General features: G+C 38.0%; 4 protein-coding genes across 8 annotated transcripts; 1 reads left to right on the plus strand and 3 right to left on the minus strand.

Moving 5' to 3' along the window:
* Nucleotides 1-11,308: 11,308 nt before the first annotated feature.
* On the minus strand, nucleotides 11,309-17,404 carry G6pc2 (glucose-6-phosphatase catalytic subunit 2). Of its 2 annotated transcripts, XM_076866608.1 has the most exons (5): nucleotides 17,187-17,404; nucleotides 16,508-16,617; nucleotides 14,643-14,754; nucleotides 12,616-12,731; nucleotides 11,309-11,820 (listed from the first exon to the last, which is right to left on the minus strand). In XM_076866608.1, the coding sequence occupies exons 1-5, from the start codon at nucleotides 17,402-17,404 to the stop codon at nucleotides 11,309-11,311; spliced, it is 1,068 nt and encodes a 355-aa protein (XP_076722723.1). The 2 variants fall into 2 exon arrangements, with proteins under 2 accessions (XP_076722723.1, XP_076722724.1); XM_076866609.1 differs by lacking the exon at nucleotides 12,616-12,731 and having other exon boundaries at nucleotides 11,796-11,820.
* A 10,591-nt stretch (nucleotides 17,405-27,995) lies between these two features.
* On the plus strand, nucleotides 27,996-50,805 carry Spc25 (SPC25 component of NDC80 kinetochore complex). The gene is made up of 6 exons (XM_076866562.2): nucleotides 27,996-28,134; nucleotides 28,231-28,296; nucleotides 36,044-36,190; nucleotides 37,391-37,495; nucleotides 48,596-48,694; nucleotides 50,681-50,805. The coding sequence occupies exons 1-6, from the start codon at nucleotides 27,996-27,998 to the stop codon at nucleotides 50,803-50,805; spliced, it is 681 nt and encodes a 226-aa protein (XP_076722677.2).
* A 9,030-nt stretch (nucleotides 50,806-59,835) lies between these two features.
* On the minus strand, nucleotides 59,836-117,292 carry Nostrin (nitric oxide synthase trafficking). Of its 4 annotated transcripts, XM_076865989.2 has the most exons (16): nucleotides 117,156-117,292; nucleotides 107,785-107,870; nucleotides 95,127-95,210; nucleotides 92,311-92,373; nucleotides 92,022-92,103; nucleotides 89,340-89,402; nucleotides 86,774-86,872; nucleotides 80,627-80,752; nucleotides 72,328-72,426; nucleotides 72,101-72,226; nucleotides 68,250-68,358; nucleotides 67,256-67,344; nucleotides 64,568-64,693; nucleotides 63,515-63,626; nucleotides 62,299-62,388; nucleotides 59,836-60,049 (listed from the first exon to the last, which is right to left on the minus strand). In XM_076865989.2, exons 1-16 carry the CDS (start codon nucleotides 117,180-117,182, stop codon nucleotides 59,913-59,915), a joined length of 1,518 nt encoding a protein of 505 aa, XP_076722104.1. In that variant the 5' UTR covers nucleotides 117,183-117,292; the 3' UTR covers nucleotides 59,836-59,912. The 4 variants fall into 4 exon arrangements, with proteins under 4 accessions (XP_076722104.1, XP_076722105.1, XP_076722106.1 ...); XM_076865990.2 differs by lacking the exon at nucleotides 107,785-107,870 and having other exon boundaries at nucleotides 117,156-117,287; XM_076865991.2 differs by lacking the exons at nucleotides 107,785-107,870; nucleotides 117,156-117,292 and adding an exon at nucleotides 96,251-96,346.
* A 19,080-nt stretch (nucleotides 117,293-136,372) lies between these two features.
* Nucleotides 136,373-417,771, minus strand: Cers6 (ceramide synthase 6). The gene is made up of 10 exons (XM_076866208.2): nucleotides 417,473-417,771; nucleotides 333,457-333,562; nucleotides 320,867-320,997; nucleotides 259,575-259,632; nucleotides 216,168-216,218; nucleotides 212,158-212,250; nucleotides 186,053-186,181; nucleotides 182,831-182,937; nucleotides 145,411-145,567; nucleotides 136,373-142,332 (listed from the first exon to the last, which is right to left on the minus strand). Exons 1-10 carry the CDS (start codon nucleotides 417,640-417,642, stop codon nucleotides 142,180-142,182), a joined length of 1,155 nt encoding a protein of 384 aa, XP_076722323.1. The 5' UTR covers nucleotides 417,643-417,771; the 3' UTR covers nucleotides 136,373-142,179.
* Between the last annotated feature and the right edge of the window lie 158,945 nt (nucleotides 417,772-576,716).

Here is a 576,716-nt window from a genome sequence, read left to right on the forward strand (position 1 = left end):
AAGATACTTGAAAGTTTTTGTTGAAATAAAAAAGGTTGACTTGAGAGGATGTGAAATGATTTGGAAAACAGTTGCTTTTTGAGGCTTAGTGACAAAGGAGATTACAACTTCAAAAATGAAACAAATAAAGTTGTATTTTACTTTGCAACACCAGGGGGTGTCAGTGTCTCCATTTCTATTCTGTATCACTGACAAAGATTTGACTCCGCAATTTTAATAATTGTTGTTTCTCAGCTGACCCAGGGGTTGGCTTAATCTGTTCTGTCTGATACTTATCGCAAGTCTTTCTTCAATTTAATGTTTTCATGATATGTTTGTGCTGAGATCAAACTCTCCTCTAACCCCAGTTAATAAAAGTTTATAGAAGAAAAAAACAATAGAAGGATTAGAAGATAAAGTTGGGAAAAACTTTTTTTTGAAAGCAGAATGAAAAGATATTAAAAAATAAGGGGAAAAAATTAGACAATTCAGGAGATGCAGTAATTTGCCAATAGCAATTCCAGAGACCTCAGAGAAAGCTATGGGGAAGAATTTTGTAAAGAAATAGTCCAAGAATGTTTCCTATAATTGAAGAATATGAATTCCACAATGAAAGGGTTCACCAAGTATCAGATATAATGAATAAAAGTGCTACCTTGGCACATTGTTATGAAATTTTAGAAAACTGGGGTAAAGGAGAAGCTATTAAACTTTTCCAGGAGAGAGAGGAGATGTATTACATATTATAGGGAAAGAATCAGGGTGACATACCGCCTCTTGACAATGAAACTCAAAGTTAGAGGAGATAAAGATTTGTCTTCGGAATTCTGAGGAGAAATTATTCTATACAGACAAATGTTCTCAAGAACAAGAGTCTTAAGAATTTCTCGGTCACTTAGGTCTCAAAACTTTTATCTCCTGTACATCTCTTCTCAGGAAGCCACAGAAGGAGATCTCCTTAAAATAGAAGAGCAAAGAAAGAAAGAGGAAAGAGGTGGGATGTAGGAACAAGTGATCTAACTCAAGACCAAGGTGATGGAAATGTCCAGGAGTCATCTAGGAAAACAGGCTGGCTATACCCATGGGGCACAGCCAGCCCAGACAAAGCAGGACAATGAGTTCTGAAAGGCATGTCTCCCAGAAAAAAACACCTGCTATTCTACCTGGTGGGCTTGAATGCTGAGAGACATAACTTCCTGTTGGAGTCTTGCATGTCAGTAGAGGGTACTGGAATACTGGGCAATGGGGGATGGGGGAGGAAGAGACAATTAACTATTAACTCCAAGGGAAAAGAAAAATTACACATAAAGGAAATGCATTTATGTTACAGTGCATGACTCACCGGAGAATGCTATTTACAAAGTCATATTAATTGTGGGTGGCATAGGATGTCTATATAAAAGAACTAGATCCTCATTTTATGATGGAAACAAAATAGTTCAAAAAGGTAAACAAATAGAATGAGAACACATCATTTAAAATGTATTTTATATATTTTATTTAACCTAATCTATCCAAAAATACTATCATCACAACACTTAATTAATATAAAAATTACTACCAAGATATCTCACATTAGTTTTTCTCACTAAATATTCAAAACCTTCATGCATTTAGACTTTCAGCACATCTAAGTCCAGACAAGACACATGTCAAGCTCTGTTATAAATATTCACCTGTTTGAGTTGACAAGAGGGGAAAAGTAAGATTGTTTGGGGTAACAAAATAAAACTTTTAATGCTTCCATATTGTCTAAGCTCCTGAGGATTTTTTTTTCCAAAACTATTTTTGTTATAATTAATTTTAAAGATTATTTATGATTGCTTTCTATAAATAATTTTATGAAAAATTGGAGCAACACATTTTCTAATTTCTTTTGGACAGATCTTCAGTCATTTGATTCATCTCAGAATTGTATGGAAGCAAGTGCCCATAAACTAGAAATCCTACTATTTGGTAGAAAAAAATGGGGAAAATACGGCCTCTAGATTCTTCTGTTTAAAGCTCTTTTGCCTATAGTTATACTAGGTCTACTTTGCTCTGAGGAAATTATTTCAATGAAAAGACATCTCAAGGTGTCTTAATGCTGCACTCATGCATGTAATTTGGGGCAATTATATATTCATTTTAAAATGTAGAGCCTGAAATATTTTGATATTGTGTTCTAATAGAGGAAAATACATAGGACCCTAATTAGGTATGTTTTGCCACATATTTATGCAAGAATTAAAAGTAAGTTTCCTCTCCTAAGTAATTACCAGAATATTCTCATCATGTTGGGTTTAGGATCCCACCTCATGTTTACAACTAAGGGCTTGATTTATTAAATATCTCTCATGCATGCAAAAGCTCTCTGTAATCAGGTCATGTAAGTAGAGAAAAAAGATTGAAAATTAGCTTGCTGTTTTCAAGCACATTTTAGGATAAATTTACACATGCATATGTGTCATTGTAAAATAAGTATTATGTCCATTTGCATTTTCTCCAAATTTCTAGATCAAGTGAATATTTCACCTGCATATGAGATGGCAGGTGAAAGCAACTGCAACAAACCCAATTCCAGCTTCTTTCACACTGTGTTCAATTAAATGCCCAGTTAATTTAAATGGATAGACTGTAAACAAAGCTATGCCCATGATTATCATCTAATTAGCACTGGCCAACATTATAATGTGCTCATTAGTGAGTTGTATGGTGTTCTAAGGCTCATAATGAGTAATCAGGGTACACATGATTGGCATGTAGCTGCCTAGATGCAACTACTCAACCCAATAAATCAGAGCTAGGACAAAATGTGCTATAAAAAAAGAAAGAAGACTATATAGCCAGCTGGTGAATTGACAGTTTCCTCTTTTCTATAATTCAGGTAAAACTCTGACTCTCAGACACAAAGAAATAAATTCAAGAACAACAGAATACTGGTGATGGGAAAGGAAATGTTCACGCAGGTAACACAGAACAAGTGCCTCCAATTATCATAAATGAGTACAGAAAAGAAGAAAAAATCTTTGTGCTGTCATATTGGTTCAGAATACAGGTTGCTGATATATCAAGTTTAGGCTCATTTAGAGGCGAGCAATGTCTAAATAAAATTTCTTGAAAGTTGAAAATTCAAATAATCATTTCAGTGTAACTATAAAACATTTTATAGTTTCGAAAGTGTTTTGCCTTCATAATTTTAATGTATTATTATGAATCAGCAGGCTGCAGGGGAGGGATGGAGCTTTAAATTGCATTATATATAATGCAATTTAAATTGCATTATATATATATTTTTTATATATATATTATTTTATATATATATATATATATATATATATATATATATATATATATATAAAATGAAGTCACTGTAGCAAGTGTTGTTTGGTTCACTTGACACCCAATCCTAGACCCTTTTTCTTTGCTTTCCTCTGTTGCAGAGGCTGGGAGGTATAATTTACCCTCCCAAACTCCCTTGCAGTTAGAGGAGGTCAGGTGACTGTGTCTGGGTCATTAAACATAGGCAGAGGCTCTATCCAGGCTGTTGATTCCAAAATACAGCCTGAGAATTAAAAAAAAAAAAAATCCCTGTTCCTTTTGCCCTTTTTTCTTTCCTGGATGCATAGCAAAACCACCACCATAATGGCAAGGCAGGAAGACAGACTGAGCCTGATTCCTGGACATCCCTCAACTATACTGCCTAGCAAAGCTACCTATCTTCAACCATCTTGTTACAGGAGAAAAAGACACCTCTCACTGTGTTAGCCACTGAAGTAGTTGTAGTTATTAATTAGGTATTAGCACCATCTTAAGAGACACCAACATTACTTTCATCCACCATATATAAACATAGTGTAACTCCACATCATGTATAACCACAAGAATGGGAATTTATACTCCATGTATGGATAATGTCAAGATATACTCTACTATCATGTATAACTAAAAAGAGCAACTGAATTTTTTTAAAGTCACCAACAATCAAAAAAAAAAAACAACAGATTTTTATTCAAAAAATACTGAAGTATATAGAAAATAATGCAATGTTAAAGTATTGATGTGTGCTTAAATGACCTTCAGGTATGACTTTTGTTCCTAGAGATATTTATGCAAAAAGGAATTAATTCACTTTTCTCCCAAACATCACTGCTATAGAAAGGAGTGGTAGAAGTCCTTGTAGTTCATTCTAGTGGCTTCCCAGGAATATTTCATGTACCTGCTTTCTATAAAGGAAGGGTACTTAGTGTGTTATCATTATGATAATTATGCTTTCTTCTCACATGATAAGTTGGGATTAGACTGCAAATAATGTGGATTCCATTGGCAGAATATAGACAGAATTGAAAAAAAGTGGTTCAAGAAGAAGACAAATTTTAAAAAGATGGGTTAGGAAAGATGAAGAACCATGTTCTTAGTTAATTTATAGCCAGGTATAGTCTCAATTCTTTCAAGTTCCCTGACCAGAGATAGCCCTGGAGTTTGCCAAGAGTTACAGGTGCTGAGCCCGGAACCAAAGGAGAACCTTCCTGGGGAAGTCTGTGAACTCATCCTTGCCTCTCAGGCACCTCAACATGCTTGTTATATGCCAGATGGGAGTTAGAAAAGAAAAGCCCTTTGTGTACCTGAGAAGATAGTAGAAGGGGATTTCTAATTTTTATATATCATGGTCATCCTAAAAACAAACAAACAAACAAAAAAAACTGGGGATCCTATGATTTGTTGGAAAGATGGTGCTGCATTCAAGAAGCACATTTTGACAGCTGTAAAGAATTCAAGCCTCAACTTTACTTTTTCATCGTCAAGAGATCCATAATGAGTCCACAACAAACTTACTGAAGAACTACTTCAAACATGTAGGTACTTTCCAACAGCATAGTTGTTTCAACATCTCTAACCCTCCTGCCCTTGAAGCAAAGTTTCCTTCTCACTCAGCCTATTATTATCTAAATCTTCTCAGGATCTTGTCTAGCAAGAATTTCCACTTTAGGGTGTTGAGGAAGGGGAAATGGAATTGGCAATTTAATCATAGAGTTACTTTTACACAATGGGTAAGCAGGAAATCTATGAATGTTCTCATATTAATAATTATGTCCCATTACATCAGCTGAATTACTACGCATCTCCACGTACTTCTTTTCATAGCCATAAAATTTGAATTCTAATTGGAATATAATATTTTAAAGACTGAAATTATCATAAAGGTCCAAAATTGTTTAATAGAGTAGCAAATTTCAAAATGGAGCACAGTCCTTTTTAGAATTTATCACCTTGTTTATTTCACATCAGTAAATTAAAACAGTATCTATGGAATACAGTTGTATCACCTGTTTTACTCAGTTTCAAAGAAAAACTAACAATAACCTAGGAGCCTTCCACAAAGACAGTGCTTCATAAAAAACAAGCGAAAGAGTAGACTTGGAGGAAGAGCCAGAGCATACTGAATTTCATTGATCAAGACCCTAAGAGTAGCAGAATGTCACAGCTGGGATGAATTTTCCAGTCATAGCCTTTACTAGGCCCCTCAGTTAAGAATTTAGTGAACTGAGGCCACCGATGTTAAACAGTCCCCTGGAAGTCACAGTACAGAGCCACACTGGAATGGAGGACTGCTGACTCTAGTCCAGGGTGCTGCTAAATTCCAAAACGTCCTTTGTACATCCGTCTTTGAATTTACTGACACCTGCCCCATCCCCATCCCCACTTTCTGACGCTCTTTGAGATCCACAAGTCTCAGAGCTTCTTGATGGGGCAGGGCAAGCCGGACATTGACATTCCAAAGTTAAGAAATGCACGGTAAACACCTCAAAACTCAGACGGAAACATTTGCTCAGCCTTTGTTAAATCCATGCAGCCTTCATACAGAAAGACAGCAAGGGCTCTGCCATTTCTTTTGTTAAAAAAATTTGTAGGAAGGCAGAATTTGGAATGATGATGATAAAAAGAAGACCTTGAGGATCAGATGCTTTAGACTCAGATTTTTTAAAAAATATTTATTTGTTTGTTTCTTTATTTATTTATGGGACTAGGGATAAACCCAGAACACTCTACCACAGAGCTACATCACAGCACTTTGTTTTTTTTTTTTTTTTTTATTTTGGCCTGGAACCAGTGATCCAGTCTCTGAGATCACAAGTGTGCACCACCACACTAGCTTTGATGCAGAATGATGGCTGGAGGGCAAGGGCAGTGATGGGTGAAAGGCCTTGTGTGATGGGTGCAAGTGATTTCCACCTTTACGGAAATGCCTTCCACTAAAGACGGGATGTGTGTGCTTGGAGGACAGCCTGACCAACACTATTCATAAGACAAAGTCTGAATCCTGAAAAAAGTCAATTTTTTGAGCAAGAGTTATACTGTGATTGGCTCAATGATGCAGAAGGATAGGTGAGAGCCAGAGGAGGAAAGAAAGCTCTTCTTTTGTAGGGTCTGGGCTTCTTTCTCAGGCACACACAGGGCCTGCTCTTTCTTCTGGGTATTCACACAGTCATTCTCCCCAGGGAAGGGGTCAGCCCCCATTTGCGCCAACAGGGAAAATGGGCTGATGTGCTGCCTCCTGGCAGTCCTCATATGTGCCACAAACCCAACTCAGCAGGACCCCAGCTGCTGCCATTACTCATTCCCCCTTCTCTGGGAGTTCCTCCAGAGCACACTGTCCTTTGGGGAAACATCATCACAGCTAGATTCTCTTCAGAAAGTGCAGGGCAAATAGAGGAAAAGAAAAAATTCCAAGAAATTTAAAATTCAAAACAGAAGGCTATTAATTGGTTTTACGCTAGCCTTTATAGCCTTAATCTTCGAATTTTCTCCCTCCTTTAAGAACAATCACTTCTGGGCTGATTTCTTCAAATGAGATATGATTTCCTCCAAGTCATTACTGTCATCTCCATTCAAAGACAGTAAAGAAAGTAATTAGTACTCCACACCAAACCAACCTCAAATTTGACAGAAACTGCACTTGTCCTTTGCAAAGCGGAAAATGAAGCACCTTGTAATTCTTAGAATTTTCTCATGAGTTGTTGTCACTGGGCAGAAATTTCTGGAGTTGTTTGCTTCTTACAGACTTTCTCTTCTACTAACTTTCTTTTTAAAAAAAAAAATAAAGACTTAAAAGAATTAACAAGTGGTTCCACTTTACCTTTGGAGCAAAAACTACATATGAAGCATTAACAATAGGGGAGGGGGAAAAGTTTAGGAAGATACCTTAGTAACACTGGGATCCAGAATTGTTTAATAGAGTAGCAAATTTCAAATTGGGATGCTTCATCCAGGGAGCTCTTTGCAGTTTCCAAGGTGACCAAGAGATTGTCAAAGAGGAAGAATCCTTGGAGCATCTGTACACCAGTGTCCTTCTGTGAACAGTTTCTGAACATGCACAGAAGTATTAGTGTCAGGCATACATGTATGTTAAAGCCAGAGAAACCGGAAAGGTTTTCAGGTTTTCCTGAAAAGGTCAGAAAAGTCATCCAGCCATCCAGAATGTCATCATGAATATTAGTAAAACCACCTAGTTTTGTGGCCCTTATGCTTGCAGGACAGGACCTGGTTCAGGGAGGGTGAACTTAGACTCTCTGATTTGAGGCAATAAAACAAGATCCAGGCAAACCAAGGTGGCTAGAACTCCCAGGACAGAGGTAGAGAGAACGGAGCTGCACAGAGAGAAAATCCCAGATCTGCCGAGGTCCCTTTGGGAAATGCAGTAGAATCTACCATTGACTTCTTATAGCAGGGAGTATGGATTCATGTTATCTTGCAGGAATGGGTGATAACATGAAAATTATTTTTGTTTTGTTTTGTCATCAAGGAAAAACACTGTGGGACTTGACTTGTAACATCCAATTCAGTAGCCACTAGATACATTTGACTATTTAAATTTAGATTAATTAAAAGTATTTCGAGTTTAATAACTCAGTTCCTCAGATGCATTAGCTGCATTTCAGGATCCCAGTAGCAGCAGGTGCTAGTGGTCCCACACAGGACAGCACAGATGCGGATCATCTCCATCATTGTGAAAAGTTCCACCTGTAAACTACTAGAAACTACAACTTTAATATACTGAAGAAAGTAATCATAGTTTTAAACTCACCTATTTAAAAAAAAAAAAAAAAAAGGAAAAAAAAAAACAACCCTTTCTCTTTTGCCAAGAGTTTTTTGTTGTTGTTGGGGGTTTTTTGGAGGGAGGTGGGGGTATGTGTATGTTCCAATTTGATTTCAATTTTATTTACAAATTCATGTTATATAATATTGATATTGCTTTGGATTTTAAGAACACAATAGAATTTTATTTTAAATTACCATTCTGTTACAGCGAAATAGGTATAGAGAAGGCACCAACTTAACCTTCTGAAGCAGATGTCCAGTCAATAGGCTGTTAAAAGAAAGGGATTCAAAACTCATCTTGATAACTAGTTTCAGCAATAATAAATTCCTTTGCATCTCTTGTCAAATGTATGTTTGATTGGACAAATTTCCAAAGTCAGTTGTCTAGATTGTCTCATCCCCAACGCTCATGATATTGACATTTTTCTCTTGAATATGTAGATACGCAGACCTTTTGAATATATGGATATGGTAATAGTAGTCAGATGAACTCGGTTCTGCTTCCTTCTGACAAATAGGTTGCAAGCAGAAGAATGTTTTCCATCCTTATTAAAGGCTGGCATTTTCTCCACGCTGTGAGAAACTGCTTCTCTTGCTGCCTAAGCAGTTTCAATTGCAAAAGCAATTTGCCACCATACGGATTCCTCCAGGAGACAACTGGAGTAGAAAAGAAAAATCTCCTCACATGGGGATTCTGAGGGTTTTGGCAGATAAACGTAGAATTTGGGAGGATTGATTATAGAAAATGAGCCCTTACTCCTCTTGCTGCCCCCTAAGAATCACAGGTCACCCAAAGAGCAGCATGGGGTAACTTAAGAGAGCTTCTCCGTGGCACCAAGAGGGGATTCAGGGTGGAGTCCAACATTGCTGCAGAATCCTTGGCTCTTAATGCCCCCGTGTTCTCAGGCCTTGGTTAGAGCAGGCTGAGACCACACCAGAATGGAGAACACTTCAAGATGAACATTGCCAACCTCATAGGGAACTTTGATAAAAGGTTCTGAGAGGGGAGTTAGAACTCTGACCCAGCAGTATGAGCTGGGGGTGAGGCAAATGAATCATAACATATGAAGTGACCTTGGAAAGTTAAAATGAGGAGGGGCATAGACGAAGTGAACCAGAATCTTTCTTTTCTGCTGCTTTTGCCCTAATTATCCCATTAGCATAAGACAAATTTAACCTTAAAGTAAACTTTCTTCATCCCTTAGTCTTTTGCTTAATAACCAATTACCTTTTAAAAAGAAAGCTACTAAATGCATTTCATAAAAGCAACAGCACATGCTCTATAAATACACTTGGGAAAGAGCCAATAATTGCTTTGGTTTTTAGAAGTTTCATTCTCCGCTAGAGACTGAAATGGAGACAGTTATGTTCCACACATGTATGATTATGTCAAAATGAATCCCACTATTATATATAATAATAATTCACTAATAAAAACTTTATAAAAGAGAAAAAAAAAAAGAAGTTTCATTCTCCAAAACTAATCTCTTGTCAACTAGCACTTCCTTGAACTGTTATGTTTTTGTAAACATTTATGGGTTCTTTCACATATTATCATCTAAAATTATTCACATACTGATATTTTTGAGAAAGGTTAAATAAAACATTGTGGTGGATCACAGGTCACTAATGTGTGTAGCAAAACACACTCAGAATCCTTGTGTCTGCTTGGAGTGATGATACATGCCTGTAATCCCAGAAGCCTGGGAGGCCAAGGCAGAAAGAATACAAGTTGGAGGCCAGCCTGGACAACTAAGCAAGATCCAGTGTCAAAATAAAATTGATAAAAGGGTTGGGGATATAGCTCCATAGCAGAGTACTCCTGGGTTCAATCCCTAGTGTAGCAAAACAACAGCAAAACAAAAACAAAAACAAAAAAAAACCCTCTTGGGCTTGATTGAAATGATAGTCATCAACTAAAAGTCCAGAATTATTAGACTCAATGAGGGAAAAACAACCCTTACTGAGAAGTTATTAGTACAATATTAATAGTATATAATGAGTAATTTTCTAAAGTAAAGCTATAACTTTTCATCACAGTTCAGTATAGATTGAGATTAATCCAGCTAATAGATACAGGGTTGGAGCATGACTTTGAAGAAGGCACTTGATTTTCCCGGTTTTGAAAGATTGTCTCCTAAAAAATAGAATAAGGGAATGTCATAGTGAAGAGATAAGACTTTTTTGGCTAAATCACATTCTAACAGAATATCTTCACCAGAATTTATTGAAATATTGATAAGCACTACTCTGAAACAGAGACCAGGAGTTAAGAAGAGGTTCAAGTTTATCTTGAGGAGCCTGACCTGATCATTTCTGCTGAATGTGTCTATGTATCCATATTTGCAGCCATTTCTGGTCCCATCAAGATCCTGTATGTAGGTCATAAGTCAAAGTGGATGTGGCATTTCAGTATAATTTCTGAAAAAAATAGCTATCTTGGGCTGGGGTTGTAGCTCAGTGGTAGAGTGCTCACCTCACATGGATGAAGCACTGGGTTCGATCCTCAGCACCACATATAAATAAAATAAAGGTATTATGTCCATCTACAACTAAAAAAATTTTTTTAAAAATAGCCATCTCACATGGCAATCATCATAGAGTATAAATAGAAGCATTTATTATTACTGATTTTTATCTCTTAAAAATGAAGAAACAAAACAGTATAATGGAAATATGTATCAGAAGATTTGGATTCTAACTCCTGTTCTAGCATGGCATAACTACAGGCAAGTTTATTTGACTTGCATATTCCTTATCTGAAAACTGAGGAGACAAAATTTGACTGAGATTACCGTTAAAATGCCCACAGGAACCAGAAGCATCCAGGCCTTAAGATGAGAAAGAAATGTGCTAGTCAGGCTTCTGATGAGGTGCTCAAGACTGGGATAAAATGAAGAGTCATTCCTATCTATGGGGACAGTGTTCAGTCCCAGTCAATTATCTGTAGGTAGGAGAATTCAGGCCCTGTGCTGCCATATTGTTAGATTTTCAAGAAAATACAGATTTTTTTTTTTTGCAAATATTCAGTTTTTTAAATGCTGACAACTAAAAAAAAAACAAAAACAAACAAACAAACAAAAAACAAATAAACAAAAAACACTGTGAAGGCCAAACTAAATCTATGTGAGGCTGATAGTTATTATGTCTGATGAGACATTATCATAGTCTCTCCCTTCTCTATGGTTCTACTAGTGGATGGGGGAGAAGGGATCCTGGGACTACAGAGCTTTAACTCTCTGCATACCTTCTATTTCATCTTCTTTTCACTTGGTTTCATTAACATATGTATACAATAGGGAATCAGAGCCACCACAGTCAGTGGGATGGATGCACTTTTACAGAAAGACAACATGTAAAATAAATGCTCTGTGTGAGTCGGGATCTTGATGAAGTGGTAGAGCTGCAGTGTGGTCAAAGAGGTTATGGCACAGAGCAACCGGAAGCTCGGCTTGTAGCCATTTTCCCCTCGGCAACTCATAAGGAACATCTCTGAGTTGATTGCAAAGCCCAAGCCAAAGAGAACCCCAAGGTTTCTCACAAGTCCAGCAAAAGGCGTGGTGTCAATGTGGATCCAGTCTGGGTTGGCACACCACTTTTTGGCTATGGGCACAGACCATAGCAGGTCAATGTCCAAGAGTCTGAGAAGCAGGTAAAAGCCAAGTGCAAACAGGAAGAGGAAGAGGTTGGTCTTCAGGTACATGCTCAGGCTGGCTGTCTGGATGCCTGGAGTGTGTTCAAAGGCCTCTGCCACCAGCATGCCTGGGGATTGGAAAGAGACACTGATGATGACTGTGCCCTTGAGCTCCTGAATGCTCATCCCTATCTACAGTAAGAAATTTTGCCTTAGCTTTCAATGACAAAAAGGTCTTAGACACTTAGGTTCTATGGATTTTCTAAACCCTTTTAAAGGCATTAAATGAAAACAAACATTTGCCCCATAGTCTTTTAACTATCCACATTAACCCCAGAAGGATTACTCTATAGTCAATGGCACTGAGTGACAACACATTTTATAGGCAGAGCACCAGAAACTAGGTGCTTATAATTAATATTTCAATTGCCCTGGCCAGCCAGTTTAAAGAGCCTTTGAAAGATATGTGGCACTGAACATCAGAAACTCAATCACGGTGAATGTGGCCTCAGGGATTTGAAGTAGCAAGTCCAGTCCTGCAACCATCACTCCAGATGATTTGGAGAGTGTGTCTTGATTGCAGGTTACAGGGTCATTATTAAATCTTCCAAACCAAGACAAAAGCACAGTCTTTGAGTGAAGCTTTGGGAAATGGACTTAATTCTAGTTACACTTCATAAAAGCCTATCTTGTCACGCAGTTATGCATTTATACCATTGAGTGAGAACGTGTTATTGCCTTCACAGAGGCTGAGGTGCATGCATTGAACTACTTAAGCTCCCTGGAGTAGCATTTAATATCAGTGGCTTGAAAGAACCACCTCTAAAATTGGAAAACTGACTACCATGGAGAATTGAACACCATAAGACAAATGAAGTAAAAGCTTTCAAATGACACGACTAAAGATAAGTGATCATATTTACCACCAATTACTCCAAGAATAACTTGATGAGGAAAATGTGTTGCTATGAATACTCTGGAGATGCAGACACTGATTTGAATCAACCAGAAAAGACTCCAAAGAAATGACCAGGTTAGTCTACAATGGAAGAATAGATACAGGTGTAAAGAGCAAAGAAATTGCATCACTCATAAAATTAGGGGTGACACAAGATGATCCTTCTCAGAGGAATCTTCCAACTCCCACATGAAATGATTCCAGAGTCTTTTCTTCCAAATGTTTTCATGTACTCCACAGAATTTGAAAAGCTTTAACAGAGGTTTCTGTATTTCTTAATGCACTAAATTTAATCAATGCTATCTCCCAAGATTTTAATAAGTGCTAAAAAGAAAGCCGATCTGATATCCTAGAAATAAGGAAAATTGTTTTAATGGAGAAACATTAAAGGAAATTCAAGATTGGGGAAATTACTAATATCCAGAATGACTTAGAATAAATCATATATTTATATTTATGATTAATCCTGTCATTTGTGCCTCCTCTCTACCCTCCTCTACCAGCCCCTCTATGAAGAAAACACACTGGCTAGAGGCAATTTCACAAACTCTCAAGAGTCCTGGTTCCTTGTTTTTTGAGACATAGACAATAACGAAAAGGGCCTAGTTTACATACTTTCAGCATGAAGCTGTAATGTCCAGAAAGCTTACAAAATATTAAGATCTAAGCAATGCGTGCCATTAAAAAAAAATAGCAGTATTGAGTTTCAGGAATCCTTAAATGGTTTGTTCCTGATGACCAGATTTGGTTATAGAAAGATTGAGGAATAAAGAGAAGGAGACTTTGGAGAAGGATGTAAGCTGGGGCTAACCATGGTAAAACAAAACAAAACAAAACAAACAAACAAAAAACAACATCAAGGATTTAGTGATGTTAAGGTAGAGAGTGAGCACTTGATAAATTTTTATAGATGAAGAAAGTATTGCAGTTATAAAAGTTAAAAGGGGTTAATAAGAATTTTTTTGGGGGGGAAACACGTTTTTCTTTTTTTTAGGTTTGTTAATTGGAGGAAAGAAAGAACTATAGAGACTTGTTTCTTAAATTTTTCAATACTACTCCCCAAAATGGAATGTGATAAATCTTGATTTTTTTTTAATTTTAGAAGAACTTTCACATAATGGTATATGTTATAATATATTGTATTTTTAACATTTTTTTAGTTTTTGGTATACCTTTATTTTATTTATTTTTAGGTGGTGCTGAGAATCAAACCCCATTGCCTCACAGGTGCCAGGCAAGTGCACTACTGCTGAACCACAACCCCCAGCTCTTATATTGTATTTTTTACAAAGTTTAATTGACACATTTTATCTCAGCTAGCCTGATAATTTATGAATAAAGTGGTACAAAGGATTGTTTTAATTATAAAGGATTTCAGGGGAAAAGAGAAGAAACAGCTCAGTCCCTAAAATGTGAGTAATTTGAAAGTGCCATGGCTTTCTAAACATTAAGAAATCTACTAACATGAAATCTACTAGCATTTAAATTTGATCTTGCAACTAGAATGTTTTTAATTTAAAAAATTGCACAGTCTTTAAAGCTAGAATATATGTAATTGATGTCAAAGTCATTGCCTCTTCAAAGTAGGAAGCACAATTTTACTAAATTGATGCATTCAAGGAGAATGATGATCCTTCAGACTTTCAGAATCTTAAAGCTAGGGCTTGTGCACACAAAAAATTTCCTTATATAATTTCAGATGACTTATTTATAAGCTACCAAAATAATTGAATTTTGGAAACCCAAAGGCACATTTAACAAGCCATCAATCAGTTAAACATTTCCAACTCTATTATAATAAAGTGGCAATAGCTATAAGCTAATTAAAACATTATCTTAAGGCAAAATATTATATTTCTAGTTGTTCTGCTACTGTGGTTATGATAGAACAAGCACATTAAATTCAACAACTTTTTAGTATTTTTATATACTAAAATGAAGTTTTAGTAAAGACTTTGCATATCCAATGTCATATTCTGGAATCAAGCTGACCTGTGCAGAGTGGTAGAGAACTCATCCATCCGGCTGACAGCATGACTCAGGGCAGCCGTTACCATGACATACCAGACACATGATGAGCCCATTGCATGACCAGACGGACTTCCTGCAACAAGTATCACCCATTTGAAAGGTGGTTAATTATCAATATCAGAAATGGACCTTAGAATAGCTATTGGTTATGAAAATTATAAATTACTCAAGAAACCCACAGGGTATAGGCTATAAGAAACGTTTAGAAGGAGGTACAGATAAGCAAAATTGAGTCAAATCAAGCATTAAGTAGTACTCTTCTTCTTTTTTTTTTTTTTTTTTTTTCAGAGCTTGGGTTGTAGCTCAGTGGTAGAGTGCTTGCCTAGCATGGATGAGGCACATATGAATTAATAAATAAAGTAAAGGTCCATCAACAGCTAAAAAATATACTTAATTTTTTTCCCTTGTTTTCAAGCTCATTGAATTCTAGACATCAATATATTCAAAGATAATTAAGAACTCAAGACTGTTTCACCAAAGTCTTAATACCACTCGTTCATTCTTCATATCTACTTGTTTTTAATTGACAAGAAAATTACAATACTCATTTTGAATCTTGAATCAGTTTATTTTCCCTGAATTGAAAAGTCAAACTCTAAAACACATCATTGCTACACTGTGGTTTACTGATTAACCTACAAGTGACTGTTTTGTGCAACCAGCTAGCCCTGTGTCCATTTTGCAGCCCCTGCAGTGAGAGGTTTTGTTATACAATGGGAGTGAGCAGCAGCTGTAAATGGGCCATTCATCCTGTCAGAAAAATCCTGAAGTCAGGTAGCCTCCCCACTCCCAGAATATCTTTCCTATCATGCTTAGTTTTATTTTTACTCACTTTACTTTGATTTTGCCCCTGATTTTTTCAAGTAGTAGACATTCGTTCTCGTTAGACATCAGTCTGTCTTTGAAAAATGAAACAACAGGGCTGGGGTTGTGACTCAGTGGTAGAGTACTTGCCTAGCATTTGTGTGGCACTGGGTTAGATCCTCAGCACCACGTATAAATAAATGAATAAAATAAAGGTCCATCAACGTCTTAAAAATTTTAAAAAACTAACAAACGAAACAACAGCCTCTTTTTTTGTTAAACAAAGACAAAATCTATTTCATATCTGTAGGAATTTCCAAAGCCTTTTATATTCTTAACTGAATTGTACTTCTCCAAGTGGTGAATATAGAATGCAGTATTTTTTGCTTTTTCTTCCTTTCTTTCTCTCTCTTTCCAGAAAATGTTTCATAAGATGGAACAAATGCTGGAAAGTGCTAGGATAGACCAAAATACAATTTAAATAGTCTCCAAGGTTATCTATCCATCCATTCATTACACATTGCTTTTACAAAGATAAAAATGCACATCATTCTTGCCCTGATATATGGGTTACCTAAACACATAAAGAATTAATTATAGTACAGTACGACAAGTGATAGACATATGTATATTTTATGGAAACAAAAGAGACATTCAGAAAACTCATTAGGAACTCATACATTCACTCTATTCAGGGTTATTTTCAAAGGATGTCAAGTCACAAGAATTTCACACTGTGTAACTGGGGAGTACACTATAACACCTTCTAATAAAACAATGTTTAAATTTTCTTTACATATACATATTTAAAAAAAAAAAAAGTATTCTCAATGGTGTTTGATTTTTTTTTTTTTTTTTGGTTTTGGTGGTGGTGGTACTGATTGAACCCAAGGCCTCGCACATGCTCAGTATGTACTCTACCACTACCTTAGCTGCATCCCCAGCCCCCAGTCTTTTATAGACTTCATTTCTGACTCTCTGTTGGAATATCTTCAGTCACTGGAGGCTACTGCATTGCTTACCTGGACCTGTTTCACATGTAGTAGGGAACTGTTCAAGACATGCACTTGAGTGATTTGGGTGAATCTGAGTTTCTTGGATCCACCAGTAAGGCCGATGACCAAATAATATCCTGTATTTAAGGAAATATAAATATTCACATATTTTAAAATGCACAACTATTACTTAACTGGAGACTACCTATTTTTGCCTATAAAAGTGACTTGAGCAGAAGGTAGATGGGGAAAGGTCACAGTTAATAAACTCTGAAAGAACTTGGGTTCTGGTCTCTCATTCTAAAGGATGGTAGTCATTTGGGTTTCAGCACCCTAGTCTCCTATAAATACAGGAAATTTTTTCCTTGTAGGGAAGTCCTTTGGGTGCTTTGTTTACTTAGAATGGAAATATCAAAGTGGTCCCTAGAGTCATAAACCTGTTCATAATAATGCTGCTCATTTAATTAACTTCTTGATTAATCACAAAATATGTGTCACAGAGTTTTGGAATTTACTTGTAAGTTGGTTAAATCATATATTTCTATGCTTTTTGCAAGTTCTGCTTATGAATTTGGTGTTTTAAGTTAACTGTACATTTGAAAGATTTTTCAAGTAAAACTATACACATCTGCAATTTGATCATTAAGCCAAAGCCACAAATTTAAGAATACGTTTTAGGAAAAATGAAATAGAACAGAAGTCTTACCATTTAAATATAAGATTGAACCAATCCCCAATGACAGCTACCCATATCATTTTGGTTCCAACTGTCTGATTAAGTTGAAACCAAAGTGGAAAATAAATAGAAAAGATATTCCGGGGGTCTCCAACATTGGACATGAAATTTAGAAACTCGTAGTAAGCTCGGTAGTCCTTCTGCAAATGCTGAATAATGAGTACTCCATTTCTATGAAGAAAATCCATCTTGAAGAAAAGGCAGTTCCAAACATAGAGCAATTGAAGCTGAAGTGCTCTGAATCCCGCGGTTTTTATATAGGCATCTTTGTGGTGTGTTGAGCCATTACCGTGACATGTGAGGCTGACCATCTGTGGAGAAGGCCTGTTGGTCCTCCTCTGTTGAAAAGCTCACTTATCCATGTTTTTTAATTGGTGGAAAAGAGGTAAAGTACATGCTGATCTGTGGCAATTTGAAGGGAAATTTGGATAGAAGCACAATGACTTTCTTATGCAACCTCCCTTTTGTGTGAACAGTTGGATCATGTTTGTTTGATATTTTTAATACAGTTCATTTCCTTCAAGAGCAGACATTAGCAATTTCTATGTGTGGCTAGAAGACTATGCAAATAATTATTGCATGTCAAATAGCCCTTAAAGCTATGCATTTTAATTTAAGTTAGACTGTGACTCTCTGACTAATGAGTCTTTGAAGAAAACAGTAGAGTAAATATCTGGGCATGAAAAATTCATATGATATGACATTATTTTCTGATCAGACATTTAAATAAAAAAGAGTTTGGTATTTATCATCCAAAAAGAAGAATGAAATATATATGGAACAGGGAAGGAAATGTATGGAATATATGAAATCTGAAAGGAAATGTGCCGCTTTATGACTGTGAGGTAAAAAGACAGAAATTAATGTCACTTACATAAAATAAATGTGTTTGGACATTTATTACATACAGTTAACTTAAAACATCATATTCAAAATGAGTTGTGGTTTTCATTGACTAGAAAATACAGTTGACAGAATTGGATATTTTCCCCTTGTGAGAAACATAGAAAGAGACTTCAAAGGGCTTTTGACCAATCTGGAATATGGTTTGTTGCAAATATTGTTCAGCAGAAATGGGGCATACCCAAATATGTAAATTGGGAATGAAAGAAGGGCAGCCCAGAGATCCCTGGACTCTGTCAGAGTGAGATGAAAGTTCTAGAGAGCTAGTGAATTCTATCTAGGAGGGTTGGCGTGAAAGTAATTAAGACCCATCAGGTGGCAGAGGTGGATCTAGGTAAGGTACTTGTTACCTTCAAGATTGTGGTCTTTGCTAATCACAGCCTCCTTCACTAGAACCTTCTTCAGAGATTGTGAATATCACCTTGAACTTCTCTTGGAGTTGAGTCTTATAATTTTCTAGCATCATTGTTACTGGCATCTGGTGTCTTACCTGGAAGATATGTGTTGACTGACCATTAAAATCTTTTGGGTGCCTTTAAGTGCATACCTTTCTCTCATCCCAGATCAATTAAATCTCTGGTGATATAACCTGGGCATTGAAATTATAAAAGTACTTCCCCAGTGAGTCCAATGTAGAATCAGGGCACAGAATCACTATACTAAAACAATTCATAAGAAGCATGAGCCTTGACCAATCAGATCAGTGTTTCTGACTTTTTATTTTACATATTCAGGTTCTATAATTTCAGTAATCTCTTTAATGAGCCATGAGGAAGAACATAGTTTCCCTTTATACTTTTTCTAAGAAGTGTTTAAGCTACATAATTCATAATATTCATTTTCTTCAGAAGTGTCTTGTCCTTAAATCAGGGTGTGAATAATATCAAATACATTTTGTCTTACAATTAAAAATTAAACTTCATGCTCATTGAACAATTCAGAGTCTGTGGACTGTGATGAAGTTGGCTGCACATTAGCTTTTCATCTTATGTAGCTAATTTAGAAAGACTGTCTCCTGAGGAATATCTGGCTCTGTAGACTGTAGGATAATTAACTGAAGCAAAAGCACCTTGATTTCTTTTGTCCTTTAGCAGAATATGCTAAATCTTTTTGTTCTTCAAAGTTCATCATTTTTTGCCTTTTTGTATCTCAGCTTCTATAGATACCCTCAGAGTTGCCTTCTCAGACCAGATCTTCACTACTCCTCTGACAAATCTTTTCGGTGGGGGTTGTATTCATTTGCCAGGGCTGCCATAACACAGTATCAGACTGGATGGCTAAAACAACAACATTTTATTTTGTCATAAAAGTTGGAGTCTAGAAGTCCACGATCAAGACGTCAACAGGGTTGGTTTCTTCTGAGATCTCTCTCCTTGGCTTGTGAATGACTGCCTTCTTGTGTCTCCTCATGCTCTTCCCTCTTGTATTAGGATGTCCTAATCCCTTCTTTTCATAAGGACAAGGTCATATTGGATTAGGATCCACCCAAATGGCCTCATTTTAACCATTTCTTTAGGTACCCTGTCTCCAAATATAGTGACATTCTCAGGTTTAGGACATCAACAGAACAATTTTGGAAAGAGAAAATTCAGTCCAATTATAGATTCAAGCACAATTTGTAATTGCATGTTTAATTTGAACTTATTTAGTCAATCTCTCTCTCTTGCATCACAGTATAAGTATGGCTCATGTCTGCTTCGTGTACCAGGCATGAGCACAGTACAGAGCTCTGGCCCACGCTGGGACTGATGTTCTGTGAAGCTAGCAAAGCTGCATGGGCCCCTGAGATGGCAGGTTGCCGCAAGGAGTTGAGAGTGTATTAATAATTGTATACCATTCTTATTAAAGAAAGGCCACTAGTATTAGATCCTGCAAAATCTGGAACTTTCCCTGAGCCCAGTAGTTATTCAATAAATGTTTATTAAATGAATCAATTATTGGGAAAGAAAAAAAAAAACCTCAATCTGAGTACTAACTTATGAAGAAAAGTGCTAGCTGCAAATGCTAATGCTTACTCAAATTCGAAATGCATCTTTCTAGAGGTAATATTATAAAGTGGCCAGACCAAGAAAGCTTATTTCAGGTGGAGAAAAGTGCATTTAATATTTATCTGAGAAATTGCTTACTTATGTTTAAAGAGAATAGAAGGATTAAACAATTTTTAATATCCTTTAAAGTTAATTATAGGGCTGAGGGCGTAACTCAGTGGTAGAGTTCTTGTCTAATACAGATGAGGCACTGAGTTCAATCCTCAGCACCACATAAAAATAAATAAATAAAATAAAGGTATTTTTTTTAAAAAAACATTAATTATAAGGAAAGGAAGAGAATCGAGTGGAGGGAATAGGGATACAAACTTGACTTTTGAATATACTTATTTCATAGATTTGGCTTTAAGATCATGTAAATATTTTTTATAATTATAAAACAAAAATAAAATTCAAAGAAATTCATGGAAAAGTTAAAAAATGAAAACACTTGACCCCTCCTATTGCTGAACCATTTTTCAGCACTTATATGTATTTTATGACTTGTTCCTACAGTAAATCTCTTGAGCATTTCTTTAGTCTTCCTCAGTTCGTCATCTGCCACCAGAGTTGATATGGCTTGGGTTGATGGTGTTCCCCAGTACCTATCCTATGTGGGCCATGCAGGAGGGAGCCATAGGAATTTAGTTCTTTCTGGTACTAATAATCTTCCAGTAGAACTTTGCTCTCCAATAATAGAGCCTGCTGGCCAAGCTGAGTCCTTCCAAGGGCAAGGTTGCTAGAGTGGTAGGTGTGTCCCAAATCAGTTCACCAGATGATGGAACAGTCAAGCTACCTAGATTGAAATTCAAAAGAAGGTAGATCTCCCTCTATGCTCATCTAACTTTTGAAGTTTTCTTTCTCAAAGTGATATCATCTGCTTCCTGTCACTTGCATGCACATTTCTAAGCCCATTCTAGATCACAGAACCAGAGTCTTTAGGAATGAGTCACACATCTCAATAAGCTGATATGTATGGTGCCAATACATATCAGATTTGAGAAGTTCTGTCTTAATTCTTCCCTCCTTTGATACAAGATGTGTATGTTCCTCCTGTGCCTCCTGGATGGAGTTGACCTTTCCTTATGCCACTTTCTCATTTTTTTGCATTAGAACATTTTTTCTTGCTTGCCTTATTTGGATTTTGTATTATTTTATTCTTTTCCATAGATGCAGGCTGTTTCATATCCCTCCTTTTAGAACCTCCTTTCTGTTCCCTTGTTGTAAACCCAAGACACATTGTAATACTCAAAGAATATTAGCTGTAATTAATATGAGTTATTACTATCTTGTCAAATATTTTGTAAAAATGGAACTGAATCCCAACTCTGAGATTCTCATTAGAGTAGAAGTAGGAAAAAATTATAAAATATACAACTGAATACATAACCATCATCATCTCAATGGCTCGCTGGCGTCACCTCTCAACCACTCCCTTCTGGAAGAATGCCATGAGTCATCCCGACTTGGCTGTGTCCCTCAACAGTACTTGGGATTGAAGCCTAAGCCTCTCACAAGCTGGGCAAGCCCTTTATCACTGAGCTGCATTGAAGTCCTCTTTTATGTTTTATTTTGAGACAAGGTCTTGCTTAGTTATCCAGGCTAGCCTCAAACTTGTCATCTTTATGCCTCGATCTCCGGAGTACCTGAGATGACATGCAGGTAGTACCCCTAGGTTTTAATTTAAGTAAATCTTACCTGTTTTACTTAGATTGCAACATGCAGGACAGAGGCTAGAATTTCTTCAATATATTTTGAAACACCAAATATTATATAACCACAAGGTATATTCTCATTTTGAAATGAGCCATTCATCATTGAGTTATAGTTCTCGCTATGATCCCACATCATTCAGAGAGATTTGACTTTAGCTTGTTTCACCTAAGCAGTGGAAGCAAACAAAAATAGACCTTAGAGGCATTGACCTTTAATGTCTCTGCATGGTCATTATCCTTTTACCACAAACTTATCTATCTTCTCTAAAATAAATTGGTTTTGAGATCTCTCCAGTGTCACCTTGCAATGTAAAATGGATTTATTTCAGACTGAGTTTAGACCCTAGTGACTTTCAGAAAATAATTACCTCCATTCTGGCTAGCATCCCAGGAATATTGGCATTCCATAATGACACTATAATAAATGATCCTGCTACATAGTTCCAGGTACCCTCTCCATTAGTCTCATTATGTACTCTTCTCTAGAAATGATCATGACCTATACATGCATAAACTTTTTTCTTGGATTGCTAAAGGACCCAACAGTGTTGTCCATTGAGAAGCACTATTAGTTTTCTCCACAATGATGCTGTGATATTGTATAGTGGTGCTCCTATTTTATAGATAACTCACAGAGCATTTACTATGAGTAAGACTCTCAAACTTCAGTGTGCATCCTACTCACTTAGAAGGCTTTTTAAAACACAGATTACAGAGACCCATTGCCAGAGTTTTGATTTGCTGAGAATGGATTGGGGCCTGAGAATTTGCATTTCTAACATGGTCCCAGATGATGGTGATGTTGTTGGGTAGGGAACTTTATTTTTGAGAAGCACTCTTGCAAGACATGATTCTTAGGTGTTCTGGACAGGACAGAAGAAGACATATGTCAAGGAGCTGGTGATCTAGTAGGAGAGATAAGATATTTTCGTAAATAATATATCACTGTCTCTTTAGAGGTGAACAGAGGAAAGGCAGTCATAACTTTTAGTCTGCAAGATTAGAGAGTTTCAGGAGGAGATAGTGAGTGACTGGGCCTTGATACATGGACAGAATTTAGAAATGCAAAATGGATAAAAGGGAAAAATATATTCCAGAATATAATGGAGATAATCCCAATATCATATCTAAAAACATTAGCAATAATTAATAGATTGCATTTACATCTATAAAAGAAAACTTTATCTTTGACATTTATGAGACAATTGGAAAATTATGCCCAGAGTAATCAACTTTTTTTAATATTCATTTTTATTGGACACAATACCTTTATTTATTTATTTTTATGTGGTGCTGAGGATCAAACCCATTGCCTCATACACGCTAAGCAAGGGCTCGACTGCTGAGTCACACCTCCAGCCCCAAGTAATCAACTTCTTAGAGACAGAAAGTATAATTGTGATTACCAGGATCTAGGGAGGAGGAGAAAATAGGATTTGCTGTTTAATGGGTACACACAGTTTCGGTTTTGCATGATAAAAGAGCTCTGAAGATGAATAGTGGCGAAGGTCACACAACAATATTAATATAATGCCCCTAAAATGTGCACTTAAAAACAGTTACAATGGCAAATTTTGTGTTATGTGTATTTTATCACAATACAAATTTGAACATTTTACTCACTGTATTATACATTTGTTTTCTTAGGAAATGCACTTTTTTCCTCCTCTGAAGCTCTGATATTCTTCATTTTTCTAAAACTTGTACAATTTTAATAAGGAAAAATTTATGTACCTCAATGAATGTAACCATTATAAATGTACAATTTAATAATTTTAAGTAGATTTATAGAGTTATCATTAATCACCACACCAAATATTAAAATGTTTCCATCACCCTAGAAGTTTCCCTCATGCCCTTTTGGAGTCAATGCTTGTTCTATCCTGGCCCCAAGCAACCACCAAATTGTTTGTCTCTAAGGATTTTCCTTTTCTAGTTATATCATACAAAATAAATTATATATTGTGCAATATCTTTCATTTAGCTTCTTTCCCCTAGCAAAGTATTTTTGAGTAGTTTTTCATGAATAAATGCTTATTAGTTTTCTGTAAGTCTTTAATCAATTTCCAGAGCACTGAAATGATGATTCTTGAGGATTTTGGATAGTTCTATAGTGTCTTTTAGGGAGGAGAAGATTTGGTGACTCGGTGACTTCGTCACTCCACCATGCCAGAGGTCTCAGTGCTTTCCTTTTATTTATTTGTTTTCAATATCAGGAAGATTCCAGATGGAACCAGTACTGAAGTTTGACTCCACTTTGTATACTGTTTTTTGATCATAGCAATTAATAGAAGACTCATTTTCTTGAATCATTTATTTCAGTGCCTCCCTACATAGGCTATGCAGAAATCTAGAGGATTTAAAGTTTCTCTTCAAGAGTCTTTTAAATGCAGCAAGCACTTTCTATATCATAGGTTATTAACCTGGAGTCTGCAGGAAGAGCTTTTCTTCTTCATTCATAGTAGCTTTCATCATCTCTAATTTTCTCAGTGAATGGGCATTACAAGTTCATGTACTAGCTTTTTGGTATACAGCACAAATATGAATATAGTATAGAGGCCCTCTACTTTGTAAGGTGGGGGACTTTTAGTCTAATGATGCATTATTCATTATCAACATTCTATTCCTAGCTCTCTACCTCCAAGGTGAAAAATATCTACCTAGCAAGGGTATGTGCCATAGGAGACAATTTATTTTTCTCCTTGTACCTCATTATCCTTCACCTATTGGAGAAAAATTTAAGTTTTCAGGGAAAGAGCAATGGAGCTTTCAGTTATTCTGAGCAAAGCTCCTTACAATTACCACTCAGAAAGACTTCAAGTCTGGGAAGATGTGCCATATTCCAACTTCTCACACTGAAGGAGCTCAATCCTGAGTCACAGACCACATATTTCAAAGAAGAGAGTTGCTCAAAACGGTATATGAGACAAACTAAATACTCAATAAGAGCTGGGGTTGTGGCTCTTGGCAGAGCATTTGCCTAGCATGTGTGAGGCATCAGGTTGGATCCTTAGTTCTGCATACAAAAGTAAGCACATAAAATAAAGGCATGCTATCCATCTGCAACCACAAAATTAAAATAAATAAATAAATAAATTCTCGGTAAATCGTAGTTGGATTGAAATGAAAGGCACATAAATATGTCTTGTGGGAGGTGATGAGGAGTTTCTTTGTGCTAGCAGAAAGAATTGAGGGTCTCTAGCTATGGTTGGGGGAGTGAGAGAAATCATTCACCCAGTCTTTCAGAGATGGAAATTTTGACAGGCAACAGAAATTTCTTCCTCACACATTGGTTACAAGGAGACCTGAGAAAGAACAAAACTACCCTGGGGTCACCATGAAGACTGCACATTAGTGAAGGAAATCACTCCCCTTAGTCCAAGGTCCACAAAGATCTAGAATCATCATTCAATGGCCTAATTAAGACCAGTGTAAAAATCTCAGCAACTTCTCAACAGGGTCTCAAGTCATCACCCTTACATGAATCTTATTAAGTCTTATTCCATATTCACTTATTATAGTATTCACTGGTCTGGGACAGTGAAAACTCCAGAAATGAATACTATTAATCATTTATCTGAAGTTCTGAGATGTCCAATCCATAAAATGTAAGGTTAATACTACAAGATTTCTAAAATCAAAAGTTCATTTGTGAAGTGAAAGATGACTTATTCAAGTAAATTATATGTCCAAGTTATCTATAATAGTGCCTAGTCTGGAAGCTGATGTTCAGGTACACTGTGGTATGTTAAATATGAATCATAACAACTTTTCCTGATTTCATGGGTCTTAATTTAGCTTTTGGGAATAGAATAGTCAATATTTGTTACCTCCAAATATGTTATTTACACATTTTATTATTATTATTATTGCTGTTTGGATTGTTAATATTCAAAGGAAGCAGTGGTAGGGAAAGAGGTTTTAGCCTATAATCAGATCCTTTGTTTTCACAACACATCAATAGTCAAAGATGAAAATAATTATCTTTGATACCAATGCTAGCTGGACATCTTTATTGGACATACTCTCCAGTTACAGGGTATACTCTATATTCTTCGTTTTTCTTTGTTCCTCAGCTTTCCTAAGGATTTAAATAGTGAATCTATTTCTCCTATTTGGAGTTCCTGGACAATGCATCTTCCTTGTAGTTTGTCCACTTCTTAACAAATCTGAGTTGAATTGCTTGTGCCTCCTTCCTGTCCCCAGGGAACATAGGTGATTTTGATAATGCTGGGCTCTGTTCCAGTTTTCAGTTCTGCAACAGGGAGTGACATATTGTCTAATAGGCCTCAAAAACATTGCTAGAGAAGCCTGAGTCATAGAAAAAGTTTTTTGTTGTTGTTGTTGTTGTTTTTATTTTTCTGGTACCAGGGATCAGGGATTGAACCCAGGGGGCACTTAACAACAGAGCCACATCCCCAGCTGTTTCAACTTATTTTTTTAAAATTTATTTTAGTTGTAGTTGGTATAATATCTATATTTATTCATTTTTATGTGGTGCTGTACCTCACATGTGCAAGGCAAGTGCTCTACCACTGAGCTACAGCCCCTGCCCCATACTTATTTTTTAAAATTTTGAGACAGGGCTTTGCTAAGTTTGGTAGGTCCTCACTAAATTGCTGAGACTGGCTTTCAATTTGAGATCCTCCTGCCTCAGCCTCCTTGCTGGGATTACAGGAGTGGGAACATATACTGAGGACCCTCTGGAAGTCTTGGTCATTCACAGTTGGAGTCAATTTTACAAAATAAGTCCAAAAAAGAGGATATATACTTGACAAAATAATACAGTTAGAGTCTAATTATTATATTTTACTTGTTGTAGAAACTGTATTTGTAGCCCAAGAGAGAGGTTCATCTAGGGTTTGTCTTCAGGGGGATCTTTTTTTTTTAACTTTATTTTTTCTAATTTTTAATATTTATTTTTCAATTTTTGGTGGACACAACATCTTTGTTTGTATGTGGTGCTGAGGATCCAACCCGGGGCTGCACGCATGCCAGGCGTGCGCTCGACCGCTTGAACCACATCCCCACCCCTCAGGGGAATCTTTTAATACTTTGCCAGGCTCCGCTGAAAGTCCGACCGTTGTTTAGAAAAGAACTACGAATCCCAGAATTCTCTTCCCTCCATATATTTTCGCGAGAATTCCAGAGCGTGGCTTAACCAATCCCGGCTTAGAGAGCCTATGTTATCAGCCAATGGGAAGGCTAGTGGGCGCCAAGAGGCAGGCAGCGGGAGTGCTGTAGTTTTGAAATCGGAACTTTGGCGCGGAAGCAAAAGTTGGGTCTGGTGACCGGCTGCTGACTAAAGGTACGTACATCTGGTTTGGGGAAAGCGACTGGGCTCAGGCCTTTCCGTCAAAAGGTGAGGGAAGTGGGAGCCGAATAGGGCCCCTAGACTAGCCTGTCACGATAGGGGAAAATAGGTTTCCGGGCGCTTGTGTGTAGTACTCAGGGCGATGTTTGTGAAACGCGCGTCATTTTGCTGTTTGGGTGCAGGACCTGGTGGGGTGGTAGCAGCGAATGAGATGTCGTTGGCCTTCCTGGAAAGGTTTTAGTGTCACATAGAACTGGTGGAGCCTAGAGTTTTCCAAGACATCCTTTTATGGGGAGTGATATTGAGACCCAGAGTATTAGGTCATCTGTATTTGCCCTGGACCGAACCCGCCAGTCTAACGATCCAGTCTCTACATTAAACTGTTAGATTCTTGTTACAGGTGGGAGAAACATGCAGGGTAAATGTGTGAGTTCTTATCTTATGGGAGGGGGCCCAGTGGCCATAGGAAGATCCAGGCTGGATCTCAGAACAGGTCAGAGTTGAAAGGGCCTTACAAGGAACCAGTTTTACTTGTGAGAAAAACGAAGTTGGGAATCAGTTGTCCAGGGTCATAGAGCAGATGATCTTTGCAATTACACTTACCTACTAACAAATCCTTAGGTGGTAAAGCTGTCCTGGATTCTTGCTTTTACTTAACCATAGTTAAGCCTAAGAGACTTGATTAGACATTCTGTAATATCTAGAACTAACAGCAAGGGTCCAACTGTCAAAATAGCTTGATTGGAATATGTGGTTTATTTGATTTCAGTAATTCTTGAAACTTACAATATGTGTTCTGTGTTTTGTAGTGTCTTACACAATGATGGAGGATGAGCTGGCACGCTTTGATAAAAGCATTAATGAATTTGGAAATAAGTTCAGAAACACTTTCAGTGACACTCGCTGTCAGATGGTGGGACTAAGAGATGTCTTCAAAGACTCCATTGAAGCACTTGCAGGTACTACCTACAGTTTAAACTTGTTTTTGCTATTCTTTTTTATTTTCTAGTGTTATTTCAGCTGAATTGAAACTTTAATTCCAATTTCTGTTCCAGAAAAGCTGTCTGTGAAATTAAAGGAAGAAGAACAAATGATTGAGATGTTTCTGGAATATCAAAATCGTATGTGAAAAACTAGATCAAAGACTTTTTTTTTTTTAAATTAAACGTCTTTGTCATGAAATCCCTCATACAAGTAAGATAATGTAATGTGTGTATTAATACATTCACGCATATGCATACGCACGTGCTTATATGTACATGAACTAATAAACATTTATGTATTCACCACACAGTTTAAGAAATATGACATCCCATGTTACACCTTCCTCCCACCTTCTAGAACTAGTAATATTTTGTTTAGCATTGTTTTGGAATATTATATAAATGGTATCATTTTGTATGTATTTGTTCTTTTTTTCACTTGTAAGATTTTTTTATACTTAAAGATTTATTAATGTTGTTGTGTAATTGTCAGCAATTTTTAAAACGTGAGTTTATTTTCACATTGAATTGAAAAGCTGGGATTCTCTCAGCACTTTGGGTAGGATTTTGAAAGTCTTTCTATATTTTTATAGAAAATCCTTGTTTCTGCAACTCTAGAATGTCTAGGGTGAATCAGTAGTTTTTATTGAATTCCTACACACAAGCCACAAACTTGTGGCTACAGGTCAGATTGCATTAGTGACACTCAGTTTAGAGACACCATGTTTTAAACATTATTATTAAAAGTGGTGTGTTTTTACAAGGGGCATGTGCTCTTTCACTTGCCATAGTTCCCTTTTGGCTAAGCCCCCTTTTGTCTTGCCTTGCCCCCTTTACTCACTTTGTGGCACATAAGACATTTATCTTTGTAACTCCTTGTGTGTTATGATAGACTTTTACACAAGATCATTTTCTTAGCTGCTCTGACGTTTCTATGCTCCTTACTGCTTTTCTTATCCCCTCTGTGACTATACACAAAAAGGAATACGTGTGTGTGTGTGTGTGTGTGTGTGTGTGTGTTGCAGAGAGAGGGAGAGTGAGGGAGGGAATGGGAGTATATCAAGTTTGGATCCTTTAAACACTCTTGCTTTTAGAATCCCTAGGGATTAGAAAATTAAGTTTGAAATTCAATTTTTACCACTGTGAATCTCAAAACTATGCTCTTAAATATTAATGAAGATATTAATCAATCACAAATATGTGAAAATGTACTGTAAATACTCTAAAGTCTAAAAGCATTATCTTTTTTGATAAGTTTATATTTGAACAGAAATATATTTTACCGAAGTTCAACAAGTATTGGCTTGCTATTGTCCAGGACTAAAGAAACAAGAATGCATAAATTATATCTGTTCATAATTTAGCAGAGGATATAGACAGAGAAACCATGATTAAAATCTCTTGTAATAGTTGTTGTGATAATGGAATGGGTGCTGTGCGGTCATAGAATCTGGAGGGCTTGATTCTTTTAGTGAGGGTTGCAGAATGTCTAATAGCCAAACCCTTACCTTAATGCCACGTGCTATATCCTGTTCTAGGCTTTTTGCATATATTGACTCATGAATTCTGACAACAATCCTAAGGGGTATGTATGTATACTATTTTTAATTCTATCTTATAGATGAGGGAATATGCACAGAGAGGCAAAATAACTTGTTCAAGGTCATGAACAGAAACATGTCTGGAACCTAAACAATCTGATTAAATGTACTACCCTGTAGAAGTTTGCAGAATAGGATTGAGGAAGTTCATCAAATTCAGCACTACTAGGAAGGAGAGGGAACAGCATATGGAATGTGGTAGAAATTGGAAAGCTTTTTGAATTCTGGAATGGTCAGAGTACAGTGTGGATGGGAAGTGGTGAAGTGACTGGAAGGAGAATTGGTTGGCCAGTTGATGGATATTACATGATGTTGATGAACATTACATGATGTATAAAGGCATTTAGGCTTTATTTTGGGGAGAGATAAAGAGTTGTTGTAGGATTTTAACCTAAAAAATGATATTGGATTTGTATTTTAGGAAAAAGAACTCGGGCAATGTCACATACAACAAATGGGAGGGGAGTAAGAGTGGGCCACCAGCTGAAAGGAAAAAGCTAATGTGGTAGTTCAGGCAAACAATGAGGATGGTTTAGACCACTGGCAGGTTTGAGGAGGTAGACTCATTTGTGACTGCTGTCCTGAAGGTGAGCATGGTCTAGGATGTTTCCTGCCTTTCGATATGGTGGTGCATTTCTTTATGTGAATGATTAGAAGAGGAGGAACATGTTTTTAGGGCTGGGAAGTAGACAAAGATGGGCTCAATTTTAAATGTGTTGAGCAAATATGTTAAGGGTATTGTGCCATGCGCCTGGCACAATGTCTGGTAGGCAGTGAAGAGATAGATCAGAAGGCCAGCCAGGAAATGGATCTTTGCTGAAGATAGAGATTTGGGAGTCTTTATTGTATTTGGGGAATTGAACTGTGACAGGATGGGTAGAGTGAAAGAAGATAACCATAGTATAATAATAAATATTTATTGAATTGTCACTATGTGTCAGGTGCTGTGCTGTATTCTACATACACCATCTCCTTTGATCCTTATGACATTTCTCCCAAGTATATATGTATGTATGTATGTATGTATGTATGTAGTAGTAGTCGTCGTCATCCTGTTTTATTGATGAGATTGCAAGCTCAGAGAGCTTGTGATTTGATGAGAACCATCAAATTGACTCAAGAGTACTCATATTCACATTGCATTGCCTCTCTATAATTTGAGAGAGGTTAGAGGAAAGGATCAGGAAAGACTGAATTAGCAGTTAGAGACTAGAGAGAGTTAGAAGGTCACAGAAACTAGAAGATGAGGAACCCAGAAAGGGTATTGTCAACATTGGGAAATCACAGATAGGACCATTAAGATGCACTGATAAGGTATGATACTTTGGGAGTAGGAAAGGTTGAGGGGATTCTTCCACTCACCAAATATTTGTTGAGCTATAGTCTATGGTAGGTACTATTCTGGGAAGGTGCAGCTGAACAAAATAGCCAAACATTCTAGCACACCTGGAGCATCTCTTCCATCAGGTTATCAGATGCAGGAAGACCATCTATTGAAAGTGCATCTGTTATGGGACCCTCTTAAGCTATCTAAATCCTGAAATCTGTCTTAACAGATTCACAGATGAGGAAATTGAAGCTCACTGGGGTTAAAAACTTGGCTAAGGTCAAACATTAGGTGGCTGCAAGGTCTAGGATTGTATCCAAAATGTCTGCTCTTTCCAGTGTACCATGCTGACCTTTCTACATTAGAAGGAAAGTGCAAGAGAGGGTTCCTGTGCTAAGAGTAATGGTGATGTTTTGAAATATGGCCCTGGCTGACTGCATACACATAAAATAATAGTCATGCAACATTGAGGCCTTTGTTTTATATTGCCACAAGTCCACATAGTTCAAATGTTATAAAAATACTCATGTATATGGTATTTGCATATTGCCTATAAACTGTTTTCACATCGTTGGGTGCTTTAGCCCTATGAAGTAAGGGTAGCCGTTTTACTCTATCCCCATTTTATAAATGAGGTTTTAGAAGGTGCGTTTTGAGCAGGGGTTTGAGAAACAACTGATGAGCCAAATTGGAGCTCAGACTTTTGACTTTAACTCTGGTTATTTATTTATTTATTTATTTATTTTGCAGTGCAATTCTAGTTAGTCATCGCCTTTAAATACTAGTGTTTCTCGAGGTTTATTTATTTTAAAATTATACTTGACATATGATCATGTCAGATTCTTGAAAAATAACAAAAAATTTAAAAAATTATGAAATGTTGAGAACTACATTTAAAAAAATAACATAACCTTCTAGCTTTTATTTTTCATATACTATCTAGATTTTTTTTCCTTTTTTTTTTTTTTTTTTGGAACTGGGGTTTGAATCCGGGGGTATTCCATCACTGGTCTTCATCCCCAGTCTTTTTTATTTCATATTTTGAGACAAGGTCACACTAAGTTGCAGAGGCTGGCTTTGGACTTGCCAATCTTCTACATTAGGTCCTGAGTCCCTAGGAATATAGTTGTGTGCACTGTGTCCAGCTATTATGTAGATTTTTTTTTCTTTTTAGCAGAATGGTATCTATATAACTACATTTTTTTCCTACTTTGAAAGTATTGCTAAATTCTTTGAAAACACATCCCACTTTACTGATGTATCATTTTAATAATTTACTTACTAGACATCTAGGATGTTTTAGTTTCATCATAAAAAGTGTTTTTTGTATAAATATTTGTACATATCCTGTTTCCGTAGGATAATTTTGTAAAAATGGAATTGCTAGATAAAGGACAGAAATATCCTTAAGGCCCTTTTGTTTTATAGGGTCAAAATATTTTGTAGGACTCTAGCATTCCTTTCAACACTAGTTATTATTTTGTAAATATTATCATAAATGAAAATAGGCATGTTATTGCTTTATTTGCATTTCTATAATTACTACTGAGATTAAATTATCTTTCCTGTTTATTAGACATCTGCATTTTATTTTTTGTCTGTTTCTCCCTTTTCTGGTTCCCCCACCCCTCAGGAAATTGTATTTGTGTCTTCTTTAGATTAAATAGTAACCCAGTGTTGGAAGAGGATAATTTAATGAACAAAAGCATTGCCTTTGAAATCAAGATCTTAGTTTGAATCCATTTATTTATTGCATCCTAGCTTTGGATTAGTTATTAAACTGCTGAGTCCTTTTTCCTCCTCTTTTAAAAAAGAATAAAAGCCCCCTACAGTAGTGCATACCTGTAATCTCAGCAACTCAGGAGACTGAGGCAGGAGGATCTTTTTTTTTTTTTTTTTTTTTTTTTTTTTAAAGGGAGAGAGAGAGAGAGAGAGAGAGAGAGAGAGAGAATTTTTTAATGTTTATTTTTTAGTTTTTCGGCAGACACAACATTTTTGTTTGTATGTGGTGCTGAGGATTGAACCCGGGTCGCACGCATGCCAGGCGAGCGCGCTACCGCTTGAGCCACATCCCCAGCCCACTGAGGCAGGAGGATCTTAAGCTCAAGGCCAGCCTCAGCAACTTAGGGAGACTCTGTCTCAAAAGAAAAAAGGGCTAGGATATAGCTTAGTGGCACATTCCTAGCATGTGCAAGATTCTGAGTTTAATCTCCAGTACTGCAGGAAAAAACAAAAAAGAGAAAGAACAAGACCTGTATAATAGCATTGTCTAAAACCTGAAGTAAATTCATAAAATTATATAAATTACATAATACCTTATGTAAATTTTCTGCTTTTTAAGTTTCAAGGAAGGTCTTTCCTCATATAATTTTAATATAAAATTCACAAATATTGCTTTTCAAGTTTTATAAGATCTCATTTTATACTTAGATATTTAATAAATATGAAATTTAATTTGGGTTGTGATACTGTTTAAGGAATAATCTGCCTCTTGATCACTGATTTTATATTTTCTTTATCATACCGACTTCCTAAATAGCCCTAACAGTTGTTTGGGGGTTTCTGTTTTGTTTCACTGAACTCTATGTAGGTTCTTCAACTAGCACCCCACTATATTGTAAGTATCTCAGTCACAAACATTATATGTGATGGGGCAAGTCTTTTTCCTTTACATTTTCTTAACTATTCTCACGTGTATTGTCAGACAAATTTAATTTAATTTTGTTAGATTCCCCCTCCCCGCCATACACACACACACACACACACACACATACACACACACACTGGTGCTGTATTGGATGTAGAAGTGAATTTGGGAAATGTTGGCATCTTTGTAATATTTAGAAGCATAAAATATCACGTCAGCTATCCAAGTCACATGTGTCTCAGATAAGAGTTACAATATTTTTCATACAAAACCTAAATATTTCTTGATCTAGGTTATTCTTGAATGTTTTGTTTGTTATCACTGTTAATGAGACTTCCTTGCTTCCTGGTCTTTAGAGATGTTCCTCAAGCAAAGAATTTAATGCTTAGTTCAGTTTGAAAAAGAGGTCATAGTACCATTTCCCTTTTGAAGATTCATGGTATTTAAGGTCCTTAGAAGTTCTGTGATAGATTTATTTAACTTTAAAAAAAAAAAAAACCACTTCCTATAATACTTATCCTTGGAACACATACTCACTTATAATTACAGTACTGGAATTAAATGACACTATAGATATTTTGGGTTATTTAGTATAATGCAGGACTAATGGTTAATGGCATTTTATTTTGAAGTGTTCAGATTTTATTTAAATATTAGTAATTTAATTCAGAAATTCATAAGTATATTATAGAGCTATACAGTTCTTAGGCTTTTGGTGTCATCCTGCCTATTTAGCTTCCTGACTGGCACTTTTGGGACCTTTGTCTCTGGACAGTAGGCCCCAAGTAGAGCCATTGTGTTTGTTTTCCAGCCAACAGAGGAAATAGTGGCTTTGCCAGGATTATTCTTTTTCCCAGCAAAGACGCCTGGCCAGTTTAATGTATAAGCTTTATTACTATTTTATATTGAGCATGTGTATGAGAGGTTTGGGTGCTTGCTGAAGCCGAGAGGTTAATAGGGCTAGGAGGACTTGTAGAGATAGTGACCAGGACACAGGACAGCTAGAGGGATTAAAGCCAAGAAAGGGAAATGAGGTGCTGATAAGTATCAAATAGCTATATATATTTTTAAGTATTTTGGTACTTAACAATACCATGGAATAGCAAAAACTAATATTAAAGTTATTAGCATAAACACAACTGTTGTCACCTGTAAATTAATTATGTGTGTTATTTATGAAAGCTGTTGATTTTTGTGGTAGACCACAAATTCTTATGAACTTTCAGTAGATTTTTAAAATATTGTAGATAGATGTCTGTTATCTACATGTAATGAAATTATCTTTTTCTTTCCAGTACTTTTACTAAGTAAATACATCTTGTATTGGACAGAAACTTCTAAGGAAAAATATTAAATCACAATGATAGCAGTCACTCTTGTTTTGTTCCTTTTAGACATGACTTTTAGTATATGGGATTTGAAAGGTTTTTGTTTCATGTTAGAGAAATGACTTTCTATGTCTAGTTGAAGAATCAGTATCGGGAGTGGGTACTGAATTTATATGAAGCGTCTTTGAAATGTCTGCTTATATGATGAATTTTCCTAATATTGTACCTCCTCTATATATGCAGCCATATTTGCCCTTAGGAGATTATTATGATTATTTTATATCTTTATTTTTATGTGGTGCCGAGGATTGAACCCAGTGCCTCACATGCGAGGAGAGCGCTCTACCACTGAACTTCAGCCCCAGCCTTAGGAGATTATTTTTAATATGTCATTATTTTATTAAGCATTATTACACCTATGTTTTCAAGTGAGATTAGTTTGTAGGGTTGTTGATAGAGGGACAGTGGCTGCCTTTATTGAGTTAGTTTCTGAATTGTGCTGACTTGCTCAGAGTTGCCTGCTTGCCTTCATTCCTTCCTCCCCTTCCTTCTATCTTTTTAGTACATTTCCAAACAATTTATATAACGTTAGGACTAGCTGATTCTTCAAGGCACTGTAAAGCTATTTTCCTAGAGTTTGGTTGTCTTTGGTGGTAGATTTTGTTTATGTACTTACTTGGAATGGGGATCTGCAGGATCGTGATCTTCTGATTTTCTGTTTCATTGTTTAATTTGGTATACTTATTTTAAAAAGCATTTCTGTTTTCCCATTTTTGTTTTCAGGCAAGTAGGAAAGAATACATTAGGGGTTTTTTGTTGTTGTTTTTCTTTGTCTTATAATTTTTGAGTCATGAGGAGATGCTTATCAAAGCATTCTTTATCAATCTTTTGAAAGTCAATTAATTTTTTTTTTGGAATTTTTTAGCTACGTGTCAGACAGCAAAGCATATATCTTGTAGTTAATACCTTGTGCTTCTTGCAGAGATCTGCAGGCAGAATAAGCTCATTCAAGAAAAAAAGGATACTCTATTAAAGTTGATCACTGAAGTAAAAGACAAAAAGCAGGAAATGGAAGTACTGACTGCAAAAATCCAGGATCTTAAGGAAGAATATTCTAGGAAAAAAGAAAGTAAGTTTCCAGTTATAAACATACTTAAAAAACTGGTCTAAATTTGAAAATGGTAATGGTTCACAATTATGTAGCATCCTGCCTGTGCTCTTTCATTGTTAGAAATGGATAATATACCTCAGGACATAGCCATCAGCTCCCTCTCTAAGGTATCAGGAAAGTTAACTAAGTGGATTTTATTTTCTCTTGTTTTGCTTAAAAGTCTTTCTCCTTTAATTTGTTATAACCAGAGTAATGATGACATTGATATGAGGGTTTAATTAAGCAGAATGGGAGACAGTGTAACTAAATAAGATTTGCTTAGAGAAGCCTTAGTGTGATTTATGCAACAAATATTCATTGACCATACGTTCTTTGCCAGGTAATGTATGCACTTTGTTATGCTGCTTAGTCTCTTTATCTAAAACCTTTCCTGTCCTACCTTTCCTTCACTTATAAAGGAGCCTTGTTTGTCCACAAACTAAGCATTCAATCCTTTAAATCTCTTGGAAGTAACAAGTTTGTTTTGTTAATGCTTTTTCTTGTAGAGTTCTATCCAAAACTAGATTGTGAAATTATTATTTTTTATCTGCCAAGTATTATTTAGGGATTATTGTGCTAACTTAAAAAAATGTAATTAGCATGGAATAGGCTGTTTTCTCATGAGAAATAGTTATACCTAAAGGAGTAGAATTTTATTTTTCCCCCCATGAAGCAATTAGTTTGTCCTTGGATATATTGAAAAACCAAAGTAGATAAAAGAAGTCTATTTCTTTGTTAGCCATACAAATCCCTGGCCTAATTATCTGTATCTCAAGCAATTTTTTTCTCTATAATCTTGAATGAATAGAAACTCCTTTTGCTATCAGAAGATGGAAAGTGAATAAATTTAAACAGATTTATGATTTGCATCATTTTAATGTTTGTGTTCAAGTTTCTTAAAATTAATTGAATGAGCATTGTTATTTAAAATATTTGATACAAACTAAGTGCCATGGTGTGTTCCTCTAATTCCAACTACTCAGAAGGCTGAAGCAGGAGGATCATGAGTTTGAGACCAGCCAGAGTAATTTAGTGAGTTAAAATAAAAGAGGGCTAGAGATGTAACTTTTCTTTGTCTTATCATTTTTGAGTCATGTTCAGTTCCCAGTAATGCAAACAGAAATGAAAATAACAACAAAAATATGTTGAAATATTGTGTTTTTTTTTTTTTAATTACAGCTATTTCTAATGCTAACAAAGCTAATAAAGAGAGTTTGAAAAGACTGCAGAAATCAGCAGATTTGTATAAAGATCGACTTGGACTAGAAATTAGAAAAATTTATGGTAAGTGAAAGGCCAGGGTTCGTCATCGGAGATTAAAATGCACACACACAGACAGCAGTGACAAAGATGAAGCACTTTACTGCAAGCTGGTGCTAGTTTATATAGAAAGTGAGAGTTAGTTATCTTAAACCAGGAAGCTCCTGGGCCAATCATAGTAAAGGTCAGGTCATCACCTATGGTGTACGCATGTCCGCCCTGCATAAGATTCATGGGGGGCACGAACTGTCCACGAGTACAGAAGACGGGAGGGCCAGTTAGAAGGTTTTCAAAACAACTTGTTATCTGCCCACTGGCAATTTGCCCACCGCCATGTTTGAAAGGCCCGGGGAGTTCTCAGGGAGACTCCCAACAGTAAGCATATTAATTTAAGTACAATATAGGAGAATAGAGAAAGTATGTTGTTTTAGTCAGCTTTTGCATCTCTGTAGCCAAAATACCCAGCAAGAACAGCTTAGAAGAGAAGTCTATTTCCGCTCATGATATCTAAAGTCTCAATCCATTAAGTCCATTGCTATGCTCCCAAGGTGAGGCCCCATATCAAGGGGGAAAAGCCCAGTAAAGGAAAGCTGCTCAGCTCAAGGCAATCAGGAGGCAGTGAGAGAGGGAGAGGAGGGGGCCACAGAGAAGATGCATCCTTCTAGGACACATCTCCAGTGACCCACTCCTCCAGCCACACCACACCCCCACCTCCCCACAGTTACCACCTAGTCCTTTAAACTAGGATGGATAATTAGGTTACAGCTCTCTAAGTCCAATCGTTTCACCTTTAAACATTCTTGCATTCATGTGGGAGCTTTTGGAAAACACTTCATATGCAAACCATAACATCTTCATTTTCTTTGTTTTAAATATTTTTTTAGTAGTAGATGGACACAGTATCTTTATTTATTTATTTTTATGTGGTGCTGAGGATCAAATCCAATATGTCATGCATGTGAGGTAAGCACTCTACCACTGAGCCACAATCTCAACCTCCATAACATCCTTACATTGAGGAGAATTTTTAAAATATTTTAAACTAAAAAAATGACATTATTAGCTTTTCAGAAAATAGGAAAAAATTACAATTTGTTGTGATAGCCTAAAAACTGGTCATTTTAAAATGATGATGAAATTATCCATTCTATTAATATAGCACAATTTATTTCATCTTTTATTGATTGTTTAATACATGCATTGCTTCTGACAGCATTTGGATTTTTCCCAGTTTTTCCATTTTAGAAATACTATAGCAAACATAGTCTTAGCTAGTTTCTTATATAATTTCCATGAAATTATTTCCCAGAGAGGAATTACTAGCTTGCACATGAATATTTTTATGGCTGCTACATGAATATATTGCCTCTCTGTAGCAATGCTGTTGATTCGGTTCTCTCCAAGATCACCCTTAGGTTTGGTGATTCACTGGGACTCAGCGTATATAGTGGTCATCCTTTAGCCATGGGGTAGAGAAGGTACTTCCAAGATGCCCAGTGGATTCCTAAAATTGCAGATAGTATTGAATCCTTTATTTACTATGTTTTTTCTGTACCTTTACCTAGGAGATTCTTTTCCATTTTTCACTTAATGGAAGCATTTCATAGCTTCTTGTTGCCATATCCAAATTACCACCATCATTATTTTTGGACTTTGGGACCATTAGGTTAAATACATAAGTACTGCAATACTGTGACAGGTAATCTTAACTGAGATGGCTACTAAATGACCACCCATAAGGAGGTAGGTACTGAATACAGTGAGGATATGCTCGACAAAGGGATGACTTATGTCCTAGGTAGACAATAGGATGGCATTCGTTTCATCACACTACTCAGAACAGTGCACAAATTTAAACTTATGAAATGTTTATTTTTTGTTTTCCATTTAATATTTTTGGAACTTTGTTGATTGTAGGTAACTGAAACCACAGTTAAGGGAGGACTACTATTACAGAATTGTAGTCATGGCTAAGATTGGTTGTAGCAAGAGGATACAAAACAGCTTCAGCACAGAAGAAAGTCACACAGTATAGTCTAGGGGGAAACTAGGCACAAGATATCCGAATCCTTTCCCAGTAAAACCACCCAGGACACACTTAATTCCTTCAAGCATCAAATTGTGATGTCACATGTGATAAAGTATTGTCAACTGAAAACTCACTGGATACTCTGGAAGCTCTGCCTGATTTTCCTTGAACTTGATTTCACACATCTTTTTTCTTTGCTGACTTTGTTTCCTTCTTTTGTAAGTCCCAGTGAATTATCAAACCTGGGTGATCTTGGGAACCCAAGATACCAATCAAGGGCCACCCTAGCAAGCAGGGCTTTCCATCTCAGATCTACTTTGTTAACTCTTTTATGCCTACCTATCTATAATGTCCAAGTGAACACATTTCATTGTATTCTTGCCAGTTTGAAACCAAAACTCTTAAGACTAAGAAATCTCTGAAATAAAAGAATTTATTGAGCAGTTACAGATGTTAGTTGGAAATAAAAGACCCATCATGGAACAAGTTCCCATAGCAACAAATACCAGGCCAGATCTAAGAGCATTTTCTAATAATGAAAATTCAGGGAAAGAAGGCATATGTTGATTACGTTGAACATACATTATTGGTTGTAGTTAAGAGAGAAGGGATTATGAAAAGGTGGGTGGAGCTTTAGGATACAAGGACAGTTCATGAGGAAAAGTAATTACTACTTTAAATTGGTTGGGGTTCTACTGAGGTTGCATTGGCACATAGAGCATTGTGATGGGGACTGAGGTAAAATTTTAACATACATTCAAGAATGTGAACTGGCTTTTCCTTTTTGGCCCATAGTTGGTTAACTGAGAAGGCTTCCCCCATTTCTCCTTTCCTTTGTCATCCAGCACTTAAATTTAAGATATCTCAGAATTTTTTCTCTTATCACCAGAATTGTATTTCTAAAAAGCTTTGTGTTGTTTTGTCAATTAACTAGACAGGAATAGAGCTTTTTTTTTTTTTAAGTGCATTTCTTTAATGAAGGAATTTATGACCATTTTTTTCTATTTGTTTACTCATTTTATTTTATTTGAGTCCTTTACCATGTACCTATTAGTCTTGTTTTTCCATCAGTTGGAGTGAGTTTTTAGTAAATAATAATAATAATAACCTTTGGTTAGATGAAAATAAAAGGTTCAGCTCTGAACTTTTGATGTTTTGAATTCTAAATATATATTCACTGTCCTCCTGGGGTGCTTTTTTGTTTTGTTTAGTTCTGTTTTTAAACAGCCAGTTTTAAGCCTTTAAAATTATTTTTAGAGTTTAAATAGAACTTTATCATAGTATATCAAAGTCAGGAAATAATGTTTTAAGGAAGTGTGATATGATGGAATAGCTCTTTGATCTTTCTCCCAATTTCCTGACATACAAATCCTAAAACCCTTGGAATCACAAAATTAATGCATACCTTTTTGTATGCTGATGTGTTGACTGATGTCAGGCAGCCTCTCAGTAGCTTCAGAATGGTGGCTGGCCACCTAAAAGACGAAGGCAGGATTAAAGGGCTGGGGCTTTCAGCTCTATCCTCCAGCTGCTGAAGAGGGATGAGGGGATAGGGGATGGTTTGGTTTATCGTCCATGATTTAGTCAGTCATTCCTACATAATGAAGCTTCCACAAAAAGATTGGGTCTGGAAGCTTTGAGAGAGCTGAACATGAAGAGTTTCCTGGATGGTGGTGCATGGGAAAGGGCATACAAGCTCCAGGATCCTTCTAAACCTTGCCTATAAATCTCTCCATCTCTATTTTTTGTAATATCCCTAATAATAAAGTGGTAAATAAGTAAAGTGTTTCCTGGATTTTTGTATGCTGTTCAAGCAAATTAATTGAACAGGAGGGGATTGTGGCACTGGGCAGTATCCAAATAGATAGTATCAGAACTGAATTGAATTTGGGGACAACCAGCTAGTGTCTACTGCAGAACTGATTGATTGCTTGGTACAAAGATTGGGGATAGATAGCTCCACACATATGGCCACAGAAGAGTTCTGTTTGATTGTTGAGTAAGAGAATAGGAAAAACACTTCAGCTTTTTTTTTTTTCCTTTTGTTTTTCTCCCCTTATATTCTCAGAGAAAGTGAGAACTCAAATTAAATTCTCCATTTTGCCTAACTGAGCATCTTATGATATGTTTCTTCATTGGCATGCATTCTTCCCATTACTATTAGCAGTTTAAAAATCTGGTGTACTAACATAATTATTTCATTTTAAAGATAATACTTTTGAAGATTCTGAAGGGTTTTTATCATTAAAAGAATTTTTAATGAAATTTCCTAATTTCTTATGCTACAGAAACAAATAAGATGCATGTGAATTTATATTTTGTGGCATCGGTCTTGAATTTCTGCCAGGCATTTACTCCTTTGGGAGAATTTGAAGGTCTCTTGGAGATTGAATTTAAGTCTAGGTAACTAGAAAAGTGTCAGATTAAATTTGACAATGCTTATTATTTTATTAATGTGTTTTAGTTGTACAAAATGGTGAGATTTGTTGTTACATATACTTAATATCACAATATAATTTGACTAATATCATTCTCTAGTATTAACTCTTTTCCTCCCCTCCTCCCTATATGTTCATTTCCTCTACTCCACTGATCTCCCTTTGATTTCCACAACTTTTTCCTTTTTTCCTCTCTAGTTTCCGCATAGAAAAGAAAAGATATGACTTTTGGTTTTCTGAGTTTGGCTTATTTTGCTTCAATTAATGTTCTCAAGTTCCATTCATTTTCCTGCAAATGAAATAGTTTCATTCTTTATGGCTGAATAAAATCCATCATGTACATATGCCATATTTTCTTTATCCCTTCATCCATTGGCAGATACCTACTTTGACTATTGTGCATTGTGCTGCTAGAAATATGGGTGGGCAAGTATGGTTATAGTATGCTGACTTTATTTCTTGAGGATAAAAACTAAGGAGTAGTATGACTGGGTCATATGGTGGTTCCATTCTTAGTTTTTTCAGGAACTTCCATGCTGATTTTCATAGCATAGTGCTTATACTAATTTATAGTCCCATCTGAAATGTAAGTGTTCCTTTTTCTCCACATCCTCTCCAGCATTTATTATTGTTTGTATTCTTGATGGCTGCCATTCTAAATGAAGTGAGATGAATCTTGATGAAGTTTTGATTGGATTTTCCTACTTACTAAAGATGTTGAACATTTTTTCATATATTAGACATCTGTATTTCTTCTTTTGAGAAGTGTCAGTTCATTTTCCCATTTATTAACTGGGTTATTTGATTTTTTTGGTGTTAAGTGTTTTATCCGAATCAAATGTATGGAAGATGATATGTCATGAGCTTTGTAATGTTTTGAACAACCAATAAAAAAAAAAGTGTTTTATCCATTTTGGATATTAATCCTCTGTCAGAAGACTAGGTTCTCTCTTCACATTTTTAATTGTTTCCTGTATTGTGCAGAAGCTTTTTGAATTTGATTTCATCCTATTTATTAACTCTTGGCATTATTTCTTAAGCTTTAGAGAAGTCCTATTGAAAAGCCATTGCCAGAGCCTATATGTTGGAGTGTTGACCCTATGTTTTCTTCTAGGAGCTGCATAGTTTCTAATTCTTATGTCTTATGTCTTTGATCCATTTTGAGTTGACTTTTGTACAAGGTGAGAGATAGGATCTAGTCTTAGTCTTCTACATATGAATAACAAGTTTTCCCTGCACCATCTGTTACAAAGGCTGTCTTTTCTCCAACATGTATTTTTGGTACCTTTGTCAAGGATCATATGACTGTATCTGTAGGTTTGTCTTTGTGTCTTCTATTCTGTACCATTGGTCTCTGTGTCTTTTTTTTTTTTTTTTTTTTTTTTTGCCAGTACCATGCTTTTTTTTTTTTTTTTTTAATTATAGCTTTATAGTATAATTTGTGGTTGGGTATTGTGCTGCCACCAGCATTGCTTTTATGCTTAGAATTGCTTTGGTTATTCTAGTCTTTTATTTTTTCCAAATAAATTTTAGGATCATTTTTTTTTTTTTGGTTCTGTGAAGAATGTCATTGGTGTTTTGATGATATGTTGCTTTTGGTGGAATGGCCATTTTTAACAATTCTAATTCTGCCTGTCCATGAACACGGGAGGTCTTTCCATCTTATGTTTTCTTCAGTTTCTTTCTTCAGTGTTCTATGGTTTTCATTGTAGAGGTCTTTCACCTCCTTGGTTAGATTTATTCCTAGGAGTTTTATAATTTTTTCAAGGCTATTATGAGTGGAATTGATTTCCTGATATCTTTCTCTGAATAGTTATTATTGATATAAAGGTAAGCTATTGACTTTTGTATGTTAATTTTGTAAACTGCTACTTTGCTGAATTTATTTATTATCACTAGAAGTCTTCTGGTAGAGTTCTGAGTCTTCTAGATATAGGATCATGTCATCAGCAAGCATAGATAACTCGACTTTTTTTCTATTTGTTCCCCTTTAATATCATTCTCTTGCCTGATTGCTCTGGCTAGGATTTCAAGAACTATATTGACAAGAAATTAATTGAAAAAAATAACTGGGTAAATGACAGAAAGATCAGTAGAGTAGAGGGAATGGAAAGAAGAGGTACTTGGGACTGAATTAGAGCAAAATATATTCCATGCTTTTATAATTATGTTTAAATGGATTCTACTGTCATGTGGAATTCAAAAGAATCAATCAACAAAAATAAATAAATAAAAATAAATTAAAAATGCCTCCCTTCAGAAAAAAGAACTATATTGAATAGGAGCAGTGAATGTCTTATTCTGAGTTTTAAAGGAAATGCTTTCAGTTTTTCTCCATTCACTATTATGCTGGCTTTGTTTTTGTTATATATAGCCTTTATGATGTTGAGGTAAGTTCTTTCTATCCCGAGTTCCTTCATTGTTTTTATCATGAATGGGTGCTAAGCTTTTTCAGAGCTTTCTGTGCATCTATTAAGTTGACTCCTTGGTTTTTGTCATTAATTGTTTTTAATGTGGTGAATTACATGTATTGATTTAAGTTGGTAAACCATTCTTCCAACCCTGGGATAAAACCAACTTGGTCATGACAGACAATCTTCTTAATATGCTCTTGAACACAATTTGTTAATAATTCACTAGGGATTTTTGAATCTAAGTTTATCAAAAATATTGGTCTGTAATTTTCTTTCTTTGATGTATCCTTTTATCTGATTTTGGTATGAGGATAAAACTGGCTTTATTGAATGAATTTGGAAGTACTCCATCACTTTCTATTTATTGGACAAATTTGAGGAGCATTGGGATTAGTTCTTTAAAGGTCTGGTAGAATATAGCTGAGAATCTATCTGGTTTAGGGCTTTTCTTTTTGGAAGACTTTTTATTACTGCTTCCATCTCATTGCTAGCTGTTGGTCTATTTAGTTTTTTTATGTTCTCCAGATTCAATTTTGACAGGTCTTATATGTCTGAAAATGTATCAGTTTATTTTTGTTTTTCCAATTTATTGGAGTATAAACTTTTAAAATATTCCTTAATAATTCTTTGGATTTCTATGATGTCTTGGGTGATTTTTTTCTTTTTACATCTCTAATTTTATTAATTTGGGTCTTTGCTCATTCTCTTTTGGTTAGTTTTACTAAGGGTTAATCAATCTTGTTTTCTTTTCAAAAAACTAATTGTTCATTACATTTATTCTTTGTATTGTTTTTATATTCTCTATTTCATTGATTTTGGCTCTGATCTTAATTATTTTCTTCTAATTTGGAAATGTTTTGTTCTTGGTTTTTGAGGACCTTGAGATGCAATATTAGATTTTTTTTTTTATTTGGAATCTTTTTAATTCTCTTACATAGGCACTCATAATTATAAACTTTCCCTTTAGAACCACTTTCATAATGTCCTAGAGGATGTTGTGTCATAACTACTCTCTTTTGATTCCAAGAATTTTTGAATTTCTTCCTGATTTCTTCTATCACCCATCATCATTCAAAAGTATATTGTTTAGTCTTCATATGTTTATATAGTTTCTATAGGTTTTTCTTAACATTGATTTGTAATTTCACTCCATTATCATCAGATAAGGTAGAAGGAATTACATTTTTTTGTTTTGTGTTTTGTATTTGCTAAAAGTTGCTTTGTGACCTAAAATATGGTCTGTTTTAGAGAAGGATCATGAGCAGATGAAAAGAGAGTATTTGGCTCTTTGGGGATGAAATAGTCCACAAATATATGTTGATTCCATTTGATTTATATTTTTTAAGTTTGAAGAGTCTTTGTTGAGTTTATATCTGTATAACCTATCTATTGTTGAGAGAGATCTGTTGAAATTACCCTAATATTATTATACTGGGATCTGTCTGAGTCTTTTACTCAAAAAGTGTCTTTTAAGTAAGGTGCACCAACATTTTGGAGATAAATATTTACTATTGTTACAGCTTCTTGTTGGGTTGTTCCCTTTACCAGTATAAAGTGGATTATTTTGTCTTTAATATCTTGAAGTCAGCTCTGTTGAGTATAAGAGGAGTTACTCCTGCTTGTTTTGGGGCTCCATTTGCATGGTATATCAATTTCCTTCCTTTCACTTTCAGCTTGTGGCTCTCTTTTCCCATTAATATATAATTGGGTCTTGTTTTTTAATCCATTCACCTTGGCTATGTCTTTTAATTGGAGAGTTGAAACCATTTACATTCAATATTGTTAGAGAGATGTATCTTAATTCCTGCTATTTTAATTTATTTCTAATGTTTAATTTGGTCCCGTTTCTCATTTGCTTAGCTACTCTTCAAATGAAATTTGTTCATTCAAATGGGATTTGTTTTTTCTTATTTCTTCTCTGTGTAGTATATCCTTATTTTTGGTAGTTTAAGCTTAGTAGTTTTAAATTCTTTCAGTTTCTGCTTATCTTAGAAGGATTTTATTTCTTCTTTGATTCTAAAGGATAGCTTTGCTGGATATAGTAATCTGGAATAATGATTATTTTCTTTCACAGCTTGGAACACATCATTCTCAGCCCTCCTGGATTTTAGAGTTTGTGCTGACAAGTCAGAAGTATTTAGTTGGCTTGATTCTAAATGTAATCTGATTCCCCAATCCCGTTGAGCCTGTTAAATTTCCATCCTTGTTCTGTATGTTTTAGGCATTTTAATCATAACGTGTCATGGAGTGGTTCATTTCTGATTGCATCAGTTTGGGGTTCTTAAAGCCTGCTGTATCTGGATATTCTTCTTATTCTCAAGATTTGGAAATGTTTTTCTTATTTCCCTGAAGAGGTTATCCATGCCTTTAGCCTGTGTCTCACAACCCCTTTTGATTTCAATGATTCTTAAATTTGGTCTTTTAATGTTGTCCCAGAGTTCTTGTATTTTCTGGTCATGGTTATTTTAATTTCTTTAATAACTGAATATTCAAGGCTACTCTCTTTATCTTGTAGCTCTGAGATTTTGTCTTCAGCATGGTATGCTCTTAGACTTTCAACTGAACATTTTGTATGTTTATTATTATATCTTTCATTTCTAAAATTTCTATTTGTTTCTTTTTCAATATCTCTGTCTCCTTATTGAATTCCTCATTTATATCCTGTACTGACTTTGTTAATTCATTCAGTTGTTTTTCTTTGTTCTCTTGAAATTCATTGATCGTTTTTATGCTCAATCTTTGGTATTTAATCCACTTTATTTATTTTTTTTTCTTGGAGTCAGTTGCTGGTGAATTATAAAATTTAGGAGGCATTATATTATCTTTATATATTTCTTGTATTCCTGTGTTGGGTTTTATACATCTATTGGAATGGATTTCTCTTCCACTTTGTGTGGAATGTGGGCTTTTTTAGGGACAGCATTCTCTTGCCAAAGTGTTCTAGAATGATCTGAATTGAGATTCCTCATAGGTGTGGTGTCCACAGCCTTTGTGTTAATTCCGTTTATGTTTTAAGAGTGTAAGAGTGTATGTCCATTGGTGAGACCTGGAGAAGTACGGCTAAAGTTTGAGCATGATTAAATTTGTGTGTAGAGTAAGGTGCACTGTCTTTTGCCTGGGTTTATTAGCTAAGCAGCATCTCTGTACTATAAACTTGTAGTGTTCCAATAGATTCTCAGCACCTTTCTGAGAAATAGTGTCTCCACTACTTGAATCCTGAGCCACAGAGCAACTGGAAATGCAGCCGTTCTCTAATTTGCCACTGCTTGGCCCCAAGCCTGTTTGAATTGGCATGGATTACTAACCATGCCTTTTTATTGTAGTAAAATACATATATAACATAAAGTTTGCCATTTTAACCATTTTTAAACGTACAATCCAGTGATTTAAGTTATATTCACAATGTTGTGCAACCATCACCAACCTTATCTATTTCAAAATTTTTTATCATCCTAAACAGAAGCTCTGTATCACTAATAATAACTTCCCATTCTTCCTTCCCCAAGTCCCTGGTAACCTCTACTTTCTGTTTCTATGAATTTGCGTATCCTAGATATTTTTATAAAATGAAATCATACAATATTTATCCTTTTGTGTCTGGCTCATTTCACCTAGAATTTATGTTTTCAAGGCTTATCCATGTTGTAGTATGTATCAGAGCTTTCTTCCTTTTTATGGCTGGTCAATGTTTATAGCATATTTATACCACATTTTGTTTATCCATTCATCTATTGGGGTAACTTTGGGCTACTGGGAATAATGCTGCTGTGAACACTGGCATATATTTATCTTTTTGAGTCTTTGTTTTTCTATTGTTCAGTTGTAGGAGTTTTTAAATATATATTCTGTGTATTCGAGACTTAATGGATGTATGATTTACTAATATTTTCTTCCATTTTGGGTGATGTCTTTTCATTTAGTATCCTTTGAAGGACAAAAGCTTTTCATTTCAATAATATACAATTTACCTATTTTTTGGTATAGGCATTGAAAATTCATAGAAACACCAAGTGCTTTGATGCAGTCATCAAAAATAGGTAAATTGAATATTATTTAAATAAAAAATTACATAAACATTATACTTAAGTGGCAATGTATTTTAAAACTAATTTGTAACTTCTACATTTGGAAAAGAAGTAGTTCCATATACTTAGCAGTGCATGTACTGATCAAAGAAGGTTATCTCCACTGAAAGCTTTGGTCCTCCAAAATATTTTCATAATAAATAATCTTTTTTTTTCAGGTAATAAATTGCAGTTTATATTCACTAGTATTGATCCTAAGCATCCTGAGAGCCCCTTTATGTTTTCTCTGCATCTAAATGAAGCAAGAGACTATGAAGGTATGTACTTAAATTTCTTAACTTGTGCTTAAAATTGGCATCCCCGGTTGTTATTTGAATCAGAATATAAAGTAATATGAAGGTAAATAGTATTCCCAGAAGGCATTGCTTCCTTCACCAGTGTTGCTTCTTGAGATTTGTCTTCTATAGGATATGAATATCATTTTAATTTATAGATATCATCTTGGAGTTTTAATAAGTAACATATCTTCAAGATGACATAGTGGCTGAAAAGTCTAGAAGACCAAACATTACTATACTTCATGTGCAAATATGAATTACCCTTTTAAGAATTCAAAGCTAACGTTATAAAGAACATAAAGGATATCTCTATCTGAATGTGAATATTATAGTTTAGTCAAGTCAGCAACTTTAAAATCATATGTAAAATCATCATAATGTGATCATTTGCTTTCCCAAAAATAAATTTAAATAAACAAACTATCCCATCCTGAAAATCTCACACATTGATAATGTAGGTTAGTTATTGATTCTGTAGCAAGCTGAAAAACCTTTGATTTATAGGGAATGTATCTATGATTGATAATAGCATGAACAATGAAAGAGTGGAAATATGTTTATCTCTTTTTTTATTCTAATGGCCCTGTACAAGTAATTAATTTATCAGAATTCAAAAAAAAAGAAAGAAAAATGGCCATATTCAGTGGTGCACGACTATAATCCCAGCAGCTCTGGAGGCTGATGCAGGACGATTAAGAGTTCAAAGCCAGTCTCAGCAAAAGCAAGGTACTAAGCAACTCAGTTAGACCCTGTCTCTAAATAATATTCAAAATAGGGCTGGGGATGTGACTCAGTGGTTGCATGCCCCTGAGTTCAATCCCTAGTACCAAAAAAAAACAAAAAAAAGATCATCATACCTATGCTATCATTTAAAGTATTTCTAGCTGACAGACACTTCAGTTAGCTGCAGAGTTAGCTCTGGTCATGCCCTCGTGACTTAGTTGAATATATATTTTGAGAATCTAATTAATCTGTAATTGCTTGGTTTCTTTTTTTTCTTCTTTAGTAAATATCTTCCAATCTAATGAGGGCTAGATTTTAAAAGGCAAACTCAAAATTTTTCTTACCTAGCTCTTCAAATTTCTGTAAATTATAATTCCTTTATTAGCTTATAATTTCATAGTATTTCATAGTGTATTAAAGTAGAATCCACAGGATAAATTTTGAACCCATGCTTTTTGCTATTATGTCTCTGCTATGATCATGGTCTTTGTCCTCAGCTATTTCTACTGAAGAGCTGGAAATCCAGTATGGTTGAATTTCTTCCCCTTGAACAGAAAACAATTTGATGGTAGAGAAAGCTGGATCATTCTTTTTCTTTGATCACCGTCACTGGAGACTTGTTCCTTGTGCATCATCTGGTATTCTACATATGAGGGCCACACTGTTATTTGTGACTTTGAGTCTCACTTGATTAATAGGCTGTAAATATCATTTCTGGAATAGCATCCATTTCTAATGACTTCCATTTTATTTGTAAGTAAAACCTTAGGTATTTCTTTCTATAATTGAAGTTATTAGGGAATGACATTCAAAGTTGTTCTCTTTTTGATTCAGTGGCCTGAAACTAGAAGTCATTTAGACCAAAGTTTTGCAGAGAAAAAAAATGACTTGAGAGTTAAACTGTTAAGACAGTTTAAGTACCTAAAAATAATATATATAGGTCTAAGATGTGGGAAATGGCATTCTGCATCACTAAGCTCTTCAATCCCTTGAATACCATCTGTTTAAATTTAAAACAGGTTTGTAGTATTTAAGATTTGAATATTTAGAGATTAAACAAAGGAAAGGTCCAAAAGATAGTTAGCATGTGAAAATCAAGTGTATCATTTTATGCTGAAAGCATTTCAGAGAAATGTAATTAACATTCAAATCAAATGAAAGCATCTACATTAGAAATACTCTCTCCCACACACAGTAAAACCCTCATTTATATTATTTTCCTTTTTTTTTTTTTCCTTCTAGTATCAGATAGTGCTCCTCATCTTGAGTGCCTAGCAGAATTTCAAGAGAATGTAAGGAAGACCAACAATTTTTCAGCTTTTATTGCCAATGTTCGGAAAGCGTTTACTGCTATGGTTTATAATTAATGTATAAATGTATATAACAAGATTGGATTTTTTTTTTGTCATTTCTTTATAAAAGAATGCCCATCTTATTGTCTGGCTATAGTTCTTTGGTGTTTTTGTGATATTTATGTGGTATGAAGGAAACAAGCATATATTACCTCAAAATATTCCTCTTTGACATAAATACCTAATTAGAGCTGAAGATGGTCAAGAAGCAGAGTCAGAAAAGCTACCTTCTCTCCTGCTATTTGCCTTGAAGCAGAATGTAAAATATGATAATTTGCTTTCCCCAAAATAAATTTAAATAAACAAACTATCCCACCCTGAAAATCCCACACATTGATAATGTATGTTAGCTATTAATTCTGCAGTAGACTGAAAAGCCTACTTATTAAAGTTCCAAGATGATATCTTTTAAGGAAAGACAGAAGTTAATCACTGAAGAGAGCTATCATCGGCTCAGAACAAACCTCCTTCATTGATTTACTCCCCTTAACTTACCTTCCCTGTTTCCCACAAACTCTTTCCTTTGTCTTGCCACTTTTCTAAAAACATATTACTCTTTGTTGAAGATGAACCAGAGTTCTAAACCACTGCTCTGAGTTATCTTTCACTGAGGTTAGGAGACCTTAATAAACCTTGTTTTTCCTTTTATTAACCTGAGTTTTGTTACAGGGATCTGTGCACAATATAAACTTGAGGGTTGAAGATAAATTATGTTCATCCCTGAAAGGTGTATTTATTTAAATTATTTAATTAAAATCTTCAGGAGTATTGATAAGGTAAAATGTGTCTTTTAAAAATGAAAAATAGTTAATAAGTATATGCTTTTATTTGTTTGGTACTGGGGATTGAAACCAAGGGTGTTTTACCACTGAGCTACATCCCTAGCCGCAGCCCTTTATTTATTTATTTTGAGACAGGATCTCATTAAGGCTGAGGCTGGCCTTAAACTTTGAGCCTACTATCTTAGCCTCCAAAGTTGCTGGAATTATAGGTGTATGCCACCACAACTGGCTGGCTGTTTGTTTTAAAGTATCAGAGTCGGGTAGTTTATTCCTAGCACTGAGATTGAGAATTTGTACACTCTACCTTACTATTCTCTAAGCTTGTGAAGGTCATTCAAAGATTTAAAAAATGGCCAAATTTGGAGTTGATAAAGTACTTGGCAAAATAAATATTACTGTCTACTATAATCGTAATATCATAAGAAAAAGAGAGAAGAATATTTTTTCTTACACTAAGAGGGATCTGCCCCTAGAATAAAAGATAATCCTTTAGGAAGAAGATTGGCAATATCCTACTAAGATATCCAGAAATGGGCATATTTTCAAAATTTCAAAGGCAAAGATTTAATTGTAATATTTGGACCATGTAATTCTGGTCTGTATGTAAGTTAACCACATTGAGTCTATTTAACACAGACTACATCCACATCTTGATTTGTTCCAGAATTTAGTTTTTGTCACCATCTTTTCCTTGTATATTTGATTGTATGTAGGTGTGCTGAAGTTGCATAATAATGTTTCAAGATATCATGGGCACAATTAAAAGGCCATAGAATAAAGGATTCCATGGTCCTTCTGCTGTCTTCTCTCTGAATAGTCAGAATTGAGCCAGTTAGTAATAGGAGTAGGAAGGGAGTGTCTCCACTCCTGCCTTGGATGTGGCTCAGGGCTTTGCTCAGATAAACAGTAGAATTTCTTTGAGAAGAATGCAGTGAACTGGTAGAAATGTGTTAAGTGCCTCATACTAGTAGACATTCCAGCTTTTAGGAACCGCTGGTTTGTATTATTTCTGTAGAGGTCAAAGTCTAATAAATTACCCTAGTGTGCTATTCTGCTTTGTGTCACTGTGACCAAAGTACCTGACAATAACAACTTAGAATAGGAAGAATTTATTTTCCCGCACTGTTTCAGAGGATTCACTGTGTTTGGCTAGCTCCAAGGTAGAATATCATGATGGAAGGGCGTGGCAGAGAAAAATTACTCAGCCCATACCAACAGAAAGTAGAGAGAGGAAGGAATCAGAGAGAAGACAAACCCTTCCAGGGCTTGCCCCCAGTGACCTACTTCCTCCAAAGAGGTCTCATTTCCCAGCAGTACCTGCAGTCATCAGTGGATTAATCCATCCGAACCCTAGTGATCTAATCACCTCCCCAAAGCCCCACCTCTGAGCACATGAGACCTGGGGAGGCATTCCAGATCCAAACTATAATACCTTGAGATTAGAATATGTGTAACTAATAATAGGCTTATCCTATTTCAGAAGGGGCTTGGCTAAAGAGAGCACAATAATTCCCCCTTATCTATGGGGGATACCTTCTAATATCACCAGTGGATGCCTAAAACCATGGATAATGTCAAATCCTGTAAATACTAGTTTATATACCTATGATAAATTAAACTTTATCAAGTAGGCACAATAAGAAATTAACAATAACTAATGCAACATAGAACAATAAAATAGACCATAAAAAAGTCAAATAAGGGCCCTGCACAGTGGTACACACGTGCAATCCCAGTGGCTCGGGAGGCGGAGGCAAGAGAATCAAAGCCAAAGAGTTCAAAGCCAGCCTCAGCAATTTAGCAAGGCACTAAGCAACTCAGTGAGACCCTGTCTGTAATAAAATACAAAATAGGGCGAGAGATGTGGCTCAATGGTAGAATGCCCCTGAGTTCAATCCTCAGTACCCCCCCTAAAAAAGTCAAATGAAGGTTACTTGAACTTAAGCACTATGATATGACAGTCAACCTGAGAGCAGAGACCACTACTAAGTAACTAAAAGGTATCATACAGCATGGATATGCTGGAAAAAAAGATGTTTCACCTGATGATGCGTGATAGTGCCAGATTTTATCAGGCTACTCAGAATGGTACACAATTTAACAATTTATAATTTATTTCTGGAATTGTCTATTTAAATTTTCAGATCACAATTGACCATGAGTGACTGAAACTGTAGAAAATGAAACTGCAGATGAGAACACAGTATTTTAATGGAGTACAATGAGCAAACTCTAGTTTTCCTTGGGCAGACTTTTACATCTGGCCTTATTTAATCTATCTACATTTAAATGAATATATGCAATGATATCAAGACCCAAGTTTAGTTTTTGTGAAAATAGCTTGACTTTGAGTTCAAATTTTATCATCATGATCCATTTCTTAGCTATTTCTTCTGGGCTGAAGCTTTATGTGATGGATCCCCACAAATTTCAACTCCTCCCAGTCCACCAAATATTAGTGACTGAGGGGATATGTGCATATGCTGAACTACACTAGATCCCTTCAGAAGTCCAGGTGTGGAGGCAGTTTAACCTTGGAAAATGGATTAAGGGTGGGGATGTAGTTCTGCAATGGGAAAGAAAACAGATGTGTGGCATCCAAATATATCAGATGACCACAACAATGAAGTCATGGTTACTGAATTTCTCTGCTTGAAGTATATCCTCAATTATACTTAAAACTTGGGGGAAGATCTTTATTTATTGAAACTAATGGAAAGACATGTTCCATACCACAAACTTGGTGATCTAATGTTTTGAACCACATTAAGAAGACACTAGGCATTGACACAGTTTGCTTAGCAAGAAGAAATTCTCTAGAATCTCTTGCATCTGTACATTTGAGAAATGAGAATTGAATGTACATTCCAAGAAGTTTATCTAATAGTCACAAGAATGTTGGGTCAGATACAGAAGTTCAGGTATAAGGCTATTAAAGTTCTCAAGATGATAGTTTTGGTGGTTAACCTACAACATTGAATCTTTCCAAGTCATGATGTTCTAGTCAGCCAAGGTCAAGCAGTCTGCAGACCTTTAATATAGATACAGCTTCTTTGAAGAACTGCATACTCCCCTGCAAGGGTAAGAAATGGATGGCTCCCCTATTAGAGCCACTTTTCTTCAAGGAATAGTCATCCATTGCTTCTAAATGGGGAGGGAGGTGCAGTTGTTGCACAATCTGGGAATAAAAACCTATAGCAGGAAAGTCACAAAATGACTGTGTGGAACAATGTGTGCTGCTGGGACCCAAAACTATATAAAGAAAAGTACATTGTCATGCCAAGCAAAGCACTTGGGCCATGGCAATTTCTTTTGACTTGTTTTTCTCAACAGGAAAGTCTACTCCAAAATTGGGGGTTATCCAGGCAATCTAGCCTGGTAGGGCTGCACAGCTTAGAATAATTAGTTAATATTTTTTTGGCATCCTTCTATGAACCCAGCCCAACCCTTTTCCAAGTCCTTTACACATATCTGCTCATTTGCATTCTCTCGACCTGTGAGGTATATACTATCAGTAACCCTGTTCTGCAAATAAGGAGTCCAAAGAACTATGTTTAAGAAACTTCAAGTCACACAGCTGATGAATGTTTGACTTGAGATTTAAACTCAAGAGTTTGGCACCTGAGTCCATGAGCTTTACCTAGACTGCACTATACTGCCTTATGCAAAGACAATGTTCTTTTTTTCTTTTTTCATTTTAATTGAACCTTTACTTTATTCATTTGTTTTTATGTGGTGCTGAGGAATGAACCCCCAAAGTGCCTCACCCATGCTAGGCAACTACACTGAGGATCACTGAGCTACAGCCCCAGCCAACCACAAAGATTTGTTAAGGAAATAGGTTTAGCATAGATAGATGAGCTGGAAGAATGGGAGAAGGGGGAGACAGGACAGGGGAACAACTGTAAAAGGGCCACTGACTAGTCATTGACCCAGAGATACCATTTTTACTCCACATTCCAGAAGGAGGATGAGGGTCAAACTGCCCTGAGGGTCAGCTGACTCCTGTATGATATTCTGCTTGCATCGCTAGGCCAGAAAGCACTTAATGACTCAAATACACAGACGTAGGTCCTCAGTTTTCAAAAAGTACAGGTATATGACCTTCAAACAGGCAGCAACCACACAAGGCATCAGGCCCCAAAGGGCATGGCTACCTGCCACTCCAAGGTTTTATACCACTGCAAGCTCCCATCCCCCACCCAAACAAAAGGCCTGTTGTTTTAGTGCATTTCGGTGTCTTAACTGATCTGCCTGCCCATCTCTCAAATGTGTATCTCACTTTTTTTTGCCTTTTTCTTACCTAGCAATAACCTTGATCTAAAGGATATCTGCCTTGCCTTATTGTCCTAATCTAGGATATTATACCTAAGGACAAAGGAATGATCACAACACTCCACAGCTGACAACCCTCCATAGGAGATTCTAAACAAATTTGAACTTACATAATTTATTTTTCATGCTTCTATAGAAATATAATGATTTTTTTAAGAGCAAACTTTTTTGAAAGCAGGGGAATATTTTTTTTCTAGATCCTTAGGAAATAGCCTCAATAAAATAACAGAGTAGCTGTAGATCTCAGAAACGAGTTGTAAGTTATTAGGGTAGCTACCCTCTAATTTTTGTTCTTATTTTTCTGGCAGAATTGGGTTTTGAAGCCAGGGCCACCCTACCACTGAGCTATATCCCCAGCCCTTTTTATTTTTTTTATTTTGAGACAGAGTCTCACTAAGTTGCCAAGGCTGGCCTCAAACATGATCCTCCTGTCTCAGCCTCCCAAGTTGCTGGGATTACAAGCATGCACCACCATGTCTGGCAGTACCTGACCCTTAGGACCTCTGTGACTCATTGAGAAGTCTCAAGGGATGTCAACTAGTCATCAGCCCAGGTTTTTGTGAGACTAGAGGATGGACAGCTATTGACCTGTGCATTCTCTCTGCAAAAGATACCTGTTCCCACACTGCTGCAAATCCAACCCCACCTTCTCATCCCTACACCTCCAAGCTCATCTTCCCTGGCTGGGTTATACTTTCTTCCTACATGATACTGCAAAGGACAATAGGATGTGTGGGCTTGATCTTAATGTGCTTACCTTGCTCCCAGTCAGGCTGAATATCCCTCAAGGTTGCTGGCACTGGGGGAAGGGATTTCATCTTGGAGGAGGGAGCAAATAAACTATACTTAAATTGCTAATCTGCTTATAATATTGTACAATAAAATTTACTTTACCCAAGACTATTATATTGCCTTTTGATGGATCATAAGGCACTTTACGTGATTAAAATGCCTTTTAATCATGAATATTCATTATTTTGAGTAATTGAAAATTTTAAAAAAATGAAATTAGTAGATCTTTCTGGTTGATAGAATGATGGATGTATTAGCTTTTACTAAATTAGCAAGGAGATAAAGTAGAATAACATCTTTTCTGTGGTCAGTGAAAATTTGGTTCTGGCTTCCATGGTCTATAATTCAGATTGTTAATGGTGCTAAAAACTTTCTGACATATGAAACTGCTTAATGGAGTATAATTATTAAATCCTAATTAATAGTTTAAAAGCATTAATATTAAAATTATTCTATATGGAAGACTTGGGCACATTAATTCTCACTGAATATGCACTCAATTTTATCCTAAATCTAAGGTATGACATCTCATCTGTTCAAACAGAAAATTCTTGCCTTAATAAAAAGGTATTCTACAAGTGTGTTATACCCAAATATATTTGTATTTTATCTAGTTTAAAACTGTATTGTCTCTCCCCTCACCTCTGTTTTGTTGTTTGGGAGCTGGGGACCAATTCTAGGGCTTTGTATCTGCTTAAGCACACTCTACCACTGAGCTACAACCCCAGCCCCGATAGTATTTCTTTGAGGCTTACAAAGTATATGTCACAAATGCAAAAGAATTTGCAGCAACATTCCAAAACAAGAAAAACATTTATGTTTTCATGAAGTACAACTGATTTGCTAAGAAAAAGAAATGTCTCTCTTTGAAAATTACTTCCAAAGGGCTTCAGGGTCCAACCACCATTAACATCACTTTCTCTTTACAGAATAGTCTGGTGTAGGCTGCAGTCAATTGCTACACACTATTTTATCCATCAGGGCTTAATGGAAGTAAGATGAAAAGGAAATATAAATTCTAAATCTTTTTTCATAGTCAAATGTTCACTATTATTCAGCCAACTTTCTTCATGCAGAAAGCCTTCATTAATACACATTAAATGACATTAAAACTTCAGATCTGTTCTTCTTGACTGTAAGTTAAGTCTCATAACAAATTTTACTTGAGTTCCTTGAGATCTAATATCTATAAATATCTATTGTGTTAGTTATATACTATATAAGAGTGTAATGTCCCAGAATATATATATAAAACTTGGTTTTAGAAATTCCTTCTTAAAAGTATAAAGATATAGGGGGAAAGGCACACTCATTTATTGCTAGTGGGACTGCAAACTAGTGCAATGATTCTGGAAACCTGTATGGAGATTCCTTAGAAAACTTGGAATGGAACTACCATTCATCCCAGCTATCCCACTCCTTGGTCTATACCCAAAGGACTTAAAATCAGCATACTAAAGTGACACAATAACAACGTTTATAGCAGCTCAATTCACAATAGCTAAACTGTGGAAGCAACCTAGATGCTCTCCAATAGATGAATGGATAAAGAAATTGTGATACATGCTCACGCGTGCACACACACACACACGCTGGAATATTACCCAGCATTAAAAGAGAATAAAATTACCGCATTTTCAGGTAAATGGATGGAGTTGGAGAATATCATGCTAAGTGAAGTAAGTTAATCCCCCCAAAAAACAAAGGTTAAATGTTCTCTCTGATAATTGGATGCTGATCCATAATGGAGGCGGGGCATGGGAAAAATGGAAGAACTTTGATGGGGCAAAGGAGAGGGAGGGGTTGGGAGGGGGCCTGAGGGTAGGAAAGATGGTGGAATGAGATGGACATCATTACCCTAGGTACATGTATGATTGCACCTGTGATGCAACACTACATCTCGTGTACAGCCATAGAAATGTAAAGTTGTGCTATAATTGTGTACAATGAATCAAAATGCATTCTATTGTCATATATACCTAATTAAAAAAGAAAAGTTAAAAGGGGGGTGAGGAGAGTAACAATTGGATTTTAATTGCTCATTTAATGCCTATAGTGAAGTCCTAAAGGACAGACTCTATGTGGCACAAAAGTAAACATGTCCAGGTATTTCCATCAACACCATCACCTTCTATTCAAAGGAGTGTGTGATCTCAGGCAGATTTAGTCTGTTTTCTGAAAGATGCTGCTTTAACATCTCCATTCTAAACTGTTTCCTTCAGAATAAGTTTGGGGGCCTAGCCTCTCTCATCCCCAAGTCTTTCATTACAGGGTGTTTGAGGAAGTAGCACAAATATTATTCCATTTTAATGGAAAGTGTTGGTTTCCAAGATTTTCCTTTCAAACTGGAGACTCAGTAGCATTTCAACTTTGTTTCACAAGGGACCTGCTTCCACAATGACTTATTTGGGAAGTACAAAATTCCTTATTTCCAATTAGTTTCCATATAGGCAAGGAAGCATGGGATTTCAGATACTTGTGCCTCCTTACCCTTTTCTATCCCCCTTGCTCTTGTCTTCAGGTCTCCAGTCGTGTCTGGCTGACATTTGCCCTAACTCTATGAGCAGCTGGTGTGGGCAGGGACTGGATAGGAAGCCCCTGTACAGGAAGTCATAGTCTGAGGTTGAAGCCCCATTCTGCCTCGGATCTGGACGACCCCCCTCTTCTGATCCCATGGGCTTTTGACCTGGGTTCCTATTCCTCTATTCTACTGTCCCCCAAACTGGATCTATCTTGCTGGTATCTTACTTGCCTATCAATCACTATTCTTCTTGGACTTAATCTGTGTTTTTCCTGATTTCCCAGGCCTTTCTTTACCCCTGGTAGGTTTGTTGTGTCCTGTTGCTATCCAAGTCCAGAGGAAAAGGACATCTAAATCTTAATTGCTATTCTACCAGGTAACTGATTTCAGGCACATGGCTCCACCCTGAACTAATACCTCCCCACCACCCCTGTTACGCCAGGAGTTCTCTAGAGTCTCTTTGTATTCAAAAACTCTAGTAACCATGGAGTCTCTTTCTTGCCTCCTTCACCATCCATTGTTTATCTGATTCTGTTTCTAGCAAACAACTGTGAATGCAAAGTGAAGTGACCTACAGATAGGACTCTACCACCCATTTAAAAAGAAAACCTCACAAAGATTACAGCACTTTATTTTTATGTGCACCACACTGCACAGTTTACAAAGTAAGTCAATGTGCTAAGGTGTTTGTTTTATGCCTGTGTAGCTGTGTTCCCAGGCTTTGAAGGTATCTCTTCCACATAAGCTGCAGGAAAATGGCCTTTTTTTCCATTTAAAGATCCAAACCACCATCCTTCTTCTTTCTTCTCATGTAAAGTCACAATGTCTCCTGTGAAAATACACCTTTAGTTAGACAAATGGGTCTCTGCAACTTGAGCATATGCCAGAGCCTGACTGGTAGGAGTTTTAAGGAAATCCTACATACAAAGGTTTAACTGGGAGCATCATTTTCTGCATTTGATACAGCTGATGAAGAAAACTTTGTATGAAGCTGGCATAATCCTGAAGAATACTCAAAAGACTGAAATAATTAATAACTGAGTTATGCCATGAAATGGTTTGCTTAAAAGCAAAATTAGAGTTTTGGGGCATGATGCCCCTGTCATCCCATCTACTTGGGAAGCTGAGGCAGGAGGATTTCAAGTTTCAGGCCAACCTGGGCAACTTATTGAGACTCTGTCTCAAAATAAAAGGGCTGGGGATATAACTCAGTGGTACAGCATCCCTGGGTTCAATCTCTAGTACCTACCCCCCTAAAAAGGAGTATCAAGTTGGATTTCGGGCTGCCTGGTTCACTTTGTCTATAACAGAGTGTTGTCAGCAAACTCTTTTTCAGTGTTGTTCTTTATGTGTTTCATATGTTGATGGCCATGGTGGCTTGGTATGTTAACTTCTACAAACACGTCTCAGCTGACGATGAAGACAGCTTAGGATCAAAACAGTTCCTCTCTACTGCACCTAGCTTCACAGTCCAAAATTCAAAAGAAATGACTACCCACTTATCAATTTAGATAATATCAATAAAACATCAATTTGAAGATAATGTTTTTTTAAAGCATTGATTCAAATAAATAGAATCCTAGCTCTCACCCAGTTCTCTAGGGGTTCTTTTAAAACCATCATTGAGATACTAATAACCTTAAAGTATAACCTGGTGCCCCATATCCTTTGGCTATCCTTTGTCTGTGGGAGAGTCCTTTCTCTCTGGTCATTCCCTGGATATGAAAATAAGAGTTTTTTTCAGCATCCAAGATGTACTTCTATAGCATTCTTCTGAGGTCACATTTCAATTTTTTTTTCACTCTTTTCCCCAGCAATTTTCATTGGAAGGTGAAGAAGACTGTTAAACCCCTTTTATCTTTTTAAAGTCATGAATCACTCTTTATTCTTCTAGGAAGTCATTTCCAACTTAAGTTCGCCCTCTAAGGAGTTCTCCCAGGTCAGCAGATTGTTTACAAATCTATTAACAGGAATTCAAACAAATAATTTGAAATCGTACTGCCAGTTTCCCTAGGCCTCCACTGTCATGTTTCATTGAAAGAAACTACTTAGAATATGGAGCAAAGGTGGACTTTGCAAATAACTAAGAACTGAAGTAACTGAAGTTACTGTGAAACTCAGGATCCCTGAATTCCAGGGAAATGTGTTCTTGTTCTTAAAGAAGAAAAATAATTGAAGAACTCTGACACACACTGAAAAGGAAGCACCTATTAAATAATAGCAAATGTATCGTGTCCCTGTTGTTTAGCTGCAAAATCCATCTCAATTTTCTATCAAGCCATAGCCACACCATGAGTAATAAGCCTTCTCCCATCACACAGCTCTTTCTCATGAATCCTTCCATTTCCAGATCTCCACCTTAGCTTTAATACCCATACGTGGACACCTAAGGAAAGTTGAGGCTGGAGACTTGTTCTTGTTTAACAATGTTGAGGTTTACATCATCCATAACATTCCTTGTTAAATAAAAATCATAACACAAAAAAGAGGGTCTGATAAGATTGGCAGAAATATTTTCCTGTGAAATAAATGGGATAAAATTAAACTGGGGCTCTAAACCTAGACTTTAAAATATGCTATTCTACTAACTCATGAGCACATGTCACCAGTGGGTCTCATGTTGGAAACATAAAGAGGTGGCGCCGCATCTCTAATGGCTCTCATTACCCATGTTATACCCCCATGTAGCACTATGATTAAGGGCACAACTGAATTTGTCAGCTCAAATCTTGTGCTGCCACTACCTGTAACTTTAGCCAAAGTACTTACCCTTTTTATGCCTCAGTCTTATCAGCTATAAAATAGAAATAAATACAATCCCTGAATTTTTATGAATGTTAAATTGAACAATATGCTTTCAACAAGGTCTGGACTGTAAGAAGAAAATAAATCTTAGCCATCATCATTATTTGAGCTTCAGTTTTTCAGGTGCCCTTTCTTTATCTTCTCAGAAGGGTGATTATAAACCTCAACTGTCTTGACATTGGTGGTTAAGACTGCTGTGCTAAGACAGGACTTCATGCATGTCAAGGATTTCAGCATGGGAAGGTAATTAAAATATCTGAAAATGATTCTTACCTTTTTCCAAATTCAATTCATCATCTTGCCTGGCTTGAAAAGAATACAAGGCCTTGCAAAGACTGTTGCTGAGCCGGGCCACGCCAGAGGCTAAAAATTGGATTAAGTTGTAATTACCATGCTGTGTTAGTAGGCAAAATGAATGATCAGAAGCTCTGGTTATTTAGCAGTGTGACGCAGAGTTTATATATAATGAAATTTTCTCAAAATTTTATAATCCTACCTAATAGTCATTCCTTGATTCAATAAGTATATATGAATATATTATAAGTATATATTCAGTATATATATAAAGAAGCCTCCTACTTTGTATATAGAATATGTATACTACATAAACAAAAAACATATTCTAATATGGGAAATAGTTTAGAGGAAAAAAGCTATTGTCATCATAAGAGTAAGGATGACAATTTTAAATTACTTGTTTTTCATACAAGCTTAGTTAACATCATTAGATAATCTGTGTGGAAGCTGCATGCATGTTTGAGAATGCTCATCAGTTCTGCCAGTCATGCAAGACTGGCTATTTGGAGCATGTGATTCTTATCATCATCCCTTGGTGATAATGGAACTGTTCCTCAAACAATGTAATGGAGACTTTAATATATTGTGTAGACCATAGTGCCCTGGGTTTTATTGAAACCTTTTCTCTGTCTTTTTGTAATCAAGAAACCAGGCAGTTGAGATTATAGTAGATAGTTGAACAATGAGGAGTAAAGACCTCCGTGAGTGAGTGCCTGTCAAAAGGTGAAGAGCAGTGGGGTGTGGCTGGACAGTGGCCAAGTCAGATGACTGAATAAAGGGGTGGATAAATCATGTGTTCCAAGTGTATGAGTGTCCCTGCAAACCTCCTGGGTCACTGTGTCTTGCAGAGAAGACAGGATTTCTATGGAAGTTTAGAAGATGCTATGGAGACAGAGTTACCAAGTCCTCAAAATGGGTAGGATGATTTGACTGTGTGGATAGCAGACTGCAGACTTGGTATCTGCAGTGACTCCTCATGGTATAAATGCTTGCCCCAGCCCCCACTCTTCTTGACTCCCCCCACCTCTTTTGTTAAATCTGTTCATAAGCTGCAGATTCTAATGAATTAATTGAAAAATAAATTTCTTTGAGCAAATATAGATCAATGTGGTTCTGAAAATAAAATTTAAATGCAGCAATGTGCTTTACCAAGAGGTAAATCAGTCCCAGATTACTGTGGGCTTTGGATTACCTGAAGATGAGAGGCCTGAATTACGCTGTTCACCAGAAGTCCTGCTCATGACATTCTCTAATCTTTTTGCCAAAAAAGGCCGAGATATTTTCACATAAGTATGAGTATGCTCCTGTTCAAATAGTTCAAAAAAAGTCATTTTAAATAACTCTATTATCAAATGTACTCATGAAAATGACTCAGGAATTTGTTTTCTAAATTGGGGTGAGGAGTGTATATATAAATTATTCAATACATTCCTAAGCCCTACTATGTTTAAGTTTTCTTGTTTCAGAAGGCTTAGTATTTTCAGAATTAGACAATTACTGTATTTTATAGTCTGAATTTCCAATTTTGACCTGTTTATCTAGACCATATAATAGCATTTGTAGCATTACTTCTACAAATTCAACTTCAATGGATTTTAATGAAGTGAAGTTATTACAACTCTGTCTGAATGACTGAGAACATTTTATAGCACTAGAATCTCTTAGAAAGAATACCATCCCTTCATCACACCTCCCTTTTCTAACAGAAAACAGCTACAAGCAATAGCTACCCATGTACATCAATGAGTTCATTACCGATTCCTGAGAAGTGCAACTGTGGAAAAGTACATGGGTGTGAGTTTTTTTAAATTCAACTTATACATTATCCGCATCATATAGTATATGAAGCTATGCACTAAGCACCCATCACAAGCTATGTTAAAATGAGAAAAATGCATGTAAAAAAACCTCACAATTTAGGTCTATATGAATACTAAAATTTCAACTTAATAGAAATTTTACTATAAAAACACATTTCAAGGCTAAAGTAAAGGTATGAGGAGAGAGAAGAAATACAAAATATTTTTTATTCTTCATAGTAACTTAACCTACAAGGAACGTATTCAATTGTATTTAGCTTATTGTACTCAGGAGAAATAAAAATAAATTTATCTTAAAAGTTTGCAAAAAAGTTTGGGCATATGGCACATGTAATTCATCACAACTTTTTTGCTTTGATGCTAATTTAAGCCCATCCACATAGAAAGCCCAATCAAAAAATTATAATCTATCTCTTTAGCTTTACCTTTTCTTTCCACTTGAAGATGGAGGTACTACAGGGATGGCTGGGTTTAGGTCTTTGCTCAAGTTCTGCTAATACTGATGACAGTTTATAGGAGTTGGCTTGCAGAAGGTCTAGTTTCAAATTGTTCTGTGAAGACATCATTTAGCCATGTGAGTAAATTTCTAGAAAATAAGGCATGACTGGATGGTTGAAGGGACAGCAGGATAGTTTTCAAAATAACAAGGTCTAGCATACATTCAACTCATGTACTGATGTGCACCAAAAATGCGGTAGAGAAAAGTAACTGAGGCCTAGGGTATATCCTGGTGGTAAAGCACTTGCCTAGCATGGGTGAGGCACTGGGTTTGATGCTGAGCTCACACAGAGAGGGGGAGAAAGACAGAGTGAGGGAGGGAGAGAAACTGAAAGAAAAAATAAATAAAACTTTTATAGCAGTCTAGAGAAAATAGGAGTATCCCAGTCTGTACTACTGCAAATAGGATAAGGAACCCTTGTTAGTTACATTACTCAGTACTTTGCAGCAATGACTGGCTTTATGCAATTTTATGCTGAGAAGCAAGAAAGGAAATTATAAGTGCTGATTGAAGAAGGCAGAGAAGAAATACAAACTATTTTTCATTCTTCATAGTAACTTAACCTACAAGGAATGTATTCAATTGTATTTAGCTTATTGTACTCAGGAGAAATAAAAATAAATTTATCTTAAAATTTTGCAAAAAAAGTTTGGAACATATGTGCTCTTTGCTAGTAGTAACAAAGATAAAATTCTATGCAAGAACAATGAAAGAATCTTATAATTCCATGGTATCATAAAATTTTTTATGGCTTTGATTTGGTAAATATTATTTGCACTAAGTTAACTAAACATTTTGTACGGTCACAGAAAATGTCTGAGAGTCTGTTTTAATGCCAAGTGTCTTTGCAGTAGTGTGTCAGATCTCTATGCTCCAGAGAATAGACACAGGCCTTTCTTTTCAGAAGAAATGTCCCTGCAACAGCCTCCCCACTAAAAGAAATCTGCACTAAATCCCAGAACAGCTATAATTGGCGCTTCTGTCCACTTTCTCCAAAGCACCTGAAATTGCCAGTTCAGGCAAAATTATTATATGCTTCCTTTCATAAGAGAGTTAGATAAAGAAAGCTGGCCCAGATTTTAGTATCTTTCAAAACTTGCTAAAATTTTTTACTGTTCCTGAATTCTCAATTAACCCAAGTCCACCTTTGATCACTTGAATCACAGCAAAAACACACATCTTGCACACCTAGGTCATCTATATCTGTTCAACTTTATTCCTATATAAAATGTTGAGGTCTTTTTCAAGATGCCCTATTAATGTGGGTTCCTCCAAAGTGGTCAAAATGTTCACCCTTCCTATGAATATCTGTGGTGCTGCTGGAGTCCAAGCTCTCTACCAAAAGGTCAATGGGACCATCCTGCAGCTCTGCTCCACCATCTCCTGCCGCCAGCCTAGCCCCCAAAGAACCTCGCCTCTAAAGTTGCTCCTTGTTTCCTCAGAGGCTTTGCCCCTCACCCAGACTGCCCTCTTCCTTCCGTCTGACCACACCTTCCTTTTCTCTTGTTATTCTCTGGGGGCCTGAAGCCAGTGGATGGATGAATGGAAAGCAGCATCTTATAAAAATTACAGATGCTCCTCACTTATGATGAGGCTATGTCCCAAGAAACTAGTGTGAGACGAAAATACTTTGAGCCAAAAATGCATTTTGGTGGCACATACCTGTAGTCCTAACATCTCAGGACATTGAAGCAGGAGGATTGTGAGTTCAAAACCAGCCTCAGCAAAAGTGAGGTGCTAGCAACTCAGTGAGACCCTGTCTCTAAATAAAATAATAAAAATAGGGCTAGGGATGTGGCTCAGTGGTTGAGTGCCCCTGAGTTCAATCCCCAGTATCCAAACCCCCAAAATGCATTTTATACACTTAACCTCCCGAACATCCTCACTTATCCTAGCCTATCTTAAATATACTCAGAACTCTTACATCAGCCTACAGCTGGGCAAAATCATTGAACACAAAGCCTGTGTTATAATAAAATGATGAGTATCTCATGTAATTTATGCAATACTGTGTTGAAAGTGAGCCACAGAATGGGTGTGTGGACACACTTACCTACCACTATGAAGTAAAAAAAATCACTAAGTCAAATCTGGGGACCATCTGCACTGAATTTTGAGCTCCGCTGAGCACTGTGCTAGTACTTACTAAATAGTATTCCATCCTCACAAACTCTTTGAGGTAAGTTCCAATGTCTTTATTTCGCAGATGGAAAAACCAAAGTTGTCCCAGTTTCTGTAAGCTGCAGAGCTAAATCCAAACACAAGGCCTTTGTGAATGCAAACCCTGTATTTTAGGAGACTTTTCTTAACTGGGTTAAAGTGCACATCATTTTAATAGATAATGGATCTATTTTGGAGAATTCTATTTAAGATACTATTATTATTATTATTATTATTTTTTTTTTTTACCAGTGTCCTTCTTTTAGAAGATACCAAAGCAAACATTTTTAAGTAGGTGGATTTTTCCAGATCCCTTCCACTACCTATAAAGGGACTGGCCCAATAAGCTTGACTATAATGTTCTGTCCCAAAAAAGGAAAGGCACACATGGGCTGGAAAACAAGTATTTTAAAAATAACCCCTTCATCACTAGATGCACTGTGCAAATATTTACCTCATCCATTAACGCAGCAGTGTCTTTCTGGCTCTTTGCATTGGAGAAGGAGGAGTTGCTGGAGTACACAGTAAGCATTCGCTCCAGGCCTGAGAATGAAACAATGTTCTTGGTCACTTTTGGTCACCATTCATCCTGTTTGGTGGGACACAGCTGGGAGCCAGTCCCCCTCAAAGGGGTTCCGAACCTAGAAATAGTATTTCCTCACTGGCTGGGGCAGTTCCTGTTATAGTTGTTATTAGTGAATGATAAATGAATTGTTCATTTACCTTCATTTAATGAAATTTGATAATTAGAGGTGCTTTAAATATCTTGATTGTTAGTTTACAAGATGAGATTTTGAATTCCTTTTTGTAGGCCCATTCCAGTAATTTCTAACATTTACATAATGTTAGGCTCTTCCACAGTATTCTGTTTACATCACTAAACATTTTCTGTCTTGGATTTCCTATATGCATTACATTGCAATGAGTTATTGAGATCCGTGTAAAACAAGCTGGACATATTAGAATTGCAAGTATGCAGCTGTTTTCACCATCTGCATTGCATTAGAACTGCTTCTCTTTCTAACATTCCTAATTGCTAAGGACAAGGTTGAATTTGAATGATTTTTCACCTTATTTCGAAAGTTGTAAAAAGAAAGAAACAGAGCAAAAATTCTGCATGGCAGGTTTAACATATTTTTTAAATCGCACAAATTGTCTCTCATTCCAGCCAATTTCCAAAACACAGTAAAATGCTGTATTTCTAGAAATGATAGTATAGTACTTATATAGCTCTCCTAAATAGGCCAAAATGTTATTTTACACTTTTTGCTTTCTCTTTTCTTTTTTTAACTTTTTTCTTTATTCATACGACTTAGGTTTGATGTGTGGTTCTTCAAATGAGATGACCCCTGGCCCAGTCAGCAAAAGCAGATTAATCCTAACTTGGAATAAAAACTCTGGGTATGATATTTTTCCTTACTGGACCATTTGAAGAGATAATCACACACCTTCCCTGTCTCTGGAGGCTTTTTCAATGTCTTTTTGCAGTCTCAGCAATTTCGGTTTTATTAAAGACTTTCGTCTCTCTTTATCCATTGCATTGTTAGGATCTTCTTCCTTCAGGGAAAGAAAAAAGATGTTCAACAACATAAGGGGGAAAAGGTAAGAGTTCCTACTCCTAGTTTTTAATGAAACTTTCACTGGCTCCATTTAATTTTAACTTTGCAGAAGAAAAAAGGGAAAAAGAAAATCAGGATAATCTTTAGTTTGCACACATTGTTCTACCTGTTCTAGACCTGATTAATAAGAAAACATCTTGTACTTACAGCTTATAAGTACACAGCTGAGCTTTTTCTGTAGCAGAACAAGTTATTCTTGGAGGAGGAGACTTACTTTACTTATTTGACTTTCTTGATCAATAAATCTATTTGTTGGATATTTATTGTTCAAGTTAGAGTCCTTTGATGGTTCAAATATCATGTTTAATCCTCAGGCTAGGATGGCTTCAGGCTAGGATGTGAACTGAGTTCTACGCTTGTGAAATTCCATGCTCTGGCCCCAAATGGGTTTATCATCTAATTAGGCCTTGAAGCATGACATTACGAGAACTAGCAATGTGTCACAGACATCCATGAATGGTGCAGGCAGCAAGAGGGGAGACAGTCAAAAGCTTCCAGGGGGCTGGAAGACCTGACTGACTAGGACTTTTCAATAAAGTGAAAGGAGGATAAAGGGCACTCCAGGGACATGCAAAGGACAAAGGGGACTAACTCTATGTGGAATGCTTTAGGAACAAGTAGAACAGTTGCTTGAGCAAAAAACTAGGGGAAGAAAAAGTGCAAGCTAGGCCAGATTTTAGGGCAGAAGCAGAGATTTTTTTATCCCATAGGTTATGAGGGACTACTAATGATTTCTGAGCTTTCACTGGATTATCTCAAGCCTTAAATAAGAAAAAAAAATATTAGGATGGTGGGGGTGGGAGGTGACTCAATGTGAGTGGACAGAAACCTGTGGAGAAAGAAGAGGGGAGGAGGCAGTCTTCTCTGATAAGGAAGGAGGAGAACTAGGATCCTGAGTATCGGTGGAGAGATGAGCTTCGGGTGACTCATAGTGTAGAAAGGAGCTTGAGGATGGGGGGCAAAAGGAGTAGCCTTTGTAACAATGTAATAACATGACTGAAATACTTTATTTACATATTATGTATTATAAAAGTTTCTCTATATTCTGTGTTGCATACAATGCTTACAACTACTATGTGAGGTTGGTTTTGTCCTCCGCACTTTGCCTGTGACACAGAGGAAAGGAGGTCCAAGCTGAAACAGAAGTATTCATTCCTAAAACACAACTAATGAACTACTGTGACCCCAGGTTCTCTACCTCACCTTAACACATCTGCCAAGAGCTGAGACCTGGCTGAGGTCACACTCTCAGGTGAGCTGTGGCTAAGCTGATAGGACACCTAACTCCAACCCACAGTCCCTCCTTGCTGGAAGAATGCCAATCATAATCTAGCTCCTGTGCCAGGCCAAGACTTCCTTTGGTCTGGGAACATCTATTATTTAAGCATGTATTTTCAGGGCTGAATTTCTTCCAGATTAACTTTAAAATGGGGGGGGGGGGCGTGCATATTGATATTAACTTCCTTAAATGTGTCCTTCTTTGTCAAAGATTTGTTAGAAAGATGATCAATACTGGAGGAGGCATAGAAAACCACAGATACAATCTTTTGAACATGACATTACAGTAGGCTTATAAATATTTTCACATTTTTGAAGTCAGATTGTTCTCCTGCCTTGCTCTGGTCCATGTAAACTTTGGAGCACTAAATAAAAGTCAGTCTACACTGGGTGCCAATGAGTCTAGACATTGGGGTGCTTTGATGTTAAGATATCAAGAAAATTCTATTCACTCATTTTGAGACAGTCTTTTCTTTTCAACTGAGATATGTGGTTGTGAGTTTTGGTGCATCAAAGCTTCATAGACAACAAATTTAAAAATTCCATGAACATGAATTAAAGATAAATCATCATGTCTATAGCCTTGCCTTTCAATAGAACCCTAGGTTAAGTCCAAGAAGAATGGCCCTTGTTCTATTGACAGGCTAGTTAATCTTCCTCTTGCAATCAAACTCCCTTTCCAACTCCCTCCTTTACCTTCGTGTCTGCTTCAAACAGACATTGCTATTGCTAACATAGTTCACTTTTGCCAAGGTACGAAAAAAGACTCGCTCAAGGAAATAACTGGCTCCTTGTTGCTGTTTGGAGAATGGGGAAGGGGACCTGTCAGCATCCACTGCTCACTCCACCTCTGCCTTTCCCTTCTCTCCTCATCTCTTGTTCCCTGAGCAGGGTCTGGGTTGTTGGCTTCAGCTATGCATTTAATCTAAGAGGAGGATATGACCAGTGGGCTGTCTATAGATTAGAGAGGGATAGAATTCTAAACCAGGCTGGAAAGAAAAAAATAGAAAGGAAAGAAGAAAAAAATTTTTTTTCCCTCTCAAAAGAAAAAGAAAAGCTCCTAGAACATCACAATTAAGACTAACAAGAGGCAAGCAGAGGCCCAAATCTTTGAGGCATGACCCAAGAGGACAAAGAATTAACCAAAAGAGCAGAGACAAGATGCCTGGGCTCTGACTAGAGACAATGATCAGTTTCCAGCAATAAAGATCATTCCATAGAGGAGTCACCCAAATACCCTCAAAATTTAGTCCAAGTTTTTCAAGGGAAAGGACCATAAGCAATGTTGATAGTGACCCCCACCTTCTAGGATTTGTGCTTTTGTGTCATCTCCTCCCCTTGAATGGAGACCGAGCTTTCTGACTTCCCCCACTTCTGAGCTCAGCTCACGGCATACCCTGATTCCTTTTGGGGCACTCTGGCTATGTCTCTCTTGGTCACTCATTCAGTGAGAATCAGGTTGCCATGCAGTGAGATGTGGATAAACCCACATGGAAAGGAAATGATACCTCCTACTACCAGCCAGCGAGGACCAGAGGCTGCCAACAGCCACTTGAGTGAAGTTGAAGATGGGTCCCCTCTCAGAGGAGCCTTGAGATGTCTGTAGTCCTGTTTGGCACCTCCACTGCTGCCTCATGAGGGACTCTGGGGATCCAGCTAAGCTGAGCATGGGTTCCTGACCCATATAAACTCAGATAATGTTTTAAGTCATTATGTTTGGAGGTAATGTGCTCATAGTGATTTGTGAAGACAACCAGGACAGGCACAATATGATATCCCTAGATCATGAAACACATCTGCCTGGTATTGCTTTTCTAGAAGACTACTTTGATTTCAGTGTCCTTCAAAGTTCAAGTGTTGGAAGTTTAACACCCAGTGCAACAGTGTTGAGTGTTGAGAGGTGGGTCCTTAAGATGTGATCAGGCCATCAGAGGACTCCCTTATTATGGGAGTAGTTTTCTTATTAAAGAAAGTTTGGCCCTCTCTTGCTCTTTTACCCATGTGACACCTTTTGCCACATTATGATGCAGCAAGAAGACCCCTTCCCACATGTAACCTTGTTATCTGGGATTTCACAGCTCCAAAACCACAAGCCCAGTAAACTTCTATTCTTTACAAATTACTCAGTCTGTTGTATTCTGCAACAGCAGCATAAAACAGATGAAGACAAAGTCTAAACTGGAGGATTCTAAAACCCAGCAAGACCTTCTTTCCTTCCAGAGAATACCACTGACCAGTTTGTAAACCACACATGGTATATATTTTATTTTTGTAGACAATACAAATAAAACATGTTTACTTACCACATTTCATTTATAGCTATTTTCAATGTTTTTGAAATGAGTTTTTCAATGTATAATGAAGCCCCTTCCCCAAGATAACTTCCTGTTGGTCATACTTACAAAGTAATCGGTCAGTAGGAATTCAGATTTGTTTTCTGTAGATAAATTTGCAGTTTCTTCTATTAGCGCTTGGATATCTTTTTCGACATCAATCTTGTTGATGGCACAGTGAATCTGTGTGTGGCACTGCAGAGCCAAGGAAAGCAGAACAAGGTTGTTGAAGAAATGTTTCCTGCCAATTTTTTTTTACCCTGCATGCCAAACATGGAGAAACCTTCACTACTCACTGTGGTCAGGGTTTGGCCAAAAAGAGAAATATGCTGGCTGTACTGGTTTAAGTTATTGCATAGAAGTTGAGTTCTTTCCTTCTCCAGGTCCAGGATGCTCTGAAGGGGATGGAAAATGAGGTAAGAGTGATCATTTGGTATGCAAAACTGAAGTCACCCATCAAACACTGACACACCTGAGGACAGTCTGAGCATACTGTCACGATTTGCCTTTTTACTACGTCATATCCAAACAGCAATGAAGGGAGGTTTCCAGGAGAGAATATGAGTTGGTGTCTGTCCTATTTTCCTCCTTTAAGATGGCTTTAACTCACAAGCTTTCCGTGGGATCTTTTGCCCCCAAAGGCATATAGGAAAATGCTATGGGGTAACTGATGTTCACAAGAATGCAGAAAAAGCAAAGAAAGTACTAAAGAAGCACCTCTGATTTCTAGAGGAGAGTGAAGCTCAGTAAAACCCATGTAGAAACACACTTAGACAATAAATACTTTCCGGATCACTCATGGTGGACACAGAGCATTCTGCTAGTCTCTGTAGGTGCAAAGATGACGAGGCACATTCTCTGTTTAAGGAGACTATCTGACAAGAGCAGGATCTGAAAGACTGATTGATTCACAATCTTGGCCCAAAATTAGGCCCTGGGGTCAGAAACTACTGCATGAGGTGGGAGTGTGTGGAATGACAAAAATTCTACAACTGGTGGGGCATGACTTTTGGCTCAGATGTGTCAACAAGGAAGCAAAGGACATCACTCTTGCCTCATTACCTATTCACATTTTTAAACAAGTTAGCTATCAGACTCTGGCCACTCAAGTTGATGACTGGTGTTTTTTAGAGATGGTGGAGAAGTTCAACAACTAGGTGGAGTATGCTGGGGAGATTTGTGGGTCATGTAGGGGCAGCGTGAGGCTGCTGGGTACAGGCCCAGAGGAGTCTGAGCCTTGACGGAGATGGCAAGGGACCAAGACAAAATTCTCCCCATTCTGTTTTTATAAGAACGGAGGGTTACATATTCATTCTTTTATCTAGAGAAGGCCGGATTTGCTTTCATAGCTGCTATCCCATCTCCTATACTGACAAAGTACTTGTACTTGGCAAAAACCTTTCATGAGGAAGGCTTTGGGGAAATTAGCAGGTATCCTACCATTGAGAGAAGATGACTATCTTTCCTGGCCATTGGTATAGAGGTGGGGCTGGAGAGAGTCCAGAGATCCCTGAATTCCCCATCCTGCCTGGCCCTGCATGCCTGATCCAGCATGGTGCTCCTCTATATCCTTGCACTGTTACTTCATCTATTGTATTAAGTAATCCAAACTTTTAATTCTACTTTATTTTTTAAAATTATAGTAAAATGTATATAACATAAGATGTACCATTTTAACCATTTTTAAGCATCCAGTTCAGTGCCATTATTATGTAACCACCCCCAGCATCCATTTACAGAACCTTTTTCTTCTCGTAAAACTGAACCTCTGGTGCACACCTGTAATCCCAGGAGCTCTAGAGGCTGAGGCAGGAGGATCACAAGTTCAAAGTCAGCCACAGCAATTTAGTGAGGCCCTAAGCAACTTAGTGAGACCCTATCTCAAAATAAAAAAATAAAAATGGGCTAAGGATATGGCTTAGTGGTTAAGTACCTCTGGGTTTTGGTATCAAAAAAACAAAACAAAACAAACAAACAAACAAACAAAACCAAAACCCCACAAAACAAACGAACAAAAACTGAACCTCTGTACCCATAAAAAATCAACTATTTCCCTTCTTTCCCCAGCCCTGGCAACCATCATTCCATTTTCTGTCTCTATAAATTTGACTCCTGTAGCATCTCAAATAGGAGGAATCATATAATATTTGTCCTTTTGTGTCTAGATTATTTTATAATAATGTTTTTCAGCATGATGTTTTTGAAGTCTGTCCACGTTGTGGCATTTTCTTCCTTTGTAAATCCATGCTATATTTTATTAGTGTAAAGTCATCTTTAGCCCTTCTTTTAAAAGCAAGTGGTAAAAGGCTCAGTCAATAATTATGAACATCTACACCCATAACATAGACATTTAGATCTTGTGCCCAAAGTCCTAACATTTTATCAGAAGCCTAGATCTGTGACCCAGCGGCCACTTTCTCAGCTGTGTCAAAAGCCACACCATCTTTCTAAGTGGAATCTGTTATTGATTCCCTGAGTCTCTCTCCAAAACTGCTGGTCCTTGCCATTTGAATGTGACCATTTGCCTTTCTGTCTCCTGGATAAAGGATTAAAAACACAGCAACTCATCAAATGTACTGCTTCTTTGAAGGTCAGAATTGATGTGCCTCATAACAAATGTGTACAACAAATTCTGCTCCTTTGATTGGATCTCAGGTGGGACAATCTTCAAAGAAGAAAAAAAAAGTCCTTCTGCCATCAAAAAAGATGTAGAAACCCGATGTTTCAGTTTAGCACTATGCGCAAAGGACTAGGGAAAAAAAAAATAAAGGCAGGTCTTAGAGCACCCTGCGTCCCTGATGGCAGCGGTTTCTTTAATAAATGCTGAACCACTAGCATCAGTCTGGGGCTGGAATAACTGGTGTTCTTTGGCAGAGATGGTAATGTTTAACAGATTTTAATTACATTTCAAGGAAATCATTAAAGTGATCTATGCTTGCTCATAAAAAGAGGTGAAAATAAATTCTATGTGGAAAGGAGAAATCCATATCTCATTTAATGAATTATTGCTTCCTATTATCTTGTTCTTTTGTATAAAATGGGCAATCCAGAGACATGACACCCTGGAGGACCTCTGGCTGTCCTCTTGTGTTTTCACAGTGGCACATATGAAGAAAGTGTAGTCAGAGAGTTATCAAGACACAGCAGATTTAGGGCCTGCCTGTGGCTCAGGCATCATGATAATTCATCCTCTTCAGTCACTCTTTTCAGTTCCTGTCACTACAACAGAGGAGCTTGAGGGGACTGTGTTTTCATTTAAATTGCTTTCATAAAACTAATGAAAGAAATATCATTCTCTTTCTAGAGCAGGGACTCTCAAACTTCAGAGTGCCTAGAAGTCACTCAGAGAATCACTCAGAGATTCTGATTCCTCTGAGAAGGCGCTCAGGAATCTGAATTTTAGCAAACATCCAGCTGCTTGGAGACATCATAGGGCCACAGAGGGGCACACAGAAATACCTTTAAAGTCATTCATTATTCTTCCACCCAGGATGACCACTACTGACATTCTAATGGATTTCAGTCTAGGTATGTATGCATGATTTTATTTTCTAATTTTCTACCAAATTATCCAAATCTGATATCCTAGTTTTTTCATTTAACCTCACACATGAGCAATTTCTCACACCATTCATCTCTGAAGACGATTTAAATTACTTTATAATAGTCTATTGTAGGTATATGATCCATTTAGTCACCCCTTTAATGTTTTTTTTTAAGAGAGAGTGAGAGAGGGGAGAGAGAGGAGAGAGAGAGAGAGAGAGAGAGAGAGAGAGAGAGAGAGAGAGAGAATTTTAATATTTATTTTTTAGTTATCGGCGGACACAACATCTTTGTTTGTACGTGGTGCTGAGAATCGAACCCGGGCCGCACGCATGCCAGGCGAGCTCACTACCACTTGAGCCACATTCCCAGACCCCCCCTCTAATGTTGGTTACTTGGGTTGTTTCCCTCTGTTTACTTTTTTTGTTTTTGTTTTTTTTTTGTTTTTTTTTTTTTTTTTTTTGGAGTGCTGGGAAAGAACCCAGGGCCTCTCAGAGCTCTACCACTGAGCAACATCCCTCATCTCCCTTTTTTGAATAGAAATCCCGGTGTTGTTTTCAGCTACTTCCTCAAGACAGATCTGTAGAAAGGAAATCACCTTTTCCAACAGGGGTCCTAGGAGGAAATTAAGCTCTAATGAAGCCAGAATTTAAAACAGGCAGTCAGTGTAGATAGATAAATCAGGCTAGATTGAAGAAGACAGTCCGGTTGGGATCCCTGAAGGTCCCCGAAAGCGTAGTCTGCACCTTGTGAGATTGAAATGTTAAGGTTCCCCCGAGCCCTTCCTATACTGCCCCTCCTAAAGAGCTGTTAATGAAGCAACTCCAGAGCTGACAGGGAACTGCTAATTAATTTGCCCTGGCCCCCACCCGCTTCCTGCCCAGATCACTCCACCCTGGCCCCTCCATCCCACCTGTTTCCCACCTTTTGGCCTTCCCACCTGTCTCAGATCACGTATACAGGATGGGGGGAAATGAACAAGAAAGGGAGAAGAATGCAAAAGAACAAAGAAAACTTTAGATATATCAAAGGGATGGGACTTCCTCATTCCGTGGATTCTGCGTTTTGTTTCCCCTTCCTTAGGGGAGAAGTCCGTACTGGAGGCAGGTGAGGTGTGGCTGGAGGAAGTGGTTCCTTGGGGGACATGCCTATGGGGTATATATTTGTATCTGGCAAGTGGAGTCTCTCTGTCTCTGCTTCCTGATCTTCATGTTAGCTGCTTCTCTCTGCCGCATTCTTCTACCTTGCTGTTCTGACTCACTTTGAGCCCTGAGGAATGGAGCTGGTCTTCTGAGGACTAAGACCTCTGAAACCCTGAGCCCTCAAATAAACTTTTCCTCCTCTACAGTTGTTCTGGCCAGGTCCTTTAGTCACAGCAGCAAAAAAAAGCTGACTAAAACATGGAGTAAACTTCCTTGAACAGAGTTTAATAAGTGTTCTCTGAAAAAAATTTCCAAAACAAACTCAAAGCAAGAGGTAATAGGATACTTGCTAGGACTCTAAATTGAATTCTTATATTCACCTTTTACAGAAGAATGGTGAGGGAAAGAAGACCAATAAATAAATAAATAAATAAATAAATAAATAAACAGAATCAAGAGGCCCTAATTGTCCCGTTTCTATCACTTATACTTTTAATTGAAATTCTCCTTTAATGAATTCAGCCTGTTTTTATATGTTGAATCCCCAAACCATCTTGGGCAGATTACTTCATCTCTCCAGGAATCTAACATTTTACTCTTGAGTTTGGAAATATACAAAAGATGTAGAAGACATAGAGTAAGGTAGGGGAGTCAATGACGTGTGGGTAAAGGTTGAGTGGGCGTAAGTCAAGGAAATGCAGTCAAGGCAGCATTATTGGGGTTAGATGGAACAAGGATGACTTGACAGAGGTGGACTCCAGTTGGGTCCGGTGGCTGCGGGCTGGCACTCAGGAGACAGAAGGGAGCTCAAGGGAAGGTGAGTGAGAGGAGCTGTGTCAACCAACGGGAGAGGGAGTGTGATACTGACGACCTCCAGCACCGCAGCCACAAAAGTCTGGGACACAAGAAGCATGAAAAATGTCCCGCTCTTCCTTAAGGAGATTATGACTTTCAGGAGCTACTCCACCTGATCTGGATTCCAACAAAACAACCATAACAACAAACAAGTTCAAGTTCTTCAACTTCAGCAGGCTTTTTGAAAAGTAAATGAATGTATATCATGTCACCATCAGGATGACTTTGTAAGAAGAGAAGATAATTTCCATAATGCTTCAATATAAAAATAAGGATTGCTGAATAGAGGTAAGGGGAGAGTAGGAGAATTTTAATAGGAGTCAAGGAAACTGAGGTAAGGAAGATCTAGTGAGAGCCTTGGATGATGAGGCTAGTACCAGGGATACCTGACACAGTTCAAAGGCACACTCTACCCGCTGAGAACCATTACTGTGGCTCACTGCAGTGACATGGGTAGAAGCCTGGGGAAGATGGAGATGCTGAGCTCACAGATGTTTTCTCATAGCCCTTGAAGAGTGCCTGGAAGATGGAGTGGGAGATGCAATTTCTCTCCTAACAGAGCTGTCAGAGGAAGCTGACTTTGTGGAAGCTCCAGCTTCACTGGGAAGTCTTGGAATTCTTGGGAGGGTAGAGTCCAGGCTGGAGAGCCAGACTTCAGTGTGGTTAGGCTTGAGATGCCTGGCCCTTCCTCATCATCTGCACCTATAGCCTGCTCAGCATAAGCAAGGGTAGCCAGGATCCTATGTTTCTTCTCATTTCTTCCCATCTTTGGGCCAAGTTTTTTTTTTTTTTTTTTTTTTGGGCGGGGGATTGAACTCAGGAGCACTCAACCATTTAGCCACATCCCCAGCCCTATTTTGTATTTTATTTAAAGACAGGGTCTCATTGAGTTGCTTAGTGCCTTGCTGTTTCTGAGGCTGTCTTTAAACTTGTGATGCTCCTGTCTCAGCCTCCCGAGCTGCTGGTATTACAGGCATGCACCACCATGCCCGGCTTGGGCCAAGTTTTCATCTCTCCCTCACTTCCTCCTTTCTTCTCTAACTTTACATCTATCTTACATTGAAGGTGGTTGATATGTACAAGATTTAAACGCAGCCCCTCGGTTTCTGCTAACCTATATCCTTCCCTCTCCCAGTTCTTACTGGGGTAGAAGCATAGTGCAGAGGCCTATGTTGAATCCCCAAACTATCTTGTGCAGGTTACTTCATTTCTACAGCCTCACTTTCCTCAACTATAAACTGGGAATAAAATTATGGTCCTCACATGTTGTGATGGCTACAAAATAGGATGCACACAGAAGCACCTAGCAAAACGTATGCCCATGCTGAGCACCAGACACTTGCCAGCAGGTCACTTATACAAACTGCAATTGCTTTAAACATTTTTAAAAATTTTAAAACACGTGGAGGAAATATAAAACAAAAATATTCATGTTCTTACCAGTTTTTATCCAGAATTGATAATTATTTAATTTGGTCACATTTATGTTGACTTGAGAAATCGAGAGGTAAGCTACTCATATGTAGAGTTTGAAGAGGGTTTTGATCCTGGGCTGGTTGCATTGTCTCACCAGGGGCCATCCACAAGCTATGTGGCTATGTGTGGCCATCCTCCATGAGCTCTAGTTGCCCCACCACACAAAGCTTCAGTCAATATGTATATGTTTACAAACACACCACATATAAACTTAGTGTAGTGTGGGTGAGTTCAAAAATTTAAAAATTTTGTATAAATGGTATATTTATATTTATGGTATATAACATAATGTTTTAGGTTAATTCATATTTAAATATAGTTTTAATTAACTTTTTATTGCTGAGTATTCATCTACTTCCAACTTAGACCACATTTAAGACTGGTCTATTGGTGGGTAATAAAAATTGTGTACAATCTTGTTCTCACCATGCGATTATAGACAATTCTGTAATAAACATACTCATGCATTATTCTTGAGGTACAGTGTAAATGTGTCTTCAGGATATATGCCCAAAAGGGAACTGCTGTATTGTGGGTATGTGTACATTTCAATGTTAGTAGATACTATTAATTATATACACTAAAGTGGAACAAGAATTCTTGTCTTCTAACCTCCTTGTTAGTACTTGATATTATCACTTCCTAATTTTGTTAAATGATTGAATATTTCTTCATATGTTTAATGGTGATTTTGATTTCCCCTTTTGTGACTTTCTTGTTGATACTCTTTGTTTACTTTTGTTGGACTATTTGTCACAATTCGTTCTTTTTTTTAATTTTTTTTTTTTTTTTTAGTTTTTGAGGATCTTTATTTTTATTTATTCATTTATATGCAGTACTTCTGAGAATCAAATCCAGTGTCTCACGCATGCTAGGCAAGTGCTCTTCCACTGAGCCACAACCCCAGCCCTCACAATTCATTCTTTATGTCTCTGTCTGTACCACTAGGATGCATTTCTTTCTCTTGGTTTTGGGGTTTCGAATGAGGGGCACTAATCTACATCCACAGTCCTTTTTATTTTTTATTTTGAAACAGGGTCTTGTTAAATTGCTGAGGCTGATCTTGAACTTGCAATCTTCCTGCCTCAGCCTCCAGAGTCTCTGGTGTTACAGGCTTGCACCACCATGCCCCGCCCAAAGGTGCATTTTAAAGTGTTAGGATAGTACTTCATTCATTGTTATATATCTCCAGAGTCCCATGCAATTCCTAACATACAAGGAAACTCCATAAGTGATCACTGTATGGGTCAGCTCTCATGCCTTAAAACTCAATTCAGAATATCTAATATTGAAGCCTCAAATTATGTTTTTATTTAAAAGAACTTTTTAAAGTTAGCTGAATGCTGTTGTAGCCATTGAGAATTAGGAACTGAACTCTGGGTAATGATACTCAATAAATGTTTATTGGTACTTCTGTCCATGAAGAAATGGAAACAATGAGAGGCAATGTGGCTTGTCTAAAGTCACATGAGAACTAGAGCTAAGCCAGAAATAGGGTTTTTTAACTGTCAGACTGACCTTCATTTCCAAGGTCACACAAAGCTCCATGGAAAAAGAAAAATGTGAATGAACAACTTACCTTGTAGCAGTTTTCTAGTGTATTTTCCCACTTCAGTCTAGTAGAATAGCCTGCCATGTTTTTTTGGTAGTAATTTTCATCTTCCTTTTCCAGCTTTTCAGTTGATTTTTTCAGTTTATTGAGGAGCTAAGGCAAAACACATTGTCACATATTAATTAACACTAGTATGAAAGTTCTTTGTAATTCCAAAAAAGAATTACATGTGGCCTAATGATATATTTCAGTTATAAAAAATAATTATAAATGACAACACCAAATATATTTTCCCAGAATAAACAGATGGCAGAACCAGAAGGAAACCTAAAAGGTCTTTTCAGTATGAAACCCTCAATTTTACACATGAAGAAATTGAGGCTTTACATATGAAATGATTTGCTTGCATTTATCAAATCAAAGAAAAGGCCAAATGACAGTGCACTTGAAAGTTAGCAATGTGGGTCAAGGATCTCCAATTTACAAGTACAATCTACCAATAAATCCTATAGTCTCATTTGGTAAATCTTTTAGGTCCTTGAATTTCTTACCAAGACAGGTAGAGACTTGTGGAATTATATAATTTTTAGAATAGAGCTGGCTACCATCCTGTCTGACCATCTTGAAGCCAGCAGTGGACACTGGGAGTCAGACTTCCAGAATTACAGTCCTGGTTCTGGCTAGGAGAAGTTACTTAGTCTTCATAAGCCACGATTTTCACATTCTCTGATGGGGATGATGATAATTCCTGCTTTGCTGGGCTGCTTTGAGGACTCATGGGTAATGCATTGTAAGGCACACAACACCTAGCAGAACACTCAAAACACTGGCGACTGCAATTATTACTAATGAAAAGCCTGAGATACAGGCCCCATGTTCACTGCCAGTTAGGGACACCTTGATAGATGCTATCCTCTCACATTGCTTCCCAAAGAGTCCCCTCCTGCCAATCACCAACATTTGCCATTTTTATCGTTACATCTTCTGGTACATTGAAGTAACACAGAACTTCCAGGACCTCAGTAATTGAATTTGATGATCAAAATGTCCAGACAAGCAATTTCATATCTTGAGAAATGAGCAAGTTGATTACATGAATGATTTTCAAACTTTAGCATGCCTAGAACAACATGGCATGCTTGTAAAATGGCAACTTCCAGGGCCCCACATGGAGCAATTCGGATGCAGAAGCTGGGACTTGGAAATCAGAATCTTCACTCCCTCCTCAGATGATTCTCACGCAAACAGTCCTCAAACCACACTTTAAAGAATAGCAAGAACTTCCCTGATTTTAGCAGTGTAGGAATTTCAAGGACAGAAACAAAGGCTTTAAGAACGACCCTCTTTATGTTTAAGGACATTTTGACTAATGTCACAATAATGAAGAACATCCATCCAAAATGCTGAATATTAATACCACTCACTTTATTATTCCAATTGATATGCTAGCTATTCAGCTGTCCTTCAGCTGTGATGTATGACCTACAAGGACATATCACATTTAGTTTTGTATTTTAAGTGTAATGAACCACATCTATTTGAAAAACATGGCTTGTGAGTTTTAACCTGATAACAATATAGCGAAAGAGCCCAAAGAGTACCAGGGCTGTACTTTGCTAAATCATTGTCCTTAGATCTTTATGGAGAATGCTTAGACACCCAGCAATGAGAACTAAGTCGCTTTTGATTTTGTGTGTGTGTGTGTGTGTGTGTGTATGTGTTTGTGTGTGTGTTGCTAGGGATTGTGCATGTGAGACAAGCACTCTACCAACTGGGATATATCCCCAGCCCCTAAGTCCCTTTTGAGATGACCACTCACATTCATCACTGCATGATGGCACTACTGACCACAAGTTTCTGCATAGCAAATGTATAGAAAAGAGCCCCAAATGGATGTAAAAAAGAACGTAGACTACTGTTTTTATTTAAGACATGTCCTTTACTAAAATTTGTCGGTAATCTTCTTTCCTCTTGGAAAAAACATCTTATTCATTTATTCACGGAACATTTATTGATTGTTTACAATATGTCATGGGTTCTTTCTCTCTGGGAATAGAAAAGAGAACAACATGGGCTCTTCCTCTAGATCACATAGGCCACTGCCTCCCTGTGTGTTAACAGTTTGACAGAAGGGTTTAGGTGTCACTGGGGCACCAAGAGAGGTACCTAAACTAGTCTTGGAATTAGGAAACCACTTAAGCTATGACTCCACACATAGTAGGTGCTGAAAAAAAAAAATTAAAAGATCCCTATGTGAAGAAACCTAAAATGAAAGTAGAAATTGGTGAGGCACAATAGCACGGCACGATACAGGCCAAATTTTTAGTAAGACTGGAGCACACAATCTGGGAGGCTGATGCTGACAGGTCCCCACAGTCAAGTCAGGGACGGTCTTAAGGGCCACAGAACAGAGTGAGGACTCTATTCTGAGGCTACTGGAAAGACTTTAAAGGCTTTAAAGAAGAGAATGGCATCTCAGTTTTGAGTTTCAGAAAAGTCAACTTGACCTGCCTATTGGGATAGAAAGGAAGAGACAACACAAAAGGCAAAGAGCACAATCTGCTAGTCAGTGGAATCCCGACTAACAATGATGGTGGGTCAGGAAAGAGCAGTGGCAGGGAGCCACACAGAAGTGCACAAGCTCAAGAATTTTGGGGCTTAGGTGTTAGAATTGGGAGGATAAGGCTGGATGGTGATGTTCAAACATCTAGAAAACAGGAATACAGAGGATCTTTGGTAGAGACAAATGATGGGTCTGACAGTAGATGTTGAATGTGAGGTGACAGAAGGCAGTTTGCAAACTGGTTTAAGCTGGAGATAAGAAATTTAGGTACTTCAGCATAGATATGGTAGGTGAATCCTTGAGAGTCTATTTGACTGCAGGACCTCAAGGGTACTGCATTGGACACTGGAGACACAATGGAGATTTAAACAGAGTAAGAGAAATCCTCTGAAAAGGCAATGTACATAGATTGGGTGGAAAAAGGAAGTGCATAAGGAGCCCAAGACAAAATTTCCAGAAGTAGGAGGAAAAACAAGAATAACATTTTGCTCAAGGTAAAGGAAGAAAATGTTCCTAGAAGGGGAAAATAAACAATGTTTAATGCTTCCAAGAAGTTCAGTAAGGTCAGCACTGGGAAGTACCCGTTGGCTCTCACAACAGGGAAGACTTTGTTTTCTTTCTTTCTTTCTTTCTTTCTTTCTTTCTTTCTTTCTTTCTTTCTTTCTTTTTTAGGACTTTTGGACATCAGGAACACTCTGAGTGGTGGGTGAAATGGTGGGGAAAGCTGGATTAGGGTATTAGAAATGACAAAGATGATGAGATGAGGAAGTGGAGACAGAGCACAGACAGTCCTTCAAATAAATCTTACTGTAAAAAAAGGAGAGAGGATAATAGAGGAATAGGAACAGAGTCACGAAAAGGCTTCTGACTCTTCCTGCTCTCCCAGGACAGGAAGTGCAATGGCTGAATGTGTGTCTCCAAATTCACGTTGGAATTTTGAATCCCAAGGTGGTAGCATTAGGTGAGGGCGTTAGGAGGCAGGGCCTTTGAGAAGTGATTAGGTCTTGAGAGTGGAGTCCTCATGAGTAAGATTAATGCCCTTAAAAGAGGAACCCCCAAGGTCTCTCTCACCGTCTTTCTGCCCTGTAGAAAGAGGAGGAAACCAAAGGATCGCAGCCAGCAGCCGGGGACAAGGCCCTCTCCAGCACTACCAGGGGCTTGGCGTTCTGACCTTAGATTTCTAATATCCAAAAGTGTGAGGAAATAAATGTTTGTTGTTTAGGACACTAGGTGATGAGGAGGAGTTACAGCAGCCTGGATAGACTGAGATGCTCCAGGAAGCCTTGGGAGCAATCCCTGGGTGGCACTTCGAGGGATGGGGGAAAACCAGAGGGTGTGTGAGAGGCAGGATGGCAGGAGCTCGGGCACAGGAAGAACAGGGCTCTCCACTGGAGTAAGCAGATGCTATTTCTGGGGGAGGCAGGTGGCTCTGCTGTCTTCTGTTCACTCTGTGAGGCAGAGAGCAGGAGAGTCTGCTGTGTGTGGGTGTGAGGATGGAGGTGGAAAGATAATGGAGGGTTCCATCAGCTTCTGTGAGAACAGGGACCGTTCAGCAGGAAAACAGCAAGAATTGCTGAGAAGCACTGAGCTACTGCTCAAAGTGGAGATACAGATGCTTCTGTTGAAATGAGAAATGAATGTGCCTCAGGTGCCGCACTACAGGACGAGAGAACAGCCACCTGATTAAGCAGTGGAAGTGGGATGAGTCTGTGGTGTAAGAACAGGCAAAGGTCATGGTTGCAGGACCTGCTGCTGGAAGGCAGGGGAGGACTGCAGACTTCCACCTTATTAGCAGAGAAGCTGCTAATAAGGAAGGAGGAGGAAATTCAGCATTCAACTGTGCAATCTTTTTTCTTTGTTATTACTTGACATCAATAAATAATAGCTCCTAATGAGGGCTTGGAATGCCTGGGACAAGTCCTGGTGCTGAGCATTTTTGCACACTGTGGGTTAGCCTCCTTGGAAGGCGCCTCATTATTCAACACTTATTATGACTTCAAACTGTGAAGACTGACCTGTGAAGAAATAAGAACCTTGTAAAATCTTGCTAACAATGAATTTAAGTTATTTAACTAATAGTCTCTTTGGATGAAATGATAGAGCTACGTGCAGTGACAATTTTCTTTTAAGAATGTTTGGGACTGCAGCAATGCTGCCTGTATTTCCTTAGGGGTATTCTGTCTTCTGAAGAAGGTGCTGAATATTTCAAAGGTTTCTCATCTGGGTCACATACCATGTGAGGTGTACAAGATGACCTACTGGGAGTGCAGACAGAAAGTAGTTGCTTTTATTCCTGTACCCCAATATCATTTGTGTTCATTTTGGCCTAAGAACACAATTATCAAGCTCCTATTGAATACAGGACAGGACATTGTTGCCCACAAATGGACAGTTGTGGATTCTGAAGTGACCTGGAGAAACTGGAGAAAAAGCAGGGATTTTGCAACATGAGAAGCTGCCACAGTCTTTTCAAGGGTCTTTTCTTCACTTCCAGTGTCCTGGGACAAGGGCCATTGGCATGGGCCTAAATCATGTGAATTTGCAGAGTTATTATCCATCTTTGATTGGGTTCATATAAAAATGCACACTTGTCTTTAAAATATTTTTATCTTTTCAAATTTATTTTTATTGGTGCATTATAATTATATGTTATGGTAGAATTCATTATTCCATATTTATGAATGAACATAATATAATTTGATCAATCTCATTTCTTAATACCTTTTAGAAATATTTCTACCAGGAACCCATAGACTTATGTTGCTACCCAGGAAAACCACAAAAAGAGCAGAGCTGATACTTTATTTTCCTCCTGGTTATAAGCATGCCATTGCCCACATTAAAAGCAAAAACTGGGTGATCCAGCAAGATATAAAAAAAAAATCCAACTATTTAATTATTTAAAAAAATTAAATTATCAAGAGGACTGATAGAAAGATAAATTAATACTTACTATGGTTAAGGCTAAACCTTGCCTAAAGTATGTATTTTGTTTATACACTTACTTAATGGTTGTTACCTAGTGATTAAGTAGACATCACAATTATCTAATCATCTGAAATATTATTTCATCTGTCTCATTCTGCAAACATTTCTACTTTATGACTTATAATGTTCATATTAGTATAATATACATAAAATACCATACATCTTTTCCAACATATATAAAGTATATATATATTTTACTTACTTGGAGTGTGACCTGAGGGTTTTTTTTCTTCTACTAATAGGTTTTTTTTAAAATTGTAGATGGACACAATATCTTTATTTATTTATTTTTATATGGTTCTGAGAAATCGAACCCAGTGCCTCCAGCATGCGAGGCAAGCGCTCTACCACTGAGCTATAACCCCTGTCCTTTAATAGAGTTCTTTATAAAAAAAAAAAAGAAGAAGAAGAAGAAGCTGTTAGCCTAATCTGTGATGTCGATAATATCTTTGAAAAATATTTGTGGGCCCAGAATGATTTGGAGACCCTTCTTATGCCTTGCCAACTTTCAGCTCTACAGAGAGTCCATGCAGAGGAAGGAACCAGTCAGTTCTTGTGTTCCCAGCTCAGGGTAGGAAACCTGCCTCCAAGCCACATGCACCCAGCCGCCCACACCCGCTTACCTTCTGCTTCTCCTTCTGAGTCATGGATTGCTTGGAGCTTTCTACAAGATGGAAAAGTGCTTCATGCTTCTTAGTACTCACCATTAATTTTTTCTTAGCCTAGAGTCAAAAACATACAGACAAGATAAAAAGGAACAGAAATGAATATCCAGAGCCAAGCTCTTTTGTTTTGAACCAGGCACATTCAAATGCTAGCTTGAACCACTGTGTAATTCTAGTTCTTTGTTCCCTCCCTCTTCTCAAAATCTACCTAAAATACCGCAGCAGGGAACACTCTGCTCTGAGAACCGCTGTGCGCTTGGTCATTGCATGGGGTGCACTCAACATTTTGCTCAATCAAGAGGGGTCTGAAAGCCTTCAGAACACTGTCCTATTTAGTGTGGCTTTACCATATGAAGTTATAACAAAAGCAGAAGGCCACCGGCATTGTTCTTTTGAGAATCTTAGCTGGGCAACAGCTTAGATTATTGTAAAATGTTGTCTTAGAGTTTAAGCATCGCTGGAAACCTTGCTGTCTGATACCTGGGCTGGAGAGCTGAGCATTTCCTGGCATCCTGTAAAATGTCCTGTGCTTGCTGAGGGTGGGGAGTGAGGGGAGAGGTGGGGAAGGAAGAAACACTCCATGTTTCCTGCCCCATGGATGCATCAAAGCTTGGTATGGGTTCTGATTTGGGTGACGCTTTCTTTTTCTGAATAGTTGACTTTGGCTAAAAGATGATGCTTCAGAGAGAAAATAAGCAAACAGATCTAGGGTTGAGTTGGAGTCAACCTGTTCAGGAACTAGATCGACTGAGAGATTATTTGGCTTTTTACCTCAAGATTGCCAGGCCTACAAACACGGATAATAAAGGGGGAAACCTGGGTCTCACTCCCCTTGGGTTTTCACCTTTGGAATCAGAGGCACAGCCTTCTGCCTCTCTCAAAACACGTGAAGGCTCAACAAAAGGACATTCAAGGAAAAGCAACCCATAGCACTTCCCCCCACCTTTGTCAGTCACATGGCTGCTGATGAGTGAGAGCAAGAGGACTTGGTTTTCTAAGGCTTGGCATTCGAGTTTCCAAAAGAGACTGTTTCATTATTGACTTGCTGAATCCCTTGAATTGCAACTGGAGAGAAAATTATTATAGCTTGAGAATTTTATGTTTTCTAATTTCTATTACTCTTCATAAAAAAATAAAATCATTTTGTTGAGCAAAATGACTTGGTAGAAACTAGGAAATGATAAAAGGTTTTTTTTTTTTTTTTTGGTTCTTGGAAGCAATTGTAGCTTCAGAGCATTTTTTTTTTCCCCCCTGGCTTTTGGTCCATTGTATTAGATTTCCTGTGAAAGCTGAATATTTAAAGAAAATTGGTTATAAAAACAAATCTTTTTAAAAAGAGTTTGGAAAAATCAAAAGCAGAACTGAAAATAAATGACTGAATACTTTTTCTGAGACCTTTAGAGATTTATTATAAAAGTGATTTTTATGAGCTTTCTTTGAGCAGTACAATTACTGTCGGCATAGAAATTCATTTATCTCAAATATTTCTTATTAATGTCCTTAGTCTGTGGAGTCCTCAGAGTCAGCAGAAGCTTCAGAAGCAATGATGAGGCCACCTGTTTCTGAGGGCATCTCTGGTCATTTGGCACCAGGAACTGTTTACTTGCAAATGTTCCTTCTAGGTACTAACACTTAGGAGATAAAAAAGGAAAATTTAAACTCTTAAAGGACAAGTCCTCTCAAAGGATATCATTGGGTTTTCTTAGCAGATTTCTTAGTCTCTTATCCTTCCTAGTTAAAATGAGCTTCTACTAACCAGATTTTTCTGGAATAATCTGTACATATGGATTCCATCTGCCATTTTCTCTGTTAAGAACCTGTAATGGTATGCTACAGCTTCCCATCAGTTCAGTATTCCTCTCCTTAGAATTCATTCACTATTTTCTGCATATATTATCTAGCCAACTAAATTTCAAATTACTTGAAAACAAGGATCATATCTTATCATAGTATTATGCACAGAAAACAGAGTATACATTCTTGTGAAATGGACATGTGCATTTCACTTGACATTCACTACCCTCCCCTCACCATGCCCTCTCACTAATGAGGTCAAGATCACCAAAACCCTTCTCCCAATGAAAATCCCAAACTCAGATGATGTTTGTCATGTGCCCTGAGTTTCAAATTAAACAGAGAGGTAGTCGGCATAGTGTAATGGGACAGAGCAGTGACTCTGGAATCTAAGAATTTGTAAGAATTCTTGGTTCAACCATTAACCAGCTTTATACCCTTGGAAAAACGACTTCAGCTCTCCATCTCAGTTTTCCCATGTGTAAAATGGGACAAGGCAAGGTCATACACTACACTGGGTTGTTGTGATTTATGAATAACCATATTTCCAGCCATGTTCTTCTTTGGCTTAGTTGAAAGACATGTCTGTATAACAACTCAGGTGAAGAAACATTTTTCTTTGCAGTTAGCACTTAGCAGCACTAGAACATGGTATGATGCCTGTGTAAAAAGGAAAAGCTTCAGTATTAAAAAATTAAGGTTATACAAATGATATTTTGTGGATACTTGCCTTAATTTGCTGATTCCAATTGCTGATAACAAGATTTGCTGTCTTTTCAACTTCATTATCAAGCTATTGAAGAGAAAAATAGAAAAATGTTTTGCTTTCTTCTTATTCAGTCACTGCTGTGGACTAAATATTCACGTACCCCCTAAATTCATAGGTTGAGCACTTTTCCCTCAATGTGAGGGATTTGGAGGTGAGGACTTCAGGACTTGATTGATAATGAGGGTGGGGCCCTCCTACATGGATTGGTTCCCTTACAAAAGAGGCCTCCAGGACCGGGTTTGAGGCTCAGTGGTAGAGCACTTTCCTATCTGTGAGGCACTGGGCTCTGGGCTCCATTCTCAGTACCACATAAAAATACACAAATAAAATAAAGGTATTGTGTCCCTCTACACAAAAGAGGCATTCAGAGGTCCATTGCTCCTTCTTCCATGTGAGCACACAGCAAGAAGATGGCCGTCTGTGAACCAGGAAGTGAACTCTCACCAGACACCAAATGTGCTGGTGACTGGATCTCAGAATTCCCAGCCTCCGAACAGTGACGAATAAATTTCTGTTATTTCTAAGCCACCCGGTTTATGCTATTTTTATAATAACAACCTAAACTAAGACAGTCATAGTGCTGATTTAATTCTGGAACAATCAGTCTTACAATCCATTGGGTTTCAAAATCCTGTAGCAAACATTTCCTGAGGAAAGTAGCCAAACTATCTTATCTCTGTGTCAAGTGACTCCTGGCAGGATTTGGAAAAGTAATGATTTCCAGTCTATAATGATGTGAAAAGCATATTCATGTATGCAACTGTGTGGAATAGGCACTTGCAGAGGCTGGGTCACTGCTGGTCCCATCACATCCTCTTTAACATCAATCCATGTGGCAAAAACATCAGCACCATGAGAGCCAGTACAGTCCTGGCCCTGCTAAGTTTAATAAATGTCTCCATTGCTCCTCATGTGACTACTGCTTAATTTCAAGAAGATTGAATTCTTAATCATAATTAACTTTTGAAAAAAGGGACAGTGATAATAATGATGACAGTGAACTTGGGCCATGCCCCAGGGAGAGCAGATATAAATTAGGGTGGATTTTTTCCCCTGGTCCACAGACTCAGCATATCAGCTATCTCTCAACCACTCTGAGAATCGGCAAATGCAAAGCTTTCGTTTTCCCCAGGTGACAAATTTAGGATACAGGGTTTATTGTAACAAATGGAATGAAGATGATGTTATGCACTATACCCCTTTTGATCCTACAGATGTGACTGGAATGTGGAACAAGTTCACTTTTAAAGATAAAATCTAATCTTTTATCTTTTGTGTGAGAGTGGGACAGAAAGGTGGGGTACAGTATGGCGGGTGGTGGGTAATGCTAAAAAGAGGACAACAAGCGGAGACAGCAATTTGGGGGTCATGACATCAGCCACCTAAAGTCCTGTGATAAACTGTCATCACTCTATGCCTAATTTATAATAAGTACTACAGAAATGTAGTTATCATATGGTAAAGCATATTTTGTAATTAATGAAAGATAGCTTAGTGATTAGTTTTTATTAAATTGGTTTGCAAAGGTAGATGATGATATTGCTTCCTAATAATTCTTGTAAATTTCTAAATATCACACTAGCCCTAGGTAGAACATCCAATCTAGTAAAATCTGTGTATATTCACAGAAACATCAATTCTACTTCCTAATTCAGTTGAATGAGTTAGAATTTAAATATTTTTAAAATTATTTCTCTTTCATCAGAGCATTTACAAATCCCACCCTAACAGAGCCAAGGAGCAATTTATTAATGTGGCATTGGTGTGGCCTGGAAACATAACCCAAGGCGCTTAACACCTGTAAGATACACAAAGAAAAAGGACCACAAACAAAGGATACCCTACAAAAGGACCAGGTACCCCAAGGGAGTTGATTAGCATTTTTTTTCAATTTTAAGAATATTTGAGGACTGCATTCTATTATCATCTTTACAAAATCCTAAAATGATAAGAAAAGCGTCTTTATGAATTGTGTTCATATTCTTCTGTTTACAAATGGATTAAATAAAACTGAAAAAAAATCTACAAAAAGTACAAAGTATGAAATAGCGATAACCAGTAATTTCACCTCAAGGTAATTCTTATTAACATTTTGGGAAGATTCTTCCAGATTTTTTTCTGGGTTGTATGCATAGCAGAGCTTAAAAATTGAGATGATATTGTTTGTTAGATTGTTCTCATCCTGCTTTTTTATTCAACACTACATTGTGAACAAATCCCCATGTGATCAAATTCTTTTTTATAATAGAGGTTTTTTTTTTATTATTTCTTTGTGTTTTTGTTGCTGGTGATTGAACCCAGGGCCTTGCACACACTAGACAAGTACTCTTTTCCCACTGACCTACATCCTCAGCCTTCTATAATAACATTTTAATGGTTGCATAGTATTCTATTACTTGCCTTTATCATAATTTGTTTTATTTTCATAGTTTGTCTTTGAATGATGAAGTATTTGTCACTTTTCCACTACTATAAATAATGCACTAACAAACAGCCATTCTCATAAATCTTGGAAGTGTGATTTTGATTATTTTTATGTTAGATTCCTAAGGGCTAGTATCACTTTTAGATCACCTTTTCCTCCACTGGCCACAGACAGTAATCTTGCTTTAAACAGGGAAGAAAAGAAAAGCTTTGACTCACAGATTTCCTCTTTTTCTCTTGCATACTCAGGACTTGATGAGTTGGTTTTATTGCTTCCAACTCAATTGCTTTGCCAAGTTTTCTGGAAATAGAACATAAAGACATACAATCATTATCTTAGGGTTTATATCTACTTTCCCAATTACTTTCCAGGGAAATAAAATGGCATGTTATAGCACATCAATTCAGTGCAAGTTTGAAGTGGAATATTTGTGCCCCAGCCCCTTTGAATATGTGTGACTCTCCTTGGGGTTGGAGCAAGGCCAGGGTGGGAGGGGGGCACACTCACTGATGCAGGTCCGCTGTGGATCTCATGCCCTCCGAGGCCCAGGCCCAGGCATTGCTGAGACAGCTAGAGGCAAAAACAGGGTGGGGTAGGGGAGATGAACAAGAGTAAGTGTGATTTTCCCGTGAACTCTGAGAAACGAAGCATCACTGTGCTACACTGTCAGTGGATTTTCTTTCCTAAGCATATTTCCATTTCTCTAGGAGATTAAATTCTGCCAATATACTTATGTGCACTATAGTCATTATATTTACTGTTTTTTACTCCCATAATTTTTTTTAATTTAGATTTTCATCTTCCATTTCATGTCTGTAGAAAATCAGGCCAATCAAATAGCTGAGGAAGAGAGCAGATGGGAGATAGGATGCTGGGTTAGAAGGCCCTCAAAGACAATCTTTTCAGTTTCCTCGCTTTACAGATGAATGAACTTGTGATTCTTTGAGAAGTTAAGTGACAGAGGATCCTGCTCATGTTCTGATTGCTGCTCTTGGGGTTGGGATCCAGCTTCTGCTCCCTGCCAACTTTTAGTACAACATCTCAGACCTTTCTTGGTCCTTTCAGAGATACTCCAATTGAACACAAAAGGGAGCACTGCCAACTCCCCAGGAGCAGAGGAGAAAGATTAGAAAGTGTGATGCCATCTTCTGCCACAGAAGAGATCCAACTCCTAGAAGCCGGTGTATTGCCTGCCTTCAAAAGTCAGGAGAATGAACCCTACTGCATTAGTAACCTCTAGGGACAGAGCTCATGTTGATTCTAATGAGGAGGGAGAGGAGGAATCTGCATCCTGGTTAAAATCTGAACAGTGCAGGGGTCTTCTTCTCTAAAGCCTGAGTTTGTACCCTGTAGACAGAGAATGGGAGAACTGGACCAAAATATCCCGACCTTTTTACATCTCCGAAGACAGGAACAAAACCAGGCACAAGAGAGGACCTACTGTGTGCTGCCAGTGATCGCAAAGCACAGAAAAGACACAACAAATCTATATTGACAGGAAGCAGATGAGTGGTTGTTTGGAGCTACAAATAGACCCTGGGAATTTTCAGTGTGATGAAAATGTCTGTTTGGGCTTTGGTTTGTTACACAGTACAAATGTGTCAAAATTGACCAAACCAAATGCTTCAGATTGGTGCTTAGTACTGCCTGTAAATTAATCCTCAATAGAGTTGTGTGTGTGTGTGTGTGTGTGTGTGTGTATTTTCTTTAAGGATGCCAGGCACAATGTGGGGGGAGTCTCCCAGTGGTCCCTCAGAGCAACTGGGGAGCAAGGCAGGAGACCTGAAGGTTGGCCTCAGAGAGACTGGGTCTGGAGGCACCCTTCCTCCTGTGTTTCTTGTGTGACCTTGGCAGAATCACTTTCCTCTGACCCTCACTCAACTGATAGTTTAAAATAAAAACACGTTGGGATTATCTGTGCAAGTAAGTACCTAAAACAGATTTTGGTATACAAAAGTTCAATTGATGACTATTAGTAAATATACTCATGCTGGTTAATAGAACATTCCGGACATGCTAACTCTTTGGTGGTACTATGCTGGATGCTGGGGTCGCAGCACAATAAGACACACACTCCTTCACCTCTTATTCCTGAGGAGGAATTATTCTCATTAAAGAATTAGAATCAGAGACAAAAATGAACATTTACAGAGATTTTGCTCCTAGTCAGGTACTCTGCTCAGGATACCTGTATTATCTCATTTACTCCTTGAGACTGTAGGAGATAGACATTATTTCTATTTTAAAGTGACACTGAGAGGAAGATAAATTGTCCTGGGCCACTAGTCTGATAAGTGGTAGAGCTAGAATTTAAACCAAAGCAGTATAGGCAGAAGCCTATCTGTACCCAACTATTGTGCTATACTGACTCCCTTGCAGTTTACCAGAATGCTATCCTAAATATAAAAACAAAGCTAAAAGCTAGAGCCATTTCAAAGCTGTCATTTGCAATTACAGGTGACATCTAGTCAGGTGATATCTAAGGAATGGGAATCTGGGCTCCAGAAGCCTTCTTTGTTTCTGTTCATTTTCTCTCTTTCATTATGGTAAGTAGCTTTTGAAATAGCACTGACGGTTTAGGGGTCACATCTGTATGCATTAGTCAAGAATCTCTGCAGCCAATTATCACTAATGGACCACTTTCAGAATACCCGGATCTTCAGTCTTCCAAAAGAAGAAATCTGCTTCATTCTGAGGAGAATGTGAACCAACAACTTTTTTGCACCCAAGGTTCAAGCCAGCTTTTCACACTTGTTATTGCAATTAATATGCATATGATGTACATACACACACACACACACACACACATACACATTCACACATATACAATGGGACATATATACTCCATCACACTCCATCTAATAGGGGAGAAATCAAGACACAAAGAGGCTGAGTTGCTTGTCAAAGGCCAAAGGGTAGAGATAACACAGAATTCACATTTTCCCAAGATCTCCTGATTTAATTACACTGCTTCTCAAGTGATATACTATCACGAGGCCAGTTACAAGTATGAGCTTCGGAGTCACAGGCATAGTTGCTATGCAACTCTACAACTCATTACCCATGTGATTAGGAGTTTCTTAAATTCTCCAAGCCTCAAGTCCTCTTCTGTAAAGATGGATGATAATAAGAGCTCTCAGGTTGTTGTGAGGATTAAATGAGAGCATCTGCCAAGCACTTAACAGTGTACAGTACAGAGTAAGTGCCCTCATACCAGAAGCCGTGCTTGACGGCGTGGGCCTGCCACATTGACAAGAGGAAGCTGGGGACACTGTGTATTCTTTTTAAGAATGACTTTGCCTTACCTCTGCCATCATACTTACTTTTTCTTTGTGTTCTGTAATGCTTTACTCAGCTTGATTGCCAGCTTCTGAAGCCCTTTGGCATAGCTCATCTCTAGGTTAGCCCTGTTAGCAAAGGGATAGTTGTTAAATAGCATGTACTGGTTGGAAGTCAGCCCCCTCCACCCCCCCACCCCACCCCCACACGGGCTCAATGATTACATAAAGAAGAGATGACTTCCTATAAGGACTTTCTTGTCTTTAGACAAACCCTTCAGGATATGGAAAAGGATCCCATAAAGGGAGAGCATTTTATTTAACCTTCTTTCACAGCAGTGTTATGAATTGAACTGTGTCTCCCCCAAAAATATTGAAGTCCTGAACCCCAGTGCCTCTGACTGTGATCTTATTTGGAAATGGGGGTCTTGGAAAATGAAGATCAAGATGAGGTCAACAGTGTGGGCCTCAACCCAATACAATGTGTCCTTATAAAAGGCAGAGATTTGGACACAGAGACAGACATGCACAAGGGGAGCATGACACATGAACATGAAGACAGAGATCGGGATGAAGCATCTTCAAGGCAAGGAGGAGTGCCAAAGATTGCCAGCACACCACCCGAAGCAGGAGACACCCATGAAACAGCTTCTCCCTCATAGTCCTCAGAAGAAACCAACCTAGCTAACACCTGGATCTCCAACTTCTAGTCTGCTGTTCAAGGCACCCACCCAGTCTGTGGTAACTTGTTATAACAGCCCAAGAAAAGCAACACAGCTGGTAAGGAGCAGAAGTAGTACCAGGGCAGGTATGATGGCACACACCTGTAATCCCAGTGGCTGGGGAGGCTGAGGCAGGAGGATCACGGGTTCAAAGCCAGCCTCAGCAATTTAGTGAGGTCTTAAGCAACTCAGTGAGACCCAATCTCTAAATAAAATATTAAAAAGGGATGGGGATATGGGGTTTAATCCCCAGGACCCCCAAAAAAAGATTTTAAAAAGAAGTAGTTTTAATCAGATTAGCTCTAGATTATAATAGCTGGAAATAGAATGATACCATATGATTGAACTCACAAAGCAGTAGCTTAAAAGGAATTCTCCTGAATCAGTCTCCCAAATAGCTGGGACTACAGGCATGCACCCATATCTAGCAGTATCATGCACCCATACCTTGGAAAGTTGTTGTGTGGCTGACATCAGATTTTTAGAAAAGAAAACTTCCACGACTTTCTCTGCAGGACAAGGTTCAGCAAGAGGTCTGGATATGCCCTCCAAAGGTAACCTCCTTGGCTCTGTTGGATCACTCTTACCTTAAACTGATTGAACCATGGTCTATTTATCAGCCCAGCTATAGCTACGATGAAGGGATAGTCTTATTCACCTCACTTCTGACTGCAGATAAAGGAAATCTAAGTTTGATCTATATTTCTTAATAGGGACCATAAGAGGTTTTGTTGCATCTTTTCCAGTTTTTAGTTCTATTTTTTTTTTTAATTATCAAATACCTTCAAAATTGTTTTGTACTTAATTTCATCTGGGAAAACCCCAGAACTCTTTAGTAACACTATCTTAATAACTATACATTTTCACACAAATTGAACTTAGTGTTGTAAACCAAGCAAAGACTGGCAGTTCTTTAATAAATAGGATCCAGAGACCTTGGAGCATTGATCTATTATAATTTTTTAAAATTTATTTCTCCTTGTTAGAACTTCACTACTTATTTTTCCACTTTTTTTTCTGGAAGAAAGACCATTATAGGATGTATATTAAAGCATAGGTGTAGAAAACACTCATTTGGTATCAGAACTTGCCCAGGTAGGAGCTGGAGTTGTGGCTTAGTGGTAAAGCACTTGCCTAGCATGTGAGGCACTGGGTTTGACCCTCAGCACCACATAAAAAATAAATAAAATAAAGGTATTTTGTCCATCTACAACTTTAAAAAGTTTTAAAAAAATGAAGAGTTAAGGAAACTAATTTTTAAGTAATGAAGCTGGCAAATAAACATCTCATCGTATTTAGAAATAGATGTCTCTGCTGTAGGAATATCCTTCAATTAATGGAGAGAGCGAGAGAGAAAGAGTGCTAGTCAGTGAGGTGGTGTTGGGTTTTGTGAGAATTAAAATGTGATAATAACCCAAGCCTAGTAGGAGAACAGCTACTGGAACAATTGCTATTGACTTGGAAGGTCCCACATATTCTGATCCCCTCCCTTTATGATTTCCCCTCCCTCTCGACACCCCTTTCCTTGTTCTATTCCTGCTCAGTGGCCAGTTGCCACTCTGCCTCGGGGTCTCTGCACCTGCTGTGTCCTCTGCTGAGTACTACTGCATGGCCACATGGTATTCTGCTTCCTGTTATATCAAACAGGTCTGGTTCAAATGTTATCTCCTCAGAGGCTACCCTATCTAAAAGGAGATCCTTGTCATTATTTCCTTACATTTTTATTTATGCCCTAGCACTTATCACTATCTTACATTACATTATGATCTTTTAGTGTACTTCTGTGAACACCCATAAAATGTAAATAGCTCCATGAGGCTTAAGAGTTCTTTTGTTCATTGCTGACTCTCTAGGCTAAGAATAGCACTTGGTGCATAATAGCTCCTCAGTACGTATAATGTGAATGAAGCAATGAATGAACTTCCCACCAGGTCTGGATTCTAATTCTTACTGTTCTCCACTACAAGTCTGTTCTTGCCTCACAACTTTCAAAAAAACATCAAACTGACAAGCCAATTTATATGCATCAGAATAGTCTGAGCTGTGTTTAGCCCTAAGCAGAGTAAACTGCTTCCTAGCACATAAACCCATTCCTAGTCCCTTGTCACTAAAGGGCTTTTTAGTACCAGCATTCTATTCTTGCTTTCATTTCCATTCATAAAGCATTATGATGAATTTATAGTGTTCAGCTCAGAGTGCTGGGCCCAAAACAAATCCTGAGCAAATATTAATTATTCTGATTATTATTATGTACCCAAAGGGGTCTGTAAATATTCAGAGCACCCCAAGTCTATGGAGGTATACGGTGCAGGGGGAGGAATCTGCGTGGTTCTTTTTTTGTCCATTGTCTCCGCCACAGAAAGTCCCAGAGAGTTCCTAAGGGCAGGTGACCTGTCAGGCACAGCCTCTTCCTCATCATAGTTCAGTTTCACTTGCTGGATGTTTTTGCAGGCTGTACAAAGTGTCCCGGAGGCTTCCAGGAATAAAAAGGACAATCGCCAAAAAGAAGTGTTGCTTCCCTTTATATTATTAATTGGATTTGCTTAGGAAAAAGAAAAGAGTTGGGCTTTGTCAGCAGGAAAGGGAGAGGGTCCTTACTTGTTCAGGGGTGAACTGGCACTTTTTTGAGTCTGGCCATCGTCCTACTGACCACTGTGGTATCTCCACTGGCTTTCCCAATCTAGAGAGGTTCACTGGCTGCCCAGAATTTCTTGGGTGGGAAGGTTTCTCTTCACATTCAAGTAATCTCAGGCCTCTGTGGCAGGGCAGGCGTGTGGGTTTGCAGATGGAAGTTTCCTGTGATCCTGCTCCAGGAAAAGCACGCGCTCTGTGCTGGCCTGAGGACGTGGCGCCTAGGCGCTGCTGATGCTTGACCTTGCTGTCTGCACAGGGACTAACAACATCCGGCTTCTACTGAGCACTTAAAACGTGCCGGGCACCATTCTAAGTGTCTTAGGTGTATTTCCTCATTTCATCCACCGTAACCCCACAAGGTCGGCACAGTTCCTTTACTCACTTCATGGAGGGAATGCTGGGGCCTGGAGTTAACTCCATCACTCGCCTGAGGACACGCATGAAGGAAGTGACAGAGCTGGGATTCTAACCTGGGCCCTCTGACTGTGGGTACCTTTGAGTAACCACTCCATTCTCCACCTGTGGCTGTGGGGAAGAGGCCACAGGGGGAGAACCAAGCGGGGAGTCAAACAAAAGCACTTTTAAAAATGGACTCAGTGCTTTTAATTGCAGTGTTCTGAAGCTCCACAGCTCCTGGTGGCTTAGCAGCTAGAGATCCACCTCACAGCTGCCTGGATACAGACCGACATGTTTCCAGGGTCTCTACTGAAGGCATCTGTGCCATTGGAAGGCATTTGGGCTGTGGAAAGTGGCAGTGTTGAGTGTCTGGCATAGTGGAAAAGGACGGGACTCTGATATTAAATGTCATCAACCTAACCCTCTGAGGCTGGCCTGAGTTAGACCCACGTCTCTGAACAGCACCGTTGTGTCCCTAGACTCTCAACTTTCCACTTATTGATGACCCCAAGGGTTTTAGAATCAGCATTCAAATTGGCCAAGTAGAGTGGCTGTAACCCTCTATGCTTGCATTTTAAGCCCTACCGACCATTTGTGGAAACTCAGGGGACAACTCCACTCTCTAAGTCAGAAGGTATTGAGATGAAGCATGGCGAGTAGGGTGGGATATTGTCTTGCAGGCTTTTGATTCTTAATGCCTTTTGCCTTAACAGATACTAATGGTTCAATTCTAATCCAGAGAAAATCACTTTTATAAGAAGTGGCAAGTGAGGAGAGAGCTGTCATTTTTGTAGTCAGAAAGTTTGTCAGGGGGCAACCACTGCTATGCAGCTCTTCTGTGCCATGGTCTAGGGAAGCCACACACGCATGCTTTCAGGGTACCTGCCAAACAGAAATAGATGCCTTTGGTGCTTTCCTGAGACAGAGGCAGCAACACATACCTCCTCCGAGATTGGTTTCTTCCTAGTCCCTTGATGGAGCTGCTTTACTGTGGTTACCACAGTCATAGGGAGTCCAGGGAGCAGAGCTCACCTCAAACAAGACATGGAATATTTTTCCCCCCCACAAAAATAATCAGGAACAAGCTTGGATGTGTCTTGTGCTTACTTGTCTAGTTCTTTCTCATTTCTTTTCTTTCCACTGTACATCCACCATTTCTAATTTGAGTGGAGATGTCATTGGCAATTATCTTGGCACATGTAAAATTGATGATGTGTGGCCTTTTGATGGGTAATACTAGCTCAAAATACTCAAGTGAGTTTTGAAGATTCTTAACCAGGGAAATGACATACACTGGTTTTTTAATCTACTTATATTTTAATTTCTTCTCAGCATGCAAGGCAGGTCAATATATTTTCATTAGTAGTTAATAAAGACAAACCAATAAATAAGACAAAACAATAAAGTCAAAGGCCAATACTTGACTTAGATTTTTGAAACAATTCTCCTTTTGAAAGAAAGAAGCCATGGAAAATATGTGGTTTTAGATTCAATATTTTAGATACAGCACAAAGTAAACTGTAAGAATAATATAAGTGACTCCTAATCAATCTTAGAGGACCTTACTTTAATTGTAAAAAGTGGATTAAAAGAAACATCATAATTATGCCCTGTATCTGTGAGGAACTAATTAAAATTGAGCTCAGACCTTCTTGTACTTCTAAAAAGCAGGTGGAATAAGTTGGAATATCATCAAACTAAAAAGCTTCTGCCCAGCAAAGAAAATGATTAAAAGTACCAGACAAGAACCTTCAGAATGGGAGAAAATCTTGGCCAGCTACTCTAGTGTTAGGGGATTAATATCCAAAATATGAAAAGAACTCAAAAAACTTAACACCAAAAAAAACCCCCACAAATAACCCAATCAACAAATGTACAAAAGAACTAAACAGACCTTCTCAAAAGAAGAAACACAAATGGCCAATACATATATGAAAAAATATTCAACATCTCTAGCAATCAGGGATATGCAAATTAAAACTACACCAAAATTTCATCTCATTCCAGTGAGAATGGCAATGATCAATACTAAGAAAAATAATAAATGCTGGTGAGGTTGTTGGGGGAAGGTACACTTGTTCATTGTTGGTGAGGCTGCAGACTAGTATAACTACGCTGGAAAGCAGTTTGGAGACTCCTTACAAAACTAGGGATAGAACAATCATATGACCTAACTCATTAGTATATTTGCAAAAGACCTAAAATTGGCATTCTACAGTCATATAGCCACATCAGGGTTTATAGCAACAATTCACAATAGCTAAATTATGGGATCAACCCAGATACTTGTCAATAGGTAAATGGATTAAGAAATTGTGGCATATATATAAAATAGAGTTCTATTTAGCCATTAAAAAGAATAAAATTATGGAATTTGCTAGTATATGGATGGAAATGGAGAATATCATGTTAAGTGAAAGAAGGAACTCAAAGGTCAAATGTCTTCTCTCATATGCAGAAGCTAGAGTAAAATAAAGGAAGGGGGAGAGAAGAATAGGATAACAATCAAATATAAATTAATAGATGAACAAAAGGAAGTCTAGTAGAATAGAGGAAGGAGAATGGGAAAGGGGAGAGAGCACAGGAGGGCAAGGGGGAGGAAAAAGGGGGGATCATGAACTAAATTGATTTGCATGCTTTTATGAGTTTATTAGGATGAACTCAACCAGTAGGTACAATTACAAAGCCCTAATAATTAACAAAAAAGCAAGTGAAAGAGCCCTTCCTTCTTTATGAATTAAGGAGGAATTTTAGAAATCTCACATTCTTCCATTGTGATATCACCCCAGCTTTCTGTGACCAGCAACAGCTTCTGATTTGGGGCTAGGTATGCTGATGTTTTCCATTTAAGCTTTATCAGCTATAGGAATATACCACAGTGAATCTTACCATCGTGTATACTGCAAGAAATTAATTTAAAAATAACTATGGGTAAATGGCAGAAAGAGCAGTCGAGTAGAAAGAAGGGAGCAAGGGGTGGGAGGAAGGGAGAGGAAGGGGAGGTACCGAATTGGAGCAAGATAGGTTCCATGCTTGTATAATTATGTCAAAATGAATTCTACTGTCATGTATAACTAAAAAGAACCAATAAAAACAAGATAGTCACAAGCTCATCTTATAAATAGATTATTGAAAAGTTACCAGAGGCTGTTGGTGAGATGGGGGACACAGAGCGCTGAGGGTGTGAGTAAGGCCAGTGGGTGCACAGTTCAAGAAGACAGGACTAAGTGCTGGTGTGCTATCACACAGTGTGGTGAGTAAGTTGACAATGACATATTCTATATTCCAAAATAGCTAGAAGAGAGGTTCTTGAAAGAAATGATAAATGTATGAGGTGGTGAATGCGCTAATGACTCTGATTTGATCATCACATACTGTATACATATATATCAAATCATCCCTTTGCATCCATAAGTATGTACGATTATTATGTGTAATTAAAAAAATTAACAAAGAGGGCTGGGGGGAGGTGTAGCTCAGTGGTAGAGTGTTTGCCTGCCATGCACAAGGCCCTGTGTTCAATCACTAGGACCACAAAGATAATTAATTAACAATAAAGTAATTAAAGTTAGTGATTGGCAATTGAAATAAAATTGCAGCTCTGTGATTCAAGTGGCTGAGTTCTCTGGCTAGCCACTTTATCATTACTGACTGCCTTGATTCTGGTTCCTGAGAATAATATAACAAGGTGAAATGGGGGCTGGGGATGTGGCTTAAGCGGTAGCGCACTCGCCTGGCATGCGCGGGGTGCTGGGTTCAATCCTCAACATCATATAAAAATAAAATAAAGATATCGTGTCCACCTAAAATTAATAAATAAATATTAAAAAAAAGAAGGTGAAATGGGAGGATAAGTCGCGATGGCGCCCTTCTTGGATGTCCAGGCTGAGAGTCTCATCAAGTCCCTGCCCTCTCTCTCTGACCCAGGGAACACGTAAGACCTTCCAGTCCTACACATCTGTCCAGTCCCAAGCTGAGTGTTTCCGTGTGCATGGAGCAGGGAGGAAGTCTTGTGGTGGGGGGGAGTCAGGTCAAGTGGACAGGACAGGCACTTTTCCAAGCTTTTTTTTAGCAAAACAAAGTATGATACTGAACAGGAGCATATCCTACAACTGCTGGCAAAGCTGCTGTAGAGTAGTTGGGAGAAGGACTGAGGAAGGAGCAGAGTCTGCCCACCTAGCCTCCTCCTTGCCCCCCAAAATAGGTGCTGAGGGCTCTTCACAGATCCCTTGAGCCACAGGGCTTTAAAGCCTCTGGGCTTGATGACCACTGAGGTCCCTGCTCCTGGAGGACCCTATGACTCTGTGAAGCACACTGGTCCAAGACCCCCTGATCATGTTGGAACCCCCATAGCAGTGCCTGAAACTGCCTGCCTACTTGGAAGAGGCCTGTGCACTGAGCCTGGGTTAGGCTGGGTAAGGAGCCTAATGCTTCACCTTTGTCACGACCTTCTCTATAAAACAGGAATGGATAAGAGTATGCATATGCCACTTTGGGTAGTGAGGACTAAAGTAAAGAGACCAAGTACAAGACACTTCGAATACAGTGCCAGGTCTGTGAATGATCTCTTCCATGATTTCATTTTTTTTTCTAACTTTTGTTCAAAATAATAGGCTACGTACAGTATGATGTCAGTAAATGGCTCTGACTTAACCATTTATTGCTCCTAAGAAGTGGCCTAACTTTAACTTCTTGAAAGTTATGAGTGACTAAAGGCACAGAGCAGCTCAGACAGTAACACATTCTTTCACTCAGCAAACATCTACTGAACATCCACTCTGTGCCAGGACCCTGCTAATCACATGGGACACAAAGATCCTCAAGGAGTTCAGCTTCCAAGGGGAGAGGAAGAGAAGGGAACAAAGAATAATAAGAGTGTAGGGCAGTTAAAGATAGAGCAGAGGTAAATGCTCACTGTGCACATAGAAATAGGGGACACTTTTTCAGACTAGGAACTAGAGTCAAGGCCTTCCACGGTGGGACCACTGGGTCATGAAGAATGGAGTCAGCCAATGAAGGTGAAGATGTATGGATCAGGCGGGTGACACCGCCTATGCTAATATAGGCACCTGCCTGTGGTGTCAGTGGAGGGACTCAGAGTCGGGAGGAGGAGATCCCAGGTAGTTCAGTGAGGAGGAGGGGATCGGGGATCATGGGGAGATGGGGAGAGACGCGATAAAAGGCAGAGCTCAAATCTCACATGTCCTTTGTAAAATGCCATGAGAGCTGAATTTTATCCTGAATGTCATGAGAGTCTTTGAAGGGTCTTAAACAGGGTCCTGGTCACAGAGTAGAAGATACATAGAGACAGGGATAGAATACCAGTCAGCCAGCCCACAAATTGAGGGAACTCTGCCTGGATTAGGAAAAGGAAGCCCTCTGATGGCACAGAGGAGGGTGAGAGTGAATTCAATTTTTGCCTCCGCTTATTGTGCTCAGCCAGGTGCTTTGTGCAGCATACAAACCACACCAGCTGCAGGACAGTAACTCTGTCCTGCAGTCATAAGACTGGCTTGCAAGAATTTTTCCAGAACAATGGAGAAAGCCATAAAATCCAAAGAAAACTATAGATGTAAAGGAGGTTCAGAAGAGAGAAATACGAAATCAGGGTCACAAATTAAGGCAGAAGGAATCATGGGAAGGCGTGGCCCCTGGGGGCTGGGCTTGACTGAGTAGGCTGTGGTCCTAGTAATCATGGTAAAATAGCTAGAAGGAATGCCTCCTTTGGAGAAAAATTTATGAACTCTGTTTGGTGAGGTTAACTTTGAGGTTCCATGACACACTGAGGAGAAAGGTACAATTACAAAGCCCTAATAATTAACAAAAAAGCAAGTGAAGGTGTGTCTTGAAGTCCATCCAGACACGTTGCCTAGCAATGTACATTTGGAAGTCATCCATATGTAAGGGAGCTGAGGCTGTGGGAATCAGAGCACCCAGGACAACGAGTTGGGTAGAAAAGGTGAGATTTATCAAAGAAGTTATTTGGGCTTAGTTTTTGGCGGACACAACATCTTTGTTTGTATGTGGTGCTGAGGATCGAACCCGGGCCACACGCATGCCAGGCGAGCACGCTACCACTTGAGCCACATCCCCAGCCCTATTTGGGCTTTTTAATGTCTTTGGTAATAGGGTCTGCAATGGTTTGTGGATAGAATAAATGGTCAAGTACACCCCCCCTTATTTTTCCTTTTTTCTAATGTCCACAGCAATGGTTCTTGCCATTTGGAAATCTGATCTTCAGCTTCCTTTCAGAGGAACAATTGATTTTCCCATCAAAGCCTGTTTAAACATTAGCTATGAGGATTAACAGGGAGCCAAACATAGTTTCTGGGAATGTGTCTTTGTCTCCTTAAATCTGATCTGTAATTGTATTACAGTGAACTCTTAAGGACCTTGGCATTAGGCATTGTAGAAGCTGTTGTGTGTCTCTGGCCAAATCTGAGTTTGCTACTACAAAAAAAAAAAAAAAGGGAAACCCAAGAAATTTCTTGGATAAAAGAAGCTAAGCATAACCAGGAATAGCAGAATGGCCAAGCAAAATGGGGTTTCAATAACAATTGCACTTTTCTATCACCTTTAGTTAGAATGAATGCCAGAAGGTAGCTGAGTGTGGAGAGAAAACAGTGTCTGCACTTCCAACTCCAATGTGATGCTGCCTCTCACTTCTCCATCCTAATACAGAACTCTGCCCACCAGAACCACATTCAACAAACTCGGAGGTAAAGTGTTCAGAAATGTAAATCTCCAAGGACAATAAAGATCTTGTTCTAATAATGTCTGAATAGTAATAATAAAATACAATCCCTTAATCTTTTACATAATTATTCATTCATCTACAAATATTTACTAAATGCATTTTCTGTGCAAAGAAGCTCCAATGGGTTACTTCCTAATATCTTCCAATATGCTGGCCAGTGGATTTGCTGTCATGATTTTCTCTCGTGTCTAAGAGAACTATTTTACTCGTCTTATGGTGTTTCCCATTACTTGTCCCCAAATCCTAAGAAACAGGATAGCTTCTTTCAAAGACTATTGGCTTTTCGTGTATTTATCTAATGTAAGGGAAATGTATCATTGACTTATTTGTAATACACCCACACACCTAACAGGAAGTAAACCCTGGGCTTGTTTCTTGACAACTGGAGGGAACTCACCTTTCATCTTATTTATGACTTAGGAAGTCATTTCTGAATCTCAGAATGGGGAGTAAAGGTGAATGTAATACCTGCTATGCTATGACCGGTCAACCTTGTTGTTGACTAAGTTATTATGTGGGGTTAGTTTAAGTACAATAGGCAGAGAGAGTCACCAGAATCACACCACTTCTGTGGGAGAGAAATGATCTAAACCTGGGAGATGAACTCTGTCTTTGCCAACTGACATGGAGGAATACGGACTAAAAATACACAGTGTGCCACATGTCCACAAATTAATGGTGTTTGAGCTCATTAGAAAAGAGTTCTCCAAAAGTACCATCTTCTTCCATGTGGACAAACATCCCTCAGGTTAACCATGTAATCAACAGCTGAGCAAGGAGAGGAAACTGGATAGCTCAGGTCCAGTGGATACTGAAAATGTACATTTATCGGGAATCTGAGAGAGCACTTCAAAAGTGGCATCTCGGTTGAGGGTAAATGATTCAGTTGTACCAAGTTAGTGTCACAAAAGGCTTAGAAAAGCATCAATTGCAAAAACAATCTAGCAGCCAGCATATTTGTCCCTTGCCTCTGTCCTCACAGCTCTCTCTGAGGTTTTGGACTCTTGGATACCAAATAATAAAAATCAGATGATGGCAACCCAGGTCACAGGAACAGCTAATCTGCTTTCAGATTCTCTCTGATCTGCAGGAGGCAGATGCTGTCTAACCTAAGTAATGAGCTGAATTTATAGAAGAGTTAACTGGTCTTGTTTTAAATAATTTCCTTTGAGACTGATAAAAATGTTTTCTTATAAAAGAAATACCTTCCCAGATGGGTTCTCCCCTCTTCCCATTCAGGGACCAAAGTAGTTGGACTGTTAGGATGGAAATAATCCCATATTTTAAAAACTTTTTCCTTTTGATTCCATTTGACAAGCCTGATTTTTCTTTAATAAAAGCCCATTCGAGTGCTTGAAGTTTTTTTTGGCCTCATTCTTTGGTTCTGATAGAGTGCATGTTCTTTTTTGGTCTTGACCCACTAATACAGAAAGTAATTAACCCACAGCTTCTTTAACTTTTGGTACGTATATAATATTTTAAGATTGAAAAAGTTTACCTTAAAAAATAAGCAATCTCTTCTAAAAGATCTCTTTACAATTGCTTATTATAGAACTGCCTAGAGGTGAGGAAAAGGCCTGAAAACCACTTATGAGCCAACTTAGTCCCTGGGTTCTCAACGTTAAGCAGTGACCTTTTGTTACTTTTTTGACTTAATTCAATGTGTTCTCTTCAGCCCAGTGAATAGCTCGCTACTTCATCATGCCTAGTATTAAGAGAAAATGATACTGAAAATGATGACTTTCATCCCTCCATCCATTCATTCATCTGATAATTTACCAAAGAAATCAGAGACCAGGCTCCAAGAATTCATCTTACAAAAATGGTGAGACACAGCTTTCACCCTTTTAGGGGAGGCAAAGAATGCAATCTCATCATTGCCATCAGTGTGAAAAGTACAATATAGACATCAGACACAACAGTGGGCCCCTGAAGAGGCGATAAACTCAGTCTGAGGAATCCGAGGAGACTCGACTGAGCCTTCCTAACCAGAATTCCCTCCTGTTGTTCCTTGATTTTTATGGTGTCCAGTCAATAAATGCCCAATCGAGGAGAATCATTCTTCAAACCAATCTCTCCAGTACCAAACTATCACACTGTGTTCTGGAAAGCAGGACAGTAAACACTCTTCTGGTCCTATCTCTTGCTGCAACTACAGAGGAAGAACTGTTCATCCCAAATGTGCATTCTGTACCTTTGCTGAAGAACAGATGTGACCTGCTTGCAGAAATTCTCTCCATTTTGAGAAAACTCCTTTAGGCTCTTGTATACCTTATTATACTGAAAAAGAGAAAAGATGAACAGGAGGATGATGAGTTCTTCCAAAGATAGAGCACCCATAAATTCAGAATGCTAATGACAAGTGCCATGTAATTGATTGTGTAGCTAGAGGAATGAGTTCTTAAAGTAAAGATTAAATCTCCTCTCCTGGAGAACTTTTAAAAAACAAATTTTGTTTCTCTGTTTCTCCCCTAGGCCAAGTGCAAACAATTCATCAGTGGGGTACACTTGAGTTGGTTTCCTGTCACCCTCATTGTTTTCAAGAAGGTCAAAAATACATTCTGGAGGACACTACATGATCATTTTGTGCCCTCTCCCCACAAACTCCAAAATATTCCTGGGCTTACAAGCAAAGGATGCAAAAGATGAACAGCTAAAGTGAGGGTTTTTTGTTTTTGTTTTTGTTTTTTTGCTAAGATACAAAAATGTAAGTGAATAACTTTTTAATAAAATTTTGGCCTAGTTCCCTCTATGGCCCCTATATCTTATTTTGCTTTAGTAATAAGAATGTTGTAGTAATGAGTAAAATAAATAATTTTATTTGAATCAAACCCTTGTAAATTTGTAAGTAAACTTTCATAAATTCATTCCTATATGAATTAAGCCTGCAGACACAAGAATTTCAAATAAGGTTCTGCCATTTGTTTTTCAACTCCACAGTGTGATTCTGAACATTGTATTTGTAAGTGCAGACATTAATGACAACACATTTGCGGTGCCCAAACAGAGAGGGTAATATCAGTTGACCCTGCAGCTTATTTGACACAAAACAGGTGAATTAGATGATGGAATGCCTCTAACACACTCTCCTATATTCTCCACCCAGGAGGTGCCATAGTAAATTGTGTTTTTCAGAATGATTTTATGTAAGAGGCTGCAATTCTGTGTGGTTAGAGTGCTGTGCTGTGGCTCTTGGCTCATATAATGAGCCAGCCTCTTCCAGGGCTCACATGCCTGCAGCATTCAGATGAGCCCCATATTAAAAAGGGAAAGGGAAGGAAATTCACAGTTACTGAGATCCTTGTCAATGGCAGGCAGTCACATGCAGGATACCCTCAGGGCCCAGAAGCCTTGGCACAAATATACCTAGCATATGGACTAGCAGAGTATCAAACAGATGCTGCAGAGGAGGAAAGAACCCCCAAAATGACCTGATTTAAGTCTCTATATAGAGGTATGTAACAAACCAATACAGTCTTATAGATCCTAAGTCCTTTTATCTATATCTGCATCTATCTATCTATCTATCTATCTATCTATCTATTAATTATAACTTTCCCCAAAACTTAATACAGAAAGATATGATAATATTTAGAAGATACATGGTACAGGTTGAGCATCAAAATAGGAAAATCTGAAACCCAAAATACTTTAAAAATCCAAACTTTTGGAGTTCTAACCCAATGCCACAAATGGAAAATTCCACAGGTGACCTCATGTGACAGGTTGTAGTCAAAACACAAAGGCAATAAAATTACTGAATAAAGTTACCTTTAGGTTTTATGTATGAGGTGTGTATGAAACATAAAAGAATTTCCTGTATAGACTTGGGTCTCCTCCCCAAGATTCTCTTATTATGCATATGCAAATATTCCAAAATCTGAAAAAAAATCTAAAACACTCTGGTCTGGAGCATTTTGGATAAGAAATACTCTACCTAGAGTAGCAAATAGCTCTGTTGAAACAAAGACAGTGCTGAGGGTAGAAAAACTTGTATAAGGAATTTGTTAGCCTCTGGTAGGGATTGCAAACTCATGCACCTGCAGGTTCCAGTTAGGCACCTGAATGCCTACGGGCCAGGGCAGGGCCCATGAGCTGCAGCCACAGCTATCTGAACAGCTCTGGGCCATCACTGTCCCATGGAAATGAGAACTAGGATAGCCAGATCTGTCAGTATGTTTAAAAAAAAAAAAAAAAAACCTGAAGTCCAAACTGTCTGAAATGGGATTTAAAAAAAAATTGCAACAAACAATTCACAAATGTAAAAACTATCTGCAGCACAAGCAAAACATATGTGAAATGGGGTTCTGATTTGTACTTTCTGTCATGGAGTGGGAATGGTTCTCCTCAGAGGATTATGAGAGAAAATCACAATTAGGTGTCCAAACTTTCTGACTTTTATTTCCAATTAAACTAACCTGCCCTCTATGATTGACATGATATTATGAAGGCTTTTTCCTCCCTTTCCAGGTACACTGGGAAAGTACTTCCAGGTGTGTTGGGAAAGTTTTGGTGCTTTTTAAATTTTTGAGAATTCCACAAGAAAGAAAATCAGTCAAGATTTTGTTTACTCTTACACAACCTAAACCTTTTCACTAAATTCCTCTGTAAGTCTTTATTTTCTTCCTGTCACATGTAAGATGATCCCACAAAACATGTTGAAGCCAGGAGAAGAGAGTACGTAAGTGTTCAGCAGCGTATATACTCCAGGATGAAGTCATTTCTCAGCCCTCTTCACTCAGAAGTGTACAGCTGTTGACTAAATGTGGTCCAAGAAGATGTGGGAGAAATGAGACCTAGGAAAGCCAGATCTGTCAGTATGTTCAGCGAAGGACCTTTCTTCCTCTTTCCTGTTTCCTGGGCTTCAAAACAATGGGCCATGTCATAAAGTAGTGTTGAGATTGAACATCATGCGCTAAGACCATAGATCAGAAGAGAGAATGAGCCTGTGTCCTGATGACTGTGGAGTCCAATGCACGAGCCCTTAACTCTCTACTTTGGGACTTATTTTCCTTTGTGAGGGAAATACAAGCTATTTTAAAAGTCATTCTTATTTAGGGGTTTTCTATTATGCAGCTTAACATAGCTGTAACTCAGTCTTTTAGCTTTTGATTCTAAATTATGAAACATTTCTGTTTCATAAAATAAAAATGATGTAGAAAGTAATGGTACATATTATGTTTTCTGCTTAAGTTATAAAAATATTAACATTTCCCTTCTGCTTTCTCTTTGAGCAAGTATTTCTTATTTTTTAAAAAATAATTTCTTTGGCTATTCTTGGGCATTTGTTATTCCATATAAACATTTACCTAATTACAATTAAAAAAAAAGCCCATTGGGATCCTAATTGGAATTGTATTACGTTTATATATCAATTAGGGAAATAGACTTTTTAAATAGTATTTTGACTTCTCAACCAAGAACATAGTCTTTCAATTTGTTCAAATCTTATTTCATGTTCAATAAACTTTAATGATTTTCTTTACAGACCCTGTGACTTTCTTATTTGATTTATTTAGAAATGCCTCCCAGTATTAGGCTGTATATTTTTATGGATCCTGCTGGCTTTTTCTTTTTCTAGCCACAGCAAAGCAGAAGCAAAGGCCTAGCAAAGAAACCATGGAGCCATGGACAAGAGAGAGAGAGATGTGGATTCATGCTTGTAGAGTGAGTTTTTCTGCTCTCAAATACTATATAAGACTGGGGCTGGGGCTGGGGTTGGGGGGAGGCACAGTGGGGAGATAGATTAGAGGGATGCAAGACCTTTGGCGGGGGAAAGGAAAAGAGCCCCCATCAGGAGAACTGAGAGTGGAAGGAATCCCAAGATAAAACAGCCTAAGAAAAGATCCACAGGTCCATGTCACCTAAGGACAGCTGTAAGTAACAGTTCTGGGGAGAGGATAGGGAGCCTTGGTCATCACATGTGAGGATGGGGACATGTAGGAAAACCTTGTCTATAACCAAAGAAAAAATGAATAAAGCAGTTAAGAATCCTCTATGCTGTGGCTACAGGGGTGCTACCTTTCCCAAACATACCAAGCAAGCCGCCAGGCCATCCTAAATGTTTATAAACCAGTTGCCTTCAGGGGTGGTGGGGTAGCCTGTGGCAAAGCAAAGAGTGGTCTGTATCCCCAAAGGCATTCACATTCAGTTTTCTAAAGTATGGGGTGCACAAACAAAGCTTGGTTCACCATTGGCCCTTGGGCTGCCAGGTATAGATTTTGAAGGATGATCTTTTGTCATTTAATAGATCAGTACTTCCTAACTTTTTTTTTACATAATGGCATATACAGAAAAATTTTTTTATTGGAAAAGGTGGTAAATGGACAAGGTTGTTTTCAGCAGAGAAACCATCCATGGCTTCACCCTCTCAGCCATTCTCTGCCAATTCAAAGAGCTGAGGGGATTACCTGAATTCTGGTGTACCCAGGTATACACAAGCCAGGAAGATTTTCAATACATTACGTTGTTGTTAACTTAGTCATCAGATAAGAAAGGGACGTCCTGTTTATAACAGCAATGGAGAGAATCTTTATCTTTGACCCTATGTGCAATGTGTGGGAAAGTCCCCAACAAACCCTGATCCAGATTGTGATAAAAGTGACATCAATAACTAAAAGAGTTGTTAAGAACACTTTCATTTTCTCAGCAGAATTCCTTATTTAGAATGAACATTTTTGTACCTTTCATCATGTACCATCTACTCAGACTTGAAGCAGAAAATCTGGGCAATTATCTGCTTTGAGGGGATGAAAACTCTTTCTTTGACTTGGGCTCCCCTTCTCCTATCACCCTTTTCCATCCCACCCCTCTCTGAAGGCGTTCTATGAAGTACAGATTGGAAACCACTAGAGTCCACTTATTTATAGTCAGGGCCCAAAGAACTGAAGATAATCTCATTAGATAAGGACAGAACTGGGATTAGAAATGTGAATGAGCAAATCAATTAGAGAACCCATCAGAATCAAATATTTTTATAAATGACTAATCAGTATAATCAACTAAGTTTACTTAGAGTGCTGGTCCTGGTTATCAGCAGTACAGATGGCCTCTTAATGTCATCAACCAGCACGAGAAGGCTACTCCCATCAAGCTTCTGAACACCCAACCCCCTTTTAAATATGCACTCCAGGAAAAAAATCTAATATAAATTTTATATCTCCATATGAATTTATATTAACATGCTGCATCCATTAATTAGTAGGAAAGAAATGTATGAGTTTTTTCCCATGATAAAGGGATTTCAGGCTGGTGATAAAATATTAGGAACATTTCTAAGGCCCTAGAGGAATATCTTCCCATAGAAAACTGGTCTACATTGACATTTACTATTCAGTCATTAAGAAAAAGTTTCTGCCCAGCACTTGTGAGCAAATTGTGCTGCATAAATATTGCCATTACAAAAAAAATGGCTTTAATACAAACCCTTTATCTGTCTCTCCACAGGTTTTTTTTTCTTACCAAAATACATGAATGATGACTAGAATCTTTTGCTTCCAATGCCACCAATTTTAGATTTATAGTACCATTTGTTAATGATTAATTTAGGCAATCAGCATGTGAATAATTAGATGGAGGACTTGTAAAAAATATGCAATGTCTATATGGAGTTTGGCCTAGCTGTTTTTCCTAGCTTTCTACAGTTTGAATGATCAAGAAGGGCAAATTCAGTTATTCTAGAAAACTATTTTTATTCTAGATGTTCGTATGGAAATATTTGCCAGTTGATAATGCTGATCTTTGGTGTTAAAGAAACCGTGATATTCCGCTTACATTTAATTAAATAAGTTTTTGCTGGATGCTTTTCCCATGCCAGGCACTATGTTACTGTGAATGCTGATTCATTGGGGGAAATATTTCAAAACATTACCCCTCTAATTTATTAGCCATCTGTGTGATATTTGGAATCCCCATGGTTGGCTATCAAGAGCATGTGATATAATCCTCTTATTTTACAGATGACAAAACAAGGGCCTAAGAAATGTGAAATGGCATGTTACTCATCTACTGCAGTATGCTGGGGTTACCAGGAGCCACATGACAGCCATGCCAAACTCAACCTTCCTTCTCCATCTCTGCGGTGGATCGGAAGCTCTCAGGAGCCATGGACCATGCACTAGCAGCTTCTGAGTTAGCTCCAGTGATCTAGGCTGAGCCACCAAGATGGGCAGCTCAGCTGGAATCTGAGCCCGGTCACCAACCTGAGGGACAGCCTGGTCCCAGGATAGAGGCTGCCTGTGTGGAGACCAGAGTCTTGCTTTGACAGCCCTACCTGGAAACTATATAAGTGCGGCTAAAGCAAGAAGCGGGCTACAGCTTGTTGTCTGGGGAAAATTTGATCCTATTTCCTTGCACATGGATTTGAAGATGATTTTACTTGGCATATTTTTAGGTTTAGAAGCTAAGCTCAGAGGATCAAGGCCCAGAGCCAATTCTTTTTCTTTTCAAAAGCAGAACTTTAAAAAATTTTCTTTAAATAAGTTCTGACACTCTCAAGATCAGTTAAAAGCCCTACCCTGCATTTAGTCAATCTTTGTACTACCCTGGTGACAATAATTTCAAAATAAATGCTGACCTGGCTCTTTCAAGCTAATTGTGTGTGTGTGTGTGTGTGTGTGTGTGTGTGTGTGTGTGTGTGTGGTAGGGATTGAACCCAGGGCCTTCTGCATGCAAGGCAAGCACTCTACCAACTGAGCTATATCCCCAGCCCCTCAGAATAATATTTTTAAATGCATAAAATAAAATAACAGGATGACAAAGAAAACTAAACTATATTGATTTATAAAAACATTTTTTAAGATTGTGATATGTGCACCTTTTTATTAGAATACTAAATTAACAAGTCTAAAGAATTATCAAATTTCCAAATAAGCCTGAGAATATAGCTGCAACAACTGTAATGTTATAGAAAAATATCTGTGATTTTGGTTACACAGTCGCAGACCCTGGTAGTAGTTTTGAGGTTTGTTGCTTATATCTAGAATTGAAGGAAATTCAATTCTACATTTCAGTTAGCAAACAGTACAAATACAGATTTTTTTCCCATGTAAGTCCATGTAGCCCACTGAGATCCATACAGGAATTCACTAGTGTACACAAAGTTAAGAACTATAGCTAAGATAATGAATTGTGTTCGGTGTAACTCTAGGGACTCATGGGATAGGGCATCTTGCAGGTGGTTAAACTTTTGGGTTCTTTTATAACTACGTAAATATTTCATGAAGTGTCCATTTGTAGTCTGTTCCCTTGTTTATTATGTTCCCAAACCGTGGCCTCATCTTCACAGAGCATTGTTCCCCAAGTACAAGCTGGAATTGTACCAGGAAATCAACTCAAACACTTGATGAAGATGAAACAATAGCAAATAAATAAATATGCTCTGCCTTTAGAGGGTTTAGAAACCTAGGCTGAAGGGATATCCGCCCCCTCTTGACTCCCGGATACTTTTGGTGGCAATGGGCCCACAGAGATGACCTTCAGAGTTGTGGATAAGGACAAGAGTCCTTGGCACAATGGCTCAGAAGAGGGCAAAGAACTATTCAGGATCCCAGGGAGTGGAGCTTTAAATGGGCACAAAGGCGAGGAATGTCTTGAGAGCTGCTTAAAAGAAAACATTTCTCCCAGGTCCTGACCTGAAGACCATCACCGCCCACCAAAATGAAGCCAGGGCTTCATTCAGTTCCTTTTTCTTTTAAAAAACTTGATAGAGTGGAACCAACCTAGATGCCCTTCAGTAGATGAATGGATAAAGAAAATGTGGTATACATACACAATGGAATATTATTCAGCATTAAAAGAGAATAAAAGCATGACATTTGCAGGTAAATGGATGGAGTTGGAGAATATAATGCTAAGTGAAGTAAGCCAATCCCAAAAAACCAAATGCCGAATGTCTTCTCTGATTTAAGGCTGCTGATTCATAATAGGGCTCGGGCCGGGGGCGGGGGGCGGATGGGAGTATTAGATGCACTCTAGATAGGGCAAAGGGGAGGAAAGAGAGGGGAGGGGGCATGGGGGGTAGGAAAGATGGTGGAATGAGATGGACATCATTACCCTAAATACATGTAGAAAGACATGAATGGTGTGACTCTGTATAACAACCAAAGATATGAAAAATAGTGCTCTATATGTTTAATATGAATTGTAATGCATTCTGCTATCATGTATAACAAATTAAAATTTAAAAATTAAATTAAAAAAACTTGATAGAACCTACCCTCAGTTACCCTCTCTTCTGTTACATTCTCCTCTTGGCACTGGGCATTAACTTTCTTACTTGATGACTGCTAGTGCCACATTTCTGCCTGCATTTATCATCTCTGTCCCTACCATCCTTGTACAATACAAAACATCCTCTGGTACCAATGCTGAGACACAAGAGATTTTAACAGTTTAGGGAGAGAGCAAACCCATGGAGAAGAAAATAAACAAATGATAAATGACTTCTAGAAAAATTATTCATAATTACCAATGGAGAGGAGATTCAGACTGAGGTAACAAAATGGGGAAAGTTTCACTTTTAACATCTCTATGCAACTATACTGTTGGAATAGGTTTTTACATTAAAAATGTCTTATTTTCATATTTAAAAACTAAATTAGGCAGAGCTGGCTACTACATTATCGTTATTAATCTTCTAGCCATTTATTAGTTTATCTCATTTAGATCCTCTGATCCTTGAACTTATTTATTTTATGGAAGAAAATCAATAATCCTCCTGTGATCCTTTTCTTTATGGCTTTAGTACAAACCCTATTATCTGTTTTCCCACATTTTTTTTTTTAAACAAAATACTTGAAAGATGACTACAATCCCTTCCTTCCGGTGCCACCAGTTTTAACTTTTTAGTAACATTTATTATTGCATTTATTGGGTCAAGACACTGATAATCCTTGATTATTTTTTAAATAAATCCTCCCTTTATTTAAGTCGCTTCTTGTGCCCTATGTCATATCTGCTACTGCTCTTAAGGACCTCATAATGTCTTTGGGCTTTTGACCAATCCTGTGTTTTTGATAATCCTCTCAGGACTGAAGCAACATGCTGGTAAATCAGTCTGAGAACCACCACTGCTGACAGGGTGCAGGGTCGATCTTCCTTCTGCAAGGACCTGGCATCCCCAACTCTAAGCCACACAGAAGGGAAGCGCCAAAACCTCCCACCTCCCTGATTCCATTCCCAAAGTGAAAAATTGGCTGCACACATTCCGTGTGTTTTTGTATCGACTGCATACATGATGTTGGCACCATTGATCTTAAGACTGCTTTCCAAACAGCCACCATCTGGATCTAAATATGATGCTATATATTTACTCAAACTTCTTCCACAAATATGAGAATGAAGGATGACAATTACTGAGATTTCTTAGAAAGGCCTCTTTTTTTAAAAAAATAAAATCAAACCAAAGAAAAACCACAGACTTCTGTACTGTAGCCAATATCTAAACCCATTTGTTTGCTGAACGTCTCAAATTTCTGAAGTTGGCACCCAGGAGTAGAGAAATCTACCCCCCCGCCCCCCAACACACACACACACAGGCGCACAAACTGCCACTGAGCTACTCACCGAACAATCTGTCAGTGGGTCCCTCATGTTGAAATGCTTTTCCTTTTGTCCTTTTACCTACACTCCAGCATTCTGGACAGTGCAATCGAAGCCGGGTGTGTCCTGGACTTCCGGGATTCAAAGGGCCTAGAATACGTCAGTCCTTGTCAAACACACCAAGGAGGAAGTCCCAGCCCCTGGACTTTCATCCAGTTTGTTTCCTGAAAAAAGCAAAGAACTGCTGTGGGTCAAGAGAGCCAGTGGAAGATAGTGAGAATGACATCTGCAAACACTCTGGGTGAAGGGCGGGACACAGAGGCCTGGAGAGTATAGCCCTGGGGAGGAAGGCCTGAGCTGTAAAATGGACCCACAGTCCTGGTGCCCAGTGCAGAGCAGCAGGACTTATATTATCTCAACTAGCTCTATTAATCATGTTTTAAAATTTTCTGTATTTGTTTTAGTGAGCTTTTTTATTGCTGTGACCAGTAGACCTGACAAGAACAAATTTTAGGAGGAAAAGTTTATTTAGCACTCATGGTTTTAGAGGTCTCAGTCCTTAGATGACTGACTCCATTGCTGTGTGCCCAAGTTGAGGCAGAATATCATGGAGGAAGAGTGTGACAGGGGAAAACAGTTGGGAACATGGCACCAGGAAGGAGAGACAGAGAGAGAGAGAGAGAGAGAGAGAGAGAGAGAGAGAGAGAGAGAGAGGAGAGAGAGAGAGGGAGAGGGAGAGAAAGGGGTGAGGGGAAGAGAGGGACAGCTCCTTTCATCACAGATAAAAAATAAAACCACAAAGGCACGCCCCCAATGACCTCCTCTAGTGACAGTTACCACCCAGTTAATCCCTATCAGGGGATCAATGCACTGATTAGGTTAAGATTATCATAATCCAATCATTTCACCACTAAACTTTTTTGTATTGTCTCACACATAAGGTTTTGGGGGACATCTTATATAACATAACAGTATTCCATGCTACTTGGACATTTTGGATCCTGTAGACCCAAACAAAAACTGCCTCTGTGAGTACTAGTTAATTTCTAGAGACAGCAAACAGCTTGTCTGTAAACATACCTTCCAGTAAGTAAACCAGCAACCTGAAGCCCAAAGCCTCATCTCACACCAAGCCAACATACCCCTGCTCACTACAAGGCTAGGTACCAAACAACTAGAACCTGTGCCAAAAGAACTATGATTATAAAATGTCCAAAAAATATTGTCAGGAATGGGGGCCATACATGAACTGTCTCTCAGGGTCAAACTCAACCCAGCCAGCACAATAGGACCAAGTAGCTATGCTATCAGTGTAAGATAGATTTGCCTGCTTCATTCTCCATTGCTCAAAAGGATGGAAAGAACTAGGAATCATCCATCAGGAACGTATTTTTTTATTGCTTTCTCAACACGTGTGATATCAATTATCAATCCTTAGGTTACCAACTAGTAGCTGAGGAATAGTGACAGCTAGCTGTGTACAGGCTGTGGGTAGCTTTGCTCTGACTTGCAGGCAGTAAGGGCAGACCTAGCCTTTACTAAAGCAGTTCTATTTATAGTTCAGTGAAATACTTCAGAGTTCAAAATCATCCAATTTGCAATTAACAAAGCATCTCAGCATAATGAAAGACATTTAGTCTGATTATAAATGACTCACGTTCCCACTGGAGGGCTTCACTGACCTCAGAGATTTTATTTTTCTGAAGCCTGAGCTTGGAGTCCTGGGACCGCTAGCTCAGTGTCTTCCCCATGATTCCTTCCCCCATTTTTTCTTGCTGCTCTTTGTCTCAGTTTTGTCCTAACTCAGTCAAAATGGGGAGCTCAGTCTCTTTTTAGTCAATGATTTTGTGGCTATGACCAAAAGACCCAACAAGAACAAATAAGAGGAGGAAAAGCTTATTTGGGCTTACAGTTTCAGAGGATCAGTCCATGGTCGGCCAATTCCATAGCTCTGGGCCTGAGGAGAGGCAGGACATGGTGGTGGCAGGGCGGGATGGAGGAGGGCATCGCAGGACACGGCAACAAGGAAGCAGAGAGAACTCCGCTCACCAAGGACAAAATATAAACCTCAAAGGCACCCCTCCAGTGACCTACCTCCTCCAGTTGTTGTGAGATTCTTGAACTGAGACACGAGACCAGAACCATCAGTAGGAAGCAGTATTTTTTTTTTTTTTCTGCCAGCCCTGGCTCAGCGGATTCTCATCCAAAGGCTGAGCCTTTTATATACTTTTGTTAGTTTCCTTTTATATACTAGTTCTTTGTCTCCCATATAAAGTAATACCCATTCCTGGTTGGGCATTCTATTTCTCTACTACAGAGTAGAAACGATGTTACAACTGAGTTGTGGAAGGCTCACATTGATACTGATGGTGCCACATTATCTTCTCCTTTGTTCTGAAAAAAATCTCTACCATACAGCCACTCCCCACCTGCCTGTAGTCACTGCCCAGTCAACCCATATCAGTAGAATAATCCATTAAATAGGTCACAACTCTCACATTCACCTCTAAATATTCCTGCCTTGTCTCACACATGAGCTTTTGAGGGACACCTCATATCTAAACCATAACAGCCTTCTTTGCCAGTTTCTGTAATAAATGCCATCACACCAAGCTTACTGTGATCTTCTTAGCCAAATGCAGACCTGTAGGGCATTTCTACACCCTTTTCCCTCACTTGCACCTTTCTCTGAGGCTAACTGGCTTTCCCTCTGGACACCTGCTAATTTAGAATATGTTCGCCTTACCTCAGTACCCTCTCCCCTCACCAGCCTGTGGAAGAGCTGCAGGATTTCCTGGCTAAATGCAGATTGATAATTATTCAGTTTCTCAGAGGGATGTTTGAAAAAAAGGTCAGAAAAAGAGTGTGACAAGATATCATTTATATCTTGTCACAATAATACCACTTAACAATTAAAGGCCAGCAGCTTCAAATGACACAGGATTTATTTACTCACAAATTTGTGAGTTAACTGGTGATTCTTCAGCTCTCCTCTGGGCTCACTCATGCTGCACCTTCACAGTTTTGCTGATCCTGGAAGGGCTGGGCAGAGCAGCTTTCTGGGCACTACTGGGTGGGTGGCTGGCTGGGGGTTGGCCGTGGGCTGAACAGCCTAACCCTGGCTGTTCCCAGGGCAAGATAGAGGAGCCCAGAGATTGAATGAAAGATTTCAAGGTCCCCTGAAGTGCAGAACTGAAATTGATTCCCTATCATGTTAGCCATGTCCAAGGGACCAAAACCACCAGAGGTCAGCCCAGATTCAAGGAGGTAGAACTGAATGTCTTATTGCAAGGGCATAGATACAGAGACGGGGCAAGAATGGAGATTCGTTTACATTCAACCTACCACAATGACTGGTCAATATTTGTTCTTGAGTGACTGGAGAGATAAGCAGGAAGATAGAGGGTGTGGCTTCTCTGTCTTTATCTCCCTTCCCCCACCCAGATTGGCGAAACAGGCTTTGAACATCAGCAGAAACTGAAATTAAGGAGAGAAGTAACAGGGAAGCTTTAGACATAAACCTCACAATGTATCCTACATAGACCCTAACCCAGACCACAAAAACCCTCTCCCAGAGTGGGAGGGTGGGAGGGTGGGAGGCAGCAGCAGAGCATGACTCTCCTCCAACAGCTCTGCTGAGGCTGACGAGTCACCTTGACAGGGAGTCAAGGGCAGATCAACTTGAGTAAATGTATCCTGGTTCATGAGAGTACTCCCCCAGCTCCGTGCCTCCCAGGAAGGCTCATGGAGACATGGGGAGGAGCCACTGAGTTCTGTGTGAAGGAGGCCAAAGAGCCCTGTGACTTTGGAATTGATATTAACAGAACCTTATTGGTACCCACAGGTTGATGAGAACTTTACCTGTAGTGAAGTACCTCACCAAAGAAGAGGCATATCATACCATACCCTTTCTTTCTTTTTTTTTCTTTTTTCTAGTTCTTTATCTATACATTTGTCTCTGCCCTTAGGTTTCTGGCCCACACTCACTCTCTGGCTTCTGTCCAGGGCTCCAACTTGATCTCTCAGATCTTATTCCTGCCAACTTTGCCCATCTACGCTCAGCATCCCACTTCCCTACAAGACCTCTCTTCAGAAAGAAAATCTGCAATGGATTCTCTTTGGGTCTGGCCTGGAAGTTACTCCGTGGACTCCACCTACCATGTTTTGTGCTGCCTTCAAGGGAGTTGACAACACTAATTATACCTTTATTAAGTACTCATAAAATAAATTTTGGATGCTAAGTTATTAAAAAACAAGAACCAAAATACAATAGGGACTAAGGGCAATACAAAACTTGTCTTAGAAGTTTCTTTAGTAAGCCATGTAGTGCAAAAAAAAAAAAAAAAAAAAAATCCTCATTAGGGACCTGATTAAATAGCTTATAGTAATATGAACTCTATTGAGGCTGATGAGTATTTACCATCCCAGGCACTATTCTAAGTGCTTTTAAAATAATAACAGCAATCATTTAAGGTAGATATGTATTATTATTTTGATCTTTACAATGTACACACAAAATCTGAGTGACTTAATGGAGTGACTTACCCAAGTCATGCATGGAGGGGAATGACTGAATTCATCTGACTTCAGGGAGGCCAGGTTTAATGACTATTCTATACTTCCACACAATCCAGATATTGGCATCCTAAACATCCAAAAGATGAGGATGTAGTATAAAATGTTCAATTATGTAGACTAACTGGGGTTGCAAAAGAATCAGTATGGTTCTGGTTTGGTATCTATGTAAGAAAAAAAAAGATAGAGGCACATAAGTACCGGACACACTAGAGGGTGTCTCTGAAGGTCAGGATTATAGAGGACTTTACCTTTCTAGGTCATACCTTTCTGTGTAATTTTACCCTTTGAAACTAATATGTATAGTTTTAGAAACCAAAAAGGACAAAAAAAAATTAAGAAGGATGACAATTATGCTCTTCAACTTTTAACAAGGTGAAATAGTGATGATGTTCTCTGTCATTTTATGCTACAGGATTTCACAGATGCTCTTCCTTCTCTCTGGTGGTTCTTCCATCTTTACGTTGGCCTAATTGACTTTTATTTATCTCCGATTTTGTTGTGTGTGTTGATTTTTCTCAGAAAGAACACATTCTTGCCTTTGTCCTACTGTTGTCTATTGCACCCATCTCTTTTGATTCATTTATCCCACTGTGCTGAAACTATTGGTTTAATGGTCTGCTTCCCACAGTATTCATTGAAGTCCTTATAGCCAAGTTACTTGGAGTAAAGTAAAAGTTCAATAAATAACTGCTTTTATTGGATTGAATGAAATACTGAGAAAGTGACCCCATTAGCTACCTCCTCTTCATTGGTAAGACAGGAAATGTTTCTTATGGGTAGGTCTGTGTCCTGAACTATCAGGACACAGAGTTCAAAACACTGAGAGGGAAGATAAGTGTGGCCTTCTGGGCAGGAACTCTAAAATGGGAAACAGCTCAAATGCACTTGGGAGGCTCAGACACAGATTAAAAATGGCCTTGACAAGCAGGAAACTGAGAAGGACTCAGTGAGAATCCCTAGGGGCCACTTAGAGAACTTTCTTGGAGATTTGTTGGTTAAAAAGATAAACAGATGAAGTAAAGAGAGTTGAGACCAAGAATAAAATCAAAGAGTGCCCTAATGTTAAGAATAAGTTTGGGAAAGTTGGAGTTTCAATTGAGCTGAGTTCTGCAAACTTTGCCAAGAACAACTAAGAGAATTTTTGCTATATTCACAGCAAGATAGAGGTAAAGAGGCAGCACTGTGGCTTTGTTCCCACAGCTGGTTTGCTTTTACTAATGGCAAGAGTGAGCAGGACCACTTGATTAGGCTGCTGGGGTTCAGGGGCTGGGAGATCTGGCAGGGTGGCTCCCCACAGGTGGAGTGCTTTCCTAACAGGACAAGCAGAAACAGAGGTGACATGTTTCAACTTATCTTCCCAAGCCAGCTACCACTCCTGAATCCTGCTGGAGTTGACACGAGAGCAGGACTGTTGGGGTTGGGGATAGCCATGGACAGAGCTACCACACATGACACCATTTTTACCAATCACCCTCAGAAGGGAGCGGAGGATGATCTCATTCTGATTAAATTACTTATCATTTTTAGTCTCTGCTTGTTTTAGCAATTCGTTTCCTTTATTTCCATCTCTCTGCAAAGCTAGAGGAAGCACTTCCAAATTCTTGATGAATGCTCCATGCCTCAGGATAGAAAAAAACATTCTTTGAAATGTAGAAGCACAAATGAGTATTTTTACAGGTACTGGAGGCAGTGGGGGTGCACACTGATCCCATTCTTGTTAATTGCCAGCTTACTTTGTAGCATCTAAGGTAACTTATGCTCAGCTTGTTCTAATTACATTGTGGTTTTTAAAATTGCACAAAATAAGCTTTGCACCTCCTACTACTTCATAAAACTTACCTAATTTTTAAATCTGAGCCCAAATGGTCATAATTAACTTACTTTATATACATAAAACCCAGCCCTGTATTTGGTGTGCTAGGGTTTAATATTCATTAGGCATGCCCAAGTTTCATATTAATTCAAAAACTCCAGGTGCTAATGGAGAAAAGAGATGAAATCAAATAGATTAATTTGCATAAAACAAATTAGAGTAGATTTACTTTTCCCCCATAAGCCCTAGGAAATGAAGACTAATGGACAACTAATTAACAGTCAAGTCATCCTATTCTGTGATCTATGGCTTTGACTTCCAAAAGAAAAGCCTAAGAACAAGGACATTTTACAAATACAAATTTGCCCAAATTACATTATATCTTCATTTGGTCACCTACATTGAGTTAATCTATAATCAGTCTTATAGCTCTCAATGAAAATGTATACTGGAATGTGTAGTGTAAGGGCTGTTTTAGTCTCCAGGGCAAATGATGAGTTTGGCATTTGTGCATACGCAAACAAGGTGCCACCCACAGGGTTTATTTGCCTTTTCCTTTGTGGTCCCCTCTGCACTTTATAAATCATGATTTATAGTATTTCATATAAATCGTTGCCAGGTTTTGGTGATAGAATTATAGGGAAAAAGCAAAAGCACTCAAAATGGTTATTTATTGCTCCTTCTGCAGCCGGAACTGAGGAGCTGAGGGTGGGCGTGGAGAGGGGAGAGCTTTATTCTTCACTCTATTTCTTTTTGCACATTTTGAATTTTATGTCCAGTGCTTTTGTTACCTATTCAAAAACCTATAGTAATTATTTTTCAAGTCATTGCACACCCTGGGGACTCTGAGCACTCAATGTATAAATCCTGTCCACTCAGAACTTAGGTTCAAATGTGCATACTTGTTAAACATCTTCCCTTGCTGTCTTCTTAATCTATTTAACCCCTTAGCCTCTCTCACAACTCTTCCAGAAATGGTTCTACTGAAAATTTGACTCCCTATTTAGCATTTTACATGATTGATAACTCATGAATGTACATTCATTTGTTCACTCAATGAGTACTTACGAAGCACCCGCTTGCTTCCAGGCGCTGAAAGGGACACAAAGATGAACAAGCTCTAATCCCTTTTTTTCAAGGAGCACAGTTTAGCCCAGGAAGGTTACATCCATTATGATAGATTTCATAACAGTAAATCTTTGCAGACACATAATGTGAGGAACACATTTCAAAGAGGAACCTAATTCAGCCTGGTTGAGGAAAAGAATGATAGAAAATGCCAGTAAAAGATGATGCCACTTGCTGATACTTGAAATGTGCATATTAATTATGGTTGCATAATGGAGCATATGTCATGTTGGTATGTATCTCCAGAAAATTATAAATCTCTCAAGAATGCTTTGAGCACTTAGTTTGCATGAAACCTTCTAGCTGAAGAGGCTGGGGAGATACAGAGGCCAGATTGTTGGAAGACTTGGGTGCTATGTTTTAACTTTACCCCAAAGGTAACTGTAGCCACGAAGTAGTCTTCTCTCCATGCAGGATTTTAAGTACTTCGCTGATATTTAAATTTGCATGTTTGAAAGAACACTCTGACATTTGTATAGAGACACTAAAGAGAAGTGAGAAAAGGATCAGGAAGAATGGGAGTCTATTGCTAAGGGCCAGAAGAAAAAGAGTGAGGCCTTAATGCACATGGAGAGGAAAGGGCAGAGATTTAAAATGCAACCAGCAAGATTTGGTAATGAATTGGATCGGGTATAGCTAATGAAGGGTGGGAGGAATCTAGAATGCAGTAAAAGCTTCTGGTATCCTCCTTAGATTGTTCTTCTCTCTGGCCACCAGAGAGCAGGAATTACTAGAAGAGGCTTTGGTGTATGGAGGGTTCAAAACTTGGCTACACATTAATTAGTATGCTAATTTGGAAAAAAAATCTTAAAGCCATTATCTTTCAGTTCCTTGATAGGTAAAAATGGAAGTAGTATTATTGCATACCAAATAGCAGAGTATACATTAGTGTTCAGTAAATATTGGTTGCTATTATTTCTGTTATTATTACCACATTATTTTGCAGAAGACATCATTACAGTTGATTTTTATTCCCATATAAAATACTAAAAAAAATGCCATTCTAATTCAAAAGCTTGCCAAAACTAACTTGACTACTCTACTTACAAACAATTTAGAATTCTCAAGAAATTTCAATTAATGCATCTTTTCTACATTTTTCTTTTGATAGGCTGAGGCATTTTGTATCATCTTATAGTTTTTGAAATTTGAAGTTGGAATTCTCATTTTTTTAAAAAAGATATTGTTACCTCTAAATATTTGAAAATTTCACTCGGAATGTTACTAGAGTCTTCAAGTCTCTATTAATAAGTTCATTAATAACAATCTCAAGGTTACAGACAATTTCCAGGTTCAGTATAAAGAATTTTTTTTCTTTTTTTCTTTTTCCCAAATGAGCTGCCAACCCAGTGCTCCATCACCCTCTAATATTTCAGTGTACATTTCTAACACAGAAGGATATTCTCCAACAAAACAACAATACAAGCATCAGAGGCAGGAAATTAAAATTGATTCATTACCACTATCTGATCCTCAGTTCCACCAATTGTCAACGTTCTCCATGGGAACAAGTTTCCTTTCAGGATCAGGCTTGCATCTGGTTGTCCTGTCTCTAGAGACTCCTTTCCTCTGGTATACTTCCTCAGTCTTTCCTTAACCTTCATGCATTACCCATTTGAAGATTCCCAGTTGTGGCTGGGGATGTGACTCAGCACCTGCCTAGCATGCATAAGCCCCATGCACAAGATTCAATTCCCAGCACTGAAAAACAAAATGAGAAATACCAGTTAATTATTTTATAGAATGTCCTTCAACTTGGGCTTATCTGATGCTTGCTCCTGGTGAGATTAAGGCTAGACATCTTTGGCAGGAATATCACAGAGGTAATGCTATATTCTTAATTTCATCCTTTCAAGTGATTCATGATATCACTTGTCCCTTAACTGATGGTGTTTACTTGAGTAAGATGATGTCTTCCAGGCCCTTTCTCTATGAAGTTACTTCTTTGACCTTTGCACTTATTAAATATTTTGCTCAAATGTAGCTCAAAATGAGGCAAACACCTGTTCTTCATCAAACTTTCCTTTTATTTATTACTTTATATCATAAACTCATACTTTCCTATTTTATTCAGTGTGTTATAATCTGTTCCTACATTAATTCTGATGTTCAAAGAAGTCTAGATTTGGTTAGTGAGAGCCCCTTCAAATTAATTCTGTGTCTTAATAAAAAAATTTTTCATCTTTCTCTGAGCACTTCCTTGCTTTCTAGCTTAAAAGGCTATTCCAGCAAGTCCTTTCCTAGCCCAGCTCAGGGTTTGGTTACTTCTACAATAATCCTGGGGTTTTGTTAATTTTAATTTTTTAATGGGGACTAGATTTAGGAGGAATTTAGAAACTAAGACCTGGGGAATTTGGTATGTTCAGGAAGTATCTCTCTCTCTCTCTCTCCCTCTCTCTCTTTCACATACACTTATGTGCAGATATACATTTATATCTGTTTTTATTGCCATCTGTCTACAATCCTCTAAAAACCATCCATGACTGCCTATAATTTTAATCAGATATTACTAAGTTCATTCAGTTTTCTCCTCTCTCATATCTGTAACTCCTTTTCCCAGAAACAGGAAACTAACTTCCACTGTCCTTTATATATTTATGTGTTTAATCAGCCCCCTATATGTAGCCAATCTCCCACTGCTGCCACTCTGACACTCCAGGCTCTGACTTCCTGCACCAGGGTGTCCCTATGCAGAATTGGTCAGTGAGAGCCAGCAGAGATGGCCTCATCATCTGGTTGGGGCTCTGATACCTTGTGATGTTCCTGCACTTTGCATGATGCCCTCTTCACTCCTCTTGGGGCCTGATCCTCTGTGCTGTGCTGTTCTACTATACAGACACCTCTATACGCCCGTTTGGCTCCAACATCTCATTTTGGGTCATTGCAATTTCCTCACCTGGCACTGATAGAGACTGTCCTCTGTCCTCTAAAGCTTTGGAACTGAACAATTTCAGAAGAAAGGGGAGTGGAAGGAAAAGAGAAAGAGGAAGAGCAAAGGTTATTGTTATTATTAATATCATCGAATTTTTTTATATCTTTCTTTCTTTGTGGAACTGGGGATTGAACCCAGGGTCTTCTTGCTCATGCTAGGCAAGTTCTCTAACATTGAGCTACATCCCCAGCTCCTCTATCTTTCTTATCATTGTTTTTTTTTTTTTTTTTTTTGCTGATTTATATTCTTTCTCTTATCCCTTAATCATGAGCATATCTCAATGTCTGCTTTAGCAAGCATCCCGGAAATGACTTAAAGCTTGGACTGCGTTATTAGCATCACCACTTTTCTGGTAATGCTGTGAGACCATAGGCAAGATTCTCACCCTTTTGTACTTTAGTGTCTTTATCTGAAAAAAAAATGTGGACATAATGACAGCATCTAGTTTCAGTCCTATATTTCCAATGATGAATGGACTGTCATCAGATAAAATTCAAACTGTAAAAATCAGCTTACTCTTTCCCTTCCAGAACTGAGTCATCTCCCCGAAGCTATTTCTGTAAATATACACATTCTTTCTGCAAAGCATTTATTGAGCACCTTCCATGTAGCAGATATTGTGAATGATGATGAGAATTCAGATACAAAATGCCTTTGCTCTCAAGATGCTTACGGTTAAGCAGAGAATCAGCAGGACAAGCTTCAAATATGCCTTATCTTCTCTAGGAAGAACATTAAATTCCAAAAGACTACAGATTTCCATGAGGAGGTGACACACAAGTTAGTCCTGAAGGCCAAATAAGAGCTATAGAAGGAGAGGGGAAAGGCCTTTGAGACAGATCAAAGCCCCGGAGGTGTAGCACACTGTGGCTCATTCTGAAACAGCAGGTTTGAGAGCGTATTTGGCAGAGCCTTCCAGAGGGGATGAGGATGGAGTGGGAGGTGAGGGCTAGCTGAGGGGTGAGGAGGATGCCAAGAGATTTGCTCCCTGCAGCACATCATCCCTCCGTCCCAAATGCCTTCCTGGTTCCATTGGACTCATCCAAATCCTATCCATTCTTCTTGGCTAAAATAACTGCTGTCTGTGCCCTGCCTCACCAATTAGATTGACAACTCCTTCAGTGCAGCAGCTTTGCCTTTGACTTCTTTATACCCCTCAAAAAGCCTAAAATAATGTCCCTCGCAGAACTGGTGCTCCTGCATGCAGCATCAATTTACTTTAGTTTTATGTTTTATTGCATTCATTTGTGTTCTGGCTCTCTGTGCTTTTAGCTAGCGTAGAATGTGCTATTTTTATATGTCCTCAGAAATGATTTCAAAGTGATACCACTAAGAAATGGCAGCACTGGAAGGAGAGTATGTTGGGGTATACAGCATGTTGCGGCTTTGTTCTATGTATCAATGTAGTACCCTAATATTGAGCTACATCTCCAGCTCCTCTATCTTTCTTATCATTGTTTTTCTCAACTGAGAAAACACAAAACAAAACAAAAACACTCCTTACGCTTAAGAACTCTAGGGCCCCTTTAAAAGTCGTCTTTGGCAATGGGCTCTGAAAGCACAAGGAATGGAATACAAAAAGAAAGAGAAAGTTGGAGGCTGATCTCATGGACCAAAAGCGATGTTTTATTCATCATTGGCAGGGCACATCTTTGGGGGGCAAAATGGCGGTGGAGCCAGCATGAGGGTCTGGGTTTTATAGCAGAACCAGGTCATGGGGGAAGTTATTGACTTTGGCTGTCCCTTTTGATGGACAGGGGGCAGGGCCAGGTAAAGGGAGGAGTTTTGGTGGTGGGATCATTTAGGGCGGGCCAGGAGGACAGGTAGGGAAACTGGAATGTAAGTTCCTTTTGGTCCTATTGTCCATATCCTTCATACTCCAGCTGGTCTGACGCTCTACATGCTGCCTACTTCATGGTTTCATGATAGCTGGTTACTGACATCCTGGGACAGGAAAACTTGGCCAGTAAGCCAAGCATTTAATCCTGAAAAAACAAATGACTTGTTCTGACTCAAGAAAAGAGTGCTGCTAATTGCCCTTTTATTTCCCAAAACCCAAGCTTCCAAATAAAGAATTGCATTACCTAGATGTTGTTCATCTTTCTATTTTGCATTGCATCAAATTATCGAACTGTTTGGATTGGTTCCTTTTGAATACGTGCTCTGGGATATCTATCTGGCTTTGTACATTTCCAGATTTGGTTGGGGAAGGTGTGTGCTTTGTGAATTGGAATGATGCAGTAAACTTAAAAAATTTATTTCATCCCTTTGTGTATTTCATTTATCAATGGTCCTCCCTGCAAAGGGCTTCTGATGCAATTGAGAAGACAAAAAGATTATGGTAAAAAATAATTTTGGATTCTGTATTTGCAAACTCAACTACATGCTGAAATTTCTTTAGCCCCAAATTAATGCTTTTGTGCCGCAGTCTGGCTGGGCACAAAATAACCGAGCCACCACACACCTTGTAGATTCAAACAGCAACTCTTTATTCTTGAACTGTCACCAGCACTCTACACGCACGTTCTGGGGAAAATCCACACACTCCACCGGGCTCTGCATACCAAATACTCTCTGAATCCCACGAGAACTCAACGGGAACTCAAGGAGCAGGCGCCTGAGGTAGAAGGATATGCCCTATTCCCAGCAGGATCCACACCCTAAACCTGGAACCGCCCTAAACCCGGATCCGCCCTGGTCCTTGAGCAGGGTCACCTTTCTCAAACATTCATGCAATATCACTGCAAATGACCTGGGTCCAAGGCAAGCCAATTTCCACAATGGAGAGTCCTCCCTCTAAACAACATTGGGTAGGCTGACAAGGAAATTGCCATGCGTCATTCCTACTTGGCTATGGCTCTCAGCACTTTTGGCAGGTCATAAATAATTTTATATCCACTTGACTGAACCATTTTATACCTAAATATTTTTTCACTGATATTCTGGGTGTGTCTATGAGAGTGTTTTTGAATGAGATTGACATTTCAATCAGTAGACTGAGTAAAGCAAATGCCTTTCCAATGTAGATGGACCTTATTCAAATTCATATTGGTTTCTCCTTGACTGTCTTGAACTGGGACATTGATCTTCTTCTGCCTTCAAACTAAGACATGGACTGGAACTTACACCATCAGAGCTCCTGGTCACCAAGTCACCATCTGGAAATTTTGGGACTTTTCAGCCTCATAATCTCAGTGTGAGCCAATTCTTTACAATAAATCTCTCTTTCTCTATCTTTTCCCCCATCCTCTCTCCATTCTATTTCTACTTTCTTGGTTCTGTTTCTCTGGAGAACCTGACTAATAAAGAGTGCTTTTAAAGTCATCCAATGGACCCGCACTGATTGGTGCAAATCTTGAGTTGCTAATGCACACGTTCCCAGTTGAGGCTGAACAAGGGGCATGGTCTCTTCTTGTTCTAGTTCTCTTGATGGAAATAAGAATGCTTTTAATGGCCAATTTAGTGCCATCTCTTTTGCATTTTATGCTTTTTTTTGGGGGGGGGGAGATTTCACTGTTTGAAATAGCCCTCAAGTGTAGTGCTAAAGTGCTGTCTCGTGTTCCTAGGCATTATAAACTTTGTTTAGGTGGGAATTATAGTGTAGTTGTTTGTGAGTTCAGTGTTAATGACCCAGCTATATTTACATAAAATAAGTTTTTTTAAAAAATAAACATGTGGGCTGGGGTTGTGGCTCAGTGGCAGAGCACTTGCTTAGCATGTGTGAGGCACTGGGTTCGATTCTCAGCACCGCATATAAATAAATGAATAAAAAAGGTCCATCAACATCTAAAAAATATGTATAAGACAAAGTTATGAATAAGGTGGATGAATATGTCAAGACCAGAGGTTCATAGGAAGTTAATCCTGTTATTCTAGGTTTATTCTTCACAATTCAAGTGGTGACTGACTATAACTTAACTATTGTGAATGACTTGATTGAGATAGTTTTGCACCTACGGAATCTGATGCCCGACACACAGCAGGAAAGGCCTAAGAGATTTATTTGCTTCTACCTCTCACCTCCTTGTGCTGGGTGGTATAAGCTGAACAGGGCGGGCTCATTCACACGCAACCTGCAGTTAGGAAATCCACAGGCAGCAAGTATTGTCATTTTGGCTGCTAGCCTTCTCCAGAGAGGTGCTTTAGAAATTGCTCTCATCCATCAATGCTCAGTCCACTAGGTGCCTTTGAACTACACATGGAAAGGTGCTGCAACATCAATAAGAAAGAACTCCCTCAGTCAGGAAGCCTGCCCTCCTACCTAAGGTCTGCTTCTGGCTGATGATTGCCAATCTCTCATATTTTTTCAAGCTGCTTTCCTTGAAAGGATTTGGTGTTTCTCTCTGTCCCAGATTGCAGCATCCTTAAAGCAAAACCTTTCACGTGTCATTCTCGGTCAGGGCTTACTTTGCTACCTGTGGCTTAAATCTTTACTAATGCTTAATGCTTAGTTTTTTCCCCCAGTGCTTACCAGCCCATCACCCTGCCTTGTCATTGCGCCTATGACACATCTGCAGACACCACTGGCACACTGAGAGTTTGAGGTAGATCTCTGGTTGCATTTAGGATGAATATTTTTTAGCCCATGTTCTTTCTATTATTAAAGATGTCACCAAATCAGACCATGCTACTCCCTGTTTCATATCCCTACACATTCTCCTATTAGTCTTAACACTCATCCTTTTACCAGGGGATACAGGCTCTGTATGATCTGTCTCTCCCTATCGTTCCAGAATCATCACCTGTGAGTAGCCTCCCCTGTATAGTATCCTTCATCCTCATTGGTCATCTTGTCCATCCTTGAACTCACATGCATATCGTCATCTCAGAGCCTCTGTGCTCCAGGCTCCCACTGCCTGGACTCCTCCCTCCTAACTAACATCTGATCCCCTTCCCCTGTCAGCAGGTCAGAAACACCAAATAAGCTGGTCTATGAGGTATCTGTGGCCATCCAGACTGAAGAACCCTGGAATTCACCGTGCAACCATCTTCTTTCTTCATTACTTTTGTCCTTTGTCACCATATGACAAGACCTTGCAATAAGGACTAAATGTCCTTCCAACATTCATGTTGATATCTTTACCCCCACTTCCTTCGGATGTGACAATATTAAGATGTAGGGATTTTAAATAGGTGATTAAGGTAAAAATAACAAGGTTATATGATAAAATAAGTCTAACGCAATATGACTGGTGTCCTCCTAAGATGAGATTAGGACACATAAACCTAGAAGGTAAAGTGAGGAGGCCATCTGTAAGCCAACAAAAAAGGCCTCCATAGAAATCAACTCCGATGACTCCTTGATCTTGAACGTCTAGCCTCCAGACTGTGACAAAATCAATTTCTGTTGAGTTTATTCTGTCACAGTTCTAAACTACCCAGTCTATAGTATTTTTTTTTTGTGGCAATCCTAGAAAACTAATATTCTTTATTTCTTCCTTTCTTTTTCTTTTCTTTAATATTCTTTACTTTAAAAAAAGTTTTTGGTTCACAGCAACACGAGGTGGAAGGTACAGATGTTTTCCATATGCCCTCTGCCCCCACATGTGCATAGCTTCCCCCATCACTGAGAGCCTCTACTAGTGGTATGTTTATTATAATTGATGAGCCTATGTTACATTGTTATCACCCAAAGTCCATAGTTTAGGGTTTACTTCCAGTGTTGTACATTCCACAGGTTTATATAACTATCTAATGACATGTTTCCACTATTATGGTTCATATAGAATGGCTTCACCACCCTAACAAACTGTGCTCTCCCTACTTATCCCTGCCCCCTCCCCCATCTGTTGGTGGCTATCAATCTTTTTATTGCATCCACAGTTTTGCTTTCTCCAGAATGTCATACAGTTGGACTCATACAACATGTAAACTTTCAGACTGGCTTCTTTTGCATAGTAGTATACATTTTGATTTCCTTCATATTTTCTCATGTCTTGATGAATAGCTCATTTCCTTTAAGCATTGAATAATATTCAGTGTCTGGATGTACCACAATTTATTAATCCATTCTCCTTTGGAAAAACATTTTTGTGGCTTCCAGGTTTGTGTAATTATGAATATGTTGCTTTTTTATCATCCATTTACAGGGTTTTGTGTGAACATGAGTTCATCCTCTTTGTGTAAATGCCAAAGAGTGTGATTACTGGTTAGTTTGGCCAGAGTGTGTTTAGTTTTATGGTTTAATATTGCAAGATGGCTGCATCATTTTGCATTCCCACCAGCGATGAATAACAGTTCCTGAGGTTCTACTGCATTGCCAGCATTTGGGGGTGACAGTGTTCTGGATGCGGCCACTTTTATATGTATGTAGTGGTATTCTATTGTTTCAAGTTGCCTTTCTCCAATGACATATGATGTGCAACTTCTTGTTGTTTTATTCACTTTTTCCTTACTAGATTATGAGTTCCATGAAAGCAGGAACTGTATCTATTATTCACTGTTCTATCTTTAGTGGCAGTAATAATTCCTGACACCCAGCAGGTCTCTGTAAGTATTTTTGAGTGGTTGAATGATGCAGCCAGGGACCTGTGCCTTTGCTAATCAGGTTATGTTTAGCTATGCATTAAATATTTTTCATTATTTGTTAAGTTAAAAATATAATTTCTTACCTAAAGCATCAGTTCAAAACTTGGTCATGAGTGCTGGAGCTTAGAACTTCTTGCTCCATTTTCATTTCACAACTCGGTTTCACTAATTCTCCATGCCCTTTCTTCAGTCCTCTCAACTTGTTTCTGGTGACACTAGCCTCCATCTTGCATCCTCCTGTCCTAATGCTTGGGCCTGGGAGATTAGTGCTACAGGTCCTGCTCCAGTGACCCACAGCTTCCGTGTCCAGAGCACAGTAAAAGAAGTTGGACCCACCAGGGAAACCCTGATTTCAGATGAAGTTGGAGACAAAGCACTTTCTCACCATCTCAGGCTCCTCTTCTTTCCTAACAGGAAATGTTAATTGCTGCGGTGCACAATTTACCAGTTCTATCTTCACTGGGCACATGTATTTCTGTAATAGATGTTTATTGTGTCACAGGACATGCCAAGGCACGAAGTGAGGCCCCAGCAATATTGAATTTCTGCTGCTTCTTTGGTTCAATGCCCCCAGATATGTTCTTTGCCCTGATCTGCACAGTGGAATACTGAACCTTGCAGTGGACATCTATTCCTAGGCAGTTTTCTGGCTGAGTTCAGTCATCAGGTGGCACCACAAAGTAAGATGTAGAGATAACAGAGTGTCTACACCCCATTTAGGTTTACAGCCCCTGCAGGGTGACTTCGCCTCCATGGGACTTCTTCTTTTCAGTGGCATCTGGTGTCAGCCTCAGGAGCTTCCTGGTTTGTCCTGTAGTTCAGCCCAGACCCCTAACAGTAGTCCTTTTATTGAAGTCCTTCTGTTTTCCACAACTATAAACTTTACATAATCTAAAAAATATCAGTGCTTAGGAATGTTTAGTTCCCTCATGCTACAGCACTTTGGGAATAACAAAGGTATGGGTCCCGGGCTTTGCCTCCAAGACGGTTGGTTCTGAGGGACCAGCAATGTCCAAGTACCTCCTGGTGCATGCCAGTCTCTCATATTGTCTTGCCCTGCTTCATTGTCTTGCCCTTTTTAATGATGATGTTGTTGCCACTCTTCCTGTTGAAGCAACTGTAGGGTTGGTGGAACAGAATTAGGGTGAAAAAATAACATGCCTGGGTTGGATGTGGCAGCCCTGGCAATAAGGAAGGGGGTCAAAGAGAAGCTGAGTTGCACTGTGGCCATGTGGGAGAGATGCTCCCAGTGTTAGATGATCCCCTTACCGAGCTGGAAGAGCACAAGGTTTCTCAATGGGTATATTTTCATATGGTATTTCTTTTTGTGCCTCAGGGAAATTTTGGTGGTTACATATATTATAATAACTTATGCTTGCAGGCAGATTATTGTTGAGAGTGGTTGCAATATAAGATTATTAAAAATGGGGTTTGTGCTTCATTTTTTATAATATTGGTGGTAGTGTGGGAGAGTGTGTGGCTGCATTTTTGTGCTATGTTTAAGGTTTTTGAGATACTAGATGACGTGAGTTCAGAAGAGAAGTTTAGGCAAGACAGAGTTTCACAGCAAAGAGAGAGAAAGAGGGTAAGAGTCTAACAATGTGGGGCCCAGGCCCAGGAAAGGAGACAGCAGCAAGCTCTTCTGAGACAATATGCAGAGGGGCAGTTTCAAATGCTTTGGGCTGTTGGTTTTAAGGGCCTGTATTACAGTTAGGAAAAAATCAGCACAATCTCAGACATTTAAATGGCTACATTAGTAAATTTTTTTTTCAGAAAGAAGTACTTCGTACAATTTACCATTCAAGTTTTTATATCCTAATTATTTTGTTGTGTTGCTGTGGATTGAACCCTGAGCCTTGCACATGCTAGGCAAGCACTCTGCCACTGAGCCACACCCTCTACCCTTATATCCTAATTCAGAAGTAATATAGTATATCACAACATAATATAACACTACTTTCTCAATGATGGTAGAGATCTTGGGATTGAGGAAGTTTGTATGAAATGACTGCGAAGACGGGAGCCCTGATATAACCCCAGCCAGGAAGATGTGATGGATTTCTAACATGAGCTAGTTAGCGCTTTCAGTAAAGGACACTGAGGCTGAACTCTTGAGACTTATCTTTATTATGAAAGTGTTTCCAACGTAAAATGATCCTCATAATAATGATTGTTTCCAGATATTAAGAATGAATAATTATATTTTCATATAAAAATCAGCAAAACACAATAACAATACATGAAATAATTCTAATAGGCTAACAGTACATCATTCCATTTCTGACAGAGATGCTCAAGCACTGAATTGTCTTAAGAAAACAAGAAAAATTTTTGTTACTTATTCTATTTCTCACTGAAAATAAAAAAAAAAAAATCAAATCCAAAAACTAACCACCACCCCCTTCCATGACATGAATGGTTATGGAGGTAAATGACGATTATGTGGACAGAGCTGATAACAATCCTAAGCAAGGAGCTGAGGGACTTTAGGAAACTTTGTGTCAAACTTCAGAGTGTTTTCTATGTTTAAATTAATGAAGCTCTATGATGAAGTTTCAGAATTATCACATAATTGCTCCTAATATAGAGCTTTTTTTTTTTTTTTTTTTTTTTTTCCAGCTCATCTTGAAAAGCCTTACCTTTTTAAGGGCAGGTTTACAATGACAGTTTAAAACAATTACTGCAGATAAAAAGGACATATGCACACCACACACAAAAAAGGAATGAAATCTAATTTTCACCAGCCAAAGAAACCACACTATCAGCTGTTGTTCCCTGGTTTTCAGGCTACACAACTGACCTAGGAAGCCTAGCTCTCATGGACCTGTGTTATAGGTGCATGTACACATGTGCACAATACTTTTTTTTTTTTTCCCTAGAAAAATGGGATCAGGCAGAGGAGGAGGTGTGGGAATACATCTGATGCAAAGGCTATTCAAAAATCAAAAACAGAAAAATGAGAACCTCCTGGCTTTCTTTCATGGAGGGAGGGTTCCAGAAGGTTGAAAGGAACGTGAGTGAATGAGATAAACAATACAGATTTAGGCTAACTTCCTGGGCAATCCTGAGAGTGCTCGAGTTTTGGGGAGACATCTGGATGAAGAGACTTTTAAAATTTCTTTGACCTGATGGGGTCTCCCCTGTGTGCCCATTTGGTGATGCATCTCTTTCAAAGGCTTTGGATTGAAATTAAGTTGGAAATAACTTGGAAAAGACCAAGGTTCTCTTTTGGGTGTCTGCAGAGCTCCTGAAAATATTTGTGATGTTTTATGTTTTTTTTTCCAATACTATTTTCTCCATGAAAAGCAGCATCAGGTATGCTACCTCTGAGTATTTATTAGAGGAGCTGAAATGGCAGAGTGGATAGGGCTTCTCAGCACCCACTGAGCACCCCCTAGGGGTGGGAGGTGCTGTGCACACAAAGGAAATCCCAGGGACCTTCTCTGGCCTACCACTAGGAAGAACTAAAAGGTGGCAGGTGAACTAGTGCTAATTACTGCCTAGCAACCTGAGAATGGCACAGTTTCATTCCAAGAGAAACCTCAACTGATTCTGGGGACATCGCTATTTAAGAAAAACATCTTGTTGCCTTTTCTTCAAGAACTGCAATTAATGAACTGCTTATGATCATTCCTCCTGTGGCCAGCGTGCTAGCTGGCCAGGGCAACAGCTGAAGGTCCCTGCATCTTCTTTTTATAAACAAATTACCTAAACCTTAGAGTGCCACATGATCACTTTCTCATCAGGCTGACTTAGATCTGATTTAAATTTTTTTTGTTTTCCTTATTGGGATGTCAGAAACATTTCTGGGCTACTATTATGTATTTACAAAGTAGAAATCAGCCAAAGACAAGGCAATTGGCAAGCTTATTAGAACCTTAAGAACTCAAATATCAAAATGAAATGTAAACATTTAAGCTTTTATTTCCAAATGATTTCTTGAAATCTCTCTGGATATAATGAAAACACCATCACACAGACTGATAAATGGAACCTTTTTAACACCTTTGGAATTATTCTATACTTTTTTTTACGTCAAATTAAGAAATACTCAAATATTCAGGCAACTTTGGCATTAATGTTTTTAAGATAGAGACAAAATTCACTACGAATACAAAATCATGAATAGATTGGGTTCATCATAAGCAGGCATAAATTTCTCTCCGAAGAGTTGTTGAGCAAAGACTCAGGAAGCTGAAATGAAGTCCTACTTTTTACTAAGCCCAAGGAACATGATATTTAAATACAAAGTGGAAGATTCAGATCCTTTCTACCTAAGAGGAAGGAATTCAGTTTGCTCAAATTCAAACTCTATCAAACATATTCATATGTTGCTTAACCACAGAGACACATTCTAAGAAACGAGTCGTCAGTAAGCAATTTCAATATTATGTATACATCAGAGAGCATAGTTACACAAACCTAGATAGTACAGCCTACACACTGAGGCTATATTATAATCTTATGGGCTTACAGTCATATATGTGGCTCATCGTTGACCAAAATGTTACCATATGGGCATGACTGTATTCAGTGGAAAATTTGGCAACAGAACTGGACGTTTTGAGATTCATCTGCCATTTTGACTAAAGATGATTTGATCTGATCTTGCTCTTGCCTACCTTTTCTGCCTCCTTCATTTTTATCAGATACTGTGGCATTATCTGATGGCAGCTCAGGACACCATCTGTATGATAGCCCACCAGGAGTAGGACTTTAATAAAACCTGGGCAAGTGACAATCATTTGCATTTTTTACAACGAACACTCAAATAACCCCCAATACTGATAGTTGCTCCTCTACTCTTTCAACATCCACAGGACTGAATTTGGAAACATAAACTATGTTTGGCTTCTGTGTGACCACAGGCACTCTATGACCTGTATTTTACCATATATAGCCCCTTGGCAAAGAGAATGAATAGGTTCTACTACTCTCAGCTGTGCAGGGAGCAAGACCAAAGGAGAAGAGAAGCTTCTCTTTTTACATGGTGGATGATTTCTAGGACAAGAATATGGACAAAGATGAATTGGTGATATTTTGGAGAAATATTTTATCAGTTTTTGGAGAAACATACATATACATACAATAGATCACAGACTTTTATATCATTTATTAAACCAAGGCCAAATTCTACTTGATTTTCTACTTCTCACCCTACTAAGAGATCTAGAAAAGCTATTACACTGGAGATTAAAAATAATATTCTTTCTAGAGTTCTTTCTACATACTCCTTGGTACCCGGGGAAGGTTTGAATGTGACCAGGAGGAAGGAGACATCACCACAGGCTAATTAACAAGAAACAACACTCTCACTAACCTACAGCTGAATTTACAAAATACACCTCCAAAAGCCATGGCCTGACACAGTTGGATAAGATACCCCACGCAGTGTTCTCTCAAGCCTTATCAGGCCAACATAGGAGAGCAGTGGACAGGGATACATTATTCTACACCATAAAAGACTACCCATTCCATTTTAATTCGCCAAAACAACACTTTGCCCTAAAGTATGAAATGAAAAAAATCTATAGGCATGTAGAAGACTGTGTTTAGTTGTTGTCATCCAGTAAAACTGAGTGTCGTCAGTCATCCTTATAAGTTACTTCTGAGGAAAAACAAAAGATTGTTTAGATCTGCCTTTGCTAAGGACAGGAATCAATTTACTTCATCTTAGGCACCCCTTCTAAATCTTTAAATTATAAGCTGATCTTTAAATCATTCCTCTGGGCTGAATCTTGTCATATTGTTAAACTGGGATCTGGGGTGTTTCTCTAGTTCATTCATTTCCCCCTTGCAGAGGACTTTCCCAGACACTAAAGTCAGGTGACTATGTTTATATCTTGGTTGATGAGAAACTTCCACCTTCTCAAAATTCAGCTATCATGCACTTTTTATAAACTTGCTTTTTTTTTTTTTTTTTTTTTTTTCATAAACCTGCTTTTGAGCTGGGTGCAGTGCTGTATGTCCCCAGTGGCTGGGGAGGCGGAGGCAGGAGGATCGTGAGTTCAAAGTCAGCCTCAGCAAAAGTGAGGTGCTAAGTCTCAGTGAGACCCTGTCTTTAAATAAAATACAAAAAATAGGGCTGGGGATGTGGCTTAGTGGTCAAGAGCCCCTGAGTTCAATCTCAGGTACCCCCTTACCCCCTCAAAAAATAAGCCTGTTTTTGAGCGTTATTCTGATGACTAAATACTTCTGGTGTTCTGTGACTGGCCTCACAATCTCCACCATCCACAAATTACACTTCTAGACATTTGTGTGTCTCATGAAATAAAACAATAAGGCTCTACAAGCAGAATGAGTTCACTGTTCCTATATAAACGACCCGACCGACATAGCTCTAAGCCTCTTTGATTATTATGGACCATACCACAAACACTGTATTGTAAGGGAAAGATCTAATGTGACAGTGAGAGGTTTTGGGAGTATTCTTTTAACTTTTAATTCACTAGTTTCAAAATGTGGGCACAAAGATTTAACTTTTTAAAAAAATCGAGTTAAATGTGAATGACCCTAAGCAATGAGACATGCACTCTCTAGATTTTGCTGTTGTCTTCACAGTGCTCATTCTCACATTTATATTACTGCATTTTTGCTTTGGATTTCTACTTTAGGTGACAGTCTTTTTCATTTGTAAAATAAGTATTTATAATCCCATTTTTCCCTCTTATTAAAATTTAGAAGAAAAGAGATAAAATCTTTGGCTGACATGTATGATTTTTTTTTTATCCATACACAAATAACACTTCTATAGACGTTTATGGAGATTTATAATTCAGTAATTTTCCTCACCACTGATACTGCCATTGTCCAAAAGACTTTCTGTTGTCTTTTTGGAAATACCTCCATTTGAACAAAATTCTTGGAAATAAGCAAGTCTTCAAAGAAGCCAATAAAAAGGACTTGGAGTGCAACACTGCCCAGTTTCTAGAAACAAGAACGTCATTGTGGGTGAGAAAAGCAATGGGCTAGTTATCTTCCATTGGCTTTATTTTGCCTGGCAAAATAAAAACATCAAGTCTGATACCAGATAGGCTTTTCCTTGAGAGCTGTTAAGAAAGTGCTTTGCCCTGGAAGTGGCCCTTGCCAACTCTTGAAAGACTCCTTTTTCTGTCCCAAAATACACTTGGCTTCTTTTGTCATGATATGACAGAAGACTGTGCCAATCACAAGGGTAGTGGCAAAACTTGGTTGAAATCAGTGCTCTCTTTTGTTACTCCCAGAATGTGGAGCAAATTCCCAACATGAATGGTAATTTCTTTATTTGTAACCATGAGCTTAAGGAGACATCTTCCTTCTGTGTCAGAGCCCTCAGCTCATCACAGAGAATAAAAAAACTGTGAACTACGAGGCTAAAGCTCAACTGGCCACAACATTCAATGAAGAAATCTTGGCTGCGTGCACAAGAAATAAAGTATATTCCAAAGTGATTTGATGCAAATTCAAAACAGTTCCCCAAGAACACCTTGTTTAACTTGAACTGCTAAGTGACCATGATGAGTGACATTTTAAAAACCTAGTTCATCCTTTATACTTTACACTGGAGAATGGTCACCAACTATATAGGCAAACTTCAAAATGGGCACAGTTACACAAAGAAAGCAAACCTATTTGTAGCTGTTCAAGAGTTCTGCGCTGGGTTTTGCTTGTGCTAAGTGACAAACTAAGCTGAGGTTCATAGCACACTAGACTACAGCAAGAGAGAGGGGTAGAAGCAGATGGAGCATCTCCTTCACTGTCATGAACCCGGAGAGTAAAAGGAGTGAGGAAACCCTTTTTTGTCCACAGATTTACAAACAAATACAAAAAATAAATAATATTCTAAGACAGTACAAATGCAAATACTGTTCCCTTGTGTCAAATACATACAGCATGCCTACATATAGAGAATGATATTTCTTCTTCATTCACAAACAGGACATATGGCAGTGCACTATTCAAAAATGCTTTGATAATCCTAATTTTTGTTTCTGTTGCTGAGATATCATGAAAGGAACTGCATTTGCAACTTATTAAATACTTCCAGGAACAAACAGTTCACTTTGTTCGGGATGTATAGTTTTGAGTAATTAATCATCCATGGAGCAAGGACCGGTCAGGAGATACCCATTGGTACCACCGGTCCCATTGGTAGTTGTTGTGGTGTGAGGGTTCTTCCCCGGAGGTTCCAAGTCCTCCTCATCTGAGCTAGACTCAATATCACTTCGATCATCCTTGGACACCTGTAGAACACAAGATGGAAAGTATAACCAGCCTCTAAGAAACCTCAAAGTATGACATGCTCAGAAGCACATGCAATCTTACATGAAGACAAATTGATCCAAATGTTAAAAAATCAAAGAAGATAAGAACATTGCCATAGTAACAAATTCTCCTTCACTGGAGAGATACAATTTGGGTGACAGAGTCAGTTATAAAGGAAAGTAGGTGCATTTAGGAATCACAGGGTTGGACTTGTTGACCTCTTTAAAGTATCTTTGGATATTGAAAACATGAATTCTACTCTTACTCACAAGTGGCATACTCTGCTATGGAATGGCATCACAGAAACTGGATACAAACGGATCAATTTCCTTTCTCATAACTGCTTTTCCTTTAGAATTATTTAAAGTCAGCTGTCAATTAACCACAACTAATAGAGATATTCACTAGTTTAGATCATTAAAAAAATCATTCCCATGTGGTTTTTTAACACACTCTTTGATGGTTTAATCTGTTTTTCTGTCTGCTAATATTAATCAGCAATTTTGTTTTATACATCACATATCAACTAATGGCATCAGAAGACATACTGAGAATCTTTTAGGTGAGTCTAACTTATGCTATTTCCAGGGGAAAATCCACTGCCCAGATCCTCCAAAATTGACCAATTTCTTCAATCAGTAGTGTCAATTTCTTCAGTCTACCAGAATGTCAATCTATATGTTACCATAAAGGATGAAAAGATCCTACTATCTAGCAAGGAAGTTATTTTAGAGGAAATTAAGGAAATATTGTATTGTTTTTAAAATTAAAATAGCTTGACACTCCTATTCCATAAATCTAAATTATGGTCATCATTTCCCCTCAGATCTTAAGATCTTTGAATAACTGAGCATAGTTTAGTTAATTTTTAAGGGGGTTGGGGGGTGGCCAAAGGGCCCTGTTGGCCTAACTTTATAAAATTTTTCCAATCTGGTCTTCTGGGATTTTCTTGGGTCGTGGAGGTTGCAGTGTCTCTGGTAGGTATTTTAGAATAAACTGGGGGCTTTTTCCCATCGTATCTTCTACTGTGCCACCACCACAGCAACCTGAGAATCCTGGAATCTACCACTCGAGGGGCCACCATTACTGTGAGAGAATGTCATCTCTCCCAGGAGAGGAGGGGACAGGAGAAAGTAAATGCTGGAAACGGCAGTTCCATTCCAACCAGTGATGGAGTAAATGAACCTCACTCCAGTTTCCCTGGAGACGAGACTGAACTCACACAGACCATTCTGAAAGAACTGAGACATCGATGTGACGGAGATGATATCAGGCTTTAAAAACACGAATCACAAAGACAGCATTATTGTAGAGCTCCACTAGGTTTCTAAGTCCATTAGTCATAAATTAAGCTTCTAATGGAAAAATTCCAGTTGCAGAGAGTGATGAATTTACATTTGCATGCCTAGTGAGATTATTTTTGATTGCAGTTGAAAAAATCTACACTTATGTTACCTTCAAAGGAAGGGCAATTTAGATACAATAAGGAATAGAAGTTAGAGGGAAGAGGATACATCAGGTGGAAACAGCAGTGCGAAAAAGATACAAGTTATTTAATCCACCCTACCCCCTGTATCTTTAGTCATGATCATGCTGATGGCATTGTGCATGTTGCTTTAATCTGTATCCAAATGAGCATAAAAATATTTTTAGGCTGGGCATGGTGGTGCATGCCTGTAATCCTAGCAGCTTGGGAGGTCGAGGCAGAAGGACTGCAGTTTGAAGCCAGCCTCAGTAACTTGGCGAGATCCTAAGAAACTCAACGAGTTTATAAAAAATAAAAAAGGCTGGGGATGTGGCTCAGTGATTAAATGTCCAAGGGTTAAATCCCCTATACCCATTCCCACAAATCAATTTTTAATAAATATACATGTTCGTTTTAAAGCATAAGAAGTCACAGGGAAAAATGAACTTAAGCTTCCAAGCCCTTAATTTATCAAAATATTTTGGATATGTGTGGGAGCTGATGCTGAGAACTGGCTTCGCCTGGTAAGGGGCGGGGGTCAGCTCTGTGAGGATTCAAGAGGACAAGGAGGTCAAGGGCTCTCCTGTGGCTGTGTAGATTCAGCAGACAGCTGATCCCCAGGCCTCTGTTCTGCAAAACACTGATCCTCCCCAACTTCTCAACTAGTTTTATTTCTCAAACTTCACTTTGGTCTGTGTTTTGGTCAACATGTTAAACACAAATGAAAGAAATTCCTCTGTTGGATCATGCAAAATCTAAGAGACTGCAGCCTCATACACATGGGCAGAGCTGTTCCTAGCGTTCTTTGTAGCTAAGTGGAAACCACGCCTTACATGAAGCTGACTCTAGTCAGTGCTGACAGATGAGACACACAATATGCATGAAACAAAAGCATTTAAGGGTCCCTTCAACAGGCACGTGGCACCCAGGTAAGGGAAAGAGAAAGTATGAGAAACTTACATGTAAAGGGTTCCACTTCCCAGCCTTCCAGGGTGGCAGGAGGAAGAGAACAAACAACGAAGTAAGAAAATGTCATAGAGAACAATCTGGAAAAGTCACTGTTCTACACAAAGGGACTGAGGCTCAGGAAACTTTAAGGAAGCTTTAAGCAAGTCAGCCCCATGAGTTCACTTCCAATAAAGAGATTTAACTAAATGTTGCTGGACAACATGTATTTGAATGAATGTTTTATTTTTTTTTTCAATTTGAGACATATATATTTTTTAATTGGCATACTGCACCAAATAACTCTTCTCAAAAAAAGGAAAGAACTTATTAAATTTCTGTTCAGTAAAGACATAGTCAGAGAAGGACCAGGGGAGATAGAGAGAGGAGAGAAAGAATACAACAAATGATATACCATCATTTAAACTAAACCTGCACATGCAGATCACTGGACATCATCATTAAAGCAATATAAGGACTTCAAAAGTGAAACAAAAGGAAGAAAATAATTTAGTTTGTATTTCCATGTGGCTTTGCTCAATCTGGAAGAAACAACATCAATTTCGATAAAATCTGAAATCACAGTTGTTTCAGAGAAACAAAATAAACCAATCCACAAAATTTTTGAAAGTGAGTTTTAGCTTACCTTGCCTTTTGAAACAGCTTTGCAAGCTATTTTCACAATCAGGTAAGACCAGAAGCAATTCAACCCTTGTATTAGCAACAGCAGTAGGTTAAAAACCCACCAGGAAGGGTAAGGTCCAACGATCTCCCAGCTCTCAAATAATGTGGTGTTTAACACCCTAAGAAGAAGAAGAAGAAAGTAATTACTGAACTTAGCATTTCACTTTGCTCTCCAAGGGATCCTAGTGACCTCTTGGAAGCACCAGGCCAACAACTCCCCAAACCACTTCTTTCCAGGAAGGGTGGTCTGAAGAGAAGGTGCTTGGAAGATCTGTTGCTTGGAGCATTGGCCTGGTGGTTGGATTTGCCTTGTGATTCTCGCTCTAATAGTTTACTTTTTCCCCTGTTTACTTAAAAAAAATTTTGGCACAATACCTAGAATACAAAAGTTCCCATCTTAACTCTTCTTAAATGTACAGTTCAGTGGCATTAAGTCAATTCCCCTTGTGGTGTCATCCGCATCACCATCCATCTTCAGAACTCTTTATCTTGCAAAATTGAGATTCTTGCAAAAGTGATCACCTCCCATCCCCAGCCCTCTCTGCCCCCAGCAGAACCTCTGTGTTCTACTTCCCACCTCTGTGAACCTGACTTCTCTAGGCACCACCCTGCATGTGAATGGAATCATATAAATCACTGTCTTTTTGTGACTGGTTTATTGACTTAGCAGAACACCCTCTAGTGTCATCCAAGTTGCAGCCAGTGTCAGAATTTCCTTCGTTTTCAAGGCTGAGTTATATATACATATGCCACATTTTGCTTATCCATTTGTCTGACAGCAGACACTTGGGTTGCGTCCACCTTTTGGCTATTGCAAATAATGCTGCTAAGAGCCTGGGTATACTCTTTTAGTACACATATCTTGAGTAAATGACCAGAATTGCTAGGTTATTTTGATTTCCCCTTCATTCTTGTCACCATTTCTTCCATTCATTTTCATTCTTTTTGAATGCAATTCCATACCTAACTACTTGTGAAAAGGTCTGCATGATCCTTTAAGGTTGCTTCTGGCCCTTCAGTAAGTATGAATAATACCACTCAAGAATATTACTGTACAAGAAAAAAAGATCAATCCCACAAACACGAGTTAAATGCAAACCACTTGCCACACACTGTAGGAATTAGAGTATGTGGGGGAATCAGGCTTATAGGTAGTCTGTGGGGGCAACTAGAAGACCCTTCATCTTGCAAGGCTGGGAATTTTCCTGGGAAAGAATTGAAATTGAAAGACATTATTTTGAAGTGAGATCCTGAAATAAATATTCAGAGGATTTTTTTAAACAAAAATTATTAGAGCATAATGAATGTATTTAGTTTTAAAAGTATATAGGAGTAGTATATGAGTCAGGGGACATTATTTGGAGTAGCTGGTTCTCTATCATTACAGCAAAACTAGATGGAGCAGCTACCTGGAGCAGACACATGGGGCCAGTCCTGGGGCCTGCTCTGGTCTCTGTCTGTGTCCTCTTGCCATGTCCCTGGAAAGTGACTTATGTCTTCTGGACCCATACTGCTGCCCAGAGCAGCATGGTACTCACATAATTTTGGAATTGCTTTTTCCTCTGCTCTGCTCCTCAGTGGGCACAGGGCTGGTTCAGAGATCACAAGATGTTCACAAGAAAACTTATCTGAGCGCCATTCATCCCTGTCACTTCAGCACATTGTTGGGACCAATCTGATTCTCTAGGATGGGTGAGGTGGAGGACACTGCTGGCTAAGAGGGCTGGATGGGAAACTCTCAAATTTAAGACATGGACCACTCATACGAGAACAGAAGGCAATTCGGAGAATTCAAAACTAAGAAACGGTTTGATGAGAGCTTAGAGAGAGATTAAGGAAAGTACTTCATGGAATCACAAAAGGAAGATCCCTGTGACAACTGGGATGAGAGGTCAGAAGAAAAGGGAGGATGAAAAATGGACACAAATTGTTTGCCTGCCCTCCATTTCAGCAACCCCACTTATAGACAAGAATGATTGACAGTTTATTTTTAATCTTGCTAAACCAGTCATCTCTAAAGAACAATGCATAACAGACACATGTCCTTCAGTACTAAACACAATAGTATGGAATTTAATTTGACAATTTGCTAAAAGTATAGTAATGCAAGATAGAATAGTATTCACTCTGAGGAAGGAGGACTTATATTAAACTAATATAATTTTCATATCCATTCAATCAGTACAATGTAATTATTTCAACAGCCTAAAAGATACTTGGTAATGTTAAATTCTCCACTCTTGATCTTTAAAAATTAGAACTCAAAGGACTAAGGTTTTTAACTCTCTCATACCAATTTAATTCCTTTGAAATCAAGAACAAACCAGGGACAGCCAGTTTTGCCATTGTTAATTAACATGATTCTAGATGGTCATCAAGTATGGCAGGAAATGAAAGACTCAATTTCAAATAAAACATCTATAAGCATTGTAAAAACAGCAAATGATAAAAATATCCCATAATAGAGAATGGTTAATAAATCAGTTTTCATTCTTATTCCAGAAATTGTGATGTCACTCAAAGTTTTAGTGTTTTGAGAATTTCTAATGTTAGAGGAAAATATGGTATAAAACTTAACTCCAAGAAGTACACATGAAAAGAGAGGGGTGGGGAGTAATGATAAGTTCACAAAAGAAATTAATTGAAGCTATTACAATAAGACTTTTCTTTTATGTATTCCTCTTTACATTTTTCTATTTTCCAAAGTCATGACAAATAATTAGAAAAAAAAATACAAGTCATTTGTGAAAAGGGCTACATTAGAAAAATGCTTATCTTGCTGCCTTGTTTATTCTAAGAGAGGTAGCGATTCCCTTAAATGCCAGCCTGCAGGCTAAACAAGGCTCGACTCATGGCAATATGGGAGGACCCACACATCTTTCACTTTTGTTTCTGACATCTTGCAAAACACCCAGAAATAACGTGTTTGCTACCATGGTTGTTGACTGAATGTGTGTCTGCTTATCCAACAATGAAATAAATGAATACATGCAAGAAAGCTCTGAAATAACAACTTCATTTCAAAACTGGCTCTGCTTCTTGACATATAACTATGCATTTTGATGTTCAGAGAGAACTTAGTTTCATTTGAATGGAAAGTGGTGGTGTATAATAGCAACAGTGATTGCGTTGTGCTATTCATTATTAAGTAGGCTTGGCTGGATTATAAGCTGAGATCCTTTCTCACCATTATGACTCCAGGACAGATGCTACTGCTTGGCTTAACTTGAGCAGGGTGTCAGAGCAGCTGCGGGCAACAAGGCATTCCCATTCATTTCTGAAATGCTGCATCAGAATTCACCCGCTGTGCCATGACAGTGGCACCTCTGAGATGCCACAGAGTTTCTTCAAAAATTGCTTCGCGCTGCCTGCCTGCGGGGACACTTGGGAAAATATACTGAGTACACCGAAGAGATGTATCTCTCAGTGACAAGGTAGGGAAGAAAAATAATATATTAGGAATTTCCACTGGGGAGAGAGAGAACATTGACACCAGGACTCTGCAAAACATTAAACCCAGAATGTTTAGGAACATTCTGGAAAAACTATTACAACGGTAATTATAGCATTCTAATTCTTTCTGGGGGTTTGGGGCTAGGAGTTTGTACTTTAGTGATGCCATTACAAATCTATGGTGGCAGAGTTCAGAATGGTGGTTCTCTCTGAGGGAGGACTAAGGGGGACTAGGGGAACGAGGCTGCTGGGATGATGGAAACTTCCATATTTTGACCTGGGTAATGATTACATGGGTTATATACATGTAAAAACGTACGAATGTAATGTACCGAACATCAGACCACACCCTGAAGATTCGTGCTCTACAATGCATGTGTGAACCATACCTCAATAGATGGAAGAAAGTACTCTGTGGACCAAACAGAATACTTGTACACTGTCAATTTGCAACTTATTAGCTTGAATTATCATTGATATCAGTGAATCCACAAGAATTTATGATCAACATATTGATTCTAAGAAAATAAATTATTTTTGTTTTCTAAATAATAATTACCCTATAGCGTCAAACCTCTATTGCTGTTTGACTCAAGTAGTGGAGTGTGTGGAGGCAGAAGGGACGAGAACAGACCATTTCTTTCCCTTCATGTTAGGCTTTGCTTAACCAGAAGATGGCGCTCCACAATTGCACAAAGCATGCTCAAAGGGACCTATTCTGCCAGAACATTTTGCCAGAGGCGAGCCCCAGCACAGAAACCACTTGATCTCCAGATTACACCATCCCTTTTAAAAATTCCATCAACTAATGGGATGAAGGAGCTCCAGGCTGAGACTTTTGCTCCCTGCATGACTTGGCAGAAATGGATACCTGCTGGGCAAGGCTGAGCTCAAGCAATTCACTGGTGATGTGCAGATACATTGTTTTCTACCCCAGTAACTTAGACTTAGTGGGTTATTTTAATAGCTGCTTAATGAATCATAAGAATTTAATTTGGCTATGCCCTATAGTTAGTTTTGTTCATTCTTACCTTTTGTGAATTCATCTTAAATTTCATTATCACAGAAATATTATACAGGATATGTGGCGGTAGGATGCATGCATTCATGCAGAAGAGTTTACGAGCTCTTGTTAAACAAAGAAAACGGCGCCGTTTCAGTTTAATATGTAATTTAAGGCTGTACTCATTTGCATTGGAAGCAGCAGTGTGACTTAAATCATTCTGCCTTTTCCTTAAGGATGGGGACTCAAGAAGTTTCATAATGTCAAAACACAGCATGAAAAGACCTCCAGTGGCATCTCATTCAGAAAAGCCAGCTCCAGTGCTTAATTTTGTTCATTCTTATTGCATCTTCCAAGTCAGAGTTTAATTCTGCTGTTGTTTATATGTAAAGCTGGATGAACATTCTCCCTTTCAGCGCTATATATCTTTTAAAAACACTGGTGATTCACACAGGAAGGAGCACACAGTGGTAATTGACATATTAAAAGACAGCCCAGGTCATCTCATTGTGTGGTTGAGTTAAAGGTAGATGTTTTTGATGAGACCAGGGCCCCTGGTCATGGCAGGTAACCACAAGCTTTGCCTCTGCCCTTTTTCTCCACCAAAAAGTTCTGTCTGAGCTTGGGCTGAATGTTCTATTAGAAAAACCCACAATAATTGGACCCACATCAAGTATCCAAAGAGAGTCAGGCTTTCTTCTGTAGCAGGGAGTCAGAGTCAGGGCTTTGTTCTGAAGAGCAGTACCTAATGCTAGTGAGGAAACTTGAAAGGTAAAATGTGCTTTGCAGTCAAGCTTTACTCCAGAGCTTTTGAATGGTCTTGTCATTATTTACCCAGATTTCTGTATATTTCCTCATGTGTGTGCATTTGACCTACACACAACATAAATGAAATGTAGATTCTGCCTGGAGATTGCCAATAATCTATTAGCATGTTTGGCCATTGTAAAGCAGATGCTAATAGAAATGCATTTAAAATTACACTTAATACAAACCATGGGCACTTTAAATCTGGAAGTCAGGTAACCAATTCATTATTACAAGAAAACCTTGTGTACCAGTTTCTCTAATAAAGACTCCAGGCCTCAATAACATCTTGGTCAAGAGTTGGTCAGTACAGATTGCTACCGGACTGAAAGGCATCTTTGCAGTTTGTTGGCTTTCAACAAGACTCCCCTACCCAATCGTGGACTTCTGCACAGCACTGGTGTTGTTAGAGTGTTCCCTGTTGGGGAGGACAGTTTCTAGGTAGCTTGTGGGTTGGTGCCTAATTCTTTTGAATAATAGCTTCGCTTACCTATTAGCCTGTAGCAAACACAGAAGTGATTTCTTTATCCCTGATAGGAATCTGAACCTGAACATGGTAAACTCTCCCTATTAATAAAAAATGGACACATTAGTTCTGTGTCTGTATCCAAATCAAGTATGGGGTCTATTAGTTTATTTTTCACTTTTGGTCATAGCCCAGCCAGAGTGAGTAATCAGTCCCGGATCGCAGCAAGTTTGTAACTGGTGACTTCCTGGCTGGGGCCAGAGGCTTTTCTCAAAGTGAGTCACTGGCCTCTTGGTGCCCATTTGCTGTCTGCCTATGTTCCTAACCCCTTCCTGCCTGGACTCCTTTCTATGCTCCTGATCTCCTAGCTGGAGTCATCCTAGCCAGGGCTGTGTCTTTCAGGATGTGTCCTGAATCTAGCAAACCTATTTTCTGCCCTCTGCCTACTTCTTTGCTGCCTATTGGCTGGTAAACCAAACTTTTGCCTGGTTCTAACAACTGATATCCCTATTTTTCAGGTGAGAAAACGGAAGCATAGGGAGTATAAATAACATTCCCAAGGTCAAAGTTGAGGCAGGTGGGTGGGGGTGGGGAACTGGATCTGGATTTGAACCTCCCTGCATAAGGATCTGGGCCCTGGACTCTACTATCTCTGGGCTCAGCCTTCATGAAGACCTCTCTCTCTGGCCTGTCTTTCCCTGCTTTGGTGTCCTGTGATGGGTTATCTTTTAGGTTCAGAATCTGGTTTCTAACTCTACCATGCGGCCAGCGCAATGGTTTCATTAATGAGGTTCTTGGCATAAAAGTTAGCTAGTGAGATCGAAATAAACACACAGACTCAGTTACCTTTTTCTATGACCAGGTCCGAGACGGCTCCCCTCTCTGGTTCCCTCCTCTAACCGCCCGGCAGGGCAGCTAGGATTACTCAGGGCTAGCAGGAGAGAGAGAGAGTGAGCACGCCAGGGAGTAGCCTTTTATTGGGGAGCAAGAAATTCAGGGGAGAATTCCATCCAATGAAGGTTGAAGGGGGGGCCGCACTCCAAGGTCAGGGTCAGTGATTGGGCCTCCGGGGTCAGTGGTCAGTTACACCCCCACACGGACAGGTTCTCTCAACAGGAGAGGGCCGGGAAAGCTCCGACACAGCCAGAGCGCCTCAGACCCTAACAGGGAGTCACCCAGTCACGTGTGAGAATGGCTCCCGACATCTAACAGCCATGTTTCAGGCTCTTCCTGCTTAAATGATCCATTTGGGTTTCTTTAACTGGTCTCCCCACTTTGGCCCACCCCATTTAAAGCCTTTAAATCCCCAAAGAATTATCCCCATTAATGAAACCCATGTGATGCTCTTCACTCCTGTCTTGACATGTATGTGAAATACTCATGACACAAAATCAAAGATCTCTTTCTAAATGCAGCTTAGAAAATGGGAGTGCCAGCCTGTGCCCTTTGCTTTGCTTTCCTCTTTGAGAGGGCTGAGGTTTATGCATATCTTCAAATATCCTTGATTTGAGAAAAGGTTAGATAAGGCTGAATCCTGCTGAGCAGGTAGAAATCTAAGAGAGAAGCTCCAGGGGTTCATCTCATTCCTCCAGTTTTCTAAAAGAGTTTAAAATCATTTTCCCATCTTCGTAGGGCAGAATGGAAGAACATGCTCTAAAACCTTCCCGAATGTGCACACTCCTCCTCAAGGGCTTATTTCCCTCATGTCCACTGTAGGGACCACTCCTAGCAGGGCCAACAGCAGGGCATGACCCCTGTGCCGAGGCTGCCATGATTGTCCTCGTTTTCTCTCCCTTTCCCTAGGAATGGGATTTTTTTTTTTTCCCCAAAGATGTGAGAAAATAAAGGCTACATACATACCGACCTGGAACTCTGGTTTTGTATGATTATTTGCTTCAGCATTAGTTAAAGTTTTTAGATCTAATCAATTAATTGAGGTAAAGCAGAAAAGCTTGGTGGGTCTTAGAATTCATTGAACCCATGCTGAGGGATTCTAGTGGCTTCTGGCATTACAGCTGCCTGGCACGAAGATTCCATCTCCAGTGTGACTATTTACAACAGGGACGCAGAGAAGTTGCTCTAGTGATATGGTTTAGATGTGGTGTCCCCCAAAAGCTCCTGTGTGAGACAATGCAAGAAGGTTTGGAGGAGAAGTGAGTGGGTTATAGCCTTAACCTAATCAGTGAATTAATCCCTGATGGGATCAACTGAGTGGTAACTGGAGGCAGGTGGGGTGTGGCTGGAGGAAGTGGTTATGAGGTCTAAATTTTTATCTGGCATGTGGAGTCTCTCTCTCAGTCTCTCTCTCTCTCTCTCTCTCTCAGTCTCTCTCTCTCTGTCTCTGTCTCTCTCTCTCTGTCTCTCTGTCTCTCTCTCTCTCTCTCTCTCTGTCTCTCTCTCTCTCCTTCCTGATCATCAAGTGAGCTGTTTCCCCCGGCCACCCTCGTCCACCATGATGTTCAGCCCCACCTTGAGCCCTAAGGAATGGAGCCTGCTATCTGCTGATGGGGACCTCTGAAACTGTCAGCCCCCAAACAAAGGTTTGCTCCTCTTTCCTTTAGTCACAGGAGCAAAAAAGCTGACTAAAACATCTAGTTGCTCGCTTCTTGGTTTTCCGTTCATGTCCTTGCTGGGGAGGGGTCATTTGTATTGTCTCATAAACAAGCCAGAAAGAACTTCCATGTGAGAGACAATCTGAGGCCAGAAGAGCATGCAGGGGGGTGGGGAACACGGCCAGTCCCTTGGTCACAGCCCCTGGGAAAGGTGTGGTCTGCACTTTCCCTAAAGAAGGAAACAAAGCACTCAGCACCAAGTTACATACCTCTGTGCTGGGAGCTACTTGTGTAGACTTCAAATGAGTATCCCTGGACATAAAGGATCAGAAAGCATTGGTGAAGTATGTCAATATCTAGTTAACTGAAGGGTTTAAGAGAGCTTGAGTTACAGTAATACTTTGTCTCATTGGACAGATGGTCAAAGACCTTGCATTTTATTAGACTGAGTCTTGTCATTAACCTATAAGTTGGGAGAGAAGACATTTTATATATATATATATATATATATATATATATATATATATATATATATATATATACTGTTTTTTTTTTTGGTCAGAAGATCAAGATCCCAAAATAATATTTAATTATCCAAGGTCCCAATATAAAGGCTTTGTTACTTTAAATCTAAACACACTATCTCTAGATGTCTCTCTTTTAAAAATTACATCAAAATGGAGAATTTGTACTCTTCATTAAGTTTTTAGCAAACGAGAGCTGAGACTAAGGTTCAGGAGCCACCATGTGCAAGCTGGCAAGACAGGAAGAATGCCTTAAAATCCCTCCAGAAGGTTCCAGTAGAGTCTGGGCTCTGGGAAAATATCTCAGTATTTCATTATTCAGGGATCAAACCCCAACTGTTTTGTGTGGAACCTTGAAGAGAATCGGCATCGCTTTAGAAAAGAAGGGGGTACTCCAGGTATCAGGACTTCAGGTTGGCCCTGTCCTGTCTGCCCACATGCCTGGTTATGTGACTTCTCTGTGTATCAAGGAGATACTAGCTTTCCTAGGGCAGTGCCTTAACTACAGGCTGAGCATCCTAATCTGAAAATCTGAAATGCTGAGAAATTATGTTTGAGTGCTAACATGATGCTAAAAAACATTTGGGTTTTGGAGCACTTTGTATTTTCAGATTGGAGCAGTTTGGATTTTTAGATCTGGGATGCTCAACTGTAAAGTCTATGCAAAAATTCCCCAAACCCCCATACTCTAAAATCTGAAACATGTTCAGTCCCAGGCATTTTGGATAATAGATAGTCAACCTGTAATATACTAATTTGAAATCACTAAAATTTTTCTTAAAACTGAACAAATTTATGTATTATACATGTAAAATATATATCCTCTAGTGCATGCAGGAACCTATGGCCCTTTAAGAAATCTAGGCCCACTTACCTTGCACATGCCAGCTAGCAGGTCCAAAAGGTACGCTAAAGAGTATTTTGCTGTCCCTTGTTCCTCTCTAACTTCCTTATTCTCCTATTTCATGTCTTTCTTGCTCAGAGACTCAGGTTCATAATTCTTTCTGGACTTTGTGTTTTTGTATGGTCCCCAGGGTCTGGTGCTTGGCCTCCCACCCTCCCAAAACCCTTTTTGCCTCTGTAATTTGCTCTGGCGTCCCCCTTCTGATGCTGTCCCCAATTCTCCCCAATACCAAGCCATGCCAGCCTCTTCCACTAGCGGATAGGGAGGGTGGAAGCAGTGGGGCGGGGTAGGAAAGAAGGCACCATCTCTTACTTCTACTGATGCAGCTGCCTCTAGGTAGCTCTTTGTGTCAGGATGTGATTTGGCATGCAGAAGTTTTCCAACATACATGGATTCCACTGGAAGTATAATAGTACTATTTTTGAAGTATATTTTAATTTAAATATTTCCAGGATTCAATCTTTAATTTTATCTTAGAAAAATGTCTCTGAAAAGTTTGGAAGTGTTCCTACAAAGAGAAAGTGTCTCACAGGTCTACCGTCTTGAGGGACATTCTCAACCTATTATATATATTATCTTTGGCAAGAGAGATACAACAAACATGTTTAAAAAAAACCTGTCTCCTCCAGAATAAGTCAAGAATCCATGGAATTGAACTGTAAGATGCTCAAAGTCAAGGGGGAAATCTATAGGAGAGTAAATGCAGAGATTTAGATAAGAAAAAAAAAATCGCTCTTGCAGGCTTCATAAGCTTGAGAGAAAGGTAACACATGTGAAATTAGATGGATTGAATAAGAATAAGGTAATCAATCAACAAAAACACAGTACTTGGATTAAAATAAAATTGAAATAACGTTAACTACTGGAACAGTGCTGCAGACTATAATGGATGTGTTTGGGAGTGTGGGTGGGAAGTGAGTGGACTCAGCAAAGAGCCAACAGCAGAGTCTAATGTATGGTAGAAGCAAACTCCCAAGCTCTAGGCTCACTTCCTGCACTCGCCTGCTCGATCGTGTGACTCTCACTATTTTTTTTCAAAGCCTGTGTTTCTTCATCTACAAAATAAAGATCTAAGACAAGATGATTACTAAAGATTTCTTGAACTCTAACATAAACAGCTCTATTTAATTCTTAGATTTTCATATTTAGCTAAAATTTCACTTTTTCTAATGTTTTTCTCTGCACAAAAGATGTCCCACACATGTATAGGCAAATTCTTCTCAAGTGAGTCACACACACACACACACACACACACACACACACACATACACACAAATTTACCCTAATGGTCAAGGCCAAGAAAAAGAGGAGGGGAATTTTCTTTTGTGCTTAACTCCTAGAAATATGGGTAAAAGTAAGAAAGTAGGAAGATTAGGGGGAGAAAGTACAAAATCTCATCTTTAGGAAGGAGCCCATGAAGGATCAAGGCTTTGGGCAGATGTGATATTTGAGAGCAAACAATGTGCAGAACTTTAGCTTTCGGCAGCAGGATACGCAAATCAGATACAAAGGCTGCAGGGACTTTTTGGTAAGCACTCAGCTGTGCTGCTGTGGCCAGCCATGGGCCAAGTTCCTTGTCACACTCTGTCACCAGCTTCCACATGTAACAAGGCTATCAGGGATACACAAGCCAGGTCAGGCATGTCTTGGCAATAGAAGTGAGAATCTGTAGTCCTCACCTTGCATTCCTGTTCCATCCAACAAGTCTGGAAGCTACCAGCAACAGATTTTATCATTTACTCTCTTTAATTTTTCAATCTGTGTACAGGCTTAAAGCATGGGCTATCTAACTCCACATTACTGGAAAAATTCCAGTGTCAAACACAATCAATATTCTTAAATTCTTCCTCCTATGATCAATATGTTGAATACCAAAAAAAAAAAAAAAGACATCTTCTAAAATTACAAGACACATGGGTCACCCCTTGCCTACCAGTGCAATTGTATACTAAGGGATTTCATGATGGATGAGACTCAGTGTAAACCCAAGAGTTTACAAATAATTGGAGAAGAATCGGAGAAACACATTAACTTATTAAGGTACAATATCTTACGTATAACAGGTGTTCCAAGCAAGCAGGGGTACTTTGAGCAATAGCACTGTAAGCTAGAGAAACAAAGGATAATCACAAGACATCATGACAGTTTAAAAGGGTACTCATAAGTCAAGGAAGGAATGCTGGTTGGTATCATTTTGTGGAAAGTCTTTTTGGGAAGAGAAGTTTGAATTTACAGTAAAAAATATGAGAAATGTTCAATGATTTGGAAATCAGTGGGTGGTGCTTCTAGATTAAGGGCTTGATTTAGCAATAATCTTTTAGAATCTGTTTGGGATGGCTTCATTTGCAGAGAGGGGATGTGGAGACCCTGCAGCTTCCTCCCCATCATCCACTAGTGCTGTGCATACTTGCACAGGACCTGGGTGATAAATAAATTCCCTGTGGCAACCCACACCTAAACCACAGTATCAGTCCCTTCTCTGCTTAGAAAAGGTAACCAACTTATTTGGAAGAGTCAGTTATTGGTACTATAGTGGATAAGAGGTCTTCAATCTGTTTCTAGCTCCTGGATTCTTAATCTGACATTGCTGTGAGCTTGTTGTGGTTTGGATATGAGGTGTCCCCCAAAAGCTCACATGTGAGACATTGCACAAAAGTTCAGAGAAGAAATGATTGGGTTTCAAGAGCCTAACCCAATCACTGAATTAATCGCCTGATGGGATTAACTGAATGGTAACTGAAGGCAGGTGGGGTGTGACTAGAGGAAGTAGGGCATTGGGGGTGTGGTTTTGGGGGTATATAATTGTATCTGGTGAGCTCAGTTGCTCGCTCTGCTTTCTGACCATCAAAATGAGCTGCTTCCTCTGCCACACTCTTCTACCATGATGCCCTGCCTTGCCTTGAGCCCTGAGGAATGGAGCCGACTATCCATGGACTGAGACCTCTGAAACTGTGAGCTCTCAAATAGTCTTTCTTTTCTACAATGGTTCTGGTTGGGTATTTTAGTCACAGCAGCAAAAAAGCTGACTAAAACATAGCTAAATTTGTGTCGGCTTTTAGAATCAGCTTTGCCGTAATAAGGTTTCTGATCAGGCTCAAAGCTATCACTGATATTTAACCTAAAGATACACCTACATTTTGCAGCTACAACATGAAAGCAAGTAAAGGTAGCAAGGGAAGCTTGGTTAATTATTTGGTAATCAAAAAAGTTAAGTGGAATTATCTTCATTAAGTTTGTAGTCTATGCCTGACACTACCAGAAACTATGGGAATATATAATAGTGAGCTTCAAAGAAATCATGGAGTAGTAGAGGAATTGGGGTTGAAATAACAATTGGTATATTCTATGTGGCTGGTCATGTTACACATCACAATGTACACATCTTCTGAGTGTGTGATTGTCTTTCCAAACTCTGCCTCAGCTAATGGGAGAGTTAGAAAGAGCTCTATGCAGTATGAGGCCCTGGGGCAAACTGCATTTTCTTCACCTAAACTATTTAATTCAAGGAAAAAAAAATCAGTCTATATGGAAAGGCAACCAATGTCCCATTAAGCAACCATCCCAAGAAGATAGGTATCCAGAGGCAACAGGGTGTAGTCCTATATTCCATAATGATGAAAGGTGTCAGGGGGTAATCATGATCACTGGAATCATTCTGCTCTAAATCTTCTAAAGACTGGTCAGTGCAATTAGAGTAAAACCCCAAACACCTTACACCAAGCAAAGCCCATGAAAGTATCTACTTTGCTTTGCTTCTTTTCTGCCTCTCCAACCTCAGCATCTACCTTTTTCTCCTCCTCCTCCACCTTCTCCTTTTTTATTATTATCAATCTTTCTGTTCCAGGAGTAGGCCAAGCCATTCCCATCTGAGAAGGTAATGGGTAGGGTTCCCTCTGACTGGCCTCTTCCTATGAATTGTCCTTTAATTTGTGTCTATTTCATTTGAGGTATTTTCCCAGGCTCTCATTGCCTCCTCTGTACAGCATAAGCTCTAAGGGGATGATGATTATATTGGACCTGCCAAGGCATGTATGGACCCTTAATTAAAGACTAGGTACTGACAATAGGGGACACTTGGTCCATCTATTCCAAGCAAAGGGACAATAGATGGGGCCCTCACTTCAGAATTCATGAATATTCTTGCTGGACACACTGACAAGTACAGACCAAGCAGGGCTGCTCCTCACATGTCCCTTGCATTATTTATACCCAAAGGCATAATTTTTCAGTGCATTGTGCCATGATAATTGTTTTTGGCCTGTTTACTGCCAAGGCTTTAGCTTTAGTGAAAGCATTAGACACGCAACAGAAAAAAGAATGAGAACATTAGGTTCCTGAAAATAAAGTTATTAGGATGGTGGGCAATAAAGGAGATGAAACCTCGCATTGAGGCTAATACAAAGTGACTTTGGAAGCTGTTTAAAGGGAGCAGCATAACAGCCAGAACTGAAGCAAATTGCAATACCAACAAAATGCTAACACTATGCATTTTTATCATTATCCACTGTGATTGTTTTTCCTCTGCAGAGTAAGACAAATGACAGCCAAGTCAAAGCTCAATTTTTTTTTCCTTAATGCCCTGATTGAAGTTGGGCCCTTTACAACAGTAGAGCTGCCAACAATGTGCTCATCATTTGAAATGAATCCTGTGCTGAAATTGATGTTTTCAGATGCCAACTGCACAACCCTGGGACTTCTGTGCTATTTACATGCCCTGTGCACCAGGAACCAATGCTTAGAATGCTACTGTTGCTGCTCTCTAAATGTAGCACAGTCACATCCATGATAGTGACACATCCTTAAAGCATCTGCCTGTGGCCTTAAAATAAACATTTTCCTAATTTACATGTAAACTCTGGTCTTATTATCACCATGCCGAGTCATATAGTCAAAATAATGCTTATGATTCTCCAAATTTGTTTTCTAGCTGTTTGTCTTTTTCTTAATGCTCCAAATCAATGTACTTATGGTTTGGTACCTCCTCTTGGATATTTATGTGGCACTTCTAAAGCCAAACTCATATTTACCCCTATTCCTATCCCTAATAACCCTACTAACACTGCCTGCCACTTCTGCCAGTCCTGTTATCAATCACCTTAAACCCTACCACTAATACACACTGCTTTTAGCCCCAAGCTTTGCACATAAGTAAACTGAGGCTAGAGTGAGGAGACAATTCACTCAGAATCATTCAGACAGTGACAGAGCCAAGATCTGAATGCACACAGGGTTTACCTGGAGTCTTTCCTGTTCATTCTCAGATTCTTTCCTCAGTTAATGCTCGAGTCCTCATCAAGCCACTTAAGTCAAATCTGTGACATACCCTTTATGCCTCCATCTTTTAAGGTCCTCTGTATGGACAATGTAAGCTAATCTCCTACATTCTTTGGAATCCATTTATCCTGTGTGCCACCACTCTACTCTGAACCATCCGCTCCACCTATGCAGTATCTATAGTACACGTCTAGTCTCCCCATTAGACCTTGTTTCAAATGATCAAAAATGAGTACATAATGTGAGCAATGAAACCAGGTGGCAATATTTGGTCAGGAGGTGGTCATCAAGATAATCTAGGATATGTGTATTTAAAGAAATTAGACTATGATTGGGAACAATTTCAGAACACTTTCTTAATTCCCCAGTAGACAGACTCATGAGTCCTCAGTGGCCAATGTGACCCAGACTCTTTAGATGACAGCTTTGAAGTCATTCCTCTGGGAGGCATTGCCTCATCCCTAAGATAGGCTGGATCTTAGCAGCAGGTGATACGTCCTCATGATGCTCACCATTGGGTAATGAGGTCATTGATGTCTGCTTTCCTAGACAGAATGTTTCATAAAAGTAAAGACTGAAATGTTTGTCTGTTATTTTTATCACAGGTCTCTATTACCTAGTAGACTTTTCTGTATTGCACATAGAAAACCTTCAAATATTCATATGACAAACTGAATGTTTTCTTAATTAGAATGGCTTTAATATTTTCTAATTCTGCAGATAGTACACATCACATAGAAATTTCAAGCTAAGTAAAATCACCTTCTGTCCATTTTTCCTCAAATTGTGCTTGATTAAAATGAACTTTCACCTGTTGAGAGGTAACTTTGTACAAAGTGCTGCTAAAAAACATGTATATAATGAAAAATTCATAGAATTTTCTCATTGAGAATTCTGGACATGGACATAGCACTTATTTTTCCCTTACTTTTTTTTTTTTTTTTTTTTTTAACTTTTCAAAATCAGCGCCTTGTTGTATCTGGAGAGCTTAAGGCATATCCCTCTAAATTTTGTGTCTTCCAACTTTATCTGTTCTCCCGCATTCTCTTAATACTGTGCTGCAGAGTAGAATCAATCTCATTACGAAACATTTAATTGAGGATCCAACTCAACAAAAAATAAAATTAACAACATAAAATTATGAGAGAAAAATGAAAGAATAATTTAAATAATGTCAGAGAAATACATCAGCCATTCCTCCCAACTCACTCAAGACAAGAGATACCTTTGTCCCTTCTCCATTCTTACCTTATTTGTTTTTCATAGTGAGACCATCTTGTTGCATACTTAGGAAACTTAGGAATTTTCATAGAATAGTGTAATATATTATTACCCAACCTTAGAAACTCTTTGTATGATATGATCTGACACAGAAACTTATTCTCTGGTCAGCGTGATGGCTCATGCCTATAATCCCAGCAACTCAGGAAGCTGAAGGCAGGAGGAACACACCTCAGGAATTGAGTGAAGCCTTGAGCAACTTAGTGGGGCCCTGTCTCAAAATAAAAATTACCAGGGCTCAGAATATAGTAAAGCATCTCTGTGTTCAATCTCCAGTAGCCCCCACCCCCCCCCCCAAAAAAAAAAAAAGAAAGAAGGAGGAGGAGAGGAGGAGAAAAGAACCTTCTTCCTGATTCAGGTTCCACTCTACATCATCTCTTGCTCTGGCCTCTCTGCTTTTGCTCATGGTTTTACCTTAGGATTGTCTGCCTTTCTTCTCATTTATTACCCAGACATTCTTCAAGCCCAGCTCAAATATATATTTCCTTGGTCAAACCATCCTTGCTCCTTTGCTCAGAATTAATCAAAACTTCTACTGTACCCTGACTGCAAAACTTGCTATCTCTGTTTACTACCTCTGGCCATCTGCGGTGGTTATAGCCAGTCATACAACACTAGGGCTGGATTGCAAGCCTGTCAGGGCAGGAGGATTTTATTCATTTTTTACCCCTGGTGGTGAGCTCTGGGCCAGAATGCAATTCTGGTAAGTTATATCTGGTATAAAAAGAAATCCCATGAAATTTTCTTTGATCAACAGCCCATTCAGACATCCATGATGTAAACTACAAGTTATAATGTTTAGTTTTATGCTTTCTTCAAAGTCTATCTCTTAATGGACAACTTAATTTATTCAAATTCTACTCTGAGTATGAACAATAAGTACTAAGATACAGTTTTAAACTTTTAGAAGTTCTAATCTTCCATGGTCTTAGCATAGTACACAAAATCATGATGCTAAAATAGTCATTATGGGATAAGTATACATACCAGAAACATAAGATGACTATTTTCTGTTTGATTCCCAATAATCTGCCATTACTTTTTAATAATCACTACCATCTGGCATTTAAATTTTTCCCATCATCTGTCAACATTGCACTGTGATGCTGGTTCATATATCTTCTTGTTGGACAAAAGTGATGGCTCGCACAAGTAGCTGTTAGCAAAAAGCAAGGTTTTGCTTCCTCACCAACTTCATTGTCAAGGGGGGTGGGTTCCTGACTTAAGTCAAACAATTCACAGTCTGAGTCTCTTACCCTGTATATGAAATATAGCTAACTTTCATATTTAGGATTTTTGCTTTCATTCCTGGAAATTGCAAATATATTCATGAATTGAAAGAAATAGTATGATGACCCTCCCTCTCTGCAGCAGCTTCAACAACAATTAACTCATCGTCAATGTGTTTTCAATTCTTTTTTCCCTCTACCTGCCTATGTTGAGTTATTTAGAAATGAATCCCTGACACTGAGTTATTTAATCTATAAATATTTCAGATTCCTTTGAAATGTCTAGCCACAATGCCATGATCACATCTAAAGACAGTAACAATAATTCACATTCACCTATTGGCCCCATTTGGATCCCGCTGCAGAGATGGTTCAAATGAATATTTCCCTATTAACAACTCAAAGATAAACTGTATACATGCTGATCAACTATTATGCCACTTTTAGGAGAAAGGAAAAAAACTTGTTTCTTAAATGCTTTTTAATTTTGAATTCAGTTTTTTGAAATATTGCATATCATACTGCTTTACTCATATAGAAGGTAAAGAACAAAATCATTTGTACCCACACTACCATATAAAGCTCAACAGTCACTCTTTTTTTCAAAAATCACACATGCAATAATTTCATGAAGGATTTCAACTAAACAACTGGTTTTAGACATTGCAACCATTCATTCATAATCTCATATCTCCCTTAGTGTATTTCCTATGAATATTGGCATTAAAGAAATTAAAAGAAGTGGCACTTTAAAAAAAATGGCATATTTTTCAAAAGGTTGCTGCAGATTTTTTTTTTCCTTACACATTAGAGGAAAAAGGGCATTTACAAGATGAAGTGTCTTTCTGTGAGCCAATATTGAATTTTCCATTGTTGGCACTCAGCCTCTCCCGGGAGGCACTTAATTGAATCAGTCTTGAAAGGTTTCCATTGTGTTTTTCTTCAGACCCTTTCATGGATTGCAGATGCATTCACAGTGAGCACAGCTCTAATGGAAGATGCTGTCATCCTATTCCTCAGTCTGGTCTCTGTCACAATTGCTCATGCCCCTGAAGAGGCTGGCATGCGATCGGGTCAAGAGGAGGTCAAGGTAGACAGACAGAGGAAGCAATGGCTCTTCAGAGGGAAACACAGAGACAGTGGTGGAAAGACTTGGCACAGCCACCAACTAATCTCCTCAACACAAATTCTAGACAATTTTTCTCAAGTAGGGGATGAGATCCACCATACATATACCTAACAAGGACCAGAGGCCAGGTAGCATAACAGAATTTTGTCATGGTTTCTGAGGGCAAGGCAGGGTGAGAGTAAAGGGGGCTGTTGTAGAATGTCAGGCAGCAGTGCCTGTCAGCAGAAAGCCTGTCACTTTGCTGCCTGCCATGCCATGTTGTCTTCACACATGTAGCACCTTAATCTGAAAACCTGGATGGAAATGCTAGTCCTTGAGAGATAATTGTTGTTTCTAACTAAATGTTGCAGCTGAATTATACTAAATTTTCCCTATCCTAATTTGGACACTTAAGAGCCTAAATTATCTCATTTAAATGTTGATTTTTACTTTTAAATATGGGGCTCATTTTGAAAAATAATCAGCCTCCATACTACTGGGAAATAGCTTTCCCAATATCCTTGGCCAGAGAGAGTTCAATGACACCTGATAGCACTCACACATATAATTTCACGTATGTTGTTTTGTCAAATGATTCAACTGAGACTAATAGTCTTGGCAATTGAAAAAGTAGGTTATTTCAGACATTAACTAAAATAATACATATGTGCCTTAAGTGTATGCATGTGCCTTCTTTCATCATGATGGATGTAGGATCAAGGGTTTTCCTTTTGAATATGGGTTCTCTGGTTAATTTTCCTTTTTTATACCATTCCAAAATGCAGAGTCTACAAATTCCACTTTTGGCCTCTCTGGGTGAAAATGTAAAGCTATTTAAAAGTAATCTGAGTGCAGAACCTTCTAGGTTTTTATGATCTGCTTTATAGTCTTTTAAAATCAACATCATTTTTTAAAAAGAAATTTTCTTTAAAAAAAACCACATAACTGAGTTTTTATAGTTTATTAACCTTCCTAAACCTTTTTTCCTTTTTTTCTGAGTTCTTGGAAGCCTAGAAAAAAATACTACTATTTTTTTTTTGGTATGGTCTTTTTTCATTGGTGCATTATAATTATGCATATTAGTGGGATTCATTATTGAGAAAACACATCTTAAGAGCTCTCAGAGACAAAATCTCACTAGCACTTGATAACCTGCATTCAGAAACTGTTTGAGTCCATGGCTCACATTCTTATAGGCTGCAATGATCTGATTACAGGTGTTGTCCCAATCTTAACAGAAGAAACAGAATTAGGGTATCGATTGCCCCTCTCCCACCACAGAAAACTGTTCTTGTCCAAACTTGGAGGAAGCAGAGATAACTAAGGTGGGTATGGCAATGTGTAGATCCAAATCTACCATGACATGACATCAACTGAATTAGTTGCTCTTTATATATACATTTGGGGCACATGTAGAAGGAAGAGTGAAGAAATTTGTGAAAAACATTAGATAACATTAGGCTTAATCAATACCAATAGCTATGGACAAGTCCAGCAGAGCCCAAAATTCCCCCATTGACTGAAAAATAAGTGTTGTACTGTACAATCGAGGAGGAGTGACATGAACACCAGCCTTTTCTACCTAAAGAACATGTGCTTAGAGAAGAACTGGCCATCAAGAATATCATCTCTGTTTAAATGCTTTGATTTGTGAATAAATGGTTCCCAAGTTTTACCTCATCTTCTCTTTATTTTTAAAAGACCGTTCTCTACCTTATACTTAAGAAGCTGAAATTCTAAGTGTCGTTTGCCAGAATACTGATTACATATGTGGGAGAATTTTTAAAAATCACCAATAAGTGTCTCAGATGGCAAAAATAGCAGCTTGACTCCCACATGCGTTTTGTAGCAGGAGGCATGAAATGATTTGGCCCTTTTGAATTACTCCCCAAATGTAATCCAGATGCGTACAGATAGATCACTAAATATAAACCCAATTGCTTTTTTCGTTTTTGTTCCACTGGCTAAGCAACTTTTAAACCAGTGTTTAGTATGAGTTCTTTATTGTCACTGTTCTTCAGAATAAAACCAAGTTCATAAGAAAGCAAAGCAATGTCTGTTCCCAAAATACCATCTGATTAACCTATTGAGGAATGACAGGTGGCAAACACTGCCACACTGATATGTTTCTTGTTCACCATCTCTTTGTTCACCTGAATCATTCAGGATTACCTCCTATTTCTACTGCCATAATTTATATTGAAGACATGCCACTCATTTAGCCTACAGTGCCTGTGCACTCAGAATATGCCTGGTGTTTGAGCAGAGGCATGGCCTTCCCGGTTATCTCCCAGCCAGTGGCCACTGATCATTTTCTTTCTTTCTACACACTGTAAACTTTTAAAGCAAGTAGTCTACTCCACTCTCTCTTCCTGCTCATACCCACTGATCTCTCTCTCGAATTCCTTGCAGGAATTACTTTACAAAAATTTCTCACTAGAAGGTCACTGTCTTATAAATGCCAAATCATAGAATCCAGACATTTCAGAACTAGAAGGTGTCTTTTTATCCTCCTGCTTTACAGATGAAGGGGAGCACATGCACAACTTCCCAACCATCAATGGGCTCATTTGCCTGGATTTCCCCTACTATAAGACATTCATTTGGCTAAATGACAACTCTAGTAACTGACATGTCTTACTGTCACATTTCTCCCCTTTTTCAATAGGAAAGGGTATTACTTTGTACTGCCAAGGTTCTCAGATATAGAATCAATAAGGAGCAGAAGAACAGTCAGTGTAAATTTAAAAAAAGGCAAATCAATCTCTTCTTCCCAATTGCTTAAGGGAAGATGTCAGGATCTGTTCTCATGTGATATGAAGTCTACCTGGCTATTCTTCAAGGTTCTCAAGACACTAGACCAGGGAAGCATAAGCTGACCTTAGTTTTAAATAAAAATATGACAGTTTTAGACCCATTTGTAGCACCAAGACTCTGTAGGCTCAAAAAGTGCAAGCAAAATGGTTTTAATAAAAATGCTGGTTTTTCATGTCAATGCAATGGAATTGCTTTAGCTGAAATCTCAAAACCATTAAGGTCCTTATTTATGTGGCAAATATAATATTCAACAATCATTAGTTTCGTCACATTCAGTTACTAAAAAGAGAAGCCCTATGAACCCATGAAATCATGGAAGCAACTGGCATGGCATTTATTTGATGTAGGTAGGAGTAAAATTTAGTTTATATATATATATATATATATATATATATATGCTATTTATATATCAAAAACTTCTTTTTGTATCACATATAAAACACCACTTTATTTCACTTCTTTGAGAAAAAGTAGGCTAGATGATAAAAATAAACAGTAATTCTTATTGTGCATAGAGTTATTTTCAGAATAAGGCAATCTTTTATAATCTTCCCCAAACTTTTGAAGGATGGGTAGAGATGAATATAAAATAAAATAAAGAAATGTCATAAGTCAGTATGTCATGAGTAGGCCACTAAAAAGCCAGTCCCCTACATACTATGCCTGAAAGAGAGTTCAACACATTAGCTGCCAGGGACAGTATTGGGGGTGGGCATATAGCTACAGGGAAATTAGGTAGGCTATGTGGCTTCAGCAGAATAGGGAAGTTAAATAAGCATCACTATAGCATTCAGAATATTTCTCCCTGATTTGGGAGGAAAAAAAAACAGTTATATGTTATTAGATTGAAAGGGCCTTTATCAGAGTGATTTTCAAATCAAGATGTAGCATAAATCACAGAGATTATGACAAGATGAATCTGCACCAAGTACCATGCAAGGCACTGAGCACAAAAAGGAAGAGTGAGATACAGTCTCGTCAGTCCTGAGTGGCACAAGGTGACAAGGGAGTGAATCTATAAAACAATACCCTTACAACCATGCTTCAGGAAGATGCCACCTGGCTACCATGGAGAGCAGGGAACCTGGACGTCCAATTAAATTTTGAGTGGTGGTGGTGGGGACAAAATTTGAAATAAGTGCAATTGTATGGCCAAGAAGAAAGTTTAGAAAATTGGATCAAGTGCCATAAATAATTTATTTCTTAGACATCCAAGCTCTGTTTATTTTTTATTTTTGTACCTCTTCTGGACAGTTTAACCTATTTTGTGAAGCACCTGACTTCTTTCTGACCACCTTTTGCAAAGTTCTAACTTTGCCAATTGTGCTCCTAGCATAATGTAATGTTCTGGAAAGGGAGGTAATTTACGGGACTGGTACACCAAGGAAAAATTCTCTCAGTACTCACATAACTCCTGAATTGTCTGAGTAGGACAATTCCTATGTTCAAATGTTACTTTCATATCAAATGTTCATTGCTTTATAATAATGGTTGCTCTTTGGTGGTAAAAAAGAGATAATATACTTATGTTCTCATGGAATAAAAACAAGAAAATATCAGTGGATTAAAATCTTGCTTAATGGAAATACTCTAGGTAACTTCATGATAACTAGAAATAATTCCTTAATTTGTTTTGTTTATTTGCCATTAGTCCAAATGCTTAATAATAAAGTCATTCACAGATATTTTGCTTTTATTTGATGGCTCACAATCTTGTGTTGCTTCAGGTTAACCTCCTTAACACCAGTTATGATTGCAGAGCACAATGAGTGTAGCAGGTAGGAAATGAGGTTGGAACAGAAGTGACTTGGGTACTCCCTGGATGTTAATTTGGGAAATACCCCACGTTTCCTTACCTGTTTTAGCCCTACAATTGTGAAATCAAGTTAAAACTATAATATCCAAGCACTGACTAACATGTACTGATGAGTAGCAAAATTACAGTTAATAGATGATTCCATGTCATTAGATATGTTTTGCAAATTTATATTTCCATTAAAAAGATAATCTAACAGTCTTAATTAAAACAGTACCTTTTTTAATATATATTTTTAGTTGTTGATAGACCTTAATCTTAAATATTTATTTATTTACATGTGGTGCTGAGAATCGAAACCAGTGCCTCACACACACGTTAGGCAAGCGCTCCACCATTGAGCTACAATCCCAGTCCCCCAACAGTACCTCTTTATCACTCAAATTTTAAAAACACTTGGAACCATTTCAGTCTGATCACCCTTCTATGGCTACCAGCAAATGCAGTATGGTCAGAATCATTTCTCAGAACATGTTATTCATAGTCTTTCTGAAGAAGTTTTAATAAACATTTCAGTAAGTGCTGTATGTTTCATTTCTTCATAACTACTGAGTATATGATTCAAATATCACAACATGACATATTGTCTACCAACAAATCAGATTAAATAGTTATTCATTTTGCAACAACTTTTTCTAAGGCATGGGTCTGGGCGGTGCAAGAGACAAAGAAGTCCAAGACACAATGGTCTGTGATAGTGACATATCAGTTTCTGTTCTGTCCTTTCAGTTAATTTGGGTTGATGCAAGTTCCATTGAGAGACATGAAGCTGGTTATGATTTTGAGATTGGACACCTGACACCAAGATAAACCACAACAGCGGCTGGGGCTGACTGTCCAGGTCCCTTGTATAAAACTAAAAATTACCATGTCTGGACACTTCCTGGGTGGCGAGGGGGATCAATGCTCCTTTTTGGCTGTTTTCTGTTTTTCCTGCATTTGGACAGTTGCTCTCTTCCTACACTGCCTCAAAACCCATGTCTTCACTCAGGAGCCAACATGCAACATGGACTCACCATTCCCTGACCCAGCTGCTAGTCACAGTTGACATTTTTAGTGTATATATTTACTTTATGATTTTCCTTTTATGTATGTAACACCTGTATTTCAGTTGACATTTTTGGTGTATATATTTACTTTATGATTTTCCTTTTATGTATGTAACACCTGTATTTCAGTTCTTTGACATTCACATTACAAACTAAGCATTTCTATTTTATGATCAGTTGTGGATATAAAGGCAGCATTTATTGACAATGGAACAATTTTATTCCTATAAATTCTGTCTAGAACAAGTAGTGACTGAAATTTTCCTGCTACTGTGTGTGGCTGTTACCTTCTTTGACTGGATCTACTCTGTATCATAAGGAAAGATACATGCTACAAAGTCTCAGTCAAGGTCATGGCAAGTTGCATGGGAAATTCTAAAATCTCACTTGTCCATTTAACAATACTTTCTTTTTCTTCTTCTTCTTCTTCTTTTTTTTAAAGTGCTGGCTGTTTTTGGTCACACTTCTAATCAATATCTATATCCCCAGCCCCACACTGTGCCCAACACAGAGCAGGCTCACAGTACCTTATCTATGGGAAACTTGCAGTGTTTAATGTCTTATCTGTGAAGCATGACGCAGAGACATAAAAAAATTCAATGATAATATTCAATGAAGACATATTTCCTCAAGGGACAGCGTGACTCTAGGGATGGAACTGATGCTATGGTTCCTTTGCCATGGTGGCCTGGGCAGGAAAGATCAGGAGGGAAATTCAGGGTCGTGAGGGTGAGGGAGGGGAGGAATGGCCTGGTATACAGTTGTGCTTTATAATAATGGAAGCCAACAGAAATATAGCTGATGTCAGTTCTTCATCTGCTGTAGTGTTTTCCATAAAGGATCAGTTCTCTCAAATAAGTAAGATTCTTGGTCAAATGTGGAATTTCAAATCTCTGGTCCTGGCATTAGTCTTTAGTACTCAGATATTTTTAAAAACAGATGAAACACCCATACCAAGCTTTTGCTAAAGATGTTATATAAACATATTTTATAATACTTTGAGCAAACAATCTTTTGGTACATTTTCTCTCTCCCCAGCAAAGGATTTTCTGCACCAACTGGGAGGCAGAGAGGGAACACTTGAAACATTAATTCTGTGTAGAGAGTGTTAGTTACTAGGATACTGCATTTGTTTTTTTGATGCTGAGTCAAATCACAATAGGAAAATGGCTACTTCATTGAGGGTATATTCTACCCCTACACTACTCCTCCCACGGTGTTAGGAAGCGCTGTGTACACTTTTTGCAAAAGGTAAATAGAACATTCTAGAGAATATCCCATGACTAAATCCATTTAACACAACAGTCCCCCAACTGCCTTATTCTTACACAAATTCTAAGACTAATTGCTAATGGTCTAGCCATTAAGTAAACTTCTTCTCTAAAGGACTAAATAATATGTGTTTTAAGTTTGGGGGCCATAACTCTGTCACAACCATTCAACCATGCTACTGCAGCAGAAAGCAGCCACAGAAAATATGTAACAGATGGGCAAGGCTGTATTCCAAAAGAACTTTACTCAGAAAAATAGGCAGTAGACTGTTTTGTCCTACAAGCCACTGCTGATTCCTGGTTTAGCCCTGCAATTGTGAAATCAAGTTAAAACTATAATATCCACAGGAAAGGGACAAAGCCCCTCAACACACATTACGGCCATCTGTGTCCCACCTTATGAAGGTATTAACTGAGCCTAATAGATGGAAGCATTACCAAAAAAAAAAAAAAAACAAAAAAAAAAACAAAAAAAAAAAACCCCCAAAAAAACCTCTGACCAAAGGATTTGGGGCTTTACTCTTTATATTTCTAATATATTTAACCAGATCAGCACCAGGGCAGATTTCAGAGTATATTTGTCAAGGGCTTCTAAGAAAAACAACCATGAGAAGGCCTTGCTACTTTGACAAAATATATATTTGAAAAATGAATCAGAGAAAAAAGTGAATATTCTACTATACAGCAGAATAAATTACAAATCTAATGAAGGAAAGGGTCAAAGAGACTGACTGAAGTTCTGTAACTTTTCTTGTTTTTATCTGCAGAAACCTTCATAAAACACAAATCCATAAATAATTTTCCTACTTTGCAAGGACAAAAATCAATAGAGAGTTACTTCCTGAGAAGTGCTTCTGTCTACACAGCAGCAGGCGACTGGAGGCACATGACAACTCTACCCTTCCTGTAGCTATGGCATTGACATTTGCTGAGAGGTGCAAGGAAACGTGGAAACTCACCATCAGGCTGCAGGCAGAATTCTGGTGATCATGATTGCCCACTCTTGGCTGGATCATGACTTGGGAATCTGAGACTTGACGGAGAACCAGCCTGATGGACACTTCCACTTTATGACCTTCTGTGAGATTCTGTGAGTGGCAATAGTGACTTCTGGTGGCTCAAGATAGGTATGGTCACTGACAATTTGAGGGAGTAGTTCACACTGGTGTGCTTTCAATATTACAAGCCAAGTCTCAAGTACAGAGGGGACTAAGACAATGGTTCAAGTCTCATTTGTGGAGTGAGTGTTTTAAAATTTTATTTGATTTTGAAAGTACGAATGGTTATGGTTCCTTGGTCTACACTAGCTGGAGGTTATTTAAATGTAATAAAAATTCCTGACCACTTGGCCTTAGCAGGAATTTCCATCTTCAACAGTAAAAACACATTTCGAGAAAGGCTTAATATTTATAAAGTGCTTTCTAAAACACCACCACCAACAATATTTCATTTGATCCTTAATCTTTCGGGTGACACAAGCAGAATATTTACTATTCTTGCTATTTTACTGATGAGTATGTAGGTGCAGAGAAATTTTATGCCTGGTCTTCAGACTCAGTAAGGGAAAGAACCATGAATCAAAATAAGCAGTCTTTCCAGCTGCTTTCATGGTAGTACCACATTGCTTTCCTTTCAGATTCCTTCTAGATTTGCCCTTTGCTTTAATAGAGTCTCATGCATGGCTGAGAGATAATAATGTTTACAATACGGCATGATGGCTGGGGCAGAATGACAGGGACAATTATTTTTAAAGGAATTTTTTATTTAACATCTGCCAAAAAAGGTATGTTATCAATTGCTTTATGGCCTTAAAGAAGACAATATTATATGGCAGAAAGAACAGATGACACATAGCAAGGAATTGTTTAACTGAACTGATATCAGGAGACCAGAGTTCAGAGAGCCTACGTGAATCACTGACTAAATGATTAAAAATTCTCTGCGGAATAAGGCATGAGTTGTGACCATCTAATTTCATGAAGATTCGGGGAGTTCAACTAAGAAAACAGATGTGAGGCCATTTAGGATTAAAGAGCACTTAATCCACTCAACAAATACTGACCGAGTAGCCTTTGTGAACTAGGCACTGTGACAAATGCTGTAATGAGACCACAATGAAACCACAACTTCACAAAGATGGGAAATTGTTAGGAACTTCAGGGGTTGCACACAAATGAGCTACGTGAAAGCGAGATGGAGATCAATGAAAATGGTCACTGCTTACAATAATGGATATGCTTATTCTCAAAAAGAATCAAATTATTGTCCAACTACAAAGCAAAGACTAAAATACACATTTATTTGAATTGAGGGATGATGTTTACTAAAAATTTAAATGCAAGACAAAATACTTAAGCCAATGCTTTTTTTTCCCTGAATGATGGACAGATCAGTCATATGTGTATTTGGGACACCAGGGATTCCTTGTTTGGTAACAGTAGGGTAACATACATTCAGTTTGTCTTATTGGAAACAAAACTATATTCTGGAGAACAGATATAACTTTCACAGATTTGATACAATAACATTGAGAGAAGACAAGCATGAAAGGCAGAGAAGAAAGGGATTGAAGGAATTTATAATGCTTATCTTGACAAAGATGTGTTTGAATTTTTCTTTGTTTTTAGGTATTTGCTGGGTTCTGATATAGAACAGAAACAAAGGTTAGAACTAAGACTAAATGGAAGAGATATTGGGAAGATATTGGAAGACTGTGCAACCCCCACGATTACTGGGTATAGAATTGGAAGAGACTGTCTCTTCCTTTCCCTGGAGATAGCCAGGTAGCCACTGAATTATTTGACAGTAACAGTCTCTTCAAATTAAAGTCTTCTCATCTCTCAATCCTGCATAGACTGGGGACAACAAAAGGCAAGGCATGAGATTCTGCTGTGAGATCGTATGCAGTGGGAGGATGGTCCAGAGGAGCACTTGCCCCTTTTATTACCATTTCTCTAAAATAGGTGAGAAGGTGAGCAGGAGTAAGGGCTCTACACGGGGGATGCAGGAGCTGTACTTTCTGGGATAACTCATGTTCTAGCTGCAGTGTCTACACAGTGAAGCCACAGAGGACAGTGGTGTCACCAGGGAGGAACAGTGTGGGGAGATCCCTTCAGCTGACCTGTGTGTGGAGGGAGTAGGTGTTCCCCAGATGTCCCCAGGACAGAAACAATCACCACTTCATTGGACAGCACCCAAGTTTGGAGAGAAAGGGAAGAGCTGTACAATGATCTCTGCTTCCTTATTAGGATACAGAGTTTCCAGACAGGATGGATGACTCAAACCCGGATAGAATGGAGTGATTCCAAGAGGAGGGAAAGGGGACAAAGGTAGTAGAAGAGTAGTGAGTGAGAAATGTGACAGAAGACTTCAGAACCAATAGAACGAATCTAACCAAAAAGAAGATGTTACGGTTTAGAGATGAGCTCATGTGTGAGACAATGCAAGCAGGTGTAAGTGTGAAATTATTACGTTGTGAGAGTCTTAACCTCCTCAGTGCATTAATCCACTAATAGGAATTAATTAAGAGGTAACTGTAGGTGGGTAGGGTGTGGCTGGAGGAGGTGGGTCATTGAGGGTGTGCCTTTGTTTTGTCTGTTGTGAGGGGCGTCTCATACTCCTTTTCTTTCTCTCAGTTTCCTGGTTTCATGTTTCCAGCTGCTATCCTCTGCCATAATCTTCCACCATGATGTTCTGCCTCACCTCACGCTCTGAGGAACAGAACTGGTTGTGTATGGACTGAGACCTCTGGAACCATGAGCCCCCAAATAAACTTTCCTTCCTCTAATGGTTCTTGCCAGGTTTTGTGGTCACAGCAGTGAAAAAGCTGACTAAACAGAGAGTTTGCTCCATTGGAGTTAGATGATGAAGATGTTCATAATAAAACCAGTGAGATTTTTGAATGTCTATACTCACAAGAGTGCAATTAGATCCCTACTGCCCACCATATACAAAAATTACTCCTAGACAGAGCGTAGACCTAAGTGAAAGAGTTAAAACTATAAGACTCTTAAGAAAAAAAATGAGTAAATATTCATGAACTTGAATGGTGTCTTAAATATGACATTAAAAAACACAGATGACATAAGAAAAAACAATAAATTTCACTTCTTCAAAATTAAAAACTTTTGTACTTCAAAGTGAAAAGACAATCCTCAGAAGAGGAGAGAAATGATTAAGTTATTTATCTGATAAAGAATTTATTATCATATTTATAATTAAATAACCAATTTTATAATAAAAGGAAGCTCAATTAAAATACATAAAAGATTTAAAAAATAAAAAATAAATCAAAACCACAATAAGATACTACTTCATAACCAATAGAACGGATCTAACTAAAAAAGATAGACAATAACAAGTGTTGGTAAGGATGAGAAGATCTTTAAAAAGTTGAACATAGTGTTCCCACATAACCCAGAAATTATATTCATAGGTATATGCCTAAGAGAATTGAAAACTTGTTTTCACAAAAGAACAAATGTTAATAACAGCATTATTCATATAGCCAAAGGGTGAAAACAATCCCAAAGTTGATCACCTGATAAATAGATAAATATAATGTGGTACATCCACACAGTAAATTATCAGACAAAAGGAATAAAGTACAAATACATGCTACCATACCACATGGATAAACCTTGAAAATATTAGTATCATTGAGAAGAGCCAGTCACAAAAGATCTTGTATTATATGAAGCCATTTATATGAAATATCCAAAATAGGAAAATACACAGATACAGAAAGTAGATTAATTTGGAAGAGTGCAGAGACATTATTAATGGGTATAATTTCTTGGGAGGATAAAAATATTCTCAAATTTGTTGTGTTGATGTTTGACAGGTCTGTGAATATATTATAAAACACTGAATTGTATACTTTTATTATTATTATTATTATTATTAGTAGTAGTAGTAGTAGTAGTAGTAGTAGTACTGGGGATTGAATTCAGGGGCGCTTAACCATTGAGCCACATCCCTAGCCCTTTTTATTTTCTATTTTGAGTCAGGGTCACACTAAGTTGCTTTGGGCCTCAGTTTTGCTGAGGTTGGCTTTGAACTTGTGATCCTCCTCCTCAGCCTCCTGAACCACTGGGATTACAGGCATGTGTTACCACACCTAGCTAACATGGTGCATTTTATGACATGTGAATTATATTTCAATAAAGTTGATATAAAATAATATGCTAAAATATATATAAAAGTAAATTTCTACTCCTAGACATGGTTAATTATCTAGGTAAGAGTTAAGTCACTAATTTTTTTAAATTAAAAATTTCAATTACAAAAGCAATACCTATATACTTTGGAAAGATTAAAACAGAGCAAATATAAAGAAAAAAGTCATCTCTAACATAACCACAACCCAGAGAGAGATAGCTTGCTGTAAAGGTAAATTCCTTTCTGTTTTTTTTTTTCATAGTCTGTAATTTTTTTAAAAAGTGAGGCACAGAGTCATGCCTTGCCTTTCACTTGTTATATCAGGGACGTTTCGTTTCCCTAATTAATACCTTTGACAGGGCTACAGAAGCACATGCTAGAATAGTCAGAGAACTGGGAGAGTGGTTCTGCACCATGGCTGCACAACAGAACCACTCTGGGAGCTAAACACCATGCTCAGGTTCCACCAAGACAAATTAAATTAGAATTTCCAAGGGTATGAGGTGGGGTTCCAGCTGTACTTTAGGTCTCAGTAATGCTAAAGACAGCCACATGTAAGAAATGTTGGCTGTGAGATTTCTGCCATCCCAGATCTCAGTCCTAGTTCCAGAAATAGTGACTTGTACATATTCCAGAAACTGTAGTTTGTATTTATTTATAATGAGATTAAATATCTTTTTATAATTTAAAAAAATTTTAAAATAATTTTGTTGCTTATATTTTTTTGAACTGTATCAAGAGCCATTCAGAATACTTCTATTGAGATACTGGTCTTTTTCCTTACTCATTCCTGAGATGTCTCTCATTTCCTATTATGTAAATCACTTCACTTAAAAAAAGGAGTTATGACTTACATAACAGTTACTATGAACCAAACTTTTTTAGTAATTCATAGAGATGCTAACTTATTTAATGTTAACACTACCAGATAGATATTCTCATCATTCCTGTTGAGATAAGGAAACTTCAGTACAAAGGGTGTTAATTAACTCAGATATCATTGCTAACCACTGTACTTTCCCAACTGGCATGAACAGGGCAAATAGAAGACTTAAGAATGTCAGTCAGATACCCGGACACCAGAAAACATGCAGAAGGTGGTGACTGCCAAAGACTGCAATACTAGGTCTTTCCTAGAACTGCATTGTCCAACACACTAGTTGCATGTGCTCAGTGAGCATTTGAAATGTAGTTGGTCTAAACTTTGATGCATAATGTGAAATACATACCTGACTTCAAAGAATTAGCAGAAAAGAATGTAAATATCTCAATAATTATTAATTCAACATACTAATATGTTCAAAAGATATCATTTTGGACAGAATGAGTTAAATAAGTGTTATTTAAATAGATATTATCTTTTTGACTTTTAAAATATGGCTATTAGAAAATTAATAAAAAAAGTCATGAAGATTGCATTATATATCTACTGGACAGTGTTGTTCTAGAAGGATGTATTTTGGCCAAAAGGAAAGTGTGGAGGTGCAATTCATGTTCTAATGCTGTATGCTGTCTTTAAGGAACATGAATCAAAGAAACAGCAGAGAATGAGCCTAGTGTTCTTAAAGCCATCAATCACAAACATTCTGATGGCTTGTGAAGAAACATGAATACAGTCAGGAGGAACCTGGAAGGTACTGCCAGCTATGTCAAAGAAGCAGGCTGAGAAATAGGAAGGAGGAGCAGAGGGCATAGGGAATAGTTCTCTTTCTTCTTCCAACTGAAATTTAAGTCTTTGAAGGAGAAATAGCTCTATGAAATGTTCCTTAGAACCAAAGTTTAATCTGTGTCCTCTACCTCAATCCCCACAGGTGAGTGGCTATTTCACACATTTACCATCTGATATGATGTATTATTTAGGCAACAGAGCTCCGCAGTATATGCACCAAAACTAAATATTGGTAGTCCACTTGCATTATTTATGTCCTGTAAATGTTCAGAAAATAATTTATAATCTCTAGCATCCTCCCCCAAATTATGAACCAGTATTTTTAAGGGCCTATAGGAGTTCAGCTGTAAGTGTTCCAAGGGAAGGCCTATGTCAAATTGAATTCTCAGCACCCAGCCCAATCCTGCTTGCCCAGTGAATGCCCATAAATCTCCACTAAATACATTTAAAAAGGGACAGTACAGTAGATATCAAAAGTATCCACCTGAAAAATATGGATAAAACAAAGAGTGGACACTTCAGACTGCTAAACTTACTACTCAGATGGACAATCAAATGGATGAGGGTAAGTATTTAGAAATGAAGATCCAGGAGTCAGCTAAGGTCTCCTTAAACCTGGCTCCATTCTCTTTTGACCCTGTCTTTGTGGGCAGAAAATGACTTAAACAACAGAGTAAATCTTGACTTCCACAATAACTTTGATGCTGGTCTTTTATACACCTTAGGAAAAAAACTGAGGAAACTGTAGGCATGATGACAGAGCTATTAGAAGGCTTCACAATGAGTGGAGAAATTCATACAGGAAGACTGGTGGCTGCGGGATTGAAGTTACATAAAGTGATCATTCAGTAGTGTAATAGGAGTTCTTTTTTAGTCAACATATTTCTTCCCTGAGTTGGAAGAACATGAAAGACACATCTACAGGTAACATAAGGCTGGAAAGGACAAGTATCATATGGAATGTAACTCAGAAGGCCCTGCTGGGCTAGGGTGGCATAGGAAAACAGCATGATGCACTTGAATAGGGACAGATGGAGTTTATGTAATCAAGTATGCAAATAAAGCATAATTAGGGATAAAGGTATATAAAGAAGAAATGACTTTAGGATTGGGGTGTAGTCTTGTCTGGCAGCAGCTTACCACTGGTGCAATACAAAAGCTACTTTAAAAGCTCATGCCACAGTGGACCATGTTATAGGTGCTAAACAAGGCCTGTTGCTGGCTCTCAAGATGTGGGCAGAACATTACAAGAGCTGGGCATGGTGGCACACACCTATAATCCCAGCAGCTCAGGAGGCTGAGACAGGGGAATTGCAAGTTCAAAGCCAGCCTCAGCAATTTAGCAAATCCCTAAGCAACTTGATGAGACCCTGTCTCTAAGTAAAAAATGAAAAGGGCTGGGGATGTGGCTCAGTGGCAAAGTGATGAAGGCATTCATCCGCTGTCTGACAGGGTCACAGTGTGGGGGATGCTGCGGCAGGGCCACACCATCTGGAAACTGGAACCATGGGGAATGTTAAGTGTTTTGTTTATGATACTCATGATATGGATAATAGGGCATATGTCAATCAATAATAAAAGTATGTGTTGCCTGAGATTGCAAGAAAATTCCCAGAATGAGACTAGGGATACAATTAAGACATGCCCCAAGGTGTGTTTCAGTATCTCTCAGGATACAAACAATAGTGTTATTCCTCAAGAAATTCATGGGAAAAAGATTGCAAATTGAGGTTCCTGAGAAACGCTTAACAATTTCCACTAAGCCCCCCCTGTTCTAAAGCCACAACCTGTGCAACATACATTCCCCCCACTAACAGACCCTCCTTTGCCTTACACAGGAATTCATGATGAGAATAGGTAACACATAGTTAATATAAATGACAAATGGATTGAGGTGCAAAGCCTGCCCTTTAGTAAAAGATTACAAAGATAATAAGAATTGGTGTGCTTTGACCAAGGATCCAGGAAACTCTTTAAGAAAATGGTTAAATAGGTCATATATTTAAACAGAATAATGTAAAATGAATATAGTTATATTTTAGAGGCGCTTCAGAATAGTAGGCTTTTAAGTAATAGACTTTCACTATTTAAAGTGTGTTTTACTGAGACTTTAGTTTAGAAGTAAGAAAACTTACCAATAATCATAGGTATGCTTTAAAGTTAAAGGTTGATGAAATAATTATAGGTATGTTTTAAAGTTAAAAGTTAATAATAGGTCTGGAGACATGTAGTCTAGTTGCGTAGTCTAACACCTAGTGATTGAGGTGAAAATGTAAAAGCTTAATCATGATTGGCTAAGGTTATAGAAAATATTTTAAACAATGCACTCAATATCTTAGGTAATTAATATATGTCAGAAAAGACTATAACTCTTAAAAATCATGTAAATCAAAGGAGTTTGGATTTTGAAGCTACCCATTATCTACCTGAAAAACACACCTGTAAAAAAGGTATAAAAATAAAGGCCCTTCCAGGGGCAGCAGAGTTTTTCTGGAGGCTGCTGGTAACTTGCAACCTATCATCCCATCTCTTCTTCTTTTGCTGATGCCACTCCTCCTTCAGGACCCCTGGATCCCTGGCAGGGCTGGACCCCTGCAGTAAAGTGTCCCTGGATTCAGTCCCTAGTACAAATATATACAAGTACAAACATCACAAGAGGAATTCTGGGGAAGAATTCTATTGGACCCATTGAGGAGATTAAGGATGCTTCTGTAGAAGAGAAGGCCTAAAGATGTTGTATTAGAGTTTCACATGATGAAGAGTTTTCCACTGGAAGTGGTAAGGTATATTTTACTGTTTTCCAGAGGTATACTTTTTTTTGAGGAGATAAAGGATTCACAGATCTTGAAGATCTATTAAAGCCATAAGCCATCCACCCAGGAGACAGACACACACACACACACACACTTCACATATAGTTTTAGATTGTTCTAAACCAGATTAAGAATCTTTAGCTCAGAAGTCAAAAGGACCCAGGTTTCATTTAATAGAAGAAAGAATTTTCCCCTGGACCTCTGAAGCAATACTCCTGAGCAGGGAAACTGACAAAAGAATTCTTATGTGCAGAGGGAGTGGGGGCATCTGGAGCTGATAATCTGAAAGGCCCTTTCCAATTCTAGAATTCCCTAGTCGAAAGTGAATTTCTAAATAATTTCACAATATTAAAATAAATATGTAAAATAATATTTGTTATTGCCATTCTTGTGAAAAATGTATATACCAACAATGTCCATTACACTCTATTAATCAAAGTAGGATCAAAATAAAGACCATCCAGGCATCAGTATAACATACTAGATGTATCTGAAAATGGTTTTATTCATTATAACTATAGTAACAATGGGTACCTAAGTTATTTCTTGCAGTAAAAGATTTTTCTTTTCAAGTTGCTTTAGAAAAATTCTGGTTCACAAAAAGGCATGGCAGCAGAGATACACAGCATTTTGCAACAGAAGCTCTTATTTTACATTTGGTTATATACTCTTTTCTAAGCAGCTAGTATAGGTCATCACTACAGACCATACCTATGAGTGATCTTACTGGCTGCGGGACAGAATTTGTTTGTTCTGAGGATCTATGTTCTAGGTGACACACTGCTGTCTACACTTAAGAGCTTTTACACATTAACCAGAAGGAAAGTGTGTTTCAATTTCAGGTCTACTCTCATAGGGAAGGAAACAAATCAAAGTAGTTGATAGCAACGCATATATCTTTAAATTTCTCAGGTTCTCAGAAATCCTAAGTAGGTAGAGTTTCCTGCTATTTTTCTGAGAAAGTATTCCCTGGATTTTACTTGAATTTCTTCTATTTAAATTCTTACCACTAGTTCTGCCAGTAATCTTGAAAGAGCTCCAACCCTGAAATAATTACAGTCACACTATACTCAAAATTATTTCAGTGTTTCTTACCTACAATCATATTAAACTATAATGAGGTTTTATAAATGTCTGTTGCCCACACACAGTGCTGCTGCTTGGAAATGATTTTCATAATAAGTAAGTGTCCAAAAGAGCCATGAGCCTCAAGGAGAAGCCATGCATATGAACGTGTGTTGTGTGGAGGGAGAGCAGGTGTGGGTATGCTAATGATTCATAAGTGGAATCTTAGTAATAGACGTTATTTACTTAAAGGCCCCAACTTTATTGTTTTTCTGCTGGGACAGAGAGTTAAGGTATTATTGCATTCCTTTGCTATTCCGCATTTTCCAATTCCCCCTGCTTTGAAAGTCCCATTCAAATCTTTCAAAATGGAAGAACTAATTTACCATCAATGACAGACTCTAAGTGATATGGAGAGTTCATTATTTTTCAAGATCAAGTAAGAGCCTTCCAAGAAAAGATTAATGACAATGGACCCATTTTTTATGGAAAGGATTGTCAAATTCCATTGAAATCTGTCATATCTTTTTCTTAGCTCTCAACAAAAGAAAAGCCATCTAGACACTAAGGAGCCACAGAGAATCTCAGAGGTTATTTTTGAGTTATACTTTCTATCTCCTTTGGCTGTAAATATAGCTGATGAGAACTATTTAAGGTTAGTGGTTTTCAAACTTTAGTGTGTGGCAGAACATTGAGAAGACTTATCAAACACAGCCCTGACACTCAGCGGGTCTGAGGTGAGGCCTAGCAAGTTACCAGGAGAGCCTCTGCTGCTGATCCAGGGAAGGAGACCCTGAAACACACCAGTTGCAACATCATGTTCCTTTTTTAATTCAAACCTTCACAGTGGGGGTTCTTGAGCTAAAGTCTAGATGACAACCTAAAATGCTTTCTATGGCTTCAGAATCCTCATGAACCCATCTTTCTTGAACTATACTGTGGAAAATATCAGTAAAGAATGCAACTCTCTTCTGCAAGAAGAAATCAAGCTGTCTCTTGAGTCCATCCCCACCACTTTTAAACCTTTTACTAAGTCTTTAGAGTAAAATTCAAAAGAAAAATGTTCTCTAAAGCTTATTTGGAAGGGGTGGCTCAATTAGAAAGAAGATTGGCATACTCACCAGAGAGGAAATATACCCAGCCGTGTGGTGATAAAAACCATGGCAAACATAACAAACAGGAGGTCACACATTTTCTGAAACTTGGCATAATTTGCCATTTTGGCAGCCTATAAAAGGAAGGAATGTAACATATTAATTTAGTTAAACTGATAAATAAAATTTCTTTTACTATGCATGAGTTTTCTATAAGATAGAGTTTACCAGATGCACAAAATTGCCTGCTACTTTAAAATGTCATGCATCATACATCAGTATTTATAAATTACTCATAAGTCAAATGAAATGCAGCATTAGCCATAAGTAGAACTACCGACTGTCACAGATTTAATAAAATATTCAGCAACCTGAAAAATTCAATTATATGGTTGATTTCAGGAAAACAGACAGGAAAAATAAGAAACTTTTGTATTATAGATGATATTAGCAAGCCAGAGAACCAAAACAGAAATTTGGCATAATAGATCAAAATAGAAAGTGCTAGATAAACCTTTACTGAGTCCCAAATACTGAGATCACAAACATAATACAGAATATATAGAATTTGCTGCATTATTCTCTCTTTCTGTTTAGAATTATGGGTTTTCTTTAAATGGGCAGAGGAACTTCTCTAGGGAGGCAATATCCTTGTTTATTCTCACTAACTTAAAAATGAAGAAAGGGCCAAAGTCATGGTATTTCAACTAATCCATTTAGATCGAATTTGCAAAGTTATTTTCCTGGGTCACTTTCTAGATGAAAGTCAAGAATGTTCAAAGCATCTATGAGAAGTATTCAAATAATTTGGGGTAGTGATTTAAGTGACCACATTTTTAATAAATATTTTGTTTTAGTTGTAGTTGGACACAATACCTTTATTTTATTCTTATGTGATGCTGAGGATTAAACCCAGTGCCCTGCACATGCTAGGCCAGCGCTCTACCACTGAGCCACAACCCCAGCCCCCACATTTTTATATTATAAATTTATCTGATGAATCACATCCCATTATCTTACTTTTTTGCCACATTCATATCCCCTTTTCACTTTTTTTTTTTTGAGACAGAATCTTGCTAAGTTACTGAAGTCCTCACTAAGTTGCTAAGGCTGGTCTCAAACTTGTGATCCTCCTGCCTCAGCCTTTTGAGTGGTTGCCATTACAGACATGCACCACCACTCCCAGTTTACCATTAACTTTTTAAGATGATTCTAAATAAGAAAGATGAGGCTGAAAACATTTTGGTTGATCATTTATTTTTACATTTTTATATAGATTTTACATCAACGACACAGTTATAAAATGAAGATGTCTTCGGAATTCAATAACCTTATTTTCTACTTCTTAAAAATTAAACTGGCTAAGTCATACTTGAAAATATTGTTGGCAGTATCTTCAGAATTTATAATTTAATAGTTTTAAGTAAAGTACAAAAGTATAAAATAAATATATTCCGAAGAGGAAGTGAGTGGCAGCCAGGATTATAAGCTTTTAATTTCATGCATACTTTGGGTATAACACCACAATGGTGTTAAAATAAAAAATATCATCTGCCTGTTTCTGGATAGGTAAATCATCTAATTTTTCCTTTATATTAATCTACCCATATTTGATAAATAAGCAATAACATCAACTTTTCAGAAATGTCTAGGCCATAAATCCCATTTTGAAGATCTCATTAATATAATCAAACATGATTTATAATGTCAAAAAGGACCCAGTTGATGAAGCACATTTGTTTTCAAGCCACATGATTGGGATTCCTGGATTCATTTTCTTTGTTGGATAAAAGGGTAGATGAAAGGGGTTGGGGTTGTAGCTCAGTGGTAGAGGGCTTGCCCAGCACGTGTGAGGCACTGGGTTTGATCCTCATCACCACATTAAAATAAATAAATAAAAATAAATGTATTGGGGCTGGGGATGTGGCTCAAGCAGTAGCGCTCTCGCCTGGCATGCGTGCAGCCCGGGTTCGATCCTCAGCACCACATACAAACAAAGATGTTGTGTACGCCAAGACTAAAAAAATCAATATTAAAAAAAAAATTCTCTCTCTCTCTCTCTCCCTCTCTCTCTCTCTCTCTCACTAACTCTCTCTTTAAAAAAATGTATTGTGTCCAACTACAACTAAAAAATATTTTTATAAAAAGGGTAGGAGACAATCCAACTAAGATTTTCTCAGTCACGGCTCTACTAAGCTGGTGATTTTCAGAAGAGTTGAAGTTGGCTGATTATATAGAATTGATTTCAAAAACTGTAGGCTACTGAATAAATTGTGATTTCTAAACATACATATGATTTAACCAAATGATAATTGATGTTCAGGAGATTACCCTCAAGCTAAATATATTTCTCTTTTTGAAAAATGTGTCGAATAGAGTTTAGTTTGAATTACTTAAAATTATAGCACCAGGTTTTCATCTGACTTATCCATTATAGGACTATTTTTCAAACTATTAAAGGCACCAGAGTTTTTAATAAAATGCCATATATACATGACCTTAACTAATTGCCTTTACAGTAGATTCAATTTTATAGAACTTATGCTTGTATTGCAAAAATTGATCACTGTCTGAAGATACTTCTCTATTCACAGTAATAACAAATGCTTAAAAGTTGGCAAAACTGTGGAGTCAACAGGAATAACAAAATCAGAATACAGATTATAAGATCCATTTCTACATAGAATTTGTACTCTTGCAAGTTATTTTTGACCAATTATATAAAATTGCTTAGTATAAAGTGGAGACCTTTATTAATTATATAACATTATGCAGTGTGATTCTTAAAAGTAGTAAATTATTTATACAGTTTCTATATATATTTGCAATTCATATATGCTTTTCATTCTAAAAAAACAAAGATAATATGCATAGTGACAATAAAAACTAACCTACTTAATTTTATTGAGAAGTAAAGTTCCCATTAATGACTATACTTAATTATATAAAAATTTAAAATAAACCAGTATGAAACTTACAGTACAATTAAAACCTATTAAAATAATGACTTCCCTATTATAAAGTCAGTCTAAATGTGGAATAGTAAGTTTTCACCAGCATATTAATAAGGAATCATTATAATTAGTATAAACGTTTATATACTAATTTCAAGTCTCATTTTCAGCAGTTTAACTTACAAAACCCCTGCAGTTTGAAAGCACCATCTAATATGACACAGGAGACCTGATTATCTGGCAAAGTTCAGGAGTCCTGGATTTTGAATTCTTAAGAATGAAGGAAAATTTTTACCTCTAGAAGAGCATCAGCTGAGTCGTGAAGACAAAGGACCAGGGTCCCTACTCGGGCCATATTGTTGACATAAGAAAAGGTAATCAGTAAAACAGATACGAAGTGGTGCAGGAACATGATGCCAAAGTCCTTGAGGAAAGAGAAAGCACAGCCACGTTAGGGTTTCTCAACATCATTACAGCTTTTCAGCCACTAAAACAATACTTACTAGAACCTTTACAGGCCTGGTTCTGGGGATACTAAAATGAACCAGATAAAACACACCAGCCCTCTGGGAGCCCAGTGGGAGAAAAATATAGACCAGCAACTATGGGGAATGTGATCAACTCTGGGATAAAAGCCAGATAATGAAGCATGTTTTGTACTAACTGGAAGAAGGTGTAGTGATAGGAGAAATCACCACAGGATTTCAAGCAAAGAAGGGCAGGCACTATTTGGACCTGAAATTTACTATGTTTTCAATAAGTGTTCCCCCAAGGCCCATGTGTTAAAGGTTTAGATTCCATCCATAGTGCTACGGGGAGGTGGTAGACTGTTTAAGAGGTAGAGCCTAGAGGGAGAAAGTTATCAAGGGTGTACTCTTGAGGGGGATAATGACTACTTCTTATCTCTCTTTTTCAATCCCTGGCTGCTTTGAGGTAACAGCTTCCTCCACTACACACTCCTACCATGTGGTACTGCTTTGCCACAGGCCTAAAAGCACCAGACCAGCCAAAGATGAACTGAAATATCCGAATCCATAAGCGAAAACAAAACTTTGCTCCTTACAAGTTTATTTATTTTGGGTATTTTGTCATAGTAACAGCTGACTAACACAAACTCTTAAGATCTTTGGGGCAGAGGTACAGGTTCAATAAACCATTTCTCTGACTACTAGTGGTTGCAGCTTATGAAGGTTGTATTTCTGATCAGCAGATGGAATCTTTGAAGGGACAGCTGGCTGAGGTCCAAGGACAAGGGCATTGCATGGTTCTCAGACTTTAGTCTGTTGGCTACAGAAGGCCTGATAAGGCACATAGTAATGACTAAGGTGGTGCTTTGGTCTGAATGCTTATGTCTCCCCCTGCTCAAATTCATATGTTAGAACTCTAATGTCCAAGGTCATAATATTAGGAAGTATGGCCTTTGGGGGTGATTAGGTCATAGGGCTAGAACTCTCATGAATAGGATTAATATCTCTATAAAAAGAGGCCCCAGAAAGTTGCTTCATCCCTTCCATCATGTAAGAACAGAGCTAGAATGTGCCACCTATGAATCAAGAAATAGGCCCTCATCAGAAAATGTGTCTGCTAGTGCTTTGAACTTGAACTTTTTAGCCTCCAGAACATGTGAATAAATTCCTGTTGTTTAAAGCTGCACATTCAATGGAATTATGTTATAGAAGCCTAAACAGTTTAGGACAAGTAGTGATCGTTTTTGTTATCTCCTTGAGTTCTTAGAACACGCACCTCAATTTAGCATCCTTCCCCTAGCATATGCCTATTGGGAATCTGAAATAAGAATCTGTTGGCTTTTCTGATGGGTACTACCCAAGAAAGCCCTGAATTTTCACACTGTTCATAATCATTTAAAAAATAATTTGAAAGAATTAATATGAATCAACCATCCAGATTTTAGACAGCTTCAAAGGATCAGCTTCTGAAAAAGATTATCTTTGATATTATTTCATGACCATCTGGACATGGTTTATTATGACATGGAACTTCTACTGCTTATAAATACAGTCTCGCTTACTGATATTTATCCTAATCTACATTTGGGCCAGAGTAAACTTTAATTTCTCTGCAACTTAAGTGCCATGATTTGTCCCAATGTTGTTCTACTTGAAGTCTTTGAGGAGGAGGACGACCGACCGCCCTAGAGACCTTTCATCCAGAGACAACTAAATTAGCCACAATGAAAAGCTTATTGCGAAACTCAACTATGAACAAATCTTGGTCAAGAAAAATTGCAACACGTAGGCTACATCTGTGAGAACCATTCTTAAGTTTCTATCCTTGGAAGTCAATATTCACTTGTCCATTTATTAACTAAAAATATATTTATTTATTCTTACTATGTTCTTACTATATTCTATTTTAAGCTTTGGGCAGGAGATAAATCAGTACAGTAGACAAAGATTTCTGCCCTTGTGGAGCTCATATATTTTAGTTGAAGAAAACAGACAACAAATATAATAAAGTAAATGGCCTTTTAATACTGGATGGTAAAAAGTGATCCTGGGGAAAAAATAATCATGGTAAAGGTGTGTGTGGGTAGGGAGTCCTGGTTGCTGGGGGAAGTGACCTGCAATAATAGTGGGGTAAATAGTAAAGAGTGGGGTTAGCACAGACCTCTAAGAAGATGGGGGAACTAACCATACAGACAAAAAAGAGAGAAAATGTTCCAGGCAGAGAAAACAAACAAGATGAAGGATCAACCCAGCACCCTCTCTCTACCCTGACCTGTTCACAGAATAGCACAGAGGTCAGTGGGACTTGAGTAGTGAGAGGGACAGAGGCAACATTACAGCTTTATTTTTTCTCTAGCTTCTTTCTGTTACCAGTGTCTTAAAAAGACATTTTAACTTTGATGAATAGAAAAAACAAAACAAAACAAAAAACCACTCTATTATTTAATCCCTGGCATATAACTATTTTAGTTATGTCTGTATTCACAGATGAACTGGGAGGTTAAAAGATCAAAACTAAAATTATCTCTGGAGCTTCTAAGACAATTTTATTTACAAGTGCTACAAGGCACTCACAAATATCCACATTCCCAGTTGTCATTGTAAAGAAGAAAGGCTAAGTTTTTATTCTTACAGATGTCTCCACATGCTCCTTGCCTGGACATTCCTTTGGAACTATTCTTGAGCTTGTTCTGAGGATGAGCGGGGGCAACAGCCCTCAGGCTGGTAGACGTCCAGCCAGGCTACCTTGACCTTTTTCTGATTTATATTGGCACTAACAACTAGGTCAGGTGTGATTGTCAGTTCCTTGCAGATTCAAGTTAATCTTTTGCCCTGGGAGAACATGGAGGTCCTGAGGTATCTCCTTTTTGTCTAAGCTTCCTTATTCTTTCTCTTTGTAGCCATTTCACTCTGTGGCTTCTGCGCCAGTCTCTGGTTTATGGGGTGAAAGGGCCACTTTCTTCAGGTCTGACTTACTGATCCTGGCCCTACAGTCACCTTTTCCCCAACTCAGGTATCTGTTGTCTAGTTGAAGTAAACAATTATTTTTTGTTCTGTTTGTCTGTAGTTAGGGTAATTTCTAGTTCAAATCATAAAGTTCAAGAATGTTAAAAACCAGGGCCTTATTGACATGACTACACTTCTGAAGAATATTTGCAGCTTATTCAGCTCAATTTAGCTCTATTTTGCATAAGAGTCAACTTGTATTCCAGGCTCCAACTCACTGATTTTGTCACTTTTGTAAGGGCATCTATTTCCTCATCTGTGCAATGAAGAGATTGAATTAGGTTATTTTAAGGTTGTCAATTCTATAATCTAGGCTTGGGAGTACAGTAACAAAATAACATTTGCAGCTTTCAATCTACCCATTTCATACCTGTGTAAGAGGGAGGGAGAGGGCGTGCACACAAGACCAAGAGCAGGCACAAGCATCCTCCATGCATCAGCTCAATAGCTGTTAAAGTCACTTTAGGTTAGGGTTGAAAAGTCAGCTTCAACAACTTGAATTGTTTAAATGGTTCTTTTGTGTGCACTTTTTTTAAAAAAATATTTTTAGTCATAGATGGACACAATACCTTTATTTTATTTATTTATTTTATGTGGTGCTGAGGATCAAACCCAGTGCCTCACCCATGCAAGGCAAGCCCTCTACCACTGAGCCACAACCCTAGCCTCCTGTGTGCACTTTGGTGAATGTGTCCAGGGGTTTTCTTCCTGGAAAGTACCTAACATTTATGGGTAAACATACATAGTGGTTCTCTAAATGAGGTTAGAGAATTTAGAAAATGAAATGCCATTATTAGTCTTATTTTCAATGCACCTAATCTCCACACTAGTTGTGTTGTGCTGATGGTACATTCATGGTAGATGCCACTGTCAGGAGAATAGTCTTTCTTGCCTCAGCAATACTAAGTGGCCACAACAGAACTGGGTATTGCAAATTCACATCATCTGTTGACCTACCACCTGGTCCTTCCTTTAGAACCACATTTACATCAGTTCTCCACTTACTGGCAGATGAGAAACGATGACAGCACTCTGAGTCTACGGCAGTTATTAGATACTTCTGAAATTCTGACATTTTTGGTACTATCTGGGGCTTTCCAAAATCATTACAATAGATAATACCAAAGTGCCTTAGGCATACAATAAGAATCACACTGATGTTTTCCACTGGAAGATGAAATCTATTCTCTCCAGGCTATGGTTCATTAGGGTCCATCATCTGGAGAACTGTGTTCTACCAGACAATAGCTGCTTCAAAACAATGGCTCAATTAAAATAGAGCTAACCTCTCAATGGATATTTTATAACTTTCCTAAATACAATTAAATTAAAACATACAGTGTTTAATTCAATGGTTCAGTTAACTTATATTTGCTCATGCTTAAAACAGAATTTGAGGTCTAACCAGCTGAGAACCTAAGCAGAGCAATGCTCTCCAATTTCCCATTATTGAGCCTTCAATGATTGCTCCTGGCTCACTGGAAAGAGGTTTTTAAAAAATAAATGAATAAATATAAATTGATTAAAACATGGAGGATTAGGATCATTTTATAATTAAGTTTCCTAATTCATATCTGATAGAAATGTCAATAGTAACACAATGCCCTTGATTATAGCAAGGCTCCTTTAAAAACCAAAGTCTTGTTTTTCAGACAAATTTGCACTATAAAGAAGATTTTTGCATATACTTCCGCTGGTCCTAGAAAGTGTTTTTATTACTGTGAGGTTCCATTATGCCCATAGCAGAAGACTGATTTTCATTATAGTCATATCTGCATAAATATGAAAAAAAAGCAGGAATAATTGATTTGGTCTTTTACATTTCTGTTTCGGAAAGCTTTAGATACAATGAAATACCTTTCATCTAACCACCCAGTCATTTTATATGTGTTACTCACAACCTTCTACCCTGACACATTGAGTAGGCACTGAATGTGGTCCAAATGGCAGTTTTTAAACAAATTGTCAATTTGGATTTTATCAATGCAAGGGAGAAGACTTCCATCCTCATATTTGTAACTGCTGAAAGTGATCAGTGCCTATGCAGACACAGGCCTGGCTGAAAGCATATCAGCATTTTAGGTTGAAAATGTTTTCCTGCATTTCTGTAGCAGGAGTTAAGCAAAGAGGTTGCTATTTTTTTTTTGGCCCTCAAATTCAGGATTGATCCCTAAGCCTTTATTCAAAAGACTGCCCTGGTTCCTGCTTCTGTGTATCCAAAATTCCTTCTCCTTTGCCAAGTTGTTTCTGGGTGTGTTCACAATCAGCATCAAAGCCTCCTTCTGTTACCTGCCAGGTGGTCACCTGGCCATCAGCCCCAGTTTCCATGGTTGCTCCTATGCTAATTATTAGAAATGGGAGAGAAAAAAAAATCAGATGTGGTTTTAATTCAAACTCATGAAAAGTTTGAAATAAAAGAATTCAAGGGTGAGCCATCCATTTTAATACCAAAACCTGGTAAGATTGGGCCATTATTTTTCCTTATTATACTTCCAAACAGAATTTAGGAAATCTAGAATGGTTGCTTAGTCTGTTCAGTATGGCTTCCAGGCCAAAACTCCTAGGCACAAGCAAAAGTTCAGCTCTTAGGGCTCCATCCCCAACAGTTAAAAGGAGAATTGACATCTTTAATTCTGGTCTTCCAGGGGACTTTTAGCTCTATAAAATAGCACCAAAGGGCTGTAGGGATCAGTCTCTCATTAAGGTATAGGTATGAGCTTCTATAGATATGCTCCCAAGCTGTGGAGAGACTTTGAGATCCAGATCTGCCTAGGAGGCACCACAAAGTCATCTGGATATACATGCCTTCATGAAAACAAAATTTACCAATTCCTCATTAAAAAAAATACACACTTTAAACAAGATTTTTTCCCCTAAATTATCATCTGCTAGATAAAGTATTCATAGTTTTATATAATCTCTTTTGGGAGTAATCTTTCCAAGTGGAAAACATTTGTAAGTCTCCTTATAAAAGGAGTAAGACCACCAAGATTGTAATTGATGGTTAATTTAGATGGGCACAGATGGTGAAGAATATGAAATATTACTTAAGTGAAAAGCAAAGAAAAGGTTCTTCTCTCTCAGATTCAATGAAATGTATCACCTTCCTGATTTAATAAAATTTAATGCATATAAGTAAAACGTGTAATCTACCTCAAATGAATAGAAACCAGATTCTTAGGACCAGGTTAGCCAAACAAAAGATATTCAAACTTTCTAGGAAACAGAAGGACAGAACCAACGCTTAAAGCTGATTTAATTTTATGGTAAATGTAATAATAAAAGAAGTCCCTCGATCTTTTTTTTTTTTTAAATAGTTTTTCTCACTTAAACCTTTAAAACACATAAGTGTTTGTATGACTTTTAACAGTTATAGGTTCTTCTTTCCAGAGATCAATAACATACAGTTTTCCTTTCTCTTCACTTGGTATTTTGCAAACTAGGTGTTAGAAGCAGAATGGCTGGCTTTGCAGGAAGTAAACTCAAGCATGTAAACTAGCAATGTACAAGGGAGGTGGCCACTTGGATACCATCTCTATTCCAGAACAAATATAAACACACATGAAGATGGTGAAGATTTCAAACAAATGTTACACATACCAGGAATGACCAGCTTTTTCATCATTAAGCAATACAAAAATATAATAGGTACATAACCTTTGGAGTTGGGTACCTAAAGTTCTATTAACAGTGTGAACATAAAGAACCCTTCAAAAAAACCCCAAAAAACAAAACCCCTAAATAGAAAACTAATAAATCTTTTTCTTTTTTTTTTTTTTGGTACTGGGGAATGAAATCAGGGGCACTCAACCACGGAGCCACATCCCCAGCCCTATTTTGTATTTTATTTAGAGACAGGATCTCACTGAGTTGCTTAGTGCCTCATTAAGTTGATGAGGCTAGCTTTGAAATCACAATCCTCCTGCCTCAGCCTCCCAAACTGCTGGGATTACAGACATGTGCCACTGAGCCTGGCCAAAAACTAATAAATCTTAATATTAAAAAATAATGTTGTAAACTAAATAAATCACTAAAGCAAAAAAATATAGTGCCAGAAATTCATAACAGTATATAGGCTGTTTTGTCTTGACTTCAGAAGATTTCTAAAGTAACTAATTAGTATCACAAGTTCTAAAGATTTAACAATTTGATTAAAACAAAATAAAACAAAGACAAGAGTGGAGATCCAACATGGTGGCGGGCGCAGAGACATCAAGTCTCTGACCTCTTTAGCTGCGTGGACATAGGGAGTCGTCAACCGTCTAAATGCTGTTTGCTCAGGATCACTAGGCAATGCTGAGCTGATGTGGATCTGGGGCGAACAGTCTGGGCCTCTCAGAACACACACCAAGCCCGGATCGGCTGAATTCAAGCTCCCGTTCCCCTGCTTCTCGCAGACAAACTGCAGTGACTTAGCATTAAACAATCCCGCTGAAACAACTGGTCGACCCTTCTGATCCTACGGAGGTTAATGCCAACCGAGCCTTCATAGGCAGTGGCCACAGGATTGAAATGGGGCTTGGGAGAGACAGTCAGGACCCACCCGTTGCATTGGTCACCCAGCAAAGGGAACGAACTGTCCCCATTTGCATGGGATACCACCATGGCAGAGAACTGACATCACCAGAATGCGGCGGAGGAGATAACTTCATTGAAACCAGCGGCGACAGGTGTGTAATCCCCTAGCCTTCCCTTTCCACACAGCAGGGAAACCTTAAGGGCCCCTCCCAGCTCTCCCTTGAGCGCGATAGCCAGATCGAGGGAATCAGGAGTGGCGCGGGACCCGCAGCATGGAACTCCCGGCTACGGCTCCCACCAGTGCTGACAACTGAGGTCTCTTGCACCAGCTACAGAGGGTGTGGCTACCGGAGGGCAAGCAAAATTCGCTGAGGGTTCTCAGCCCCAAGCTCTACAAACTTAGGGTCTGAGGGAATGGCAAACATGGAGAGTGTGCCCAGTCGTTCATGAAAACAGGGCTCCCAGGAGCAGCAGACCTGGTGTATAGCCAGTATTGTGGTAAGCGTCACTGATGAGCCGGGCCTGGCTTGAGGAAAAGTGGGGAAGTGACTAGACACAAGAGAAGGCCCTAGGCACTCAGGATTGGAGACCCGCCCAGTCTGGGAGGAAGAGCTGCTGCACAGTGATTGGTTCCCATGTATTGAGAGGAGAAGCTTGGTCCAGTGGGCACAGCTCCACCTACTGGAAGAGAAGTTAATCAAACTCTAAGACTGCATTTATTAATTTTTTTTTTTAAATTTGGGGTTTTTTTTCATTTTCATTTTTTTTAATATTTATTTATTTATTTATTTATTTTAGTTATCGGCAGGCACAACATCTTTGTTTGTATATGGTGCTGAGGATCGAACCCGGGCCGCACGCATGCCAGGCGAGCGCGCTACCACTTGAGCCACATCCCCAGCCCTTCATTTTTTTTGTTGTTGTTTTTTAAACTTTTTTAATTTAAATTTTAATTTTTTTATTATTTTTTAAATTTTTTTCTTTTTTTCTTTTCTATTTTTTTCTTTTGTCTTTTCAATTTTCTTATTCCCCCTTCCTTGAATTCTACCTGCTCACTCGCATTCTCCTTAGTGACTTCTTCCCTTCCCTTCTAATACCTTTCCTCCCAAGCATCAAATAAATTTATAGGAGTAAACAGTAACTCAGCAGTCAAACAGAACAAGAAGTAACATGAGTAGCATGAAAAAGCAAGGAAGAAAAGGAGTACAAACAATGCAGGACAGCCTAAATAGGAGGACCTAGAGTCATCAGAAAAATGGTCAAATAAAGAACTCAAGAAATACCTTAGACAGATGGAATGGAACCTCAAAGAGGATATGAGACAGCAAATTCAAACAGTGAGAGAACACATTGAAAATGAATTACATAAACAGATAAAAGAAGAAGTTAAGCATCTTTATCAGGAGATAGAGATTATAAAAAAATCAAACAATAATTCTAGAAATGCAGGAAACTATAAACCAAATTAAAAACTCAAATGAGAGTATCACTAACAGAGTGGAGCAAGTAGAAGCCAGAACGTCAGATAATGAAGACAAAATATATCATCTTGAAAAGAGTCTAGCCAACTCAGAAAGGCTGGTAAAAAATCACGAGAAAAACATCCAAGAGATATGGGACAACATAAAAAAACCAAACTTAAGAGTCATCGGGATAGAGGAAGGTATAGAGATTCAAACCAAGGGAATGAACAAACTGTTGAATGAAATAATTACAGAAAACTTTCCAGAAATAAAAAAAGAAACGGATACACAAATTGTAGATGCATACAGGACACCAAGCATACAAAATCACAGTAGACCAACGCCAAGACACATTGTTATGAAGATATCCAACATACAGAACGAAGAGAAAATATTAAAAGCTACAAGAGAAAGGAGGCAGACTACATTCAGGGGTAAACCAATAAGGTTAACAATGGATTTTTCATCACAGACGCTGAAAGCGAGAAGATCCTAGAAAAACATATTTCAAATACTGAAAGACAATGGATGCGAAACAAGAATTCTGTATCCAGCAAAACTAAGCTTCAGGTACGACAATGAAATAAAAATCTTTCATGATAAACAAAAGTTAAAAGAATTTGCAGCCAGAAAACCAACATTGCAAAGCATCTTGAGCAAAACACTACACGAGGGAGAAATGAAAAACAATAACCAAAACCATCAGTGGGAAGTGCCTCAGTAAAGACAGAGGGCAGGGGGAAAAGCTAATCATGGAGAAACAAACTAAATTAAAAAAAAAGATAAATAATCAAACATGGCTGGAAGTACAAACCATATATCAATAGTAACTCTAAACGTTAATGGCTTAAACTCTGCAATAAAGCGACATAGGCTGGTAACATGGATTAAAAAAACAAATCCAACAATATGCTGCCTTCAGGAGACACAACTGATTGGAAAAGACATACACAGGCTGAAGGTGAAAGGTTGGGAAAAAATATACCACGCACACAGTCCTCGTAAGCAAGCAGGGGTGGCCATCCTCATATTGAATAAAATCGACTTCAAGACTAAGTTAATCAAAAGGGATAAGGAAGGACATTATATACTGTTAAAAGGAACCATTCACCAACAAGACATAACAATTATCAATATTTATGCATCAAATAATGGTGCTGCGACGTTCATAAAACAAATTCTCCTCAAGTTCAAGAATCAAATAGACCACAACACAATAATTATGGGTGACTTCAACACACCTCTCTCACCATTGGACAGATCCTCCAAACAAAAGTTGAATAAAGAAACTATAGAACTCAATATCACAATCAATAACCTAGAGTTAACTGACTTATATAGAATATATCAACCATCATCAAGTGGATATACTTTTTTCTCAGCAGCATATGGATCCTTCTCAAAAATATACCATATATTATGCCATAGGGCAACCCTCAGTAAATATAAAGGGGTGGAGATAATACCATGCATTTTATCTGATCATAATGGAATGAAACTGGAAATCAATGATAAAACAAGGAAGGAAAAATCCTACATCACATGGAAAATGAACAATATGTTACTGAAAGATCAATGGGTTACAGAAGACATAAAGGAGGAAATAAAAAAATTCTTAGAGATTTGAAAATACAGACACAACATATTGGAATCTATGGGACATAATGAAAGCAGTTTTAAGAAGGAAATTCATCGCCTGGAGGTCATTCCTCAAAAAAAGAAAAAAACAACAAATAAATGAGCTCACACTTCATCTCAAGGCCTAGAAAAGGAAGAGCAAAACAACAGCAAATGTAGCAGAAGGCAAGAAATAATTAAAATCAGAGCAGAAATCAACAAAATTGAAACAAAAGAAACTATTGAAAAAATTAACAAAACTAAAAGTTGGTTCTTCAAAAAAACTAAATAAGATCGACAGACCCTTAGCCATGCTAACAAAGAGAAGAAGAGAGAGAACTCAAACTACTAACATACGGGATGAAAAAGGCAATATCACAACAGATGCTACAGAAATACAGAAGATAATTAGAAATTATTTTGAAAACCTATATTCCAATAAAATAGAAGATAGTGAAGACATCGATAAATTTCTTAAGTCATATGATTTGCCCAGACTGAGTCAGGAGGATACACACAATTTGAACAGAGCAATATCAATGGATGAAATAGAAGAAGCAATCAAAAGACTACCAACCAAGAAAAGCCCAGGACCAGATGGGTATACAGCGGAGTTTTACAAAACCTTTAAAGAAGAATAAATACCAATACTTTTCAAGTTATTTCAGGAAATAGAATAAGAGGGAGCTCTTCCAAATTCATTCTATGAGGCCAACATCACCCTGATTCCGAAACCAGACAAAGACACCTCAAAGAAAGAATACTACAGACCAATATCTCTGATGAATCTAGATGCAAAAATCCTCAATAAAATTCTGGTGAATCGGATACAAAAACACATCAAAAAAATTGTGCACCATGATCAAGTAGGATTCGTTCCTGGGATGCAAGGATGGTTCAATATACGGAAATCAATAAATGTTATTTACCACATCAATAGACTTAAAGATAAGAACAATATGATCATCTCGATAGATGCAGAAAAAGCATTCGACAAAGTACAGCATCCCTTTATGTTCAAAACATTAGAAAAACTAAGAATAACAGGAACTTACCTCAACATTGTAAAAGCTATATATGCTAAACCTCAGGCTAGCATCATTCTGAATGGAGAAAAATTGAAGGCATTCCCTCTAAAATCTGGAACAAGACAGGGATGCCCTCTATCACCACTTCTATTCAATATAGTTCTCGAAACACTGGCCAGAGCAATTAGACAGACGAAAGAAATTAAAGGCACAAAAATAGGAAAAGAAGAACTTAAATTATTACTATTTGCGGACAACATGATTCTATACCTAGAAGACCCAAAAGGGTCTACAAAAAAACTACTAGAACTAATAAATGAATTCAGCAAAGTGGCAGGATATAAAATCCACACGCATAACTCAAAGGCATTTCTGTATATCAGCGACAAAACTTCTGAAATGGAAATGAGGAAAAACACTCCATTCACAATATCCTCAAAAAAAATAAAATAAAATAAAATACTTGGGAATCAACCTAACAAAAGAAGTGAAAGATTTATACAATGAAAACTACAGAACCCTAAAGAGAGGAGTAGAAGAAGATCTTAGAAGATGGAAAAATATACCCTGTTCATGGATAGGCAGAACTAACATCATCAAAATGGCGATATTACCCAAAGTTCTCTATAGGTTTAATGCAATGCCAATCAAAATCCCAACGGCATTTCTTATAGAAATAGAGAAAGCAATCATGAAATTCATATGGAAAAATAAAAGACCCAGAATAGCAAAAACAATTCTAAGCAGGAAGTGTGAATCAGGCAGTATAGCGATACCAGATTTCAAACTATATTACAGAGAAATTGTAATAAAAACAGCATGGTACTGGTACCAAAACAGGCGGGTGGACCAATGGTACAGAATAGAGGACACAGAGACTAATCCACAAAGTTACAACTATCTTATATTTGATAAAGGGGCTAAAAGCATACAATGGAGGAAGGATAGCATCTTCAACAAATGGTGTTGGGAAAACTGGAAATTCATATGCAACAAAATGAAACTGAATCCCCTCCTCTCGCCATGCACAAAAGTTAACTCAAAATGGATCAAGGAGCTTGATACCAAATCAGAGACTCTGCGTCTGATAGAAGAAAAAGTTGGCTCCGATCTACATATTGTGGGGTCGGGCTCCAAATTCCTTAATAGGACACCCATAGCACAAGAGTTAATAACAAGAACCAACAAATGGGACTTACTTACACTAAAAAGTTTTTTCTCAGCAAGAGAAACAATAAGAGAGGTAAATAGGGAGCCTACATCATGGGAACAAATTTTTATTCCTCACACTTCAGATAGAGCCCTAATATCCAGAGTATACAAAGAACTCAAAAAGTTAGACAATAAGATAACAAATAACCCAATCAACAAATGGGTCAAGGACCTGAACAGACACTTTTCAGAGGAGGACATACAATCAATCAACAAGTACATGAAAAAATGCTCACCATCTCTAGCAGTCAGAGAAATGCAAATCAAAACCACCCTAAGATACCATCTCACTCCAGTAAGATTGGCAGCCATTAGGAAGTCAAACAACAACAAGTGCTGGTGAGGATGTGGGGGAAAGGGTACTCTTGTACATTGCTGGTGGGACTGCAAATTGGTGCGGCCAATTTGGAAAGCAGTATGGAGATTCCTGGGAAAGCTGGGAATGGAACCACCATTTGACCCAGCTATTGCCCTTCTCGGACTATTCCCAGAAGACATTGAAAGAACGTACTATAGGGATACTGCCACATCGATGTTCATAGCAGCACAATTCACAATAGCTAGATTGTGGAACCAACCCAGATGCCCTTCAATAGATGAATGGATAAAAAAATGTGGCATTTATACACCATGGAGTATTACGCAGCACTAAAAAATGACAAAATCATGGAATTTACAGGGAAATGGATGGCACTAGAGCAGATTATGCTAAGTGAAGCTAGCCAATCCCTAAAAAACAAATGCCAAATGTCTTCTTTGATATAATGAGAGCAGCTAAGAACAGAGCAGGAAGGAAGAGCAGGAGGAAAATATTAACATTAAACAGAGACATGAGGTGGGAGGGAAAGGGAGAGAAAGGGAAATTGCATGGAAATGGTAGGAGACCCTCATTGTTATACAAAATTACATATAAGAGGTTGTGAGGGGAATGGGAAAATAAACAAGGAGAGAAATGAATTACAGTAGATGGGGTAGAGAGAGAAGATGGGAGGGGAGGGGAGGGGGGATAGTAGAGGATAGGAAAGGTAGCAGAATACAACAGTTACTAATATGGCATTATGTAAAAATGTGGATGTGTAACCGATGTGATTCTGCAATCTGTATTTGGGGTAACAATGGGAGTTCATAACCCACTTGAATCTAATGTATGAAATATGATATGTCAAGAGTTTTGTAATGTTTTGAACTACCAATTAAAAAAAAAAACAAAGACAAGAGACTAAAAAATTGTATAGGTCTTGAGACAATGACTAAAATGAAGTATATTTAAGATAACTAAAGAAATCAGTTGATTCAGAGTAGCCTCATATTAAGTAATTTGAGGAAAATCAAATCAAAAGAAAAATATCTTTCTTTTATTGAGCATTGTATGCCATAAATGTTAGTTTCTTGAGTATCTGAAGTCTACCATCTATCTGGTTGCTTTGTTTTAACTGGCCTTGATATTGGCTAACCATAAAAAGAATTGGTTAAGTGGACCATTCAAAAAAGATATTTCAGATAAAATAAGACTTGAAAACTGAAGCCAGGTGTGGAAGTGCATGCCTGTAATCCCAGCTACTAGGAAGGCTGAGGCAGGAGAATCAAAAGTTTGGGGCCAGACTGGGCAGCTTAATGAGAGCCTCTCTCAAAATAAAAGAACAACAACAACAATAATAAAGGCTGGGGATATGGCTCAGTAGAAGAGCACTTGCCCCAGCATGCTCCAGGACCTGGGTTCAATCCCCAGCACAGCAAAAACCAAACCAAACCAAACCAAATGAAACCCTTTAACTTAAATTCACTTCTATTCTCACATATAGCCTATGTATTATAGGGTAAATATCTGTGGCAAGATTTGTAAAAGAATGAAAAAAGGGTGACTTATTTGGGAAACATTCGTTCAATTATAAAATACAGGAGTTCTGTCAGAAATAAGTCAATTATTTCCTTCTCTTAAATTCAACCTATGAATTTAAATTAAAACCTCTTTCACACTATCTGTAGAATAAAACTTATTCCCACTCTTTTTCCAATAGATAAATGTTTTCTACTTCCAGATTAAATGGATACATATTTACATCCTCGAAGGAGAAAACTGTCATGCATAGATATCATTCTAATAACCATAAGAGCTAAGAAATTAATTGGTTAAAGATTTTTCAATTACTATGGTTATCATGAAAATGTTTTAAAAAACATATACTGATGTGATTTAAGTATTTCAACCAGCCTTTCTTAAATCTGACATCCCCACTGTTCACCAAATGTGCACAAATGTCCACTTCAGAGAAGAAACAGGCAAAGGGCCAAATTTGTGTTTGTAAATAAAGTTTTATTGGAACACTCCCACCCCCCACTTTGTCTCTGGCAGTGTTCTTGCTATAGTGGCAACGTTGAACAGTTGTAACCATGAGTACAAGTCCCACAAGTTTAAAATACGACCTGGCCCCTAACAGAAAAGCTTTATGACTCCAGGGTTTCAGAGTCACATCAGAGGATATATTACAGGAAACTTAATCATGGTACCTGACATGTGGCAATTGTGTAGTTTCATGGCCAACTTCACCACATTTTCTTCTGACAAAGGATGTATAAGAGATTTAAATTTCACGGCTATTCTGAAACCCATTAAATATTACCCTCAAAGTTCAAACAAATTATAAAGAGTTCTGGTAGCTATCACCATCAAAAGTCTCACGATCAATTACAACTACAACACTATGGTAATTTGAAAGGCAGAGAGTTTTTTCACTAACTTCTAAAAGCAAAAACTGATTGGATTCAGTATTACTTTCTCTGCTGCTAAATGTGCCATTACTTTATGGCTTTTAGAAACAGATATAAATAAAATAGAGAACCATGGGGTAAGCAGTGTTTACCCAATTTTTCTCCTTTGCAACATTTATGGTCCTGTTTCAAGATCAAGAACTCTTAATCTTGTCTACTGTAGGTTATTTAGTTAATATTTAATCTTTAATTGATTTTTTTACCATGGAAAATGCTGCAATAAAAATTTATTTGTACAATAGTAAACGATATGATAGTGCCACCAATCACTTCTGGTGGGCCTGGCCAGAGCGTGGTGCTTGATTTGCAATACTTCTGAGTCATCCTTCATATTTTCCTTTTCTCCCCTATCAAATGCATGCTCTCTAAACACACTCTGCTTGCAAATAATGTAGCTATTTTAAATTATACATACTATATCATTTTTCTCATTTAACTTTAAGTCCTCAGAAGTTTCATACCATATAACCCTCATACTACATCACAGTAGCCCGGGTCAGATGGACCTTCTGGGCCCTGTTCACTCCCACTGGCCTAGTCACACCAACCTGCACAGCTTTTAATGGGAAAGATCACTTCTGAGACATTTAACCTGTACTCCATGTCACAATGACAAGTGATATGGGGTTTAACAGACTTAACCTTCCATTTTTTTTTTGCAGTAATCCCTGGGGACAAAGGCATGGAACGCCTGATAGATCTAGAAAGCCCATCTGAGTGAAAACAGCCAGGAAGATCAGTAGGGGGCAGCCTGTGCTCAAAGAAAACAGAGCTACTGCAGGACACAAAAGCCATCATTCTCACTTGAACTGCCAAGGTCTGGAGGCCCCAAATGACAATGGGCAATCAAGGACTCAATTTTTTGCTATAAATGGAAGATGGAAAAAGTCTCCTTCAGGTCACTTAGCTTGGGCTGGTGCCGCAAGTTGGAGGAGTTCAGAGGACTCTTATTATCCTCATCAGCCTAATCTTCCTCTTCCTTCAGCTGATGAGCTTCCCACCTCCATCTCCAACAAGTGTCCAGAACTCTAGCTGCAGAATTCACTGGAAGCTTCTTTTGCCTCCACACAGATCTCTGGCCACACATTTTCCCCGAGCTGGAATGCCTGTGTTTTCTTTTCCTTCCTCCAAGCCCCATGACCCCTTGAGCACCTGGAAAACTCCTAACTACCCTTGATCTTGCCTACTGATTTTCATGCACCAAGGGCTCTGACACTGTAGTTTATTCTCAACACCAACATAAAGCAAGTACCAGATTAACTACCTCTTATACGGAAACGGAGGCACAGAGACACTAAACAACTCTTCCAAAGTCACAGAGTGACAAAGGCTAGGGTTAGACCTGTTGTGTGTGACTCCACAGAGTTCAGGCTCCTAACTACCAAAGTTGCCACTTCTCAGAAACAACACTCTATGGAAAGATGACCCCAGGAAGGAGGCTGGCCGCAATTTGGAAAACACAAATAAGTGAAAGTCTGATGACCAGAAAAAGAAGAGAGGTGGATCCAGAGTCAAAGTGCCAGGATTGGCCTTGAGGGGGAGAGGCACCTCTTAGGAGACCAAAGAGAAGCAGAGAAGGTTTGTTGGTATTTATGAGGACGAAAACAGAGGGAGTTCAGGATTCCAAGAGGACATTTCGTTAAATGTTTGTTTTTTGTTTTCCCCCAAGAACTCTGTGAAGACTGAGCAGAAGCTCCCAGGGGCATATGGCTAATGGAACCTCCAAGCTGAGAGGGAAATGCCCCCAGGGTGAGTGGCACCTCCCAAGAGAGTAGGACTCCTGAGGCCCTAGACTTAGGGACCCAGAGCTCTAGGAAAGCAGGCTGCTGGGTCCCAGCATGTGGGTCCCTCTGTACTGCAGCAATGCTGCTGTCCTCTGCTGTACACTGGCTCCCGCCGTCCTGCACAGTGGGAACAGCAGTGTGTGACCAAGTGTGTGTCAGTGGTCAACTCCCTGGCTGTGAGATCTAATGGTGCTTATGAGCCTCTCTGGCAAGACACATGGATGTTTGCCAGAGTAAGCCGTTATGGAAGGCAGCCTCTGAATCAAACCCTACAAAGTGTTCCATAAAACACATTTCTTCTCCAGATAATAGGGTTCTACTCTTCTCCCACTAGCCTCCCCGCAGCACGGATTGAGATGCTTTTGATCACAGATGGTAGCTTATTAAAATGTGCTGCCTCCTCTTCCCACTTAGATTCTGAAGGCCCCGTAGAGATAGAGAAATGGGATAGAGGCCGAGAGCCAGAACTGCCCACCTCAGAAGAAACCTAAGCTTATTCAAAGGCCCAACATTTCGACTCAAATCACAAGCAGGCATGTGAAAGAGCAGCTTCGCACATCTGTGAAAGAGAGGTTAAGTGGCATGCTGACCTTGTGGATAAGTGGAGCCTCAAGGTTACCCAGAGTCCTACCTCAGTCCCTACCTCACTCAGGATGGCTAACGTCACCTGCTGTGATGTTAGCTTTTCCAGCAGAGAAAGGACTTGCTGATACCATGTGAGAGTTAGTGGTTCTCCCATATCTGGGTCTGTAGAAACACTTTATATTCTTAAAAATCATTGAAGACACCAAAGAGTATTTGTTTATGTGGGTCTATAGTATTTACCATATGAAATGTTAGAACTGAGAAACTAAATATTTAAAAACTGGTATTAATGAGAACAGATTTTATTATATGTCAACAAATATTTTTATGAAAGATAGCTATATTTTCCAAAATAACAAAAAACAATTGGTGACTAGAGTTGCGTTGCTTCATATTATTGCGTATCTCTTGCTTAATACGTGAGGGTTGGATTGTCACAACTGCAAATACATTCAATTTGTTGCCAGATGTCATTTTGGTTTAAGCACTTTACAGAAAACTAGTACCACACAGATACATGGTTAGAAAAAAGGAGAAGTATCTTAATACCTTTTGCTGTTATTGTTATTGTGCCGGGGATTCAACCAAGGGCCTTGTGCATGTGAGGCAAGCAGTCTACCAATTGAGCTATATTCTCAGCCCTTAACACCTCTTTTGAATAGTCATGAATATTCTTCTCTGATGCTGTACCAAAATTTGACAAGTCAGATATTCTCAAAGGTGAGTTTAGTGTGGAATCTAGAACCCTATCAATACACTTTACATTCTATTCCACTAAAATCCATTGGTCTGTCTTGTGCTTCAAGGTACTTTTTTCTCACATGTGATTTTTATCACATTGTGCACTAGTCACTTGGAAAATAATGGTTAACTGAGTTCATGATATATTTTGTCATACAATATTTTTTAAAAATCACATTTGCTAATAAAACTATGAATCTCAACAGAAACATTCAAGTATTGAGATACTCTCAAGCTCTCCCTGGTAGATACAAGTTTTTCAAACATATAATTTTTTCCTGAAAGTTTAAGATTTCTCTTGAAGAAATAGCTTGTCATTTGCTTTACTCAAATAACTAGATGAACTCACTTTGCACATATTCATGAAAATGCCTGCAATGAAAACAAGCTGGAATAGCGTAATTTGGTGGCCATTCTTTCAAGTAAGAATGGAATCCTATAAAAAACAGGGAGTCTGTTCAGCTCACAGTGCAAAGAAATAAGCTCATCAGGACTTTCCCAAGATGCCACTGGGCACTGTGATGCCATCACAAGTCCTTTGTGCCCACTTCCCATTCCATCACATGGTCACGTTTTAAACAGAGATTTAATACAACTAACACTTCCGAATCCTCCATCAAGAACATTCTCAAGTGAAACTGATGTTCTTTTCTTCCTGCAAATGTGTGGTGACGAAGAACATAAAGACTACTTGTACAACTTGGTGCTGCCAGCAGTCTCACTCACTGCTACCTTCACACACTCACTGCAGATCTTCACTCAATGAGCAAGGGGAATGCCATCTCGTGCTATAATGAAAATGCTATAATTGGTGACCTCCTGAAAAGGTCTCGATGATCTCCAAGGATTCAGAGGCCACACCTTGAGAAATGCTAATTTGAACAAATTAATTTCCAGACATGATTCTAGGAAATGATAATTAGCTATATTATTCATAATAGCTGCACCAGTCAGGATAAACTGGGTTAGGAGGGAATACCAAAGTCTTCAGAATCTTAGTTGTTTAAAATGACTGACTTACTCTGTGTGATCAAGGGTTGGGGGTGAAATGAAGAGAGGGTCTGCTTATTCAAGTCACCCAGGGACCCAGGACAATGAAGCAGCCTCTATGTCAAACTTAGTCACTGTACTGGAGAGAAAGTGAAACCCTAGAGGGTACCACACCAGCAATTAAATATTCTACCCAGAAGTGACGTAAATCAGCTGTGTTCACAGACTGCTAGTCAGATGGTTCCATTCAATCACAAAAAGGGGTGTGTTACAATCCTAGATGTGCTAGAGGGTGCAGAGCTGGCCACACCTGGTGGCTGCACAAATAACATGCACTGAGCACTCCCACAAGGTAGGTTATATTATATGAACTTCATTTTTTTGGATAAGCAAACTGAAACTACACTTTTTTGATTAGCACAGAGAGGTAAAGAAACTCACTCAAGGTCACACCAAATTAGGAGTGATACTGAGCTGAGCAGATAGGTGGATTCCAGAGTTCATGACTTTTTTATTTTTTGGTTCTAGGTATTGAATCCAAGGGTGCTTTACCACTAAGTGACAAGCCCAGCCCCTTACAGTCTCACTAAGTTTACCAGGCTGGGCTTGAACTTACCATCCTTCTGCCTCAGCCTCCCAAGTTGCTGGGATTACAGGCACGTGCCACCACACCTGGCCAGAGTCTATGATTTTAACCTCTAAACCATACTACCCATAACAATGTCTTCCCTAGCCTAGGACAAAATAAGAAAAATAAAACTTTAAATGATTACATTTAAAGAATTGTCCCTTATAAGATATCCTTCCTTCTTTTCTTTTGTTAAATATGTCCTTTCCTTTATGAATTAGTGGTGAGAAAGGGTAGATGCTTTTAACCATTTCCTTACTAAGTAAAGGACTGGCAACCTCAAATTAGTTCTTCATAAAAATTGTGTTAATTTTAATAGGTTAAAAATGAAAAAGAAAATCTGTGAGCACTAGTTTTAGTTTTGATTGTTTTACTATAGGCTTTGATTCAAATTTTGATCATTAATTGCCAGGTACTTCTCTAAGTTCTATTTGTCAAGCATTGTACTAGATAGTTTTATGTACATTATTTCATTTAAATCTACACCAGCTTGCATCCTTGTAAGAATATTAAAGAATGCATTTTCCTTTACCCTAAATATCTGAGCCATGGCCAGGTTCCAAAAGGCAGCTGAAGCACTCACAGTGGTACGCACTGGCTGTTGTCTATCAAAAGTAATCAGAGAGTAGACACAAATCTGTAAATAAGTTTCTTGCTAAACTTAATCATCATACCTCTCTGTCAGGAATCTTTGGCATGATGGGGGTGTGTTTTTCTCAGGTTAAAGAACAAGAAAGCAACAAGCTGACTTTGCCAACCAGGCCCTGGAACACTGCCAAGGATGCTTTCCTGAACATGAGCAGGACCCACTGGCCCAGGGCCCAGGCCTTGGAGCCAGAGAGCAGCTTCATTAAAGGGGACACAAGGTTTAGACATAAGCAAGCTGTTCTGAGCCTAACACAAGAATGCGTATTAGCTTTCCTCAGAAAATTTATATGTACAGGAGAAATGCTCATTGTGAGCAGATGTTACAGCACAGAATTTTAACAAAATAAAAGTTTTGAAAAAAGATGTTTCAAATATCATTGAACACCAAGAAAATATTGTACTAGAAAGATATATTTTTTTTTTAATAAAAGAAGAAAGAAAGGGTAGAAGAAAGGAATGGGGGAAGAAGAAAAAAGGAAAATTTTCTTTAAAAAGTTTACATATTTTGGTAGCATACCATATTTAATCATAAGCCTGGAAAGATTAATATATTCAGCCTCACTGACCAAATAAGTACCAGCTTTGGTAAAGAGCAAGAGACTGTGTGCTCTGTCAACAATGGTATGAAAGGTTCTTCCTTTATTTTTAACTCCCAGATTCTTTGTGGAAACATTTTTTTTCCCCAATGGTGAAAAAAGAAGAGTTGGTGAATAGGAAAGCAATTTCATAAAGATTTATGAAACCATTCAGTCAAAAATTTTGATTTCTAAACCTCATTTATATACTGATTCAAGAGTCTGAAGCATGCATCTGGATCCAGTGTTTATAAATCCTGATCCCTATTTGAATATAGCCATTCAAGCTTACTGCTTAGTAGGGGAGCCTAAGAAGCATTTTGATAACCCTTCTTTTAACAGTCTCATGAATAGCCTTCAGAAGTTAGTTTCCATAACATATCGCCAAAGAGTATCTTCAAACATCCCTATTTCATAATTAAGAAACAGGCTGTTTTTAGGAGGTGCAGTTAATAGTTCCAACGTAGAAGATGGAGAGTGTATCTGGCAGACAGAACACACCATAAATCGTCACTGATGGCTGGAACAGCAGGTTCTCCAGGTGGGAGTGTAATGAGGACAGAGTGACCAAGGACCCGTGGGGTCAGTCAGCAAGATATGACCGGAAACACAAGAACCACAGTGCTCTAATGCCAGATGGCAATATGGTAAAGGTCTTTCTTATCAAAACCTGTGCCAACTAATAAGCACATCTGATAGTGACCTCATTTCCATTTTGTGCAAGAAGTAAGAATAAGCCAGCTGTACCAGGAACATACAAAAATACTCTGACCAAGAGAAGAAGAGAAGGGTGCTAGACAGCTAAAACAAGCTACTAGAGCAGACTTAGGAAAAAAATATATGTGTATATGGTGTGTGTGTGTTTATATGCACATGTATATATACATATACATACATATATATACACATATACATACATATATATACACATATACATATATATATACACACACACACACATTGTATCAATATATACATAAAATTTGTAAACACTGACAACACACAGGCCTAGAATCAATTCTACAAACCTCACTGTAAAATTATCTTTTTTATAGGTGTTTTCTATATTTGTGTTAAATATGTGAAAAATCACACAAAATGATACACTTCAACCATTAAAAGTAATACTCCCATGGAAATTATTGAGATAATGGTCATTTGGCTTAAAGTAATGAAGCTTCCCTGAGTTCTGCTGGCTCACAGTTTTTGGAAGACAGGAACAGCTACTTTTGCTTTAATCAATCTCTTTGATTTTTTGTAGCATCCCTAATTCTCACCGAGCAAAGGGGAGTCAACAAAATGGTAATGAGTTATAAAAGTCTTACTACCTCTAACATGAAGAGCCTGGCAGGGAAAGGCAAGAATTGTATATGTGTCTAATCTAAGAGTGAATTCTAGGGCTTTGGTAAACTTGGATTCCAATTCATTCCCACATTACATGGTCTTGAGAAACTTACATAAACTCATCATGTATCGATTTTCTACCAGGCACATAGAAAATAGTTGGTGCTTGCCTTGCATGCACAAGGCCCTGGGTTCAATCCCGAACACCACACACACAAATAAATAAATTAAAGAAAATAGGAGTCTACGAGTTACAACTGAATAATGGTTTTATGGTTTTACCCATAAAACAAAGGAGATTTAGCTGGCATAGCATCACTGAAGGACGTTTAAATGTTTCCAGAAACTGGCCCAGAGTGTTTGGTGCAAAGAATATAGGGACCACAAATTGTAGGTGTCAATGAATCTTCTACCATGCCAAAGCTCATCTTGAAAGGGACCATCTGCTTTTTCTGAGAGTCAGATACCTGTACCATACTAAGGCCTTGCAGCCATAAAAGTCAGGAGAGGTAGCTTTTTTTCAGCCAAGAAAGCTACTGTGGCTGAGATGTAGAAGAGCCGGGGAAAAGAGACTCAGGCTCTAGACCATAGACTCCCAAGTGCTTGTCAGCTGCCACTCAGATACCATTTTGCAATTTAGCAGATTACTGGGCTAACCAAAATGATACATTACAGTATTATGCTCCATCATAACATACAATGCTGTTTGCAAAGGAACTGATGCATTTATTCCTGGACTTATTAATCCTACCATAAGCAGGTATTTTGATAGTCACAAGCGATACAAAGATAAGCATATTCTGCTTCCTATAGGCTGAATGTTTGTTTTCTCCCAAAGTCATATGTTGAAATCTTAATTCCTAAAATAATAGTATTTGGAGGTGGGGTCTTTTGGGAGGAGCCCTTATGGATGAATTAGTGACTTTAAAGAACATCTCAAATATGTCAAAATACATTCTATTGCTGTGTATAACTAAAAAGAACAAATAAAAATAAATAAATAAAATTAATAGAAAAAAAGAATGTCCCAGAAATTTGTTTTGCCCCTTTTACCATTTAAGGGCATAGTGAGAAGGTGCCATCTATGAGAAAGTGGAACTCTCACCAGATAATGAATCTGTTGGTGCTTTGATCCTGGACTTCTTACCTTCTAGAACTATGAAAAATAGATTTCTACTTTTTATATCAGAAATTTGTTTTTCTTTTGTAGTGCTGGGTGTCAAACCCAGAGCCTCGTGCTGGCTAGGCAAGTGTTCTAACAATGAATTACATCCCCAGCTGATTTCTGTTGCTTGTCAACTGTACAGCCTATGTATTTTGTTATAGCAGCTCAAATGAACTAAGACATTGCTCTTTACCCTCCAGGTCTACTGAAAGGAGAGAGGAAGGTCACCATACTGTCAAAATATAACACAATAAATGTAGTATACTCTTATCAACTAAATAAAAAAGGTAATCAAAAATCTTGAAACAGAATAAGGTATCCAAAAAAAGGCTAATTTTGGTTATATCTTGTTAGTGACAAAGAGGAAATAGGGTATACTCTAGCCATAGACAGAGTCTTATAAAAAACAAACAAACAAACAAACAAACAAATAAATAAAATAGGAGTCTATGAGTTTCAACTGAATAACGGTTTAACCCATAAAACAGAGGAGATGCACAAAGAAATTTAATATATTTGAACAACAGCAGCAACAAAAACAGAGATGCACAGGAAAAACTTAATGTGCCTAAACAATGGTGAGAAGATATTTGTAGCTAAATCCTATGTGTATGGAGAAATGGATGATAAGTGGGAGAGGTAGATTTGAGTCATACTGTTTATAATCTTGAATATTACCCCAAGTAGTTTGGGCTTTGTCTTGAAGGTTTAAGAAATATAACTCTGAGGCAGCAGGCAGATAAGATTGACAATTTTAGAACAAGGAGGCTATTATAATAGACTCTATAAATACAGAGAGGGCTCAAACTAAGTGTGTCAGTGATATTAAGGGAGTAGGAACAGAGGAGAACAAAGAAAACCTTCCCAGTTTCCATGACTGTCGGTTAGAAGGGCTATTTGGAGAGAGATTGTGTTTGCAGTTGGGAACATTTTGCATGTAAGGTTCAGTTTCCTGATTCATAAAATGAAGATAAATAAAAAATAACCAAACTGAAATAGGAGTTGTTGCAAGGATTAAGTAATATAATAGACAAAAAGAACATAATATTATTGTTTGTGAGCAGAGATGAGGAAGTGTGGACCCAAAGAAAATCTGATTAGAAGAGAAACATTTGGGAATTTCTGGCACATGGGTTATTGTTGGACATAATGGAAAATATAAGCTCAATAATCCTACAATTTGGGTCTAGAACCAAATTGGGGCATTAAAATGAAGGCAAGAAAAGTATGAAGGTCTGATCCAAGTGTGGGAATCTTGAGAAAACAGCTTTATGAAAAAAAAAGAACAGCAAACAGCCCAAAGCACAAATTCTGCCCAGAAGCTGGTAGGATGGGAGTTGGAGTGAGTGGATTTAACAGTCAGGTGGCCCTGGGTACTCTCAGCACAGGAGACTCTAGTGGAGAGAGGGTGAAACACCACCATTGTTCATTTAGGAATGTTGCATTTTTTAGGTATATTTTGATAACCCTTTTATTAGAGCATTAATTCTGCAGGCCTGGAAACACTGAAACTTTACTGTCTTCCAGGAGTCAAAAGGAATTTTCTTCTCATTTAAATTGGAAAACAGAGGGACTTGGGGATAAGACTGAGAGAAAATTACTGCCATCAGGATTCAATTGCTATATTTTTTCATAGGTAAGAGAACACTGCATTTTTTGGGGAAGAGTGAAGGGGCAATAGGAACGAAATACAAAACAGCACAAACAAACACAGAAACATTTTTGTAATAAAGCAGAGAGTACTGCTAACCTAGCACTGCCAGGAGAACAAAGGTGAATGCTTTTGAGACTCTACAGCCACCTGCCAAGGGCTATTCAAGATGCACGTCTACAAGCACTTTACAACATAACCACTCTTACCTTCCTTTTGATATCAGTGAACTGGGAAAACATTAAAGACCAATAAAATGACAGCTCCAAGATGTAATAGTAGTGAAGGTCAGTTGTGAGTGGCTGAGGATGAAAGAAAAAAGGAAAAGATTAATAGTTAATAAGGAACCCAATCTGTATGCCAAACATCTCAAACTCAGTGCTGAAAAGTAACAGGGTTCTATGCCTTATGAATGCAATTCCTGCTTATTCTCTTTGTGATAATGGAGCTTTTAAGGGTGCCTCTAATCCACAGTTCTCTGGCATTATTTTCATTTCATCTTAAAGCCCCAAAGCATTAATTAGCATGAATATTTGACATCAAATTCATTATTTAGTTTAATAATAGCATTTATGGTTCTTTCACATGAGTAACTGAAAATTACTTAGGCAATCTGAAAAAAAATATTCTAATGTATATGCAACAAACAAAAAAACAAACAAAACAAAAAACCCTATGGCTGCTGTCAGAGTACAAAGTACAGGAACCTCGAATAGTACAGAGGATAGAAACTGGATTATTATGTGGGTCACCGAGCCATAGTTTCAATTTCTGCATGAATCAGGAAGCTTTATTGTTACTAGGAAATGTTCAGTACATTTAAAATATCAAAAAGAATGATTCAAAAATATTTATTAAAAGATCAGAGGAATAGGAAGACTGCCAAGAGATACCAGACTAGGCAACCAGCCAGGAAATCTGAGATAGAAGCCCAGCTCCACAGAATTGTAGGTATAAAACTGGGCCTTACTTACTTGTAAAATGTGGAGCAAGGGGTGGTCTCTTATCTAATTGCCTCAGAGGTTCAGGAATCAGGAGGAGAGCTCAGAAAGACAATGAAGTCTAAATCCATAACATGATTTTCAAAAACATGTTGGTGAGCTGTTTTGAGTTGTTTTAATTGAGTTGTAATGAAATGTTTTCCATTATCAGAATGAATGAAAAACCTCTGAGTATCATCAGGCAAACATGTCCATACCCTGCATACAAAGTAATACTATACACAATCAGTGCAATTAAAGTTATGTGTTCTGTACCCTGATGATATATAACAAGTTGAATATCACAAGAAGCTGTCACTCATTTAATCAGCATCACTATGAATGGGCATCAAGAAAAGTGACTATCCCTCTCAAATTTTTGCAATAGAGTAGATGACAGGATAGGACACTTTCTAATCAGCAATCTTTAAAGGACAGTGAATGAGCATTACTATGGACCAAATGTTTGTCTCCCTAAAATTCATGGGAAAGCCTAATTTTTCACTGAAGCCTAATAACCAATGTGTTGGAATCTGGAGGTGGACCTTTGGGTGGTAATCAGGTCATGAGACTGGAGCCCTTATGTATATGAGTACTTCTTACGATATTCTGTTATGGCTGCCTCAACTGATTAAGACAAGCATCAAGGTTTTCTTCAGCTCAGCATCACCCTTGAGAGAAATTATTTGTCACTGAACTATCCTTTTATAAACTGAAGGCATTAGCAACGAAGGATGGATATTCAGGGCAGATGTTGGTAGCAATGCAGCCAAGAAAATAGGGCCCTGGAATTTGACCTTAGAGTCAAGGTCAAATTTCAGTTTTAATGAGATTCCCTTAACTCAGCACCATTACCTGGAAAAATGCCCTAGAAGGGTCATAAAGACAAGTTAGTTCATCTCCAGAAACTTCAGAAATAGAACATCACATTATAATTACCATTTCCATGGGTTGCTCTGCAACTGGCAAAGCTCACTCACATGTTAACTTTTTGATTCTTATGGAAGTTCTAAAGGATTGTATAGTTGGCAGAAAATAGCTTAATTAATTAACTGAGATTAAAAGGCCAAACCCAAGTCTCATAGCTAGTGAGTCTCCATGACCATTGCAGAGGGGCTTCTCATGCCCAACCTGTGTTCCTTATTACAAGCTATACAAGGGCCAGTTGAATGCAAATTTATATTATTTTAATCTTAAAATGTACACATATATAAAATTATTACATACAAAACAAATACACATGCTTATACAAAAGGAGCAGGTGTGTCCTTAATAAAACTGAAGTAGACCACTACTATTTCATCTAAATATATGTTTAATTACTTATGTAGTATGTATGCTAAAGATATAACAAATGTGCTTCATGAGCATGCTCAATTTTTGAAAATGCTCTGAAGGATTGACATTGACTCTGACCTGCAATCTACCATATATGTTTACAGAGACACAATTACAACACACAGCCCTATATTTGCATACATGGTATTTTTTGCTGCTTAATTTTTTTTACCATACACACAAAAAGCCTTTTTAAATTCATATATGGCATTTATCAAAGATTATCACTGTTCCCACAAGAGATCATGAATCTGCCCTTGATTTTGGGAGCTTTATACTGAATTAACCAGTGTTAAGAAATGATGCCTTATCAGAAGACAATCTTGACCTGAATTTGCACCTATGGAATCTTTCCTTTCATATTAATGATGTTTCCTATTCTTAAACATAGCTGTATCAACCAGACCCTCAGACTTTTATGCTGAATCTATAGTCTGTCCATTAAATAAATTGCAGCTACATTTTGGACCATAATCTTAGCAACTCATTTTCCCAGAAATGAGCTATTTGTCAGTTTCAGTCATCAATGTGAAAATTATTTTGGACTACAGTATAGTTAAGAAGAAGAGAAGGTATTACATTTCACACAGCATTTATCTCAATGTCCTTCATGTTACAGAATTTATCTCATAAACACAGTGCATTACAGTAGCTGCCATGCCAACATTCCAGTTCAAGATTTTAGGAGCCTTTAACATCCTTTTTATAAATGGAAATTTAGATATATATGGCTTGTGCTGCTCGGTGTACCTTTACAAGATACAAAGAAAACCTCAAATGACAATGTTCAAGGTAGATAGCAAAGCAGCAGTTGGGCCCTAGAGTAACAATTGTGTCAAATAAGTGATTGGCTCTAACACTGTTGTAGTCACTATCAGATGTCCCTGGAATGCTCTGCTCTCCCTAACTATGTCATGTTGCTTATTTACATTCTTTTCTAATCTGAATAAACTACTTGAAAGAGATGGAAGTGCAAATTGGAGTTCCATTTCAATGTGTTTTTAGCTTTGAACTTGCTTAAGGAGCATCCGATACTAGGCCCTAGCCCATGCTGTGAATCTGTGTGTAATAGAGAAGATGTGAAGCATGCTGGGCCACATTAACCCAAAGCATATCCCAAAGCCCAAATGCCTCTAAAGAGATAACTATAAAAGAACCCCAAACTCAGAAAATCAAAGTTGCTTAATATATCTCTTTATCTTGTCCCCAAAATACCTAGCTGCATTTGCTTCTCTTATATAACATATTCCCAAATGAACTAGAATTTTCTAGAAAAGTCCCTGCTTTGATGGTCAAATATTAATGATCTGGGATTGCAACAACACACACTGACATCACTGAATTCACACATAGATATAAAGGTGTGTTGGTGGGCAGGGATCTAAAGTGCTCCCTTTCTGGCATATGATTTAATCTCACTTTCAGTGACGTTTTCTTGAGTTGCAGGAATAACGATCCATGTGTAATGGTACAAGTTCGTTTTTCTGCACTGAAGGAAATGACACTTGATTTGTATATTCAGAAGCTACTTATAAGCTACAGAGTGAACTGAACTCAGTGTGCCTCTTCCAGCTCTCCCGCTTAAGGTGAAGGCAGGCCTTAGACTTCAGTCTTCCCTCAATAATGAGAAGCCCATTGGCTACAAACAGGAATTGACCACCCAGTGAACTGACTGCATCCTATTTAGCAAATAAAGACTTCCAAGTTTACTCCATCTGCTAAAGCAACTGGGCTTTGATTCTGAACTTCATTAAGAACACAAAAACTATTGTCCACACTAAGTCATGGCTAGCATCAATCATTAGGGGCACGGCTAAAACACAAGTGGCTGCCCAGCCATGCTTGAAACCATGAAACTGATGTGCAGAAGTTAGGGAAGGAAGACAGAAAGGCCTGCTTACCTGATAGGGGTAGTTGTACCAGCAGTGCCTTGTATTCCACAGCCAGGGGGTCTGAAAAAAAGGACAAAGAAATATGCTTTACATCTTTTACAACACTGATAAGAGATGTTTATGAGGGCTCTTGGGATTTCAATAATTTACTGGCATGAGAACTGTTACTTGTTAAAACAAGTAGGTAAAAGAGATTAAAGCAACTAGTAACCCACCATACCTTCTTTCTGATTCATCTTCTAAACTCAACTGGTAGTATTTCAGGTCATATCCGGCATGACATTTTGCCTCATGCTTTTTTATATTTTGCTGGTTACTAAGACATATCCCTGCAATGTAACCAGTCTCAACAGCAGAGCCTCCAGAGCCTCACCAGGACCAGTGGTAAATCACCCATCTCACTTATCAAAGAATACAAGTTTAATACGTTGTTGTATTTGTATAGTTGCATAGATAATATATACTGAGGAAAACACACAAGATAAACAAAAGGGCAAAAAAATTTAAATAATTCAAATTCTCATCACCATTACCATCTTGAAGTATTACCTATTTTTGGTCTTTTTTTGCCTCTATGTAACATAAACATAAATATAAATATAGATTTATTTTCAAATATACAGATATATGTTTTTGAAGCATGGGCAAAGCTCACCAGAATCTATTTTAAAGTATAAAACAAATATTAGTTATTGCTTTTTTCTCTGATAAAGTTATTTATCTCCACAATTAATTGAAAGCCCCTAAGGAAAATGAGGCACTAGGCACATGTTTATCCCCCAGCATCAATGCTCAAGTTGACAGATCAGCACTCATGTCCTGAATGCTAATGAGAAGGAACACAGAATTAAATGCAAGACCTAAAACAAACCTAACAGTATTTCTGAATGTATCAGTCCCAAATCCAGGGGCTGGATGTGCTTGCCCCCTAAAGATACAGCAGGAATCTCTTCCACTATGTCCATCCCTTCTAGTCACAGGCAAGAAAGCAGAGATCTGACTCCCAGAGACTCAGAAAAATCTATAATTCAGAGAGCTACCTCTCCTCTGCAAGCTTCTTGGCTGTTGGTTTTCTCTTAAAATCCCAGTATCTCCCTGAGCACATCAGATGTGCACCACTTAGACCACAAGCAGTGGACAGGTGTCTATGTCTCACTGGGTTCCTGCCACCTGAAGCAAGGGCAAAAGCCTGGACACTGTGAATCTGAGGGCCTACCAGGGCCTCAGGTCTTCTGGAAAGCTGTTTGCCAAATATTTGAATAAAAAAGTTATTTCACATATAATACATGTTCACATCTACCCTTTTCTCTGACAGTGCTAGATATTAATATGAGCTTCTAAATAAAAAATCAATTAAAAAATACAGGCACAAAGGATCTCATGTTATGCTCACCAAGCATTGTGAGATAGATGGAACAATTTATCTTTTCCAATTTACAGATGAGAAAATAAAAGTTCATGAGAAGGTGATTCTTCTTATCTGTTATAGAATCAGTATCCCTAGTCTAAATAAAAAAATACAGAATGTTCCAAAATCCAAAATTTAAATATTATTTTAAATCTGAAATCTAAAATACTTCTTGTCCCAGCTTTTTGGATTCAGGACATTAAACATTTAGTTTAACACTAGTGTATGAATCTATAGCATATAATGTTACACATTATATATAACTACTTTAATTTGAATTAATCCTATGAATTTCTTTCATCAGTTTTTCCATCGATAAAATTTTTCTACATTTAAAGTTTTTTCACAATCATTTCCACATTCATTTGATGTCAAAATCTATGTAGTCCATAATGCAAATGAAAGGATAATAATGTAATTAAGAACATAAAGAGCTAAAATATTCAGACACTACCAAAAAGCAATGATGACTAAAAACATGCTGAAATCCTCAATTTAAAAGGGCAGGTCTAAGGCTCAAATCTTCATCACGTTAGATTAGTCCCTGACTTCCCTAACAAGAATGCTACAACACAAGAAATAAAATAAAGAATTAACAAACTGGATGGATTCAATCTAAAAAGCTTCTTCTTGCAAAAGAAACAATGAGGTGAGAAAAGAGCCTACATTTTTGGAGCAAATTTTTGCCACATGCATGTCAGATAGAGCACTAATTTCCAGGATATATAAATAACTCAAAAAACTGAATACACACACACACACACACACACACACACACATACCAAAAAACAAAACAAAAACAAACAACAACAACAACAAAAAAAAAAAACAACCCAATCAATAAATGGGCTAAGGAGCTGAACAGGCATTTCTCAGAAAAATATATAAAATTGATCAACAAATATATAAAACAAAGGTTCAAGATCTCTAGTAATTAGAGAAATGCAAATCAAAACTACTCTTAAGATTTAATCTTACTCCTGTCAGAATGGCAATCATTAAGAATACAAACAACAATTAGTGTTGGCGAGGATGTGGGGGAAAAGGTATACTCATACATTGCTGGTAGAACTGCAAATTGGTACAACCACTCTGGAAAGCAGTATGGGGATTCTTTAGACAACTTGGAATGTAACCATCATTTGATCCAGTTATCCCACTCCTTGGTCTATACCCAAAAGGACTTAAAATCATCATACTATAGTAATGCAGCATGAATGTTTATATCAGCTCAATTCACAATAGCTAAACTGTGGAAGCAACCTAGATGCCCTTAAATAGATGAATGGAGAAAGAAACTGTGGTGTATATACACAATAGAATATTACTCAGCATTAGAGGAGAAAAAAATTATGGTATTTGCAGGTAAATGCATAAAATTGGAGAATATCATGTTAAATGAAGTAAGCCAATCCCCCCAACCAAAGGTTGAATGTTCTCTTTGATAAATAGATGCTGATCTATGATGGGGGTAGGGCTAGACATGGGAAAAATGGAGGAACGTTGATTGGGCCAAGGGGAGGGAGAGAAGGGGAGGGAGGATGGGGGCAAGGAAGATGGTGGAATGAGATGGACATCATTACCCTAGGTACATGTATGACCCACATATGGTGCAATGCTACATTGTATACAATCAGAGAAAGGAAAAGTTGTGCTGCAATTCTGTACAATGAATCAAAAGGCATTCTGTTGTCATATATACCTAATTAAAATAAATAAATTAATTTTAAAAACCCTTCATCAGGGCTTTAAAGCTACACAGTTAATGGAAGAAAAAAATACTTAAAACTTAAATGCAGTAAAATTTAAATGTCCATTATTAACCAAAGAGTTATTTATAGTTCTCCCAAACAAGAAATACAATCTCTATATTAGAAGTCCTTAAAATTTGTGGTGTTGGGGTGTAGCTCAGTGGTCCAACAAATAAATAGATAGATAGATAGATAGATAAATGGCAATAATGAGTTTCTGACACTGAAAGGAAATTCTCATATTATTATGTATGAGTATGACTACATTATAAGAAAAATGCATGAGGTGCAACAGTAAAGAAGACTACATAAAATTATTATCAAATCATTTTCTTTAGAAAATGTATAATTTTGTTTTGTCTATTTTTCGAAAGTGGAAGAGGTGCCTCTCAAAGCCATATATGTTACCTTCTCTTAGAAATGGAAAATAAAAAGAAGCAAGCTGGTTAAGGAAAAGTATTCCATTTTAAACTGCTTCTTGTCAGTAAGAATATTAAAGCCATTAAATAATACATAATAAAGTATAATATAAATATTTTATTCAACCAAAAAAAAAGCAGTTCTGTCTGCATAAAAAAGTACATGTCAAGAAAAAATGTTTAACATTGCTAGAAATCAAGGAAATGCAAATCAAAACTACATTGAATTTTCATCTCTCTCCAGCCAGAATAGGGGTATGGGGGCAGGAAAGAATAAAAAACACAAATAACAATAATGCTGGTGAGGATGTGGAAAAAAAGGTACACTCATATGTTGTTGGTGGGACCATGAATTAGTACAACCACTCTGGAAAGCAGTATGGAGATTCCTCAAAAGATGACCAGCTATCTCACTCCTTGGTATTTATCTAAAAGAAAAATCAGCATAATATTGTGAGACAGTCACATCAATGTTTGTATCAATGTCATTTACAATATCAAGTTACAGAACCAGCCCAGTGCCTGCTGACAAAATAAAGAAAATGTGGTACTTTCTTTTTTTAAACCCAATGTAGTTGTACTGAACCATAAAGAAGAACAAAATTATGGTCTTTGCTGGTAAATGGATGCAACTGGATAATATCAGGCTAAGTGAAATAAGCCACACTCAGAAAGTCAAGGGTTGAATTTTTTTTCCCTCTGGAAGCCAGAGCAAAGTAAGGGGAGAAAGGGTGGGGGACAGATCTCACAAAAAGAGAGGGAGATCAGTAGAGCAGAGGAAGGGGATTGATGGGGAGAGAGGAGAGACAGGAAAAGGTAGGAACTACAAATTGACAAAATTATGTACATATAAGAATATACCACCATGAACTTCACTTTTATGTACATCTATAAAGCACCAGTTTTTTTTTAAAAAAAACAATAAATAAGTAGAAGAAAGACGAGCATAGTAGAGGAAAGGGAACAGTGGGACAGAGAAGGGAGGGAGGGAAAGAAGCACTAGGGGTTGAAGTGGAACAAATTCTATTCCATGTGTGTTTGTTATATCAAAATGAGCCACACTAATATGTATACTATAAAGCACTAATACAAACATGTTTAAAAACTGCATGGCAATTCAAGCACCTTTTACAGAAACAGATTGCCTTTTTTTTTTTTTTTTCCCGCATGGCATTACAATGGCAGGGAATATTACAAAGGTTGAAAAATCTAAGAACTCAATGATTCTCAAATTTTGTTTTCCGGTAGCTTATGAGATACATTTCCCTCTGCATACTCTGCACATCTGCACATACAACAAGTAATGTTGTAAAGTACTTTACAGATTTAGGGCAATTTACACATATCATCTCATTTCTCACAACTTGTGACCATTCAAGTTCACAAGTTACATAGCACACAAGGTACGCAGGACAGTTTGGTCAATTCCATTTTACCTTTCCTCCCTTTTCCAGTACCTTCTCCCTCCCCCCTCAATGCCCTTCTGCTTCACTGATCTCTCTGCTATTTTCATGAGACCCCCATTTTATTTTATTTTTTGTGTGTAAGTATGTGTGTGTGTGTGTGTAATAATAATAGCCTGCATTCTAATATATACATCAAGGAAATATTATTGATTATTTTATAGGAAAACAATCTCAGAGAGGTACATAAAATTGGAAGTACAATAAATTGGAAGTTACCCACCTGGTAGATGGATACGGTGGGATTTAAATGCAGACTAGCTACACTCTTGCACTAAGTTGGTAATGAAAGAAAAACATCATGGGCATTTGAAATATGCCCCATTTTTTAGGTAATTAGTTATTACTAAAAACATAGAGTGCTAGGCTTAGAAAGGATATTCAAATCTGGTTTAATCCACAGAACAACCCATATGTCCAGATGGGTGAAGAGTTCTATGCTGTCAAACACTAACAAGACCTCTCAGACTTACCTCTTGCATTTTATTTATTTATTTATCTATTTATTTTTTTAGTGGGTAGGGGGGTCAAGAGAAATTGCATCCAAAATTTTTCCCCATCTGGACTGAATGTGTTCCCCTCAAATTTATATGCTGAAGCCCTACCCTCCAACATAACCATATTTGAAGTTGGTGGAACCTTTAAAAGGTAATAAAGATTAAATAAGGTTGTAATGGTGGGCCCCTAAACTGAAGGGTTAGTGGCCTCATAGGAAGAGATTTTTCTCTGTCTCCATGCACATGCACAGGAAAAACCATGTGGAAACTGCAGTGAGAAGGCAGCTATCACATGCCATGAAGAGGCACCCTCTCTAGACCCTGATCCCTGCTGGAACTTGATGTGGAACTTCTAGTCTCCAGAATGATGAGAAATCAATTTCTGCTATTTAAGGCAGCTAGTCAGAGGTATTTTGCTATGGCAGCCTGAACTGACTAGCACAGCATTATGATTCCTTAAAATGGTACTTAGCAGCTATTAAATTATACATCAACTAATTTCAAATTAAGACTATAAAACATCTGAATAGGACTAAGGCGATATCATAGCAGATGAGAAATCACCTCTAAACCAATTTAAACCACAATGTACAATGGGATTTTTTCATTATATTATGTACATCTGCTCCTAGACACATCACTTGAGACACAGCTCAGTAGCAAGCTCATCTGTCAATAATGCTGAGCCCCAGGGGAGTCATCTGTGGCTCTTTTACCTTGAGCAAACCTAAAGCCAGCACCAGGATGGAGGCCAGAGTACTGTTGGAGGTCACCTTGGAGTTTTCACTTGTATTTAGACAATACATACAAGTCTTGAGTGCTATTTATTCTATGATTGTGCTTAAGGGAAGAGTAGAGAAGTCTCTTTAAATGTCTGTAAATCTGCTCTTTTACCAGGTTTCCTTTTGTATCAGCTGTACTGCAGAGATTTCATTATGAACAGAACTCATAAAAATAGATCAGGTGTGATCATTTTATTTTGCCATCTGGAATAATTATGCCAGTGCATGCCTACAGAGAGAATAGATTTCGAAGCAAAGATGAGAGAAAAGGATATGCATCTAACCAGGCAAGTGTTAAATGGTTAAAAAGAAATATAAATGCACACACATACACATATATACATTCTCCCCCAACAAGAATCAGTAGGCACCTGCAGTTGAATGACTAGCTTCTGTGAATTAATAACTATTTTGATTAAACCAAAAAACATGAATAATAGAAAGCATTACAGGCATTTTGTTTCTTTATCAAAGACGTGAAGGGTGTGTGGGTCTTTACCCAAAGTCAGCATCTTAGAGGTAAAATTTCATTTTTCACTATTTCCATCAAAATCTCTTCCTGGCTTTCACAAAGGCCAAATGACACAACTAACAGTCAAGGAAAAGAGTCTAAGAGACATGCTATCCTCTACATAGTTTAAGTCCCAAGTATATGAATGCTTGGATTATATGTGAAAACACAGAAAGGAAGCTTCCTGAATCACATTAATATCTATGTTTATAATATTATGGAAACACTGCAAATCCTCTTAGAAAACTATTTTACTAATAAAACTACTTGAAAACACCTGATTGAGTTATATTTAAAACTTTAGACCTTGTACTTGTATTTGGGATTTATTATAAGATACAGATATGAAAAAATAATACTTCTGTCTCTGTAATAAATTTATCCAGGAAATGTCAGTTTGTCCACCCTGAGCCTAGCATATAAGCTCCATGTGATAGTTGGAAATCACTGAACCATTGGCAATCCTTTTAGGAAACTTTTGGCTTTGTTAATTTAAATGAATATACACCAAATCAATTTGGGAAGCTAATCTATAGTTTTAATTTAATACACATTTTAAAATAATGCAGGATACAAAGATATATTTCATGTTTTGTGAATTTAAAATATATACAAAGAAATTGTGTTTGTCTCTCAGCCTAAAGATGTTGCTATTAAGTGCTGAACAGCCTGGGACACTCCTCAGAATGCAAGAGGCGCCCTATTATGTCTTTCTTTCCTGGGTAGGAGACATGTGACTATAAATCTACAAAGCAGAGTGGTAACCTCTCCCTGGAGACCTGTGGCATCTGCATTAGCTTTGAAAGCTCTTGTGATGTACAAATGCAATTTGGACTTGACCTTATGGCATCATATAAAGATAGCAGCCTTTCGTATTGATTAGGCTTTAAAAATAATGCTGATCCTCTAGACCTGGTCTAGCATGTGCCTTCAGCACATTCCGCAATCAATTTAGAAAGTAACCTCCTGATCTGCCAAGCACAGAGAAGCAGAAGGAGATCCTTGGAGATGGGCCCTGAAGTCACAGGACTCAGTGAGGGTTTTATCAGAGAAATGAAGAGCAGCAGAGTGTGAGGGCCATTTCCAGGCCTTCTTAAACCTTTTGGCCAATTGTCCTCAACTTTTTCTGCCTCTGCTCATCCGAAGGGCTCCACACATACCAAACAGTCCCAGAGGCACACTGGCTGTATTCCTCAAGAGTCTGACCAACAAGGAGTTTGAAAAAAGCCATTATTCTCATCGATTCTGTTGTAGACTCCTCTGTGCCCATTGAGAATCAGTGCAAGGCCAGATCAAGTAATCAGCTCCACGTTTAGAGGAGAAAGTAAGGACCAGAAAATGAGATGAAGGGAAATGAAAAACATGAAAGAAAATGAGATGGAAAGCTACAGTGGTAAATGTCAGCAGGAGGGAGACAGATGTGCAGGCTAATGTAGAACTGGAAAGGATGCTGATGGGAGTGGCTAGAAAGCATCATAAAACCAGTCAAAAGACAATTTAGAGAAACAATTTATAAAGCATATGACAAAAAGATTAATAACAATAATACATAAAGATCATGAAGTTGATTGAAGTGAGAAAAATGGGTAGAAGATACAAACAGGCAACATGTTTAAAAATACATGTGGCCAATATGTCTTAATACGTGAAATTACAGATTAAAACTAGACAAAAATGTTTAACTACACTATCTTCCAAATAACAAAGGTTAATATCCAAAGGTCATAAGGAAACCAATACTCTGCAAGTATAAACAGTCTTTCTAATTTGGTAACATGGTATCATGAGATTTTAAAATGTACCTGTCCTTCACCCAGCCTGTCCTAAGAAATTAATTAGACCTATGTGTAAAGGTATTTGTACATGAATACCCATTATAGTTCTTTATCTAATAATGAAAAACTGAAATAAATCTACTTGCCCAATACTATGGGATTCCTATTTTTCTTAGTTTGGGATTCTCCAGAAGTAGATCTTGAGATGAAAACTTGGATGCAGACTGTTTTTGAGAAAATGAGATAAATGAGGGAGAAAATCTAATATAGTTTGCAGAAGTGAGCTGGTTACTGATGCAGGCAACTGCATCTGAACCCTTCTGGAAAGCCTTAATCTGATGTAAATACTGTGTGTGTGTGTGTGTGTGTGTGTGTGTGTGTGTGTGTGTGTGTTATGATTCATTGTTTAGGGAATAATAACAAGAAAAAGGGTCTATATATGTTTGCAACAGATATGTTTTTTTCAAATATTTTTGATCTATGATTGTTGAATCCTTGAATTTTGAAACCATGGATTCAGAGGGTTGACTGTATTTAGACAGACAGACACAGACACACACACACACACAAAATGCATGATGGTAAATTCATCAAAGTTTACTTACTGATTTTCCCTGACTAATGATTATCTCAGGTGATTTTTGTTTTTTTAATACATCTGATTGTCTGTAAAAGTTACACAAATTATTGTATCTATATTTTTTCTGACAAGCCATGTGATGCAGCCCTCCTCCCTCCACCTTCTCAGCCAAAAGCCAGAGTCAAATCTATTGAGTAGGGAAGACTCTTTGTTGAGGTAGCAACATAAAAGGCTTAATTCGATAATCCTTACCGTGGAAGAAAACAAGGGTTGGCCTTTGAGACAATTCTGCCTAAGCAACCTTAGTATTCACAGACCATCATTTTTTTTTTAAATGAATTTACCTTGAGAAAGGGCCTATCTACTTAAAAATCACCATTTCAAGGATATTTTAAAGAAATTATGTAAGAGTGGAAAAACATTTCTCTCTCTCAAAAATATTGAGCACTTTATGAAATCTGACCTGCTTTTTAAAATGTCACCTTGTTCCCATGTCTGCGTACCTGAAAACCTGTAAGTAATAGATGATATTACATGAATACAAACATGTTAAGTAGATTCAGTACTAGATTTCCCAAAATTACTGCCTAGAAGAAACTGCCAATAATTCTGTCTAGAAATGGCCACATTTGGCCTTGAGAGTCACAGATTTTACATGAGTGGATGTGTTGAAAGGAAACATTGTATCATGCTATCATTATTTGAGAATGCTGCAGGAAAATAAGAAATTCAGACCCCTGCAAAGCAGCTGAACACCTACAACCTTAAATTACATGAATAGAGAACACCATTTTTACTAAGGGCAGGGGAATCTAGAAAAATATGAGTTCCTTACTTTCCCAATTCCTACAATAACTGAGGGCACACATGACAGGAAGGAGAGACCTGGAGAAGACATAGGAGCTCCACTCTCCCTTGTCTTTTTAACACTGAACTAACTGAATGACACTGGGAAAGTCATCTGGCAGCTCATGTGTGGAGTAAAGGGTTGGACCAAATAATTTCTAGGATCTCTTTCAGACCTATATTTCACCTCTCTCCTTACTACTTCATTTTTAAATTTTTCTCAAAAACAAGTCTTACTTTGCGATGCTCTGACCGTGGTACTGATCCTGACCTGTGAGTGGAAACCCAACATCTGGGAAAATTTCTGTTCTCTTCTTTTTATAGGGACCCCATTTCAATACTGCAACTTAAGACTCTTTCAATCGCTGTCAAAATTAAGTCACTTTTAAACATAATGAGAGCATTGTTAGTAATCAGAACGATTAAAAACTTATTTTACCCAATTTTGTGATGTTGGAGAAAAACTCAGTGAGTAACTGTTTCCCAATGTGTCCTCTGTGAGGCTTGAGTTTTATATTATGTTTGGTATTAAAGATTAAAACTTTCAAAATTAAACTCCAATGAAAGTTTGATGATGGTATTTTAATTCAGGAAAATAATTACCTCCCCTTTCCTTACAGCCATTTTTATACGTTAAAATTCAGCAGGGATTCACAGTTTTGTTCATCATTACTCAATACTTATTAATAAGACAACTGATCAAACCATACCTTTTAAGTGAGTGGCACATCCTTTTATCTTATTTATCTTCCAATTAGGATGGAGAAATTACCCTTTAAGTTGCTGAGTTAATTACAAAGAAAGAATTGATCTGCAGTCAGTTAAGTTTTGATCATCAGTTTCTGGTTTTAATCAAGCCTGTCTTCCTGTTTTCCCAGCTTCTGATCTTCCAAAAATGTGAAATAATTTTTTTTTGGGGGGGGGATGGGGGAGCTGCAAGATATGAGCTGAACAGATAAATACAACTGAAGTACATCATGGAGGCTGAACCAGCAATTTAGGGAGGTTTGCCAAATGTAAGAGAAAACTTCCCTCTTGATGAATAAAAAGGGATCTTAAAATCAATGAGATAGAAAGCCTAGGTGATTAATGAAACTAGCATGACACTAAAATGTAATCTCAAATTACTGCTCCATTTCCCTGGAAATAAAAACCAGCCCACCAGCCATGGTGTATCACTGATGAATTTCTATTTATGCAGGTAGAATATACAAATAGAACCAGGTCTCTTTTTTATCTTCCATTGTACTTTTGGAAGGTTTGTTTTGCTTTACCCCTACCTATTGAATTTTGAGTTAACTGATGCCTACAGTGTTAACCTGTCAATATTCTCTTTCTTGTTGTTTCTAGGCTCACATTCTCTCTCATGGGGTTGCATTTATTACTTGTCAAATACCTGGTTCTTCAGGCACATATAATTACTGAACTTCCCTGTGCAAACAAGTAAAAACCAAGGTTTTCATTATCCTAGAAATCTGTAATGCTGAAAGAGTCCATGACGGTAAACCAAGCTGGAGCCTCAGCCACCAGGCTAAAGAATACAAAAGACTTCATGACCTCGGACTACACTGAAAGGCCATGATTCAGTGCAGGCACGAGGTAACCTTTAAATGAGAAACAGCCATGAGATAAGGACATTTTTACTTGCTCAACAAATAGTAAATGAACTGAAAAGACAGAGTCTTCTGTTATCATTGGGAAGTATTATCTAGAAAATTCACATCAAGCTAATGTGTAATTACCATTTAATAGATGCATCATTGAGTAAAATCATGACGCTATATTGGGTCTTCAATTAGAGTTTATAAAATGCTAATTGAAGGGGTTTTGACACCATAACAATATTTGCAACTGTATAGAGATAACTCAGTTTGGAATGCATTAATGTTATTAAAAACCTTGTTTTTTACTTGTCACTAATGCAATAAGCATGTTTTATAATGTAAACGGAGTGAGAACTCATCAATTTAGCTCCCGATTCTAGATCATACATCCTGAAAGAATTGTCCTGGGTTTTTATAACCTTTGGTTATGAACAAAAATAACATACATCTTTCACCTAATGAATAATGACAGGTTTGTATTATGTATAGATATTGTTCCAGTGAACAATATTTAATTCAAGATAGAAATGAATCCCAAACTACTTTATAATGGGACTCACTGTAATTTTGTCCCTGAAAAAACGAGGACGACACCCGAGGAGAGGAAAATTACAGTTAGTCTAACCAGAAAGGAATGAAAAACTGTCTAAATATAGGGAAAATTAGCAGCTGTAGCAAGCTCCAATAGAAATAAAATGGAAATGGAAGTCAGGTGCACCGCGGATTTTTTAAGTTTCAGATTTTATTCATTTAAACGATAATATTTTAACAAATAGTATAAAAATAATAGGACTGAATATTAAGACAATTAAGTTGCTAATGCATTCTCATTTATCCATTCAATAAAATTCACTTATCCAGCATTGGTTCTGTGCCAGCCAGTGTCCCAGGTGCTAGAGATGTACAGAGAACAAAACAAAGCCACTGCTCTCAGAGAGGAGACTGTGCAGTCAGTGCAGAGACGGTCCACAAACAAAAGAAACAAGCAAAACTACACAGTATGTTTTGTAGGATGAAAACCGTGGAGAGCACATGCTGCAGAAAAAGGGACGAGGAGATGTCCAGGGTGTGCAGGGGAGGGAGGGTTGAAAGAGTACCCAAAGAAGGGTTCATCATGAATGATGACGGCTGAGTAAAAACCTGAAGGAAATCATCCAGTCATTGTAACTTTCACTTTTCTATACTGATATTATTTTCTAATTTCTATCGTTATTTATATGCATATCAAGTAAGCCATCCATACAGAGGGGGAGAAGGCATGGAAAGGGGCAGGGAGGAGGGAAATTTAGTTTTTAATAGGCAAAAACTTCACTGATGCTTCCTCCACCTATAAGTTTGCACTCCATTCTTGATTATTAAGTTGTATCTTCAGGTGTGGCCCTTGCTATTTCCATTTATTGTTCCTGCAAAAAGCATTTAGATTGGGGTAACGTGGTATTGGTGGAAGGGGTGTGGTGGGGGGACTGGAATTCAGATCTTTCACAAGACTGGCACTTTCTGGCAAGTAGGAGAATGAAAGAGAGAAAAAAAAAAAAAAAAGCCCTGGAGATGAAATGTCTGTTTTTCTGTACAAATCCTTTAACTGCTTCTTCCCTTGACATCTTGTCAGCTTAAAAAAAAATACTGCGATTTTCCTGTTTCGATTCTCTTCTCAAGAAAATGGCCATGATGATTATAAGAGGTTTTATGAGGCTGAGTATGTAAAGAGGCAAAATGTTAAGAGTGTGGAAAAATAGTGTAGAAATGGAAGTCATTGATTTTACCACTTAAATGACCCCAATCACAACACACTGTGACAACAGAACACAACAAAGCGAGTACTAGAGAAGTGAATCCAATTGAGAAATCACAGGATTCGTAGATGTGTTTTTACACAGTTTAAGTATGTTTTAAGTATGGGGAATATTTAACTCTTCAATATGTTTAACCAGCATGGCCAATCCTTCTGGCCTCTGAGGAAAATCTGCTCTTACTATGCTATTATACAAATTCTTCTGATGCAATCATATCATTTGGTTCAGAGCTGTTACGATAATCTCCTAAACTATGTTTCAGAATAACTCAGGAGGACATGGCTTTACACAGTGGCTGCTATTGCTAGGAAACATAATCAGATGCTGTAAATTCATGAGGGTGATGATCTCAACTAAGGTTGCATATCAGAATTGCTTTTATTTATTTTTTTTAACTCCCAAATTCCTGGGGTGGACTGCAGACCTATGAAATAGGACTTCTGGAGGGTCAGTGCTCAGTTACATATCTACATGTCTATTTAAACCAGCTTCCCTGGTGACTCTGATCGGCAGCAGATAAGCTCAGATGCCCTTGCTACACTGAGGCAAGCTGCTGAGGCCTGCAAGACATAGTGTGTCAGGTGAGGAATACTATGAAGAGCAGTTTGTCACCACCTAATTTAGCTGCTCAGCATGTCCCTATCCTTCTGTGAACAGTGCTCAAGGTCTAAATATCTGACACCTCATGGGACTTGACAAGTAGGGAAGGAAAAAGTGAAACCTGGAAGGTGATTTTACTGTTCATTTTAATAAAGATGCTTTCTAGAATGGCAGCCACACAGCCTAAGTTTCTGAGATAGGAGACAGGCAGCGGGCAAATAATAATAGGCTTATTTCACCCTGTATAAAGAGAGTAATTTTACCTATCATGAGCAAAGTCGTCTGTTCTTGTCCTTGTCCTTGCCTATACCAGCATCATTCTCCCGCTTCTTCCTTAGGGACTGAACTTGACTTTAAGCAGAGCATGTTATCTCAAGTTAAAAACAAGATGTTTCAGCCTTCTGCAGATAGGCAAGGCCTTGTGACTTGGCTCTCATTTATGAAGTGGAAATGATGTGCGGGACAACCCAAAAGGCATAGTTACAGATGACTGGGCACGAGAACAGGTTTTTACCTGTCTAACTTTCATTCTTCTTGGGAACTGTTTCACTGATGTGCTGGTCAAAGCCCCAGCAGCTATTTTGTACCAGGAAATAATCTGGAAGGTAATCTCGTATAGTTGGGAAGAAAGATATAAAGTCCCTGTATCCTTACTGACATAAGGAAGCCACCACATCAGGCTTCTGATTTATTCCACGTAAGAAATAATTTTTCTTGGGCCCGATTTGTGGCTCAGTGGTTAGAGTACATGCCTAGCATGCATGAGGAACTTGGTTAGAGTGCCATCACCACATGAAAATAAACAAATAGAACAAAGGTATTGTGTCCATTTACAACTAAAAATAAAATAAAATAAAATGATTTTTCTTTCTTGTTTTAGGCACTATGAATGATTGATAGATTGCCGTGTACTTCAAACCTAATCCTAATATAATGAAAGCAGACACCTAGAGATGGATAAGGTCAGGAAGACATTTCAATGGGGTGCAATGTCCATCTTATAAATTCCTAAGGCATGAACACTGTTTCTAATATCCTTAAAAGGCATCTTGCATATATATAACTTTAAGTTTATAAAAGACTTAATAACATTTCATATCCATGTGCTGAAGCAATAAACAATTTACCTGATCTTTGTAGACTAAAGGATAGTTAGCATAGTTCACTGATGTTAAGCTGATGAAAGATGACAATTAAAATAGAGAGCAGGGAATGAACTAGAGCCCATTCATCAGAGGAGTCAGTGAGACATGCTGTCTTGTTGACCACAGGGGCATAAAGGATACAGACGGGGAGAAGATGACATCAAGATATCCAGTGTGGCTGGATTCTGCAGATAGCAAAGACCATTCATAAAATGAGGAAGTCCAGATGACGAATAATGGGGAAGATGGTGAGTTTTGTTTAGATCTTAAAGAAGTTTGGACATGCTTATGGGATACAATGCAAAGTCAGAAGAAAATTAGAACACAGGCTGGGAATCCAGGCTCACTTGTCCTACATTTTTAAATACATTTGATAATTTCACACTCAATAAAGCTCAAGCTCCTTATCATGAGTTCAAGGCAACTTACAACATGGCCTTAACCTACCTTTTTAGATTTATCTCTAAACATCTCTCTTTGCCCACAAGGCCCCACCCCACCAAACATAAACATTATGTATAAGTCACAAATAACTTTACAGTTTCTCCCAAGTAAGCTTTATAAAATCCCCTCTCTCTTACACATTTATTTCACAACCTGTATCCATTTTGTGCAATAATCCAATTCTCCATCTTCCTCCTCTGCTAGACACAATTCTTTGTTATTCTGTACAAAGCATAGCAAAACTGATCCCTGCTTTAGAACTTGCTTAATTAACCCAGTCTCACACTCAATGCCTCTGTGTTTTTGCTTACTCTGTTTTCTTTATCTGGAACATAGAAAGGAATCAATGATGACCCTGAGCTGTCAGGGTGGGGTGAATAATAACATCTCTAGGCTTTTATCTGGAGATACCAGATAAGAAAAACAAAGAAAAAAATTATTGAATAGCTAACAGAAGTAAAGAACTTTTATATGAAGAAAATGGAAGCAAACTACTCAAGTCTCTGTATTGCATATGGCAAAACACATCAAGAGTGCAGAATCAATATTTGATGCTCAGCAAGGCAGGCAAAAACAGTGTGGGAAAAGCACTGGGTGCTCAAAAGGCAGGGCTGAGCTGGAGATAGGAAAGCACTGAGGGAAACATCCCCAAGCCACCAGAAGACAATAGTTTCATCAGCAGAACTGAGATGCTGGGATAGATACATGCTCATCCCCAACTGTGCATCAACCACCTCACCCGGGGCATCCTTAGCTGACGTCTGGTGTTTCCCTGCTTAAAGGTTTTCTAAATGCTATGCAGACAGCATGGACAATGCTTTTGCTATATTGTTTGCCTTCTCCAATTTAAAATAAACAGAGGAATAAAATAATGGCAAGCACAGAAGCCTTATCTAAGATGTGTGCATACTTTTATCAGTGTTCTATGACTTACACTCTTTTTTTTTTGCTAAGAATTAACAATATTATTGAATGTGTGAAAATTACCTTTTAAATAGTATGATATAAGACAATATAAACCAAAGATACATGTTATTAATATTATCAAGTACTGACAACAAGAGAACTGCATTGAGTCCTTGTGGGAAAATGTCTCCTCAGTTTTTGCACATCTTCCAGGGTTTTTACATATGGCAGTGGAATATGGTTATAGAAGACTCTGCAAGAGAGCAGAGCCTGGAAAAGGAAAGTTTCAGCACCACCCATTCCTCATTCCCACGGAAATCGCTTCTCAGGGTTGGTTCTCTATGAACACTCATCAGAAAGATACAGTGAAAATGAATATTGTTATAACCCAGAAATCATGCTTCTTGATAACTTTGTCCAAATGAGTTGAAAACCTATGTCCAATCAAAACCCTGCACACCAATTTATAGCAGTATTATTCATAATTGCCCAAACATGGTAGCAACCAAGATATTAGGTAGGTAGATAAACTGGTACAATCATACAAAGGAATATTATTTGGAGATTTTTAAAAAAATGAGCTATCAATCTGAAAAAAAAAAGAGAGGAACCTATAATGCATATTTTACACCTTTTTTATTGGTGCATTATCGTTGGGATTTATTACATATTTGGATATGCACACAATGTAAGAGTATAATTTGGTCAATATCACTTCAAATGCATATTGTTAAGTGAAAGAAGCTAATTTGAAAGGATTATGTACTAATTCTAACTAAATGACAATTTAAGGTTAAACTATGGAGGCAGTAAAAGGATCAGCATTGCCAGGGACTAGGAGGAAGGGAGGAAAGTATATGATAGGGGAGTTTCAGGGCAGTAAAATTATTCTAATCATAGTGTGATGATGGCCACGTGCCACTTAACACTTGCAAAACCTCACAGAATGTGCAACACTTAGAGTGAACCCTAAGATCATTCATGGTCTTTATTAATAACTTTCAATATTGAGTCATCAGTTACAACAGAAGTACCATATTAATAATGCAATTTGCTAATAATGGGAAAACTGGGGGGGGGGGAAGAAAGGAAGGGTATATGAGAATTCTCTGTACTTTTTTAAGGGGGGTACCAGGGATTGAACTCAGGGGCACTCAACTAGTGAGCTACATCCCCAGCCCTATTTTGAATTTTATTTAGAGACAAGGTGTCACAGAGTTGCTTAGCGCCTCGTTAAGTTGCTGAGGCTGACTTCAAACTTGCAATCCTTGCAATATTCCTAATAAGAATAATGATGTTGAAGAATCCAAGAAAAGATTCTGGCAACTGTGTTTGTGTAGGGTAGGTTTGGTGGCAAAGAAGAGGAAAAAATAGTTTAGCCTTAAATTGTCATTTAGTTAGAATTAGTACATAATCCTTTCCAATTGGCTTCTTTCACTTAACAATATACATTTGTCTCAGAATCCCGAGCCGCTGGGATTACAGGCATGTGCCATCGTGTCCAGCTGGAGAATTTTCTGTACTTTCTACTCCATTTTTCTCTAAACCTAAGACTATTTCAAAAATATATAAAAATATATGAATTTTTATAAAGGACGATTACCCTAAAACTTCCATGACTATTTAATAATTGATTTAGAAAAACATTTGTCAACTGAAAAGTAGGAAGCTTAGAAAAGAATATTCCATCATAATTCAGAATGTACCTTCTTAAGTTAAGACTGGTCTTCAATGGTAGTTCTCCTTGCCCCACTTAGTAGCTGCACAATTTTGAGCAAGTGACATATTTCTCTTTTTCATTTCGGTGAGAATTTTTTGAGTGCCCACATCAGTCGCTTTTGTAGATATGTGGCACATAGCAGCGAACACAAGGAGATACCTCACCTCAGATAGACAATTAAAAATAAAAATAAGCCAACAGATAAAGTAAATTATATTCCAAGTGAGATAGGGATGAGTACTATGGAAAAAAGGGAGAGCAGGTTTGGAGAATCAGGGTACCAGGATGGTCTCGGAGTGACTTTGTTTTATGTTAATGGGAAATAAAACTTCCCATCATCCAAGGACACTATTCCATTTGCTCTCCCATAGAAGGTGCTTGAATAAACAGTGGTGACCACAGCGAAGATACTGTCAGCAACGGTGGTCTCCTATTAATACATTTATTGACAAACAAGCAGTTAAGTAAACGGCAGTAAAGTTCTGAATAACTTTGTTACCATATCCACCATATTTCAATTCCTGATTTTTCTTGAAATGCTAGAAAAGAAATTCAAAATGTAAATACATTAAGGAAAAGACTCATACATTTCAGGAAAAATAAGCACTTGTGGAATGTGTGGCTGTTTGCTAATAAAAACCATCTCTTCACTGACTTTTCTATTCACCTCTGCCAAGAATTCTAATATACTGATGTTGAAGGATCCAAGAAAAGATTTTGGCAACTGTGTTTGTATAGGGTAGGTCTGGTGGCAAAGAAGAGGGGGAAAAAATCAAAGAAAAGAGGGGCTTCAGAAGAGGTAGGCATTCGTGTGTTATGTAAGAGGTGATCCAAGGTTGACATGATGTTTCCACAAGGTCATCAGGGACCTGGGCGTCCTCCCTGCTCACTGCTGTGCCACTCTGAGAGTGCAGACTTAGACCTTAAGTTCCCATCTGTGTGGAGAGCTGGAGGAGAAAAGGAAGGAGGAGACTTCCCGGGGCCCACTCCCTACACTGCTTCTCAGGTAGATTGTTATACACCAAAAATGTTGTCCCAGCCCTTAGCTGAAAGTGAGGCAAGGCTTGGTTAGCTGGAGCTGTGTGTCCAGCCACGAATCAGGGAGAAGATGCTGAGAGGCAAGAGCAGCTGTCAGAAGGGGGAAACAAAATGGCCACCCACTTATCTGGCTGAATAGAGTACACTAGACTCCCCTGTGAGAGCAGAGGGATCCTTCCCATCTGGGAGATTCTACGTAGACACTAAAAGAGAAGGGATTTGGGTGGTAGTTGCTAACTTGTTAAAAAGCAGCCATCCCTACTTTTTTTATAACTGACCCAAATTCTATCAAAGACAATAAAAACCCCAATAAATTCAGAAGACGGAAGAAAGATTTCAAGTGTCACTTTTTAAGTTTGCATGATATATGATACTACAAGGATAATTAAGTCAATTATGGTGAATTCACATAATGATTCTTAATGTAACTGTTGAAATAATATTTTCAAATATTATTTAAAGGTCATCAGGTATGGGAAATATTTGCCATGTAATAAATGAAAACACAGGTACAATATAATATGAACTATGCAAATAGCAATCAACATAAATTAATTTTATATAGTTTCTCAAACTTCTACATAGAAAATATATTGGATTAAAAATTATATATATTTAGATTCTTATATTTAGATTCTGCATTCATTCCAGTAGCAGTTCTAAACTGCCTGAGAGCCTGTCTTCTATGCTCTTTTGTTACTTTAAATTATATTCCTTAGTTGTATAGAATTTCAAAAGTTGAAAACCATAAATCACTAATCAAAATAGTAATACACTTTAAAAAATATTATAGCTTTTAATTTTGAAAAAATTAAAAAATAATCATTTCTAAGTATTTAACTGGATGGTGGTGCAGAAGCATTAATAAAAAATCAGTAGCTCAAAAGACCATGGCTGGGCAGTGCTAGGGAAGAATAGAGGTACTTTGGATTAGACAGAGGGAAGTGAAAGGAGGGGAGGGGATGGGGGGAGGTAGGAATGATAGTAGAATAAATTGGACATTATTACCATATGTGTATATATGATTATATGAACTGTATAACTCCAAATCATATACAAGAATAAGAAGTTATACTTCATTTATGTGTGATGTGTCAAAATGCATTCTACTGTCATGTATAACTAGTTAGAACAAATTAAAAAAAAAGCATTTTAAAAAGGCCATTGGGTTTTCAGAGAGGAAGATAATCAGTGTCCTATATAAATATGCAACAATATTAGCTTCTTAAATTTGAGATTTGAATCAAATCAGCTCCTATCTTTACCAAGAAACTAAACTCCTAACAATGCTCATTTTCACCCAATTCCAAGCTTTCTTTATCACTGGGATGTTTTAAAAATGTTGAGACTGTTGGCTGTGTCTGACCACTCTTTATGGCATACCTGAATCTTCTTTTCAGTAGCTATTAAGTTTCTATTTTATATCTGCAATTTGTTCTGGAGGAGGCTCAAAGACCTCATATCTTGTCCCCTGTGCTGTGGGAATTTGAGCTATTGGACCCCAGTGCTTTGGGTCTCGCTTTCTTTCCATAGTCACTGCTTGGTTCAGCTGCTGCCATCAGATTCTATCTGGTCCCTAGCTCTCACCAGAGATCCTCTTCCTTCTATAGCAATCCCTCTTCCTCTGTTTTACTTATTTAATTGTGCAATTGTACTGATCAAGAAAAACCATTTTGTGAAATTCAGAAATCACTTAATACAAAACATAACAAGGTGAAATGTACTAGCTCCCAAATGATTTTTTAAGTTGATAAGAAGGAGCATATCCCAATTAGCACAAATAAGAGCCAGGTTTATAGGAATGAGAAATTGATTATAATTTTTAGAATTAGAGACAGCCATGTATGTACAGCAGGGCTCAAGGATTCCAGCTGAAATAATTATAACTTAGTTATTCTAATAGTCTGTCCTGATATTTTGTCAGCTGTTGGATTAGAGAACAGAACATTCCCATTTAAAAGAAACAGCAATGCATCTATAAGTCAATCAATTTTCATAACTCTTGGTAAAAGTAGTCTAAAAATTATCCTCTGATTCCAGCAATGTAATACAAAAAAGATAGAATAAAAGCTAAAAATTTATGCCACTAACAGAACATTTCCCATCAAGCAGAGCTGCATGCAGCATTCCCTGGGGATGTTTGTACTGCATCCCACTGCGAGGCCCAGCAGTATTAATGTGTCTGTATCTTGTTACTTTGTGTCTTTGGCTCCTGCAGGGATTCTAGTTTTAAAGGTGCTCATGATTCTTAGCTAAATACCCTGACAACTTTTCACTGCCTGCCCTGAATGCAAGAAAGAAAGATGAAATCAAATTCAAATCTGAGGAGTGAAAATATCGGGATTAAATTTGCTCTAGGAAAACAATAACTCTCTGAACTACTAATGAATAACTGGAGGGAACACAAGCAGAGATAAGAAATGGGAGGCTTCTTCCCATAGTCTTAAGTGGGAATTGGTTTTGTCAGAGATGAAAAATGTGAACCACTGGCGCCTTTCCTCTTATTTGCCCATAACTTGCAAATTCCAACCTGTCTACAAATGGTACACTTGGTACTTTGGAAATTATCTATAATTTCCTCATAAATATACCTCATAATTCTCTAGCTGCTAGTCTAGCAGGTAATCTTAAAATGTTTAATTGAAATGATTTCCTAATCTTCATTTCATATAAAAATGTAACTAAGGACATCCAAGAGAACAAATTTAAATACGCCCCCCGCCTTTTTTTCCTAGCAATTTCACTGCTATGATACAACCACACTTGGATTTGGTTTGGTTTCTCTTGTTCCTTTCTTTTCATGAGTCCCACCTGCATTCTCCCAGAGCACAGATAATGCAGAAATGCCAAGGCTAAAAAGCAATCCAGATTGACCCGGCTGCCTACGACCCCTGCCCTGACCACTACTCCCACAGATTTACTGCCTGGACATAAAATGGGCACTTCTTTGTTATGCTGCATTAAAACCAGGAGCCATTTCCAATTATCATGCCTGTGTGTTTTAATACCAAAATTCAATGCATCGAAAGCAAGTACTGGAGGAGAGAGATGGTCAATTTTGACATTGTTTCTAGCTCAAAAATTTTCTTTCCACAATGCAATGAACTGATTTTTTTTTAAGGGCACTCATTTTTATTTCAAAAAGATTCAGAACCAAACTGAAGTGAAAACGTACAATGTGAGAGTGACAAGCTGTGTGGAATTTTCAGAGAAAATGGATGCCCAATGACAATGACAGCTACTCTCCTAGTGTTTTTCCCATGGAGAGACAAGCTATTCAAAGATTCCTTTTTAATTGCTGTGAATATGTTTGAAAAATCACAGACAGTGGTCAACATATATTCTGAACAAATTGTTTTGCTACTACCTGTTTATTTTATCTACAGAATCTGGAACACAGTGTAAAAACATTTTTCAACCCCACCCTTTAGGGAGTTAAAGAAAAGCAAAGTCTCACTATAATAAGGCATCACAAATTGTAGTTGGAAATATTACCAGGACCTTACAGAAAGGAGAGGACAGGGTAAGGATTGTCAGAAAGCAAGAAAAAAACCACCTCATTCGATGATGGTTAACCTGGCATCATTCGATGATGGTTAACCTGGCATGAAGGTTAACCATCATTGAATGAGGTGGGTTTTTTCTTGCTTTCTGACAATCCTTACCCTGTCCTCTCCTTTCTGTAAGGTCCTGGTAATGTTTGGGGGAGGGCAAAGAAAGGGGGATTCCTTGAGAACAGAAACTATAATTTGATTATAGTGTCCTAAGAGGCCATCCCAGTGCTTCATACATATAGACTGCTCAACAATATTTGTTGAATACTTTGCTGAGTAAATTTCCCAACTAGCCATGTAAACATATACAGAAATTTCATTTATACTCTACAATTATTTGTTACGGTTTGGATCTGAAATTCCCCCCAAAGCCTGTGTTGAAAACAAAGTCCCCAGGAAAGAAGATACAGAGGTGGGACTTTGAGGAAATGATCAGATTATGAGAACTGTAACATCATCAATGAATTAGTCCATTGATCTGAATGAACAACTAGAGTGGTAACTGTAGGCAGGTGGGGAAGTAGGTCACTAGGAACATGACCTTGGTGACTATATCTTATCCCTGGCTTCTCTCTCCTCTCTCTCTGTTTCTGCTTCCTGGTGGCCATGAGCAATGCAGCTTTCCTCCACTACCCCTTTCTGCCATGAAGTTTCTTGTCTTGGAGTCTGTTGGCCATGGACTGAATCTCTGAAACCATAAGGCAAAATAAACCTTTCCTCCTCTAAGTTATTCTTGTCAAGTATTTTGGTCATAGTGACACAAAGCTGATTAACACATCATGAACCCATGTGCCTTTGCTGTTATATTAGCAATAGAAAACATATGTTCACTCCAAGTAGAACATTTCCATGTTCTTATCCCATCTGAATTTTCCTCCCTATTCACTAAGAAATAATCTAGTTTCTTGACTTTGTGTCATAGTACAATACTCAGGCTCCATTTTGGCTTTTTAATAGAATACTGTATACAAGGCATGTGGCATTCATTTCTTCATCGATACGTTCTTTCCTTTGAGTCACTGTCTTAATTGTATGTTGAATGTTCACTCTGCTAGTCATTGTATCAGGCACTAGGGACATTGTAATGACTAAGAAACATTCCATATTTACAAAAAGTTCACAGCTCAGGTGTTGGAAAACAAACAATGAACCAAGTAAAACAGCTATTACAATTAAGATAAAGTACCAGGGGAGAACATGATGGAGAGAAGGAAAGTGGAGACTGGGGTTTGTATTAACCTGTCTTTTATTTACACATCTTATGAAAATGTGTCTAATTAAAAGAGAAATTTTAAAGCAAAAGAGGTAACATGATGAACAATGTATATCAGCATAATTCCATTATTTAAGATAAGGTACACATATGCTATTTAAAATATCTTCTGCATAGAAAAGTACTTATTTCTTGAGAGAAATAAGAAGGGGTAGGGATTGGTGTGGAGAGGGAACTCCTTCTTTTATGTACTTCTGCACTATTTGAACATTTTCTCCATATATGTATAATTTGAATTCTTTTTATAGATTTTTAAAAATTTGTAGATGGTCGGGACATCTTTATTTTATTTATTTATTTTTTTTATGTAGTGTTGAGGATTGAACTGGGTGCTTCACACATGCTAGGCAAGCACTCTACCAATGAGCTATAACCCCAGCACTATAATTTGATTTTTAAAATGACTTTTAAAATGTGGGATGGAATCAAAAGAAAAGGAAAGATAGTGACAAATTAAAGGCAAGGTTGACAAAACTATAACAAGCCAAGGGCAGTTTACAAAGATGATTGATGATGGGTTTTCAATTGTCAACTCAAACTAGGAGAGTTTGCAAAGTCTAGGAAATAAAAGCAGGGTAATGTTCTCAGGGAACTTACCTATTCTGGTTACTAAGAACGGAGAGAAACAGAATTTTCTCCTAGGACTCTCTATAAATGGATACTCTATGGTATGAAATAACAGAATACTATTCTCATAATGTCCAGTAACAGACTTCACAAGACCTCTTTGCATAATAACCGAGACAGAATCTCATGATCCTACAGCAAATGTAATTGACAAAATTACAAAATTTCTGAGGGAGCCAGTTTGGTCTAACTGGCTGGGGCTCCCTGGTCAATACCATGGCTCTCTAATTAGGTGTCTTAAGTTCTAATCATAGTTCCATTACTTAGTTTGCTAAAAGAACTTGGGTAAATTAATCTATTTTTGTGCCTCAGGTTCTTTATTTGTTCATAGGGTTTTGTGAGAAGTAAATTAATACATATACAAATTTTAGCAGTGTCAAGCAAACCAGCGAACACTTAATCCATGTTAGCTATTTACACAACCATCCTTGAATTGTGTCTCATCTGAACCTTTACTAGAGCATTGAACATGCCCAAACTGGGCAATGGGGTATTTGCTGGCTGTGAGAATGCTTCTAGGACCAGGAAAGTATCCTCTTGGAGGGTTAGGAGCCTAGCATGGAGTGGAGGATAGAGAAGATCACATACAACCCAAATTGAGTAAGAGAGAACTCAGATACAAAGCCAGGATACCTCTTAGCAAATTGCTCTGAACATGTTCTATCATGCCAAGATGACCACAATAGAGGTCTCGAAGTTCTACGCTACATGGAACAGCTCCAGCCCACTTCTTTGGGAATCCCCTCAAGGATCCTAAAAGAGAAAATCTATTGTACTGAAAATTTATTGTAACTTATATTACGTTTGTATTAATATTTATGTGGAGTATGAACTATGGCCTGGGCATTTAATTATTATGATACAGTTCTCAGGTGGGTCCAATTATCATCTTATTTTCCAGGTAAAGAAATTGAGGAACAGAGAAATTAAGTCACTTGCAACACAGCACACATCAGTTAGCAGTAAAACCAAGAATTAAGTCCAGCAGCCTGGCTCAGCTCACTCTTGAAAGTATATATAGAGTGTGATACTACATCTACATCATTAATTCAAAGTTACAAAATGTTCACCAAGAAATTTAAAGGGCTTATTATAGAAGAACCTTGCTTTTCTGGAAACTGTAGGTCCTTCTTAAAAATGACATGTTACGCTTACAACAGGAATGCTTCTCCCATATCTTTGGGTCCATGACTGCTTTGGAATAAGTGGTTGCCTCCATCAAGGCAGAATCTTGAGGGAGAGAGGTCTATTGGTGTTGGTGAAACTAAAAATCAACAAAAAGCTCATCAGCAAAGATGGCACTCTCCACTTGGAGGCCCAAATGCATGTTGCTTTTTATTAATGGTTATGTGCCTAACTGTGGTCTAGCACTCTGTAACTAACTTAGGATGAAAAGGCTTCACTTAAAGTTTCAGTTGTACCTTGAATATGAAGAAGGGGCTCTTTGTTAAATCAAGCTCCCTGGCCTACACATACTTCATCTCCCACAGAGATGATCTATCAATAAGAATATACTGCCTGTGCTTTGCAAAAGTAAAGCATTCTATAAAAGCATAAGATAAGCACTGGGATCATTACTTATCTTCAAGTAACAAGCCTTGAAATAGGACATAAAATATACTTCCCCAGAAAATTCCACTGCCACCTGAGAGCCAAAACATACTTAGAGCTATTCTCACACTGGTGTGGCCACCATGATTCATCCATCTGTTCCTGTGGGTCTTGCCTTGTGAATTACAGTAGAAATGTTTAAAATATAGTCAGCCCACAGACCTTCCTGACAGAGGGGACCTATGAATCTGGCTTTACCACTGTATACATTTTACATATGATATTACTATATTGACTTGTAAATTATCTTCCTAGGCACTGATGTCTTTTGACTCCTGAGGTAGCTGAAGAATTTAAGACTAGGAGTTTGTGTTCTTAATAATTTAAAACCAAAGGCTTCAAGTTTAAGATTCAGTGGAAAGATTATGTATTGAGAGACTCTACAGAACGACTGATAATCAGCATCAACTTATCCCAATAGTTGTTCTTCCCAATGCTAACACAGTGCCAAAAGGGCCATCTGACAGCCACTTTTAAGCAGATGATTTCTAACTATTTATTAAAGAGAAATATTTTCTATGTCCTAGGGCGTATGGCTAAGACAGGGATTTGCAAGTTCCAGTTCATTATTAGTTTTGGCAGGATTCTCCTGTCACAGTTAGCTTTGCTGGCTTCAGATACCATTTTTCTGCTACAGTAGTCCATGGAAGAGATGTCCTAGATTAGTTCTAAAAACTAGTAGAGCCAAAGAACAGTGAAATTTTAAAAACAGTCATGTGGAGTTGATAAATCTAAGGATATGGGAGATGATTAAAAACAATAACTCACAAATATCTAAGATATTTAAATAAGTGTAACACACTAAAAAAAAGTCTCCAGGATATATAATTTTAAAACAAGGTTTTAAAGAAATCTTTCCAAGAAAAACTATTACCCTTCTTCTTTGTGTTGCAAGGAAACACATTCCACCTGCACATGAATGTCCCTGTTTTATGAATAGTTTCCTGATGCAATCAAGATGGCCATTATCTGTGCCAGCACTATCTAGTTGAAAAATATGCCCCATCAAGAAAATAGAGCAGCCTCTGGAAATGGTAGCTGTGGGGAGCCCACGGGGGTGCAGCCTGGGTTTAAATCGCTTCTATTTCTTCCCTTCAGGGTTTCATTTGAAAATCAGTCATTGACAAACACATCATCAGTGTGTTCCATTTTTCTTCTAAGGGACTTACGAACCTTTCAATGATTTTCTTTAATTCTCCTAAAAATATTAAAAATTTTCCTTTATGTTTGTCTCACTTCCAATGACCCAATGATGCTATTACCCAGGTGCCTTTACAGGAACTAGACTTCACGGGATTGTTATCCCCTCCACATGTCTGCATATACAACATGAATAAAGGCTGATGGTGGGACAAAGATATCCCTGGAAGAGGAATATTTGGTGCTTTGCCACAGAATTAAAACAGGAATCTTAAAACTTTCCAACATGACTTCTCATTTACTTTTACAAAGGACCCCAAACCTGCATAAATGTGGCTAGTGTGTGTCTGACAGTTTTTGAGACTTGGAGCATGAACAACAAGAATAGGGTTCCTTTTAGATGGGGATGCAAGAGGGTACTGTGTACTCAGGGCTGGCAAAGGAGTAAAGAGCCAGATTCCCCAGGATATTTTTGTTGTTACTTATGTAACAATAAATTGGTTTTATTTTTTTACCCAACCTATCATTTTGCCTCTTTGTGAATTCTCAGATATGGTGAAATGTCAAATACAATGAATCTAAGGAAAGGTTAAAAAAAAAAAAACATAGCAAGTCATGATTGTTTCCCTCTTTTTAGTACCTCAAACCACTCATACATTTAGTAGGTAAGGAATTAAGATTAAGAGTTTCTTAATGAAATACAAGGTTTATCAAATATTTGAGTTTCCAGATTGAAAACAAAGAAGCTAAACTCAGATAATGGCTACATGGACTAATTCCTATGATCAAGCAATCAATTAGTAAGTGAACTGATGTTCGGTTTGCGAAATTAATTTTACTAGTTACTCATAAACTTGCTTCTGTCATTAGCGGGTGCTCCATTTTTGGGTGCAATGTTTTGATTTTCAATCTGAACAGAGGCAAAAATTCAGAGGTCAACTGGCAGCAGAGACTGAAAATTACCAAATTAACAAAGCTTCTGGCCACAGATGCATTGGTGGCCCTAATGATTGCATCCCTAGAGCTAAGTTCATCATCACAGCTTATCTTCAAATGAGACTGCAGATCATGACCACCACATTTTTAAAAATTCAGATCTGCTATAAATTCTAATTATATGAGAATAATTGTATAGTTGAGAGGCATAGTGGTGAGAAGGAAGGAGGGAGGGTAGAGGAGGGGGAAAGAGAAAGGGCAAAACTATTTGAAAAGGAGATCTGTAAACAACAACAACAACACACCATACAGAGAGGTAAAAAAAAAAAAAAAAATTATTCATCCCTATAATGACCGGGTCTTATTTCATGAACTGCTTGATAACTGGGATATCAGCCACTATTCAGAAGACAAGGGACAGGGCTTTAACTGAGATTAAAGTCACTGAAGAAATCTTAAATTATTTTTCCTTTCCTTTAATTCATAGAATTAATGTGCAATGGTTTCAAAGGCTGCAGAGGAGACAGTAACATGAATATAAATGACCACTTTGGAAAAGGAACATATGGTTTGGCCCTGACAGTCTCTCCTTTAATGAGTAGCAAAGAGGAGGAGAAACTGCTACCTTCATATGACATAAAAGCCTTGGCAAAACTGAAACTGGATTGCTGTACAAAACTGCACCACTAGAATGTACACTGCTGCAAAAATTGCAAGTCAAGCTTCCTCTCCTTAGTGATCTTAGTATTGCTAGCTATAAGGTAGTTAGCAAATCTGATTATTGCTATTCCTTTTCGCTCACCACCCAATCCCCTTCACTTTCCCCCTGACCTCACTCCCACTGGAGACAGGATTTGCACAATTCTAGAAGAAAAAAAAATGTGCTTTTTTTTTTTTTTTTTTTTTAAACCTCTGTATTCTTCAAGAACAGTGATGCTGAGAGAAGTGGGATGTGAGACAACAAATAATTATTGATGTTTTACAAAGATGACTTTATCTGGTAGCAGGGTAAACAAAATTTATACATGAAATTATCCAGAAATCCTGTGAAGGAGATTTTCACAATAACTGAAGGGCTTCACTTATGGGCCATGTGGCTATCATCAGCACACACCTACTAGACTTCTGGAACTTCTGCATCCAAAAATCACTAAAAGTCAGATGATATCGATAAAAGCAACCAGATACAGCCTCTTCAGTGTAATAAATAGACAAAGAGGGGATAAATACTTTAAATTACCCCACGATCTCTATGAATTAATGATTTAAAGGCTTCAGGAGTCAGGCTATAGAATTTAAGAAGGAATTGATGTTGGTAGGGCCAAAGAAATGTAAAGTGTATAACAATTAAGGAGCCACTTTCAGTGTTCAGAGCAAAAGAGAAGGCTGTCTTAATGTATAACAAGCTCTGTCCATGACTGGTGTGGAAACAAGTTGGCAATGGAGACGAGGGCACCTTTCCACCTGGCTCTCCACTGGGACTACTGGACACCCTTTGGCATCTGTGATTCCTGTCCTTCCCCTATTCTCATAAGATACCAACTCCAGTGTCTGTGGAAAGAAAATGCAAAATGAGGATGTATTGGCCCCTCTAAATGGACAGATGCTGCTTTTGCTTTTACTATCTATTCCCCTAATGTCAGACTTAAACCAAGAACAAGTAAACAACCACAGATAAAGCATCATTGTGTGGAAAAGCAGCACCCTCCCCTTTTAAAAATAAAGAATGTTCAGTTCCCTATTTTTCCCCTTCTCTGTTTTTGAAATTTTCTCATTTCTCAGAACAGCTTAGTTAACATGGCATGCCATTAGTTTAACCTCATCCACCTCATAGGCAAAGAGCAGATCTAGTTCAACAAGTATGTACTGAGAATTAATTTTCAGGAACTATGCTTGAGGTACTTATAGTAAGTAGAGGAAGCATACCCGAAACCACGTGGCAAGCACAGTAAGACAGAGCCCTTTAGAGTTCACCAGGAGAGCACAGGGCATTATGGGGGAGGAAGGGCACTTAGGAGGCAGGGGTTAGGAGGATGAAACCTAACAAGGACTGGTGTAATCCACAGGAGTTAGCCCAGTTAGGAGGCATTGAAGCCTAACACTGCAAAACAGATTTGGTCGTTGGGGGCAGGGAGGGAGTATCTTTCCTATTATAAAGTGAAATGTTCTACTTTCTAGTGTATTAAAAAATATAAAAAATAGGATTTGGGGGAAACCTCAGGTGTGTATACTTTTAGTAAAAATCAAACACTTTGAAAGCTAAAAATATTCTTCTTTTTCATTATTACTCTCCGCATTCCCATCATAAATTATCCACATTAAGGCATAATATCATATGCTGGACTAGGTCTGCATTTTAAGAGGTGGAGCATTCTTAGTAACTGAGAGGCCTTTTAACTGGGATGGATGTGGGTGAAGAATCAATCACATGACCTGGGGCTAAACACCAGCTCTGCCACTTGCAGTTACTTAACCTCTCTGACACTGTTTTCTTCTCTTTTAAATAGTGCAACAACACAAATCTCTGCGGCTGAGGCAGAAGATCAATGAAATACCACACTAAGGGCCTCTCACGGCACAGCTCAAGGCAGGCGGCTGAGGAAGCCTGTGGCTGCCGTGGCTGGATATCCTTCTTCCGACTTTCCTAAAATCAGCCATCTGCTCTCCTCCAAATACCACAGAGCCAAAGTATATTTGTAAATTGTTTGTTGTACAAAGCATAAATTTTTCTAGAAAGCAAACTAAAGGGCTGGGGTACAGCTCAGCGGTAGAGCACTTGCCTAGCATGTGCAAGGCTCTGGGTTCAATCCCCAGCATCAGCACCACACACACACACACACACAAATAATAATAATAATAATAATAATAATAATAATAATAATAATAATAAATAAATAAATAAATAAAAGGAGAGGGGAGGGGAAAAAGCATACTGAGGAGCAGCCCTCTCCCCATATCTTATATTCTCTATCCTCACTGAAATGTAATTGCTCCTTAAATACAAAAGTGTTTTCTCACCCCTGTGAGGGAAAAAAAAAAAATCCTAAAGGAAACATCCACATTATTTGCCAAGTAACAGTCATTCTTTCTGGGGATGGGGTGGGGGTGCAGATACAGAAGCCTTTTGTAAACTTTAATTTTTTCTGTTCTCTCCTTTTAAAAGTTACTTTTAGTACACTGGGAGCATTCTGCCTGTCTCCTCCTTTCTCTCTTTTAATATTCAACTTTACCTCTTCAGCACCCAAGGCTTCAAAACAGGCAAAACATGGTTTACCTGTGAAACTTGCCTTTGCCAAGCATCCTTCAATGCATTACCACAACTCTTATGCAAGAACCAGTTTCACCTGCATGAGGGCCAGTGCCATAGATGCCAGCTAGCATGGCTGCTGCTGGGCCAGCACAGGTCTCCATGCCTCTGGATTTTGTGACTTCTAATCCCTTCTTCACACTGCAACTCGCTGGTCTTTTCCCAGCTCTGGTCCGATCATCTGCCACTGCTTCATTCTTGCTACTGAACTGAAGCTAAAATCTAGAACTGGTCGTCATGGCCTGTGCCCATCGCCCCAGTACTCTCCACCCCTTCTTCCACCCTCTGGTTCCTTTCCTTTTCTTTCACTACGTAGAAATCAACTAAAGGAGTCCATTCTCTGAGGCCAAAGAACCTGTCATCGAGGAAAAGGAAACAGAAAATCACTTGCCTGCCTAAGCCCACCCCTCCAAAACAGTCCCTATAAACTAGGTTGACAGAACTCAACTTTAGTTGTACCCAAAGCATTTGTAATTTTTCTTTTATATAGCTCATTTTCACAATTCACATGAAATCAAGCTAATTAGTAAAACACTGCTTTATTGATTTCTTTACATCTTCAACCACTAGCTCCAGAAGAAAACAGGCGGGGTGGAAGGGACCGTGACTAGGAACAAAGTCAAAAGGGCTATTTCTTGTTTCATGTTACAGATCCCAATGATGTGTGTGCCCATACACACGTACACGTATGCACACTCACCCAGACACGTACACACACAGAAGCACACACACCCAGCATTGAAATCTAGTTACTGTTTCCACCCATTTGAATTGAATAGTTGGTGCCCAGTGTAATTTTCCCGTTAATACCGAACACTATTAAGAAACACTGTGTTAGAATTTATCATTTACTTTTTAAAAATATTTTTTTAGTTATTGATGGACCTTTATTTATTCATGTGCGATACTGAGAATCGAACATGTACTAGACAAGTGCTCTACCACTAAGCCACAACCCCATCCCCTATCATTTACTCTTAACTCCCTAATCAAGGCTCTGTTATGGAGAAGACACAAAACCTCCAAGGAGACAATGACAGCTCCTAATAGGGCAACTGCCTCAGGAAACAGACTCTTTACCTATGCTGTGGTTAATAAATGCCTTCTAGTATCCAAGTCACTGTAGAGACAATCCCCATATTAGTACCAATTCACAATCTTGAGCAACACAACTCTATTCTCAACAGGAAGAAAAAGTGAAATGTGCAATGGTCATCTTCCACTCTGTAATATTCATCATGCCACGTGAACTTCTTGTACTGTGCCAAGATGGGAAAATACCTGACCTTTCAGTTTGGGGACCTGAGAATGAATCTGGTGCTCCCTGATAACACCACAGCAATGGAGTCACCCACACACTGCGAAGCATCCTGTACACTTAGGCCACCACCTTACCAAGGACATTTCTAGCACTCGCTCCAACAAGTTCCTCTCATGGTCCTCTTTTCTCCAGAAAAACTATCTCAACATAGATTAATTTTGCATGGAAGAAAGGATATTTTATTCTTTTCATTATTTACTTCCTCAGGGAAACCTAAATTCTTTGAGCACATGACCATCCTTCTCTCTGCTTTGGAATAGACATTCCAAAGTGACTGGTATCACCAGGCTTTCAATTGATAAAGCATGGCCCCTGGCAGGCAGGCCAATTCTCATTTGCATTAATAATGTCAAAGGAGGAAAACAAAACAAAGAAAAGCATAAACACTAAGCCATTAGTCTCAATTTCCAGGGGACTGCGGCAGACCCAATACCAGATGATCTGGAACTAACATTTCTCTGGATGCACACACGGAGCTATAATCAGAGCATGATCTGTTCTGATTGGAATGTCCACCGCTCTGCTCTGCATCAAGTCCTTGTCCTAAATGGCTTCCACCTCCAATACTCAATTCCCCTCATAACACACATACATACCCAGACAAGACTAGACCTTCACTATAGAGAAAGAACGCTGGTGTTGCAAGCAGAATAGACATCTTATCACTTTCCCCTGAGAACTGCTGTTTTTAAGCAAAAACCATCTGGCTCATTTCATTATTGTTGTGAGTAAAATGCTTTATCATGATGAATACTGGATGTGCAAGCCATTAGCTCCCAGATTTTATTAAAACATGCTTGAATAAAAATAATGTTTCCTTGTTGACTTCAGTACTACTGATTTTTCTTTGAGAGCTTGAGAGGTCCCCAGTGATGATTCGGCTAAGGCAGAGTGGATATGAGGGTACAGATTTTGACATAGGGATCAATACTTCATCTCAAATCACCTGAGCTATCCTGTGGGTTGCTAGCTTTCTACTCCCCGTGGCAACAGGGGATGAATACTAATACAATTCAGTTCTCCGACACTGCCTGCAGCCAAAGGAAGCCTTCCACACCAGCTTTGTCACAGCATATAAATGAGCACCAACGTTTTTCATAATCGAGCTACACTTTAAGCTCACAAGAAGAGGTCTGTGCTTTTAGGGGATGAATAACGAACATATTTTAAATGAGTGTTTATTTTGGTAGCCTCTGAAATATAAGTTCATTTTTTTCTTTGTTTCTGGAGCTGCTACAAGGCTGGTATGTTAAGTGAGCTGAAAAGATGAGGGTCATGGTTTGATAAAGCACCAAATCCAGAGACTCATATACTAATGACAGAAGAGCAAGCATCACACAGTGAGGCAGGAGTATTTGTGGATCAAGCACACCTCACCCTCCCTCGCCCCCCAAATAAAGGTCCATTCCAGCTTCTGCAGTCTTTCTGCCTCACTGCCTGGAGAAAGTGGTCAGTGAAATGCCATCCTCTCCAGACTCAGCCTGAATGCAGTGCAAAGCTACTTAGAAAAAAGATCCTTAATGCTCTTTAGAGAAAATGTCACTCGACCAAAATTAAAGTACTGTATTTCATTAAACAAGAAGCTATACACCCTCACCTCGGTGCTGATGAATGGCTTTATCACCTGAACATGTTTTAATTTATCCTGGGCAATGAACAGTTTCATCTAAAATGTATTTTCCCCAGTGTACAAAATACTATGTAGTCCCAACCAGCTTCTTATTCTGCATAGTATATTTTTTAATTGGTAACTTTAAATTTGTTTTAATTAGTTATAACAGTGTATTAATAGTTTTGCTATTATAAAAAGTATATATGTATCATAGAAGGAGAGAAAAAGTATATATGTATCAAAGAAGGAGAGAAAATAATTGTGCCGCATGATCACAATATTAACGTGTAAAAGAAAATATCTATTCACGGTCAGAGAATTAGAGGATGATTTTGATGTGATGCAAAAATACTAAGAATGGAATGACCAGAGATTCTCAGTGTTTCCAGTATGACTTCAATTGGAATCAGATAAGCAAGGGTATTACTTAATTTGGGCCTTTTGAATATAATCATTTAAGTTTAACTCTATTGTCTTAATATAAGTAAGAGTCACAAGAAAGAGCCTTGGTGCCGAAGGTACAGTTCAGTGGGAGAGCATTTTCTTAGCATCCTTGCATGAGCAAGGCCCTGGGTTCAATCCCCAGTAGAGGTGTGTGTTGGGGGGAAGCCTTAGCATTTTCTTATTAAAAGGTCAATCCTGATCATCCCAGTGGATCCAGAGAGTTGTGATGAAGACTGGTAACAACTGGGCCACAAAGCCAGACACACCCTGGTGTATATCTCAGCCCTCCTTTGCATAGCTATGTGACCTCATGCAAATTGCTGATTCTATGTGAGCCTTGGTTTCTTCAACTATAAGAATGAGAACTTAAATCACACCACTCATGAGAAATAAATTCACTGATCCACATAATGCCTGGTCTAATCCAGTAAGTTGTCATTATTATGATGGGGGTTATTTTTACTACCAGTGATTCAAAATTTCATCCTGTTGTTCACAATGCCAACAATGTCTCCAAGTCATTATTCCATTCCAAAAGAGTGAGGCAAGGTTTGTTTTTTTGTGGTTGTTGTTGTTTTATTTTTATTCTTTGAAGTACCAGGAATTGAACCTATGGATCACAGAGCTTCAGCTCCAGTCTTTTTAAAAATTATTTCAAGAAAGGGTCTCACTAAGTTGCTGAGGATCTGCTGAAGTTGCCCAGGCTGGCTTAGAACTTGCTCCTGTCTCAGCTTCCAAAGTAGGGGAATTACAGGCATAGAGCACCATGCCAGGCAAAAGTTATTTTTAAAGTGCTATACAGAATGAAAAATTCAAGTTATTTCCTAACACAGACCATGTAAAGCTTCTATGGAAACACAGCTTGAATTTTACCCAGAATCATACAGGAGACAATAAAGCTCCTTAGGAAATGTATGGTAAGGTCACTGTGAGGCTTTCTGGAGAATGCAATCGTGTAAGATTAAGACAAAATTCCAACACAGGCTAATATCAACAGCTGAGTTTTTTTTTTTTTTTTTTTTTTTTTAAGAAAACGTTTGTATTTCTTTGTCATTTAAATGGAAGCCAACTTCTAATTTTTTTAATTTCTTCTTAAAAATTCACAGCTTCATGCTCTTTTACTATCCAGGTATACCTAAACTTATGCGTAGTTATTTCTAGTCAAATTCCTACATGTTAAGAGTTAATTGTTTAATTGAAAATAATTTATTAAAGATATTTTGAAAAGTATTACTCATATTTCTACCTCTCTAAAAGGAGTCTGTTCATTTTTTCCATTACCTTCATTTATCTATATCTGATGATCATAGAAGAATGTACAAATGAATTTGTTGCTTATTTTCAAGTAAAGTTCTACTGAACATTTTAATAGGACTGTAAATATAGTTACTTGCTAGTTACTTTTAAAGAATTGCATGCTATTTTGTCACTTTGATAACAATTTAATTAATTGATTCTACTAATATTAGACATTAAGATTGTTTTAAATTGTTTTGTATTTATTTTATGTGTGTACTTTCATATATATATTTTTAAGTTATAATCACTAACTTTACATGCTCATATTTTGTGCTTCTATTTAATTCTTCCTCCAGGATGGATTCAAATAAATTCAATATAAATTCAATTGCCTGATGAAAATGTATGAACGTATTTCTGATTATTCGGCATTACCATTTTATCTTTTAAGCAGGTTCTTATCAGCTCACTATAATTATCACAGTTTCAAATTCTTCACTGAGTCATGAAATATGAACTGAGTGGTGTTACTTACGTTAGTCAAAATTACTGATTTTAGCTATGGAGCAATGAAATCCTAGGAAGATTAAAAGACTTGCCTAAAGTTTTAAAGCTGATTAATGGCAGAATTAGATCTCAAGCCCAGGTCTTTGTCCTCCCTCTCCAGGACTCTCACTACATCACTTTATCCTTAATTTCTCATTGGTGTCAGAATGCACTCCTTGGATAAAATGAAAGTCATGAGTCAAAAAAGAAGGTGGAACCAACCTAGATTCCCTTCAGTAGATGAATGGATAAAGAAACTGTGGTACATATACACAATGGTATACTACTTAGCATTAAAAGAGAATAAAATCATGGCATTTAGAGGTAAATGGATGGAGTTGGAGAATATTATGCTAGTGAAGTAAGCCAACCCCCCAAACCAAATGCTGAATGTTTTCTCTGATATGAGGATGTTGATCCGTAATGGGGATTGTGGTGGGGGAACATGGGAGGAATGGATGAACTTTAGATAGGGCAAAGGGAATGGAAGGGAGGCAGGGGGGCAAGAAAGATGGTGGAATAAAATGGACATCATTACCCCAAGTACATGTATGAAGACACGAATGGCGTAACTCTACTCTGTGTACAACCAGAGACATGAAAAATTAGTGCTGTATATGTGTAATATGAATTGAATTGCATTTTGCTGTCATATATAACAAACTCGAATAAATAAATACATTTTTTAAAAAAGAAGGAAAATGGAAAGAGGCAAATGAAAGGCATGAAAGGAATCAGAAAATATTCAAGAGGATAGGTGGGATATAGAAAGAAAGGAAAATGCAGTAAGAAGCAGTACTGAAAAACTTCCTAAATTAGTCCCATCATTTTTATTCGAGAAAGTATGCTTACCTAGCTGTAGCCATTGAAGTTTGGTGACAACCAGGTATCTCACTAACCAGGAGGCAGCAGCAATACAGTATTTAAATTTTCATGTTAAGAGGTTATAGGAGACTTAGGCATTCATGATTACCAGCAGAGCCCACCTCTCCCTCATTAATACTATTTTTTCCAAAGTGTATTCCCAAATACTTTATAGCTCCCAAAGCAACCTACACACAGACAAGCTGAGAACATCAGGGTAAGCATCATTTTCTTGTTTTACAGCAAAAACAAGGTTTCAGAGAGCAAAGCATAATTGCACCTAAATGCAAATCAAATTAAGTGTAACTGGCAGAGCCAAGACTGAGAATTTAAACTTGCATTCTATCTAGATGTTCTCCTATGCTGATGTGAATTTCAATTCTCAATGAGTAAGCTGAACTCACCAATAAGAAAGCAATAATGATTGAACCGCTAGCTTTCTTCTATTTAAACTGATATAGAGAGCTTAAGGACAATAAGATGCTGGTCCATAATGGGGTATGTGTAGGGAGAATGGAGGAACTTTGATTGAGCCAAGGGGAGGGAAGAAAGAGGAGGGGGCATAGGGGTAGGAAAGATGATGGAATGAGTTGGACATCATTACTGTAGCTACATGTATGATTGCACATATGGTGTGACACTACATCACATAAGACCAAAGAAATAAAAAGTTGTGCTCCATTTATGTATAATGAATCAAAAAGCTTTCTTCTGTCATGTATAACTGATTAGAAATAATAAAAAAAACAATTTAAAAGAAGAAAGAAATTAAATGGATACGAATAGGAAAAGAAGAACTCAAACTATCCCTATTTGCTGACAACATGATTCTGTATTTAGAAGACCCAAAAAAATTCCAACAGAAGACTTCTAGAACTCATAAATGAATGAAGCAAAGTAGCAGGATATAAAGCTAACACCCATAAATCAATTGCATCCCTATACATTGTTGATGAAAGAGAAATTTGGAAAACTATCCCCTTCGTAATAGCCTCAAAAAACAAATAAAATATAATATTTGAAAAATTCTTTAAAAAAAAGATTAGCCTCAGGCAAGTCAAATCTCCCTTCTGAAATTATTTTTTTTTTCTTTTCTGAAATGAGAAATGTGAGAGAGTTGATCTTTACGGCCCCTCCCCAATGCTAGTTAGTGGTCTATGTCATGTGCGCAGCTTACAGAAATATGTGATGAGCCATTTTTTCAGGTAGAAGTAAATTTCAAGCTTCCTAAAAAAAGCAACATTGTCCAAGCAATTTCAACATTTTTAAAAATGATGAAAGAAAATTTTAAATGGATGTACATTCTAACAGATGAACAAATTTTATTTTCATCCTCAAATAGAGAAAAGAATGACAACCGTGTTTCCATATCAGAAAGATTCCACGCTAACCAATACACAAAAGAGAACATCTTGAAGCATGACACCAGGGGAACACTGCAGCTTTTGTTGTTGACCTTTGAAGAGAACGCCACGTGAAACCATGACGGCTGTGCCTTGGTTCAGGCTGTACTCAGGAAGTCCAAGGGAATGGCCAAAGGGCTAGTCTGACACGGTCTTCTCAGCTTCAGGTTTTTCACCCAGTAGTGAGTCACAAAGTCAGCAAGTAGCATATTTTAAAAATAAAATAAATTACAATAATTTATCGATGCACGTCACAGAATGCAGCAATATGCTGAGGTTGAGCTAGTTACAGAGATGCTGCTCTCAGCCTCAGAAGTGGGACTCTGCAAGTCACACTTCTGCTGGCTCTGAGGGACTGGGATCATGCCAAGTTTGGTCTCTGGAAAGCACCAGGGGGGAGGCTGCAAGAAGAAAATAGGTCTCTCTTCTTTCTGGTTTGCTTCCAGTTCTTGTCATCTGCATCCTCACCCAGTGGCAGCAGCAGCTGGATGCAGTAGCAGCAGTTGGTTCCAGTTTGCAGTTTCTACACATTCCCAGGAACAGTATCATTGTGCTCCTTCAGGGACACTAGCTGGGCTGCATCCCTTCCTCAGAAGACTGGTGGGGCTCATGGCCCTTCCTTTGAGATTCTAAGTTCTAATAACTGCAACCACTTCCTGTGACTCCTTGGTCTTCAGAGTGGTACATATCCCTGCCATTCCTACCTCTCTGAGCCCTTCCTTGGTATGGCACAAGCAGAGAGCAATGGGTTATTCAAATGTTGGTTACTGATTCACAATGACAAAGGAGCTTACACCAGAGTGTATATTCATTTGTAAATTACTTATTTCATGAGGCACACTGTTCAGTTCAGCTACAGTTCACAGGTCGATGTTCTCAAAAAGAAGTGGGTTCATTTACATTGGTGTGCAAGCTCCTTACCTCATCACACACTGGGAGTCAATTACCTTGAGTTCCTCTGGTCAATGATTTTTTGATATTATAGTAATGCTTAAAATATCCCCTATGGTTTTTGTCTCTTAATAGGCACCCCCAGATTACAGAAGTTAGATAGAGGTATATTCTGAGTAAGTTTTCTTTCAATTATGTATATGTACCATGTACAGAATTGATTGTGATATAAAATGTATTTTATGACCATAAAGTTGGAAATACATTAGCCTAACATGTAGATTACAAGAAAAAATATTTATCTAAATCTTGGTAGCACATGTATTTATATGGTATTTCTGTGACACTAATTACAGGAGTCCATTGAAAACTATTTGAATAATTTCACCCAACAGAAACTCCTGTCTACAAATGAGGGGGAAAAAAAAGAACAGTAAATGCAGTACATCAGAGAGAACTCAAGTCTATTTTCTAAGGCTTGATATGTAGTTTCTCTAAAGACCTAAGAAAATGTGTTAATTTGTATAAGCCCATTGTATGCTAGGACTTTTGAGCACATCAAGTAACTAAGTAACTCTGGGCTGCTTTTTACAGAAATACTTATCTCTACCAATCATATTTATGGGCAGTCACTTGTGACAGCAATAACAGGAGCAGATGATATGGTCAGGCTTCAACTATTTAAGTATTTCCTAGCACTCTAACAATAACTTAATAGTTTACTTACATGTCTGTAAAGCAAATGCTGTATAATCTATTCCTTATTCTCTTAGGGGAGAAAGGGCAGTTACTTAGTTCAATGTAGAAGATAAGTCCAAGCAGGTTTGTTTTATCTAAAGGCAAAGGAAAACTGAACCATGAGAGGTACCAGGCATTTTTCTAAGAGTCCAGGTAATAGTAACTGATACTTTGGATAAAATGAGTGTCAGTGACAGCCATTCACCTCTTAACATTGGTTCATTACACTGGTATCATGAAAAAATTTCTACTACTCTTTGGAAAAATCACATAAAAGACTTTCTGCTATATTGAAGAAAATGGATTTCAAAGTATTTATAGTAGTTTGAAAATCTTAATTACATCATTTTATTTTCAATGCTGTGTCCAAACTTTTCCCCCCTCTGGGTGTAGATGGATAAAACCATTGTCTGTTCTAAGACAGTTGATAAAAATATTTAAAAATATGTATCAAGTACTTAAAGTTATTTAAATTGGAATAATAACCTGGTTAGTTCAACTTTGTTACTTAACCAAAGGAGGAAGTCATTTGGAAATTATGCTGAGGTCAAGACAGGATGGTAAAAGAAGAGAAAGCACTGGAATAAGAGACAGCAGTGTGTGTTTAATTTGAGGTTCAGGCTTTAGTAAGCTAGCTATGTGACCTTCAGAATGCCACTTGCCCTTGCTGCTTCCTTAGCTATGAAACGAGAGGGCTTGACAAGATGGCTTATGAAGTGCTCCACAGGTATTTTGGTCACGTGGTTTCTATGCACTCATTTCTATCTTACATTATGACTGAAACTAAACTAAATTGGGTGCTGTTTAGACAGCATTAAAGAAAGAAACCCCCATTACAAATTAATTTAACCAGAACAATGTCTAGTTCCTTTATCTTTTTAAAGCATTTGTTATAAGCAGAGATAGTTGAAAGAAAACTGGTACAGTTTAAGGAAAAACATTTCCAAGCAAACATTCTATCAGCAGGCCCTCTTAACTGGCTTCCACAACCCACTGAGGACTGGAAGAGAAAAGTTATTCTTGTTCCATTCATTTTGTTTAGGGTCAGAGTGAGCCAGAGCTAAATGTCAGAGTGCTTCCTCTTCTGATGACAGATAGCCATGCTTGACGTACGATAGCTACAGGAAACCATATCAAGCCCACCTGGGGGAAAGGGCAAAACTGCTTCTAGCTCTCACCATCTTCTCCTTATTACCATCAAAGCCTCTCACCAACAGAACCAGAGGAGAATTCCAAACCTTGACTCTAGTTAGCAACCCCAGGTACCCAGAAACACCACTCTCCCATATCAGCTGAAATTCCACCCAAAGCAATCTCTTCTTCCAAGATAGTAAAGTTACAAGCATAAATGTCCTACAGTATTCTATTTTTTTCTAAATAAGTTTGAACATGAGAATAGCAAGGTTCTAAAATATGCAGTTTCCATCACATTAGTTTATCCCATTGAGAATTTCTTCCTATTTATGGGTAAAGTTCATTCATTTAAATCTATCCAACTGGCCTCTGCACCATATATTCTTATTTAGTGAAAAAAGAAGTGCCATTGGCAAAGAAAAATATAAGGAGTAAAAATAATATTTCCTCTAGGAAACTATAATAATGGGAAACAACCACTATCTATAATAGAATTTGCCACAGACAGACTACATCTGATAACCCAGACCTTAAAAATAAAAACATACTTGAAATTTTCATGTCAATATTTACAAGATTTACTAGGAAGTCACGCTACTTGGCACACGTCCTATTTGAAAAATATTTTTGTAATAAAGATAACAATCATATCACTTTATAAAATTATTTGAAAATAATTTTCCTTTTTATGTCAAATCACTGTTGCTAATATGTACATTACTATCAGAAGGTACTTCTTCATGAGTCCTAAATTTAAGCAGCTTAACTTGTTAGTAGTAGCAGTATGCATGGAAATAACTAGGAAAAAAGACTATGGCAGTCACAATGAATTACTTTCATAGATTAAGGTACCCTAGTCCATGCAGGATTTAGCAAAGCAGGCAAAGAAAGCACAACTATGAAAGGAATTGAATTTTCCATCAGCAGTTAGTGCTGCCCTGTTAATTGCAAAGTAAGACGTTAAAAGAGCAATTTCTACTCATGAAGACTATAGTGAAAACCCACATTGCAACAACTGATATCAAGTTGTGTGATATGTGATGTGGAAACTAACTTCCTTTACAGCATCAGCTGGATTTTATGAAGCTCCTAATGCAAAAAAGTATAGTTAGCTAGAATGGATATGGGACTAGCAGCATCTTCCACTGGAAAAACAAATGTATCAAGTACTTAAAGTTATTTAAATCAGAGTAATGACTTGGTTAGTTCAACTTTGTTACTTAACCAAAAAAGGAAGTTATTTGAAAATTATGCTTAGGACAAGACAGGCTGGTAAAAGAAGAGAAAGTATTTTCAGAAGAATCTTAGATATATGCCTAAAAATGATTTACTAAAAAAGAACACAAAAGATTACTTGCGAGTCAAATAAAAATGCACAAATAATTCTTAGGATGACTGTTATAACTGTTTAAAATATAGTCACATATTTTTTAAAAATGGGATGTAGGCTTCTGGTTATATAAGAATTATATAAAGTAATTTGACAGATCCTACCTTTTTCAGGAACCGGACTCCGTAGGTAAATACGTAGAGGTAAAATGAAAATCTCCACCTGCAGAAGGTTAAAAAAAAATTCTATAACATCCAGTCTATATATCTCATAATATATTCTGAAATATGTGGGTGAATGAAGTCCATTAAATTTGCCTCTCCAGGGATTAAACTTGTTGTGCATTAGCTGTTGAACACATATGTGCATGGCTTACACCAAATATTTTAAATATTAATCATTCATAACTTTTTTTCATTTACTGAATTTGCCCATTTTCTCATCTTCCCTTTCTCCAACATGTGAATTTTCTCTTGCTAATTACTCATGAAGGGATATAGCTCAACAATATGAAGATATTCAAATAATTTATCTGATTCAGACACTAGTGACTTAACGAACGTTCATGTTTGTTTAGGAAGGAAAGGAACTGGGAAGCACTGGGATTGAAGTAAATTATATTCCATGCATGTATGATTATGTAAAAATGAGCCCCAATATTTTATATAATTACAATGCACTAATAAAAACATAAAAAAGAATAAAAAAACTTCAATATTCTAAAATTGGGTAAGTTTCTTTTGTCTTTTAAACAATTGTTTATCAAAATCTTTATGGATGTTGCTCGAGGAAGTCATATAGATTTCAATAAGAAATATTACAATTGTTAAAAGTAATCATACCATTCTAAACTGCATCTACCTGGTAGACTTTGTTTTTAAATTAAAAAACATTTTATGTTTTCTTTAGATTTTAAATGATAGAAATGTTTCAAGAATGTTGAATTATAAGATATGTAGGTGTGTATTTGTTTGTTTATTTATTACAAAAAAAAAAAATCCCCCTCTTACCCTAGTACTCAATTTCTAATTTTATTCCTGTACTCTCTGTGAATAGCTGTGCCTTTAAAAGCTGGCTAGATTTCACTGCATACGATTCCTGAGGTTATGCTGTTAGTGGAAACTTGGAATTTTTAGGAGTTTTAAATGAACACAAAGTAGAAAATGACCAGTCAGCTTCAGACCATCAGAAGGCAATTCGCTTTTTGTGTTTGCTAACCACGTAAAAATTTCAAATAGGGTAACAATGAAAGGTGATCTTTTGAGATGATTCAAATAATGTACAAGATTATCTGGAGGAAATGACAGCTGTATTCAGATAAGAATAAAGAATAATGATATGGGGTCTCCAACCGTTGAGTGAGACCCAAGGGAGACACAGGCAGACTCATTCAGTGACTAACCAACTCTTCACATTTTCTGGACTTTAATCAGAACTAACTTTTGGAAAAGAGCTTTGAACGTCAGGGTTGAAAACAGCCAACAATTCATAAAGCCTGAATCCAAGGAACAACAGTAGAAACTGATGGAAACAAAAATGATTCCACAAGTCTCCAAACACTAATAGAAAAGCAAGGATTCTAAAACCGCACATAAAAGCCACTAGTAAGTAGACATGGCTTGCTTATTCATCAAAGTAAAAAACTTAACTTTAACTTCATCTTCAATTTCAGTTTCTTGGTGGTTACAGGTAAGAGTGACTTGAGTCCAATTCTAGATCAGAAGTGGGATGGCTTCACGTGGGGCTCTATGCTTGATTTGAATGCTGTACTGTAGCTGTTTTGAAATTCTTATTTGTTGGACAAGGGAGGCCAGGAGGCCATTTTGCATTAGGCCTTACAAATTACATAACTGGTTCTGACTATGAACTTAGATTATCCTAACTTTGGGTGAGGCTGTTAATATCCCTTGACCTTAGTCTATCTTTAAAGGGAGAGTGAGTTTATACAGTAACGATGACTTAAGCATTTGGTAGCACCAGTAATCTCTACTTTTCTCTAGTCCCTCCCTCTACTTATTGCATTGAACAAGGCTACTTGATGGATTGCCTTATTTTTCTGGCCCCTGGAGGCAACTGAATTTGTAACTTCTTTATTAAATCATTTATAACAGCTGTTTCAGCTCTAAGACTACTGTTAGTAGGCAGTGATCAGGCAGCTTTTATGTATAATAAAAATTTTATAGAATTCATTGGAATTCCTACCATTACTTAGGTACATTTTATTTCAACACTAGAATGACCCAGTTTTCCTAAGACATAGGTTGTATTACAGGAATACTGATGCCTCTATGATTTGAATAACAACTCATGATGAATATTTACAAGGCAGAGTATATTTTCACAAAACATCTGCAGGAAGCAAGATTTTTCAAGTGCTGTGTAACATGAAAAAGTACTTTGCCTGTGGAGTTTCATATAAGCTACACTTAACTTTAAATGTTTGCCACCAGCCCCTGGTAGAGGCTCTCCCAACTTTCTACTAAAATATCTCCACAAAGAGAAAAAAGTAAAGCAGTTTGCAATCATACAAGGAAGGAAGATATTACCAGCAACTTTTTTGCTAAAATTAGAATGATTTTACAATAGTAAAAGACTAAAATGAGGTTTAATGAATGCGATGAGAGGTAACAAGAAACAAGCTGAAATCCTTAAAGCAAGCAGGAAAATGTATCTGCATATCTCTCTTTCTCCGCTTTCTGTCATCTTGAACAGAAATGTGAGAATCTGTGTCAGTCAGAAACCTAGACAGCTCTTTTTCATTCAAGATGATGCCTCTTGAGGCAGCAGGAGAATCCCCCACCCCATGGGTTAATGATTGCAACTTTATTTTAACAACTGGGAAGAAGGGGAAGTACTTTGCACCCTGGCAGTGTCAGTGGCAGATTTAGAGACAAGATGATCTTTGAAAGTGCTGCATTCTGAGTGTTGCAGTTCTTATATAACTCATATATAAAGTAACAGAGAACAAGGCACTGGGGATACTTACTTGTCTGAAAGTCTTCTAGTCCACTGAAAATGGGTCAGAGTCCATAAATAACCCCCCGCTACGAGGTCAGAGATCTAAAAGGTCTTTTACTAACAAACAGGAGCACAGTGGGGCTAAGGACAACCCGTGTATTCTCTTTTGGAGAGGGTCTGGTTGAATATTTCCAAATTCAGGAATAAAAATAGCAGCTAAAAGTCAGCATGGGTCTACTAAACAGTACAGAATATGGAAAGTAACGAGCATGCAAATTTTCAAAGGAAGCACATCTTTAGTTTCCTAAAGATGATTTCCTCTAGGAATCAAAAGTAATTTTTAGGAACGTATTTGGCAATGTTGATATGATACAAGAAGATATGACCTCTTAAAACAAAAGTAGAAAGCCATAAATCAATAAAAGTCCTCTGGTAAGATAAAAATAAATTATAGATAGAAAAGAAAAGAAAAAAAAGAAGCATTACATGGATTCTAAAACTGAAAGGTAGCATTATCATCCAAGTGGGGAGAAGTGATTGCAGAACACATAGGAAAAATTAAATCACTGGTGTATAGAGGGTAAATATCCCTATGAGGCCATCTGCAAAAAGATCCTAGGTCTGAGGGACTGGAAAGAACAACTACAACAACAAAAAGTCAATTATAACTGTTTCTGAGAAAACATAAGTGAAGAACTGAAGTGGAAGTAATAATCCAAGACAAATTGACAAATTAAAAAAAAAAAAAAAACCTAAACTGAAAAAAAAGGAGAACTAAATTTACTCCAAACAATATCAATTCAAAGTTCCTTTCTGACAAAATTTTTTAAGCTGAAGGAAAAAAAAAAAAAAAAAAAAGAAAATCCTTCAGTATTTACAAAGGAAAACAAATACAAGTCAAAATACAAATCAGGGGCTGGGGCTGGGGCTCAACAGTAGAGTGCCTGCCTTGCACATGTGAGGCACTGGGTTTGATCCTCAGCACCACATAAAAATAAATAAACAAAATAAAGGTATTGTGTCCATCTACAACTAAATATACACACACACACACACACACACACACACACACACACACACACACACATACACACACACATACACACACAAATCAAAGGAAAATGAGTCACTGTCAAAGGAACAAATGTCCAATTGGTCTTAAATTTCTCCTCTGGATTATCAAATGCCAGAAATAGAGAAGACTCAAAGAAAGCAACTGCTAGCCAAACTCTCTTGCATTTGTAAAGGAATTTGAAAGATATTCTCATATTCAAAGACTCAGAAAAGACATCACTCATTAACCTTTACTAAAACAATTAGGCTAATTCCAACCCACTAAGATACAAATAGAAATAAAGAATGCTAATGGTATAACTTTAGAATCAAAAGAATATATTTCATTAGTAAAGTAAAATAATTGCAGCAAATTTCATTGCCAAATTAAATGCTATTGTTATTAAGGAATAATTATAAAATACTTAATAATAATCAAGGGATTATTCCTCAGACTGTATTAATGAAAACAGGGAATAAGAAGGGAGGCATTAAATCCATTCTTGTTGGACAACTTCAAGCCATTGTTGATGTGATAACAAGAGAAATAACAGTGAAGGAATATTTTTATAGAAACTTAAAGATGACTCCTGGTTAAAAAGGGTAAACTGAATACAAATTTTCTTCAGTGCCTTTATGAATGTACCACTAAACTAGCAGAAGAAGGGTTCTGATAAGCACAGCATGAACTCCCAAGGACAAGAAAGCAGGATGAAAGACGATTCTTCAGCCTGGAAAGCAGAAGGGAAGGGGTAATAGCTTAGTTAGCAGAATCAGGAGCTAAGTCAGTCCTAAGTAGTCCATGGTGGGTGCTCAGAAGGATGACATAGTCCTAGGAAGATTCCAGATGAGGAAAACAATTGTACAAGGAAGCAGCCCCCGTTGGGAACAGAGGCCTAGGCTTGTCCCAGGATCCTTGCCATTGAGCACTGACTTTAAAGTTGGTTTCTCTCAAATTTGGTAGAATTAGAGCACACTTCTTTGCCTAGAGAAGTCAGCATGTTCCACTGCATTTGCTTGGATGTGGAAGCCTTTTATATCCATCAAACCTGAAAATTAGAATAGGAAGCTAGTAAAAACCACCACTGAATCTGGTTTATCATCCTTATACAACAAGGCTGAACAACTCTTTTTTGTTGTTGTTAAAAATCAAGAATGATCAAATGTGCCATAAAACAGGAAATCAGGGCATTGGGCTCTTGTTTCTTGCTGCCAGGTGTCACCCAAATGGCACAGGGATCCTTAACTACAGAGGGGACCTTGAGCTCAACTCAGCATGGCATTTTAGGGAGGGCAGGGCAGAATGCAGAAGTCACCTCATTCACAACACTTATGTAAAGTGCTTCTTCTCTGCCACTAGCAATTCTAGGTGATTTATAAATAGGAAGTCATTTAATGGAGCTATTTCACACAGCAAGGCAGGCACCATTATCATCATCATCCCTACCTTCTTTTTTCAGATGAGGAGAAAAGCCCAAAGAGGTTTCATAACTTGCTGAAGACCACACAGCTAATAAGGGGGAGTCAGGATGGAAGGTAGGCAGTGTGATTCCTGTATCCAGGCTCTTAACCTTAAGGCTATGCTGCTCGGCCTGATTTTACACACCTGAACGGAAGACAATGCCTTCAGCTAAAATGGTTTTCTAACATGGTAGGCGTTAGTGGATGTCATAGGTTGAGAGCAGTCTACTTTGACCAATACAAACAGATTGCTTACAAACCTGGGGACTAGGGAGGACTGCTCTGCTACTTCTTTTCAAGACCAGGGCAGTTAAAATAATATGAAGCTTACCAACCAACATCACAGTGATTACCTCCTGGGGCATTTCCACACTATCACTCACCCCTCCACCTGCGGAAACACTAGCCTCTTTCAGGATTTATGTCTAATGCTGCTTGTTCTGTGAAGCCATGTTCTCTTAGTGCTGCAATCCTGGGAACGCTGCAACTTTCTGATCTTATTTTCTTTCCTCATCTTTGATTATAGCCACAAACCTTTGACTTGCTTGTGAGTTCTAAATGCCTTAAGAATGAGTCTTATTTATCCTTGCCTTTCTGGTAGCAAATATTACCTTGCCAAGACTAGCTCCTCAATTGACCTCTGAGTTTTTATTAAGAGTACATGTTCCCTTCATTTATTGAATTCTACGTTAACCAAACTAGTCCTTGGTCAAATAACTTATCAACTATTTCCAGGAACTATACAAATATTAGCAAGAAAGGGGAGAGGTATGACAATGGAATGGTCTAAGAAATGAAAAATATTGTTATTTAGTGCAAAATTAGGGCATACTGTCACAATCCAAAAAAATGAGGGGATGGTTATTCTTTTCTCTAAAATTGAATTAACTTGGAAATTTTTCTCATTTCAGTTCTTCTATTAGCTAAACAAAAATAAACAAGGGCTCGGGGTTGTGGCTCAGTGGCAGATCACTTGCCTCGCACATGTGAGGCACTAGGTTCAATCTTTAGCACCACATAAAAATAAATAGACAAAATAAAGATATTGTGTCCATATGTAAGTAAAGAATATTTTCTTAAAAAAACAAATAAACAAGATTAGCTGGGTGCAGTGGCACACACCTGTAATCCCAGTGGCTCAGGAAGTTGAGACAGTAGGATTGAGAACTCAAAGCCAGCCTCACCAACGGTGAGGTGCTAAACTACTCAGTGAGACCCTGTTCCTAAATATAAAAAGGGCTAGGAATGTGGCTCAGTGGTTAAGTGACCTTTCTACCAATAAATAAATAAATAAACAAACAAACAAACAAGATTAGCTTGTTTCTTATCAAATATGAGAAGTGAAGTCGTGCTTATATGCATGGCCTGAAAATTTTTCTTTCACAAAATTTAATGTATAATATAAATTATTTTGCTATACCTTAGAAATTGTTACAAATGACACAAAATTATGCAGTTGGAAAATGAGAATATTTTTAGAAATAAATTATAATGAACCTTATTTACTGGTACTTTAAAATATGTACATCTATCATTTTACTTCTAAGCCCAAAGTAGACTATTTTTCTATTCAAACTCATAGCTGACAACTTTTATAAAATAAGAACAATACTATGGGGAGTACTGAAGAATGAAATCTACCAAATTGTGCTAGTTCTATGTACAAATCTACCACAATGAATTCCACAAAAATAAATACATAAATAAACATATGTATGTCAAGGCTGGGAAGATCTTTTTTAATTAAAAAAAGATATGAACAAAACTGCATTTCAGTCATACTTTATACTTCTCCAGTAAATTACCACTGGACTCCAAGGGGGTTTCTGTATAGATATAGTCACTTCCACAAAGTTTTAACATAAAGTAATTGGTGTCTCAGTCTTGATATGAATAGTGATCTTGGAGAAGTACTTTTTACTTTCAGTTGGCTTTCTTTAGAGCTCACCTATTGTTATATAATAATATAAGTAATTGCTGGCATTTCTTGAGCACTTACTTTGTGCTGATACCATCCTTAAGAGTCTCACATATTAAATAATTAGTAAATCACTTACATCTTATGAGAACCCTATGGGATAGATTCTATTGTCATTCGCATTTTATATATAAGATAGAACTTGAGTAACTTGTCAAAAGACACAGTTAATAAGTGGTAGATTTTAGATTGAAATCCAGGCAATTTGATTCCAGAGACCATTTTCTTTCGACTAAATATCAATGATTTTAACACATAAGTTATTTTACTGTGAATAACATTACAGCTCTTCCTCCTACCACAATACACAAAAATCAGTGGAACTATTCGGAGAGCTGCTGTCCCTGTTTCAGCTACAGAAAGAGAGAAAGGGAGATGGGTGCCTTCTCTTCCTTTCTCAGCATAATGCAATGCACACATTTCAGGTGAAGTGACTTCCTGAGAATCCTACTGAGAGGTGGTGCTGTGAATGTACGTTGCTCACCCTAACAGGAAAAGGATCCGGGAAGGCCCAGATGTGGCCTTAACTACTGTGCTTTATTGTAAGTTTAGTATTTATATACACACAAGTCAGAAGTATCTGCTCCTCCATTTTTTAATTTTCTCAAACCAGACTACTTAACAGCTAGATAGAGAACTTAGGGGTCATCTACCCTCTTGCTCTACAGATTAGGATGAGGACCCAGAGAACTGTGTCTCATCTCTACATTAGAGGGAACTTGGTTAAACTAGTTTCATACCAGGTCTTCTTTATCTACATCTCCAGGTTCTGTGGCCTTAAGGTTCCAAGACTAGAAATGGATAACTAACCAAAAGTATAAGAAAAAAAAAAAAAACAGGAGATAACCCATTCTGAGAGCCTATTCTGAGAAGGCAATATAATATTCATTAGTGAACAGACATCACACTTTACAAATTAAACCAACACCTAAATTTATTTTTTGAAAGTTGGGGTTGGGGATGTGGCTCAAGTGGTAGCGCGCTTGCCTGGCATGCATGTGGCCCGGGTTCAATCCTCAGCACCACATACAAAGATGTTGTGTCCGCCAAAAACTAAAAAATAAATATTAAAAATTCTCTCTCTCTCTCTCTCTCTCTCCTCTCTCTCTCTCTCTTAAAAAAAAAGAAAGTTGTTGCTTTCAACCTTTTGTTTTGTTTGTATGGATGGTGGGTTGTGTTTAGGATTTGTGAAACACAACAAGTTCCTTCCCTTGTTTTGCAGTTAGCAAGCCCAATGAAGTCTTCCTACCCCATTGCACTGTGTTGATGATGCAGACTCATACTTCTTTTTCATGCCCTACAGGCCTAAGTACCTCCCTCCAAAAAAGGATGGGGGATATATATTAATGATGTATCTTTTTTCCAGGTTTATTGAGGTATAAATGACAAAATTGTGTGATCTTAAGGTATACAACATGACGATTTGATTACTTTGTGAAATAATTAACAAGATCAAGATAGTTTTAAACATGTGTCACCTAACCAGGCAGTGTATTAGATCCCCTGAACTGATGTATGTTATAATTGAAAATCTGTACACTTTGACCAAAGTCTTCTCTTTTCCCTGCCTCTGGTAACCGCTATTCTACTCTGTTTCTAGGAGTTCAGTTGACACCATATATTAAAGTGAGGGAAGAACTGAAGTCTTTGTTGACCAGCTGATTGGTTTCATTCATCAGAAAATATTTTTGAAAGCATGACTTTTAGGTCAATAGTCTCCTTTTCAAGCAGTTTATGTTCAGGCTGATTACTCTTGACACTGATTTGACTACTTGAGTACAACGAGGGAGAAAGTAAATTAACTCTAGTTTGAAAAACCTGTCATATATCTTAAAGAATGAAATAAAAGTGAGATTACAGATTTCTTTTAGGAAACTCTGATATACAATCTAAATTCCCAGGGTAGTTTTCAAACTTGTATTACTTTAGGAGTCCAAAGAAATACCATAGCATAGCTGGGGGAAAGGTGTTGTTCTTCCCATGGACTGATTAATGCAGACCTGATTCCAACCTTGAGGCAAACATTTCCTGAAATTATTCCACCTCCATCAATTATTAACTCTGTGGCTCCAAAAAAGTTTTCCTCCTTTGCTGAAGGCTCAGCTGTTTCTTTGTTTGAGAAGCAACAGAATTAACAAGGCAGTAACAGAGGTTGGAGGGCAAAACTATTCAGTTTGCGTTCTCAGATCAAATGTGAACTTAATTTGGTCAGTCTTCATGAAATCACTGATTCAAAAACTACACTTAGCACTCATATAAAGTCTGATGATATGCAAAAGAATGACACAATTTTCATATGCATACATAAATACATATGTAACCAAAGAATCACAAGGAAATACAAACAGTATATTCAGGGTAGAAGTTACTTCTGAAGGGTAGAGAATAGAGAAGGGACATACAAGGACTCTGGCTGATTCTCTTTAAGGTCTTTAAGATAAGGCTAAAGCAGCTCACCAGATTGAGGCAGGAGGATTGCAAGTTCAAAGCCAGCCTCATCAAAAGTGAGGTGCTAAGCAACTCAGTGAGACTCTGTCTCTAAAGAAAATACAAAATAGGGCTGGAATGTGGCTTAGTGTCCATCTGAACTCAGTGTCCCTGAGTTCAATCGCCAGTATCCACGCCTCTCCCCACAAAAAAGCAGGATTGGATAGAACACAGTGGAGTTTTGTTATCTTAGTTCTCTCTGCTTGCTATATTATTCTCAGTGTTCTAAAATATTTCATTAACAGATGATATGAATAAGAATTATGCTTACTAAAAATGCATTATTCTTTTCCTTCTCACATCCCTAGAAACTTTCAATGACTTGCTCTTTTTTTTTTTAGAGAGAGAGTGAGAGAGAGAGAGAGAGAGAGAGAGAGAATTTTTTTTAATATTTATTTTTTAGTTATCGGCGGACACAACATCTTTGTTTGTACGTGGTGCTGAGAATCGAACCCAGGCCGCACGCATGCCAGGCGAGCGCGCTACCACTTGAGCCACATCCCCAATCCAATGACTTGCTCTTTATGCTGACACTCCATACATCCTTTCTAAGCATCATAACTAATTTTATTGTTTTCCTGTCATTACAGTCACACTTTTAGAGATAAAACTGCCTAAGGATTGAGTAATCAAGGTTTGGCTAAGGGAAATGATTTATACATTCCAGCATTTGCTTTTTGGCCTCTAACATTTTTCAGATCTTCAAAATACTGTAGGAAATAAGAGAAATGGGCAACTAGGAAATAGGGATAGGAGGGAAATTTTTGCTAAATACTCTTTCCTAACTATTGAATATTGCACTTTGTGAATTTACCACCTGTCAAAAAGTTAAAATAGAGCTGGGCATGATGGCTCATGCCTGTAATCCCAGTGACTGGAGAGGTTGAGGCAGGAGGACTGAGAGTTTGAAGCCAGTCTTAGCAACTAAGCAAAGTCCTGAGCAACTTAGTGAGACCCTGTCTCAAAATAAAAAAATAAAAGGGATTGGGAATGTGGCTCAGTGGTTAAACCCCACTGTGATCAATCTGTAGAAGCCCCGCCCCACCCAAAAAAAGTTAGGATAAAAATTTAAATTAAAAAAATATGATCTGGAGCTATAACTGCTAACATGGAAGACATTCTAGTATTTAGTGGGAAAATATAATTAGAAAATAATATGAGTATAATACATATTATGTATATTTTATGTTATATGTACATATTTTATGTTACATGTCTATATCCACACACACACACACACACACACACACACACACTCACTCACACACACACACACACACACACGGATATAGCATCGTAAGAGAAACAATAAAATTCCAGCTGTGATTTCATCTTAAAAAAAAAAAACTGCCCTTTGGAAGTGTTTCAGATAGAACATGCATTTTGTACTTAACTCTGATTCTACTGTGCTCAGTATTTTTACATTTGACTCTGTTTTGTTCCTGGGTTCTATTCGCATTATACTGATTGTTTCTTCAACCCTGTGTCAGGATCCACATTTTTCTTTTCATTTTTCTTTCTGGCTGACGTTGGTCTTTTCTCTTCAGTCTTTCTGACATCATCTTAGTTGTACATCTGCTCAAAATGCATCTGCCTCAATTCAGTGTCCACAAATAACACATTTTTAGATCTTCCTATAAAAATCTTCCTATAAGATTGCGTCACTCCTAGAATTTCCCTGAATATAGACTAAACTTATCATTGTGAGCTTAAAGTCCATTTAAGCTCATTTGAATGATTATAATTTGTGAAAATCAGAAAGAGACAACCGAATAAGTTCTTAGCTAACAATTTTCTAAGGTAAGGATTTTAAAAAGGGGTAAAACAAACATGGCTTGCCTGCTGCCCCAAATAAATTTAGTCAATATGACTCTGAAGCACGCACTTGCGAGTGTCACAATTTTTAAGTGTGTCCCTGAGGCAAAAATTGCCAAATATTTATAACAGTCTAGAATTCAAATTCATGTCCTGTGTCTCTTACACAGCAAGTGCTTCTGTAGTCTCTATAATGTTCTTTTTCTGATTGGAAAGCAGATTGGAGACAAAGTGACACCTGCTGAGCACTGATGTTGTGATTGCATAAGAAAGAAAATCGGAATCAGTGATACTAAAGTTTTCAAAAATTAAGTACATTTGATTTTAAGAAGGAAGTGAATTTCCCCTTCTCTACTTCCCTGTTTGTGTCCATTCCTTGTCACAGATTCTACTGCACATTTCACCACAGGACATGAGACTGAGCAGGGGAGCTTGCCCAGGGATACAGCTGGAGATCATCATGTTGCTCCAAACCCATGCCCACAATTGCAGTGAGAGATTTCCTGAGTTTCTTCATCTGAAAACAAAGACTAAAATGCCTGTTTCTCAATATTTTTAGGAGAATTCAACAGGAAGGAAGAAATTAAGTTTAAAAAAGGAGATGGACCTTAACATCCAGAAATGGATGTTAGGGTTATTGATGAGGCTCACTATTAATTTACCTGTACTGACGTACCACTCTTACCATGCACACATTTAAAATCATGTGTCACCTTCTTGAGCTTTGATCATGAGGGATGTGTATGTGTGTGTATGTGTGTGTGTGTGTGTATTAGTAAATATGTACCTGTACATTGACACGTATGTTTATAAGCATATATATATATCGTTAAATCTGTGTATGTCAAGGATTGTCCAATTACAAACAAATGTAGTTGTACAGCATTCTGACCAATAACCATTATTTTCTACTTGGAAAAATTATGTCCCTTGGAGAAAGGGACATAATTGGACTAACAGTCTGTCATCCTGAGAATTTTCCAACAAATGTCAACCCACACTCCTGCATAAGAGAATAAGCCATTTTACAAAATCTAACCCAGTTACAATACACACAAGGAAATTCTTGGCTGACTGGTTTGCATCATAAAAATTGTACACTGATTGGAAGAGTTAAGTTGCCCACATTGTGGCTATATTCATACTGTAGCACGTCATGATCTAAATAATGAACACCATTTTTCACCATGGGTGTAGGAGGACAGACTGAACTCCCCATTTGAAATGAGCATCATGATTTCTTGTACTAGCTTCTACACATGGTATTACACATATTAACTGGAAAGCTATACTTAGAAAATAGTCAGCATCATGAAATAATGAGCAACCACGTGACTGCCCATCAGGAAACATTGCAGGCATCCTCTGATGCTCTCAGGGTCGGCTCAGGTGATCTTGGCAAGTTCAAGTCTCTTCTGGAGAGGCAATCAAACTTTCTAAGGGTTTGAGAACTCATTCCAAGGTTTCCATTAGTTAAGTCCTATGTATTGATCCTGTAATATTTGACAAAAGTGGCCATTCTCCTTTTCTTGAATTACTGCTGCTTTGCTCTTGTACAGAATGTCCTTGATCTATCAACACTAGAGACACTCAGCTCCATGCTCAACCTTACTCTAGGTGAACTTGCCCACTGCCTATGTTGTGCAGTTGCTGGGCCTGACAGGCTCCAGAGACCTGGACACTGAAACATAGGACCACTCCATCATGTGACCACCTCAGTCTCCAAATCCAAAATCCAACATTTGTTATCTTTCTCCTATAAATATTTCTGTCTTCCATTCCTGTCAAGGACACTATTATCCACCCCAAATCCTTGCCTTGAGTCTTCTTTCTCCTTTAATCCACTTATTCCATCAGTTATCAAATCTCAAAACTCTACTTTGGAAATACCTCTTTTGTTTACTTCCTTTGCTCCATCTCCTCAGACTCTTTCCAAGAGCAGCACATCTAGTCTTCATCCTTCTTGATAAGGTGGGCTATCATTAGCGGAACACCACAAACAGCCATTTAAACCAGGCTGTTGAGGGATGAATCTAACCACAAAACAAAACAGTCACATGGTACAGAAAATCTGCTTTGGCTTGAATGAGGGTTTCTCTTCCTACAACACATCAACATGGAAGTTCAAGGTATATTTAAGGAGTAGCTTTCAAAACACAGAAACACAACAAGAGGACTTGGCAGTCTTAAGGAATGCTGTCCAGATCGATTGCCTACATCCTGGCACCAAAGAGCAGCCTTTACAGTCCAGAGACCAACACTCCCAATGCCCCACCACTTTTATATTCTCAGTCATACTCTTTCTCAGAATATCCTCTACAAGGGGCTACTTATGTGTATCTGTGACCTCACCTCTTCCTTACCTGGGGAAAGCTAACCGACTCCTGCCCTAGTCTAGCCAGGCTCACCTCTTTAGAGTGATTAGACAAACCTCATTCCTGTTTCATCATATGTTGATACATTTTTTTTAACCATAACCTAATCCTGAGTTTTTTAATCCAACTCAACTTTTCATGATCTTCCTAGAATTTTCTCTGGTTTCTACTTCCAACATAGAAGTGTTTGTCCCTATGAGATATTGTTCTAACACTAAGACAACACATATTAGAGTTATCCCTTGAGTAACTAACAACCAATTGGAGTTTTTTTTTTTTCAGCTGTAAGTGACAAATCTGTTTTAAATCTTCTAGGCAACACTAGCTTTAGAGAGGCAGAGTTCACACCCCTGATTAGAAGACTATATCCACATTTTTTTCAGGAAGCCTGTGTGTTCTGGGGCGGGGTGGGGGGAGGGACTCCTTGTGCTTCTACTCATCATATGCAAAGTCAAATGATAATATCTACTTCAAAGGGTCAGAGTAAGGATTAAATAAAGAAATATTCATTAAGTAGTACAATTGGCATGCAACACATAGCAAGTACTCAATAACTCATAACATCACTGTTTTTATGTAGTGGATATGTTTTATATAGACCCAATAGAAGAAATTCTGAATTAAGTGGTTATACAGACTACCAAACTAGAATATGATTCTAGGACAGACATGTCAGATCAGATGTGAAGAAGATACAGGTTCAAAGGAAACCTTCATTCTTCTAAAGCAGTCAAGCAGTAAATTTTACAAATGAGAAACTCTCAGGCTAGTACAGCACTTGCCTAGTATGTGTGAAGCTCTAGGTTTGATCCACAGTATGGCAAATAAATAAATTTTTCTGAATGGCCACATGAAAAACTCAGTTGCTTTTTTTTTTAATTAAATGTATGTGTCTGAATTTAACTGACTTTATCCCCCTTGTTTGCAGTTTAAAGTTATTTAATGTTTTATGTTACAAAACCACTTGAGATTGCTACTACATTGAATCTGTACATTGTACAATCAGCTCCAGAAGTGATCAGAACAAAATGTAGTGAGGCTGGGATGTAAAAAGTACAGCTGTGGATTTCCATGGCAATGTAATGTTATAAATAAGAAATGATATGTGGATAAAGGGACCACCGAAGACATACAGATGAACAAAATGAGCAGGGAAGCATGGAATTTTCATGGATGAAAATTCACCTTTATTTTCTACTGATCTAATGAATTCTTGCTTAGTTCTCAGATTATGTCTATCTAACAAAATTAGAGAAGTCAAATCAAAGACATTATATTTGTAATTGTGCTAATAACCAGATGCCTATTCATTAAGCATGAGCCATTAAGGGTTTGGTAAATGCCAAGACATAGTTGCTAGGTGCTGAGAACATAAGTATGAATATGTCATGGTGCCTCCCTCAAGGCCATGACAACTTACTAAACTGCTCCCTGACGGGCTATCACTACAATTTTCTGCTCTTACCTATTTCTAAAAAGTCATTCTCATTTTCTGTCTGCACTCCCAGTTTGCTGCAAATGCAGAGACTAGTCTCTATCTCAAGGTCATCCTACCCTAATATCATTAGGGGAAAATGCCTATAGAACTCAGAGGAGTTGGTGATCTTAAGGAATGCTGTCCAAATAGATGGCAAAGGCACTGTCACCAAGGAATAAACCTTACCAATTCAAAGACCTACACTTCCAGTGTCCCAGTGCTTTAATATTCTCAGCCAACCTGTATGTCAGAATGTTCTTGACAAGGGGCCATGTTGGATCTGGAAATCTCATTAGGATGGACATGAGAAACAATCTGCCCCTTTGGTCGAGGTAGGAAGAGGGATTGGCTGGGTAGAAAGGCAGGAAAGGAGCAGGTAGCATACAAACCTGAGAGAAAGTGTCATTGAGCTAATTGTTCCAACCCTCTGAAGACTTGGGCAGTTGTACTGAGTAGAGAGAAATGGGCACACATCATCAATGGCTCCCAAACACAAGGTAGAAAAGGGACTGCCATTAAGAGTATGGAGGTCCTTCCTTCATTTTTGTGGATCAGTGAAGAAAGAGCTAATGGGGATGGGAGCTGAAGGTGGCAAGGTGTTTCCTGGTACCAGTTTAGAACCTAAAAAGGACTTGGAGCTAAAGGATTTTGAAATAATTAAGCATATATAAGGGTTCAGTTTTCTCATTGATATGTTTTTATTAGCGAGAAAAAAAGGAATTATTACAAAAATATACAGCATATTGCCAAAGTTTTCCTTATAATTTTTAAGTTTGAAAGTGTAAAAAGGGAAGGAGGACTTAGGGAGTGGGTAGGTAGGGTACATGGGTGAACAATCTATAAGAAACTTACAACTAGAGTTATTCTAGCAAATTGGGCATGCAAAGCCTCTCAAATAATGGTATATGCTAATGGGAAAACATCTTAATACAAAATTTATTTCCAATTCCTCTAGTACATAGATATTAGATAATTCAAAGCAGAGATACACATCTTATAGCAAATCAATTCTCAAGTGGTTCCTTGTAATCACTTGTACATATTTAGAATGTGATGGCTTTGTAACAAATATGCTATTTTTTTTCTTTGCTCCATTGCATGATTTAGAATGACATTATTTCCTGCTGCTTCTAAAAGCCCTTTCATGTAGAACCTTCCATTAAATGGAGCAGCACTGCCAAGAACAGAGATAGGGAGAAAGGAAGGATGGCATGCAGATTTTCTCAGAACCAAGCCAAGCTATTGGAACTTTTTGCTAAAGGAGTAAATAATTAAAACCGGCAGCATTCCTGGAAGAGATTTCTAACTCTAAAATTGGGCCTATTTACGACCAGCTTGAGATTCCTAAGAGAACAACTCTGAAGACATTTATGAGTGAAGTCCGTCCTTCCAGCCATTCAATCATTAAATCCCACCTCCAGACTCTTACTCTGCTCCCTACTAGCCCAATGTGGGTTTCTCTTGAGGCATCAGCTCTGCTCTTGATCCCCTTCATGGGCTGCTCAAAGACTATCTCCCCTAGACGGTCTGGTCAGCACCTCTCTGCAAAGCTGTCCCTCTTCCTGAAACTCCTGTAACACCCACTCCATCTGAGGAAGGTTTCAGGATTCTTTCTTCATTAGCAATCAGACCACCTTAACACCAATAATGAAACAACAATAAAAATGTCTGTCTTCTAGCCACTCTTAAGTGTGTTCCCATATGCAATTCTACTCTGTCTATCATAGCCACACTTCTAGACGACAGCCAAGATTTTGCCCTTATAGAAATAACATGCAGCACAGAGAACAAACAGTGTACCTGAGGTCAGCTAGTAGGTATGGAAGTAGGGAGCCAAACTCAAGGTGTTGCTCAGAATGTCTGACTTTATTTATATATATATATATATATATATATATATATATATATATATATATATATATATATATATATATATATTTTAGTGGTAGATAAACACAATACATCTATCTATCTATCTATCTATCTATCTATCTATCTATCTATCTATCTATATGTGGTACTGAGGATTGAACCCAGTGCCTCACATGTACCAGGCAAGCACTCTACCACTGAGCCACAACCCCAGCTCATGTCTGATGTTAAATGAAGCCTGTGTTTTTTGTACAAGAGTGCTCTATTATTTTAACAACAAATATATAACACCGCGTAATTTCCGCCAAGATAGGCTTCTAAGCATTTTTTCATGTCTAATTCATTAATCCTCACAAAAAATCCCACAAGGTCGGTATTATTATCATCCCTCTTTTAGAGATATGAAAGGAGACACAGAAGGATAGACCAACTTGCCTGAGCTGCACGTCTGATAAGCGGCAGAGAGTCAGGGCTGGGTTCTTCACCAGTTTGCAAGACTGCCCCATCATGCCACCTACCTGCTTCAAGACATTTATATTCAACTCCCCCCCACATAGTCCTCTCATTCTTTTTATATCATAAAGGAAAACCTTGAGAGGAAAAGAGATTTTTTAAAGGGATGAGTGGTGTGACTGCACAATAAAAGGAGCTGTCCACTACTTGGCCCTGACAATCTTGGGAGGACAAAAGCCACAGGCTGTCCTAAAGATGAACCAACTATCCAAGATCACTTCCTTCCCTTGAATCACTTTATCAGTCATACTCTAAATGAAAACTGGGAAGCAAACAAATATAGACAGCAAATACATCTGGAGCTACCTCGAGCTCTGGTATTGTGTGGATATCCAAAAAAAAAAAAGATTACTCAAAGAGGTGAGACTGCCACCAACCATACTACTGACCCCACAAATTCCTACAAACCTCAGTTTTGAAATATAATAATTAAAATGAGAAAAATATTATAAACTACTTCTATGTTATGAATTCACAATTCATATTTCAAGATGCATTGCCCTTCAAAATACACCATTAGGAAAATAAATGACAAACCAAGAACAGGAGAAAACATTTGCAAGTCACATTTAATAAAGGATTTGTATCCAGAATACATAATAAATTCTTGAAACTCAATATCAAACCCTAATTTTTAAAAAACTTAGCCAAAGATGTAAACAGACATTTCCTCAAAGAAAATATATACATGGACAATAATCACATGAAAAGATACATTATTCATGAAAGAAATATGAATTAAATATACAATGAGAGATTGCCACTTCGAACCCAGGAGAATAGCTGTGATCAAAAAGACAGCAAGAAGTATTTGAGCATGTAGAGACAAAGAAACCCTCAGCCTCACTGGCAAAAATATGAAATGGTGCAACATCCCCTTTGGAAAATAGTATGATAGTTTCTTTAAAAGTTAAAAATAAATTTACATATGATCCAGAATTTGCTAAATTTTAAGTATCTCCTCAAGAGAAATGAAAACATACTTCCACAGACAGACTTGCATGTGATAGTTCATAGCAACAATTTTATAATGCTCGTAATGGCTAAGAAGCACAAACAACCCAAATTTCTACCCAATGATAAATGGATTAAAAAAAGGAGTTATATCCATTCAAAGTGCTTTTAGAAGCAATAAAATGCTCAAAACTCGAAAACATTATGCTAAGTCCAAGAAGTCAACACAAAAGACTACATACTGGAAGATTCCATTTATACAAAATGTCCAAAAAAGACAAATCTAAGGAGACCGGGAAATAGGCTAGTAATTGTCTTGGGGTTGGGGATGAAAGGGGATGGGGACTGATGGCAAAAGGGCACAAGTTATCTTTTGGGGGTAATGTTCTAAAACTGGATGGCAATGCTTATTTGCCAAATTAAAAAAAATCATTGAATGTACCCTGCAAACAGGTAAATTTATGGTATTTAAAATTATACCGAATGAAACTGTTTAAAACAAGCAAACAACACTGTCTCTGCTCCCTGCCTCGGCTCCAGCTCCAGCCACTCTCACTGGGTGCAGGTCTCTTATCCTGGCTTGTCCATAGTTACTCCATTTGCTCCAGAGAAGAATCAGCTCTAACTGGCTTCTCTGATGCATTCAAAAACACAGAACAAACATTGAAGAAGAGGGAACTGGTGCCCAAAGTATTTTATGATGGAAGTAGACACTTAAGAAACATTCCATGTAACATGAGCCCAGCGACAACTCATTCAAATTGGATAATATTCTCCAATTCCATTCTCTTTGCATACTTCCTATATATATATATTGTTTAGGACAACTGTTTGACTTTTTAATTCGTTGCACAAACCCTTTATCTCCCCTTTATTGATCCTTGGAAAGACTGCAAAAATACAAGACATTTGTATTTAAAGATCCTAGTTTTGATTACTAGGAGAGAAAAAAAAAGAATTAAACAAAATAAAAATCAGCAGATATGCCTTTGACATCACTCCCAAGACCATGGATTGGCAAACTTCACCAGGAAGGGTCAGTTAGATCTGTGGGTCAAGAGGCAAAAATCAAGGATATTATGCAGTATCTACATTTACCATTTAAAGTGTAACCATTAAAAAAAATATAAAAGCCATTCTTATCTCACAGGTTGTATAAAAACACGTTTGTCAACCCCTGCTGGAGACACACCCCAAACACACACACATAGAGACACACCCATACCCATACTTACACCAATGTAACCAAACACACTTTACTGTGGAAATGTGGAATTAGACCTTTACAAAGCTATGTTTTTGAAAGACACAACTTTTTAAGTAACTACAACCTACAGAAGAAAGTGTTATGGACTACGGTGAACATAGCAGCCCACAAACTAGGCCCATTGGCCTAAATTCTATTTCTTAAACTTACCTGGCTCTAGGATCACAGGGACCCTTGGGGGCCTTCATTCTGAACTCTACCCCTTCAATCTCCTAATGGCCACGGTGGTTTGGACATTGGGCCAACAACGATGGCCTAGCTTTGCTTTTTAAAGCTGTCACTTCATGGAAGATATAATTATAATCAGGTGTCCCACTGGCAGCTGTGAGAGGAAACGACCTTCCAAGATGCTGATGTTAAAACAGCACAAAGGAAGGCCACTGTCAGTGGAGGGGTAAACGGGCGGCAGTGAAATCTGGCATATCCATAGACATGAGAATCTCTTGAAAAATCAAGGTACTTTTTAGCTAAATCATCCTTTGATTTTTTTTGCAATTGTTTCAGAATACCAGTCTAGCCAAACACACTTCACTGTGGTAATGTGGAATTAGACCTTTACAAAGCTATGTTTTTGAAAGACACAAGTTATTAATCTACCCACATGCTTCCTGGTAATTATTCCTGTACTTATTTTCCATAAATGTTACAAATATTCCTTGAGGTACCTAGCGGATCTTTCAAATCTCTCACTAACCAAGGTAAGTGACTTTTCAGGATGATTTAGATGATTTCCATCAGCCATGGAAAGGGAAATGTTCAAATATGGAGGAAAGGTCCCAACTCTCCACACCTCGGTGAGCCCTCTGAGTACATTTCATTTGCCCTTTCTCAAAATGATAAGATATTAAGCGAAAACATCACAGTATTACAAACATCACCGGAACATTCAAGTCCAAAGAATAACAGCTGGGTAATAAGTAGGTCAGGAAGTATAAGCTTCTGCTTCCCCTTTAGTAAAGGGAAGATCATTTACATGGGAAGGCTGAAGTGGAGGGATGGGATGATTTCCCAGTCCCTTTGAACTATGTGGAGGTGGACAATCTATACCTTTCATCAAACATAAATTCACAGACTGAATTAGCTATAACAGGCTTCATGTGCCCCAAACAATTTCCCTAAAATGATAACATTATAAAAAACTTTTCTTTGGATGGTGACCTTCCAGGATTGAGAGATTAGAGCTGGGATTTTGTAAAATGTTGCCCAAGTCCCAAACGGCAATTACCAAGGTCAAACCCAAACGCTGTGCACGAATGGCTACAACCCTGAACTTCACTCCCATCAGATTTTCCCTGTCCTTGATAAACTCCTATGATTCATGAGTTCAAATGAGTTTACACCCATTGACCACTCTGCATGTATAAATACTTATTACTTTTCTCACTTCCCTGAGAGCAAACAATACATGTGAATTATTCAATTTAAAGTCTGAATGCTAGTGCTGCATAATTCTGGTTGCTCAAAATTGTTATTTGACTACAAGTTCCTTTGTAAAAAGTCTATCCACATAGCTAGGTTGATCTGGGTGATCTTTTAATTATTAAAGTTATAAAGACGTGGCTTAAACTAAAGCTATTGTTTCTAGCAATGGGCCAATATCATGTTAGCACTTTTATATGTAGTGAAGATACTAAAATTATGAAGTCCTACAGCAGGCAGGTAAATTATGTGACTTTTAGTTGTGCTCAGAGATATATTTCAAAAATATTTCTATGTTCCTTAATTTTTGCTAAATTCATTTTTAGTATGTCACTTGATCTAAAATACATTATGAAAACCAATTTCCTTGTATTTTTTAAATGAGAGAAAGAGAAAGAAAGAATAGGCCAATGCTCATGTTTGGCAATGTCCTCACCATAAGCAACCACCTTCCTCACTCTCATTGCAACTATTGAAATATGTGTACAATGCAAGGACTGCCCCCAGAACCCCGTCCAAACCAGCTTCATTGACTCAGCATTTCACTTAAGGCATTTATGCTTTTATAGTTTAGATGGACAGTAAATTTTATTTCATCAGTGCTTTTTTTTTTCTGGAAGTCATTTCAAATATTCTATTTCTGTATTTTCAAGCTCAAGCTTGCATGAGAAAATATAAGACCTGTGAATTAAATTTGACTTTTAAAGGGGCCAAGATAAGGCCAAGAAATTGGTGTCTCCTTGAACAATTTCAATTTCTTTATCTTTAAAATGAGACAGCTAGACTGTGGGAATGCTAGTGCTGGGAAACTGTTTATTCAGAATTCACCATCGGTCTTTGTCTTTAGAAAAATTCACCAGCAACCAGCAGATGGGCATTATCAATATGTGTAAATTAAAGTCTGAGTTAACAACAAGTAAAGAAAGAGATCTGTTGATTTGAGAGTCAGGGTTGTACTGGGGCTAGTTCAAAACTGTTTCCCAGAGTAGGCCGTGACCTTATGTGGGAGATTGTACTGACGTTTTTAATGGATTTTAGGTGATAAGAGAAAGCCACCTGTTCTTGTCAGCTGACAATAGATATTTTAATGTACCTTTGTGAAGGGGAGTACATTCAGCCAATTTGCCTCGATGAATCATAAGACGTAGGCTGAAGTGTAGCTAGTGCGGGTGGTGGGGACGGGGAGGAAACTGATAAGAGAGCTGTGGATTCCAGGGTGATGATTCTGCACTTGCTCTGCAGAGCAGTGGGACCCAACCCCGGGGGTCTGTTTGCATGTGGTGTTTCTAGACACACTGGAGATGTTTTGTAATATATTGGTAAACAGAGAGGGAATAGTAGTTAACTTTGCTCAATGACACACAAAAGTAGAAAAATGGGCTTGGTCATTACTTATATAATCCTTACAAAGGCACCAGATCAATTCAATTCAACCTCAGAATTTAAGGAGTGCGAGACACCGTGTTAGATGCCATAGGAAATGTAGAGATGCCTTTAAGTAATGTAAAGTCTAAAACCTCTGGTCAAGAAGTGAGATGGAAGAAATATACAAATAAGCACAATTCCAGATGACATATGAGATAAATACTACTGAGGTGCCTTTGGGATTTCAGAGGAATGAGATGCCAGGCGCCTGAACAGTGAAAATGTTTCAGGGCTGTGGGGATGTATGAAAAGGGCCCAGAGCAACAACACAGATGTTGAGAGGCATTCTTCTTGCTTTAAGAGGGTATGGTAATTCCTAACTGCAGAATGAGAAGTTGGGTAAGTTTCCCTATGAATAGGCAGACACCACGTCATCTATAATGCTTACAGAGTTTATGATGAGATGGAAAAGGAGGGGAGAAGGAAATTAAAACATATTAGATAGAACCTTCATTGTGCCAGCTACAAATGCTATGACAGCCCAAAGAGGTTAGTGAGCGTCACTGTGTCTAAGTGTTATCGCCAGTCAAATGAGTCCTAGGTTTATGCCAGGGGAAATCAGACTGTATCCCAGGGGAGACTGACTTCAAAGCTCATGCTGGTCTCAATTCTCCACCAGTATGATGCCAATTATCTAAAAATCTTGCTCCTAGGGGGGAAAAAAAACCTTGGGCTAAAGACATTGTTGGCTATAAAAATGCAAATATCCCTGGGTCAAATCACACATTAAAGCATTATCAAGTATTAAACTCTTGCCAAATCAATTTGTAAGGAAGCTGGAAGTACTTCTTTGAAGATAGCAGAGGGTTGCCTGGAGAAAAAGAGGACAAGAGCAGGGCTGAAATTTCTGTACCCTTTCTGTACCCCTCCTGCAAGTTGGGTCCTTGACAGCAAGAAGATTCTGGATAAAAGGAGAGGGGCTGAGATACAATGAGGACTTATCTCTGTCAAATCAAATTTGACATAGTAGAAGCAGTGTGCCAGCTAGTCTCCTTCTTTCAAAAATCCTTGAAAGGAAAGAATTTCCTCCCCAACTCCCCAAGAAAATCAAAACTCATCTAGAGGTCACAAATGCATTTATTGCTCTTTGGAAAATGCCAGGTCCACAGCCACATACTCCATTTTCCTCCAGCCACTCTGAATGCAACACACCCTTGTTTCCCAACACACCCTGCACTGAGCTGCTTCCATGCCCTTGCTCTTGCTATTGCCTCCACTGGATTACATACCCTGCACCTATCACCACCCCAATACGATACTGGTTCTAGGGCTTGTCACAAACCATTGGAGTCCATTCTGATTTTCCGAACTTCACATATACCTCCATCCAGGAACCCTTTCGAGGCTTAGTTTATGTTTCTCTTTTTGCATTTACTCATTTCTCTTTGCTCCTGAGTCAGTTTTGCTCTTGTCTTATGCCTATTACTCTTGCGTTAACCTCCTTGAAGGGAAAGAGCTCATCTCTACATCACCAGCTCCACGTCCTGCTCATATTCGGAATTCAGTAAGTATGTGTGACATTTAATTAAATCCACCCAAGACTGTCAAGCAGGTTCCACATGTGAAGCTTGAGATAATGTACCCTTTTTATTGGTACATATTAATTATAAGCAAGAGACAGTTCTTAATAGAGTGAGTACTTTATGGTCTAGAAGGGTTCATAAAGCCCTCAAATTTTCATGTGTAAGACTTCAAGCATACACGAACCTATATAAAGGTTTCAAACATTACTACACAGATCTTCAATGAATGTCAGTAAATTATCTCTTTCCTGAAATTATCTCTTGAGAGCAATGGGTTTTAATCTGAAATGACTGAATTTGGCGGAGGGGGGAAATGAAAGGTAGTAACCCGCTTTCATTCAGAAGTTTTTCAGGAACAGATAATAAACTCTGGCAGCTCACAGTTGGATTTACTCTGGCAATATTCATTTTAAAATATACCCATATTCTCTTTGTTCTTAAGAGGTCCTACATTCTCATTTTTGGAAATAGCAAAAACTCCTCAGAGGAAAATATAGAAAGGCTAAAAATTTATTGCCCTTCTTCAAAAAGAAATGACTCACGGGAGGCATCCCTAGGATAACCACTTCTAAAACACATTCATAACTACGGTTTAATGTCCCGGGAAGGAATGGGAATGAGAAATGGGAATTGGAAAGATAGGAAACACACACAGTACAACTATACCCAGAGAAGCAGCCTGGTTCCCATTTTTCCATCTGTCCAAGGTGTCCTGGATCAATTTCCTTAGCCTCTTAGAGCCGCAGTTTCCTCCAGTGTTGAAAAGGAAACAGGAGGGAGAGGAAGAGAAGAAACCCTCTAATTCCAGGTCTATACCTCAGAGTTGTTGTGAGATGGAATTTAATGGAGTTCACAAAAGGGTCTTGAGAACTAGAGTGGCACGGATGTCAAGTGTTGCTGTTACAACCTGTCCACTTACTCTCCCCAGCCTATTCTAGCATGTGTTTCTCTTGCTAGTGGCAGAAAAAGATCTCAAGAGAGGGGAGTTATGATCAGATTCCAATAAGATTCTTCTCCTTTGGGCACCCCCTCTTCCTAAACTTATCAGATTTTCCAAAGAAACTCTTAGATTCTTTTAAATTTATTTTTTATTCTAATCGGTTCTATATGACAACAGAATTATTACAATTCATATCACACATAGAGAGGACATTTTTTCCTATCGCTGGTTGAATACAAAGTATATTCGCACAATTCGCGTCTTCATATCTATACTTAGGGTAATGATGTCCATCTCATTCCACCATCTTTTTTTACCCCCATCCCGCTCCCTTCCACTCCCACACCTTCACCCTATCTAGAGTTCCTAATTCTCCTATGTTTCCCTTCCATCCCTACTATGAATCAGCCTCCTTATATCAGAGAAAACATTTGGCATTTGGCTTTTTGGGGATTAACTAACTTCACTTAAGCATTATATTCTCCAACTCCATTTTCCTGCAAATGCCATGATCTTATTCTCTTTTATTGCTGCATAATATCTCATTGTGTATATTACTAAGAGTTCAGCTTCATATGACAATGATACTTGACACCCCCTTTAAAGGAAATTAAGATTTAAAAGACTATAGGAGAGCTTCATAATGTAGAAGAAAAGATTAATAAAACTCTTATAAGCAAAGTCATTAGTTTTTCTTTCTATAGTGTTTGGGGAATTAAGACCTATTTTTTTCATTAATCCTTTAATTTATTTTCTATGATGACATATTCTCAGATTGCCACATACTATTTGTAAAGGGTTTACATGTACAAGGGGATAATCATTAGCCTAATTAAATTCCCTGTCCTTCCAGTAAAACACTATTTTATTTGTTTGTTTGTTTGTTTGTTTACTTACTTATTTACTTACTTATTTAGGTGCTGGGGACTGAACCCAGCACATGCTAGACAAGCACTCTACTATTGAGGATTTCTTTTCTCTTTCCCCCAAAAGAGGAGTTGCCACATGATCAAATCCTTACACAGACAGTTATTTATAAAACATTCCAGTCTCTCATTTATAAAATATTCTCTTGGGCACTTTTAACAAAGATGCATTCTTTGCATGAAGATACTCAAATCTAACACAACCTCAACCAATATCATTTTTGAATGCTTATGGTAGTCAGTTGACAGAGACAGTTATTTTAAGAAAGTGAAGGAATTTAACAAAAATTTAGTTGTTGTCTTTTGGGTCATGACCTAATAATTATCCATATTATGTATCATTGTAAGCAACCTTTTAAAGATCCTTCCTAAAAGCAATATGGAAAATAGCTATTTTTTGGAGATCTCTAATGTATACCTGTAGAAGAGGTGGGGGAAAGCAGTAAAAAAAGGCAAATGAATGCTTAAGTCTGGGAAACTTTATAGAAATAACTTCATATGTGGATACCAAAGACATTAAAGTCCACGCAATTTAAATGAGAGTGAAGAGAACACATTTTTAGTTCTTGACCCAGATGACTTTGAAGTAGCTCAAATGATATCAAAGACAATGCAAATGTAGGCTTTCAGTAAATTATTCTATAAAAGTGAATAGAAAAAAATTTATAAATAAGTATATTATCAATGCTATTAATATGCATATGATATTATTTCATCTCTGAAATCTTATATATTCAAGGTGGCCCCAGAATATTTTTTTTTATTATTAGGAAACTTGGGACCTACCTTATATTTGAAGGCCCTACCTTTACCTATCTGTGGTGTCTTGCAATTGAAAAAATGGAAGCTTAGTTAATGGAGTGGCAAAGCCAGTCAAAGATGGGTCAGAATACTGACTTCAATGCTCAGATATTACAGTTCAAGAATTAGGAAATGTACCATGGACAGATCATTGTAGTCTAAAGGACCAGGTAGGATTTAGCACTTTTGCTATGATGAAAGAATTCTCACTCAGGTTTTCCATTAGAAGAAACAAACACAAAAAAATGTTGCAGCAACACCCAAGCATTTATTCTGAATTCCAAAATTTATATAATAACAAAGGGTTGAGCCCTGAAACAATAGTTCAATGAATGAAAGCAAGGAAAAAAAAAGCCACTGGAATGAACTATGAGTGTTTCTTATAATGTCACATTTACCCACCGATACCATGTTCAGCCAAGGCCATTCATCTATATTCCCCAAACAAAGTATTCTGGAAGGAAGTCAGATAAAAACTACCCAAGACTACAAACTCCCCTACACAGTCTAGTCTCCACCCCATCAAGGTGTCATTCACATGATCCTGTGATCAGCAGTGACCTGAGTGTCCCAATGAGACACCAGACCAAGACTCACCAATACACGAAATTTCTTCCCTTTGTGGCTCATGAATAGAATTTAATTCCATCAGCCTGAAGCATGAACATATAACAACAAATAATGAGTTCTGGCAGGTCTCATAATAATAATTGTAAAAGTCTTGCTATTTTGGCACCTTTCCCTTACATCTGGGAAATATGAAATCCACTTAAGTCTAGTTATATTATACCATAAAATCTACCAAAAAGGAAAAACAAAAAATTCTTCTGGTTAATTTCCTCCAGGAATCTTAAATAACTATGTAAACAGCAGCACAACTGTTTTGCCAAGTATAAGGCAATATTCATATGAGTCAAATGTACCTGTTATTTAACGTCTATATAAAGAAAAGGTGAGGGCAATTCAATTTAAATCATTAAAATTCATTTGCTGCAACGTATATGAGTGTACCATGATGATGTTAGTGAAAGGGACTCTTCATAAGAAGGACCATCAGCCCTATATTGAATTTAAGCTATCACTCAAATCAGTCCACTAAAATTGGTTTTTATAAATAATCCAATGTAAGGAGATACAGGTTAAGATAAAAAAGGCTATCTTCAAACTTGCAATCCTTCTGCCTCAACCTGCCATTCAGGAGAAATGAATGAATGCAATTATGGTATTTATACCCCTTTCTTCCATTTATTGATTTTTATACTTTTCCAAGTATTTCAACATTCAATCTAATATTAGTCCAAGAACACTCAAGCAGAAACCACATGAAAGGAAAGTGCAGGCCAAAAACATCTCAGACTACACAACAATTCCTCTCTTCAGGCTAAAAATATTCTCCCAAATATCTCACCATCATGAGTTAGGGGTGCAATTATTCTGAAACACTGCATGTAAACAACACACTCCTGGGCTTTTCCTGTGGCTACTGGGGTGAGCCACAGAGACTGGGTCTTGCAGTTTCCTACAAGCAACCATGAAATGGTCTGACAAGGTTCCATCTCTATAAGGACAAAGGGTTCAATTCCAGCAGAGGCAACAGTTGCTTTCCATGAAGATGCCTTGCTGAACCTGAGAGTGACCCACAAGCCATTATCCCTGCATCCTCACCTCCCCACCAAATAGCACTAAGTGACTCTCAATCTCAAAGGAACAAATGTATTCCTTTTTAAAAATTTTAATGTTTGTATTAGTAGATTGGAGTTATATATAACATTGGGGTTCATTTCAACATAATCATACATTCATGGAGTATAATTTTTTCCATGTTATTTTAAGTCAGGATCTCACTAAGTTGCCAAGGCTAGCTACAAACTTGCAATCCTTCTGCCTCAACCTACCAAGCTGCTTGAATTACAGGCATGTGCCACCATGCCTGGCAGTCTTTTTGTTTTTATTTTTAAATTTGGAGACAGGTTCTCACTAAGTGGCTGAAGATGGACTTGAACCTGTTACAGGTTCAAGCCTCCTGAGTCACTGGGGTTAGAGGTGTGTCGCTGCACCCAGCTAGGCAATGTATACCTGAGGCCCACCCTAAGTCTCAGCAAATGTCCACATAGCTACTGAGCATAGCCTACATGTATAGACAATCTAGGTGGGAAGAAAACAAATGCTTAAAATACAAGTCACAAGTAGGGAATAATTCTAAATAATGGCTAAAACAGGTAGTGCTGATTGCTAGTACCAAAGGGGTGCCAGGAAGAAACTCTGAGGAAGAATAGTAGAGAAAGCTCATGGTATTAATAGGACCTGGATTGGCTTGGAAGAATAGCAAGGTCATATAAAGGAGGAGAAAAGGAGAGGAGCAGAGTTCAGAAAGGGAAACAAAAATGAGAAGAAATGTGCAGCAAATGTCCTGCCACTACAAAGATGAGAGGATGGAGAGGAGGCAGCATGTGGAGCAGGACTCTGGATGGCTTCAGGGAGTGTGGGCATGGACCGAGGGGTGACAGGTGGGATATGGGAGAGGTGGGTAGGGAAGACCTAAGTAGAAAATAATAGAGAATGTAAGAAAAAGGGATATGTGTGATTATAATATCTCAACTCTCCACATTAAAACATTAGCATGGTTAATTCACTATATTATCAGGACACAGCATTTTGTCACAAAATGGGAGAAATAACCAAAGACTACTGGCAGTTTTAAAAAATTTTTTAAATACTTATTTTCTTTTTAGATATACATGACAGTAGAGTATATTTGGACATATTATATACACATAGAGTATAACTTACTCTAATTAGGATCCCATGCTTGTTGAACATGATACGGAATTTCACTGGTCGTGTATTCACACATGAACATAGGAAAGTAATGTCTGATTCATTCTTCTGTCTTTTCTGATCCCATCCTCCTCTTCCTTCCCTTCATTTCCCTTTGTCTAATCCAATGAACTTCTATTCTCCACCCTACCCCTCATAGTGTGTTAGCATCTGCACATCAGAGAGAACATTCTGCCTTTGGTTTGTGGGGATTTGCTTATTTTACTTAGCATGGTAGTCTCCAGTTCCATCCATCCATTTATTGGCAAATGTCATAATTTCATTCTTCTTTATGGCTGAGTAATATTCGTGTGTGTGTGTGTGTGTGTGTGTGTGTGTGTGTGTGTAGACAATCTAGTATACACACACATACACACACAAAAAAAAACACATTTTCTTAATCCATTCATCTGTTGAAGGACATGTAGGTTGGTTCCACAGCTTAGCTATTGTGAATTGAGCTTTTATAAACACTGATGTAGCTGCATCACTATAGTATGCTGATTTTTAAGTCCTTTGGGTACATATCAAGGAGTGGAAAATGGGTCAAATGGTGGTTCCATTCCAAGTTTTCTGAGAAATCTCCATACTGTTTTCCATAGTGGTTGCACCAATTCGCATTCCCACCAGCAATGTATGAGTGAACTTTTTCCCCACATCCTCACCACTGATGGTTTATTCTGTGCCATATTCTGTAGGGCATTACTTGTCTATGAGCTGTTCAACTGTGAGTTTGCATTGCTTTCTTCATTTAATGAACATGGAAAACGGGGGGTCAGATATGTGAAATGCCTTGCCTCGGGCCATATAAAAACAGTACCAAAGCTTGGATTCACACTCTTGCCTCTTTTACTCAACATAGCATCTGAGAGTGTAAGATCCACCAGGGTAGGATAGGTGTTCTATCCACTGCTCATCCCCAGAGACTAGACAATGTTGGTGCAGACCAAGCATGCAGTAATTATTTTTTGAATGAATCTTAACCACTAATCATCTTGTCTTGCTTCATAAGAAGTATTCCTGTTTGATAAATGAGTCACTAAATGAAGCAAGCAAGCACCCAAGTGATTTATGTAACATACTAATAATAAAAGATTCAGGAAATATTATAAACACTGCCTGAGAAGTACCTCTTCTAAGTATAATAGCCGTATTTTCACAAAGAACACTTTTTCATTATTAAAGGGGAACTATTCAAGGGAGGTTGTCTGCATATAAAATGAAATAACAGTAAACATCAATATAAACCCAAAGGCATAAGAGCTAAAATAATTTTGAAAGTTTTTAAGAAAATAAAAATATCACATAGCTGGTAGAAGTTAAAAGTACAACCAAAGGCAATGTACAGCACCTTTCCTACTGCTTCTTGACACACAGAATAACAAAGGGTTCATGGTCACGGTTAGGACTGGCTCAAGTTGGAAGGCAAAAGGCACTAAGTTAAGATATTAGCCTGGCTTAGGAGTCACAGGAAATACTGGGCATTCTAGGGGATTTTGGAGCTATATATAAATACAAATCATTCTGTAGAAAACGTTTTACCTAATTCTAAAGGGAAACCAGAACCTTTGAAAAAGGAAAATGTTCTACAAAGATTTATAATACAAAAGGAAAAAAATCCAGAATAATCTCCTGACATTATTTTAGCAGATTCTTTACAGCTAAAATGATTGTGACAAAGAACAGGCTAATCTCTTGTATATGTGAAGAAAGACCATTATCCCAATAGGGAAACAAGGACATACAAAGGTGGTTCAAGGAATAAGTTCATTTAAGCCAATAATAAAAAAATAATAAAAAACTAAATAAAATACTCTTATAATATTGGTAAGTTTTTGAAGATTTTTTAAAGTACATGATATTGACAAGGGAACAGAAAAAAGAAGTTGTTTCCTACTGCTTACTGTTAAAATATGCAGAAGACATGAATTCATATCACCATTTTGCTTATTTGTTCTGTATCTTGTAGTTTTCTTATTTGTTCTGCATTTTATGGTTTTTTTTTCTTATGTAGTGGTTAAGCTTTGAATCATTATTTTGTGACCAAGTGAAAAAAGTTTAAATTCAAAAGACATGTGTTCAAATCCAAGCATTTTATTACAGACAATTCTTTTAATCTCTCAATTCCTCAGCTTATTTTCTTAAATAGAAACACTTATGTCTATTTCAGTGGGTTTTGTGAAGATTCAATTAGACAATGTAAGTAAAGAACTTCGTGAGCACCAAGAAATTTTAATCTCACTAAAACTGCTTAAAGCCATACATCCTACCAGACAGACAGAATGCGTATATGTGTGGATACCTACAAACCAATGATCAATTCCAATAAAAGAACTATCCCCACAATATATAAAAATTCAAAAGTCAGAAAAAGCAAGTATAAACATGAAAACAGGTGCACAGTGCCTCCCTCATCTCCTCCTTTGGTCCCTTTGCCATTATGGTATTAATTAGGAAGTTGGGGTTCCAAGCCAGAATACTTACACACTAGGCGTTTTATTTCCCCACTGTGTACTCATGATGTCACATCCCAATATCCAGGACCTGTGAATATATTACCTCGCATGGTAAGGGAGGCTCTGCCAATGTAATTAAATGAAACACCCCATGATTTGGGATTATCGGGATTATTATTATTACCCAGATGTTCTGGATGAACCCAATGTAATCAGAAGAGGACATGTAAGAGGAAAATTGGAGGTGACAGAACAAGAGTCAGGGAAGGAGATGAGAAGATGAACAGAGGCACATCAGAATCAGAGAGATCTGAAGGTGCCACCTGCGGGCTATTGTGGTGGAAGAAGGGTCCTGTGCCAAGGAATGCCTCTAGAAGCTGGAAAGCACATGGGGACAGACTGTCCCCTGAAGGCTGCAGAAGTAATGCAACCTGTTATTTTAGTCAGTTTTTTCACTGCTGTGACTAAAGATCTGACCAGAACAACTGTAGAGGAGGAGAGGATTATTTAGGGGCTCGTGGTTTCAGAGGTCTCAATCCACAGACAGCAGGATCCACTCCTCAGGGCTCGAGGTGAGGCAGAACATCATGGTGGAAGAGTGAGGCAGAGGCAAGCAGCTCACATGGTGATCAGGAAGGAGAGAGAGAGATAGAGAGACAGAGACAGAGACAGAGACAGAGAGAGGTCTCCACTCTCTAGATAAAAATATACAGCCCATAGCCACACCCCCAGTAAGCCACTTCCTCTTTGTATTGTTTCACAAGTGAACTTTTGGGGGACACTACATCTAAACCATACCCCTGTTGACACCCTGAGTTAGTCCCAGCGAAACCATTTTGGTTTTCTGACCTTCAGAACTGTGAGATAATAAATTAGTATTGATTGAAGTCAGCAACTTTATTTTCCTATAATGGCTACAGCCATTATAGGAACTAATATGCATAATATCCCAAATAGGACACTTTCTGAAGCTGTTATTAGAGGTATGAATATTATTGTCATAATACTGATGGCCTCGCAGGCTCCCCCTCTAACTGAAGAGTAGCATAAGTGGGCTGGGGCTGTTCAAGGGTAGAGCGCTTGCCTAGCACGTGTGAGGCCCTGGGTTTGATCCTCAGCACTGCATAAAGATAAATAAATAAAATAAAGGTATTGTGTCCATCTATAATTAAAAAAAAGAGAGAGAGAGTAGCATAAAATTGAGAAAATCTGCTCCTCTACTCTGCTGGGGAGGGGTACAATCCAATGAGTTACTGGTCATGGACACTGAGCTTCCACCATCCATGAGGTCTATCTTTCCCACTGCCTACAGCCTTTCGGTCCCGCTCGTTGTGTGATATTTTGGAATATCACCCCAATGCCTACCTTTGTGCTATATGCTATGGTCAGGTCAATCTTGTTTATGTGCTTTTTCTATCAAATCTCCTTCCTACTCCTGGCTTCCATTGCTTCTCTGGCTAAGGTTCTGCTGCTTCCTCATAAGCTGCATCCATGTCTAGGCTTTCTGTCTGTTGCCTTTGAGCTGCAGCCAAAGGGCAGGTTCAGGCTCTCCAGTGCTGTCCTGGGCTCCCCCTAGACTCATGTAAGTCTTTCCTTGGCTGCAATATGTTTTTAAACTATTCTCCATTTTCTGTTGATTTTTTATGGTCTATCTGGAACACTACCTCATATTTTCTTAAAAATATTTAAGCCCTCATATTTTCTTAGAAAACATTGTTCTCTCGCCTCATTTGAAGGCCCATAGTCTTTGGTAAAATCAAGTATCTAACATTATTTATATAATTTCTCTCATTTGGCACATTTTTAAAAAATCCTCATCTTGTGCCCTTCTCTTGAATCCAAAGTTTCATCACACTTGTCTTATTTATATGTGACCTGATACCCAGTTCAAAGTTTCCAACACAACAAATAAGGATTTGGCAGCCCTAAAAGAATATCTCAATTCTGATGCCATTTCATATCCCAACCTGGGGGAATTCATGGGGAGAACCACAATTCTCTCCTCAGTCCCCATCTAAAAACTCAATAAGGGTTGGGGGAAGCCCAGGTTGCTATTCCTTTTGAATTATTTGCCACAGAATCCAAGCATCTTATGCTTTAAAAACCTTTCTTAGAATCTTCTTTTATGCATCTTTATAACAAACGAAATCAAGGGACACATTTCAAGGGGAAGAAAATCTTTTTGTAGGGGCCCCATAATAACCAATAGTTTAAATGGCACAATTTAAGTATCAGTGGAAAAAAGTCTACTCTGCACAATAAATTTTCCTCAATGAAGGTTTTAATGAATGAACAAAGGTGATTTGAAGAGTGAGCACCATGTGTTAAGGTTAGTAGCTGCATAAGCCTTAGTCAAAGCCCTTCAAGGATGACACATGCTGTATATAAGGCAGCATTATTAATCCAAGTTAGCTAAAAGAACAATTCCCTTTAAATGCCAGTAATCTCAACATAGGTATCAAAGCTCACTCTGTCAGTCCTTTTCCTTAGTTAGTAGTGAAGCATTATTTTTTCTCTAGGGACAACATGAAATTTCATGATGTGAATGCTGAAGTCATTTGGGCCCTGCAACCTTCTGGAGCCAAAGGGGAACAGCACCAACAATATTATGAATAATTCTATTTTTGAATTATTTAAGAGTCAACTTTATCTTTTTGAAGATTAGGTATTTTGATCCAGCAATTAAATGACTTGTCTCTATTCCAAGGATACTTCAAAATACAGGGGGGAAAAGTAGAGATGTTGATGGCCCCCAAAACATTTAAAATGTTAAATATATTAGACTAGTCCTAGATAACAAGGGAATAATTAAATAACCCTTGGGATAGCCACTACATACACTAATATATAACTATTTAAACAAATGTGAAAAAAGAGGAGGCTCTATTGTGAGATGTTAAAGTCTATAAGGCAACAAGATGCAAATCCCATCTGTCCTTATACAGGTGGAGAATATGGGCAAGCTTTGTGGATTCACTCTTTTTGGTAATACCCCTTCTTCGTTTTAGACTGGGGCAAGCAAGTTACTCAGGTTCTCTAAGTCTCATTTTCCTTCTCTGTAACAAGAAAACAAACACAGAACCCAACTCAGATGGGCACAGCAAAGATTAAGCAAGTTAATAGTGTGGGTGTTTAACTCAATGTCCAGAATAATAGTACACTTTCAAGTATAGTGCTTTAGCCCAGTGGGAGATAAAATTTTTTATGCAATGTGACTCTACAACTGTATTTTAAAAAGCATAAAATTATACATTGAAGATACTATGTTTTAATTACATGATAATAGTCTCCCCTTTTGAAATTTATTTTCCAAAATCCATAATTTTTACATATTCTTACATATTGGGGTAAAAAAATCAATTTTATTTTAAAACTTGCATGAATAGGAATACCATTCCCCTAATACACACCAGAGTTATAAACATGCACAATATGCATACACATAAATATATAAATATACATATGTATATACATATGCCTACTACTTTAACTTAAGTATTTTTAATTTGGTAGTGATTTTATCATATAACTTTTAAACAAAAGCACAGGCTTCCCTATTTCATTTCTTTAGCTATGCCTATGATCTCAGCTGGTTGGCCAAGCCAAAGAAACTTCACAGCAGGAAAGTTCTCGGTCATTTGGACAAATGCAGTGGGTCAAACATTGAGCTGATTTGCTGAGCTCCCTGATGTTGGCCATGCCCAGCAGCAACCTTTCCAGGGTTACTAATAGGCATCTAATCAGTTCTGGACTCTTTTCCTGGGGAATTCACTTGTTTAAGAAATCTGAGAGTCAGAGTCTCCTCTGGCTAGGTCTTCATTCAACTCGTGGTCTAAGTCTGCTCTTAACTCTATGACCGACCAAACATGAAATGTATACATGTTTAGCTCAGAAATTTCATTTTTAGAAACTTATTCTGAAAAAAAAGCAAGTCAGAGTCTCCTCTGGCTAGGTCTTCGTGGTCTAAGTCTGCTCTTAACTCTATGACCGACCAAACATGAAATGTATACATGTTTAGCTCAGAAATTTCATTTTTAGAAACTTATTCTGAAAAAAAAGCAAGACATAAAATATGTACATAAGAATGTGTTTTGAAGCTCTCTAATTTTTTATGTCAATAATGATTATCCAATTAAACTTCTGACAAATGAAGTCATTCATCAGAATTAGGTATATCCATATGTACTGACCTAGAAAGGTGAAGTTGGGTAGAAATGTTAGAACAAAATATAAAGCATGAACCCTTCAAAAATTATGTTTCTCTATATATAAATATAGAAATACAGATACATTTGGAAGAAAATACTAAAATTTTCAGAAATTTTTTTAAGACATATAAAGTTTTAGAGATGAGGAAAAGCTCCCTTGTTCTGACAAATATTTCTCTGCTATTTTAATTTACTACAACAACCATATAATGAGGCAGGGATAGCACAATAGTAGGATCTCAGACCCCACAACCATGCTTCCTGGGCTCAAATCCCAGCTCCTCTTCTTGCCTGTGAGCCAATACCTCTACACCTCTTTTTGCTCTTCTTTGGAATGGAGAAAATATGACTTTCCTCTGGGATATTAACAGATTAAATAAATTCATTTAAAATAAAGCCCCTAACTTCATACTTATTAGGATGTCTATTATGGGAGGAGGGGGTCGGGGTGAAAGTTTAAAAGTTCTGGCAAGGAGGTAGAGAAACTAGAATGCTTGTTCATTGTTGATGGGGATATAAAATATTGAAGCATATACGAAAATAACATGGCAGTTCCTCAAAAAATTTAAGAATGGAACCACTATAGTCCAGCAGTTCCACTTCTGAGCATACACCCTGAAGAAGTAAAACAAAGAAGACCTTGAATGGATATTTGTCAATCCATGTTCATAGGAGTATTACTCAAAATAGCCAAATGAAATGAGCAACTCAAATGTCCATAACAAATGAATAAACAACACAGTATAGGCATGCATTGGATTGTTAGTTGGCCTTCAAAAGGAAGGAAATTCTGACACATGCCACACATGAATGAACCTTAAGGACATTAAACTAAGTTAAAAAAAAAAACAAAACAGACACAAAAGGTCAAATACTGTGTGATTCTGCTTCTGCAAGGTCTGTAGAGTAGTCAAATGTATAGAAACAGAAAGGAGAGTGTGGTTATGAGAAGAAGGAAATGGGGAGTCAGTGTTAATGGGTAGAGAGTTTCAGTTTTACATTAGGTATTCTGGAGACAGATGTAGAAATGATTGTAACAATGATATGAATGTACTCACCACTGAACTTCACACTTAAAAATGATTAAGATCGTGAGTTTTATGTTGTGTGTATGTTGCAATTAAAAATTAAAAGCAAAACTCTTGGCACAGTACCTTGCCCACATCAAGTGCTATATAAATTTTAATAATAATAATAACATGATACCATCACTTCTTCTACTTTTTAAAATTAAAAAAAAAAATTAAACATAGGCTAAAATGGAAGCCTCTTGATTTAGGCAATATATCAGATTAACTTTCATGCATATCATACACATCCATCAAAGCTTCATTTCTCAAACTCTTTCCAGAAACATGAAGAGAGTTTTCTGCAGTCAGGAGCTGACACTGAAAAGCTATCTCTGGCCAAAAGGCTACAAGGAAGCAGCAGCATCTGATACAATCATCACTTGGCATCTGGGCAGAGGCCAAGAAAACTCTTCTTACACAGAGGCCCTGGGCAAGGAGCAGCACTGCTCTGCTCTTCCCTTCAGCTCCTTCTCTATCACCTCAGTTGCCATTATTTCAGCCACCACTGAAAAAAATGATGTCATACTACTCAGTCTGCAGCCACACTCTGCAGACACCACAGGATAAGAGTAATGTGCACCCCGTGGAGAAACCAGAATCAGAAGACAACAAACATTTACTAAGGACCCATACTATACCAGAGGATACGCCAAGAAATGGAACACCTGGGTCTATTTAGAACACACAACTGCCCTCTGAGATATGTAACATGTTCCCATTTCTCAAGAAATAGGCTCAAAAAAATTAAATGATCACCTCAGGGACACGTATAAGTTGGGAATATAGCCAGAATTCCTTCCTAAATGTCACAACTCCAAGACCAATGACAATGTGTGAAACTTTGTGGAAAACAAGTGAGAAAATGGAATGGGCCTCAAATAATCATTTTGTCTATGTGTCTACTGGTGGGTAACTTCACTGTTAAAGCACTTCCAATAAATATAGTCTTTGCTATTTTTGAAGACCAGGCAACTGTCTGAAACTTCCCTGCAGGTACATAAGTACAGGGGGAAAAATACATAAATGTACACCTCTTAAATACGGTTGGGCAAAATTTGATTTGCAATTACCTCAAACTTTCAATTTTCACTGAAAATAAAATGAGTTCCTTTAAATAAATAAATAAGTGAGGAATGCTTTATACAAATGATTCTAAAGAATGTTTTTCAATGGACAAAGGAAAGAAATGCTGTGTTAGTCCTGATTTTAATTCTAAGTGAAAATGTCATCTTTGAGTATACAAAAAGATAGCAGCAGACATGGTAAGCTTCCCTTTTCTTTTCTTTTTTTTTTTTTTTAAAAAAAAAACTTAACTCACCATGAGCAAATACACCACTCAAGACGATTTATATTGAAGAACCTAAATGTCCTTTTGCAACCTTTCCTGTAGGCTTAATATTTGGGAAGATTACCCAATAACAGATATTTTCTACAAGAACAACTTCTGTTTCTCCCTTTGGGTGCCCTGGCTCAGGCACAGCTGTGCTTAATATGGCAAAAGATTCAGGGTAAATCACACTGTTTGTCTCCCTAACTATCCAATGTCTGAACCTAAAAAAAAAAAAAAAAAAAAATCAAGTTAAAACAACACCTGGAAAAGGAAGCAGTTACACAGGAAGATATATGGCCCTAGCTCTGCAAAGGATCAGCCCTACTTATTTCCCCAGTGGGCTCCAGCTATATATTCCACATTTTTCCTATGTATTCGAAACACTCTTCTTTTCTCCTCATATCCCAAGGCCAGAATACAGCCATAACAATTATGGAAAAGACAGTGGTAACAGACAGCATGCATGGAGCACTTGCTATGCCACAGTAACTCTGAAATTCCCTTTCCCTGCATGACCTGCCTTCCACCCATGACACTGATGGAGAAAGGGAGTCCTCCTGAGGCAAACTGGGCTTGGTGGACATCATAGTGAGCAGAGACTATAGTCCAGGTCGGTCTGGCTTCACAGCCTGAGCGCTTAACCATCAGACCAGGGAGAGAGGGTTGGCAAGGGAAGAATCTAGAACATGAGCTCTGGGGAGGGCAGATACTGCACAGTGTTCATCACTACTTCCTGTACCTACTGTTCCTACATACAGTAAGTGCCCAGTGAATATGACTGGATGAGACAGTGAATGATCGAAATAACACCAAAATAAAGACAATGACCAAGAATCTGGTCTCAACCTCACTATTTAGACTCGTGGTGTTGGTTCAGCACCCTGTGAGCCTGTATCTCCACTATTACTAATGGCTGGGCCCCAGAGAAGTAGGAAGTCGCATTTCCTGACATGGAAACAAACCACTTGCACAATCACTACCATTTCAAGTGGAAGAATGAGATTGGCTTCTTGCAGCACAGCACAGATGGATTTGGCACTTGTATTTTTAAAATCCTTAGGACAGGAAGGTAAAATACAGGTAACTCTTTCTCATCAGTCTCTTCCCCTGAGATAGCTCCAAAACTGACAATGCGGACAGCCATAAATCTAGAGGTAATTTTGTACTTACATATTTCTACCACATCCAACCACTTCACAGGAAAATAATTCAAGTCCTGCTCTTAATCACATTTTTTTAATGTCATAAAGTGAAAAGCAAACAAACAAAAAAAACCTCATTTCTTGCAGCTTTTTGCTGTTGTTGTTAATGTCTAAGGTTCAAAAAAGAAGAAACTAGGCCTAAATTCTCCATATTAAATAGTCAATTAACACCTCTTAATTTCAGTGAAAGAATGTCTTGATGTATGTGAGTAGATTTTAATTCAAATAGTGTGATCAACCTCCCTTCCCAGTGACTGGTTTCACTTCACTATTTTGATGGAGTCCTAGGGAAAACCAAAGAGTACAAAGGACCCTAGTCTTAGTGAATCCACAGAAGCTGTACACATGTCCACCTACAATTTGGTCATGGACATGTTAATCATGGTCTGTCCTTCTCACACTCCATAGACTCTTCCATGAAGTTTTTCTATGTAGACAGATATCATTGAAAAAAAAAAAAAAAAAACAGCAAGGGGTCTGTTATTTGCTATAGATAGGTCTCAGGCAAACACCAAAAACATAGAAACTGAGAAATCTCAAAAACATTTTTTCTTTAAAAACTGCAGTCTCATGGCAGCTCACTGGCAGTATTCATGATGTCTATGACATCTCAACAAAAGAAGAATGAGCAATAACACATCTCCAGAAAAAGTCAATCTTCAAGGTAACTTCAATTGCTTACGAATCCAATGCCATTAAAATCTACTTTTAAATCACAATCTCAGTAGTTGTATAGAGAAAGAAGGAAGGAATGTATGTTCACTTACACACTGATCCAGACTCTCATTATATGCCTTGGGTAAATTGATTGACATTTCTGAATAAGGGTAAAACCATCTACCCAAACAAAGCATAATGAGGATTAAACAAAATGACTTTGGTGGAGATCTAGGTACATAATAAGCATTCAATAAATGTTTATGCTAAGACAATGACGGAAGACCAGATCATGATGGCAAATGGCCATTAAAATAATTACCATAGAATATTCATAAGGCCTAGGAACGCATTCTGCATAGAGTCAGCATTTCTTTCATTGAATGGCAGAATGGATTCCATATCCATGGGTGACAAATAATGATTCATCAGAATGGGAGAGCAAGTCAAATTATATGAATAAACTGAACTTGGAGCCTTGTGACAGACAAATTCCTGGCAGCTCAGTCCTCTAAAGTTACTGCTTCCTGCCTCTAATCCTCTCCCTAAAGCTCAAACACCCTTATGACATTCAGCATTGGTATTTTTGCACTGTTCTCTGAATGCCTAATGGCTGGTTTGGTCTATGATCCTGGAGGCCACCCAGGGGACTCAGCTTATTGTGTTTGGTTAAACTGCAACCCTCTGCTCAGGGTCCAAAGAGACAGTGAACAGTAAAGAAGCCAGGAAGGCTAAACAGCCTCTTGCTGGCTCCAAACCAGCTGCACCTGGGCTTGGCCCTGTTCTTGATATCACTAGGGCATTCTCTTCTTTCACATCTTGCTTCGCTGGTTCACTTTCCTGGTGGTCTCCATCCAAAAGGACATGCCTGTCAATCCTCACACCCTTGTTCCTTCCTGTCTCCACTTGGTCCCAATTCACTGATTCATAAACCACACTGCTACTAATGCATATTTCTTTTTTTCAGAACAGTAATAACTGACATTTATTGAATATCTACTGTATGGCGAACATTATCCTAAGGAATTTATACAAATGAACAACTGATATATATCTAAGGTTCAATATTATACTCGAGATCCCCATCCTTGAAGGGAGATTTTCTGTTCAACACTGCAAAATGATCAGCCTGGCCTACACATAAGCAGCATTCTCCAAATCGGCTAAATCTGATTGAATTTACATTTGTCTCAGTGTTAATCTGCAACAGCAAGCTGTGCCAGTATTATTTGCTGACACATATGAGGCAATAATTACTTTTTCAGTTATTGCTAATTAGGTACCAGAAAATAATTTTGGCAAATCTATATCTTTCCTGTCTCTGAAAGGCCATGTCCCATTGAGGTCTGTATACAGTGGGTACTTAGCAAAGATAGCTACTTCATTGGATCTCTATGCTCCAGACATCTAAAGCTGTTGTTGTATGCAGTTTAGGAAAATGCTGCAGTTGAAGTTGCTAGTCACGTTGGACACAGGGCCAAACTGACCTTGTTTAATTTTACATCAATATTAAAATGAGGTTCTCATGTAAAAAAAAAAAAAAAACTGTGTGAAAATACTAGTTTTCTAAATCTTTATCTTCAAAGTGTTTGAAGATTTGTATGCATCATGCACTGTTGTTGTTTTTGCGATACATAACACCAGATTGAAGGTCTTAGTTCTTTCTCTTCTAGACATTGCAGGCAAGGCTATTCAGACTAACTGCTTGCAACTGATGATAAACAAACTAAACTTCTCTACTAAAAATAAATAAATAAAAGCACCAAAAGGTGCCAAGATAGTAAGCAGCTCTCACTATAAAAATCTAAGGGAACTGGGCACCCAGGGATCGAAGTAGAACATGATAGTTCTTTTGACCTAAAGGTATCTGCCACATGCAAAAAACCTGGGTTTCTATTTTGGCAGCCCAGGAAAGGGGAAAGAATCAAGCCTACCCAATGTGGAAGATATTACAGAAGATACTCTCCATATTAAACTGGGACCCCCAATAGATTATTATATCTACAGGATGAGTATGAACCATAAATAAAATCTACATCTAGCTCTACTCAAAAACTCCAGGGATAGTCACATGGGCACTAACCAGAAGAGGAGCAAAAAGGGAAGGAAAAATGATTGCAATGAGATCTTCAGCGGTGACCTTCAGCGGTGACCATAACCGATGCTCACTGGGCCTTGATTTAAGGTAGGTAGACTGGTAGTATTAGGAAATGCAGGCCAGACACATCAAGATAAACTCAAGAATCCTTCTCCCATAGTTTTTAAGAACAATAGGTAGCAAAAGTTTAAGTACACAGGAAAAAAGGTACCACAGATCAGAATCAGAAATAGACCCACAAATATTCAAACTACCAATATCAGCAGTGTATCACATTATAAAACAACTATATTTTCTATGCAATGAAACAAAAGACCAAGTAAAAAGTATCTGCAGAGAACAGGAAACACAGAAACTAACCAAGTGGATTTTTAAAAGATCAAATGAAACTTCTACAAATAAAAATAATAGAATAACCATTTTTTAAAAAAGAAAGGAGAAGGAAAAAATTAGAAAGAGTTGAGAGGGAGAGGATAAGACGGAAGAGAAGTTAAGACACAGGAAGCTAGAGCATGATGCTCTAAAATATCATTTAGTTGTGATTACAGAAGAAAATAGGGCAGGGAAGAAGCAATATTTGAAGAGGTAATATCTGAGAATTTTCCAGAGCTGATAAAGATAAAACTCTATAGATTTAAGGTGTCCAAAGAATCTTGAGAAGAATATATTTTTTAAAAAATTACATCTATAAATAGCACACTGGAAATACAGAAAGACCAAGACTAAAGGGAAAATCTCAAAGCTTATAGGCAAAAAATCTGGGAGGAAAATGGCATTATTTTTCAGGGAAAGACGGACTGACCATCAACTTGTTTACAGCAATCACAGAAGCAAGAATACAGTGGAATGACACATCAACATGCTGAAAGCAAATGCCTGCCCATCTTTCATTCTATACTCAGGATGAAGAAGAAATAAATTCACTTTTAGACAAGAATAACTAAAAGATTCCATCCCTAATAAGACTCAAATATCCACACAAAAACTGACTGATTTTAAATGGAAGGTCTAAGTATAAAAAAGAATGAGGGGGAAAAAAAACCAGTAAATATGTGTGCAAATCTAAAAGAACATAAACTCTGTAAGATTTTTTTTAAAGGTTAATAACATCTTTTAGAAACAGAATAAAAAGCATGACAAAAATAGCATAAGTCAGAAGAGAGTGTATAGTGATAACATATTCTAAGTGCCTCAGATTTGTGCTCAGCAGAGTTATTCTAAATACCCTAGGAGGAGGGTAAAAGATGAATCAACTTCCCAAGCAATCAGAGAAAAGCAAATCAAAACTACATTGAGATTCCATCTCAACCCAGTCAGAACAGCAATCATCAAGACTACAGACAGCAATAAATGCTAACAGGGATGTGGGGAAAAGGTGCACCCGTGCATTGCTGGTGGGATTGCCAATTAGTACAACCACTCTGGAAGGCAGGATGGAGATGCCCCAAAAGACTAGGAATGGAACCACCATATGACCCAACTATCCCATTCCTTGGTACTTATCCAAAAGAACTAAAATCAGCATACTATAGAGATACATGAATGCCAACATTTATAGCAGTGTAATTCACAATAGCCAAGTTATAGAATCAGCCCAGATGTGTGGATACAGAAAATACGGTATATAAACAATAGACTTTTACTCAGCCATAAAAATAATGGCATTTACTAATAAAGGGATGGGACTGGAGGACATCGTGCTAAGTGAAATAAGCCAGGCTCAACTGTTTTCTCTCACATGCAGAAGCCAGAGCAAAACAAAGAAATAAAAGCATGAGGGTATGGGGGTTGGCGGGAGGTGTTTCATGAAAACAGAAGGGAGGTTAGTAGAGAAAGGGGATTGAGGGAGAGAGAGGAGAGACAAGAAAGGGGAAGAAATTCAGAATAAAGTGACCAGATTATGCTATATCATAAATGAATATATCACTATATCATATCATATATATGTGTGTGTGTGTGTGTGTGTGTGTATGTGTGTGTATATATATATATATATAATATATTTATAAAACACCAGTCACAAACAATAAATAAATAGATGGAAGACCCATAGAGTAGAGGAAGGGGAACAAGGGTAAGGAAGAAAGGAAGGAAAGTGGAAGTACTAAGGATTGAAATGGAGCAAATTATATTCCATGCATGTATGAATATGTTAAAACAAACCCCACTATTATTTGTACCTATAATGTGCTAATAAAAACATTTTTAAAAGATGGATCAACACTAGATATTGATAACTTAGGCATAATCATTGAAATTTCTAAGGTAACCACCCAAATAATTAAAAATCAAATCTAATTCCAAAACTAAGTAGAAATGGAATCATTTAAGAAAAAGGAGAAAAAAGAAACATAAAATAGACAAAGCAACAAAAAGCACAAAATAAAACAGAGATTTAAAGCATGTCAAGTGAGGATGTTAGATAGGAAGGTTAAGCTCTGGTGGGAAAAGAGAAAACAAAAATTATCAGTCTGAATAAAACAAAACCCCACCATATGTTTTCCACAAGAAACACTCTAAAACATAGTCCACATATGTGGAGTTTTTAAACAGGCAAAAGTACACTATATTATTTTGGAATACAGGTATAAATGTATACGTGTGAGTAAAATGAAGAACGACTCTACCATAAAAGTTGATATGGTGCTTATTTCTTAGGAGGAAAGGTGGTGGTGTGGTTGAAGAGGAGTTCAGAAGGAGCTGTGAGAAGCAGCAGCCACACAGTCTGTTATGTGGAGCAGAATGTTCCAGAAAGAATGGGAAGCACTTACAAAGGTCCCTAAGCAGGCACAAGCTGAGCAGAGACAGAGAGCACCTTGATGTCACCAGAGTGGTGAGAGGAGATGAGTCAGGGATACAGACAGCCAAGATCTAGAAATTGTATTTGAGCTAATTATAAGAGGCCTGGGGTTACTTTCCAGGTACCAAAAAACCCTATGGAGCCATTTAGATTTAACTCTGGGGCAGAGGTGGGAGGGGCAGGTACTTAGGGGAACTCCAGGGGGACACACCTGCACCAGATAAGGGGTAGGCAAGGAGGGGAAACCTCAGAGGAGAAGGCACCTGAGCTGGACTTCAAAGAGATGAGTATGAGTCATATGTAAGGGAAAGGGAGCGTGGGGCCCTGGGACAGTGCGTACAGAGAACACCCAGCAACCGCATACCACCAGGCACAGGGTACAAGGAAGATAACCAGACAAGAAGCACTGGTGATCCCTGTGAACTGGAGGCCACAGAGAACCAAAGGGTAGAACCTGAAACCCCTTCGTAGGCCTCAAGTCTCTAATTTATAAGGCCCTCCCAGCAAGCATATTAAATATATTATCAACCCATATCCCATATTTATTTTTTGTCTATAAAAAGGAATAAAGGTTATAAATCATTTTTATAACTTCCAGTTTAAGAATTACTTTCATAAGGGGATGGCAGAATGTACGTCGTCGTTGAAACACTATGGTAACAATGTGGACATTCATTACACTATTCTCTCTTGTAGACATCAAAATTTTCACAATAAAAGGTTAAAAATTACTGAAAGAACCATTATTTTGTTCCACTGAGATTAAAATTTTATTATATTTACATGCAAATCTACGATGAGTTGAGCCATTAAATCATATCTTGCAGACATTTAATTAAACATTTAATAATTTCAGGGAAAACTTTTATTTGAGGTAATTATCAGAGGCCTGGGATTACTGTTCAGGTTCCAGAAGAGTTATACTCTTGGGTTTTACAAAACATGCATCCCTTGCAGTTTTTTCATTTGCTTATTTGGTTGCCTTCCAAATGAAAGCCTTATTTTCAAAATGAGAGACTTGGATCTAAAACACCTAATGAGGGTACAACCTGCAGAGTACAAAGAGAAAATCTGAGAAAGAAATAAAAACAGACTGTTTGCTTCTTTTTTTCTTTCTCCTCTCTCTTGTTTATGTGCAGATATAGAAAACTAGCTGGTTGACTGCAGGCATACCTGGATGCATGTCTTAAAATTAAAAGCATAAATGAAATAAAATGTCCAATGCATCAAATCATCCAAAGCTCAAGAGAACTGCATATGGCAGTCTTAAGAATCCTCAGGATGTGACAGAATTTGGAAGGGAGTATGGGATGGAGCATCACCCCAGTTAACAAGAATTTCTTGCTTCTGCAGCTCACAGGATTTGAACAGAGAGACAAGATGGTGCTCAATTAACACACACACTTTATTTAAATCCCAGTCAAAGTGGGCACCCCAGGTCAGCCTACCTCAGTATCTTCCAAAGCTACACTGACTGAAGGTCAGAGGGACTTGCCCTTACTCTCCTATGAACACAAATGTGGAAATGATAAAGAATGAATAAGCGTTTATTGGATGACATCAGTTCCAATCTGGTCTGACGAATGCCTGCTCCAAAGGTGCACCAAACATCTGACCCAGAGTCCCCAACTCCCAGCTCACAACCCAGCACCCCAGCCAGTAGTTATTCACTGTACTCTGAAGGTTCATCCAGCCCTGAGGCTTTCTGGACTAAGGGTGACCTGTGAGTAATGACACCCTCCTGATACTCCTTATTTCTAGAAAATGCAATCTACTGATTTCCCTAACCCTGGCTGCCTACCACCCACGCATGGAGAAATACTCCATGAAGAGAAATTAATTAATAAAGTCACTTCCAGAGGATTATTTCACCTTCTCCTCATCCTCATATGAACTCCCCGCTCTACCCCTGCCAGTCAGTCGGCTGTTTCCCTGGGGCAATGAATGCAATCAGGAGGGACTTAGGTGCCTCTGCCTACCTTAAAGCCACCTGTTACTCTGGCTTCAGTCTGTTACTATAGATACATTGTCTGTGTGGCAAGCCCAGTCCCTCCTGCCTAGGCAAGCACACAGTCCCTGCCATTCCTCCCCTGGATTTCTCCCTCCCTGCCCAATCATTCCCAACAGCAAAAAAAAAAAAAAACCACTGTCATTTTTTCCCTTATTAAAAAAAAAAAAAAAAAAAAAAAATCTTGGCCAGGCTTGGTGGCTCTCCTCTAGCCGTAGCTCTCCGAAGGCTAAGATGCAAAGATCACTTGAGCCTCAGAGTTCGAGACCAGCCTAAGCAACATTACATAGGAGACTTCCCCAACCCCACACATACCCTTAACCCCCACTTTCCTCTTCTAATTACCTACCCTTTTTCTGAATTTCCTTTTTATAGTAAACTTCAGAAGGATTCCCATATTTCTTTCTCCCCCTTTTCTGTTAGACTGTCTTAGGCAGAGACTTCACCCCTCTCCATTTAAACTGCTCTCCCAAGACTCCAATGACTTCTGAGCTGTCACATGACCCATCACTAGTGTCAGACACAGTTGGCCCTTAATGCCTCAGCCGTGGCTTCTACAAAGTCACCCTACTTCATGGTCTCCTTCATCAGCACCTCCTCTACTCCAGTCTCTAATGTAGAGCACAGTACTCAGATGTTTTCTCCACCTCCTTTCACTGTCTTTGTAATGGCACATGCTCGGGGCTCGCAATGCCACCTATTCACTGATGGTTGCCATATTTATTTCTTCAGGCTACACCTCCCTGAACTCTTTGTTCATCTACCCAGCTGCCTATGGCACCCATCCACACCAATATCCCAGTTGCCTCTAACTAAATATGTCCCAAATCAAAACCTAAGCTTCTGCCAGATCTGCTTCTCCCTCACTTCTCATGGCTCACCTTCCTCCCAACGGTCAGGCAAACCCTGAAGGTCACCAGAGTCCTCACGGACTCTCCCAGTACACAACCAGTCTCTCAGAAAATTCTGTTTACTCTACCTTCAAAATCCATCCAGGTGGGAAATGCCCACAAGCTCTAGTATATGAGGTTGTGCACACGCAGAGGAAAACAGGAAGACTATGAGAGCGAGCGGGGCGGAATGATGACAATGGTGAACCTGGGTGAAGTTCATACAGGGTCTCTTTACACTATTCTTGAAACTCTCTATAAATTTCAAGTGACTCCAAATTTTTTAAAAAGTCAAAATGAAGGAGAAAAATTTAAGAGGTAGAAGTACCAAATCTAATGCCCAAATTTTGTTTGACTTCTACCTAGAAAAGACTTTGGCAGGAAGAGAATTGGGGAGGTTTGGATATGAGCTGTGTATTAGTTTAGTATGATAATGGTGTTCTGATTATGCGAAAGAACGGCCTCATTTTCTGAAGATTCATGCTGAAGCACAAAGTCTGACAATGTCTATGATTTACTTTGTTCGGCAAGCGAAGCTAAAGGTAAAGCAAACTTGTCAAAATGCTAATTAATGGATGTAACTGATGAGTATATGGTGTTCACTAAACTATGCTTCCTTCCTTCACATGTGAAATGTTTAGAAATTGAAATCTTGTTGAAATCCTGAATGGGCTCTCTGATTATTTCCACTGCCAACACCTAAGTTCAAGCCACCAGAATTCTCACCTGGATTATTTCAGTGGCCTTCCACCTGGTCTCTATGCATACCCCTAAATCACTCCAGCCCATCTGAACACATCAAGTCAGTGTGATCCTGTTAAAATGTTCACCGGATGACATCCCTCCTTGGTTCAAAACCTTCCAAAGGTATCAAGTCTCAAGCAAAATAGCAAAGTCTTTTCAATGACCTATCAGGCTCTGCCCAATGTGGTCACCTTCCCAGACCTCCCCCTCCACTTCTCTCTCACTCCAAACGCCCTGCCCTTGCACAGGCCCAGTAAGCTCCTTCTCAGGACACTTACAATTAATCCTCCTCTGCCTTGGATGAGGTTTTCTCACCTCTCTCAGGTCTTGGCCTAAATGCCTTCTTCTCAGGAAAGACCTCCTCCCCCACCCCTAAATTCTCATGCCCTGGCCCGTACATAAAAACTCCTGATATTTCCTTCCAGCTTTCTTTTTCTCTATTGTATTTGGAGCCAACTGACATGCTGCATATTTTACTTAACTATCTACTGTCTCCTTCCCCAATGGACACATTTCAATGACCAGAATTAAGAATTGGAAAGAAAAATCATAGATGAGAAGAACCACCTCAATGAATAATGGAAGAAAACCAAGGCTGTCTGTTGAAAAGGACATCTAAAAGGAACTTTGGAAGAAATTCTGTATTTGGCTACTTTTTAAGATCTGCATGAGCCCATCTACCAATGCTGCAGGGATAGTCTCTCAGGTTTTACCTCACAAATCACGGCATATTCTAATGACTCTCCTCATACAGTGAATATTTCACACTTGATTTCCATTTATTTTCTGAAAATAGTATCCCAATTTTCAGAACGCCGGATTGATATAAGCCAAAAAGCACTACCACTATTTCTTCCCCGTCTGCCCCCCTCCGATCTTGCCCTCACCCCGACCTACCCTCAGAGAAGGGAGAACAAAAAGAAAGTTCAGAGAGGGGTTTGGCTGGAAGCCAGACCACAAGGTCACCCAATGTCTTGGTGCAGAGATCACTTCAGGGCCAGGGAATTGCTGACACCCAAATCAATAAGGAACACAGTGAGGCTCAATAGTATGTACTTCATTGTAGGAAGGTCTGCAGAATCCTATTAGAAGATGTTCACATGTTATGGTATAGGGGTCATTAGTGGTGAATACTGTTCTTGCTGTCATAACTCAGCCTATAAAACTCAATATTAATTGTCCTCAAAGCATGCCCTAAAATACATTTCACAAGAAGCTGTCCACACTGGCCAAAGTTTTAGACTTATTGCTCTCAAATCTGGTTTGCTGGCCCACAAGTGCTCATTTACAAAGATTCACCCTGTGCTCAGGGACAGCAACATGCACCTCTAGCTCCCTTCTAAATTGTCCTGCCTGCCCCTCCCTCCCTCCTAAACTGAACACTAGAGAAAATCTGTCCTTTTTGTCTTTAAATTCTGCAGCACTGAGTCTCTGCCACATAATTGGTCTTCTGTAACCATTTGGGAAATTAAAGTGAATTAAGTCCTGAAGGTACATAATTTGTTCCAGATTTTCTGGAACACTCCTGGTTTCAAATCTTCACTTGTCCCCAGAAACATTCAAGCGTACTTGTGCTTTTCTAACTGCATGTCCTGGTTTTGTTTTTTATTGGTGTTTGTTCATTTTCCCCTTGTTTTGTGTTTTTAACAGTGGACCTTCATTGCAGAAGGCTGAGTTAATGGCATGCTAACAGTCATCATGGGTCCCAACCCCTAATTTTCTTTTCTGTAAAATATGACAGAGGAGGTACAGCCAATCATGAGAAAATAAATTAATTTGGTTTTATTTCTTTTTCCTTTGGATGTCTGCAGTCAGGGAAGAGGGGAGAAAAGGCCATATTGCTGATTCTAGGCTCTACGTTATCCTTTCCAGAAGATGAGATAAAGGCTAGAAGGCAGACTACACAGGGCGGGAGAGTGCTTGCTCGAAACCATCTCTGTTATATATCTACTTACAAGAGATTTATTTTCAACAAGTAAGGTTTTTTTTTTGACACACAAAAAAAATAAAGATTTCAAACTTAGACATTGGCATGAGGCACTGATAATACAAAGTCAGTTCCATTCTTAAATGAGTTGACAGTAAGGAAATACAAGATTTCTGTGAAAGCAGGAAAAGCAAGGACACTATGAAGCAAAAGGGCAGGTGGGCCTAGATATTCAGAGGACACAGCCTCAGCTGGGCAAGTAAGGCTCAAGTTGCCTGTTGGCTTCCCCTTCCTCCTTGCCCACTCCAGGCTGACTGGAGTTCTCCAAAGACATCATATTCTTCCAATGATTTCTGCTCCCTGGAGCAAACTTGAAAGACCTTCCTGCTCTTTCTCCATCTGGCCACTGAAATCATCCTGGAAAAATCAGGAATGCCATTCCTTGGGAAGCCCGTCCCCCTGCCTCCCTCCCCAGGACTATCAGAGAGATTCAGTTGGTCTTCTCCATTAAAGTCAATCTGTTGGTCCTAGATGGTCAATCCAGTTCCATAGGTCCAAACAACTGGTTCCTTCAGTAGATGCTTATTGTGGTCTCACAAAGCACCAGCCAATGTGCTAAACCATGGGAATGAAAATGTGAACAAGATCCAGTACAAGAACCCAAGGTGTTAACAGGTTGATAGCAGAGATGGATACAAGCAGTGGAATCAGCGAACCTCCAAGTGCTCGAGCAGAAAGCAACTGCAAGTGCTTTAGGTGCAGCAAGGAGAAAGCACAAAATCTAATCCCAGTGTTTTATAAACAGGTGAGGGAAAGGAAAGAGGAGGCTACAGTGTGCATAACACCAAAATGGCCCATTTCTACTCTGAGTGCAGTTATGTACAGTAATCCTGAGTTTTTGCTAATACTGTGCAGTTGAAATAACACAAGCCCTGAATGAAGGCAGACCTGGGTACGAATCCAAGCTGTGTTGCTTAGTAGCTGTGTGGTGCTGGGTCAGGTACTCCACCTCTGCAGTCCCTTCAAGGGTAAGAAGGACTTTTAGGACCTAACACGTTACACAGGGTTGTTGTCTAGATGTAGAGGCCCTAACACTGTATCCAGAATATGACACATTCTCAGTTAATCTCTTTCCCCTCTTTTTCCTCTTTTTCCCCTCTATGCTCCATGCCATCATTAAGTGCTCACTATGTGTGTAAGAAAACCTACTATTATATAATATATTAAAGCTGAAAATATGCAATTTCATGACACCTGTGGCTAAATAAAGGGGTTATCTCAGGAGTTAACAGAACCTTACAGAATTCGGCAGTATGGTCAAGACCAGAGCCTTTAATGCCAATCCTATGAACCTTGACCCGAGTGTCATGGTGTATAGTATATGTGATGCCCAGCCATTCACCTCACTCATAATTTGTCCTCTTCCAGAATCTTTTTACAGAAAAGGCACCTGGCAACGTGAAATGCCTTGCTAAGGATAATATAACTTGAGCTAAATCATGAGCCAGGAATATTTGATTTTTACTCTCAAATTTGTTCAAGATCGATTGCCTCTTTAGCCAATAAATATTACATTTAACAGCTAACTCCAAAGCCATGCTGACCTCCTGAGGCTGATCAGACTGTCCTGGGCCTAGCTGAGGTGGCCTCACTGAGGCCAGTCCCACTGAGCAGCAGCCTTTGTTCCTCCCTCCCTCCTGGTAGAGGCAAGCTGTGTCCTTCTCTGAATCACCTGGACAAATTTTAAATCTCTGTGGTTCAAAGACATTCACTGTGTGTTCTGACATTTTTCATGTGGTGCCTCAAAAGCCTTGGCTTCTGCAGGCACAGCATGTATCGCTCCCTGCCAAAGTAGGACACCTTTTCTCTTCCACTTCTGTCATGCTGCTACACAGCAGCAAGTCAACTGCACTGAGGCTCTGAACTCACACTGGTTTTGCATCTTTTTCTCCTGTGTGTAATGCCCAAATCGATAGTCCTGCAAATCCTCATGGATTCTGCCTCTGTGAGTTCCACAGAGTAAAAGAGCTTCATTCTATATTGAAACCTGTTCTTGCATCTTCTTGAATTCCTCCTCCTCAAATGACAAAAACCAGAGCTGCCTCTTCTGGGGCTTTAGCTCTGAGGGGCCCCACTTCAGATGGAGGGTTATGACAGACTAATGGCTATTTGCTATTGCTTATGTTACTCTAGCTTGACTAATGACAGAAAAGGGTGATGTTAAAGACAGTTAACACTTACTGCACCTTTACTAGGTGCAAGTCAACCTTCCCTCTGATTTCTGATCATCCTCTCTCCGCCACTTCACAGTCATTCACAAGCTGAAACACTTTCAACACTGTTATGGACTGAACAGTGAAGCCCCCAATTCGTGTGTTGAAACTGTACCTCTCTCTATGTGAGCATACCTGGAGACAGAGCCCATAAGGAGGTCATTAAGGTTAAATAGGTCCAGGAGGGTAGGGACCTAATCCAATATGATTGATGTCTTTATAAGAAGGGGAAGGACACCAGTGATGCTCACCCAGAGGAAAGGTCAAGGAAAGAGACCTCAGACAAAAACAAACTCACCAACACTAAGATCTCAGACTTACAGGCTCCAAAATTGTGAGAAAATAAGTTTTGGGTGCTTAAGCCCCCCAATCTGTGCTCTTCTGTTAGGTCAGCCCTGGAAAACAATACCACGTTCTACAAGCAAACGTCAGGTCTTCCCCCCTCCCCCCACCAAAAAAAAGTGTCATGTGTTGAAATATTTCTTAACCAGTTAGCATGTATAAAACCAGGCTACTGTTTTTATTAGATTTGTGTGTATGTGTGTGTGTGTGTGTGTGTGAGAGAGAGAGAGAGAGAGAGAGAGAGAGAGAGGGAGAGAGAGAGAGAGACAGACTACGGAAAGGTTTGAGTGTTATGCCCCTAACTCATTTTTCTCACAAGCCCTCTATTATTTTATTTTGTTTCATTATGCAATTTTGCACAGTATGACCATTTTCTGAGGAAGGGACATCCTATTACAACAAAAACGACTGTGCTGCCACTAAGAGGTAAGCTACTTAGAGACACCAAAGATGAAGCATAAAACATAATGAATCCACTTTCTCCAGGACTCTAAAGAGGCAGCTTTGATAAAAGCGTAACTAGAGAAGTGCAGGTGGGAGCACACAGCTCTATATGTACATGTTTGTGGGGACACATATATGACACTATGTAAGTTAAAAATATTCAAGTATTGACAATCATTATTATCCAAAGTACAGGTATGAAGACATGAAAAAAAATTCTAGTATTTATTTCTGGGTAGTAGGCTGTGGAGTAAATTCACCCCATTATTTTTTGGGAACATTATACATGCTTTTATACATCCTTTATAACCAAAATCAATTATAATGATTTGCATGACTGTTTTAAAACAAAAACAAATAACTTTTAAAGTAAATTAAACACAAAAGAAAAATGGAAAACAGGTTCCCAAAAATGACAGCTGAGTGTTAATAGAGAACATTAGGGCTTAATAAGTTTGGTTATTCCTGTATACATTTTCTCTTCTTTATCACCATCAAACTCCATGTTGGACAAAATTATTGGAAAATTATTAAATGAAAAAGGTCTTAGAAATTTAGTATCTAAAAAAAAAAAACAAAAACAAAAACAAAAAAACAACAACTGAACAGTCAAATGTGAGCACAGCACAAAAGTACAAAGTATACAGCCAGCTTGACCAAGGTATGGCCTGTCTGATATTTTTAGAAAAAATCTGTTTTCCTTAATTAGCCAGTACACATGAATGAGAGGCCTAGCCATATGCCAACCAAGAATGTGAGAGCCTTGATCTAAATGGAAAACCTGAGTTCCCTGGCCACAGATGGTAGGTCTAGAATAGAAAGAGGAGCCAAACTTCAAAAGCCTATTTGAGGCAAGAGTAGACTGTCCGCAGTCCAGTTCATCAGTCTTTAGAACTTCTGTCAAGAAGATGCTACTGCCTTGAAGATACTCATAGCTTCAGTGAGCACAATGTATCTGCACACTCTCCAGGAAGCACACCCTAGGAGTGCTGAAGACTGCCACACCATTCCAGATCTCTCCTAATGTTTCTATTACACAATGGCACTCTGAGAAGTAGCTGACTATGCCTGGCACAGTAAGAATATGTTCTTTTTCTTGGAATGCTGAAAGAATCACCAAGAGCATTGTACTTCCAAGGTGGAGCTCAGCAAACTATGGCTTTCAGGACAAATCCAACCATACATTGGTTTCTGTATGGCCCACAAATTAAGATGAGATTTTATATTTCTTAATGGTTGAAATTTTAAAAACAATAAATACTTCTATGACACACAAATGATGCATTCAAATTTCAGTATCCATAAATAATGTTTTCTTGGAACTCAGCCACACACATTTGCATTGTCCCTGGCTGCTTTTGTGCTGCAAAAGCAGAACTGTAATTGCAACCAAGTCAATTATGGTCTAAAATAATTTACTTTTTGACCATTTAGAAAGTTTGCTGACCTCTACCCCAAAGTTAAAACCGACCTGAATACAACTCACAAACTTAAAAGTGCTTAAAATAACAGACTTGAATGCTAAGACATTTGCTGAGCAATAAGTAGGCCTCTGTGTGCTTTGGATGACAGCAGGTGTTCACCAATCTAGGGACTGTTTTTGCATCAATGGGCAAACGTCCACTCCCATCACCATGACAGCAATAGCACAGCTCAACACTGAATTTTTCAAGAACTAAGACATGGTTCTCCTATTTTCTGATTTTTTTTCCAGACATAGGAACAGCATCTAAACATGCTGATCACATACCCTGATACTGAAATAAGGAAAATTCCATTGTTCTGGAAGATAATACGTCCTCAAATATTGCATTGATCTTCAGGAGAATTTTGGCAGTGAATTTTGTAAAAGATGAATTTTGTAAAACATAAAATAATCAAAAATAATCAAAACTGAGTTTCCTCTCTGGCAAAACTTTATCCATCCTGAGTATAAAAGGTATGAAAACAGTTTACAAACATTAAGTTAGTGTTTGTACAAACAGGTGGCTGGGTATGGACGCTTGGTGAAGATGTTCTCCACATAATTTCCTCTGATCAAGAACTGAGCTGAAATCAAGGATTTGAGAGATTCAATTGCTGGTTTCCTGCACAATCCCACTCTGATTCCTCTACCCAATCATCAGGCTCCACTTCCTTTCTGAGGTCACAAGACAGCAGATGACTTACCTAAGTAAAAAACGCTCTTTGTATTCACAGAGCCTGTAGAGGTGGCTTGAGGGCAACTGTCTCAAGTGAGAACTGATAAACTGTCCTGAATTCAGTGGTATCGTAAATTTGACAACTATAAGACTTCTGTGCAGAATTAAGATTTCAAAAGGTTTTGCCACTGTACAGAGTGTTCAAACACAGAAGCATATGGGGTAGTTTTAATCCACATAAACTCTAAAATGGAATGCCTGAAGAAAGGGGATCTTGGGCCCTCATCTTACACAACATAAGGCACTATCACTTCTGTACCATATGGAGAAAACTTCAGTTCACATGAATCAGTGCTAATCTGTGACATGTGAATATTCCTTACCCTACACTTTAAGGTTATCATATGGGGAGTCATACTTCCAGGCACCTGGAGACTGTTTAAGTGAAAGCCATATATAATATTTAACTCCCTGACATGTGCTATTAAATGTGCTACATGATATTCAAAAACAATGAGTCAAGGAAACCATTCATTCTAACATCTCTGCCTCTTCCTGCTTCATCCTGCAGATATATATATATATATATATATATTTCAGATACAGCTTATTTTATATGGTCCTGAATAACAAAACCTAGAGCTCTGATGCAGCTGTTGGAGAAGTATGGCAAAGCTGCAGCATGATCCCAACCAGCACTGGCTTCTATCAGAATCACTTTCTCCAAAAATGTCTCACATGACATCTCATTGTCATAAATACTTCACTCTCTCTTGAAAATCTCTATTGCAGTTGCCAATAAGGATTTAAATGCTGCTGGAAGAAAGAGTCATCAAAAGTGACACAACTTTGACACAAGTGAGAGGGAAAGAAATCACAGCCATGTTTCTGTGCATTACTCACCAAATGTTGCTCTTCATTAGATGGGTGTGCCCAGCGCTGGGCGTGTTGGCAGATGCATACCAGCACTGTCTGGCATGCCTACGGGTGCTATTATACACTGATGAGCGATGAAACACAATTTCCTTGAAGGGACTCTTTATAGGTTGGTACTGTAGTTATAATCCCTAAATTTTCTGCTTTCTAGTTTGATTTTTAGTATTTCTAAATAGCAGGCATCTCTCTTTTTAACAAGCAATATGTGATAGATGCACTTGGAACATTTATTTAAACAAACAAATAAATAAACAAACAAAAAAATCCGAAAATGTCCAGACCCTCATCTGCATCATCTTACTGAATCAGACGCCCTGGGGTGGAACTTGCATGTGAATTTTGAAAAATTCACTGATTATGAAATACTTTCCTGGTTAAGAACAACCATTCTAGATTTTTTTATAGACAAATGACTATGTCACATACATGTGCCTACACAGACTGATGTAATTCTACTTTGTCCCTTGTGGTATTTTTCTAAATGTTCTCCTTTGCAATCCAATTCTTTAATCTGAATTTGTTTGTTTGTTTGTTGCTCTGGTATTTGTTTTTGAGACAGGGTCTTGCTGTTACCCAGGTTGGTCCTGAACTCATGTGTTCAAGTGATCCTCTCACCTCAGCTTCCTGAATCACCAGGACTATACAGCACCACACCCAGCTCTTTCCTTTGAATTTCTTCTTTTAAATTGCCAAAGAGCTTTTCAGAGTCAGGAAATTGGCCTATAAAACTTTTATGCTAAGTCGGTGTATTGGCACTGTTCAGTGTTGAGACCAAGTGGCAACTGAGATCAGCAACTCCCTCCAGAACAATTCCATTTTAACATTCAGTCATTTAATAAATATGTATTCAGTAGAGTGTGTGTGTGATGGTAAAGGTGAAGAAAAAAGGAGGAGGAACGAGGCATGGCCATTGTGCTCTTCAGTGAACACTTATGATAAAACTGACAGCAATGAAGCCAGGTTAAGAAGAGTTAAGTAATCACATAATTGCATATGATTCAATATTAAAGCATTACTTGCAATAAGTGCTCATAGGAGTCAGGAGAACTATTACTTACTCTAGACCCAGCAGTCAGGCCACCCTTCAGAAAGGGCCTGACGATTGAGAAATGGGTAGGGGATAAATGGGTGGGGCAGAGGAAGTGGGTGCTCTATGCTAGGAACAGTGCAAACGGAGGCAGGAGTGAACGCACCACGTATAGTGAAAACACAGCCCTCTGGAAGAAGAGGTCACTGGAGTGATTAACCTCAAACATACAAAGACCAGAATCTGATTATCAGCTAAGGAACCCAATATTTATCCTAGAGTTATAAGATAATCATCAAGGTTTTAAAATAGCAGAACATGGGGATAGTAGTATTTTAGGACACTATGGGTGGAGGGTAACAAACAAATGCCTATGAGTCTGAGGGATAATGAGGAAACCCATGGGTGCCATCAGGATCTGTGCTACAGTGGTGGATTTACAAAGCATTAATGGAACTCGGTGGCAGGTTGATTTCGGTTTCCAGCCTGTTATTATGAAACACAGGCATACAGACAATGCAAGAAGAATAGAAATATATCAGAGTTGCAGAATGATGCCTTAGAAGAAACATCTTCCCTGAACACGTGGCTCTGGAAGAAGATGGTTAAAGTAAATAATTTCTACACAGAGAATAGAAGGTAGAGTAAGAAACACAAATGAGGCTGAATGTAGAGAAGCAGCACATCAAAGACCACAGGAGAAAAACAGACTAATTCAAACAAGAGTCCTTGAAAAGAGAAGAATCTTCTAGCAACCCAGAAGCCAAAGAAAAAGAAAATGACAGAAGAAGAGCTCATCAATACCATCTCATGTAACACAGCAATCAAAGGCCACTGGCGTTGACCAAGTAATCCCAGCAACCCCCACATGTCTCCAAACCATAGTACTTTTTTTTTTTAATCTTCATTATTGAATGTTGATACCAATCACTTAACACACATATAAAATTATTGTTAATTTTTAATTTTTTTTAATTTGTAGATGGACATGATCTTTTTATTTATTTTTATGTGGTGTTTAGGATTGAACCAGTGCCTCACACATGTGAGGCAGGTGCTCTACCACTGAGCTATTGCCCTGGTCCCATATATAATTATTTTTAAATATCTATCATCAACTCATAAGATTTTGGTCTTATCTTTTTGACACAGAGATAATAAACTTCTCAGGGGAATAGATCACAGTGTGCACTTCACATACTGCCTCCTCCCTACCATTGTGCCTCCACATTACCATGCCTCTAGCAATCATTTTGAAATATTTTTAATTGAATGTGACTATGACTGTCCTTTTGATTGGGATACATCGGTCAGGAACAGTTACAGTCAGGAAAGAGACACAGACATGAGACCACTGTTGGCCTTTCCTGCTCAAATGTGGTCCACTGGACCAGCATCATCAGCATCAACTGCAAACTGGTTATAAATTCAGAATCTCAGTTGCCATTCCAGACCAAGTAAATCAGAATCTAACAAGATCCCCAGATGACTGGTGCCTATGTACACTCATATTTGGGGAAAAAAAAAAATACCTGCTATAAAGACAGCATAGAAGGGGTAGGACTAAGTTACCGAAGAAGTTAATTGGAGGACGAGAAGCGGGCCCATGACTTTAAGCATGTAGGTATATACCAAGGCCTGACTTCACTGCTCCTCAGACCCATGGCTCAATGAGGAAGCCCAGGCCTTTGACATACACAGCAGGACCAGGTCAGGAAGCTAATCCAGCTTTTGATCATGAGCCCAGATGCATAAATCCTTCCATAAATTACTGCTCAGTTTAATTATGGGAAGGGTTTTGCTGATTGCATCAGCTTGGTTGTTTTTCTATATTTTATAAATATTCTGACCTCTAAACATCCTATTTAGGATCTACGTATTTACCCAGGCTTAGAAATTCTGATTCTCATTAATTCTCCTATAATGTTAAGTTTCCCTCTAAATCTTAGATTGCAGTTGCTAAAATACTTTTTATGCTCTCAACCTAAAAATGCAACTCTCACCCCAAATGGAAAGGGTCTAAAATTAAGAGACTTATCCTGACAGCTCTATTGCTAAATGAACAGGTATCAGGAAAAAGCTCCCTAAAGAAAGAATCGTTGGACAAAGGAATAGTCATATTCTAAAAGGTGAAGGCCAAATGGGGTGCTAGCTTCCAAGGCAGTTTCCCATTATGGGGGATGTGCTCAATGCTTCAGTATTTCTTCCTCTGATTTTTCCTAAGTATACTGAATATCACCATGTGAAGATATCACTATGCTAGAAGAGTTCTATGTGGTCTTATTATTTCTAACAGCTCTGACACATAATTTATACACCATGAAGTTCACATTTCAGAAATGGATGAGATTCTCATTCTGTCCCCTACCTTCGAGCAATGCTTCATTAAACTCACCCAGGAACAGAACATAGCCATTTCTTGAAATCTTCAGCAATGTAGGACATTGTTATAACCCTCTGATAATGAATTCTAATATCTCAGTTTTTATCAGTGGAAACATGTCTTGAACAAATCCCTTCTTTAAAATTCAAACTCTCAGCTTCCATAAAAGTAATGACTTGTAATACAATATTTTAAAGATGTCTGGTTTAAAATACCATGGTAGGCCCTTGCAATCTAAATTATTTTGCAGGAACTCCATTAGGAAGTGAACTTATTTACTGTGTTCCAAGCAGAAATCTCAAATCATACAAGCAAGTGTCCCCCATTTTTTCTGAACTACTTTCCACCAGATGCTAAGGGCTGCTGGATCCTGCATGTATCTGTTATTCTTTACCTGTAGGATAGTATGAAGACAGAGGCAGGTTTCTCTTTCAAGGAAAAAAAAAAAAAGCTACTCACATGCTCTCACAGAATCTCGTCAGGGTGCTGGGTTTCTCCTGATTGCGCCGCTGTCGAAACCAGCGCTGAATGCTTCGCACATCCCAGTCCAGTTGCTTGGAGAGGCCCTCCAGTCTCTTCTCATCAGGATGCTATAAAACAAATTGCCAGAAAAATTATTTTCAATACACTTTCACTTTCACCTTAAAACAGATCTGACCTTGTGCATGTTTGGGTTTTTGATTGTTTCCCTGTTTATACCTGCTACTGAGATTTCTGTATTTACCACTGAGCATCTAGGCCTTCCATTAGCAGAATGAATAGAAATAACCACAAGGTTACTCATTATGAAATAAGATGGGAAAATATCAATCTTTTTCTGATGCTTGCACTTCTCCTTATCAGCAATGCACTTTGTTAGAGGCATCTCAGACTGGATGAACAGCCAACCGACTAAGTCCGCTCCATCAGCCTTCAAGGAAAGGGAGTCCAGTGCAGAACTTGCCAAGAGGCACCATTTGAAAATTTCACTTTCTTGGGGGCTGGGGGGAAAGTTGTGCATACCTATTGCATATCTGGATAATGTAGGACAAACAAAAAGCACAGAAGAAAAAATCCCAAAATGCCTACTGTCCCATTTCTACTATCAAACATGTTCTCCCTCCCCACTCCGTCCCCATTCTTCACACATTCCTCTTTAATTCATTTTCTTGGTCATTCCTTTTGACCACGAATCCCACATCAAGTCTTTTTCTAATACTATGCATTACCTGAAGAAATAAAGTAGGTGGAGAGGACACAGCTGGCCCTGAAATGACAGGTATATAGGTTCAATTCCTCAACTCCATTCACTTCTCTGAGCTTCTGTTTCCTCATCTATAGAAGTAAGGGTTGAGGACAGGGGCTATAGCTCAGTGGTACAACACTTGCCTAGCATGCACAAGTCCCTGGATTCAATCCCTGGCACTGTTAATAATAATTAATAATAATAATAATAATAATAATAATAATAATAACTTATCAACCTAAATGTGATTATGGTAAGAACTAAATGTGAAAATGTTTATAAAATTAGTTTTTTCTTTTTTCTCATCCTCTTCAGTGTTAGAGAACAATCTGCCAACAATCATGTGAGTGTGCCCTGTTATTCAACAAAAGAAGGCCAAGTGAGTTCTATTTCTCTATTCTATTTTTGCTTTGATATTCATGGTCAGAGAAAATAAACAAAAGGAGAGGAGGAGCCAGGTGTAGTGGAGGACGCCTGTAATCCCTGCAGCTTGGAAGGCTGAGACAGGAGAATCGCAAGTTCAAAACCAGCCTCAGCAATGGAGAGGTGCTAAACAACTCAGTGTGACCTTGTCTCTAAATCAAATACAAAATATGGCTGGAGAGGTGGCTCAGTGGTTAAGTGCCCCTGAGTTTATTCCCCAGTACAAAAAAAAAAGGGCAGGGAGAGGCAGGATGGCCACCCCTCAAGTTTTATGTGTGTAATATACACATAACACCTTTTTTTCTCATGATTGGCATTTTTAAAATTTTTTTACTTATTTTATATTTATATATGACAGCAGAATGCATTACAATTCTTATTACATATATAGAGCACAGTTTTTCATATCTCTGGTTGTATACATAGTATATTCACACCAATTTGTGTCTTCATACCTGTACTTTGGATAGTAATGATCATCACATTCCACCTCTGCCCCATCTAGAGTTCGTCTATTCCTCCCATGCTTCTGCTCCCTATCCCACTATGAATCAGCCTCCTTAAGTTAAAGAAAACATTCAGCATTTGTTTTTTGGGGATTGGCTAACTTCACTTAGCATTATCTTCTCTAACTCCATCCATTTACCTGCAAATCCCATGATTTTATTCTCTTTTATTGCTGAGTAATATTCCATTGTGTATATATATGCCACATTTTTTTTTATCCATTCATCTATTGAAGTGCATCTAGATTGGCTTCACAGTTTAGCTATTGTGAATTGTGCTGCTATAAACATTGATGTGGCTGTGCTCCTGTAGTATGGTGTTAAAATCATATGATCATCTCAATAGACACAGAAAAATCATTTGACAAAATACAGCACTCCTTTATGTTCAAAACACATAACATCTTTCTAAAAGCATCTCAAGCAACTCAAGGGGTTTGTTTACCCCACAAAGTTAACCTATTGAAACCCTAATCTCCAATATGATGGTATTAAGAAGTGGAGCCTTTGAACGATTAGTACACTTAAAAGAAAAGACACCAGAGTGCTTACCCACGTCCCACGTGCATGTGCTCGCTCTCTCTCTCTCTCTCTCTCTCTCTCTTTATCTCTCTCTCTCTCTCTCTCTCTGTCCCTTCCTCCCCCTCCTCCCCTGGCCTCCCAACTCTTGCTATTTGAGGAAGCGGGCTTTCATCAAGAACTGGACCATGCTGTCACCCAGAGCTCAGACCTCCATTCTCCAGAGCTGTGAGGAATAAATAAATGTTGCTTAAGCCATCTAGTCTGTGGTATTCTGTTGTGGCCTCGTGAACTGATTAAAGTAGTCAAGACACCCAGAAAACACACCTAGTGGACTCAGTGTACAAAATATGCTGACCTGTGCCTATAAATGTTATTTGCCAACTTTCCACTGGCATGTGCCTGAGCCCTTTCTCATAGTAATGACACCACCCACATTCTCATGTCTCCCCTAATCAAAAATATTGAAGGAAAAAGAAAAAAAATGCCTACAACACACCTTGGCTATAACATTTCCCTAAATAAACTAATTTTTAATTCCAATTTATTTTCTAATTTATTAATTGAAACAATATTCCTATGGCTCACAAATTTTAAATTGTCCAAAGTTTTACCTTTGTTCCTGTTCTTTAAATCTCTCCTTTCCCTTCTTTAAAAGGCAACCACAGTTATTAAATCAGTTTCTTTCCAGTTATTTTACATAAGTAAAAGCAAAATTGAATGTGCCTGGTCACACAAATGGTCACACTGTGGACTGTGTTCTAGACTTCGTGATATTTCCATATCAGTGTACAGAAATGCTCTTATTGTTTTGTAGAATGGTAGAGATGTACTATAATTACTTACCCATTCTGCTGTGAACAGACATTTAAGTAGCATCCAAACTTCTGCTACAAACAATGCTAAGGTAAATAAGCTTGCCATGAGTCATTTTGTACAGGTTTATCTGTGGGATCTCTTCCTCAAAGTGAAAGTTGTTTATCAAACGCGTCTGTGTTTTAGTATCTTATCTCCCTATTAATAAAGTACTTTCACTGGAGATTTTATCAACTTATACTCTCACAAGCAGGAGTATCTATTTCCTAAGTCTCTTTAAGAGAACAAGATGTCAAGCTTCTTTATTTTTTCAGCCTGATATATTAAAAATAGTATCTTGGTATAGTTTTGATTTTTCCCCCTTTTATGAGATAAGCATCTTTTCATACATTTAAAAAATCACCTGCATTTCACTTTTTCCTAAAGAGTATGGTCATGTCTTATTGCTTAATTTTTTTTTAATCTGTTGGGATTTTCTTCATTGATTTGTAGGATTTCTTCATTTATTAGGGTGGTTGCACTCTTTTCTGTACTATAAGTTGCATGGTTTTTTTTTAACCATTATGTCATTTGTGTTTTAAAATTTGCTGATGTGCTGTTTGCTTGTTTTTTATTTGTAGATGGTTGCTAAATGCAATAGTTTCTAAATTCCAAATGTTATTAAAACTCTCCCACGTTTTCATCTAATACACTCAAGGTTTTGATGCATTGACATTTTTACTGCATTTAGAAGATATGCTGCCATTAAGTGTGAGTTATAAATAGAACTTTATTTCTTTCCAAATGGCCACCCTAAATCCCAATATCATCACTCCTCTTTTCCCCACAGAATAACCAATCTACTCCTTCACTGTCTATGTGCCAGTCATATACAGTCAGTTTTCTCAGAAGTCTTTGTTTATTTTTCTGTGTGAGTTTTAGAATTAACTTGTCCATTCTCAAAATGAACAAGTGGTCAAACAAACAAACTTGTTTGTATTTTAAATAAGATCATACCAATTTCTTAAATTAACATAGGGTGAAATAACATTATCATTCAATTTGTTTTTTGTGTCCATCAAGAATGTTTGAAACTTTCCTCATACAAGTCTTACACATACTTTGTTCTTTATTCCTGTGGATTTTTTTTTTTTTTTTGCTTGTTTCTATTGTAAATAAGTTGCTTTCTTATAACCTTTTAACTGTTTCTTGTTTGCATGTATATGAGAGCTACTGGATTTTGGTTACTGATTTTGTATTAAAATTTCATATTTTTTTGTGATACTTTTGCATTGGATACAATCACATAATAGTCCATTACTGGAATATAAGATCCATATTCAAAGAAACATTTCAGTATCTTTTTTCATCAAGACCTAGTTCATAGTGGAACTCAATGAATACATCTTCAAATAGCAATAGTTTCGCCTCCTTCTTCCTAATTTTCAGGAACATTTTTCTTTCTCTTACCTATGTGCTAGTTCAATGTAAAATGTGGCACAACACAGAACAATAGTTATAAGAGGCACTCCTATCTGTTCCGGACGTTAGTGGAAATACTTTAGTTTTCTGTTAAGCAAGAGGCCAGAATGGGGACTGAGATACAAATATATTTACATGTAAAGCACCTGTCCCTAGTCACATAATTTTATTTTAATCAAAAATATGTTAGGACTCAGTAACCATGCAGCATCATGTATTTTGTTTTTGATCCTCAGATGTTTGTTTGTTTACTGTGCTGGGGACCAAACCCAGGACAAGCACTATAACAATTTACCTGCAATCCAGCCCACCTTAGATGTACTAATACGGTGAATTACATAGGTTATTTTTAAAATATCCAATACAGGGAAGGCCTTGCAATCCTAGAACAAACTCTATTTGGTGATGGCAAATAATTCTTTTAATGCGATACCATCATTCAGCTTTCCTCATTGAAAACTAGATTCTGTTTGCTAATCTTTTATTTTAAAATGTTCATCAATATTAGTGAGTAAGATTGGTGTCTATTATTTTGGTGGGGAGGGCTGCTGAGAATTTTGTCAGGCTTTGAAATGAATGTTTTATTGCCACATCAAAGAGACTTGGATGACTTTTCAAATTTTCTGTGCTATGATAGAGTTTAAGAGAATTTTAAACAGCTTTGAAGATGTTAGAATTCTTTTGCAAGACAGATATGCTAGTTTGCTTGACCCCAGTAACCATTTCACCATGTATATCAAATATATATGTGTTGTATAGGAACATATTTTGATATGCATATTGCATGCCTTTAATATATACAATTCAAAAAAGGGAAAAGGCAAATATAATTTCTGATACATTAGGGTGTGAATTTAGGCATTAACCTATATTAGCAATGCTAATCATCTGAGCAATAAAAAAAAAAAAAACATGCCCATATGTTCAATACCTGTTTTGTGAGAATGAGAAAAAAAGAATAAAAAAGAGAATTATTTTTTTGTTAGATCATCTGAGCTGGCTACATTTTTGCAGTTTTGTTTTTTAAGTACACAGAGAAAATTATGATTTTTCTAGAATAATTATTTCGTCATGAGAAGAATTTTTATTCTTGGTTTAAGTAAATCAGTTGATGGACTGTGAGGCCAATGTCTGACATGGAGCATGCAGGTGAAAGGGTACAGTAAGCAGGGTGAAGGGCAAGGCCACTCCCAGCAAACTCCTGCCCCCACCCCCCACCCCAGCTCCTTATATCTTATTTTTAATGTGAGAATAATTTCTTTTTTTTTTCAAGTTTTCCCATTTTGTTTGTCCCTCAATTTTTCTCTGCTTCTGTTGGTTATCAATTATTATATCACTATTTGTGCATGCTTAGTCTTTTTTCTTTATGGGACTGATTTTCTATTATAAAAAACTAAACCAGTGAAGTGCTTTCAGATTAAAATTTCTTAATTCTATTGTTTTGCTAACTCATTAATTTTGGCTTTTACTTTTATTGTCTCTGCCTTTTGCTTATCTCCATTTATTTTGTTGTTCTTTTTCTAATGTTTAAAGTGGCAATTTTTTCATATATTCATGAGTTTCAGCTGAGCACTGTTTGGCATGGCACAAATAAGAACTGCTTTCATTATTTGTTTATGAAATATTCTGGAATTTTGTTTTTAATCAAGAGTTGATTAAGATAGCACTCAGAGGAGCTGGGCTTGTAGCTCAGTGGTAGAGTACTTGCTGAGCATGTGTGAGGCATTGAGTTTGATCCTCAGCACCACATAAAATTTAAAAATAAAATAAAATAAAGGGTTTTTTAAATTTTAATTTGTCATATGTGACAACAGAATGCATTACAATTCATATTACACATATAGAGCACAATTTTTCATATCTCTGATTGTATACAAAGTAAAGTCACATCCTTTGTGTCTTCATAGATGTACTTAGGGGAATAATGACCATTGCATTCCACCATCTTTCCTCCCCCTATACTCCCTCCCTTACCATCCCTCCCCTTTTCCCCTTTGCCCCAGCTAATGTTTATTTAATCCTCCCACCCACCCTCCATCTGCAGCATATTATGGATCAGCATCCTTATATCAGAGAAATTATTCACTTTGGTTTTTTGGGATTGGCTAACTTAGCATTATATTCTTCAGCTCCATCCATTTACCTACAAATGCCATGATTTTATTCTCTTTTAATGCTGAATAGTATTCCATTGTGTATATATACCACAGTTTCTTTATCCATTCATCTACTGAAGGGCATCTAGGTTGGCTCCACAGTTTAGCTATTGTGAATTGTGCTGCACTCAGATATAGCACTCAGATATTCCTGAGAGCAAGACACCTTTTTATTTTTTTTCTGTTTTTATTATTCTAATATTATTAATTTATGCCTAATTTTTAAACCTTATTATAGACTTGTAACATAACTCACAATTTTGGGAAGTATTTGGTAGGCACTTGAAAAGAAAGTATAGTCTCCAGGACACAAAATTCTAAATTTACCCCTAGATTTTCTTTATTTATTATACTCAAAGGAACTTCTATATTCTATTTTATATTTTGTTCACAGGATCTATCTGTCATGACCCAGAGGTAAATTAAAATTTCTTGGTATTGTATTTGTTTCTTCTATAATCCCTTTTTATGAAAATATAGGTACACTACTTAATGCATATAAAATATTTGTAACTCTTGTATTTTCATTATGAATTGTATCCTCTGGCAATAAAAAGACAACTCTTTATTTCATTTAATGCTTTTAGAAACCCTACTTCCTTTATTATTTACATTTGCCTGGACATAATCACCTCACTTTTATTTTTAACATTTTAAATTTCTTTGCCTTAAGGCATCTCAAAGTTACATACTTTGTTTGTAACTCTACTCGTTGGCAAATGCTGCCATAACAAGGTACAGTACCAAAAATTGAGTAGCATAGATGATAGAAATTTATTGTCTTGGGGTTGCAGAGGTTAGAAGGCCAAGATCAAGGTGCCTGCTGGGTTTGTTCCTGCTGAGGCCACAGGGAAGAATCTGTTCAAGGTCTCTCTCCTGGGCAAGTAGATTGCTATCTTCTCCCTGTGTGTCTTCAATCATCCCCCTCCTGCCTGTCTCTGTTCAAATTCCCCCCCTCTTTTTTTTTATTAATAAGGACCCCAGTCATACTGGATTAAGACCCACCCTATTAACCCCACTGTAACTTAATTATCTTTGTAAATATCTTTCTCCAAATAAGGTTCCATTCTAAGGTACAGGAAGTTAGGACTTCAACGTATGAAATTGAGGGGCAGAGCATAATTCAACCCCTATCATAACCTAACCCTGAATTATACTTTTACTAGATGAACTAAACCCATTTGTATGCACTGATGTGACTGATAAAGTTTTTTTTTTATAGTTCTCTACTTTCATTATGTTCTGCTTTCTATTTTCACAATTAAAAAAAATATATTTTACTACTTAGTTTGCTTTATTTTTCTTTCCTTTGGTGTGCAATTTTTGTTTTGGTGGTTAACTGTATAATTACATGTCTCTTTATTTCTTTTCCATCTGTAATAAATCCATGTGAGCAATAACTAAAACCAGCATTATTTCTTCTTCTTCCCTTTCTCCTCCAATACCCAATACTAGTCAATAGTATTATCTTTCTTAGAGTTTACTCTTGTGCTACTAAACATATTTATACTTCTATTTGATTTGGGAGCTTTGACTGATAAGCCAACTCCCACATGAGAGATTATGCAACCAGTGAATTCACTCAACCTCACCTGCCTTCCCTCTCCCCTCAATAGTCACTTGTATCATGTCTATGTTGTGAGGGCATATAATGTTAACCTTCTGTTCTGTCACCAACACTTACATTTCTTTTTTTAAAATATTTTTTAGCTGTCAATGGACCTTTATTTTATTTATTTATATATGATGCTGAGAATCAAACCCAGTGCCTCACACATGCTAGGCAAGTGCTCTACCACTGAGCCACAATCCCAGCTCCCTTTACATTTCTTTCTCTCTTAGTTTTGTAGTTTAAATATATTCAAAACTCACAAGCCTTCCCAGTGATCTTTTGGTCAGATAAAATTAATTATTTAATAGTCTCCTCAAGGGCTGGGATAAGGAATTTGCCTACAGTTTTTAAACACAGTCTAACATGGCACAAGTGGATTATGATATGATCTCCCTAGAACATAAAACCTGGCTTTATAACTGACATATATTCTTACCCCCATAGCTTTAGAATTTGATTAGAAAAGTGAGGTCATTGATTTAGTAGATTTTTGCAAACAATATGTGCAAACCCTCAAATGTTAAGACCATACATACACAGACAACTCTGGATACCACAGCTAAAAGCACATGCTCAACATATTCTCCAAAGAGAAGTAATCATTCTGTTTATTCGAATGAAACTGACAACCACAGCTGTGGTCCTTTGGTGCTATCCCAAGGCTAGAGATTCAAAAATCTCTCTAAATATAACAGAGCAACCTGCATTTTCACTCCTCAGGCGATTCTATGCAAATGAGAGTGTAAAAACACTGCCCCAGACAGATGCTATGTCATGTAATGAATGACTTACCTGCATTATTTTATTTAGTCATCATGAGAGCCTGGGGGGAAAGTTATTCAAAGATTTTTATCAATGAGATATCTGCAACCTAGAGAGATTGAGAAACATGCAGATGGCCACAACATTAGGAAGCAGGAGCTGATATTCCAATATCCAAACCCAGTTCTGACTGACTCAAACATCAAAGCTGCTAACTATTTTATAAGAGGGCCAGGATCTCTAAGATGTTTAGAAAACCTTAGATTTGGGGGTTAGAGAGGAGGAGAAAGACATAGACAATAAGACTGACTGATTTTTATCTCAAAAGAAGGCTCGGTGATAGAAAACTTGTTTACTGTGAATGAGGCCTGGGTTGGATTCCCAGCACCAAAAGAGAGAGACAGACAGACTAGCTGCAGGAAGATGTAAGAGCTTCAAACTTATCAGGTAATGTAACAGATTAGAGCTATGTAGACCAGTACAATTCCACAGGGCATGCCCCACATTCAGAAGGGCTCAACTTGTGGTTTCACGCTCCATGGCTGCCATGTTGAAATTCTTCATAATTTTATCATGGGATCTCTATTTTGCAAGGGAAGTCTACTGGAGTCATGGAGTATGTGCCAGGTGTTTGGAGTCTTAGCTTCTATACAGCCTACCATACCCCCCAGATGGACTCCTGGTCACTCCCTTCCCCATCTCCTCACTCCCACCACCTCCCCACCCCTACCTGAGTGAAGGCAAGGGGAGGAGAGGGAACATGGAAGGAGGGGCAAGGAGCAGCCACCTCAGTAGGGGTGAGCCTCTTGCTCACCCCTAACCTGAGCATGGAGACTGCAATGCTCGTCAAGGTCACATGTCCACTATGTGTTGGGACAGTGGGTCCAGGGACAGTGCGGGGGCCTGCCTCAACCTCCCCACTCCTATGGCCACAGATCAGTAAATTGCAATTGCCTAGAGAAAAGGGAAACCCAACAGCTGTGACCAGAAAGCACACTAGGTCACAGAGTGGGGCCTCTGGGCACCTGGGAGGAACTGTACGTGCCACTCTTGACTAGGCAGCATGACATGACACAGCAAACAAAAGCACCTCCATAGACTGAATGAGAAATTGTGAGAAAAAGAAAACCAATTTCTATTTTTATACCTTTAATGGTACTTTTCTGTGCTTTTTGAACAAGGACTCCCACATTTTCATTCCACACTGTTCCCCCAAATCTGTATGACCCTTCCTGGACATAGGAGACTTAAGGGTTTTTTGGGGGGGATTATATGCCTACAAACTTGGGGGAAGATAACCCTGCCCTTCTACCAAAGGTCACTTGGCACCATGATCAGGGTCAGGCCGTTGGATAATCATTCAAACTCGCAGACAATTTGCCAGAATTCTCCAAGTTGTGCTCTTCGTACAGCAGTCAGCCAACCTGTTTTTATTTTTATTATTATTTTTTTACCTTCTTATTTATTTATTTTTATATGGTGCTGGGGATAGGAACCCAGTGCCTCACATGTGCTAGGCAAGCGCTCTACCCCTGAGCTACACCCACAGCCCAGACAACCTGTTTTAATATCACAGGTCAGACCAAAGAACCACAAAGAATCCAAGGAAAAACAGCTCACACTTTCGCTGCATTTATATTTTTAAAAAAAGGGCCTCTGTTTTAATCATGTAAAAACTTCCAGAGGCATCACCTTGGAAACAAAGAGACTACGATCATTAAAATGAACTAGAAGCAAATAAGCTCCAGTGAAGTAAACCTAGCTGCAAAACCTTTCTAGTACCTTTACAGGGGAAATTTCTCCAGTAACCATGATAAGCATAAGGCAAGTGAGATAGAATGTCCACTGCAGGATATCTAAAGGATGTCCTGCACAAAATTTGTATAAAAAACTAATTTTATTATTCATTTAGAATACTGCATACCTAATGCATTTACAGGGAAATACCTATGAGCTGTAACAGCAATAAAAAATGCACCTGGGGGCTGGGGTCTATATCAGGAGACAGCACATGCTGAGTGTGCATTCAATTCCCAACACCAAAATAGAAAACCCAAATAATTCCCTGCACATCTGTTTGGTACAAAGAGAGAGAAAATGTCTTACTGCAGTAAATCAATACACTAAATGAAAACATGAGGTATTTTTTTTCTAAATATTTTCTTCCTTTAAAAACCATAGAATATGTATCCCTTGAGATTGGAACATGGAAATCTAAAATTATCCCTCAAAGCTACCAAGAGCTTTTTCTGAAGTTCCATTATTTTTTTCCTTCCTTGCAGAGATGTTAAAAAAAAAAAAAATAGATGGTGCTTTTATACTTTTCCCAAGAAAAAATACAATTGTTTACAAGATAGAGAGGAAACCCTTAGAGAATTTTGGTAGGAATGAAGACGATAAACAAGAGTAGATACTTGAATTAAGAGTTGTAAAATAAACCGGGCCTGGTGGCACACCCCAGCAGCTGGGGAGGTTGAGACAGGAGAATCACAGGTTCAAAACCAGCCTCAGCAATGGAGAGGCACTAAACAACTCAGGAGACCCTGTCTCTAAGTAAAATACAAAATAGGGCTGGGGATGTGGCTCAGTGGTTGAGTGCCCCTGAGTTCAATCCCCTTCCTCCAAAAAATAGAGTTCTAAGTTAAGAAACAGACACTACTAATGGTTAGCCTCACAAAAACCCAAAAAGGAGGAGAATTTTTCTTAACACTATCAGATGACATCTTAGAAGCCTGGATAATGAAGCTTTGCAGAAAAATGGAAAAGGGGAAATGAATCATCTAATATAGGAACACACAATTCTTCTCAAAGAATGTCATGCTTCTGCTCTTGTTCAGGCAGGAGCAAGGGAAGACTTGGGCAAGATCTGCAGAGAGAGAGTAGAAACATGGCTGCGGATACTGCTTTACTTGCTTCCCTCTCTGGGCTGAAGGTTTCTGGTTCTCTCTTCTCCTCTCCCCTCTGTTCTTCAGGATGGGGTGGGGAGCAGGGGAGGCAGTCTCTTTTCTGCCCTCCCCTGCTTTCCTCTCCCTACTTCTAAGTGGGAGACTGGAACCCCTACCTGATTGGGCATCTGGTCATTTCCACCGTCAAGCTATATCTTCATTTCTAACTCTCTTGACCTTTCACCTTGCAATTCTTTTCTTCTTTAATCATGCATTCATCTAATTATTACAGCTCCCAGAATATATAGACATTTTAAGCAAACAGGTCCTGTTTCTTCATGGGCATAAATCCTTATTCTTTACCTTTGCGGAGTCCCACCCAGGCCTTATCTGTATTGCTCTATGTCTCCTGAAACTGAAAGAGGCACAGAGTTGGACAAGGTGTTATCTAATCAAGACTGTTTGTCACAGACAACTTGGGAGTTAACAAGCTGCTCTAGAACATACCCTCCTTCTTTCAGTGACTACTGTTTGGGTTCATTCACAATATCTGTGTTCTCTCTGAGAAACCACCTTCAGGTACCAGGCAGGGCAAAAGCTGAGTCTCAAAATCCAGAGAGCAGAGTCTGACAGCAGCCTGAGAAGGTGGTGGTGGCAATCACACCAAGAAAGGGACATTCATACCTTTGTAATCGCAGTGAAGACTTTTTCCAGAATGGCATTGGGCTGGGCAATTTGTGGTCCATTGGCCTGAATGTTGAGGGCGATGGCACATGGTTTGGCTACAAATCTGAAAATGAAGAGAGAAAGTCAGAAGTTATTCTTTCTATGGCAGCTCTTAATGCCACCAGTTAAACATTACTCAATCATGTCAATAAACTACCAGCAGGATTTTATGGGGGTACATTTTCAGCATTTACCAGGGTAACTATAATATAGACTTAACTGTTTTTCTTTTCTTTAGTCCCCCAACAGTAACTCTAAAGAAGAAATCTTTTTAAAACATTTAGGCTAGGTGTGGTCGCGCATACCTGGTCCCAGCTACTCAGGAGGCTGAGGCAGGAGGATCACTTGAGCTTCTGAACTCAAGACCAGCCTGGGCGACCCCATCTCCAAAAGGAAACTAAATAAACAGAACATTTAACACCCCCCCCCATTTTCTAGTTCTAATGAGAATCAACAGATAAAAAGACTACCAGATAAAAACTTAAGTACATAAAATGAAACATAAACAAAACCAACTATGATTTTTAAATGACTCACAGCCTTCTTTCTAACACGTTATCAATAGTCATCTTATATTTTTATAATAAGAAATCATTTACCAAGCACCTGACTACACCTGAAGAAAGAGCACTTTTGATCACCCCTAGTCATAAACATGGCCATTTGTGTCACTATAATCAAAGTGTGTGTATTCAACCCCCATCTCAGCTTTATGGTTATTTATGGCTTTCTCACAAGGAGTAGTGAAGGACATCAGATGGCACGATGCCCTTGACAAGTTGAAAGTGTGAAGTGTTTATGCCTTTTCATCCTAAGCACATGCTCATGTCAACAAGAGTGTGAGCCTCATTTCTGACCATTTTTGTGAATGAAGCATGGAAGGAAACTGGGTGAAAAGTGCCTGGGGCCCCTAAGGTAGGATGACTTCTCTAACAAAACAGTGGAGAGGAAAAAGCATTTACAACTTGAGAGTCGTTTTAGACTAAACTTCATGAAATAAGCTTCCCTAAATACTCATTTCAGTAGCTGACCTGGACATCTTCTACTAACACAAACTAATTTAAGGTTATATAAAAGGTGATCCAGCTGTAAAGCAACAACGGATAAATGTACAAAATGGATCATGAGTAAATTTCACATGAGACTTCTTTATTAGTACTCAATGAGATTAAAGAACGTTAGACAAAAGAGAATTTTTTAATTTAATGGTATAATGAGGCCGCAATACACAGTATGATATAATATACTGGGTCCTATTCAAGCAAAGTGAAAACACTTATTTAAATATGAAAATAAGAACATTATGAATGTGTGAGCTTAAACCAGGAAAGGTATACACAGAAAATGCAATGTAACATCTGTTTACTGGGCTCTCTACAACAAAGGTGGGAAGAATTTATAAATCTTTTAGAAACTGGATTATTCTTAAAATGAGGTATTCTTAATTCTTTTTAATGAAAGTCTTTTTCTGGGACACATTACCTATATCCCTAACTTCCTGATAGGAAGTACATTCTTTTACCAATGGCCCCAAATTTTCACTATGAACAATAATCATGGAGGGAAGGTGGTAGCTACAGCGGCAATGGAAATGAAATTTAATGGGTAGTGAGCATAGCAGAGCCCAGAAACTGTTGCCTTAACAAACTTCCTGCTGTCTGGTTATTTGCCTTCTCATCATAATGTAAAATGAGAGGTGTGAAAAGATTTGAAGGCCAGCAAAAAATGAAAAAATGATGTAATGACTAGTTTGGTTAAAAAAAAAAAAAAAGCCAAACATCAACTCTTCCAATGGTTTGCTTCTACCCATACAAGGTGGCTTCTTCTCAACCCTCCTTGTCATCCCCGTGCCCTCATCTTTGACACTGTGTTCAAATTCCCTCTGGGGCTTTGTCATCAGCATCCTTCTAACAACCTGCTGATTTTGATCCTAAGCAAATGTCTATGTCAGCAAGAACAGGGACAAGGTCCTCTTTCTTCTTCTAAAAAGCAAAGTGCTTAACAATGATTGAAGATTTCATCTTTGTAAACCCCAGGCAGAGCAGGGCACACTTTTTTCCCAGAAAGGTCAATGCCATGATCAGCTCCCCATTCTGATTTACTGGTGAGGCTGAATCCCAAATTCTGGAGATTCGGGGAAAAGGTATGTGTATATGTCAGGAGAGATGAACAAGTTTAAGAGAATTGAACTCAAGGCAAAGTTTGAAGACCTTTAAAGTTTAAATGGACCCTGGTGTATACGCACAATAAATCAAACCACCTGAATTCCTTGCAAGAAGTTACTATGTCATAGGATGTTTCTATTTACAAGTCTGTAACACTGCAGGCGTTTGATAATACTTGATGGATGAATAAGTGAACATTTCAGCTAAAATACAACCATAGGTAGGTACCTTACAACTTTTCCACAGGAACCGTATGTTTTAACTCCCTTGAATATCACATCTGCACAGAGTCATCTGGACTTCAGAAAGTAAGACACTAACCATTCAATACTAGATGCCATTTCTATAATCCCCAAGTTCCTGTAATGTCCAAGAGTGCCTGTGCAGGCACGACCATGCCTCACTAGGTACTCTTTCCAAATTATCCAGTACAGAAAGCCAAATACTCAGTTTCTAGGACTTAGAAAACTGCATATCATGGGCAGAGAAAGTTGATCTCAAATCCCCAATGAGAGAAAAAAGAAAAGAAGGGTATATAACTCTTCCTATTAGGTATGCTTGATTATATGAAAATATAGATGTTTTATGTGTGTTTATTTATCAAATAATTTAATGAGTATCTAGCATTATTTTTCCCCTCAAATAGCATATTAGATTTCAGATAAAGTCAAGTGCAATGGTACATGCCTATAATCCCAGCAACTAGGGAGGCTGCCGCAGGATGATGGCAAGTTCAAGGCCAGCCTCAGCATCTTAGTGAGATCCTGTCTCAAAATAAAGAGGGCTGGGGGTTGGTTCAGTAATAGAGGGCCTCTGGGTTCAATCCCCAGTACTGGAAGAAAAAGAAAATATTTTCAAGTCAAACCTATGTTGCGACAGAATGTTATCACATTCTGTCATGGTCCATTTGAGAAAGATGGCTTTTGTTGTTGTTGTTGTTTTGTTTTTGTTGTTTTTTTTTTATGTTGGCCCTATTAGAAATAAGTTCACAAAAATTGTCTGTCAGAATGGTTGGAAAGAATTCTACTGTCATGTATAACTAATTAGAACAATTTTTTAAAAAAATTAAAAGAAAAACAGAATTGTTGGAGAGAGAAAGAGACAGAGATGGAGAGACAGACGGGTGATGAACCTACACATACTAAGTTGTAAAGAGTGTGTACTTTGAAGCTTTGATGATTACCTCCACCAGGAAGTGCCCATTTAATTACGTTTTTTATCAAAGGCAGCAACACTACCTTCAAAAGATCAAACATCTGTAAAGTACTTTCATGTGCTCCATTTGAAAGTAAATATAATAAGGATGCAAACTTTGAAAAATACTGGTTAAAAAGCAGAGAAAACATCTAAAACATTCCTACTTTCCAATTCTACTGAACAATGTGTAGTTGTATTTTATATATGAATTGAAGGTCTCTGCACAATATACTGAAGCAAGCCCCAGGCAGTGCTCTGGGGAGAGGAATATACAAAACATGAAGTGACCTCAACATTCAAAGAGATTTGCAACCTGGGCAAGGAGATTAAAATATTATTATTATTATTAATATTATTATTATTATTATTAACGGTGTATGTGTTGTTGTTCTAATCACTTTAAAAAAAAACAGTCTATCATTTTCAGTAGGTAACATGGCTGGAAATTGTTAGTCCTTTCCAACTGTAACACTTCCTGCACTTTTCAGATGGTTGGTAGGATGATGTGGACATAAAATCCTATACATGACAAAATTGCACAGTGGTAAATCAATCGCTCTCTTTCCTTCTCTCCTTCTCTCTCTCTCTCTCTCTCTCTCTCTCTCTCTCTCTCTCTCTCTCTCACACACACACACACACAAATAAATACAAGTAACAACTGCAGAAATCTGAATACTATCAGTAAATTGTATCAGTGTCACTATCCTTGTTGTGACAGCAAACTAAGGTTTTGTAAAATGTTATCATCAGGAGTCACTGGGTGAAGTGACTGTGAGATCTCCCTATATCAGTTCTTACCACAGTATGTGCATTTGCGATTGTCTCAATAAAGATTTCAATGAAAAATCCCTGGAAGGGAAGTTCTGTTGTTGTTGAAAACTCCTCACAAACTCTACTCAAACTGCACAATACAACTACTTCATCCCTCACTTGCACCCCCCACCCCCCCACACACACACACAAAAAAAAAAAGCCGCAAAACATTCACTAGTCAAGGGCTCTGGAGACTGAATAAAAGCAAAGAGACTAGAAAGGAGGCGGGAGTCAAGAATGGAGCCAGCAACCAGCAAGGAAAGCACTCCCTGCCTGCTCACTCATGGATTTATTCTGCAGCTCTACCCTGAGATCAGACAGTCACAGTGGCAGGTATAGCTTTGATAGAAGAACACGCTCTCTTTCTAGCTGTAGGAACCAGGGCAGGAGGCTGGGGGAAGCGGAAAGGGATCAGAGAACCAGAGAAAGAAAAGGCCAGAGAAGCAAACCCTAGGTCTGGGTGGGTATAGACCAGGCATGACTCTGGCTGACTTCTGAACCATGAATGTACAAGGGAAACCAATGGCAACCAATAGCTAAGGTTTCAAGAACTGATCTCAGACTTGAAGGCACTGTCCACTGCAGGCAAGACAGGCTGCAGCATGAGTCTAAGTAAATTGCGTCTCAATAGAAACATCAGTGCTTTCCAAAACAATGGACAGAATCCAGATTGTCCACAATATAACTTTTGCCATGTCCAGGACACAATCAGGTATGCTGATAAAGAGCCAAGAAAAGACAATCCACTCTTAGGGGACTAACCATGCAAAAGAAAAATTCAGTGAACCGGAACCACACAATCTGAAAAAGAAGAAGAAAGAGAAAAATGGAAAAACAAACATACTTTGAGGACCTGTGGAACTACTTTGAAAGGCTAGCATCAGGGTAACTGGAGTCCCAAGAATAAAACCTAATGGCCAGGAAGAAAAAGAAAATATTCAAAGAAATCATAGTCTATAGCCTCTCAAATCTGGCAAAAGATTCAGGGACTCAAGAACCCTCAAAAGAAATACGTTCAAAAGGAGAAAAATGTGAACGAATCAGAATCAAACCAATAAAAACCAAGATAAAGATGTTATTACTATGCCACTAGAAAAAGTACATACTATAGTCAGGAGAAAATAACTTATAATTTATTTCCTGTCAGAAATTATGAGGGATCAATGGCAGTGAAATAACATCTTTAAGGTTTTAGAAACAAAAAAATAAAAACAAAACCTTAGACAGTAACCTTCCCCTGGTAATGGGTGTGCAGCAGGTTAGAGCCAGTGAGAATGGCATGGGCTGGAGTTTAAAAATCAACGTGGAGATGCAGGTTTAGACACACCTGTGTGCGAATATCTACATATGCTACAATCTTATCTAAGATAACAGTTTCAGGAAAAGAAAGAGAGGGATGCCAAGAGGGAGAAAGGGAACTGATAGTTATGGACAATTACTATATGCCAAATGCCTTATAATGTTTTAGCCTTCTTTTAAACCAACACGAACTCTTCAAAGTAAATACTAATCCCCCTTTACAATACTATAAACTAGAGCTCAAAGAAGGTCAAGTGCTTGCCCAAGGTATTAAAGCTAGTTAAGTAGCTTAGACAAGATTTAAACCCAGTTGCTTCTAACATAATCTAGAAGTAAAAAAATATCATGTCTTCTCCTCTCCCTCATCTACGAAAAGAGGCATTAAGATCATTGTGATATGGCCATACACTCTTGCTCACTAATCCCACTTTTAAGTATCCACCTAAGGAAATCTTTCAAACAAAGGAGAAAAGCCACAGCTGTAAAGATATTCACGCAACACGATCTATAGGAGGCAAATGGTAAACAGCTTAATGACTCACTTAATAAATGACTCATTGTGCAACTTTGAGGTATCAGCCCTGCCTTAGGTGTTGTAGATGCAGCAGTGAACAAAATCCCTGCGTTTATAGGGCTTACGTTTGAGATACAAAATAAAGAGGTACATGTCATGTCAGATAGTGAAACATGCTAGAGAGAAAAATGAAGCCACCCAAGAAAGACAGCGGTACCAGGGAGGGGTGCAACTTCAAGTGGGCTGGCCAGGGAGCACCCCACGGAGAAAGTGAGCCAAACCATGAAGGAGGAAAGGGACAAACTAGGAAGACACACAGAGGAAGAACATTCCAGAAGGAACAAACACAACCAAGGACAAAGGCCGTGAAGGAGTGTGCCTGAGACGCTGAGGCTCATCAGGAGAGCCAGGGTGGCTGGAATGCAGTCAGCCAGTGTAACAGGACTCAAGTGGAGTGGAGCACAGCGAGCAGAGGCACTCTCATGCCCAGCAGGCCATTTTGAGGACTTGGTATTTATCCTGAGAGCAGGAAGCCACGAAGCACTTGAACAGAGGACGTAAATGATCTGATGTTGTTTTAACAAGATCACGGGCTCCTGGGCTGAGAACGCAATGAAGGTCAGGAACAGCAAGGCCAACTGGGAAGTTACCTCAATTGTCCAGGCAGGAGATGACTGCAGCCCAAGACTGAGAAATCATCAGACCCGGGACCATCGTGAGGGCTGGGCCCACAGGATCCACTAATGATTGAACATAGAGGGGGAAGAAAGGAATAAAGGAAGATGGCAGGTCTTGGGCCCTAGCACCTGGGAGGACTCAGTTAGACCTGGGTGTAGGCACAAGGACAGTGAAGTCCATGTGAAGTGTGGGAAGTTGGGGGTTATGTTTATTAGGCCATTAGGCTTATCTATGCAGGTGGCAACTAAGCAGCCTGGAGTTCAGGAAAGGCTTGACCCAGGCACATCAATTTGGTGAAATCAACCTACAGATGGTATGAAGCCATAAGATGAAGAAAATCACCTGGGAAGAGAGGTGATTTCAAAAAGAAACTCAAGGATGACTCCAACATTTAATGCTAAAAACAATTAGAGTACAAGAACACCCTGAAATATTTTTAATATAGCTAATAAAAAGGATATTTACATAAACTACATAGAACACGAACATTTTATAACAATGTTAACTTTTAAAAATAATATATACTGAAATAATATTTATAAAATAGGGAGACAGAATAAAATCTGAAAAATAGCAGTTGACATGTTCTATCACAGGATTTAGCATTATATGTCTTTTGTGCTTGCTTTGTTGTTGAATAACAGTGAAACCCAGTGACCAATGAAACCCCAAAAAGTTGGTGTAACCTATAAAAGCATAATGAACCTTGTAGTAAAAGAGAATCATGGACAGGGAGAAGATAAGTACAAACAATAACAGAGTCTGTTTTCCACCCATGAAAACTCGACCAAGTCATCATTTTGCAACTTTTCTGGATTTCTAAAGTGATGAACATTATACAAAGTGTAGAAATAACAAAAAAGACTTGTTATGATGTTAAACATTGCCAGGAATGCCATCACCCAAAGACAACCATTATTAACATTATTAACATATTTCTTGGGGCCTTTGACTGAATGAACTCTGCCAACTTTTAAAAATACTTTGTTTACCATATTTTTATCAAACAAGCCTGCATCACACCATAGGTGTTCAGTAATCTGTTTACTTTCCTATTGTGACTATTTCCCTCAGGAAATGACATATCCTTGTAAAAACATGCCTTTTAGTGATTCCATGGGGTGTATTATTGTTCTAATTTCTTGTTATTGTGAAGGACCTCAGGAAACCATCATTGGGCCCTTTTTAACCAACAGACTCTGGTGAAAGTCCCAACACAGTGTCACAATATAGATGATTAGAGCAAAGAAGAGTTGGAAGAATTAAATTCTTTATGCTGACCACTGAAATGATGCTGTCATCACAGAATAACTATCATTCATTCATCTGCTTTATTGCTACCCCTTGAATCGAGCGTTAACATTTCCAGAACTTTGAAGAAATCAGCCACAAAGTTTTGAAGAGTGAAATCTCTAGATTTTTCTATTATCGGAATTCTCCTATCTTAGAAGGATTTTGATAATCAATAGAAAAATGAACCAAAGATGATAAGTAGCTAATTCATAGAAAAAGAAAAATGGAAACATCAGTAAACATATAAGATATTTAACCTCATCAAGAAATGTAGCTACAGCACACCACACCCAGCAGGCTGGCTCTGCTAAATACAGCTGAGAAAGATCTGGAGACACAAGAATTCCTATCATTTTCTCATGGAAATTTAGTTTAAAATGACTGTACACATGTGAAAAATGGTCACCCTCTAAATTTTTTTTAAAAATGACATAAAAACACATATTTTTAATAAAAAAGGTCAGGCACAGAAGGACAAATACCACACATTCTGACTTACATGTCGGTGCTAATGCTCATCTCATAGGAGGAGAGAGCAGCAAGTGGTACCAGAGCTTCAGAAGATGTGGGAGGTTTAGAGGTCCAGGGTCCAGGTACAGAGGTACAGTGGGATAGGAGAAGTGACTTCTAATTACGATAGCATATTAGAGTAACCATGGCTGACAACAATTGATAGATCTTTCAAAATGAGAAGATTCTGAATGTTCTCAACAAAAAGAAATAGTCAATATTTGAAAAAAAAAATATTTGAGGTCACTGATATACCAGTTGACCTGGTCTGATAATGCACCGTATACATGTGCTAAAATATCACACTCAACTCCCTAAAAATGTGTAATTGCTATTTGTCCAGAAAAGTTATAGGTAAATAAATATATCATATAAATTTTAAAAATTAAAAATTACTAAACACATCCTTGGTTTATGACATTTACATTTTAATAAATCTCATTATTGGTAAGAGTGAGGACAGAAAGGTACTCCGGGGAGTCACTAAACTGATACAAACTTTAAAGTGCAACTTCGCAGTATTTGGCAAATTGTTAAAATGCCTAAGCCCTCGCAGGCATTCCTAGCTAGATAGCATTTTAGAAAGAAAATTTACTGTGGTCTTATTGAAAATAGCAAAAAAGAGAAGAAACAAATATTTATCAGAAAGATACATATGAACTATGTTATCTCCATATACAATGGAATTCTCTGCGGATGTTAAAATGAAGCCATTTTGTTGTGTTTCAGGATACAATGGTAAAAGTAAAATGGAACAGTTACAAGTATAAAACTTCTTTATTCATAGTTTAAATTTTTATCAGGAATTTTAACAGTGAGAAGCTGTTAATGGTGATAATATATGAGGGCTAAGAAAAAAAGATTTAATTTGCATTTAATACATTTCTTAAACTTGTTAAAAGTTTGTACACATGTACTTTATATATATACTTTAAATAACATTTACATGCTTTCAATAAATTTTCACTGCAAAGGGCTTAGAAACAAGAGGTAAAGCTGGTTTATATAATCACTATTTATATACATATACAAATTTCTGACATAGAAAAGGAAGATACATTAAAAGGTTAACTGTGTTTGCTGCAAGATGATGGGATTATGATCTACTTCAGTGTTCTTTATTATGCTTTTCCAGATTTTTTAAGACCTTAAAATGAGTATGTCAATTTTTAATGTTGAAAATAAAAACACATGTATTTTTCAAAATAGGGTTGAAATGATGGTCTCTATCCCAAGTGCTATGGTGTGAATACTGTCCCAAAGCGGTTGGTGGGCGCATGATGCAACTCATGTTTGACCCCTTAAATTCTCAAGAGAAAACTGTTATGAAAGTGGCCCTGCATACCCTCTTTCTCTGTCCTCCTATATGATCATCTGATTGTGCTGCTGCCACTGCTATCTGCCATGATAAAAGGCATCCCTCACCAGGACTGAGCCAGAGCAGGAACTGTATTCTTGAGCCTATAAAATTGGGAGCTAAATAAACCTTTTATAAAGTTAGTTGCCTCAGTTACTTTGTTATAGTGAGGGAAAGCTGACTAATATACCAGGTAAAATCCTATGAGACAAAAATTTAACAATGGAAAGCCCTGAGAAGGCTGCAATTCAGATAATTCTGTGGATCTCCTTAAGCAAAGAACTCCAAAAAAATGTGACTGATTCAGGATGAGAAAAGTAGGTGGAATAAAAATAAAAGGCCAATCTGGTACCTCATCAGGTTGAAAAAAGAATGACATTTAAGTCAAAGGATGCACCAAAAGGATACCATGCAACTGGATGAAATGAATCCAGGAAAAAAAAAATGTTACCAACATTAAATAAATATACCAAGAAAATTTGAAATGCCACCAGAAAAGAAATTGCTTCTGCCTGCACCTGCAGACTCCATGGAACTTGCCTCTTTCCTCATCTATATAATGAAAATCATAATTACCCTGTCACATGATAGGAAACATTTTTAAATCACTGGCATCTCAAGCGCAATTGGAAAGAGCCAAATACAGGGGAGGATGGCATACAAAGTGGGGTGCAGACAGAAGACAATTTGATTCTTAGGAGAAAATGTGAATTTGTTTCTAGGTGGCACCATATAATTAAAAGGACAATTCTTTCAGAGCAAACTCTTATCCCAGGTACACCTACCTGATCTGCACATGTTGGAAAGCTGTTCAACCTTTGTGAGCTGTCATTGCTACATTTATAAAACAAAGAATAAAATCTTGGCAAATTTTCTGTGAGCCTTGGCAGAATGCATAAACCTCATACCACAGACCCCACTTTTGGCAAGTCTTCATAAGCACTGGCTTTTCTTAAATGCTGATGACAGGAAGCACACATTTAAGTATCAAGAGGAGCTCCAGGCTGCACGGGTCAGCAACCTATGATGGGAAAGCACAGGAATGGCACACTTTGTGAGGAGGCCAGAAAACTTTGCAGCTTTCTATGTCACTGGGCCCAGCCTCCTTCTCCTTCCAAGCCAGATTTTTCTCTAGAGAGATGACTCAAAAACTTCCTTGGAATGATCAGGAAATTTCCTTGTACACTTCTTTGCAATTTCCTGTGAATCTATAATTATTTCAAAATGAAAAAGAAAAACAAAATCTTCCCTTGGTGTTCTATTTTAGGTTTCATCATATTTGACTCAAAAATCTTCTTCCTGCATCGTTCTTGCTTGCTGAAACGTAAACTCCTCTCCTATTTTTTTCAGCCCTCTAGAGAGATGGTTCAGTTCATAACTTCCTCCAGTATTTGGAAACACAGCATTCTTCTCTCTTTCAGAATAAACAGACAGAATCCTATAAACCTTTCCTCATTGATTTTTTTCTTTTCTAACTTTAATTTTTTATTATTTTATGTATTTTTTTTTAAATAGAGCTTTATTCTAGTCTTCAAGGAAGTGGAAGACCCCCTAGCCAATGTCTGGTTTAATTAATGAATAATCACTGGCAAAGATTTGTGGTGGTGATAGTTGTTTTTAAAAGTTCACATACAGCTTTCTGAAAACTATACTTAGCCCGGTGTGGAGGCTGAGGCAGGGTGATTGCAAGTTCAAGGCCAGCCTCAGCAATTTATCAAGGCCCTAAGCAACTTAGCAAGACCCTATCTCAAAATAAAAAATAAAAAAGGTTGGGAATGTGGCTCAGAGGTTCGGCACCCATGGGCTCAATCCCTTGTACCCCATGCCCTCCCAAAAAACATATATATATGTACATGTGTATATATGTATATATATGTATACACACACACACACACACACACACACACATTTAAGTTAAACTAGCAGTAATAAAGGGATCTGTCACTCTAGTTCACAATAACCTCATTTAATGAGCAGATCAGTGACTAAAAGACCACCAAATGTCATCAACTGAGAGCTGGGATGCTTGGAAACCCAAGTTAACCAAAGAATGTCAAAAATGCTTCCCCTTGCCACACATTTCCAAGGTTCTAACAAGAAGTACCCTAGACTTTGCATGTTTCATCATGAGTTCATTCCAGCTATTCAAGAAGCACAGAAGGGCTGTTAAAAGATGAAGTTCATAAAATTCAATGAAATTATGTCTTTAGTTTAAACAATGAAAATCATGCCCCTATATTTTACATAAAACCACATACAAAAGACATTGTGATATTTACAGAAAAAGCTGAACAAAGTAGCAGATACGCAGTGTAGACAGATCCAGAGAGCTACTGCTTAGCCAGAGGACTGTAGGGAATGAAATTGAATTGTATTTGGGATTCATGCTAAATGAGATTTTATCTGTTCTCACCACAAAAACAACAATGAAAAAATAGTTGTGGTGAAATGATGGATATGTTGATTTGCTTTATGGTAGTAATCATTTTACTATCTCTCTATACCCAATAACAACTTTTATACCATAAGCATACACAATAAATATTTTTTAAAGGGGAAGAAAAATGTATAGTGAATATTTACATAGGAAAATGCCTTTGTAGTTCAGGAAAGTATAAGGCATTACCATTATGGGCTGGCTGATATTGTCATCGTATTATGGTGCTTAGAAAATTAAAATTATGGCAACTGCAGGTAAATGGATAGAGTTGGAGAATATCATGCTAAGTAAAGTAAGCCTGTCCCAAAAAACCAAAGGCCAGATGTTTTCTCTGATAAGTGGATGCTGACCATAATGAGGGACAGGGGGCATGGGATGAGTGGAGGAATTTTGGATTGAGCAAAGAGGGAAAGGGAAGGGAGGGGCATGGGGATAGAAAGATGGTGAAACGAGATGGACAACATTACCCTAGGTACATGTATGATTGCACGAATGGTGTGGCCCTACTTCATGTACAATCAGAGAAGTGAAGACTTGTGCTCCATTTGTATACAATGGATCGAAGAGCATTCTGTTGTCATGTGTAACTGATTAGAACAAATAAAAAAATTACTATAATTGTCAAAAAAATCTTTGGGATAGCACACATCTATGCATCAGCCTTCCTCTTTAATCTTCTCTTCTTTATGCACTGAGGAGGACACTCTCTGAATCTCTCTCAGGGCTGTGACTGTGCCTGCAGAGAATCTGTCGCCATTGACTGCAATTTTGGCAACTCCATCTCTAACTACTGCTTCCAGCACTCTGTCAGCTCTGGACATGTCACCCAGATCAGGAGTTATGCCTGAAAGTCTCAGAATTCCCTTTAGCTGTACCCTCAGCACTCACAGATACCTTCCCTGTCACTGTCCTCCTGTCACCCAGCTCTGATGGCGTCTAGGCATCCCTTACCACACATCTTCCCCAGAATTGCAAGAAGAAACCTTCAAAGCCTGTGGGCAGACTCTATCTAAGAGCTCTGTGATGCACAGACTCATCTTGATACTTCAAACTTGGCCCTGAAACTGAATGTAACGTCTGGAGAGCCCCGAGCCTCGCTGTAATGCATTAATCCTTTAATTCCACTACATTTGCCAGGTGCCTTACCATTCACAAAGCACTTTCACGCTTTATCTCAGTCAATCCCTCAAAATGTCCCCAAGGGATAAGCAAACAGATATTATCATCACTGTTTTACAAATGAGAAAAGGATTCCAATGTTTCAGTGACTTGAACTGAAAACTAGGGAGCAGAGGGGCATGCCAACATATTCGTCATTCTCTTCTAAGAACTGAGCTGACTTTTCAGTTAGTGACACATGATCATGGGTCTGTGAACATTTTTTTTTGTATACTCAAAATACCACAAAGATTGTCCCCTGGTGCCTCAAAACCACACACACACAAAAATTGCTCATCGGTGAATGGTATCTATTTTATTCTTGATCTACCACTCAAGATTCCTGGGTTGTGTGTAGTGTCTAATGAGTAAAGTGCCTTTCATTTTTATGGAGATTATTAAAAATACAAAAACTCTGTGGAATTTTGCAAAACAGCACCAGAAACCCCTAAAAGACAGTTTTGTAAAGATTTGCTTTAAAACTCATAATTGATGAACATACTAACTTTCTCCCAATAAGAAATCTGATAGCCTAACACCTCTATCTACAATGGGCATGTCTTATAATAAAGGAACAAGACATGAAACGAGACAGAATGAAGGTGGCATCCTTCACAGTAATGGAAATGGAAAATAACTAAGAAAGTGGATTCTCAGCACCAGCAAAATCAGTTTTGAATACAACCCCAGAATGAAGCAGGTCCTGGGTGGCCATGTCTCTGACCCACTCACTGCCCTTATCCCATTATCATTTGAGCAATTCTATGGTTTCAGCAAAGGCAGAGACCAAGACTAATGATGGCATGCATTACAATATTATTTGAGCATCATAACCATCTAATTCAAGACCTCCTATTTTTTACAAGTATTCTTAATTCTCTTAACTTCATTTGGCCTCATAAATAGCACTACTTAAGATTTAAAATTAAAGAAATTGAGGTGCAGAGAAAATGTCACAAAACTACAGACAAAGCTGAAGCTAGAACACACCTCTCATTTCAGTGGGCTGCAGTCCCCTGCTCTTTACCCATGCTTGATGGATGGTTAGGCTCCTAGCACATGCAAGGCACTGAGTTCTATCCTCAACACCACATAAAAATAAATAAATAAAATAAGGGTATTGTGTCCAACTAAAAATTTTTTTAAAAATGTTTTAAAAAAGTGAACCCAACAAATTTGTTCGTAAATCCCTCAAACTCTTCTACAAGTCTGATCAACTCTCTTATATCAGCAATGGGCAGTGTTTGTTCTCAGCAGCATGTGGTCGCAGCACACACTTCAGAGGATTTTTGAAGTATGGATCTCATCAGGAAAACAGAAACCATAAGTTATTTCAACAGAAAGATTTAATACAAGGAACTAGCTAAATTGGTATGAGAGAACTTAAAGACCCCAAGGAAGCCCTGAGATGTCTCAAAGGAAGCAAGAGCAGGCCCAGGGCTAAGAGGGTGAAAACTGGAGGCTGCAAAGGAACCCCACAGCTGGACTGAGACCCTGACAAGGGGGCAGCCCCCAACTGGAGAGGAAACGCTGAGGGGCTCCTGGGGATGCTGGACAAAGTCAGAAACCAAATGAATCATGGAACACAAACCCACCTCCGCTGGGTGAAGAGCAGCTGCTGATTTTAGGGCAGTGAAACTACTCTGTATGACATCCTAATGGTGGATACCTGGTACTATGGTGTAAAGATGTCCCCCGAAATTCACGTATTGGAACTTAATCCCAGGCAATAGTGTTGGGAGTGAGAACTAAATGGGAGGTATTTAGGTAGAGTCCTCAGGAATGGATTAATGAGGTTATAAAAAGGATTCACAAGATGGGTTTGTGCTTGCTTGTTCTTCCCCTCTGCTATGCGAGGAGCTGCGTTATTCCCCTCCAGGCAACACAATGCTCAAGGCACCATCTTGGAAGTGGACACTCAGCTCTCACCAGATGCCAGATCCTGCCACTGCCTTGATCCCGGACTTCCCAGTCTCCAAAACTATGAGAAACAAATTTCCTTTCTTTATGAATTACCAGAGACCAACATTTTGTTAGAACAGCACAAAATGTATTAAGCTACATGGTGTTATAATTTTGTCCAAACGCACAGAAGGTTCATCACCAAAGTGAACCCTAATGTAAACTACGAACTCTGCCTGAGAATGATGTGCCAGTGTTGGTTCATGAATTATAACAAATGTGTCACTCTGGGTAAGGATGTTGATAATAAAGGAGGCTACACCTGTGTGGGAACAGGGAGTACATGGGAAATTTTTGTACCTTCCACTCAATTTTGCTAGAAACCTAAAACTGTTCTTTAAAAAAAAAAAAAAAAAAAAAAAAAACTATTAAGAAAGAAAGAAAAAAAGAAAGACCCGTGGCTGCAGAGGTAACACTCTCAGGAAAGGATGCAAACAGGATAGGCATATCTGGTCCCCCTCCCTCTAGCACCTCCTAAGTACAGGGCAAGAGCTGGCAAGGTAGAGACATGATGGTAGAGCCCCAGCTCTAATACTGCAACCAAAATCTGAAGGATGGGTCTGGAGCTGAGAGATGAGTGCTTAATAATCAGTACAAAGTGTTCTTTACATGCTCAAAATCTTCAGTTGGAATGCTCCTACCAACCGGGCGTCATTCTTCCCTTGCTTTTTGTAGTACAGGCTGATAAAGTTTGTTGGTGTCTGCTGGCTAAGAAATTAAAGAGATAATACTGACTGACCAGGGCATTTATTTTCTCCTTCTTCCGTCAAAAGCTCCTCTCTGACCCCAGAATGAAGAATATCTCCATTCCAAAGAACTTGCTGTTTGTGTTAGGAAGTCTTTGTGTATAAAAAGAAGTGCTTTGGAGACAGGACTTCCTAGGTTTCCATGCTGATTTGAGTAATCGGCAACTGTGAGGGGTCAGTTGGTTGTTCTGCCTGCCTGAGTCAGTTTCCCTGGGATACACCTAGATCACCTAGACCATACGGCTTCTGAAAGAATTAAATGAGACACTGGTGTGAAGTTCCTGGCACGTATATGACAGTTGCCCTCCCTATGTATGAGAAAAACATTTCAAAAGATTGAAGACATATTAATAATAAGCCTTTCCTGTTGAGAGTTTTATCTGGTACTTCAGTTGGTATAAGAACTGCACCTAATTCTATGAGACTATCTCCATGTACTGCTCCTGATTCTATGAGAATATCTCCATCATGAAAACCTAAACTTAAAAAGGAAGGGAAGCTCAGTAGATGAAAATCAAGTAGTGATTCAAACAAGAGGTCTAAACTTTGAAGCCAGTAAAGGCAAAACACAGTTCACTCATAAGAAACAAACAGTAAAATCTTCATTTGGCTCTTAATAAGGAAACATGAATTTCCTCCTGAAGGACATTTCATTTTCTTCAGCAACCAACCTGGCATTACCCAAGCAATGGACAGAGATCCATGTTATTTTTTAAAGCATCAGTATTCTCTTGACTTTTTTTTTTTTTTTTTTTTTTTTTTTGGAATCCTTCCAAGGCCACAACCCAGCAGCATCATTAGAAATCACTTGAACATACATAATGATATTATGCCCTTAAAATTCTTTGATAGGAGCATTTATGAGAAGGAGCCAAATCTGCAAGTAAACATCAGAGCTCAATTAAATAAAAGAATGTGAAAGTCATTTCCATTTAAAACTCAGTAGTGGATTCAATCAATGAGGCATGTTTCTTTTTTTGGGTGTGGGGGGATGTTTTTGTTTTTTTGTTTTTCCTGAAGGGCAAAGGCTTAAAGAGCAAGTTAAATGAGATCTTATTTAAAGACCTGCAGAGAAGGGTCATAAAATGTAATAATTAGAGTGTGATAATTGTAAGAAAAGGGTATTTTACCCTGAAAAAAAAATCTTTTTAGAAAAGCAAAAGTCAACTTTTTCTTTGTTTCCTTTAGAAATTTATCAAAATAAAATTATCTCACAGAACCAGAGTTGTACAGGATTTGACATATCCACTAGTCAAACAGCCCTCTAAATATTCAGATTTCCTCAGGCTTCTTTATGATAGAGGACTCTTCAAAGTGCAGTCAATGGACCAAGTGCATTGGTATCCCCTGGCAGACATTAAAAATGCAGAATTTCAGACCCAGACCCAGGCCAAATGAATCAGATTCTGAGTTTAGACAACATCCCCAAATTATTCCTATGCACAGAATAGTTCGAGAAGCATGTTTTGTTTAGCCCCCAATGCTCTGCAAAGAGTGCTCTCTGGACCAGCAGCCTCAGCCTTACCTGACAAGCCAGGAGAATGAAAATTCTGGGACAGCCCCAGCTCTGCATAGTCATAACTCTGGGGTTAGGGCCCAGCAACACAGGTTTTCACCAGCTCTCCTGGTATCTGTAATGCGTGCGAAAGCTGGAGAACCCTGCATTAGCCTGCCTTGAATGGACCGGTCTCATGGAATGAGGGGATTCTCCATCAAAGTCCATTTCACCTGTGGTCAGCACTCAGGAAATTCTTCCTTAGAACTAAGCCTAACTCTTATTAACTAGGCAACAAATCTCAAGCTTTCTTCCACATGACCATCCCATAGCATTCAAAACCAGCTGTGATATTCTGAATCTTCTTTTCTTCTAGTAAAATGTCTATACAGAGGCATAGACATAGACATAGATACAGACATATAAGTTAGATACATAATATACGTATAAACCATATAGTAATACATGCTAATATTATATCAGAAATATAATTTATCTTACTTGGTGTGATAATGGCACAGTAGCTAAGCTAAAATAAATCCTGTTTATAGAGATATATGTGTTTATGCATATATATTATACAAAAACTCTTATACTAGCCAAAATAATAATGAAACTATCATCTCTTTTTCATTCTGAAAATCAATGTCAACCATCAGAAGCTACATTAACATAAAATATTTAGCACCCCATCATTCCCTGGGCTTCTCATCACTCCAATCCTGACTGCTACCATCCAGATAATGATTCTGTTTATTCTCTTATTACCTAGATTTTTTGGGCCTATTCTAATGCTATTCTTTGAAAGGCCACTTGGACCTCTCAATTCTTTCTCTACCTGAGTCTCCAGTCCTGCTTCAGTGACCACTATCTGGAGCAGCAGGGGACAATTTGGATAAAAATGTAGAGAAGATTAAGATTTAGCCCCATTTCTTCCACAATTACCTTATCTTTTCATTAATTACTTTTCAAAATTTAGCTCAATGACTATTCTGTGCCAAAAGTAACTTGATTTGGTTTTATTACACATCACTCAAAATGAAGCTAATATAAATCATCAGCATTTTATGCCAGTCACTGTTCATTTAAGCTGCATAACATTATCACATCACATTAAGGAATTTGAAAACTGTGACTTGAGGTCCTTGGAGACTTTCTTTCTCTTAAAAAAAAAAATGCTCTCTATGTCTATACTTTGGAAACAACCGACCTCAGAAACACAAACTCCAAATTCAACATTAAATGCAGCCAAGGGTAGCCACTGAATGAGTTGAATCACTGAATGAGTGTGTTCGGCTCATCCACCAAGCAAGGCTGGCTTATTGGTAAGCATGCCAGGATTGGCCCTGGCACAGAGCAGGCAGACCTCCTGGGCACAATAAATCACTCTTTCATTAGTCTGCTGCTGCCTAATGGCAGAGCATGGCATGTTTGAATTTCAAATGCTTTCCAATATTCCCACTGATCACTCTCCTGAACACTTACTATACACAGTCAGCCCAAGTTGTTGACTTTGAAGATGTGGAAAGGTCGCTGCATATCTATCTGCACGTGCTGAAAATGTCAGTACCCATCTCAAGTACCACCTTCTTCGAGACTTTGAGTCTCTGTGCTTCTTGCTAAATCTTCCTTTAATAGTGATGTATTTGTGCCTCCTTGATATATTTATTTGTCCACAGAACACTATGGTCATTTGATTACTGTCCTGTCCTCATTATCAGGTAGTGGGATTATAGGTGACAGGGCTCTTGCATTCTCTATCTCTTCTGAAAGCCCTGAACATGCCATCATGGTACCCAGTATTGGCCTTCCACTCACCAATGGCACTCCTTCTTTCTTAAAAATGAAATAGCTCTTTTATTTGGAAGGTTAATTATGAATTAGGATTAGTCTCAGACAACCATGAAAATCAGATTTTTCACTCTCCAAATATTTGCTTGCTCTGGTTCCTTAGCAGTTATGAATAAGTCCACCGGGGTATGCAAGGGACTGAGAAAAATTTCTCCCTGATAAAAGAACTATTTTTTTTCTTTCAGTGCCTCACCTCCTCTTCATCCCTTATTAGAGAAGGCAGTGTTGCTTAAAGCCGTAGAATAATGGGATTCATAATGGGATCAAGAGGCAATAGCTCAAGGACAAAAGCCAACATCCTAAGACCAGCAGAGCGAAAAGGCAGAAAGAGAACCAATCTCCACTGACTTTGTAGAGCTACTGCATCAAAACTGGAACCCTGACTTATATGCTCCTTGTTAAGCAGATGATCATTTTCCATTTAGCCTATGTCAATCGAATATTTTTATTTTCAGTCAAAAGCAATACTAATGTAGCTTCTATCATTTCTGGCATATAATGAATACTTGGACACTCATTGAGAGTTACCTAATTAAGTCTAATCCATTCAGGTAGCTAGAAAACACACAGATGCTCTTGGTATCTCTGAACACTTACTATACAAAGTCAACCCAAAGTTGTTGACTTTACAGATGTTGAAAGGTCGCTGTCTATCTATGTGCACATGCTGAAAATGTCAGTGCCCATCTCAAGTGCCACCTTCTCCGAGGTTTTCTTTAGTCTCTGTACTTCTTGCTAAAATTTTGGTATTCAAAAATTTACCTAAATTTCAGGGAAGAGCCACTTCTAACCACCAGTGAATAGTAGTACTTTCAGTTTACTAATATTTTTTTAAAAAAAATAACAAGGAGATTTTTTTTTTCCAGAAAAGATTAGACTCACAGAAACAAAGAGGAAAAAAAATTTAAATGTACTTTAAAAGAAACTTTATAACTACAAAATAGCCATAGTTTACCCTAAATAAAGTAGCAAGCTATGTTGAAAAACTCACAAAAATCTGTTCATCTACCCAGTTCTTTGCCACCTGGGCCTATTAATGGATCTCAAAGTCTGGGACTATAATTTCCATAGGTTCATCACTCCTTTTTAATATTCAAAACCAGTGCTCTCTGACTGTGTCCAAACATAGAAAATGGTAAAATTTTATAAGAATCAAAATCAGGGACAGTCACCAAAAAAAAATATCATTCTCACAATAAACTTTCCAACTGTGTTCTCAAATCAATCACTTCCCAGCACAGGAACCTTAAAGATAACACATTTACCAAAATAGGTTTATGTTGAAGGAGCTGGGAAGGCAGTAAAAACTTCTACATGTTTCTTCTTTTACTTTTGAAAAATTGCTTCTAACAAATTAGAACTTACATTTCCACTCAAGGACAATTATGCTCAGTAAAGCCCCTTGAGGCTGCTAGCTTCTTGAAGACTCGTCCATTTTTAATTAGACCTTTCCATTGTTCCTGTCAGAAGTGTGGAATCTCAGGGCTCCCAGGCCTTGGAAACCTCGCGCTCCCAAGGAGCTCCCAAGCTGTAGGCAGAATTATTTTCAACTTCTGGTCCTCCTAATGTCATGTATTAGTTTAACATGACAACATGTCATCTTTTACCTCTGACTCAGTGAAGAAAAACCCAAGACATCTGCCTGGAAATGCCTCATTTCAAATGCACCCAAGAAGCTGCAATTAGTAATTTGCTGGAACTGTCCGTTGCTATGGTCTCATCCTCCCCACCCCCACCTGGTGCCATCACTGGTGCTTGCCAGTTCTTCAAAGCCACCATCACAACTTTCATCTCCTAGGATCCTCCTTACAAATCTATCAGGCCTACAGGATAGGTGCCCTCTTTCTCTCCCTCCTCTATTAAAGAGAAAAAACTATGGCCCAAATTTGAACAATCTAATCAACAGGAAAAAATATAATGGCGTTGGTTTCCCCACTGAAACCATGCTGATCACTAAACCAGAGCGTTCTGCTTATGTCCCACCTCTGGAAACCATCTGGAGGTTCCTGCTCCTTTCCAGGGTTATCAGTGCACAGCCCTGTCACTCTCAAGTTCCATCAGATCAGATCTAGTCCCTGAAGAGTAACACCTAAACTAATTCTGCCAAATTTGATTTAGTAATTACAATAAAAAGAAATATATGTGTGTGTGTGTGTGTGTGTGTGTGTGTGTTAGTCACACACACACAGAGCTCTGCATCACTGTGACTAAATACTGGACAAGAACAACTTAGAGGCGGAAATGTTTCTTTTAGCTCATGGTTTCAGAGGTTCAGTCCATGGTGGGCCTACTCCACTGCTCTGGGCCCAAGATGAGGCAGAACATCATGGCAGGAGAGTATGGTGGAGGAGAGTTTCTCTGCTCATGGGAGGAGCAGAGTACAAAGGAGAAGGAAGATGAACCCTTCTAACGCACACATACCTCCAGTGACCCACCTTCTCTAGCCATGCCCCACTTGCCTATAGTTACCACCTGAACAGTCATTCACACTAAGCTCTTTCAATTCATCATTTCACCCCCAAATAGTCCTGCCTTAAATGCAGGGGTTTGGGAGACACCTTGTATTCAAACCAGAATATTGTGTGTGTGTGTGTGTGTGTGTGTGTGTGTGTGTGTACACATGAAAGAAATAGAAAATAGCATCTTCATCCCTTTGCAAACATGGGCAAACATATATTCAGGCATATGAAATACATGTTTATTGCTTACTTAAAATTTTAATTGATTTTATTTTTTAAATTCATGACAGTGGAAGACATTACAATTCTTATTACACATATAGAGCACAATTTTTCATGTCTTTATATATAAAGTATGTTTACGCCAATTCATGGCTTTGGATGTACTTGTACTTTGGATAATGATGTCCATCACATTCCACCATCCTTGCTAATCCCCTGCCCACTCCCTTTCCCTTCCACCCCTCTCTTCCCTATCTAGAATTTAAGACTGTATTGCTCTAAAAAGAAGTCTCTTCTTCATTCCCCAATATATTTTTCTCCATATGACAGAGTATTGCCAAGATTCTACGGCTTATGAAGCATTCCCAAAGATTTATGGCTTATGAAGATTCTAAGGTTTATGAAGATTCCCAAAGGAAAACTGGGAATTTTGGTAGTTGAAAAATACTACCAAACCTAGTAGTCTAGTGAAAATCAACCAGTAACAAAATTGTAATCCATAATTATGATGCACATAAAATTACTGAGTATCAGTTGAAAGTGTTTATTGAACATCTACTGTAACAGTCCTCAACAGTGCTTCATAATATAATCTCCTGGAGCATTTCAAGACCCATGTCTTAACATTGAGTATGATGAGGCCACTGACATTGTCAAGAGCTCTCCAGGAGATTCTATCATACAGTTGGGCTGAGAACTACTGATGGTGTGTAAAATGCTAAGGGTGTGGAGGTGGGAGAAGGGTCGTGGGAAGAGACAGCATATGGGGGAAGCATAAAGGAGGAAGGGAGCACCATAAGTCAGGGGCAGAGGCACTCCTAGGAAAAAGGACACGTAGGCATCCATTCTGTGGGGAGTGAAATTATCTGTTTTCAATTTGTCAATACTTAGTGACAGCTGGAACTGTGGGGGTATGGAGAGTATAAGTGGTCAAAGGCCTTAGGGATGCAGCTGTAGGAATGTTAGAGGGGAATTTTGGCTGCAATCAAGAGGTCACAACACAGAGCTGGAGAGCTGTGTGTGGGAACCCAGAACTAAGCCCTTGGGACAGATCTTCTGTCCTAAGAAGAGAGTAGAGAATGGCAGGAGGCAGGAAGAAAACACACACACACACACACACACACACACACACACACACTTCCAGAAGAGTATTTAATAAGTCAAGTAAGCATTAGCTGTGCAATGTTCAGAAATTCCACATATTTCAATACTCATTGCTCACGTATAGGCAAAGCTGTTTGCAAGTTCTTGAAGTGTTTTCAGGATGATCTTACTGCACCATTCGTTCAAACATGATTTCAGAAGACAATGAACTCTATCCTGTAGTTAAGGTGGACAATCAAAGAAGTATTCCCACCCTCCAGAAATCTATTGGACTGCAGGTCCAAACAAAGACAAGACAATTTATAATCAAATGTTCAATTATGTGGTGGAGTCAGCTCAGTTTTGCACCATGAAGAAGGAAAAATAAAGCTGAATTTTCAGGTTTGGATCCTAAACTAGATTCCCAAAGGAAAGTAAGTGAAAGATAACAATATAAACAACAATGACTAAGTTATGACACATCCTTTAATGTCCTTTAAAGTGGGTGTTTTCAGCACAGAACGTCATTCACTGCAGAATTATTCATATGAAAAAATCTTTCTGCTCTTTGCCGTTATTCCCTATCACGCCACTTCAGTGCATTAAGGGCAGGTAGCTTAATTTTTTCTTTAGTCTAAAAAAAAAAAAAATCTGTGGTGAGGCATGGCTACATGGACTTGCTGATATAAATCTGTCAAATAAAAAGTAGAGGGAACACTCCCCTTTCCCTAAATTTTAAAGACTGTTTTTCAACAGATAATTCATTATAGAGTAAGCTCATATTCCCACAATCCCTACAGTTTACTAGGATAGGTTTTTAAATTTAATCCTAATTCCTAGAACAATTTTTACAAGATCTTTAACAGTTAAAAAAAAAAACAAAAAACACGTCTCCTCATTTCCACAGAAATTGAAAAGCTATTTTTGCCCCAGAAGCCAAAAAACAGGAGGTGCTGAAGCCCTTGATGTGCCCTTAGCAAGGTGGATGGAGCACTTACATCCACACCACCACCCTCCCCTGCTTATAATTAGAACCATCCTCTGGATCCAGCAGTCATTTCTCCAGAGCAAGACCTTCACTGGGAAAAGAAAATGTGAACCAAGGCACCCAGTTCTGGCTCATTTAAGACTACAGGAGAGTCTTCCAAACTGGGTGTTCCTCTCTTTTCTCCAGACCTCAAGATTTCCAGAATTCAACAACATTTACTAAACAGTTAGCTCTTTCAGCTAATATTAACAGAGGACAGAGAAAGTCTTAGAATATACTCTTTCTCTTCTGGTTTAGGACAGATAACTATATTTTGATAGGCCTGAGATCAAGAGCACAAAATTAAAAGAGGTGAGCATTCAATTTAATACAAAAGGGACTTCCACAAGAATTGTACAGATATCCAACAGGCTACCATGATACAGGAGAAGCAGTAGGTTTAAAGGCTGAGGAGAGCTCTCGGCTTCACAGGTGGGCAGATTTGGTTTTGAGTCCCACTCTCTTCCAGGTCTAGTCACACACTAAATTACAAGGTGAGTATTTCTTTCCTTCTTTCTGTGGAAATAGTTACCACCACAACTCTGCTCCTACACCCTTCTAAGCAACTTTGCCTGCTTGCTCTTTTAATCCTCAAAATAACTCAGGCACAACAACATTTCTCATTTTACCAAAATGAGAAACTGAGGCACTAAGAGGTTAAATAACTTGACAATTGTCATATGAAAAGCAAACATGGTGCTGAGATTTTTCTGTGCCCTCCAGTACTATACTGCTGCAATATCATGAGACCATTATGAGGATTAAATGAAAGAATATACTAAACACCTGAAGTGACACAGATGCTCACAAAATTGTACCTGCTATTGTAATCTACTATCACAGACATAAAATAATAATAATAGTTATTACTTATCTTAGTGGTTTATATAGCACTTTGATTATTAAGCTGTCTGATGCTGGACATGTTCAAGCAGAAACAAGGTGACTTTCCTGAGAGGTCTCTCAATTTCATTTCTACTCTATGACTCTATTCCATGGTGGGTCAGCCTGGTTCCTAGATCAGTATAAGGAAATGTTATGATACTTTAGCTCCACATTCTTCCCATGGGCCAGTCCCCACCAATCCCATTACCACCTGGCAAATCTCTACCCAAAGCAAACAAAGGTAGTTCACCCACATCTTTTATTGGTGCATTTTAGTTGTACCTATTAACATATTCATACATGCACACAACATAATTTGGCCAGTATCCCTCCCCAGTACTTCCTCCATGACTATCCATGTCCCTTTCCTTGGTCCCTTTTCTCCTGAGCTCTCTTTGATTTTCATGAGATCCACCCCCACCTTCGTTTTCCTTTTTCCTCCTAACCTTCTGCATAGGAGAGAAAACATATGACCCTCGATCTTCTGAGGTTGAGTTATTTCACTTAACGTGATGGTCTCTAGTTCTATCTATTCTCCTGCAGATGCCATTATTTCATTTTTCATCATAAGGCTGAACACAACTCCATTGTATATATATATCTCCTACATTTTATTTGTCCATTCATCCGTTAATGGACACCTATTAGCGTCATAGTTTGGCTATTGTGAATTGTGTTGCTATAAACATGGGTGTGCATGTGTCATCATAGTAAGATGACTTTAATTTGAAAATTCTGGAAACTACCTAAGAGGGTGCTAAACTATTGAAAATAGAAGGCTTGGCCCATTGTTTAGCATCTCAAGAAGCAGCTTAAGCTGTCAATATAAACATTTGTTGAATTCTGATGTTCTAACTCTACTTGGACACTGTTCAATGAAAAGGGTTTGAGTTCTTAATTTCTCTTCAGTTCTTTTATACTGAAAAGGATAGTATACGACATCTCAGTGAGCTGGTGTTTCTCCAAAACTGTCTATCACCAGGGACAGGATCCCAGAAAGTTACAGAGTAGTATAACTACGGTACAGACAATATCTCCAGCAAAATTGCCTCATTCCAATTCTCTTCTTGGCACTACTTGTACTTTTAAAAATAGTAGCCCAATTTCACAAGCAAGTTGGAACCTGCTGATCCTAACTTCTAAAATACTGCATTCCTTCTGTTCCTCGTAATGCTCAAAAGCATGTCTCTCAAACTTACTTGTCAAGCTAGCCTTTATAACAGGGCCAATAACTTTTCTACTGAAACAAAAGCCTAAGAACCAGAAGCCCTGGAAAATGAGAGAATCATTGTTCTGCTGACATGTTTAGCAATGAACTTAAAGTAGACCCTACTTTCCAAATCAGAATTGGTGATCAGAATTATAATTGAAAGATGCTAGACCAAGATTGTCTTTAAATTTAAAAGAGTGTTTATATGATAACTTCCCCAAGGTGAGAATGGTTAAACTATCAAAAATTACATGTAAGGATCCCAAGTTACATGAGTAATTATACCCTAGACTTGGACATTCAGATTAGTTTAAGTAAAATGGTCATGTTTTTGTGTGTTAAAATGTAATGGGCAAAAATATATATAACTGTAATTTCTTCATTGAACTGTTAAATTGTGGACTTGTGCTGTCTTGAATGATCAAACATAGACAACTGGACTGTTCTGTAAGATAATTAAGTGAATCCATGTTTCAAGGAGAAAGTCTAAAATGCTACATTTTCATTTTATTCCTGTGGACCCAAGGTCATCCTTGATATTTTGATCAACCATTTGCCTCACTATGACTCAAATGTGAAAATAAGTTACTGGAAGATCTCACAGGGCCCTTCTGATTCTACAACTATTCTAGAGGGTTCTCTTTCCTTTCCCCCAAGAAATTAATTTCTACTAAAAACTGACTCATTTTCTATTGCCTATTGTTCCTCTTCATCTGGAGTTACTTCTTAAAAGAAAAAAACAACACCCCCAAGAAGTATGACTAACCCACAAGAGGCAGATTCTTCTATAAAATCTGTTTCTGTGGTTTTGATGAGCACATTTGGCAAGCAAGCAACATTTTTTTTAAAAAAAAAGCAGTACTAGGGATTGAACCCTGGGACACTGTACCACCAAACTACATCCCCAGTTCTTTAAAATATAAATATAAATATATATATATATATATATATATATATATATATATATATCATGCCCAATAAATAAATATTCCCCATAATCATTTGTAAGTATTTTCCATATTCTCAGATTTAAAAAAAATAATATTATACATGTGCTACATGTATGTGTGTACATGGGTGTGTCTACATGTGCATGTGTGTGTATGTATGTGTGTGTGTGTGTGTGTGTGTGTGTGAGAGAGAGTAGAGTCCCCAGGATGAATGGACATGTTTTTCACCTGTGCCTTTTTCTTTGTCTAAACCTTTTTGCAAACAAAAAGGGAGAGAACTATCATTATAAATGATGTGATCCAAGCTGGACACAGTGGCCCACAGATGTAATCCCAGCAACACAGGGGGTTGAGGTAGGAGGATTGCAAATTTGAGGCCAGCCTCAGCAACTTAGTGAGGCTCTCAGCTACTCAGACAAGAACCTGTCTCAAAATAAAAAATAAAAAGGACGGGGGATGTATTCAGTGGTAAATTTCCCCTAGGTTCAATCTCTATTATAAAAAATAATGAAATAAAATAAAATAAATAAATTTAGGAATAACAAGCCACCTCAGAGATGAAGCTGGCAGCAATGGAAAAAGGAAAGATGACACCCTAAGAAGGGAGGTGGCATGAGAGACATGTCTTTCTTTCCAGTAGTGCTTAAATCACAACATTTCTTTGGAAAATGTTTAAGACCAGGGGGAACAGATAGTGGTTTTAAATATTAGCCTGATTAACTAAGGCCATCAGGAACTAAAATACCAAAAAGCTTTTAGAAAAACTTTTTTCATTTTTTTCAGACTCCTCAAAGGACATGGTCAAAACTGAAAATGACAAATAATGACACTATAAGTTGCTACCCTTTTCCTTTTCTTGGAAATTGTGCCTGAAAATAACAATGCAGTTCCAAGCACAGGATGCTTCTGATCTTTTGGGTTTCAGGCACGGCACCTCACACAGCGAGGTCAAGCTGCTGGTGGTGAGCAGCTGTGAGTTTCTGCCTCTCTCATGCCCAGCACTGGTTCAGAATCACTTTACCCCCAGATGCCAAAAAGAGCAGCGTAAGAGGAAAACAGGTAGGGGATAGGAAACAAGGGAAGACCAAGCAGACTCTTCCTATAGGGACTTCTTTCTAGTATGGAAAGGGGGGTTAATTTTACAGCAGAGAAACTTTGTAAACACTGCTTCAACGAGGTAGGCAAGGCCAACATCAACAGTGGGGCATATTCTTGATATGACAGTGCAAGAAGGGCACTTTCCCTCTGTGGTTATTCTTCCCAGACCCATAATCCTGGACCGATCGTGAGAAAAACATCAGGAATATCTCAACCAAGGGGTATTCTATAAAATACCTGACCACTGCCCTTCAAGACTGTTAAGATTGTCAAAAAAAATAAGGCGACAGACTATTCCAGCCAAGAGGATCCTAAGAGATGTGACCAAATGTAATGTGGTGCCTGGAAGAGATCTTGGAACACACACACAAAAAAGCAAGATATAAAAACTAAGGCATTCTGAATAAAGTATGCATGTAAGTCACCAATTATGAGTTAACATTGGGTCACCAAATTATAGCAAACGGACAATAAACATAAGATGAGGCAATAGGAGGAACACATGAGAACTGTCTGCTATCAGCACAATTTTCCTGTAAGTCTAAAACCACTCTAAAATTTAAAGTTTATGTTTTTCAAAAATTCAACAGACCTCACTCATTCTTGTACACACAACTCCTAGTTACTTTGAGTGCCCCAGTTTCAAAAATATGGGATAACCAAGGAGAACCAACCATTCAAAGAAATAACTGCAAAAATAAAAGTGAGAGAAAACACTTATAAATCAATAACAATAAAATGACCTTCCGGCAAAAGCAAAACAAAATACAAGGACTGTAAAAAAAATCTTGAATTAATATTCTCACAGAAATTCAAGAAGTTCCTAGTATCCATGCTACAAAAGCAAGGATCTTTGTAAATAGAAAACATTAAAACATTTTGAAACATTTAAAAAAAAACTTTAGTATGATTGCTGAAATTTTACAAGAAACCCATAGACCTCTAAAATAAAGTAAAAATATTCCAGAATATAGTCAAAAAAATTAAACTTCATTGATTTTGAAATATGAGAAAGGAGGAATGGGGGGGGGCATGATGAGAACTTCCTGTATCTTTTTTTTGTTACATTATGATAAAATATACAAAACAAAAATTTGCCATCTTAACCATTTTTAAATGTAGTTAAGCGGTCTTGAAGACATCGTTGAGCAACCATCACCACCATCCATCTCCAAAACTCTCTTAATCTTGCAAACCTAAGAATTTGGTACTCATTCAACAATAACTCACTATTCCCTCCCCTTGGCTACTTTCTGTCTCTATTAATTTGACTACTCTAGGTACCTTAAACAATGTAATCATACAGTAACTGTCTTAGTGACTGGTTTATTTCACTAAGCATAATGTCCTCAAGTTCACCCATGTTGAAGCATGTATCAGAATAGCCTTCCTTTTTCAGACTTAAAAATGTGTGTGTGTGTGTGTGTGTAGAGAAAGAGACAGAGAAAGAGAGAGAGAGAGAGAAAGAGAATTTGTCTGATCGTCTTGATCATGGTGGTGGTTACACTACTAAATGCATTGCCAAAACTGATAGAACAGTAAGTTAAAATGAATGCCTTTTATTGTGTATAAATTTTACTCCATTTTTTTTTAATTTTTAAAATTTGTTTTTTAGTTATACATGACAATAGATTATATTTTGACATATTTATACCAACTTGGAGTACATCTTATTCTAATTAGGATCCCAGTCTTGTGGTTGTACATGATGTGGAGATTCACTGTGGTATATTCAGATATGTACATAGGAAAGTTATGTCAGATTCATTCCGCTGTCTTTCTCTTTCCTATTCCTGTCAACCTTCCCTTCCCTTTGTTCCCCTATGTCTAATCCACTGAATTTCTTAAATATAAAAGAAAAAAAATCAAACTGAGAATTGAAAAGCTCCAGCAAACTCAAAAAGAATTTTATTTCCAGAACCAAGAACAGGGTCTTATCAAAAGAAGACATTTCAAAGAAATAATACCAGAATATTGCCCACACTGAAGTTTCTAAGTCCGCAGACTAGAGGAGCCCACAGATGCTAAGCATTTAAAAACAAAACAAAACAAAACAAAACAAAAAACAACAATAAAACCAACTCTTGTCCAACCCTGGGAAACTCCAACACACCAATAAGACATAGAAAAGAAAGAGAATCAGATGATCTAGAATACCTCTCACCAGCTAAGGAGAGAAGACAGAGCAATGGCTGCAAAGTTTTAAGTGAAAACGAAGGTTGCCCAATCTTCAATCAGCCAGACTATAAATTCATGGGAGGTGATAGTCAAGAAAAACAAAAGAAGAAATACAAAGATCTAGGACAGTTATTTTTCAAACACCCTTTTTTAAGAAGTCACTCATAGATGTGCTCTAGCAAAATGTAGAATGAAACCTCGAAAGAAGGTGACATAGGAAGGAGGAAACAGTGACTCCAACCAAGAAAACAAACTGGTCTAGACGGGAACGGGAAGATACACGAAGGCAGGAAAAAATGAAGGTGATTTGGAACATTTAGCACTGCCTGAATCTCCAGAGAAACGTATCAACAGAATAAAGAGCAAGGCCCCCAGAACCAAAGGACCTGGTTCAAATCCTAGCTCTACCACTTAGTGCTTGAGTGGCCATGGACAAGTTGGTAGTTTATCTCTGTTTTTAATTTCTCCATCTGTAATAATCCCTGTGACAAAGTTCATTGAGAGGATTACATTAGTTAATGCATTTAAAATACTTGGACATTACTTGGCACATTAAGCCCTTAATTTCTAAATCCTCTTTAAATTATATTTTTGGGACAGGTTATTATAATTACCCTCTTTTTACACATAAAGAAATAAACAGTATGGACAAATATCACAAAAGAGCTTAAATAAAGGTTGGTCATGATGACTGTCATGATGATAGCGGAGAAATCGAGCAATATATATTAAAAGCCTCATAAACTCCAGGAAAAGGGGGTAAAGGCTGAACAATAAAGAAAATGGAATGGAAGCTCTTGGTGTTTTAGAACATATTGATGACAATATAAACACTAATTCTTGATTTAACTACAACTAGTGATAAAATGACTACATAAGGATAGAGGAGAAACATGTTCAGAAATCACAAAAAAGTTAAATCCTTGGCTTTCAGAGCAGAATGCCAATAGATTAGGTATCAACTGATTATTTAAGAAGTACCCATAGGAGCACATTATTTAGTGACTTGGAGGTAACTTGCAGAAGAAATTGAAAGAACTTAAAGTGGTTTACTCTATTTACAACCAAAGGCATCATAAAAAATTTAATGGGATCCATGTTTTCTAAAAACAGGGAGGGGTCTTTTGGGAGTCAATTGGAAAATTTTAATATGGACTGGTTGTTAGATACCATATAATTATTAATTTCCTATGTGATCTGGTACTGCAATTATGAAGGAGAAGAATTTTTTTTATTCTGAGAAGATACTTAATAAGGATGAAATATGATATCTTCAATTTATATCCAAGTGGCTGAGAAATAATCATAGGTAAGGTTGGGCATATATGTGTTTTAAATTTATATATATAGATAGATAGATAGATAGATATAAGTAGAGAGAGAAAGCAAACAACAAAATGCTAGATAAAAATTGTTGGATATCTATGAAAGAAATTCATGTTTTTTATACTATTCTTTTAATTTTTTATGTTTAAAACTTTAATAAATAATTGAAAAAATGCTTTTTATCATAAGTAAGCTCTTCTCTGCTATAATTAGCTTTACCATACACAAGTATTTCTTTGTAAAACTTTTTAAGGAAAAAAATGTCTTACTGTGATTTCCCCCAAATTCTCAAACTAGCTAAGATAGAAATATCATTATAATTCCTATTTTTAAAAAATATCACAAAAGAGCTTAAGTTTCTATTTTCATATTTTCTTCATGTTGTTTTATCAGCAAATTATCTTCTAATGAGCCTACAGAATCTGTTAACTAAAATTCATGTTGCTAAAAGTACTGTCTAAACCACTTAAGAATCCATAAGGACTAAAATGAATGCTTCTTTGAATATATAGTATTAAATTCTAGGCAATGTCTTCAGTAATCAGCTACGCTGGAATCTTACACATTTTGCATAGAAAATTTTTTTTCTCTATCTGTATTTGAAAAACATTATAATTAAAGGAAATGGTTACATAAATTACCTGAATCTGTTGGAGGATAAGTATGCTGGTAAAACAAGTATCTTTCTTTTTCCATCCAACAATATGCATAGGACATAAATCATGTTGCAAACATTTTTTCTTACAGAAATAATTGCTGTTTTTAAAGCAACTATCATAAAATATAAAGCACCACATCTATACTGATATACTACATATAACATCTTTTCCCTAATTTCTCTTTAAATTATATTTTTGGGACAGGTTATTATAATTACCCTCTTTTTATACATAAAGAAATAAACAGTATGGACAAATATCACAAAAGAGCTTAAGTTTCTATTTTCATATTTTCTTCATGTTCTTTTATCAGCAAATTATCTTCTATAGACATTAAAGCAGGTGAATCTAAACACAGCTATCTTTTGACAGAAATCCTCTGGTCTGGCCTCCAAGCAGTCTCTATATCAACTAGTTCAGTATAGCTAAAACACTAAGTACTTTACAAATACTGAGATCTATTGTTATCATCTTCTTGGCCCCCATCAAGAATATATTTAAAGAATGAGAAATTGTACTTCATTATACATGATGTATCAAAGTATATTCTATTGTTATGTATAATTAATTAAAACAAAATGATTTTTTAAAAAGAATACATTTACATGGCGAGAGAAAGGGATGTGGCATCTATACACAATGGAGTATTATGCAGCACTAAAAAATGACAAAATCATAGAATTTGCAGGGAAATGGATGGCATTAGAGCAGATTATGCTAAGTGAAGCTAGCCAATCCTTAAAAAACAAATGCCAAATGTCTTCTTTGATATAAAGAGAGCAACTAAGAACGGAACAGGAAGGAAGAGCATGAGGAAAAGACTAACATTAAACAAAGACGAGTGGGGGGAGATAAAGGGAGAGAGAAGGGAAAGCATATGGAAATGGTAGGAGACCCTCAATGTTACACAAAATTATAAGAGGTTGTGAGGGGCAAGGGGGAGGGGAAAAAGGGAGAGAATTGAACAACAGCAGAGGAGGTAGAGAGGGAAGATGGGAGGGGAGGGGAGGGTAGAGAGGGAAGATGGGAGGGGAGGGGAAGGGAGGGGGGATAGTAGGGGATAGAAATGGTAGCAGAATACAACAGTCACTAATATGCCATTATGTAAAAATGTGAGTGTGTAACTGATGTGATTCTGCAATTTGTATTTGGGATAAAAATGGGAGTTCATAACCCAATTGAGTCAAATGTATGAAAGATGATATATCATGAGCTCTGTAATGTGTTGAACAATCAATAAAAAAAATCAAAAAATTTAAAAAAGAATACATTTAAATAAAATTATAGTATTTGCTGGTAAATGGATGAAACTGGAGATGCTAAGTGAAATAAGCCAATCCCCAAAACAACAAAGGCCAAACGTTCTCTCTGATATGAGAACGCTAACACACAATGGGTGGGTGGGGATATAGAAATTCATTGGATTAGACAAAAGGAAATGAAGGGAAGGGTGGGGAGGTGGGAATGGGAAAGTAGTAGAATGAATCGGACATAACTTTCCTACACTCATTTATGAATACACGACCAGTGAATCTCCACATCATGTACAGCCACAGAATGGGATCTTAATTAGAATAAGTTATACTCCATGTATGTATAATATGTCAAAATACACTCTCCTGTCATGTAAATCTAAAAAGAATAATTTTTTTTAAAAAAAAGAATATATTTAGACCACAGACCTGGGACCTTAGCGATTATTTGATCCAACCTTCTCATCACAGATAGAGACACTGAGACCCTCTGCATGACCTTCTGTGGTGTCAGAGCCTCCTAGTGACAGAAGCAGCACTGGAACACAGGTCTAGTTGCAATTATTCTCCCAAAAGGTTACCTGGCTCATACATAGATCCATTGTTTTCCAATACACAGTCTGGAATAAATGTGTGAAAAATATGACTGAAAAAATAAGTGCTCTAAATATTTATAATATATTCAAAAATTAAATTGGCCTTCTTAATGAATTGGAATGAAAGGCAATGTTTTTAGCTTAGGTCATTTTACAATAAAAAGGAAGAATATGGCTGCTGGTCCCTGTGGGTTTTGTTATTGTTTTCAAAATAGTAATTTAAGAAATGTTTTTTGTGGTAAACTGTTTAAGAATGTTTGAATTGTATCCAATAAAAAGTAGTATTTAATCAGGTCACGTGGTGTTTAAGAAGTCTACTAAAGGTATAGAATCAGTCCTTACAGAAGGAGAAAGACTTGGAAGAAGAGTGAATTAGTCTGAACTGTATTATGTCCAGTATGAGTGCACAGCACTAATGATGAAAAGAAAATGGGATTAACATTTAGGAAACTCCAAAATCAACTCAAGACAGATACGAGACAATCAAAGTCACCTGGAGGATCAAAAGGACCTCCCAAGCACATCTGTAACTTGTTCTCATAAAGTTAATAAAAAGACAAAAGATCAAACACACATATTGTTTTAGTCATCTTTTTTGTCCCTGTGACTTGTCTGCAATCTGATTTGAGACATTACAGGATCTTAAGAAAGGTGCTTACAGAAAGGCAGAAGTAACTTAGAGGCAGAGATGGGAATGTGCACTCAAGTCTTGTCTGGGGAGACAGTAAAATGGAGAAGTGTGTTGCCTGAGGATGCGAGAAACTTGACCTTTCAAATACCAGTTGTCAGTTTTAACTAAGCCCGACTCAGTTGTTTCAAATCAGGAGGCTTTGCTATTTTATCTGGATCTTGCTGTTACTCCTAATGCAATACCATATGCCCTGTGGTTATGAATTTATTCTAACACTGAGGTAGAAAATCCTATTGCAAATCAATGTTTTCCAAATTATGGCCATCAGTTATGGAAAAGGACTTACAAGCTCTTGCATTTTCTTGGACATGAACACATCTTTTTTTTTTTTTTTTTTTACAGTATGAATGAAACACAACAGATCAGGATCAATCACAGGGGACAGAAGAGAGCAAAGAAGAAAATCAAGAAATAAGAGTCTTTGTGTTTAGTGATATAATTTTATTGGCAACTGTCAAGGAATAGATGGCACAATTGCCATTAGCCCATTTAATATATATGTGTTAAATGTACCAATCACCTGTTCTCTGGACTACCTAAGACACAAATCAAGAACATCAAATTTGAAATATCTGATGACTGTAAATCCAAAAGAATCATGGAAAGAAGAGGCGTTATTTTGCCATCATCACAAAGATAGTTGATTTGGGTGAGAGTTATCACTGGATGTTGGCGGAGTGAGTTTTGGTAAGAGATCTTCAAAAATCTCCCCCACAAAATGCTCATCAGTTACAAATAGGGAGATAGTGGGCTTAATCTGGGTCAACCAGGCATATACCAGTAAGACAGGTGATAGAGGTCAAACACGGCTCAGCATCCTGGGGCTCTGGTTGATGCCCTGAGAAGAGCAGAACACCATTTTTGTACCTTCCACTGAGAATACATTAACTAAGCTTGTTCGTAAGGAAACCCCAGAAAAACCCTTCACCTACATAATTAAAGGCCTATGATCTTCAAAAGTATCAAGGATACAAAAGACAGGAAAAGACTGAAAAACTTTTCCAAACTGAAGGAATCTAAAGAGACGTGAAAATTCATGCAATATGTCCCTGGACAGGATCTTGGACCAGAAGGAAAAAGGATCTATTGTTGAGTTCACCCATGCTGACATTATGAACTGAATGGTAGTGTTGTACCAAGGCTTATTTCCTGATTTGGAGTGTTGTATAATGGTTTATAGAAGAACATTCCTGTTCCAGGGAAATGCACACTGAAGTATTTAGAGGTAATGGGACTTCACATTTGTAGTTTGTTCTCATAAGGTTAAGAAAAAGACTAAATGAATCACACACACACACACACACACACACACACACACACAGTTTTAGTCATTTTTTTTGTCACTGTGACCTGAAAAGAACAATTTTAGAGGAGGAAAAGTTTATTTGGCACTCATAGTTTCAGTGTAAGTACATAGACGGCCAACTTCATGGCTCTGGGCCCAAGATGAGGCAGAATAGCATGGCAGAAGGGTGTGTCCGAGGAAAGCAGCTCAAGACATAACAATCAGGAAGCAGAGTCAGCTCTGCTCACCAGGGAAAAAATATATACCCAAAAGGCATGCTCCCGTGACCTACCTCCTCCAGCCACACTCTACTTGCCTACAATTATAGCCTAATTAATCCATTCAGGTGGATTAATGCGCTGATTAGGTTAAGACTCAAACAGATCATTTCACCTCTAAACTTTCTTGCTCTGTCTCACACATGAGTTTTGGGGGACATCTCATATCTAAATCATCACACACACACACACACAGAGAGAGAGAGAGAGAGAGAGAGAGAGAGAGAGAGAGAGAGATTGAATACAAAAAGTGGAGCAAATAGAGTATATTGACAACTGAGGAACCAGGGAGTTTAAGACCTCTTTGTTCTACTTGGCAACTTTTCTGTAAGCTGGGAATCATTTCAATATTAAATACAGAAAATTTATTTAATCCATTGGAAAATATGTACATTATTCAACTTAGGCAATTTATTTAATTAAAAGAAAAATATCAATATGAAAATGAGCCTAATTTTGTAGCCACTAAAACTTTACATTTTGAAAGTTAGCAATCTGATTGACTCAACTTGTTTTAAGTGATACATTGCTTTATTCCATGTGAAAGTTACTGTATTTTTGGCTGACAAATCAGTTCCTTTTTCTTGAGGAGTCTGAAAAAAGACAAAAAGAGTTATTTTGGCCAGGAAGACCAGTGCCTACCTGTTATTCCAGCTACATGGGAGGATGAGGCCAAGGATTACAAGTTCAAGGTCAGTCTGAACAACTTAGTAAAAGCTCCTCTCAAAATAAAATTAAAAGGGCTGGAAAAGTAGAAGACTTGCTCGGCATGCCTGAGGCCCTGGTTTCAATTCCTAGCACAGGAAAAAGAAAGAGAGAGAGGAAGGAAGGAAGGAAGGAAGGAAGGGAGGGAGGGAGGGAGGGAGGGAGAGAGGGAGGAGGAAGGAAGGAAGGAAGGAAGGAAGGAAGGAAGGAAGGAAGGAAGGAAGGAAGGAAGGAAAGAAAGAGTTAATAGTACCAGAATTTGGTTAATAGTACCAGAATCGGAAACAGCCAAAGTGGGCACAAATTATGACAGAGTTTCTATTAGGCCTTTTATATGAATCCTGGGAATCTGATTCATCAACTGGATTCAGAGTGGTGCTCAGGCAACAGCAGGACCTTATGCACCAACTGCACCCCTCAATGCCTGCGACAGTTGCCCCCGACTTCGGTACTGTTCTATCCTGATGTGTCTCACTTGGTTGTGAGGTACTTTGTAAATAATGTGCCACCAATAGTCAAATACCAAAGGGTGCTATTCCTAATAGAAAGTGCTTAATATATAATCAAAGAGATACACAAAGTATGCATTCATCAATAAATAACTGGATGAATAAAACATCATATTTGTAAAACAGAATTACCATGTAGAAGTTAAAATAGATACCATACCAAAGAATTTCTCTGAAAAGCAGCTTATACTATAACTATAGTATGAATCAATCACTTGTGTAATTTTTTTTAAATGGATAAAATGATACTGTATTTAATTCATAAATACAATATCTGAATATGCAAAGTTAAAGAAACAGACTTGTAAGAGGCTCTGAATCCATTATGTAGGATGGGAGTGGGGAATCAGACCGGAGATGAGGTATCAAGTGAATTTGACCTGGATTGTTTCATTTCCTTTATGAAACAAACAAACAAAAAGACTATAGTGGCAAAATGTTGGTAATTTTCTATTGGGAATGGTGGACACAAAATGCTTGTTATATAAAGATGCTGATAGGGAGGACTCACTCATAATAACAACCCACTGAATCATTTCCAGGTCATACACTTCAGCACAAAATAATGGTATATGACTGTGGTTTAAAGTTGATCCTGACTGGTCAGACATTAGAATCTGATGTGAGCTAGCAAAAGTCTCATATTGAACCTCACAGTTTCTGCAGTGTCAAATGTGAGACTTTTGAATGAATGTACTTGTTTAAAATGCTTTAAAGCTCTGCCAACCACAGCACTTCATTTAATTCATTAATTCAAAATTAAAATGAAGAACTCCTAGCCCACCCCTTTTCTCTGAAGCCCTGATAAACAGATAAGTGTTTAATCAGCATGCCTCAGTTTCCATGATGGTAAACTAGTTTTTAAAAGTTCATACAGCAAATATAAAGACAGCCCTTACGTTTGTGCTTTAAAAATTGCTAGTTTTGACATAGTAGTGAAACAAGCACAATTGGCACCTATGTAATTCTATCAACTCTATAAACCACCATGACTACACTCATGTACGAATATAGCTTGAGTCCGTCCACCAGCATTGATTGTGCATGAGCTCTGTGCTCATGTGTCCCAACTTCTCCTTTACTGGAGGGGTGGTTTACATATATAAATAATAATTGTCCATTATCATCCTATTACTACACAGAAACCAAAAGCACCCAAAGAATGCCTCTTAACCTAGGATCTTATCACCTCATTGGAGAGATAAAAACATGTGACAAAAATGAATTTCTAACTAAATAATAGCAGTGACTGTTAAGGGCAACCATTCATTAAGTGAGGAAAAACTCAGAATAGAAACATGGATGAGATGAAACCGATAGAGAAATGGGTGAGGAAATCCCAGATAGAAGAAAGCACAGGCAGTTGTAGAAACAAGTATAACTGGTAGAAGACAAGACAGCTCCTGAAACAGAACAGCAAGCTCATGGGGTGCTAAGGTGTATGCAATTGGGCAGGGGGAACAAGGACAGCAGTTTGGACTGAATGCTGAGCATTTGGGAAGTTTTATTGATATTCATGCCTCATTAGAACAAAAGTACTCCCATAAACCAGAAAATTCCAAGGAATTAGAAGCTCTGTATCAAGGAACTAGCATTAAAAGCCAAATATCAGAATGTATGCCTAGCACCCCATCAGTCAGGAAATAACAAGGATGGGATTTGACCTGAAGGTGAGTTTAAACTAATGGTAGTATGATTGGAGAAAAGTAAGCATGATACAACTTTCCAAGGACTCCCCACATCTCTGAGGGCAAAACCAAAGTCTTTACAGTGACCTACAAGACCCTGCACAATTTGAATGCCCATTCCCCCTCTAAGCTTGCCTCCCTTTCAGTTGCATTGACCTCCTGACTAAGACTTTCTTGTGCAAGCCACTCCCAAATTGGTGCCCTTGCATGTGAAGTCTCCTCAGCCCTAGAATACTTTCCTCTCGACCACACCACGTTTATTTAGGCCTTCACTTGACAGTCACCTTCTTGAGAAGGTAAAATAGTGCAGCCCAGTCAAGGTAGAAGACAGCATGGCAACTGAATAAAATTAATCATAGAATTACTATGATTCATCAATTCCACTTCTAGGTATATACACCAAAGAATAGAAAGCACAGACTCAGGTGGATATGTATACATCCATGATTATAGCGATGTCATTTACAAGTGCCAGAAGTGTCCATCAACAAATGGATGGACAAACAAAATGTGGCATATCTAGGCAATGGAATATTAGTCAGCCTTTGAAAGGAAATTCTGACACGCTCTACAACATGGATGAAACTTCAGGCCATTATGCTGAGTGAAATAATGATTACAAAAGACAAATACTGCATTGTTCCACTTACACAAGGTACAAATAATAGTCGAATTCACTGAGAAACCAAATTGAATGTCAATTACCAGAGGCTGAGGGGAGGAAGGAATAAGGAGCACTCTTAGAGGTATAGAGTTCCAGTTTGGGGGTAACAATAAGGTTCTGGAAAGGGACAAGTGGTTGCACAAAAATGTGAAGATTTTGTGACTATCTTTTACAATAAAAATGATTAAAGTGATAAATTTCATGTTACACATATTTCATCTCAATTAAAAATAAAAGTCACTTTCTTGGTGAACCCTCATGACCATATCATTTTAAATTGCAAACTCCCTCCCATATGTGGTACTTCTTACTCCCTTCCTCTTCCTGCCTCCCCTCCTCCCTTAGCACCAAATTTAGATATTCCTCTACTCATGTAGTTCAGAGTCTGTTATGACTCTGGAGTGTAATCCCCTGAGGGCAGGGCTGCTGCCTGTCTGTATCTCCAATACCTCACTGTCATGCCTGGCATATAATATGCACTCAACAGTACAGTTGTCCTTGCAGCTGTTGCATGCACTGCTGCTGTTATGCCAGCAGGCCTGGAGCAGAGGGAGGCTGGAGGAAAAATTAGCTACTCGTGGGCTATGGTTGGAATCCAAGAAAACTGTGAGGCCAGGGATGTGGAGAACCTATTCTAAGAAAGAAGAAAGTGTAAACCTGAAAGACGTTCCAGAAAAAGGATCTATAAGACTCAGAAAAGAAAGGAAACAGATAAATGTGTCAGGATGGGCTCTATTTTGAGTTAAGAAGCATCCATAAGAGAAAAGGGGACCGGGAGTCAGTTTAAAGGAACATAAACCAACACAGAGCTCACGCACAGCTGATGGTAGGGACGTGAGTCCTGCCAAAGGATGGTTTAAGCCACAGAAGTAACGAAATCACCACAAGAGTATGTGTAAAGAAGGAAGAGGAAAGGGCAGAGGGCACAACCTTGAACCTTGGAAACACACCAAAAGGTTGAGGATCAGGAAAGAATGAATAAAATGTTGGGACAAAATAAAATTCTGAGGAGAGGTGGAGGGTTCAGGAAGGAACGGATACCACCACACTTGACAAGCAGGTTATTGATAACCTTAGAAAGGGGTTCACAGGATGGCATACATTTTAGCATTGGAGCTATTTTCAGGAATGCGATGCTGATGAAACATAAGCCCACATTACGGTTTTCATGATAAGGTTTCCCCTGCCAGAGAAGCAATAGAGAAGTGAAGACATCGGCTGAAAGAAGAGTTCCTGGGGCAGGCAGAGCAGGGGACATGGTGCCAGAAGCCTCCCGTTTCGGATCAGCTGCTGTCTCCCATCATTATTTTGGAGTTTTTTTTTTTTTTTTTTGGGGGGGGGGGTTGTTTTGTTTTAAGACAGGGTCTCCCAAATAACCCTGAATTCCTGGGCTCAAGTGACCCTCCTGCCTCAGCCTCCTGAGTAGTTGGGACTACATGTGCTTGGTTTCTTCCTCATTATTAACAAGGGCTTCCCAAATGATCTCCTGTCACCAAGCATCTTCAGGTTCTGATATTTCAAAGTCACCACCCTCTCTCCTCTGGATGTCACTTGACTTTCTCCCTCCATGTACTAGCCTAGCCAGGAAGTGAGCTCTTGTCACTTCACTGCTCAAAACCTAGTGGTGGTTTCCTTTGTTGCTCACAGCAAAAGACAGAGGCCTCCCAGAGTCCCCAAGGCTCTATAGGATCAGCCCTGCCTTACCCAAGCAGCTCCCACTCTCCACCTTGCTCATTCTGCTGCAGCCAAACTGACCCCTTCCCTTCCCTGAAGACTGGTTCTGTTGCTACTTCCTTGGGGCCATCACACTTGCTTTTTGCTCCTCGGACCTCCTCCAGGTCTCTGCTTAAAGGTCACCTTGCTAGGAAGTTCTTCCCTAACCACCTGCAGAAAAAGCTGACCTGCACAACTCTCACCTCTGTAGGTGTAAATTCACATACCTATGTGTCTACCTTTTTCTTTTCCTTTCTCTCTTTCCTTCTTTCCCTTCCTTCCCTATTTGTTCACTTCTGCGGTACCTATCAGCACCTGACACTTTGATTTATGCATGGTTTACTAATTACTTATGTCACATAGAAGATGTTCCATCAATATTTGTTAAATTTAAAATCCAAGTTCATTCCTCTACTCTGGGAAAAAAATACCTGTTTCTAATATATTAACCAAGTCTCCCTTTTTATATTAAGAATATCCTTCTGTGTGTACCATACTTTCTTTGCTCTAAGAAGTATTCTATCTGACTCCTCCCAGAGTATTTCTCCACAGATTCTCCCCACCCCCTTTAGACTATGATTTATGGCACTTGACCTATACCTGAGACACAAAATTATGTAATAGCTGGATCAGCTTTTCCTGATTATACTGGATTAGAAATGGCAGACTGGATTGGGAACTTTTTGGTAGCATAACTTAACAGATCTCAGCCTGGAAGACAAGAAGAAAACTACAAATAGCAGCAATAAACACACTAGTTTGGGGATACTTTGTGTAAGAAAATGCCTAATCATTTAAATACCTCACTATGCCCATTAATCAATGTTGCTAATAATGTTTGCAAATTGTCAGAAAAAAAAAGTTAGATTTGGTTTATCAAGCTCTACTGGCATGAAGGTGAAAGGAAAGTTTTCCTTTTAGAACCTACATGAAAACTTCAAACTAATCTAGAAAATTCTTATGTGAAACATGTTTCCTAATTATTCTAGATTCTTTTAAAATCTAGAACTGCTACTAGAAACAAATGAGAAACATGATATAAGTGTTATACAAAAAAATGATAATTTCTTATATTCAGTACTTTCACGTTTTAAAAAAATCTTAATATAATTCATGGAACTCCCACAGCAAACCTGTGAGTGGGGATCAGAGAAAGACTGTGTGTGATAAATGTAGAGGATACATATAAGTCAGGTAAGACTCAGAAACAAAGTGACATGCCCATTATCAATTGAACACATTGATGGAGTGGAACCATGTGCAGTAGAGTCCCAGGTGCTGGATACACTGTGGGAAATCAACAGACAAGAACCCTTCTCATGGAGTCCAACAGCTCTCTTACCATTTTTGTCTTAAACCCAGAGCGACAAATACCATTTCACTGTACTCACATCCAAGTATCAGACAATCTCTAGCACAGACCTTCAGTCATTTTACATATATCTTACTAATCATGGTGCTATTCTGCAAAAAAAAAAAAAAAAAAAAAAAAACATCATGACTTCCAATTGCTGCAACCAAATAACTTTTTAAACCATTATATGAACACCATCATACATGTGTCACATGTTATATAGACAAGGTTATTCACTGTAGCAGTCTTTGCAGAGCAAAATTATGGAAACTATTTCAGTGTCATTTAGTGGAAGATTTGTTTAAAAAAAAAAAAAAAGTGGAATTCTAAGCAACTGGTCTAAAGAACACAGCAGCTCTGTGTGTGCCAGCATGGAATAGTCTTTAATGTGCATGATAAGCACAGTTCAGAACAGTTCATATGGGATTAACACTCAGCAGGAGGAGTGGGGGTCAGAGAAAGAATGTGTATAAGTGATAAATGCAGAGGATACACATAAGAAGCCTTTGCCTCCAGGAAGACAAATGGGGTAGTCAGGGCCTGGGTGGAGATAGACACATAGGTACTGCTGACAACCCTGTACCTATTGAATTTTAGATGAATATAAATAAATTAAATGAAATAGCCACTGTACTAGATGAGTATACAAGGCAGAAAGCAAAATGGAAACAATGCTACAGGATTATGCAACAGATTAAGACACTGTAGTAAAAACACACCGGAAATGACAGTGTGCATATGAGTCATAATTACTTTGCAAAAGAACTGCTTTTTAATTTTCTCAATGTCAAGGTTCAACACTCCTACCACTGTGCTAAAAACTCAAAAATACTATTAGGCACTCCAATTAGGTTCTAGAATTACTATGACTAGCCCTTTGTCCCCTGGGGAAAGTTTTCTTTTATTTGTTTTGCTATCTGTTGTTACACCTTGGCTTCTCTACATAAACCTTGGAATGAGGACTATGCTTAATGGCCCCAAGGGACAGGGACAGTCTGAAAGCAAAAAAAAACATGAACTTCACATTTTTGCAACTCTGACCAACCTTTCTAACTCTTTAAGCATTTGAAAATGCTTGAAACTAGATGATTAGCTATGTTTTGCCTTCAAATAAAACACTTTACTTTTGACCATATGTTGACTAGCAGAGATAGGTAGAATAGAAAGGGGTCCATTTCATAACATATTCCTCTCACTGCATTTATTATAAAATCAATAAAATACAGGAAATTAATTCAGATAAAGTATAAGTCTGCAATCTGAGAGTCAGACTATCACAAGTTTAAAGCTATGGTTCTTGTTTTATTTTTCTCAACGAGGAAAATTTTATCCCATGTGCCAAACAGCCTGCTACAGCAATAGTCAACTCTGAGCAAAGGACAAGAATATTCCAGAAGAATGTCATGTCTGCAAACACATCTTTCACCCAGTTCACCAAAGATGATTGATAAAGGCTAGTGCATTCTTTCCCGTAATATCGAGCAACTGCTATTATTTATTTATTTTATTTTTATTTTTTTTAAAGAGAGAGAGAGAGAATTTTTTAATATTTTATTTTTTAGTTTTCAGCGGACACAACATCTTTGTTTGTATGTGGTGCTGAGGATCGAACCCGGGCCGCACGCATGCCAGACGAGCGTGCTACCGCTTGAGCCACATCCCCAGCCCCTGCTACTATTTATTTTGGTTAACAAGCATTTACATGAATTTATGATGTTAGATGCAAGTTCCAAGTTTAATGTTCTTCTTTGTTGTTGTTGATCCCTATAATAACCCAAAGAGATAGATATAATTTTTGTCCTGATTTTACAAAAGAGAAAACTGAGGCAGAGAAGTTAAGTAACAATCCCAGGGTCAAAGAGCTAATCAAGCTGAATCAGTCAAGACCAGAGTCTGGGCTCTTAATCACTATGCTCCACAGAAGGCATAAGCTATTCACTGGGAATCTACTGGAGAGTAAGATGGATCCCACCTCTGCCTTCCCAGATGCCTACCTTCCAACCAGCAGGGGCTGATATGGGGCAAGTGATATATGACAACTTAAATACAATTGTCCAAATGCCCACAATCAAAAAGGGATGGGATATAGATTAACACAGAAGAATACAGGATGATGGAAATGGGATGAACACACACATACCAAGCTCTCATCCATTTCTCACGAAACCCTGGAAAATAATTAGCAGTGTTCCCGTTGGGACTTGAAAAGGAGAGGCAAAGGACAGAAGCAGACCTCATTCTCAGTTTGAGCAGCCCGACACCAGTCTGCCTGTTAGAAACAAACCACCTGACTTTCTCCTAGATCCCTTCTACCTGTTGATATCTTTTTAATATTATATTAATTTAATCATTTCTGTATGTTACCTTGTGAAAAGTTTAAGTACTTGTTGTGCATGTTTTGCTTGCCAAATGCAGGGGCTTTATCTTATCGATTTTGACAACAATCACTTAATACCAAGTAGTCTGCCCACAGTAAGTCTGTATACTTAACTGTTTAATAGCATTAATCTAAAACTGATTCCTATCATTGTTAATCTACAGCTGCTTATCCTAGAAGCTGAGAAGTTAAAGAGTTAAGGAAATGAGAGGCAAAAGAATAAATATATAGCTCATGACTTCATTCCAAGGGTCAAATAGGCGTTTCCACAAGCTATCTTATTTAAAAAGCTAGAAGAGTTCAGATTTTTCAAATAAAATTATCTAAGAGGCTATTGGAGCTGATTTAAAAACAAACTTCTGAGAGCAGTGTAAGCAAATGCAAAGATGCTGTATGGAATAATAACTGCACACAATCACCAGCAGCAATACTGTAGTACTGTAATAACTTTGGTGACACCTGTCGCAACTGCAGTGAGCTCAGCTGTTGCAAGTCTCCACCAAGCAGTTCCTCTTTCCCCTAAACTAGGCAGTGCAATGAAATGATCTCTCTCGATTCTCATGTAATTTTATTATGCATAATACATATGACATACAAAATTTGTTCATTGTTCATGTTATTGGTAAAGCTTCTGGCCAACAATAAACTATTAGTAATTAAGTATTTGGAAAGTCAAAGTCACAGGAGAAGTTCTACAACTGCAGAATTCGCTTGGTAGTGGGACTGGAGGGGACCCCCAAGAGCGCTGAGCAGCCCCCTCTGCCACCAAAGGCCCTACTCAACATGCAGCGGCAGCTCCTGAAGCAGCCCAATCACGCTCACCACAAAGATGTACAGGAGCCTGATAACTGCATTCCTGCCCTGCCCTCAGAGCAAACTCCGCCTATAACTTCTAACTCCCCAAATACCTAACTACTATTCGACTGCTGTTCACTGGAGGCAGTGACACAAAGAGCCCATTGACATATTTCATACCTGGCATGAATTATATACTTTGATAATACGTGAGAACAGAGAGAGATCACGTTTTACTGCAATGGGCAATTTACTGCAGAGACAAACTACTTGTGGTCAGTGTCACACATCTAAGCCCAGATTCTCAGCACTAGAGCTCACTGCAGTAGCAAAGGAGGTGGTTCGCAGTTATGATTTCATATTGTATCCTAATGTTTGTTTACACTTCTCTCTGCTGCAAATAATGCTGTGCGGGGTCTTTGTGTGCCTAGGGTTTCAATAAATTTTAACTATTATAGGTCTGACCCTATTGTATGGTAGTAAATGACAAAATGCCTTCATCAAGCCCAAGCCTGGCGTCACTGACAATTCACAGGGAGCCTCAGCTTCACACCTTTAAGAAGGTCATCCCAAGGAAGGTATGGGCAAGAGAAAAGTGGTTCAATGTAAATAGCAGATATGGAAGGGCAGCAAAAAAGATGTATTTGTACAGCAGAGTGCCATAAAGAATTACCCCAGGATGTGTCTCCGCAGGAGATGGAGACTTTGGAATTTGATAATGTTAAAAAAGAAAAGGATGCAAGACAGCAAATATTACAGGCCCTGGTGGAGTTCTAGTTCAAGGCAGTAAACATGCTGCAGATTGTAACCACTATCAACACTCTCAGCATCCTAGGGATCCTCCATGCAATTACCATCAGAGTTGCTAGAGTTGGCGTAGGGAGAAAGAGGAAGCAGAGAGTGTTCCCAAATACTAGACCCACAACACAGTCCCTACTAGAAATGAAGATTCCCACCTTATTATTGCAAAGACCCTACAGGCAATGACCACAGAATTTCAATCGTTTTGTACAAGGAGAGATGATAGAGGATTCTGTTCTCCTGTCCCAGCAGAAAAACAAGATGGATCAATGAGACAGAACATGTATTGGGGTTATGGAACACAATTCCACAAGGGCACTCCATGCCAAAGACACCTAGAGAGGACTGCAATGAAGAAGACAGGGAGATGAGACCCAAGGTCAACACCTCAGTGTTGGTCCCTGGCAACATCAATGAATGATGCAAATCCTAAACCACAAAATGACAAAGAGACAAGGGCAGCTAATCTCCCAGCTGAGGATTCAATTCACCAAAGCTGACCAGAGCAAAACTGAGTAAATGCTGGCTTAACTCTCTACCATCACGCAGTTCAGCCATCCAACAAGAAGCACTAAAAAACATTTAAAAAGAAATGAATATGAAATTTCCATAAGAAATAAATAAAAGGTTAAAGCTGAAGACCTTAAATACTTGATTTTTGCCTGTTGACCAGATAACTAGAACTATCTGCATTATCTATTAACCATGAGGTTTTTATAACTTTTATCTAAAGATGTCTCTTTTTGGCAATAACTAGCTTTAAAAACATTTTTTTTTAAATCTTGGTTTTTTTCTTAATATACTTTTATAGGTGTTTAAATTGTTCTTGTATAGTCAAGTCAGATTTTTTAAAGCTTCATTTTTAATTTGCAGTAAAATTTTACAACTTTTAAAAAAAAAAAAAAAAGAGTCAACAGGATGGGTGCAGTGGTGCACACCCGTAATTCCAGCAGCTCTGGAGGCTGAGGCAGGAGGATTGTGAGTTCAAAGCCAGTCGTAGCAAAAGTGAGGCACTAAGCAACTCAGTGAGACCCTTTCTCTAAATAAAATATAAAATATGGCTGTGGATGTGGCTCAGTGGCCAAGTGCCCCTGAGTTCAATTCTGGGTAACCAAAAAAATGGAGGGTGGGGATATGGCTCACTGATTAAGCACCACTGGGTTAATCCGTGGTACCAAAAAAAAAAAAAAAGTCAACAAACTGCAATCACCTGTCAATAAAGACCTTTTAAATGTTATACGCAGATTTTCAAATACACAGACTTCAGTATCTCTAACTTCCATACTGTTCAAATGCTTAACTATACACCTTTAAAAACAGTGAACAGAAGAAAATTGCTGCCTTAAGTTACTCTGCCACCAAGTTTGTTACACCTTAGGAATCTTCTTTTCATGGTCTGCTGGGATATAGGATCATCTTCACTGTTACCCTGTACCCTCTTTGAGGCATAGAAATCCTGGTAAAGCAGAAACAAATGAAAAGCAGGGAGCTCAGACCCTCCATGGCGGGATAAGTTCAGAAGAAGCTTTTTCTCTTGCAGGAAAGCTCTGGCCACAGCAAAAGCTGAGTCCTTGAGGCCAGAGATGTGCAACAAACTGTGACCTGATTCATAAATTGATGCCCTCTATAGATTTAGCAGAAGGATCTCATAATGCTCAACAGCTACCGAAATAATACAAAAACAACCACTTGCAGACTGAAATGTTAACAAGGGGAAATGTGAAGAGGAGTTAAACCGAGAAAAGTGACCTATAAGGAGATAAATTCCCCAGTTGTGTTTGTTGGGTTTTTTTTTTGGTGGGTTTTTTTGTTTTGTTTAGTTTTTCACTTTTATTCTGACAGCTCTGTCCTTAAGCAGGACCCAATCACAGAGTTCCACAGCAACAGAACAGTATCTCAGCCCTGGGAGCAGCTCACACTCCAAATAAAACTTTCTGGCTACAGGAACATAGGAAAGGAGTCCTTGTAGGCAAAGAATGACAGGGTGGGGGAAATCATGGAGAAGAAAAAGGTAAAGGGAATCCCCTAAGTATGAACCAGCACAATTCCTGACTTTACCTTGAGCTACGTGTACTCATGCACAGATCCAAAGCAGAACAGCAAAAGCTTTGAGAACAGAACTAAGTATGAAACCATAGCCCAAGTCTCAGAAGAACTCCCGAGAGGCACATGTGTGGGACAGATCCAAAGTAGCATAACAAATGCTTTGAAAACTGAACTGAGACAGAAATGTAGTCAGAATCTAACTAGGTTCATCGTCTGCTAAAAACAAAACAAAATAATCCACTCTTCAGAAGATTAGTGTAGAATCCAAAATCAACACAGCATAACATACAAAATGCCTAGGATGCAATCCAAGTTTGTTCCACATACAAAGAACTGGTAATACATGACCAGTTCTAATGGAAGAAAAACACAGATTCCAATGCTGAGATGATCCAAAGGGTAGATATATACCTATCCCCCTTGATGATATGGAATGAATGGAAAACAGAAAAACAGAAAAAGAAAAACAGAAAGCAGAAAGGGAACCAAAGGATATAGTGGATATTGTAGAAATAGAAAATATCTGAAATTAAAATTCACTGGATGTAGCTCAGTGGTAAAGTACCTCAGCAAAAACACTTACCAAAGAGAGAGATAGAGATAGAGAGAGGGAAGAATCTGATGACAGAGGAAAGAGAGAATTAACTTGAAGAGACAATGGAATTATTCAAAATGAAAAGCAAAGAGAAAAAACTTTTTTTTTTTTTTAAACAATGACCAGAGCCTCAGAGACCTGTAGGAAAACAGCAAAAGTCCTAGTATTTATGTTAACAGAGTTCTAAATAGGAGGACAAAAAAAAATGTGGCAAAACTATTTGAAGATATAATGGCTGAAGCTTTCCCAATTATTAAAAGACACAAAATGTAAGAAGCTTATAAACTCCAAAGAGAATAAGCTCAAAGATAATCACACCTACACACATCATAACCAACTTCTCAAAAGTAATGATAAAGTATTCACAACAGCTCGAGAAAATTACACATTATACACAGGGAAGAATAATTTGAATTAAGATTCAAACCAGAAAGGTCAGGAAACAGTGGAACAACATCTGCAAAGTGCTGAAATACATACATACATACATAACCAACCTACAAAACTAGAAATCTATATTCATCAATAACATACTCAGGAGAGAAAGTTAAATAATGGCTTTTTAGATGAAAGAAAATGAAGAGAACTCATTTTCAGTGGACTTGCTCCAAAAGAAATGCTACAGGGAGTGCTTCAGACAACCAGAAAGAAACTGGGATGGTCAAGTTAAAGAATGACAGAAACGGTAAATACCCTGGTAAATATAAAAACTAACTTTCCTCCAGACCATTGGTGGGGTTTTCAATACATGTAGATATAATACATATCATGACTAAAAAATATTGGTAAATGGAAGATAATAAAGGAGACTATCTTTGTAAGTTTATTTGAAGTGATACAACATTAACTCTAAGCAGACTAAAAGGTTGGAGATATATTGCAATTCCTAGAGTATACACACACACACACACACACACACACACACACAAATTTTGAAGAGTGGAAAAAGTCAATAAATAAAATAAAATATTCAAATAATACAAAAAAAGACAGAAAAGACAGAAAGAGTAACAGGTATCAGAGGGAACACACAGAAAACAATAAAATGGCATATCTATATCTATTATAATAGTTACACTAAATATAAATGATATAAACACATCCATGTAAAGACAGAGATTGTCAGAATTTTTCAAAATAAAAGAACCAACTATATGCTGCCTATTAAAAAAAAACACTTTAAATACAAAGGCTACAGACATGAAAAGTAAAGGGTAAAAAGTGATGTCGTATGAGCAATAATCAAGGAAGATAGAATGGCTCTATGAATGTCAATCAATTTCTATTTGCCTCTCCTAATTTTTAATTCTTCTATATTAACATATTTACTTATATTAGCTACTCCCTCATTGCTTATAAAGCTATTTCCAAAGTATAAAGCATGTTGTTAATGATTTAAAAAATATATCAACATACTCTTCCCTTTATGAATTTACCATATAAGACAGATAACGTTAATCCAACCAATTATTTGTTTTAATCAATAGCAAATATATGTAAAGAATTAAATGTTTGGAAAATTATGTTAAGCTCCATGTATGCCCAGAAGATTCTAAAGGTTTTATGGATAGCATGGGATTCTCCTAAGTTATAGCTTAGGTGGTTTACAGAACAATGCTGGGGAACAGAGAATTCAAACAAGTAGCTTGAGGAAAAATAATTTTTTTTTCAGAAGTAACTAAATGTATACTTTCGAGTAAGTGTAGCTAAAGCAAACATAAGGTTATACAGTATACAGATAATAAGTTTCATAATTGTATTAGACTTCTAAAAATTAGCAACAGCATTAAATGGATCATGCCTGTTACTCCATCTTACATTATGTTGAGGAAAATAATATTTTGGGGTTTATTCCTGTAGATATCCCTTGCCTAAATATTCTCTCTATGAAATTACAGCTTTGCAGGAACTCTATCAGTTTCTGCCTTTTTTTTAAGATGGAGAAAAGATAAAGGAAATTAAAGAAGGAGATGGAAACTTCAGCAATGAAAATTCACCAGTTGTCTAAAACATACGGATCAGGACCATCAATGCAGAGTTTTCTGTAATGATTAAAATGTGTGTGTGGGAGGGGGAAATGAATTGTTTCAGAAGAAAATATAAAATAATGAAAAAGAATTGAACCTTTTGGTGAATGTAGGTCATCACTGTCCTATCTCATCTATTAAATACATGAGATATTTTGTCCTTTGATTTTTTTAAAAAAAGACAAAAATCACTCTGCTGTGGGTAAGAGTAGCATTATTTCTACTTTACAAATGAGGCAATACAATAGACATAAGTGCTTTATCAATGTATGCATTCCTCACTTTTATGATACAGTTCATTCCTGGAAACCACCGAAAAAGTAAGTGGACTCTGGAATTTATTAAACTCATTTCCTAGAATAGCTTTGACTTCAACAGTGGAAGGTAGTGATAAATAAGTGCACAAGGACAAGGGGAAGTGAAATACTGGTCTTTCTTTCATTGCAACATAAGGAGTGTTTGGAGGAATGAACTGCTAACTGTAAAGAAGCAGAGACCATCTGTAGCCAGGGGCATAAGTAAGAACTGAGCTGTAAGGAGGATGGAGGGGAGACCCAAAGCAACTGTTACACATTTGCTGTTAAAAAACAACAACAACAAGACTATGAATCAGCCTCCTTATATCAAAGAAAACATTCGGCATTTGGTTATTTGGGATTGGCTAACTTCACTTAGCATTATCATAGTGAGATAGGGAGAGGGAGCATGTGAGGTATAGATGAACTCTAGATAGGGCAGAGGGGTTGGAGGGGAAGGGAAGGGGCATGGGGTTAGAAATGATGGTGGAACATGATGATCATTATTATCCAAAGTACATGTATGAAGACATGAATTGGTCTGAATAAACTACATATACAACCAGAGATAGGAAAAATTGTGCTCTATATGTGTAATAAGAATCATAATGCACTCCAATGTCATTAAAAAAATTTAAAAACAGTGGACTCAGGCTGTAGCTCAGCAGCAGAGCACTTGCCTAGCATGCATGAAGCACTGGGTTTGATCCTCAGTACCACATAAAAATAAACAAATAAAATAAAGGCATTGAGCCAATCTACAACTACAAAAAAATTTTGAAAACAGCAAGGGTCTAGGAAAAGACCCACACAAATAGTCAACTAATCTTTGACAAAGGAACAAAGGCAATTTAGTGATGAAAGAAGCATCTTTTCAACAAACTGTGATGAAATCCATATTGCCAAAAAAAAAAAAAGTAGTTTATCTAGACATGTTTAACAAAAGTCAACTCAAAACAGCTCACAGACTTGAATGTAAAATTCAAAAGCAATAAAACTCCTAGAAAATAATAGGAAAAAATTCAAATGACCTAGGGTTTGGTAGTAACTTTTTAAATATAAGACCAAAATCATAATCCATGAAAGAAAAAATATATAAGTTGGTCTTTGCATTAAAATTCAAAACTTTTGTTCTACATAAGGCAATTAGGAAAATATGAAAGCCACAGAGAAAAAAATCTTTTGCATAACAGACATCTCTGATAAAGTAATGGCTGGTATCCATAATACATAAAGAACTCTTAAAACTCAACAATAAGAAAACAACCCAATTAAAGTATGGGCAAAATATTTAAACAGACTTCTTGCCCAAAAGAAGACATATAAATTGTGAATAGCATAGGCCAAGGATAAGATGTTCAACATTGTATGCCATTAAGAAAATGCAGACTCATGCCTATTAGAACAGTTAAAATCCAAAACACTGACAACAAAAAATGCTGGTGAGGGTGTGGAATGAAAGGCACTAAGCCATGGCTGATGAGACTGTGTGCAAAACGGTATGACCACTTGGGAAAATGGCATGGTAATTTTCTCTCTTTTGTTTTTCAACTGGGAATTGAGCAGAGGGGCGCCCTACCATTCACCTATATCCCCAGATCTTTTTGTTTTATTTTGAGACAGGGTCTCACTAAGTTGCTGAGGCTGCCCTCAAATACGTGATGCTCCTGCCTTAACCTCCTGAGTAGCCAGGATTATAGGCATGCACATAACTTCTGATGTTGGCAAGTTTTTATAAAAATTACACATACTCTTACCATATGACTCAGCAATGGGGTTCTGAGTATCTCTGCAAAAGAGTAGAAAACTTATTGAATGAAAATATGCACAGAGATGTTTATGGCAGCTTTATTCATAATTGCCTAAACCTGGAAGCAACCAAGATATCCTTCAATATGTTAATAAATAAACAAACTAAAGAAAATCCATATTCAGCCATTAAAAAATTAATACCTAGCTATGAAATCACGTGGAAGAATATTAACTGGACATTGCTAAGTGAAAAAAGCTAATTTGAAAAGGCTACATTCTATCTGAGTCCAACTCAGTGATAATGCCATTCCAGAAAAGATGAAACTATGGAGACAGTGAAAGATCAAGGGTTCAAGGTAGCAGAATACAACAGTTACTAATATGGCATTATATAAAAATGTGGATGTGTAACCAATGTGATTCTGCAATCTGTATTTGGGGTAAAAATGGGAGTTCATAACCCACTTGAATCTAATGTATGAAATATGATATGTCAAGAGCTTTGTAATGTTATGAACAACCAATAAAAAAAGGAAAAAAAGAATAATAAAATAATAAAAATAAAAAAATTTTTAAAAAAAGATCAAGGGTTCAGAAGATCAATGGTGAAGGAGGGAGAGATGAATAGGTGGAGCACAAGAGATTTTTAGGACAGTGAACCATTCTGTACAATAGCCTATAGTGGGAATGTCATGACACATTTGTCAAAATGTATAGAATATATTACTTAGAGTGCACTCCTATGTTATCAATGGAGTTTAAGTAATAATGTGTCAATATTGGCTCCTAACAAAAGAAGATAATAATAAGAGAGTTAGAGAGTAGCTGTATACAGGAACTTTACTTTCTATTCATTTCACAGAAAACCTAGAACGGTTGAAATAGAAAACCACCTAATGAAAGTCTGCCTATTGTTTTCGATGCCTTCTTTTCTCATTAATTTCTTTCTTTTTTTTTGATTTAATTACTTTATTGTTTGTATATGTTACATTTGTTACTGTGTACAACAGTATCACCATAAAAACATCCAGTATTATCTCATTAATTTCTAATGTGTCTAGTTATTCATTTCTTTATTTTTGTAAAGAAGCACTGTAACCCTCTGTGAGAGAATATGAAGCATTATTTCAGCCTCCAAGGATTTACCTGTAGAAAAAGCCCTCTTCCCATCCCCTTAGGCTGGATCCAGGGCAGCTTGCAATGACTCCTCACATGGTTAGAAATACCTGCACATCAGCACTTCAATGTTAAATGCCTCTAATGAGACAAATTTGGGGTGAAAGGTATAAATGCTCCTATTCTTAACTGAAATAGGAAAAAAAGAAAAACTCCATACATATTTGATGTAAATATAAATAGATGAGTGTAATATCCCCTCCCAAAACAGCCTCAACAGGAATGCAACATTCCCAGATGTTAAGAAGGAAGAGCTCTCAGTTCAGGAAGATGTGTGACTCTGTGTCAGCAAAGGTCCAGTTCACCTTACTGATGTGGGTACAGTGGGCAGTTGCTTTCTCCCTGCTTCTTAAGATATATAAAAATCCTAATACTAACACAACAACACTTTTGTTGTATTAAGTGGCATTTAAATTTTTTTCTGATTATGCTTTTACTAAGAAAGGTCTCTGCCTTTGAGCTTGGAACACAATAGTACAATATTTTGGATGCATACAGATATTCTAGACAAGTGATTCACAAAGTGTGGTCCCTGGACCAGCAGCAATATTGTCAGGGAACTTTTTAGAAATTCAGTTCTAACCCAGTTCTAACTCCTACTGAATAAGAGTTCTAGGGGTGGGGCCCAATCATCTGTACTAATGGCCTTCCAAGTGACTCTGTTGCCCAGTGAAGTTACCCACTAAAACAGAGGTTCATAAATATGAAAACAGGAACTGCCTTCCTTTCTCAAAGTTGACTGTACCCTATTAAGTCAAGTCTGGTTCTGGAGAGCTCCTCATTCTCTTATTAGAATGGCTGCTTAAGAACCTCATCTCTTTATCCTGCATCCCTACCATGCAAGGATAAGACTTCCAAATGTTCCCCTAAGCCAGGAGAGAGACCCATGTTCAGTGCCAACTCTGAACCAAGTTTGCTTTCTGATGGGAGTGAAACAAACAAGGAAAGCTGTCTCAAAAAGGATTGGTACTCCCTCAATGTTCAATTTTGCATGGGAGGAAGTTGAATTCTGAAAACCAGTAACCAACACACTGTCCCCATCTAGCCAGCCAGTAGGTACAATGACGTTCCACTCTCCAATCCAAGTACAGGTCCCTAAGGGGGCTTCATAAAAGAAGCATTAGCAGTGTAATCTTGGACAACATATTGTACTTCCATAAGCCCAATATCCACATCTCCAAAACAGAAGTAAAAGTAGTAGTACCTACTCTGCAAAATTCATGGGAAAATTAAATGAGAAAATCTCCATAAGGCTCTGAGAATGGTGCTTGGCACATAGCACAACTGTCACTAATACTGCCCACACATTGCCATTGCCACTGCTCTAGTGGACTGAGCAGTTCTTATACTGCCATTCTTTACTCCTGCCTTCAGACTTTTTATATTGTCCAGATCATCATATGTTGAATGTTTATGCAACAGATATAATCCCATTATCTACTGAGCTCTATGATAGAGCTCACGATGATTAAACCATCAAAAAAACTTCCTATGAGACAGATATTTTATTAGCAGCTATTCCAATCATCACTTTTTATATTTATTTTAAAAATTAGCTATTGCAAAAATTAAGCCATATAATTATGTCAAATGTCCACAGCCGTCATTCTGGAGGGCTTCTTGAAATTTGAGAAAACAAAAGACTTAAAAATAAGGTTGGAAGCTGAAAGACTGCCCTCAGTCCCTTGCCACTAGTTTGATCAAAGATCCTCAGTGTCTCCAGTTGTATAAATGAGAAACAGAACTCGCCTCTGAGCAAATCCTTCCAGATATATGCCTGATTGCAACCCTTTGAAGTTGACACAGCTGAAATCATATTTTTGCATGAATTATGCACTACAGCAGAACAGAAGGAAGACCACTCAGAATATGACTCATCTTAGAAGCTAAAGGAACAACTCGTACTGTGCATTTTCTAGGAAGCTGACATTCTGGCACGTGGTGGGGGGCTTCTCAGCCTCTGTGAATACTGCAGTGAAACCCACATGAGCTAATGACTTTGACAACTGTATGGGTGTGCTTGCTTGTCTTTGCAGGTGGCCCTTGTCCCACTGCCTTCTGACTGCATTGATCTAATCCACCATAACTGATTATTTAAATCCAGTGAGCAAATGAGAAATTAACATTCATTTAAATTCATTTCAATTAAGTCAAGATAAATCCAACAAAAGCTATTTTAGTTTCTAAGGTCCACCAACCACTATCACTCAATATTCTCCAGCTGTAATCTTAAAACCCATTTAATTTTTTTCCCTATAACACTGAGATTCAAGTTTGAATGTTATAATTTATTTTAGCAATTCGTCTCTGACTACAAATTCTACAAATCAAAGTTATACATATTTATGGCTCTTCTGAGGCTTCTGTACTGGTCCATTTTCTGTAACCTGAATATGAGTAACTTATAAAGAAACAGGTTTATTTTGGCTCATGGCTCTGGTCAAGATCAAGGGCCTATATCTGGTGATGACCTTTCTGCTGGCAGAATCCCAAGGTCATGCAGGGCATCACATGGGAGAGGCAGATCATGTGCATGTATATGCCTCTTCTGATTGCTTACCTCTTAAAGCCACAAATATTCAATTATAGGGGCTCCACCCTGATCATCTCAGCTAATCCACACCACCTCCCCAGGCCCCAGCTCTAAACACCACAGTGGGATTACGTTTCTGCCCTCTTTTTAAAAAAAATTATTTATTTATTCTAATTAGGTACATGTGACAGCATAATGCCTTTTGATTCATTGTACACAATTGCCACACAACGTTGCATTTCTCTGGTTGTACATGATGTAGCATTGCACCATATGTGTAGTCATATATGTACCTAGGGTAATGATGTTCATCTCATTCCACCATCTTTCCTGTCCCTATCCCTTTTCCCCTCCCCTCTCTCCTCTTTGCCCAAAGTTTATTCATTTTTCCCATGCCCCACACCATTATGGATCAGCATCCACTTATCAAAAAGAACATTCAGGCTTTGGTTTTTTGGGGGGAATTGGCTTACTTTGCTTAGCATGATATTCTCTAACTCCATCCATTTACCTGCAAATGTCATAATTTTATTCTCTTTTAATGCTGAGTAATATTCCATTGTGTGTGTGTGTGTGTGTGTGTGTGTGTGTGTGTATCGCAGTTTCTTTATCCATTCATCTATTGAAGGGCATCTAGGTTGTTTCCACAGTTTAGCTATTGTGAATTGAGCTGCTATAAACATTGATGTGCCTACATTACTACAGTATTCTGATTTTAAATCCTTGGGGTATAGACCAAGGAGTGGGATAGCTTAGTCAAATGGTGGTTTCATTCTAAGTTTTCTAAGGAATCTCCATACTGCTTTCCAGATTGGCTGCACCAATTTGAAGTCCCATCAGCAATGTAAGAGTGTGCTTTTTTCCTCCACATCCTCACCAACGCTTATTGTTGCTTGTATTCTTAATAACTGCCATTCTGACTGGAGTGAGATGATATCTTTGATTTGCATTTCTCTAATTGCTAGAGATGTTGAACATTTTTTCATATATTTGTTGATTGATTATATATCTCTTCTGAGAAGTGTCTGTTCAGGTCCTTAGCCCATTTATTGATTGTGTTGTTTGGTTTTTAGTGTTAAGTTTTTGAGTTCTTTATATATCCTGGAGATTAGTGCTCCATCTGACGTGCATCACAATGGGACTAACTTTCAACACACCGACCCTTGGGGACTACACTCAAACCATATCCAACTCATAGTAGCCTCCATCACAGACTCCACTACAGAATTTATGAGGGTCTTGGAACAATGTTTTTAAAGATTCCTCTAAGCTTATTCAAAAATTCAACTTTAAGCTTAAATTGTTGTTTTCTAAAGAGAAATAATTTCTAAGCTGAAAGTACTTCTAAATCAAATGTATTCATGCCAGTACTATTTCAAATTCATCAAGAACATAATGTCTGTATTTACATATGAATGGCTTATTAGCTCAATAAGTAAACCCATATTGGGGGAAAACAACTGGTTTTTCAATGTGGCCATGACTTCAATGTTCTTCCTACTTATATAACAGATTAAACATTTTTTTCTCTTTACTAAAGTCAACAGCAAACGTGGGAGCAAAATCACTTTGTAGAATTGTGAGGTGAAGCTCTAAGTGATAGAGAGCTTTACAATATTCTAAAGGTTAGCTTCAGACATGGAGCTAACAAAGATGAGTCAGTAATTGATTTATTCATTCCATTCAATATAACCCTAATCAGCTAGTTATCCAAGTTGACCAGCAAATCAAAAACCTTCCAGGCAAAAAATGTCACTCAGTTACAAAATCAACCTGCTACTCATAGCTTGTAACTATGCCTCTCCATAGTCTCTTCAAGGGTCCCTACTATGGGTACCTCTCTGGGAGCCAAGTCCAAGTTGGTACTTAGCATCTGCCGGAGTGGTGCTCCATTCCTACCTGCTTTGTTCTATATCCCACCAGTGGGTATAGACCTCTAAACATGGGCTTTTGTCCAGGATATGTGTGTGGTCCTTACTCTCTCTCTCTCTCTCTCTCTCTCTCTCTCTCTCTGTGTGTGTGTGTGTGTGTGTGTGTGTGTGTGTTCCTTATTCTTGCCCATCTTTCTGACATCTGCACTCTACCCAAGTCTTTCTATTCCTACAGCCTCTGGCTTGCCTAAGGTTATGACATCTCAATTCTATTCTGACTTGGCGGTATGTTCACTCTGTTAAGCATGACCTCCCACAGTTCTCAATTCTCACCATGATTACAGTGGCCCACACCCCAGTATCACACAGTGGAAGGTATGCTTGTGAGTCAGAGACTATCTGGCCTTGAAAGAACTCAGAAGCTCAAAAGTGTTTCTGTTCCTCAGGTGCATGTGTCCCTTGTCCTATGTAGATATTAGTTTTCATGCAGTGTGCTGGCATTGGATATGCACCTAAGCAAACATAACCTTAAAAGGTAAATAAAGGAAAGAACCAGAAACTGGGAGTTAATGTATCAATTTCTGATTCTAACTCTGCCACTAAGATCAAACCACTATGTGATCTTCAGTGAGTCATTAACCCTCTAGGTCTGTTTTCTCATCTGTAAAATTAAAGGATTTTGTAATTTCAAAGTTCTCTTTCAGCTATGAAATGCGATTACTGTATTCTACAGAAGTAATTATGAAATGAATTCCCAGATATGTTTAAAGACTTCAGATATTATCTACTGCTACTTACTCAGGCCATTTGTCCCTTCCATTAGTGTGGGCAATTGAAAGTCAATTATGCACTCTCTCTCAGGCAAGGCTATTATGAAGATTCCCTATAAACCGCCACTCTAATAGAAGATCTGAATGAATAACTTAGAGCCCCTCTTGATTAAAGCATTCAGAAAGACTCATCCATATCAACTTATAAGTTTGGAGACTCAGAACCCATTAGTTGAATGCCTACTATGGGCCAGGGATTCAGTTAAGTATTTTACTTCCTTAATTCCAATCCTCACTATCTGAAAGTTCAGTATGATCTCTATTTCATAAGATCAGAGAGGTTGTTTAACTTGCCCAAAGTCACAGCTCTAACAAATAATGGTGGTAGAACTCAAAATATAATATGAGTCCTACTTTGGGCTGACCTACTAATGAGGACTAAAGAGGGCATTTAACATCTCAGTTGGGGTACAAGCAAACACAGAACTGGAGCTGCCTACTATAGCACATATAAACAGTAAAACTTTACATTGCATTTAATAGTATTTATATCATACACTTTCCAAAAAATAAGGAGAAATGGATTCTCCTAGGAATGACTTTAAATTTGCCAAATGTGAAAAAAAAGAATATAAGTCGATAAATTTTTTCAAATTACACACATATACACACAAACATATCTATTTAGTGTATCTAAAAATCTAGTTAGAGCCAGGCATAGTAACACATACCTGCAATACCAGAGGCTCAGGAGACCAAGGAAGGAGAATTTTAAGTTGGAGGTCAGCCTGGGCAATTTAATAAGATCCTTAGTACTTAGAGAGATACTGTCTCAGAATAAAAAATTAAAAGGGCTTGGGGTAAAGCTCAGTGGTAGAGCATCCCTGGGTTCAATCTCCAGTACCATAAAATTAATTAATTTTTAAAAATCTAGTTATAAATAAAAACATATAAATGACTCTGTATGAATAAAAACATGTAAATTAGTAAGGAAATATAAAATGTAATAAAAAAAATAAAGATTAAAATAAATGGGAAATATAGAAATGGCTTATTTTAACTCAAAACTTGGTGTTTAAAAAATTAAAAGAAATTATCACAACCAAAGTTTAAGAGACTATAAAATACAGACCAAATACAATGGAAATTTAGAATATGATAGATCAGAATTTTAAAAATAATTTCAGGACAACTGGTTAGGTAGGCAGTAGGGAAAGGAAACTAAATATGGAGTTGCCATTTTTGATAACAAAATTCATTCATGATATTTTCTTTTCTTATATAAAAATTAGTGCAAGTTGGACCCAAGACTTATATACATAAAAGACCATATATATGTGTATACATACACACACACACTTATGGGAGGGGGAGCCATTAAATACTGAGTTTTCATTAAACCTGGTAAATAAATATTTTAAGACCTTCTGAATACTCAATAAAACTGCTATACAGAATCGACAAGGGAAAACTTCAAAAGGACAAAAGATGATAACTGATAAGAGATGTCATCCAAAATTTTGGAAGATGGAAAGTAGATGAGTATGTGATAACTGATCAGGAGTCGTGATAGGCACACAGGCAGTGCCACAGGCTCAGGCCCACAGGGCCACCTGCTGATGATGAGCGACTGGAGACTCGGACTCAGCAGGTCCAGGGTGGGGCCTGCAGTGCTGCATTTCTAGTGAGCTCCCTGGAGATGGGCAAAGAGGCTGCTGGTCAGAGGCCTACACTGTGTAGGAGGATGCAGAGTGGAGAAAGCCTGAAACATCCCAGGATGTTAGGCACCAGCTATCTCTAGAGGCTGGTATGCAGGGTTCAGCTGGAGGTGAGTCAAAGTTACATTTCCAGATTGGCTCCCCAAACCAGGTGACTGTTCTCCTCAGTCCCAGAAGGGAATGGGTGCTTTATTACCAGAGAGGCTTAATCAGAGGACCTGGCCTTTGGAACATAAAACATAGTAACCAAAACAGAAGACTAAGTGACAATCTGCAAACTCCATAAGATCTTCATCTCCTCCACTGCTGTGTCTCAGAATGCCTGCTCAGTCTCGTCCTACTTAGACTTTGAGGCAAGCAAGAAGAAGGCTGCCCTCTGGGAAAACTGACCAGTTCAAGACTAAGTACTCTTAAGGCAAAACCTGATCAATGAGACCACAGAAAAATTAATATTGTCATCCCAGAAAAGAAATAATGAAAGACAAAAGACAAATAAAAAAAATACAGGCAATATTCACAGTATGCATGAAAAGCAGCAATTTTCTTTATTTCTTTATAGAAAATCTTTATAAGACAACAGACACTTTCAAAAAAAGGCAAAAATATCAAGCAATTCACATAAAATTAAATACAAGTGGCTTTAAAACATGAAAATGTACTCAACTTCACTTGAAAATAAAGGCAAATTTAGGAAATACCATTGTTCACACAGTCCATTGGTAGACACTTGAAAGTTCAGTTACCCAGTTAGAAACTTTCCTTCAGCGAGTGGGAATATAAACAGGTGTGACCTACTAAGAGAAACATTTGACAATACCTATCAAAATTCAAATTGATCCAGCAATTTCATATTAATAGGAATTTATCCTCAAGTAACTCACATGTAAACAAAGATATATAGATACAAAAGTAGCCATTGTGACATTGCTTTCAATAGCATGCAATTAGAAATGACTTAAAGAGCCAGTGATAGGAGAGTGATTAAATAAATTATAATCAATATATGACATGGGGGCTGGGGTCGTGGCTTTGCAGTATAGCATTCACCAAGCACGTGTAAGGCACTGGATTTAATCGGCAGTACCACATAAAAATAAATAAATAAAATAGAGGTACTATGTTCATCCTCAACCCAAAAGAAAACTATTTTTAAATTTTTACCAAAAAAATGTGTTTGTATACACACACACACACACACACACACACACACACATATATATAACTTGTATCAGGGCTGGAGAAGGGGTAGCAGAGCACTCATCTAACAAACATAAACAAGGCCCTGGATTCAAACTCTAGCACCACATATACACACATACACACACACAAAAAAAAAACCAAAAAAAAAACCCTATATCATATTATATCATATTAATGTTAATATTTACACAGCCATTTACAAGAAAAGATTGATATTTTAATATTTCTATAAAATGTGTTTGAGAAAAAGTACAAAAGAGCAACATTGTGTTAAGTAAAAATGTATAAGACATAGATTGCTATGGACTGAATGTGTCCCTCCAAAATTCATGTGGAAACCTTAATCCCCAAAATGCTGGAATTAGGAGTTGGGGTCTTGGGAGATGACCAGAAGATGAGGGCACAGGCATCATGAAAGAGACTAATGCCCCTATATGAAGAGACATGAAAGAGATTCTCATCCCTCATCCCCATCTCCTTCCACCATGTTGGTGAACAGCTAGAAGATGACCATGTACACACAAAGAAGAGGGCCCTTACCAGACACTGATCTGCCAGTGCCTTAATCTTGTACTTACCAGGCTCCAGAAATGTGAAAAAGAAATGTCAGTTGTTTAAGGCCCTCGATCTATGGCATTTTGCTATAGCAGCCCCAGCTGACAAAGACAATGGACGCTAAAACATTCCAGAAAGCAGTTGCAAATGGCTATTTCTAAGGGAGACAGTTTGATTTTTCATCCTCTACCCACCCTGTTTCACTGCTTGACACTTCTTCACAATATGCATGTGTTGCTTTGTTCTTTATTAACTAACTACCTTCCCAAGAATCATACAGAGACAGCTGACAACAACAGGGTAGGGCAAAGAGGGTTTCAGGGTTTCATGCAGTGGCTGGAGGCTGAGATTCAAGGAGGATTACCCATTATTTCTGTACCTGAGAAATAGGAATAATAATAATACACGTTTATTTTGGTTACTAATTTGAACCCTAAGACTTGCACCGTGCACTTCTTAACAGTTAATATCTCATATATTTAAATGCTTTCCAATTCACTGCCTGAAGCTTACTTAGCTCACAGGAATGGTAAGTCTGGACTTGCATCTGGGAGGATAATTTTACTCTGCAATAACAAATGTCTGATTTAGAGCCACCAAGCTGCAAGACCAAACATGACCCACAAAAGTGTAAACACAATCACATCAGGGGCAGGAGATGGTAGTCTTGAGAAGTGTTTGCCTGATGAAAATGAGTCTCCTGGCCTGACATATGAGCCAATGTGCTTGACGGTGATTTCTCAAAGCCAAGAAAGAGTATAATGAACAACTACTTAGCTGTTTCTTTTAAATTTATGGTTTTCCCCGTTAAAACATTTGAACATAACTTCCACAAAATACCAGGCAAAACATTGCATAAAATCAACATTTTTCATAAAACCATCACCTCTAGCCTTATTCTTTTTAAATTATTTTTTGGTAGTTGTAGATGGACAGAATGCCTTTATTTATTTTTACGTGGTGCTGAGGATCAAACCCAGGGCCTCATGCACGTTAGGCAAGTGCTCTGCCACTGAGTTCCAGCTCTAGCCTGCCTTATTCTTTTATATAGCCATTAAATCATTGAATCTAAATATATCTCATGAGTCTATCAAATCCACAAGCAATAAGTAAGTTTTCTGCAGCTTTGAAGCTATCCATTTCAAAAAGAAGAAAAATAAATAAACTTCACAAATCAAAATTCTTTTCAAAAAGATATTCTTAGTAATTCACCCTTGGGTGCCTTCATTCTTGGAGGAAATATATGTTCAGGTATTCATGATGATGGGTCATGGTAACTATAGGTAACTTTGTATGACATAGGGAAAAAAATGATAAAGCAAGACGGGATGATATGACAGGGCGGTAAGGGGTGTTGGCAGGCAGCTGTATTTAAAAAAGAAAAAAAAACAATTCTAGATTTAAATATTTCTCTTGAGTTCTAGAATCCTTGTTATTGTGGAATCTGGTCACCTATTGCTTGCTCACTTATTGGAATGGAAATGTTTCTACCATGAGAATAATAATATTAATCATAAGATAAATACTCTGAAAACAAATGATTAGGAAACTCCATACAAAGAAGAGACATCCTTCATTCATGACTTCTTGAGCAAGGTAAGAGCATTTAATATATTTATGACTTTTATTCATTGTAAGAGAATAATATAACAAATCATTCACCATGCCTGTCAGTTAAGTAACCTCAAGGCAATGAGTTGGAAATATGTGAGATGTTTGTTAAATAAATGGATGCAAGAAATATCACCAGGTTCAGAACTACAAAGTTGAATGAATTTCTCAATGTATTTTATGATGATCATTCCCATTTCTCAGATAAAGAGTGGCAAAATGTCTTTTCAAGGCAGATATTACTAAATTCCCCCCTTGGCCAGAGTCCCAACCTGCTGTTCTCTGGATAAGCCATCATGTTAAAACAGATGTTGTCTTTATAGATTAAGACAGTTTGTCAAAATTACATCAGTTTGCAGCAGGGTAGAAAGCGCTTGAGGAATAGGTTTTCTCGTACAGCGTGGGTAGGGAAAGTAAATTTGTGTAATTTTTCTTGAAAGGCTCCAGCAACCTTTAAATTTTTAACTTTGCACATCCTCTGACCCAGCAATTCTGCTTCTATATGTTAAACAAATAAATACACATAAGTACAAAGACGTCTACACAAGAACAAAGTCATAGCATTGTTTACGGTATTTATAGAGAAGTAATAAAATGAACTATGAAACACCCAAATAATGGGATGCTGTACTATCATGTCAAAAAGAATAGCTGGGCATGATGGCACATGCCTATAATCCCAGCAATTTGGGAGGAGACTACGGCAGGAAGATGGTAAACTGGAGGCCAATCTGTGCAACTTAGTGAGACCTTGTCTCAAAATAAAAATTTAAAAAGGGATTAGAGATTGGAGATGTAGTTCAGTGGGAGAGCACTTTCTTGGCATGCTCAAGACTCAGAGGGTTAATCCCCAGTGTTGCAAATAAAAGAATAATGTGTCTGTACAATATTAACCAGCATTAGAAAATGTTTAAGACATGATGTTAAATGAATAGAAAAAAAAGACCCAGACAAGTTTCAAAACAGGACTTAAGAGTATAGCATCCATGTTTTAAACAAAGTTTATATTTACGTATGCATATTTACATAGGCAAATACATTGATACATTGACAAAGTTTTGAAAGGACACACACACACAGGCACGCACACACACACTGCCAATACTGGTGACATCTAGGGAACAAAGTTGGATGGAGGAATCAGAATGGAAAAGGACACTCATTTTTTGTTTGTTTGTTTTGTTTTGTTTTCTGCTTTAGAAGTTTCCTAATGAGACTGTAGATGTGCTTTTCAATTTTTTTTAATGGAAGAAGAAAGATTATAATTTTAAATGTTCAAAATGTTTCAAATATGACTTTTTACAGAATTACTAATTATTTAAACATTGAAATTTTTCAAATTCTCAAAGTAAAGTTAACATACTAGAAATTAACAAAGTGTTACTGCTAAAATAATACCGATTCAGAGATTCATTGATATTATGTTGTTACATTTCTAAGGAAACTGGAAAAAATTCATTACTTCCATTTTAAAATTAATGCAACAAAAACCCGTTATCTTTAACTTGCACAATTTGGAAGAATATATATACTACAACCCCCACAGCTTTCAAATAAGCTTTGAGAAATTTGGACTTTAACCTTGCCATGCCATGAACATTTTAAGACTTACATAAAAAGGATGGCAAACCATACTGATGATTTTATCAATGACATATATTTTTTTAAGAACACCATTCTATCTATTATGCTGTGAGTACAAAAACAATAGAAGATTTTAAAGCTTGTTTTAGGTTACCCACTTTGTAGAAAAAAAGAATCCAAAATTTTCTGTTGATTTTTGTATCAAAAGGTATGGGCAGGAATCAGTACAACCTATACACGAAAATTACAAACTTGTTAAGTAGAAAGCAGATGAAAAAGAATTACCCACACGAACAAAAACTTATAAAGAAACTCAGACTACATGATTGCACTTCAAAACTACATAAATAAATTAAAAGGTCAAAGAAGAGATACTAGAGTTCAGAAAGTAATGGTTAGAGAACAAAAACACACAGGGAGCAGGACAAAAGAGGGGAAAGACTAAATAAGATCACAGAAACATTAAGAGCAACAGAAAAAACACACATGAAAAAGATACATGGTAATTAGGTGTAAGGAAAATTAATAAAAGAACATAAAAAATTATAAAAGTGAGTATAGAGAAGATGCGAGACAAAAGAAATCTAACACATGTATAATTGCTACTTCTGAAGAAGAGAACAAATGAAATTGAAGCTATCTCCAAAGACAGAATAGGAAACTTCACAAACAAGAAAAACTGAAAGAGATATGTATTTTTAAGGGGAGTACAATTTTAAAAGTGCTGTGTTAGGATATTCTTTTCAAGCAAACAGAATAGTTCAATGTCACAAACCAATACTTAGTGTGCAAAATTCCTGGCTTTTGCCGTCCAAAGTATATGATAGCTTTGATTTCCAATTGTGTGATACCACCTACAGTCAAGGAACAGGATCCAGAAAAATGTCAACAAACTTACACACATATCCTTGTTAACATCCTTATTTAAAAAAAAAAAAAAGATATAAAAGCACAACATTTTTGCCCCTGTTAATGCCTAACCTTATAAAACAGTTTCAGTAAAGTAATTAAATAAGATTTGAAAGAAAATGGGTGTTTAGACTGGTTCTTTCGCTTGTTTACATTCTGACATTCTCTTCCCATTCCTTTCTAAATAATTTTTTATTTATTGTATTTAATAGATAAATATAAAATCAGACTTTTTTACATAAGTGCATGCGCGTGCACGCGTACACACACACACACACACACACACACACAGCCTGTGGACGAACTTAACAAGAAGAGAGAAAATAAAGGTTCATTGTGGCAAGTACGTGAGTTCTCATTTGCCTCCACAGGAACTAATGACCTTAAGTAGAAGAGTGAGTTTTGTTGCAAAGATGAGATTCTTGTATCTTATCTTTATGCTTCAAATAATTTTTCCTTAACTTATAAAAGTAGCTAAACACCAGGCAGGAGGAGGCTTAGTAGGAAGGATACTAGTAATTATTCTGTTTCTTGACCTGGCTTCTAACTCGTTGAACACTTGGTACTTTCATTTTGTTGTGATAATTCAATGAGCTGTACATTCAGGAGGAATTTCCTGCATGCTTCTGCATATAAGTCACACATGTAGACTAACACAATGGCATATGAATGTTTGTTGAACAAGTGATTACACATGTAAAAGCTGGCTTTACAACTGATACCCTCTAGGCTATTGTGGTAATTGAACCAGGGCTCCACCAAGATGGAATTCTAATTCGGTCCCTTTGTTACATACACACTGGCAGAAACATTTATTGTCTACACTGTCATATTCTTATTTTTCCTCTCCTCTCCTCTCCCTGCTTCTCTCCCCACAAAACTGAACTCTGAACGCTAAGCCTCAGGACCAAAATACTGTGTTTAGTTCCACCTACAATGATAAATATAACTTGTTGTCAACATCCAAAATATATCATCATATACTCTTTACTTTACAGTTCTCCTTCAGAGGAGCATCCTGATTCATTAAAAGATGGGCTTTTAAAACAGGGCACTAAGAAATTTCTAGCAGTTAAGTACACCCCATTTATAAAAGCTTTAGATAATTTGAAAGGACTAAAACTCCTTAGATCTGAACCCTGAGTAAAGGATTAGACATTGGGTGGAAAATGAAATGGGGATTGACGAAGAGAAAGCCTCCCCGAGTTTGGTTCTGTTTTAATAGAACATTAGAGGGGGGAAACTACTTGCCAAACAAGAAACAGTCATTTCAAAATTGTGGAGTATGTTTTCTTTTTTCAGTAAGAAAAAGAATTCTAAACCACGAGATTGTCTTTGAAGCAGTAAGAACATTTATTCCATGCTCTTTATTATGTTTTTTTCCTAAACATCAAAAATATTAAAAAGTTTCCGTAAGTTGAAGGGAAAGCTCTTAGTAACTACCCTTTTAAGCGGGTTTGCCTCAAACTCACTATTACCCTAGCAAATATGATTAATAACAAGCACAGCTGGTAACCAGGGCTCAGGATGAGAAGGTTAAGGAGAGGAGATTCTTTCCCAGTCAGGAGATGCCAGTCACCCAGATGTTTTAGATTTGAAGACAGAGTAGGTTCTGAGCAAGAGGGGAAGGGAAGATGTGGAAACATCAAGTAAATGAGTCCCGCCATCAAAAGCAATAGTCCTGAATTGGTGACCAGTTGCCCTCTATCCAATCCTACAGGGCTTGGCACTGCACCAAGGGTGGACGGCCAGGCGGGAGCACAGGTACCCACACTGGCCAGCCTGCTTTCTGCCTAGAGAGAAACCCACCACTAAGCTCTGCATCTGAGGAAGGCAACATCCCAGCAGCTGGAATTCCCTATCACTTCCCTGGCTCAACTCTAAAATGACAGTGAACTACACTGGCTTGTTTACTTCGGGAACTTAGCTCTTTCAAATTAGCCACAAGTATCGGACTTTAGCAAAAGTAAGCTTCACACATGGTAAAACTCAAGAAAGCCACGCACATGAAACCCAGTCCCTTTACAATGTCACAAGCAGCTGGTGAAGGGTGGGTACTTCACAAAAGACACTTAGCATACACTGAGACGAAGGTAGGAGGAAAACAGAAGTTTACAGTCTCTCACACAGGATCAACATGCTAAGAGAGGGATCGGCACACCAAGAACTGGCCCTGGGCACTTGCAGAATGCACTCTGCCCTGCAGAGCTCCAACCCACACTTAATAGGATGACCTTTGATTGCCTTTTAAAAGAAGCCATGAAATGCGGCACCTGGACAGAGGGGGCGGGCCAAACACCTGGATCACCAAGGACACTTCTTCCTATACCACCCTGAGTCCATCACACACAGGCAGTGACTGTGAAAAGGCCCCTGGATGGTGACCAGCATAGATTTCATAGAGTGAGCAATCAGGTAGGGTGACAAGCCTTCCAGGTTTCTCTGGACGGATGGTCACTCACAGTAGCAGTACCGCGGGTTCCACAGCAGCCACGCTCTGCAGAGGGCTAGTCATTTCAAGTCTCTGGGCCTTGGTATCTTGACATGTAACACACAACGTGAGGTGGAAGTTTTCTGCTTGTTTTTAATCTGTGTCAGTAGTTCCCCAAGGGTGGCCTTATATCATTGGTGCATTGACACAGGACCTGGCAGTGGTGTTCCAAAGGGAATGGGACTCATGAGCATGGGGGACAGAGGAGACATATTTTCATCCTCCCTATGTGTATAATTGGCTTCACGTGGTGCTCATAAAAGGCAAACTAACTTAGTCAATTTTATTTTATTTTTTTAAATCTTTTACAGAAAATTCACCCCTTGTTGTATGCACCCAGGACAGACAGTTCTGGTACACCACTGTTGTCTGACCGATGGTAGATTGTACATTTTTTAATGAACAAGGTTTCAATTTCCTTTCTAAGTACAATGTCTGTGATTCTATTAAACTACAACTGTACTTGAAGCAGCTTTTGGCAATTTGTCAGTCTAGAGCAGTGTGGTTTCATCTTTGCCTTACTTCTTTATTTAAAAGACAACCTACCAAAAAGGTCACATTTAATCATCTTAAAATGCCCTCCATTGATGCCTTAAAATTGGAATATTTTAAAAATTACTTACATGGCTATTTACATTTTAAATTATAAAGAGCTGGAAAAATGCCTACAGTTGAAAGCAGGTGCAAATCCCTTTTGAACTAATTTGGTCAGGCAGGTTGGCCACATGCATATCAATGGAAGTTCAAATTCGGGGATGTAGATTTGTCTCTCTCAAGGAAAAAATACATAGATGTAGTATTTTCAGTCAATTTTGAATGTTTGCCTTTTTTTGGTTTTGTTTTGTTTTTTTAGAGAGAGAGAGAGAGAGAGAGAGGATATTTTAATATTTATTTTTTAGTTTTCAGTGGACACAACATCTTTGTTTGTATGTGGTGCTGAGGATCGAACCCGGGCCACATGCATGCCAGGCGAGCACGCTACCACTTGAGCCACATACCCAGCCCCGAATGTTTGCCTTTTTATAAATGCTATTAGATTCAATTTCTTTTTTATTAAAGATTATATTAAGGTAGTAATCTCCTAGATTTAAAATTTTTAAAGAAATCAATAAATATCAGTCCCAAGGCTCTCATTCAATAAAGTATTTCTGAGTTGTCTAAATAAGAATGCACAACCTCAGCAATGTAAATCACATGACCATAAGGTAGATGGGGTTCCATTCTTCACTAAACTTCAAAGGTTACCTTTCTGCCTGTTACCACTGGAAGAATGAGAATCTTCTTCAGAAGAAAAGAAAATAGAAAGAGGGAAGATAATAGAGAAAGTAAACTCAAATGACTTCACTGCCAACCCTACATTGGCTCTGTCAGGAATGGATCTGACGTGCATGTTGATCACATAAAGGTAAGCCCAGCGAAGTCTCATTTCTGGAAATAAGAACCCCATCAATCACACTGGAGACGACTGTGGGTAGGTGTGTGTGAATGACTGGAACAAACCTGAAGAACAAGTGTTCGCTCATTCAGTGAGCTGTGCATTCTCCTCAACACAATGCACACATTATTTCATTTAATCCTCATGGCAACTCTATGGGTTTCAGGTGGAAAGTGAACTTGATTAGGTTAATTTGCTCTTTAGACCTGTAGCCAGTAAGTGGCAAGAGCAGAATGTAGCCCAGGTCTCAAGGCAACGTGATGCCAAATGTGATGTTTGCCATTTACCAGTGAGTGAAGAACTAATCCATTTTCCCTTGAGACCATCTGCAATAAAAGAGGACTTTTGGGGCAAGACTAGGGGTGGGAGGTAGATTGGGATATCAGCCTAAGGCTTCCTCCACTGAAACTCAGCTTCTTTAGAAAACTCTACCCAGTAGAAGACCATCCTCTCAGGAGCCCTCTCCAATGGCACAGAACCCAGAGGTGTCGGGCTCAAAGTACACACACAGTTGCCTATCTTTTGTTTAAAACCTCGCTATTAGAAATAATTTTCTGCCACCAAATACAAGCAGATTCCCTGGGCACAATCCACATCATTATGAACAGTTGAGGGGAAAAAGGCTTCAACACATTCTACTCCTTAAATAGGCACCATGCTAAAGAGATTGGTGCTGCAAAGCCTAATACTCTAAATATTTACTCTTCAACAGAACAAGCAAATCCTCCAGTCCCAGGATCAAATATATAAACAGGCCCTACTGCCTCCACAAGCTGCACCCTCTCCCCGGGCCCCTGTCCACCCAGCATACTCAATCACAGTTACACAATATAATTTCTCAAGTAGGTGCTAAACACTACACTGTGGTATCGAGTATGTTCTACACAATGTGTACTTTCATTGAGTCCCCTTTAAATATAGTTTCCCATGAGTCATCCAATCCTACAGCATAGGCATATTCTCCATTCTTCAAGTGAGGACACCAAATTTCACAGAGTATGTTATCCACCGTTGCACAGATGACACAGGGGAATGTTTGAAATCAATCCCCAATTTTGTAACTTTTCTGATATTCCATTCATTCTCCTCTTAATTTTAGTTAGGAATATACATTTCCAATTAATTACAATAAACATACAAAGCCATAACATACTTTAAATGCACAGTCAACATCAAGCCTACCCAAGCACTCAAAGATACACACATACCTACTGACACACAAAGCCTTTATTAATTATCTCCTACTCTCCATTATGCCTAAATGACTGATGGCTTTTTTTCTCAATTTTCCTTCACTCAAGCTATCTTGTCCAAACTGTCACTGTACTTAAACGACTAAGTCATTTCATTCTGCTGTGAAGTGGAGATCTATTAAAACAAGCTCCACAGAGCCACTCAGACTAGCTGGCAGCTTTTACTCTGACACTGGCCAAACTGTCCCCAGACAAGATTTTGAGTGGTTTTCTCTATCCTCTCCCCAACTCCAAACTATAGGCTGTTCCTCTTCTCTCCAAACTTCCCAGTGACTTTAGAGGATCCACACCAGTGATACTGGGAAGGAAGAGAAGGAGGAAGGAGAAAGGAAAGGATAGAGTAAAAGGGAAAAATGGAGGAAAAGAAAGAAAAGATACTCTCAGGAACAGTTTCAGGAGGGCAAGGATATCTTGTAGCAGAAACTTCAAAGATAAGATGTGAAATTTATGGGACAATGGCAAGTCACAAACAAATATTAGTCCTAGGTCACTGTGTAAAAGGATTACCTAGTAAAGGAATGTATCCCTCCTGCAATTAAAAAACATTTGTATATCTCCAACCCCACCCCTACCCAAAAAGTAATAATAAACAACCTCACAATTCAATTCTAAGTTAATAAAGGCAAAACAAGAGCAGTCCATTTTAAAGGACAGAGGTGAGGAAAAAGAAAGTTCTTAAAGAAAAAAAACCAACAGCCCAAAATATTCTCACAGATGAGTTACAGAAAAGACAGTTTTGTACAATGAGTATACTTTAGAATAAACATCAAAAACTACCGTTCTATAATGTGCCTGGCAAGGCTTATCATCTGATTGTCTTTATAATATGTAGCTTCTGAGGAAAATTATCTTCTCCAGTATTCAAATGTTAAAATCATTGCTTACAAAATGCACATAAAATCAAACTGAAAGACAGGGAGATAGGTCAAATCTGACCATGACCCACCCAAAGCTCCCCAGGACTCATCTGTGGCCTAGGCCACTTGTCTGGAGAGAACTTTATCCTATTATCCTGGTTCACTTTAAACGGATTATGTGCTCACCAGGATGCCTTCTTCAATCCCAGGGATCCTCTACCACCACACCCCATGCATGAGTGAGTTTCACCCAGCTCTCCTTTTCTGTACACACCCCCTTTCATTTATTAAATTGCACTATCAATGAGGTAAGTTGTTTGTTTGGTTCCAGTGAAGTGTTGCACAGATGATTCAGGGAAATGTTTGGATTTAATCCCAAATTCTATAATCTCTCTGATATTCCATTCATTCTCTTCTTAATTCCAAAAAGGCCCCAGGATGCTCCCATTACTTTCTGAATATTAAACCTTCCTTCCATTTCTCCTCCCCTCCTCACTACCCATGACCAATGGTTCTGGAAAGAAGAGGTGCTTTCTTACATCTGAAGAGAATTGTGCATTAAAAAAAAAAAAAAGTGCTTGAGGAAACTGAGATCAAGAGGACTTGGACATGTGCTCCAACTAGAAAAATGTATGCTTAGAAAATGAAAAGAGTTATTTCTAGTAAGTGACTTTTTCTTTTAAGTCAGTGAATCTTCTACTATTTTTTCTTTTATTGTGGTAAAATACATAAAACATAAAACTTCTAATCTTAATTCTTTTTAAGTATACAGTTACTTTTTAATGTTAAATAATATTCTATTGTATGTTGCTATGGTCTGAATGTTTGGGATCCCCTCCCCAAAATTCCTATGTTCAAACCTAATTACCAGTGTGATAGTGTTAGAAGGTGGAGTCTTTGGGAAGTGATTAGGTCACCAGGGCTGGACCTGATGAATAGGATTAATGCCCATATAAAAGGTCTGAGAGAACTGCCTTACCCCTTCCACAATGGAGAAGATAGCAAGAAGGTGCCATCTGTGAACCAGAAAACAGGTCCTCATCAGACAGCAAATTGGGTGGCATCTTGAATTTCCAAACTGTGAGCAATAAATTCCTATTTATTAATTATTCAGTTCATGGTATTTTGTTATAGTAGCCTATACAGACTGAGACGAAAGTATCACATTTTGTTCATCCATTAATCCACCCATGGACCATTAGGGTTGCTTCTAACTTTTGATTATAGTGAAATATGCTGCTATAAACATGGCTAAGACCCTGATTTCAATTCTTTACAGATTTGAACCAGAAGTGAAATTGCATTAGATGGTAATTCTATCTTAATTTGGGGGGGATCATTTATACTATTTTCCATAGTCACTGTACCATTTTGCTTTGCCACCAACAGTGCACAAGAGATCTAATCTGTCCTCATCCTAGTGACAACTTACTATTTTCTATTTTGTTTGCTTGCTTTGATACAACCAACCTCATGATTATGAGATGCTACCTCATTGTGGTTTTAAATTGTATTTTCATAAGGATTAATGTATTAAGTCATTTTAAACTAAAAGTTTGGAAGGACAATGTACAGGAGTTAGGCTCTATCCAAGTTTCCCTTCATAAAAATTATTCATTCTTTCTTTGTTTGTTTTAGGGTACCAGGGATTGAATCCATGGGTGCTTAACCACGGAGTCACATCCCCAGTCCATTTTCATATTTTATTTAGAGACAGCATCTCACTGAGTTGCTTAGGGCCTCACTAAGTTGCTAAGGGCCTCGCTAAGTTGCTGATGCTGGCTTTGAACTCCTTCTGCCTCAACCTCAAGAGCCTCTGGGGTTACATGTGTATACCACTGTGCCTGGCTAAAATCATTCATTCTTGAGGGCTCAGTCTTCTGCCCAGCCCTTGATCTTGCCTCACTCTCCATACTAAAGTCAGGAGATTGTCTACTTCATCCTCCTGACTGCATCTCTCCCACTATGTAGAGTCTGAGAAGCTTCCTTCCTGAAGTCTGGAGAGAAATGAGGCAAAGAGAAATGGATGGGAGTAATCATATGACCAAAGAAACAGATTGGTCAAGACCATTAAGAAGTATACTAAGCAACTCAGTGAGACCCTGTTTCTACATAAAATACAAAATAGGGCTTGGGATGTGGCTCAGTGGTCGAGTGTCCCTGAGTTCAATCTCCCTTACTTCCTCACCCCCCCCAAAAAAGAAGTAGGATAATGATGTCAGCAACCACTTTCCCACCAAAAAAAAAAAAAAAAAGAACAAACCTCATCTTCTCATCTCAATAGGAAAATATACCTAAATTCAGAGAAAGTGAAATACAAGTAACTAATGAATATTTGAAACAAGTTCATCTTGAGTAATATAAAAACACGTTCACCTTAGGACAATAATATTTTTTTCAACTCTCAAAGCAAAAATTTATTCAAACGATAACAATCTGCATTCTGATAAGGACTTACAAATGGGTATATCATTTCTGCACAACTATTTGGTAACTTGCATCCATCAAGAGCACTAAAATAGCACTGGGGATATTGCTCAGTGGTAAAGTGTTTGCCTAGCATGCATGAGGTCCTGGGTTCAATCCTCAATATTGAAAAAAAAAAGGAAACAATAAAATTTATCCTTTGGGGCTTAGAAATGCCACTTCTAGGAAATATTCCTCAGAAATCAATAGGAAATGAGAGATGTATATACTAAAAATAGCCTAAGTTTCTAACAAATATATAGGGACAAAGTAAGTGAATATATCTGCTGTATAGAATAATGTAGTCAGTGAAAATATTTTTAAATAAATGTTATTACATGGAGAATGTTCACATTATATCATTAGATGACAACAGACTATATATAAAACCATAGAACCATATAGTGTGTGTGTGTGTGAGTGCATCTGTGTATGTGTGTGTGTGCATGCATGTGTGTGTGTGTATGTATGTATGTATGATCTTATAATATTCAAACTAGGAGATCACCAAAATTATTAGATCAAGAAACCAAGTCCCAAATACCTACATTGCTATTTTAAGCTGTATAAAGTTAGGTGCATTTCCTAAAATCTGAACCCTTGGTTTCATCTGTAAAACTGGGTAAAAATGGGCAACTACCTCACAGGGCATGGGAGAGCACTAAATGAAGTTAACCATGTAAAGTAATAAATTTAGACTAAAATTAGTTTTTTACTTTTATTTTCAAAAACTGGAAAGTTATTCATTAAAAATGGCAGTCATTAATAGCAGTCAAAAATAAAATAAGTGGCAAGCACTGTGTCAGTTTTGGAACATGTGCCCTGGGCATGCAATCATCCACAGTGTTACTAATACACTATGAGGATCACCCTCCTGTTTTCATTCATGCTACAGCATAGTGTTTGGCACAGTTAATGATGTGCCAAGAAAGAATGCAAACCAAAAAAAAACTGCTTTAAAAGGGGGTGGGAAGAAGGAAGAAACCTAAGAGTAAAGTTTTAGAAATAAAAGTTCTCAGGGCATCACTAATATAGAATGATACTTGTGTTTTAAGAGGTGATCTTGTTTACCTTTTAAAAAGAAAGAAAAAAAATAGTTTCTAGAAGCATTAAGCAACCAGTTATTATCAAACAAAATCTGGAACCCCGGTATCCTGACTCAAGAATATTTAAGAAAGGATCAAAAGAAAAATTTGAAAGTCCTGACTATAAAAATTTAAAAATCAATAGCTTTAGAAAATCTGGTTTTGCCTAGTAATGGAGGAAGAAATGTGAAGCATATGTAATAATCATTTAAAGGTTTCATATACTTAAATTCTACCACTTGCAACAAAATTTAATCAGGTAAGGAAAATACTTGAAGAAAGCTTGAGGAAGGTGCACTGATGTCAGACAGAGCCATAAGCCTAGTATGTTGACGGAAGAAATTCAAATGACACTGTGTTTTCCTTCCCTTGCCACCTGCCCTTTCCCATCACAAAAGACCAACCACTTCTGAAATACAAACTAGAGATCCAGGAGAAAACTATCTAGCCCTATCTAAAGAGATCAGATACCTTCAACAGAAAAGTCCTACATGAAATCAGGGTGTGAATTTTACAATACATACCATTAAATAATTTGTGATGGCATAAAGTTACCTCATCTACCTCCTCAGCCATTCTATGGCACTTCTCATTATAGATTTTATTCCCAAATCAACCTATTATGAATAGCTACCCTGTAAATGCAAACCTTTTATTTTGTGAAATGAAAAAATTGTACTGAAATTTTGCAAAGAATACAATCCCTTTCTCTTTAGGTTGTTTACCAACAAAACATCCATTGTAACTTATTTTTTTCTAGCCCAATCAGAAGCTGTAGGAGGCAACCTATGGGTGTGTGAACCCAGTTCTTGCTTCTTACACCAGACTCTAGGATAGCAGGTATCCAGTCTTAACATGAATCCTCTGATCATTTGATTACCTAAGGTACATTTATCAACCACTATCAAAACCACTATGAAGGTTCCTCAAAAGGTTAGGAGTGGAACCATCACATGACCCAGCTATACTACCCCTTCACGTTTATCCTAAGAATTTAAATCGGCATATTACAGTGGTATATGCACACCCATGTTTACAACAGCATAATTCACAATAGCCAGGTTATGGAACCTGTCTAGGAACCCATCAATGGATAAATGGATAAAGAAATGTGAGATATATATATATATATATATATATATATATATATATATATATGAATGAATTTTATTCAGCCAAGAAGAATAAAATTATGTAATTTACAGGAAAATGGATGAAACTTGAAAACATCATGCTAAGCAAAATAAGCCAAACTCAGAAAGTCAAGGGATGTTTGTTTTCTCTCATATGTGAAAACTAGAGAGGAAAAGAAAAAAGAAAGGTGGCGGCAATATCATGGAAATGAGTAGAATATAGGAAAGGGACCAGAGGGAGGAAGAGGGCAGGGATACTGGCAAGTACTGGGAAATGACATTGGTCAAATTATATTGCTATTGTTGTATTGTGTGTATGTATGAATATGTAACAATGAATTCCACCATAATGTACAATTAGATTAATGCACCAATAAAAATGGGGAAAAATTTAAAATGATATATTTACAGAATTTCATATACAGCAATGACTACATGAGAAAACAATGTAAACAAGCTGTTATCAAAAACTCTTGAAATACATCTGAAGATATCAGTCTTCTCATTACAGGGCACATTATAGGAACACCCTTCAGTAATGAACTTTACCTCACATCCCACTTTTTCCTGGCAGTCATTTACTCACTCCTCTCCCCCAACACATTCCCTTCCCCTCCTCTTTCCCTCCCTTCTTTTCTCCCTTCCCCTTCCTCTCAACTGTCCCAGAGCAACTTACCCAAGGCTGCTGGTAAGGTAAATGATGAAATAAAGCTCTCTGGCCAAACATTCCCTGTCCCACAATAAGATGGTGCTGTTCCTTGAAGTTTGGGAGACAGCAGATCACTGGGGGCTGAATGGCTGGACAGCCCATGGAGTCAACCACAAGAGAGGTGACACTCCTCACATAGCTTGGCATTCCAACAGTAACCTGTCAGGAATGAGCTACTCATTTCTTTCCCAGTCAAGTGTCAGTTTGCTCTGAGTTTCATATAAAGAGGTAGGACAAAAGGAAGCAATTGTTTCTTTAATGAATCTTCTTTGTTGGTTTTCTAAAATACTGTAGCTTTTCAAAGCAAAAATGGCATCATCCCAAATGATTATGTTTACTCAAAAATACTAAAATACTAAAAACTAAGCCATTGCCTAGAGTATTTCTATTAAAAAAAAAACTATTCTGAGGGGACTTATTTCTGCCTGCTAAAACATGACATTTAGCCTGCACAAAAGTCTCATGAGATAATAATTAGTAAGCTTCAAATACAGAGGACTCACAGGATTCAGGGAATCGGGAGGGAAAGCAACCTTAGATTATAGTGGCCATTTGTTTCATGTGTACATGAGAAAATAAGCAGAGATAAATTAGGACGCTGCCCCAGAATGAAGTAAGTTTTGACTACAACTTGGTTGTTCTGACTCCCTATCAATACTTTCTGCATCTCTCCCTCCTAAGCTCACAAAGAAGAAAGTGCATTAAAGTTACCTTTTACAACAGTGACACAAATAATTTGTTTCCAAATAGGGAATCAGCAGAACTTTAATCCCACATTTAGGAATACCATAACAAAACACATTTTTGAAAACAAAGTGGAGTTGGAAGAAGCATTTATTAATAATTACTAAGAATGGCTTATTGAGCTTAAACAAGCATGAAATCAAGAAATTTAATCAAATACATAATAATGCTACAATAGTAAATAATATTTTGTTCTCTGTCATCAACTCAATAATATAATAAAATGGCATACACTATAATTTCCATTCTAAGAAAAGCCATTCTTTTTTTTTCTTTTTTTAAACAAGAAATATTTTGCTCTGTCAATCAAGTAGTATCTAAATTGGCCCTTTTGGTCCTTGCCCAGAGTTAAGCATAGTATAAAGGCTATGATAAAAACCACCAAGATCTGGGGAATTCATAGACTCATCCAAAAGTCATTGACCTTAGGCTGCTCCATTTTTAACCAGTCATGCTGGGCTCCCATATTGCTTTCCATATGCTGCTGCAAAGTGGCATGTGCTGGCCACTAGTGTCTCCACTGTCCACACCCCAACATGGGAGTGAAAACAGAAAAAGCTGTTCAGCTTGGCAAAGCCCAATTCAATTAATTCATGAGTGTTTTTCTTTATAAAGACAAATACATAAGACTAAGAAGGCATTCAAATCCATAATTTTAGCCTTAACAAGGGTATTACTGACCTCATTTAATTGGAAATAAGAAACTTAAATGATCAAGTATTTCCTAAATAGGTTATCAGCTTTGAAATAAAATAAAACAGTAAGAGCATAAGCAGAATAGAATCTTGAAGGAATCATTCCTATTACAAAAGCATTTCATCTTACAAAGGAATTCACAACAGGCTTCCTTAAATAATGCTGACCACTTAGAATACTGCAAAATATTTATGCACAACATGTTAAAAGGGTACTTTAAGTGGGCTCTATTAGTGATAACAATATTGGCTGACTCAGCAAAACTTATTCAAGCTCTTGATGGACACTACTGGGATGAACACCATTGGTTGGATCACAGAATGTGTCATTTGGATTTGAGAAGAATAGAAACATGCAGAATTTTTAATTCAGATGCAACTATACCCTGAGATTTTTTTCAGAGAAAAAGTGACTGAATAATTAAAGATAGGTCTGTTATAACTATAGGAAGAGCCCTGTGTGGTGGTGCATGTCTGTAATCCCAGTAACTCGGGAGGCTGAGACAGTAGGATCACAAGTTCAAGGCCAGCCTCAGTAACTTAGTGAGGCCCTGAGCAATTTAGTGAGACCCTGTCTCAAGAAATAAAAAGGGCTAGGGATGTAGGTCAATAGTAAAGCACCCTTCGGTTAAATCCCTAGTTAACAACAAGAAAAAAAAAGAAAGAAAAAGAAAGAAAAGAAAAAAAAAGACAACTATAGAAAGAAATAAAGTAGCCACTCCTCCAGAAGTCAGTTGCATCCTATGGTACATGTGCCATACTGGATTATTATTCTGAACATGAATTATAAACTTTCACTTCCCATACAGGCCATGAAACCACATTAAACCACTTCTATTTGGATCAATGGCCCAAAGGAAATGACCAACTGTCTACATACCAACGTGAGGACATCTGCTATGACTGATGTTTGGAAAGCAGCTGACTCCTGTGTAAACTCTAAGTCAATTCATGGGGCTGTGCAAAGGCAGATAAAAAGGTTTAGGAAGAGGGAAAATGAACTTCCAGGGGGACTGGGGTTGTAGCTCAGAAGTAGAACACTCACCTAGTGCATGCAAATCCCTGGGTTCCATCCTCAGAACCACATAAAAATAAATAAATAAAAACAAAGATATTGTGTCCAACCACACACACAAAAATAAATAAAACAAATTTTAAAAAAGAACTTCCAGGCTTCAGCTATAACATTAGTGTTTGTTTCTTTGTTTAAAGATAGAATATAATTACAAAGCAATCTCCATTCTCTAAAAATATTTTCCAACTTAATGAACAGCCTAGAACTACACCATGGAAAAGAATGTCAGGAAAATGCAGCACTCTGCATACAGTTCACCAGCTGCCATGCTTTTGTTCTTCCAAACATAAAACTGAAGATTTCTTTCAGATGCATTACTACCTAAAAATGAATCCAACCAGAATTTATCAGGCAAAAATTATCAGACATCATTCAACAATTGTATATGAAGCCCTTACAATGTGCCAGCACCAAACAACCTGCTGGTCCTGAGAATCTGCTTGTCTTTGGAGAGACTGCAAGATTAGACATGACTTCCTATTTTCTTCAAGTAAACATAAGCTGTAGGAACAACTGTTAACCTGCAAATACACCCACTTTTCCCCTATAAATCTCAGTACTGGATAGGATCAATGACAAGTTTGTATCAAATTCCAATCATTTTAATATGGAGGGTCTTCAAAATGTTCCCTTTGTGCATGTCCATTTCAGCATGGGAAGAGCTGATAGTTCTGACAACAATACTGCCCATTGAAAAATACACCTTCCTTGAACAAAAGATACTTTTTTTTTTTTCCATGAAGCTTTGTTGCTATTTCCAACAACAAATGATACAATTGATATATTCTGCAGTCTGCAGTAGTGGTTTCAGGCAAACAGGATACCAAAAGAAAAACTTAAGAAACAAAACCAAGGTGAGTTGGGGGCAGGGTAGAGAGGTGGCATGGAAGTGGAAATTTGTGGGGTTTATTTCGTTTTTAAGGTGCTGTGATCAAACTCAGAGTCTCTCAAATACAAGGCAAAAGCACTCTACCACTGAACTATTCTAAACCTGGAAGTGAGAATTTGTGATCTAAGAAATTCATGGTTTCCTTTATGAATGGGAAAAGAGAAAAAAAGGGGAAGGTGATGTTTTCAGTTATGAAAAAGACAGAAGTGTGGGCCTCTGGCTAGGTTTTGTTTCAATAACACCCAGAGAATGTACAGCAGGCAAGATCTAACCTATTAACTAAGGCTGATTTCAATGAGAGTAACACAAGTTTGTTCATGATACAATGGAGATAGCCAACCAAATTGAAGATTTATACCAACACTTATATGACAATTCTTTAAATTATTTTAAGTGTGTTCTGGTCCCAAGAAGAAGTTCATAATTATTAACAGGCCACGGATATCAATTTCACATGTTCATTTTGCAGGCTATGCACCTGTACTGTCCTAGCCTCTTATAAGGAAACTGCTAATAACATGCAACGTTATTGTCACCTATTTCCAAAGACTGAGGGCCTGATGTTAAGTATCACACATGGAAACCAAAAAGCGACCAAAAGCCAAGGCAACCCTGGAGAATACTTCTGAAGCATATTCCCTACAATCAGTAGCCGGAGTGTAGATCTGGAAGTGTGCGCGGTTCCTCCTTGCTCTGGGCAGCGCGTCCCGAACGTTCCTGGCTGTCAGGTGGATGGAGCTGAGCTTTGGCAGGGAAGCCCAGCCTGGCAACGAGGAGTGCCGCGCGGATGGATAGGGCCAAGCCTCGCGGAGTGCGGCGCGTCCCGAGGCCAGCAGCCTCTCACCTTTGTTCCTTCAGCTGCCCTCGCCGCCAGGAGGAGAGAGACAGCTAGAGAGGAGTGCGGGAGGCGACCCTAATGCCCCGCAACCCTCTCCGGCGCCCTGGAGGAAATCCGTAGGCAAGCCAGACCTTCTCAGGCTCCCAGAAAGCAAGTGAAGCAGAGAGGTCAGCAACCCCTCTCGGAACACAAAGGTTGGGTGGTGTGGGAGCGAACGGCTGGGCACGGGGACGTGCGCCACGGAGCACGCGAGTGTGCGTGTGCGCGCGAGTGTGTGTGTGAGAAAGAGAGAGTGTGTGCGTGTGTGTGTGTTTGTGTGTGTGTGTACGCGCGCGCGCGTGCAGGGGGAGGGGAGGAGGTACTCCTGCCCTTCTTACCTCTCGAAGATAAGCCGCACCATGAAGATGCAGAAGGCCAGTGGGAAGGCGAGATAGAGGTCCTCAGCCTGCGGGAAGGTGGCTTCCTCCGTGTTCTTCAGGTCCGCCCAGGTGACATTGTGTGGGAGCCAGAACCTCTCGTTCCAGAACCAGGCTAAGATTCCTGCCATCTTGCTTTGTCCACCCCTGTCCTGCGGCTCCCGCGACCCACCGAGCTTTCCTTAGAGCTGGGCGCTCAGGGATGCGCGCCGGATTGGCCCCGAGACTGCAGCCGCGGCTCCCGCCAGCCGTTGCTGCCGCCTCCTTTGCGGCCGCTGCTCTCGAAGGCTCGCGGCGAGCCCCGGTTCTCTCCTCCCTCTGGCCGCGCTGGGAAAGGGGCCGCCTCGCCTGTCACATGGCAGCCGGGGCCGCTCGCCCTGATTGGCTCGCCCTCGCGTCAAGCAGCTAGGCACACGCGGCCAGCTCGCCCACGCCCGGAGGGCAGGGCGCAGCTGCTGCGCCCAGGGCGCAGGGCCGCAGCCCGCGGGAGTGCTGCCAACCTTTGCGCTCGCCGATCTCTCGCTTTGAGCTTAGGGCAGTGACCTGGTACCGGCCCCCCAAAATCTGCCCCAGCCCCCAAGTTTGCTTGCACATGCTCAGAACGCCGGTTCCTGCCCCACCGTAGTTTCAAGGTTCTAGTCCACTTCCCAAGCGCTGGGAGGAGATGGGGAGGCTGATGGGCACTGAGGCTGAGCTTAGGAACCTTGGGAACCGGCCCTGCGCTGAAGGAAGACAGCAAAAGAAGAAGTAGGGGGCGCAAAGGCAAAGGAAACCGGAGTAAAAGGAAAAGGACCATTCACTCCAGCGATTGGAGAGAAGGGTGAAAATCAGGAACTGGGACAAGAGATGGTTTGGCAAGAGATTTCTGCCTCTGCCGCAAGCCTGTCTTTCCCCCATCTTTGACCTTCTGGCCTATTATACTATTGCTTCCCAAACCAGTTCCTTTTATTTTGATTTATGAGGTGGCACAAGAAACTAGGCACTTAATTGCTATGATTATTAATTGCTGTTTGATGGTGGTAATAATGATGATGGTAAGCAACTCTAGCATTCTGTAATTCTACCCTTCTCAACTAACCTCTCTGAAAATACTGCTGGACCACATTTTGACTTGGCAGATCATGAGACAACCTCCACTCTGTTTCCCAGACTCATTATTTCTGTCTTTTGAATCTAAAACCTTTAAGGCAATAGAACTGTGAGGCCTAAAGCAGGTTCTTACACTCGCACTATGCATTGGTGTGGGTTAGTGCAGTGACCTGTGTACACCTGCTTCCAGGGGATACTTTGTTCAGTTTTGTCAGAATCATTAATTTTCTGCCTGATTCTACCACAATTTCTACTAGTCCTTTCCAATGTGTGTGGGGGGGAAGGAGCGGAGGGGGGGTGTCCACACAGACACACAGACACACAGAGACACACACACACACACACAGTTTGTTACTCTTTCTCTCCCTCCAGTTACCATCTTTTCATTCCTTCCCTTTAAAATGGTCTGAAGAATGGTCTATACTGCTGCCTCTAAATTCTCTCCTCACCATTCGCTTTGGAACTTTCACTTGAGCATTTGGCTCCCTGCACTGCTCTGAAACTCTTCAAGGTCACCAGTAATCTCCAAGCTGCTAAACACAAAGTTTAATTCTTGTCTTAGAGCGGTCTGCTTAGACTAGGTGGCATGAACAACGGATATTTTTTTCTCACACTTCTGGAGGCTGGAAAGTCCAAAATCAAGGTGCTGGCATATTCAGCATCTGGCAAGGGCCCACTTCCTGGTTCATGGATGGCTGTCTTCTCCTTGTATCCTCCCATCATTGAGAACAGACAGAGAGGAAGCAAGCTCCTTTTCTATCTTCTTACAAAGGCATTAATCCTGTTCCATGAGGGTTCTACCTTCATAAGGTAATTACCTCCCAGGTATTCCATCTCCACATACCATTACACTGGGGACTAGGCTTTCCACATATGAATCTTGGGAGGACACAAACAAGTCAGTATATAACAGTTCTCAACACCTCTATCAGTAGCTTTGGTCTAGTTATCAGTTCCTATCTCTTAACACATCCTTGTCTTAGCTTCCAAAAACCACACTCTTGGTTTTTCTCCTGCCTTCTGCTCCATCTCCTTTCTGGTTACTCCTCATCTTCCTAACCCTTAAAAGTTGGACTCAGTCTGTTGTCCTCCTCACTTTTCTAAATGTACTCATTCAATTGTTGTTCTTACCCCTATCTCAAGGATTCAAGGCTTTCTTCATGAATTTCAATGTCATACTAATAGCTCCTACATTTATATCTCTAGCCATGAACTTTTCCCTGAACTTCAGACTCTTAAATCCACTGTTTACTCAACACCTCCACCTGAATGTCTATAAAAACCACCTCGTGGCCAAGCTTCAAATCTTCTTCGATAAATCTCTCCGTCCTTGTAGTCTTGACTCAGACCAAAAATGTGGAGTCATTTTTTCCTTCTCTCTTTTTTTCATACTTTCTTTCTAATCCATTACAAGTCCTGTCAGTATCATTACCACAATCTCACCATCTCTCACCACCTCTTTGTTACCATCCTATCCAAACAACCAGTACTTCTCACCTAACCTCCTAACTTCCAGTTTCCACCTCCCTCTCTACACAGTCTATTCTCAGCCAGAGTAATCCTGTTGAAATTTAAGATCACTCTAGCACTTTAAGAGCTTGTTCTTCTCCATCCTTCCCCAAAGGGAAGCCAAAGTCATTACAATGCTCTTGGAAATTTGACTCTGTATTAACTCTCTGAACTTCATCTGCTCTTTCCTCTCCCTTATTCTGCTGTGGTCAGGCTGGACTCTCTATCCTTCTTGGAGCACATCATTCCATGCCTTACAGCTTTTGGTTTTCTCTGTCCCTGGAACTCCTTTCCTTCAAATATCTATGCCTGCTCTTTAATGTCACTTTCTCTGAGAAGCCTTCCCTTCTACCTTAGTTGATCTACAACTCTCACTCCCCAAAGCATACATCAACACAATTCATATTTTACTATTTATTCTCTCTCCCTTTCTCCCCCCCACACACAAATGTATTTTCAAAAGTTAAAAATCTATTTTTATCAATGGTTGTATCCCCAGCACTTAACCAATGTTTCCCACCACATGGTAGCTACCCAATAAACTATGAATTTATGAATCAACATTACTCTAACCTCAAAAAAAAATCTTCTCTATGAGGATTAAAGTCTATGTAATTATGTTGAATATTTATATATCCATTTTAGACTCATGTCTAAAATGAAGACTCATATATAAAATGAAGAATAGTGTGGCGTAAAGAAGGGATTGGTCAATTTTGTGGGTGGCGAGGAGGCATCATTTAAGTGAGTCTTTATGAGGAGTAGATGTCTCTTTCCCCATTCTAGTCTGTGCACTCAGTTGTTCAGTGATACTTGTGACCTTCTGAAAGTTGCTTGGACCAACCACATTCTCATAGGCCAGAGAGATGAGTTTGTTAAACCGTGTCCCAATCTCTGTGGCAAAAGGTCATGTCATGGTAGAACCTAGCCTTCCAAGCCAGCCAGACCCCCTCCTTGTTTCTCAATGTCACTCCATCCTGGATGACCTGATGGTGCCTTGACTCCTACCTCAGGGCTTCTGTGCTATCCAGAAGCTCCTTCTCAGTGTACAGCAGTATATGTTGGCAAGTTAATGACCCAGGACCTGAACTTTGATCATAGGCAATGGAAGCCATGAATAAATTTTTACTCCTTTTCCTCCCCTGTCCCTTGGATACACCATAGCTTCAATCAGCCTCTCTGAAATTATCCTGTGGGACTTTGAGCTTTTCTCAAGGATGTGACCAGCTCAGTGACTTGTTCCTTTGGTTCCTCTCCCTCTTTCTCTATTTCACCTTCCTTCCCCCTCGTTCCTGCCTCCCTAGAATTTTCTAGAGAGGCCAAATAGGAGAGCAGTCATCAACTTTGAGAAGCTGGTGGGAGGGATTTCAGGAACATTTTGAAAGATGGATTTTGTTGGGCACTGGAAGGTGGATTCGGTATTTATCTGGGAATCTTGCACAAGTCGCTTAGTTTCCAAGAGCACATTAAAGTCATCCTGTGTAAGTTATATAACAATAGTACCTGTCTTACCTGTGTGACTTGTAATGAAGCTCAAATAAGATATGGGAAAGGGCTTGTAAACTGTTTGCTTCTGTGAACAAGTATGGTGCGGCAGCCACTTGTATGTGTCTAGCGTATTCCTTCAAGTAATAACCCCATCCAAATTATTCCCTCTAAAACACAAAGAGTAAAATACTCTACTTGGACACATTTTATTGATCCAGGGGTTTATTGATTGATCAACAAGTTAGTGCTTGTTCTGATACAGGGATATGGGTCAGGGCCGTCTTTCTGTAGACCCTGTACACAAGGATTTTAAACTCAGGGCTTTGACCCCTTGCTTCATTGTACAGCTAGAAAAAGCAGAAGTTGGTCCACACAAGAGATAATAAAAAAAAAGCCTGTAGAGTTGAGTAAAGTTCAGAGATGCACAAGTCTTGTGAGACTTCTGATTGTTGCCCCAAGAAAACAAAATGAACTTTATGCATCAGAAAAAATATATATATAGTTCTGTGAGAAAATGAAGAGTTGGCTGGTAAGTAAAAAAGACAGGAGAGAGAAAAGGTGAAAAAAAAATTGTTGTGGGGTTGTGACACTGCCTATGCTGCCTATTAGAAAAGATCACTTCATGTCCTGAATATGAAACAGCACATGAGAATACACCCTCTTTTCCAGGCAATTGGAAAGTATCAACAAAGCCAAGTTTCACTTCACATTCTCAGGTACACACCCACATTTGCATTCTTCCATGGACATTTGAATTCACACAACAAGGAATCTCCACTTCTTGGATGCAGGAGGATAGCCCAAAGTTTCAATGAATTTCCACTGAGTTGCATAACACAAAATTACAGTACTTGTTCTACAGAAAGAACACAAAATCTATTTGGGGAGCAGGATGTGCTCACATGAAAAGCCAGACAGATAGCAATACACACTAGCAGCACTCATGATGGCACTAGATATTAGAGGATAAGTGCCCAAGTACAGCAGATAACAAGGGCTCCCTGTGAAAGGAGGAAGGAGACATTCTGTTTTGAAGAGGTCAAGGGAACTTCAAGGAAGAGGCAGAAGTGGAATCAGACTATGAAGAATGAATACAGTTTGAAAAGGCCTGAGCAATGGTAAAAAGAAAGATTTGGTGAGGGCAATAAAATATGACTGATGCACAAGATTGCAAATGGCCGTTAGTATGAGGCAAAGGGAAACTTCCATTTATTTAGTGAGAACTTATTTTATCTATGATTACAGCACAGAAGCAATTCTTTGATAATGCTTTGCCTGGTACATGATACACACATAACTATTGTGGATTTTTAAAAAAAATATATACAAATAAAGTTATTTATTGTTCTAAACACTTGCAGTGCTAAAAGTAAGCATTGAATTTAAACACTGAATTCATTGATGTTCAGGAATCTGGTTTTCACTGGGAATAATACAGAAATACCACAAAATTTTAAAGCTGCAGTCATTCCTCAGGAATTGAAAACTTTCTTGCTGTTGTTAGCAAAGCCATCTGAAATCTAGTCTTGTTTTTTTTTTTTTTTCCGTCCAGTCACCTGTCTCTTGTAGTTTCATTTGGAGTGGGAATTTTTTATTTTGAGTGGGGGAATGGTTTGAGCAAGAAGAAGACAGGATTCATTCTTGCAGCATGCAGAGGTTCTAGGGCAGTGCAGAACACTTTGCATATCCTGCTATCGTAAGGAAAAAAACATGAGTATTTAACTCACAGCATTGGAGTTAGGCTGAGTTTAGCTGTAAAGTCTAAACAGGAATATTGAGTATGCATTATTTTCTCGAAGTTCTCAAGCAGGACTTGCTCCCTCCCAGGCTCAATCTTTCTATGGATGTCAAGTATTAAAGATTTTTCTCCCCATCCTCTCCCTAATAGTTGCTACCTCTGAAAAACCTTTTCTGATACTTACAACCATCAATTACTCTGTTATTCCTAGAAAACCAAGTCACTGGCTAGATTTTCTATTGTCTCTTATAATCAAAATCTGTTTAAATGTTAACCTTCCCTTTGAAACTTTAACCTATCAATGTTGCTTCAGAATCCTATTAAAATTTTACAAATGCCATTGTGTTACAAAACTACCAAAGGAAATTAAGAACAAAACAGATTATTTAACTATGCACTGTCCAGTTAGGGATTAAATTCACATAGTTACACGTTTATAACTTTATAGATATATTCCATCCAACCATTATTGGATTTCCTACATACATGTATATGTGAATATCATTTAGAGGGCAGTACATCTGAATTATTAGCCAGAAAGCCTGACTTCTACTACTTTTTGCTGTGCGAATCAAAGAAAAAGAAATCTCAACCAATCATCTGGCTAATTTGTGGGAGGAGTAAATAATCTAAAATCTTGAAGTTATTGAATTATTAGATTGAATTATAGAAACAGGATTTCAGGGAATGGAACCACCATTTGACCTAGCTATTCCACTCCTCGGTCTATACCCAAAGGACTTAAAAACAGCATACTTACAGGGACACAGCCACATCAAGGTTCATAGCAGCACAATTCACAATAACTAAACTGTACAACCAACCTATGTCCTTCAATAGATGAATGGATAAAGAAAATGTGGTATATCTACACAATGGGATATTATTCCACATTAAAAGAAAATAAAATCATGGCATTTGCAGGTAAATGGATGGCATTGGAGAATATAATGCTAAGTGAAGTTAGCCAATCCCAAAAAACCAAATGCTGAGTGTTTTCTCTGATTTAAGGCTGCTGATTCATAATGTGGTTGGGGGTGGGCATGGGAGAATTAGGTGAACTCTAGATAGGGCAGAGAGGAAGAGGGGAAGGGAGGGGGCATGAGAGTAGAAAAAATGGTGGAATGAGATGGACATCATTACCCTAAGTACATGTATGAAAACATGAATGGTGTGACTCTACTTTGTGTACAACCAGAGACATGAAAAACTGTGCTTTATGTGTATAATATGACTTGTAATGCATTTTGCTGTCATATACAACAAAATAAAATTTAAAAAAATTTAAAAAAAGAAACATAGTATTTCAGGACTGGAAGGGACCTGATGTGCTGAGTACAATTCACCCTCTGTGATCATCCAAACTATGATTAAACATCTCTAATGATAGGGAGCTCATAACCTAACAAATGTATCTATTCCATCTTAGCATACCCATGGCTACTAGAAAATCATTTTATTTTTGCCCAGAAATATTTTTATTAACATGTAATCTTGTGCATATTTGTGGAGTACAGTGTGACAGTTTGATTGATGTATACGATATGAAATGATCAAATCAAGTAAGTTTCCATATGTCCTTAAGCCAGTTTTTGCTAGTCTGTTCTACCGGCCAATTTCCCTGTATCCACATGCCAAAACCAAAATTTGTATTACTCCAAATTCGTCAAAGCTTTGGGGTATATCTACTAGAAAATCTTTAGTAAAGACATGATCTTGAAAAGCCTAGCAAAATCTACTTAGTTTGATATATATAAACATATTTATTTATAGTGGGGATAGCATTTTTATGTTGGCCAGATGGATCTAGAACTCAATGACAAGATTCATGTCTAGTCATGTTATTTTGAACAAAACAGCACCATGCATGTGACTAATCACTTCTACATAAAGGCACTAGGAATATCTGAGTGATATTCCATATCACCCAGGGGTTCCTTACATCTGTGTCAACAACAGAAAAGAACTTGCCTGCAGAATAATCAACCATTTTTCTATCAATTTGTAGAGAATTCTCTGCTTCTTTCAAATTAGACATTAAGAGACTGGCTTATACTTCTGAAAAAAATAATTAATAAGTAGACATCATGGGAACCATCAGTTGGCTTTGTAGATAACAGAAAAAAATAAAACTCTTGAAGTTCAAGTCATAACATGAATGACCTTAATGCATATTGTTGCCTGCACAAAACAAAACAAAACAAAAATATGAAAACAAGCAGGAAACAGAAAGGCCACATTGATACCGAAGCTGGTTGATTATCTAGATGCATTTATTAGCTAAATTACTTCATGCTAAATAGTAGTTCTAAAGGATAGACAACTCAGATTCATTGCACAACAAGGTTAAAAGTTAGTCTGAGCCACAGAGCTGTGGAGTTTCTTGAGAAGAAGTACAACTATTAAATCTGTGGATGCCAAGAACATGCCATGTTCTTTAAAAGTAGGGATTACAAGCTCAAATGACTTTAGGAGCCAGACAAGTAACAAAATGAATGGAACAGAGCAGAAGAAAGAAAATGGAGATTTGAGAGACATTTAAATTGTCCTTTCCCTCTTCTTCCTTTGTTACTTGTTTGTTAAAATCTATAGCTATAGGCAAGTCAAACATTATGGGTCAGTGTTTACAGACTTCAATTATTTCCATGTCTTCAACATAAAGTATTATAGTCACTGAGGAGGCCATATTTTAAAAGAAATCCTTTTTTTTTAATGGAATTTATCTAGAGAACAACAATCAGGATGGTGATGAACATAGTTATGTTGAGGAAACATTTAGTATACATGTTAAGAGCACCAAGTTTGGAGATATATATGTATATCTCCAAATACATATATATATATAAGTCCAGGCTTTGCCAACCATCGGGGATGATCATTGGGAGATGTGATATGTGACTTTCCGTGTTGGAAGTGTTGTCAGAAGGGTACAATTTGGCTTCATTTGAGTAAATTTAGAGGAAATAACCTTGGACAATTGGTCAAAATACTTAAAAGGCTAATTCTTTTTTTCATAGAAGAAATGTTTAAAGCTGGCCAAAAATGAATCAGTATCCCAGTGAAGCAGTCAGCTTCCTATCACGGACTGTTCAGGCCACCAGGTGGAAATTGTATTCTGAAGGTCTTTGAAGTTGATCCTGTTCAATTATTTCATTCTAGGGATGCTTATTTCATCCTCAGAGACTTCACATTAACCATCTCAAAAAGGGGAAAAATGAAAGCCTAAAAGGAAAAAAAATGAAATTATGCAAGAAAGTATGATAAATAAAGAAGATTGTAAGGAAATAGTGCAAAGAAATACATTAAACTATTATTGATCTATCATCTAATAGCAAATAAAATAGGTCATTTTAATGATGACACTGAAATTGTGATTTTAAAATTATTTTAAACCTTTATATAGCATCATCAATGACTTAATAAAGTTTTAGATTCATATAGAGTCTTAAAGTAATTTTATAAACACAATTTTTACACCTTTATAGAATGTCTAATGTCTTTAAGAAGACAAGTCTGGGAAGAATTCAGATTCTTTGTCAGAGGAATGAGAAACATCAGGATAAGCACTAGTCTACTGTGGTAATGAAAAAAAAAAAAAAAAAGAAACACACTGGTTTGATGCAAGAAAAGGTTATTTCTCATTCAGACTAGATGTCCAATGTGAATTAGGAGGGGCCTCATTTTAATCAGAGATTCACGGCAGCAAAATTTCTCTTAAATACACTTTCATGATTACCACTACAGAAAAAGATGCATGATACATCACCTAATGGTGTTTAATGCAGAGTGACATTGCTTCCAATGCTTGTATTTTATTGGCCAAAGCAAGCTGCAGGGGTAGGCCTAACTTCAAAGTGGACCATGGATATTCATGACAATAACTGAAAAAAATGTCAATTTAAACTTATTTGTACCTTGACATTGTGGCTAACAGAGAACACTGTATAGTTCAGAGGTTGAAAATATGGGCTCCAAGTTAAACACCTTTATTTAGAGTAAGAGTCACTATTCACTAATTACACAACCATTGATAGGTAAACAACCTCTGTGCCCCAATCTCCTATTAAAGCAGTACAAAAACAAACAAACAAAACAAACAAACAAAAAAAAACAGCACTTCAGAGGGTTTTGTGAGTTTCAAACAATATAATGAATATAAAGCTCTTAACAGCACCTGGCACATTGTCAGCTTCCAAACAAAATGTAGCTCCAATTATTTTTCTGGTGATAAGGAAGAGGAAGAAAATGCAGAAGATGAGGAGGAGAGAAAGGAGGTATTGTGTTTTCACTTCCAGATCCCAGACTACAATACCCTAGGATGAATAACTTCAGTCTCAGAACTCATTCATTCATTTATTTATGAAGGAACAGGGCAGAAGAAAGAAAACAGAGATTTGACAGGCATTCAAATTGTCCTTTCCCTCTTCTTCCTTTGTTACTTGTTTGTTAAAATCTATAGCTATAGGCAAGTCAAACATTATGGGACAGTGTTTACAGACTTCAATTACTTCCATGTCTTCAACATAAAGTATTATAGTCACTGAGGAGGCCATATTTTAAAAGAAATCCTTTTTTTTTGTAATGGAATTTATCCAGAGAACAACAATCAGGATGGTGATGAACATAGTTATGTTGAGGAAACATTTAGTATACATGTTAAGAGCACCAAGTTTGGAGATATATATGTATATCTCCAAATACCAAATACATATATATTTTGCAAAGCTCAATGCTAAACCTATCAGCAGGCAAAAGAAACACAGCACTGCTGTTATGCAGCTTATTGTTCAACAGGATGTGTATAAAGAGATAGATAACTGGCTCAGGCAGAAGTCTCCTCATTTTTAAAGTGTCCTCATCAGTCATATGTCTACTGTTTCACATTCAAATCATCTTGCCATTCTATGTCTCTGACCCCCTAATGGCTTGTGTATTCATATCAAATGCACACCCTTGCCCTGTAGAACTTTTACTGCCTGCTGTCTCTACATACTTTTGTTTGCAAGCCAAGATCCCCATATTTCTTGGCTTTATACACCTGACCTAACCTCTTGCCCCATTTTCCTGTTACCAAAGATCTCTGATAACAAAAACTCAATTGTCTGAACATAAGGCAATGCACAAATACTTGAGGACATCCTCTATTCTAGATTTCTGCTGTCTTAGAGGATAGGAGGAAAAAAGGAACAAAGCAAAATATTGAAGAAGGAAAAGAAAAAGCAGAAAGTAATTATTGTCAGACAGAAAAATGCTCAAAAAGCAGAAAGAAAAATTTTAAATCCAAGGAAATAAAGCAGTTCCTACTTTACACTATACCAAGTACTGATGTTCCAAGGGTCATATCAGAATATGTTGAGAGCTGCCTGCAGATTCCCATAGGAGGGAAAAGAATCAAAGGGCTCAAGTCACATGGTTATAATGGCAGTTCCACTTCTCTCCCACTTTGAATATTATTCTATGAATTACCAGCTTCCCTCCTTAGTACTTTGAACATAATTCTGTGCTATTTTTAATAGTGGAAAATTAGACATCAGAAATCACTTTATACTCTCTGAGAACTGATTCTAGATCAAATGACTATGTTCTTCCTTTCCCTGATCAGTTGCTAGAGTTCAAGTTTGTTCCCATGTGTGGATCTAAGAAAGAGCAGAATTTCAAAGTAACCTTGCAATAATTGTTCATCACTAATTTTGCCTTTATATGTACATCTAAGGCAAATGTTCATAACAAATCTAAAATAATCATTACTGTCAATCATTAATATATATTAAATTAGCCTCTATATGCTCACATTTGGTAAATACAAATAATTTTAAAAGTCTTTCCTCTAAGATTAAAAAATATATAAATCTACATAATAACCAAACAGATCAACCCACTGTCATTAAATTAAATTCAGTGCACATAAATGCTTAAGTAGCAGAATCATATCATAAATATTCCAAAGAATTAATTGATCTCATTTAATTGAATCTGAGACCAATAAATGATCACACCTCCTGTTGCCTTCATCACATGTAATGTTGTAAGCGATCAACTTCCTGAGATGGATGGTGTCTAGACTGAACTGCTGCTATTTGTCTTGAATTTTTATGATCTCTAAATTCTCTTAAACTTTACAATGCAATTAAAATACAGCATAATTAGGATTTAGAAAAAAAATGAGCTTTCAGAATCTGCACAAATGTAGGTTATTAGAAGATTTAGGCACTCTGAATTCACCAGCTATATATTTTTCAGAAGACCTCCCCAGTGATTGCTACAAAATTATTAACAAAATCCAGAGGCCCTGGAGTTTCTTAAATGCTTATGAATGATTTGGCTTAAAAGATTTTTGTAGTCCTCACTTGCATTGTAAAACTGACTTCAGCTCTAAGTTACGGAGAAATTTAAAAGCTTTGACGTGGCAAGTTGCCATAAGAATATTTTTCCTGTGGGGAAACAAAACTCAAATGGGCTAATTAAGGGTGCTTAATATCCCTCAAAATTAATTCTTTGTTACCTGCAGTGGTTCAGTTATTCCCTTATGGAAAGCCTAGAAATTCCCCATATCTGTAGCAGTTGGCCATGTACTGATATTGAGTCAACCACCACTCCACAAGTACTTCTCATACTTTTTGGGTATGGAGTAGCAGCCAAAGACAGAAAAGCTTCAAGTGTCACAGTAAAACAATAAGACAAATATTCACCGGTTATTTACAAAATCAATATTATTGAAAAGAACCTTCAAGAAAAAAGTCTTTATAGCTGTTATAATTTGAATCTAGAGTGTTCCCCAAAGGCCCATGTGTTAGTCTTGGTCCCCAGAAAGGCCCAAGGAAAGGCAGGACTTTTGTGGGGCCCTACCCACATGCTCCCTGAGGGAAGAAAGTAACAAACATGTAAATAAGTAAACCTACGAGAAGGTTCCAGATGGCCACATGTATCGAGAAGACAATAAAATGGGGTAATTAGATAGAGATCTCATTTCCCAGAGAAAGTAACATGTAAGCTCACAATGTGTGCCAACATTTTGAGTTTTTGTTGCATCCCATAGCCATATGGAGCTACCTAATCCAAGAATTCCAGAAGAAACAATAGTTACCTGGAGAGCAGGGGAGGTAGGACTTTCAAAAGGTGAGGGAAGTGTTCATGTCTTTGGGGCCCTTGGAGGGGATAGGGGGACCTCAGTCTTTTCCTCTTCCTCTTTCACTTCCTAGTCATAAAGTGGACAGTTTTACTCTGCCTTGTGCTCCGGCCAGGTTGTGCCACCATAATAAACACAAAGCAATGGGGTCAACAGATCATGGAATGGAAACTGGAAGCCAAAATGAACCTTTTCCCCTGGTAAGTCAATTACTTCTGATTTTATTATAGTAACAGAAAGCTAACTAATAGCAATAAAAATGAAGGAAGGAGACAGGGTAGCTCAGTATTACTGAACACTATATAGCTCAGTACTTGCCTAGCCTCTGGTTTGATCCTCAGCACCACACACACACACACAAAAAAAGAACAAAAAAAAAAAAAAAAAATGGAGGAGGGAGAAGACAGTAATTAACACTAGGCCATTCTAAATGAGCTCTAACCACCAACAAACCCTGACACTTTTCCCACTAGTAAGCAACCTTCCCTTTCTACAAAAGTAGAAATCAAATGTCCTCAGAGGATATTGGTTGAACTGAGAGATAACTAATCATGCACAAGACTGTTTATCTTAAATAATAGATGAGTGTTATCCAGGGAACTATTATTTTCTATGGAATTCTTCTTGAATCAGGTATGTCCATATAGCTATGGGAGAGTACAAAAGCTCTAAATGTTACACACACACACACACACACAACACACACACACACACACACACATTGTGTGAGCTCACATGTCACTTCCTCTGGGAACCAAGTATGACCATAAATTCTAGGAGTGCTTCCTCTATCTAATCACCCCATTTTTTATTGTCTTCATGTTACATGTGGCCATCTGGAATCTTCTTGTAAGTTTACTTATTTACCTGTTTGTTACCTTCTTCTCACCAGGGGGCTGTGGCTCTGGCTGGGCAGGGCCCTGACTGTCTTGGTCACCATCTGTTTTACTCCATAGCTTGGGCAGCACTTTGGCAGATGGTGACTGTTCAGTAAATCATTATTAAATGAGTGGAAGACAGATTTTTTTTTTTTTTTTTTTTTTTTTTTTTTACTGTCAAATGTATTCTCCTCTAACAAGGAAAAAAAAAAAGGTTCATTTTGGAACCTGAGATAGGAAAGTGTCTGGTTACCAAGGGTAGTAATGCAGGCCCCATGTATTCAACTAGAATAAATGTGTAAAAAGCTGAAATCACATGTGCCCACACAAATCTTCACACTGAAACTGTCTGTCTCAGGTGAACTTGACTAGACTCAGTCAAGGTGGAATACAAAATCAGCAATGGGCAAGATAGCCCACAGAACTTTTGGTGTCATTCTTCTGGGCTGTAATGTGCACAGCTCAACCTACTGGGTGCTGTCTCTCCACAGAATCTATGGATCTCAATTAGGGTAGATTTAACAAGTGCTTAAAGACTGTCTTATCCTGGTTTGAATCTGGAATGTCCCTCAAAGGCTCATGTGTTGAAGGCTTGATTCCCAAAGCACCAATGTTCGAAGGTGGGGATTTTAAGAAATGATTGGATCTTGAGGGCTCTAACCTCTTCAGTGGATTAATCCATTGATAGATTCATAATCTGAGCGGACCAGTGGGAGATGGTGAAAACCATAGGAGGCTAAGACCTAGCTGAAGCCTTTGGAGATGTGCCTGTGGGAACTATATTTTGTCCTCAGCACCCCCACTATCACCCCACCTCTGCTTCCTGGCCACATTGAGGAGAGTAGTTTTGCTTTGCCATATCCCTCCACCATGATGTACAGCCTCACTCACCACAGGCCTATGGCGTTGGAACCAGTGAAGCATGGACTGAAACCCTGATTTTCTTAGGTATTTAGTCGCAGCAATGGGAAGCTGACTAACATACACACTTTAAATACTTTAGGAATACCAGAATGTTGCGGAGTGCTTCAGGGAAGATGGCAGCTCAGTGCTGACCACAGAACTTAAATACAGATGTGCGATTCTTGCTAATACACACCTGTCTTCCAAACCTGGAGGTGGTTTCTTTTTACGATGGGGCTGAGAAATTACATTAGGTTCTCCATATCCAAGGCCCAAAGAGGATAAGAGAGGATCTACTTACCTCAGTTCCTGAGGCTCACAGTATAGTAAAATTAATAATAATGATGATAATAACAACAGTAAAATTAATAATATTAATAATAATAAAACAACTCTTCAAAATCACAAAATTGGCCATTGCAGAGGCTGTTCAAATTAACATTGTTAACACACACAGGACACAATGCAATACAAATTGCACCATCATAAGATCTGTCTAAAAACAAAGCTGAATCATAGAGCACAATGGTTGGTAGAGTCTGGTACATACACTCAAGACACATGAGGAAAGTCTTTTCCCTCTAGAGCTGTTGGTCTCTGGAATAGTAGGACTGATTCCACTTAGACCCATATTTGAAAGGTCAAATGTCTACAGTTGAGATACTTTATAAACTTCAGAAGTATTGACCAAATGTCCAAAGTATTTGATTAATTTTAACTTACCTAAATACGGGGATATGGCTTTCTATGCCTTTTATGCCACTGTAATCAAGTAGTCAGTCAACAACTGTTTTGACTGATGGACTATTTCAAGCTGCATGGCACCTCAGGTGATCTATGGCAGCCCATGAAGAATTTGTCTACAAATTGGTCAGTTTGAAAGAAGAAATTTTCACTGAGGCAAAAGGCTGCTCTATTTTCTTGCAAGATCTCACCCTGTCCTACCTATTAAGCAGCAGATAGAGTCATCAGATTAGGCTTTTCAAGGTTGGCAAAGGTAAAGATATAATATAGTCATAGCAGGCCTTGTTTTCCCAGACTCCAGACCATTCTCAGAAATGCGAAGTAACTAGGATTCAACTCTTTATAGGTCTCAGTGGAGAGAGCCACTTCTCTTCAGTATCAAAAAGGAGTAATGAATCTTTAGACAAATTTAATGTATTAGGCTTTAAAAATAATGAGAATTTTGTTTCAACTTGTCAAGGCTAAAAATAAAAGGATGAGGGGCTCAGGCTGTAGCTTAGGGGTAGAATGCTTGCCTAGCATGTGTGAGGCCTTGGGTTTGATCCCCAACCCTGTCCCCCCAGAATTAGTCAATTAAATTTTATGAAATTAACAGATGAGCAAATGCTATTGAGAGGTTTGTCTGGGGAGGTTTTATCCATGAAGTAGCTCTCCCTCATGCCTCCTCCCTCAGGCCACCTTCCGGTCTGCAGAGGACTTGCTCTCTTCCCATACTAACTCTTCCCTTTTATGAACCTTTGCCCTCTCCGGAAATGACAATGTTTGGTTGAGACTTAGGCACAAATATCAACCTTTCTTTCTTTCCCTGCACCAATGGGAAATATCTAAGTTAACATGAGAGTTACTGGAAAGACAAAGCCACAAAAATGCAACTCCGGGAAGCAAAACAGTACCCTGGAGGTGGAAGATGAGGTTTTCATGGATTTCTGCCCAGTGATTGTGGCCTTCCCTTGGGGCTTCCCCAACGAATTTGGCAGTATGTAAGCTGAATCCAGAAGATCCATCCATTTAAGGGGTTATAGGAGCCAGCCCGTATCTGAAACACCTACAATATAATTCTGCCTCTCTCCTATGCAGAAGCCTCTTCATGACTCCTCCTCCTGTCTGTAAGATAAATTCAGACTCCTTTTGGGACCAGCAGGACCCATCATGATTGATATCCATCTCTCATTCCTGATCTGTCCTTTGAGACTCTTGCCCAAACATCTAATTTTCCAACCAACCCAACAACTCAACCTTCCTCTCTCCACATTATGCATTTGAACAGACATTTTCTTCTCCCCTTCATACTATTTCCTCCTTAAGAATGTGGTTCTCCTTCTTTCTTCTCTACCAATCAAAATTGTATTTGTAAGCTAATTTAATTCTCAAAAATCGCCTTCTGGAATTTTTCCTAGATTGCATAAGAATTAGAATAAATCTCTCCCTGTCTGATATTATCAGAGGACCCTAAATAAGAGGATTCCCACCATTGTGTTGTCTTCTCCATCAAACCATGGGCTCCCTCAGGACGGGACTAGCTCTTAAATTACTTTTGTCATCCCAGAACCTGGAATGGATTTACACACATAGTGAGGGGTTAATAAAGTTTGGTCACATTGGACAATTCTTAGGAAAACGATGGCTAGCAGTTCAGATGTGTGTTAGTCATCTTTTTATCTCTGTGACAAAATCTCTGAGGTAACCAACTTATGAGAAGTAATGGTTTATTCTGGCTCATGGGTTCAATTCATGGCTAGTTGTTTCCACTGATTTGGAGCCTGTGGCAAGACAACATCATGGTGGAGAGTATGCAGTGAAGCAAAGCTGTTCACCTCATGGCAGTCAGGAGGCATAGAGAGAGGGGAAGAGACCAGTGTCCCAACATCCCTTTCAAGGGCATGATTCCAATGACGTAACCTCCTCCTCCTAGGCCCCACATCTTAGAGGTTCCATCACTTTAACACCACAGGCTGGCAACCAAACCTTGCGCACAAGGGCCTTTGGGGTGAGGGATTTAGGATACAAACCATAAAAAGAAGCAAAAATAGTTGGTAGAAATCCCACCTTCACCTCAACAAGTTTGAGGTCTTGAACAGGTCTTTACATCTTTAGGTCTGAGTTTCTTCAGCTGAAAAACTGGAGTATGTTTACACATATACATAACAGTATCGACTTCACACAGCTATTGAAAGAACTAGATTATAGCCTTTAGCCTAGTGCCCAGAACTTATTAATAATTTAATATACTACTTCTCCCCGACTGTATCATCTCTTTTTTCTTCCTTCTCTTCCTCCTCACTATTACCATGATTATTATTCCTATTATACTCCTAAAACCCTAAGGAAAAGAACAACAGTGGAACATAAAGCCTTCTGCTACTTCTCTTCTAATGATCTCCCATATCTAGGATATATCTTAGGAAGAATTTTCCCTGCTTACAAAGAGTTCTGAAGCTGTGGCCCAGTGTGGCCTTGATATCTTGATAGCATAAAAAGAGACCTGAGAAGCTTTTCCTTTTGTTTTGTTTTTTTTTTTTTCTTTTTAGCTTTGAGCAGTGAATGAAAAATGAATTTCTCTTTGGATTGGCCCCTCTTTTGTTTTGGGAAAAACTATCTCACTGCTCTTTGTGGTACACCAGTGAAAGGTCAATGTCCACCTACTGTTTTGGCAGAAACACCATGAGGTCACTAATAATCAGGGGACCTATGTTTAGCCATAGAAGTCAAGAGTTTATGTTTGTTACGTTGTTATGTTCTTGTTGAGCTAAGTTTCTTCTTGTACACTTTATTGCAGGTGCGTTCAATTATTTTTTGTTGAAAAGGGAAAAGATAAATGTTCCTAACCCTGGCAGAAATGAGTTTGGAGACCAAGGCTAAATTGCCTTGTCCTGGATAGCTTAGAGGTGGGGTGGGCTGAACAGTTTTTGCTATTTTATTAGCATCAATGACAGGCAATGAGAATGATGTGGGGATAAAGTAGAAGGATCAGATTTCATGGACCCTGTTACTCTCTGGGAAAAACAATACTACTTCTCTTCATAGAAGATAAGACAAAGTGTGTCCCAGAAGAGAAATGTGGGTCTTTGCTCCCATCTCTATGCAAAACAATCTCTCCAGGGTTCCTAGTAACTGCTGGAAGGGAGAAGACCAAACTCTTTTGCCACAATGTTCTCAGCAGTCTCACCATGGGCAGAGGAAATAAAGACATGGCAGCTATTATGTGGAGGGCTAGATGGTTTTGTGGGCATGTGAGATATACTCCTTTTGGGCCTATAGGAATAGTACGAAAGAAAGGGAAGCACTTTAGGGCAAACAGTGCTTGAATTATTAGAGAATTTAGCACTTGTAGTTTGGGAATAAATATTACTGTGATAGCATATTACCACTGTCACTCAAGGTTTATGATGTCTGCAGCACAGTTTTTATCATGAGAATTGAAATATATTATTTTAAATTTATCATATCCAAAATTTAAACTGGAAAGAATTGAGGTAGGAGAAAATATAATATTGTGGATTTTTAAAAAGAAAATGAATTCTGGAAATCAGATTTCTGTTTTGGCTTTTCTTTTTACTAATTGCATGATTGTAAACTATTTATCCTATTTAAGCCTTTGATTTTTCATCTGTAAAATATAGATGTGTGACAGATTATTTTTTCTAAAAGATGGCTGCACTGGTATGTATAGCATCCCACATGCTGTTTTAATGAAGTGACATTGACATTCCTTCATCAAGAAAGAGAGGTCTCCATTCTCTTCCCTTGAACTAGGCTGAACTTTGAAACTGCCTCAGTCAACAGAATGTGGCAGGAGTGGTGTGGCTCCCAGATAAGTCTTGTCTGAAAATAACACACTCTTTCCTTCTCTCTCTCTCTCTCTCTCTCTCTCTCTCTCTTTCTCTCTCCTCATCTCTACCCTGCATGCCTCCCCTCCCCCCACCACATTGCCTTTGGAACCCAGTCACCATATTGTGAGGAAGCCCATACTACATGAAGAAGCCATGCATGGGTGCCCCACCCAAGACCCCAGCTGACAGCCAGTATTAACTGCCAGATAAAAGGTGATCCCAGGGCTCAGTCTTCCAGTTTTCCAGCTGAAACTCCAGAGCTCAAGGTACAAAGACAAATATTACATTCTGTCAGAATTCCTGATCCACAGGAACTGTAAGAGATAATATATGATTACTGTTGTAAATCCCTAAGTTTTATGGTAATTTCTCTTTCATCAACAGATAATTAAATTATGGGGTAATCATAGCTAATCCTTAGTGATGTGATGAGGATTAAAAGAACTAATAAGTGCTCAATGTTAGCTAGTTTATTATAATAGAAAAAAGCAAGTAGCAAGCAAAACTTCAAGGTGAATAAGGGCTCTCAGTATACACCCTCTTCTGATTCTCTTAACAGATAATTAGGGGGAACAGAAATTGAAATGCATAAGAAACTGAGTTAGAAGCCAGAAGTCTGTGAGGTGTGCACTTGAACCGACAGTCATGTGTAGATTTTGTTTTACTTCTCTAAAGGAAATCCTCTTAAAACTCCTATAGTCAGAGCCTTGGAAAGGAAGACAGAATAAATCTTTTGGGGCCATTATCATATCTGGGCCCCTCACAACCATTTGCTCACCATCTTGTGACAAGCCCAGTCCCCAACAGAGGCTAGCTTCTGTGTGAAGTTATAATTCTCTTTCCAATTACCCTTCGAGTAATCTATCACTTGCTGATCTAATATTAGTTTCTTGGAATATTTCAGTAAGATATTGGATGGCATAAAGCCAGACTGCTTTAATGGAAACTTGGGGATATGCCAAACTTGTCCAGCATCACTAAGAAAATTGCAAGTCAATCATCTTCAGAATTTGCTCAAGTTTCCAGAGTTATCCACAATTTTGTTGTAGGAAGATGTAGGTCTTGGAATATTTTCCTGGGGTTCCCAATGGCTAACGGATTTCAACAGGATAAGGAAAGACAATGGTCCATTTCTACTTGTAAGATTCTACCCTGCCACACACACACAGAGGAAAGTTATAAAATATGATAAAGTCAGCTATGGAATAAGGACACTGAAGAACAAACCAAGCAATACTGTTTTCTCTGTTCCTGAATATATGCTGTGTAGTATTTAGGATTTACTCAGAGTATAAGCAATTATTTTATAAGCAACAATGTGAAAAGAGAGGCAAGACCTTAAAGGTAGTGTTTCTGACAAGGTATCCAAGGAAAAGGTTTTTGGGGTTAAATGTCATTTTAATATACTTTAAATCATTCTTTAATCCTGCTGATATCCCACAGACTAGTAAAATTAGATAAAACAGACTGAGGGCTTTTTCTTGTTCATAGTACTGTACTAGTTTATAAGAGGAGCTGACCTGTCATCCAATGACCATGCCTTGCCCATTACGTGGCATTGCCTCTTGGTGATGGCTGAGGTCCACCTGCACTCAGCATGTCTAAAGCTACTCATCCTGAAAACTGAGCTTCGGCATCACTTCCTCTCACATAGTTTTCTTACCACCCTCCCACACTTCTTTCTAAACTTCAGTAGCAAAGTTGTCCAATAGAAATAATAAAGCCACAGAAGTCCTTTTAAATGTTCTAGTTGTCACATAAAAAACTTTTTAAAAATATGAGATTGATTTTAATCATGTACTTGAACCCAATGTATCCCAAACCTTGTCACATCACGATGTAATCAATATAAAAATATTGACGTGCTTCGCATTTTTTTACACTCTTAAAATCTGGTGCATTTTTAACACTTCTGGTGCATCTCAATCAGGACTCCTACATTTAAAATACTCAATAACCAATTAATGGCTATTCTATGGGATAGTACAGTTCTATGGCATTTAGGTCATGTTGCTTTCATCTTATTTTATGTAATACAAGTTCCTTAAGGTCAGGAAGTAAGGCCAACCTGTTTGTTTCCCAGCATCCCCAGAATACCATGCATAATGAATCTTTGAGTCAATGTATGAGTCAAGAAAACAAGTTATTATGCCTTGCTGCCTTCTAGAAGGGAAGTGTCTGTACCACATCAAGGCCTAGGTAGCTCTCACAAAGCACAATCCATCTTTGCACAGCAGTCTTAGAAGCTGCAAGTTGATTTGAGGACTGCAAAACATCCCTGAGGCCAAAGTTATGAAACTGATAAGGAGGAAACAGAAAGAGAATGATAGGAGGGCTATGAAAACAAGAAGGTACAAAGCTCCAAGCTACTTTCTGGCTAACATTTGAAAACAGAAAATGAGACAGAACAAGGATGGGGGAGAGGGGGTTCCAAGTGACTCAACTGCTTGAAAAGAATAGAGCAGTAATTGACACTTGCGTGTAGGATTCTTCAAAGCTCTCTGGCGTGTCCTACACACTTGCATCACAACTTGAGCAAATATTTCCAGCACATGAAGGAGGCATATTTGAAAAAAAAAAAAAAAAAAGGTCATTTCTTTTTGGTTGCTCAGGTCATGTTTGGCTAACTCCAAATCAAACAGATAAAATCCATCATTTAAAAAAAAAAAAAAAAACAGTCCCTAATTAACATCCTGACACATTGACTCTTCTTTTCAGAGTCTCCCCCTCCCCAGGTTTTTCAATGAGCAGCTGTTAAGATATGAGAACAGAGCTTCACAATATACTTATTTTATTGTTTGTGAATCATGTTAAATTATCTCTTAGAAGTCAATGATCATTCATGGTTTATCCTAAAGAGCTTTACCTTCATGAAGGATGTCATGGTTCACTTTCATATGCATTATCTCATCTTGATTAAAATCTTCATAACATTCTGTGTCCTTCCCATGGGTCTTCGGTCAAGGATTCTTGAGCTGATAAAAATCAAAGTCTCAAACTGTTGATTTTGGAAATCATGTTAACTCAGTTTCAAAGTGATCAAAAACTCAGGTTCCTTTAAAATTACAATTCTCCCCATTAAGAACATACAAGTGGAGTCAATGCAGAAAAATCTTCAGATATTTGGCTCTGAAGACCAAGCTAATAAGGTTTTGAAAAGGCACATTTTTTTTTTCCTGATGCACTTCAGTTTCCAGGGAAAAACATGTAGGACTAAGATCAGCAGCAGCAGCTAAGGACCATTAGTAAAATATGGTAAGGACCAATTGTGTATTTGCTTGTTAATGTCATAGTTAACAATAATGTCTTGTAAATGTCAAATAGCTAGGAAATAAGATTTTTAATGTTCTTACCACAAAGAAATGATATAAATTTAAGGTGATGGATCTACTAATTCCCCTGAATTGATTGTCAAATACAATTTGTATTTGAATCAAAATATCACGTTGTAATCCATAAATTTGTATAATTATTATATGTTAAAGATACAAAATTAAACATTCTCCCTGAAATGTTATCCTCGTCAATATGATCATTCAGGAGGAGCCCTCTGGGCACTGTTGGTGGTAGGGGGTTTCATCTGCGCTCTGCACAGGGATGGCCCAGAAGGACACCTCATCCTGGGGAGTCTCTGTACTTCACCATGAAGCCATGTACCTCATTCTGCTCAAAAGTTTGCCAACCAGTTGATAACAGAATATCAGAACAGAATGCTTCTTTTTTTCTCCTTTTCAAATCTGGTGCTAACTTATATTTAAATCTTCTTAAGCATCCAGACACAAAGCAAAGTTTTATTCCCTCATGTGGTCATTAAGAGTGTGGACTGGGTCACTACACACTCTTTACATCCAATTAAGCCTCAAAAGAAAGTGAGCTCCCAGGAGCTTAAAAGTTGATCTTTTAAACCCCCTCCCCAATAGCATTTGAAATGGGTCATTAAACCTTCAATAAGTATCAACCCCAGATGTCGTGGTTGACAAGAATACAGCCATTTTCTAAAGGTGTTTATGTATAAACAGAAAGAAAAGTATGCTGTTATCTTTAAAAATAAAAAATGAATGTCAACCTAAATTCCAAACCAGATAGAATCTTTCCTCTAAAAAAATCCCAAATATTTTATTTTTATATGTAAAACAGAGTGAAATTCTAGGCTTAGATAATTTTAAACAAGATCTTGTCTTACCTGTATGGATATCCAGGGTCTTTAGTAATAAGCAGATTGGGGGAGGGGTGGTTTAAAAGACTATGGGAAAGTAAGGGAGGGCTTTAGGGTCATGATCTGGACCCTTCTAGATCAAATACCTCATTTTTATGTCATGTGATTTAGACTGTCACCAGAACTATCCTGAAATGAAATTCAAATAATCTTTTTCAAAAATCTAATATCTTTCTCTAACTATAGTTTAAAGGAGAAATAAAAAGGAAGCAATTTACAAAATACATAATGATTTGTATTCAATATGCAAATGCTCACAGCCTGGAGGACACTAGGGAATCCATAATGAAGAAGTCAGCTGCTGTACTATGTTCAGAATCCAGTTAGTTCAGTGGGGACCATTGAGCACTGAGCCCTCCTGTGCATTGATTGACAACACTACAAGCCTGGATGTCACCCTGATGTGATGTCCCTAAGCAGGGAAGGACTTTCGGGTAAGTTCCAAAACCAGTTAAAATCTTCCCTCAAAAAACCCCCAGATACTTTGTTTATGTATAACAGGGATTTCTTTGCTTTCTTTCATTTCTTCTTCTTCTTCTTCTTTTTTTTTTTTTTTCAACCTGCATAAATGTCAGGAGACGTTGGAAAACAGCATGAGATGGCAGTCAGTTCTTCTCTGTGTGGCACTGTCCTGCACACTGAGGGGCAGCAAGAATCTCTGCCCCTCCCAAATGTCAGCATCCCCCCCCTTAAACACTGCAGCATCCAAAAATACTGCCCCAAATCCCTCTGTGAGTGAGAACTGAGGAGAAAGGAGTCTTACTAGCTTGGCGTGAGGCAAAGTTCGAAGGAGGAAGAGGAGCCCTGAGCCATTCCCAGTGCGGCCTTGTATTCCATTTTAAGTGGCTTCCTGTTTTTACACGATGTTGAAATCTGCTATTTTTAGCCCCAATCCTCCAGCAAAGCTGGAGAACCAGACTTGGAGAGGGCCACCATCCCTGCTCCTCCTTCCTCCCCAGATTCCATGCTTCCACTTCAGGATGGTGAATACATCTGATTGGCTCAGTCTGGGCCAATACACTCTAATTAGCTGGTCAAATTCGATTTACAGATGAGAAATACCATGGAATTTTGGGCACAGACAAGGAAGGTTGTGGGGGGAGTAGATTTAATCAACCCTTGAAATATGAGAAGATTGGTGGAGCTGTGGATAGAGATGGGAGAAGGCCGAGCTATAGAATGTCTAACTGGAAAAACAGAGAACTCACAACTGAGCTGAGAGGCTTGAGGGAACAACATCATAGGCTGAGGTGAGTGTAACTTATGGTTCAATTCACTACCAGTCTAGAAACCCTAGAGCCTGGAATGCTGCAGCCCAGAAAGCACCCAGACCTTAAAAAGAAAGGTGTGCATTCAAACAGAAAACTCTTCTTCCTCATTCAAGACTCAAAGCAAATGTCACCACCTCTCTCTACAGCATTCTTTAAAGCCATAGTACCTAAAATATACTTCCATTACAACACTTAGCACATTTTTTTGACTCTGTGTCCTCTTCTTCTCCATTCTGGAAGTTTGCTAGAATAAGGAAATAAGTAGTAAGATTTTTTTATTTCTGGCAACAGATATGATAACTAATACATAGATATCCAATGAAGTTTATGATGAATAAACATTGTTGATAGAGCCTTTTCTCCTGTGCCATTTCCTGTGTCTGTAATCCCCAGCACAGCCCTTGGCTCACAATATGTAGTCAGTGAATAAATTATGGTGTTAATACAATTGAGACAGCTAAAAATTTTTACAATAACTGTTTTATCTTTAATATACGACTTCAGAGGTGTGTTTTAAGGACATAATGTCCTTCCTTTAATGAGACCTCCTTCCTCATCCACATCCTAAGATTATAGGAATAAGGAGGGTAAGTGCCTGACATCAGAACTACCTAAAACTTCAATATTATAGGCTAGGTCATTAGCAAGAATCCACTAGGACCCACTTCCTCCTGGCTGCAGTGCACAAACTTCCCTGCTATAAAATAGCATCCAGGATGGAGTGATGATGGCTGGAACACATTCCCATTCATAAAATGGAAAGTAAAAGGAGCCCAATATGGATACTGGTTAGTTAGGTAGAAGTATGAAGGATCAGGCTGGCTTACCCTTAGGCCTAGGAAGCCTTAGGTTGAGCAGAAAAAGAGCCAGGGAGACCTAACCCAAATCTGTTCTGACAGATCCAACTTCAAATCTCAGCTCCATCCTTTGCTTTGGTCTCTTGTTCCTCAGACTCTCTAAGTCTCAGTTTCTTTGCCTGGAAAGTACAGATAATAAAATTATCTGCTGTGTAAAGTTTTTCTGTGACTATTAATTGACTTGTAAGAAATTTTAAATGATTAACAGAGTGTCTGTTAGTCAGTGAGTGCTCAATATACAAAAATTGCTGTAATTACTTTTCCCCAAGTACACTTACAATCTCACTAGTTTGTCATGGTTTAGTTCAAGAGAAAATCATTTAAAAAGCATCATTAAATTGTTAATAAGGAAAAAACTGGATTTGGACCTTTAAGAGAAAAAAAAAAGAAAAAAACAGGTTTGAGCTTTCAGTAATAATAGCTGAGCATCCTAGGAAAATGTTGCAACCTGGTTACTATGGAATTTTTTTTTCTTTACAGAGGAAGAGACAATCATGTGTTAACATACCATTTTAGATGTGTATCATGTTTAGGGCTCCTTGTTTAAGGAAAATAAAGCGAGGGCCAATTTCTTGTAGAACATTAGACAATCTAGAAAGAGCATCTTACACAGGAAACAAACTGAAGGATACAATGGCATAATCACTTCATCTAAAACAGCAAAGTGGGCGGATGAATTCTTATGTGGGTCTCAGCCACAACACCGAAATGTGGAAGTCACACTCAGGACCTAACATCAACAGCTGCATGAAAGCAACAAGGAAGACGACAATGAGCAGAGATTTATAATTGGACTCTGGTTCAGCATTTGCAGGATGTGTACATGGTGTTTCTTCTCTGTTCACCTTGTAATAGCAGCATGGTGTTAAACAGGTTATTTGGGTATAAAATCGGAGGACCCGCCTTACTTTCCTATTATAGTGTTTTGTACTTGTGTGACCTTGGCCATGTCATCTAGCCTTTCTGCCAAATGTATGGTGTGGCAAGTTAAAACACCATACTGACCTTAAACAACTATTGGAAACATCAAAAGAAATAATAATTTGAAGACACCCGGCAAATCATAAAGCAGGATACAGATGCTAGCTGACATTAGGAACGATTTTGTGATTAGAAAATGCTCAAACACTTCATATTTTGTTTTAACGGTATATTTTTATGGTGAAAGGAAAACTGACTTCACCATTTTTTTGCAATATTGGGTATAAACAATGGACACCAGCATTAGATACCACCTGGTGGCAGTTAAGAGTAATGCAGGTGCATTGTGGAGCAACTACAGGAAATGAGTTTGGAGTAAGGTCAGATACTGAGGAGCTGGAAGAGAGGCTTACAAGAGAGGAAACAAGCCTTAGCATACCCTGGACTGAAGCCAGAAAACGTACGTAGGGGCTTATGTTCTATGAATTGCAGCAGTCACAACAGTGTTTGGCTGAACAACAGATAAATTAGGGGAAGAAAAACATGCCCCTTACTTCTACACTCCACTGACCAGCACAGAATTCAGGTTTACTGAATTAAAAAAAAAAAGGGGGGGGGGGAGATTAATGAAAGAAAGGGAGGGAGGTAGAGAGAAAAAATTATAAAAGAAACTGTGATCCAGTTCATTCTGTTTGTTTTTATTTTGTTAGACCTCTTTCCTTGTGATGGCCAATTCTTCAAAACAACAACCCCGTGTCAACTGCACTAAGTTAAAAAGGGATGAGGTCGGACAGATGGAAAGCAACAATAAATCTCTATAGTTTCTTTGTCCCAAGATAAATCCACCTAGACCTAGAACACTAGGAAGTAGGAGTAGGATATGGAGGAGGAATGAAGATCCAAGCTTTTTTGACAGTCTAGAGGACAGCTGAGTTTTCCTCCTTGCCTAGGATGATCTTCCCAACATCCCCAAAGAAAAGGGTGATGAATGCCCCAGGCTTAGTTGGCTCCTACCTGCCTTTTAATGCTGACAGCTACTCTCTAGCAAAAATGGGCAGAAATGAGAGAAGATATCCCCTTAAAGCTGTATCCTTTTTGCCTTAGCCTTCCTGAATTTTCTGGTCCCCATCAGGTCTTTACCACGAAATCTGACCCACCTATGATTTTGCTTTTCATAAGCCCTTGACAGGGCATTCGGGAAACAGACTAGAAATTTAATATTACTAGTGGCTTCACAGATAATCAAGAATTTGATCTTCAATTACAGAGTGAGCTACAGAAATTTTCCAACCAGTTAGTTAGTCCCAGGCTTCTGCATAAAAATTCATCTACTTTACATAAAAATTCATCTACTCCACATAATATGGTGGAGTAGGTATTATTATTCCCTGCTTTGTAGCCTATAAAAATAAGGATTCTGGACTAGTGATATAGCTCAGTGGTAGAGCTCTTGCCTCCTTGGGTTTCAGCACAAAAAATTAAAATAAAAAAAAAAATAGAGACTCTTCCTTGGTCAAGGCTCAGAGGATATGTGCCTCCAAAAGTGATTCAATATATAAACTATAAGGATTATGAAACATTTACTGGAATCCTAAACAGGATGCCATGGCTGCTATGGCAAAGGAGTAGAAATTCATAAAAAAGAGATATACTGAGGTGGCTGCCATTTTTTAATACTAGATCTGAGAAATGAGTATATTTAAGGCTTTTTCTATATATTGTTAAGCATGTGTGAAATCCTCAATTCAATCACCAGTTATGATGATGGTTTTAATAGGAAAACTGCCTCAAAGAGCTGATCTTTAATCAAGTCACACACTTGTTTCTATCAAGACATTAAGACCATGTGTTATTTTTTAAATAATTGAATTACAAAAAATTCATAGGGAAGTCCTTCTCCTTTACTCTCCTTCTGAAGTGACAAATGTGATGAAATATCAATGCATTGCTGGAATGTAAAATCAGAAGATTCTAGAAACTGCAGAAATCAGACTGCTGAGCTACATCTGTAGCCCCCCAAACCATCATCTTAGAAAAAAAATGTTAAAGCCTTTACTATCATTTGATTTTCTATTATTCTCAGTTTATTATATTTTAAAAAATTAGAAATAAATAAGACTCATGGGAAGAAACATAAAATCCCAAATCTGCTCACAGTGACTAATCTGAATGGGGTCAGGGAGAGATGACAGCAATCCAAAATGACACAGAAGGAGAAACTTGAAGCTGCTGGAGGATCTTCTGTTAATCTCTGACTAGAAACAAAGTCTTCTGTGATTGTGCAAAAAATAGCTTTTCTTTTATTCAGAGCCAGTGTGCTCAGAGGACTTTCCATCCAAAAGTAAGAAAGACTGCCTTTTTCTTATCAGGGTCCAAATAAATTTAAATAGTTTGCTCTTATGTTCAGTCTTTTTTTTTTAAAAAAAAATCAGTCTCTTTATTTTCTGTTTTAGATTATGTTAAATTATAATACATATTGACTCCCTATTTTGCAGGCAAATGTTTTGGTAGATGCTTAGAGGGCGTTCCCTACTCATCTGCCATTTCCCTTCCTCCTCCCACCTCCCCAAGTTAGCAGTGGCTGTCTGGAAGAGATTCATCAAGATCCAGTGTAGACATGCTGTGACTGGCCTCCCAGCAGTGACTACACACAGCTGCAACTTTCGCTCTCTCACTTGGGGCATCCAGGGAGAACTTCTAATAACAAAGTAGCAAGTATGCAACAATTTTGTTATCCACTGTGCAAAAGACCAAGACAGAAGAACATCTTGTGCACTCATTCTTTCTCTTTGTTCTAATTTACATAAATTATTTCTCAGGAATGAAATGACTTAAGCATTTCTGTTCTCTTTTAGTAAGAGTGTATCATTCTGGTTTTCCAGATTGACAAAAAAAAAAAAAAAAAGTCAAATGACAAATGGCTGAGAAGATTCTTCAGCTAGATTATCTAGCAGTCTATTCATATACAGTCTCTGTAGGCTCTGACTGTCTAGAATTTAGTTAAACTTTTTATCACATTTTATTTTGTTTGTGGGGCACATAGAAGAGACCTGGTGATGCATTTTCTGCTTTGAGTGAATTCATTAGAGATGTGCATGTGATGAACATTGTCTGGTTCCTCTACCTGCTTGTGAAGACCATATCATATTCAGACCTCTGGATTGTGCTGTGGGAATATGGGGAATCATGCTGAATGTGTTAGTTACCTTTTCATCACAATGACAAAATAGCTGAGATAAATCACCTTAGAAGGAGGACATGTTTATTTGGGCTAACAGTTTCAGAGGTTTCAGTCCATGTCTGCTTGGCCACATTGCGTTGGACCTGTGGCAGCAGAGTAGATCTTGGCAGTAGCCCGTGACAAAGGAGGCTGCTCATCACATGGTTGTTGGGAAGTCAAAGAGAGAAGCAAAAGGGTTGGGGTCCTACTTTCTCCTCGAAGGGCACACCTCCAATGACCTAACTTCCCTTACTTGAGGACCCACATCAGAAAGGTTCTACCACCTACCAAAAGCACCACCGGTTGGTGACCAAGCCTTCAATACATGAGCTTCCTGGGGACATTTCAGGTCCAAACTATAGCACTACATGTCAAGCTCCACCCTCATCTGCTAATACCCCACTTTTCGATCCTCATTCCATTCCTCATAGACTCTGGCTTGGGATTTTTATTTGTTTGTTATATTTTTTATTGGTGTATTATAGTTGTACATAATAATGGGATTTGTTGTTACATATTTGTACAAGCACACAATACACAAACAGGATAATTTGGCCAATAGTTATTGTGCACATGTGCATCACGTGCACATCTCTAATGAACTCATTCAAAGGTTACTGTGAATTGTGCTGCTATAAATGGGTATGTATGTATCATTGTAGTATGCTGACTTTAATTTTTAAGGGTAAATACTGTGGAGTAGTATAGCTGGATCCTATGGTGGTTCCATTCTTAGTCTTTTGAAGACCCTGCACACTGAGTTTCATAGGGGTTGTACTAATTTGCAATCCCACCAATAGTATAAAAGAGTTTGTTTTTCTCCATATCCTCTCTGGAATTTATTATTATTTGTATAATTGATGACTGCAATTCTGACTGGTGTGAAATGATATCTCAGGGTAGTTTTGATTTGCATTTCTCTAATTGCTCATGATGTTGAAAATTTTATCATATATTTGTTGACCATTTGTATTTCTTCTTTTGAGAAGGGTCTGTTTAATTGGATAGCCCATTTTATTAATTGGGTTACTTGGAGGTTTTTGGTGTAAAAATTTTTGAGTTATTTATATGTTCTGGATATTAATCCCCTGTCAGAGGAGTAGCTAGCAAAGATTTTCTCCCATTCTGTAGGATCTCTCTTTAAATTCCTAATTGTTTCCTTTGCTGTGAAGTAGCTTTAAATTTGATGCCATTCCATTTATTAACTTTTGGCATTATTTCCTGAGCTTCAGGGGTACTATTGAGAAAGTCATTGGCTGTGCTTAAAAACTGGAGTGTTGACACTATGTTTTCTTCTAGGAGTTGCATAGTTTATGGTCTGATTCTTACATCTTTGATTCCATTTTGAGTTGATTGTTGTACAGAGTGAGAGATAGGATCTAGATTCCTTCTTCTACATATGGATAACCAGTTTTTCCAGCACTGTATGTTAAAAAAGGCTGCCTTTTCTCCAGTGTAAGTTTTTGGCACCTTTATCAAGGATCAGAAGACTGTATGGTTTTGTCTCTTTTCTGAACCATTGGTCTATGTGTCTATTTTCATGCAAGTACCATGCAGTTTTTGTTACTATAACTCTGTAGTATCATTTGAAGTCAGGTATTGCAATGCACCTGGCACTGCTTTTTTGGCTTAGAATTGCTTTGGCAATTCTGGATCTTTTATTCTTCCAAATTAATTTTAGGGCTATTTTTTCTAGTTCAGTAAAGAATATTATTAGTATTTTGATGCAGATTGCGTTGAATCTGTATATTGAATCTGTATATTGATTGCATTAAATCTGTATATCCCCAGGGTTTTTTGTTTGTTTGTTTCAAGGATATTGTGAATGATATAGTTTTCCAGATTTCCTTTTCAGCAAATTAGTTTTTGGTATATAGGAAAGCTATTGATTTTTTATGTTGATTTTGTAACCTGATACTTTGCCTATTTGTATACTAGCTAGAGCATTCTTTGGTGGATTTCTTTTAGGTATAAGAGCATATCATCTGCAGACAGTGCTAATTTGACTTCTTCCTTTCATATTTTTATCTTTTTTGTTTCCTTCTCTTGCCTTAATTCTCTGGCTAGAATTTCTAGCAATATATTAAATAGGAATGGAGAGTAGATATCCTTTTTTTGTCCCAGATTTTAAATAAAATGCTTTTTTTTCCTCCCCCCATTTACTATGAGGTTGATTTTTGGTTTTTCATATATAGCCTTCTTGATTTTGAGGTAGGTTCCTTCCATACCAAATTTCTTCAATGTTTTTATCGTAAATAGTGCTGAATTTTGTCAATGGCCTTCTCTGTATCTATTGAGATGACTAAGTGATTTTTTGTCCTTACTTCTATTTATGTGATAAATTACATTTATTGATTTGCATATGTTAAGCCATTCTTGCCTCTCTGGAATAAAGTCAACTTGGTCATGGTGTATAATCTTCTCACTATGTTGTTGAACACGATTTGCTAATATTTTATTAAGTATATTTACCTCTAAGTTCAATAGGGATATTGGTCTGTATTTTTTTCCTTGATGTGTCCTTATGTGATTTTGGTACGAGTGTGATACAGGTTTCATAGAATGAACTTGCAAGTGTTCATCCCTTTCTATTTCATGCAATAAAATAGTTTGAGAAGTATAGGCATTTAATTCTTCTTTAAAGGTTTGGTAGAATTCAGCTGAGAACCCATCTGGTCCTCGGCTTTTCTTAATTGGAAGGCTCTTTATTACTGCTTCTATCTCATTGTGAGTTATTGGTCTCTTTAGGTTTTCTATGTCCTCTTGGTTCAGTTTTAGCATATAGTATTTATCTAGAAATGTATTCATTTCTTCTAGGTTTTCCAATTTATTGGAGCATAAATTTTCAAAGTAGTCTCTAATGATCCACTGGGTTTCTGTGATGTCTGTGGTGATTTCTCCCTTTTTTTTTTTTCTAATTTTATGAATTTGGGTGACACACCTCTCTCTCTCTCTCTCTCTCTCTCTCTCTCTCTCTCTCTCTCTCTCTCATTAGCTTGGCTAAGGTCTTATCAAGTTTTTTTTTTTTTTTTAAATCTTTTCCAAGAACCAACTCTTTGCTTTATCAGTCCTTTGTATTTTTTTAAATTCTAAATTTCATTGATTTCAGCTCTGATCTTAATTATTTCCTTCATTCTACTGGTTTTGGATTTTTTCCCCCTTTCTCAAGAGCCTTGAGATGCATCATTAGGTCTTCGTCGTCTTCATCTTCCTCCTCCTCCTCCTCCTCTTCTTCTCCTCCTTCTTCTCCTTCTCCTCCTCCTCCTCCTCCTCCTCCTCCTCTTCTTCTTCTCATCTTTCTGATTTTTTTATGTAGGCACTTATAGCTACAAACTTTCCTCTTAGAACTGCCTTCATAGTGTCCTAGAGGTTCTGCTATGTTGTATTACTGTTGTCACTGGAGAATCTGGATTGGCCAAATTCAAGCCTCTTTTCTGTTCTCAAGTTTTTTCACACCAAATTCTCAATTCTCTCTGTGTTCTCCCTCCCTCTGTCACGAACCAGCCCCACTACAGTTGGCACTATCATAACCGGCTTGACTCCAGTGTATGCTTTTTTTGTGTGTGTGTGTGTGTGTGTGTAATGTACCCAAATTTCTGAGTCTCTAAGACACTCTGACTGTCCAATACTGAATATTGGTGAAATCCCTTTTCCACCCACCTCACTGAGGAGCAATACTCCCACTGCTTGAATCCCAAGCCAAAGAGAAACTAGGAATGCAGTCTTCCTCCAAACTGCCATCTTGCATTTTTCTTCAGTTGGGATTTTTAATCTCTTTGTTCAGAACTCCTGATTCCTTCACTCTACTCATGTTCTATGCCCTCTATGAATCTAAGTACCAGATTTCTGTTACTCTGCCTTCCTTAGACATTAAGCCAAAAACTTTGTGTGATGTCAGGGTGTGCATTCTCAGGGGTGGAAGGATAACAGGGGAAGCCACCACTGTCTTTAGGCATATTCCCTCATAATGGCACTTACTTCAACAACTCTTCAAAGTAAAAGTTAGTATGACTGTTGTTCAGACTTAGGAGAAAAGCCTTTAGAAAAATGTGATATGAGAATAAAGCATAGAGATGGTAGTTGAGAGCTCAGCCCACCCACTCATTCTATTCCCCTCCATTAATCCAAAGACCGTTAGCTCTGTCCAGAGTAGATGGACCAGGCACAAGCCTCTTCTTGGAGCATCTGACCTGCCCGGACTGTGGCATCCTCTTGTACTTTCTTGCTTTATGTCATCCTTTCTGAACTTGTCCTTCCAGTTGACTTATAGGATGTACCACGCCATCATAGAACTAGCCCAAAGCCCCTCTCATTTCTCTCATCCTGTCACATGATTTATAAGACACATTTGTTCCTCTCAAGTGGTCTAGAGTTTGATTTGGTACCCTCAAGAGCAGGGCATCACACAAGTGAGAGGGGAGGAATGGTGTTATGGTTTGGATATGAGGTGTTCCTCAAAAGCTCCTGTGTTAATGTTAATGCAGGAATGTTCAGAGGTGAACTGATTGGGTTGTGAGAGCTGAATCTTAATCAGCCTATTCTAGTTTGAATGAACTGACTAGGTGGCAACTGTAGGTAGGTGGGGCATGGCTGGAGGAGGTGGGTCACTGGGGCATCCCCTAAAAAAGAGCATCTTTCCTGTAGCCTCTTCCCCCACACCGACCCCACCCCACCCTACTTTGTGGCTGCCATGAATAGACCAGCACTCCTCTACCATACCCTTCTGCCACAATATTCTGCCTCACCTTAGGCCCAGAGCAATGGACTTGACAGACCATGGACTAAACCTCTGGAACCATGAGCCAAATTAAACTTCCTCCTCTAAGTTGCTCTTGTTGGGTATCTTGGTCACAGTGATGAAAAGCTAACTAACACAGATGGCAAAGGTAGGCCAATAGACCTTGACCTCTTCTTCACAGAGTGACTCATTTGTAGAGCTTAAACCTTAGCTTCTGTTGAGACATATCTACGACCACAGAGATTCTGAGAGGACTAAAAGACAAGCACATTCGTTACAGAACTTAACAGTCCTTATAGTCATTGGAATAGACTTCCGCAGGGCACAATGAATTCATATTTTTCATAATTTGTAGTTGTGGTAACTAACTATAGTTTATAAAATTTGTACTTAAATCATTGTCGTGAATTATAAATAGCATACAAATGACATCATCCAATTGTTATATGTCTATTTTGGTATTTCATCACTTTTTAAATATTTGGAAGCCTTTAGAAAAATACAAGTGGATCAAGTATCTCTTGGCTTTTGAGAAGCTCTATAATCCCTTAACAATATATGATGGATGCTCAACGGTTACTGCTTGGAATTTGGAGTTAGCACGGACTGCTGTAGCATAAGAAAAATTTCAGGACAGGGATCTTTTGCTCTCCTTCTCTTATTCTGCCTCACCAGAGCTTTTCACCTTTCTTTTTCCCAGTCATTTACAAAAAGAATGTAGGAATTCCTTGCCAATGATGTCTTGCCTAAGTCCCGGGAAGCTGGTGCCTCTGCCTCTTTTGTTATTTGCTCAGGAAGGCATGCTCTCCCATGGGTAGGGTTCTGAGGCAATGTGGGGAGAAGTCTCTAAGGATAAATTTTCTCCATCCTCTCTCATCCACCCACTTCACTCCCACAGAAATCAGGTCCTTCTGAAAGAACTGAAGGAATTCTCCACATTAAACTTGGCCTTTGGACTCTCATTTTTTTTTTCTTTTCCATACCTAACTAATCCCATTCAGAAAGATAATCTGATTATTCTAGGCAGAGAATATTAGGATAGAAAATTTGAAAGACTCTTTGGGCATTTGATCTGCATGTTTACACGGAGAGAAAGAATTTATAAGTACATTGAAAAATTGTGCTTAATTTTGAGAAGAATTACAAAGAGTAATATAACAAACGTCAATCATTCTGAATTAAACATTTAATATTTTATATCGTGGGTTCTCAGTCTTTTGTTTATTATAGATACAGGTCAGTCTCCTCTAAACTCTGTCCCCAGGACTGATCCTTCCCCACCCTAGGGACTCCTTTCTTCTGCTATATGAGGTGTTGTTTATTGTCTTCCAGTCTTTTCTGGAATAGAAGTGCATTAATTTACATGTAGCCTAACATATCTACATATATATATCTATATCTATATCTATATATCTATATCTATATATATATATATATATATATATATATATATATATATACATATCTATATCTACATATAGACAAAAGTTACACAGACTAATCCTATACATTTAATGTGATGTGTATGGAAGAGATAAACATAAAATACATGCAGTAGTATCTTTTTTATATATGGTTGATATACAGGAATAACATCATACAGTATGATTCAGTCTTGCTGATCTTTTAAAGCATTGTTTTTGATCTCTATTTTTTTTTTTTGCTGATATTTACAAAGCTAGACATTTTTAACTGACACCAAGTATTGAATTGCATGGACATAATATGCTTCATTCATCCATTTCCTTATTTATGGGCATGAAGGGTTTTCTACATATTTGCTATTAGCAGTGATTCTGTGAATCTCCTTGATGTTTATCCTTTTTGTAATACATATGCTTTTCTATAGTGTGCACTGAGAATAGAATCAATGGATTCTAGGTTAGGTATATTTTCAATTTTAGATGCTGCCTGTTATTCTCCAATGCTTCCATACTAGTTTACACTCCTAACAGCAGAGGACTTCTTTCTCCATATCCCAGTCAACAATGATAGCTTCAGAATTTGAAATTTTGCTGTTAGCATGGGTTGGAAATGGCATCTCAGCATTGTCTTAATTTATGTTTTCCTAAATCTATGCCCTTAGTGCCACTTCATTAATTTATTGGCCGTGTGGATTGACTCTTGTGACTTGCTTGCTCATGAATTTTGCCTTTTCTGTTGAATTTTCACTTTCTATTTATTTGTAGAGGCTCTACATACATGATGTAGGTATTTTACTAACTGTTGTACTTTAAAAAACTCTCTAATCATTCACCTCTCTTAATTTTTCTTAAAGGTATTATAAAAGTTACTATGTAGATAGCTTAATCTTCATGTAGTCAAATTTATTCTTTTTTCCCTGTTGGTTGGTGTTATTTTGTCTTATGTAAGAAACATGTATTATATTTCTTTTGTAAAAATTGTCTTAGCTCTTCATGTACTTTGACATTTTATTTGAGCTTCAGATTCAGGTAATCAATTTTACTGAAAAGCATTTTGTAATTATTATTGGAATTTATTAAATTTACAAATTAACTTAAGGAGATATGTTTATAATACTATGCCATTTCAATCTTGGACATAATGTTTATTTATTCAAGTTATCCTTCAAAAAAGTTTTATTATTTCTCAATTTAAAAAATCTATTTTTTTTTTAGTTGTAGTTGGACACAATACCTTTATATTATTTATTTATTTATTTTTATATTGTGCTGAGGATTGAACCCAGGACCTCGTGCATGCTAGGCAAGTACTCTACCACTGAGCACAGCCATAGCTCTAAAAATCTAATGTTTGAAAATTAATTTTTCAACATTTGTAATTTGTGCTGTTGTTAAGATTAACCAGTTAAAAAGAAATAGTATAGAAGCTGGGCTCAGTGGTGATGCATGCCTGTAGTCCCAGCAGCTTGGGAGGCTGAGACAGGAGGATTTTGAATTCAAAGCCAGCCTCAGCAACAGCGAGGGGCTGAGCAACTCAGTGAGACCCTGTCTCTAAATAAAACACAACATAGGGTTGGGGATGTGGCTCAGTGGTTGAGTGCCCTTGAGTTCAATTCCCAGTACCCCCAACCCCCCAAAAAATTGTATAAAGAAGAACTGTTGATTTCTTTCATTTTCCTTTTCTTTTTTTGATTTCTTTCATTTTCACCTTTTATCTTACTGAAAAAAAATTGCTGAATTATCTTAGTCATTGAAATAGTTTTACCACTCCTTGCTTTGGATTTTGATAAGATTGTCATTTCATCTACAAATAATGACAGGTTTGTTTCTTCCTTTCAAAAATGGACAATATATTTAACTTTTAAATTCCCAAATCACAACTAATAGTCTGATACATTCTATCATAATTATGTTACTCATTTCTTGCATTAATTAGGACTCCTAGAAAACAGGGTTGAATAGTTGTCTCCTGACTTTAGTGGAAATATTTTTAAAGTTCTATCATTAAACATTTTTGCTGAAGGATTTTTAAAAAATCCTTTTATTGTCATGTTAAGGAATTTCCTTCTGTTTCTAATTTGCTAAGAGCTTTTCTTTTAAGGAATAAGTGTTATACTTTATAGATTGCTTTCTCTACAGCCATTTAAATGATCATTTCTAAAAAAAAAGAGAGCAAAAAAACCATTAATGTGATGAATATTTGATAGATTTCTACTAGTGATTATTATTTTATTTCTAGAACTTATACTATCTTTTAACTATCAGCACATTTTAGATACAATTTACTTATAATTTACATAGAAAGCTTTATCTATTTAATGTAGTTTTATGGTATTAAAAGCAGTACTTGTGTCCTTTTAAGCATTCACATTTAATTTTATTACTTTGACTTATTTAGGATCTGAGAAAGTAAATAAAATAGCATTTCTTCAAGGAGACTGTCCCTCATCCCCCGCCTAGATTATATTCCTTTGCTCCTCTTCTCACTGCACTTGTGCTACAGTTTACAGTATCTGTGAAGGTGCTGTGGAGTCCCCCACTAGGCTTTCAGTTCCATAAGAGCAGAAGATTTTTATCTTCTCAACTCTCTGTTGTACTTCTGGGCCTAACCTGTGCTTAGTTTATAGTAGACACTTCAAACACTTATTTGTAGAACTAGTGAATGGGGAAATGAATGGCCATTTGAAAGCTGATGATGTACCAGGGTCTTTCCCTATTTAAAACTTGCTTAACAGTCATATAAGAACTCAATGTTCCTGACTGGATTGCTTTTCCCCAAATATATTTGTCTGCTTGAACTGACATGCTGAAGTGCTTTTTTGAAGTTCTTAAGCCTGGATGAATTCCAGGGGATTCCGCTCCTCATCTGGAGCACTGGCACTTCATTAAAAAATTGGAGGAGGGCTGGGATTGTGGCTCAGCCGTAGAGCATACTCCTAGCACGTGCAAGGCCCTGGGTTCAATCCTCGGCACCACATAAAAATAAATAAAACAAAGGTATTGTGCCCAACTACAACTAGAAAATAAATATAAAAAAAAAAAAACCTGGGGGAGTTTTCTAAAATTAGAAACTAAATGTTCCTCAAATAAACATAACACCAGAAGGTATTTTCTTTTTTTGTGCATGAAAATGTACAGTCCTAAGCTTCAACATGGCCTCCAAACCAAAGCACCATTAGACAACAGATTGCTGCCCAAAACTTGTCAAACAAAGATTCAGAGTGCCGAAGGTCAGCTCTGGGTGGGAACTGCAGATACTGGGGATTTCCATAGTCACATACAGGGAAGCAGTTGGTCACTTATGTCCCAGTCCCAGCCCAGTCCCTGAAAGGACCTAGGTACTCTGAAGAGGAGTAGAGAGTTTCTGTTTTCTGATTCTTCTTCCCCACTAACAGTTTTTCAATGCAGATGCTGAAGTTCACAGAGTTGACTAAAGGTAAATCTCATTTTTTTGTCACCAATCAGATCCTTTTTTATTTGGTACCGAGAAGGATTGGATTCAGGGGCCACTTGACCACTAAGCCACATGCCCAGCCCTATTTTGTATTTTATTTAAAGACAGGGTCTCACTGAGTTGCTTAGCACCTTGCTTTTGCTGAGGCTGGCTTTGAACTTGCTATCTTCCTGCCTCAGCCTCCCAAGCGGCTGTGATTATAGGCTTGCGCCACCATGCCTGGCCATCATTTAGATCTTAAGAAGGAGTCTAGAGAATTGTCAATGCATTTTTTTCCCCGATTCCTTATTAGTATACATCTCCAGAAAAGTAACAGCTACATTTTGCTTGTAGTAACATTTTTAAATTAATTTTATTTGAAAACACACACCAATTATTAGGCTACCAACATTAGTTAAGTTTGCTAAAATACCATCATGTTCAAAGTTTGTCAGTTTTATAATTTATAATTAAATTTTAGATAAGTTGCAATTCAAAGGATTACAAATTTATTTTGTTCATAGATTAAAACATATTTAGCTCATTAAAAATTCATCCTTTGGATTATAACTTATTGAGGACTTACTATGTGTTAAAAGTTATTTTAGGTGCTGGGCATATAAAGAAAATATATTCCCTGCCATGGCGGAATGTATAGACTGATTAGGGAAAGGGTGTTTTGTGCTGTGTCAACCTAGCCAAACTGGGACCATGTTCCTCAGTCTGGGTTTCATGTATGATTCTGGTTTAGTGTGGTCACAGGAACTTAAGCATGAGATTTGGAAGGTGGAACAAAGGGACACAGCAGCTCTGAAAGTTGCTATAGGATGCCAGGTGCTTCTGCAGCTCACACACATTGTCACGATCTGTGAGCTCACCTAGTTGGCGACAGTCAGCTCTGCCTGATCTCTTCCTTCCACCTCTCCAAGCCCTAGGCAAGACACACACTCATCTCCACAATAAAGGTTAATATGAACACTTCCTACATTATCAAGGTTGGGGATGGTGAGAGATGGATGTGGATCCAGTCTATCCTTCTGGGTTCCAGCTTGGCCTTAGTTCTCCCCATTTCAGGCTCAGAGTTTTTGACTGTTTATCCTGCTGCCTGATGGACACCTTCAGCTCACTACCAGATACAAGCCACTAGCCTTCTCTAGACTTTCTCTCTAGCATCTACAATTGGGTAAGGTCTGATCCTTATTTTAAAACATTTCTGGGAGCTGGGTGCAGTGGCACATACCTGTAACCTCAGCAACTCAGTAGGCCAAGGTAGGAGAATCTCAAATTCAAGGATAGCCTCAGCAATTTAGTGAGGCCCTAAACAACTTAGTGAGATTCTGCTTCAAAATAAAAACCAACATGAGCTGAGAATTCAGCTCAGTAGTAAAGCACCCTTGAGTTTAATCCTCAGTACCAAATAACAAACAAGCAAAATCTCTGGGGCTAGTGTGTGACAGCAACAGATTTCTGTTTTAAAGGATTGCTATGTATTACCAACTGATTATAAATTTATGATCATTTTAATTTTGTTTTCTATTTTTGGAAATTGCCCTTTTAAATTTCATTTTATTTTATCATTTAGTAAAATATTACCTGTTTCTAAGGTTAAAGCTATAAAATAATATGTACTTAAAAACCAGGTAAAATTTCCCTTTTTTAAAAAATTGAAAGTTTCTATTGAAGATCTGTTTATTGTTCATCAGTAGCCTCATGTCACTGTTTCTCTACTTAGCTTCGATGCCTGAGGGTGGAACACAACCAGACAAGAGTTATTTCATGTGATTTTAATTTCATTATAATTTCCTAAGGGGATATATCATAAGGACAAACAGAGCTCAAACAAATTTTGAACTCATTTTTGTAGTTCTACAGATGAGCTGGTAGTGAAATTGTTCTTCTGAGTCTTTTTTGTTTGTAACATGACAAATAAATAAATAATACAAGAGTTTTAATCTAAAAAAAAAAAAAAAGAAGAAGAAGAAGATTGCCATTTAAGGAAAGTGATCATCCAAGTTTTTGAAAATGGTCATTTGGTCATTGAGAATTGAGCACTGTCTATAATGGAATTCAAAATTTAGCACTTTTCTGTCTTTCAAAATAAAAATTACATGCCCCAAACTCACAGCATGCAAATAAAGACCTGGTCCCAAGGTACGCTGAGCTTGACCATCGGACGTGTAGAGGCAATTGGCTGAGCAGTTATTCCTGATGAATCATAGCCTAACATCACAGATCCTCTTCCTTCACTCTGTTGGCAAAGTCTGAGACATTGGAACAAAGAAGGAAAACTACAATATCAATTGTTACTGCAACAATGAATTATAGCATTATTTGAACTGCTTTTATTCGGACATAGAGGCTTCCCTAAGTATTTCTGGACCTTTCTGTTTCCATCTGATCTTGAGTTGGCCACACCTGATTATTTCACCTGCAAAAGACATCTGATTCTAGCAGTAGATACTTTTCATCACCCCTGTTACACTCAAGTTTTGTTAGACATTTTTATTCCTTCTCAGGAGGAAGGTGGTTGAAGGCAATGATTCAAGAAGATCAAAATTTGAAAACTATATTCAAAATTGACTCCTGGCTGGTTTAGATAGCCAAAAACTAAGCCCATCTGAAGAAAAAAATAATAATAGTGGTGATTACAGTGGTAATAATGATTCAATCTGGGGGAGGCGAGAGAAGACTTAAGAACAAGTTATAAAAGTGGGAAGCCTAAAGAAAGCACAATTATGGGTTCTGGTTATTTGTTTTTCCTAAAGAAAGAATACTCTGATAATGAAGAAGTCTAAAAAATAAAGAAAAAGTGAAGAGGTAAGAGGCAGGAGGTTGGGTGAGTAAAAGGGTTGGGGTGGTGGGAACAAAAGGAGAGCAGATGGAAGAGTCCCCTAAGAAGTGGAAGCAACGTTACTTGGAGTCTGACAGATGGGAGCAGCGCGGGGACACAGGTGATGGTATTATCATAGGTGACAATAAGGTTGAAACTGAGGGTCCCCATAGAGGCCTTTCATTTCAAAAAAGTTGATGTTTAATAGTATTAATGAGGAAGATAGTGGCGACAGACTTTCAGATCAACAGGAGACCTGAGACTCATTAACAAATGTAATACAATTTCTGTTTTCTTCAGGCATCAATCTCCATCATCATGGAGACGGAGTCTCAGATGCTTGGGGAAGAAGAGAAAATTTTATTTTTCACAGTAGTCCAACCCAGGGATACAGTCCCTCAATCCAGAATAGGAGTAGCCTCCAAATTGGCTTAGATCTTTGATTTTTTAGTTCGTGGCCTTAGTATAATTAATACAGAGAAAAAATACTTCAGAATGGAGTTGTTGTGATACTGACATGATTGATATGATTTTTTATATTCACTCTTATATTTCTCCTCCCAACCTTTCTCCCTTTCACTGATATGGACACAAATTGCTATGCTGCATTAAAAAGTATTTATCTTCAGAGAGACTAGAACTCTAGAAAATCTGGGAAATTCTTAATAAAAAATATCCCAAAAGTTATTGTTTTATGGGTACAAAGTTTCAGCTTGGAATGATGAAAAAGCTCTGGAGATGCTTAGTACTGCACAATAGCATAAATACGTCAATGCTACTGACCAATGGTAATATATGCAAATATATCGAAGGCAATATAATAAGAATATGATTGTGTGCTTGGATATTCTCTCTATTCAGATTGACAATCATTATAATTAGGTTTCCCCTGAAATCACAGGTTGTGGGGACGATGGTGCGGCAGGGGCACACACTTCCAGCTGCTTCCACCCAACTCCCCTCCTACGTCAGCCTCCAGCTGTAACTTCCGGTAGCTCTTCTCTGGCTCCTCATGGAATTCTCACTAACCTTCCTGCACCTTTCTCAGTTCCTAGACTCTAGATGGAAGAAAGGATTCCACTATTTGTATAACTGGCAAGAGAAAATTAGCGATTATTATTTGTAATGAGAAACTACCCAGATAGGAGAGCCCTGAACATTCCATAAGTGCATGGAGAGTTATACAAGATGAGAAGCTGGGGCTACAGATTACATTTTCAACTTCAAAGGGTATTCTGCAGTAGCTTGTTGGAATCAGTTACTAAGGGATCTTTGCTCCCAACATTAGGGAACAGAGCAGAAGCCTAGGGGCTGGTACATTCTGTAGCAAGTGCTCTGATTCCACAGAGCTGATTCCCTAATGCTGACTGTTCATATGCTTTTCTCTGTTTTAGAATATAAATTCAGACTCAGTTTCTGCCTTAATTCTCTTTCAAGGCTGCCATGCATGTTCAAAATCCTCTCAGAATTCAAAGCACACTAAGTAGTTTCAATTTTCTGCTCCCAACCTTTTTCCCTTCAACTGATATGGGCACAAATTGCTATGCTGCATTAAAAACTATTTATCTTCAGAGAGACTAGAACTCTAGAAAATCTGGGAAATTCTTAATAAAAAATATCCCAAAATTTATTGTTTAATGTGTACAAAGTTTCAGCTTGGGATGATGAAAAAGCTCTGGAGTTGCTTACAATAGCATAAATACTTTAATGCTATGACCAATGGTAAATTTTATGTTATAAATATTTGAACACAACACAAAATATAAAGTCACACTTCCTTGGGATGGAGGTGTTGGAAAGAGGATTGGAAAGGGTCTGGCATTGCTGCTTTTGTGCTAATGATGTTCATTCAGTCCACTGAGTAATTTCTATACTTACGTTTGCTTTATTTATTTATTTATAATTATGCTGTATTTACCAATAAAAAGGATAATTAAAAAGTTTTTTTTAATATATATATTTTTAGTTATAGATGGACACAATACCTTTATTTTATTCATTTATTTTTATGTGGGGCTGAGGATCAAATCCAGTGCCTCAAACGTATTGGGCAAGTGCTCTACCACTAAGCTACAGCTGCAGCCCCAATTATAATTTTTTTTAAAGGGACCCTGCTGCATAGTGAGAATTATGAAGACTTAGAAAGTCTCCTTCTCTGCTTTGGGACTCATTTTATTTTTATTTAATTTATTTGCACATTATCAGACTGCTAGAATTTATGTTTTTGAAAAAGAGCTTTATCGAGATATAATTCACATATCATACAATTCACCCATTCAAAGTGTACAATCCAATGTTCACTGCATTGTGTGCCCATCATCACAATCAATTTTAGAACATTATCATGGCCCCAAACAGAAACTCCATAACCATTAGCAGTCATTCTCCATTTTTCCCCCACCATCATTTTTTTTTCTGTTTAATGTAAAATGAATGAGTTAGACTAAATGATCTTGAAAGTCTTTCTTGTGCTAACATTCCGTAATTATGTAAAATAACTGCTTGTGAATGAAATAACAACTAAAGGCAAAATTCCTAGGAGTGTAACTTATTGGCTATGTTTTCCTGCAGAGAAATTGAAAAATCAAGGGGAAAATAATACTCTTTGGGGAAATGAAACTCACTGATTGATGTGAAAAAAACAGATTTGTCTAAAAAATAGCACAAGTTCACTGCTCTAAGATTAAAAAAAAAAAAAATCTGACAGAGGAATGTTTGTCACAATCTAAAGCAGCAGGGAAAACAAAGCTTCACAAGAGGTTAGATGGGTGGAGAAAGGGTCCAGCAGGCCTGGACAGGAGAGGTGGGTGAAGCCATGCCCCACCTTGGAGGAGGTGGCAGGAGCTGGTGCATACCTGTCCTCGTTGCTTCCAAGGGCAGGTGCTCAGTGCCAGCTTTGTCTGCACACAAAACCATGCTCCTCCCAAGGAGTCTGTATTTTCCAGAATTGTTCAAATGGTTCAGTGGGCTCTTAAGTGATTATTTCCCTATCAGGTTTCCATTTTCTAAAAAGTTTTCTCATCTTTTGGGGCTCACTGGAATGCTTCACCATCCTTGAAGCGTTAGCAAATCACATGGCTCAGTTCCCTTGGGTTTCCATGAGATTCTCTCTCCTCTGCATCGTCTGCTCTTTACTTCTTGATCTGCACTTTCTTCTTCCACCTCTGAACTTCCCAGAGCACTAATTTCCCAAAAGCCCATTCAGAAGCATACCATACGCTGTCTTCAGGTTTTCACTAACACAAAGTCACACTCACTCCTTGAGGCTTTGTCTATGGCTGCTTCCATACTTCAAGGGCAGAACTCAGACCATGTGAATACCATTTACTATACAGAGCTTTATAGAAAAAGCCAATCTTGTTCGAATGAATTAAGCTGTTAATATTTTCTTTGCACCTTACCTTTTATTAAGTTGGTATCTTATTACTCTGACTTGATGACAGAGACTGTGTCTAGTATGCTTTTCAGAGACCATCTCACAGCCTTGTGCTTTGGAGGGGCTCAGCAAATACTTGATGAGTGAGGGATTGTAAAGCTATCCTCTCTTTTGCCATTGTGGGAATAAGATTATCTAAGCTGGAGCAATACATTCAAATCTCCCTTTGAGGCATGGCTGAGTCTCTCCTTTCCAAAGAATCAGGATAGCTTGGTGGTCAGGCACAGATTAGGTATCAAAGAGCTTGGGGTTTGCATACTGGCCCTGTGTTTTGCCAGCTGTGTGACCTTAAATGAGTTTCTGAAGTTTGGAAAACTTCAGCTCCTCATTCACAAAACAGTGACTACAACAGTATATCATCCTATGGTAACTGTGAGGATTTTAAAGTAACATACTTTAAGTGTTAGGTCTGGTTTCTAAGACATAGTAAATAATCCAAAAACTATCAACAATTGTTATTGCCCTATTATAATTGCATCTTGTTCTCATTCCGTCACCTTTCTCTACCTAATCCAAACTCCTTTAAAATGAATGTGTTTTTCCTTATAACTTCTGTTTTAAATTCTAAGATTAAAAAACTGGGGTTCTCTTGGCAGTGAAAGGAAGATGTAACAGACAGTTGGATCCCCACTGCCTTGGCTTGTCTTCTTGCCACAGAAAAGCAACAGTAATCAGTCCAGAAGGTCAATAAAGTGGTTATTGAAAAATGGTAGTCTACTAGGGGAGAAAATGGAGCATGGACACTTAGAAGATGAATATCATGGTTTTTTTTTTATGCTCAATTCCTGAGAAAATACAGGTACAACAAAGCTAAAACAAACATTAAGAACAAACTTGCAGGAAAATTAAGTCCCCCCAAAACCAGTGGAATGGAAAAGTGAGTGGAATAGGATTTTACTCTGATGATAGTATTTGACAGAGTCGACCATTCCTTCAATTAAAATCTATTATGTTCTTCTGTGTACCAGGTTTTGTTTGAGAGGCTAAGTACATATCAAATAAAATTGTCACATTAAAATCACTGCCCTCATAGACCTACATTCTAGTGAGAAGAAAATAAAAATAAAAAATAGGTAGATTGATTTATAGCATTAGAAGGTGACAACTGCTATGCAGAAAAAAAAGAGTAGGATAAGAAACATCAGAATGAGAAAAGAGGATGAAGTGTTTGCATTTTTTGGTCAGGGGCTACCGGGGATTGAACTCAGGTACACTTGACCACTGAGCCACATACCCAGCCCTATTTTATTAGAGATGGGGTCTCATTGAGTTGCTTAGCACCTTGCTAAATTGCTGAGGCTGGCTTTGAACTCGCTATCCTCCTGTCTCTGCCTCCTGAGCCTCTGGGATTATAGGCGTGTGCCACAGCGCCCAGCTTGCATTTTTAAATAGTATGGTTAGGTGGCTTTTGAACAAAGATGTCAGAGTTCTAAGACAGTGAACCACAGGGACATCTGGAGGAAAAAAAAATTACAAAGAGAGGGAACATATTGTCAAATGCCCCTAGGCAGAAAGATGTCTGGCTTGTTCAAGGAACAGTAAGAAGCAAGGATACAGGCCAGAAATAAAAATAAAGTAACTCACCTCTGTTCAATTCTATTTTCTGAGCATACTTCCAAGCAATTTAGCAAATCTTCTAAGTATTAATACATATAATTTCATTACATATAATTTTAAAAGTCTTATAACATAGGCACAGTTATTTTTTCATTTTTTTAGATAAGTAAACCAAGTTGGGTTTTGGGTTTTTTTTTAAGCTTAAAGAACACAGGTGGCTGCTGGAATTTGATTCCCATATTCAAGATCATTGCCACTCCATCCCTGTCTGTACTAGAGGTCAAGCTGGGATTGGCTTAGCTGTTTGTATGCTGCATATTTCTTGGTTGTGACCTCATTCACTGGTTAACTTGCATTTAAATTCATTTTAATCCAAAGTCAGAACTTTAAATACTAGCAGGAGTTTTCTAGGGGGCCCCTTTATGACTCTACAGTACTTCTGGTTTCTCTCTTCTTCTTTCCTGTTCTGATCTTCTGTTATCTTACCAACTCTGCTATTGTGCACAAACCAGCCAGTGGCAAAGAAGGCAGCCACAACCTTCCAGGATTTCTTCCTCCAGAGCACATGATGTATGGTGGAGCTTTCTAAAATATTTTTACTTTGCAAATACAGGATTGTGGAAAATTATACATGGAAACATTATTTTGCAAGTTATTTCAGTATCTCCCTTTTTTCCTGCTTTAAAAAAAAAATCAGTTTTGAAGATTCACTTAAGCCTTTGATAGTATTACTTCAAAAATTTCTGTGTTCTTAATCTTGTCCACACAACTTCTTAATCCAATGCAAAGTATATTAATAATAAAGCCAAGAACTAGCACTGAAATTTCAAAAGTCTGTTCACTTTTCTGTCCACTGATGAATTTTTAAAATTAGAGCTCTCAGGTATCAGTCCTGTCCAAATTAAATGATTTCTTTCTTTTTCAAAGAAAACACAGAAGATAGAAGATTATTTTTCTTCTTTGATATATTTAAAAGATTTTTTTTCCTCCTGGAAAAAGTGAATGTCAAATTTCAAACCTGAATTGAAAAGATAGAATGTTTATTTATCTAACAGATTATAAAATCCCTCAACTAGACAGACAATGATCATGACAAAGAAGAAACCAATCCTCTTGTGTCAGTATTTGAACCTGAAGTCGAGAAAAATGTAGAAAACTTGGATATTTTCCTCATAAAGAATATTTAAAATTAATAGTTACCTAGGTATTAGTATTCTTGGAAGGGACATTGAAATAGGTCAGACTAGAGAAAACTGTGAGTTTTGTGAATACTGCTTTAGAAGGAAGTTTTAGTGTAAAAACATGGGCAAACTTGAGTTTGTTGACCAAATGTCTGAGACTGACAATATTAACTTAAACAGTAGAAAGCCGCTTTGTTGCAGCTGCTTCCTTCAGAAGTTAAAGCCACATTTACTTTTGAAATCCTATGGAAAAACCAGGCACAAGGAGATAAAATTACTACATCCTTGAATAAATATGACTTCCCATAATTTCCTTTTCTTCCATCTTTTATGTGTATTTTCATATAAATACCGAATTAGAGTACTTTAATAAGTCCTCAGTGTCCATTACCCAGCGTCAAGCACTATTAACACATGGCCAATATCATCTACACCTCAACTTCTTAATGCCTTTCCATCCAATTTCAAAGCAAATTTAAGACAGTGTATCGTTTCATTTTAGTTAGATTTTTTTTTCTTAGAGTTGTCATCTGAAACGTGTAATAAATCAACATTAACTAAAAAAGGGCTGGAAGTCTTTCCCATGTTTAAATGTGCTTTTTGCTTGCCTTGACTCACTATACCTCTGCTTTTAGTTCAAAAGAGAGAAGAGTATCTAAGCCTAGCAGTCAGTCTGTTGGAGAAGAAGTCAAGAAGCTGAAGAGCTGCTGTCCTACACAGGGAAGGTTTATAATTATTTTTGTCTGCCTATCCTCTGAATGATCTCTTCTGTCTTGGGAGCCTTCCCCTTGAAGGTTGGATGGAAGACACACTCTATTTCCCTACTGTAGGAGCTAAAGATGCCAAGGACTCTCTTTCCCAGCTCCTGGTGTCTAGGGCCATGGTTGGGATTGAGCTCAGCCACTGAGACACAGCTGCTCCAGATTTTCAAAGGGAAGTGGGTGACACAAAGAAACTGCTATGGATCCAGTGACTCCAGCAACAGCATTCCTTTCTCCATCTAGAGGACAGGAAGCATGGGGCCAGGGGAGTGGCCATGATATTAGCATGTGAGTCCTGTGTGTTCACTGCAATAGCAAGTGCTCAGCAATGAAGCCAAGGCAGGGACAGTCTGCTGATGTGACTATGGCCAGGGTTCTGGCTTGGTAGTTTCAGAGCTGGCTTTTCAGCCCCTTGGCCATTCTTTCAGCTAGTTCTTTTGACTTAGTTCTTTTCTTTGGTCATTTGACCAAGTTCTTTTCAAAACAATCAAATCAGGGAGTTTCTGGTTTTACTCTTGAGTAATGTGAGCAATACACTTAGTGTTTACGTAAAGTTTTAAATAATCATCTCAAATTTTATGTAAAATTTTAAATAATCATCTCCAAGGGAACCTAAAACACAACACGCCATGAAGAATAAATAAACCGGGCATGGTGGCATGTGCCTATATTCCCAGCTCCTTGGAAGGCTGAGACAGAGGATTGCTTGAGACCAAGCCAGCCTCAGCAACATAGGGAGACCCTGTCAAAAAGAGAATTCAGAAATGACTCAAAGATTACCAACAAAATGTTGGTAAAAAAATATATCACTGTAGCAGTTTGAATTATCATAGAGTTTTTCTAATGATGGCGGTGAAGTATTTTCACTGCATTGCATATGTACACCAAATATTGCCTATAGTAGTAAAAAATAAATGAGAGGAAAAATGTCAACCTAAATATCTACAAATTGGATTGGCCACATTAAGAAAAACTATACTATAGCACCTACCTACCCAACCCAAAGATAATGATGACACTTCATATGCAGGCTTTAGAGAAACGTCAATAACACAATGTTAAGAAAAAAAGAGAAAAAAAAAAAAGAAATCTAGATAGAAAACAAACTAAAGGATAGCCCCATTTTTTTTGCAAGTTGTGTGTTGATAAATCTATATGTAAACAGGAGCAAAGCAGAATTTTATGATGGTTCTCAGGGCAAGGCAGGAATAAAGAGATCATTTTATTTTTTAAAAACCATTATGTATTAATTTCCTACCAGTGTAAAAATTGCCAGAAATTTGTTGGCTTAAAACAATACAAATTAATAATTCTGAAGGTCTAATATCTGATCTGAGTCTCACTGGGCTAACTAAGATCAAGGTATGGGTAGGGTTGTGTTCCTCTTATAGGCTATAGTTGAGAATCTGCTTTCTGCCTTCTCCACCCTCTGGAGGCCACCTATGGTCCTTGGATGGGGACCCATTTCTCCCGATGGTCCTTTCCTGACTTTGATCTTCTTGTCTTCCTCCTTCAGGAACCTTTGTGATTACAATGGGATTACCTGAACCACTCAGGATCACATCCTCCATCTTCTGACCCTTAATTTAATCATATCTGCAAAGTTCCTTTTGCGACAAAAGGTAACATGCTCACAGATACCAGAGATTAGGACTTGGTCATTTGGGGGTGGCCATTATTCCGTTTGCCACACTCTACAAAAGTTTCACATTATTAAGAATTTGTTTCTATCATAAGCCCTTGTCCTAAATAGCTTCTAGTTTGTTTATAGTATAATTGAAATTTTGCTACAAAGCTTCAAGTACAGTGCAATGTTGTAAGCCAGCCAAGCAGATTACATTATTAGCTTCAATTTTTGCTGCCTTTAAAGAAATTGCTTATTGCAAACCCAAGAGCATTCTGAGAATGAGTAAAGTAAAGAATGAGTAAAGTAAATTTGTAGTCTTCCATGTCTCCTTTCTTTTCTCTGAGATGACTTTTTGTTTGCCATATTTACTCTTTGTTTTTTTGACAAATGACTTAAAACTATTGTTCAGTTCAGTTTTTGGTTGATGTTGAACCCATCTGCTTCTTTTTAAAGATAGCTACTATGCTAAGTGTCACTGAATATGTTCCAACAAAGCCCATTAAAAATAAATAACAAAGATGATAGCTTTAGAATAATACTCCATCAACTCTCATTTGCATTAAAGATAATATGGTTTTTGATGCCTTTAAAACTTGCTGCAAATGTTAGAGTTAAAAAAAAAATCATTTCTACATCATTTGTGTCCTGGGTTCAAAAGCAGAAATTCATGATCAATGTGTTTTTGTTGAACCGTTAATTGACAGGAAGGAAAATTTTCCTCCATTGTAGTTCTCAGTTTTTGTTGTTGTATCAAACAACATCAAGTCTACATATATGATGGAAAAATACTTAGCTGATGACAACCTTAACCTGTATAGTCTGAGATGCCATCTCAGGGATGAATGGAATTAACAGGCCTGGGAAATTACTTGGGAAGAAAAAATAAATAAAAGGCAATATAGCATTTGCTTGTCAACCTGCCTTAAAAGCGAATGACAGGAAATTTTTTTTTTAAAAAAAGCAGATGACAGGCGGAATTTCTCCTGTTCCTTTATTAGCCCAACATGAATTCATGCTCATTAGAGGGCTGAGTGTGCAATGCCTTGCAGGTGCTCTTTTGTAACATGGGAATATTAATTACGTCTTTGCACAATATCCAGTCACTAATTACTATTTAGCTCCACCAGTTCACATCTAAGTCTTTATGTTGCTGTTTTCCCTATTCAGCCAGCCGCCTCTGCTTGGCAGTGTTTTGCCTTTGCCTTTGCATTCTGTGTTTGTAGCCCTTTCTCTGGTGTAGATTAAGTTCCAGCTTTGCAGAACCTCAGTCATATTCTTTTGACTCTGCTGAAATTTTGTTGGAAAATTCTCTCTGTCTCTTCCCACTGCCTATTATTTTCATGTTGTTCCAAATGATATCTTGCCAACATTCTAGTTTCCTGGGAACCTTTATGAAAATACTTTTCTGAACTATATATTCTTGGCAGAAATAATAATCTTAGTAGGTGGGTTTGCTTATCTTATGAAAAATGTAAGGAATGATCTAATTCACAGGAAAAGAATGTAATTGTGCAAAAGTATTCTAATCAGAACATTTTTCTTCCAGTGGTAAAGAATTTAGAGAGATGAGTTCTATAAGGAAGTCTAATTCCTGAAAGATTATTGCTTCATAGTTTAGATGACCCCGTGCATTCTGGGCAAACATTTCAGGATTCTGAAAAGTTACTTCACCCCCCAAATTTCTCTGACCTAGGTTCAGAAGAATTATTCCTTAAGGTTTTCTAGTAAGGACACTGCTTTAGGGTGCATGACTCATAGAATGGGACTAGTTTAATCTATTACCATTCATGATTAACAGGTACAGAGTAGGTCCTAAGGGAACTAGGGAAAGGTTTGTTTTTGATGGAAAGAATCAAATGGGAAAAGGGATAGAGAAAAGTCTAGAAAATATCTAGAGGCTGCACAGAAGTCATTAAAAAAACACAAGTTTATTAAAAGAAAGGAGAGATAGGAAAGCAGAAGGGACTGTTGCATAGTTTTCCACAAACATATTTACCCACTATTGTTTTATAAAAATTTATATTCAATGTTTATTTGCTCATGGCCCAATTACATTGCTTATGGCCTCAGTTTTATAAAGCTGTAGTGCTTCATATTTTTGGTCAGTGGACAAAATCTGTTCAAACAATTCCCCAATTTAAAACACTTCCAGGGTGAAAACACAAATTCCTAGGATGAAAATTTTTTTAATATTTATTTTTTAGGTGTAGTTGGACACAATACCAACTTATTTAACTTATATTTAATTTATCTATTTTTATGTGGTGCTAAGGATCGAACCCAAGGCCTTATAACTGCTAGGTGAGCGCTCTACTGCTGAGCTAAAACCCCAGCCTGAAAACAGAGCTCTTTTATTGAAGATGGTTTGCATTTCAGAGAAATGATCTTCTCATACCTCTCAGCCTCCTCCTTTCCCTTCAACACAACTTTAGGCAGTTTTCTGATTGAGGGTTGTTGGAGTCACCACCATCATTTGAAATGAGGGGCATTAATTTAATAGATTCTTGATTGGAACTACATTTTAGGAAGAAAGATCACTTTTCCTTAAAGAAGGCAAACACAAGAAATTGCTGATATCCTCATTTCAGTAATTAATTCACTTACTTTTTTTCTCTTAACAACTATTTTTGACTATACACCAGATACTAGACAAACTCTGGAGATGCAAATGTGAACAATATGGATATGGTCCCTGTTTCATGGAATTGACTTTCTAATCAAGAGTCAGCCATGAGGAGCTGAGGTTGTAGCTCAGTGGTACAGCATTTGCTTAACACGTGTGAGGCACTGGGTTCGATTCTCTGCACTGCATATAAATAAATTAAAAAGGTCCATTGACAACTAAGGGAAAAAAAAGAGTCAGTCATATGCTGCCACACACACTTCTTGAAAGAATCATTTGTCCAGGGTGAACACCTATATCCCATCACATTTTTCTCAAAGCATATTTTTCCACAGATATTATTCTTAGATGTATCTATGACAACCCGTTCGTGCTATAATAAGTTCCAAAGACTCTCAAGGTGGAGGCTAATATAGCAATTAAGAACATCATTTGCAATGTGTTAAAGATTGCCAAAGCATTCCCGAATCTCAAAAGACATTCTTCTGTGGTCAGCATGGGCAGAATTAAATTGAGTTTTCCATTTAACCTGCTTAACCGTTTTCAATTCCTTCCATCTGCTAAGTTCTTTGGGGCATGTAAAATTCAGGCTACAAATAAATTCAGGTAATCTCAACAGTTCATCTTGCTTAAGCCTTTCTCTTCTCTGTCACCAACAAATCATAGCTAAGTGGAAGCCCAGGTCTTCTCTCATACTGTGATCAGGGGAGGCCATGCCTAGGAGTTCTGACCAGTTTACTCATAGACTGTGGATGAGCTCTGAGGGTCTGCCTTTCCCCAGGTCCTGCTTCTTAGAATTGCCAATGTTGATATTTGACATCATGCCATTCCTCCTCCTGTTTACTCAATAAACTCCTGCATGCCGTATCTTTTCTCCTAAAAAAAAAAAAAGTCCCTTAATTTTATTTTGATATTCCTTGAGATAGCTAGAACTACTCTAAAGTGAAGTAAGACAGAGGCAGAAAATCATTGATATAGTAGTAACTAACATAGAAATAACACTGGTAGAAAACCAGTTATTCACGATTAATTTGCTCCACAACAACACTGTGATTGTGAATCCCATCTGACAGGTGGAGAAGCTGAGCTAAACCTGACAGCAATCACACAGTCGGAAGTTTTCTGAGGTCAAACTCAAAAGCTGGTCTTCTGACTCTCAAAAGTGAGTCAAACCGGCACATACTTTCTGCATTTCTGGACATTTGGGATTATCCCACGCCTCAGGCCTTTATACTTTCCTACTGTTAGATTCCCAAGAAGGCTCATCAGAAAGAAATTTTAATCTTGGTTTTTGGGGTTATAAGAGTAGTTAAAATGTCTTCATAATGAGGAGAGTGTCTTTCAACAAGTACATGAAAAAATGCTCACCATCTCTAGCAGTCAGAGAAATGCAAATCAAAACCACCCTAAGATACCATCTCACTCCAGTAAGATTGGCAGCCATTATGAAGTCGAACAATAACAAGTGCTGGCGAGGATGTGGGGAAAAGGGTACTCTTGTACATTGCTGGTGGGACTGCAAAATGGTGAGGCCAATATGGAAAGCAGTATGGAGATTCCTGGGAAAGCTGGGAATGGAACCACCATTTGACCCAGCTATTGCCCTTCTCGGACTATTCCCTGAAGACCTCAAAAGAGCATACTACAGGGATACTGCCACATCGATGTTCATAGCAGCACAATTCACAATAGCTAGACTGTGGAACCAACCCCGATGCCCCTCAATAGATGAATGGATAAAAAAAATGTGGCATTTATACACAATGGAGTACTACGCAGCACTAAGAAATGACAAAATCATGGAATTTGCAGGGAAATGGATGGCATTAGAGCAGATTATGCTAAGTGAAGCTAGCCAATCCCTAAAAAACAAATGCCAAATGTCTTCTTTGATATAATGAGAGCAACCAAGAACAGAGCAGGGAGGAAGAGCAGGAGGAAAAGATTAACATTAAGCAGAGTCATGAAGTGGGAGGGAAAGGGAGAGAAAAGGGAAATTGCATGGAAATGGAAGGAGACCCTCATTGTTAAACAAAATTACATATAATAGTTTGTGAGGGGAATGGGAAAAAATAAGGAGAGAAATGAATTACAGTAGATGGGGTAGAGAGAGAAGATGGGAGGGGAGGGGAGGGGGGATAGTAGAGGATAGGAAAGGTAGCAGAATACAACAGTAACTATTATGGTATTATGTAAAAATGTGGATGTGTAACCTATGTGATTCTGCAATCTTTGTAATGTTTTGAATAACCAATAAAAAAAAAAAAATGAGGAGAGTGAGTGCAGTCAGCGCCCACTTGGTGAGCTGCTGATTTGAATTGTATAGCCACACTGCCACTTGCTGCCCGGCAAAAGGACATGCTTGTCCTACCTGTTGTGGAAAGGAAAAGCTGTTTTCTCTTGCTTTTCATTTGCAAAGATGGTAACAACTGTCTTTTAGAGTTACATATTTTTATAGACTAATTTTCTAGGAAAACATTGTGTTTCAGAGCAAATTTCCCTCATGCACACCAACCTCTTGGTCACTTAGGAACCTTCAAATTGCAGCTTCCTTGGCTTGATGTGACCTCCTCCTGGCTCACTCATTTACAATATACCTGTCCACTCAAAGGTAAACCTTGGGAGGCCTCTTGGCCCACTTTATCTAGCCAACCCTGTTTCCGTCCAATCACCTTATTTTGTTTTCTTCACACTACTTAATCTCTCTGAAAATTACCTTATTACTTTTTTTTAAGTTGTGCTAAAATATATATAACTTATAATTTACCCTCTTGACTGTTTTTAAGTGTCTAGTTCAATGGCAATGAGGACATTCACATTGTCATACAACCATTACCACCAGCTGTCTCCAGAACTCTTTTAATTTTGTAAAATGGATATCAATATCCATTAAACGCCTATCAGCTACCATTCTACTTTATTATTATGAATTTGATCACACAAGGCATCTTATAAATAATGGTCTGCTTGTGGCTGGTTTATTTCACTTAGCATAATGTCCTCAAGTTCATCAATGTTGTAACGTGTGTCAGAATTTCCTTCCTTTTTTACGGCTGAATAGAAGTCTATTGTGTGTTCTCTTATTTATCCATTCACCCATCAGTGATACCTTTTGGCTATGGTGAATAATGTGACTATGAACATAGGTGAACAAAAATCTCTCTTTGAATCTCTACTTTGAATTCTTTGGGGTATAACTCAGAAGTTTATTTGTCAGATCACATAATAACTCTAATTTACATTTTTGGGGAGTACTAGGGATTGAACTCAGGGGCTTGACCACTGAGCCACATCCCTAGCCCTATTTTGTATTTTATTTAGAGACAGAATCTCACCGAATTGCTTAGCGCCTTACTTTTGCTGAAGCTGGCTTTGAACTCGTGATCCTTCTGCCTCAGCCTTCTGAGCCACTGGGATTAAAGGTGTGTGCCACCAAGCCCTGCTCAAATTTACTTTTTTTGAGTAAACTTTATACTCTTTTTCATAATAGTCACATCCTTTTACATTCCTACCAACAGGGTATGAGGGTTCCAGTTTCTCTATACCCTCTCCAACATTTGTTATTGTATGGTATTTGTTTGTTTGTTTGTTTAGCCATCCTAATAGATGTGAGTGGATAAAGTTAGCTGATGACTTTTCATCTACTTATTTGTTGGGTATATTTATTACAATAATAACTAGGAGGGCATTACTTATTCAGCAGTGTCTGACATGCAGTAGCCACTCGATAAATATCTTTTGACTGAACAAAGGATGACTAGCTGACTACAGGACACATACTTTTACATTTAATTTTTAAAGTAAATAATAAAAGCAAATGTTCTGGGTTTGATCCTCAGCACTGCAATTAATCAATCAATTGATATGATAAAAAAATAAAAATATATAAAAGAGTTTAATTAACAAGTCAGTCTCTCCCCCCTTTGCTCAGATACCTAATTTCTCTCTCCAGAAGCAGAATCTATGATTAATTTCTTATCTATACTTCTAGATGTATCCCAAGGCTCAGGATCCAAGGCTAGAAGAGGAGGTTCTCAAGAAGAAAGGAAAGTACCTGTGTGCATCATATACTTTCCTGTCTGCACCTGGTAATATTTTCCATTTGCTCCTTGCAAACCAATTAAATATTTAAGTCATACCAAGAGATGATTTAAAGAGAAAGTCCACCTGGCAGATGTAATGTGAAGAGAGGATGCATTTGGATGAAAAATTTGAGGTCACAGCATGATGCTAAGGTGGAAATTACCCAGTAAATATCACAGGTATGGGGTAGAAGTGGTGTGTGCACATCTGGACTAGAGATAAGGACTGAAGAGACGGGGTGCTGGGGCTAATATGCCACAATGAGCCTCCTAAAGTAAAGTGCTCAAGAAAAGCAGTGAGCCAAGCACTGAAGGGAAATGAGAAATTGTTGAAAATGCTGATGAAGATTATTCCTGCCTTAACAGCAAATTTTGGCATTGGCACAAGGTGATGTTTCTTCACTTAAGAACTCTATGTTGCTGGGAATGTAGCTCAGTGGTAGAGCACTTGCTTAGCTTGTAAGTCGCTGGATTCAATCCCTAGTATAACCAAAACAACCAAAAAAATAGCTCTAATTTCACCTTTTCAGTTTTTCCAATAACTTATTTGCTCTGAAAGGCAATGTTTTCCTAGAAAATTAGTTAATAAAAATATGTAACTCTAAAAGACGGTTGTTATCATGTTTGCAAATGAAAAGCAAGAGAAAACAGCATTTTCCTTCCACAAACAGTATATCATTTCCTTTCTATGCATTCAACTAAAAGTATTGTGCCTGCACTGAATGTGTAGAGATTTTTTTTGTAGTCATATTCCCTAAAAAATACAGTATAAAAATATTTTCATAACATTTACATTGTATTGGATGTTATAAGAAAGCAAAAGATGATTTAAAGTATATAAAAGGACGTGTATGTGTGTGTGTTTGTGTGGGGGGTTATATGCAAACTCTACACCATTCAGTATAAGGAATGTGAATATCCACTAATTCTGGTGTCTGCAACCATCCATGGATACTGAGGGACAGTTGCTCCTCTGAACAGACACTTGTCATATTACTCTTATTCTTTCCATCTTTCATTTTTTTCTTTAAACTATTTTAAAATGGGATCTTTCTTTTTCTGACTTAGGTACTCATTCCCAAATATAAAAGGATAATTGTCCCATCCTGTACATTGCATTCATTTCCATCAGTCTCAGTGGGAAGAACCATTTCTTCCTGGGTCTTCAAGTTTTTCTTGGTTCATCTATGAAAGTTCTTTGTTGGTTTCTAATAGGAACACTGTCCACAGTGAAGTGTTTATACCTTAGAATAAAACTTCTGATTTTTCATATTTCTGTTTCTCTTCTGTCCTCCTTTTTCCTTCATCCTCAAATATATAAGATCCCCTCCTTGGAAAGCAGGATCAATCTCTCAAATGGCAGCTTCAAATAATGCAAGTGATCTTTTGTCCTAAAGGAATAATGGGAAACCTGGTTCTTTCTATTTAGGGTTCCCTGAGTTGCAATGCTCTATTGTTCTTTGAGGTGAGAAGACAATTCTAAATCCTAGCAAGCCTGCAGGATCACAGCAGCATTGCAAACTCAAATGCCAGAATCTATAAATCCAAAATATGTAGGCCTGTGATATGTAGAGAAAGGAGCCTGAATATGTTCAATAAAATGAAGGTAGAGAGATAATCTTTAAAATTAATTAAGGCTTCATATGTGTCTATATCAACTTATTTCTACTAAACCTATATTTATTGATTATTTATCATGTGCTAAGTACTCTGTTAATGCTGGGAATATAGAGATAAATAAGTTTTATAGAGCACAATTAATAGATAAAATGAACTTGATCTTTTCACAAAGAAGAGTAAATGTGCCACCATTGGGTACAGAATCCCAAAGGAATGGAATTATCAACTGGAATGGGCATTGGAGGGAATCTAGGTTTTAAAAAAATAACAATATAATGGAAGAAATGTGTCAAGAAAGTATAAAACCCTGTGTGAAATTCAGAAAGACACAGTGGCAAGGTTGGGTTTAGCAACGCAGGGCTGGAAAGTCATACTGGTAGAAGAGCCATTCTATCCATCCACAGAGGCACGTCTAGTTAGTCAGTGGCTCAATTGTTGACATTTGCTTTTCTGTAGGATGCAGATAAAAACAAGGAAACAGCTAGGCTGGATGTGCTCCTGGCTAACATGAAAGTCAGGCTGGGCATATGGATGTATTTTAGTCAGCTTTTTCTTTGTTGTGACTAAAAGATCTGAACAGAAAAATCGTAGTGGAGGAAAGCTTTAAGGGCTCACAGTTTCAGCATTCTTAGTCCATAGAAAGCTGGCTCCATTCCTCAGAGTTTGAGGTGAGGCAGAACATCACAGGGGAAGAATGTGGCAAAGGGAAGCAGCTCACATGATGATCAGGAAGCAGAGAGAGAAGGAGACACTGCACTTGGCAGATACAAATATATACTCCATAACCACGTCCCCAGTGAACCGTTTCCTCCAACCACAACCCACCTGCCTCCAGTCATCACTCAGTTAATCCCATCAGGGATCAATTCACTGATTGGGTTAAGACTCTCACAACTCAATCATTTCTCCTCTGAACCTTCTTGCATTGTTTCACACATGATTTTTTTTTTGGGGGGGGGGGCACCTCACATCTAAACCATAACAGGATGTGACAGGAATCATGGGGGAAAGTGGTCCCATGACATACCAGTAAGGAAAGGGCAGAGTTGAGGGTGGCTAGTCCATTTCCCTGGTTCCTGAGGAAGCAGCTTGCAGGATGTGCAAATGAAGGTAGGCATGGTCCATTGTCTGAGAGTAGGAGGGAAATGGCTAAAGAGAGACTGGAAGTTCTACAAAGTGAAATGCTAACAGAGTCAGCGATAATAATCTCCCATAGAAAGTAAATGGGGAGGCAACGCAGAGACCTCTGCAGGTGCGATGGTTCCCTGAGGAATTCTGATTAGGGAAAGCTGTGCCAGAAAAGATGACAGCTGGGACAGAGGGAAGAGCACCTAAAAATGGATACAGTCTTGAAAGATTAGCAAGAACCAGCCTACATCCTGATGGGCCAAGACACTAGTTTTGAGACATTGACATGAAGCCCCCATGCTTGCTACCTTCTAACCAGAGGACACTCGGCAGCAAGCTAGACACCAAACCCCTGTTAGTTCATAAAGGACTGACACAGCATCCAACCAGAAGAAAAACTAGTACAAGTCTGGAACCTACTTTGTTTTAGAGCTTTGTCAACCTGAGTGGTTCCCCAGGGCACCATGGAATACTAGCAGTATTGCTATGAGAATTTCCTTTGTGTGTAGTAGGGGAAGCACGGGGAAGTAGTAGGAATGGCCTACGGATGGCAAGTCTTCTCCCAACCCCCACCACCACACCCCAACACACAGGACCCATGAGCGTGGTTGAATGCTGCCAGGAGGAAGGAACATATTCCATCCCTTTAATTTAAAGCCCTGAGCTGGGAACACTGAGCTGTGGAGGTAACACCAGCTGGAAACACTCAACCAGCTGGTCTCTCTGCTTTACTTTTTATTCCATTCCCTTTTATTTATTTAGTTTTTGTGAGATTAAACACAAATGCCAGGCAAGCAATCTGCCACTGAGCTATATCCCGGCCCTTTTAACTTATTTATTCATTATTTACTTATTTATTGTGGTACTAGGGATGAAACTCATGGGGGCTCTGCCACTGAGATACATCCCCAGCCCTTTTCATTTTTTATTTTGAAACAATGGCCAAGTGGCCATTAAGTGGCCAAGGCTGGCCTGGAACTTTGGATCGTCCTATGTCAGCCTCCCAGGTCACTGGAATTACAGACCTGTATTATAGTACCCCACCATCTCTGTTTTATTAAACTACAAGTCAGAAAAGGAACTTCTCCTAGGAATATCACAATCATATGGTGTCTTTTATCTTCTGAACAAGGAATTTGCTGATCTTCCTATGACCTACCTTAGAAGCATAGTCAACATCCTAAATTGCTAATTCTATTTCTTCTCAGGAGAAACAAAATCCTAATCATATTAATTGCATAGACTTTCTTCTAGACTATGGTTCATAGACCAAAGTATCGTGGACTTAGGACATGGGTCCTTTATGACTCCTTCATGTATAAGACACGGTGTATGCATGTCAAGGGTGCATGTGTTTGGATTGTAATAGTTTGAAGTCACAGTGAAAGAGAGTTATCTGGTGGATGAATTGCAATGTGAAAAGAAGCTTCTAGTGCCATTAACAGAAATCTATCTTGTTATAAAAACCAGAGTTTAACAAAAGTTAAAGACATAAAAGCATAAAGAATTACAATATACAAGTAAAACAAAGTTGGTGAGAATAGATAATGTAGCAGATAGCAGAACCAAAATATTAAAGTATGTCAAATGATTCATAAAGTGAACTGAAATAAACAACTGAGAAAACGAACATAAATTCCACATGTAAATTAGTCAATTATGCTGTACGTCATTTATGTTAGTAAAATTTGCAATAAACTTATGTATGTATACACACACATAGTTTTCCTAGATAATCATTTACCAACCTAAAATTAGTCAGGGACCAATAGAAATGAAAGATGAGGTAAGAGATCTAAGGGACTGTATTTGAGCCCTTGGATCCAAAGTATTTGTAAACAACCGCCAGCTCCATCCTTTGCTTTCCAGTTACATAAGCCTGTAAACTCCTTTTATCCTGGTTGCTTAAACCTAATTTTAAAGGGTTTACTGTCATTTGCCTCCAAGAATACTATGTATCATACACAAGTTCAGGGAATTGAATTTCTTTCTTATTTTTTTGAGTGCTAAGAAGTTTCTATGTGTCTGTCGACCCAGCCCAGGTTTTAGGATAAGATCAGACTTTAAGTAGAAATGAGTAACAGCTCTGTTCTGAAACTCTGGATCTTGCATCACTAGCTCTGCTGCTTCTCTGACTCTACCCTCATACCTCATTTTTATAACCAGCTTCATTTCTGAGAACTGATTCTCATTTTCTTTACCCAGTTCTACTAGTAAGTCTTTTCTGGGTCTTGCACCTGCTCCACCTCCCGGTGCCAATGCTGTCAGGACTGGCCTTGCCACCCTCTCAGCAGATGCTCCAGATCATTCTGACACCAAGGCCCAGCTGCTGACAGCACACCCTGTGTGGCCAGTTGCCACGTCGCTCCCTGAAACTTGTCTATTCCTGACTTCCCACAGCAGTGCTTATGCAGAGATGCATTCTGCTGGCTCTCTCTGATGTGAACTGTTGTTCTTGACAAGCCCCTCCTGTCCATAATGTGGCCCCCTCACACAGTGTTCTGCCCACCACGTGAGACCCTTCCCAGAGCCTGCTGCTTGATAGAGCCTTCCAGCTGGCCCTCCTCAGTCAGGGCCTTCCTTGCACAGCTGGCTCTTCCCAGCCCTGGCTGCAGCCAGCCAAGCCAGACCCTGACAAGTACTTTCTTGGAAATGCAATGCCTGGCGTCCTCCTGTGCAGGAGAAAACCCATATGCTCCAGTTTGGAAACCATTGTTCAGCTGCTTTTCAATTTAGGACTTAGCATTCTATACTTGAATACCAAGTTGAATAATTCTGCATACAAAAATGAAGATTTAAATATTCTCTAAATTTGTCATTAAAACATTAATTCTAGATAGCGAGTTGATATGTACTTAGGAGATTCTACCAAAAAAAGAAAAAAAGGCTAAATAATTAAATAATCTCCAGTTGCACATTTGTGATTTCTTTTTCCTCAACTCCACCTATTCTTTTGAAACCTGAAAACCATGAAAATCAAGGGTGAGGAAAGAAGCATTGATCTAAAAACTCAAACAATAATAACAAAAAGCTCAGTTCCCAAGTCCACAAGACTTTTGTAAGTATATTCCTCTGCCCAAGGAGTGCAGATGTGCCTCATCTTAGTACTGGGCCCCGGCTACATTGTATTCTACATTTTACTTGAATAAAACAATTAATGTGAACACACTCATTACATTTAAATGGTTATGCTTGTCAAACATCAGAAAGCCTAGACTGCAGCATTCAAAAGACTAAAAGTAGGCTAATTTACTTTAATCCACTTGAAAGGAAGTAAGAGATGAAGCAAGTGGGACCAGTTAACAATCGTAGCCTGCTTGGAAACTCAGATGCTACAGGGGAAAAAATGGGTTTAAGAACAGATTGAAGGGGAAAATGATCTTCACCAAATAAGACCCATTCAAGATCCACACATGTGAGGTAATTATTACAATAGAGAGTTTGTCTCCCAAATCCTAGCAAGGCTTCATTGGGGGATTTCCCTGCAGTAATAGGATTTCTATTGGTTGCCCTCCCGGAGCAGCTGTAGTCAACATTTTTTGCACTAGAACTTACTTGACAGATGACATTTAAATAATTTAAATATGCAACACTCCCACAGGCATGCCCAGATTTTAGTGAGTCAAAAACCATTGTGTGTGTGTGTGTGTGTGTGTGTGTGTGTGCAGGCACACAGAATAAAGAGCCTCAATTATCTGTATTTTAATGGCAGCACTATGAAATGTAGCTCAGAAGTAAAGAAGCAAGTCTACCAGTTACGTTTAATTTCTGACACACTGGAGATGATCATTAATATAATTACTGGAGGGGACATTTTTCCCCTCCCATGTAAGAAAGCCTTATGGATTTTAGACCAAAAGTTATGTTATTTAAGGAAGAAACTTTCCCTCCATTCCAATATAATGTTTATGTTAAATATTCGCTCCCATCAGTTACATGTTCCTCTGACACACTTTACGAGTGAATGAGAGTCATAGTCTTGGGACACAGGTCATCATGTGACAAGAGGGAAGGGGAAAGGAAGAAATACTACTTTTTTTATTTTCTTTTTTTTATTGGTTATTCAAAACATTACAAAGAAATACTACTTTTATAAATTAAAAAAATGGAAAAAATAACAGGTGGGGAAGAAAACAGAGAGAAAATGGGGGAAAAGCATCTGAAAGCAGGTGTGGCATGTCAGAGTCAGATCCTCTGACCTTCCTCAAGTTAGCAGCCATCGTTTGGAAACAAGGGGAGCAAACTGAACTCATCTTTCATCTGAAGAGTTACAAATGTGAGTGCAGGGTGAGAAGATGGCCTGGGTCAAAGCCAGAATATTCCAGAAGTTCTTGTGAGCATGATAAGTCAGAAGAGAAGAGGCATTATTGACAGCCTGTGTAAGCCACTGAAATGCTTTCCCTGAGCTTGCTGAGGAAAAGTTAAGATTCACCATTTTAAATACCAAATACCTTAAACTTTTACAGTTTCTAAAAATTCCCCGTTAGAAGCAGGATATCTAATTTGAAACACTTTCATATTGCAACTTCTCAATGTAAAGCTCAATAATTTGGTAGGAATTTTAGCAATAGAGCAGGGGTATAGGTCAGAGGGCACACTCATGGGGTAATGAGTAAAGGGACTATTTACAAAGGTGGGAGCAGGGTCAAGAGGAATGGCCCTTTGAGTAGCAACACCACACATCCTGTCCATTCCAGGTGGGCAGGTGGATTTTATGGGCCAGCTGAGGTGAATTAGAGAGGACCTGGAGCGTCGCTGTGGGGCTGTGGAGAGAGGTGCCTGTAGGGGCTGTGGCTGAGGGAGGCAGCCCCAGCCAAGCAGTCAAGGAGGGTGCCGGAGGTGGCAGAAGGAACACGACAGTCAATATCTGTGGGTTCCTTGCATTGACAGATCAGTCAGAAGTCAGAGGAAAAGGGAGGAAGAAAGATGATGTCCATGAAGGCCCCCCTCCCTAATCGCAGGTCAGGAGACAGCAACTGAGAATGGATCCCAAGGTGTAAATGGTACATGGAGGGTTTCTAGGCAGCCTTCACCCATCCTCCTGCCCGACTCTTCATCCCTAAGCAAAATCACGGACAGTGTGGATGGAAAGGAAGAATTGGCAAACTCTTCTTGCCAAATACTTCTGCATTTTTCAATGTTCTCCATCTTGATCTGGGGTCAGATTCCTCTATTGAAGGAAAAATAAATCACACTCAAAATAAGGATATTAGTAAGTTCAAGAGGCAATCTAAGCAGACTGAATCAAAATTCAGTGACTTCCTAAAGCATAAATACAATCTGGACTTACAGTTCTTTAATAGAATTTGGTTCCTGCAGAGAAAAGGCCACTGAGATCAACAAATTGTTCTTAACTACTTCCACTTCATTTAATTGCATGAGGCCTCCTAATCTACAGGACTCAAGAGCAGTACTTACGACTTAAACAGGGCTTTGTTCATCAACTCTGAAGAGGCTTGGAGAATTTTTTTTTTCTTCTGGTGGATTTCAAAATGTCAAAGAATAACTCAGTTTGAAATTAACAAGTCCCAATAGATTTCAATTCAATATAAGAATAAAATGATTTGGTTCTGATATCCAGGCACACTGTATGGAAGGCACAAAGAGATGCTTGCATGCGAGTTTTACTTCACTGAGACCTGTGGCTCCTCTGGTGTTTTCCACGATGCCTGACAGAGCCAAGTAAAAGGAGACTGTGTTGTTATCCTGACCTGGCAACTCAAATTCAAACTTCACTAAAGTTCATTACATCTTTAAAGCACTTTTATCATTAAAAAGTTTATAACACTTGGTTAAAAGTTGTGGGCGCCAAAAAATGGGTTTTATTACTATAGAATCTATCATATCCTTTGTATTTTAATGTGATACATTTTCAGAAGGTGAGTTAATGGTATAGACTTCCCAAAATTCTTGATCATGGAGCCCTCAGGCCACACACCATCTTGTAATACTAATGTTTCATCTAGTAAAATTTTAAAGCTCCTGTCCTAACAATAGCTTTCTGAGCTCCTAGGTCTGTAGTAATACCATATCAATCCCAGAAAGTCAACCTAGTGGTGAGACTAGGTTTTCAAGAATACCTATGGAATGATGGCAGCTTCTCTGGGTGTACAGTTGTGAGAACTGTTTATTTTTGGTTTTACCACTTGCTGGTTGTGGGACATTGAGCAAATCTACATAACATCTCTCTCTCTTTCTCTCTCTGAGTGTGTGAGAGGTCAAACCCAGGCTTCACACAGTGTAGGCAAGTGTTATACCATTGAACTACATGCCCAGCTTTACATGACATCTCTAAGACTCAAGTTTCTTCATCTCTAAAAGAAGAGTAATAATCCTTGTCTTAATAGGTGATTGATAAGGTAAAAACAGCTTGATGGGTTCAGAGAACACTAAATACATGCCTACCATATAGAGCACACTTCCACTCCTAAGTATTTATTCAAAGAAAGGCATATGTCATACAAGAATATTCATAGCAGCTTTATTATAAGAATAAAAAAATGAAAACAACTCAAATGTCCATCAACAAGTGAGCAAATAAACCCATTATGTTATTTCCATAAAACATCACTACTCAGCAATGAAAAAGAATTAACTATTCATATATATAAGACCGATGAATCTAAAAGAAATTATGCCAGACAAAAAGCATACATACTATACAATTCTTTTGATACAAAGGTCTAAAACAGACAAAGTATTCTATAGTAATAGAGAAAGTTACAGTGGCTGCCTAGGGACCAGGGGAAAGGCAGCAGAGACTGGTGGGAGAGAAAGATGATAAAGGACATAGGTGAACTTGGAAGTGACAGGTGTCTTCACTATCCTGATTCTTGTGATGATTACATGGGTATATACATATGATAAAAAATTTCAACTTTTACTTTTTAAATGTGTGCAGTGTGTGAGGGTTTTCCCAATACTTGGTATGGGCAGTATTTTAAATTATAGCCACTTAAATAAATATGTAGTGTTATCTTATTGTGGTTTGAATTATCATTGTCCTGAATACAAACTAAAGATGTCAAACTTCTTTCCATGTGCTTATTTTCCATCCATGTATCTTTTTTTTTCAGTAAAATGTCTGTTTAAATCTTTTGCTCTTTTATTATTATTTTTCTTGTTTTGAGAGTTTTTACATATTCTTTTATAGAAGTCATTTACCAGATACATGATTCAGAAATATTTTCTCTCAGTCTGTGATTTTGGTACTATGTGTAAGAAATCTTGCATAACCCAAAGCCACAAAACATTCATTCTATATTTTCTTCCAGAAGTTCTTTGGTTTGAGATTTTACACTTAGGTTTATTATATTTGGGGATGATTTTTGAATATGGTATGAAGTATAGATCAAAGTTCATTTATTTTGCATATGGATATTCACTTTTACTAGAGCTATGTGTTGAAAGTCTATTTTTTTTCCAAGAAATGGGCTTTAAACTTTGTTAACAATAAGTTTTTCATGTATAGTTGAGCCTGTTTCAGGACTCTTTGTTTTGCTCCACTGATCAGTTCTACTTCCCTTTCTGGACTCCAATATTATAACTGTCTTGCTATAGCCCTATAAATTTGGAAATCAGGTCATGTTTACCCTTCTCAATTTTTTTTTTTCAAATTTTTAACTATTCTAGGTCATTGGCACATCCATATGAATTTTAGATAAATATTGTCAATTCTTACAGGAAAAAAAAACCTCTTGTGATTTGGATTAGTTGGCATTTAATCTATAGATTGATTTGGGGAGAATTGAAATTTTAGCAATATTGAGTTTTCAAATCTATGACCACTGTATATCTCTATTTATTTAGGTTTGCTTTAATTTCTCTTGGCAATGTTTTACTACTTTCAGGATACAGGTCTTGCACATCATTTGTTGTTGTTGTTCTAATTAGTTGTTGTCTTTTGTTGTGTGTTGTCTGGTGTCTGAATCCATTAAACAGACTTTCACTTAATAGTTGCAACAGTGCTTGATGTAACATCCCACAACCATTATTTTTATAAGAGATTGCAAAGTGATATTCAATTCTCTCCTTTCTGCCGTTGTTAGAATTATAAAGATCTTTTTCACATCATCTTGCTTGTACCCAGTAACACAGTACATTTTTAAAAAGGCAGAATGAATGTTCTCATCATGTTTTTTTAGTTTTTAGAACTATTAGCTGTTTCGCCAACAGCCTTTAAAAAATAAACCATGAGCTTCTTTTTAACACTATATTTATCATCATCAGCTCATGGAGTTGCATGTGTCTATGTATTTGATGTTAAAGCAATTCCATCTTTAGCTTAGTGAGCCCCTTCAAGCTGGTTTCTTTTTTTAAAAAAAATGGTTCTTTTTAATTACACATGACAATAGAATATACTATGGTGTGATTATAAAAGCATGGAATATTTATTCTAATTAAGTCCCCAATATTTCCTCTTCCCTTCCCTTCCTCCCACCCCTGTACCCATCTCGTACTCTATTGATCTTTCTGCTATTTACTTATAGATTTTTAAAAAGTAGTGTCTTGTGATGATGAGATTCACTGTGATATATTCACATATGTACATAGCAAACTTAGGTCAGATTCATTACACTGTCTTTCCTTACCCCATTCTTCCTCCTGTCCTTTCATTCCCCTTTGTTTACTCCTCTGATGTTACTTTTTTCATTTTTTATCCCCTTGCCTTATTTTGGATTAGCTTCCACATATCAGAGAAAATATTTGACCTTTGATTTTTGGGGGGAATTGGCTTATTTTATTTAGTATGACAGTCTCTACTTCTATCCATTTACCAGCCATAATGTCATTCTTCTTTATAGCTGAGTAATATTCTGTTGTGTATATATACTATATTTTCTTTATCCATTCATCTGTTGAAGGGAACCTAGGTTGTTTTCATAGCTTGGCTATTGTGAATTGTGCTGCTATAAACATTGATGTGGCTGTGTCCCTGTAGTATCTGATTTAAATCCTTTAGACTTCTGTCCAGGAGTGGGATAACTGGGTCCCATTGGGATACGGTCGTTCCATTCCTAGTTTTGGGAGGAATCTCCATACTGCTTTCCAGAGTGCTTACACTAACTTGCAGTCCCACCAACAATGTATGAGTGAACCTTTTCCCCTCATCCTCACCAATATTTATTTTTAATTGTATTCTTGATATTTGCCGTTCTCACTGGAGTGACATGAAATTTCAGTGTACTTTTAATTTGTGTTTATTGCTAGAGATGTCAAATATGTTCTCATATATTTGTTGGCCCTTCATATTTTATTTCTTCTTTTGAGAAGTGTCTGTTCATTTCCTTTGCACATTTATTGGTAGGGTTATTTGTTTTTTTTTTTTTGGTGTTAAGTTTTGTGAGCTCTTTGTACATCCTGGAGATTACTCCTGCCATCTGGTGAGCAGGTGGCAAAGATTTCTTCCATTCTGTAGGCTTTCTCTTCATGCTCTTGATTGTTTTCTGTGAGGAAGCTTTTTAATTTGATGCCATCCTCTTTGTTCATTCTTGATTTTACTTCTTTCATGTTAGGTATCTTGTAAGAAAGTCAGTTCCTGAGCCGACATGTTGGAGTATTGGGTCTACATTTTCTTCTATCAGGTGCAGGGTTTCTAGTCAAATTCCTAGGTCTTAAATCACTTTGAGTAGATTTTTGTGCAGGGTGAGAGATAGAGGTTAAATTTTATTCTGTTACATATGGATTTCCACTTTTCCCAGCACCATTTGTTGAAGAGGCTATCTTTTCTCTAAAATATGTTTTTGGCACCTTAGTTCATTATGAGATAACTGTATTTATGTGAGCTTGTCTCTGTGTTTTCTGTTCTATTGTATTAGTCTTCATGCCTGTCTTTGGCCAGTACCATGCTGTTTTTGTTGATATAGCTCTGTAGTGCAATTTGAGGTCTGATATTGTGATGCCTCCTGCTTCACGTTTCTCACCAAGGATTGCTTTGACTATTCTGGGTCTCCTATTTTTTTCAAATGAATTTCATGACTGCAATTTTTATTTCTGTGAAGAACACTGTAATTTGGATGGAAATTGCATTGAATCTATACAGCTTGGTAGTACAGCCATTTTGACAATATTAATTTTACCTATCCAAGAACTCTAGTGTCATGTATAACTAAAAAGAACAAATTAAAAAAAAAAAGAAAGTGGGCAGTCTTTCCATCTTCTAAGGTCTTCTTTAATTTCTTTCTGTAGTGTTCTACAGTTTTAATTGTTGATTAATTTCCAAGTACTTTTTTTAGGCTATTATGAATGAGACAGTTTTCCTAATTTCTTTTTCAGCAGACTCATCATTGAAGTACAGGAATACGACTGACTTACAGGTGTTGATTTTGTGTCCTGCTACTTTGTTAAGTTTATTTATGAGCTCTAGAAATCTTCTGGAGGATTTTTTTTTTTTTTGGTGTTTGAAATATAAGAGCATGTCATTGTCAAACAGATAATTTGAGTTCTTATTTTCCTGTTGGTATTCCTTTAATTTCCTTCACTTGCCTTATTGCTCGGACTAGAGTTTCAAAGACTATGTTGTATAGGAGTGGTGAAAGCGGGCATCCTTGTCTTCTTCCTGTTTTTAAAGGAAATGTTTTCAGTTTTTCTCCATTCAGAATACTGTTGGCCTTGGGATTATCATATAGAGCCTTTACAATGTTAAGGTAAGTTCCTTCTATCCCTTGTTTTTTTTTTTAAATATTTTTACTTGTCCTAATTTGTTATACATGACAGTAGAATGCATTTTGACACATCATACATAAATGGAGTGTAACTTCTCATTCGTCTGATTGCTCATGATATAGAGTTACACAGGTCATGTAATCATGTATACATGAATGGTAATAATGTCTGATTTATTCCACTATCATTCCTACTCCCACGCCCCCTTCCCTCCCTTCACTTCCATGCTGTCTAGTGCAAAATATCTCTATTCTCCTCTGCCCTTATTGTGAATTATCATCCACATACCAGAGAAAACATTCAGCTTTTGGTTCTTTGGGATTGGCTTATTTCTCTTAGTGAAATATTCTCTAGTTCCATCCATTTACCAGCAAATGTCATAATTTCATTCTTCTTTAAGGTTAAGTAATATTCTTTTGTGTATATATACCACAGTTTCTTTATCCATTCATCTGTGGAAGGACACCTAGATTGTTCCATAGCTTAACCATTACAAATTGAGCTGCTATAAACATTGACATGGCTGTAGTAGGCTGATTTTAAGTCCTTTGGGTATAAACTTACAAGTGGGATGACTGGGTTAAATGGTGATTCCATTCCAAGTTTTCTGAGGAATCTCCATAATGCTTTCGATAGTGGTTGCACCAATTTGCAGTACCACCAGTAATGTATGAGTGTATCTTTTCCCCCACATCCTCACCAACATTTATTATTTCTTGTATTCTTGATGATTGCCATTCTGGCTGGACTGAGATGGAATCTCAATGTAGTTTTGATTTACATTTCTCTAATTGCTAGAGAGGTTGCACATTGTTTCATATATTTGTTGACTGATTGTATTTCTTCTTCTATAAAGTGTCTGTTCAGTTTCTTTGCTCATTTATTGACTGGGTCATTGGGGGGGGGGGGTTGGTGGTAAGTATTTTAAGTTCTTTATATATCCTGGAGAGTAATGCTGTAGCTCAAGCACATGTGGTAAAGATCTTCTCCCATTCTATAGGCTCTCTTTTCATGTTTTTGATTGTTTCCTTTGTTTTGGAGAAGCTTTTTAGTTTGAATCCATCCCATTTATTGATTCTTGATTTTACTTCTTATGCTTTAGGAATCTTGTTAAGGACTAACAAGCTGACATGTTGGACTTTTGGGTCTACATTTTCTTCTCACGGGTGCAGGGTCTCTATTCTAGTACCTAAGATTTTATCCACTTTGAGTTGATTTTTGTGCAGGATGAGAGATAGGGGTTAAATTTCATTCTGCTACATATGGATTTCCACTTTTCCCGGCACCCATTTGTTGAAGAGGCTATCTTTTCTCCACTTTAGGTTTTGGGCATCATTGTCTAGTATGAGATAATAGCTATATTTATGTGGTTTGTCTCTGTGACTTCTATTCTGTACCACTGGTTATGTATCTGTTTTGGTGCCAATACCATGCTGTTTTTGTTACTATGATTCTGTACTATAATATGAGCTTCTAGTATTGTGATTTCTCCTGATTCATTTTTCTTGCAAAGGATTGCTTTGATTATTCTGGGTCTCTTATTTTTCCAAATGAATTTCATGATTGCCTTTTCTGTGTCTATGGAGAATGTCATTGGAATTTCAATAAGAAATGCATTAAATCTGTATAACATTTTTGATAGTATGGCCAGTTTGACAATGTTAATTCTGCTATCCAATATCCCTTGTCATTCTATTGTTTTAAGAATTAATTAAGAATTAATGTGTGCTGTTCTTTGTCAAATGCTTTTTTCTACGTCTATTGAGATAATCAGGTGATTCTTATCTTTTAGTCTATTTATGTGGTGGATACATTTATTGATTTTCATATGTTGATCCAAACTTGTTCCCCTGAGATGAATCCCACTTGATCATAAAGCAATATCTTTTGGGTGTATTTTTTTATGTGGTTTGCCAGTATTGTATTAAGAAATTTTTCATCTATCTTCGTCAAGAAGATTGGTCTGAAGTTTTTTGATGAGTCCTTTTCTGGTTTTGGTATCAGGGTCATAACTGATTTTATAGAATGAGTTTGACAGAGTTCCTTCCTTTTCTATTTCATGGAATAATTTGAGGAATTATCAGTTCTTCTTTAAAGGTCTGATAGAATTCAGCTAAGGATCCATTCATTCCTGGACTTTTCTTTGTTGTAAGGCTTCTGATGATTGCTTCAATTTCATTACTAGAAATTTATCTCAGTTGATTTAAATTTTCTATGTCCTCCTGGTTCAGTTTGGGTTGGTCATATGTCTCCAGAAATTTCTTCAAGTTTCATGATTTTCTTGCTTATTGGAGTATAAATTTGCAAAATATTTTCTGATTGTCCTTTGAATTTCATTAGTGCTGTGGCGATAGTTCCTTTTTCATCTTGGATTTTGATATTTTGAGTTTTTCCCCTCTTTTTTATTGTTAGCTAGGCTAAGGGTTTATCAATTTTGTTTATTCTTTCAAAAGAACAACTCTTTGTTTTATTCTTTTGACTTGTTTTTGTAATCTCAATTTTATTGCTTTCAGCATTTCCTGTCTTCTACTGACTTTTGGTGTCGATTTGGTCTTTTTCTGGGGCCCTGAGCTATAATTTTAGGCTTTTTATTTGGTGACTTTCCATCCTCTTAATGGACAAGCTCAATGCTATGAACTTCCTTTGAGAACTGCCTTCATACTGAGAAGGAAGAAGGAGGGAGGATTTCTGAGATTTAAGCTAGTGGTGCTTCTAGAAATTCTTTCTGTCTAAATTCTCAAGAGGGGACACTGTAGGGGTCTTCCCTATGGTTTAATTTGCAGCTCTCTGGGCGTGAAGATGCTTACCCCAAAGGTGGCAAAAGTAAATTCTTCTGCTCTGCCTTTCACAATAATTATAGCTGATTTAAGAGCATGACTGGTTGGCTGAGGACCCCACAAGATGACTGTCCCCCACCCTCAACCTTCTTTCCATGATTTGGTTCTAAGCAGTTTGTGCTGTTTTAAGAAGCCCTCTGTGTCTTAAATTTTATCTGTCTTTTCAACAGTTTCCAACTGGGCGAGCCTAAGAGAGTATTTTTCTACTCTGGTACCCTATCTTCCAGTCTTTCCTGGTCTTGGACTATGTAGCAATGAGTCATAGAGCATTTATTTTGTGACCCTCCTCTCATTTCTGTTTTTATTCCCTGCTTCCTTCCCTTGGTGTGAGGAGATTAGGACTCATTGCTCCTTTGCTTGCTCCCTTTCCAAGTCTCTACCAACATCCAGCAACTTCTTAGGAAATGGCTGACCTAGTAGGGGTGATTGTTCAGGACCACGTAGAAGGATTTGGTTGGACTGTCTTAGGCCTCCTGCTTTAGTCTTTACTGAGTACCTTCTCCATCTCCCTACTCTAGCCTCAAGCTGGTTTCTATACCCTTTTAACATGCCCTCACGAGTCTTTGATAGCTTCTTTGCTTTCTGAAAAAAAACACAATATCCCACATTCACCTTATTTCCTGATCCAGATGTGGAATGACTTGTTTATCTAGCCAGTCCTCATTCTTTTTTTTTTGTACTGGGGATTGAATCCAGGTATGCTTAACCACTGAGTCACATCCCCAGCCTCTTTTATTTTTATTTTTTATTTTCAGGCAGGGGTCTCACTAAATTGCTGAGGCTGGTCTCAAACTTGCAATCCTCCTGTCTCAGCCTCCAGAATCACTGGAATTGTAAGTGTGTGTCACCACTTCCAGAAGCCTTCATTCTTTTGGAGTAGGAAATGGTATTTAGGCTAGTCTGGGAACTAGGGATGCTTATTTCTCCTGGGTTGCCTTTGCTCCTAAACCCTTTCACCCGAGAGCTTGAAAATAAGTTTTCATAGAAAGAAAAAAAAAAACCATGAATTTATACTGATGTTTACAATTTAAGATTATTGAGTTCATTTAACATTCTCACCTGGCATCAATCGACTTCCTTGTAATAAAACTTCTAGCCATGGGTGTGGCGGTGAGGTAATTGGTGTTTTAATCTCTCAGTTGGATTTTCAGCTGAGGTAAATGTGATAGGGCTAAGCTTATCACCCTCGTGAAAGTCATTTATACAATATTTATACTGCTGAATTGATTTTTGTTTGCTTCTGATAACTCTTCGCTGAAAGGAAATGACTGAGATCTTGAACTTCACATCTTTATCACATGACTGTTTCAAAAGTCATGACATTTTAAACAAACCTCTTTATTTCCTACAATGAGTATATCCCACTCTCTTAATAGAGAACAAAAGCACACACCAATGCTAGCTAGCACTTCACAACACCACCATATTTGCAGGAACAAAGACAGAGAGGTGACAGGGCAGCTGACGTGATTTATTGGCTTTAGTTGCTGTGTTTATCCAGAATTGCCTCTTCTATTTTGTGCTCTCTCTAATTATTTCTCACTCTCATTATGTTTTTCTGTGGATTCTAGGGGAAAGTACTGGAATGGTGTTTATGACCAGAACAAGTGTGGCCAATTGGAAAACCTGATGGAGTATTTTTAACATTTCGTTGACACATTGAAACAGAATCCAGGTTGAGCTTCAAATTAGCCCTGACTCCATGGCATGAAGTTAACAGGGAAGAAATCAGTCCCAAACATGGTATTGTAGGGAGGGACCAGATCTAGACTATGGAGAGAAGTAGCCTCAGAAAAGACATTGGCAGATACCAGCCACCTCTTATGTCCTCACATAGCACCTCATCCCCTGTAACGAATGCATAAAATTACCTGAGACTAGTGATAGAAAAGAGGTGAAAGGGTCTCACAGACTTCCAATGAATACTGCTTTACAAATCTGCATTTAAAGGACTTCAAGATGTTCCATCTGCTGCAATGTTTGCTGTACTTACCTTGATAACAGGAGCAGAGAGTAGGGGCCCAAGCCCCAGTTTGTCTCCCTGGGAGCTCACGTGGTGTCATCTGCTGGTTTTGTGTTAGTCCAGTGATTCCAGTATGACCGACTGTGGTTATGATCTAGCACCACGGCATCAAAGTCATCGCATTTAGTCACAGAGCCAACAGACTCCTCTCACTGGCCTTCATATCTAGAATCAGACAAGTTAAGACAGCAAATCTGTGTTAGAGACCTACAGCCTCCAAAGAAGTCAACCAAAGGAGGCGGCTTGCTGCCATGGCCAGGACAACCAGAAACCTGAGAATGACCACAATTCACACCCAAGAACTGGCATCATCTCATGATCTGGACTGAAGACAGGGAGTCACATCCTGTCTTATCTACATTCTTTTGTGTGTTCCTGGACAAAGTGCTATGGAGACATTAATCTCTATCCCAGAGGACTCTTGTGACAGAGAAAATGTATGTAGAAGAGAAAGACCTCTAAGATATCACAGAACTAGAGTCTATGATGAGCATCATCAGCAGAGTTTGCAGAAGGAGAAGCCGCATTTTTGACCATTGCTCTTTGCTGATCAATATATTCTGTTGACCCCAATAATTCTGGTGCTCTTGGCTCCTCCTCCCTCCATTCCCTAATACGATGAATCAGGGTGAAGCCTGCAGATTCCTTTACAGGAGTGAGTTCATTGATTCTATGGAGAGAGATTTCAGAAAAGGGCTCTTCTGAGCATTTGTTTGCTTGCCCCATGGCCTATTTAGTCCTAAATAAATATATTGTTGGGAAAATCACACATTCAATTAAGTTCTTTCAGGCCTAGAATTACCCAACGTGAGGCTGTCCTTGATGGCATCATGCTGGCTGCAGGGACTGCACTACCTGGGCCTCACAGTCCAAAGGACAGCCACTTCCTCCTTTCCGCAGCCCCCACAGCAGCCTCCTTCAGTGGAGAGCTTACACCTGCCTCTCAGGAACTTCCAAGTCCCCTCTAAAAGGGAGCGTGAAACAGCCTTGTTTGCTTACTTGAATGGATTTAGACTCACTTCTGCCTCTGGCGTGTATAAACTAGACAGCTGAAAACCTTCTAGCCACAAAATACTCAGAAATTCTGGTTCTAGTAAAATGGGTCTCCTTTTAAGACATAGCTGGATGCTGGGGAAAGTACAGAAAGTCCCTGAGGTAAAAAAAATAAATAAACAGGAAACAAAAAATTATTGCAGCGAGCACGTGTGTAGATGCTACATCAATCCAGGTGGGAGTGCCAGGTTTATCAAGGTAGAGGCTTGGTTATAATGCACAGGCCAGGGCAGGGCGAGGGCGTAGATCCTATAGAACACTGCAATGCCTGTAGAAGGTGTGTTCTTGCAAGGATTGTACACACAGTGAAAGGGCAAATCAGGGGTAATGTACCAATTGGCTCAGGAAGACAATAAGGAGCTTTTCTGTCTTTGTTTGTGTTCTGGAGGAACAATGTCCCTTGAGAATTTGTAACCCTGGGTCTGTCAGTACATTGTCAGACCCACTCCCAAAAGCTGAGAAATAAAACTAAACAGAGGAAGAAACAGTGTGTTGCCTTGGACAGAGAACAGAAACCAATGCTATACCCACCTGTTCCGGGGATTAGCTTTTCACATACTTGAAGATGGCTCTTATATTCCCCATAGATCATGCACTCTTCAGATTCAATGGCCCCAACTCCTTCAACTCTGTGAGAGTGTGCAGACCCTTCACCCTCCTGGTCATTTTTCTCTGTGTTCTAATACGCCAGTGTGCATTTAAGGTGCATCTTCTCCTGCAGCTCAGACCTAAAGGCAACACCCCAGAAATTGTCTAACATGTGTGATAAGATGGGACCAGGATAAAAATAGAATAAAGTAATATAGAATCATAAAACTTTAATAACTTATTAATGTACTATCACTAGAACATTTTATAATAATAACAATTATAATATGTCTTATGTACCAGCCATGATGCACTGTGCATGAATGGTCATTTCCCCCACTCATGAAACCTAAGAAGGGTTCTGTTGTCATCTACCTCTTACAGATGAGGAGAAAGAAACTTAGTAACCTATCCAGCATTAGAAAGACAGGACTTGTCACAAAGCTAGTAATGTGCATTTAACTAAAGCCAGGATTTAAACTCTGGCCTATCTACCTTCCATGTTCTTGCTTTAAACCATTAACACTCCACTTCTCTCAATATGAGTCCTGCTAAAGTATCTGAAAACCCAAGTTGCATTTTGTGCAGTTTAACTAAGTCCCCAGAATTTTAATTTTATTTTTATAATTATTGAACTAAATAATTCATTTTTGCAATACTATGGATTGAACCAAGGGATGCTCTACCACTGAGCTACTACCCAGCCCTTTTTAAAAAAAAAAAAATTATTTTGAGACAGGGCCTTGCTAACTTGCCCAGGATGACCTTGAACTTGTGATCTTCCAGCTTCAGGCTCCTGAGTCACTGGGATTACAGGTGTGCATCACCACACCCAGCAGATTTTTATTTATTTAAAATTTAAATCACAGTTATTTTTTTCTAAGGATAGGTTTCATAGGAGAGGGGATCAAAGGAGAAATAGAAAGACGTAGCTTGGAAGAAATGGGCAGAGGCTAAACCAGATAGGCTGGTTGGGGGCAAGGAGCCACTGTGGTCACACAGCCAGGAGTGAAGATCTTAAAAATGTTTCTTTGTTATTTCTTTCATTTCTTAAAGGTCACACTGACTTTGAAAGCCAACAGCTTCTATAACCCAGCTGCTAGAATCACCTGTTTGTCTTAGAGCAATGCCTCTGCAGCACAGAGCATTTATGTTTGAGAAGCCTGCCCCCTGCTGGATACATGAAATATTACATGCCAGGTTTCAAAGCTTGCTCAAATTGGATCTCAAGTGTAAAAATATCTATTATTAAGAGCTTGGGAGAAAATAATAAATAAAACTCTTTGAGATAATTTCCTTGTGATTACTGGATTATTTTTGTATAAATATTTATGTGGATTTTATAGATTTTCAGGTCATACTTTCTCACCCTTAAAAAAAAAAAGAGCAGAAAAAGAAAAGAAAGGTTTAAAGATCCAAAGTGGTAACAATAATAACAATAAATACTGCATTTGGTGCTCTTTATGTGCCAGATCTGTGCAAATACTCTGTGAACATAGACTTTTGCAACAGTCACCATGACCCTGTGAGGCAGATTTTATGCACCTATAGAAAATCTCACAAAGGGAAGCTCTCCCCTCCTACAACCCCCATTGCCAACACCTGAAAGCTCTTCCTGAACTAATTCACTCATCAGTTGGCCACAGTGGATTGGCCTAGAGATAGTTAACCAATCTGGGTTAGCCTGGTATTTTTTCCTACTGGAATTTGAAACCAGACCCCAAACAGCCATCAGTATAGGCTGGCTACCTGAACAGAGGTCACATAAACTCAGGATTCTGCCATGGAATAGCATCTTCTGCCATGTGCATGGAGAAGCAGAAAAAGATGACTAGGAGAAAAAGAATAGAATGAATGGTTTGATAGAGGAAAATGAGAAAACAGCTTTTCTAGAATTGGTCACAATCCTTCCTGAGTCATCCCAGCTTTGATTTGGTTTATCAAAATATGTCTTTTTTTCCTATTTTAAAAAATGTGCATAAGACCAAGTCATGTGAGCAATAATATGTGCAAGTGAACCAAATCTAGCATTATAATGGAAAAAAATCTGAAGTTAACATGGCACGTTAAATGATGTGCCTAATTTGTATTGTACTCCATGGCAATTAGGCTCAAATAAGGAGCAATGAATGAAAATTACTACAATTATTATCATGGCAACAAAGCCAAGCCAAGCAATTCCAAAGTCAGCTGTAGGGAAGAGACATTAGAGATGACAGGAAGTCATGCTGGGCTTCATCTAAACAACTCTGGACAAATCTAGTTCCCTTAGGGTCTGTATGGAGGATGGGGATAAGTTCTTCATGGCAAGAGAAGATGTGGTTTGGTTCTCCATGCAAATACCTTCCCTGGGCAACTGAGATAGGGAGTGTGGTGCACAGTTGAGGCAGAACAGGATTTTGGTTGTTGAGTGTTATAGTTTAGATGTGAGTTGTCCCCCAAGAGCTCATGTGTAAAATAATGCAAGACTAGATTATGAGAGCTTTAACCTAATCAGGGCATTAATCCACTGGAATGGATTAAGTGGGTGGTGAATGCAGGCAGGTAGAGTGTATGGCTGGAGCAGATGAGTCACTAGGGGCATGCCTTTGGAATACTATTTTGTCCCTGGTGATCAGAGCTCGCTCTGCCTCCTGAAGGGCTTTCCTCTGCCATGCATCTATGCTGTGACACTCTTCCTTACCTCAGTTCCAGCACAATGGAGCTGGCCATCCTGGACCAAGACCTCTGAAACCATGAATGCCAAATAAATTTTTCCTCCTCTAAAATAGTTCTTGTCAGGACTTTTGGTCTCAATGGCAAAAGAAGCTGACTAAAACATTGAGATTGTTGGGTTCCATCCAAATACCATCATCTTAATCTCTTTTCCTCAGAAGTAAGGCCAATAAGAAATATTCAGAACAGTTACCAAGAGCCAGAATTTTAGAGTACCAGAAATAGTATGGCTTAAAGTAGTCAGTACTCTGAACAAGAAAAATTCAGTGACTGAAAGTGCCCCTGCTTTTACACAACACTAACCCAATAACTTGGCCTGGATTCTGATCAATTAGAAGTACATTTGTGTCAATAAGCAAATGCATCTCAAATGCTTTCCAACAAACTTCCTTGAAAATGCTTTTTGTCTTAAAAACAACAACAAAATAAAAAAGAGCACAGTGGTGATACACATAAGAATATCCCCAAACTATGTTTTTCTGTGCATTTTTCTGTGCATTTTTTACTTCCAAATTAAATGCATGTTTGAAAAACAAAACAGAACAAATAAAAACCCAAAAGATACATGTTTTCTTAACTGTAAATACCATTTGCTAGGAATAAAATATTTTCAACAACAATAAAAAAGAAACAAATAGGAATATGAAGAGAGAACCTACAGAATGGGAGAAAGTCTACATTTTTGATAGAGAATTAATATCCAGAACATGTAAAGCCCTCAAAAAACTTTACAGCAAAAAAAAAAAAAACCAAATGACCCAATTAATAAATGGATAAATGAATTAAATGGACACTTCTCAAAAAAGAAATACAAATGCCCAACCACTATATGAAAAAATGTTCAACATAATTGGCAATTAAGAAAATGCAAGTTAACTATGCTGAAATATCATCTCATACCAGTAAGAATGGCAGCCACTAAGAATACAAATAATAATAAATGCAGGAGAAGATGTGGAGAAAAGGAAACACTTTTACACTGTTGGTAGTATTGTAAATTAGTACAATGCAACCATTGTGGAAATCAGTATGGAAGTTCCTTGAAAGACTAATAAAAGTAGAACCACCATATGATCCAGTTATACCACTCCTCAGTATTTATCCTCAAGAATTAAATTCATCTTACTACAGTGATTCATGTATACTGGTTTACAGCAGCATAATTCACAATAGCCAAACTATGGAACCAGCCTAGGTGTCCTTCAGTGAATAAAAGGATAAAGAAAATGGGGCATATATACACAATGGAGTTTTATTCAGCCATAAAGAAAAATGAAATTATGTCATTTGTGGGAAAATGGATGGAACCAGAGACAATTATGCCAAATGAAGTAAGTCAGCCTCGGGTGGTCAAGGGTCAAGGGTCGTATGTTTTCTCTCATATGCAGAAGCTAGAGAGGAAAAAGGGAAAAATGGATGGGGGTCAACCACAAGAAAATCAAAGGGAGATCAGTAGAGGAAAGGGACCAAGGGGTGAATGGCAGGGATGGAGGTGGGGGAAGTGCTGGGGTGTTTATTGGCCAAACTATTATTGTTATATTATGTGCATGTATGAATACATAACAACAAATCCCACTATTATGTACAGATAAAATGGACAAATAAAAAATGTGGGGCACAAAACCCAGACATTTAAGTTAAAAGTACTTTGTTAAAGCCAAAAACAATGCTTTTTGTCTTAATAAGCTATGATCCTGGCACGGAAGCAATGCCATATGATGGAAAGGACCAAGAAAGTCTTTTCTGGAGTCCTTCAGCATACACTGCTACCCTGTGGCAGGCATCAGATTAGACACTGAAGAAAAATTTTAAAATGGGGTCTCTAGCTTCAGGGATTCAACGAGTCAGGCACTCACCATTACTAACGCGATGAATCACTCCCTAATCACTCACTAATGCAATGAATTAGGGAAAACAAAAATGGGGCTATTCCTAGCCTCTGAACATTTTACACAGATAAATGGGTTAAAATAAATAGTGAGGAATCCATGAGAGAAAGGATGGGATGGTAGCAGGAAGATACTTGTGGGGAAGGGGCAGGCTGTTCTCTTGGAGGAGTCAGAGCTGGTTTCCTACTTACACGTGTGAAAGCTGTTTTTTTTTTGTTGTTGTTGTTGTTTGTTTGTTTTTTTTTCCTACGTAAACCATCTTTATTTACAAAATACTATCTTAAGAATTATAGTTTCATTGAGCTTCAATTGGAGACAAAGTATAGTCAATTACTGAAGTAAAAGCAGTTACTTAAAAACTAAAAATGAGAGATAAGTCAAATTACATTTGAAGAGAGAGCAACAACATGAGGTTTCTTGTTTGGTTCTGGATGTTGAGTAACATGCTCATTTGCAGGTGGAAGGAACCCTTCATTGAACTCACTTGTACTTTCAGAATGCGGGTGTAGAGGGCTGAATTCCAGCTCTTGGGGGAAGATTGTGAGGAAAACCCCCTCCCTGCATAGACATTTCACATTGGAAATGGAGTGGGTGGCGGGCCAGGTGGAAAATAATCTCCAGGTTCCCATACAAGTTTCCTGGGAGAGGTGGAGGAAAAAAAAGGTCCTCTTCTCATGAACTGACTCCTTGGGTCAACTGGAAACAAGGCACCTCTGACTGGAGGGAAAGGTGCCAACACAGAGCCAGAGCCAGTTGCTTGGTTTTCAGCATGGAGAGGTGAATCAGGCACGTCAGAGTCCCCGAGATCGACTCTGGTCTCCTTTCTACTGGATTGCCTTTGTAAAGACATAGGCCCATCCCATTTATCCAAAGCAGGCACATTAGGAATTCTGTGTTCTGCTGGTCCCGATGGTCTACCACAATTTGAGTAAAACCTATCTTGCCTTTGTAGAGGAAGACGTGGATCAGAAGAATATGGTTGGCCTGGCGGAGGGATCATCAGCCTGCTGGCCTGTTCCCCTGGAGGAGAGAGGGGCCCAGTCTGAGAAGGTGCTCTCTGAAAATCAGTGAACTTATGACAGCTGGATTCTCTTCCTTTACTGCTAGTCGCATGGTCCAGAGGAGTCTCCAGGGCCCCTTGACCCTCATCCTCCTCCCACTGGAGTGAAAGGTGAGAGTGTGAGTGGACCACTCTTTTCAAAATGAGGAGGTCTCCTTTCAGATGAAGGCTGACCTATTGGTGAGGGCCCATTTGGAGAAGGCTTTCTGCCCATTGCTGAGTTGGAAACATCCAGTGCATTATAGGGATCTTTTTCTACAAGTTCAAATCTAAGCTCCTTCTCAGTTAATTTTTGTCTGTTGCGCGCATTTTGTTTCCTGAAATAACTGAGGTTTCTTTCAGCAATCTGAGCTGCCAACTCACTAGCATGTGCTTCTTTCTCAGAGGAAATAATCTTCCCCAGACCGGAATGAATGGTTCTCTCCAATTCTTCTTCAAGATATTGGGCTGGCTTTCTGTAGGTCTCCAGCTCTTCCATTGTATGGCTCAACTTTTCTTCGACTTTGGAACGTTTCTCCTCTTGCTCCACCCGGTAGTTTTCCTCCACTCTTAATTTCCTGTGCAGTTTCATCATATTTTCTTGATAGTGTTCCATCATGACTTTAAAGTTCTTCTGTAGGGTCTCATTCTCACTTTGCAGCTGTGCATTTTCTGACTGCAAGGATGCCTGTTCAGTCTGCAGACTTTTAAGGTGTTCTGTAAGGTCTTCCGTGGTTTCCTCCACTTCAGATGAGAAAGTACATTTTTTATTTCTTCCTCCTTCCAAGATTTCTAAGGAGGCCTTTAGCTTAGCACCATAAACCAGGTTCCTCAAAGCTCCTTTGGACTCATCCTCCACGTGAGCACCAATTTCTGGTTCACTCGTCCTTCCCAATTCCAGGTGACCACCATCCCTTTGGGCTCCCAGGCTTGGAGAGACCTATCCTTCATCTTCAGCAAGCATTCACTCAGAGACTCCATGTGATTTTCTGTGTCCCTTAGAACTTGTTCTCCAGCTACTTTAGAGTCCTCTAAATGTGATTTTTGCTTTATATTGGACACCTCCTTGTTCCCTCTGTGCTTCAGCTTCTCCTTGTATTGTTGGTCTCTGCGTTTGCGGAAGTTGGGATCCTTCATTCAAAACCTCTTTGATTGCCAGCTTCTGTTCTTCCTCATTCACTTGAAAGAGTCTCCAGTTTGTTTTAGCTTCAAGGAGACCCTCAGGGGTATACAAAATTACATACAAGAGGAAGTGAGGGGAAAGGGTGAAAAATATAAGGGGGAGAAATGAATTACAGTAGAGGGGGTAGAGAGAGAAGAGGGGAGGGGAGGGGGGCAGGGGGGATAGTAGAGAATAGGAAAGGCAGCAGAATACAACAGACACTAATATGGCAATATGTAAATCAATGGATGTGCAACTGATGTGATTCTGCAATCTGTATATGGGGTAAAAATGGGAGTTCATATCCCACTTGAATCAAAGTGTGAAATATGATATATCAAGAACTATGTAATGTTTTGAACAACCTACAATAAAAAAAAAAGAAAGAAAGAAAGTGCCACCAGAGTGAAAAAAGTAAACCTAGTAAGGCAGCTTAGCCCCTTCCCCTTGGTGTTTTATGCCAGCTATCTTTCTTACTGTGCCTCTGTTCATCTACACTGATACGTATTCGGTCCAAAGGCAGTGACAAACATTGTTACATGTATTGATGAATCCTGCCAATTCCACAAAGCACAGCCATTTTACTTAGTGTTCTCAATACCTTCTTTTCGACTCTCATCTCGTTTGAAGAAACACTTTCAGAGGAAAGAAGTTCTCCATAAGCCACATGTGTCCTTAAGTAAACTATGAATTGAGTGCTATTTCAAGGTGTTTGGGCTGATTCCTCCACATGGCCCGTAAAACCTAGAAAAGTGTCATGCACCAACAGGCAGTACATCTTCACTGAGTCCTGTTCTTTGCACACCAGGGTCATCTTATTGTCCATTTAATGGTCAGGAAAACAGTGTTACAGTGAGTATCCTTCTTAGTAGTAGGACTAAAGTGTTTTGGACTCGCATGTTCAGATACTGAAAAGGCTCAGGGAAGTCCACTTGAAAGCTGGTCATTCGATACAGGTGCTGGAGAGGAAAACAAGCTACTCTCATTTGGCAACTTTTAGACAGTGATACAGCTCTGGCCATGTAAGTGTAAATAACAACAGGTCTAATCATGCATGGTGGCCTATGGGCTTGGAACTTGCATGCTTACAAAACCAGTGATTACTTGTGCATCTTCTCCTTCGAACCTCATATGTGACTCATCAACAAGTGAAGTGTTAACTTGGGAGGAAAACAATATGTTGGGATGTCCTTTTTGTACATCAAGCCATGAACTCTTTGTCTTAACATCAACAATATAATTCACGTTCAGGAGTTACATCCATTTCAGAGAGTCATATCCATCCTTCTCTTGGCTATATATTTATAAGGACCAGCCAGCTTCCTTAGATGTTTTCAAGCCCATGAAAAGTCCAAAAAAAAAAAAAAAAAAATCTGAAAGAAGAGTTTGAAGAATTTTCAACAAATACTAGTCTAGAAATGCTGACATGAAAACCAACTAAAGTTTCCAACTCCTTCTTTTTAGGAACATTAGCTGTGCCGTGCTTTTCAAAAATGACTTGTCATAACTGATTTGTGCCCATGTTAGCAACTCTTCTGAAATTACTTTGAAAGTAGACTAATGTGAGAGTTTCTCTTTAGAGATAATTCAAATTACTTGCATAGGAAGTGTCAGCAGGTCTGGGGATGTTGTATCTCAGTGGCAGTGACCTTGCCTAGGTTGGGGCTGGCCTGCCATGGACTTTCACCCCAAACACTTGCAAGAAAAGAAAAGGGAGGGAAGGGAGAGAGAAAGCTGGAAGGGAGGGAGGCAATCTTGGAGGGATGGAGGGAGGTAGAAAAGAAGGAAGAAGAAAAGGAGAAAAACCAGGAAGGGAGGAAGGAAGCAAGGAAGGAAGGAAATAGGGAGAGCACAAGGGCAGGGAAAGGACTGAGTCACTAAAACAAAAGGCAAGGGACACAAAGACCAATATAGGCCATAAAAGATGTTTGAACAGTTTAGACAGCTTTAGAATTTGAGTGACATCAAACTGAATGTTATTATGACTGGTTGGAATCTTCCTACTAAGCCGCGCCTTGGCCTGGCCTAAACCAAATCAAGGGGTGGGTGGCATGGAGAGGAATTCTCTCTGGCTGGAGTGGGAGGGACCTAAACCTGTGGCACTTGAGGATGCACTAGGTAGGGAAGGGGACAAGACTCCCCTGATGGGCAGTTGAGCACAACAAGGCTCCTGGGAGCCCTTGATCATGGCTCCCACCGCCATATGCCCACCACCCGCCATACGCTCAGCCCCTGAAGGGGATCACAGTGGTCTGCTCCGTTGCCTGGTGCAGGTTGGAGTTCCTGACCAAACACCTGAGTGTCCACAGCTTGAGTTGGCCTGCCTGGGCAGGCTGTGGTTGTGGTGGCAAGAGCCAAAGCCGTCTTGGCGTGATGGAGGAGCCAAGGGCTGCCTCTCAGCCATACTAGTGGGTGGTTCTGGAAGAAGCACCCAGGGTTGTGGCAGCATTGTCCGAAGACATGAAGCCAGGCCATCTTCCTTATGGCTTTCCTTGGGAGTTGGTGATGTGTACAGCTCTTGGATTTTTTGCTGTTCTCTCACTTTTCTGGAGAAGTTTTCAGTCGGTTAGTAGCAGGCTTTACGTGGGAAGAGAAAAAAAGCTGGCTCTAAATCTTGCTGGACTTATTGAAAAAAAATGTGGACTTCTTGAAAAAGTTAGCCTTGTTGAAAAAGAACATGAAGGCTTAGACTCATCTTTAAAGGATTGCAGGTTTGAGAAGGGTTCAAGGGAAACACAACATCTGGAGGCAACCTACGAAAAGCTACATAGGTCCGAATCCAGCCATGACGTTGAAATGCTCTTTCTAGAAGAAGAGCTCAAAGCACAGAAGGCTAAACATGGTCAACAGGATGAAATGATGGCGCATCTATCAAGAAGGATACAGTCCCTCCAAGGTGAATCTGAATCCCTCAGATCACAAATAGCTGAAGCTAAAACAAACTGAAAGCTGTTTTTAAACACGGTCTGAATCATTCCTCCACCCTCCACTTCACCCGTTTCCTGAGTCACCCAGACTGCCATTTCTCTTCGGGAACAGACGAAGAGGAAAGGATGTCATTTGTATAGAATCCTTGCAAACTGCTAGAACCCATTTGTGCTCATTTGTGGGTCCCACAGTACAATGAGTGGGAGTTCTTTTGTATAATGATGGGAAACTGAGGGACAAAGGAGTGACATGATTCTCATATTACAAATCTGGCAAGGGGCAGTGCCATGATGCAAGCTCATGTTTAAAATTATAACTCTAACTAGTTCATATCATTCATAATATTGAAGACATGTATTGGCCCTTAAGAAGTAAATAAATAAATAAATAAAACAGAAGAGTGTAAAACTTATAAAAGCCTTCCTTTCTCTACATTCCAAATTCAGATAAGCCCTGTGCACTTTTTCCTGTATCCAGAATTATATACAGTAGTCCCCTCTTATCCATGGTTTCAATCGCCCATGGTCTGTAAATATTAAATGGGAAATTCCATAATAAATAATTCCTAAATGTTACATAGTGCCATTCTGAGCAGCATCATGAAATCTTGAGTTATCCAGCTCCATCCCACCTGAGATGTGAAGCATGCCTTTGTCCAGCAGAGTCACAGAGCGAACATGCCGCTAGCCCTTAGTAATTTATTAGCAGTCTGAGTTATCCGATTGCCAGAGTATCATAGTACCCGTGTTGGCTCCAAAGTACAAGAATAATGAGGCTGGCAATTCAATATACCAAAGGGAAACCATAAAGTGTTTCCTTTGATTGAAAAAGTGAGAGTTCCTCACTCAATAAGGAAAGAAAAAAATATATGCTGAGATTACTGTAAAATAAGAAATTTTGAGATAAGAAGAGAGAGACCACATTCACATAACTTATGTTATATTATTTGAATTGTTCTATTATATAATTAGTTATTTTTAGGTGACTTAGAGTAGTTCATTTCTCACACCAATTTATAAATTTTCTCACTGATATGTATATGAAAAAAAACACAATATATACATAACTGCATTATATCCAGTTTGAGGCATCCACCAGTGGTCTTCAAATATATCTCCCAAAAATAAAGGGGAAATTACTGTATATGTACTGCATTTTTCTTCTAAGATCTACGTTCATTTTAATAAATGCATTATATTTTATCAACATTTCTTCATTGACAAAGATGTCTCTATTTTATTTTGTAATCAGTATTAGTATTTTCTAATTAAGTTATTATCTGCTGTGAGTTTTGAAATATATACTATGTAGAGAAATTCTGAAATAGAATTTCACTCAGCTTCCATTCCAACTCCCATTTCCCGAAGTTTTGATGTTACTATTGTTACTCTGGTGTTTGTCTTTGTTCTTCTGGTACTGAACATGTTAACTGAGCTAAAAGCATATCCTTCTTTGTTTATCTATTTTAGATAATATCTGTTGTTTGCTCAGTGACAGCTAAGTTTTACACGTTTGTGTTGCCTTTGTCTCCCTCTCTTGTTTTATTGTGATTTCTAAGTTATTCAGATTTTAAAATTATTTAAATTCATAATTTTTTCTAAATGTACATGTCTTCTATGCTTTTGAAGAATTTAGAACCCAGTCTCAATAATGATGTATTCTGATTATGTAAATCTCCTGCACTACAGTGCCACGTTGTAGGATGGATATCTTCTGTGACTCAACATCTGGTAGCTTGAGACATTGCACTGAAGTCTGCGGCTTACCCTTTCATTTATTTTCAGTTCTTCTAGGCTGCACTGGGCCACCATTCTTTGTATATCATGTCCAAGCTAGTGGATCCAAGCCAAAAGGCTCCATATTCTCCAAAGCCTATAAGCAGAGTGTTTGAGGGTAGGGAGGAAGAAATTCCACTATGTCCTCACTTAGGACTCACGGAGTCCTAAGAGGGCCACTGAACCACCATGAACCTGTGGTTATGTACAAGAGCCTGCCAAAGGCAGAGACAGGACAAACTATGGAGCTAAGGTGGAGAGTATAACATCCATAAATGCCAAACAGGACCAGACTGTATGCAGAAAATAAGAATCAGGTCATCAGATGTGAAACAGGAAGTTTCCTTAGAAGCCCCAGCTGATCTGAGGCACCTTTAATCTCAAGCCACAAGGCTATCTATTTATAATCCAGCCCCAGATACCATATTGGAGAGGAGGAGCAGAAAGGAGAGAGAATACGATATGAGAGCACTGTTTGAACTGGAACAAACTGACATATTGTTATTTGTCTAGCATAGTTGTTTCTGCCTCACACACAATGAGAAAGGTACTTACTTAGGAGGAACTTAGTTCATGAGAGATTGACTGCTGTTCATTAAGTCCACAGCTAGACTACATTTCTCAACCTTCCTTACAGTCAAGCGTAACCATGTGCATGAGTTCTGCTCCTGGTAGTGCAGTGATAGATCCCACTTTCAGACCTGATCCTATAGACCACTCATCCATCATCCTTCATGTTTTTTGTTTTTTTTTCTTCCACAGCCTTCTTGGAAACAAGTTACAAGATGGAAGACATCTGGGTCCTGGAAGATTTAAGAGCTGCCTGACAATCAGGAACAACTTTTTTGGATTTTGAAGGTGTTTCATTTCCCTATTCCTGCATAATAAACTACTCCAAATTTAGTGGATCAAGACAAGACTTTATTATAATCTCTACCAGTTCTGTGGATTGACCAGGCTCAGTTGGGTGGTTCTCACTTGGTGGGGGAGAGGGGGGTGAAGGGGGAGGGGGCGCGGGGCGGCGGGGAACTCATATGGTTGCAGTCAGATGCAAGCATCTATCCTTTACCCAACTCATTCATTGCTTAGATCCTTGAAAAATATACTAAGTATTCATATTACCAGGTCCTCCCTGTTTCTAAACTCAGATTCAGTGGGATTGAAATAGAATCTGGAAATACGCATGTGAACCAATGCTATTTTAGGAGTTTTATTCCTATTGCACTGCTTTCCAACTACTAAATCCTTACATACCTGCAGGGGGAGGTCAGTCCCTTTGTAGACTAAACAAGTCTAAAAATCAGCTCAAGCCAGATGGGTTCTGCAGGAAGCCACCTACCTTCCTTTATACCACATTTCCAGATTCTGCCCTTGGAATTACCTGTCTTCTACATAGAGCACACACCACTTGTTCCAATGATATAAGAAGCTAAGTCTTCATTCCAATTGTTAGGCTCACTTGGACTTGTTCTGAGCATCTGCTCTGACCTTTCAGGATTTCTCCTTGGGGTTCCTCTATTTTCCCCACCTGTGGGCATGATCTGGGTTTCATGACTGCAGGGTACTTCCATATAATGAGGACATGAAATTCATTTCCAAATATATTAATTCCTAGAGCTTTGTCTCTTTCTTCCTTTGATATATCAGCATTCTCATGTTCTGTATGAACACATAGTGTTTCCTCTTGACCAGTGTAGTCTTTTTTTAGCCTTTAACAACTTCCAAAAGGAGCATTTGGTACAAAACCTTCTCCCTCTGGGAGGCAAAGAGCCTTAGGAGTTCGTTTTGAATTTGCCCAATACTTTGTGGCATGACACACTCAGAGGACCCACTGCTTCATGAATCACTAGGGATTTAAGAAGGCATTGAGCCCATGCAGACTTCCCCTCCAGAGGGTATGAAAGTGGAACTGCTTTACTCGGCTGAACATTCTCCAAAGACGAGGGAGGAAAGTGTGACGGATTAGACTGCCCCAACGCTGGAATCATGTTCTGCTGTGAACGGACTGATTAGCTGATGGACCCACTCTTGTTTCAAATTTAGAACCTAATCACATAATGCCCTTCACGCTGCTTGGATCCCAGTCACCCCTTCTCCAAGCTCTCTGCAGGAGCTCGACTCCCTCACTTGAAATTCCCAGTTCATGTCCTCCTGCAACTCCTCCAGGCAGAGTTGCTGTGATATTCATTGCCTAGATGTATTTTTCCTATTCCAGCTGGGCTATGTTAAAAAAAAAAAAAGAAGAAGAAGAAGAAGAAAGAAACCCAATGCTTCTGAAGTTATTCATTTTTATTAGTGCATTATAGTTATACATAATTGTTGGTTTCATTTTGACATAATCACACAAACATGGAATATAATTAGCTCCACTTCAGTCCCCAGTACTTCCCTTTTCCCCTCCCTCCCCTCTCCTCCTCTTCCCCTTTCTCTACCCTACTGTCTTCCTTCTACTTATTTATAGCATTTTTTAAAATAGGGCTCTATAAATACACCTAAAGGTGAAATTCACATATCCATATATGTACATAGCATAGTTTGGCCATTTTTATTCTGCAGTTCCTTTCTCCCTCCATCCCCTTCCTCTGTTGCACTGATCTCCCTTCTATTTTCATGGGAGTTCCCCTCTCCTTTTCCCTTTTATTTTACTCTAACTTTTGCATCTGAGAGAAAACATTCGACCCTTGACTTTCAGAGTCTGGCTTCCTTCACTTAGCATGTTGTTCCCCAATCTTCCTCAAGAGCGAGGCAAAATTGACATGGCTCAAACAGCAAGCTGTGCAAGGAGAAGCCAGATGTGAGGAATGAGCAGGGCTCAGTACAAAGTCTGGCTTCTCCACTAACTGGCTGTATCAGCAGGTTTCTGGTCTTTGTTAACTTCATCTGGGGTTCAGACGAGTAACAGAACCCACCCTACTGGGCTTGTGCTCCAGGTACATTCATTTCTTAGGGCCCTTGAAAAACCTGCTCCCACCACCTGGAACGAGGATTCATCAGCTGTCCCTTACTGTAGTAAATGTCTGTCCTTCTGGTGGCAATTGAGTGGTCACTTCCTTAGTGCTTAAGCCAAATGTCCCTTTCATACTGCTACATACTTTGACTTAAGGACTCTGATCACAGTTCTAAATTTATATTGATTGGTGAGGTCATTTAATTAGCAAGCAGTCTCCTGTAATAGACCATGTGCTGTGTGAGAACTGACACATCTTTTTTTTCTCTCCCTAATTTATCCCCAGCACCCGACACTCAATATATATTTGTGGGATAAATGAGTGAACGTACGTAAGTGAAGAATAGTGGTAAAAGTAAAGGCGACCCTGGAGCTCCATCACAGAGCCACTGTGTTGTCATTACTAATGATATTTTCTTCTCCAGAGCAGATTTTGTAATAATACCCACTATCAGGATCACAAGGACAGTAAGGGAGTAAGGCAGATGAAAGTTGTTTCTAAATTATAAAGCACTGGGCAAATATTAGCATTTTGTAATTATTGATATCCCTTAATTCTTTGTCCTGCAGACACTTCAGTGAGCCACCCCCCTCCCCTGCGCCATGCCACCATCTCATTCACATTTACCCACAGAGACACCTGGGACTCTGAACATGATAGGTACCTGGTTTGACTATTAAATAATGATCCCCATAAACATACCACAAGACAAAAGCAGTGGCACCACTGTTGGAAGGCTCAGACAGGAAATGGCTCTCTGGTAGCTCAGACACAGAAGTGCTTGTCATTATAGGGAAGACAAGCATCAGAAGGAAGGAAGAGGCAAGGGCTAAGGAGACTGTGGGGACACTGGTGCAATGGTGGCCTTTATGGTATTAATTTGACTGGGCCACAGCATGCTCAGTTTATTTGTGCAAACATGATTCTGGGTATTCCTATGATGGTGTTTTGGGATGAGATCGACATTTAAATTAGCAGACTAAAGTAAAGCGGATTGCTCCCCCTGATAGAAGATGCCTCAATCAATTGAAAGCCTTAACAGTACAAAGGGCTCACCTTGCGCTGAATAAGAGAAAATCCCGCCTGCTTGAATGCCTTTGCATAAGGAACATCAGCTTTTTTCCACTTTTGGACTTTAACTGAAATCTTGGCTCTTCCTGCGTCTTGAGCCTGCCATGGGAAGCACACCATGGGGCTGTCCCCATGTTCCCAGGTCGTTGCATTTGCACTGGAGCTAAACATCAGCTCCCTGGGTCTCTAGGGTGCGCATGTGCATACATTCCTCGCCACACACACACACACATACATATATATGGGCCTTTTTCTCTGGGAATCTAGAATACTACAGCTGGTTCCAGAGGCTGCTCCCAGTTCAAGCACAGTGCCAAAAAGGTGCAGTGAGATTAAGAGAGTGGTTTAGGCAACCATTAGATGATCTGTTAGATACAGCATGAGCACAAACTAAGTCAGGTGTGGCTACATCAGGTTGCTTCTAATGCTCCCCTCAACCAGAGAAGAACTCTTGCCAGTGGTTAAAGCCATGGAGACTTTTGGGAAGGGGATAAAGGCAGAATATCAGATGGCCTCAAACTCTTCAGCATCTCTCTCAATGAGAGGTGGTGTCAGGTCCCCTTACCTTTGAATTTGGGCAGACCTTGTGACTTCTTTGACCAAAAGAATTTGCCAGAAGTGATGTTGTGCCAATTTCTGAGCCCAGATCTTAGAACACTAGTACCTTCCAAATTCCATCTCTTGGAACATTGTCTCTGAAGAAGCCAGGGGCCATGTAAGGGATTCACTTTACCCCAGGAAAAGTACTGTGGTTAGGCCCTTCAGGATGAGCCTAGGTGGAGGAACAGGGAGAGGGAGGGACAACAGGGAGCATTGAGGTATCAGACAAGTGGGTGAAGAAACCATGGTTTTGTGAAACCCCTACATTTGAGGGTATTTGGTTATGCAGTGATAGACAAGCCAAACAGGTTGACTGGCAGCAGAAGCCAATGATAATCTTAACCCCATCAAGGCAGGTGAGTTTGGGGGAAGTGCTGAAGGCCTAAAGGTTGTGTGGCCTATTAGGTAACTCACTGGGCTGAGACCTAAGGAGGAGAGGGTCAGGAAGATGACTCACAGTTTCCTGGCACTCAGCATGTCCACACCAGACACAGTTAGCACAAGCCCACCACAAGGTGGGGCTAAGTCACTGGCCACTCTTCCTGGCCATGCCGGACACTGCTCAGGAACTGCCAGAGACTGAACTCAAGGTGGGACCAATCAGGAGGTCATTTGGTGGAAGAGAAGGGGAGGGGGCAGGAGTTGTGAGCTCCAATAAGTTTATGAGTCCCAGTCAGTGTATTAAAATAAATTACTCATCCCTGTAAGAATCAAAGTGTTTACATGTTCCTAACACACTAATACCAATTCTTTAAAAATCACAGTTTTTAAAAATTCACCATTTCTTGAAGTCAACATTTTTATTTGCTCTTTTTCCCTCACTATGTAGAGTCCACGTGTGATAGGAGTTAATATGATTTTGTTACTAAAATCTTACTTTCTTTTGCCTTCCTTAAACATCCCCTGTGTCTAGCAATCAGAGGAGCACGTGGGACATGAAACAGAGCATGGGAGTCATCTGAGACCTCAAGGGGTGGGTAGAATTCCCAAGACTAAGTTATTTATAAGAAGAGTAGACAGGAAGAGAGGCTCGTTTAGTTCATGCATTAAATAGAAGCAGGAAGAAACAAAACCAGTTTTGTGTAGCCCGGATTATTTTGTTTACTTATCTATGTAGTCATTCTCACAATATTTTTAATTACAGCAAGAGACAAGTGTAATAACACCAAAGAATAAATAAAACTATTCAATCCTAGATTTTGGGTTTAGTATATGCAGTTCTGCAGGGAGCCTATTTTTATTGTTGTTTTATTTTGCTTTTTGTTGCTTTAAGAATTGAAAATGCAGAAAAGACTTTGCCGAGTTTAAACATTTAAAAATCCTTAGAAATGAAATCATGCGTCTCTCAACACTTAGGGAATTATCTCCTTTCTGTCTGACATAAAGGCTCTGTAAACTCAGAAGTAATTCTTTTGGATTCTAGTGTGTATGTACCTTTTCCATTCTTCAGAATTACCTGGTTGTTTCAAGTGGGCAAATCTTACTGCACCCCACGACCAGAAGAATCACAGGTCAGGCCCTACACATATAATTAACTTTTTAAAAAACATTATTTATTTTTTAACTGTGGTTGGACACAATACTTTTATTTATTTATTTATTTTTATGTGGTGCTTAGGATCGAACCCAGGGCCTTGCACGTGCTAGGCGAGCTCTCTACCGCTGAGCCACAATCCTAGCCCCATATAATTAACTTTTTAAGTGTTCATCACGAGATGCAGTGGACTGATACACTATATAACTTTATGAATACAACTGAATTGATTTCAAGGAACCCATTTTATAAATCACTAATAATTATGATGCAACTCTTTTTTATAAGATAATAAATTTTACCCTATAGTAATTCATACATGGTAATTTTTCACTCAATAATTTTGAGCCCCAAATCTGCTTGTGATGGGGCTTAATTTCTTTTTGCATTGAATAATATTCATGATCTCTCTTAGTTGCTGAGTGTAGTGAGATCATAAAAAGGCTATGCTCACCTCTTCTTCTCCCCAATCAGATAAACAGGCAATAGTACTTGATGGTACTTTCAAATGCAGATAATAAGATCAACTGCATGAATTTATAAAATTTCTGTATTTTGTAAATATAACAAAAGGAAAAGTTGAGAAAAAACAGAAAATATTCCTCAAAATTAATTATTTACAACTTACTAACAACTAACAAATATGTAACAGATATTATGTTTCTCTCCTCTACAACAGATGTATTCTTAAAGATTCCCTAGGCAGAAAAGTCACTGATAATAATTTAAGAAGTAATTTGATTTTAAAAATTTTAACTGTTTTATTAAGTTAAATAAATAGATTTTTTCCAATCTTTGAGATGGTCTTATTCTCAAATTGTTTGGTTCATTTTTTAAAATCTTTTATTTAGTTGTTGAAAGGCCTTTATTTTATTTATTTATATGTGGTGCTGAGAATCAAACTAAGTGCCTCACATATGCCAGGCAAGTGTGCTACCACTGAGCCACAGCCCAGTCCCATTGTTTGGTTCATTTTAAAATACAAATCCACTCTGAGTTTTATAGACAACCAAAGCAAAGTCAAAGTATGTATAAATGAGATAATCAATAATGGAAACTCTAAGTCAATACTGAACACAAAATTCAAGAAAAGTGGAGTCTTTTTCTGACTTTGTTAACAATTCAGAATTTTAAAAGATTCCCCAAACTGAAGATAAAAAACAAAAACAAAAACATAATTTACTACAATTTGTCTTTTAAAAAAAATTTTGATTCCATATTTATTAACAATATCAAATTAAGTTTAAAAATTTTCACACTTGGTTTAGCATATTTCTTCTTTAAAAAGACATTATATATAACCTCAACATCATTTTCACATCCAAGAAATTTAACGCTGATCAACAAAAATGGTATTTAGTCTTATGTCACATAGTTGATAAACCATATTCCCACATACAGCTGACTGAATGTATTTTATGATTTTTTATTTGTTTGTTTTTGGACATGTGAGACCAGAGGTTAGATTTGATGGCTTATCTGTTCTCTTCTAACACAACAGAGTTGTATTTGTTTGTTTGGTTGGTTTTTTATGTCAAAGTACTTTGATGAGAATTTTCTTTGCAGATTTTAGAATCTGGGGGATAAGCCTTATTAGCATGGCTCTGAAATCCATCACTGTGTTCACACTGACGTCATAAGCTGTCCTCAGGGTAAATTTCTGGAACACATGGGACTGCTTTGAGAGCTGATGTCTGTGTGATGTCCTTCCACTTCCCATTTCCTTTATTGGCAATTTTTTTGTCACTATAAAGAAAATGTAAGTAGAGGCATACCAACTTTATTAAATATCTCAATGAACCAGCTATTATTTGTATTGCTTTTTTCCTATTGCTTCCTTTTTTTAATTTTAATACTTTATTCTGTAATCTTTTTCAATTCATTCTTTCTGCTTGATTTAGGTTAAATTTGCTTTACTTTTCTAGAAATTTGCTTTCCCCCCACAATTTTGATGGGTACATTATAGATGTGCATAACAGTGGGATTTGTTACATATTAGTACACAATAATTTGGTAAATTAGTGGATTCTGCATCTCAGGGATTCAGAAATGAATCATTCCTCTTCAGAGTGCCTGTGGCCTCATCTGGGGAGGCCCTAATAACTGGGAGCTGGAGCCACCTGCAAGTTCCTTTACTGTCTTGCCTGCCATCTGGGTCAGGGCAGTCTGAAGGCTTCGCATGGTTGAGGCTGTTGCCAGGGAACCTCTACAGGATCTCTTGATGTGACATGGGTTTCCTCCTAGCGCGGCAGTTGAAGTGTTCTGAATTCCTGCATGGCCCCTCAGGGCTCTGAGCTGGTGTGTTCAGTGAACAAGGTGAAAGTTGCATGACTTTTGTCATGCAGCTTCAGAAGCCACGAAGTGACACTTCTACCATATTTTTTGCTCAAAGCAGTCACAAGCCCACTGAGATTAACCTCAGCTCTTGATTAGGATGTCAAAGAATTTGAGACCTATTAAAAAGCCACCATAATCATACATTTTATCCCTTCTAAATTTTTAGAAATATTTACAGAGCTCATCTATCACCTATATTAGAGTTTCCAGAGAAACAGAACCAACAGCATATGTGTGCATACATACAGGAAGAGATTTGTTACAAGGAATTGGCTCACATGATCATGGAGGCTGACAAGTCTAAAATCTGCAGGACATACTGATAGGATGAAAACCCAGGAGTGCCTATGTTTCAGGTCAAATCCACAGTCCAGCAGGCTGCCACAGAACCAGGAGGAGCTGATGGTGCAGGTGAAGTCCAAGCATGAGCTTCTCTGCTGGAGAAGCCCCTCCTGCTATGGCAGGGCATTCTTTTTTCTATGTAGGATTTCAAGTTATTGGATGAAGCCTATCCACATTATGGGGGTAAATCTAACTTCATTAAAGTCTGCTGACTTCAATGTCAATCTCATCCAAAACACCCTCAAAGAAATGCCTATGATAATGTTTGACCAAGTATTTGAGCTCTCCATAGTTCACCTAAGTTGTTACCTAAGATTCACTGGGACACTATCCTTATACCCCATTCCCAATTCAGAAATTCTTTTTTTAAAATTCATTTTGTGCCAGGTGTGGTGGCACATGCCTATAATCCCAGCAGCTTGGGAGGCTGAGGCAGGAGGATCGCAAGTTCAAAACCAGCCTCAGCAAAAGCAAGGCACTAAGCAACTCAGTTAGACCCTGTCTCTAAGTAAAATACAAAATAGGGCTATGGATATAGCTCAGTGGTAGAGTGCCCCAGAATTCAATTCCTGGTATCAAAAAAAAAAAAAAAAAAAAAAAAGAAAAAAGAAAGAAAGAAAAAAGAAAGAAACAAAAAAGCTTGTTTTATTGCCATATAATTTGCATATATTTCTCCTTTTTTGATTCCTGCCTTTCTGATTTCTTCTGAGCCAAGAGTTCTTCTCCCTAAATTACTATTTGGAGTGTCTAGAGAGTCAAACATATTTGATCTTAGAATTTTCAGTTCTTGAAAAGGTTCAAGAAGTAAATATGCTTTATACTAGAATTCTGTATGCACAAGTTCAGGCTGGAGAAAATTAACCTCTATGGTCTTAAGGTTGATTCTATTTGGGCCCTAATGCAGATCCTTGTTCACATTTGTTATCCTGCTTCCATGTCTCCAACCCCCATCATCCTCATCTATATTCCATTATGTTTCCTGCTGGGCTGCTTCCTGTCTCACATTAATTAATACTCATTGTGGAGAGCTCTCAGTCAGTCAATAATTGTACAAAGTTCAAGACATAAAAAAGAAGGCATTCTACTTTAAGTACAAAGTTCATTAACTGTGTTTATGTTGCTCTATTTCTGCCTCCAGCAGTTATTATTGCACAGAACACGCAGTGCAAGAAAGATAGGAAGGGTAACTCTCCCCTGTGGCTGTCTTCAAATGGTGAGTGGAGCCCTGGATGAAGGCTGCTCTTTGGGTTTCTTAGAGTCAGAAAACTGTTATGAACATCTATAGCCTCAGGTAGGAGATCTTCTGGTCTAAGAGGTACCTGAAAAACTCTACCATTAAGCAAAATACTATACCCTCAATCACAAAAGACTTCAGAGGAGCTGTTTTTCTCTAGAGCTGAGATAGAGGCATTGTCTTCCAAGGCCTGCTTTTTAATCCCCTGGACCAGATGTTAAGTACAGATTCCTGGGCCAAGCTAGACCAACTGAATGATAAGCTAGATGGAGGACTGCTGTAGATATTTGCGTCTTCTTTTAAAAATTATGGTAAAATATACATAAAATTTACTGTTTTAATTTTAAATGGACAATTCAGTAGCGTTAAGTATAATTAGCATTGTTTTGCAACCATCACCACCAATCTCCTCTACAATCTCTTAATCATCCCAAACTGAAATGCCATACCCAAGAAACACTCACTCCCCATTCCTCCCAGCCACTGATAACATGTCTTCCACCTAATGTTTCTATGAATTTGACTATTCTAGGAACCTCATGTAAGCTCATCATAGTTTTGTTTGGGGCCTGGTATATTTTACTTAGCATAATGTTTTTAGTGTTTATTCAAATTGTAGCATGTATCAAAATTCCCTTCCTAAGACTGAATAATATTTCATTGTTAATTCCACAATGTATATATTTTGTTTACACATTTATCCATTAATGGATATTAGGGCTGTCTCCATGTTGCGGTTTCTGTGAATAATGCTGGTCCAAACTGGAGTATAATATCAGTTAGAATCTCTTTCATTTCTTTTGGGTAGAGACTTAGAACACATTTGCATCTATTCTTTTTTTTTTTTTTACTTTTTCTACTTAGCTGTACATGACAGCAGAATGGATTTCAATTCATCGTACACAAATGGAGCACAAAGCTTGCCACATTTTCATCTTTAAAAAACTTCTCTAGTGAACCTCTTGACCTAAATTTTGCTAGTCACTGCCTTAGAAGCTTTGCTAGTTAAATGTTTTATAAATCTTGTGCAAGTATATTTTAAATTTCATTTTAATTTAAAGGAGAATGAATGTGTGGAGTTTGGGGGCATCTCCATTGTTTTGTTAGTCCCTCTTCCACATCTACATTCAGGGCCCAAAGCGTTGGGCCTTTCCTACTGTGAAAATTGTTTGAGTCCTTTCTTTTTCCAGTGGTTAGAGTACCCTTCCTAGAACACCTCTTTTGTTTTTCAAATCCATCCCTTCTTTAAGGATTTTCAGAGTTTTCATAACCCAAACAATAAAACCCACACTCCAGAGCTTGACTGTCAGAGCTATTCTCTACTCATCCTTTCAGACTTGTCTTTCTAGAAAAGCATTGATATCTTTGGCTTAGGGCTTCTCAAAGTGGGATTCCTCAACCAGGAACATTAGCATTATCTGAAACTTGTTAGAGATGCAATTTTTCAGTTGATTTCAGACATATTCAATCAGAAAGTTTGGGGGTACAGGTAGGTGAGACGACCCAGGAATTGTGTTTTAAAAAGCCTTCCAGGTGATTCTGAGGTGGGTCACTGCTGTAGCCAAACTCCTTTTGACAGTCCTCTCAAAACATTTCTGATACCTTTAGGGGGAGAGAGAGATGATGGTGGGAACATGAGGTTAAGAGAATAATTCTATAAAGTGGGCCCACTGTGCTGACTCCCACATGCTTTCTTTTCCAAGAAGCAATTTACCTGCATCCTGCTTGGCCTAAGTGGGCATGATGTGTCACTTTCCTCAGCAAAGTACATGTTTTCTGTAGGAGAAATGCAGACCTGAAATAATGTCAATAGGAAGAACACAGGAGACTTTTGTGACCAGATCCTGAAACTCAGGGAGGTGAGGATAATTCTTCCTAAACCTCAAAAACCTATAAGAATATATGGTTAAAAATCCAAATAGAACTGCTCAACAAGAGCCAAGAGGACCTGGAATTGCCATAGCAGTGGGGACATGAAAGTTTGATGTCATCTTGCTGTTAATAAAAAATCAAGAGGTGGACCTGGGTGGGACTCTCTGGAAACTCTTCTGGAATCCCCAGTAAAACTGGAGTGCAGGAAAGGCATGTTGTCCCTCTCCTAAAAGGACCCACTCTCTCCCTTGAGGATGTCCCCTTTCCCTTTTCTCATCCCTTCAATAAACTCATGCCTGTTACCCTGAGTGAAATGTTTGAAATCTTTCTGATTTGACTGTAAGAATCAGGGTTTGAAGGGGGCGGTGGTCTTCATGTTGCCTCAGTTTCCTGGAAGGCCCCAGCTCTGTTACAACAATGCCATCTGAATTTGTCTTCAGACAATCCTGAAGACAACCTGTCTCAGATTACTATTTTTCTATGAGGCTCTCTGCAGCCCATCCTGCATTGCCCTATGTCCTCTGTATCTTGCTCATAGCTGTCAATGAGTGAATTTTATGGATTTGAGTAGATTTTATCAACCTGTACTGGATTAACAAGGCAGCTGAGGAGGGTTGGGGATATAATATACCTGAGTGGAAGAGTACTTGTCTAGTGTGCCCAAGGCCTGGTTTCATGACCAGCACCAGGAGGGGTCAGGGGGAGGCAGCTGAGGAACTTATTGAACAATAGCCCTGGTCCTAGCAGACCTGCTAAAGCTCCATGTTCTTAGTCTAATCCCAAATTATTACAGAGGATAAAAAGATACTTCAGACAGAAATCCAGCCATGGTATCCCATCCTTGAACCCAGGTAGGCAACAGGACATGGAAATTAATACAGTAAGCACCCGGATGAACACAAAAGGAGTGAATGAAGCTGGGCTGCAGCGGCAAATGAGGATTTGGAATGGGGAGAGAGATCCCAGCAGGAATCCACCAGCAGGAAGGCGTGAAACAAAACCACAGGTGCCATCTTCCCTGGTTCCCTGGCCCCATTCCCTGTGGGTTTGCAGAGATGTCTGAGAACACTCCCCTTTCCTTTCAAGCTACGACACACACAATCTAAAGGATGTGCCAGCTTTCTTGCAATTACTCGGAAAGGAATAAATAGTGAATTTTGTGTAGAAGAGCTAGGAGGGAGTGCCAAGTTCAATTACATTTTCTATAAAGCCTGTGAGAAGGAACGGTGGAAAGGCGGGATTTAATCCCTTCTCCATATTGAAGAGCCTTCGAAGTCCAAGGGGAATGAATGCTGTAATGTGTTCAAAACTGGAGGCTCTGTCTCTTTGTTGAGTGCTGCCTAATTCACTAGAAAATAAAGAGGGAAATAATTTTTTTTTCACATATAACTTGATAAGAGGGTTCATTAGAAAGGCTGTTGTAGAATTAATAAAATGATGAATGATTTTCTATCTTTTTTTTTCTAATAGTTGGTTAATGAGGATGAAAAGCAATTATCTTTATAATACATTTTCATGTAATTGGTGGCCAAGTATACTCAATAGAGAATAATGAATGTACTGGTTTTCAATGAATATCTTTGACACAAAGAGAATTGGGAAGATTCTGGAGAATTGTACCCGGTATGCTACAAGCACAAAACTTCCCCCATCAATCATTCCATGTAATTTACAGTATCTTAAACATTGAAAGTTGTGTTATTATTTCTTTAAAATGGTACACATCTTTGAGATTTCTGCACTTGAAATGAGTTTGTTTTGCTGCTGCAAATTCACAGGTTGCAAACAGTGACATGAAAAATATGTTTGTTTTTTCAGTTTGCCATTTTTAGCTATATGGGCCAAATGAAAAAATAAATACAATCACATTTAAAGTTTAAAGTTAGGCTGCAATTTTCTGACGTATGAAAGGAAGCTGTTTTCATTAAATGAAATTCAAACTTTCTCAGTACAGGAGTAGGGGCTGGGAGTTGCTTAGACCTACCTAGGAAAGTGTTTTAAATGCTCTGCCCTTGAGGCTCTGGTAACGGGGGAATGACCTTCCAGTATTTACAGATTGTTTCTACCACACAGTCAAAAATAACCATCCAGAACCTTCTAGAACACTGCTCTGGTTTATGCCCCAAAAGACTCAATTACTTCTAGCTCATAGAAAAAGTTCTCAAATATATACCAGTGTGTTCAGAGTACTTCCTGGTTTCTATTTATCTTTTCAAAATAACTATTTTCACTATTATATATAGATTTAGTATTCTCCCTTTACTCCATATTTCCTTGAATTTCTTTCTATCCTGATGGGGAACATTCCTTTCAGGGAGATGTCTGACTCAAAGCAGAGTTTATAGTTGTACAAAGGAGTGTCCATGGACATTCACAGAAGGGGACAAACAGCGCTGGCACATGGTCTCTATTCTTTCTAGCGTGGAAAATTCTGATTACTTTGTAGGAATTTATTTTACTCTCCCTCTGAAGATTTGGTAATTTAAATCTATAAAGCACACTGATAATATTCTGATCAACAGAAGAAAAAGCACATGAACCTATCAACATGCAAATTCACAAGTGTCAGAAAGTATGAAACTCAAAGGAGGGCACCATGGTTGAAACTTAAATACTCTCTACATAGGGGACAGGGAAGTGGAGGCTGTAGGCAATATTAGAAAGAGCAAATGATTTTTAGGAACTATTATGGTTTGAATGTGAGGTGTCCCCCAAAAGCTCAGGTGTGAGATAATGCAAGAAGGTTTGGAGGAGAAATAATTGGGTTATAGCCTTAATCTAATCAGTGAATCAATCCCTGATGGGATTAACTGGGTGGTGACTGGAGGCAGGTGGGGTATGGCTAGAGGAAGTGGTTCATTGGGGGCGTGGCTTTAAGGTATATAATTTATATCTGGTGAGTAGAGTCCCTTCTGATCAGCATACAAGCTGCTTCCCTTGGCCACACTCTTCTGCCACGATGTTCAGCCTCACCTGGAGCCTTGAGGAATGGAGCCAGCCTTCTGTGGACTAAGACCCCTGAAACTGTGAGCCCTCAAATAAACTTCTCCTCCTTTAAAATTGTTCTGGTCAGATCTTTTAGTCAGAGCAGTGAAAAAACTGACTAAAACAGGTGCCTAAAAAGTCAATGAACGGTACTGAAGAACAGATAATATTCTGGACAGAGTTACCTAGGCTGAATATGGTATCAATTTTAGCCTTTTTTCCTGTGAGTTAATCTTCTAGACCATCCAGATTAGATAGATAGGGGAACTTTAGACAGAGCCCCTTCCTGTGCTTTGGGAGCAAAAAGGGGGTAAAAGACAATAGTGGACATTGGAAGGCAGAAGGTCAGACAGACCTTGTTTCTCCTTTTATTCAAAGCATTTGGCATGCAAGAACATCAGACTTTGGGGTGTTATTTTCTGAACCCCAATAATGACAAAATGTTGAGATGGTTAGATTGCTGGATCGTGATATCAGATCTTGTGAGATCTTAGTTTTTATTCATTTTTTTTTCTGCACAGTTTTGAAAAAGAGAATTTAAGGGTGTTTTAGTTTGTGAATTAATTCCAATTATTTTCACTTCAGTCGTTTTCTTCATATTTAAGAAATGCATTAGAATTTTTCTTTGTCCTCCAATCTTGTTTTCATGCATGACTATTGTCTGCCCCTCTCTTGCACCATGGCCATCTCTGATGACATGCAGTCTTTAGCAAACACTGGGTCATCAGGAGATGTGAGATCTTGGACAGAATCCCACCTAGTCAGGTGTCAGTTTGATAGAAATGTATTTCGCTGCCTTCAAGAACCTAAGAATCAGAATTCCAGTTTGTGGAGTAAAATATGACAGTGACATTGTGTAACCTCATTTTACTAATGATCGTATTCAAGATTCATTTGGTTCCACCAGACCTTGCATTCATAGACCAGACTTTATTTATGCAAATGTACTTTTCATAACAATATGCTTACTTCAGCCCTTAATCAAAAGGCACCGGGTCCCCCTTTCTGTCTCCTGCTTTCAATTACCATAACAATCACCTACTTTAAACTCTTTTTTTTTCCTATGTCCTTCCCCTTCTCTCCACACCAGGACATCCTACCTACTCTCATCAAATTAATCTTCCTAAATTGAAGCTCTGTCTTATTTTCCTTGCCTGGAGGCCTTCAGCTTCTTTCTTCTGCCTGGTGAGCTTATACTGGCATCCAGGACTCTGAATGACAGAGCTTTCATCGACTTTTCCAATCCTATCTCTACTCTCTCTCCCCAAACTTTCATTGCCTTCAGTCAAAGGAAATATACAGTAGCTTTCTACATCCACATTTTTGCTCATATGATCTAGCACAGGGGTTGGCAAGCAATATCCTGTGGGATTTGATCTGTAGACAGTCTTTGTGGAACCCATAGCTAAGCATTTTTTTTTTATATATGTTTCAAAGAGGAAGGAGGTGAAAGGGGAGTCTGCAAAAAATAAGCAACACACAGTGAATGTGACCCATATAAAATATTTATCTGGCCCTTTACAGAAAAAGTTGGCCAGTGCCTCGCATACTGCTACTATTAAAAAAAAAAAATCATACAGGCTAATGCTAAATAGAGTCTCACACATTCCCTTTGATACCCAAATGCCCAAATGTCTCCTTTCTTCAACTCCCCTAAAGACCCTTTGGACTGTCTCAGATTTCTTAGTTTTCTCTGCTGTACCATAATTATATGTTTAGATTTTCATGAAACTGAAAGTTCTTTGAGGATAAGACTATTTCTTTCATTAAAAAAAAAAAAAAAAAAAACCCTTCCAGAAATCTAGCATTTAGTAAGATGGGTTATAGATAAATAAACTTAGTAAATACTTATAATCAAATTCAGTTAGAGGCAAATAGAAGTCATATTCTAGGTCTCTGAAAATGCCTAAGTTTTTTTTTTTTCTCTTTGCCTGGGCCTCCGTTTATGCTGCTCCAAGGAGCTCCAGTGGAGCAAGAGGGCCCAGGATGCAGGGGAAGGAGGAATCTAGAAATGAGCAAACCCAAAAGCATTGCTTGGAATTCTTCCTGACCAAGTAGCCAATATGCATTATATCAACGCATAGCACTGCTTCTCCAAAATGCTTTTGTGTTTGCTGAGTTCACTGTTACAGGGGCATAGAGAGCCCCCATCGTCAGGGTCAGAATGACAAGAGAAAAGCCTAACAAGACACCTAAGTTTTATGTGACACAGAGCCTTCAGAAATGAAGATCCAAAGATCCAGGGGAAGCTGTTATCTTTATACTTGGGTTTAGTGATGTGAGTGATACTTGGAGAGCTGTGTAGAAAAATGACTAGACAAAAGGTTGTGATCTAACAGTGGTAGACCTAAAGTCCCCACCAGACCTGGCCCTTCTGATTCTTCTTGGCCTCCAGTATAGCATTTCTTTCTCCTGGGTCTGGAGCAGGAATGAGGGTCTTCAAGAGGGAAAGGGAGTCTAGTTTGTGTGATCCACCTTGGAGAAAAATAATTCAGGTTTTATGAGTTGCTTTGGGGGAAAAGGGGTGGGGTATGGGAGGGTAGGAGGAAGTCAGAAAGAATTTGTTTCTGAGATCTTTCTGATCTTCAGTTCAAAATATCCAGTTCCCACAATTGCAATTAGGGAATTGTATTTTGAACACTGACTCTATGGATTAGCAAGGTGAAAAATTTGCCATTCTCAGTGTGTATAAGTAATTCAGTGAGACCCTGTCTCTAAATAAAATACCAAAAAAAGGGGCCGGGGATGTGGCTCAGTGGTTGTGTGACCCCAAGTTCAATCTCCAGTACCTCCAAAAAAATTTATGTTGGAATTTGGGAATTTAAGTTATGTAAGTAAGGTTTAAGTTTATCAAGTCAGGGCACCCGGGAAGTATTTTCTCTTAGACAGTGAACCATTTGTAGTGTAAATATTTGGTAGAAGGTATGACATAATTTGATCATCTACATAGTGGAATGCTGAGGTGAATGTCTGGGGTAACATGATTGATAAGTTATTAAAGAGAAATGAATGGGGCTGACCTTGCAAGCCAAGATAAGTTTGCTCACTCATTGGATTTAATGTATGTTAGTTATTTCTGCCCAACCAAAAAGGTAAATATAGGATTCATCCTGCAGATAGGAAATAGCTTTAGTAGGTGGTCCCCAGAGGTGCACAGATTTTGCTATACAAAAAGAAGAGCTGAAATATTTCAGAAAGTTCAGGGAGAGCCATGTGGTCATTGATGAGATGCTCTCATTTCATACTTGTGACTAATGCAACAAGAATATCCCCCCTCTTCTGAACCAAGATGTAAGGTCCTAAAATAAATATTAGGAAAATTTATGTCACATAGTTAGAAGAAGAGTTTCTGCTAAAAATTGAGGAAGGAAGCCAACTACTGCAGCCAGAAGTGCAGTGCCCAATTTCCAGTCTAAGGGGTGAGACAAGGCTGTTACTACATTATGGTGTCAAGAGTTAGAAGACTGATAAGAGCTACATGGGTAGAGGGTGAGGCAGGGCAAGATGAGGGCATAAGGATGAGAACTGTGCCTTGTATGAGGGTGTCAAAACACATGGTGTCCGCTCCATGGGAAAGAAGTTGCAGATCAAGGTCATTACAAACTAGAGATCCTCTAATTAGTTGTTTGATTTCTCAAAAGTTGATTCTTTTTAATTATATGTGACAATAGGATTCATTTTGACAAAATTATAAAAGCATGGAATATAATTTGTTCTAATTCAATCCCCAGTATTTCTCCTTTTCCTCCCCTCCTCCTTTCCCCTGTCCCCTTCCCTCAACTCTACTGATATTTCTCCTGTTTACTTATAGATTTTTTATTGGTTATTTTTAGTTATACATGACAGTAGAATCCATTTTGATAAAATTATACAAGCCTAGAATATATCTTATTCTAATCAGGACTGCACATTCTTGTGGATGTACATGATGGTGGTATTCACTGTGGTATATTCCTATGTACCAAGGAAAATTGTGTCAGAATCATTTCACTGTCTATCCAGTGAGATTATATCCAGATACCAGATCAGACCTCTAAAACTCAAAGCACCAATCATACATTTTGTTATAACCACAATTATTGTGGTCACATCTAGAAAAATAATTATTACTTGATATTGCATAATAGCCAGCCCATGTCCTAATTTCCTCAGTTGTCTTTTAAACTGATGAAAGATACATTCTTTACATATTTCCAATGGTGGCATTTTCAGACTGTGCTGGACCCTAATGCTTATTGATTTTATGTTCTATTCATGTTGGTTGTGAATCAATATTTTTTAGAATCCCGTGGTGACAGAAGCAGTAGCATGATGTCATATGTGAAACTCTGGCAAGGTCAAGAGCAGGGCTGAGGTAATGTTTTGTGGAAATGCAAAGGAGAACTGGGGCCAGAATGACACCAGGGTGGTAGCCAACTGTCTACAGAGGGTGGCTTTTGCAGTGGGGGGGGGGTCCTTCCCTTCAAACTTTTTCCTACAACTCCTCGAGCTACCCTGCTCTTTAAGCCACCTCTACTGTCTGGTGGAGCAAGCACAGGCACCTGGAACAGCAGAGGACCCAAATCAGGGTGCAGCCTGATTTATTTTCCCACCCTGGGATCTGCCCTCCAGCCTTCTCTGCTTGCCTGGCATACCACTTCTTACTCTTCCTCATTACACAGTGAATTCTGACTCCTGATATTTTCTCTGGTCTAAATCCAGATATATCTAAATTTGGGATCTCTACTCAGTTCTCATTTCTCTATTTCTTGAGATTTGCCCCTTTGGTGCCTAAACTCCTACAGGAGCTTAGTCTTTGCTTCCAGTTGCCTCAGTGGCTCTTTTGGCCCTTGCCATACTTATCCATCCATTGGGATTCTTTAGGAAATAATATGCTCCCAAGATAAATCTCTGAGTCCTGATCCATGACCTCTACAATGACAGCTCCCTTTACTCTGTGTGTGTTATGACATTTACAAGGATTGCTCAGCCCGTGGAATTATCAAGGATTTTAAACAAGGTTAAATAGGAACCAAGCCAGCAAAAAGGCATACAGAGGGTGTCAAGGTCTTGGTTCTGGGTACTTCTTTTGCTCCTACCATAAGGAAGGAAGTGTACCCAGTTTGAACAAAATGAAAATCCACTATGTCCAAGAGACCCACAATTGCAACCTGAATGTCATCTTACCATTTTAGTTGTAAAGAGGAGTCTTGTCAGTCCTCCAGGGCCCAGTCCACCACAATAGGAGAGTTTTTTAGAACAGTCAAAAAAAGTTATAAAAATGCCCATTTCCAGGTGTTCACACCCCTTGTCCCCGTCCACACCAAATAGGGCTCACTTGTGTAACCAAACTCTCAATAGCATGTTGCAAAAGGACAGAGTGTGACTTTTGAGATTAGGACATAAAAGACCTTGGCAACTTCAGACTTGCTATTGTGGATCATTTGCTCTATGGAAATGTTGTTACCATAATGGGGTGAGAATGTTCATGATCCAAAGTGTTTACCAACAGCCAGGAGAGGCTGTGGTCTCCTACCCAGAGCCATGAGACATCTTGGAAGCTGATCCTAGAGCCCAGTCAGGCTTTCAGATGACCACCGCCCAAGACTGAAGCCTCGTGAGAGAACTTGAGCTAGAACTACCCAGCTAAGCCACAGCCACATTCCTAGTTTGTGGACAAATGAGACAACAAATATCTGTGTTTTAAGCTGCTGAATGTGGAATACTATTGTTACGTAGCAATAGAAACTAAAGCCTTCATTTCTTTCTACGTTCATTCATTTGATCCAACAAAGAATTATCCAGCACTTTGTGCTCAATCGCAAAGCAAGGTCTGTAGCAAGGTACACAGTAGGACCATCCATGAACAGAGTAAAACAGCTACATCCCAACTTATGTGACTATTGCCAGCCCTGGCTGCAGTATATAGCCCATTTCCAAAGAAGCTGTACCTACAGCACCCCAGCAGAGAGCTGGGAGTACCCTGTTTTGTTTTTTTTTTTTTTGTTTTGTTTTTTAAGGACAGAGATTATACCAGTTCTCAGGGAGTTGTTTTCATATCTCATTACTCCATTTAGGAACTTTATGTCTCCCCTTAGGCAAAGTTCTTGCTGTGATTTGAGTCCCTTTATTTTTGTCAATTCTTTGGTGAAGACAAAGAATATATTCTGTAGAACAAATCTGTCCTTGGCTCCAAATTATCCATCTCAGTCTCTAAGTAGTTAATTTTTAAAGGGCATAGATCCCACTGTGCTAAGTACAATGGGAATAAATAATGTATGTCTACGTTTTTCTCATGTGCTTGTCCCTAGCCATATTGTGTGGATGAGAGATTTAATCAATCCGAATTTGGGCTCAGAGACAAGCTACTGATGCATTGTTATTACCTTTTGGTACAAGTATGCTTCCTTCAGTGCGTAATTCTTTTTAATGTTTGGACCCACAGGAGGAAACTCCTAAGGCAGCAGCGTGAATTTCCTGGCATTTGCTTACTCGCGTATCCCCTTGGTACATCTCTGATGTACAACTCTCCTTCAGTAGCAGGATTTTCAAATAAGCATGATTTGCATGATGCTTGTATAGACTATATATAGACTTACATAGGTTTTGATTCTTGAATAATCTATTGTTATAGTCACAGCACATGTCCTAGGCTCCTGTATTACCAAGTTGAGGGGACAATATCATATTCTTTAAATCAGCTAGAATTTTTCATCTGAGTAGAAATATTTCAATAGGCAAACTAGTAACTAATTTGGAATTGCCATTCTATTTAGTTTCTTTCAGAACCACCTTTTAAAGCAATTTTCTGAAGTCTCGGGTATGCCAATTGTTTATTAAAAGACCCATTGACAACAAGTTGCATAAATTAGACTTTCTGAATACAGATTTTTTTTTTCTCCAAGTGAAATTCTGTAGCCTTTTTGTCACAGAATCAAAAGTGAATCATTTTCTTTGAACATTCACTTTTCGGCTACCCAAAAATGCATATTTGAACAGTGGAATTATGCCTGAGTGGTCAGACATTTAAAAATTAATTTCAGAGAATGGGGGCCCAGTGAGTGACAGAGAAGACAAATGGATTTTGGCAACTAAGTTTAGCCCCTGTGGCAGAGGATACAATTGTCCAATATGAAAGTGCTTCTAAAAATAACTGTGGGCAGAACTGTGGCCTTGTGGTAAATTAAAATACCTCCTACTAAAGACAATTGAGCTTCATATATATTGAGTTTTGGGGTAGGACCAAAGCCCAAGTCTGTTGGGTGAGTCTATAAACCAAACTCAGTCCTATTTCAGTTGAAAGCAAGTTTTTCAAAGATGTCGACTAAAAAAAAAAAAAAAAATGAGTTCACATTTATTTTTAATCTTTAATTTTTCTACACAGTAGGGTCTTATTTTTAAGAGGCAAAAAAGCGCAATTCATAAGTAAATCCATTCATGGAAACTCTCTGTGGTACAGATCATGTTGACAGAAAGATAGGTTGAGGAGGGTGGAGCGGTGGACTGTCTCTGCAGTCAGAATCAGTGTGTGTTAATTTTGGAAAGAAATTATTTATGTTACCACTGCAAATGTTTAACTTACAAAAGCCACGCTGTGCTGAAGAGGGAAAGGCTCATGGGTAAGGCTCATCCAGCAAAAATATCTGGTTCTTAAGTTTGTAACAAGCTTTTGTTTTGATAAAAGAACAAAAACCACACATTTTTCAGGTTTTTATTTTAAACACCAGATGGAGTGTTTGTTTTGTTTTGCTTTATAAAAAGAGGAGTCTATTAAATTCACATTTAAACTCAAGAGTTTTGGGAAAATATTCACTCTGGAAATGAATTTTGATTAATTTCTTTCATTAGGAATAATTAAGGCAAATACTCTTACCCGTCCAAATGCAGTAGCTATTAGCTATTTGTGCTATTTAAATTATTTAAAATCAAGTAAGATTTCTTGGGCATAATGGTATATGCCGGAAATCCTAACAACTCAGGAGCCTGAGGCAGGAGGATCACAAATTTGAGGCCAGCCTCAGCAACTTAGTGAGGCCCAAGCAACTTAGGGAGACACTGTCTCAAAATAAAAAATAAAAAGGACTGAGGATGTAGCAAAGTACCCTGTCTTAATCCCAGTACCAAAATAGTAACAATAAGAACAATAATGTAAATAAATAAAATCAAGTAAAATTAAAATTTCAGTTTCTCAGTTGCACATGCCACATTTCAAGAGTGGCTAGAGGCTGCCACATTCAACAACCCAGATGCAGGACACTTCTATCATCACAGAGGGCTTTGCTGGTCAGCACGTTCTCCATCCTCCCATCTAAGGACTCATCTAAAATTTCTACCCAAGTCCCCAAGAGAACACACAGATCATTAATTGGGAACAGAAGATGTTTTAAAAAATAGAGATGCACTTGCAGGCTTATGACTATAAAGGGGATGACCCACTGGAGATGCAGTGTCTGTTTTTGCTGTTGGTAGTGGGAGCAGAGATGTGGTTATTGCAAGAAGCCAGAGAATCCCCCTCTATGACCCTGTGCAGGGTGACTGATCAGGGAGGCAGAGAAAGTACTTCCTAGTAACAATAATCTGGGTCCTTCGAAAAGCCCCCCAGCTCTGTTTTTCCTAAGAAGGGTTGGGAATGCACACTCTGTGTTCTGAGAGTTGGGGAAGATACAAGGCTGGCCAAGCCCCTCTCCGATCTAAGAATGTTTGAAAATGGAATGAGGGAGGGGTGCCTATCCTGAGATGGCTGACCCTTTGATCAGCTCAAGCACAGCCCCTCTCAACAGAAGAATCCAGCTGAGCAGGCACTTAGATGGTGTCTAGGAAACCCAGGGAGGACACCTGTGAAGCCAAGTGAAGCCACCTGCTGATGTAGCCTGCTTTGAAAGCTTAGGATGATCTGTAGCAAATGCTGGTTAATGCTGACTTCCCTGTGGCTCTGGAGAGTTAAGCAGACAGCTTGTGGCAGAGAGGAACAATGGTCACAAGGTAACAGCACACCTTGAGACACAAACTTCTTTCCCACATTGAAATGAAAGCGGTGGGGGAACCTCTGTTGGAATGAAAAGGCTTCATAATTTTTGGATGAGCATAGGAGAACGGGGCCCCACCCCCAAGAGCATATTGTAGAACTTCTTTCCTGACTGGCATGTAGGGATTTAAGTCAATTGTAATTTAACTTGGGGAAAAGGAAATCAATTTGATATGACTTGCACCCTATGTATGGCCGAGCAGTTGATGCTTAGCTCAACAAAGACAGCTATAGTCTGATATCTCATGCTGCACTTTTGTATAAATAGCCCACTTTTAGAAATACATCAATTGGCAAGAAACTCAGGTAAATGAGCACTTGGGTAAATGAGCCCTTGCCAAACAAAACTTAATTCAAGAATGAAAGCAGTGAAGTTCATTTTAAAACACCTCTTGAGTAAACAAAAATTTTAAAGATATATTTAAGTTCCAGTAAGTCTCAATTTTTTATTAGCAATTTCAAACTCATGACATCTCAACACAAATAGATATTTGTAAATATTAACTCTTTTGTTTACCAAGCTGCAAAAAGTTTTTTTTTGTTGTTGTTCATTTAGATAGTTTTGAGAAGCGCATTGCAAATAATTGCTTTCTGCATACAATTCTATACATAATAGACTAAATAGCTACCCAAGTCCCCAAGAGAACACACAGATCATTAATTGGGAACAGAAGATGTTTTTAAAAATAGAGATGCACTTGCAGGCTTATGAATACAAAGGGAATGACCCACTGGAGGTGGGCCCCTCAGCAAAAAAATCATTTCATGTTCAAATGAGATAACCCACTTTCAGAATTGCAATGAGGATTTTTTTTTCTTGATTTAGATTTTGGAAAATTAAAATATTTCCATTATTGTCATAAAATTACCTTTTCAAGGATACCTATTTAAAGTATAATGATTTGAAATATTATAATTATTTCAATTAGAATGCTATTCTTAGAAATCTAACTCCCTTATTTCAAAATTATAAAATTATGTTCATTTCTGCACATGGATTAACAATATCACAAAATTAGAATGGCATCAGTTTCATATTAATATGTAAATTGGTTCTCTGCTTTTATACTCTTTCACTGTATTGTGTTTCAATTCTCTGGAATCTAAGTTTTACAGGTAGCTAGTTGATATTTCTATATCCACTGCCACAGCAAAGTTTTTAATTGCCCAGTTCCCTCGTTTCCCAGAAGCTATGCTAAGCCTTACCCACCACAACCCCAGTCTGACTCCAGGGTCTGTTTCTCTGGCTTCTAAATCCTGGTTTTGGTTACAGGACATTTATGATGATGAAGCAAGAGAGCTACAAAAATTCTTTTATAGCTTGAGCTTTTATATAAAAGTTTGCCAAAGATCTCAGCAGTCAAAAAAAAAAAAAAAGTTTGCAGAAGTCAGCTTTATTATTTTAGCTCTAACTACACACTCATACAACAATTCAATCTTGTATTACTGTTCAGAATGACAAGCAAGAAAGTTTAAAAGTAAAATAAAAATAAGAGATATAGAGAACTTTCACAATTGAGCTGGCCAGTGGGCTGTTATTACTAATGAGCAAACTAAACTCATACTTAAGACATCAAAAAGAGAGAAAAAATTAGTTTACCCTTCTGTTAATTTATCAGAATAGTGCAATCTAAAAATCCAGAAAGAAACTTTTGTCTCTTTAATGTAAAATGTGTATATTGTTTTTATGTTCAGGTATTTGTAGTGGGAGAGGGTTACAAATTATCTTCAATGCTCAGAGATTCAAAAAGGAACGTTTCATTGGTATCATCCCATTAAGGGGAGATGTGTGTGTAGATCACACTAGGCCACACTGGATGTCAGTTCAGATGTAATCAGTATGTGTTCTCAGCTATGTTCGCTAGGAACCCAAATGAAAGGGACTTCCCTAGGAAATACAATTGGTCCTCTATAGCCCTGGTTCCACATCCAGGATTTAACCAATTGTGGGTACTCCTGGATCCAATCCCCTGAAGTACCCTAGGCATGACTACAGTGCTAACCAGGTATGCTCCTCGGTCGGGCCCCTCAGAGATGCCTCAGATATTCCTGACAAATCAGGTCTAGAGGGTCTCTGATGTTGCTGGAAGAATTCACAGGCCTTTCTAATCCACCCTAACTTGTCTCTTGGAAGATTTCGCCCACCCAAGTGGAGCATTCCTTTCCCATTTGATTGTGAATGAAAGCTAGTATAGGAAGATGGCGAAATAGAGGGGCCACTTCCCTGGGGGCTCCATGGAGTGAACTGAGAAAAGCAGACTGGCAACTTTTCAAAAGGTGAGTGAATGATCAAGAATTAGGGGGGGCTTTACTGGAATTTAATATCGAACACTCAAAACAGATCCAGGACTCAGGAGATCTTGTATAATAAAATAAATAGGAAAGATTCCCAGCCCCACAGCCACAGTAGTAGCTGGAGGTGCCAACCAGAACATTTAACACAGTAAACACAATAAAGGAATTAAAGGAATCCCCATTCTTGGGAAGACTGAGGTGTGTCGGGGTACAGAGAACTTAGAGATCAGAGATACTGATTTTTTTTACTCAAAAAAACAGTAAGCTGTGCTGCACAGTATTGGTGTATGGGAGTGAAGTCGTTACCTCTCTCTGGGGCATGCATGGAGGACAGCAGAAGGAACTATTTTGTAGGCATGGTATGGGGGCCAACAGCTGGGGAGCCAATTACTGGCAGACCAGAATCTGGCATGAAAAACGAGCCTGGCAAACCACATTGTGTGACAGAGAGTGTGCCTAAGTGACCAGGAGAAAATCAAGCATGGAGAGAAATTTACATAGAGAAATACTGGTCGGGTAAACCTACCAGCCCTTCCCCACTCCCTCCAATCCAGCTGCTTGCAGGACCAGCTGGGAGAGAAGTGCCTGACTTGGAGACTAAATAACATGCTATAGAATGATGAATGCATAGCAGAAGAAATCAGGATGAAATTTAAAAAAATACTTGAGACGTAAATGAGAATCGCAATACAACATATCAAAATCTCTGGGACGCTCTGAAGGCAGTGCTAAGAGGAAAGTTAATTGCATTAAAAAATGAAAAGTCAACAAATAAATGACCTAATGTTACAGCTTTGAGCCCTAGAAAAAGAAGAACAAATCAACACCAAAAGCAGAAGACAGGAAAAAATTAAAATCAGAGCTGAAATCAATGAAATTGGAACAAAAGAAATAATTCAAAAAAATTGACAAAACAAAAAGTTGGTTCTTTGAAAAAAATACACAAAATTGATAAACCTTTAACCATATTAATGAAGAGAAAGAGAGAAAACTCAAATTACTAAAATTCATGATGAAAAAGGAACTATCACAATAGATACTATTGAAATAAAGAAGATAAGCAGAAACTATTCAGAAAATTTATACTCTAATAAAATAGAAAATCTTGAAGGCATTGACAAATTTCTAGAGATATATAACCTTCTAAAACTGAATCAGGAGGACATATATAATTTAAACAGATCAATTTCAAGCAATGAAATAGAAGATGACATCAAAAACCTGCCAATTAAGAAAAATCCAGGACCAGATGGAATCTCAGCTAAGTTTTATAAGACCTTCAAAGAAGAATTAACATCAATACTCCTCAAATTATTCCATGAAATAGAAAAGGAGGGAATCCTTCAAAACTCATTCTATGAAGCTAGTATCACCTTGATATCAAAACCAGACAAAGACATATCAGGAAAAGAAAGTTTCAGACCAATATCCCTGATGCAAAAATTGAGGTGCAAAAATTCTCAATAAAATTCTGGCAAATTGCATACAAAAACAAATTAAAAACATACTGCCCACAATCAAGTGGGATGCAAGTTTGATTCAACATACAGAAATCAGTAAATGTAATTCATCATATCAATAGACTTAAAGTTAAGAATCATGTGATTATCTAATAGATGCAGAAAAAGCATTTGACAAAATTTAGCACCCCTTCATGTTCAAAACACTAGAAAAACTAGGGATAGTAGGAAAATACCTCAACATTGTAAAAGCTACATATACTAAACCCAGGGCCAACATTGTTATAAATGGAGAAAAATTGAAAGCATTCCCTCTAAGAACTGGAATAAGACAAGAATGCCTTCTTTCAACACTTCTGTTCAGCATAGTCCTTGAAACTGTAGCCAGAGCAATTAGACAGAAGAAAGAAATTAAAAGAATACAAATAGGAAAAGAAGAACTAAAACTATCATTTATTCACTGATGATAGGATTCTATATTTAGAAGATCCAAAAAAATTCCACCAGGAAACTTCTAGAACTAATAAATGGATTCATCAAAGTAGTAGGATATAAAATTGACAACCATAAATCAAATGCATTCCTATACATCAATGATGAATCCACTGAAAGAGAAATTAGGAAAACTACACCATTCACAATAGCCTCAAAAAAAAAAAAATTGGGAATCAATCTAACAAAAGAGGTGAAAGATCTCTACAATGAAAACTACAGAACACTAAAGAAAGAAATTGAAAAAGACCTTAGTAAATGGATTCTTGAATATGCAGAATTAACATTGTCAAAATGATCATACTACCAAAACTATTATACAGATTTAATGCAATTCTTATTAAAATTACAATGACATTCTTCATAGATACAGAAAAAGCAATCATGAAATTCATTTGGAAAAATAAGAGAGCCAGAATAGCCAAAGAAATCCTTGGCAAGAAAAGTGAAGCAGGAAGCATCACAATACCAGACCTGAAACTATACTACAGAACCACATTAACAAAAATTGCATGGTATCGACACCAAAACAGACATGTAGATCAATGGTACAGTATAGAAGACACAGAGACAAACCCACATAAATACAGTTATTTCATACTAGACAAAGGTGCCAAAAACTCATAGTGGAGAAAAGATAGACTCTTCAACGAATGGTGCTAGTAAAACTGGAAATCCACATATAACAAAATGGAATTAAACCCCTATTTCTCACCCTGCACAAAACTCAACTCAAAGTGGATCAAGGATTTAGGCACTATAACAGAGACCTTGCACCTAATAGAAAATAAGTAGGCCCAAATCTCCACCATATCAGCTTACAAACTGACTTCCTTAACAAGATTCCTAAAGTGCAAGAAGTAAAATCAAGAATCAATAAATGGGAATCAAGCTGAAAAGATTCTTCACAGCAAAGGAAACAATCAAGAACATGAACAGAGAGCCTATAGAATGGGAGAAAATCTTTTCCACATGCACCTCAGAGAATTAATCTCCAGGATATATAAAGAACTTAAAAAACTTAACACCAAAAATCAAATAACCCAATCAATAAATGGGCAAAGGAACTGAACCTTCACAGAAGAAGAAATACAATCTATCAACAACTATATGAAAAAGTGTTCAACATCTCTAGCAATTAGACAAATGCAAATTAAAACTACACCTATATTCCATCTCACTCTAGTTAGAATGTTAATTATCAAGAATACAAGCAACAATAAATGTTGGCGAGGATGTGAGGAAAAACATACACATGCATTGATGGTGGAACTGCAAATTGGTGCAACCACTATGGAAAGCAGTATGGAGATTCCTTAAAAAACTTGGAATGGAATCACCATTTGACTCAGTTATCCCACTCCTCAATTTACACCCAAAGGACTTAAAATCAGCATACTATAGTGGTGCAGCCACATCAATGTTCATAGCAGCACAACTCACAATAACTAAACTATGGGCCCAACTTAGGTGTTCATCAATAGAAGAACGAATAAAGAAAATGTGAATATATATATGTGTGTGTGTGTGTGTGTGTGTGTATTTCTTCAGCCATAAGGAGAAATAAAATATGTCATTTGCAGGTATATAGATGGAGCTGGAGAATATCATGCTAAGCAAAATAAACCAATTCCAAAGAACCAAAAGCTGAATATTTTCTCTGATATGAAGATGCTAATTCATAATAGGGGGAGTGCTAGGAAAGAATAAAGTTACTTTGGATTAGACAAAGGTGAGTGAGGGGAGGGAAGGGGGTAGCAGATAGGAAGGGGAATAGAATGATCAGACATTACTCTTTGTGCATATATGATTACACAACTGCTGTAATTCTACATTATATACAACCAGAAGAATGAGAACCCATTTATGTATGATGTGTTAAAATTCACTCTACTGTCATGTATAACTAATTAGAACAAATCAAAGCAAAGAAAACTTAGTTTATCTTTTTCAGTTTAAAAAATTTCTTAGGTTAAGCCTTCTTTTTGATGGAGATCCATAAACTAGAATTTCCATGTAGAATCATATTATAATTATATTATCCAAGTTTTAGTGTTATTGTGTTTTAGTTAACCTCAATGAGTCAGTGTACCCCTATCCAGGAACACAATTGCAAGGATTCTTTTCTTCACTTCTGTTTTTGGGCTCAAAGACATTTCTTATGTTTCCTTTCTAGTCTTGTATTTAAGAGATATTCCGTGCCTGATCATCACAGAGGTGTCTAATAATGTACCTGCCTCAGAACTGCCTTTGATACTCCCTTGGAAGGTGTTTTGCTTCCTTAGAAAATGTCAGCCAGTACATCCTACTGTTTTGCAAACCCAAGGTAAATGTATAATTATTAATTAGCTCAGAATGGATTTAAGAACATGGTGTCGACAACCATAATCCCAGATGTGTTCAACTGAATGGTCAAATCACATCAGCCATAAAATACTTGTCTTATATTGGAAATGAGTTGTCACAATGTGTGGATATTTTCATGGTTTTAAAATATCAGGAATTAAGAACTTTCAACATATTGAATAGTTCAGTGTGTGTTGTGTGATTTGATAGATTATCTCTGAATTATCAAGTTATCTGAAGATGTTTCATTTTAGTAAAAGAGTTTTAAATAATTTCAAAGATCCTGTCTACATCCCATTAAAGTTTATCATTCTGGTGTTAAAAGAAAAAAAATTAGCATGCAGTAGGTGGGATGGGCTCCTAGGAGATACCTCCTCCTTTTCCAAAGAAGGGGTGAATGCACTGGGGCACCCTTTCCCCAACTGGTCTCCCTTTCTTTGCTGGGGTGTCTTTTTAATTCCCTCTTTGGAATACTACTTTTTGCCTCCATCAGTATATTTTCTACCAAATAAGATGAGCAATTCTCCCCTGGGGTTTTTGACACCCATAAAATTCAAGCATCAAGTTTTTTTTTTTAAATTTTGTAGTTGTAGATGGACAGAATGCCTTTATTTATTTTATTTTTAATGTGGTTCTGAGGATTGAACCCAGCACCTCATGCATGCTAAGCAAGTGCTCTGCCACTGAGCTACAGCCGGAGCCCTCAAGCATTAAGATTTTATGTGCTTTAAGAAAGTTTCGTCTTTCATCAAGAGTTCAAAATACATTTTGAACAGGTACTTTCCAGGTCTCTCAACCTTCAAGTGTTTAAGAAAATAAAAAATTGCTTTTAGTGAACAAGTCAGAATTTTGGTTTCATTTAATAAGAACAATATCTTAAATAAGCCTATCATACGAAAAGAGACTGTTGTTTCAATCCAAGAAATACTGTTGATCTGAATGGTAGCCCTATTTCCTAAATTTTGTTTGGAATTGTAGGATATTTTGATGGTTAAAATCTTATACAATGAATACAGGCAAGTGACTTAATCTGGCAAGATTTTCCTTACATGTAAGTTTGGATTTAAGCCAGCAATCAAAAGGGATTGAAATTTAAATGATTACATCATCTAATGAAGTCTTCTTTTTGGCTAGAATAGAGGCACCTCTTCCAAAATTTACTCAGAATACTTTTGAATCATCCCAGCTATGTGACCTTGGGAAAATTAATTCTCTGAAGCTCTTTTTTTTCATTTGCAGAGTGAATAAATTATAACATCTACCTCATAAACTTATTAAACAAATTAACAAATGAAAATAATTTAGATTATCTGGCACATAGTAAATTCCATGTAAGTATTAGCTATACTTACTACTAATATTGTCATTACTATTAAGTTAAAAAGTGAAGCTGGAATGATTTACTTTTATTTTGAAACCATGAAATAATCTAGCTAATACAGTTTCCATTTAGATTTTTTTTTTTCCTATATCAGGGATTGAACCCAGGGCCTCATCTTTGCTAGGCAAGTGTTCTACCACTGAGCTAAACCCACAGTCCTTTCAAAAAATTTTTTTTTTAAATTTTGACCCAGGTGCAGTGGCACATACCTATAATCCCAGTGATTTGGGAGGCTGAGGCAGGAGAATCACAAGTTCCAAGCCAGCCTCAGAAATACAGCAAGACCCTCAAAAACTTAGCAAGACCCTGGAAACTTAGCTTCATGATAAAGTATGCCTGGGTTCAACCCCAAGTATAGAAAGAAAGAGAGAAAGAAAGGAGAGAGATAGAGAGAGAGAGAGAGAGAGAGAGAGAGAGAGAGAGAGAGAGAGAGAGAGAGAGAGAGAAACATTATTTTGAGACAATTTCTGGCTAAATTGCTGAGGCTGGCCTCGCACTTGTGATCTCCTGCATTAGCCTCTGGAGTTACTGGGATTACAAGTGTATGCCACCATCCTTGGCCTCCACTTAGAATTTGTGTACTTAAACATTTTCAAATAAGTTGTTTAAATCAAATATAAACCCCTTTTTATAAATAAGGGTTTTTTTTTACACGAAAATGTTTTGCAAGTGAAATGATTTACCTTTGGAGGGTGAAGGTAGAGATAAAATTGGAGGGACATACACTGAAAACTCTTGATGTGACCTTGTTGTTACTATTTGGGTATTACAGTTTTATTTTTTACTGATATGCATAAAGGTTACCGTAGTTATAAACCTTAGAGATTTCTCATATTTTATTCTTATTTACCTCAATGTCCCTTTGTTAATCTAAAAATCATGTTTAGGGGCTGGGGATGTGGCTCAAGCAGTAGCATGCTAGCCTGGCATGCATGCGACCCGGGTTCGATCCTCAGCACCACATACAAAGATGTTGTGTCCGCCGAAAACTAAAAAATAAATATTAAAAATTCTCTCTCTCTCTCTCTCTCTCTCTCTCTCTCTCTCTCTCTCTTAAAAAAAGGAAGAAAGGAAAAAAGAAAAAAAATAAAAATCATGTTTAATTACTTCTTTTAATTTAAAAGACACCTCTTAGAAAAAAAATGCTTCTGATTTTAAAATTTACTCTTAGAGTAAATATATTCTTCTTGACATACTGGAACTGGTGCTGGATAGGAACACTACAAAACCAGTCAAAAATATTTGCAATGATTATCTTCCACTGTTGGCCTATAGGTAATACCTCATCAATCCCTATACAAGGGAAAAGAAGCAAGGTGAGCCCACCTAGATTCTGGCCACCTAGATTTCTGTATATACACAACTGTAGATTCTTCTATACAGCCTACCAGGCCCTGTTACAGAGAGAGAACCCAAGAAAACACAATGAGCTTGCTTAGCTCAGAGGACAGAGTTTAGGAAGGCAGAGTGGCTGGAATGTGTGGGACGGAAACAAGCAAAAAGGGAATGCACAGGATAAGAGCTCCAGAAATCTTCAGAGTGTTCCCTTTGAGTCTCTGGATGAGTATGATCCAGACATGCAGAGGGTGAGACTCAGGGAGGTCAAAGAAAGCTACCAGCAAACCATAAGCTGAGCTTTACTAGAGCTTCCATGGGACCACGGGACCACAGGACATTCAAGTTTTGTGTCTGAGCCAAAGTGGAGAGACCTCTTTGGACAACTGGGACATTCAGTAGACATGCTGGGAAGGACCTGCTTTAAGATCAGGCCTACAATACATTACACATGCCCTCCAAAGCAGAAAGCCTCCAAAACCAAGAGGATCTTCAATAAATTAACTACTTATAGGAATGAAAACCTAGGCTTCTTCAAACAAAAATAATAAAATTCCTATACTCAATAGGAAACAGAAGGCATGAAATAAACTTTACTAAATCTACAAGGAAGCAGGAAATTAGAAGAAAATCAGATCCAGAAATGACAGAAAGTGAAATTAATACATAAGAACTTTCAATCACCTATATAGAGTGCAATTAAGCATGTAAGAAAAACATGTACACAGTGAGGAAAGAAACACAAACAATAAAAATTAGCATAGTCAAACTTCCAGAGATGCTAGTTAAAATGCCTGAAATGAAAGAATTCACTAGATGAACTTGTTATATTAGACACTACAGAAATAAAAGGAATGAGTGAACTTTAAGACAGGGCAAGGGGAACCATCCAAACCAAATTAGATCTAGAAAAAGGAACTGAAAGAAATAACAACAACAACAAAAAAATCAAGAAACAAACTTCATGTATAGTAGGTTGCATAAAAGAAGCCAGACATAAAAGACACAAATTATAAGATTGCATTTGTATGAAATGTCTGGAAAGGTCAAATCACAGAGATAGAAAGTAGAAAAGCAGGGGCTGGGGTTGTGGCTCAGTGGTAGAGCACTTGTCTAGCATGTGTGAGGCACTGAGTTCAATTCTTAGCACCATACACAAATAAATAAAAAAAATAAAGATTCATCAACAACTAAAACAATATTAAAAAAAAAGAAAAGAAAGTAGAAAAGCAGTTGCACAGAGCATGAGGTAAGGAGGGGGAGTGACTGTTAGGCACAAAATTCTTTTGGGGGTATTGGATATGTCTTAAAAGTAAATTGTGAATCTACCAAAGCCATATGATTAAATTGTGTACTTAAATGAGTGATTTCATGGATTTAAAGTATAACTAAATATAAATAGGAATAAATATAGTTATAAAAAAATTAACATATCATATATTGCCTGTGGACAATATAAAGTGTTCCAATGTGTGTGCAATTAGAATCCCAGAAAGAGGACTGAGTCAGGAAAAAACTTGATTTTGCAAAAACAACAGCTGAAAATTTTCTAGATTTAATTAAAAATGTAAATCTAGAATTCTGAAGAGCTCAACATACTCCAAGCAGGAAAACCAATACCAAAACATATTATGATCAAATTGTTATTATAAAGAAAAAAATCTTAAAATCAGACGGAAGAAGATACATGACACACAGAGGTATGAAGTTAAAAATCATCACCGACATCTGATAGGAAATGATCTGTGTCAAAGATAAAGGAAAACTCTCTTTTGAAATGCCAAAAGAAAATCAACTCTGTCAAACTAGAAGTCTCAATTCAGCAAAAATATCATTCAGAATGAAAGTAAAATGAAGACGTGAAGAAAACCACTAATTACCCAGTTAAGTCATTAAGTTAATAAATGGATTAAATTCCTTAAAAAAAAACACACTTGAAAGATTGTTTTTTGTCTGCAAACTTGTACTACAAAAAATGCTAACAGGGGTTCTTCAGGTGGAAGGAAAACAATACTAAATAAAGATCAAATATAGGTGAAATATGACTTAAGAAATTTATCGATGTCTTCACTATCTTCTATTTTATTGGAATATAGGGTTTCAAAATAATTTCTAATTGTCTTCTGTATTTCTGTAGCATCTGTTGTGATATTGCCTTTTTCATCCCGTATGTTAGTAATTTGAGTTCTCTCTCCTCTTCGACAGCATGGCTAAGGGTCTGTCGATCTTATTTATTTTTTCGAAGAAGCAACTTTTAGTTTTGTCAATTTTTTCAATAGTTTCTTTTGTTTCAGAGAGAGAGAAGGGAAATTGCATGGCAAAGGAAGGAGACCTTTTCTTTACAAAATTACATATAAGAGGAAGTGAGGGGAAAGGGGGGAAAAAAACAAGACAGAGAAATGAATTACAGTAGATGGGGTAGAGAGAGAAAATGGGAGGGGAAGGGAGGGGAGGGGAGGGGGGATAGTAGAGGATAGGAAGGGCAGCAGAATACAGTAGACACTAGTATGGCAGTATGTAAAAAAGTGGATGTGCAACCGATGTGAATCTGCAATATGTATATGGGGCAAAAATGGGAGTTCATAATCTGCTTGAATCAAATGTATAAAATATGATATATCAAGAGCTTTGTAATGTTTTGAACAACTAATAATAAAAAAATAAAAATTAAAAAAATATATATAGGTGAAATAATAAAGATTGTCATGAATAGTATCATGTGGTACAATATAAAATACATTTTGCCATTTTTAAATGGCTTAAGAGATAATTGATTTTCTTAACCAAAACAATGTCCTTTTGGTTGTGATATATCATATTCTTAGAAATAAAATTAATAGAAAAAGAAGGGGAGGGGAAGTAGAAATACACTGTTGCAAGTTAGTTTCTTATATTATACAAGAAATTGTATATTCTTTGGAGACAAGCTATAAATAAAATATATATTTGGTAAACCTTAGAGCAATCACTGGAAAAATAGAATAGCTATAGATAATAACTATAAAGAAGTAATCTATTTTCACAACTCTGAACATTCAAAACAACTTCCTTGTATACTTCAAAGAGATTAATTTTACAGTATGTGAATTATAGTTCAATAAAGCTGTACTTTTAAAAATGGAAAAAAATATATTATGAAAACCCTAATCATGAGAAAGCTAGAATGAATATATTAATATCAGGCAAAGTAGTTTTCAGTACAAGAAGTATCTTCAAAAATATAGAGGCCTTTACTTAAAGAATAAAGTTTCATTCTTCTAAATGATACACCAACACTAAATATGTATGCACTTAGTAATAGAAATCCAAAATATGTAAGGCAAAATGACAGAAAAAAAATAGTAGAGAAATTTAAATTATAATTGGTGTTTTTAACTCTCCTATCTCAATAATTGATAGAAAATCATTGATCAAAAAGAAGATAACACTATCAAATAATGGCATTTATAAAACATTCCATCTAACAAGGCAAATACACATTCTTTTGAAATGTACATAAAACATTTATCAATATAAATTATATGTTAAGCCATAAAACACCCTGCGTGAGTATGTGTGTATATGTTGGGATTGAATCCAAGTCCTTGAGCATGTGGGCGAGGCAAGCACTCTACCACTGAGCTACCTCCCAGCCTAATAAATCACATCTTAATAAATTTAAAAGCATTAAAATCATGTAGAGTGTGTTTTTCAGTTATAATAGAATTAAATTAGAAGTTAACTACAAATTAAAGTCTTTAAAATTTCCATAATATTTGGAAATAAAAGCAGTGGGAACATCAGTGAAATGTGAATAAGGTCTGTAATTCAGGTAATATTATTATATCAATATTAGCTTCCTAGTGTGGGTAACTGTGAAATAGTTATACAAGAGAATGTCCTTGTTTAAAGCAAACATGTAACTCAGTATTTAGAGATTTTAAAAACATAAGTCACCATAGTGACAGAATGCAGGCCTATGATTCCAGCTAATTGGGATGCTGAGGCAGTAGGATCCCAAGTTCAAGGTCAGCCTGAGCAATTTAGTGAGACCCTATCTCAAAAAATATAATTCATTATAGAACAAATAAAAATAAATGAATAACAAGGGCTGGGGAGGTAGCTCCAGTGGTAGAACATTTGCCTAGCATGCATGAGGCCTTGAATTCAATTCCTAATATTAAAAAATAAATAAGCCCAAACAAAAATACTCAAAGTTCTGTGTACTAAAAACTACAAAAATCTTCCCAAGAGAAATTAACGAAGACTAATTAAATGGAGAGAGATTAACGTGTTACATAGGCTGGAAGACATTGTTGGGATACACATGGTGTTCCAGAGGGCCATCTGGTCCTGTGTTACTGGAACATGATAAAGATGTTGTATGGCCCTTCTTCCAAATAGAGTGAGGGTCATGAGCTCAAGGCCTGTGGAGTGGGGTTGTCCTTGGCAGAGCTGACTAGCTGAGACAGTGCTAGTACTATGGGAACCAGCAAGCAGAACAGTAGCAACTTTAATATTCTTTTCTAAGAAATGAATTTATAAAACTAAGCCAGCATAAATGGGCCTGCAAAAGGAAGACAGAAAATTCCTAATCATTTTGTTTCATCCTAATAAGGACAATGAATATAAAGTCGAAAAGAAGAAAGTAAAAAAATGGGAGGTTAGAAAACCGTATAGAAGACTGAAATTTCTTATTCAACATATCATTAAGAATGTTGGCAAGCAGTCATTTTTCAACTGTTAAATAAATAGAAGTAGAGCAGCTCACTTAGTGATGGTAAGGGTATATTAACAGGCCTAATCTGTCAATCAATGCTTACTTTGTTATTCATAGATAAATGCTGAGAGAAAAGGTTGCAAGTAGAAAATATTTATATTTGCAATAAAATTAAAAGCCAGAACTTTGAGAATATTCTACTTCAATGTTTTTCTTAGGAACAAACTGGAATTATATTTTTTTATTTTTGTTTTTTAAGGACAATCTGTGGTTGGTCATGAAATTAGAACATGAGGTCCACTATTAAATGACTTATTTTCCCACTGAAGAGAGCTCTAAGTATTTCCAGCTTTTTACATAACAAACACAGAAACTAATATGCTTATTTCAGGCATGAAGTACTGGGGGGAAATATACACACGCATAGATCCTGAGACTATAAACTGCATCACAAGTGAACCCAAAGCTGAAGGGTTTCATAAAACAGCACCATCTCTAGGAGTCCATAAGGAAAGAGAAAATATTTTCAAAATTAGAAGAAGGCATGGAGATAAGTCTCCTAAAGAAGGGTTTGGTCGTTTTAAAACATCATTCTGTATTCTTATTCTTGGACACTCCACCCATGGAGTGATGGGATCTGTTTCCTCCACTTGAACCTGTGTGAGCTTGTGACAGTTCAGCCAATAGAACACCTCTGACAGGAGGCTGTGTGACTGCAGAGGCTGGGGAGAAGCTGCTGCCCTCTCTCTCGAACACTAGCCCTCAGAGCAGTCACCAATGAAGGCCAACTACTCTGAGATGCCATGTTGTCCAGGCCACACATAGGTTCTTCAGCCAACAGCCCCAGCTGAGCCCAGACTCCCTACTGTCCCCGACCAAGGCTCTAGTAATACAAGAGAAGATGTCTTGGACCCTCAAACCCTTGGCTGAATACAACACCCCTGTGTGACACCCATTGATGCTGTCTGTGGAACTGACACACATACGTATTCAAGCTCTGAGCCAATCTGTAACTTTTATAACCATGAGATAAAAAAAAAAAGAAAACTATTTTATTCTAAGTCACAAAGTTTGGGGGTAGTTTGTTATGCAAACAAAGGGTGAGCTATTTTAGAATGAAAAATTACTTTCTAAAAATAAAAACATAAGTGATATGATATAACAACGACTAAGGAGAGATAATTCAGCAAAATATTATAACAATAAATTGATAAAATAAAAATATATTTTTATGGGCTTTCAGGGTGTTTGAGGCCTTGTCTTAGGGATACCTTGAAGTTGAAAAGGAAATAAAGAAGTACAGTTGTATCCTCAATATAACATATAATTAAGTGAAACATTATATGTATCCACATTTTCAGCAATCAAGAAGCTGAACAATAGACTGTGAATTGTCTGTGTCTTGCTGCTTCTGCCTTTATGAGACAAGTAACAAGTAAACAAGCCAAGATTGTCATTTTAGTGAAAAACATCAATCCATGTCAGGCTTTATCACTGAGACACAGATTTTGGGGGATATCTTTTGGGCAAAAATACCCAAAAGTTAATTATAATGAACTGATAAACAAACCTAAAATCATAACCATACCTTCCATACTTATTATACTGGGGGCGGGGGTGGGAGTCCATGTCACCAAAGATCTGTAAGATTGTAGGGCCAAAATGAACCAATAGAGATGATCAAAACAACCTCCAGAAATATTTTAACATAGAAGTTTTTTTTTCTTTCCTCTTTGCAGTACTGAGAGTCAAGCCCAGGGCCTTGTGCATGAACAGGCAAGTGCTCTACTGCTGAACTACACCCCCGTCCTAAACATATTTTTTCCTAATCTTTTGAACTGTAGTTACCCCTTTTCTCATAGACTATTCATTTGTTTATTTTTAAGTTCAAATATGACGTCAAATTCACTGAAACAATTTTTATTTGTTGAACTTGGCTTCTTGATATGAAATGTAATGCTTACATCAACACACAAGTGAAACCCACTGATGTCTTGCCATGAAGAGAGAACAAGTCAACTGAACACATGAATGCATAGAATGAAAAACCAGAAGATGAACTTTGTATGGTGTTTTTCTGTTAATCAGAAAAATTTAAAAAGCAGGGCACACAGAATTAATTTGTTTTGCCTAAGTATAATTAAGTGAATCCAAACAACTTCACTGTAGAACAAACTGCCTTACCGGCAGAAGGGTTGCTGCAGAAAATCATGTCATGGAGTTGATTAAAAATAAACAGTTACATGTCCCACAGTCCTGATTAAAAAGCTACCAGTATTTTAATACTATAATTCTCTCCTTCAGAATAGTAAGTTTTGATGATGAAAATTTAGTTAAAGGGAAACTAATAATTTCACATTCTACTTTTAGGTTGACTCTATTTAAAATCGATGTGGTAGATATTTATTTATTAATGATAAGAAATTTCACAGAATATATGAGAACATACATTGTCTCACTTGATAAAGATTTAATACACAAGTTCTGGTTAGGCCACTAAACATAGTGCTGTGGTTTGGTGATATCTTGGGTATGTTCCCCCAGAAGTTCATGTTCTAGTAGCTTGGTCCCCAGGATGACAGAGTTAGCAGGTGGCAGAACCTTTAAGAGGGGACCTAGGGAAATGATCAGGTATTCAGAGTGGTGCCTTGGTAAAGGATTAATATAGTTCTTTTGGATCCCTCCTTAGTTCCTATGAGAGTGGTTATTATTAAAAAGAGCAAGCCTGGCCCCTGAATCTCTCTGGCTTCTGGTATCACTACATGATCTTTCCCTTTCATAAAAGTTCCCATCATGATGCCATTCACCATGTTGTGACATAGCCTGAAAGCCCTTTCCAGGATGCTGATACTATGTTCCTAAACCTCCAGAACTGTGAGCTCAGTAAACCTTTTTTATTTATGAAGCACCTAAACTGTTGCATTGTCTTCTAGCAACAGAAAAGGGACTAATTAACAGATGTTAGTAACATCAGGGCTCTTTCCTTTGAATTGTGATCTATTAGAGGCCCAGGAAATAGAAGAGAGATCTTGGAGACTTCTTGGGCTCAAAAACCATCATGAGTGCTGGGATTGTGGCTCAGTGGTAGAGTGCTTGCCTAGCATGTGTGAAGCACTGGGTTCAATCCTCAGCACCACATAAAAAGTAAATAAATAAATAAAATACAGCTTTAAAAAAATCATGAAATGTCCTTGACCCAAGAAGCAAACTAAGAGTGACTCACAGGCAAAAGCTTTCATAACAATGTTATGGACACGTGCCCACAAAATAAGACCACATTTTCTTCAGCCACTTAGCTTATACACCCTCAATCTCATAATGAATAATAGAGGAAGGAGAAGTTTTATGATGATGGATTCTTCTGGGGACTACCAGTATTTTTCTGGAACTCACTGATGCACATGCCTGGCAATGAGGTCATTCCAACTGTTTTAAACATCCTAGGGCTCCTTGGTTTCAGATGTGTGAAAGTTGTCAGAATCAAAACAGATTCATTTGTGTCAACCCTAACAACAATAAAGCCAGGAGATTATGAAGAAAAGGTTCTCATGCATGACTGCCTCTGACAATAAATATCACACAAAAGATTCTGTCAGAGCCACAACCTTGCACAAAGGCCACCACGATCTTACCTAAAAAAAATATATTTCTGCAAGGACATCTGCCCAACAACTGTCTGTTCAATTGACACCACCGTTGGTATTAATTCTTGTGGCCAAGGCTTTTTGTTTCAAACATAACTTATGTAATCTTGCTCATTTTTGAGTTTTAAGAACTTCTCCTTCTGTCAGCCTCTTTGAATATGCTCAGTCTACTACAGCACGCATATTCTCACTATGATGCTTTTCTATTAAAAAAAAAATTATTGTTCTTTGGAGGATCTTTTCATGACTATTATTTAGGTTGACAGATCAAGACCATCACATGTAGTCCTTATCTTATGATGGTTCAACTTTTGATGTTTTCCCATTCACCATGGTACAAAAGTGATACACATTCAATAGAAGCCACACTTTAAAGAACATTAATTGTATGTCAATAGTGAGTACCCACGTATCCATTTTGTTTTTCACTTTCAATATAGCATCAATAAATTATGTGAGCTATTCAACCACTTATCATGAATAGGCTTTGCATTAGAAGATTTTGCTCAATTGTGGGCTAAAGTGTTCTGAGAACATCGAAGGTAGGCTAGGCTAAGCCAAGATATTTGGTAGATTTGGTGTACTAAATGCATTTTCAATTTAAGGCATTTTCAACTTACAGTAGGTTTATTGTACATGACCCCATTATAGGTCAAAGAACATTTGTATTAAATAGGTGGAAGAAACTGTTTTAGTCACAGACTCTCAGCACTTCTGCAAATCTTTAGGTAGGACAAAGAAAAACAGGACATAGGAATAGAATTGATTTTAAAGTTTTCTGTCCATCAACACAGTTTTCTCCAACACTGGTTTAACATTTGGCCTGTAATAGGAAAGCTTCCTAGCAATTATTCTAATTGAAGCAAATGTAATTATTTCTTTACTCAGTATCAAAAATCTAACAACATCTAAGGAAAGTCCTGGCAAAAGATGATTGAGCCAGGGCCATGCAGGAACCCATAAAACTTGTGCCTATTCATATGTGGAGGTAACCAGGCTCATCCAGAGCCAGCCTTAGCAATTGTCTGCTTTGGGCTACAACCTCATATTAGCAGCATCTGAGCATATCTGTCCTTCTTTGGTCACTGTAGTGAAGAGGACACATGGAAAGGAAAGTGTCATCCATTATTCATAATGAATTAGCTTCAAATTACCCAAGAGTAAGAAGAGTTAGCGTACGGAAATCCAATCTATCTAAATATAAAGGCAAGTGCTTCACCTTACAAAGGGGTGTGTCTCCTTAAACTTTATAAACCAATTCTAACATTGCTATTTTTCAAAGACACATGCCGTCCAAATTTCATATACCCGGTATCCTATAGACCAATGTACCATCCTGTTAAGAAATCTTCAGGAGCTAGGCATGGTGGCACATACCTATAATCCCAGCAGCTCAGGAGGCTGAAGCAGGAGGATTGTGTGTTCAAAGCCAGACTCAGCAACTTAGTGAGACCTTGACTCTAAATGAAATATAAAAAGAACTGGAGATGTGGCTCAATGGTTGAATGCTTCTGGGTTAAACCCCTTGTACAAAAAAAGAAAGAAAGAAAGAAAGAAAAGAAAATAAAAGAAAGAAATATCCATGATGTCCTATTACCCATGCTTAATTAAGGAATCATGATAGTAAGAAAAAACAAGTAAATAAATTGTGAAAGAATTGTTTTAACAGGGTGTCCTCATAGCTGCTTATTTAAGAAAACAGAATTTTCAACTAAAAGATAGTCTGACAAGTTTTATGAACCATTACATCTGTTTTTATATGGTAGGGGGGACAATGCTTATTTTCTGAATTTCATAATGGTAGGGAACTGGAATGCCACAAGCACTGGTAATTGGTAATTTTCAAATTACCAATAAATTTTAAATGAATTTTTTTCACAAGCACTGTATTATTTAACAGAAATAGCTTTCTGAAGATATGACTTGTAGAAATGTGAATATCTTGAAGAGGAGCTAAGATACCTGAATTGTGCAATAATTGAAAACCAGAATACAATCATTAGAAGGCAACCCCTAAGTAATCTGTGAAATAGGAGGTTTGTCTTTGGGTTTTTGCAAGTGACAAAGCCCCTTTAAACTCAAAGCAGAGATTGCTGCTCACAGAATCTAAGGGAATCAGCACATATATGAGATACACATGGACAAGTGGCAGGGGGCAGCCTCAGGAACAGGTGAAATAGGGAATCCCCTCCCCAAGACACCTTCATCCATCTCTGCATCCCCAAGTGTTGGCATTACTTCTCACAGGAAGAAATGACTTTGTTCATACTGGATGAAAAGTATGCATTGTAGGCTCCCAAATATATAGCTTGTATCTTTCCCCATGGACATATCATTCTGTAGCTCTGAGTTTCAGCTGGAAGAGTTGCAGGGACTTTGGGAGCTTGTCCAATTACCTATGTCTAGCAGGGCACAATTTTGTAACTGAGGAGTTTGAACCAGGTGCCTGCCTACACCAAACTTGACCAGGAAGATAGCATCATATAAGAACATCACCTTGTTTTAAAAACAAAGATTAACAAAAATTAGAAAACACTAGAGGTTTGCAAGTGGGGGAGGGGGGGCGGGGATAGACAACATAACACACCCGCATCCCAACCCTTGTCATTGTCTTCTGCCCTTCCACTTTTCCATCGGTTGTTTTCACTCTTCTTTCAAAGTCCATATATATATATATAAATATATATATTTAAACTACGTGTACTGATCAATTACAAAAATTCAACTTTGTGAATTGTGTAACCTCCTATTCTTGTCATTTAAAAAAAAATACTGAAAGAAGTTGGGCAGGCTGAAGTTTCAAGGTACTGGTCTCAGGCTCCCATGATCTTAGCTTGTCAAGTGGCCCAGATTACTCTAATAACTTTTAATTTTTGCCTTCCCAAGATCAGACCCTAAATTTTAGAACAAACAAATAAGCTGCATTTTTAGGATGTCTTTTTCAACTAAAATTATCTTTGAGATTTCCCAGAGGGACCCTGGAAAATTGCAAAGATTTGTTCTTTCATCTTTTTTCCCCCTTTATTTTTATGTGGTGCTGAGAATTGAACCCAGTGCCTCATATGTGCCAGGCAAGTGCTCCACCATTGAGCCACTACCCAGCCCTGTTCTTTCATCTTATTAAAGAAGAATATCATTAATATTTAGGGTTGTTTTATGTACCCTTTCTTCCTTTTTTTCTCTCTCCCCCACCCCTCGCTTTCTCTCTCCCATGCCCCCCTCCTTTCCTTCTTTTTGCTGTGTGTGTTGGGGAGGGGTGCCAGGGATTGAACCCAGGGGTGCTTAACTACTGAGCCACATCCCTAGCCCTTTTTATGCTTTATTTTGAGACAGGGTCTCACCAAGTTGTTTAAGACCTTGCTAAATCGCTGAGGCTGGCTTTGAACTTGCAATACTCCTGCTTCAGCCTCCCGATTCGCTGGGGTTACAGGTGTGCACCACCATGCCCAGCTTCCACATTTTTTAAAAATCCATATTTTTTAATTAGTTCAAATTACTCTTAAGAATTTCATGGAAAAACTTGTAAGTAAAAGGATACTTCATATTGGTAAAAAGTGTTTTAGAAATTATATGCTTTCCAAAATGGAAAAGCAAGCCCTAGAGAAGCATCAAATGCCCTCACCATCCATGATACAGTTTTATCCTCAGAAGAAATATTAGTCACTTTCTTGAGAAATGCTAACATGCTACACTCTAATAGGGAATGCCTTTCTTTTCCATTCTAATTTTATTGGTTACAGTAATAAACTAACCACTGTCAGTTAGTTGTGTCCTTACAAGGTTGTTCTCTTTTCCTCTAACACTTTCCTGGAGGTTCCGCTGTAAAGTATGAGCTAGAAATCGGTATCCAACACAGCACAGTGGAAGAACTCCTCGGAAAGACAGTGCACTCTCTCAGTGAGGAACCCCTGGAGGTTGGATTTTGAGCAACATCAGGCCACTTGCAAACTGGGCCAAAGGACATAGGCCAGAATCCCAGGCCTCTCTTTAGTCCAGGAGCACATAACTTCGTGAGAGCATACTGGTGATCCAAAATCCAGGGGTATGAGTGTTTCACAGTATTGAGTGAACTGATGAGGGACAATTAGCTATATAAAATTATATAGTATTTTCTTTTGTATTCCAGTCTTTGTATATGTGTGTGCAAATGCACGTATGAACACTTCTCTTCTTTTCATAACTGCAAACCCCAGTTTGCTTGAATAAGAAAGCATATTCAAAAGTAGCAAATAAGAGTATTTTTGTGGAGTCCTCTTACTTTTCATGGTAATATAGTTATTTGCCTCTGTTCATTAAGAAACTCTTGCTCTTACAGAGAATATTGGACAAATCATTTGCCCAACTCAGACTTTACCTGGCATTTCATACTTGAGACTAACTCTGCGCTCAGAAAACACTAGTCCACAACTAAAAACCAAGGGCTGTACTTCCTGAGTATACTCAAAGCCAACAAAAAGGGAGATAAGCATAATTTACAGCATTAGCTGCAAACATTTTTCCAGTTTATCATATACACTTTTAAAAATATATTTATTTCTTAGTTGTAGTTGGACACAATACCGTTATTTATTTATTTTTATGTGGTGCTGAGGATTGAACCCAGGGCCTCACACGTGCTAGGAAAGCACTCTATTACTAAGCTACAACCCTAGGCATGCCATATACACCTTTAAAAGCTATTCCCTTGAAGCTGGGCACAGTTGTGCACACCTATAATCCCAGTAGCTTGGGAAGCTGAGGTAGGAGGATCAGGAGTCCAAAGTCAGCCTCAGAAGATTAGGCCCTAAACAGATTAGTGAGACCCTGTCTCAAAATAAAATTTATAAAGCAAAACAAGCAAACAACAACAAAAAAAAATGAGCTGGAGATGTGGCCCAGTGGATAGCACCCCTGGGTTTAGTATCCGATATGTATCAATGTATAAATAAATAAATAAATAAAAAATCTATTCCTATAAAAGATAGCCCAAAGCATAAATAAAATATAAAAGTGTACTTCAAATAATTAGTGGAAATTAATGAAACCTATAGTTGATGTCTAAACTATTCATGCAAACATAATGGTTTTAAAAGCAAATGATAAATAAACATTTGAAAACAACAATGTGTTATGAATATGCATATAAAACATAAATTAACATTTGGAATTTAAAGACCTGGATAATCCCATAAAAATCAAACCAAACAAAAGTCAGGTAAGGGAGGTTGAGGCAGGAGGGTTGCAAATTCAAGGCCAGCCTAGGCAACTTAGTGAAACTCTGTCTCAAAATACAATTTAAAAAATGGGCTGGGGATGTAGCTCAGTGGTAGAGTGCTTGCCTAACATATGCTAGGCACTGGGCTTAATCCCTAGTACAAAAATCAAACCAAAACCAAAACGCTGTGGAAATAACAAAATAATAATAATAATAATAATAATAATAATAATATATTTTTTTTAGACTTTGATGGACTTTTTTTTTGTTGTTCATTTATTTATATGTAGTGCTGAGAATCGAACCCGGTACCTCACATGTACGAAGCAAGTGCTCTACGACTGAGCTACAACCCCAGTGACAAAAAATGGTTTTTAGGTAACTTTTTTCCTATCACAAAATCACCAAATTTATAGGGATCAATGTTGACACTGGAAGAAAAAGATATATTCAGCCTGATTTTCAAAAAATTTAGATGTACCTATTAGTTTCCTATGACACTATAACAAATTACCATAAACATGATAATAATTATTCTTTCATAATTCTAGAGGCCTGAGCTGGACATGGTTGATATTACCATGTTGGCAGGCTATGCTTCCTCCATAGTCTCCAGAGAAACTACTCCTCGCTCTTCCAGCTTCTGGTGGCTGCTGGCACTCTACAAGTTGTGGCCTCATCATGCTGATCTCTGCCTCCAGGTTTCCTTTCGTGTGTATGTGTGTGTGTGTGTGTGTGTGTGTGTGTGCAATCTTTCTCTTATAAGGACTGTTTTGATTGCATTAAGGATTCACCAGGATAATTCAGGATAATCTTCTATCTGCAAAGACACTTTGTATTTACAGCTCCTAGGAATTAAGGCCTGGTGTTTTCTTTGGGAATAAAGCAAAATTACTAACCCAGTATAGTAAATGACTTTTAAAAAATTAACAAGAAAGCAGGAAATAAATACAAAAGGAGGGCTGGGGATATAGCTCAGTGGTAGTATGCATGAGCCCCTGGATGTAATCCTTCAGCACTTGAAAATAATAATAAAAATAAAAAGGAAAACTCAAATGTATCCATTTCACAACAGATACAAATAGCCTAAATTCTACTAAAAAATTGGGTCAAAAAACCACCTCCACATATAAGCTTTAATAAAAGTCCTAATTAAAACAAACATAATCGAAAGCGGTCCAAAATAAAGTTATAGACAAAAGGTAAAACAAAGAAAAATGACATTATTAGAATCAAAGTAGAACTCAAAACTAACATCATTAAATGGAGCAAATAATAACTTTATATTGAACAAATGTAGAAGCCACACTGAAAATATAACATTCAATAACTTGTGTATATACTAAATCATATACCTTTAAAATAAATGAATGTCAGATAAGAAGTGAGACTGACAAAATTATTAGCAGGAATATTTAATGTATTTCTGTTTGTTTTTATAGATCAAGTAGACAAAAATAAAATGGTTGTTTTAGTCAGCTTTTTCACTGCTGTGACTAAAAGACCTGACCAGAACAATTCTAGAGGAGGAAAATTTTATCTGGGGACTCATAATTTCCAAGGTCTCGGTCCATAGACAGTAGGCTCCACTCCTAGGGGCTTGAGGAGAAGCAGAACGTCATGGCAGAAGAGTGTGGCATAGGGAAGCAGTTCACATGGTGATCAGAGAGCAGAGACTTAGCTTGCCAGATACAAAATATATAACCCAAAGTTACATCCCCAATGCCCACCTCCTCCAGCCACATCCCATCTGCCTTCAGTTACCACTCAGTTAATCCCCATCAGGTGATTAATTCAATGATGGGGTACAGGCTCTCAAAACCGAGTCATTTCTATTCTAACCCCTCTTGCATTGCCACACATGTATCTTACCTTTAAACAATAACAACCGTGAAATGGAGATGATGGAAAAAGCAAGCATAAAGAAAAAATTTTTGAAAAGCCTCGTCAGAGATTATTTTAATTTTTCTACATGTGTAAGACAGTTAATCAAATGCTCTATGTTTAATAAGAATGGTGACTTAATTCACACAAGTCTGGTGAGTTAGGGTACACCTTCAGTGAACAGATTCGTGTGTTGTTGTTGGTGCTGGGGACGGAACCCAGGCCCTGTGGGTGCCACCTGAGTGCTCTACCAATGAGCCATACCCCACCAATTAAATTTCTTCAAATAAATCCCTTCAATGGTGGACTGGTAGTTGTTTTACATCAGGCTCTCTTTGGAAAGAAAAGTTCTCTGATTTATAGCACTGGGCAGTTTCTCTGGTGTAAATATCCCCATTCTGACTGATTGCAAGCTACGATTGTGAAGTCACTGAAGGCAAAGTTAAGAACCTGCTGATGGCTGTGGGAATAGGCTGTAGCACATGACTGACATGTTTAATGACTTTTAGGTGACCAAAACACATTTTCCATGTCTTTCCAAGTCTTCAACTCACACAAGCTTTGTGGATAAACATTGCAGTTGCAAGAGACACAAGCAACACTTTGTTAAACAGTCTGGTATCATATAAAGTCCATTTTCCCCTATCAAATATAAAGACTAGAACTGATAATAAACAAAGAAGAAATAGAACAAATGTTGATATAAACCTAATGAGGATCTCTATTGCCCTTAGGTAATTTCCAATGACTTTGTTTATAATATATTTGTGGTCATGAAATATAAATAATATAAGAGGAGTTATTTCAGTTAATACCTGAGAACGGGCATCTACAAATGATTCTCTTTTTCAAAGCTTCTCATATGAAATTTTAACATAAATTGTCACTTTTCATTTTCACACGTTAAGATTTATTCCTGGAACATACTCATTTCCTTTGAATGCTTGTTCTTGACCAATATGAAACATAACAATAAAAAAAAACAAACAAACATAACAATCACAAATGATAAAAAAAGGACATGATGAGATTGAAGTTAAAGTGTATAAATATATATCCATAAATGTATACATAATTGCCTTTTCTTTGAGGGGGGAGCATTAAACGATAGGAATGGGGACAGAGTAGAGGCAGAATTCTATCATGGAAGAGAAGAATTTTTAAAAGACTCATGAAGTAGATGGGGAAATCATAGTTAATACCTATAGTAAGAGTAAAGTTTTAGATTAATTATAAACGAATGCATTTACTTAGCTATATTAGAAGCATATAACTATGTAATTATTTATGCTTGCGCATATTATGTATTATGAAGCAATAGAAACAGAATGTACTAAATTATTGGATTTATGAGAACATATTTTGGTCAATTAAATGTATGAACACATTGGCAGGATAAGGAGGAAGCAACTGAATATTTACAACCTACAAACCACAAAAATGAGACCTTGGGGTTCATTGAATTGGAACACAGATTCTTTGCTAAAACTTAACTATTTAGATACCACTTCTAATTACCCAGTGATTTAGTCAAGATTAGATGTAGAAAACCCAAAGTAATAATCAATTAAGCAATATAAAAATTAGTAGTTTTCTTATACAAAACTTTCTTGTAGAGCTCTGGTCAGGTGGTCCAGGATAAAGCATACTATTGTGACAAAGACCTAGGATCTTTCTATTTTCTACTTTGTGTGTTCTTAATTTTAGGTTCATGGTGGTGGCAACTCATCCAAGCTAACAAAAGGATAAAGGGGACATAAAGGGTATTCCAGAGGTGTCTCTTAAGCAAGGTTCTGGAAGAGGCCATACTGCACTTACTTTTTTTAAATATATTTTTTAAACATTAATTTTAATTTTTTTAGTTGTTGATGGACTTTATTCGATTTATTTTTATGTGATGCTGAGGATCAAGCCCTGTGCCTCATGCATGCCAGGTGAGTGCTCTACTTCTGGGCCGCAACCCCAGCCCCTGCACCTACTTCTTAATCACTGTTTCAGACAGCTTTTTTCACTGCTGTGACTAAAAGACCTGACAAGAACAATTTTAGAGAAGGAAAAGTTTGGGAGCTCATAGTTTCAGAGGTCTCAGTCCATAAACAGCCAGCTCCATTGTGTAGGGCTCAAGGTGAGGCAGAACAGTATGGCAGAGGGAAGCGACTCACATAATGATCAAAAAGCAGAGCCGAGAGAAACTCCACCCACAGATACAAATTGTATATCCCAAAGGCATGCTCCAAATGACCCATCTCCTCCAGCCACATCCCACCTGCCTTTAGTTACCACTCAGTTAATCTCACCAGGTAATTGATTCACTGATTGGGTTAAGGCTGTCATAACCCAATCATTTCTCCTCTAAACCTTCAAGATTTGTCTCACACATGAGCTTTTGGGGGACACCTTGCATCCAAACCATAACAATCCCCTTGACCACAGGACTAAGCTTAGCTACCAAGAAGGCTCAGAAGTGTTCTATTTCTTCCTGACTGCCACAGACTCAATGAAATAAGTTAGCATGATGGAATGAAAGAGAAGACACACTGACAAACAACTAAGATACCTTTGAATACTATGTGAAAACCAGATTTTGGAACTACAAAGAAGATTCTGTTACTGCTGATCAAGGGGACAATTATCCATACAACGTACTAAAATGAAAAAAGGCATGTATACATGATATAACCACTAATTAACAGTACAACAATATGTGATGCCCAACATGCAAAGGGAGAAAGGATTTGGGTACAATGTGGGAGACTTCTGAAGGACGCAGAAATGCTTAGATAACAATACAGACCTGAGTCAGCTTGCTCAAGAGCACCTTGGGCAAGTCATCTGACTGTCAATCAGTACAGTGTTCCTTACAGTGTGCTCTGTAGATCAGCAGCAGCAGCTAAAAGTGTGTCAGAAATGAGTACCTTGGGCTCCATGCCATACCTAAGAATCAGAATTTCTTATGGGTGGGGGACAGTAATCTGTGTTTAATAAGCACTGTAGGGGATTTTTAATGGTAAAAAAATCACTGTATTGGTAGATGAATTTGAATAACATAAATACAGAAGTTTTAAAATCCAGCTTGCTTCTAATCCTATGACTATCCTTTCATAAAATACAATGTTACATAAAGCTGAATACAGAAGACAATATTAGTAGAATAAAAATGAAATATGTGTAAAACCAAGAAAATTCTTTCTGCCACATCCAAACATAGAAGTATTTATACATATATATTCACTAGCATTGTACTTCATTTACAAAATTTAGATAAATTCTCACTAAATCTCAAATAAGTTATTAGTGTAATCAATTGTGTAATTTTGTCTTTTCAGAGATGGTCAATACAATTAATCATCTAAATAAAAATCAATAGAGTACTGATAATAATGGTGTCAATTTATTATTATTTATAAATGATACAATTATATTTTCAGAGAAACAAATTTGCTTGAAATGATCATGTGAAAACTGGGTGAAAACCTAGTACTATTAATAGGCCATTTTCCCAGAGCCTAATCTGCATAATTATCAACTTTGGACTAAAACTCAAAAGAGAAAAAAAAAAAAAAAAAAAAAACTACTCTATGGCTGGGGGTGTTTCTCATTGGTGGAGCACTTGCCAAGTATGAGAGAGGCCCTGGGTTTGATTGCCAACACTTCAAAATTTAAGTAATTATCTGGAAACTGCTATAATAAAAAAATTCTATACTAATATTCATCTATGAGCAAAAATACCTATTAAAATTCTGAAAAATAAATTAGGATATTGGTATTAATAGCCAAGTGTCCTCTGGGGAGGGTAGGCTATAACAATTTATACAGCAGAAATAATATTTAAAAGTGTTCATATACAATATGCATTAAAATTAATGATTGTGGGACTCAAACTAGAATTAGGAGACAAAACAACAGAATGAAATGAAAAATGTGAAAACAGACATAATTTTACATATATATACATATATACATTCACACCTAGATTCATATAAATATGAACGTGTGTATGCATATATAAATGAATATGATAAATGCAGCATTTAAAACTAAGGGATTATGAACAGCCAAAACAATAAATGAGATGTATGCCCATGAAACTACTAATATCCTTTGAACAGAGATGTGTATGAAGTGGAATCTGAAATTTTTACATACACATTTTTAGTATACGACAATAGTGACATTTTAGAGTAAGAAAATGCATGATTTGTTGAATTCACAGCACTGGGATAATTACACAATGGAGAAATAATGGTCTTTCTCCTATCAAATAAAATAATATATTCTAGAGAGACGAAGACATTAAAAAAACTAATACATGGAATTGCAAACCAAAATGAATAGAAGATTCCATCAGACTCATCAGAGGGAAGAAAGGTTGGTGTCACACGATGTCGGTGAAGGTGTAGTAGGAGAAGGCACTCTTAAATATTATTTCTGCAGTATAAATTGGTATATCCCCTCTAGAGGACTACTTGGACTAAATATTATTTCTGCTGTATAAGTTGGTATATCCCCTCCAGAGGACTACTACTACCCATGAAACTTGAGCATACTTACCTCTTTCATTCACTGTTGCCAGATTAAGCTGATCCAAAGGGATATAGGGATAAAGGATATACATATAAAGGGTTTTATTTTAAGGAATTGGTGCACATGATTGTAGGGGCTGGAAAGTTTATATTAGGGCAGGCCATCAGGCTACACATCCAGGCAGGAGTTAATAGACAATCTTTAAGATGAATTCTTCCTTTATCTGAAAGCCTCAGTTTTTATTCTCAAGAGTTAAACTGACTGGATGAGGCCTAAAATGATTGTAAATATTAACCATATCTACAAAGTACCTCATCAACAACACCTAGACTAGTGTTTGAGTGAAGAATTGGATACTGTAACCCAGATGGATGACAAATAGCTATCACACTCACCAATCTCACTTTTAAGACTACATTTGTACATGTACAACTTCATATGGACACAGAAAAATCATCTGTAGCATTTTTAATAACACCAAGAGACTAGGAGCACCCTAAATATAGAGAAACAGAAGACTGGTTAAATATTATAGATACTTAGATGAAAAATTATCTGAAATATGGTTAGGTTAAACAAGATATCATCAGACACACCAGTACATACCTGTAATCCTAGTTACTCAGAAGGCTGAGGCAGGAGGATTGCAAGTTTGAGGCCAGCCTCAACAGCTCAGCAGGACACTGTCTTAAAAATTTTTAAATGTTTATTTTTAAAAATCTGGGAATATAGCTCAGTGATAATGTGCCCCTAGATTCAATTCCTAGTACTGCAGAAAAGATATATAATTTCATGTGAAAATCTTTTTTAAAGGATTCATACTTGCATATACTTTGATCTTTATAGACTTTTTGAAAGAACATATAAGAAACCTGGTGGTAGGGTAAAGTCTGCCTTTTACTTAAATAGTCTCTAGTACCTTTTGAAATTTGAGCTATACTTGAATATGTTAACTACTTCCCAAATTAATGAAATAAAAAATTGGATTGCAGCCAGGTGTGGTGGCAAATGCCTGTAATCCCACCAGTTTGAGAGACTGAGGCTGGAGGTTTGCAGGTTCAAAGCCAGCCTCAGAAACTTAACAAGGCTTTAACCAACCTAGTGAGACCCTGTCTCAAAATAAAAATAAAAAGGGCTGGGGATGTGGCTCAGTGGTTAAGCGCCCTTAGGCTCAATCCCCAGTACCAATAAATAAATAAATAGATAAAACAATATGGCTATAAATCTCCACAATGGATAAAATAAAGAATGCCAAATTCTGCAAAAGATTCTGATTTCTATACTTTTAGTGGGCTGTAAAATTGTATAATTACTTTGAAAAGTTTTTGCAATTTTTTATGTAACATACACCTACCTGATAATCTAGGATTTTCATTCCCAGGTGGTTACCTAAGAGGAAAAAAGCATATTTGTACAAAAGAAGAGGAATGGACAAGAATGTTCATAACAACTGTCTTCACAGTAACCCCAAACTGGAAATGGGTCAGCTAATATTCAACAGAAAAATGGCTAAATGTACTGCACCACATTGATATGATGAAATATTACTGAGCGAGAAAATGGAGGCAATGCATAGATGTAACACAGAGGATGTGTTACAAAGATGTTATCACAAATGAAAGAAAATTTAAACAAAAGAATGTATGCGACATAATTCCATTTTCATTAAATGCTAGAATAGGGAAAATTAATTGATGATGGGAAAAAAATAGAAAAATGGATACCTCTGAAGGGAGAGGATGACTATTGATTGAGGAGGGAATGGGAAAAAACTTTCTGGAGTACATGGGAATGCTTAGTATTTGGATAGGAGGTTGAATTATATTCACCTAAAGCTTATATAATGGTACACTTGTTGTTATGGTGAGAATATTATGGCCCCCAAAAGTCATGTGTGAGACAGTGCAGAAATGTTCAGATGTGAAATGATTGTGAGAGCTGTAATCTAATCAGTGAATTAATACATTTGATGGATGTTTCAGTCAGCTTTTTTTGCTGGTGCAACCAGAAACCCTGACAAGAACAATTTTAGAGGAGAAAAAGTTTCTTTGGCACTTAGAGTTTCAGAGGTCTCAGCCCATAGATAGCTGACTATGCTGCTCTGGGCTCAAAGTGAGGCAGAACATCATGGCGAAAGAGTTTGGAGGAGGAAAGTGGCTCAAAACACGGTTACTGGGGAAGCCAAGAAACAGTGACAAAATATAAGTCCCAAAGGAAAACCCCCAGTGACCACCTCCTCTAGCTACACTCCACTACCTACATTTACCACCCAGTTAATCTACTCAAGTGGATTAGATTACAGCTCTCATATCCCCATCTTTTCACCTCTAAACTTTCTTGCATGTCTCAATATGAGCTTTGGAGGGACACCTCATATCCAAACCATAACATTGGATTCATATTTTGAATAGAATACTTGGTGGTAACTCCAGACAGGCAGGATGTGGTTGATGGAAGTAGGTCACTTGGAGTGTGCCCTTGGGAATTGTACCTTGTGCCCTGGCTTCTCCCTCCCTCCTTCTGATTCTTAGCTGCCATGAGCTAACAGCTTTCCTCCACCACACTCTTGCTCCATGATGTTCTCTGCCCCATCTCAGACCCAGAGCAGTGAAGTCAGCTGACCTAGGACTGAACCTCTGAAACCATGAGCCTAAAATATACATTTTATCTTCTAAGTTGTTTTTAACAGGTATTTTGGTCACAGCAACAAAAAGCTGACCAACAGAAAAATTGGTACTGAGAAATGGGATCATTGCTATGACTATCCTGACCAGGTGGTTCAGAAACCTTTGGAACTAGTGTGCAGGAGTAGTTCGGAGAAGTTTGAAGAAGCAGGCTGGAGAATCCTTAGAATCTTGTAAGCAGAGCTGAAAGGGCAATTCTGGTGTGATCTCAGAAGACCAGTGTGCTGATAGGAATTCAAACACTAGAGAGTGTTCCTATCAGATGGGGATGAGGACTCTTGGAAATTGAACTAAAGTCCACACATGTTACATTCTAGCAAAGAACTTGTCAATATTTTGTCTATGCCCTGAGGCTTTCTGTGATGCTGAATTTAAAAGTGATGGACTAATTAATCTGGTGGAGGAAATTCCAAGTTAGCACAGCCTTTAGGCAGTGGTAAGGTATTGCTGGAGGCTTTAAGACAAGCTTACTGTGAGAATTAGGAGCAGAAATCAGAGAAGAAAGATTTTTATAACTTGCACCTTGGCCAGAAAAGCATGTGTTTAAAACTGGGACCAAGAAAGATGTGGTTGTGGAAGAGATTACACCACCAAAGAGAAGATAAGTACTTCACACAGAGAAATAGGAAACATGCCTTGGGGGCATCTCAGGAGCCCTCAAGACCACAACCAGGGCAGCCTCAGGGTGTAAAAGTAAACTTTGGAGAAGAAACCACCCATAAAAATGTATAGGGACTCAGTGAAACCCTGTCTCTAAATAAAATACAAAATAGGGCTGGAATGTGGCTCAGTGATTGAGTGCCACTGAGTTCAATCACCAGTACCAAAAATAAATAAATTAAAGATAGATAGATAGATAGATAGATAGATATAGATAGATGCCCTGCCCCCATAGGGGTATCCAGGAATTGTTACCCCAGGATTTACTTCACCAGGCTCAGCTATCCAGGCATACTGAGTTTGCTGCAGCTGGGAACCAAAGGGACCCAGCTCCTATTAGAGCTGGCAACAGATCTTGGCATTGTCCATGTGGCGTGGTTCTGCAGGAATACAGGATGCTGGAATTAGGAAGTCATGCACATTTCCACCAAAATTTCAAAAAGAAGGCCTTCGAGGTCAGGCCAAGTTTAAAAGGGTCAGAATCCTTTGGGGCAGCCACTGAGGGGCATCATGTGAAGCTATGAGAATGAAACTGAAGTTGCAATGGAGATCCCAGGAATTAAGAAATGGCAGGAACATTGAATGTCTACCAGTGAAAAGCTGCTGGCTGTGGACATTCAGCCTAATAGACAAGTCACATGGGTTGCAATTGACAAGGCAGTAGGAGCAGGTCTGACTAAGACCTTTGAGATCAAGTCTTACCACAGTGTACCTCGGTTGCCAAATGGGAATGTTTACTATGTGCTATTATATATTGAATGCATACAACATTTTTTATTTTTATAGGTGTTTAGAGTCAGGAGCATGGAGTCTCAGAGAAGACTTTGAACTTGAATTTTTGGGCAGCGATGGAACTGTTCAGATTATGGGGATTCTTAGAGATGAACTAATTTTGAATTATGAAATGAGTATGAACTTTGTGGGGTAGAATGTTGAGGTATGGATCTAGAAATGTCTCCCAAAAATTATGTTTTGGAAGCATGGTACCCAATACAGCAAGGTTCAGAGACAGGGAATTTAGGTAATGAACTGTAACCTTATCAGTTGAGTAATCCATTTGATGGATTAATTTGAATGGACTACTGGGTGGTAACTATAGGTAAGTAGGGGATATTCTTGGGGATTATATCTTATCCCTGGATCCTGCTCTCCCCCGACTCTGCTTTCCAGCTGCCATGAGTTATGAAGCTTTCCTCTACCATGCCCTTTTCCACATGATGCCTTACCTCAGGCTCAGAGCAATGGAGTTGGACAACCATAGGTTGAACCTCCAAAACCACAAGCCAAAAAAATATTTACCTCCTTTAAGTTGTTCTTGTCGGATCTTTTGGTACAGTGATGAAAAGCCCGACTAACACATATTTAATATTTGTCACTAATCCTGGCAAAGTTAGTATCTAATTTCAATATAAATATATAGTGTGTTGTAGAGTTCAGTAAAATAAACACTGTTATATATTACTGATGGGAATGCTAAAATGTAAATAATATTTATAATTTATAATACCATTTAATTGAAGTTCAGTATTTAAACTGATAGTATTTTCAAGTTCATCATTATAAATGTACTATGGAATACTAAGCAAACATTTTAAAAATACTAGGACTTCAAGTATAGGAAGAAAGTTTCCAGGAATGTTCCAAAACACTCTTTTTTTTTATTTAAAAAAAGAGGATACATTAAATTTTATATGAATGTGTCTGTATTTAGAAAATGGCCTGGAAAGATATACACAAACATTTTAACAGGAGTTATACTACTTTTATTCTTCCTGCATTTTATTATTTTTCCATTTTTTATAATAAAATTACATTAGTAGAAAGATAATAGTTATTCTTGGAAGGATTTCAAAAATTTTAAGCAGTCAGGCAACTTACAATAAGGTTAACTGAGAATAGTAATTAGATGCCTAACAAACCACTCCAAAACAACCATTTACAATAATAACCATTTATTTAATTCATGATTCTGAGGGTCAGTGCTACGGGCTGGAGCAACCTGAGTGGTTCTTCTGGTCTTACCTAGGTTAACTCCTGACTGTGATCAAGCTGCCAGGCTGACTGGGGCTGGCTCATTGTTGGCTGGGGAATTTTGGTACTACTCTTCCATAATGTTTCAGATCTCTACCAAGCTACCTAAGCTCAGGCATGTATTCATTTGGCAAGTTTACAAGCAAGTTCCTGAAATCAGCAAGGAATCTTGTGGTCTAGGCTAGAACAAGGCATACATTGCTTCTGGAGAATTCTATTGGCCAAAGCAAGTCATAAAACCAGCTCAGACTCCAGGAACAGAAGTGATTGCCTGTTAATGAGAGGAGTTGATAAGTCCCATCATGAAATAAGTAGATGTGTAGGGATGGGAATACTTGTTGGCCATTTTTAAAAATCGATTACATCCAACACCAGTCCCTATTTTAGAAACAGAAAATATACCAAATTTTAAGGTAATGAGTTGTATGTAAAGATAGTTGTGGAGTACAAATATAAAATTAGCGATAAAATTGCAAAACTAATTATCCAGTTCATATATAATTAATCATAAATCTGTTAGTACATACTTCCACTTATATAACAGTTATTCAGGAGGGAAAAAATACATCTATAATTTGCACATCTGTGAACAATTTATGAAGATTTATTTTATAGCATACCATGATTAATAAACTTGATTTTTGCCCATGTGGTAGATGGAAAAAATGTGATTGTAGTTTTAATTTTCTTTTTCTCATTTGGAGGGATGTTGGCATCTATTCTACTGTTTAAGAGTCATGGAGCAGCTTCAATCTGCAAGAAAATCTGAGCAAAAGCAAAGCTATTATGAAGACTGTGTCATGCATTTAGAGTGCTGAAATGAAACAGACTTGACATTTACTGACCTTTCAAGAGAAACTGGAAAAAGTAATGTGGTTTTGAGGACAATAGAAACTTGAGAAAGCTTGGTATTTCCAGTATGATCCGAAAAGAGGATGCCAAAATCTTGAATGGGAAACTCCTAAAATTCAAAGAACTAAGAAAGTATGCCTGTCCAAGTCACAAGTGAAGACAATATGAGTTTGCTTTTTCAACATAAATGTCATGATGCATTAATACACAAGGTCAAATATATAGGCTTATTATGCAGAAATTTAAAAACATCTGTGGGACTGCATGCAGCTCAACAAATGATTGTTTGGTGTGCAACAGGAGAATCTGCTGGAGAACTAGTTGATTAGATTGGGGTGATCTCCTTATATGTGGTCACAAAAATATTCTGTGTTGATTGTTGAGTGAACGCAGAAGAATAAAACACTTTTCCCCCCACTTCATTGTATGATACAAAAGGGGATGTGCTTACCTATTCAAACTATGGGTCACATAAATATTAGCCCTATTGTTAAGATAGTCTTTCTAGTTTTACCTTTTCTTCTGGTTGAGCTGACCTTACTACTGACAGAATTTGAATTAAGGATCCCCAAGACATTAAAATACTATAGGTGATTATATATCCAAATCACTAACATTCCAAAACGATTTCATTCCCAGAGATAAAGAAATGACAGGAAATATATCCCTCAATGTACAGAATCTGTCTTGGAAAGAAGGTCTATCATCCTGCTGCAAGCACACAGCACTCACTCTGGACCACCAAGGATTGTTACCAAGGCTATCTGTCCCTCCCCAAACTTCACTGATACAATAGAAATAAGTTAAGGAAGGATTCCAAGGTATTTAAAGGATAAGAAAGATAGGCAGAATACTTAACATAACCCTGATGTCATTACTTTTACGCAACAAAATAAAAATATTGGAGGATATAATGGCCCAAACATTTTCAATATCCATCTTTCTAGAACAATTTGTAGTCAATATTGGATTATCTGTAATAATAGGAAATATTTGAAGTACATAATCCAAAATGCAAGTGATGGAAAAATAATCTCTATGAAACATTTGTTTTGGCAGTAGAGGCCTGAGTGTTATTTGCAGACAAGGACACTGCAGATCACATGGGTTGAGGGACTGTCCCAGGTTCTCACATGAAGCCAGTTAATTCTAGTTAGAACTAGAACTCAGAGATCTTACTTCCAACCTACTGTTTTTGCCCTTTAAGATCACAATGTGTTCACTATACACATGAGTGTTGTTCCAAAAACTTCCTTCAAGTGGAATCAGAGGTCTAGCTCAGACTTACTGGAGTAGGCTGTGGGGGCATCTTATGTTACTCCATGAATCCTTCTAGAATGGGTCCTCCTGAGCACTCTTCAGTTGCTTCTATAATAGAGGGACTGCTACAGGGCTTCTGAGCACCAACATATTGAATGGGAAATGCAGTCTCGTGCCAAGGCCAAAATGGCACAGAGTGGGTACTACTACTTGAAGACCACACAGAGAGTTAGGGAAATTAGGTCATCAGCCAGAGTGCAGATCTACTCCTAGGTGGAGGAAGAGATCTTGTTATCAACACTCCTCATTTACCTTGAAGTATTTAAGATGCAAACTTAGAAGCTGTAGAAATTAAACAAAACTGACTGTGCTATTGACTTGTTCCCACAACGCTAGACAGACCACTGCCCTCCAGGGAACTGAATGAGGACGCCAATAGGACCAGCATCAGCACTGATGCTCTAGCACCTCTGGCTGTTCTCTCAACAATATTTTTAAAGGTCACAGCCACAGAACCGTTGCACTTGCTTTCTCACTTTTTACCCATCCCAGCTGCTGCACCCATCCCAGCACACCACCTAGTTCATTCATACTCAAGGGATGGAACACAAATTCTCTCATGTCCACCATCCATGCAATCTTCTCAGAAGCCATTCAACCAAAAGTAATTTAAGCTCTATTGATTGTATCAGATACACCCCAGAATAACTCTACAAGTTGAGAAGGAACTATCACAAGTACAATTTCCTTTAAGAAGAGAGGTATTTTTATAAATTACAGTAGCTCGTCAGTTGATAATATAAAATATCAAGATGTGGAATAATGACACAAGGATCAGTGGTTCAATGCTGACTGACACTATGACCTTGGAAACCCCACTTTTCAACCCCATACCTGCTTTGCTTTTGCCTGTGGCCCATCTGGACTCCACCCAACTTTTCTACTTCATTGAGTCTCTAGTTCCTCAGCCCTGTTTTCTGAAGCCTAATTCTGGAGACCTCTCTTGCTTTCTGTTCTTCATAGTTCAAAACTAGAACCTGTGCTCACACATCCACCACCTTTTGCTGAGAGCGTTCTCCAATCTGGAATTGATTCAACATTTAGAGAACGTGAGTAAGCTTAGCTGCCTTCTCTCATTGACTACCACAACAAATTCTCTCTTGTTGCTATTTTCTGAATAAAGAATCTCAGAGAAGCTCATGAACTTTCCCAAGCCCTCCTCTAGGAATAGGAGGGACTGGAACTTGAGACCACGCCTCTGACCACCTTCTTGTTCTCTGCACCACTGCAGAGAGGTCTGCCTGTCTCCCGCCTGCTTTGCTTGTCTTCAGGTGAGCAAGCTATCAGGAATATCCATGAACAAATCACCTTACTGCACTGGGCCTTGTCATAATGACCAGATGGCCTTTAGTGGGCTCCTCTCTCTTTCTATTCCAGGTCACTAGCAAACATCAGGGATCCTCACAACATTTAAAGATGAAAAGAGCTCACAAAACCAAGTCAAAACTCTCCTCAACACAAGACCTTCCCAAAGACCCTAAAGGTCCCCCTTCCCTGAAACTATCCCAGGGCCCAGGTACATTCCCTTCTCCTCCATGGGGCCCTCTGCTTCCCTTCCAGGGGGGATCAACTCTTCCCAGGCAGTCTTTCACCTTTAAGCCCCAAACAAATATCACCCATGTTCCTAGAAACCCACTTCACTTTGTCCCCACCTGTGTGATAATACACACTACGTGAAAATTATTTATGTGTATGTACCATTGTTCTCACTGCACTAGAGTCTTCTGAGAGAAAGGACCGTGACTTGCTCCTTTTTCAATTCTATACTCTTATCCAGGCTGACTTCTCCCAGATACTTTTGTCAACATTTATTGAGCAGACTATTAACTGTATAAAACTCATAAAGAGATGGATGCTTAAACAGTGGCAACAGCTGTCAGAGAACCCCCAAACTATTACATGATCCATACAGCAATCCTAGGTGAACATCCCCCCTTTATTGGAAAGAAACTTTCTTAACAAAGAGCACACAATCAGTAAGAGAACTGGAATGCTGAAACCCTCCAGTCATCAATCTTTTGTGAGAAAAGAACTCTGGGGACCATCTCCTGGGTTGATTCCCACGTACAATATGACCGATGCCCTCTCCCAGTAGGGCTCTTCATCTTGGCAGCACATGACCATCACTGCGGGAGCTTTTAACAAGTCCTAAGGCCAGGCTACTCCCAGAGCAATAAGCCGACATTTCTGGTGGCACAGTCTTTTTAAAAACTCCCTAGGTAATTCCATTGTGCAGCAAATGCTATAAATCACTTTTCTCAGCAAACACTTCAAAGTGAATGGCATTTCTCAGGCAAGGATACAATTTGCTTTTTAGGATTCTCTTTCTCTATCTGCCAGGACTTGATCAGTTTGAAAAGACTGAGCTTCAACCTATAAGATTCCAACCACTAAATGTCCCATGCCATGGGACAAGAAGTAGCATCAGGATCCAGGGACAAACAGATCCAGGCTAGGCTCTACCACTGACTCAGTGTGCCAGTTGGGCAGATCCCCAACTCCTTTGCATGTTCATTTCTTCAAAGCATTTTTTTTAAAAGCTAAACTGACATTAGATGCAAAAAGGCCCTTGGAAATTATAAAGGCCTGTCCAGATTCAAGTTAAGGAAGATTAAGAACAATCTGATGGCTTATATAAGACTTAGCCTTTATAATAAAATCACACATCATGGACCATTGCATTAGCTCTCTCTAGAGGTACACATTTTAATTTGATGAAATTTAAACATGTTTTCAACTTTTCATAAGCTAGAAAACAAACAAACAAAAAGATGTGTACAAAAGGAATCTCTACAAAGACCTGTAGGTCAGGTAAACAATTATGCACACTCATCGCAAATAATGAAAATGTTTTTAAAAATAAATTAGTCATTTATAAGAAAGATAAATCACTTACAAATATTGTGGCATGGACAGCGAGTAAATTTAATGACAATTTCTTCCCATAAACTATTTCTCAACTGCCTTCCAGTAAAAAATGAAGAAAAAAAAAAAAAAGAGCTCAATATCTGTTAGCTACTCCTTTCCATTAACATTTAATGGCCTATGTGACTTCAAATTCAACTAAATGTTTTCATTCTTTTGACACTAAAATTGTTAGGGAAAAGTTTAAAAACATTTTTTTTAAGTAAAATAGACTGAATAGTCCATTTTGCAGTGGTTGGTGATTATTTCTGAAATCCAACAACATAAAAGTGCAAGTTTAGAAAAATCAATTACATTCTCAGAAATAAGGAAATAAAAAGTGAGATTATGGTGCATTTTTTTAAAAAACTCAAGATACCATAACAAATAAACAGATATCCCATGACTCATCCAAGTTGGTTTTTAAATTCTATACCTTTGGAGTGTTAGAGTCTGTAAACAAGTCTGCATGGCGCCTGGCAAAATGCAAGAGGGAGTGGCTTGTGAAGTAACGCCAGTGAGCCATTAAGTGTTGAGATTCCTGATTGGTTGACTGCTGTATTGAGTTTATGTTAATTAGATAAGCTGTGTGGAATGTATAAATACCGCTCCTGTCCTACAATAAACGGTTCCTACTCCTGCTGTATCGATCTACACAAGTTGTTCGTCACCCCCTGGTTATTTTGCTGAGGCTGGACTGCGACATTGGAGGAAGTTCAGCTTCTAGTTCACTCATCAGTCTGCATTTCCTCCCATTCTGCAATAACCTCTGGCAGATAAGAAGTTCCTTGATTGTTGTTAATTTCATAGAAGGGTTCTGCAGACTTAAAAATATTCTGCAGGTGGAAATAGGGTTTAGTTTTAAAAGGCAATAAGGATCAGAACTACAGGATTCCAGAAAGTGTGTGTCCCTGCCTGCTCTGAAACTCCCTTTCCTCCTACAAATATACAGCAATGGAATTGCTTTCAAGAGATCCAAGGAGACTGGCCACAGAATCTGTTACTTCTATCTGTGCTTTGGGCACTTGGGTCTCCCAACATTTTCCTTCATAGACATTACAGCCAAAGGCTCCAGGCACCCAGGGTGGCACCAACACTTTTCTTGTAAAGGATATGAGAAAAATTAACTGAGTGTGAGTGTCACACATGTGCACCAAAGATATGCCCTCCATGTGAATAGAATGTGACTATTTTACTCACATGGGTCCACATCTCAATTTGTTTCCAAGCACCAGATGTTTTCATCTTTATTTTCACAAATTTTCCTTTAACATTTTATGTATATTGTTTGAATGCCCCTGGTGGGTTAATGTAACCTTTAGCCCAGGCTCTCTTGGTAGAACAGCTGTAAAGTTCAACTTAAATTTTAGGTTTCCTAAAGGCAAAGTTCAAGGAAATCTTTCTTACATAGGAAAAAAAAAATCCACCCAAGAATAAAGGTGTAAAAATAAAACATGAGCCAGGAAAGATATCCTGCTTTACCCAGCACTTCTCCTATGATAAAACATGACCTTGACTTTTCTGTTCAGTTTAAACACTAGCCAGTTTCCCTACACTAGCAATCTCCTTCCGTGTCCACTACCTGTCTATATTGGACAGATGAGAACACATATTTAGTCCTCATATTTCCTTAAGACTTCTTTAAAGTATTTGTTTTTAATTTCATCCAAAAACACTAAGGAAATTCTGTAGCATTTGAAAGGAGCATCATTATCAAAGAAAAATAATCCAAACAATCACATAAGATCAATGAACTGAACATTATTAGTTCATATTCTTCTGAGATACTTAGAGTTATTTCTTGTAAGAAATAAATTACAGATAATATTACATTTTGTATATTCATAGTTACTTACACAAACTGTCCCCAGGAAAGGATCCAGGGAGTCACTTGTTCAATTTTGTTTCTGGGGAAAAAGCACTTATATATTATGTAAACACTCTCTATATAAATGTTGTCATTTTCCTCAAGTAAATTAGAGAATCATATTTTATAATCAAGATACTTTCATTTTCAGTAATGCTGCGTTCAGATTGAGATTTAATGCCATTAATCCTAAGAGATAGAGAAAAGGTATTACTTATATTTTCTAAAATAATATTTTAAATTCTAATATTTCTCAGGGTCATACACCTTTTGCATTTTTAGTCTGGAGATATGTATTTATTTAAAAATTGTATGTGAAATTATCAATCACATTTATATAAGTTCATACCTGAATTGCAATGACTTATGGGTAAAATTTAACCCTCTCGTTCTTTGCTGTAAAACTTATCTTCACATATGTACAGACCCAAATTGATCATGGCAAATCACTGAATACCCTAAGAGCCACCAGCATTCCATAACCAACAGCAACTTTAAATGGACATTTAAATATCCCAATGACATGTTGTCATGTTGTTGAATTCTAATGCAAATCTAAAGCATGAAAATACGTTTGAATGTTGTTTCTCAGTTTCAATGCACCCCATTCTGGCAGGTCAGTCTCCACTCGGTCTTTTTCCAGAGAAGCAACCACTCCCTTGTCATCCTTGAACCTAATCCTCACGTCCACCTCACATGGACCTGGGATAGAATAGAAGGAATGATGAAAGAAAAAGGACACTGCCTGCCTCTTCGGCCGAGTAGGGGGAGAATCATTGGTGAAGCCTTTCCCAGTTCCCCACCTGTGGACAGGGGCTGGGACTCTTCATTAGAGTTACTTGTCACCTCACTTGGACAGCTTCAGCTCCACTCAGGAGTTACCCAGGGTGACATGGAGTTCAGAACACCATCAGAGACTTGGTATCTTCAGGAAAACAGTAGGTTGGAATCAGCCCTTTCCTGCTTATCCAGATAAAGAGAGATTAGCTTGGAGATAAGAAAGGAACTCCATGTCTTGTCAGATGTTTTTAAATTCTAACAATATTTGAAGAATCTCAGCTCTGGCTAGCATTGTCAGCCTCCCCTCCAGGCAAGCTTTGTCATCTGTCCACATGGCAAGAGCACTCCTGGCCTAGGGACTTGGCTTTTACCGCCTCCTCTCACCAATGCTCATGCTGCTCATGTCCTGACATCCTTCCTGTCTTACTGAATCTGAAAGCCTCTCTCGGTCACCTGCTTAACAAGCACCTGCCCAACCCAACCACTTGTTGCCCTTTAAGGCTTGATTACCCCCTCCCAACCAAGCACGTTATACACTGTGGCATTTCTGTTCCCTGATTCCCACCCTGTTAGAATACAACTATATCCCCTGGGGCCTGGGAAGTGCTCAATGATGGTTTCTTTTGAAGAAACGCATTTCCATCATATTAAAATATATTATGGGAGAGAACCTCAGAAAATTTCCCTATTATATACACTGGCCACTATTTTCATGATTGGGGGCCCTCAAATTAATTATGTCACTAAGTCTCTCTACATTTGATTTCTTCTGTTAAGTGGGATTAGAATAATATTCTCCCCAATAATTTTAATTATGAGAACTAAATTATACATAGGAATTGTGCCTGGCTCTAAGAAAGGACATGTGAATGAATGTTCACTACTGTTATTAACAATTATTTTCCTGTAGTGATGGATGTGAATCATAGAAAAATGCAACAATTTTCAGGTAGACAACACTGCCTTCACTTGGGGTCACACCCAGAATGTCCAGTGCTTGACTATCTGTGTAGTCTGAGCTGTCATGGGAGAGCCACCCTATGGGTAACTAGGCACTTCTCCTTCCTCAATATATTCTACAAGGTTCTTGGGCCATCACCAGTGCCAAGAAGGTACAGACAGTGCTCAAAGATAGTAGTCCAGCCTGGGATCACACAAGGCTTCTGATCCCTAGGACCATCAGGGCACTCCAGGAACCAGGATTTGAACAGAGAATCAGCTTCAAAAAAACAACATTAAGGGAAGAGAAGATGGTGGATTAGAGGAAGGATGCACTTCCCAATAGCTCGTCAACACCAGGCTTACAAAGTGTAAGACGACTTACTCAGTGTGCCAACATCTGCTACCTACCTCCTACCTCTCCTCTGGTGGCATTTTTTAAATATTTCAAACTTTTTCTCACCTTTCCAGACTATTTTCTTTTTACTTAAGAAACCATAACCTCATTGAATAATACAATTACAAAGTTTATGTAATTCATATTCCATTCATCGATGTGATTATTAATACAGGGGACAACATAGTAGACACTTGATGTCAAATGCCTGATCTAATTCACAGTTTTGTATTGCTGGTATTGATGTTAAATGCTGACCCCACCATTCCTACCTAGATGGTAATTAATGTTACAGATGTCAAAGTAGCACCAGACATTTATCTTAAAACTATCTATTTGTTAGTGACATTACTGCTATTACTGGTTCTACCTCTGGAAAGTGGTTATCCAGTTGAAAATGTTCCTAATGCCATTACCTTGAACTCCATGTTCTCTTCTATCCCAATGATTCTCAGGTCACTTCAGGATTAAAGATAAATATCCTGCTGCCGAGAAAAATGACCCAGCCAAACAATATCGAATTTTATCCCACAATATTGATCTAGCCCCACCTGAGCCTAAACATTACTTCAAATCATAGAATTTGGGAAGCAAAAACAAAAACCAAAAACCAGGCTCCAAGAATGAACAACCAGAGGGGAACTTCAGATTACCACCCCCCTGACATCCACTCACCTGTCAAAAACAGATAAATTCTAACATAAAAAAGAACTATACATGTAAGAACATGCATATAAGAGAGGAAGGGAAATCCATCTCAATTGATGTGCATGTCCAGGACCTCTGAAAACATGAGGAAACAGGCAAACAAATGTCCCCCAAAATCTCATAATTCTCTAACAAAGATTCCCACAGATATGGAAGTGGATTAAATTTCAGAAAAAAAATCATAAAAACTGATTATTAAAATTTTCAATGAACTACAAAAAGATCCAAGGACTAAATTAAGAGAGCAAATAGAGGAGATAAAAGACCATTTCAATAAGGAAATAGAAATGTTAAAATGAAACTAAACAGAATTCCTGGAAATGAAATATACAATAAATCAAATAAAAAACTCACTTGAAAGCATCACCAACAGATTAGATTGCATAGAAAACATAACTTCTGCCCTTGAAGACAGAACCTCAAGCATGGAAGACAGGATACATAGACTTGAGTACACAAAATACACTAAAGAGAAAAAGAATAGAACATGACCAGAATATAAAAGAATATGGAACAAGATCAAGAGACCAAATCCGAGAATCTCTGGGATAGAAAAGAACATGGAGATATAAGCTAATAGAATTAAGAACATTTTCAATTGGATAATCACAGAAAACTTTCCTCATGTCAGAAATGAGATAGATATACACATACAGGAAGCAGACAGGACCCTAAATAGACTCATCAGATGAGACGCTCTCCAAGAAACATCATAATTAAAATATCTAGCTCAGAATACAAGGAAAGACTATTGAAAGCTGCAAGAGAGAAACTTAAGGTCACATTAAGAGGCAAACCAATAAGGCTCACTTCTGACTTCTCAACTCAGACACTAAAATCAAGGAGGGCCTGGAATGAGATATTCCAGGCTCTAAAAGAAAATAATTTCCAGGCTGGGGATATAGCTCAGTTGGTAGTGTGCTTGCCTTGCACGCACAAGGTTCTGGGTTCAATCCACACACACACACACACACACACACACACACACACACACAGAAAGAAAAAATAATTGCCAATTAAGATTGCTCTATCCAGCAAAACTCTCTTTCTTATTTGATGGAGAAATAAAAACTTTCAATGACAGGGATAAACTAAAAGAACAGGTGACAACCAACCCATCAAAACAAAGAATTCTCAAAGATAAACTGCACACAGAGGAACTCAGAAATAAATCCCCGAACTTCCAAATGATGATCAATAGAAGATCAGAATCAAATATAAGTAAAACTTAAAATGAAAGCAAACTACAAACACATATCCCATAATAACACTGAACATAAATGGCCTTGACTCACAAATTAAAACACACATATTAGCAGAATGGATTAAAAAACAAAATCCAATGATATGCTGTTTTCAAAAGATTCATCTTATAGGAAATGACACTCATAATCTGAGGGTAAAAGGATATAAAAACATACTCCTTGAACATGGATTCCAAAAACAAGTTGGAATAGCTATTCTCATATCTGAAAAAGCTGATTTCAAGTAAAAAATAATCAGAAGAGACAAAGAAGGCCATTACTTTCTGGTAAAGGGAATGAGCCAACAGAAAAATATAATGATAGTAAATGTGTATACCCCAAATGTCAATGTACTCTGTTAGATTAAAAATATATTCCTTGACATTAAATTCCAGATAGACCCCAATACAATAATGCTAGGTGATTTCAACACACCTTTATTACCAATAGAGAGGTTATCAAAGCATAAAATCAATAAAGACATATCCTACCTATATAATACTATAACTCAAATGGACCTAATAGATATCTACAGAATCTTTCACCCCAAAACAGCTGATTATATCTTCTTCTCAGCAGCTAATGGGACTTTTTCCAAAATAGGTCATATTCTAGGTTATTATATAAGTTACTATATAAGTCTTAGGAACTATAAAAATATTGATATAATCCTGTGCATCCTATTATACCATAATGGAATGACACTAGATATCAGTAGCAAGAAAAATAATAGA

The sequence above is a fragment of the Callospermophilus lateralis genome, chromosome 9 (genome assembly GCF_048772815.1).
Source record: "Callospermophilus lateralis isolate mCalLat2 chromosome 9, mCalLat2.hap1, whole genome shotgun sequence".
Taxonomy (NCBI): Eukaryota; Metazoa; Chordata; class Mammalia; order Rodentia; family Sciuridae; genus Callospermophilus; species Callospermophilus lateralis.

Bases quoted from the DNA above. Each gene is read 5' to 3' on its own strand.
- G6pc2 (XM_076866608.1), bottom strand. From the start codon at position 17,404: ATGGATTTTCTTCATAGAAATGGAGTACTCATTATTCAGCATTTGCAG. The intron at 16,618-17,186 runs GTAAGACTTCTG...CCTTAAATACAG, and splicing joins TTCAATCTTATATTTAAATG to GATATTATTTGGTCATCGGC. The intron at 11,821-12,615 runs GTAAATATGATC...TCCAATCCCCAG, and splicing joins TATTCTTGGAGTAATTGGTG to GCATGCTGGTGGCAGAGGCC.
- Spc25 (XM_076866562.2), top strand. From the start codon at position 27,996: ATGATGGAGGATGAGCTGGCACGCTTTGATAAAAGCATTAATGAATTT. The intron at 28,297-36,043 runs GTATGTGAAAAA...TGCTTCTTGCAG, and splicing joins GTTTCTGGAATATCAAAATC to AGATCTGCAGGCAGAATAAG. The intron at 48,695-50,680 runs GTATGTACTTAA...TTTTCCTTCTAG, and splicing joins TGAAGCAAGAGACTATGAAG to TATCAGATAGTGCTCCTCAT.
- Nostrin (XM_076865989.2), bottom strand. From the start codon at position 117,182: ATGAGGGACCCACTGACAGATTGTTCG. The intron at 92,374-95,126 runs GTAAGTATGATG...TTTTGCCTCTAG, and splicing joins TTACAGAACACAAAGAAAAA to CTGTCTCAGCAATGCCTGGG. The intron at 92,104-92,310 runs GTGAGTGTGCCC...TTCTATTTCCAG, and splicing joins TCCACAGCGGACCTGCATCA to AAAACTTGGCAAAGCAATTG.
- Cers6 (XM_076866208.2), bottom strand. From the start codon at position 417,642: ATGGCAGGAATCTTAGCCTGGTTCTGGAACGAGAGGTTCTGGCTCCCA. The intron at 333,563-417,472 runs GTAAGAAGGGCA...CTTCATTTTCAG, and splicing joins GTGCGGCTTATCTTCGAGAG to ATTTGTAGCCAAACCATGTG. The intron at 142,333-145,410 runs GTAAGCTAAAAC...TGTGTTCTACAG, and splicing joins AAGCTGTTTCAAAAGGCAAG to GTGTCCAAGGATGATCGAAG.